Genomic DNA, 526926 nt, shown 5'->3' on the forward strand with positions numbered 1-526926 from the left:
AAATTATGAAAAACCGGGGCTTATGGAAAGAGTTGTAGCAAAAATAACTCTGCGTGTATCTGATGCTATAAGTTTGAATTGTGCAATAGCGATAACAATCGTAAAATTTCAACAATCAATCTCCATAATTTTATTAAACTATTCAAAATTAAAAAAAAAATAATTAAAATAATAGTCAGACATAACACAGTACAAGTGGACAGTACTTCACCTCCTGAGAGAGAGAGAGAGAGAGAGAGAGCGGGTCTAGTTTGTCCTTGGAAAAAAGAAGAACGGAACTCGCCGCTCTCCTTGCTTCTCCTTGAGAAAAGGAAGCTCCTACGTACATGAAGCAAGAGGGTGCCTCGAGAGAGTATGCAGTCAGAATCAAGAGGAAGATGCGAGAGAGGGAGACGGAGAGTGCGCGGAACAAGAGACAGTGCAGCTGCAGCTGCAGTGGCTGCGGCGACAGTGGTAGCAAGGAATCTCGCGAGAAGAAGCAGAGGAAGAGACGAGCGCGCGGCCGAGGATGCTCATAAGAAGCGCCGGGAGAAGGGAGAGTTCGCGATCGCACGTATACATATATAAAGTAAGAGAGGCATAGGATATAGAGAAAACGCGCGCCGAGTCGAGAACAAAGACAGAGAGCACGAGCGAGGGAAGCTGGGTAGTGGGGCGGAAAGGAAAGAGTGAGAGAGAGAGAGAGAGAGAGAGAGAGAGAGAGAGAGAGAGAGAGAGAGAAAGAGCGCGAGAGAGAAAGATTGGCGAACTACTCAAGCACGTGGAGTCCGCGACGACGAGTTGCTCGATCTCGCTGCATTCCGCGGAGCGTGTAGTCAGTCTCTCCATACCTACCTCGCGGTGCAGTGTAAGAGCGCTGCGGCCTGACGCGCGTTCTCCGAGAGCTCGCTGTACCATAGGGATTCACCTTGCGTGCGCAAGTGCGAGACAAGCCGGCTCGTGGAATCTGTGCGCGGTAGCCGCCGCCGAGAGCTGCTCACTGTGATTTGTATTGTTTTCGCGGGTTCGGCGTTAAGAGGATGTTTTTGATTATCAAGCTCATTTCGAGATCGAAAAGATCTGGTAGACAGTAAGCCGAGTCGCGAGTTTTAAAAAACTCACTGAAACCTCGAGAAAACGGAACAGTGCAAAAAGTAAACAAGCCGGGTCAACGACACTCTGCGAGCCGTGCTGTGTAACAAGACCCACGTGCACAAAGAGACGCTGAAGGACAGTAAAGAGTTAAAAAAAAATGTGACACGCGGTGTACAGTGTGCAAGAAAAAATGCGCAAAAACGGAGTCATGGCTTCGCTTAATTGGGTGTGCTTGTTGCTCCTCTTTCTGCCGCTTTATGCGAATGGAACGACGAGCGATGCGCTTCAAGCGAGTCATCACCAGAGTCATCAGAATCACCAGCACCACGGATATTCTCATCACCACCGGGTAATTTATTTGAAGCTTTCATCATGTTCAATAACTACATCGTTGCTGCTTATGAACACCAGTACAATTCAAATAAAGTCATTCGGGCCCTGATAAACTCAGGGTATCGCGTGGGCGTAGAATCACAAGTTCATGCTAGATGGATTTATGTTTTCCGGGAGCATAAAAAATAAAGTCTGTTCTAAAAGATATTTCTTGTGAATTTCAGAATGCGAGTCCAGTGAACTGGTCTGCTCGTCACAACTCCCACACGGCCCAGCATCCTCATAGTCGGCACAACCACGAGTCCTTCCTGCGACGAGAATCGCGTCTTCTGGGCTACCGTACTCTCGGCACTAGCAGTCGCTCATACTTAACAAGTACCTCGGCAACGTCGACGACGACAGCGAGAACGACGACGTTGAGCACGTCGACAACGTCGTCGAGAAACAACGTTAGATCGTACCCGAGACTACGAGAACAGAGGCTGAGCGCTGTCTTGTCGCCCTCTGTGGAGCCCGTTGCTAGCAGGAGTGTCATATTCGGTACCGTCGTTCATCGTGATACCCACAGAGATAATTACGCGCCGATTTACCCCAGTTACAATTTCGGCAGCACGCCGGCCACCACTTTCAGCCTGTTTCAGCCTGGGTAAGTGTGAATTTTCAAATTTACCGCGTCGATGAATTTCGTCAGCAGTGCAGAATAAATCTAAATTTATGGATAAATCAAAGCTCCTGCTATATGATAAGCAAAAATCGAGTGACACGGCTGCGTTTCTCGACGCTAACGATCATTTCGATTTAATTTACGTTGAGAGCTCCCCACATTTCTTAATCAACGTTTCAATTGAAAACATCCATTGCACGCGCTGGGCGCATTTAATGCAAAACCGGTCTTTCCGCACTGCACCGCCGCGCGGCAAACTTACTAATCGATTTTATTTTCATGAGACTGCTGCCAAACGAGGCATGGCAGCTCTCATAATAATGCGCGAGTGCAACCCTCGCAGAAAAATCGAGGGAGGACGCGAGAAGGAAAAACTTTGGTCTATAGAATGTGGCTTATTTCGAGGGATCGTCAGTGGCCATTCATGTTAAATATATGATTTCATATTCCAAAGCAGTATCCCATAGAAATTTAGTCGCTTATAATTATAATTCACATGTCATATGGGGCCCAACTCGAATAAACATCGTTATAGAATCGAGTGATTAATTGTAAACTCGTGACACAGCGGACAACTCCGCAGATGAGATCGCTAACATGAAAAACCGCACGAACTCGCGTGTGCATACAGCGGAGCTCTCGCGTTACGATTTGGCGGGCCGAATGTGCAATTTCGCTGGCTGCCGCTGGCGATCGGGTTACCCGGATCGGCGAGCGTAAACGAGATAAAAAGTCTCCGCAAAACCTGTCTTTTGGCGGACTGCTCCGCTTCGACGGTGAACGTGCGGATTGATGACGCATCGCCCGAGGACCAGACTCTGATCATTGTACGAGCACACCGAGTGCGCGCAAAATTGCACGGTAGTGTTTCAAACTGTTTTGGAATTCGCGTGGTAGGAAACGTTTGCATTTCACCAGCACGATTATAGTTTTAAATTATTCTGCCGTCTGTATAGAATCCGAGACACTTGACCAAAAAGTTTACAAGCCTGTCTCCCTAATACTGTCCAGGCACTTTATCGTTCACAGATTAAGCGCATACGACAGGCCGCAACCGCGTAATTTCTCGCCCGCATCCATATAGCTCCGAGGCTTTCCGGCTGTATTCCCTGCTCCTGCTCCTATATAATACTGCGCGTCGATAAAGAATCGCGCAAGCCTTCACCGATTGCACCTGATATACCCGCATCTCTAACTCGCTGCTGCGCGCTCCAAGCGATTCCGCGAGATTGTCGCGTCCTGATCGTTTCTTTTTTTTTGTACGCCCTGACGCGAGCCTCTCGAGTCGATCGATAGTTGTAAATATATGTACGGATAGCTGTATAAAGAGACTCGGGTTTAACGCGGACGTAAGTGTGTATACATCAGGGACGCCGTGAGATGATATTACGAAAGGGAGACAATTTCTGACGGCGTCCCATCGCGTGCTGTATATTGGATATAATGCAATGGCATTATAGTCAAATCGCAGCCGCGCGTCGTGAGTATTTATGTTATTAACCGTTATCTAGCTTGTCTATAAAGACATATTTCTTCGCGGTGTATAACGTATCAAGATTTCGTGGAAAATGGAAATTATGAGGAGAGTGAATGTAATGGTATAGCTGATTTTATTCGAAGTAGTGGTATATCAATTTTCGGAACGATTTATTGAATCAATTTTTTAATGCTCGTTCAATTCATTACAGTTTACGCAATATTAATATTTTTTTCTACCTTTATACTCGTTCTTATGTAAATGATTTACAGCTTTTTGATGTTTGAATAATAATTTTGAAGCGTCATCAATTACTATAATTCCAGCATTACAAGAAATGATAACTTCTGCTTATTTATTACGTTTGACGTTGATAATTAATAATCTAACGGCCGTGTAAATATCTATAGGCCTGGGTACGCCTAAATAAATAAAAAAAAAATTAATAATCTACAATAAGTTTTTGAAACATAAAAAGTTCATCGTTATCGGGTGAATGTAACTGGTTCAGCTTGAAAAATTGTCAACGAGAGACAATTTTTTGCCTTCGGTGTTTACAATATATTTGGGCAGAAAGCCAAAAGAAATGATGCTGCAACATTTCATTTGGCTCTGCCATTCTTAAAATGCATCCTAGTAACCAGCACTCGAGCTTTCTTTCTCGGGCAATGCTTGAGTTTCTTGTTTAAGCATGCAGTGAATCTGCAAGTTTAAGAACAAGAGACGAAGAAATGTTTCGCACTTTGTCCAGCTTATTTAAAATGCTTCTTTGTAATAAATTCTCAAAATAAATAAAAAAATACTGCAAGCCATAAGTAAACGACGGGAATATAATAATCAACTTTTTCGCGGTTAAATTTGTATGGCCATTTGTCTGGACAGAATGTTTCACGCGATATCGCTAAAATTACTTCTGAGAGTATTCTCGAGTAGTGTACGTTCAGAGACACCATCTCAAATGTATTCCTTCCGGAAGAAAACAAATCGAAACAAAAGGTCTAAAAATAGTTGGAAATTCGCACAATTTCAATGGTCGTACTCGTTGATGCGGACTCGCGCGTTATGTACATAAATACGTGAAAGCTTCCAGTCTCGGGCGTTCAACCCTCGAGAGCGCGCGGAAGGCTCGCGCTGAAAGCACGCGTAAACGCGACAGTTATCCTTTTTGGATCGCCTGCGTACTTGCTGGAAATCTAAATATACATAACTGTGCACGGCCACAGATGTTCTTTCCTGCGAAAGCGCGAACTCCTTCCGCGCAAGTTAAATGCGGAGGTGCTTATACAAGCGTATACACTGAGAAAAATAATCTAATAAAAGTTGTTATATGTTCAGGAAAAATTACTATAATAACATAGTAACGGCGGGATATACTTGCATTATAATAAATTTTACTATGTGACATAATAATTTTTAAGGCTCATGAAATATTTTGAAAATTTTAATTTTCACCCCTATTTCCGCTTATTATTTTTATTATTTATGAATATTTTAGTCAAGTATTTGTATAATAGAATAAATAAATGAAGAAATTAATTTTTTTTTTCGTCGGTGACGGGAATCGAACCTGGATCTCTGGGATGGCAGTTGAGTGCGCTTACTACTTACCTACAGGCCTGTTAAGTACCACATTTCAGATCTGATGTATTAATCACTCTTACTTATGGGTTAACATTAATAATAATAATAAAACTGAGAATTGATAAATAATAGCAGCAAAAAAGTAAATAATGGTTCGTTATTAGCATATAATTGATTATAAACTACGTAAAATAATTGATTTTAAACTTCGATTATCATAAATTAGGTTTAAGAAGACATATGACCTCAAAATCTGACACGCCGAAAAGAATTCCTTTATACCATTAGAGATAACAATTTTTACTATGTTACATATTAAATTTTACTGAAGCCAAATCAGTGAAAACGATCTCCTCGCGATAGAGAGACAAAGGATGTACATATATTCGCGAAGTGCCATGCGTCTCGGGCTTGAGCGGTAATGGACCGAGGACGGAGGGACTCTAAGTGCAGCTCCTAAACAGCCATAAGTAGCACTTTCCACCTCCCGTGCAGACTCTCTCTCTCTCTCTCTCTCTCTCTCGCTCTCACTGCGCACTGTGCGCCTGTTCCTCTCACTCCGCGCGACCAACTTCGCCTCGTTCACAAAGAGCCGGACTCATAGCATTCGCTCTATATCTATATATCGGGTATTGCTTAGGCGCGAGAGTGGAATGAGACGGACTGTACGTATCGCGAAGAAACAACGAGGCTCTATAGGTATACCGCGAGTACATGCGCGCGACTAGACTTGACTCGGCTCTCTACTCGGAAGAGAAAACTGACGTAGAGAAGAGTATATATATATATATATATATATATATATATATATATATATATATATATATATATATATATATATATTTCACCTCGGTGAGGTAATAGAGCGACGGACTCGAAGTAAGGAGAAACAAATTGAGCGAGCTGCGGAGTTTGCACCACCCCCCGCGCGCCCCACCTGCTTGTTTTGGTATTAATACATTATAGCGAGTCGTCGGAGTATTATGCTGCCGAGGAGAAATAATTTTTGCGTACCGGTGCGGTAGAGCGCAGATGAAAGGATTTTACTATGTCTGTTGCACGTTTCTCTGCTACATGGGCGGAGACGATGCGGCGCGCAAGTTTCGTAATTTTCCGCGTGTACGCGTGAGTCTTCGTTTTTTCGAACCTCGTGCGCGCACGTAAATGCGTTATTTACATGCATGCGTCGGTTGTCTACTGGGGTGATATACGTATTATTACATAGGTATACCTTCGACGCAATGCAGATTGCGCGTGTGCCTAAATTGGATTTGCGCATCTGTGCAGAGCTTGAATGCAAATAGGTTTGTTTTGTTAAACTGGATTTTTTTGCGACTTGTACGTGCAGATAGGAGGCCAGTCGTTTCTCGCGTGATTTCAACTTCGAATTGTATTTTATTATATTTCGGTATGAATAACACACGCATAACACTGTGTGAAAATAGTGTTTAGCTTGGCTGAATAATAGTAGACATTCCTCTAGCATCCAGTCGTGCAAAGTAGTATGAGTCGGATCCTGCAAGACACCATGATACAACTTCGTAATCACCATAATCGCAGTAACGATTCTACAGACTCGTAATCATCTTTTCTTTCTGCAAATTAACATGAAATACTATCCAAAGGTCAAAGGGGGTCACCGTAGGTCAAATATCAAGCCATTCACGTCGTTGCATAACCTCGCACGCTTTCTTAAATTTTAAACTTCACTAATCGAATAAACGAGCCACGGACGCGTGTAAAAATCTTCAATTCGTCTTAACACCAACGGACAAGTTCATTATCTCCTTCATCTCCCGCTATACAAAAAGTAATACGAACCATCCCAGCTGATCCCGGGATTTGTCACGCAGATGTATCAAAAAGCTCGAAGGAAGGTATATTTCTTTAGCAGTCGTGGATGGAGTGAGAGTAATGTTGAAAATTCCAATTACCCGACTGCGTCGGCGGCAGTGCCTATACATAGCGGTGCGGCTCGATGAGTTCCGATGAGCTAGAACGAGACGAATAATGGATTAGGGAAGTACAGCTGAGAGATGGATTGGGCAAACGAGTGGTATTTCTGCTGGATGTTTCTCCCGCTACAGCTCTTAGCTATCGTCGTGTTTCTATCTTTTTTGCGCTTTATGGAGGAAACGTGTGGAGGAATCCAGGAAATAAAATTTTTTTATTGCTTCATCTAATATTTTAATCTAAGCCTGATGGATGATATTTAAGAATCATCTCCAGCAATTTCATAAATAATAATGGTAATTTATGAAACGATATGATTTGCGAGCTGTTGAAGTTTTTCTCCAGTAGCAGTCGACAGGCAGCTTTCGAGGTCTCAGAAGCGACAAGTATTGCTTAGACTTCGAGTTTATTTTATTTTTAAAAATTCACTGATTTCATAAAAATAAATATAAACATACATCTCTATCCCAGAGAAATTCAAGAAAATGAATATAGCAGGGGTGTAATGGCAAGAAGTCTGCAGGTAGGAAATTGAAGCAGAATAATATAGAAGAAAAAAAAATAGGAAATGTAGTGTACGAAAATAAAGAAGAAAACAAACCAAAAGGTTGAGCAGAAGTCAGAGAGATTTAAAAATAGCGCGTAAAAGCCCCTAGGGACTTTATGATGAAAACCCCTAGTTGGAATAAATAGAGGGGGGGGGGGCAGAATTTGAAAGGTGAGAGCAGAAAAGTGAAGGGACAAAGAGAGTGGCGAAAAGGAAGAAAAAGGACTAAAAAGATAAACGGGCGGAAAGGGATGAAAGTTTAGAAAAAAAATGTGTACAAAAAGAAAAATTTGTAAAAATATGTAAATTTCTGTATAATATTGGAGACTAAAATTTGAGCAATAAAATTAAATAATTATAATAATATGCCTCCATCTCTACAAGGGCTTTGGTAGTACGTTTGCTGAGCTATCGCTCCTAGTATATCGCATTAATTAATTGCACACGGGCATCTAAAACGTCGCAATCCTCTCTTAACAAAGAGGCGATTTTGAACTTCTAACCTCAAAAAAATTGAGCACGCGAAGCCCGCATTAGATCTAGCTTGTCACTAATAAGGCTCATAATGTAAACGTCAAATCTCCAACTTGCAAGTCTGCAAGTCCACGATGCAGTTTTCATATTGCTCTTTTACCATAATTGAACTAAAAATTTTAATAGTAATAAGAAAACAGTTTATTAAAAAATTACAAATAAATTTTGGCTAGAGTCAAGGGGTGCGGTAGTGCCCCGATGGCAACTATAAGTTTATTCACACTGGCAAATTACATGGTGAGTGCTCTAAATAAAATAACATCTAACGGAAAAGTCGGGGAAAAAAAGCTAATGTCAAGATCGCAAAGCGGATGTAATAGTGGTGCTTACACTTGTCGTACAAGCTCGTAACGCTGCCCTCTTCTCTTTACGACGATATGCATCTCGTAAAACGCTATGAGCTCGTTTCAAAGCAGAAAAAACGCGGACTGAGCTTGTCAACGCTGCTCTAATCTAGAACTTTAGTAAGCACGAGTGAATAATATAATTAAGTTATATATAGTAATAAAGTCCAGGATAATACGAAAAGAAAAACTCTTGGAAAAAGCTACTATAACGTTAACTGCATTTAAAGTTCGATGTTGGTAGTATTTTTGAAACTAGAGTCAACTTGTGTATATTTCAATTTCCTGGAGCCTTCACTTCTATTGCTACTACCTTGGTAGACAATACGCCATAATTTCTGGCTGCGCAGTCAATTCACAGTAACGTCTGCCCAGATAGTTTTACCCAGATTCGATCCAGAAACATTTGTGTCAGATGAGGGTTTCTGTACAGAATCTGCTGAAAATTCTGGCAAAGGTAGAGATACGCTAATGTGATGTTAAAAGGTTAGCATCGTCTCCAGCTAATAAATCAGTTCGATATAATTAATGATACTTTAATTTATTATGTTTGATATATAGTCCTATTCCATATGATACGCATGCAGTTCATTTCACTTGAGCGAACCAAATGATAAACTTTTATTCCATTAAGCCATGCTATCTTAGTAAACAAATCAATCGATATTAACAATAATATTTGTAGAGAAAATGGTTTTTTCTCTATCTGATAATATTCCTCGGTGGTGATCAAAATATTGATTTGGCTGTATCAGTCTTCCCGAGGCAGGTTGTGTGGCGAAAAGGATAAAAAACTTCTATAACATTTCCTCTTCTTTTCTCAACGTTTCGACGGACAATGCCGCCCTCATCAGGAGACTGGTGTGAAAATTGTATTTATTAAAATTGTTAATATATAATGTATGTACAGTATAACAAAAACTTACAATTATGTACCAACCGCGGCTTCGAGAATGTCATATTGCAGAAGCGATTTTTTTTCCAATTTTGTAGTGGCAGCTTCCTGCGGATTTTTAGTTGGCCACTTTCTAATTTTACAATTACTATATATTTGAATATAAAATATTTTTTTATTTAGAGGATATGATCGAACTCGACGATTAAAGGAAGAAATGACTTGGAGACCCTGCAAGTATTTTGATCTTCGAGTTAAAGTAGTAAAAAGAAGTAAGCAATATTGCATTTATTAAATCATTTCACTTATACATGCATCAGTTTGATTATCTAAAATCTAGCTTTAGCATTCTATTCATTCGCAGAATTATCAAGTTTTTACATTAACTTATTGGAGTGCATTCGCAGTCGTAGTCATCGCCCCGTTGATAACAATGCCAAAATTTGGAGAAAACACATTTGCCTGCGCATTTGAACTTTTGCCACTCAGTACATCCGTAGACGGCTATAATTAGATCGATTTTTTATGTAATTTTACTAGACATTATTGATATAGTAATCATTATTTTACATCCTACTAAAGAATCTCAGGGGAGATCTCTGGCCAAAATCTCACCTGAGATTCTGCCCTGCGGATTACTAAAATTTCTTAAATTACTATAATTCAGTTTGTATTATAATTAAAATTCACCATCTAGGTATTAAAACCCCCCAAATAAGTTCAAAAATACACGTTTTAAAGCATTTGAAGCAATATTTAAATTTTTTTTAAATCGCATGAGAATCTCTGGTGAGAAACTCAGGTGAGAATCTCACGGGTTAACATTTTAAAAATCTATAAACTGACTAAAGCAACTCGAAACATTGTTTTTTGAACTTATTTGAGATGAAGACTTGACTGAGATCTCACTTGAGATTTTTCAGTAGGGTAGAACACAATTAATTAAAAATAAAACTTACATTCGGCAAGTAGAACTGCTATTAGTAAAAGAATAAAGAGCGAGTACTTCATTTTGGCTGTTAAACAAATTTACTGTGTTCTTCTGTATTTAAACGACAACTGTAACAAAAGCTTACCGCGAATCCGCCTTATATACGACTCGATAAAGTCTTTATCTGTAGGTAGTGGCAGATATAAAAAACATTCATTCCAGAAGTCGATATTTATACATTGTAAACTAATAGTGATAAGCAAAGGTCACCTTATCAGTACAGAATACGAATTTTTTACGCACACGTATGCCTTATTGAGTCGTATTTTATGCATAAAAAATGACACTCCACCCATAAAATGACACCCTCTCCCTCACCATAGGTATAAATACGGCTGTGTACGACACAACTGTAATTAGTTAACTTTTGGTTTTTGTTGGAGCATCACCAATAAACACCTCCAAAATGAGTTCTAAAACTAACGTTGCATCGACTAGCTCAGTTTCAAGTTTGGTAACAAATTTACAGGATAGAATGACTATGAAAACACCGTTACCTACACAAAATCGCAGAAAAATAAGAATAAGAAGGCGCCTGAACCAAATATGCAGTTAGATGTCATAAATTGAACTGTTACCACCTCCGTAGCAGCAGTAACAACAAAATATTTACCAGGACGAATGTGACCTGTTTTGCCAAGCAAGTACTGTTAAAAAAGGCTCAAAGCGGACAATCGAACAACCCAAAACTCTAGCTCCTCGAAACGTACGCCGAAAACTAAACCTATAGTTTAAGATCAGAGATTCCTGATAAATTATTCACGATAATGTTCAATGGCGACATAGCAATATATGCTGATAAGTTATAGAAAATAACGCTCTCAATAGTAATGTAAGGTGTACACTGACGAATTATTAAAAAAAATATTAGTAGTGATTAATTATACTGTTATAATAATTATAATGTTAATTATTTAAATTATGATACAATTAAATGTTTTTCACAACGAAGTTCATCACTTTTTGTGATGGACTTCGTTTGGGTATATTATTCACATTGGATGTTCTGACGCGCAGTGCTTAGTTAGCATTGTGTCCATCCAGTGGTTGGAGATGAACTATAGCGCTGTGCGGTATACGCGCGCTAGCGATACAGGTGTATTCGTTAAATTTAATTGTGTGCCAAGAACAGCATATATGTATATGCCGCCTTTATGAATATTAATGGGAGTCCTCAAAGGTGTCAAGCATTAATTCATATGAGTTTTGGGATCGCAGTACATATTTAATTCTAAGTAAAGAGTACCGTTGAAAATCTTTACTTTTATTTTGGAAATCGTAATAAACTGATTTATTATCCTTTTGTATGCAAATACTGGAGTGACTACAAAATGTGACTACAAAGTGACAGCAAATACTGGAGCGACTCATCGAAATTTTATTGAAATCCGATCTTCGCATTCCATCACTCCAAAATATACGTGGTCATTTACATTTGGCTAATGATTAAACGACAAAACATCCTTCTTGCGATAATACCGCTTAGTCTTTTCCGTGAAAATATTTTTCGCGAGCAGCGCGGGGCTTTATTCGATGTGTTACAATAGGTGCATCCAACGATTCTGGCATGCCTTCGCATCGCATTCGCATTAAAATAAAAGTGTACAGCTCATGCACTCAACGAAAATCCGTTAAAGTGCTGTTCCATTCTCGGGTGCATTGAAAACAGCTGCACCGTATAGCAGCTGCCTGCTCACCTTCGATAAAGCACGTGCATCTTTGCATAGCCTGCAAATAACGGCGCACTTTTGGTGCAGATTTTACACGAGTTTACGGAATGATGAAGTGTCGAATGCGCGAGCGGTGTCCGCTTTTTAGAGCGTTAAGATAATGTACGGATGTTGGGCCTCGCGGAAAATATTTCTATTGGGAGTTTAAAGTTGCAATGCGATACTAGCGGCAGTTTCGGGAATTAAAAAACATGGCGTCAACAAAGTCTCGGTTTACATTGGTGGCATATGGGAGTTCAGTATTTTTAGTCAATTTTTAAATGACAATTATTGTAAATTGTATGTGAACTCATTAAATCAACTTCTAGAGTTGACTATTATCTAGGGCGAAATGTATTTTTGTACCGAATACAGAAAACTTACTGAAAAAAGAGTCTGCTGCACTAATTAGTTCCTCAAGGACTATAATTCTAAAATGCAAAAACTGTCATTGAGTTTTTACTCAGTACTCAGTAAAGGAATGATATTTAGTACAAATTGACTTAAAAAAATTTATTTTGTGTATCTGAGCAAGAGTACGAACAGTCCTTTTTTCAACTACTACTTCTACGTAATTTTTATCGTTGTCATTTTAGTAACAATATCCCTGTGACCAGATAAGGCTTAGATTTCGAAGAACTTGTTTGTGAAACTAATGAATATAGCTCAATTTTTTCTAGAGCTTTTACGGAGCACCACACATGTTAATCATGCCAGAATTTATAACGTTCTGGCCTTCTGTCATGTTTTTTGATGACGGTGTAGCCTCTCTCTATTCACACGGAGTGTGTAAGGACACTGACAAGATTTTTTATCGTGTAAAAGTTTATATTTCTACATTTCTTAATGAAGCTCCATATAAAAGCCCTGTATATTTCGGAGACTTTCTGGCCGCCATCGTTATTAACCTTCAACCAAGTTTAACCTCCCAATAGCGCTAAATATTTTAACCAGTAGAAGGTGAAGACTGATGAGAATTTGCACCTGATCGTTAATTTTGAGCAGTGCAATCAGCTTTAGATAAACTATTTATCAGGTTGAAGTTTTTAACCCACATTAAGAATTTTAAATGTTAATAATTTTTGCGATTATTGCTCGCAATCGTATGGAAAATACGAAATAGCAACGATTGTCAACAACTTCCTAGATATATTATACAACCTGCACGAGAGCTATTTTTAGATCCTGACAGTAATGGTACGTTACCGCACAGCGTTGGAGCAAAATTTATGTTTTCTTCGAATTAGCAAAGTCGAGTATGAAGTAAACCGTAAAGCAGCAGGTGCAGAAAATTAACTAAAACGGTGGTGTACTGGCCACACAGCACCCACTCGCACACACACACTCGCACTCACACACGCGCGCACACATATACAAACCTCACGCGCACGCGCACGTGAAGACTCCAGCGTTCGTGCCTCGAACGGCGCGGTTCGGATTAGAACTCGGTTTTTCCGGCCCGGCCGAGCGAATTTGGACAATTAAGTCCTCCACATCGAGGAGCTAGTAAAACACTCGGGCGCGCGCTCGAACCCTTTTATTGCGGTCATCCGCACCTCGACGCGGGCGGCTAAAGCTCGCCGGCGCGGGTAATCCCTGGCGTAATAAAACAGTAAACGGCCGGCCGTTTGGGCCAGCTGCCCTCGTCACCGACGCGCTATCCGAACCGCGCGTGCTCTGTCCCTGCCAATCCGATCGGCGATCGGTACAGGAGGCGGAACGATCGAGACCTTCGACGGTCGACGCTGGAGCCGACCAGAAACAGTTCAACTGGAGCCACGACACGAGTCGCATCACCTCCAGATATTGTCACACAAATCAACGACAAATAAAACGACCACTCCGAAACATCAAGTTCCGCGTTATTCGATTTCTTCACCTCACATTCACTCCTTCACTCTCCTGCGCCACCTCACTCCCAAAGTGGTTTGTGTGGTATGCACAAAAGGCAGTGCGCGGCACGGAAGAGAGAAGAAACGAAGCGCTCAGCATAGGCCAGCCAGTCGCCACGCCGAGGGTCAACGCGATTCCACGTATGGACATATACAAGAACCAAGAACCCGCTGATTTTCCTCTCTCGCTCTTACTTTCGTTATTATACCCCCTTTTCTTTGAAACGAGTTCGTGCCTTTTATATTAAATGCGCTCTGGCGCGCGCGGCGAAACAATGCGTTTCAGCGGTTTTAATATTCTCCGAGATTTAAGGCGACGATTCCGCCTTTTATACCGCCAAGGCGGCATGGGCGGCTTCTTTTTATTGTTTCAACTTGTAGATGGTTAGTGCAATTAAGAAGACGAGGATTCAAGAGAGATTATATATGTATGGAAAGAGAGTTAACGAGGGGATTTTCATGTTGCTTTGTTTCTTGATGGACATAGCAATTAAGAAGTCTTGTCGAGATCGAGTTTGCTTTATGATTTTGCCATCGACTCGCGAAGTTCATTTTATGATATTAATTCGCTCAAAATCTACGATCAATTTAATTATTCGCAATAAGTATGGACCAACGTATTTTTATCTCGACCGCACTTTTTCTCAATAATAATTGTGTGGGTATCCCGCATAAACGACATCCAGCATAATACAGATTATCATTATCATAGCCTCAATTTTTATAAAAAACTTGTACGCTTTAATTTCATAAAACTAGAATTCAAGAAAACTCCTACGAGATGCATCGAGAAATGCAGTAGAAGACAAAAATCAGTGAATCCACCTTGATTCCGCAGGCGAAGCATCTTATAACGCATTGACATCAAGAGTGGAGAAGGCGCGTAATTGACTGGTCCCGTGCTGGAAGCTGCAGCCACAATTGGCTCCGCCAACCTGTCATCAAGCAATTTTATAATTTCGACACTTTGCGGAGCCTCCGCGGCGAGCAAGTCGAGATACTCTGAGAAAGTTTCACGCGCGCGCGCAGCAGCCTCGAGGATTGAAACTGTCTCAGGAGATGGCCGAGACGAGGAGCGAAGGGGGAAAGAATTATACGCTCGGGAAGGCACAGTCGCGAGGCTGACGAAAGAAAAATACGATGCTGATTGCTTTGGTAGTTAGGCTTCCCTCGAGAAGTTCTATATTTATGCATGGAGGATGTTTTTGTTCATTGAACTTGAGTTTTATTAGGAGAAAAAGTATTCAAATTTTAGTTTAAAATTATACGCGTTTTTTTTCGAGAACTTCTCAATGACTTTACGTTCGAAACCATCCCAACAGAAAAGAAATTTCGCCCTGCGATTGCAATAATAAATGCGGGTAAAAAGGTCGACGTGCGGTTAGCCTGGAAAGCCATTGATGCAATAACGCGGTTTCCTAGTTTAAAAATTTACAAACGTATACGAAAAAATTAGACGAAATACGATAGTTATCAAACTTACTCTAAAATTCACGTGCAAATCATCAAGATCAAAAAGATCGACTAATTTAACGAGAATCGAATAATTTAACTATATCTATCGCATATGCATAGCCCCTGAAAAATCAATTTCCGCGTTAATGGTCACCGACGTATTTCGCCTTAACCATCCGCTCATATCGTAAATCGCTCATTCATATTTTTCGAAACTCTCCGCGTATGAATAGGCATATGTGCGCGAAATCGATCGTATACGAGCTGCATCAAACTGCCATGATCGCGATACCGCGACGAAATTAAACGACTGCGTAAAATCGTCGCGTTATGTGTATGTATATGTATATCGATGCAGTTCTAAAAAACTTGTCCCAGTAGAAGCCCGCGACTGAACAAGCGCGCGGATATATAGGTGGAGTAGGCAATCGCGCCGGGGACACTTTTACGCGCATGCGAGGGAATATATCGAAGATAAATATACGGCAAGGAACGGGCTTCGTCTGTTCTCTCTGTGTGCAGAGAGCTTGCAGTTACGGAGAAGAAAATATTGTGATGTGAAACGCGTTGCTTTTTCCAATTCGGGGATATAATGGAAACGCTTTCTCGGAATACGTCATGGAAGGTTGCTTTATAACTATTAGTTTGCCCGTATATATATTTGCGGGGCTTGATACGACTGTTTTCGGAAGTTTGGCATGATTTACGACGCGGTCGATGCGTATTTTCCCTTATTGTTCTCGAAATTGTAAGGGTGCTCGTAAAATTATGACTCGAGCTATGAGTACATATAATAGCGAACGTCGGTCTTTGTTGGGAATCATATTCGAAGATCGACGCAGTAGACCTAGACCTGATTCAATCGAGAGTATAGGTCGTGCATTTTATGCCCCAAAATTCCACTTTGCTATTCCCCTCGCTATTCCCCGCAGGAGCGAAAAAGCGCATTATGAAAAGCTTCGTTATCTCTCGGTTGCAAGAAGGACTGAAATCCAATTAAGCGGCTTCGAGATAGATTGAAAGACGCTCTCTCGCATGAGTGTTTTTGGGAAGAAGCCGACGGTGGCGTCGTCGAAGTGGAGAAATGAGGTGTCACCGCGGCTACCACGTACGGCGCAGCCTCGTGCTTAATCGGACGTTGACTTTTTTTCGGGAGAAGGATGCGAAAAGAGGATAGGATCTGGCTTACGTGTGCGGGACGACCTTCCAGCAAGTCTCTGAGAGAGATCTTCTATACTCCGGAATGACTCTCGAATGTATACCATCCCTCGTTTGGGTCGAGAGCGAATGTTTTGGTCCTTCGAAAAAAGCCATTTGCGGTGGAATGAGGGGAGCCAGAGAGGGATGAGAGAGCAGTGGATCACGAGTGTCAAGAGCATTAACGTTGCGGTAATTGTGACTGCGCAGCTCCAATCGAAAGTAGAAGCTCGATAAATATAAGTTGTGGTTCTCGGCTGTTAAGGCATTATAATGCACAAGTTTCAGAACTTCTTATCTGACAAAACTTCACGATTAGCACTTACTAAAGAGACGCTCCTTCGTAATCCGATCCATGCTCATATATTATTAATGATCTTTTACAAAACCGTCGCTGTACAGCCACGATTTCTTACATGTTGCAAAGGAGATTCCGCTCACTTCAGAATCTTTGACCCCAATGAAACGGGCGATACAAAAGCTAGTGCGTTAAAGAAAGAAAAGAGATGAGATCAAATGCTACATGCCTGTGTGGAATGCGTTAACTTTTTTTACTCGGAAACTGGATTGCGTAGCTAAAGTTTGCTTTTAGGACGCGCGGGTGATTACTGAAGCTGAACATTACTTGATGGGCGGACTTTCGGAGTAGGATGATGAGCAACTCGAGGGGAGCCGCATCAAGATTAATTATTCGTGATATTAAAAGCAGTGTTTTTTCTTTATATCTTTTACTCGAGTGAACTAGGACACAAAACAAATTTTATCGTTATATTTTTATCTTTTATTTATACCAAACTGCATTGAACTGTATTTAAAATTTTTAATTGATTATAAGTTTTAAGATAGATGCAATATTTATTTCTAGAATGCTCGAAGCACACTTTAATACAAAGAAATATTATGGTCCAAACGAAACATAAAATGAAAAGTTGCACAATAACTCCTACGTAGAAAAAGCTTTCCCGCCTCTCGTAATGTCTGAGGAAACGAGGTCGAAAAAAAAAATTGCAGAAACCTGCGAGGAACATGAGGAACAAGCGACGGAAAAGCTGAAAGCCAATGTACCTTGAAGAAGAAAGGAAGACCAGCACGAAGAAAAGAGCGAGCTGGTATGAATATCTCTTCATTCTATATACAGCGCAGTGGCGAAAAAAAACTGCCGTATTGATGCGCCGGGAGCGGAGGAGAAGATTTAAAGCCGCGTTCGCTCTCGCACCTTGTCGGCGACTTGGTTGATTTGCAGCGACGCTACATGGCGCGCAAGGATGTGGAAGAATATACGCTTTAGTTGATTGATTTATGGGGGCGCGCTTTGACTACATATTGATGCTTTGAGTGGTAACATATGCATATACGTTCGTAGCGCGAGAAGAGTGTCACTCTGGAAATAGATATGCCACGCAGTATACATGCAGTGATGAAAGCCAGAGAGGAAATCCAATCGCACTTTGTTGTCAAAAATATAATCCATGAATTGTAAATTTTAGTGAATTACATGTACTTGTCATGCTAACACAAAGCAGCATAGATATTTGATATTTTTACATTCAAAAATGTACGGGGTTCTGTGTGTATTACATATTTACATATTATTTATGAAGCTTAATTGTGATTCGAACTTATTTGAAAACGTTTAAAGAATACCTTTTATAATGGTATTTCTCATACAAGCTAATTTATTGAGACTTGTTCCATGGTGATTAATGGTACTGCCGACCATTGTATGAAAATGTATGAACGCATAAACTGTTTATTAATAATTGATGGCAATCTTGTTTATATATGTGATACACGTAATTTAATGATTCTATTGTATAGCTTGATATCGGCCTTGTATTTTGCAAGTTATTTTATAGCTTATGTTATAATGTTACTTGACGTGAAATTTCCACGAAAACCATTGAATTGTTAAATTTTTCAATAAAATCTGTTCGACAAAGAATGCAATTTTTAATAGGCAACATAAAAACTCATATGACTAATATTTGGCGTAAAATAGAAGATTTTCTTAAAAAAGCTAAATTATGAATAAACATAAAAAATATAAAACAATATTTTGTAAACACATAATAAGTATTATAATTTCTTTTTTACTACTTACATGTAATTCTGTTAAAATGTTTCACGAAATTCTGTCAAAAATGACATTTCAATGGAATTTACTCATGCAGGCAATAATTTTGGAGCTTTCGCGAGGTGAGCCATTAATCGACGCCGGAGACGATATCTCGCGAAATCGGCGTATGCCAAAAGCGCATTATCATCCGAACAAAGCTCTGCTGTAGAAAGATTCATTTATTCACTTACAACACCGAGAGCGCGCTGATTTATAGCGCTGATTTATCGAGTCCCTCCGAGTTTTATGACGAAAGCACCAGCGCGAGCCGTATAATAGTGCTTGCGGCTTTATCGACGTGAGCGGACGCGTACGAGAGGCGAAAAACCGTCGAGCTGCATTTCCTGTGACCTGCTGATATACTCCGGAATTCGTTCGAAGTTATGTCTCTGATGTATATTCTGGGGATTCGTACGTGACAAGTGAGTGTTGGGGGGGATTTATAGGGAAAGTATATATGTATATAAAAGTTTGTCATGCATACACTGATATACTTGGAACTATTTTTTTCTACGCCAATGCATATTGAACTTTATTTGTAGTAATAACTGATTAACCGGCGTAGGCGTAGCTCTTGATGTCTTTAACAGCATTATTATCGCTAGCCTTCAGATTATCATGAACTCGGTGGTTCCACGTTCATCAAACTTACAAAACTCACTTTTGATGGATAATTTAGAACAAAAAATTACTTAGTTCAAGAGCTCTTTGAAACATTTGCGAGATTATGTGCCAAACGCTTCACTGCTGCAAACTCGTACGTATGTTAACCGAATACACACATGTGTCTGGGACAATGCGAGCGGTGTGGTTTTGTCATATGCGATTTTGGCCTTAGTTGTTTGTGATGTTTGTTCGCGACGTGAGAGATTAAATTGTTTAATTGCGTGGACTGCGCACCGTGGTCAGTTTAAGTGGAACTGTCTGTCAACTTATATTTCGCATATAGTCATTGTACTTTATTTAAAATTAATTTTCGTAATATAGTCTGAACCGCAAGTGGCAGTTTAAAGACCATAGAGATTTATCACTCGTTTATTGTTAATATAATATAATACTTTATAAGATTGTTGCAAGGCACTGCATTCTGTCCAATCTATAAAACTCCATCTCCTCAGACCAGTTTGCTTCGAATTCAAACTTGGATCGCCCGTGCCTCTTTAACACTACTCCCCCGAGAAGTCCCATCCAGTCGACCCAACGGCCGGCTCTAATCACCGCCGGGACTTTCTCTCCGCTGATCAACCGCTAGCGCCACGTTCATTGACTCCCATAGCTCGTACGAGCAACCCCCTGAGATTTATTGACTTTTCTCCCGCGCGAGATGGCCAGCGCATGACAATGATTCCGATCCCGGCTAATAGTTTTCAATCAGTCAATAATGAACTACAGGATAGCGCGCACGGCTTGGATGTCAGCTGCAGCAATATCTCTCCCGGGTAATCTTCGACAATTAGGCATACGCGCGTATCCGCACTCGGGAATTCATTCGCCAGGGCTCGGATCACAGTGACCCGTGCGCATCGCTTATGGGCACAATGTGTATGCACCAGCACCATGGGGAGAATGGCTCTCTGCGCGCGTGGGTTATTGCACGCCGGGAGACTTCGGGCCGAGATTCTATTTCCGTCTGGATCCGTTTTAACGAACGAGGCTCTCGTGCGCTTGATATTTGTCGCTGCCTCTTTAAAGTTTTCTCATTTTGATTCGCCTTGCTTTGATTATTCGTGCGAGTTCCAGTCGGAAACAGGGGGACCGTTAGAGAAGGCAGTATTGTTCTGACCCAAATTCGAATTCCGTGAATTGTTAAGGGCGCACGCCAAGAGTAGTGCGCTGCGATATAATAAGTGTGAATTATTTGCGCTCTGCTTTCAAAACTCGATTATTTTTAATTAGTATGATAATTCGCCGAGACATTATTTCGAGAGCGACGAATGGTGCACGCGCGGGCACGGGCTCCGAGAAATAATTTACGTCGCGCTCCGCAGCGTGATTTTAGGAGCAGTCGTTCTTCGTGAATAATTTCGTATACGTATAACCCGTGCTGAGACCTGAGATAGGCGAGTTTACCGTCGATTTATTCAGCATTTCATTAGGGTTATACAGCCGTTTTATGCGATTGCTCGCAGATTCTAGTTTAGCTGCTTTACGAGTCATTTACCCGTGAAGTGAAATTAAATTCCTTGATTATGAAAATTTTCCTTTCTTTTCCACTCCGCCACTTTGCGTGTGTGTCTCGCGCGCAAAAACGACAGTAAAGTCGGAGAACGACTTTGACCTTATCGCCGAAGCACGAGGGTAGATGTCGCGATCAAGAATACAGCGAACAAAGTATTGGAATATTCGTACAATAGAATAAGTTAAAAATCATCGTGCAATAAAGATCAGCGCAGCTCCTAATAGAAAAGTAGGTATAACATACAAACACGACCGGATTGCCGGAAACGCGAACGACTTCTTCAACGCGAATAAAAACGAGGCGGGAAGCCGCGGCAGATAAGCACGTCCGAGATAGAAACAAGTTCTCGCGCGGCACAGACGACATAATGAATCGTATAGTCGCCTCCCTTTTTCTTCTCCCTTTTTCTTTGCGCTTATTACGCAGATCTCTGCTCAAAGGGCTTAATCTCGTATACCCACTGACCTTACAGCTAATTTACACCTGCCACGCGCAGGATGGATAGCGCGCGAATGCAGATGCGGGAGAAAGAGAGAAAACAAGTTAGCCCGCGGCGCTGCTTCCGCTGCTACGACGACTGCAGCCCTTATCTAAGCCGGCCGCGCGCTCGCGAGGCTGCTAATTTACTGTTTATACAAAAAATAACCGCGCATTGCTTTTCAGAGAAGCAGCCGGTAATTAGACGATGCGAATTCCGACCTATCGTATTGTACAGTTTTATTTCTGAGATTTCACACAACCAAGCCAATAAAAATGGATAACACTTCGTGGCCCGTAAGTGCAATAAAGCAGCGTAGCTTTATTAGCGCAACGCCGCATATGTCCGTTCATGCCATCTGGAGAGAATTACAAGTCCATAAACGAGCCCTTCATGCAACGTACGAGCAGAGAGCCGAGCCCGATTTTCTAAAACAGACAGTTCTACATGCTCCAGACACCGCGCGACGCATCGTCCACTTACACAGTACACTTGGTCCGCGCACTGACGTGCACCGCACCTCGCGAGCTCCCGACACTTTTGCGCGCAGATGCCTAAGTATACGCGTACACTCGTCGACGAGATGGTCGGTTAACGCGTTGTGGCCCGACACGACAGCGACACGCCGCGCGAACGAGATACAATTTTGCCGTCGGGTGTCACGATGACGAAGTGGTTCTGTCGAAAGTAGGTGTATACAGGCCAGCCTCGCAAGTGCCAGGTCTTATCTAGCGGATCGGATTATACTTTCTGCGATGCCGGCTACCGCTAGACGTGTTTAATATTCTTTGAGGGAAGACTCGATATGTGATAGAAAAGTGACGGCTTTTCAAGGAAAAGCGATGATTGGTTTGCGAATTTTTAGCTGCTGCTGCTGGTTTTAGAATGTTACTAATTTAGGGGGAAGAGGAAGACTATTTATTTATATCCTTTTTTAACGTATTTGTACACTATCGACTGTATAAGAGGCTATTTTCGTTGATTCTGAATATGGTTTGCTGTTGTTGGATGAAAGCGTTTAGATCTTTCAAAATATTGTGGCTTTCTCATATCGCCGTCATCTCGAGAAATCTCTGTATTACAAGAGTCACGTTCCAGTGCGAAATCTTGGACATCGTCCAAAGGTCTAAATCGAATCGACAAAAAGAAATGATCGCATCTGAGAATGACACTTATAATCTCTCCGAAATATATTACTTGTTTTGTACTATTCGCTTCACAATCTGGTTTTCCCATTGAATAATCTATAGACTTGCGTTAAACATAATTTAGGTGAGGATGTAGGCAATCGAAATCCTAAGACTATAGTGATTTATTTTTAGTTATCTGCCTGCACGAATGAAAACAAAACATTAATACTATCCAACAGGGATTTTAATGTTAACAGTAGATGTTTTTGTCTGCTTGAATTATTTTAGAATCCCAGAGAATTTAACCATCAGTTCCATCAACTTTTTTCACATTTCTGTATCAACACATATTTGTAATCGATCAAAATTTTTTTTTACAGAAGGAGGGTATGTTCGAGTGGTTCGGAGGCTAGTTCCGCACTTCACCACCACTCGAATCGGCAACCCAGGTAATAACTACGACCTTGATCTCGCATTCCTTCCGTTCATTTGAATATTACGACCATATAACTATACCGCAGCAGACTTCCTTATAAGGTCATTGAAATCGGCCGCGTAATGAACGACGACAATCAACAAGCAGTGATGAAAGTTTGATTTTTCAAAAAACATCTCCTTGAAAACAAGGCGAACGGCCGCGCAAAGCAATTACCCATTAGTCATCTTGGCAGATCTACACGATGCACGTTGCTGCGGATAAAGAGATTCCGCGGTCGGAGGGACCAGCATATCGCAAGCCGATTGTTCAAAAGCCTTGGCAATACAGCGCAGCTTACGAACACCCACGCGAGTCGCGCACTTACTCACGTGCGCGCCGCGCTGGCGTTCTGAAATAACGCGATCGATGAACGCGATTGCGAGTAGCAGGAACCGGGTGCCCCGCGATCGATCATTGCCATTCCGCCTTACTCCCCTTTATGTCGGCAATATGGACCGATGCTTAACTCCTGCTCTGTCTGATCCACAGGCTGGCTTACGCGGATCTCCAGCCGTCCGGATTCCTCTGCTGCCCGGGCTGGACGCAGGTCACGCGATTGAGCTTCGGCTGCAACAAACGTAAGTGAGCCCCGCAGCGCATGCCTCCGCATAAATCTGCCATCCGCACGCGTATACGTGCGTGCAATATGTTGTTGCTAATACTCGCGCCGTTCGAATGATGCTGCCCTCGGGCTTTCTCGTTGTGTAACGTGCGAATGAACCTCGTAAAAGCTGTTCGAGTCTCATTCGCCGCGGGACCGCTATCGTTTATTGTTCGGCTGATTGATTTAAGCGCGACTATGGGTATTTTTCATCGAACCACGAATCGATGTGATAGAATTCGTTTCAATTTTCAACGCGTATAATCGAACGCAAGCTTTTGTACAGATGTCATACAAATTAATTTTTCGCTTCTTAACTGCAAGCTTGAAAACTGATCTCCGCTCATTCTGTTCTCATTATTCCGCGCTTTCAGCCGTGTGCTCGCCGCCCTGCCAGAACGGAGGAGTTTGCTCGTCACCCGGCAGGTGCACCTGCCCCAAAGGATTCACCGGCAACTACTGTCAAATAGGTGAGAGATGAGAGGGACTGTAAGAGGCTGTGTAGTTGGAGGACGAACTCGAGCAAAATCGCATTAAGCTCGCGGAGAATTTCCCATCAAGCCTCACCGACGAAGCGAGCAAGACCGCACGAAGAGCGAAAGCTCCCGTGATCCGTTATTGTATTAGTTGTGCCTGTGAATCCGCGGTTTATAGTTACTCACCGCTTATAGGTTTGGTGGGCGGGATTAAGCGAGCTTATAACGTTTTTAAGTACAGAGAGAGAGAGAGAGAGAGAGAGAGAGAGAGAGAGAGAGAGAGAGAGAGAGAGAGAGAGAGAGAGCGATTGATGCATATCTTAATGAAGTTCGACGATAAAAAAAGCTTCTTTAGATAGAAACCTTTGTCGTCTAATCAGGTAGAGTACGTTTCCCAATTTCAGACTACCTTTGACGAGGGATAATTTATAATCCAGTTTCCGATACGTGGTATATGCACTAAACCCACGAGTTCCGCAACTCAGTTATACCTCCCTCTATAATGTTCGAACCTTATAAATACGCGTCTACATGGCAAACATTTAAAATTCCCGTATAGTCGGCGCGTCACCGATTCGATATATAGTCTCGTCTAAAAGAACATTATTATATTATATCTCTGTAGGTAGGCGTACACGATGGCGACTATCAATTACTTCCAGGCTCGCCAATTTATGATCGATTCCGCGTGCTCACGAGAGCATCTCGAGATTAATGGCCCGCTGAACTGTGTACACTCGCCGGATGTATACATACGGGAGAGAGGAGGAAACGCGCAGGTATACGACGCCGGAGATCGGGACATGAATCAGCTGCAGCTGCCTAGAGACACGCGCGTTACGGTCGGGAATGATAGATCGAGAGGCGCATCTTTTACTGTGGCTAATTGCCTCCTTCCGAGAGAGACCTATGGCTTTCAAGAAAGAATATTCTGCAATATTTTGCAATTTTAGCAGAGATACAATAGTAGATCCCGTTGATGGACAATCAAAAAGGCTCTTAAAATGCAGGGAACTCCGAGCAGAGAAGAAATTCGGACGTACGTCGAGATTATCATCAGGCAGTTTCGAGTGCGCGCGCTCTAGCGCTAGCCTCTTCAGCACGTGACTAATCGACGGCGAGAGAGTTACGCGTCGCGCGGCGTATCGATCGATGCGTATGCGCGCGCGTGTTTCTATTGTCGTTAGCCGGTTTTAATTGGACCCTCGACCTTCTTTTCATTTCGTAGTTGATTGCGATATTTTCGGGCGATTTTTTTCCCTACTGTCACTAAATATCTTAAATGAAGTAGAAGTTGCTGCAATTTCATATACCACAAATGAAACTTCAATCAGATTATTCGGGTCCGTATAATAAATCTCATAATAATTACTGTAGATCTCTCCAATTCGAAGTATCTGCCGCTTACATCTCGTGGAATTTACGTTACAGCGGTTCTTTACGCGGCTCGAACGCGGCTCGAACGCGCACTGGCAGGGCTGTTCTAATTACCGATTCGAGATCGATTTAGCTGCAGAAGCACAGCTTCCTGAGATCGGTTAATTCGATTGGTGCAACGGGCTCCTGCCTCTGTATCGAACTCGAATAGAAATATCTATCGTTCTGCGGATACACGAGGGCGAATTGCAGCAGTGATAGTCGATGGAGGCAGAGTTGCTTTACACTCGCGTGTAATTGATTGCAATTATCAATCGGCAACGCGCTGCTGCACTTTTCTCGCGTCTGCGATTACGATTAAATTCCACTTTTCTTTTACTTTATTGTGATTCGGTTGATTGAAGAATAATTACTGCAGTTGTATTGTTTTAAAAGTATAATAAATATGCGGGAAATCGAAATTCTAATGAAAGACGTAATGTATTATAATATTATGCTCCGAAAATAAAATTGCTATATTTCCGTTTCGTAGATGTGGACGAATGTGTGACGGAAAAACCGTGCGGCCAAATATGCAGAAACGTACCTGGCAGCTACGAGTGTTACTGCAGAAGTGGATATGAACTGCAGCCCGATCGCCAATCGTGTCGAAAGAACGGTATTCAAATGAGTTTATTTGCGTCGCACGTATTGATCGCTTATAATAATTTCCTTCGTCACTAAATTTTCACGCATATTGAGTCGAATAGTCTTCGACACGACTGCTTCTCAATATAGAACTGAAACTGACGAACCACTAATCCGCACTTTACTATCTCACATCCACAATTAAATTGAAGAGTCACTCCATTTGCTTTGAATTCACAGATAGCGACGGCACTGCACTGGAGGCGCGAGATTTGGAAGAGGGCTTCGAGGAGACAACGACGACGACCACGAGGCGACCGATACTACGCGGTGGGTATTATACTCCCGCGCGAAACCGCGAATGCGAATTCCAGAGGAATTCTATCTTTAAAGTCTCTCCGGAGGCCGAAAAATATACGAAGTTCGATGTCTCCGCTTCGCCTCTCCGCTCGCGCGCGCGTAGCTATATACTCGCTCTCGATGTTTACTGTTTTTATTTTGCCGCTTTTTTAATCCTCCGGGCGCGCTCTCTTCTCCCCGCGCCCTGCTGCAGGGAGAGCGCGTTTTATTATACTGCGCAAAAAAGAACGCGGATCGGATTCAGTGGATGATTTTTTTGTGTTTTGCTTCTGCGTTGCAGATACCGAGAACGAGGTTGGCGATGGCGAGGAGGAGAACACTTACGAGGAACTACTCCGGAGGCTCATCAAACTGGAAAAGGTATGACGACTGCTGGGACGAACATTTGGCCGAGCTATTTTCATTAGTTTTTATTGTATTGGAAGATAGCGTGATTGCGGGACGTTCTGCCTCGGGTCTGCGAATCTTGGGACTGTTTGCTTGCGTTGTAAAAGTCTGAGCTAGGTGAATCAAGTATTACGTGTAAAACGATGTAGAAAAATTCTCTAAGAACAACTTGAAAAGTTGCAGGTACAAACGAATTTTTTGATATTTCATAAAAGCGAATGTTCATTTTACAGCAATTGGCAAAAGGTAAAAAGCGAGAAACTGAAGCAAATGAGATAGCCACAAGGATTGCCGCAGCTATTGACAGCATCAACGAGATTCGCAGAAGCATTCAAAATATGGTAACAAAGCTATATTTGAGCATTCTTGTATGTAAGACAGAATTATGTAATTTCAGAAAATACCTTTTTCAGCAATTGATGCAACAAGAGATCTATGAATTACGAAACAAAGTGAAACTCTACGAATTTGAAACGAGGAAAATTCAGCACTTGAGCAACAGAGTAAATGATTTAGAAAACCGATTGAGGTTACGATGCAGAACTGGTGTATATTTTAATAGTGGAAGTCCTTACATTAGATAATTTAACAATAAAAAAATACATGTAAAATTAAGTTGTCTTTCATAAAAGTTGATTATGAAATAGCTATACAATCTGTTGAATACAATAATAATAGTTTTTCTACTATAAAATAGAAGTATAATTGAGAAACTAAGTGTAATTTTGGAACAATGTTATTGACACTGCCAAGTTGCATTTATTTTTATGTACTTTGCTACAGTAAGTAGTAGTTTTATATACCGCTACTAGATTTAAACGTATTATTAAATTTTGTAATACAATTTTTACGGAAACTATCATTTAAGATAATATTATAACATTGATCACCTTCTTTTCTCTCCTAAAGTATCTTACATTGAATGTACGCTAAAACTACGTTTCAGTTGGCTCTTTCTTTTTGTCCTTTCTTGTTAAATGTTTATCCTTTTTCGTCGTTGCTTTCTGTGATTTTGCACGTCCTTTCTTGTGCTTCAGGATTTTTCTGCGATTCATCCATACTGGGTAATTTCCATACTGGTCACGTAAGGTTTTCTTATTGTAAACTCTTGCGGTTCCATCATCCATCTTTTCCTCTTCAACATTTTCTACTTCATTCTCCTTGTCTTTGCTGCCTTTGATCGCTTTGGCATCCGTAACTAGAAGTTTTGAATTTTGTATTGCAATGTTAGAATATTGTATAATTAATTAATTCGAATCTCAAGATAATTCATGACAATAGTAATACAACAGACTTTTTTTCCATCACTATATTATTGTGATTGTACAGAGATATTTTTTTATTCAACTTTTTAATTTTGAAAAGCCTCTAGAAATATATACTATTTAAAGTGCTTAGTCCAAAAAAAAAGATTATTAAGATCTAATAATGCTAAATATTTGCTGTACCTGTGGCAATCTCTTGAATATCTGACATATCGGCATCATTGGAAGCATTTTCATCAATTCCGAGTGTTTTCTTTAGCCTGGCCAATTCTTTTTCTCCATATCGTACTCTTTTAACTGCTCTGCATTTCCTTCTCCATTTACTTCTCAGTGATTTTGCCATGATTATGACTGAAATCAAGTACAAACAATTTATTAGTGAATTCCTTGTATATAAACAGGCTAAAGACCAAAACACAACCTCAAATATCTTAAGTACAATAATACTTGTTAATTTATCAAATTACGCAGTAACAAAACGAATGAACAAATAAAAATTGTATTTTTACCTTATTCTATGAACAGCTCGCTAACGAATAAAGTTTGTTTTGCACACAAATCACAATAAAATCCAACGCAACTTAGCACGTGTGTTCCTCACAATTCTGGCACACGCGTAAAGAAATTGTAGGTATTTTAGTTCTGACATTGAACGTCAGCTTGGCTAGTGCAATGGCGCTAAACATCAACAAAAGCCGACTAGCCGACAAGCAGCAAGCGCGACTTATATAAAATCCCTACGTTACCGACATGAGTACCAACAGATGATTACATTAGCTGAACTCACTCGAATTCAAAATATTTAATTATTTTGAAAATATAAAATATAACCATAAAAGAATACATTTCATTTAGATAAATGAGCAAAGCGAATTCAAATTTTCGCATTATTTGTATACGAAATAACTTTAACAAACTAAATCACTTGTGTATAGACAGTATATAACTGGTAGTTATTATAAATTTAATTTTTACCATTTTTTTAAAAAGCATGATAACAGTTAATAATAATTGAAGGATTTATCTAATCGTTTTTCAGTTAACACGATTCTGCTTTTAGCTCTGTACAAAGCTTGATAAATTACATTAATAAATGATAGCTAGTATAGTATGGATTATTTATCTACGCAGCTTATCAGACTAGAGTAGAACTAAAAGCTAAACTAAGAATCTTGTGATGCGTAAGCTCTTGAAATGAAATAAATAACAGGGCGATAAAAATCCAAGCACCTATACAGACTATCATTTTTGCAAGGAATAATCAGATATCAGAACATTTTCTCAAAGAGCCATTCACCCGCATATATAACTTGATGGTATACCTTCTTTTATTCGCCTTGATCAGCAAGTCGAAGCTACAAAATGCGCGCGATGCATAAAAAACGCATCGCTAGTATAAATGCACTGTTTGCACAATGATTCCGTTACGTGTCGCGTGAAATCGTTATGTGCCGCATGTATACACTCGTACACACACTTATATGTATTAGACAGGTCCAAGGCTGCACGATGTGTAGGTGTAATAACCCCAAAGCAGAACGTGCGCATTGTACGCAATATAGCACCTCACGCTCTTGTTTGCTTTTTTTCTGCATCATCCTGCTGAAGTTTCTTTCTATATGTAGATCTATTATACCTATACGTAATTAGTTTCTTTTTCTCCTTTTGATCTAGAAATGTTTCCTCGTAGAAAAATGTTGTAATAATAATAGTAATAAAGCAATTGTAAATTAAATCAAAGTATTTTAGAACTACAGATTTTATTTGCAAAAATAATATATACGGAATTGCGTTGGAAAAAAAATACATTTTTGTAAAAGCTGTTAAGAAGATATCGATCGACGCCCCTCTTTTTAAATTTTGTGTTTTCAAGAGCTTGGAACAACTTATATACATAAAGTCGATGATCGACCCTTACTTTTGGTGGAACAATTCATTTAACTTGAATCACGTTTTTTTAAAAAGTTACATACGTGTAATTGGAACAACCCCTTTAATTTCTAATAATTCATCACTCTGATGTATTGATAACGATAAAATCTCCTTTAGCAGCTAATACATATCAATGAATATCTAGACAGTGTCTTTTTAGTTAAAAATAATTACAGTATACGTCGTTGAACACGACACTATTTATGAACGCCTGAAAACTCATTCTCACGATCACAAAAGAAAAAAGCGAATTGGAACAATTGTCGGAAGTGAGAGTAGCTGCATTTGCTCACTTATAGGTAATAAGTAAAAACGTTCCATGTGTCGGGGAAAAATGTGCTGGTGTGCGCAAGGCTGTATATAGTAGCATCAATCAAGCTCGATTTAAGTTGCATGTACGGATGTGTCGAGCCGACGAAGAATTACGTATGTGCGATAATAGCCGAGAGTAAACAAGGAAAAATTTTAGGGTGGCGACCTGTATGCTTTTCTTTATGTGTATACTTTGTACAAGTATGCTTCAAAGCTTCTTAGTGTTCCCGCGCAATCGATCCTTGACTTTGACTCGCAGTATACCTACATTGCGTAATATAAAGTAAACCAAAGTTAAGTTATAGTTTGTAAATTATGAAATTATATTGTTATTTAATTTTTTAGCTAATTTATTTATCATCTAATACTCTTATTATTTTTGATAGTTATTTTCTAGTACCTAAATGTAATTAGTTGCGAATTTACGATTAAAAGAAAAGTTTTTCTTTTGATACACGTATTTCCAAATTATCAATAAGAAATAATATAAGGCCAATATAATTGGAATTAATGCATCCAGATAATAACGACAAGAAGATACTATGTGCATATCAACGTATGGATTCCCAGCGGCGCCGGCAAACGGCACGGGCGTTAAATACAGAGCCGAAATATCGTCAAATCTGATATCATCGCAGTACATAGTTTCAAAAGACTTGTTTCACAGCAATTGAAAAAGGATGACAGGACGTTGCTTGTCTCCTATACTCTGTCACACACGACACATTATATGACCGAGTAAATATAACATTTATGTTACAGTCGTATGGACGTCAGGCGACTGAAGGTCACTCATTTTATGACAGAGCAGTATTACGTTATCTTGACTGTGACTGTGTAAATAAAAATAATCGCCAGTATTTTGATAGATTGATAAAGCGACGATAACCGCTCAATGCGTTTCGGCCTTTTAAAAGATTACTTATATGTATACTTTTTGATGCAAGTGATAATCTCGAGAAATGCACGCTTATTGTTCGAGTCGCACAGACATTGAATAGCTTATCCGCACATCTCTTTCTTTTCTTAGGTATGTGCTACCTATACGATCAACATTTAATTTGTACATTCTTGTCTGCTCATGTGGATTTAACAATTTATATGTGAAAGACAATCGATCCAGAAAAAAAGGCTTGATCGCAATAAAAAACTCCAGCATGATATTCAATAACACCATGTTTTGACACACACCGCAAAAAGTGCCACATGCCAGCAATCCGATATCGAAATTTTCGGAAGAACTCCTCATTGTTCACGGATCACCCAAAGGTCAAGCGAAACAAAAAACTGCCGATCGCCTCGCGCGAATAGAGTCTCACGGTTCGCCGAAAATAAAGCCGCCGCCGAAATCGAAAGGCTGGCCGCCACGACGCAAGACAATCGCGCTGAAATTTCCGGTCTCGGCTGCGCACATACACTTTCACTGATAACGAGATCGGCCAGTCCGACGCCAATTTGGCCGCCCGGAAGCTAGTAAAATTTGCGCGCCTCGAAACGGGAACGAGTCTCCGTAGTAGGTACATACATTTAGCGTAGTATACAGTTCTCAGTCGGGCGGGCCCACGAAAACTCATCGGACGCCGCTGTTCATCGCCGCAGCGATCGCCTATTTCTCGCGCAAGTGAGTGCATCGCGCGCGTGTTCAGTTTCTCGTAGTGGAATTATGAAATAGTTCTGTTGTACAGTGAGTGCACTGAGTGACGTGTGACGTGGGAGCCGAGAGAAATAGTATGCTGTTATCGCAGTAGAGGAGGAATTCGAAAGGACCGAGGGTACAGTTATTATACGTACCGAGCTATAACCTCTTGACGGTGAGTCTATTGGTGATTGTTCGTCGTATTTTCAAATCATTTTATTGCGGGAGATTGATTTATGCGATCGTAGGAAGGATTGAGATATCAACAATGATAAGACTTTGTGGATATTGTTGTTTCTCGTGTGTCGATAGAATGTTTATTCTATAAAATCAAGAATAATGTCGGCGATGGAAATCCGACTTTTCATCCCGACTACATCCGAATAAACTTTACAGTTATTATGCTGCGCAAATACGTACACACGTGCAGCGCTATAATAAGTATATCTTTCTCGAATCTTCCAAGCAATTCGGGACCTTTTATATGCGACTCTGATGGCACACTGAGTCGCGGACTGGTTTCACCCTTCCTTGGAAAAAGTAAAAGAAGGCGCTTGTCAGAGACACGAAAAGTCAAAAGACGCTCGCTTGAGTGCGCACGTGACTCGAAACAATCGCCGGCGCGGACGCTCTTTCAGTGTTCTCGCGAGAATCGAAACTCGGCGCGCGGAAACCAAGTTGTAATTGTAAATTACACGGGCTCTCGCGCGGGCCTCGACGCTTATACACACAGGTTTGGCTAATGCGATAATCGCGTAGCGAGGAGCGAGCCGCAAGCCGCGAGCAGCGCATAATAATAATTGGCCAGACAATGAGCGATAAATCAGAGGCTAGAGGAAAGTGCAGAACGTTCCCATAAAACCCGCAGCCCGCGCGCTGCCGCGGGTATTACTTATATAGATGGTAATCGATTGAACTGTCGAAGCCGAGAGGTTCGGATTGGCTGCTAGCGCTCGATGGAATTTTCTCATGCACAGGTGCAGGCGAGAGACACCTAATAAATAATTTCTACGGTCGCCTGCTCTTCCTGCTCTCGTGGTTTGAAGCGATGAGTTTATCAGCTGATGGGTGATTTTTATCGACTCTGTTAGTATTATTCGTCATGAATAATAAAGTCTGCGCATCAAAGTTTTATTAAAAAATATTTGCATAACTAACCAAAGGATCAAAGTTAAAAGATTATTAACGTACTCACTCGTCCTAATGAATCTCGAATACCGATCTCCGCAAGAGAAAAATGGAAATCGAGCGATTCGCACGTGCACAGTAGCCGCACACGGGTGTAATGACTCGTCTTCGCGGTCGCTACTTTACTTGGCCGTTGCGGCTCGGTGGTTTGCGCGCGGAAACGCCACTTTAATGACCAGAATAGAGACGCGACCAAGGGACGACTATACGGAGCCCCGTGAGAACCGGAGAAACCGGTTTTGGGCGTATACACGCCGAGCATCGCGCATAGGAAAGCAAGAGTTTGCACTTTTCCAAGACGCTTTTTTCTCACAAACCTGTCGAAAGCACAAACTTTACGAGACTTGTTTGTTTATCGAGAGAGTGATTAGCGAAAATTGATAAGCCGAAGTTTCAATAACTCGCTAACTTTCACTTATCTTCGATGAAACGCCGTTAAACGACGAACTGGTTAGCAAAGCTCTCGAGTAATGAAATATTCTCATCTGTATATTCTACTTGTCAATGTAAGCCAGTGCATCGTGTGTTTATCATAATAATGCTACAGATTATGAATGGGGGCATAAGTATAAAAAGAGTGAAATCGCATGTTACTGAAAGAAACTGGTTTCGAATGGGATGGTGATAAAATAACACCGCTATACATTATCTGGAAGTCTAGGAAGAAATTCTCTTTAATTTCACGCATGCGGATGCTTATCATGATCTAGTAAAACGCCTGGTTGTAAAATAGTTTGCTCAGGATGACGTAGATCGGCCGTGTACGACGAATTAAAAGCTCGTTTTACTGATTGTACAACCCAGTTAGAATAATTGTAAGAAGCCACGTATATTCGAGGAAAACTATCGCTGAAATTTTGTTAACAAGAAGTGACAACAGAATTAGGCTCTCTTACACACGGCCCACGCGGCACCGAGCGTTTGACCATCAGTGCGCACGCAAAACTTCCGCTTCACGGTCCAATGTGAAACACGCATCGCGCGCAGTTCAAGCACGTTGAAACTAACTTGAATGTTGACACTAATTTTGCCGACGCTTAATAACCAGGTCGTCGCCACCGTTTTCGCACCGTCGGAATATTAATGTCGCGTTAGTGTTTACGTGCTGTATTATATGCCGTCGACCTATTCCGCGACAACTGACAATTCGCCCGTGTAACCCGAAAATTCGGATGAGCGGATTAAACAGTTAGAGTCGTCGACTACTGCTTGAGAAACAAAAAATAATAATAAAGAGTGTACGTTGGCTGGAAGTTTGTTGTTAACAATTGCAACCTCGACTTATACAATTGGCGACTTATGCTCGTGGTGAGCGAAAATGTAACATCGCGCTAACTTTGCACGTAACGAGGTGCCACTTCGCATTGGGGTCGCGTTTCCAATACTCCGCTAGAAAGCGAATTTAATATGCGAAATGCAAGACTTTATGGTGTAGCTTCTTTGTTTGTAATGATCTTTAATTATGCTTAACAGGATAATTATTAGATACAATAATTATATTAGAAATACATTGGGAACGCATAATTATATTTAAGGCAGGGTATATTATAATGATTCTATTTTCTTTGAAAATCAAACTTTTAAATTATAATTTGTTCTCGTTGAAGTTGATGGTGAACCAGAAGCGTTTTTCAGCGAAATTGCTGGCGGTTCTCATTTTAATGTCATCAGGACCTGCAATGTGTAAGAATTCCAATTCGTTTTTGGATGGGTCGAGTTTTTTCCATTCAAAATCAAGGCCAAAATCAGGAGAGCTGAAATAGAAAAATCGATTTTAATTTTATCTAAATTTGGAAACTGCGATTGTTTTGGATTTACCCCTTTTCTGCGACGGAAACAACAAAATCAATCATTTTCTCTTGCATTGCTCTATCGCTCGCTCTCATTGGTGGGTACATGTAATTTTCTTCAAAAAGTAAGCTGAAATCGTCACTGTGAGCCACACCTACTCGAAAAATATATTATCGTTTGATATTTCCAAACTTATAATGGACTGTATTGTTGTATATTTAATTACCATAATTATTCATAGAATTACTGAGCACGTCGCTGGAACTGGTAAGGGCTCTGTAACTGTAGTACCAAAAGTATACAGGGCTTTTGCTCATTTTAGCTTGCCATCTGGCTGCTTTTTCACCATCAACCGCATATAATCTATCGCTAATCAGATATGTTAATGCCTGAGTCGTTTTCCAGTCGATTTGTTTAGTTCCTAAATAGTGATTTCTTATTTTTCTTGCTACTGTCGCATGCATATCCAGAGGTATGGTAAAATTGTAATCCAATAAGTGCGGTGCTATACTATCCCAGTTGTCATTTAACTCTTGAAGTAGTGTATCGTTGTTTATAAACTCTGAAAAAAAATTTATTTATCATTATTATAAATAGAATTAGGATTATACAGCAAGTACAAGTTAATTGTGAGCTATATTGTTTACCTGCAGCTGGATATAGTCCTTCTTCGCTGACAAGGCCAGTTATCCATAGTAAATCAGCTGCATCTCCACTGCTAATAATTTCGATAGGAGAGCGATCAACAAACGGCTTATCGCCAGTTTTTTCCACAACAGGACCGAAAGGTGTGAATGGATTATAGAGCCATGGCTGTCAAATGGGATTGAATTACATATTAATCACTATCAATTTTTTTTTAAATCCTGCATTTGCTATAGTATTTATACATCTTATTTTTATTTTATCTATAAATTGCTATAAGTTTTCGCTTACCATGAAATGTTTTGTTGCCTGAGATATTGATCTAGCTGGTCTAGAACGCAAGCATGTAACCATTTCAGAGGTGTTCTCCGTTGGACATCCCAATAAAGCACCTAATTCATGTGCTTTCTCGCGTGAATTTTCAGTTTGCTTTCCTGGGCCAAATGTTGCCCCACTAAAGGATATACCATTTCGGAACAGTCCTCTGCTCCACGGTGATAAATAATGATAATGAACGCTTGCCCCGCCAGCACTGATTCCAATAAGTGTAATTTTTTTTGGATCACCTCCGAAATATTGAATATTTTCTGATGTCCAACGCAAAGCCATGCTCTGATCTTTCAATCCCATATTACCAAGCACAATATCATCTTCAGTACTAAGGAAACCAAAAATCCCGAGACGATAACTTATTGTTACTACAATGGCATCACGGTCCATGAGGAATTTGGCCCCAGTATCTGCTTCACCAAATTGAAAACCGCCACCGTGAACTGAAAAGATAACTGGCAATTGTTTTTTGGTCACAGTGTATGGAACGTAAACATTTAAATAAAGGCAATCTTCGTCTCCTATAACTCGGTCATCTATGTTTTTAGGTGTATGTGAATACTGAATACATAGGCTACCTGGTTTGGTAGCAGATAAATTACCAATCCATCCAGTGATTGGCTCAGGAGGCTGAGTTCAAAATTTTATTTAAAATTATTGAAAATATATTAGTATATATATTTAACGAAAAAATTGCAATGATTAGTCTTATTACCTGAAATCTCCTTTCCAACATTGGGGGAAGCCCATAAGGTATACCTTCATAGGCTGCATATGTACGACCATTGTATGATTTTTTTATGGATCCTTCAATTCCACCCAGACTAGTTTGAACTATTGGCGGGGCATCCTCTGTAAATGCCCCCTTTGCTATTCCAAACCCAAGAAGTAATAAGATGAATTTCATTCTCTTTTGTCTTGAATTAACTGCACTGATATACAGATATAAATGAACTATCGCGAATATTGCGTGCGACTTGCTTTTACGTAAAAATTATCTCATTAAATGTAGAATTAACGCTGATAACGCTTGATAAAGCTGAAAATTTATTTAAGTTTGCTATATCTCATTCATAGTATACAATTTGTTTAATGAATAATAGTATGTCATCATAATAGAATAATAAAAATGTTGGATAGTTTCAAATATTTAGAAATTTAAGATACGTACATACTTGTTTTACCAGGGATTCAATCAAAATTAATTTATAGCTTTTAAATCTATTAGATAACAAGCTGTGCTATTTGTATCACATTTATATCTAAAAATTACTATTTATGATTTGCTATTATAAAAGTTCCTTACTGATTCAGTACGACTGTGCTTCATCAAATATGACATGAGTATTTTTATAAATAACATTATATGATAAGAACAAAAGGTGACACGACATTATTAAGTAATTATATAAAGACTAAGTGTATTTTAAGCAAGTACGCATTGACTTTTGTTTATACGTTATCTTTGGTCAAATAAATGTATTCTTCCATTCTATAGTATAATAATAAATTCATGTTGTTAAAATTTGATAACAATAATGCACTCGGTTAAAGCTACTACAGTATTACCACATTGTTTTTTAATTACGAAAGTACGAGCATTACTGAGAAAAAAAACTTTTTTGCACAATCAAGAAATTGCATTTTTTTTTAATTTACTATAGATAAGTAAATTCAGACTTCTATAGTTAAAATTAGTTTTCTGATGCGATGGAAAATGGTAAAACATGTTACCGATTGAAATATTTTTGTTTCTGCAAGATCAATTCAGGCAAGTAACGTAAAAAAAAAACTAATGATAGAGTAAAATTCTGTAACAAATTTTCTTTATTTCTTTAAAAATATTTCGATGTTAAAATTATAGTGCCAATTACAGAAAGTTAATGAGTATAGACGAATATAAAATGTATTTTTTATATGTTCCTAGTTAAAATACAAAACTTTACATGTATTATTTAACTGCTGAACGATACGTAGACGTATATATCAATGATATGATGATAATTTGTATCTATAAATGTTAAAGGATTATATAATCACTCTTTTACATGCATTATAAAATAAGCTTATTAAAAAAGTTCAATAAGTATAATGTATAATATTTGCTCTATAATAATCATAATTTCATTTAGAATACTTATTCGATAACAAATAAGATTTAAGTACAAACAATGAACGAAGGAAGTTAAATTAATATTTATCGTTGTGATTCCATGGCATTCATATATTTGCGAAGTATAGTGCTATTATACCCATTACGGTAAGTGTTATACAATTTACAGAAATATCTGGTGAACTATTCCAGGCAGGATATCCAAGATGATGCTTTATTATTTCCTAAAAAAGTGAGCAGAATTTGTGTATTTTATATCAGTAACTAAATAGATGGTAATAAAAAATATATTGTGCAATATATAAATAAATATTTTTTTTACTTCCGAATAGTACTGCAGCAATTAAATGCAATAAAATATATATTGTTAAGAAGTTCAGTCCCATACTATTATAAACTTTTAAAAGAAACATTATGAACTTATAAGAAACATGCACGTAATTGAATTACCCAATTTTCATCGAAATTTATCGATTGCCAAAAAATTCTTTGTCCAAAATTTGGAGATGCTTTCGTTTTGAAGTTTCCTGGTCCCGCGATATGCAAGTAATCAAAATTTAATTTGACTGGATTAACTTGGAGCCATTTCGGTCCAAACTTAGGTATCCTGCAGATAAACAAACATTATAATCATTAGTCTTATAGATCGTATTAAATTTCGTTATTTAAAAGTAAATAAATATGATATTTTTAATGGATTAAATTTTTAAAAACTGATTCGTAAAATTACTAACCCTGTGCGTGCAACTGTAACCCAAAACTTGATCAAATCTTTCTGCATATCAATATCAGGTTTTCTCGTTGGTATTATATGGCGATTTTCAAGAATAAGCGAGGTATCATCCCCGTGACATACACCTGTATCAATCAAATAGTAAAAGTCTTTTACTTGGATTATAAAATATAGCTTGCCTTATAATATAAATTCGTTGATAAAGTGCGTCAATATCATTTTTCTTTCTATACAAATTACATAATAATAGGACTTACCTAAATTCTTTGAACTGTTAGACAAAGAATCGCTCACACTATGAGATGCTCTGTGAGAATAATAGAAGAACCAAACTGGATTTTTATTAACATAGGCTTGCGCTCTTGCAGCTTTTTCAGCATCCGCACCAAATATTCTGTCACCAACTAATTGTATGAGCGTCGATACATTTTCCTTGTTTATAGTCTTATTACCGAAGTAATGCTCACGAATTACTCGAGCAACATACGCATGCTCATACTTTGGTATTGTATAATAGTAGTCTAGTAGATATGGAGCTATTGATTCCCAATCCTTGTCTAATTCCTTTAATACTTCGTCATTTAAAGCAAATTCTATAGAAATAAAAATGTATTCAGATGTAATCAATAATTTTGTTTTAAAATATTACATAAATACCTGCAACAGGATAGAGTCCTTCTTCGCTTGTTATGCCAGTGACCCATGGCAGATCTTGCACATCACCGCTATTTATTATTTCAATTGGCGAACGATCGATAAATGGGTTTACAGCATCTCTTTCGGCTACCGGACCGAATGGAGTGAATGGATTTAATCTCCAAGGCTAGAAAATTAAAAAAAATCAATGTGAAATACTGATTTACCCTCTGCATATATTAATTTATTAATTGTAATATGCATTTGGACTCCATACCATGAATTCAGCTTCCGCTGTTACTAGTATTCTAGCGGGTCGATTTTGGAAACACTTAATCATCTCGCGTATATCGAATGTAGGACAATTGACTAGTTCAGCAAGTAACGCCTTTTCTCGAGAATTTTCAGTTTGCGTCCAGCAGTTGAAAGAAGTGCCACTGTGCGAAATCCCACTACTAAACAATCCGGCGCTCATAGGAGATAAATAATGATAGTGAACACTAGCACCTCCTGCGCTTAATCCAGTAAGGGTGACCTTTTTAGGATCACCTCCGAAGTATTTGATATTATCACTTATCCAACGTAAGGCAACACTCTGATCCTTTAAGCCCATATTTCCTGAAACCACTTGATCTTCGGTACTTAAAAATCCGAGAACTCCAAGGCGATAATTTATTGTCACTAAAATTACATTGTAGTCCGTCAGGTATTTGGGTCCAAACCTAAGACCTGTACCATATTGAAAAGCACCACCGTGGATCCAAAATATGATTGGCAAACTCTCGTTGGTTTTTCTGATAGGCACATAGATGTTTAAATAAAGACAATCTTCATCTCCACTAACAAAATCACCCTGAGCGTTGGGAACTCGTCTGTGTTGCATGCAACTATAGTTTGAATTATTAGCGATAAGTTCATTCTTCCAAGGTTTTACGGGTACAGGTGGCTATACGTGATGAAATAAATTAATTTCCAGAATAATTTCAGAACTTTATGAAAAAAATTGTGGTGCACTAAACTTACTTGAAATCTTCTTTCGGCTATCGGTGGCAAAGCATATGGAATTCCTTCATAAGCTTCAAACTGCTTTCCTTGGTTAGAGATTTTATAATGACCCTTAATTTTTCCAAGGGGAGTCGATACTTTAGGACTATCATCTTGACAAAAGCACGAGCCTACGATTAGAATTATGAGAAACACGTTTAAAGCCTCCATCTCTGTTAGTACGATCGAGGCTTTTTTGATTCACTCAACCGACAGACTGAAATAATTTTTCCGTGTCTTGCATTTAAATGCTGATCTTGCAAAAAAGGCCTTATCGCGAGAGAAATGCTTATCACCTAGTGCTATAAAGACGTGTAGTCAACTAATAAAAAGTTCTGTGAGGTAAAGTATTTCACCAATCAATAAAAGTTCGAACACATGTTTTACGCTCTTTATTTCATTTTAGATCTACAAAAACTGATAAGATTTTAGAATAGTAACATATATGTATAAGCCCGTTGTATAGTATTAAGGCTTTCTTGATATGTGATGGCTTTGCTCGGAATTCTCGATCCACCGAATCACCAACAGTTGTTTAATTATTTATTTTGAATAGTCTGGTGGGTTAGGCTAAAGATATGAAATTTAAAATATCTGAGTCCGCAGGCATTGTTTCGTTGAGGAAACGCTGATATATAATCGCAACTAGTTATTATTTTTTATTTTAACATTTTTATCAAAGTTGAAAAAAAAATTATCAGTTTTAAAGATACAAAATCAATTTATGTCCAAAAAGTAAGTATTTTTAGAAACATATTGAAATCGTTATCATGAAAGTTGAATCCTAAACTTTCAAGGTATAGGTATACATTACATTAATCAAAAGCTTCAAATTTTTCTCGCAAACAAATCTAATGTAACTGATACTCTTGAAGCAAAAGTTAACATTGGTTGCGCTGAAAGGTCAGTAAAAGCTTTTAAGCAAAGGTCAATACTATACTAACTTTCGTTTTAGATTTTCATTCTATGAGGTTGGATCCGTAATTTCTCTTCGTCAAGGTCAGGGTTCTTTTATTACAACACGTATCACGTGCGTGAAGCAGTGCTGATCACGCCAGGACTTTATGCAGCGGTGGATAGCTCTTTCACCTCAGTTCCGGGCATTAATCTTCTTGCCGCACGAAGGCGGTGAAATAGTTACTTCGGCGTTATAACTTTTTTTTATTTCCGCGGAGATAAGAGCATGAAGCTTGTACTCATCTTTCTCCCGCTTCCACTATCGCTTTGAATTTTTTTCGCAAATTGCGGATGCTTAAAGCTTATCGGGGTTTAAAATAGCGCATAGGTAAAGGGTGGAGGCTTCCGCCGAAGTGATGATGTCTCGGTAAGGTTTTGAACGGCATAATGATTGCTAGCAATGTAGCGGCGCCAGGTAACCTTTAGGTGTATCGGCTTCGTGATTCTGATAAAGCGGGGAAAGTTGATGAAAGTTGCGTTTGTTACATGCATCAGTATAAAGGCGATTTTGTAGAAAATATTCGTTTAATGTTACCACCTATCTAATTTAGAAAAACATTTAATTCTTCATTATTTATACGTCAGTATTTGATCTGAAAATTAAATGTGCTTTGATATTTGAAGATAAAAATAACAAGTTTATAACTCAAAGAGTGAAAAACTTTGTCTAGTATCAATATTTGTTTGTAAAAGAATTTATCTATTAACATAATAATTAAACGTTACATCAAATACAAATGCATCGCTATCCTACTTAATATATTACCTTTGACTTTCGAACCACAATTTGCATTATTGTATCTGCGTACCCGTCCGGTGAGTTTATCCCTCGAAAAACTTAGTCATACTTTTACAAAATCCGATCAATTATAAAGTTATTGTTCGACCGAGTGGAGGAGAGGCGGACACCGCGCCGAATAATCGATACATCGTGGGTGTGCGAGCGAAGGCGGCGATCGTGGGTCAAACCTGACCTACGAGAACGTCAGTTGGGCTGCGCCCAGTCTTGTATAGTCCATGCGCCTGTGTGTAAGTACACTAGGAGGCCGATCGATGATCTCTGCGGAGTTGGGGGACGCCCACGCTTTCACGTCGTGGCTCTTTCTATTGAGATTCTTTCGCGCGATGCTGCTGCTGCCTCTCACCGTGTGTACATGGAGGAAACGGAGTTTGGCTTGACTGCACTTTGAAATCACTTAACGCAATTGCGGTTGGTCTAAGCGTTTTAGACAGTCAGAGGAGATCTTTTGTTTAACATCGAGCTGACTTTTGGGTGGGAGGGTTCTCTTTGTTAGCGCAAAGGTCGTATCTTGAATGACGAATAGGAATCAAAACGGTACTATTCGTTTCATTCAGTCAGTTAGAAATCTATTATTTTAGATGGATAATAATTGTAAAACTTTAACCAAAAAATTATTTTATTACTATACATGTATTGAAATATCAAAGTTACATTTTCCTTTATCGTCGTAGAAGGATGATTCATTGCATAATTTCATCCTTTTAATAGCAGTAACGAAAACTGTGCACAATGGCTCATTTAACAATACTCGCGAAATCCTCGAAGACAGCAGCCTCGAACGAAAGAGGAAGACTGAAAAAGTAAAGATTCCTGAAATATCTCATTTATACAGATATACGATCTCTCACAGGCACGTTTATAATATCATCGTTATATCACTCGTTGCGCAAGGCGAATCTCTTGTGTATAAATGTGCTGCGTAAAACGAATAAGTACAGCGCGCACAAAGAGAGATAGAACGCTGCAGTTAACCTTTTCGGGATAGGCGTTGGAAACCTTTCGACGCCGGCGAGTGAGTAACGACGACCCCGGGCGAAGCCTGATCGTGCATGTGCACATCGCACGCGTGCACATTGTACGCCACTTGCTCGCACTGCCTATATGTTTTGAACGTGAGCTTATAATGCCGGCAGAAAATACACTTACCAGTGGACGAGTCTTCGATCGGCTCTTAGGTCGCTATGAGTCATGTCCTGTATACCATGCGGCCAATTGTTGTTATATGTCCGATGCATAATGGTAATGTTGATTGGAACAAGAATGTGATCGTAATAATTTAATCCCCAATATAATCCTGTTTTATAAAGTTGGAAAGTTTAACTGCGTCAATTCTATAACACATAGATTCACAGCAAAAGCTCTTACTTTTCTTTCAGACTCACTTGTGACGGCCCCTCTATGTTTCTTTTTCCGTGCAATGCATTTCCTGGAGTCGAACCCGCACATTCTCGAGGACTTTATGCCTACTCGCAGATATACGTATAAATGTGTGCATTTATCTCATTCATCATTGCGTTGTACTGCGATGTTGCACTTGCTCTTTGCGGCCGTTGCGCGTAATCGGCGCAACGCATCGTCAATCACTCGCGGGTGCTGATTGGGACTCGTAAATATCTAAACCGATCCTCCGCTAGCTGCGCGCGCGAGAAATAATCGCGGAAGTCGTTCGAGAGTTTGGTCGACTGTGTATACTTTGGGAATCGGTGAGAGAGATCGAGGATGAGTATTATACGGGGAGTCAGCGATCTGCCGTTGCTGGTTTTTCTTTTTAATTTAAAGTGATTGGTTGTGAGAGTTTGCAGATATTTTTTGAGAGTGCATATTACACGAGGTTTATGTAAGATTTACTAACGCATACGAGTTGCAGATTAAGTGCAATGTTGTTTTCGCAAGGATTTCTACAAGGATTGTTCATGTTTTGGAAAAATGACGACGATTTCTGTTCTGCAATACGCGACAATATATATCTTGAATACGACCATGAAACTAACAAAAAGCATGTAAATTTAGCATGACTAATTTTAGGTGCAAATGAGTTCTACGCGTCCTTTCAGTTTTTTTAATGGCCCCGCTCATACAAGCGTAACAAAGAGTACTTTTACGTTCAAGAATATTACCTGAGATTATAAGCAGAATCAGAAATCGATAACAGTGCTACACATTTTTCTAAATATAGCAGAATATTTTACAGTTTTGTTTTATAATTTAATCAGCGTTAACCACAGCGATGAGTTATGCAGTAAAAATGTTTATAATATTTAAAAATACGATTATAGCGAAAAAGTTTGTTTGAGATGAAAGTTTTATAACGCGCATACTTTTAAAAATATCATTTTTCTATTCCTTTTATATCCTTTTGTGTAAAAAACAATGACTCCTCCACTGTAGGTATCGAGACGTCATCTAGCTCTCTATCGCAGATCTTGAATCCCGATCTCCTCTGAGCATCGGTTGTGTAGATTTCTCGCTTTGCAGAGTGGACGATAAAAAAGGTCCATCACTTTCTCTTGATATAATTCTTTGACGATTCGCCGCTGAAATGCCATTTCACTCTGATGTGAACTTCTCGCACTGTCTCCTTTGACTGGCGGCATATCGGACGGAAGTTTTTTCCCCTTTTCCTTCAACATTAATCATCCAAATTAAGCCGCAGGGAAATACATTATACTTACATTGAAACCACTGCCAGTTACTGTAAACTGTTCTATTTCTAAGAAGCGAAAGCTTTATTACTCAACACTAAAAACGAATTTGAATCCGAACTAGACACAAAGCAAAAGCCATAAGCGCGCAGTTATGAGCATAATAATATGCATCTGGCCAACTATCTCCCCAAATTAACGATCCTCAAAGGCCCAGCTCGGTCATCCGCAAGCGGAAGCAGCAGTGCTATCCAGCGTATACGTAGGAGCGCGAGGACATATTTTCGCCGTCTCTATATTTACTCCGGACTCGCACACGCATAGCTTTGCGCCGAGCGATTTACGTGTCTGGAACGTTGCGAGCGCGCGATATGTCAGAGAAGCCGCGTGAGAGAGCTAGACGTCGTATACTTACTCTTTCTCGACGACGAGGACCCGCAATTAGCGGGGAATGCATCGCGCATTGCACTGATGACCCAACCCGTCGCTCTATAGTTCACGTGAATTTCGGGAAGGAGAGGTCAGTCGCTGCGCAGACGGGCCTGGAATGCCGGAATGAGCGATGAGGGCGGCCGACGAGACGAGGTGCTAAGGAGAACCAGCGTTGTGCGCGCATGTGACGTTCTCACATAGATATAGGCTGCTGGGTATTAGCGAAAATGTTGTAATGTTTTATGTTGACGCTGCGCTCAGCTTGATTTAGTCGTCTGCTAAGCTGATTTCATTTGTCACTCTTTGCCTCTTGATTTATGAAAATTTAGAGGCGCGCAGTTAAACGGACAGATATTCGCGGTTTATCTGCACCTGAACTATTTTAAACTGTAATAAGATAATGACGCGATCTTTTAGGATCAATGACTCACTGCAGAGTAATAGTTATAATTACATATCAAGGAGAGATATGAGCGTTAATCGCAGCGGCCGATCCGAAGCAAAAATGTGATCGGATACGTCGTTGATTGAAATCACGATTTCAGCTTATTGATAGCCGTAAGCACGCATCGCATTCGGCAGTGTAACCATCGCAAAGCAATGACCATTGAAAAATTAAGGAAGAAAAAAATTAAAAAAGGCATTCAGCGGTATCGTTTGAAGGCACAAAATAAACGCCGCGTCATTAAAATCAACTGGAGTCGGATAGAATTGGTCTCGTGCATCAGTCCCTGCAGAGTCTTTCATTCACCGCCGCTGCGAGTCAGATCGCACGGTTACGAAGAAAGCTCACAAAGTAGGAAGCGTCTCTGAGGGAATATAAACGTAGATGCATCGATCGAGGAAGGGACGCGGCAATAATGAAGATAAGCACGCACGCGACCCTAATGACACCGGCGAATCTGCTGACCGATGGCCTCTCTGATATATAATAATTAAAGGGCTCTGGCGGACAATCGCCGCGACTGGCTCATGATTGCGCAGTCTCATTCGGAAATTAGCTTGATTGCGGCTACTTACGGCGTCTAAAAAGTTCGTTAAGACGTTAACGTGCTCGTCGGGAAATCTGCGTTTATCACTCGTTGCGTTCGCGGTGATACCCGAGCTCTGAATGAATTCGGATTCATTGTCTTCAGCTATATTAAAAAAGTAGCATAAGCAGAACGCGTCTGTTATCTGTCGCCTTAACAATTTTCCAAAAGAATAAAAAAGGCGATAATGAGTACAATAAACCGCAGTCTGCAAATCAAAGACATAAAACACTCGCTGAGCTTATCTTGCGCTCGTGCGAGAAAAAGCAAAACACGCTCATAACCATAAGCAAACAAAGCCCATCGCGGTGCAGGAACACGTGTGAAAACAAGCTCGTAGCCTGACAATCCCATAAACATATCGTAGAAACGCGCACACCCTTTGAAAAATCAAACAAAACGCGGCCAAGTCCGCATACTCACAGCTCTCGCGCTACGCGGCGATCCCCGAATTCATTCATAAAGTCCGCCCACGCTCTATAAATACTCGCGTGTCTTCGGTAGCGCATGCATACCCGCTCCCTCTATATATTTTCACACAAATAGCGGCAGTCGTGCGCGGCACGCTTATCTTGCCGCGGGAAAAGCTGCGCGGTGAGTGTACGCGCAGCCACGTTTCCCGGGCGAGCGTCTCGCGGCGCTAGCTGGTAGTGATATACGCGCTCGATAACAGACGGTCGTGCGGTGTCGAACAATTTTATTTTTCGCGGACAAAAGGGAGCTTCAGCGCTGCTACAGGGAGTGTCGTTGAGGGCGAGAAGCTCGGAAGAGCTTTCGCGATAGTTGGAGTCTGCGAGGTGCGCCTTTTACGGATTTTTCATTGGAGAGATGGAGAAGAGAGTATTGTATGTTTTCTCTGTTTTGATTTTTTGATTCTGTGGCTTCCCGACGATACAACTTGTGTCACATTCTCGTCTTTTGATGTTAAAACTTGAAAACTGAATCGATGCGTAAGATCTTATATAGCTTATGCGGATTACGATGCAATACTGTAATGACTTGCTTTTTTATGAACTACATTTGAAATCACTCCACTGCGGTAAAACAAATGGGTGATTATCTATTTATGATACGTTTAAAGAATTATAATATGTTACTTGTAAGTGATTTTTATGTTGAGAATTTGGACTTAAGTTATTTTGGAGGTAAGCCACAGAATGATAATTTCATTTCATTTCATTTTGGATACAAGTATTGTATGACAAAGCGGCATAGGATAGAGATAATATACAAGAATATAGAATTTTATCGCTTGTAAACCTTATTCAATAGAGGTATAAGTCACGTCTGGCTGTCTTTCATGCCAAGTAGGTACTGTAGAGTTGTCAGGAAGATTACGCTTAGGCAGTATACAATAATCTAGCACGTGGGGTTTTGCTTATCTAAAATAGACTTGATTAGATTCCGTCGAATTCCTCATAGCTTTCTTTCAACTTTCAAGAAACTTACTCGTTAAAAGAGATTTCAAAAGAATAAATAAACGTTTTTATACCATATTTTTTTTGCATGAATCGTTGTAAGTGCGATTGTAAGTGGGACATCATGAAAAAATTACTTTAAAAATAAAAAGCGCATTCTCGAGCTTAAATCATCGTTTCCTTGAAAGTGGCCTTTGAAAAATAGGGCAACCCATCAATAGAAGTCCATCAGCAACCCTTACGATATTAAAGCAGGTCACACCCATGTAGCCATTATAAAAGCTATTCTCATCCTTGGATGCGATCAAAATTGATGATCTTTAGAAGGGGAGCGGCGATGCGGCTCTTCACTGCGCTACGTCAAATACGTATATACATACCAGCGAACAAATCTAGCTATCGATCCATAAAAATTCCGCGTCGTAACCGCATGCAAAATCGCTTTAAATCGAGATTTTTATTACTCTGCGTTCAGGATACACATTTACTTATCCTGAGAATTGCTTTCATTTCGAGTGCGAAAACATTGGCAACTTGAGGGGGAAAGCCTATGAGTGTACGCATAAGTATTAAAAAATGCACTTTAAAGTTGGAGAAAGTTTTTCATCTAATTAAATGACGTTAATTTTAAAAATTTTGCCTCATTCCCATATCTGCATTGGCGCGTATTTATATTATTTATGTGCCATTTCAGAGTTTCCCAAGTTTTCTACTGATAAATATTGAGTAAATTAAAGAAATGGAAAGCTGGCCTTTCGAACCAATATAAACTTAGAAATCATGCAGAATATTAAAAGAAGAATTCAAATTATAAAAAAGCTCGGAAAACTGTATATAAGAGGAAGTTTCGTAAAGCCAGTCTTTTATTTCGTGCTGTGCGGCATAACTCCACTCCAAGCAAGCGAGTCATCCACGTGTGCGTCCATGCCACACTGGTCAGCTCACATATCTCCGCACAGTAGAGCTGCGTCGGGGCTGGAGCGAGCGAACGACCCCTTGACTCTTTTCCTCCACCACCTCCCACCCACCCTCTTGACTTCTCTCTCGGCGCGGCCGATGCGCGCGCGCGCGCTCTGGCTCCCGGCGGCGGCTCTCCTCTTCGTCGTCATTCCAGCTCGGGATGTCGTCGGCGTCGGCCGTCGCTGTGGCTTGCGAGTGCAGCTGCGCGATTGCGCTCTTCTCCTTATCACAGTGCAGCCGCTTCTCGATGATCAAGGAGGAGGACTACCTGTGCCAGTGCAAAGCCGAATAGCGGGATCGTTAGGAGCTTCGCAAAAGGAGAGCAAGGTGTGTTGTTGTGTGTCGACGCCAGTGAGAATTTCTTTTTTTTTTTGTCAAGTTATTCGGACTCTGTAGTCCGATGTGCCGCAGGATTATTGACGCGCGAGCTCTGGTGCGACGCGAAAAATCGATGAGTCTGCGAGCGTGTACCTACGTATGCATGTTCGCGTAGCCGGCCTTGATGCGCAAAGCGCAATGTGACCCCGAAAAGCCCGCAGCTCGATAACTTTTTGCTCGCTAGCGTTGTGCAGGTTCAGTGTGTTTACGTGCGAAGCCGGAGCCGCTGCAGGCGTTAATCGTTAATTTTTGGCACGCGTACAGCTGTGTTAACGAGTCCGCGATAATCGGACTGTTAATACACGCGCGACGCGCGTCTATAGACGCTGTGGGGGAGAACAGAGCTTTCGGATGACTCGATCGACGCTGCAGTGTAACGGTGATGGTATGGCAGATGTTTGGGGATCGCTGACGCATTTCCATGATCGGGCTGATTGCCATAGTAGATTGGTCCAGGGGAAGAGTTTCGGGAACGCTGTTGGAATATTTTGGGTGGATTTGGAAGGTGATGATATTGCATGCGTGAGTATGAATGAAGAAAGGGCTGCTGCAAGCTCTAGTGAAGAGATTAACCCGTCAGTCGTCGATTTTTGATTGATGAATGCGACCTTTATTTTTAAAATTTTGTCATGCTTGTATGGGTGTTTGTGTGATTGAATTTACGAATGCTTTTACATATCTCCTCTGCTGTATACGAGGAAGTACAGACGTAGATAAAGTTTAGGTAGCAGAAAATAGTTCTGAATTTGAAAGTGTATACTTTGAAAATGATTTACAGTCTATAAGTGCGAGTATGATCGATAGTTCCAACTTTTGACAAGTGCATAATTCATTACTCTTCATAAATTTACGACAAGTCATTCAAATAGTAAAAAACTCCATAGTTATAAATTACCGAGAATGCTGTTGTAGCATTAGATTTTAACTCTACTAGAACAAAATGCCACTTATGGCAGTAACATTTTGCTATATCTTCCCGATACAGATCCTCATAACTGTCCAAACCAAGCACCACTCGACAAAAGCCCGACTACAAAGCAGAACGCAGTGAGTGAAACATTCGAACAATCAGTGCGACTCGCTCGTCAAGTGCGCTCCACGCAGTAAGAAATTCTCTCGGAAGAAAGTGACAGCAACGACGAATCCTGCCTCGTCCGTCTACGCCTTCCACTTTTTTCCGCACTCTCTCGGTGCCCCGCCATCCGTTGCAAAAATCATCACGGCAGACTTCGACCCACTAGCCGCCATTTCTACAGAGCGTGGCGGAAGCGAGTGATGTGCCGGTACTCCCGCAGCTCTGCACCATTGTCGAGCCGGGAAAAAGCTGCCGGCCCGGAAAGCGAAAACCTCGGGAGCCAAGTCCAAGAGTTATCGTCGCTGCTCGAGTGAGGTTACTGGAATTTCGGGAAGTTGTGTAGTGGGAGAGAAGAGAAGAGAAGAGAAGAGAAGACGCGGCTGCTGCGCTACTGCGGTCTATCGATTTTCGGGGCTGCTGCTGCCGCTGCTGCCACGAGCGAGTTTAAAGACGCGTGGAAGAGAGCCGACGAGACACGAGGTAGGTTGGATTCTTGGGATATCCTATTGATTTTCGCCTCGGGTTGCTTGTGCAGTGAAAACTTCGCTAATTAGTTTTCTGTTTGCGTTTTTGTTCGTTGTCGTTTCACTCGGATGTACCCATTTTATTATCTGTCTCGACCGCAGAAAATGAAAAATTTCACAGTCTTTCCTGAGAACTTTATTTTTAAAATCATCGGTTTTACGCGAAATACCGTAGAAGTTTTTACCGCCCCGAGGACTGGAGCAGACTGAAGACGCGCGCGACTCGTGAGTGATGACTTTCTCTGTTTTAATGAGTTCTGGATGCGGCAATGGGCGTTAATTATCGCTTCGTCGGATAATGAGTGATTTTTACGAGCTTTCGTGCAGGCCGGCTATTTTCCACTCCGGAATCAGTTTCTCGTCGACGTTCGATTGTTTTTCATTCCCTAATGAAAACTCTCTCGTTTCCTGCAAATAACAATTAGTTGAACAATGCACCGCGTATTTTTAAATACCAGTCAAGCAGAGACGATTTTTTCTTCATCGCGTTTATGCATTTCTATACGCATGAATTATCTTATCGCAGTTTTCTGATGTTTCACCTGACCAAACACGTGTCTCTTTATGCATGTGGCGATAAAAATTTCGCGCTCGCTTATTAAATTAATGTTCGTTGTAAGTACTTTCACGACATGCTCGCGCATTACAAAACTCGAGAATAAGATATGAAGACTGCCATCAAGTTTGAAACAATGTATGAACCGAAGCAAAAGACAAAGGAAAACATGCGAGAAAATCGATACGATCATTAGCTTTAATTAAACACACAGTACGTTCGTATTTCTCGGCCCTCCAGTCATCAATCATGGCTATGCACGACCCCCAATACAAAACGACATCAAAAGGAAACACGTCTTCATCAATTCCAAGCGCGTAAAACACATCCCCCGAAAAACGCCCCATATATTGGACAATTCTACATTTCTGGCTTCTGTGCACCCCCGCGCGTAGCCCTGCAAGGATGCTGCATCAGTCGTAGCCGGTGTCTCCGACGAGGAATTACACGCGCACCCCCTTCTCCCTGCGCGCGCCGACGAGAGGACGTCAGCGGCGCCATCGCAAGAGCGAAGCGGAGCACGAGGGACATAACAGGGCGCCGGCAGTTCCCGCGGGGGTGGAAGCAGCGAAGCTTCCGGAAAACCGGCGCGGCGGGGGAAGAAAATCGATCGAAGCTGACTCGCTGCTGCCGCTGCTGCTGCATAGCGCGTCGAGCTCGGTGCAATGGCCTCCAAACAGCCGGGAAGGTCCTACGCCACGAGGTGAGTTAAGCTTTTTCGTAGACAATGCGAATATTCGCGTGCATGCCGCGAGAGAGTGCAGCTCTGTCGTGGCTGCGTATGCCACGGGGGGACTTAAGCTGATTCGACTGTGCGCAACTGCGATTGGCAGAATATGCGGGTTTCTTTTTTGCGCATCGCTGGCTATTTACGCACGTATAGACGTGGAGGATGGGATCGTTGGATTCGTCTGAGTTATAATGTATCGATTCGCGTACTCGTGTGTGCCTGATATACGATTACCTAATACGAAGTAGACTTTCGAACTGCGGATTATATTCGGCTTTTGCGAAGACATTCACTTTCCGCGCCATTATGAAACGGTCTAGTCAAGTGAACGTGTGAATTTCCATTAGAATTAATTCTATGCATATAGTATGATTCCTACTGAAGCAGCATCCAAATTCCTCTCAATTCACACGCACGCCGAAATGCATCTGCGAATGCAGTGTGCGCAGGAAAAAGCAAAGTTTTCTTCCGCCCGTCACTCTGTCATACTCCACTCCTTAAGCTCGCGACAGACACTGCCACAGACACACAGTCTCGCGATGTCTCTGCAGCTGCAGTTCCCTCGACTGTACGATTTTGCGCAGCACTTCGCCTGCAAGATGACGCTCCTGTACGTTGTCGTCGCTGCGATCCTTTGTCCTCTTGCCTTATTTTCTTCTCGTCGTTTTCCGCCTCTCCGCTCTTTTGCGCTCGTTTCAATTTCTCGCGCAGTGCGAGCCAAGCGCTGATGCCGTTGTTGCAGCGTTTACGATTCATTAAGCGGCCCGACTCGTAAAGAGTCGAGTCTGGGGATTGTTGTCGATGTTTACGCATGCGTATTTACGTTGCGATTTCCTCGTAAAACGCGCTCAGAAGTTTTTAAATTTCAACTTTAATGCTACGCGTTTCTCCTGGCTTCTCGGTGGACATTACAGTTACGCAATCTAGACTGGAAACAATTGCCTGATATGGCTTTGTTGTTTGCAAGCCTATGGTGAATTGTAGAATTGTTAATAAAGGCTTAATTAAACAGTCGAAGGCATTTGTAGACTGTTCTTATGTCACAGACGCACACGTCTGCAACGCGAGCAGCGAAGACGAGTCAGCGATAAGAGTCCGCCGAGCCGTACTATGATGCATAGCGTCCGAATGCATCGTAGACGTTGGCTCAGTGGTTAGAGCACAGGCCTCTGGCTCTCGGGTCCGCGAGTTGTTCTAGTCCCGTCGTCTACTTTTTCGCTTTCGACTCTGTCTCCTCTCCATTTGTAAAAGAAATTCTTAAAAGAATTTCCTGCTCGATACCGAAAGCATAGGTGAATTTTATTTCCCTCTTATCTTGTTGGCGCCTCTTTAACCTGCTATTCAGATATGAAATGAATTATCAAATTCTCAGAGCCGCATATTTTTACGCTATTTTTAAACATTTACAACTTTGTAATCTGAAATGCCCGTCGACAATTCAAACTTGCAAACAAAGATCGGAGCGTAATTGCATCGAAAACACGAGCTTTTATATCCACGTTTGAAATGCTTGTCAATAGCCGTGGAGCAGTGCCCTGACCGTCGCGAAAGTGCTGAATCCTTCCGCAATCGGCTCTCTTCGCTCTCTTGCGGCGCAGCTTTTGTTGCACGCGCTCAGGTCCCACGCTCCTCTAAAGAGAGAGAAAGGGAGGAGACGCTAATGCGATTGCCGGCCGGCACTTACTTTTGATTCCGAGTTGCCGATTAGTAACGTACGTGCGGTCGCGCTTCGACCCGGAGACATGCGCTTTCATTATTATACGACGATGTGAATCGGTCTTAGCCCCGCGACTTTGCGCAGGTATTTTCGCGGAAAATTGCATCGTCGTGAACGCTCTACTCTGATGGATGGGTGAGCTGCGGTACGATGTCGTTGATATAATTTACAATGGACGAGTTTTCGAGAATCGCGCGGATTTTCGAGGCTGTAGAAAGTATTTGAACAGAGATTTTAGAACAAAGTTGCAGTTAACATTCGTAAGTTCGATTGTTCGTTTAAAATTCTGATAAATTATCAAAGTCATAATTTGATTAAATGCAATTTATTTTCTTACTATTAAGAGCCAAAATTTAAAGCGCAAACTCATCGGTATACACATTGAGCATACGGAAACACAAGCACGTCGTATACAAATAAAAATATCGCGCAGTTTCTTGTAAAGTAGCTTCTTTGACATTGTACACACAACTTGTGAAAAACCCAAGCTCTCGAGTACACAACAACAGAATTCTTATCCTGCAGACAATGAACAAAAGACCGCTGAGTATGGTGCAAAAAAGAAAAGACAACGTTATGCTCATGCTAATTATCGCGCGCGCCAGCGATAAAGACCGCGTCCCTGTGGACACTCAAAAAGGTACACTGTACAAAAGACCATCGCTGATAGGGCTGTCGAAACTTCTCTTGTCCTCTTTCTACAGTGGATTTCGTTGACGCTGCAGGTATACTTTGATACACTTTGCTGAAAAAGCGTTCGGCTAACCTCCGGATGTCTACTCGCCGTGTCTAATAAGCAGTACGAAGCACAAAAGAAGGCGATTAAAAATAGAGATATTGCGCAATAGCTGGCTTCCGCTCGGAATTGCGATTTGGGACCGAAAATGCGTGAGTCTCATTTTCTTGTCTTTATTTACGCGGAGAGGACTGGTAATAGTATTTTTCAATTTCCGAGTCTGCGAATACAACAGTGCGGCAATTGCGTCTTGTTTTTATTTCGGACGTGCGCCACATGAAAAGTCGCAAGAGTATAAGATTAAACTTACTTTTACTGAAATGTGTTTACGTTACAATTTATAAGCTATATAAATAACTTATGATGCATCAGGATTGGCCATGAACCTGGTGCATGCAGACTTGAGCCGTAGATACACACACATGCACACGATTAAAAACGAATTCAACGCTGACGCAGCTCATGATCACGGACGCCTATGTTATTTGCTGTAATCAATACCTGTGCAGCTCTCGTGTCGACTTGCTCATGAAGCCCATTTACGCCTTGATCGATTGTCCGAGCACTGATCGACTAATCGATTTCCCAGCATCCGATCGCGCGCAGGAGTACATGAAGCCTGATATGCTATTTCAGATAGAAAAGACTGTTCATGCGAGGCGTTTGTTATCTTATTCCACTTTATTTTCGTTCGAATGAATCCGTATTCCTAATTATTGAAGTAAAATTGTAGCTATTTGGATGTGTAAAGGATTTTATTCTTAACGAGCATCTCCTGCTTTGATCTTTTGTATGGTAAGCAAATATAACTTATGGAGGTACTCTATAGTTTAAGCCCAATATTCATTCTAAATATATTATTGAACATCATGTGTATAAAGTGTGCTTTTCAATATTATGATATTACTATATATTATATTTTGTAAACTGACGGTTGTGAAATTTGGGAGTTATTATATTTTTAAGCGCGATGCGAAAGTTATTGTTGCTTATTATGACTTATATAAGTGATGGTTCTTTAGAAAAAGATACAAAAACGTTTATATTTTTACCCTCAAAGGTATTTAAAGTGTTGCTTCAGAATTCTAAGCTGGTAATTCTTATAAGTATTCAGAGATGACAATTTTTTCGAGAAGCGTATTGCAACAATCTTTGCATAACCATATAGTATATTTTCATGAAATAATTTAACTTTACGAGCATGCAAAATCGCACACAACTGTGAGATTTCGAACAACAATGCAGCAACGCGGTTTTATAACGCAGAATTTACAGCCTCGTAAAAGCGAGCATCATCATTTAAAAAGCATAAACCATTACGATTCTCAAACTAATTATTCACGAAGCTCTCACAATAGAAAAGTCAATTTTTCCTCGAGAAATAGAATCACGGAAGTTTTCCACGCTTCGTCGCTATTTGCGCGCGGAGGCGTCCGTCGATTCAAATATAAAGTTTTATCCCGTACCCAATTTCGCGGAAGATCGCTGCTGATGTAATTTACGGGTGGCCGTAAAATCGCGTACGTATACGTCGCGTGGCTTCGCTCGCGAAAAACAGAAGCATCGTAAAACGCCGCGCCCAAATGTTGAACGCCTGATATAGAGGTACGAGCGCTCTATCTGTGATTTTGTACCTATAGGGAGTTGAGAATGGAAGGACAGTTGCGATTACGATACTCGCGGCTTTGCGGGGTCCGATATAAGTGATAAGATAGAGAGGTGTGACGACTGCCATGACTTCCGGCTGAGTGATGGATGAGGATGGTCATGGGCGATTTTTGTGTAGATAACAAGAGATGGAGATACAACTTGTGGAATTTTCATGACTTAATTGATTTTTTTCTTGGGGCTACTACTGTGATAAATAATAAACAATGAAATAATGTCAATTAGTTTCGAATCTGAAAGTTATGTTTGATTATTTATTATGAATAATGATTTTTAAGATGGCAAATCGTTTTATTTTTCTTAAATAAATGTTGACTAGATTTTTTAAAGACATCAATGAAGTAATTTGATTGGTTGATAACTGAAGTTCCGATTCGAATGAAGCCAACATTTTAAAGTTTTGGTATATCAAAAGAGAGAACATACGAGAAAATTGAGTGCGCATCTGGATTTCACTAGTAATAAAATACCATCTAGAACAAATTACAAAAAAAAGAAATAATTGCTGTTTTCCAAGTGCTCCCATGAAACTCGTAAACTAAAATTAGTTGCAAAAATAGACAACCTCTATGAGCAGAGATTTAAATAATTTCTTCACGAGTAAACGCTATCCCTTTTTGACTATATATATATATATATATATATATATATATATATGCACAAAAGTCGAGCGAGTACTCATCACTGATAACTTTGCCGACTTGCACACGAAACATGATTTTCCACTCTTTCGCCATCCCGCAATTAACGTCTGTCGAGAGCTCCGGAAAGAAAAGTCTCCACGCGCGTATTTACTTTTATTTGCTATGTAAAGGATCTTCGCATCAGAGAGGCATATAGGTACTCGCTTGTGCGTGGGAGCACTCGTACGTGCTTCGCGGACCAACACGATAAGTGTTATATGGAGGAGCGTTTCCAGAATAAGCTACACGAGTCTATAATAAAGCATTTGATGGAGAATTTTCAATGCTTGCTCGAATTAATTTGAATGTATACTGTTTTCATTTTTGTGCTATATTTGGTTTGAGAATTAACTTAATAAGTGAAGTGAATAATGTGTTTTTTTTTTCATATCTATAGGTGAATCACTTGAGATATGCACCTTATGCACTGTGCATAAAAGATGCGGAATATTTGTCGTCAGCATATTCATACTCACGTTGCTAACACAATAGCTTATGTAATTGTACATCGATAATAACCTAAAGGCTTAAATTCGATTCTTATATATAAAATCAAAATAACATTTGTTTTGTTGCACAGTTCATTGCATAGTTACAAGTCGTTAAGGTTATTTATTGATCCTCGCAATAGCTTATACAAACTGCAAAAAATAACCGAGATAAAAAATGTTTATGCAAAATCGGTTTGCCTATATACAAAACATTCGTCCTTCATCGAGCACCGTGAACTTGGCTTGCACTCTCACACAACAATAACATCGGTGACAGCTGCCATGCCGTTGCCGGTCTCGAACCTTGACGAGCCATTACACATCCGCCGCGTACAGCCGACTCTGACGCGTAATTCTCAAAAGCGTCCACGCGCCCGTGATCGCGTGCGCGCAATAATAAAATCAGTGCAGCTTTTCGCGTCTTTTTGTGTCGTTTTTCAGACCGAGAGTGGAATTTTAACGACACGGATAGGGTCAGCAGAGTAGCATCTCGTTAGGCAGTCTTGCATGGGACTCTCTGACATTATTAGGTTTTATTTGAGGAGCCTGGAGAGACTTCGCGCTTTACTCGGCCAATTAAAATGCAAAAAATGCGTCTCTCTTCAAATTATTATGCTGAATAAATTTATTTTAAGACTCGCACTCTGTATAATTAATTCAATTAAATACTGATACATTAATGGCGTTAAAATAATTTGAGTGTGAAATAAATCTTATGCTTGGATGTAAGATATTTATTAAAGAGTTTTTGTTGAACTTAATTATGCAGAATATAGAATTTTGTCAGTTTTCACTCGACGAGTTGCGTATTTACTTCTTAAGATTTTTGCTGATAAGTGTACTTTTAGCGATTTTTTCTGCTGAAACAAGATTTCAAGAGATAATGAAGTATACGCACGAGGCTGCTGCTATAGTGATTAGTGAATGAGTCACTTGTGAACAGTTAAAAGTTTTATAAATATTTCTGTAAAAGTTCGTTACGAAAGATATGAATTTCTTAATGAGTTTTTGATTATGGATTTATTTATATTTTGAATGAATTGTAAAAATACGTTTAGCAATGTTTTACATCGACATTTCAAACAATTTTTTATATATTTAAAAGCTTTCTCGTAACCCAAATATGCTCGCAAATCTGCTTATCTATTTACTGTACTATGCGTCACTAGATACTCGACACTAAATAAATAGTTCGTCGCACACGTTCCGTAATCGTTGAATTTTGCGCAATAGTACGGGAAAGAATAGAATGTTTTGTTTAAAAAAGGGTTATGTATAGAAGAGGGGGCGACAAGATGACCGAGCCTCTTATCACCTGCGTGTGAATTGACTTAGCAAACTTTAAATGTTATATATATTCTTTGCAAATGGAAAAAGTCTACACTGCACAGTATACACATATTAAATGACAATTGCGCCTTGCATAGCAGTTCAATAATGTTTCGTATCAAAAATTATTATTTTTTTTATCATGGATAACTTTGAAAAGATTTAGAATTAAAGGGATACTGCAGATGATGCCAATTCGAGAAAAATATTGTCTCTACTATGTGATTTAAAAAATATAAAAATCCTTAATTGTTTAATAGTAAAAAGAAACATCTCTACACTTTCTACAAATCACGTACACCGAGATACCACGAAATTTCTCTCAGTACATGGGTCATCGCTCCGCGGCTACGGCTCGAAAAACTACATCAGCCTCTTGGAGAATGCTGGAGAAAGAGCGTAGACGTGGCTTACGCAAGCTGCAGCAGGAGCCCGTCGGCTGATTATCGATCATTACCGATACATTGTGCGCGCTGTAATTCCCCCAGACCAATTCACCGGAGTGGCGTCTTTTGTATACGCACGTTCACGCGGGTCGATTTGAAGTGCGGTTTCATTGGACATACGCGGAAAAGAAATGGATCCTGCTTCTGATGAGTTAGAGGGCTATCGGTCACTTCGGTAATTATTAGACGATCCTTTTTAGAGGCAAAAAATCTGATGTGATTCTAAATATATAGGTATTGTAGATATGTAGCAGTATTAATATCATACATTATTTTTTATATTAAAAACGAATCGACTGTTTGTCATTCAGGATCGCGAAAAATCAATTTATGAGCACATAATTTATTGCGATTAGAAGGAAAAACATTAAATAACGTTTGATTTATCGCGTGAATATTTTGAAATACTGTATGCACACCAGCAGTACGTGAATTTGAATAGTTTAAACTGTACAAATATATTGACAGTCCCGCTCTATTACAATGGTTTTATTTTTGCAGCGATTCACTTAACCTCTATACAAAACAGATTGAAAGGCCTTCATAGAGGCTGCCCCTATTCTACGCAGTTCTTAAGGTTATTGACTTTTGAAGCTCGACTATATACAGCGTGCACTCGACTAGCCATACATAAGCTTTGACAGCGAACATGCTTTAGGCTGTACGACAAGATATTAGATTTGAAATAGAGAGTTACCTATTGCTCACTGAAAAGCTCTTGCAACATTTTCTTCATGCCAGCTCAAAAGGATACATATTTGATCTTAGTATAACGTATAATAAACGTATTGGCACATTGTAACATAGCTTGGTAATATTATTCATATTTTTTTGAAACTTCATTCAATAAATAACAATATTTTCACAAAATATTGTTATTTATTGGTTAATAGTGCTAACTTAATTGCTCAACGATTTCGAAAATCCGATTTTCCTGAAAACAATTGCGCATATAATTTACGTAATAGAACAAAACTTCACCGCTCGATCAAAGAGTGACAATGTATCCCATCAATCAACGTCTCCTCTCAAGTCTATTCGAATGACAACTATCGAACACCAGAGCTTCTGCAACATCGTTAGATAAAAATAATTTTTAATTACGACTTGAATGTTGTAACATCGCTGCTATACGCGCGCGGAGAGTCTCGATCGATTGTACGCGGTCTCATTCGAGACATCTGTATATATATATATCTATTTAATACCCGCCGGTATGAAAGTACATCAGACATGCTGGCGTATAATAACTCGCGCTAAAGCCAGCGCTGAATTGTCAGTTGTATATTCTTAAAGCGATCCCCATAAGACTTGTCACTCGCTCGCGTGTACGATGGAGGATTTATGCCGCGCGGCGGCAGCATCTCGCGTAACGAGGACTGACTTTTTCTATCCGCGAAAGGATTAACTATTACGTGCGCGCACCGGGTTGAAGTTTAATTTATCGCTTAACTCGGCGATGAGCTGTGAACAGTACTCTTTGATAACGGTTTTCGCGTGTAAAGTTTTTTACGCTGTTTGAATTCGCATACATTGCATACGGGAGACGCAAAGAATAATGAATATTGCTTTACTGGGTAAGCGAAGTTTTGGTATACTTTGCTTCGATAAAAGTTTGAGAAATGGGGTGGGATGGACGGTTTATGTTCAAGCTTGTGAGAGCCAAACAATCTGATGTGACCGAGATATAAAAAGCTTTTGTTATGAACTATCTAATAATTAAAAATCAAGTCCCTGTTAAAAATCTATTTTCATAAGTCGTTTTTTATTTTAAAAGATAGATACAGTACAGCGTCACGCTATACTGATGTTACCAATTGAAAGTTACACAACGCGTTGTTTTCCTTAAACTTCGAATCTACGCCTCGGCAAACCGAGCGCAAAAGCGGAGCCAAAGGCCGACATCATAGTTCAGCTCGTCGAGCAGGTATACGTTCTCTCTTCGCGTCGTTGCCTGGATTCGCCGGTCACGTGCGCGACGTGCCCCCTCTGGAAATCCCTTTATCGTCTTTCCACCTCGACCCCCGCGGAGGTCTAAGAGCAGTGTATACATAAAACTACATACGTGACACACGCGTATCTCCCTGCAGATGTTTATAATATATGCGTCTGTATTCGCGCTCGGCTTTTCGCGCGCAGATCGCGATACGTGCGCGCGTAATTTATAATGACCCAGATAGGTTCGTGTACGGAGAATCGTAAAAAAAGGAAGCATGTACGCGAGCGCAGGTAATGTTGATTGCGCGGAGATGTATTATGATGAGAAGCTTCTGGAGGCGAGTTGCGTAACCGGTGAATGCAAATGTGCGCGGGTGTGTTGATAAGGTATGTGTGTGTGTGTGTGTGAGTGCGATTTTTGATACCGACATACATGCGCTCGGCTTGTGTTTATTTTGAAGCGATGTATTACGTAGAATGTGGTTGTTATTTATTTAATATTCTTCCTCGGCGTGTCGCAACAGGATTTTTGCCATTCGCAAAGATAGCCAACACTATACTGCAGTATACAGTACGGAACGCATATTACGAGACACGATTGCACACGCGACTTGTTCACGAATTTTCCACCCAGATCAAAAAGAGATACAACTCTTGAAAAAATTTCCACGGCACATGACGTGACAATGGAACCATAAAATCTAGCCATTTCCGACAAATTTAATCCGAAAAAAAAACAGTCAACGCGACAATTATACGCGCTGAATTTCTTCCGGAACTTCAAAGGCATTATTGTTTCATACAACAAGTGCATGCATACAGTCTCGAAAGCGTCCCAATTAATATCCTCAAAGCCTCCGCGCGTCTAATCGTTCGCTTGCGCTACACTTACCTCCTATTTTTAGAAATTACGAAACGAACATTACAGAGCTCGCTTCGTATAGTGGAACGGGAAAATTATTCTCTTGCCCCGGCTGTTCGCTGGGCGCGAGAGGCGAGTAATTCGCCACGGATAATTCACAGCGACTGGCGTGTCGGTGCGGCTACGTCGGCGGCTTTACTGCGCTGACCACGTGTACGTAGAATCGATGCACGCGAGCACGCACGTGCGTGAACGCTCGCTTCTTATCGCATTGCTGCGCGTGAGTTTGATGATTCGAGGGGGCGGTATGTGTATAGGAGAGCTGAAATTCAAGACGATGCGAATCCGGTTAGACTGTTCTATACGGCTTCGTTCGGCCGGACATGTGTATTTGGGTTGCGGAGAAGGCATCTCTCGGACTGACGTTGATCCAAATGAATTCTCACTATCTTCGATCGGAGTGTGTAGATCATAAAAGTCGAACGAAAGTGATAGCGGAACCAGCCGAAATGAATTTATCGTGCGTCGTGACAGGACACAAATGCGGGGAAATTTATGTGGAATCGATTCAGGTAATTTGTTTTAGAGTGATTGGATGTAGTTTGAAGAAAGTATTCGGGTTATGAAAATGCACGGATGTAAGTATTGTAATAAATGCAGAAGTATTTTAGAAAAGTACACGTTAATTTATTCAAATGCGCAGTCGGCAACACGCGCACATAAAAGCTACTTTCATTTATTTCGATTTATAAAACGTTACACCGTCGCGTATGACCGTAAATTTTACGTTTTACCGATATAATTTTCCACAAAAGCTGCAAGAAATTCAAACGATCATTATACAGTTCATCTAGATAAGTAGAAATTAATTCGGGCTGCAAGTATGCTGGAGAACACAAAATTGCATGGTTCTCGTAAAACTTGTAATCGCTTTACGGCTCGTACTTTTACCATAAATGAGATATCAGTTTACGTGATGTGACGGATCTTGAGAAATCTTTACACGGCGTTCCAAAATCGCCAATGAAAGTTGAATGATTCTACTCGAGTAAGACGTGATGCAAAAGTATATACAAGATCCCTGCACGACCAGCCACAACATTCTCGCGTCAATAAACAAAGTTAAAGACTAAACTGCCCGACCTCAAACCCATAACAAGGCCCTAACCGCATACACTGCGCACATACACAAACAAACCGCTCTCGTGCATACATGCCCGAGCAGCGATAATAACTGCGCGAAGTTGCGGCCGTCTTCCTATGTAAGATCATAAACAAGAAACACGTGTTCTAACGCTTCTTCGGCTCCCCGCGCACTCGCCCACGACATCGCAGCATCTATACCCATATCGCTTGCAACGCTCGGTGGCTTCTCGAACTCTCTCTCTCTTATATATATATATATATATATATATATATATATATATATATATATATATATATATATATATATATATATATATATATATATATATATATATATATATATATATATATATATATATATATATATACTGCACGTGGGTTATACCCAGAAGCAAACGGTCTCTCTTTCGAGGTGCAGACTATAGATAGCAGCTGCAGCGAGCTCTCTGTTCCAGAGCAGTGATTCCGGTCAGCCCGAATAGCGGTACTGCACTCGCCGCCACCGCTGCTGCTGCTTCGCTCAGATAAAGAATTGAAGAGAAAGAGAGAGAGAGAGAGAGAGAGGGGGGAGCAGAGTATTCTGCGTTGTTATTACTATTATTACATCGCCTTTGGGCTCCTTCTTACGATCCGCACGGGCTTTCTGAGCGATGCTGTCTCGCGTGATCATGACCAGCGCGTACACGGGGCAAAAGCGGAAGTTAGGCTCAGCCATGATGCGCGGCTGCGCGTGATTACCATCAATTAAGATAGGAGCTATTGTCTTTTTTCTCATTTCTCGGTGCGACTCCGATGTCGAATTCGAACAGATTTCGTTTATCCGTGAGTAATGAAACGGTACCGAACTCCTGGGTATAATATCCGAGCAATTATCCTTCAGGAAATCAATCCATTCACCGACGAGTCGGTATCCCTTGGAGCTGCCATTCATCCGAGACGTAACTGTAAACTACTGTACATCGAGTACACCGAGCGACGTCGTCGCGGCTCTCACTGGAAACGACGAAAAACGAACTCATTCACTTTCGAGAGAATAAGAGGCGGCGGTTCGGCCTAGCTCTAATGAAGACGTCCAACGAGTGACCGAGAAAGCTCATCGTGTACAGCTCTGTCTTTCCGCGAGCTGCGATCAATCTTGGACCACAGCCTCGAGCAGTCAGCGACCTTTTATATCCGCGCGAGTATATATATTTTGGATTCGTCGGGTGCCTTACGTGATTTATGCGCGCACTATAGTCGAGTTTTCCGATAAGAATTTTTCTTTGAGATCATTGTACAAATCGATAGACGATATAATTATCTAATCTTGAGATAAATAGGAAGCGCACTTCTCGAGTTCCTTAACATAAGTAGCATTTCGTAAATATTTGCTCGGTGACACTCTCGTACAATACATGAGTTGCCCTGCTTTTATAATTACAACCAGTTATCTCCCCGTACCTATTATGCATATACGTTCCAGCTTGGATGTCCGTAACGAAATTGAATAAATTCCAAATTCGTAGTGCTTCCACCTCACGCTCGAGTAGTGAAAGTAATCGCAAACCGGTATGAAAAGAAAGAACGAAGTACGCAAAAGCAAGCTCTTATACAGCGCTGATAAAAAGTGCCGTCTCTCGACATACGGGCCGCGTTCGTTCATGTACACTATGGAGCGAGTGCAGCGGGGAACCGGCTCGCGCATCGAACCTACATCATTGATCCTCGCATCGTCACCCATATAAACCTCCATGACAATACAGACGAGGCCGCGAGCTGGCACGCGTTTTCTGTATAGCGTTGGTACCTCTATATGGAGAGGGATGGTATCGTGCACTCGGGGCGTGTCGCCTCGGCTCTCGCTCGCGCGATAAGGCGAGCTATGTGCTATAGCCAAGAGTGGCAGAGAACAGTGCGCTGCACGAAGCGACTCGGCGCGCATAACGGCTAATTGGCCGGCTCTCCGCACCGGCGACGCGCGGCGCAGCGTCGAGGGAAGAGAATGCCTTCTTCTTCCTTCGTCGGCCAGCTGCCGCCAGTTCACGACGCTCGCTCGGAGCGCGCGTCGGTTCTCGCGGCTATACGTGTGTATATTCTACACCTATTCCCCATATTGTACTATCCGTACACTCGCTCTATACGTAGTATAGTTCGTGGTGCTTTTGTATGTGTCGTAGATTGGTATCGAGGTGTAGTTTTTTTTTTCGGGTGGTGGCGTGGTGAAATGACGAAGTGAGAGTGCGCGGGTGCGGGACTGTTGTTTTTCGACTGGATTTTGGGCGTACTTATACCTTTTGTCGCACGGGGCGGACGGCTTTTGGTGAGTGTTATTTTTCTCGAGACTCGCTGGCGTTTTGTCATTTCGTTGATTTTATTTTACAATGTTGATTATATTTCATAGACAGATCACGAATCGCGTTGTTTTTGAAGGGATTTTTATTCATAAAGCATTGTACATGTTGCTGCTTGCAATGCACTGTATACGATCTTTAGAAAGGATACTGCTCGAACCGTTGTTGTTGTTCTTACTTTGCTATACATTTACTTCTCTGTATAGCCACCTGTTACTTTACTTTACGACACTGTTTCTCATAATTCATTACACAAACAAGGCGTTGCTAATTGATATTAATCTTGGTATCGCGGTATTATTATGCTTACTGGAAACGGTGTATAAAAAACTTGTGCCATAGTTAAAGAACAACTACCAACAACCCGATGATAGTTGTATTTTCATTTATTTTACTTAAAAACTGCGGCAAACTTTGACACGAAGCTTTTTTAAAAGTCAAAACGCTTGATTATAATTCATGTTCCCAACAAAAGCCGCTTTATGAACTGTTCGTGTGGTGTGGCGCTATTTTTAAACATATTCATTTTACTGTATGACAACTGAGAAAAAGTGCACTTGAAAAAATATTGTTTTTTTCCGGATAGTGTTTACAGTTCAACGTGGAATTTTCGTTAAAGCTCGTTATTTGAAATCAATGCATGCTCACATTGAGTATGTTGTAGCATCTAGTTAGCACACTTAGCTAACTACATAAAATATGGAGCAATCTTGATTCACTATGAATATATGTCCGAGATACCACAATAGTCGCATTATACTCAGTCGAGTCAATACGGAGTTTCAAAGGGGGAAAAACTCGGAATAAATTTGCTCGTTCTGGTGCAACAAAGAAATCAGTGAACTGACTTCGAAGTAAAAGATTTTCTTATTATTTAGAAAGTCTACAGCAGCGTGACTCCCCAGAACAAAATTATTCCGATACTTGACTTCTGACATTCGGCATATATTATAATACTAGCATCCATTCAAGCCAATAAACGTCTCTCTTCCGCGCCGCTCTCAACTCAGAGCCAGTTACATATTCCCGTAAACATATTCGGCTTAATTGATTAGCGAGTAGAAAATAATGCAAAGTAAGGATCTAACGTGTCGAGCGAATTACAAGACGATCCGATTCCGTATGCGCTAGATCGGCGGAATAATCGCGCTACCTCGTGTGTTATTTGCATTACGCAACTACGTAACGTCGTCCTCGCGTGTGTAGACGTCTATTCGCGAACAAGTGCAAGTAAACAGGCGTGCGGCCCACACGCGATCTGCTGCATGTACAGGTACGTGTACATGGCGCGTCGGCAAAATTAATGGGATACGCGAAATTCATTAAACGTGCAATTACACTGGGTTATGCGCCTCTCTCGTTCGATAAACAACGCGAAACGGCTTCCTCATCATAAATAATTTGATTCTCTTTTTTCGATATGCGTCCTAGCTGTAGCGAAATAAATTAGTTTGAGATCAAGGGGAAGGCGGCAGAGAGCAAAAAACGCGTAAAATTTAATAAATTGGATTGGCTCAATTAGATGTAATTTTTGACAGGGCCCTAAAGCTAATTTGGTTTATCCGCTGTATTTTTTTGGGCAGTCATTCTTTCAGTCCGAGTGAAATAGTAGAAAGCGAATAAAAGCGCGAACTTTGTTTCCTTTCCAATAAATTGATTCCGACACGAATGGAATGTATTCATTCATTATGACTTGTATTTATGTGATGTTGATGTCGGCGTTAAAAGAAATTTTAAATTATGTTTCTGGATGGATGAAAGTAATTTGTGCACGTGTATCCATCCTCTCTACTGGCAACGATTGTTTTTGGATTCGTTTTTCAAACAATTTCTGATAAACCAATCTATTATAAAACAAGCTGTAATAATCTTATTTTTCATTTGTTTCAGATCACCGAGGGTCGGTGGTCCACTTTCGCAGTCTCTGGCGATGATACCACCAACAATGCACGGCCACGAGTTTAATCAGCCGCTGTCGCGGGTCGTCATGGTTCGTAAGACGGACCAGCGGACTTTCAGCAAGGGACGTCGCGGAGGCGAGCCCTTGCTCGAGACCGTCACCCGCGAGACGGTGGAATTGTTCAGCGGTGGTAGGGCCGAGAGGAAGTATACCTCCGAGACGAGGGATATAGTTACGCCAAAATCAAACAGGTGAGAGTTTTTACTGGAGCGATTGTCTACGAAGATTATTAATATATAGTTCCTTTTGGTGTTGTTTCGGATGATTTGATCTTTGTTCCGACAATCAATATTACCTGATAAAAATTATCTGCATTTATTACATAGACATACAAACAACTATCGTAGTAATTTATGAACTAGAGTTTTTAGAATTAACTGATATTGCATAAAATATTTCTTTGAACATTAGAATAGAAATAAATCGACAACTTTTTCTGTAAAAATTGTATGTTATTACTGTACCAGTTGTTCTTGTTGATTTTATAACGGACTAGAAGTAGCATTGTACATACAGTAAGACTTAGAAATTACCTATCAAACAGAGTGCTTCAAGCGAGGAATCAAGAACCAAACTTTCAAAAATAATGTAATAAAATCGAAATCTCGCATTCGCTTAGGTACGCTGCATAATACGTAACGTGACGACTGCCGAGCCATTGTTCGAGTCTACAGAACAATACGCGATTTTCATTCTGAACTCAAACAATGCTAAGAGAGAGGAAAGCGATTCCTCGCTAGAAGTACGAAGTATATTTATATCTCGCGCTCTTTAACCCAGACTTTAAACATATTTATTGTAATAGCTGAATACACAGACTATCGTTCCCCTTGTAGTATGCCCTCGCTCAACGTAAACGGAACGAAAAAAAAGGTCGTCGGCTTCGTCGACCAAGTGTCACCCGAAAGGTATCAAAACAAAAGCGTAAATACCCAACTCTGTATAAACATGAGTATGGAAGTCGATCACCGGGGCAACATCTGGGCTGATTGTTTCTTTTTTTCTATAAATAGCAAAAATAAAAGAAACCCATGATTTCTCGCAATAAGGGATAGAATCGTAAAATGAGTAGCGCATGTACCGCGTCGTTCTCCGCAGAGTCAACTCGACTTCGCGGCAGCGCGCGTCCGTTTTTGTACGCAAAGAACGTAAGAAAAGAGTCACGCATTATCAAGCGCGCGTTCGCAACACTTTCGTTAACTTCTCTCGCATCAGCGTGCACACCAAGATACAGGCGTGATTTAACGGGAAAATTGAAGTGAAAGAGTGGAGATGAAAAAAAAAATGGAAAACCTAGTCTTGCGAGTAATTTACGGCGTAACTGTTTTTCTGAGCCTGTACCGCACTTTTTCCGGAGAGCCATTGAGAAAAAAGATGTGAACGGCGTGTTGGCTGCTGATCGCACTATATTATGCTGGAAAGTCGAATCTTGATTTACACGTTGCAACAGTTTTCGAATCGCTTCAATTTACAATGTAATTGTCCTTGAATAATTTTCGGATTGTGCCAACATATCCGAGTTATAAATAGTTTTTCATTTGATCGCGTTTCTGTATAATACACGTAGGTGTATACGATTGCTGTTTACACTAGCTCATAAGTATCACCTTTTCTCTTGTATGCTGGTAGGATGTTGCGTCGTAATCGACTTCCTTACGCAAAAAAAGTTGAATAACACAATTCTCACCTTAGCGCTACCCTTTATGACACTGACATTACGAATGCCACCTATATATACATACATAAGCTGTACATAATATAGATACTCTCTATACTAACAAATAATACTGCTGCAGACACAGCAGAATCTCGAAAAGCGCGCTTTCAGGGGGCGGCACGCGAGTCACGCGCGAACGTGCGGATGGATGCTGAAAAACAAGTCTCGCATACCTAGACTGCACAACCCCCGCGTCTACGTACATGCCGGCTTATCCCTCCTGTAGATGCAGGTCAGGATCGACGCGTCGCTGACGGCTTCTCGCCTAGTTTCGCGCAGCAGCACGACAACTTCAAGGAGGGTCGACGAATGATGCATTCCGCGCTTCTTTCTCTATACGCTGTACGCGATCTTGTGCGGGTACTTTTGTTTTTAAGGATTCGCTGCACTTGTGCGCGAGGCATTGCGGTCGAGGGTATCGATTTTTTGCGAGCTGTTGCGTGATGGGTGCAAGGTTAAGGGGTTATTAAGGTTGAGTTTGTTAATTCGAGTGCTGTAATTTTGAGTTTGCGAGTTTTACATTTTATTGTTATGTTTGAGCTGAAGAAAAAAATGATATGTGTCATTGTCGAAATGGTTTTCAAACCTAAAGTGCATAATAAGTATGCTACTGTCGAAGCTATATTTTAAAAAAAGGTGTAGAGTTCGTTCGTTCTATTTTGAACTGGCTTCATTTAAAACATTTTTTTCATTTGCAAAATATGGAATACTCAATTACTTCTCATCTTGCTGAAAATAAAGTAAGAATGGAAGTACGTGATACTATTCAGGAAATGCCGAAGAGACTCGAGGAAATAAAAGCACAATATTATCATTTGCGCTGCAATACTTACGCAGTTTAGACGCAAACGGCGTACAATATATGTTTTGCAACAACCAGCACAAACAAGTCGCGCGTATAAAAGGTTATGAGTTAGGGAACAATAACAACTACGAAATATAGCAGCTATTGTTGGTAAATTTTTACCGTCTCAATTTTATAAAAAGTAAAAGTATAATACATTTGTATATTGTTCTATTTATTGAATATTTTTAAAACAGAATATAGCACGACATAATTATTCATGAATAAATTTGATAAATACATCAATTTCTATACAGATATTGCAAGTATTTATCGGATCTATTGTTAGTCATAAAAATATAACTTTTGATTTCTAATCCACGCAGAAATGCCAACAATGCGATTTCCATAAACGTCTATGTAATTACCTGAAATAGAGACAAAGTGCATGTTATATGAATCTAGATGAGTAAACTGTAGAAAATTCTTGTACGTGTAAAGTAAATTATGTTAACTAGAAATCAATCCCTTACCTCATTTACCTTGACATGGGTAACTGGATGCTTCTGTTTATATGAATCATAGTTCATGAAATATTTTTTGAAAGTATATAATAATACGTAGGAAAAAAGCTTTTCAATTTACTGCAGTAAATCTTTTCCGTTACGTATTTTATCGTGGTTCATCTGGCAAGCCTCAATTTAAACCAATACAAAGAAACGCAATAAAATGTCTACCTCCACAGTCCACAATTGCCTGTATCGATCGTTTTAATCTAATCTAGAAGACTTTCGCCGCTTGAACTCTTTTTCGATCGGCGCGAAATCGGAAACGCCGAGCTAGCTGAACGACGACGACTGCTCAACACACTTTACCCTAATAATCACCTGGTATAACGACGGAATCGCTGTTTTTCCTGTCTCGCCATATCCATGACCGACTCCGATACTTTTTCTCGCCGTGATTCGAGAAAAGGAAAATCTACAAATAAGCGCCGGCGGTTTTCCACATCACGTGGTGCACCTTTCTTTTCCTGACTTATTTTTTTCTCGTATACGTTGCTATGCTTTGGAAATCTTTTATACCACTCTAACCTCAAAATCACAACTTTAATGTGAATTTTCGGCTCGCGTGGTATAAAATATCGTATGTAACTTGTATATGAAGACTGCATTTTCAAAACTCGTTACAGTATGTTTATAATGTAAACTCTCGTTTTGAAAATGCAGTCTTTCTGTACCCGTTGCATAATATACTACTTTTAAACAGAGTAAAATTTGATTGGCTTGCTAAGTATATTTTTTGTAAAATCGTAGAAAATGAGTTTGTAACGTTTCCGAAATATCCTTATGTGTCACGCACTTTGTTATTATATTGTCTTTAGCCTTTTACACTCTTATTCTCCAGGGCCTGGGATCACAACTGGGAAACAGGTAAAAATCGCAGAAACAGAAACTAGTGACAAACGAGTAAATATATAATTGTGACACTTTTAAGAGAATGAAAAAACTAAACTGAATAATCTTTGAGTGAATAACGTAGAGAAACTTGTAGACTTGTTGTGTTGCCGTTGATGTGTTGACTGGCCGGCGCCCCTGACGAAGTGAGGCCGTGTATATCTGTGCATCTCTGCTGGGGAGCGTCGGTGGTAGATCGGATGCTGTAAAACCTAGGTGGAATGAGTTTTATTTAAAATAGTTAACTAGCGCAAAGAACAAGGGATAAATAAATCTAACTACGAGTCAAAGAAAAAGAACCAACAGGTGCGCGCGTCGACTAGCAACTGATGAGTCTTTTTCGTTCTGTCATATATACAGTCTCATCTGCTTCTCATTACTAAGTCAAAGCAGAAAAGCATAAGAGATACCGACATTAAGACGAAGTCACGAAATCACGTTATCTCCTGCGCAAACGCTTAGCACGTCGTCTATAATCCTCGCTTTTTATAGTCGTTTTTTGTTCAATAGCTTCCAGCCCCTCTTTTTGTAACAGCTACATACGTGATTCCGGCCGCGCTCTTAAAGCGGCCAATTGTGTATAACCTTTATTAATTATTAATTTGCTACTATCAGCTGAATTCCATTCTCTTTGTCGTTCTCGTCAAACGGCATTTATAAGAGAGTCTGACAATGTGCTTTTTTGCAGATCGAGAGCAGAGTCGGTGAGGTCGAAATCGCCACTAACGGCATCACCCGCGTCTCCGGGACCTTTGTCCAGCTCGTTCCACGGTAGCTTCCACAGCAGCTTGGGTAGCGACGGCATGTCCTGTAGCAGTGCGAGGTCCTCCTCGGCCTCGCCGGATTCCGCCAGATACTCCTCCTCACAGGTAATTACAAACAATGTCTTGCTATGCATAGCTTGTTCTACGGAATGCTACTGCGATCTTTTTGCAATTGCGAAATTATTCCCTTATTATCTTGAGAAGCATATTGTGCAATGACTGCATAAGATTTAGGTGCGCGTGAGTATGGTGTGTGCTTGACGATCTAATAGCCTTAATAACTGTCAGAACGAATGCAAAATAAAATAATGGATACGCTTGATACGCGAAAAGAAAATTGTTGATATTTTTAATAGCATGTAGGTAGTGTTATACGTATAAATATTCTCGTGCATCGAAGCAAGCACGAATATACAGCTACGATGCGGACAATAAATACCTATCATCGTTACTGCCTCTAAGAGGCCGTTATGCGAGACATAAGTTGAGTTCGCTGGCTCCCAAACGAGCTCCTATCAAAACGAATCATAACGATTCCTGAACCTCATAAAAGTCCAGCGCGCTCGCGCGCGATTAGTCCACACAGTCGCGTGCACTATACTGCTTATAACAGAGGCTCTCCGCTGCTTTCCATCGACCTAAAATCACTGATCGCCACGCTTCCTCTTTCTCTTTCTCTGATGCCCGAATCACATCTCGAGCTACAACAATAACAATCCATCGTGTCATCTCAGGCACGCGTCAGGCTTATCTCGCTCTTTCACTTGAAGGTACTCATCGCATGCTTATAACAAACGAGGCGCGAGAGAAACGAAGGATGCTAACGACCCGTGCGCACAGCGTTCGAGACGGTAAATATATAAGTACTGCAAGGAGGGAAACTCTGCAGCACCGCGCCTAAAAGCGGAGCGATTTGTAAAAGCGTATCGCGCGTTAATGGGACGCTCGAGCACGCCAAGCTCGTTATTAACTATTTTGCGAAGAAATCCGCGATCCGGGATAGACGAGCGTGCAGCATGCAGTTGTCGAAGGAGATTAATGGACACTTTTAAAGTGAATTTTTTCCTGCCAAGTGTCACACTTTTTCCTCTGCTTGCTGGATCGGGGCACCCGTTTTGCTTGTAGATTGCAATTTAGAATGGGCGCAAAAATTCGGCTTGTTTTCAATCCAAGTAAACATTTCTTGCGACTATCAGCCAAATATGAAATTTATCAATAGAAATAATTTTATCTTTTTCGCACTCCTAAATCTGTTCATGTGTACATCCTTGTGGCAAACAAGTATCGAAAGTGGCACGGTGTATCATTCAGGATGTCTTGGCAAAAAATTTCTCAAAAACGTCTTTCCCTATAAAGTTTTCTCGAAAGAACTGGAAATTTCACTGTTCATCTTCCAAAGTCCCCGCTACACTCGATAATTGATCGAGGGGGTATCATTTAGCGCGATAATGACGACGTTCTCTCCGTACCGCGGCTCATAATACTGCCGGAAGTAGGCGCGCAACGATCGTCGATTTTCATTATATGCAGCGGCGCGCATGCATGTGTGTCAGGATGTATACAACTCGGCGCGCGGAAAGATGAAGATTTCACCGAGGCGATGATGGGAAATTTATGCAACCGGTCAGTTTTCTCATTCGGCCTATTCTATACCATCTATCGCTCGCATTTTCATATTCCTCCGCTTCTCTCTGTTTGAACCCGAAGCTTGCTTTTTTGCACCGCCGCCACCGCTGCCGCTACACGCTCGAGTGCGGAATTGAATTCTTTGCGCGTGCGCTTGTAGAAAGTGTGCATCGCGAATTAGCGCTTTGAGCAGTTGGGAGAGTGACAATTCGCGAAGCTCAATACCGCATGACTAGTTTTATCGAGTCAAATTTAAGGTTATTCAGGAGTAATTGAAAAATGCGTAAAATTGATACACTGTTAGGAGAAAAGTGTATGGCTAAACGATATTCAAAGTTTTTACTGGAGAACATGTAGCTCTAAAATTTTAGGTTAACAGCCCATACGTAAGTAGCAAACATGCAGTCGATCCGACGATACATTTTTACCCTATTTGTGTTGTAGATAACAAAGACTGAACCACGTAAACCGTCTGTGCGCAGATCGGGGCCGTCCAAGGAATTCGTCAACGTGTGTCTCGACACGCACAACTTTTACCGATCTCGTCATGGTGTACCACCCTTGCGGCTCAGCAAACAGGTTACAACACGCTATAAATTATGCTTTACTGCTGCTAATTTCATCAGATTTCCTCCGCCGACAATTAATTGCAATTAGCCTCGATTTAACGCTAGCGAGCAAACGCTGAAAAGAGAGGCTTTTCTTTTGCGAATGAAAAGTAGCTAACGACGTACCTTGTTCTATGTTCGCAGCTCTGCAAGGCTAGTCAAGAATGGGCGAACGTGCTGGCGACGAGGGGAAGGCTAGAGCACAGGGCGAACATCGACTACGGAGAGAACCTCTACTGCATGTGGAGCTCGAATCCGAAGACCGTCGTCGGGGGCGAGGAGCCCGTCAACGAGTGGTGAGTCGTTACTTCGATTAAATGATGCTTTTCTTGCTGCTTGCACGAACCGCTATCTAACGCAAGCACACAACCACCAGGTACGCCGAGGAGTCACAACACCAGTACGGCAAGGAGCCAACAACCCTGAAGACGGGCCACTTCACGCAAGTCGTTTGGCGCGACAGTACCGAATTAGGCGTCGGCATGGCGCGTAACCGCAACGGCGAGGTTTATGTCGTAGCCAATTACAATCCACCTGGCAACTTCCTTGGGAGTTTTGCTGAGAACGTCCTGCCGCCGCGCGACGCTTCCTCGACGTCCTCTTCGCCGCAGCCGGGAAAATCCAGCCCCGATCCCGTCCCCAAGATCATGGACGAACGAGCCTGGCAGGACGAAGCGCTCAAGGTGCACAACGAGTACAGGAGGAGACACCGAGTTCCCGAACTGAGGCTCAATGCCGACTTGAGCGCAGCGGCCAAGGTGAATGTCGTTTGCGTGCGATTTTTTGTTTGAGACGACGAAAACTTTTTGGGCTATTGGGTTGATAAAAATTTTTAACCTTGTATTATAATTTAGTGATATAATATGTTGAATATAGGAATAAAAGCTTGTCCGCATTATAGAGATGGGGAAAAATTAAAACAGTTCGAAATAAACATCAATCAACTGTTTGTGAGTGTAACTTTCTACGTATTTTAATTGTTCCAACTCTAAAGTCGAGAGTTTGCACTCCGATTTTCGTTACATTCTTATTTGGCTCAGTTTCACGGTTAGCTTTCACAGGAGCGACTAGAAAATGCGCAGTTGCTGCATTTTTTCTTGACTTCGAAAAGATCTCATGCAAATTCGAGCAGCAGAAAAACTTTCGAAAGCATTCTAATTCTAAGTGAAATTTCGCATTTAACGCAAACATGATGAGATTCGTAAATTTTAATAAATTATTTTGTCGAAAGCACATTTTTTTGATATAGCGGGCTTTTCTTATCAGCAATACAAATAACGATGTAATCTTGTTGTTTAGCACTTGAATTTTTTGACGTATCGATGAATATTCTCTATTCTAAGCTGATGATAAAGCTATTTTATTAAATTCTTATACGAGCGTTACTAATTGAGCAAATTCTTATCTACAGGCATGGGCGTGCACGCTACTAAATACGAACAAGCTCATACCACAGTCTTCGTCGCCGTACGGCGAGAACATATATTCAATGCAGTGCTCCGATCCCAAGCTTATCGTCTCACCTCGAGAAGTCATCTCGAAATGGTATTCGGAAAGGAAGGAGCATAAATTTGGAGTCGAGCCCAAAGTTCTCAATACCTGTACGTATATCGAAAATCGATTTGCATTGATTACCCCTCATTTTAATTTATAAACATTACGTAAAGTAGGGAAACATACCATTATATTTTCAATCCGAGCGATAAAGCGCTTGCAATCAATTGTTTCTAAAACGAACGAGTGCTCGGCGCGTCGTTTTGTTACACAATCCGTTATCTTAATTATTGTAATTGTTCGAAACAACTGTTCGTTCCAGATATCGCAGTTTTTATAATCCAGAATTAAACAAGTCTTTTTCTGCCCTAGGCCATTTTACGCAGATAGTTTGGCGCAATACGAGAGAGATGGGCATCGGCATGGCAAAGCGTGACGGTACCTGCGTCGTTGTCGCCTGTTATTATCCGCGAGGCAACATCGTCGGACAGTTCACGGAGAACGTGCTTAAGCCGGTCAAGAGTGCCGCGACATGATCGACAGCTGCGTGCACTGCTCCTAGTCTCACCTTGACCGACTCACCGTCGGTATAACGGCATGAAACCCCCAGTCGACGAAGGCATTACATTTATATTTATATAAATATTCATTTATATATATATATATATATATATATATATATATATATATATATATATATATATATATATGCGCAGAAATTCCTTGCTGCACAGATGTGTGCACCCAGAAACGAAGCGTGCGTGTTATGAATCTGAGAGGAGTCATTGTTATTATAGAATTTATTGATATTCTTCGTTTTGATTTACTTGAATTTGATTACGTTTTATTTTTATTCAATGCTCAATTCGATGTTGGACTTTTATTATTTTGAAATAGACGATCTTCAATCTTTGTAGTGTCTACATGTATATAGTTACACGGCATAGCTGATTATTTGACCAGTAACGCACAAAGTGAAAATCTTCATCCATTTTCGTTACTTTTGCTCTATCGACAATTTATGATAACGATTAACCGAACATAAGTCTTGAATAATTCAAGTCTATTTCAGAGTGATGATATGTCTAATGATTTATTGCAAAAGCCACATTCAGAAATTTAGAGTTTTATACGAAAATTAGAGAAAAAAGCCATAAAAAATACTGTGGCGTGTTTATTTTTGACATTATCATATTAAAAGCGTTAAGAGCTTTGCTATTTGCGAAACCTTTTCTTACTATTATGTATTACGATTATTGATTTATGATACGAGTATTTTGTAAATAAGACTATTGAACGTGGTTAAGCACGTTGTGTAGGACTCGTACATTCCACGTATTCTTCAGAGTACGGATGCGCCGTTGTAAGATACGAACGAACGATTCAAACGTAGATCATCAATTAACATTTTATTATGATGAGTAAAAGAGCAATAACATCAATAAGAATGACTATCTAATGGATTCTTGATTTACGTTGACGTAATTATGTATTTAATACGTAAATAAAAACTCGTTTACATAAAATATGGATTTTAATTATTTTCAAAAATACCACTTTAATTAATATTAATTTACTTTTCATTATATCGCTTTGAGAAATTTATATAATGCATTGACAGATATTTTATAAAAGAACGAAGTCCAGTTTGTAGCAATGAGTGCGCTAGTAACGAATCGCCTTGATGTATAATTTTGCTTCCTCCTAGAGGAAGCTTTGTAATAGTAAAATTTTCAATTTCGCTAAAACTTACACATTTTGGAGGTGTTTAGAGTTAGAATTATGGGTTTTTAGAAAATGTCTGTGCGGATGGCGCGAACCACGTGACCGATCGAAATAAAATTTGACATGCATATGAGATCTGACACATTTGCCCCGACCTCTCACAATGTAAAAAAAATAAATACTAATCATTACTGTTAACAATTATTGTGCAGTGGGAAACTATAGGAGCAGAGAAAACAAGAATTGAAATCTTAGTTTTCATCGCTTCTCTGTGTAAACAAGCAAAAGTATTTGGCAACCCTGAAAAAAAATCTGTAATTAAAAGTCAAAACAGTCAAATTGTGAACTTTGATGTAAAACCAAGAAAAGTTGATACGGTTTCTGATTACTTGTCCTAATGATTTTTGTTTGTATTTTCTATATTGTTCATAACTCCGTATATGCATGTTTTTTTATTGCAAAATGTTGTCTTATTTGCAAAATTTAATGACGCAGAGGTATCATAAATATTTCTTTTTATTTTACATCGTGATTTTCCTTTTTTTTCAATAATTTTTATGATTATGTAAAATGATAATTATTCGCCCCAATACTGTTACTTTTCACTAGAATCTATATTCAAGCAATAACTTACTTCTGGTGGAAAGGTATTCGATATGCCATAGGTATTCGGATGTCCTAGGTCCTAAGTCACATTAATAAATATTCCTACCCAAGTCGAGGAATCTTAAATACATTATATCTTTTACAAAAATTAACTCAATTATCCACTGACTTTGAAAAATTATGATCGAGCGTATGATTTATGTTATAATTTTTTGCAAGAGACATAATATATTTACGATTCCTCGACTTCGGTAGGAATATTTGTGACAATAAAATCAAGTTCTATGATTTTTTTGGCGATCATCCAATAAACAATTTATTTCTATAAGCAAACATGTATTTAAATAATTTATCACTAAGCTTTGAATTTTCAGTCAGTGATGGACATTAAGCAACAATTTTCTCCTACGATGACTTTCTTTAATTTGATGTTTGTTACCTCTGTGATTTTTTTCGGAATGCTCCAAGCAATTTATAAGCTTTGCCACAGGCTTTTAATATAAATTTTAATCATTTCAGCACAAATTTATGAATATCTTCATTTTCAGCTAAAGATACAGGGTCTCTGACATTCTGGGACCCATACAGAAACTTTTGCACTATAAATAGGTATCTACATGAATTTTTTGGTAGTCGTAGTCCGGATTAAACTCTTACTTTTACCAATATTAAGGTTTAAATGGCTTATAAGATAAGTATAGCATATTGTAACGGGTGGGGATAGCGCCCGTAAGAGCTAGGCAAGAAATAAGTATGGCGTGTACAACGGAGAAAGTCAATTCCAACGAGTGTAATTGTTACCCTTCCACCCCATGCCTGGGCTACAATATTCAAAATTGCGGGTTTTATAATGGGTATAGCTTACTAAATAAAACTTACAATAAAAGTCGAGAGCAGAGTTATACTTAGTTCAATGAATCATTATGTCAAAATTAGAGATTTTATTAGTTTTTTTTTCTGGTATTGGAAATACACTTGGGTGTTGGGCGACTACAGAAAACCTCACCCAACCTACAAATAGCCTTATTTTACTAAATAACGTTATTATAAATAGGTTTTAATTAATATAACGAGTACAGCAGCATAGTGATTAGTTGAAATAATCATTTTAGCAAAACTAGAAGTCAATCAGACATTCAGTTTTAGAAATACGAAATATCCGGTGGCAACGTTGCAAATGCTGTAAAAATGTTACGAGATTGAAAACTAGTATTTTTATGGCAGTTTCTCTACTTTATATAAAGAGGAATCTCCGTACATACACCTTATATCATATTTCCATGAAGAAATATAATTAAAAAATAAGACATATAGCAAGCTATAGTAAAAAGTAATGAACGATTAAAAAAAAACAATTTCTTGCATTTTTATTTATGTTATGTAGACAGGATTTAAAAAGATATTAATCTCGGACCATTGAAAATAAAAAAATACACTAAATAAAATATTCGCTTTATAATAATTTATTTATAATAAATTTTACTCAGTACGTATGCGAACGGATGTGCCGTGACGCTGCACACGTAAAGAGTTTACATTTTTTTTATCTTTGTTATTTTACATTACATACAGCCGTTTACAGTGTCTGCTTTAATTTTTTAAACCTTCGTTTTTTAGTTTCATTACATTCCAACGTGTCTTTATTCATTCGCACAAACTGGTCGACGAAATACCTGTGGTATTTGCTTAAACAGCACGTGAAGGTAATAAAGGAGTATTAGTATAGTCGATGCTTTATGTAGTCATCACATGTTTTTTTCCTTGATAATGCGTGGTAATGTGGTTCTATTTTTGCCTGTGTGCTTACATAAAATACACATAGATAACAATATTTACCAAGATTCAAACACAATCAATAAATAAATAGATACGTGCTATAGATATATCTGTATTTCGTTTCCTCGAAAATACACAATACATTTTTCTGTATATGAGCTTTATATTTTTTGTATATTTTTAAGTTACTAATCGCATAAAACTCTTTAAAGTGGATCCGCGAGAAAACAATGGAATTTCTTCGTCGATAATCCTACATGAAAATTGGTTGTGGATTTCGTATATTCATTTTTATATAATTAGCTAGAAAATAATTGGTCGAACGTTTCTTCCGCGCATTTACGTTTTATTAATCAACTATAGGCTATTTTTCTCGTTTATTTTTAACAAAGAAAAGCATTACACTTTTAGATAGGAGATTTTTTTCTTTCATTTAATTTAATAATGTTAGAATTTAAATTAAAAGTTTTTTTTCTCATTTGCAACTGGAATATATGTAAAAATTTTAGCACAATCAATTCTTTAATATTTTTACCACGTTAGTTTCCTTATGATATATATATATATATATATATATATATATATATATATATATATATATATATATATATATATTCTCCGATCTACAAAAGTAACATATTTCTATGTACAGAGTTTACAGTTAATAGTATTTTTATGGGATTGATTTGACTTTTCGTAGTTTTATAACACTAAACAACATTTTTGTTCTAGTCTTGTTTCACAATAAGAAAAATCCCTACCGCTTATGTCATTTTTCATGTTTAAACCCTAGAATGCAAATATTTTATTTTAGTTATGAAAATTCAGGAATATTTTGGATACATGAAAAAATTCATTCATGTTATATTATAGCTATAATGGCGAAGTGAAAGACAAAAATCGGCGCGCTGCAATAGCATCTGGATTCATAGACGAATTACAATCTTGTATTCAAGTATAGTACAGTACACATATAAGCTATCTATTGAAAAAAAGCAACAACCTCATTATCTGTAAAACAATCAATGATTGGTGCATAATTATAAGCAGAAAAATAAACTACATCAGTATATTACATAAAGCGCATGTATTTAACAAATATTGAAAAATAGAGACAGTATACTTTAACAAATAATCTGTACCAAGAAAACTATATGACTGTAGGTAGGCGAAAATAAATTTATTTTAATCGCAGTAAATTAGATACAATGTATAACTTTTTAATATATTTGATTTATAGCAACATATAATCCATCAGCGCGTTTGGTTTGGTAAAAAATGTTTATCCAGAAAAATTGTAAAGATATTTTCACGAGTAATAAAGTATGTTGTATTTTTATTTTGTATAGAAAGACACTACAAAGGTTTATTTACTTAAGACCGTGATGCGTACCGGGCATTCGGCGTTTCATTATATCATCACACTATAGTATACTTACTCGTTTTTTACCACAATTATGCATATAGAAAATTCTCTCCAAAAAAAAATACATGACTATAGCCTTTTTTCTATTTACAGATTTTATATTTTCGTTTGATATTTATATATAATTGGCCCATACGAAATTTGACAATAAATATTTAGAGTGAGCGCTCAACAAAATAAAGTACTACGAGGCAACTTTCTTCTTGCTCTATATAGGATAAGTAGGTTACATAAAACATGTGTTACCACAGAATCTGCGCCTCTACAAATTGTATGGCTGGCTATATCCAAATTATTTTTATGCAGGATTTGACAAGTAAAAGATTAACAAAATGCGGCAATTTTTACGTTAATTTTCTACAAGTTAAATTTCTGTACGAGAATTTGAACTATCGATCTCTTGTAGACAAAGAAAAATGTATTCTAATAGAAGCGAAAAGCTGAATTTTATTCTAGCGAGTTGAACGCTTAAACTTGATATTTTTTTAGAATTTCTCATATATTCAACCTTGTGACTACGGGATATCGTACTTCAGGCAATAATCAAAAAATCTTTCTTTTACACTTCCTAAAATCTAAATACAGTAGAAGTACTCTGATAATATATTTTTATTATTTCATATCTCATTATTTTTTGCCAAATCATAAGAATAATATCCAAGATAATTAATTTTCAAATTTACTTGAATTACGGATACAAACGAAAAATTAAAAAAAAATAAAAATATTTAAATAATAATTTTCATTCGTCATCAACATTTATATATCCATTTTTTTCGCCACTATTAATATTTGGTTGAAAAAAAGAAGATATCTAAATTTTGTAAAAACAATGACTTCTATAATTTATAACACGCGCTTCTTACACATATCAATAAGTTGTGCTGATGTTTTTAATTGTTTTATATATAATGTTATTAAAACAGAAAAATGCATTCACAGTCCAAATAAGGATTTAACATCGTTCAAACAACTAAATTATTCTAATGAAGATTTGTAAAATTATGTATTATTATATTAAACCGGAGTAAAGTAGATTGTCGAAAGAAATTCGTAGTTTTAAAAATAGACTTTTTGAGTTGTAAATATCTTTTTGCTTTATATCATAATATAAGTATTGTTATTTATATCAAACTTAGGTACCATAAGATATTGAAATAAAAGTATCATAGATGATCTTCGATCGGATGATTTTCAATTGTTGCTACAATTGTGACTTCATTGAATCAAAAAGTATTATGTACGCGGTACTTGATCTATTCTATACATCTACAAATATTTTAATCAAATTCTAATCAATTGAAATAATAACGCATTACCAGTATCGGCGTTTACATCATTATAGCGCAGTTATACAATGAACCGTGCATAATTGTATTCGTTTAATAACTTGACCAATTTATTTCAAAGATACTAATTGATTTAATATTTTCACATTGATTGTTTCAGTAAACTGTATGTTTACTTTTAAGGTCCCATTTTCAGCGATTTTTCTCTAAGTAAAAATAAAAATTTCAATTTTAGAGAATGATTTGATTGCAATAGAAGGAAAACTATTGCGGAACTATAATCTTCCTACTTGAGTAAAGTACAAAGACAAAAAGAATTAAGTAAGGAAAAAAAGAGAAGACTTACATTATTTGCTAAAATTTACACAGGTTTCCACGTGTTCAAGCAATCAAAAAGTGTACATGCATGTGAATGTTAAATAATGATGCTCACCGCTTATTCATGCGTATAGGTATTATAATATGCCAATGTGCATTGATTCAAGCTACGTCGGTTAAACGCAGAATTTGTGACTATATGTAGGCTTTCTGTAAATTATACATAATTCGATGAGGGGAGACTAATTTGAAAGCGCGTAATTATACTCACAAAAAATTACCTATACCAGTTAAATATCCTTATAATTATTTTTGCACGAAAACCACGAATCCTATGACGCTTACATACTATATTATTATACATATATATATATATTTTTTTTATGCAATTTCGATTTCCATTTTCTATATTTGTGTATTTGCACGCAGCTTAAATAAAACTTAAACTCTAGCACGACGCTCGCGTGATATGAATTGAAATTGTCGTCGTCTATTTCTCCTTTTTTTTTGTAAAACTTTTGCTTTTTATTTCATAATTATATATAATAGATATTCTTTTATTTAATTTCTTTCCTCTTAATTTTAATTTAATATATTTATTTATATATTTATAATATAATTCCTTCTAGTACAAAATTATCGACAGGAATGTCGCATAATCATTCGTTTTGAAAGGGCACTCGAAGTTGCTAAAATATTATAGTTTTCTAGGATTTAATTTATAATTTATGATCAAATTTAGTTACTAACGTATGTTTATGCACCACCATAAAGAGCTCTGTCTTAGCATCGTCTTCTCTCGGCGGATGTATACGTAATTATTTTTTATTATCCGATGTATCTTCAAATAGTAATATAAGAACCACTCTTTTAAAGACATATCTATAATCGTTTCAATATACATCCTAGAATTGAATTGAAATCACTAGTTTTTTTCTCTTCAAGTGGTTAAAAACTGCCAGTTTTATCAAGCTTTTCTGTTTTCACTGGAGAGTTCCGTATAATTTTCTCTCATACTTTCTTTTAATCGAAACATGACTTTAACTGCGTAATCGCTGGAAACTAATTGGTATGTTTCGATCGTTTTATCGATCCAACCAACTTTGGTAATTATACGCAAAACAACGAAGAATCGAATCATTTTCTACAATTAGCTAATCTGCCCTGCAGTCATCTGGCTGAACTAAATTTTCAGATACTGATTTCAATCACGTGTATGTCCAAAAAATATTTGCACCGCTGAAAAAGTTTTCAAAACACTTCATAGAAAACGCTTATAGGGTGCGCGACAATATAAAAATTTCATTCACAAGTAATCATTTCCGTAAAATTTGTATATAAAAAAACGTGTAACGTGAAAGTATGGTATGGATCGAAGAAGCAAAGGCGTGCCTCTATTATTTTCGGTTCCGAACAACTCGAGGCATCCATTGCTTTGGTACAAATATCTTTTGACACATTATACGGTGCGAAAAATGCAGTCTTCATTCGGAGTGCTCGCATCATTTTAAAGTCACTCGGAAAATGCCAATCGAGAGAGTCGCGAGAGCACGAGGGCAGATTAGCCATCATGTGCAGACCGTGCGAAGATAAAATTCTTCGAGCAAATCGGCAATCACTTCTCTTTTCGTCAGCTGCGCGAATGAGCGTGTATCGAACCGAAGATGTAGCCGAATACGAAGACAAGTGCCGAATGACGATACAACTAAATGAATTGGCCTAAGTCCATGACAACTGGGATGAGTTCTAAAGCACGTGTGGGGCACGCCTACAGCCACTTGTTTCGCATTACGCTGGAGAGCCTGCGACCCCACATAAGGTTGTATCATACGATCGTCCCTTGTATGTGCTGAGGGTCTTGGCTGGACGAGCTCTGCAGCTGGCCCGAGGAGGCCTGGGGCGAGACCGACTGGGGCCCCGGGTACGAGGAGGGCGGGTCGTAAAGCCCGCCCAGAGAGCTGCCAAGGCCCGAGCCGAGGGCCGAGGAGCCGAGCCCGGGGCCCCCGAGCATCGGCATCGAGGGCAGGCCCACGTCGAGGATGCCGGTGTTGCTGGCGCCGGTGCTGCCGGTCAGCGAGCCCTCCTCGGGCGGCGTCACCTCCAGTCCGATGGAGCCGTTGAGCGCGATCTTTATAGGGTTGTGGTTCGTGGGGTGCGACAGGGCGCCCAGACCGATGTCCTCCAGGCTGCTCTTGCGGCGCGTCGGTATGCTGAGACCCTGCCTGCAAAAATCGTACGATATAGAACCGAGCTTGCTCGACTGGATGATAATTCTATATTAGTATAGAGTTGTAAATGACAGAAGCATCAAGTTTAGTGTGTAAAAGTTAAAAAAAAACCGATTATAGTCTAGGTAGCAAAGCTCAGTTGATGGGAGTGAACGATTTTTCGAAGCATAGATGAGTATTCCTCGGATTAGCATATAGAGAAAAAGAAAAGTTACTTGAAAGTACACATTTTGCAACTCAACCGAATCGTCACTTTTGCGAGATTCTTTCTAGCGGAACTTGGCCAATGCGGACCGCCTCGTGAAACCATAGGAGGTTTTCTCTTTTTGGGGGGATCGATTACCACGACGGGGCTTTCTAATTGAAAATAAAGGTAAAAGTTTCGTTATACGCATCATGAGAGAGTAGAGAGAGAGAGAGAGAGGGTCTGTACGTGAATGGGCAGTAGAGGACGGGAGAGAGACCAACCTGAGGGAGTTGCTGCGCCTGAGGAGAATGTCGTCCACAACGCGCAGGGAGTTCGAGCGTCCGCGCAAACTGCCAGCAACGGTCGGACTGTCCGGCAGCGAGAGCGAGTTGGACTTGGTGGTGCTGAGCGGTGGCGCCCTGGCGATGCCGATGCCGGAACCGCGCCGGCTCCCCGGGCCGCCCCCGCCACAGCCAGCACCAGCACCACCTCCGGCTCCAGCGCTCGCGGCCGAGACAGCGGCGTTCATCTGCGCCACCAGCTGCGCCGAGCAGAAGCTTATGTTGCTCTTGCGGCGCGAGTTGTGACGCTCGAACGTCTTCTGCGCGGAGAACGGCGAGGGCCGCACCAGATAGACGATGTCGCCCTCCTCGAGCTTCAGGTCGCAGGACGGGTTGATGATCACGTACGACAGGCTGTTGCGCTTCTCCGAGACGTCGTCGTAGTCGGCGGTCGGCAGGTTCAGCGACTCCATGCGCGAGCGCACCAGGTTCGCGATCTCCGCGCGCTCGATCTGCTGGGCGTGGTTGTCGCGTGCTTCGTCGCCCAGGCTCACCGAGTACTGCGTGGTGGACAAGCAAGGAGGGGCAAACAGTTCGTTAGATTTTTCGCTGCTCTCGCATTGCTTTCAGTAATGTACACGCCGATAGAAGCGGCGCATCGCAGGATCGTGCTTTCGGGCCGCTTTTCGGTAGAAGCCCCTGACTGTGGTCGGCCCGAAAATATCATCCTGCGACACACCCTTTCCTGTCAAACGTCAACAAAAGCCTTCATTTTTGCAGCAAAATATCGTGCGTGACTCGGTCGATCGTTGTATAGGTACTTTTTTGCTTCGACAGCAAAACGGTGCAGACACTTCTATGTACACCTATCGCTATATCACGACTAATATTTTCAAACGGTAGTATTTGCTATAGTTTCGTGTATTTATAATGGCTACATCATTGATAACTTTAACAAAAATACAGTTAATGTGTGGTATTTAAGTTGTTTATCTATGAGTAAGTATTTAAAGGATAAAGCGGTTTTTACAAAAACAAAAAAAAACAACGAATTTTCAAATGCAAGCGTGCAAATTTTTCAGCGTGATTTTGATAAAAGTGTTCAATTAAGTGGAACTGCAGTAGTACATTTCTGGTTAATTTATTGTGAATAATCTCGCAAAGAAAAAATTTGCAAACTTCTTTAAATCTCTTAATATATAATATCTGATAAAGTAAGGTATATTTACAAAGAAAAATTGAAAAACTACTTATTGATAAAGCAATACCGGACAGAATAAGCATAAACAATTGGTATGCTTTAATCTAACATAAAGTTCAAACTTATAATTATCAATCGACTATAGTTTATATCACTTGTGATATTATCTCACCAGCAATGATGTTTATTTCACGGAACTATAACTAATTATAAAGTCCATAATCTTAAACACACTATTGATTCTATTTTAGATCCGAGTTGAAACGTATGATCTATAAACTAACTATGCTATCTCTTTTCACCTTTTTCGATTCACATTTTCGAATCATAGTACCTACAGATTACTGGAGTCGAGGCACCAGTGTAAAAAATGATTAAATCAGTTCGAATGTAAATGCCAGCATCGCCGCGTCGCGATGTGAAAAAGAACCTCATTTAGTCTCTCCATTCCCTTTCTCCTCTCGTCAAAATCAATTCTGCCTTTCCAGTCGATTCCTCCGAGTCACGCTCGAGGATACGGAGAAGAACACAAGAGAGGAAAAGGGAAAGAGAAAGAGAGATAGTAAACCTGGCAAGCGAACTTCCTGCCTTAGCGCCAAATGATCAGTCGCTCTGCCACACTGACACCGAGAGCGGGAATCACAGAGAGACAGAGATAGAGCAGGGGCCAACACAGGCACGAAGACAAACAGGCACATACATACGCTAAAGGCAACAGCGCGGGCACATGCGACACATTCCGCCCAATTCGCTTTTTCACGCGCTCTTTTTTCGGGCGTAGGTATAGAGCTCCCTTGTTCCCCTATATAGCCGTTGTCGCCGTAAAAGTGCGCTACGTCATTTTGGCCCCGTTTATACACGCATGCGGTCGCATACGCCGTTGCGTCGAATAAAGAGACAAAAGAACGAGCGCAAAGAAAAAAGGGAGGTATAGAGAAAAAAGATAGTGTTGTAGTCGAAATTAAAAAAGGGAAAATGAACTCTTCGAGATGAACCTTGAAAGGAAAACAGCGAGGAGAAAAAGTGTTAGTTTTGTAACGTGGTAAAGTAAATATTCGTAATTCGATGAAAAACTTTTATTTGAGTTACGTAATGTCAATAAAAAATGTTTGATTCGTTATCTTCAAAGAAGTAATACATAAATCGTTTCAAAAAGAACTTAACGTATAGGGGTCGTAAAAAACTGCTGTTCAATATGGAATATGAACATAATTTTTAGATTAATTGTATCATTGCTACTAATGAGTACAACAAATAAGCTAAACTGTCCGGCCGAATAGATAAGTTTAGAAAGAAAACAAGAGCGGTTTCCGTTGGTCGTGCACGCATATGCATTTGCATGAACTATCATAAGGTTTCAACGCTAATTTCAGACAGCCGAAGCATATTTTGCTAAAGTGGTGGAGATCATTAAACGCACATTCTAACTCTCATCTATAATAGTAGAGCAGTCGTAAACGTCACTATCTCTAGCATCGTGTGATTCAATAATTTCGTATGCGCATTTTGGTGGATGACATACGACTTTCATTATACAAATGCTTCTATTACTCCGAGCTTGCTTTGAATTTGCGCTCTGGTACTTTTTTTCTAGAAACTATATGACGCAATCTATTCTCATATACGTATATTTAAAAATATGTACTCTAATTAAAATGCACGTGTACAAAGTATTCGAGTTGAAATTAAAATGAAAGATTTACGAAGTATGAAAAATGCCAGGATCATCGAGTTCCCACGAAGCCTTTGCTAACTATTAAAAATATATATTTTTATTTTAAATTAAAAATCATACTTTCTAGAAAACCATCAAATAACTATAGTTGTGCTCTATATTGACAATTATTTACAATACTACAAAAGTATACGAATTCTTCATCACATTCGTATTTTACAATCCTCTTTATATAGAAAGTATCCTCGAAGGTACTAGTCTTGTAAAAGTAAATACACTTCAGTGTATTTAGAATTAGATACGCTTGTGATTAATTTGTCATTTTTACAAGAAAAATACTCTCTCGAAAGAGCATTAATGCTGTTATTGTTGGGTGTTGGCGCGCAAATAAATAAAAACTTTTAACTGAAGAAAGAGAAAAAGCCACTAAAACACACACGGTGTATAACCAGAACGCAAACACAAAACTAAAAACACAACAACGATACGTTAAAAACCATACAAGTAACAAGTATAATATTCAAGTACAGAGAAAGAAAGTCGATCGCAGCGGGCCACAGAGTAGTAGTTGTGCTGGATGCAGAGACAAAGAGGAAAAAGATATGAAAAATTGTTGAGTAATTTTAATTGATAATAAAAGAGAATAGTTTATAAAATTATCATTTCTTTTTTTAAATAGCTGATGATGCACATACATCAACCGTACTCACAGCTGAGGCACCCTTGTCGCGGGTGGTGCAATTCGCTAAGCAGGACGCGGCCGCCGAGTGGCGCATCTTGTATGTGACGCCGACGCCGGCGTCGCTTTCTGCGTCCGAGTCGCCCTGTCAAAAAGAAGAACCAAAACAAGCACAGCTCTACACTTACTGCCGTTTTTTTCAAAACATTTTTCATCGCCGCATTGTTTTTTCTCTCTGTTTCGATTCATCATCGTCAGTCTTGCGGCTGTCATTGGAATCGCACCTCTCTTCAAAAGATTTCTCATAATGTTTTATTCTCGTTTCATTTTGTGGACAATAATGACATTCAGCATTGTTTTTCAGTCGAGCAAAACAGTATAAGAAACCAAATTTACGAGATCTTGGAGTGCAGCTCTGCTTATCCATTATCAAATATAATATATAGTAGCTTCTAGCACGATGCATGAGCAAGCAATGATTGTTTTATAGAGTCAAAGTGAGAAACATGGCTCGCAACAAGATACGTGCTCATTACCGCAGCTGACCACTCGTTCGAATTACAAATTACATGATGTTAATTGTGATAAAAGCTTTAAACGTACTTTGAATCATCAACATTTTAATAACATTTTTACAATTTCATTCAAACGAGTGATCAACTTCGATGCAATTTTAGCCCTTCTATAGATAAGATAACCAAATAAAAGATTCGCATTCATACGTTGATCATTCACATACACGAAATCGTCGCATTAATATTAACAAGCTTCAAGTCTCCCTATAGATATATGAGTCACGTATGTACTATGCTTAATTCACGTAATGAAGTAAATAATCAGTAAAATGAGTGACAATCGAAGTAGACGTAGTCATAGAATAGTAGAGCTAGAGATAAAGAGAGTGGGAGGGGGTGAGCGAGCGAGCGACCACCACAACCATGCGCTACTCACACAGTCGACGTTCATTCAAAGGATTTTCTGAGAGGTTCCACCATTCAAACACATCGTAGAGTCGCCGAGTTTCCCAGTCCAGAGAGTTTTCCACTGTGTACGTGTATGCACATGGGTGTGGGAGAGAGTGTCGGTACGAGTAGATGCGGTAATGTGTATAGGTGTGAGCGCAGTTGGCCTGAAGCGCTTTAGCGAAGCGAGACTGCAGATACTTACGTGTGAGGTGTCAACTATCGACGTGTCCTGGGTCCTGTAAATACCGATAGGGATTTCACAGGTCGTCGAGCACAACTTCTGGTACAGCCGACCGTAAGTCCTTATCCACATATCCTCCTTCGTTATTTTCATCTGCAAAAAGCCCGCACGTGCGATCACTTTTAATATGTAATCATAATTATATTCAGCAGAGCTAGTCAGATTTCAATTGATTTTAGAAAGTTTGCTCATCCCGTTTTCGCACTAAGAGTAGCTCGACTCGATAAAAAAGTTTGTCTCCATAGAGTTATTTTAACGTCATTTACTGCGCAAACGTCTTTTGAAAAATTTCCGTAAAAAATTGTCGAGTTTTAACTCGGCGGAAAAATACGGCGAGAAATTGAGCTGACGTTACTCACCGATGTCAGGAATCCAGAACCTGGGGCCTGATCGACGCCCAGCAGCAGTCTCACAAATGTTATCACGTAATCCTTAACGAAGGCCTGATAGAGCAACGTGTCCAGCATAGAGGCACTGAATACGCTGCCAGCGGCGAACGGCAGTCTGAACATGTACGATATATGCGAGCCTCTCTCCTTTTCCCTCTGTATAACGGTACAGATCCCGTGTAAAAAGAAAAAAGAAGCACGAAAATTGTTAGTTGTCTCTGGTTAAATATAGTCCCCAGAAAGAGAGCTATATTATAGGAACCACTACATTCTACTTCCATACTCATGAAGGTTTTCAGAAATTATACATGGAGTAGTGTTCGCATATTATATATATATATATATATATATATATATATATTCATAATTATATTTATCACAACCTAAAACGATCAAGCACATGCTGTGGGCCCACCGGTACATTTCGCCAAGTTCATGTTTATTTATATTTTTCCTTTCTATATTACAATAATATGGATTTAGTTTTTATAGTACAGCATAATGCTAATAGATTGGCAACTATAAATAGGCAAAATGTTAGCGATGATTTGCATTCTACTAAGATTATTAATTTATAAAGTAATTAGTTGAGTTTTTTCTTAGTACACTGTACAGATTTAGTACATTGAGCCTTTTCTAACAGGCGGCTAAATGTTTAACATTCTTCTATAGCTCTATAATTGAAGCTTTATACGTAAAAAGATTATTTATCCAAAATGCATTTATTTAAATGTACAATATGCTATGATATTCTTATACTTATAAACTCACAAAAGTTGAGTATCAAGCAAGGTAATGAAAATTTCTAGGCATGAGTCACAACAAAATAAATTAAAGTACCGCAGTATACGAACGACTATTGATTAGTTGAAAAATTATTGAATAACAATTTTACTTTAAAAGGTATTATACAAAAATATGCATATAACAATTTGAACATCAGAGTTCTATAAAGTGGAATATTAGTATCAAAAAAGTCTTTTTTATTTAATCATAGTGCAGACTATATTATGCACGTGGAATATTCATGCCTAGGTTTACAGGGCAAAGACTCAAGTAAATAATATATCAAGCAAATCACACACACACACGCATATATATATATATATATGTATAATATCTAAAAGTGCTTTTCGACCACAGTCGGTGATTAAATAGCTAAACGTTCTCATCTGAGCAGTAGTAACGAGTATGTAGCTTTGATAACCAGAAAACTGATTTGAAACGTTACCTTTACACGCTAAAAAATAAGTAAAATATATTCGAGAATTCGAACCGCGATGAATATCTATCGGTTTCAATCATCGGGCATCTTCCCATTACACCGCATCCCTTCCTCTCACGGTGCTCCTATCTAGGTGACTCTATCGGGTTTCGCGGGACGCAATACGCTAGACGCGGCAGACGGCGTCGTAGGACTCGGACGTTTTACGAGCGCGTAAAAGAAGTTATTCGCCAAAGTCGATAAGCGCTGGCCAAAGTGCACGGCCGAAGGAGCACTTTATATAAAGTGGATTTCCATCCCGTACCCAAGCACGCCTGCACGCACGTGTCTCCGCGACTCGAGGCAGCTCGAGGTCTCCTCTATACCCTTTTTTCGGAAGACTTTCGAGACAATTTCCTTATTAGATGCTCCTACGACGACGGGAGAGGTCGCGCTTGCATCATCAGCTGCTCGAAAGCGAATTCGCTACTTCGAGTACAGCTTTTAGCGAATTTTCGAAATTCCCGTCGACATTGACGTTTCGCGCGGGGTTACCAAAGTTTCCCTGCGTAAAAACTTCGGAATTTCTCGAAGGCCGAACAAAATTTAACGAGATCCGAACAAGTTTTCAACAGATTGCCGCATTTTTGTGATTTCTCCGTTATGCTATCAGCCACATACAGAATAACTACTCAAACGCCTCGAGAAAAATCACAAAAACTCCCAGTCTACTACTTCCGATTGCGAAAACTTGGCTTCTCGATCACTCGCAAAGATGAGAAACGTGCTAGCCTACTGTGATCAATCGATAAATCAATCGGCAATCAATCGACTGATCCATCGACCAATTATAATATTATCAGTCATATCATCATAATAATTATCAGAGATCAGAGTGAGTGATTATTATGTTACCGGGGAGCCCAGCGAAGGCTCAGCGGGGTAGTTGTCACCGGAAGTAGTACTGAGGAGTACCTTTTCCATTTTGCTGAGGTGTAGGGCATACTTGTCGTGCGCGCGGAACTGCATAAAACGCATGTTGCTTGATTGCGACAGTTCCGTGATGCTCTTTATACTGGGAAAGAATCTGCAAGCACATTTGAAATGAAATACCGTGGAAAGGTTGAAAAAAGACGTGAAAATAGAAAGAAGGAGGTGCGCGTAAATCGCCCGCGAGTGACGTCGCGGGAAACGAGGATGTACTCACTTAAACATGGTTTGCACGGCGACTATGGTGTTGCAGTCCGCTAGGGTGTCCTCCTCAGCGGAGTTACTTAGTTCTTTATTGACGACGACGACGTTCTCCGCCAACGTAATGCCGGCACGTAACAGGTCGTCGAGGCAATCTATCGAGCCCAGCATCCAGTAAACGAGAGGGAAATACGAGATCGCGTCCAGAAAGGCAATTTCTGGCCGCCTCTCCAGCAGCAGAATTATAGGGTTCAGGGAGGTTTTCGATCTACAGAGACACGGACAGTGAACAGATTTTTTAGCACCCGCTCTTCACTTACCTACACGGAGTATTTGTCTTCACCCGGTTTACTTCAAAGCGAATCTTTGGTCCAATTAATTTACTCGCGTGTGCAGAATTCGAGTGATCGGTTTCACCCGATAAGGAAGCAAACAAGAATAAAACCAGTACGTCTGTCTTTGAAGCACGGAAGCGATGTATCGATTATGAAATTTGTCTCACTACTCCCGCGCAAGTACCTACCTAAAGTGAGCTCTCAACGGGATGATAAAATTATAAATGCCATTGCTGGCGTAGTCCGCAGCCAGTATGATCGTTTTATTCTGCCAATTGTACTCCTTTGCGTTTCTGTAGCTGCAGTGTTCACAGACCTGGAAACAAAAGAGGGTCGTCGTATGCAGTGGCAGCGGCCACAAAGTAAGCCGAAGAGCAGCTACAACGCGCTCGCGAGAAAAGACGCGCAACTTGAGAGAGATGAAAGACGAAGGAGAGAAGCTGGAGGTAAAGACTGGCAATCTCGTTAAACCAGTGAATGCGTGGAAAAAGAAAGGAGGAAGAGGTGAGACGCGCGACGTGCCTGTTTCTACAGATATATAGGTATGTGCATTATACCTGAGCAAGCTGAAGGCAGCAGAGCGGCTTCTTTTCTTTGAGCAGATAACAGAGAGTCGGTGAAACGCCGATGAACGGTGAAACTGGCGGGAATCCCTTGACGATCCTGAAACATCATTTGAATACCTTAGTGTTTCTTGTACCCGCGCTCCTTTGACAGACTGCTCTGTTGCATCGCGTCATCGTCGATGCGGATGTGTGTCGCATATACTCTTTGAACTTTTTGTAACGAGACATTTTCTCTTTGCGCGAGGAATATCAGTGCACATGACGCGTCGACTTGGTCCATGTAGAAGAAAGGAACAATTTTTGGGGTTTTACAGCGTCTTAACGTGAACAGACTTGCACAACACAATATATTGATTATTGGCTGTTAACGTGTTAAGACATTTAAATGCTCAAATTGTTAATGTCCTAGCGTATCTTTTGACAAAGTCGTTTAAAAATTATTTTGAAAACATTACAGATTAGTGAGTTACGAACAAGTAATGCTTCTCGACAATCTACTGCTGCTTTGTCGAGAAAGGAAGCGTCTTATTTTCTATATCTTAACTGCGTTTAGTCGAAAAGAAAATTAGTTTGCGATAACTCTGTATTTTTATCAGTGTGACGCGTGCACTTGAATACTGCTGTCCATGAGCGTTAAAGTCGAGCACATGAGCATCAGTACTAACATAGAGAACAACATGCAAGCATACAAGTCAAACGAAAGAAGCAAATAGTTGTTTATATTTTCAATTTTTTGTTCCAAAATAATAGTTTTCTCATATTTTCAGAACAATCGAAAATTTTGTTGTACTGTTGGATCTTGTAAGTAGCATGTATTCATTGTCAATCTATGAACGCGTGTTTGCTGTAGTGGTTATTACTATTATTTTTTTGTTTTCCAAGTGAACATAGGTGCTTTGTGTTCAAGCATTGTTTTGGGTTGGCCAACTCCGGCCTTTACGTATCTATATGGTCGGGGCGACTTTTCGGCGTCAGTTGTCTATTTAGACGGAGGATGGATGGAATCAGCGATGAATGTGGGCGCGACTATCGGCAGTCTATCTTCAATTTTCCTCACTGACGTTTGTAGCAGGCGAGGGTCCTTTTACCTCTCGGCCGGCGTCCTCATCACTTTCTGGATTTTCTTGGAGACCTTGGGCTTTGATCAAGTAGTAAGCACGCAAGTCACTTTTGGACGTATTTTTTCATTCTATTTGGGAAGGGTGGGAGACGCGGGATATGTTGGAAATATGCTGTTATCAGTTTATTATTTTTGCAGCTGGCCTGGCGGGGTTTGCTGTGGGAATTTATTCTGCAACATCTATATTGTACATAGCCGAAACCTCATCTCCCAAGAACCGTGGCATCGTCGGAGCGGCTATGATATTATTCGTCTACTTGGGAGTTTTCATGGTCAATTTGTTTGCATATTTGATGGACATTAAAATGCTGTTAAAAGCGATGGCAATACCACCAATCATCTTCGTGATTGCTATATACGCTTGGATGATTGAATCACCTTACTATCTATTTCAGCGGGGTATGGTAATAAAACTTTCCTGTATAAATAACATTTACTTCGAAGAATTTTTTCCATCTCTTGCTTCAACACATTAAATACAATAAATCTTTCAGGTACTCGAATCAAAAATATCCTTGAAGAACCTTCGTGATCGCAACACAGTTTTGGAAATTGACAAAGAGTACAGATCAATGGTAGCCTTTTTTAATTCCCGGTTTTTCAAGAAGCCTAAACAGCTTATGCTTGAATCATTATGTCCAAATGGTCTTCGTCCTTTAACTCTTATAATTTTGCCCATTCTTTGTATGAGCCAAATGATTGGTATTACTGCCATAAGTGACTATGCACAGATCCTCATTAGGAATGCCTATAAGGTTAGTGGGAGGCTTGTAACCTCCTGCATTGATGTTTTCTCCATCATTCTATGCATGTTTGCAATCGAGAGATTTGGAAGAAAATTCTTATTACTTCTTACGATTTTCGGCTCAGCACTATGTTGTTTGACTCTGGCCATTTATAATTTAAAAAATGAAGACCAGTGTCGGCAGAATCTGGTAATGACTTGAACATATAATTTTACTTATACTTTGCTACTTTCATACGTACAATTTTTCTATTGAATGAATTGTGTAAACAACCAACCATGTCGACACCTGTTTATTATTACGAGTATGAAAGTTTGTGCGTCATTCTTATAGATCTTGTCTTTTTTTTAAATACTTCTTTTTTACTACATGCCGTAATATAGTAATAACTATATTTAAATTTTTTTATAGCTCCTGGCAGATAATAAGATATTACCTATGACTATTCTCTGTACATATTACGCAATTTATGCGCTTGGCTTTATCCCAGTATTTCCTATAGTTGCCGGAGAGATTTTTCCTTGCCGAGCTAAAACAGCTGCGGTTGGTATGTGTTGGTACGTCGCTTCTGTACTTCATGTCTTTTTGCATAGAAAGTTCTTACAAGGTGTTGAACGATCATACAAATACGTGCCTAGCATCTATCTGCTTTACAATATTAGGATCCATAGGTTTGCCCTTTGTTATTATTCTGATGCCAGAAACCAAGGATAAGAGCTTAGTACAGATACAAAACGAACTCGACAACATAGCCATGGTTAATTTCTGATGGCAACAGAACAGCGAAACCATACAGATAGAAAGTACTCTAGATCTCTTATTTATTTTGGAATACAGAAGAATAAATCATATCTTTTTAGCAAAAAAGTGTGTTTGCTACTTTTAAAATTGTTATGGAATAGTTATCACACAATTAAATAAAAATGTCTGTTTCGAACGTAGTTCGATAGAAGACAATTTCGACACGATATTTGATAAGTTAATATTTTTTACCGATCATATATTATATAGATTTCAGGAAATAAACATTTCACGTACAAATTGTTAATTGTATCATTGACGCATTTACTATACAAATAATATTTATCAGAATCGTATTATATTTTTGTGATAAAACACCTTTTCAATTATTAGTGTTCGTGCAAAATGATAAATTCAGAAAAATATATATTCATGTATAACAAAGCGATGTACTTATATTAGATCATATATACTAAATGCCAGAATTATGCTTATCATGGATACTAAAAGCTATAGAAAACCAGAGAAGAGATTAAGACGCAAAGGTGCACACAATAATATCGGATTATAAAATAAGCATACACATACCGTGCATCAAAAAAGAGGAAAAGTGAAAAATGCGTGAAACTCACCCTTTGAAGCTGTGGGGGGACGAATACAGTCGACAGCGCGCGCGACGTGCGGCAAGAGGACGAGAGGTGCACAAAGACGATGCAGATATATAAGGAAAACATCAAAAACATCCACAAATATTTGTTTTTAAAGAAAAATAAAAAATTGTTGGGTGAATATGAAGTAGTTATCGTGAATGTCAACAACGCTTCTCTTTGTAATAAAGATTGAAAAAAATATAAAAAACAATGGTATATTAGCATGACATATAGATTAATGCGATGTATTTATCATTATATTTAACTATTTTATATATGTTATAAAAATTATGAATTTGAATTTTAAATAAGTTCAAATTAAAAAGCTATGTCTGGAGCAATCTTCTAAATTTCTATAGAATATAATCATCTATAAAGAGTTTGACAAGGTAATAAATGGCGTGGTAATAAGATTATTATATATTGATAAAATCGGGTATGTGCTCTGCGTATTTAGTGAATTTTTTGGCTAAGCACGGGAGTATACAATTTTTTATTCTATGTTACGATATAAAGACTACAAAAAAATAAAAGTAAATAAAAGTTTGCATGAATACTTGGCACAATGATAATTAAGTAAATGGCTTCCCAAACATCATTGATCAACGATAAAAGAAAGTTCTAAATTCGGCATTTGATATTTGACGTCAATTATGAGATATGATGATATTAATTTTTGCTGACTCATGTATCACATCACTATTTAAACTCATTGATGAAGGCATCGGAAATCATATCATTATATCTCGATATTTATATTTATAGAAAATAAAAAGATCGATCATCTCGAGTTAATTAACTTAATTCTATAAGGATAATGTTACTTATCCTGTTATATTTAACTAATTGAGTATCTTGCTGGTGCAACATCGACAACTGTTACAATTATATAATATAGAGATTGTACAATATAGAGTGTGTGCAGCGATAAATATATATATATATATATATATATATATATATATATATATATATATACATACACACACATACACAGTCGCATACAGTCGAGGTGGCTGCAGTAGTGGAAGATTCCATCGGGGAGCAGGTCGATTTATACGGCGCGTCACGCCTCGCCAAGCTTTTATAATTTTACGAGTCAGCCGTTAAAACGATCGTCTCCTCTGCGACTGCTGCAGACACGCGCCTCCTCCGTACGTGCGCGTGCGCGAAGAGTTGATACACGCGTTTATATGGCCATATCTCCTCTATCGGAATGTCATCCACATGTCCGCCTATTACTTTGTCTCGGGCATTTTATCGCTGCACACACTCTATATTGTACAATCTCTATATTATATAATTGTAACAGTTGTCGATGTTGCACCAGCAATGTACTCAATTAGTTAAATATAATAGGATAAGTAACATTATCTTTATAGAATTAAGTATATATATATATATATATATATATATATATATATATATATATATATATATATATATATATATACATACAGACGGGCTAATGTGCCCTTGCTCCGTGCGAGAATACATGTATAACGTGTGTGTGCGTGCGCAACGTCTGCCATCATGCATGGTGCATATACGATATTACACCAAGTGCTTGAGAGTTTCCTGAGGACAACGACGACGACGATCATGATGATGATGATGCACAGTTGCCTTATGCCGTATCCTCCCGATTGAATGCATGTGGATTATGTAGATGCGGTTTGCAGGATGTGGACGTACGAAGAGATCGTAGCACTGTTCGGTACGTTTCACGAGCTCGGATTTCGTGTCCTTGATGGTTTAATTATCGAAGCTTATATATATATATATATATATATATATATATATATATATATATATATATATATATATATATATATATATATATATATATATATATATATACACAAGTGTATTTATTGATTTCTTTCTTTACACCTGCACGGGAAGTACTCACTCCTATCCGGGTGGTTTGGGAGAAATGTCTACACCTATCTTGTATTTTCAAGTAAGATACAGACTGACGTCCAAGACTTTTTCCTAGGTACTTGAAAAAAAATTTTAAGGGAAGAGTTTTAATGAATTGTAAGCAAAAGGCATCTTATGCTCACAAGAAAAAATTCGGAAAATCCATTTATAGATAAAAGCCTGCCAAGCTTCTTGATGTACTGTAGCAACATAAATATTACAAAAGAGAGAAGATCCCTGCTACTGTATTAAGAAGCTTCTTTGGGGCATTCTATTTTGGTAAGTGATTAAAGTGATTTACTCTAAGAGATCGACCTTCTAAGTAACTTTTCAACGTGCGTAGTGTATGGAGCTTAAAATTATTTAATTTCAATGTAGACGTAAAAATGCATCGACTTATAAATTATAAATTATTGTTATAACAGAAAAATAGTTATCGCAGTGTATATCACAAGTTTCAAGGTCAAACTCACTATAACTGCAGATTCCTTTTTATAAACCTAAAATTTCTAACGAAAATTTTCTTAAAACTGTTTTGTGCAACAAAAGATTTCAAGATAACTGGTAGTGATGATGACTGATGAAACCTCATTTAAACGTATAAGATAACCCTATAAAGATTCGCATATCAGACAGAAAGATGCAAAAATATGTGGAGTACCACTCGGAAAATCTCTGAAATAACGTGTAGGTTCTACTAATCGGTGAAATTGCATGTGTGACACAAGATTCGATAAATGTACTCTACTCACGCTATTTTTTCGCTGGGCGATCGCCAAGGAACATCATCGTCCATTTCATCTTCGGACTCATCGCCCTCGTGATCCAGCGACTCTTGGCCCGGCAAGTGCAACGTAGAACTCGTCATCATGTCTGGCACTGGCAGAATACTCGGACGTCTACTCCCTAAAAGCAAATATAAGCCAAAAGCTATCAAGATTTCATTAAAGTTCTAGATTCAATGATATCGTGATTGAATGTAGCGAAATACTAATTATAGAATTTTTTAAACTATACCATATCGTAGTATTTTATTGCATTCAATATGAACTGACATCAATTAAATTATGGCTAAAATATATTGGCTGTAGGTTGTGCATGAATTGAATAGCTAAAGCAATTAGTACCACCTTTCACATCTTGTATTATAGAAGAGTATAAAATGACGAATATAACAAATTCGACAGGATAACTTTACTTGAGGTTTATTAAAAGTTCAAAAATAAATGAAACAAATTTCAGTGCAATCGGAGTAACGATCTCAAAGTTTTAAATTCGCCAGCACGCGAGATCGTGTTAATGCCGCAATAAATCTGATAAAGCTGGTAGAGCTTCTAGAGCCAATGGATTACCTCTTCTCTGAGTGAGAATTTCGGGGCTGAGCAGATTAGGATTCGGCTCGAGCGAACGTGGCACATCGAGGTGATTTCCGGCCATTGGCGTCTGTGGCGACGAACTTCCGTCCTTTAAACACTGCCTCGAGTCGCCCAATCCCCCAGGATCGAGATAAGTTGCTATACAGTGTAAATATACGATATTACATAAGTCCAGACCTTTTTTGTTATGCTTATATTTAACGCCTCGTCAAAGTTTATGCCTTCTACAAAGATATAGATGACTTTGTACAGAAGATGAATCTTCTACGAAATTAATAAACTTACAAAATTGAAGAAACAAATCGTTCTTAGTTAAGAAAACACTATTAAAGGCTATGTTAGAAAGTCAATGAAAAATTATTCTTCGATAACCAATCGAAGTTATTGCAATTGTTAAGGTATATGCACAAATTTAATATACTGTGTGTAAGACTCGAGATATGATGAAATAATTTTTCATGGATTCTGTTTTTTGCATAAATAAATAATAAATATTGCTACAGATTTACTGAATTAATAAATAATTGATCGCAATGCATATTTTATATAAAATAGTATAAGTATATAATATTAGGAATATCGTACGTTCGATCTAAACTGTTGGGCTAAAGTAAAGTATCTTGCAGTGAAAATATGTGTATTGTACATCGTTTCAGTAATAATGTGTCTTTATGTACATGTTGCGAACTTCAAAGTGTTGTTAGCAGTATAAAATTAGAGAGAATGATTTTCAATATTTGGTTTAAAATATACAGTCACAGCTCCTTACCACGTCAAAAATTATATTTATCGAAAACAGTGCAGATATTAATGAATTACTTCTACACGATAGTCTAAATGACTGATTTCGAGGCTTAGTTTTCCAATGCTCTTTCTCGATTACGGAATGTTTCTATTAGCTTTTCAACATTGACACCGAACAAACTGTACAGATAAATACCCTGCACAAACGTATTATCCTACACGAAAAAATTCTACACGTATATTTTCTAAACCGATTTTTCATTATTTTACTACACTGCGAAACTCTATACAATCATACAACCTAATTGTTAGATTTTTTTTACAGATGAGACTATAAAAAATTGCACACACATTGCGCTGAACACAAACAAACTCTACACATTTCAAGTCATGTCAACACGTTGTGTTGAATTTATGTGTGTGCAATTAATTATGTGTACAAAATTTTTTGTGCATTAAAATTCTGTGTATATGCTTTGTGTACACCTTGGGTGAGTGTGATATCACCGGTCCCTTTTTTACAACAATATAAGTTATACGCTTGTGTAGAGTTTCGCAGTACTAAAATAATGAAAAATAGGTGTAGAGAATATCCGTGTAGAATATATATATATATATATGTGTGTGTTTGTGTGTAGAATTTTTCGTATAGGAAAATACGTTTTGTGTAGGGTATTTATGTGTACAGTTTGTTCGGTGTCGCAAAAACTTGTCATCAGGCATTTAACATTTTCTTTCAAAACGAAATTTTATCATTAGCAGCAGTTGATGACACTGTACAAACTCTACACAAAAATAACCCTACACGCTACACAAAATAATTCTACACAGGAAATAACTGCACGGAAAAATTCTACACAGATATTCACTGCACGGAAATTCCCTACACACATTTTTGGTAATTTTACTACACCGCAAAACTCTACACAATCATATAACCTATTATTATACATTGTTGACAACAATAGGTTATACGGTGTCCAGTTGATCGCAGCTTACATCGAGCGCTATAAAAAAGTTAATCCAAACTCGTAAGTACTCGGATCACATTGCAGTTTTAATACGCGCGAAAAACGAGTTAACGAATAGTAGGTTCGAACGAAGTCTGAGTGTGCATAATAAATGAAATTTGTGCGAGTCCCGTCTGCATGAAAGCTAGTGCTTTGATAGCGTTTGTCTGCGAAGCACATCCGTTAAAATGCATCCTTCGCCTGCCTTGCTCTCGTACTCTTAGCAAGTGACCTAGAAATTATTCGGTGCGCTATTTCGCGTTGCTGCAGCATGCATGCACATATTGCACACTTTGGCGTCTACCGTGTCTACTCGCTCATGCCACTGTCAGTCATAGTCAAAGTCACATTTCGCCCCAGATTATATCGTTTGTCTTTTCTCAGAATCTCGTTGTGTATTCACGGTAAGTACCGAAACCCGGATTCGCACTTGAGGAATCACTTCTTTAAATTTAGACGTACATGTGGAATCGCGTGTGTCAATAAAAAAACTTCCGTAAATAGGAGTTTCATGTATTTGAATTTCGACGCATGAACTTTTCGTTTTGCTATTATAGTCATTCTACTGTACATGGGTATATGAGCGTTCAATAAAAGGAAAATACATGATTTTCAATAAAAAAGAAAACAAAACAAATGATACATCTTTTAATAGAAGTGAGATATTGATTTGGTTAGCGATGCAGTCTACTATAAATCAGCTTTACCTTCATCAGCAAATTTCACAAGATATAGTCGAAGAAAAATTGTGAAAATTTTATTGGAGTTGTTGAGATTTTTAACTGTAAATAAATTTTGTAATGAAATGATAGTTCAATTTCAATATTCGACAGGAAAGAGGGATTCGTTTGGGACCTCCTATGTATTACAGAGCGTTGCGCAGTCTTGTTGTGTGTATGTTTAATGATTTTTAAGGAATTATTATTTCAAGGTGTGGAATATTACATGTAATACAAGTGTATTGGAGTTAATAAGCAATAAGTTAATTAATAAAATAAAAATGAAGATGATTAAAGATCATGCAGATATTAATTAAACGTGTGCTGATATTATAATTTGAGGCATCAAAACTATTAATATCTTTATAATAAGTGATGAGGAGGACAGCACATAATTATTTATGCTGCAATTAAAATAATTCATAAAAATATATTATTCAAATAGTAAATTTAAATATTCGCGTGATGTGATTAAGAGTTTAAATTAATCCGAGACTTCTATATGTGTATGTCAGTGTTGCGGATGACTAAAGAGCATAAATTATAAATAACGTCGTTATTACTGAAATCCTCCACCTCACCCGAACACAGAGTCTATATAAGAGTTAATAATTTAACTGCAAACATAAGGCCGAATTTTGAATTTCTCATTCTGTTCAATGATTAAAATAACGGCCGATGGTTAAGTCAGCGAATTATGAAAAAACCACAATTTTGCAGACAAAAGATAAATGTACTATTCACCTCATTGATGATAAAACAATCACCTTTAGAGCTAAACGATATAAAAGAACAATAGACATCATATCATCAATATTGAATAATGCCCAGCGATTGAGAGATTTTTAAGACAATATCAGTAAAATGAATGTAATTATATTTGATTGCATTATTCCCGTGCAAAGAAGGATGTTCTTTTGCAGATTGGAATGTATTCAATATTCACCAATGATCGATAAATTTGTACTATCAGAAAAAGATGAAAGAGCTGAGTAAGAGTCTGAGTAGTATATCAGTGGGTGAGAAAAGTGAGCAAAGTATATAAAGATGCTGTGTGACGAATCGAAAAAGAAAGTAGTCGAATGAAGCAGCATAACGAAGCGGTCATGCGACACTCACGGTGGACATCGGATGCGAGCAGAAGGTTGTGGTGTTGGAGTGGTGTGGGCGTGCTAGGGAGGACCTGCAAGATAACCTGAGGGGGTCGGGGGGGTTGGTGGTTGTGGTAGTAGCTATGTCGAGCCCTTTTGGTGTCGCGAGTAGTAGGTGGTGTACCGGGTGGTAGGCAATTGTCATCGTCGTCGACGGGAGTAGGAGCCTGTTGGCCGTCGGCCGCGCGGGGCTCACTGTTATGATTATCCGTCTCCGTCTCCTGATCCTCTGTCGTAATAACGCGTAGTGTAGTAGTGGTCGAGGCAGAGCTGCTAGTACCGTTGCCAACTGCGTTACTGCAGGTCGTAGCCGTCGTTGCGAGAGAGGTCGCCGTCGTCAGGGTAGTCGCTGTGCCGGGTGTCGTGCAGCTCGCCGCGCTAGTCATCGTCGGGTTATTCAGGTCGGCCTTCGTCTCAACGACGACCTGCGTAGGCTCCATGCCTGTGGCGCCGGTCTGATGGTTCGCTACTACGAAGGCTGAATTCTCTTCTTTGGTGATGCTCATATAGTAACAAGTATCCGTCTTCTTCATGATATGTCTGGGACCTGTCGACAGGTTTTGCGATATGGGAAAATTTTAGCATTTCTTTTTTTTTTTTTTTTTGTTAACACAACTATAACCATCCATCTACTTTACGAAACTGGCGTTTCACTATATAACAGCGAGGTATTTTTCCTTGATTAGAAGGGCGCCAGGACAAATGGCACGTACTGAGCCAAAGGAATTGAATGGAGTAAAAAGCTTTTAAGCTGACGAAGGAAAAAATTGAAATTGAGTCTGAATCCTCGAGATTTGTTTAATGTTTCAGCTTACTTTCTATGTAAAAAGTGATAAAGATCGACAGAAAGTTAATCTTTTAATTTGTATTGAAAGTCCAATCATATATTTGCAAATGAACCAAAACTAATGAAACAGGAAAAAATTACTAAGTTTGTGTTCGACTGATCTCAGCGAATAAATTCAGACGAGTCATGGAATTATACCAAGAAAATAAAAAGACTGTTAACCTGGATTAAGTAGAATGGTATCTTCGTAAAATTCGGGAAGCTCGGCTGGTCTTACCGCTACCAAGGCAACTCCGTACTTTCTGTGACTATGAAACGATGCATAAGTGAAAGACTTGCCCTCGTACTCGCCGAAAAAGCGCGAGTCACCGAGGATTATGTGATAAATTTCGTTGCCCGAGCATTTTCCGTATAATCTGTGCCACTCTTCTTGCGATTGTTGACCCTCCCTAAAAATAGATCGTCAAATGTTAAACTGATAATGATCGGTCCTGGAATAAATGTAAAATTCGCAGTCAAAATTTGTTCAACTCACTGTCCTCTCGATGTGTGCAACAGAAGGGTGACGAGTGTCGAGGCACCGGGGCACGTGCAATTATTTGCTAGTAGTGCATACTTGAATTCGTCTTCGCACACCACGTGTTCTGCGAACTTTACGTGCAATTTATTTTCTGGTCGAAAGATTTGCACGTATTGTGGCACATTCGGTGCGAAATCTTTCACAGCCCATGACCTACGGATCGTCCAAAAAATAATTTAAAACAGCAGACACCTGATTTTAATAACAATCGAGCAGAGACAAGTCGAGGTGAAAATTTTATGACGTGAATAAATTACAGAATAATTCTCAGCGAACTTGCGTCACTTGCTGGATCGTTACAATGGCCAGGTCACTTCATAGGACATTCCCTCTGCTTATCTACTCGGACCACATTTTCGTACGAACTCAAGCTTACGCTAGATTTACCTTAGGATAGTGTGCTCATCGGCGGCAGTCTTATCCGCGTAATTCCGCGCCGCCAGAACAAAGCAGGCCTCGGCCTCGTTCATGCGCGCTCGCGCCAGGTCACCGTCTTTCAGGCACGAGCCCTGGATGTAGATTACTCGTTGCGCCCAGATCGGCACCTGCAAGATCATGCGCATCGTCGTGTCGAGCTCCATCGGCGAGAGAAGTACCACGTAGTAGTCCTGAGAAAAATTGGTCAGGTGTCAAAACTGAACTTTTAGAGTTGTATCGGTATACCAAGTCGACAAAAGTCAGATATTCATAAGTTTATTATGTCGTATATTATTCAAGACAGTAGAGGAGCGACTTAAAATTCCGAAGGAATAGCGCGTTTGTAATAAAACTGATGTATTTTCGACGCGCCTCTGTGTACTCACCTGTAGCAGTGGATGCGCGTAGAATTCGTTAAGAAAATCCATGATCGTGTCTGCTTGGAGGGTCGTACTGCAGACCACGACGTGTTTTTCGCTCTGAGCTCGATGCGACGAGTAGGATCCGCCAAGCTTTTGCCTTTCCATCCACGTGAACGCGAGCTGCTCGAACTATGGAAACGAGATGTATATCATTTGAATTTTCTATCGGCAAGGGGGAGGGGGGTGGACGGAAGCATGAGAGGCATGTATTGATTGGATTGGTCTGGCTATTCGACTCGAGAAACTGCACTGGTAATCAAAATCCGCCACCACGTTTCGCTTAGCACCTATAATATTTATACCTCGAAAGAGCTTTGGAGTTTGCGCCAAAAAGCCTGATGCGATTTGTATTTGTAACAGCGTGGGAAGCTAGAACGGACGACCGCATGGCTTTTGTGATTGACGAAATTTTGTTCAAGCGAGGGAAAAAACAATTAATACGGATCGATTCTTCTAATGGAGAATATACGTGATCCATGTTCTATTTCAAGAGCCGACTATGGCAGTTAAAAGCTTAAAAGCACACGCAAATTCCAATCACCATCTCTTTTTTCCTTTTTTTATTCAAAAAGTCGATTTATTCCTCATACACAATCCGACGAAGCAGTCAGTTTATCGACTCTGAGTTTGCTGTAACACAAAGCCAATAGTATATGTTTATGTGGCAAATAATCGCTTCTTCAAACATTTGCTGCAAGTTTGCAGAAGGTGAATCGCATTTGAAAAGTTACGTATAAGAGGTGACAAGCACTCAAAAACCGTACGTATACTCGCCTCTTTTTACAAACATTCCATGCAAACATTTCACGGATGTGTCAACGCACTCCTCGTCACAGAGGGATAGCGATCGATTTCGCCGGTGCGCAAGCTCGACCTCGCTTCAATAAAACCCCATCCTCGATTACTCGCGGCTGATTCCCTCGGCGTACACTGCGCCCGTTGCATCGCCTCGGCCGCGTATATACGTCTATACCGAAGGTTTAAAATCACAAAACTTCAATCAGCGTCGCATCCCCATTTTCATTAAAACAGTCGACTCTTCCTGGCACCTTTACGCGCCGCGCGCAGCTCGTCTAGGTATACATATAAGTAAAAATTTCACGAAGCTTGTGCGTTGACGTGCCATTGCCGCTGACAGGCCTGCAGCTGTCCGTCTCTTTGCCTTTAGTGTAGGGCCGCTGTGACAGCGATACGAGAAGCGGGAAAAGCGAGATTGCCGCTGCCTTCCATTCGTCAAGCGGCACGAGCGCGGCTCGGATTACGCGAGCGAGCGCGAGCCAAACGGGCAACAAGTGAGCCCTGAATGTATGTATGCGTGTGCGAGCTGTGCGCACCGATTTTCCGCCTATATGAGAGGAGCGCGAAATCCGATTAATTATGCTGGAGATTAAATTTTCGCGAAGGCGTGGTGTTGCTATTAGACAGGGAGGCAGCGAACGTTTGGAATTAGTTATCTGGCAAACACTAAGAATTTTTCCTACACTTCGTTTAGTATCACTAAAGTAAAGGTACACACTTGGTATTTCTAAGGATGCAACAAGGGGCGAAAGTAGAAGATTTTTCCCGCGGGTGAGTAAACTGCCCGAACGAGAATATTTTTCCAGAGGGTGCGTTTACTAAGCGGAGCGAGGGCAGTAAACACCCGAGGGAAAAATATTCTCGTAAGGGCAGTATAATCACCCAAGGAAAAAATCTACTTTTGCCTTGTGTATTTTATTCCACTCTAACACTACGGTGCTACAGACTCGGTTTTTCATTTGCAAAGTTTATTCAAAAAGTTTTATGTAATAGAAAAACAGTCTTTTTTAGGACGACATCCCCTTAACTGAAAGGCCACATTTTGGTCCTGAAAAGCGGGGTCAAAACAATATCACATTCTGATGGATAGAGAAGTACGCATGAGTTTGATTTAATGAAAATTAAGAAAAAAAAATTACTTTTGCTCTGGTAAATTTTACTTCCGCCCCGTAAAACTTAGTTTTCGGAAAAAATATGCCACTTTCAACCGGCTGATCAGAGGCAAAAGGCGGGTTTTTCGGTCAGGTGTGGGATAAAATAGTGTTTTGTTGATATAGTTAATACGTTGTAAAAAAAACGAAATGATGTAATTAGCAGGTTTAGAAATTAGTAATTATATGCCTCTCTTTTTCACGCAAATAACGACTCAAGTTTTATTGTACTAATAATATCGAATGAAGCGTAAGGGGGATTTCCAGTAGCTCTTGCTTTTTTAGCCATCGAAAAAGGCCGTGCCTATAATATTATGAAGTCATGTGCCGTCGCCGGAGCCAATGAAGAAGCGTCGTTGCCAAGGGTTTCAGCACGATGAAAGTTAAGAAATTGATATTTAATCTTTTCGGACCAAGCAGCTTGGCAAGTTTACTAACTTACGATTTCGATTGCAATAGTGATTGCGATCAATAGTAACTTCTTAATACAAAAAAATCAATTTTTTTGATTATTGGCAATGTAAAGAGTTGTTAAATCAAGAAAATAATCGTTTGCGTGAACAAATATTAATTTTGATGCAATATTCGCAGTGCATGACATAACACGACAAAAGAAGTCTCTAACAAAGTAATATCTTTACAAAAGATGGATTACGTAAATCTTTTCGCGGCGAAGCTTCGAGCTCGTTTCAATGAAAATTGTATTTTACGAAGAAACTCACATAAAATGTATTTTTACAAGATTTTATTAATTTTTTCTCCCAAGAGATGGCCAATATATGAGCAAAAAATTAATGAATTGTCATTCGGTTATTTATAAAAATCATTTGAAGAATAATTTCGTTTCGCTGCTGGCCTTTCCTCAACAAACGCGTTAAGCTACAGCGAGAAACAAAAAGGGTACCACTAGGACTGGCAAAGTAAGAAGCGAACGTTATAAAAGGCACTTAGAGCTCATGGGGGCTAAGAAATTCGTATCGAGCCCGCTCTCGCGAATCATCTTTGCGCCCGAGCCTTGCGAGAGCTCATAAAAAATCCATAAAGTAGGGAGTAACGTCGACGGGCGCCTTCGCGACGGGCGAATTTTACACACGCAGCGGTGGCGGCCGCGAGAAACGACAATTAGTGTCGGTCGTGCGATCGCGAATTAATGACATCGTAAAGGCCCTCCGGCGATAATTGAAATTGACGGGAGTGCAATGGAGGATTAACTGCTTGCTTTTGAAAGAGATGTTACGGCTTCGATTTTTACGAGGCTTTCGGGAAATAAAATCGCAAATGATTCCGCCGGATGAAGGCCTTTTTCTTAAAGATAAAGAAATAATGGACTTGTTAGTTTCGATTGATAAATTATTGACGTTGATTGTACACATAGGAGACCGTATTATTACCAATAACGGCCAATGATCGTTGCATAATTTAAGAGCTTTGTCAATTGATGTCACATTATAAAGATAATATGTAGCTTTTTATTACAATCGAACAGTTTCAGTTATATTCCACAATCCAGCCAGACTTGAATAATTGATGAGTTACTCACTTGGGTGGGTAAAACAATGAGGGCGACGCAAATCATGATGACCATAAACAGCTGTGAGGGCCATATATCTGGTACAAAGTCGCCGTAGCCCACGGTTGAGAAGGTCACAACGACGAAATAAGTGCTTTGAAATAGATTCAAGTGACGATGACCAGCCCGCTGGAAATGCTGAATTCCACAGACGCTGAAACACACAGTAAACTATAATTTAATACAAGGTGAATATGATAGTGAAAGTTGCTGTATGTTTAATAGGACCCTTAGCCACGACCTCTTTGTTCCATTTGCTTCAAATTTTTCGTACACATCGATAATTTTTTCTAGAGAAGCTTGCACGCAAGCTTGCACTTTTTGCGCGATTTACTTCTGACGATTCGTTATCGCGTTTCATCTCCATTTTCCCACCCTAAGGTCGGTACTTTTCGAGTGTGAAATTTTAATTGGCCCACCCATTCGAGGATAGTAGAGATGCGGAGAACACCGAGTAACATATATCTATGTTCAGAAAAAAATATAAAAGTGCTGATTGTAACGGAAATTCTTTGATTAAAAAAATTTTTAATCATGCAATATGATTTACATTTCTAAACATTAATCATCAGTTGATTCCTAAAAATACGAGTAAACAATGGCGAACTTTAATTAAAATTAATTGAAACAATACACGCGAAAAACTATGAAATTTCATCTAAACCAGAAGATTACCTTGGTTTTTCAAGTAATTATTCGGGAGAGAGAGAGAGAGAGAGAGAGAGAGAGAGAGAGAGAGAGAGAGAGAGAGAGAGAGAGAGAGAGAGCGTATACATATACAAGACTAATTTGGCGATGTTCTCGTAATATACTGCGTTGCTCTAGGGTTATATTTCGGTGAATTGTATATGTTTCTAAAAGAAATTAGATATTATAAAAGATGTTTAAATAACTTTGTAAAAAAATTCATATGATGCAAAATTCAAGTTACTAGTTACAAAAGTTAATATCTTTCAACGGTATATTTTTTTCAAGCCATGAAATTATGAAATGTTGAGCATACCAACTTTTTCGTATCGGTATAATAGCAGGTATGCCACACTTTTTTTAAAGGCTGTTTATTAATTACGGATATTGCATGTCGAAATCTGCTAAGCGTGCATTTGTTATAAATAATAACACGAGCGAAATTTGCAGAAAGCTTCTATTTCTTTTTTCGCTGATAATTATCACGATACGTTACATTTTTGTTGAATCATTTATGAAAAAAATTGTTCTTTATTCTTCAAAACTGCATGTTTCGAGGATTTTTTCTTAAGAAATTTAGGATTTTAGACCATTTTAATGATTTTTAACTGAATGAACTTTTAACGTTACCCTTAAATTCTTATGATTTTTTTGAGTTTCATGGAATAAAATTAGCGGTGAAATACTGTAAAATACTCACAAAACGAAGAACGCAATGAATTTTCGTAATGAATTTAAGGAATTCTCTGTACGAGCTCGAGAACTTATCTTATGAAATTTTATTCCACACTCGACCAAAATAAATACTTTTTATGCCTGAAATTAAAGGCACAAATAGTATATTTTTTCCGCAAGTGGGATTTGTGGGTGAAATGATCAATTACGGGAAAAATAAGAAATTTTCAGGAAGACAAAAGTAAAAAAAAGATTTTTTAAATTTTTATAATTTTCCTTCCACGAAACGAAAGTAGATTTTGCCTCGGGTAGTTACTGCCCTCGCTTTGCTCGGATAGTAAACACACCTTCGCGAAAAATCTACTAGCTAAAGCAGTAAACCAACCTGCAGGAAAAATCCGCCCTTATTGCATAATGTACTATTTCACCATCTGCATATTATACGGCTTCATTTGCTGTTCGTCGACAGTATTTGTGCAATGTACTTAATCTTATTTTACGGAAGGCATCGTTAGAACTTTTTGCTAGTGTTAAAATATTGCTATGAATTTACAATGCAACTAAGAATATAGTTTCACTATGTTACGCACTATACAAAAATAACTCGACTTGCTATATGTATACATATGTATGCTTGCTTATGTATAGGTCCAGAGCTGTACTGTGAAATTCGAGTATAAAAAGAGAGAAAACTACGCATATGAGTCATTCTGCGAGAAGTTGAACACTTTGCAGTCGAAAAATCGAGTTGTTGCAATTTTGAGGGCACACTCACCAGACCAAGTTTTTTACATGCGTTCGGATATACAATATGTAAATAACACGGGTGCCACCTCTAAACCCTATGCCAACAAAAAATTACGTGCCAATTACTAATTTGGAGCGTCTCACTAGAGTAGTCGCATTTAACTGACGTGATTTCTCCCTTATATCAGTTCGATAAATAAGAGTTAATTTTGTTTGGTATGAATTGATGATTTGTTCATTTTATAATATTCACCCATATCTAGTAGCTAGTTACATTCAATCTTCTAACGAATTGGCAAAACATTGTAAATACACCACATAGAAGGGAGATGAGCCCTGAAATGTCTGAAATTCGCCAGCTTGATCGGAGGAACTTAAAAGAGTACTCATGGTAAGGCAATAAAACGGACCTCGGAATAAAAGCAGACAAGCCTTTGAAGTGATCCGATAAAAAATCTTCACATACGAAAAGAGCAAACAGAGAGCCAGTAGAAAAAACAAATGCAAGACGGAATATACCTCTGCGACATTGGATAAATATTCATTCGCCGTTTGGCCTACCCTTAGGTCCTCTCTTTTAACGTGTCTAGCTGCTCGCGTATTTACTTATTTCCAGCGGGCGAGCGGCGACGGTGGCGGCTGTAGCGTAACGAAGCTCCACGCGTTCTGCGCGCATTAATTAAAGCCGAGCACTAAACGGCTGGATTTGCATAGCACGCTGCTGCCGCCGCGCGACGTAGTCGGTTACGGAGGAATTCGCGTATATGACGGCCAAGGGACTGCCAGGGTGACGATCAGTGCGTTCGTTCGCCGAAGCGACAGCGCCGGAGCGTGTAAATTGTGAAACGGTCTTTGCAAGCCAGACTGCTATGTATTATGAATCGTTTTGTTAGGCGACAGGGCTTCATTATCCCAAGTTTATGGTGAATGGAAGCGGCTGATCTCTGCGGGTTATTCTACTAATTTTGACGTAACCGTGTATGAATAATGCTGTACAGACAGGCCCATTAAATCGTCGGGAAAAATTTATTTGAAAACCGTTGAGAAAACGATCGAAAATATAATCAAATATTTATTTCGTTTCCTGCAAATCGTTTTGCAAGTTTGAAAATCAACAAAACCGACGACCTACTATATCGCGTATTTCCATACAAAAATATGATAAAACATTTCCATATGCAATTTTTAAAGCTTTTTTAGCCAACCTGCAATTATAAACATTTTAGTGTCTTCTTAATATTTGGACGATTTATGTATCGAAATATAAATGTAATATCAGATATAATTCATTGATTTATTTTTTATGCACTTTTATTTGTTTTCCAGGCCGTTAACTTTCTTGTTACAGAATCAGATCTGATATAAACGGTAAGATTAACCAATAATATAGTATATTGATGCGTATTTTGCCAAGCGCTTTGTTACTATTACCAATCATTTTTTTCCGTGTACAATATTAAAATATCAGATAAGATTAGATTAGATACCATCTATGCTTTAAAGCACTCAAGGTTCAAGAATATGCAACTTTTATTGTGAAATAAGATAAAACGAACTCACAATGTCTTTCTACTGCAATATATGATGAATTGAAAGGTGCGTTTTTCTATCACTGTTATGAATAGAAATTGTATGATGTTTACAAAATAAGGTATTTTAAAACTGCTACGGAAATTAGGCATATATACTTTGAAAATTTGAAGGAGTAGCGTTGGGTCTGTTGCACTCGCGCGAAGGAATTACGAGAAGTTGGCATAATTTAAATATTTACAAAATTCATTAAGAAAGCTTCTCGTAATCCACGGAATTGACCTTGATTCGTCTAAAGAATATATAATATACTCTTGAATCGGTTATTCGATATTTTTTTAAAGCATATACACCTGTAGTATATTCTTACTACATGAAACGAGAGATTCGTACACGTTGCGCTTGACTTTGTACAATACGATGAAGACGTTCACCAGTAACCTGCCCGATATACATTATATAAACATAGTTCATAGTCATCAATATTTATGCAGTTAAATTTATTCAAACGTTATCCCCTCGCTTCCCCGCCCGAAAAGGTGGACTCGATAAGAACCGCAAAATCGATCATAAATTAATATCCGCGCTGATCATTATTAAAGCCGCTCATCCAGGAATAAATATCAGGAAACAGTCGCGTATAAAATAATCCAGGCGTACCAGCAGCGATTCGCCGTCGATAGCGCGCGCCTTTAAGGGTCGCGAGTTACGCGATACGCTTACAGCGAAGAAAGATAAAACGTGTTGCACGCACGTTTATTGGAACACGAGAAATGGAAAAACGAAACGTCTTGGAAGAAGTTGCATCTATGCACGGGAAAGGCTACTTTTTTACTGCCACGAGCATTGAATTTATCGTCCGTTCAACCTAAATGGCGAATCATCGTGTTTATATCTGGATTAGTTACGCTCATAAAACATTTTTCTTTTCACATTCCATGGCAGAAGTTTTTTATCTTCATCAACATCAGAGTGTTACTGTAACAATTAAATGTGGGAACTAAAACATGTTTAATAATGTAAACATGTTGCTTTAAATAATCGAAAGTAGATGAATGTCATCAATAAATACAGTTAATAGAGTCGAAAGAGGGCAAAAAAATCTTAATGAGAAACTCAGTGAGTCACAGAACACGAAAATTTGGTAGATTCAATAAATACCTTTGCTTAAATGTTCCACGTGTCCCCATTGTGGAGCTTATTATACGTCTCGATGTCAAGGACGCATTTGTTACTAGGTGACGCATGCGGCGACAAGCAGTCGCAATCACTAAATAATAAATCCCTCCCGGATCGATAGCTATGCGCACACCATTGGTCTATCGGTATCTTTGAACGGAAAGTGGCTCATTCGCATGGGCGAACTACTGCCCTCGTCAACCCTAATCTATTCCTGCAACCGGTCTAGTGGGTGGGACTGAATTAAAATTTAAAACAATGATGTTTGCACAATGTATCAATCGATACACAAATTTCGTACAGATGGAAAAATAGTACATTACAATATGTATGACATAGGTTCGGATGTATACCACCGAGTGATATACAAAAAATATTTCAATTTAAGGCTCTTCAATAAGTTAAAATACCTTCAAAGAAAACCAAATGTTCAGGTGGTAAATTTTGTCATTGTTATGTGTTTCGCCTATACTATATTTTAAGTCTATTTATATCGAGTCGTAAAAAATAACGCATGGCTTGTTTTTTCTGTTATCCTTGAACTGTTGTCAAGTAGTATAAGTGCATTTACTCGCTGGACTAAGTCGTCACGAGCTAAATTTAATATCTGGATGTTTATTTTTATACTGTCCACGAATTAACTTACAAGCTCTTTTTATGTTCATCAGAGATATTAAATACCATTTATAGCTCACGTTTCCTTCTTTAGGTTTGTAATAGTATTCCTATTAATAGAACCTATTATACGTGAGATTATAAGTCGAGCACCCAGGTTATCAATCTTTCATAAATATATTTGATTAATTATCGGAAGGGTGCAATGCTCATCCCTGTATGAAACTTTTCAAAATATTACTTTAATAATTATGCATCAACGTTTTGCAAGACCATTCTAAATGGTCTCAGAACCAAATAATCCAGTGATAGTTCGTCTTTCATGAACGGCCGACAAGTTGATCTTCTAAGTAAGTTGTCCACGTGAACTTGGTACTGCTACTAATACTAATATGCACGGGTATACTAACTAAAGTCGCTGCAGCGCCAAAAGCAGCAATAGCAACAGTGGTGTATAGTAGCGCCGCACTGGCGGTAAGTGGTTCGCTTCGAGAGAAGGTGAGATCGGATGTCCATCCGACGAACTTCGTTGACTTCGTCGTGCGGCAAAGTTGCCTGCGAGTTTTGGGACGAAGTACAAACATCGCCTTGGAAGTCTCATCTCGAGTGGCAGGCATCACAGCCAAGTTAGCCGGCGCGGCCTCGAAGGGCCCCCCTCTGACGACCGGCCAGCGTTGCGGCAAGTTGTGTCATAGGGTGAAAGAATAGAGAAAAAAGTTACTTGACCACGATGGGATGAATTTCAGGGAAAATTAATTTAGGAAATAATTATTGAGAGGATTCGAGTGCACACACAAAGTTCTGTATAATGAAGCCAGCAGTTGAACAAAGAGAAATGCATGAATCCAATAAAATGCGCGCAGAATTCGTTCATTTTAGATTCACACTGTTCTATGTTAGTTGGAGAAGTGGGTTAGAGCGGCGAATTTCTCATAATCTTCTGCAGACTGTGGAATCGAGCTTAGTTATTTCAGAGAACTTAGAAATTCTATTGTTATGATCAGCATAGGACATCAACAAGAAAAGAGCGAATAAAGTTGTATTGAAAATTAATATAATATAGATCTTTAATCTTCGATTTGTAATTAATGCGCGTTGAGTGTTGACGTATATTTATTAAATATTGCCGCTTGATGATGATTATCTTGGGAACTAGCCTTTGAGATAAACTTTGATTAGCATAACTTGTTTCTTATATGACATGATGCACCACTGAGCAATATCGTAATATGAGCTTGACTCAAATGAGCTTTTGGATCTGGAATTTTGCCAAAGAGATATACGAGATGGCTCTATATCTTAAGTGTGAATTCCGTTACTCATTAGAATGTCTAAATTATTTTTGGTAGTGACGTTCCTTCTCGTATTAACTTAACGTTTAAAAGCAAATCAAATTCAAATTCAAGCGGCATTTATTCCATTTCCAGTACAGGCGAATGGCGATGTAAAACTCTCGAATCTGCATTTCGTATAGTAACCCTGCACAGCTTTCGCTTGCATTCCTTGTGCTTGAACGCTGTTTTTTTCACAACTATTGACGCGCAGATGCAACAGCTGCGTTAACGTATGAACAAATTTGCCCACTATCCTTCGACTTTTAGATGATGTACCTAAAGTGCACGAAATGCCTTTGAGCATTTCCAATAGAAAGCTGTAGACAGCTTTCCGGGTCTCCTCTTACTTCGAGTCGAGAGCGCGACGGCAATCCCTTTGAGCCTTGCATATGATTTACGAAATGAAAACCCTTTTCCTCGGCAAAACGGTTGCGGGAACGTTGACCGACGCGAATTCCGTCAAAATTCCCTTTGAACAAAACTTGTGTTGAGGATTTACTTCTGAATGCTGATGCGGAAAACTACGAAGACCTGTCTCGCGCGCATCCGGTAATTTCCTTTGGCAAGATATTTGATAAATCATGCCAAAGGAATCAGGGAAAGCACTTCTGAATTCCCTATAGCCTGAACAAAATCGACGATTTATGTCAGAGGGGAATCCAAAGCTCGTACTATTCTATTGATTTTTTTTAAACATAGTTCTTATCACGGATAATCTCACTTAGTTATAAGAAGAAAAAAATACTTTAACAGCTTTAATGCAGAGAAATTTATTGGAAGTATACGATCGAGACAGTCAGTCTATAATGTATAGTATATAATACAACGTCCAAATGGATGAAAAAAAGCTTGAGAGACTTGAAATATGAAATAAAAAATGTTCTCCCTAGTCCAGCAAACTTCGAAGATCCGTCGCAAAAAATGCCCTACATCAGGGAGATATCGAAAACACATCAAATATCCGGGAGAAATTTTCGTCCAACGAATTACCTCGAGGAGGTGATTCGATTAGTTGCCTCGGACGCTCTTGAGACCCCGCACATGCACACACACACACATACACGCGCACACACAGAGACTTTGAATGAGTCTCGAGCTGGAATTCCTCGACGGAAGAGAAAGACGTCATTTGTCAACATCGCGCTCCTGCAGGATCATAGATACGTTGGTGCGGCTGTACCCGCCGCTGAGGATCGATGCTCGCGAAATGTGATGGCTTGCGGTGAGCAACGAACGAATGCTTGAAAAAACCTGGCTTTTTGCTGCCATGAAAATTTTTGCTAGCGTTGTAGACCTCAGTCTTCCTTTGATAGTCGTGCACAGATCAAAACTAGTGGAGCGTCCATGAACTTTCTGCACTGGAGATTTGCTCGAACGTTTACTCTTTTTTTCTCTATCTATATCGCTCAACTTTTAAAATGTTGCCAAGTACGTAAATCTTTGGAGCAAAAGATTTATTTACAATGGCGAAATTTATTTATGTGCCGATTATTATTAGTACTATTTTAACAAAATTATGATACAACGCATTATGTGTAACGCATTATCCTAACAGTATTTCAAAATCATAACAGAGTATTAAGGTGTTAAAAGCAGTAGGACACAACAATAGAGAAGAAACATTTCTATATTGTATGTAATACATGGGTACACTCGTAGGTACGTCTTTCGTTGTTACCAGTTTAACAGAATAGTACGAAGAATCAGTGCAGTTGTTAGCTCTTTTTTGCAGTCGACTTTTTCCGTGATCTAAATCTAGGACAGAAATAGCTTAACGTACGCTAAAAATAGAGAGATATAAACTCATTGAATAATGTATTGTAAACCTTGCACTCAACTGCACTTAAACTAACATTATGATACTTTAGTGACATATTCACTAAATTTTTCTGAGCTAAACATTCATACAATCATTTTTGCAAGCGACGAGAAATTATTTATGCGAAGTTGACTGAATTTAGAGAAAATACCTATTACGTTGGTTAAAATGTCCAAATATTTCATTATCAGACACTGAAAAAAATATCGCGGAAAAATATTACGAGATACAATGCAATCTACAGTAATAAACAATGGTATTAATACACTCAATTTATCAGGTTGACTACGAGAGGTCGCTCTTCACTGCAGGATGAATATCATTCAATCTAGTCTTGTCAACTTGCACGAACCCATTAATTTTTAAAACGAAAACTAATTTCCCCGAGGATATCTAACTAAATCCCCCACCTTGTATGAACTTACTTTGGGTAATCCCCACAGTAAACTCGCGGTTAGACAGTGTACCCGTATGAGGATTTTAACGACTCGTGTCAAAACCAAGTGCCGAGAAGCGGCACCACTCGCGCTGCAAGTAATGCATCGATTAAACTACCGACGCGCGAAGCTCACACGTGTGCGCGCGATACTTACTACATACGCGATATTGAGAAAAGTCTTTATTCCGAGGTAAATCCTGGATGCATGAAGGCTAAATGTTAGAGCTGCATCGGATTTTCACATACAAATAGCCCCGTAAAATCTACAGCGCTTTCTGACATATTTTACGATCTATTGGATATAAATTTTTACGCTCGTTGCTGGAGAAAAAATATGTACATCATTTCAACTCGCGCATTTGATCGTCGGCTGCTGTTTCTAATTTGATGAAGCCATTTTTAAGGCATGTACCAGAAGTTTTGCATTCTTTACTTCAATTCGATTTCAAATTTTTATTCAAAGTGTTGCTTTTTATCCCAGCGTGTTTTGAACAGCTTTAACACGGCGACAAGCGGCCTCATTTACTAAGCGGTCAGCTTTGGTGTGTTTTGACAAGTTAGAGCAAATCGACGGTAATTGATGGTCGATTCAGCCTGCAAAGCTCTCGGACTACAGCGCATCGCATGTTTGTACCGACTTATCAGAGTTCTCGCACTTGATCTCAAATAACAAACGCCCATAAATGTTACGCATAGAAGAGGCTAACTTTGGTGCATTCGCTCGTTCGCAAATTCGAGTAGCAACAGACGCCGCATGAATCGTCAGTTATATATCCTGCTCGGCTCACTGAGGCATAGCGCTGCGAACGACATAAATGCATTAGCAACTTAATATAGTACTGCCGAGTGGTAGCCACGCAAAATTTCGACAATTGCCGCTTTGTTACGGGGAATCTAATTCCTGTTTAAGTCAATTGCATTCCGCCGACGATATAATGCGAAGACCCTTGAGAGCGAACACGGTGTTTCCGATAGATTTCTTAAAAATGAATGGTTCGGTTTCATTTTCTTTTGCAAAATAAAACCACTGCAAATATGAACTGAAGTGGCGTTATAGCGAAAAGACATCTTAACTTAATTTTCTAATTTAAATGCAGAGCAATGCTTGATGGTTGACTGATTAAAAAAGCGCAAAAGTAAACTCACCTTGTGAAGACGAGACACAGAAGAGTGGCACTCAAAATCATCAGCTGTTGACTTAAGGCGGATTGTGATTTTTGCATCGCTCGATGAAGGTCGTTCTATCAAAAGAAAAAGAGACACATTGAGAAAGACAAAGACGAATCCGCGGCGAGCGAGCTGACGCGATGATCGATCGTCACGCGGCTCGCATTATTGTACGTGACGCTACTTACGAACAAATTCTCCAGGGAGTGCTTCGCCAGCCAGCAGTTGAGGAAAACCGGTATGAAAAGGTTCCTCATGGGCGGATACAGGAGCTGAAAAATGGCACGTTTACAGTTCTCTCCTCTTTTCCTGGCTTCCTTTCTACTGTACATCTTGCGGCCGCGTCGAAAGTAAAAGCAACGCCCGCAATTGTGGAGAATTCACATGTTCTAGCTAGATGATCACTTTCAAAAATATTTCATATCGTCCGCATCCTCAAGACGAATTTGCGGTGTATTTTATCGAAGCGACACAAGTGCTGTAACGATGATTTTTTTTAAATCGATGTGAACTCCCGGCAACCGAATATTATTTTCGTCCGCAGCGAGCAAAAATATCGATTGTTTAGTTTAATAATAAATGCTTCAAAGTGAGCAACGTCGCCGAAATTCGATTCCGAAACGAGAGCGATTCTATTGTTTCGAGTTACGCGGGGCACTGGCTCATAACTGCATGGTCAATCTTTCGAGGAATAGCAGGAATCGTAAATTAATAATTGATAATTCAGGCACGCGCCCGCGATGCGTAAACGTTTCATCGTCAACCTGAAGTACTGCCCTTTGAAATAATGGTCGTAAAGCTTTAAACATTCACAAATTACCAATTCCATTTCGCGAAATCACCGCATTGAAATAGTGCCGTTACTAGCCAGCAATAAAGTTTCATAAATTATTACACACTTCATGCATATGCTGTACCCGAAGAAAAAAATAAGAACAGCATCATCATGCATCGCCTCGATGCCAACTGTTTGCACACGTTAAGTGCAGGTAATCAAATGTATCAGTTCGCGCGCCGACTTCAAAGGACTAATAATAAAGTACACACATTCACAGCACGCATGCAAGTATACGTTATAGCTCGCGCGGGTGTGAGTCATAACGAGTAGTTAGGGATTGTTAATGCCGGCTGTAGAAGCGGCTCGCGTGGCAAACGGCGCGTGCCTAATGCCTGCAACCGTGCAGATATTGACGGTGTAAACATCCGTGTGGATGCGCACCAATTGGCGAGCTAGCCCGTTCTCGTTGTCTGATTTTCCAGCAGCAGTAGCAGCGATCGCCGTCAAAGGGCGCTCGGGCAAATAACATACGCAAGCTCGTATGCGTGTGCCCGCTGTGTTCACGCGGTGCGCTGGGGCGTGATCCCGCGGTCCGCACGTTATGCCGCTGTAGGTGCCGAAAACTGCCATCGACTCGGCACGATATGCTTGGTTACCATGCAGCCGTACAAGTTCGTAGAAGCGAATTTTTTTTTCTTTTGAGAGACCCAAGCGACATGAGTAAATTCAGTTATTTTATTTTTATTCGAGGAATTGTCTATGTTTCTTGGACAAATTGGAATACCTGCCGGCGATTCGTACAGGGAATACCTATAGAATAATGTACAAAACTGCATTCACTGTCTAGGATTTTCAAAATACAATATGAAAAATCTAACCACACAATTAAAATTCTAAAATTTCACTACGGAAATTTGAATTTTTCACTCCATTGCAAAGACAACCCTTATTCGAATGCTCAAGATTCTATAAGCTAATAATACCGGTTGTTGTAAATCAAAAGTTTTTTACATTATATAACGCCATAATAATGAAATGCATGCTTTGTATGTTCTGAAACCGATTAAGTGCGGTAAAATGTTGCGTTCACGGATATTCTTCTATTCACACCGATGATCTCACAATTACCACGATCCATTAGGCAATTGAAATTTGGTCATCCAGATAAATGATTTTTCTTTTTACTTTGACTGAAATTTACACTCATATTTAGTTAAAACGATGATTGATCGTCTGAAGCTATATACCATCCGTTAACTCTACTTTTTTTCTCTTCCGTTGTTACCGCTGAATTGAAGCGATATAATAAATGCAACGCTTGACCTCGTTTTAATTTGCTGACGCAAAAACGATGTTTGTATCTGATAATTCATTACAAATGTATTCCTTTGATGTTAGGTTCTACTCGAACATGAAAGAGCAGTGAGTGTCAAAATCTCGCTTTAATTTTTATCTCGATCAGAGTCTGTGGGTGAATTAATAATCGTGCTTTAAATAAACGATTTTTCACAAATGTAATAAAGCTCTGACATAGCTTTGTGCAACACGAAATGTCAGCGGCAGAGCAACAAAAATAGAATGGAAATGGTCGTTACGTATTTTGTGATTAAATTCAACCCAAGCAATGTTCGCGACATCCTAAAAAATGTATGTATATAATATTGAGTTTAAAGTCAATCTCGCAGAGTCAGACACAGCTAGTTGCACTGTCTATCGAACGTCGTAAACGTATTATAATTCTAGCATTCGCGTAAAAATTTAACTTAAAAGTATACATGTATCGCTCGAGCCAAAGTAATATCCCGTAATGTCTGAAAATTTCACCCCTTATATCCGAGCAGGAAAACAAAACAGCGTGCACTGCACGAATTCATTTAAGCCATTGCCGGGGAAACTCTCGACCTTTTTGAAATACGACCCTCCAGTTGCGCGTGGATAGTCGTAAAACGCTCTGCAAGCTCGGAAATCGTAAAATCCCCCGGCCCTCGCAACGCGTTATATATCCATCGACTTATCATCATGCGCTCCGTGTGGCGTGCTGCTACTGCCGCTGAGTTCCCGGAGATTTAACGAAGCGATTTCGAGACGATTGCGCGTGGCCGTTGATCTTTTCTACATCCTCGCCTACTTGGGCCACCATGAAAAAGCTTTTAAAATAGCAAATAAAGTATTTACAACAAATCCATGACTATTCCGGCTTCTGACTTCTAACCTCATAAAGTGAGCTCCAAATTAAATACAGTTATAGTAAGTACTACGGGGCATTGTACGCTGATTTACATCACTTATAATAAGTATATTGATCTGTTAATAATTCGAAAAATTAGCAAAAGGTTGACAAGAGTCCGAGCATATAATTCGATCCTTCGTGTAACACACTGAGCTGACACAATTTGTCAATTCATGAACGTATATGTGTACGATATCATAGATCACCGTGTTATCGCAAATATAAGCTGGAGTAAACAGCGCGTTTCGAATTTATAATTGGCCGAGAATTAACGTGTCCGCAAGGACGGATAAACATAGTCGCTACAGGTACGTTTATTCTCGACGCATATTTTCAAACTAATCTTATAATTTTTTTTGTCCTCCAATGAAACTTGTGTCAACGAGCAAACTTTTGCATTGATACTTGCCCCGTCAACAGCGCGGCAACAAAGCCACAGAAATGAAAGGCGCAGACAAGTCAAGCCTAAAGTCAAGAAGGCCATAGGCTAATTGAATTCCGAGTAGTCGCGACAGTAGTACCGAGCGCTCGCGGGCTGCTGCAGTACATAAACGCAGCCTTCTATACGGAATCTCGTTTGGCGCTTCGACGGCCCGTGGACGATTTCGGTCGACCGCAACAGCGCGAACAGCAGCAGCGGCAGCGAGGAGCGTCGGTAGGCTCGAGCAAACCTGACCGCAGGGCGTCATATGGCAAAGCCGCAGCAGTGTGTCTCGCTCTCGGCTCTCTCCATGCGACTGCGAGCGCGTGTGTGTATGGTGGACACAAAGTCGGCAATCAGGCGATATAAGCGGCCGCGGACAAAGCAATACGCTCTACGCAGGGTCCCGATAGAGGCCAGCGTTCAATCGATATTCATCGCGTGATTATCCTCGTCCGAATTGACTCCCGTATGTTTGCCCTTTGATAAAGCTGGAGCTGTGGCAAATTTTGCGTTCTGCAGGCTACGGCGATTGTTTAACGCTCTGCTTGCACGAGGTTTTGCGTATGCCGCACGTGTGGCTATAATTCGGGTATTACATATACATACAACGAGCGCGCTCTCGAACACCTAGAGAAACATGCATAATTGGCGGACGGGTGTATGCGTGCAGAACGTCAAATAAATTCAACTCACCGTGATGGTAAACGGTATCGTGTTTACTAATTCCAGGATGAAGTGGAAGGACAGAAGCTGCTGCCAGATGTTGCCCTGTGGACATTAGATGGACAGGTCAACATACCCAGTGGTGCAGTTCATGTATATTATTGGGCACACGCGTGTTATTATTGTGCATGCATACAGGCTCGCATTTTTTTCTCCTTGTATCTTTTTCAAACGGTTCGTCCACGATTCATCCATAAGGCAAAGCTCGTATTATATCGACTATAATGCAAATTAAGCGTACGCAAACAGTAGACGATTACACCCTCGAGCTAAATCCCAAGGCAAATCTTTGCGAGCGACACTCCACCGCAGCCACGGCATGCGCTCTTAGGTTTATTTTCCCTAAATAAGCGCAGCAGCCGATGTTGAAATTAAGACACTTAATTACGCATCATTCGTTAGTAGCTGTTTCCAGGCTCTTCCCTTGTTTCCCGCCGCAGCAACTACGCCGCAGCACGCGCTTGCATAAGAAGCTATTGTATGTATATTCCGCAGCTTCGTCTGCAAGAAAGTACAAACCTACTCTCGGGAGAAGCCAGTGAAGGTACGCGCGCGGGCTGAAGTTTCGGGCAGCATATTTTACTAGAGCTTGCGAATTCCGTGCCAAAGTTGTGCACGCAAGCCCGCTTCATATTTTCGAAGCGCGAGCTTCTTCTTCCTTTGCGTCTACAGCGTTCGCGCCTACTTTAATAAATAGCGACGGTCGGGCTAATTATGAGATGCGCGCGCGCACACCCAGGCCCCACATAATCCGCTAATTAGAAAAGATGGAGGGACGGCGACTCGACATTTTTATCGCGAGAGCGCTTTATATATCCAGCAGCTGAAGTGCAATAAGAAGAGGAATTGCGGCATCGAGGATGTTTATCTTGGGTGCTTAGGAGGTATTTCGCGAACGCCAATTATGGGGATGAAGAATTTGATTAATTGTCTTGGTATGTGCCTTCCCTGAAGCGAAACGTTTAGCATATCCGTAATGTTTCGCGTTATACATACGTAAATTGCAGAAATATGTATGCATATTTTGTGAAACGTCAAGTTACGAAACATATTGCGCATGAAAAACTCTTGCATTCTTTCGTATAACACACGATCATTAGAACAGAAAAGTGTTCTTTTTGATGCCTACAAAGGCAACAAATCAATAGTGAAGGAGCTCATAAAATGTCTATTTTTTCATATAGTGCCGTCTAGGTACACTTATACTTGAAATTTAAGATAACCAAAACCAAAATCAAGAATATCAAGGGGCGCCGCAGCGCTCCGATAGCAAGTATAAGTTTTATATACTGTGCCGTCGGGAAACACCACGACCTAATATATTTTATTTGATCTGTTGTTGAGGCGTATGTATGAGCATCTGATTCTAAATTTTCAAATCGATCTATTTGGGTTAGTCAAAGTTGCTAATACGGACTGCAGTGAATAATCCTACGTCCAACAAAGCCTTACGCAGATTAATTGAAAGTTTGCGCTCTTACACCTAAGCTTGTTTTACAGCACCCTAGTTGACGGGAAAACTATAGAGATGGATTTCAGAACTTCACTTGTTCCAAAAGTGAATGACACCCCTGCAGGCATGCACGCGCAAAACAATACGCGCGGAATCTTAGATGGACAAATCAGTGCTGAAGGAGCTACGGAAGTACTCAGACTCGGTCTAAAGATGACATCAGTTTGGCTGCCTCTCCGCGAATCTCGATCCTCTTCGAATCGCCCCTAGCACAGGAAATCTATATATGCGTAGCAGCGAACCGAGTACAAGGCCATTTATGAGCGTGTCGGGCTAGCAGCCGTGTCACGATCCTCGTGTACGAGGCCGTAAATGTCGCATCGCTCGACCTCCCGACAAGTGTATCCATTAAAATGGTATACGCGCGTATACATCACAATTTTTAAAAAATATTCCTGTAACGTAGTTTTTGCGCGTAAAATGTCCCTTGAGGCGGAACAGTTTAATTTAATTTCCTTGTGTTGTTGTTGTTTTGGAAAAGAATTTATCAACGTACTCCAAAGAAAATAAGTTTGTTCTGTGTCCAATATTTCTTAATAATCTGCACCCCATTTTATTGAAAGTCTTATGTTGTTAGGCAGAAGGATGCATGTTTATTTAGTGTATGCTTAAACATAAAATAAATACATATGAAGTTAATGAAGGCATCGCCTGAGATATTTCATCATACATAAGAAGAAGCCTTATTGACGAAAATTCCAGCCTTTGAAGACATGTCTAGGTGTAAAGTGCATCGTAGGAAATTCAGTTAATTCTGAAACGAAGTTTACTATACGTCATATCCATCAACAAAGTATTAAACCACGATGGTTTTACTAAAAATAACTTCGTAGCAGCTATTATATAAACGCTAAAAATAATTCCAAAGCTTGTTAAATAGTATATTTCGATGTGTGTGAAGTGCGCAAAAATTAATTCTACACGAGTGGGAGGTTTGTCGCCCGAGCGAAGCGAGAATCAACTTTTCGCACGTGTATCGAACGTTATTTTTTGATACAGGGGCGGAAAATGTGTTTGAACGCACGCGGAGCGTGCGTAAAAGTGCATTTTACGCATACTGTATCGAAAATGAAGTTTTTTACATAATTACGTCGATATTTAACTAGTTCATTTGGTTTAGTGTAGTCCCTTGATTACCTGCAAACATTTCATAAAACCTACTATAGTAGTCTTTTAGCATCCAAATGTGAATTTCAAAATCTAAAATTGCTACCACGATTTCGCTGAAATACGTAAAATCAATATCGTGCTAGGAAATCACGATTCTCCTTTCCATCTCTGTTACTCTTGCCCTTTATTAACACATTCGCTAAAGTACGACTGCAAGCAGGAGTCTGGCGCTCGGGAACTTCGCGCGCAAAATGCTTGCATGAGAATTCCAAGCTCGAGTGCCGCTCACGAGCCGACCAAAACTAATTTCCAAGGTGGGCTCTCTTTCCATAATATGCAGATATTGTTGGCATACAGCGACAGATGCTGCTGCACTATGTGCGCGTGCAGCCTTTTAATTACTGTCGTTTAATTTCGTCTTTGTGTGTCGAGTATGTATTTCGTAGTGTTTGCATGCTTGCGATTACTATGAAAGTCTACAAAATAGGAGCGACTTTTTCAGGAGCTCGCGTAAAGGGAATGCGCGAAGAGAAAGAAATTAAACGTAGCGCGCTTATCACTAACGGTTGCACGGGGAAGAAGGAGACGAGAGAACAAGAGAGGAACCATTGGTTGATGTGGACATCTTTTATTCGTTCTTTCTTTATAAAATTACAATCGAAACGTATAAGTTTGTGAGAATCTAAAAATTTTCAAAAATGATGTATCTAACAAAACATGCATACAGAATGAAAGTTTATTTTAAAACTTTATTCAATAGCAGCGACGAAAAAACATTCAACTAGCGGTTAAACCGCGCGTCGACGAATAATCGCTGCATAAGTGCATGAGCATGAAACTGCGCGCGCAGATGCTAAATCGTAAAATAGCATTATTAAAATTTTCGTAAAAGCACTTGGGCTCTCTATTGTTATTCAAATGGGGGGATATTAAAATTCACTGCTGTCGAACGTTGCCTCTTGTATGCCTTAAACCGTGAAAGCAAAACACGAACTTCTCGTCGAGAGGCGCGCTGAAAAGAAACACCTTTTTTAAGGGGGAGAGATTAAAGGAAACGCAGGAAAGTGAATTTGATCGTTTGATGTTTTTCCGAAAGTTAGAGCTACCAAAAGTTCAAAGTATAAGTAAGGCGTAAGATGAAAACGTGTTTACGCTCGAATAATTAATTTTATGTTGCAGTTGCAATTTTCATTGATGTAGAATTGAAGAATTAAAAAATGTATACTATACAAGTAAATAATATATCACAACCTCAAAAATTCATTACAGCTGACCCAGTTCGAAACTACTTATAAATGTGTTAATCATCTTTACTAGTTCAAGCGCGATTTAATTTCCATCAAGGAAATATTATCATATAAATTAATATTTTGCTCAACAATCCACGAAAATAGATTTCCATAATTGATTCAGTATGGAAATAGTCATAGTTTCATTTATACATATTCAACATACTTGAGCCTACTGCAATATTACCATTAGAATATGATTTTTAACGCTGCTTCATTTTTTTCCAGACAAATGATGGTTGTCACTAGGTTTGAGTATCGCCAAACATATGTTTCATTCAAAATAACACGTATAAGTATTAAAATGAATGGGGCATCATCTTTTCGCGTAATAAATGATTTCGACGTAAGAAGATTCGATTATAAGGAAGCGTAACGAGCAAAAGAATAACTACACGGTGTAAAGTGACGCACATGATGAGCAGAAACGTATGGATATACATGTATATTCACGAGTAAACGAAACGCCATCGCTACATGTGAAACTACGTTAACGCAGCCATAAACGATATTACTCCCGATATATAATACAGCTTCATCTCCAGAGCAGAGTCGTGACGAGCAATGTTCGCCCTATAGCAGTTTGACTAGCGCAGGCTGCTGCGCTATTACATTACGAAACGCGCACAAGCCGAGACGTGGGAAGCTGGCGCAGGCGGAAGGAAGTGCGCCGTTTAACGGAGCGTGTGAGATTTTGTTTTGCGCGATGATTCGACATGGCGGGGAGCACAAAGAGAGTGGAACCTCGGTTTTCTTATCGAATTAGGATTCACGGTGTCGAGAGGCGCGGCATCACTATTAAGGGGAGACGCAGACCTCGAATTTGTCTAATTCGAGGCTGATGAGTTCACAAAGCAAGTGGCGCGTGGGATGGAGAACGACAACGATTTCACGGCTGGATTGTGGAAGTTGCCGGGAGGATATGAAAGACATTTTTTCCAGAATCCAGTTGGAAACGAGATTTTGCAAAACTCGTAATAATGGCGTTCAATTAAAACAGAAATTGCGGATCTTTGTTTTGCAATTTGAATGTCTTCCGAAGCGACTTTCAAAAGCATTCGTATCTACCGCACCGATAAATTTGCAATACATAACGCGAACGAGCAAAATCGCTTGGATTCGATCATGAAACTCAATTTCAAACATAATTGTGAAGGAAAACGTCCTCGGCTATTCGAGCTCTCATTTATACAAATCCGGTCTGCCAATTGTCTCTTTCATATCACACTCCCCTCTTCAGGTGGACAGCACTGACAAAACAAAAACTTCCGCGCTGCTTTATATATTCTTTTTTTAATTAACCTGGTAGTCGGTGTCCATATAAATTCCCCCTTTATACGAACGCGTATATTAAGACTCTTAAGCGAGATTTTACGGCCGAAGGTTAAGGGCCGAAGTTACTTATGAAACTTTTGCGCGCGGCATAAAGGCGCGAGCGCGTTGAAATCCCATACTCTCAGAGAGCTACGGCGTGGCACGTCAAAGTTTGCTCAGATATAAGTACTCAAACGACGCGAGGCCTCTCGCGCTTGAGATGCCGTACAAAGTACGCGACTTTCGGATTTTTAGCTCAGTTTTCTGACCGCAATATACATAATCTTCCGCAAGGAGAACGCGTGGGGGAGAGGAGAGGGGTCGCGAACTCGAAAAGAAACGTAGAAAATCTCCTTTTTCAGTGCGGCAGCTTTGAAGTGGTCACTGCATTTTGGAATATATGTATATACGGGTAACCCTGTAGACTGATATACGGTAACGCGTTGAAGCGAAAGTCCTGTAACTCATTCGCCGACTCCCTTATTTCTGACTTGACTAATACCACGTTGAACGCTTCAAAAGATGTATATCCTGTAATCGTACATTATGAAAGAAGTGCAAGAAAAGGCTATCTGCAATATGTAAATGCAACTGTCATACCTATATGCAAACATTTTAAATAAAAAACTGATATCTTGAAAATCAAATTTCCAGTCGAGTGCCTCTATTCTTCCGAATAATTGATCTGGTATCTTTGAAAAACTCGACGAATTTAAATAGAATAGCAAAAAAAAGGTGAATGCGAAAAAAGGTCCCCTATACAGCAAGCTGCACAATCAACGGAGCAATCGTCGTGGCTGAAGGATTTCGCAAAAAGAATGTGAGCCTGTGCCCTCGTCGTAATCCCAGGCGCGCCGGCTAGATTCATTCGAATTTCGTCAGGCGTCCGCGCATCAGTCCGTCCATCCGTCCGTCCGAAGAAAATCTCCCGGAAGAGGAAAAGCGCACGCGGTCACGAGTGCCAGGCCAAGATAACGAATTTTTAGAGTATCCAGTCAGTCCAGCACTGAGATTTAGAGTTATTATTATTAATACGCGCGCGCCACGCTCGGAGGATTAAGCGCAAGGGCGCAGCTTTCATGTGCATTCTATTTTTGAAGATGAAATTTCTAAAGAAATGATCCAACAAAGAAGCGATTCAAATATTTTTTTTTAATTCCTATGCAAGAAATATACCGATTTATTCATCACGATATTTATATTCATTTTAAAGTTAATAGTATATTACGATACAAGTGGTATAAATAGTCCATTACGGCACGGCGTGTATTAGCGCCTGAGCGTAGCGCGGGAGCTAAACGCTGTGCCGTATCGGACTATTTATGCCACGAGTATCGTACGCTATATAGTACTGACTAGCATAAATCCACTGGCACGCCTATCCGTGGCCTAAACAGTCCATTTTTGCACCGTGCAGATAGCGCCCGAGCGTAGCGAGGGCGATCAGCACGATGCAATAATGGACTATTTATGCCACGGATAGGCGTTACATAGATGCGGATTTATGCCACCCAGTGCTATAAAGGTATATATTGAATGTGTGTATGCAAACATTGTTGTTGCAGTCTTTTGGTAAATATCTCAAACGAACTGTGAAAAAATTCAAACTCTCGTCGGTTTTGAAACCTTCTGAAATAATAGTGAAATAGAATTTAGCACCCAGTCAAATGGAAAGTATAAACAAAGATCGAGACTTAAGCACCAGCGCATCGGAATGAACGTGTACTAGGGATCCTCATAGATAGATATAGCAAAATCTAGAGTGCAGGAAAGTCATATTTAATACAGGACACTGTATACATACGTACGTCTGTGTCCTGTATACTACAGGACACAGATACACGTAGACGAACCCTGTTAAACTTTGATGTACACTCGACACGACTGCGATGACCGGAATTGAAGTTTGCCGTTCAAATTAACTCTCTCGCTGTTGCTAGGTGCTTATTTTTAGATGGATGAAAAATGAAATCGTTTGACTCGTTACCAAGTGGATTGAATTGATAAACACCCAGGCGAGTAAAACTGACATGATTCTTGCGTTCTAACATGTTGCTTATTCATTAGAGTGATTTTGATACCGAGAATACATTAACTTTGAAACACGCATGTGCTACATTATACGTGCTTGTTTAATATAAAAAGCAGCCTTGTCGCGATGACATTTTTATTTCTTCCAGACGTGGTAAATCTGGAATGAGACTTCAATAATTCTGGCTTCGGGCGATTTCACCTCAATTGGTTTAATGATTTCAATATAAGAAGCGAGTCTAATACTTCATTACCAAAGTTTAAAGTAAATTCTGAAAGTCCCTAATCGTGATCCTCCATGTCATTAAGCGGCATTACACGTTGCTGAAGAACCGCTTCGGCCGTATAAATAATTAAAGCGTATTATGCGCAACATTCTTAACGACAAGTGCTTTTATTCCCATACTCGTGTGCGGGAGAGCGGTTAAACGGCCTCATAAATAACCAGTGCTCACCGAGCTTAAGCAACTTACTGCCCTTTTTCCAGCGCAAGCGCGCACTTATTCACTTACGAATTTAAACGCGGTGCATAAAAAGCAACAAGAATTAATATTTCCTCGGCAGTTGCGGCGAAATGCAGGAGCTTTAACGTTGGCTGCAGCAACGTGCACCGACTCCAACTTTCGAAAATCTCTCCAGCTTCTATAGAAACCGAACAACGCCTCGATCCGATTGCCCCAAGAGGAGCGAAAACTTTCTCATAGTCGGTCCATTCAAAATGATTTTAGTAATGGAGCCCAGCATCGTACATAGATAGGCGACTACGCGGATGCCGCGATGTGCAATAATGATCGGGCAATTGGCATGAGGCATCGCTATTGCGCGTGCTGTTGCTCTTGGAAAAGGGGGACGCTAGAGCTATCGCGGCAGGACGAGCCGGGGGGTTAGTCAAGCGCGCGAACTACACGACCCGCGCGCGAGTTTGCGAGAGGGCATATCATTAGAGCCGAGAGAGCCTCGGAGATTAAAGCTTCCTGCTCCGGCGCCTCGATTTCTCTTGCCCCGGCGTCTGAAGGGACCCGGAGTGCTGAGAGCAGTCGAGGCGCTTGTTGTACGCGCTGATCGGCTGGCTCGGCCGCTGTCGCGTGTGTATATCTATATTGCAAAGTTGTCTACGTGTTGTGTGTGTGTGTGTATGTGTGTGCTTCGAAAATCCAGGATTCCGGCGGAGAGGGAGGAAGAGAGAGCCTCGAGTTGGCTTTGACGCTCTATGTACATATAAATGAAGCGTTTATAGCGGAATAGTCACTGTGCTTGTATTGTCTGTGATGAAAAACGGCATATATGAATTCCGCACTCCTTCTTCGATTCACATTACTGTACCAATCGATTGTTCTGCGTAACGAACCTTTCGTTACCCTAAAGCTTCACTTTGTATCGTAGCGCGGAAAACGGAGGCCGTTGCATTTACAGTCAAAGCGCACAATGCCCTTGCATTCGCGCGCTGGCACAGCTGGCGCGTCATCGTTTCGCTATTTCCAGAGCAACTACAGTCGCCTTTTCTTTCCACACACTCACACACGCGGAGATTGGAAACTAGTGAAATATCAAAGAGCCGTGTGCCGCCACCGTCATCTGCCAATTTCACGTTCCCGAGCAAACGTGACAGAGGGGCGAGGCCTCTTTGAGCTACTCTTATCGCTTGGCTCGATATGTTTTCCCGCGTGCTCAGGTTCTCTACCGCGTGTGTAGGGTTTCAGAATTAAGAAAAAGCTCGCCATGTGGTGACGATTGACCTTTCAAACGCATTGATTCTTTATTTTGTACAGCTATGATCTTGTATACACGCCATTTCTTGTGACGTCATTGGACCCTGGCGAAAGTGATGTGGCGTTTAATCTTTAATTTTAATTTTTTTTAAGCAACGTCGATCTAGAACAAAAAGACCTGCCTCGTCTGCCCTTTTCATTAACAAGATCTTTTCATCCATCCACACAGTTCGCTGTACACGCCTATAGACTCTCTGTTCTCGACTGCGCGACGCTTATCGAGTTGACTTCTCGAAAAAATTGATTTCTCCTGGAGCGGAATTCCGCCACAGACACGGCTAAAGAAACAAATAAAAACGTGCCGAGAAACAGAGAAACTCTTCGGCGTCGACATCGTCGTCGTCGTCTGTACTATTTTTCCGGCAAGAAAAAAGAGCAAATAAAGCCGGGGCAATAGAGAAAAGGGAAAAGGTATAGATGCATCGCTTCTGTGCGCAGTGACGGCTGCGAAGGTAATTCGATTCGGCGCGAGCGAGCGAACGTCAACGACGAAACAAATCGAAGTAGAAGTCGAGAGATGTGGAAGCGCCTCTGCGCAGAAAGACTAAATTTATTATTCGAAGGAGAGCTTGATTTTCGTAGACCGCGAGATGCAACTCGAGTGCGACGCCCGTTGATCTGGTTAGAAAATATAGCTGCTCGGCTCCGCTCGGCGTTTTTAAGAATAGCTATTTTCATGTAAACAGACATTCTTACGGTATTATCAGGGAAAATCTTTCCACTGATGTAAGTAGTATACAGAAAATCCATTATCGGAAATCGAAAAAGAAAGAACCTTCCAACCCTACGAGCACGCAATGCCTTACTTTTTTCGCCCACGTGGATTGAATCACAGCCGGGGCGCCTAACCGCAGGTGGCAAGGCGTCACGCCAACCGCTAATCGAATCTTCCAGTCCCTGTACACGAACCTACGAAAGGACTCACGAATCCGATGAAGTTTAGCCATTGCTATGCTTCGGGCGGAACTCCAGCTGCGTGATTTAGGGCCAATACACGCACATGCGCTGCGGGCGACGAATATAGCTTTCGAGCCGTTATATGATACTATCGTTAGCGGGACGCAGTCGATGGGGTGACACCGAAGATAATAGGAAAGTTTGACTAGATCGCCGTCGAGATTCGAGTGATGTATGGATGTGACGGCCCGTATCAAACGCTGTTGAGCAGTTGAAATTCTAAAGACTTCGATCGAGTAATTGAATACGTCCGTGATTTAGTACTGCATATATTATGACATGAATTTTTCCACAAGCTGGCTGCTGCAAGAGCTAGATGATAACGAAGGGAAATTAGAATAATGGAATGAATAAAATTGCAATTTAATTCTTATCTAACCGCTCAGTTCCCGGGAGAGAAATACATTTAGCAGGCCAATCATCGCTCCCTTTTCCCTTTGCACCTCCGCCATATTATATAGATATGAAAAGGGGCTCTATAAAATTAAAAATCGAGTTCTAGGCGGTCAGCTTTCATCAGTGTCGACGTAGACTTGAATCAAGGGGCGCGACAGCGCCGCGCTGGCAAGAAAAGGTACGAAGTACGATTTGTCGGCGGCGCAACCCTATATACTTTGAAATTGGGTTTTCTTAACTTTAAAAAAAATCTCGAGAGCATTTAAATCATTACTATTGCGCGTACGAAAATTTGCTAGGTATATTTCTTTTCGTTCAGAGTTTCCATCCTCTCCCGATTTTTTTCGTCTCCTCCGGTCACGTGACTTCCGGTGAGTATTATATTAGGCATTATACACCAGTGGTTAAAGTGGTTCATCTACTTTACCGACATTCGTCTGCTACTCGGCGACACACGCGATTATCCCTATATAAAAAAGTCATGACCGGATGAAGTGAAGCCAAGAATGCGTCAATATGATCGGCTCATGTAGTGCGCATGCGTCAAAAGTATCGTTAGAATTTTTTGATTTGTTTTTGATTTCTAAAATTGATTCTAATATTAAAAATGTAATATAATACTATAATACATATCAAATTATAATTTGTGTATTTATAATATTCTAGACTCTAGAGACATTCTACTCTCGAGACTATTCTATTCTCGAGACATAACCTTAAAATTTTAAAAGGAAGTTGGCGACAAAACTGCGGTAATTTTGAAATTTATATGAGCGCGAAATGAATCATATATTGTAAAGTTTGATATATTTCCGTGATAGAAAACAAATATTAAAAATATCAATCAAGTATGTATATTCCATTTAATAAGTTAATGAAATTATAGTCTATTACCAAGTTACTATGCCAAGTCTAGTATGCATATAATAATGCTACACGATTATATGCGCGATGCGCATGTGCAATGTCTAAAGCAATAGTAGCTTATTGTCTATCGAATAGATCAAGATTTCATGAAGTGCAATAGCAAGGAGGATATGCTTTGTAAAAGATGTGGAATTTCCCAAAAAAACTTTTTTCATAAGTGAAAACCTTGGCAAGAAAAAGAAAAAAAATTAAAATTAAAATTAGTTTTCCCAAAAAAAGATATCTTAATGCGTATAGCAAAAAACATTTACTTGACATTTTAATATTTAGAGATTTCACTACGTTTATTAGTCTTTTTCTTGCCAAGGTTTTCACTTTTGAAAAAAGTTTTTTTGGGAGTCAATTTATACTTTTTGAATGCGCCGATGTAGCTCGACTCTTGGGCGCCTCTGGCGCGAAGATACGCGATAAAAAAAAGAAATTAAAAGGACGAGAAGATAGAGCACGGCGCCGGCGAAAAGTCGTCGCTTTAATTATTCTCCGGAGGATGCAAAAGTTCGAGCGCGAGCGAACGGGTGCAATAAAAATTCTCCCGACTAACACCGAAGATTAGCAGAGAAGGAAGGTGCGAGGAAGATGCGTCTCGTACTTTCGTCTTCTCCTTCTCTGCTCTCGAGTAACTCTATGAAATGACGAAGAGCCGTTACATGAGGCACGCGCCAAGTGCCTTGGCGAAGCAAGTTCTTGCGCGCAATGAGAGGCTCGCGAATACAAATGATAGGAGTGTATGTATATATAGCTGAGAGCTGCCACCGCTGTAAAGCTTTATTTACGATACTCGAGGTGCGAGCGGAAATATTCGCATTGTGAGTATAAAGTATGGTTTTATCTACGAAGTCCTACCTCCTGCGTCTTTCAGGATAGTTTTGCAGAGAAAAAGACGGTCGCGCGAACTATTGAATTTTCTACTAGGTTGACGACTTTGCTCAAGTCTAAGAAAACGATCTGTTTCACGCTTAACGACTTGATTGAGGAAAAATGAAAGTAGTTAAATTGATTCCTCCTCAATTTATAATTGTTGAATTATAAAAATAAAAATAACCATGTTACTATGGGCGAATTATGTTTTTGAACAGATCCGTAGAAAGACTTTAAAAAAATTGCATAAGAGTTGTATTCATCAAGAGACCCTATTATAGCTGTCCGTTCTATATAAAGAAAGCCGTTGCGTCGTCTTGGAGATCAGCATCGACAGCAGCCTTCCTTTCTTTCGCGGCGCGTTTGCAACACAAACCCGGCCTTCTTAACCCTCCCGTAAAATCTCAGTGCTCGTCTTCCAGGAATTTCGCGTCTTCGCGTGAGCAGCGATAAACCGCTCGTCCCGCGCCTTTTAAAACATTCGTGCGGGCTTTCAGGTAGAGAAAACACGGCCCGTAAAAGCGCCGTTGTCGTCTTGGTTGCGTCGCGTTATCACAGCAACGACGACAGGATCGGCAACAGCGGCGAGGATAAGGACTACGACGCCGACGGAGGGCATTTACCTACGGTGTAATTCGCCCCATCGCGGCCAATAACAGCGCGAAGCGACACGGCTATTGCATGCGCGTCATTTCAGATCTGCAAAGTGGGCGATTTCGCGAGGGTTTCCAGCACCGCGGCGAATCGTTGCGAATGAAAATTTTCATCGACGATTACCGAGAAGGCGAGAAGGTGTTATTGCGCTGCCTGCGATGCGCCGTTTAGAGAAATATAGAGGCTAATGTTATTCTGCCAGCGAGAAATTTCATCCGCAAAGTTCGGTGACTGCTGTACGAAACTTTAAAAATATAATATTTTCGCATGAAATTTATCGAATAATTTTAACACTGTCGATTAAAAAAAATATTCAATTTTCTTTTCACTCGATTGATTTCGCATACCAATGCACGCAGCGCTCTATCGCGAAATTTATTATAAAGCGCATCTGTTGTCTGGTTAATGAAGTGTCACTTCAATACACCAATTTCGTACGCAGTTTATTATCGGTACGGAATTAATTGTTTGCTGAACCAAAATGTTTGGGGAAAACTTATTAAGATAATGCGGAGGATAACGTCCATGTCCTTATAATTGAAAGAATAATGATGTTTATTGTGTCGTACAAACTGCGATCGGGCAGCAATGCGTATTATACATACTGCAGATAGCGCGATTCCTGGCAATAAATTTCGTTAAACTTGCACGAGCCGTTTTGAAAAAGACATTGGAGAAAAAGATCCACATTGGTTTTCAAAAAATTTCTCATCAAAAGTTCAAGTGATAGGTTGATCTGCCCAGTTGAAAATTCGTCAAAAAAACACGTACCTTGTATCCGAGGTAGGCAAGCAGCAGCGCCTCGGTTAACGAGACCATGGCCAGAATCACCTGGATGATCCAGAGCTCGAGAGGCCGGCCCACCCATAGTATTGCGTCCCAGTTGATCGTCGGATGCTCCTGGAACTCCTCCTCGGTTAGGTTTTGAGACATCAGGAACTCGGTCTTGTTCCCGGGCGTGCAGCCGTAACTGTAACGAACAAGTGGAAAACGTTGTTCATTTTATCGCGCGCGTGGCTCAAGCGAGCTGAAGAAGACGCCGAGAAGAAAGCATTTGCTGCTGGCGCTACGCCATACGAAAAGATTGCGTTTTATTTTTTTTTTTTCGGTCTATTTGAACGAGAACAAGGGGGACAAGCAGTTTCTCGAATACGCCGTACGTCCGTTTTCATAAAATGGGGATTATTATTTTTCAGATCTTTTGTGTTAATAATTTGAAAATTGAAAAATCATTTCTAAAAATAATGCATGCTATGATGATTTACGAAAATACAAAAATACATCGGAGATGGCAAAAAGTTCGATCGAAAAATGCCCGCATCGAAACGAAGTGTTAAACTTATTGTGCATACACGTCTGAGCGTTCTCCGACTCTTACTACTGAAAAATCATTTCGAGCTGTGTCCCTCTCGTGTCCATCTAGTTTTTCGGACACCCGATCACATAACGCGAATTTATATGCGCGTCTCGCTGAAAGCGCGCCAACATCCATGCTTTCAGTGCGCTTCTATATCGCAAGGAACTAGAAGTCGTGTATGCTGGAAAAGTCTCGGGAAAAGCAGTCAGCTCAGCTCAGAAATCAATAATCGTTTCACCCGTCAGTTGAGAAAGTCTATACGCGTGAATTTGCCTATTACGCTTATACAAATGCAAGAATATATTATTACGCCCAGCTATACGTTTGTTGTGCAATGGCACAGAATTGATGAAGGTTAATTTATTTATCAGCGACAAAGTATAACCGTGAAATTACACTAGGCGATATAGAAGGCGTTGAAAAATAATCGTGGTTATACGCAAAAAATCTTACCAAGCTGCAAACGTGGGATCGCTGTCGTTGATCACACGAAACATGTACAGAAAACATGTTAGCAGTTTAAAAAAGAGGTTGGCCAGACGTATCCTAAGACCTGAAAAGTAGAAACACAAAGCGAATCTTCAATAAGCTATATTATTGATTGCATTAATCATCAATATAAGGGGTTAATGTCAAATGTCACTGAACACTGGAATTCTTTATCAGACTTCAGACTATTGCGTAACGTTATATAATATGATGTATCTCACGCTAGCGTAATTTATAAATTCAAGAACACGATTCAGCAGCGTTCAAGATTTCTATAAAACAATTGAAAAGATGCTTAAAACGAATCTAAGCACGCCAATGCGATCGTAAGCTCTGATCCCTCGACACCTACGCGGTGACACAGTCTCCCTTTACGCAGCCGCAGCGATAGTGGGCGAAAGTGCCGAGCGAGCAAATGTTTATGGGCCCGCGGTCAGACGCGACGCCACATGCCGTGGTTTCCTCGCCAGCCCAGCGAGTCACAAACAAAGGGCCTCGCCGCATTACGTACAGCGTGATACAGCCGGCTTTCCGGAATCGACGTGCCCCTCTCGCGCGAATTTCACTTTGTCCGCGCCAAGCCAAGGCCGCCAGCACACTGCGTTTACAGTAGTTCAAGCGAGCAGCGAGTTTAGGGCTTGTTGTAGCTGCATTGTCCGAGCCATTTGATCCGTGACCGCCTCGACGAATCGCGCCGAGGCTGCAAGGCTCTGCAAGAACGTATAAGTGGTTACTGCACGAGACTGTTGGCGCTGGCTTGCTGCGGGGTGCATTTCAGGCGCTTGTAGGAACGTAACGTGCCTCGTTAGTCGGTTGCCAGGATAGCCAGATCGCTACTGACGCGCGGCGTCTCGACCGATCAGTACGAGATTTATCGGACTTTCACCATATTATTATATTACCATTTTAATACGCCTATAAGTTCCAAGACCGAAGTTAAGCTCCGTTAATTATTTTACGACTCCAAAAATATTCTCCTCGAATCAGTATAATAACGATCTTACTTTAATCCGAGGTTAACAAGACAATCAACTGTTTGCACTTCGATTCACAATTCCGCACAACTGCACGCAGGAGCTCAGTGTAGTATCAGGCAGCAGGCCAACTTCCCTAATTATGATTTATCGTGCGCATTTTTGCTCGCGCCATTTCCCGTACGTAAAAAGGTCAGTTGGGTGGCTTTTGTTAAATCCGTTCCAGCTCGAAACACAAGGTGGAAAAAGACAATTTCACACACACACACACACACAAGGCGCACACACCCAGGTAATGCAATGGCGAGGATAAGAGAGAAAACAAGGTCAGCTGCGCGATCGCGAAACCATAGCGCTACATTTACTTGAATAACATGGTACACGTAAATACATATACGTATTATGAAAGAATGAAAACCACCGACAATCTCAAGAGTATGATTTTTACTCATGCATCGAACAAAAGCAATAACTTTCAACGACGGCACTGTTTCGTCTCCCGAGCAAAATCCCGACATCCGTGCGTCCGCAAAGATAAAATTTTTATCAACGAAAATCACTTTCCCGACGCCGCGCAGCGTCGCACCGTCGTAGCAGCCGCGATAACGTCGTCCAAGATCAGCGAACCTCCTCTCCCATCTGAGAAGCTGCGCGGCGGCTCTCCAGGCCGGCGGCGGTGGCAGCTTGTGATCGATCGCAATTTTAGTGTCTTATCGTCGGCCGTGTCGTCATCTTTTCCCCGCGGTTTTTCGCGCGCAGTAAAAGCTGGGCACAATGGGTTTAGGCGGCCGAAAAACTTGATAACCGTGCACCGCGCACAGCTTTTGTATCGGGCTCACCTCGGTAGATATAGGAGGAATTCTACGGGAAAATAAATTTTTTTTGGCTTCAAAAACGGCGAAAAGAAAATTGTTCGTGCACGTGGCCAAACCATTTATTTTCTAATTGTACATGTTTAGAACAATGCAAAATTACGTTTCAACATTCCAAAAGTGCCTCGTGACACTGTTTTATAGGCCCCTCGAATTCGTCGAAAACTAGCCATTGTTCGATGACATGCTGATGATGTATACTTAATATAATAAAAAATAATGAAGAAAGTTACAGATTTCTGGACTCCAAAAAATCCTGAAATTTTCATGATTTTCCCACATTTTTAATTGCGAGTAACGTTTGACCAAATCAAGCATTTTTAACGCATGTTTTTTTTTAATCGAAAATCCTTTCCCGTACATTCATGTTTGCGTCTTCAGAGATAAAGTAGGTACATGCGAACAATGGCTAGTTCTCGACGAATTTGAGGTGCCGAGAAAACAGTTAAAACGTGGTTTCGCATTATTTTGAACTTGTAAAAAGTGTGTTTCTCCCGTAGTGTTTTCCCCATATAAGTCATTGTACAAAAAGTTAGACACTTTCTGGTCGAAAAATCGAGCTCTTGTAATTTTGAGGGCACACACACCAGACCAAGTTTCTTACATGCGTATGGACATACAAGACAGCTGCGCCCGAGATCTTGGATTTGAAAAGAAATCGTTGAATACGACCGTACCTATCAAAAGTGGCAATCAATTGAAAATGAGGTAAAAATCGTCGAAAATGCGATAATCCGACAAAAAAGTAAAAATACTGGCTTTTCAGGCATTTTTTCTCATTTTTGACGATTTTCACTCTATTTTAAATTGCTCGCCATTTTTAATAGGGACATTCGTTGTCGACCATTTTTTTTCAAATTCAAGATCTCGGGTAATAAATTACCCAGGACGCAATAAAGGCTATTTTTTAGTAATTGGCCCGTAACTTTTTGTTTACATAAAATTTAGAGGTGCTGCATATTTTTTTAAAATATTGTATGTCAAAAACGTGGCCTGGTGCATGTGTCCTCAAAATAACAATAGCTCGATTTTTTTACCAATAATTGTCCGACTTTTCGTAGAATGACTCATATATATATATATATATATATATATATATATATATATATATATATATATATATATATTATATAGGTACACGTGTGCACGAGCCAACGGTATACTGTGGTTTCGCTATATACAGCAAGACCGTCTCTCTCCGGGGCATTTATCGGCTACGTGGAGTGTTGTTTTATGAGGAAGATTATGCCCCAGTACCAGCTTTGATAATATATACGTAAAGAAGCGGCTGCGGTAAGCCTAGAAGGAGAGCTTGCATGCGTGTGTGCTTGTGTGGATAGACGACGTCATTGGAGATTATACCGGGGATTTCGGCAACCGATTGCTCGTTAGGCTGCGCGGTTTTTCTCCAGAGAAGAGTGCGGTGTGTATGTGTGTGTGTGTGTGTGTGTGTGTGTGTGTAGCTGCGGTTTATGCTGCAGCTGCAGGCACCTGGATGGAAGACTCTTGGAGCGAGTTATGCGACTATAAGGGAGAATCGGGAAATTTAGTGGTTTCCGATAAAAGATGTTCATTTTTTTTTTCGTGGAAAGTTTGAGAAGACGCTGATTCTATCGACCTAGTTATAATTATTACGAAGAGAAAAAAATACAAAATGTCCGTCGAGTTATTTTAATCATTTTGGTGTTCATTTTAAACGAAATACATATGGCGAAGTGATTTCTGTTGAGTTTATTTTACAAAAATCGAAATTACTTTCAAGCTAATAGCAACGTTTAACGTACTTGCAATCTCTAATGAAATTTCTCCGACGGAAGGCCAGGTGCAAACAGTTTTTCGACAAAATAAATATATCGTGTTTGTATTTTGATAATTTGAACAGTACCCGGAGTAGCTGCAACTACTTCGAGTTCAACGGTATAAAGTATGGCCTGCGTGCGCGTAAGTTCTATTGACAAACACCAACTTCTCGCAGTTTACTCAGCAGGCGTATCTTGTTAACGCGCTAAACCGTTAAATTTGGCAAAAAGTCCGTTTGTATCTGAGTCTAAACATAAAAATATTATACGTAAAACTACTCGTATAATCGCGGTTTGGCCCGTCAAATTCGAACGCAAATAAAAGATTATCCTTATATAATTTATCAATAAACGAGTTTCAAGCGTTTAAAACGTTTAACTTTTTCCTCAATTGCGCAGCGGCCTCTTAACAAGCCCAAACCCTCATTGCACTCGACTTTCAAAGGGCCAGTCCCTATTTCTACCGAGAAAATGGCCACTGATTTGCAAGTTTTAATTATTTTGCAAAGTTAGCGTTTGCGCTCGCTCGAAATGAGATTTGTCATGAATTTACAAAACTTGCTTCTTCCAGCAGCTCTTCTCCCGGCAAGGAATTTTTCGCGTTACTTATATACCCGTGGCCCGAGCTTGTGCGCGCACGAATCGGACGCTACGAGTCTACAAGATGCTTGAAGGTAATTAACTTACTCGAGCGTTGGTTCTTGATGAAGTAGAGCTGAAGTCGTTCCTTGAATGTGTTCTCGTTCACGTAGTACTCGACGCGAACTCTGCAACACAAAAGAAAGCTCCGTATGAGTTTTTGTTTCCACTATTGTGCGTTTTGATTGTGCGTACATCCAGGGCACGTCATTGTTACACATACGTCGAGAATTTTATTAAATTTAAAAATACTGCAGCTGTTATCATTACATAGTCGTTTACTCTTTTCGCGGGATTTTGGAAACAAAATATCAAACGTATGTTTTGCACAATTTTTCAATTCGAAAGATTATCATTTCATAGCTGCAGAAGTTAGTTAAGCTTTGTTTCACGGAAAATTCATTTTGCGTATTTTCACGATATGTCCATTCTTTTATACCCATGGGAAATCTAGCGAAGTTCGAACAAATTCACACATGGTTTCAATAGAATTTTGACCTGTCACCCTAAAAATAAATTGCCAACGGTATTGCAATATTCCGCGAACGTTGCAAAAACATATAGCGATATTATTATTATGATAACAGCTTAATTAATTCTATTTATTCACTTTTATAGAGAACTTTGTTGAACGTCTCGAAAGCGAAACATATGGCTCTGGTAGCCAAAAGTTCTTAAGAGAATCTTGTATATGATGCACGATTTTCTTGGAAATTCAAATCGCGCGGATTTACTCTCGTTTGCACACGGGCAAGTATACAAAGCAGCAGCGTCGACTTCGATAAGCCCGAAGGCGAAAGCGAGGGGTGCTTTTGATATCCCCCGAAGCAGGATAAGAAAAAAGGTAGAGAGGGAGATTCCAAATTGAAAATATTGGAATTGCCTCTGTTTCCATTTTCCGATACCCGAAAGAGCTCGCGCGAATAAAGAAGATTTCAACCTCAAAGGGGCAGCATCTCACATGCGCGTATGGCACGCCAATGTTTTGCCGCTGTTCAGCGGTGCACTCGTAAAAGAGGAAAGTTTGAGAGGAATTCTATCGGTTCGATTCTCGCGCTTTTTTCCATACAATCTATATTTCATCGGAATACGTTTTTTAAGTTTGGTGATTTGGATTAGCTGGTCCGTTCGAAGGTAAAGGCTCAAAAAGTGGCTGAAAAAGACACTAATTTCCTATACCAGGGATGTGATTCTGAATCAAAATCAATTGATTTCAAATTCAAACGTAGTGAAAAATAGAGGAAGCTAAGTTCCAAAGGCTTGGCTGCCATTATTTTCTTAATAATAATTTTAGCATACACAATTGGGGACTTTTATTATTGGTTTGCTATAATATCTCGTGTATCGCATAAGTCTTATTTAAAGTTCTCGTGGCAACAGTAACAGAGTCCATATAGGTCACGAAACTAGTTCGTACAAATTCGATTGTTGAGTTCATGCAAGCGTGTGACGTCATTCAACGACAAGCGTCCAACTGCTAAAAATAGATAGGCAGTGTGCGTAGGTGGATAGTAAGAGATACGCTGTGATGGAGTCGATGTGCTCGTCGATGTGCGCAGATAGATGGTACTCATCTATATCGTCGGCGCACTGTCGATCTCGAGAACTGGTACATCATCATTTTTGCTGTTTCATTTAACTTTTTTCGATCTCCACGGCGTTTTCCAAACTTTATAACAATTACTTTGTATCGGTACATGTAATAAAAATACGCACGGAGCAGTACGAACTGAATCAAGCGAGCGAATGACTCTGTAGTAGGAGTCACTGTCGACTCTTGCAGGATAGTGCCTTCCATATATAAAGAGCTTCTACGAGCGATCGTCGCGAGACTCGCACAATCCCATTAACGTATATTAAAACGGAATGAAGTTCAACGTCAGAGGCAGAGATTCTAGCAAGCCTGAAGCAATGAACTATTAATCATTTTTGGCTAGGAAAGCGATGGCCTCTTCGAGCTATATACGCCACTTACGTACGTGCGCGATGGCAGAAAATAAGGGGCGAAATACGCTCGCGCGTGACACGCTGAACTACGTGGGTAATGAAACAAAGTAATTACGGTGAGAGGCGGTGATAAGGGAAAGCGAGGATCTGGAGTGGGTCGCGCAAAAAGGCGCGTCAAATGTGATTGGTCACGGAAACCGATAGATTGCGAGCACACGCATCGCGGAGTACCTATTGCTTAACGCTCCTATTGCGCCCGTGTGTACGTACATCGAAAGCAAACAGCTTGACACTGTAAAAGATTCTTCACAACCGCTTGCTTTTACAGTTGGCGATACGTTAGTGCAATGATTTTAAAATGTGAAAAACTTGAATTCAATGAAACATGTTCAAAATAATTCATGAAATAGTACTAAAACGTTCGGTGCGTGTTTGAACAAGCGTTGCCATTGCTTTTTTACGCTATATTTATGTTAATGTTCTTTGCGTTCTAAAGAGATACATTTTTCAAATAAAAAATTATTTAACCTTGCTCTAAAACTTGTTAAAGAATTTTGTTACAGAATTTTCTGTTACAGAAATCTAAATTTTTCATTATTGAAGCACTAGTTTTGCACTTTTCTCATAGGTTCTCTTGGGAGAATCATAGATACGCAGGTATATCGATCGTCGTCTCCTGTGGAAAAAAGTCTATTGCTCGTCAAATAAATCGTAGAAAATTGTAATATCGCTTGAGTCAAACGTACATCAGGAGTTACGACTTTGTTCCCAAGAGGTGCGCACAGCTGTAAAATGTTCAATGCTAGCAGGCGAGAGGGCAACTTTTCGACTCCCAAATGCTATTGTATGGGACAAGACTACATTAAGGTTTAAAAATAAACTGTGAAATCATTGTTGATCAGATATTATGACTTTATTGAAATCTCCTAGCGAGCAGGTCCTTGTGTGACCTTCTCTCACAAGTTGTCGCCGAGAACTGACGCTCTACTCATTAAACGCCGCTGAAAACTCGGGTCCGCTAAAACAAAGACGCTTTCCCGAGGACTACCGAAGAGACTCGAAGCAGTGTGCGTGCTCCTCTATATCTATATATAGCTATACACACCCAGTCGCCTCTCGCCACTCGACTCTCTGGCCTGGCAGTCACAGATCGGCCCTTTAGCCTCTCCGCACTGAAAGTAACCTTCAAAATCCGTGGAGTAAACTCCCTACTGAGGTCGTGGCATAAGAATGATTATAAAACCACTCCTAACCGTATTGGCCTGAAGCCACGAATCACCTTGTCGATTCGCGCATATGAGAACCAAATGACAGAGAAACGTTCCCTAAAACTACTAATAGGTAGAATATATTATCGATAAAGAATAAATACGCCGCACTTGCTATTATCCCTAGTAGCCCTCAGTTACGTCCGGAACTGCTATTACCCATAAACACTAGCTCTGAGTGTATATGCATTTTTTACTTTTGCGAATCACATCTTGCTTTGAGTACCTTGACTGCGAGAATTCAATCCGTTTGCAGGATACGTTGGGAGAGTTATGTTACAACCGTTCTCGAAATTTTTCCATAAAAGATATATTTTGTTACCAATAATGTCATTGGGGTGGTCTGAATATATCCACGGTTGAACTACTTAACCTTAACTTCAAAGGATGTGCCTTTAATTACAAAGAAAACAATCTCTTTATTTTCTCATTCGTCTCTACTTAACTTAATTATTCAAAGAGTATTCAACGATTATATACTCTTTTATGCAATAGCATTTTTTCTAACCCGACTTGCGATTCATAAATCAAAATCGAGCAGTCTTCGTTCGCCTAATTACAGAGTGGTCGCAAACTACAAAACTAATTAGTCCGTGAGTCAATTTCAGTACCTCAAAAAACTCAACGACGCCACAAGTGAAAATGTTCACGGCCTCAGGCACTTTCTTGCAAGTTCCTGGACTGTTGCCGACATCTCGCTCGCCTGCTAACCTATACTCTATCTCGAACTCCTTCCACTCTCTGACAATTTAACAATCCCTACAGGCCGCGTGGCTGCAGCAGCCGCCGAGAGTCGCTGGCGCGCGATACGTTCGCCAGGTACAACAATTAATCTCCCGACGGGGGAGATCAATCGACCGAAAGAAGCTTCTCGGGGGGCCCGTCCGTCCGTCCGTTCGTCCGTACGTCAAGGAGGAGCAGAGTTTGCGAGAGATTAATCGATCCCTTTATCTGGATAGGCGAGCCCGCGAGGAGGATACAGCCTGATGCTGCGGAGACTGAGAGGAAGTCGGCCGACGGAGGAGGATTGGAAGATGTTGTGCACTCGAAAGATTGGCAATTGTCACCTCGTACGGGCTAACGATCTTTTGCTGTTGCTGCGGCTGCTCTTTCTTACTTATATAGTGCTCTTTTCCGACGGCTTTTTTCGGCGACACAGTCGGCCGCGTGATTGAGGACGTGAGAAGTAGTTTACCGCCCTTTTGGCGTTGCTCGGATTGCTTTAATGTGTCTATTTCCTGAGCTAATGTTGTACTGAAGGGGACGTTTTTCACACGGAAAACGTTGGATTGTGCTTGACTGGCACAATTCTTCTGTTGCTTTTTTCTTCGAAACAAACTCAATTATAAGCTGGCTCAAGCAGGAAGTAATCTGGCCAGTTATTAACCCATTTAAAGTTGCTTTCTTTCGCGAAACTCCTCAAAGGGAAAATTAAACAGCATTATTTCCTAATCAAATAATGGATTCGAATGGCGATCATACTTTCGAAGTTTTCCTATATCGTAAGCACATTAAAAGCAAACAAAACTCATCGTTGCGAAATCTCCGAATTCCTCTCAGCTCCTCGAGCCGTTTAAACCCGACCCTAAGGTCGGAAAGTTTTTTATCGCTCATAAAATTCCACGTATATTGTTTAAAGCATCGTTAAAGCTTATCCCAAAAAAAATTTCAAGCCACGACACACACACACGTGCTGGAGAGTTTAAAAAGCTGTGCTCGAGTTGGCTCTTCGTACTCCGTTGTACGTTATTCCAGGCTCGAATAACAGTGACGGCCGCTGTGGGCGCGACGTAAATTGAGCAAGACGTCGATCGACACAGAAACTCGAAACGATTCAAGACGCGCGTGCAGCAGCTACTGGCGAGTTATAATTCGGCAAGAAGTTCCTCGGCCCTCATGTCGAGGGATGGAACGGAGGAGAATGGTTAGGGGAGAGGGCGAGGGACTTGTGCATCGCACTAAATAGATATTCTTAAGTCGATTGGCCAAGCTTCTTCTATTTCCCTTTCTTCTTTCGCAAGAAACGTATAGTAAGTGTATACGTATAATAAAAGAGGCCAAAGTGCCGCCGGAGCTACGTGACCGGCTTTGTCAAGAGCTTAGTTCGTCCTATATATCTATGTTAAAAGACGCGCATACGAGCGGTAGCTCTATTTCTTTTCTCAACCTTTATTCTTCTTGCATTTTCTGATTGCTCGTACGCAATACTTTCAAACAATTAGCTGGTGAATCTATGATATCTACTGAAAACTAATTTATTCTTGTGCGTTGTATCGGCTATAATTTATTAAATTATTCTTCCGTGGATGGAAGCAGCAGAGAAAATTACACTCTTCTCGTCTGCATCAACGATCGAGGAATTTTTCTTAACAAGCCCGGTAGAAAACGTTGGCCGATACGTTGTCCGATAAACAAAGTGCGAGTCGAAACGCAATTGTTCCCCGGAACTTTTCAATTACTCCCACTCCATTAGTCAGTTATTTTAGTCCGCTCCTGCTTCTCTCCCAATCAATAATACCTTCAAGGAGTTAATGTATATTTTACGAGTATACCCTACACAAACTGGAAAACTATACCCGAAGCAGCGCATCGAATCTTCGCGGCTATAGGTCGGCGCTCAAAAAGCCAGCCTCGAATCACTTTTAATTAATTTACCGCGCGCTCTGATTTGATATCCGAATGATTATACCGGGCTTCCGTTGTTATTCGATCCGCGCGCGGGATGTGTACTAGCGCTGCTTTACGAGTCGACTGTAAAATGCCGCCGGAGGCGAGGAAAAAAACAGCGCGTGTGTTTATTACCCGTCGTTTACGCAAGCCACCTGTATCTGTATACAGAAGTATGCAAACGCGCGAGCGCCGTGAAAGGTCGATGGAATTTTATTATTTTGCGCAAGCGCAAGCGCGTGGACATTGCTTTTCCTGTCTCTCGTAAATTTGCGCGCGGTGAAAACGAGCTTCGCGAGCCGGACGTCGCCAGCAGTCCTCAGCACTGCCACGCGGCACTAGTAAGCGAAAGCTTAATGCGTGCGCCGAGTGTACAGTTTGTGTGTGTGGTTGGCCTAAGGGTTTGCGGCTCTGTTGTTGCGCAGAGGACTTGCGGTATCGAAGGATGTAGCTTTCAAGATGGCGTCGTGCAAGCGATTTTAGCTGAAAGTAAGGCGTTAAAAGAATTCAAACTGCGCTGCGCAGCACATGATACATTTTCTTTTTCCATGAAGAATTTTTTAGTAATTATGCAAGGAATTCGCCTATCCCATATCGCTGGTCATTATCTTCACGTCATCACGCATTGTTATGTTGTTTCCATCCGGGCGCCACTTTCACGTTATCTTTTGTACGTTTGCAACTTATATAATAGCTTACGTAAATTCCTTCAGTGCGAATCGTTTCTGCGACTTTTGTCTGCGGTCACGCGTTGAACTCGGGTAAGTAATGGCGATACAATTTTTCCCGATTTAAAGTTTAATGCAATTTCAAACTTTTACCTTATGCGCAAAGAAACCCAACTATTTTCTTCACTTCTCCTAACGCTCGCCTGACACGCGATTTAGTAACTGTTTTTCTACGGGAGTATGCAATGAATGAGAGCCGTTTCTTCCGCACTTCGAGGCATGCTCAATTATTGTCGCCTTTTTTCCGAGTGAAATGAATAAAATCTGTCCTGCCTTTGAATTTTAACTGTCGATATAGCAACATTCAAATTTTACTCGCGAGCGTTAAAAATTCTGCTCGACAAACGCGAACGAAAAAAAGTTAGCGATCTCAAAAAAAGGTTACAAAAAATTTGTCCTGCGGACTACATTTCATTTGTGCGCTATCGCTGCCAGCTCAATAAAGCGCGTTCTAATTCAATTCTCACTTGCGCAAATTCACGAAAAAAGAGACAGATAGCCAGCCAGACAACCCCTATGCCCGAGTACAATCAAAAGCTTGGATTTTTGTCTTGCAATCAGAGTTTGTAGCTCCTGCCTTCTACACACACGCAGTGGTACTTGCACACGTGGGCAGTCGTGTAACCTAAGTGTACACGCCTGCCACACGTGAAGTGGAGGCGATGAAATATCTCTTGCGGTTGAGAGGAAGGACCGCTGGATTGATAGCTGCCAACACCCATGATTCAAAAGTTCGCCAGTGGTATAAGCATTATATTGATAAAGTCATCGATCCAAGTCAATAATAGAGTGCAAGGGAAAGAGAGAGAGAGAGAGAGAGAGAGAGAGAGAGAGAGAGAGAGAGAGAGAGAGAGAGAGAGAGAAAGAGAGAGAGAGAGAGAGAGAGAGAGAAAGAGAGAGAGAGAGAGAGAGAGATAATTGGTTAACCAAAAATTGGTTATGAGAACTAGGTGCTTGGTTAATTTTACCAAGCCAACTTTTTTATAATGAAAAAGTCAACTTTATAGATTACTAACCAATTTACTTGGCAAGGACAATTTTTCTGGTACATCACTGTTTTCATAGTGGGTCAACCAACATTTTTGTTGTAATTACCAAGATATTAGTTGAAATCCGAGTTACAGCTTATATTTTAAAAAATTTTCTTATTTACCAACTGCATCGCTAGCGCGATGACAGAGTCTCCGCCTTTAGACTTGAAGGACCCGAGTTCGACCCCCAGTGAGGGAGAAATATTTTTCAGATATATTAATTGTATTATAAAATTGTAAACGTGTAAATTAAATGTAAAAAATAATAGCAAACTTGTAAACGGGTCTATAAAATAAATATGCATGTATAAATAAATAATAATAATTAATAATAAATAAATAAACAATAAATCATAAATAAAAAAAAGTAAAAAAATCAGAAAAAATTTTTTTATTTCATCGTTCTGGAGACAAACTTGACTACTTTTTTAGTAATCGAAACTAAATTATTTCTTGAACCAACAATTATCTTGGTTGTACTGACAAATTGATTATCATTGTCGATATATTTTGTTTGTATTACAAACCAATATATTGATTAAGATAACCAAGATTAAATAGTGTTTGTCGCCTCGCGACTACACAAAATACAACCATATAGTTGGTTATGGTTACAAGTTTTTCTTAACTAAGTCCACTTGTTAATGATACCAACAAACTAGTTGGTGCGTATTTTCCCAAGCAACTTGGTTATCCCAACCAAGTACTTGGTTATCACAACTAACCATTTTTTTCCGTGTACAAATTGAGAAAATAATGTGGTAACAAGAGGTGTATTTCGTTATATTGTCGTGAAAATCTCCTTTTCAAATTAATATTTAAATTAACTTACTAATATATCAAATATTTATATTTTAAGAACATTCTTGCGAGTATGAATAAAATTTAATTTTAATGTACATACACGGAAAAAAATAGTTGGTAACAATAACAAACCGCTTGGCAAAATACGCACCAACTATTTTTTTGGTTAACGTTACCAATAACTTGATAAATGTTACCAAAAAAGCAGGTAACTTACCAAGTACTTGGTAAGGTTAACCAAAAAAATAGTTGGTGCGTATTTTGCCAAGCGGTTTGTTACTGTTACTAACCATTTTTTTCCGTGTTGAAATCTTAAATCAAATTTGCTTCAAAGGCCAAGAAAATTTCGCTTAACTCGTCTCGAGAGAATCTAGTGCGAACAGTTAGACGAATTCAAATGTTGTAATGGTTATTGTACTTATTTATTTAAAAATAATTACGAATAAATGCTGGAATAATTGTAGATGGGTGTCAGGAATCGAACCTCGTTTGTTTGGGTGAGAGGCAAGCACTCTGACTACTCGGCCAACGTGCGAACTGTTAGTGTCTTGTCGACCGAGAAGTTCTGTCCAGCAAATTTTACTTAACTTAGAATGAGAAATTCTTAATACTCAACAAAGTTCAATAATTCTTGCTCAAGATTTCTACCCGTGTATGTGTGCCAAATCTAGATATACTAGAACTGCCTTGTTTAGTTTGCTAGAAATGAAAACAATTCAACTCACTTGAAAAAGCTTAAATTGTGACACAGTACCTAGAGTGTGTTTTTCAAGAATATTCATTGCCCAAATTGGTTTCTATAAAAAGTTGTGTGCACACCTGATTGAATTCGAATGTGTGCACAAAAACATCAAACAAGGGGAAAAAATGTGTATTTATTTGTCGAATGAATATTGTGTACACAACCACATGAGAATTAAATCAAAAGAAATTCGTGATGTACGTTCATTTCGCAAACTATTGAAATAATAACATGAATCAATACCATGGTAATTAAATAATCCCAAGCCTTTAGCCTCAAGACTAAATTAGCAGGCAAAAGCCTATATAATAAGAGCGCCGAGTCCCTCGTTTATCAAACAAAGCGCGAACTGTATCTTAAGTGTATTCTCGACCTCGTACGTATTGTAGCAGCGCCGTGTACGGCAAAACTTGTATGTTCGAATCGCCCACCCAACAGGCAAGCAAGGAGACACTATACCTCATTTCGCTCATCTTGTGTCTCCCCCACTTCGACTTGGCGCAGCATCCACTTCTGTCGGTAAAGCTATAGCAATTGTATGTAAGAACGGTGGTATATGTCTCAAGTTCCCTCAAAGCTCTTCATTTCAGCAGTACAAACATTATTGTCGGTTAGTATGGAATTTCACGGGGCACCTGAAGTTGCGCAAATATTGTCTGAAATATAGTGATAAGCGTTTTAATATTCACAGCTCTTCCTGGCTTTATATGCATTTTGTAGATGTTATAACTTTTAAATATTCCATTTTGCATAACTGGGCTATACAGAATTTTAAGAAGATACTTTAATTTAGTAGTAGAATAAGAAACCGTCGATTTAATCTTATTTCTGAAATTAAATCGAGCTCTTGCTTGAATTACTTAAAATTATCAGACTTTAAATTTCAGTTTTAATATCGTATTTAAAATAAGCGCATGCAAAAAGTTCATCTGATAAAAATATTATATGCATTTGCGAATGTATCTTTTTTCGTAATTAAATATTTTCACATATTTTTATACAAAAGTTATTAAAAAAATATATAGTTTTAAAATAAGCTCTCATACTCAAAGGGAAAATATATTGTCACGGTAAATATTTTTCAAACATTCTAGCCTTGTTCACGAAAATATTTTTTAATGAGAAAATAAAATTCATTTAAAAAAATTACACGTACATTTAACAATCGTAGAGAGCCTAAAAAGGTTATATTTTTGATGTTGATTTTGTTATTACGTTTTATTTAAACTGGCTCAATCGAGTTAAACTGAAAAAATCAATTCACCAAAGGTTTCTATTTTTCCAAGCATTTAACGAGGTCACCAGGGGCTCACCTACGAAATTATCAGACGCAGTAGTATCGGAGCAGTAATGCACGACTGCGCTCGTACGCCCCCGAGAACTTGTTGCGCTCTGCTCGGGAACCTCCGCTGCAGCTAAAGTAATACCGAGAAAATCAGCCAGATGGAAGTAAAGCAGTAAATCTGTCGATCGAACGTCTTTCGCTTTTGCCAAGATTTTATCAAAAGCTACTTGTAATCGCTATACACAAATCCATGACCAAGTAGAAACAACTCAAGTCCTAGAACTCGAATTATTGTTTTTGAGGGTACAGTTATGGTTATTTCTTTTTTTTTCATTTCTCGAATTATCTAATGCGTGAAAATGCCTATGTACACGTTTATCGCTTACCAAAATTTTTTACTGGACAATTTAAATTTTCTTATAGACATTAAACATGGAAAGAATGAACAAAAATTAACCACTGTACGACGTCATATACTTAATGTCTGGAGGTGCAATCGAAAAATGCATATTACTATAGTGTCACGTCGTGCGAATTTTTCAATATTTTTTAAAAATTTTTAAACTTTAATTTTTAAAACATAAATGCGTACGTGACGCTCGTCCAGAGCAAATTCGGAGATGCGGGCCTGAAGAGAGAAAGCGAGGGACAGATAGCCCTATCGTAAACCTCTTGAGCTGCGCGCATCGGCGAGAGGCATTAGCGGATGCACTACAATAGCAATATTAAAGTTTTTCTGTGCATTGTTCGGTACGAGAAAGTTTTCGGCGTGACGGACCAAGCGCAATTTTATGACGAGCAGCTGCGTTTGCCTAAGATATCGGCAGCGTCTTGAGCGACCGTAATTAAGGACGTTGCCCTGGTTTATGAAATGATTACAGACTTTAATGAAACTTGAAAGTATGATAGTTTAGAGTATTCTGAACTTACAGAATTTTTTTGGGCATAGATTATAATACTAAATAAAGAGAAATATAAGAAATACGATACGCGATTTAACACGTGGTCATATGGGATGGCGATTAGAGTCTTGAATAATACCACTTAGAAATGACACAAGTATATAATTTTTGGATGACCAACAAAAATGATTTTTAATTTTTCAACCCTCAAAGTTTGAAACCATGTTATAACGCTTTTTATTAAGAAATTAATGAGAATAATGATGAAATAATTCGTTTGAGATACACTTGGCAACGCCGCATTGCAGAGAGAGAGAGAGAGAGAGAGAGAGAGAGAGAGAGACGACAGAGAGCGCCACACTCGGCGGCACTTTTGAATGCACGTGAATACTCGATCGAAACTATATCGAACTACGATATTAGGAAGCGTGGTGCGATATAAATAATTATTTCTCAATAAAAAATCTTGTAAGCCTTCGTAGTATAATGCAATGAAAATGAAAGTAAACAGTATCTCAGTCGTCTCCTTTTTACGCTCTTTCGGTACACTCACACATCTTCCTTTATTCTTACTACCAATCTGCGATCGGCGTAACATATGTTCATAAACTTTTTTGGAAACATATTTTCCTTTCCAATGATACCTTTTGGGAGGCATTGCACTTGATAATAAACACTACCTATACCTAAAGACTTGAAAACGCTCGTTTTTTCACTTTGCCATGAATTTGCACATATCTAAGCGACTTGTTGATTGCGAAGAACTATATTCTGAACCGTCTGAGCAACAATCGGGATTGGATTTTCTACAACAGTATACTGCTACATTACCAATTTAACGATTTAGTTTCTGAATAAACCTTGTTGGTTCGGACTCAATTGATTCAATAATACATCGAGCAATATCGGCTCGATTTAGAGTACTTGTTATTACAAGAGAATACGCGAGCCTGTGAGTTGCAAAAGTCGATAAGCCGAAATAAACCGACGGTCCGACCACTGCTGCTGATTGCTTTACAACTGTTAAGGGACGAGTCCCAAAAGACGAATAGCCGCAGAGGAACATATAGAGAGGAAAACAGAGTGTGAGCTCGTCATATATATAGGCCCTTGCGCGAAAACTCGTTAATCGCATTGTATACCGCGAGGTTGGGAGTGCACAGGGACTAGAGGGGTAACACTCGTATAATGCGCTCTCACTATACTCGTCTTCGCCCAAAAGTTTTAAAGTGAATGGCACTCGTGACCTGCGTGTGTAATAAAAACGCACATTATATTGCGAGGAAGAGTAGAAGCGCGTCCAGGGAGAACCGTGATGGAGTAAGTTTCAAGAATAGTTTGCGGTTATAGCTCCAAAGATTTGTTCTGCTTGTGCGTTCTCTGCATTTTCTCAGAACTGTTTGATTACGCGAAAGATAATTGAAGTTGCGTACTTGTGAGGAAATCGAAGAAGCATCTGTCTCTTAACGATACGTTCTAGAAGACTTTGAATGTTGGCATAGTTGCTTATTAGACTATGACCATACAATAACGCTTATAAGCTTTTTATTCTAAATTTAAGGTATAATGAATTTAATATGAATGCTAATTTTTTATTTTGACCAGCTTAGAATTTATGACACTAGCCTGCAAATAAGTAGCAAGTAAAATTTATTATTTGATTCGTGGGTTAATCGTACTCATGCCAAGTAAAATACACTTGTTTATTTCATTTAAGGTGGGGTTCTGGTGTTTTCACTTTTTTTTCGCTCTTTAGATCTAGTCAGCTAAGATTTTGACCTCATTATGCATATAAAAAAATATGATTTTATGTAAATTTTCAGCCCAATTTATCTAATATTTAGTTGGATAATACAGATGAAGCAGAATTTTTTATTATAATTTAGCTATATTGCTAAGGTATCCTGCGCAACCCATTTGCATCTCATGATTCCAGAAAATTTGAGTGTAATCTTTATTTATACAAAATATTTTTATAAATAAATATGTCATTTGAATGCATAAAATTAATAATAAAGTGAGTTAAATTACAATAAATTTTGATGTACATGGATTTGCCATTAATATCATATGGGCTATAATAAAAATGTAATCACTACGATTTGCTGTTAAAACAACAAATAATTCACCGTAGTTTGCTGGAATCATGAAATGGAAATGCATTGCGCAGGATGCATTTTGAATATTTCAAAACTTAAAGCTGAGAAAATGAGGTTTTTGTAAAAAGTACTGTTATTCATAATATTTTATAAATAATCTATTTCACTGTACATAAATCTTTACAAAATGATTTCATAATCATCCGTACTTTGGTTTTTAATGTTAACATTAATATCTTCTTATTTTATATTTATTTACATAACCTCACTAAGCATCAGTCTGATCTCAGTCATCAGATAATAATAATCTTTTATATCATAAAATTTATATAAAATTTTAGAACTCACTTAGAAACATCCGGCACTATAAGTAACACCTTCTGATTGTACTTTTAATGACTCTTGTCGTTTACTGCCATATTTTTTTTAAATTCTTGCAGCTTTAGACATGTTTCATGTCACTTGAGAGTTTCCTTCTTTTATCCTTCTGAGTCGTAATTTTTTCTGCGTGACTTGTCATCTTACTGTTTGTAATTGATGCAAGTATCTCAGCACTTCTTTGACGACCCAGGTTGTACTCAGAAACTGCATGAGCTGCAGCAATTTCTACTCTAGTTTTTGATGAAGAATTATTTTTGGAGCACTTTCTCCACAGCACTGAATGTATAGCCTCGTTGGCATTCCTTGGGTGCACCGAGCTAATAATTCTTCATTTGACAATCTTTCATATATTGGTAGAATATTTTCTACAACAACCTGTTTCAAAAACACTTGCATACTCGTATGACTATGCGGCTTTTTTTTTCTGCTACAGCACGCTTGTAAAAACACCAAGACTGCTTTCCTTGAGGACACAGTGAATGATTGTGCTTTTTATCTGTGGAACTACAATGATATAAAGTAGCCATAATTTGTTTTTGCATGTCCCGTACATTGTTTTTATTGCGAACAATAGTATTCCTATAATATCCACCAAGCGTCCCAATCACTTTGTTGGTCAGCGCTCCAGCTGACTTTCCACCAAGTGTTATCCCCTTTGCTTTAGCACTTTTTACTATTTCTCTTAAAGCTGTAGACAAGCGTTTAGCCACATGATTGATGCACTCCTCTTTCGCTAATGGATCCGAATAAATATTAAGTGAGGATAAATGATTGAATGTCTTAGCGTCACCATCAGATAGCATTGTCATATATCTCATTTCACAATCACTCACAGATCTTCGCCATAGAATTTCAGCTATGGCTAACTCCATCGTGCCGGAAGAGCCATCATAATTTTTATTACAATTGCCTGAAGTTTTGTGTGATTTGTACCAAATATCAAACTCTGGAGAGTCAAAATCCTTTTCAGTAATCATGCACATGTGGCAATATTTACTAAGCACTTCATAGTCGACAACAAGACCAGTCATCACATCAATAACGCAACCAAATCCATAAAGAGAGGTGAACCCACGCTTATGCCAAGATCCATCGTACGAAGAAAGAATGTCAATCACTTTTTCAGATAATAAATCTGGATTCAAACTTTTATGAACTTGATGCACAATTTTTCTGCTCTTTGAAAGAACTTCTCTTTTTAGCTGTATAGCTTGACTTTTCACTGTTTCCATGTGACGGTAAAAGGACGAAGTGGATATGCAGTGCATATTTACAGAAGCACAAACATCCTGAAGAGCAACGATTCCTAATCCTACTTTTGTAAAAGACTGCACTACGATCTCATTGATCACAAAAGAAGAGTTGTTCCTATTAGGATCTGTACGTGAGCTTGAAAATGTATCCACACATACTTCACCATAAATTTTGCAAATAAACAATAAATTCACAGCAAAACCATTTCGTTGTCCTAATTCAAAATTCACTGAATTTGTTTTACAAAATTCACATGTCATCTTGTCAGCTATAACTTTAAAAACATTTATGTTAATAAACATGTTTTCTTCCTCATCAACAACATCACTTGAACTTTTTAACATATCAGTAAACTCCAATTTTCTTGTTGTTGCTGACTCTTGCAGTTTAGCTTGCATAGCATTTACTGTATTGTTAGAAATACTTCTAGTGCATTTTCACTGAGAGAATTACGATTTGGAACACTGGTTTTTGTTGCATTTTTATTTTGATCAGTCTTGTTTACATTTGCTCGAGCTTTTATTAGGTTAGCTGCACTCGTAGCACTTTTACGATTTTTTTTTTGGCTTCGGTTTATGCCACTTTGAATATATAGCATCCATTGTTGTAATTTATAAATAAATTATAAATTATGCAACTACAACTTTAGCATATACATATATTTTGTTTACTTGTATGGTATATAAGTATGTAACAAACATAGACTCGCACAACAGAAAAATGTGTAACCTATAAACGTTTATGCCGCCATCTATCGCAGGGTTCACAGACTGGACCGATTGCATAAAATGATACTTACGTTTTCGTTTTGCATTCAAACTACCTATTCGTCGTTTAAAAATCAATATTAAAATTAAATGTGTAGCAATTTATGCACTAGAATGCGCACATTTAGAATTTTATTAAAAAATCGAAAAACGTATTATTTTTTTTAAACTTCTATAGCTTGCTTTTCATGTATATAAAATTTATCCCCATAAAAGAAACTCGATACTAGATTCTACGCATTCTTTACAACACTTTAAAGAAATCAAAATTTTTTCGATTTTTTGGTCGAAAAACACCAGATCCCACCTTAAAAATTGCCTGGTAGAAATGGCTCTAAGAACTGGCCATTTATTAGCCTTTTCTTAGACTCATTTCTACCAGGTCATCACTTATATTTTTCGAACGTATATAAGATACTAAATAAGATTTTTTCTCGTGCGATATGATCCACAACTAGTTTACTTTATTTTTACGACGAGAAGTAGAAATGCGTGAGTCTTTTATCATTTTTATTTACTAGTAATTTGTCGCCATCTTCCTTTTCTTCCTAGAAATTTTGATGCATTATTTATTTAATCTTTCAAAAATTGTAACGCTGTGAGTAAGCCGCAGGAGACCCTATAATATTTACGGTTTCCTACCGTAGCTGGCCGTCGTCGGTGATAACCCCTTGAAGGTCAGCAGTGACAGTACGGTACTGACGGCCAACTCGGGTAGTTCCCTAGAAGCTAAGGGTCACACTCCTTAACTCTACGATTGGAGGTTGCACTCTGAGAGCTGGAGACAGAGAATCACTGAAGACTTACACGGCGTGTAATGCAAGACGCAAAAGCCGTGATCTACCTCTGCCGCTCTCAGTAGTTCGCGTCTATAATTATCTACCTACCACCTGTAGGTGACTAAATGAGTTGCGAGTTGACGGTGCGCAACGCTTCGATGGCTCCGTGTCCAGCTGACGGTCAGATAAGAAACTATTGGATTTGTGCGATGTACGCGCTTGCGTATAAATTAATCGTTACAAAATGCTTAATACTATTTTTACATTTTTAAAAAACACATGCAGTGTTCTTGCAGCAAGAGTTAAACAAAAGGAGCGCATTTTAAGGAACAAGGAATGTCGAACTCATATGCACAAATACATTCGGACGTCACATAAAACGTGTTGCGTGTTCACCAGCCATAATTCGTCGGTTCTCTTCAAGATAATTATTGTTTTTACGTTCAAAGGAGGTTATGCTGTCGAGTGAACTTTCGAAGGGGAACAGTTTGGCTATCTTGTTCGACATATGAAGAATTCTACGAGAAAAATGCCATTTACTAGTTGCAGAAACCGAAAAAGACAAATGTTGGGGCACGCGCCCGCAACTTTTTGTATTCTTATTGTACATGTTTAACAATGCAAAACCACGCTCCAACACCAAAAAAGTACCTTGTGGCACTGTTTTATAGGCCCCTTAAATTTGTCGAAAAATAGCTATTGTTGTAAACAGCGATCAATTCTCACGCCGACGCGTCACATAGAGAGAGAAATAAATGAGTGTCATCGCTTCTATACGAATACAAATTCCTAGAACTTAAGTCCGCTCCCATGCCATCGAAACTGAGAGAAGAAAATACAGCGACATAGAAGCGAAGAAAGCGAGCGTAACCCGAAAGAATCCCCCGAAATTCTCGCTTCATTTACTCGACGCCGGCAAGCTTCCCCCCTCCCGCCTTCTCTTTTCTTTCGTCGTCAACTTATTTCATTCTCTCTCTCTCTCTTTCTCTCTCTCTCTCTCTCTCTCTCTCTCTCTCTCTCTCTCTCTTTCTCTCTCTCTCTCTCTCTCTCTCTCTCTCTCTCTCTCTCTTTCTTTCAGGCTGTTGATTTTTACACAGTCTTATATAACTAAAATGATCGTTCATCGCGCACTATTTTTCATACACCGTCACTCGATTTACTTATTTTTATCCGCTTCATTTTACCGCGTAATTGACTCTTCCGCACTTAGTAAACTTTATCTTATACAGCTGCGTGTTCGATACGCTGTCGCGCTATTTAAATTGCTTGAATGATTTTACGTTGAGAAACGCGAAGAACGTATACAGTTATAATCAATTTTCCCTTTGAAGCTGAAGTCCTTTAACCTCATAGCCTGCTCATGTCTATTCATAAGCCATTAATTCATGTACATTCGATAAACATTATTACATTCGTTAATTTAATTACTCGATTTAAATACGTGTGAATGTTGGATGCATTGTTGCAGTAGAGTCCCTTTCAGCGGTCGATCAATACCTTGAACATGTGAACGCAGAACGAGGAATGACCTGCCTGCTTCGTTATTGTGTTTATCGAAACAAAACTCGGCTCACATATAGCACGAAATTCGAAATACTTTTGCGCTTCATATAGGTAATACGTAATCCCACACCATGTCCATCCGCTTTAGTTATTCTTCCAGTCTCTGCATCCACTACGCTATGCAAAAGCTCAGCAGCTCGATGTACCTTACAGAACTGCAGTGCAGATACGGCCCGCACGTTGCTGCCTCCAGCGTGTATATAGGAACTGCGCGTTCCAAAGCTCGCAAGTGCGTGCCATGCTATTCGCATAAACAGTACCTCTCCGTATTATACACCTCGAGGAGAGTAAAGAGAGAGGGAGAGAGAGAGAGAGCCGCTAGCTTCGCAGCTCGTTCGCGCCTCGACGGCAGGCCGCAAATCGCGCCGGCACTGCAGCCTTCGCCATTTCACGCGCTACGAGCTCTAGCTGCTGTGGAATTTATGTCGGGCTAGATGGGCGAAGTCGCGCCGCAAACGCACTACCGGCGAATTAAGAGAGTGAGAGAGAGAGAGAGAGAGAGAGAGAAGTAGCGAGAAGAGAGCCGGAAAGCTGCGAGGTGGGAGATTTGAATTTAGGTAGTTTATCTTGTGTACCTGCACGAGTAATGGAGGGAGGATATTAGAAGGGTAATTTGCGAGCTTTCGCCTTCGCTTGGCTCCTGTAGCTCTCTATTGCATTAGGCATTGTGTGCTGCAATTGTTCTTCCAGATGTGCTGAAAATCGCCCGTAGATTGTTTTAATTGGATGCAGTGCTAATAATATTGATTAGGTGCTACTTTATTGAAATTGGGATGTATCAAACGACATATACATCGTAGAAAAGAAGCAGATAAGACGAAAAAAGGAGAGGGTTTTCCAGAGTTTCGGGCGCAAGTGAAAGTCTGCGCGTCAAAGATGAAAGTTGACGGGCCTAAGTGTGAATTTGAATCGGCGTTTAGGACGTAATATTACAAATAAAATCGCCGAATCGCAAATGAAAGATGATTTTGGGATAATGCAAATGTGGATTACCCATTGTCACAGACGCATACGTCTATGACGCTAGCAGCGAGACGAGTCAACGATCATAAGAGTCCGCCGAGCCGTACTGCGATGCATAGCATGCGATTGTATTGTATATACGTTAGCTCCGTGGTTAGAACACACGCCTCTGGCTCTTGGGTCCTCGAGTTTGAGTCCCGTCGTGTACTTTTTCGCTTTTCGACTGTGTTTCCTTTCGGTTCGTTACACCATTAATTATAGTAAAGGAAATTTGTCTCTATCAAAAAAGAGATGACCGGATGTTGTGAAGCCGTTAATAAAGCGATTTTATTGGTTGAGAAACAAATATCCAGTCTGAATGTAGTTGCTATTTTGAACTTTTAACCTTAAGAAAATTCAGCGTGCGAAGCGCGCATTAGATTCAGCTAGTACATTTGGATACGCGAGAATGATTAAATGCTAGAAAGACGAAATGAAAATTAGATTCAATCGACTGTAAGATAATATACAAGCTCGTGTTTCGTCGAAATGTAATTTATTGCGCGAAAATTAGTTTGCTGCTCTGCTCTATTTCAAAAGCTTCTGAAAAAAATGAATGTCCGAATGCCTTTAAAAAATGCTTTTACATGAATTCTTAACAACTATTTTATGTGATTATTTTATTTAGTCTACAAACTATCTTGAAGTTATTTAATAATTATATAAATAATCAACATAAAGTAATACTATGTAAATCGTATAATTATAATGAAATTTAAATCACAATTCATCCTTGAATTTCTGTGATGTTAACGTCAGCACGTATATTGAATAACACTGCGTTTTCAAGGCATTCTGTACGTATCATTGCGCAAGAAACAGCGACCTCTATAACTGTAAGCACGTAATTAACCCAAAATCATCCAACCTATTTACCAACTCGATCAATTATAGCTTCGAACCGTCAGGAAAAGCAGCGACTATCCGTACTCATACAGTATATAATAGACGGTCGAGTATATAGCTACATCGATTAAAAAACGTGCGGGGTGTAAAACAACTCGTGCGTGAGTGTATATCAGCAACAGCGGCGGCAACAGCGCAGAGCTTTTATATATGCAGTCCGCTGGCGCTGCAGGTTTTTGTGCGCAGCACCGTTGCCTCTACGGGGGCCACTCGAGCCGACGTTGTTATGCAACCACGAATTTTGGGCGTAACGAGGAGGCCGCAAACCCTCGTCAGCCCCTTCGCCCGCCGCCAACGCCAACTTCACGCTCTTCCTGTTCTCGTTCGCTGTTCTGTAATTATCAGCTTGCGTACACAGTATGTATTTGCGGATATAGCTGTGGTACATACGCAATAGCATCCCGCCTCACAATGGTTGTTTTGCGTCAATATTTTATAGTGGATTCCTTCAAAACGAAACACTTTTTTATTTGGATGCGAGCCTGCGTTCAGTAAATCTTTGCGCGATTCCCGGTATTCATTTTGGCGGTTTTTTGTTTGTACACCGTAAAAAGCTACTTTGTCATAAAAACAGCTTGATAGATTCTTTAAAGGGGAAAATGTTTTGCATTAAATTTAGCTAATACAGCTTCAGTTTGATTGAAGTTCTTAATTTTAATGGCATTGAAACGTGCTCTGTAAACTATTCCCTACAATGAAGCACAGTGGATTGTTTCGCTTTTATATTTTTCAGAAACAAGAAATTGAACGTTTTGGTCTTGAATCAAGTACAAGAATAAATTTATTAATTCGTTCTTACCGAACGTATAAATAATAGCTAAATAATGGGCGAACCAATAGTGTTCTCAAAGTTATAAAAAACATGTTTTCTCGAGCGTTCTAAAATGCTATAAACATTGCAAAGTAGAACAATTTTACCATAAAATGTCAGCATTTATGATTTTTTTAGCTTGATACAATCATTTGTAAAATTAATTAAGTGGCTCGCATTTATCACGAGAGGTGCCATGCCATCACGTTGAAGAGCTTTGAGCGTGGATTCCATGCATCTTCCGAGTTTATCCATCAAATTCCCAAAAGTTCGCATTCATCCTCAGCACATTTTTAGATATACACACAAAGCTATACGAAAATGCTCGCTGCTCACCTTTCTTTCAATTTCTCTCTGGTCTCTAAATAATTGAAGAGCAGAGCATAGAATGAAAAAGAACAATAGCCTTGCAAGTTAAACCTAGCGCATCCCTTTCTGTCTAGCTTCCTACATATAATCTGCCGGCGATGCACCACTCGGCATATCATCTCGAAGCCAAAGCTAAAATGCAAAGCGACTCACTCTGAGATTATACCAAATCGCGCGAGCGACCGTGAGCTGGGAGTCTCGCTGCAAATGAGATACAAATGACGTCATCAGACTCGTCCCCATCCTTGCGCAGAGACGAGAAGGAGTAACGCGAATAATTCTGCCTCGCGACGAAAATCTCGTAGCAGAAATTCATATACACACACTGCATTGGAGAGACGCAGTAACGACGGAGTACAACAAGGATAAGAAAAAGGCATCAGCGTGACGCCAGTCTTAAAAAGGTCTCGGCAACGCTTCCAGTCCGAATATACTCGCGAATGCTACCAGAGCTAGAGACAGTTCGATGGGGAGAGAAGAGCAAGTGAGGGATGAAAATGTAAAATGTACAATGGAATTATTCGAAGTCTCGCGGCAACGGCGGCTGCATTGGCTCGCGAGAAAATGAAGCAGCGAAAGAAAGAAGAAGTGAGAAGGATGCAGAAGAGAATGCACCCGAGGCATTTGGGTAAGGTAAGAAGGGGGAGGAGGGAGGGGTAAAAGATTTAGTTGTCAGGCGTCAGTATGACACGCGAGAAACGTTTCTCACTTGAGCCGCTCTACCATGGAAGCGTTTTCAGTGTACACTAATTGGGAATCGGGAATGAGCTATGGGTGTATGTGAAAATCTGGCATTATACTTTCTGCAGCTAGCTGGATGATGGATATCAATATCTTTATTTTGGCACACTATAATAATCAAATCATATAATATTTATATGAAAAATCTAATTATTCATTCGTTGTCATGGAGTATTAATTTCAATTTCACGAAGCATTTGTCATGTTCGTTGGCAAATCGAATACATACCTCCATATCGGATCGATATAAATTAAACAAAAGAGCAGTTTCTGAAAGAATGTACTTCCAAAAATGAATCACTAAAAGTGCCAGGAATTGCAGCAATTCAGAACAGATTGAATTCACGTCGCGAAATATCTGTAATGGATTTTCCCGAATTTGCGTTCTTTCTACTGCTGACACAGTATTATGGAAATTAGTGATTCGTAAATTATAGCGATACTCGCGGACTCCGGAAAATCGATTAAAAATTCATGCTGCAGAATCAACGAGAGCGAAAAACGTGCTTATCGGGGTCGTTATCGCTTTTCCGCCAGTTTTGTGTCTACTTCATTCCTCTTTCTCTCTACTCTTTTCACTTTTTCAAAATTTAATCTCTTGAGAAAAATTCATCATAATTATATGATGCATCGCTGAGCGAAGGCGAGCTTTTTCGTTGATATAACTTTTTTGATTGAAGTGCTAATAAGATGGTCGTTATCGTGTTAAAATTAACAACTTGCAAATAATTGAAATCTTATCACGAGTGAAAGAGGTACTACTCTACCATAATCAACCAAGTACATAGTGACGCTTTTCTAAAACAGCCTCAAGTCAAGAGAAAAAATATCATCGGAATCCCTGCGACTAATGGTCGTAGAGCTGCTCCGATTTTCGCCACACCATCGTTCGCCGTCCGGAACTTATTTCCCGTGGGTGCTATGATTCGATTGGACAGGAGAGGAAGCCAGCTGAAAAGGACGATGACGCGACGACCGGGCTTTTTCTTTATGCGGCTCGTGCTTCTTTACAGCGACACTGCCCCGGGCCACTCTGTATATGACCCTCTTGAGATCGCGCGGCGACTATACGACGTCGACAACGACGGGGGCCATATACGTATATATTTTTCGCACAGCCTGAGCCGTCACGAAGATCGACTGCGAGACAGCAGCCATGGGAGTGTACATATATGGCAAATTCTACGGGAAAAATGCCATTTTCTGGTTGGAGAAACCGAAAAAAACAAATGTTAGGGCACGCGCCCGCAACATTTTTTTCTTATTGTACATGTTTAGAACAATGCGTTTCAACACCGAAAATTTCCCTTGTGATACTGTTTTGTAGGCCCCTCAAATTCGTCAAAAAATAGCTATTATACAACGGCATGTACTTAATACATAAGGGCACAAATTTATATTACGGTGGAATGAAAAAACGGGAAAAAAGCTTCATTAAAAAAAGGAAATGCTTAACATCATCAAAAGTTACTCACAATTGAAAATGCGGAAAAATCATGAAAATTGCAGGATTTTTCAGTCAAGAAATTTGTTTTTTTTCCATGATTTTTTCGCATTTTTAATTGTGGGTAACTTTTGTCCAAATCAAGCATTTTCAACGCATTTTTTTTAGATTGAAACTCTTTCCCAGTTCTTTCATTCTACCGTAATATATTTTCTGTTTGTGCCCTTATACATTAAGTACATGCCGTTGAACAATGGCTATTTTTCGACGAATTTGAAGGGCCTAGAAAACAGTGTAACAAAGCACTTTTTCGATGTTAAAACGTGGTTTTGCATGGTTCTAATCATGTACAATAAGAAAAAAAAAGTTGCGTGAGTGTGCCCCAACATTTGTTTTTTTTTGGTTTCTCCAACCAGAAAATGTCATTTTTCCCGTAGAATTCCCCATACATCCACAGCTTCCGGGCCGCAAACGAATAAGACGGAGTCTTCTTTCTTTCATTCTCGGAATCTGTGGATCGGGTAAGGCTGAATTTTCCTCTGGACTTGACTGCACTCGAGTATCCCTGCAGCGCAGCTATAGAGAGATTATCTAAGAAAATTGTATAGCAAAAAATGGAAAATTTTCGAATTACCGATGGTATTTTGCAGATTGAATTCATTTTTCGTATTTTATTTTCTCTCTTCACGAATTAAATGCATGTCAATTCACGTCAAGGAACGTTATGAAAATTAATGACTTAATGAATCAAAATGAATTTTAATATTGGGGCGAGTGCTTTTTAAAATCTGAATTAAATGTAGTGAATATTATTATAATTATCTTCAATACTCTGATCACCAAATTTTGAAATAACTTATTTTAAAAGCAACAGAATAAAGATGCTTCGAATATTATCAAGCTCTTATTTTTATTCTTACATAAGTATTTATTTAATATTAACAATGTACTGCAATCTGTAATGGGATTATGAAAATAAAAGTGAAAATATTCTCTGTATCAATGTGTAAGTGGCAATTGCTTATTCAATTGTTTCCCTGTCCAAAATTGACACTATAAATTTTGAGTGTTTTTATAAAATTCCCTGTCAAAAACACTACAGTGTGACATCTCAAAAACGACTTTTATTCTTTGGAGTTTACATATCACACAAGTGAACCAGATCTAAAAATAAAAATACCTTTATTTTCCGCGCGCCCGGTACCTATATGCATTCTTTGCAAGTCATAAAAATCACATCTATACCTGCGGTCTGAGTAAAGTGTTGCTTCCTTCCTAAGGAAGCCTTGTAATAGTAAATTTTTGAGTTTGTGTAAAAACATGTAGGAAGTGTGTTTTGATACATTTATAGTCGAAAAATAGTGTTTTTAGAAAATGTCCGTACGGATGTATGTGTGTGTTCGTTCGTAAACATCTGTATCTCAGCTTCTACTCAGTGGATTTTAATCCACCAACTCTCATTTTCTTCGTTTTTACTATAACATGATGGGAAAACAGTCCGTTTTACATTTTGTAGGCGCGTTTTTTTTATAGCGACTTTTTAGTTTTGAGAATCCAGTTTTTTCCAATAAAGTAAATTGCTTAATATGCACATGAAAGAGAATAAAATTACCTATCTTTTTACCGCGGAGAATTCATATTTTCGTTCGTCGTTCATTTATTATACACCATAAAGTGCAATTTTTTGAAACCGTTATAACTCGAAAAGTAAATGTCGAATCTTTCTAAAAACTGAAAAAAGTCTTTTTTCTATGGGACGCGATAACTGGAGTAAAAAGGCAATAATCAAGTTTAAATTTTGGATTTAGTTAGCATTGTATAGCACTTCGATCCCTATGTTTGGGTTGTTTATGAAACCAGTTATTTTCAAAGATATTAAGCTTCAAAATTTTATTTTCTCACCCTTTATACTATGAGTCGTTTTTTCTACGTGACGCGATAACTGGAGTAAAAAGGCAATAATCCATTTAAAATTTTGGATTAAGTTAGCATTATATAGCACCTTGATCCCTTTCCTTGGGTTGTTTATAAAACCAGTTAGTTTCAAAGATATTAAGCTTCAAAATTTTGTTTCTCACCCTGTATACTCTATATAACTGAAAACTGCATCGCTTCGATCTCAGCTTCTATTGAATGGATTTTAATCTATACCTAGGCTCGTTTTTTTCTGTTTTTCTGTTTTACCTATTCGTTAAAAACAAGATTTTCAGTTACGCATATGAGTTTTTTCATGGCGATTTTTCGATCACTATTTTATTATTCATTCGAACCCTTTTTAGATTTTATTGTATGCACTTTGATGTTCATAGATTTTATCAGAATCTGAAATTTGTTAGTCTTCGTGGCAAAAACGTGAAATCCGTTAGTTTTCGTGGCGAAAATGTGAAATCTCATATTCTTTGCTGCAACTATTGAAATTTAATGTTCTTCGTGGCAAAGACGTGAAATCTCATGGTTTTCGTGGCTGGAAATGGAAATCTCGCAGTTAAAATTACAAATGCAATATTCCACCATGGTAATAATATTAATTCAGGACATTATTTATTTATTTATTTATTTATCCAGAGTAAGTACAATAGATTGAAGTACATCGATTATACAAAAACATTACATAAAAGTAATCCAGCAGAGGAAAATTTCCTGTTCGCCGGTCCGGAATACAAAATGACTTAATAAAACTAAATCTTAAAACTAAAATGTGTAGTTGCCCCGCCGTGTTTGAAATCCAGTAGTACAATCTACCAGAACAACCCAGCGTTGCAAGTCTTCTTTCAAATCTTCTCTCATTCACCAATATCTCACTAGCATAGATCTTGCTGTCGTGAAACTCTGAGTTGACGCATTTCTGCTCCTTGCAAAAATGATCCTCTAGTAGACTTGAAAACCTTATCTTCGGTTGTTGTAGTCCTAATAATCTGTTTCTTTTCTGTTTTGAGCTTCCACGTGTTTATAATCTTATTTGCTATCTGCTCGATAGCTCTTTTATTTTCTGAAGTTAGGTTATTCATTTTCTTCCAATTGTAGTTAGATATTCGACGATGAGAGCGATTATGGTGCAGTATACACATGTTATTTGCGCATATGTATGTTCGTATGTTAAGCCTCAATTTATCAAATGGACTTCCAATGTAGGATATGCATATTCAATAATTTTCTTTGTTAGAGGTAGTGAAAATTCATTATTTTGTATATTTTTGCAGTTAGGTTGTAATGTTGTTCTAGACAACACTTCGAGTTAAAAAAGTAATTTATTCTTCGACAATCAATTTTTGTTGTTATGGACGTATTAGTTTTATTTTGCATTATAGGCTGTTTTCTTTGATCCACTTTTTAATTTTAACCTTTCTGATGTTGTTGTTTGTTAAATCCTTAAGTTCTTTTGGTAATTTGTTGAAGGTTGTTAAAGCTCTTATATAGCTATTTTTATGCTTATCTTTCTGCGACGTTTGGGAATTTGTATACTTTTGTGCCTAGTGGTTTTATCTGAATTTAAATAGTTATCCTGTAGTTTTATATAATGGTACATCAGTGATTCATATGTGAAAGTTTGTTCCAAATTAAGTGGTTGATTATCAACTAAGAATTTATTCTTGTTTACTATTTTGAGTAGTTTGCTCTGTAGACTTTGAAGACATCCAATTGTGCTTGTATATGCACCACCCAATGCATAATATAGCATTTTCAAATTCTCGGTAGACATAATTCTTGAAAGCTTGTAAAACAAAAAAGTTAAATATTTAGTTTTGTTATATATGTAGTTAATATGAATATCCCATTTCATGTTGCCGTCGAAAATAACGCCGAGATATTTAGCGTCATCAACTCGTTTTATTTGTTTACCATGAATATTTATGTTTAGATTTTTTGAGATACTAGTAGCGGTATTACCAAATTCTACGTGTACAGTATATTGTCAAGGCGGTTATTCATTTTTGCTTCAACCTCTTGCCAATCATTACCTGTATTTATAACTGCGGTGTCATCAGCAAAAGATAAAATTGTGTTGTTTGGCATTGTAACTAGTAAATCATTGATGTAGATGATAAAGAGTAATGGCCCAAGAATAGTACCTTGAGGTACACCCATGCTTAGAGTATTGAAATGGCTTCCTTTGTTATTTACTTTTACCTTTTGTTTTCTGTTGCTTAGGTAATTTTTTATAAGTTCATGACTGATTCCTCTGATTCCATAGTTATATAGCTTGTCAAGTAGAATTTGATGGTCCACCGTATCAAACGCCTTGGCAAGATCAAAGAAAGTGATTGCGATAGGACTGCTTTTGTCAAGTTGATTATAAATCTGATTTGTTATTTGGTAGAGGGCATCTTTAGTACTTCTGTTTTTCCTAAAACCAAATTGCTTATCTGAGAACAAGCTACATTCATCAAAGAAATTTAGTATACGTTTATGTAACAATTTTTCGAAAATTTTTGCAATATTAAATATTAGCGAAATTGGCCTGTAATTGTTTAGTAGATATTTTTCTTTAGCTTTGTGTAAAGGAATAATTTCTGCAATTTTTAGAGCTTCTGGCCATATTGCCTTTTCCAAACTCAGATTTATTAAGTGAACCAGAGGATCACAAATATACTCGTGTATTGTTTTTAAAGTCAGAGTATTGATGCCATCAATTCCACTATTTTTATTTTTTATATTATTAATTATTTCATGTATTTCTTTATAGTTTGTTGGGTGTATACAAATACTTTTGTTGTTTGTGCTTGGCATCTTTATTTTCTCATTCTTTGGCATATTTATTTTGCCTTGTAACTGCTTACCTATGTCGCAAAAGAAGTTGTTCATATGTTCGGCCATCTCATTTGCATCAGTGATTTTTTTGTTGTTATTTATAATATAATTAATGTTATTGCACTTTTTAGGATTCTTACCCATTTTATTATTAATAATTTTCCACAAATTCCTTTGATTGCACATATTCATTTCTATCTGTTTTTTATCAAATTCTTCTTTTGCTTTGTATATAATTCCATTAAGTATTTTGACATAATTATTATATGCTTCTTTTTTTGTTAGATTACTAGGATCACTTTTCCATATTTTATACAGTTCCTCTTTTTTATTGCACGATATCGTTATTGCTTTCGTTATCCAGTCTTTTCTTGGTTTCATTTTATTGTGATTATTCTTTCGCACTTTATATTCAGCCTTTTTTTGCACGTTTCGATTTTTAGAATTAGGTCATTTAATGCCAGATTTGGATCTGACATTAATAAGATGTCTGACCAACTTACCCTTTCTACAGCTTTCCTTAGCTTGTTGTAATTTATCTTTTTATGTTCTTTATGACTAGAATTGTTTTTAATGCCCTTTAGCGATATCATTATTGGGTAATGATCATTGAAAGGGACACTAAGTGTGAAAGTTTTGTATTTTATCTTGCTTAGCTTAATAAAGAAATTGTCTATGCAAGAGCCCTTATTTATATTAGTAGTCGATGGTCTAGTTATGCTGGTTATTCCCGGGTAATACCCATTCTCTAGAAATACTTGTAAGAATTCCTGGTCTACCACATCTTGATTTAAAATATCGCAATTAAAATCTCCTATTATTAAGTTATTTTTATATTTCTTGTTAAGCTTTATAAGGTTTTTGATGTTTAATAAAAATTCTGTTATGTGCATATCATGCGATCTATAAATTGCTGATAATATTATTTCTTTATTATTTGTTAAAGTAATTGTAGAGTTGATATTTTTGAGATTGTTTATTTGAATAATTTCTGTTGTTTCAATTATGCGAACATGTTACGGAAAAATAATAAATGGATAAGGGTCGACGACTTAAATGTAATAAAACAAAATTGGCCTAAGTACAGCAAAGATGCTTATCTTATTTTATTAGAAGAAATATAATTCATTAAATAATATGTATCTATCAACAATTGAGAAATCATTCTAAATAAACAAAACAAAAAATGGATTAGGCCTTTTTGCATAATATTGTCCATTATATTACGTTTTTTTGTTCTATTAAACTAAAAATATGCTATTAAATTGATGTACATCGGGTGGAAAGTATCACTTTTCCATACTATTGGTTAATTAATTTAGAAAATATTATACAATTGGGGATACCACTTTAAACAAAGTTTTATATCATTCATTTTAACACTTTTATATGTAAATCTCATTAAATGATGAGATATAAAACATTGTTTTAAGGAAATGTAAAAGAAAATTGAAAATAATTTCAGTTTAGTTAATAGAAAAATGTTGAGAAAAGAAAACTGTTACATTTCCTTCAAAAAAAAAAACGCGCTGAGATATCTACCGCTTGGTAGTGAGGAAACGATATCATCAAAATGTATATTGATATATTATCTCTGCCATTATGTTTCATTTTCTTACACACTTTAATAAAATATATTTTACGTAATCTTTGTAATAATATCAACTAATAAAACTAACACCCTGTTTACAAATATATAAGATAGTAAATAGAGTGTCAGGTAAAAAAGAGAGGGTGATGACTCTTGGAGATCAGTTTAACAATTATAGGTATGCGAAAGAAAGAGAGAGAGAATTATAATTGATTATGTTTATGCAATTTATTAGAAATAATTTTATCTATCAAACGAAAAAGTACAAAAACTTTATAGAAATATATATGAAGTAAAATAATTTTGATATTAAAGCAATGCATAATGTTGAAGGAAGCTACGTGCCGAAGAATTGGCTGCGGTTTTTTCAATCGCGTTTGATGGTGGCGAGTAAACGGCGAAGATAAGTTAAGAAAAAATCGGTACACCGCAGTTGCTTTGTGTGGGCACGAAAGGCAGTTCGGAATTCAGCAAATAATTAGAAAAGTTCGTCATACACAGGGCGAATACAAAATCAATGGCAGTACTGCTACTGCTGCTAATTATTACCCGTAACGTTGACTGAGTAGTGAGCAGCAACTGCGATATTTGCTCACCGAAAGATAACGATGTTGTCCACATAATTAATAGACGAACCGCACTAGTGTTTCACTGCTTTTACTTTTTTTTTTATTCTGCCAGAAAGTTCGGTTATAATGATGTTGGTTTAAAAATAAAGTGTCGTATGTTAAATTAAAAATTTGTTTAATCGAATGTAGAGACGCGCGTGAAAGTAAAGGTTTTGAATTATTTCATAGAACAATATACATTTTGCGGAATATTTCTTCATTTTTTTCAATTTCTATTCAAATAATATTATAACGATCACAATTTCTCACGACAGAATGTTCTGATGCCATTATTAGCATTTATTTAACCTCTCTAATTCTGAAAATAGCAAAGTGAGCTTAACTTTGTCGGTAGCATCTGTGTGAGGGGGGGGGGGGGGCTATACCGTATATACATCGATGCTTCTGTAGCGATGTCCCTTTATTGGAGCCGCAGGGCTTGATCTGCTCTGATGTTCAAACTATATGGTTATCGTAGCTCAATGATTTTCGAGAGTTCGTTATCGCCAGTGCCACGGTACTAACGAGACTCTTTTAAACCTCGCTTGGGAGGCCATGTGTAGCGTATAGCTTCTCACGCTTAGATTTTGGCCAGGTATGTATATAGGCAACAATCGACAGGGTAGTGAATAACCAGCGAATTTTATGCTTGGGTTGTGAAGAGTCCATTGCTTTTATTAACGCTTGCTTTTCAAATTTTAACGTATACTTATTGTTGAAAAGTCTTTGTTTTTGTTTTCCACATATCACAATCTCGGAATTTCATCGATAATCCTGACGCTGGGACCTTGGATTCCAAAAATTAATGAAAGTTTTACTGTTTTAATCTTCTAAATCTGAATCTGCCACAGGCGCCCGGGACGGAGACGGGTGCTCAAATCTCACCCGAGGTAGAAATTGCCCCTCTTGTTGCACACAGTACTTTTTTTACAAGTGCATGTAAAGACCCATTTTTATACATATGGAGTGAATGGGAAGTTGTTCATTTTGAGTCGTACGCAACTTTCAAAATTCATTTATATAATACGGTGAGATATTAAAAAAAATGAAATAAACGAAGGGAAATTACAGGATAATTCCATATTTACAATAAAAATATGGAAAAATTTTGAAAATATTGAACTTTTTTGAGAATTTTGTTTGAAAGTTTTAAAAAATTTTAAAGTATTTTTGAGCAGCGGGAAGGAATCATTCCCTCCTGTACGCTCGAAATGAGAAGCTTGTCTTTCACTTTAGATGCATGGGGTCTTTTCCATGCACGTGTTAAGAAATAATAATTACTTCAAAAATTTTGTTTTATATTTATTTTATAACATTTGGCTCTTTCTTGAAACATAATTAAAGTTTCGAAATTTATGTTGAAAAAGCTTTAATTTCATAGTTTGAATGATTTTTCTACGAAATCATCTATTTTAAAAAAAATAATGTAGTAGTCTAGTGATCATTTTTTTTCTAAAGTTTATACGAAGAATTTATTTCTTTTTAGATCGGAAAATACCAACTCAGGAGTTTAAATTATGTTGCGATAAAAAACCTTGGTTGATATTTAAACCGTAATGGTCCACGGTCATATCAGTGGCTATGCCGTCAGGACTACGATGACAAGTATATTAAATAGCTTTATATAGTATGAAGATAGTTGGAATAATCGAAGACCGTTAGTATTTGCCAGTCTTTCAAAATTATGGTGCGATACACGAGGAGATATATTTTAACAAATAATATAACATTTACTTCGCTAAAGATGGAAACAAATGGATAAAAAATAACAAATGGAAAGCTTATCCAAAAAAGAAATAGATAATAGACTTTGTATATTTGAGCGTATAATTTGCGGCAAAGTTCCTCTCATAAATATACTGGGTTAAATGCCAATCACATGCGCAGGCTACGAACTAGGTATCATTGAGGGCTTGTCGATTGCGAAACGTCCGTCATCTGTCTATCTAGCGCAGGACTTCGCGAAGCTGTGTCATCGGCGCACTGCAATATACTCTTATCGAAACAAAAAGTACAGATGACGATTTGATGCTTAAAATGTTTTTATGCAAATGATTTCACTAAGTAATATATCTATACAATCTAAAATATACGATTAGTGGTTCTTGAATATGAATTCAACCGCCATAAGTTTAACTATTAACTTATGGCGGTTGAATTCATATTCAAGAACCACTAATAGTTAACAGAAACTAACAAGGATAACACGTGATTATAACTTATCTTTAAGAAATTGCCATGAAAAGCTATAATCCAACAGATGTATTAAAAATATTGAAAATCACCGTTTTAACATCATTGCCATTTTCACGCTGTGATTTGATAAAGGACGACAAATATTTCTGCAGTGTGCTTGCGAGACGAGCGTTTTACTAACAGAGAAGTGAGGCAACGAGGTCCGCTTAGCTACGGGGAATACGATTTCAGTACAAATGTGCGGCAGCTACGCTGTCCAGAACAAGGTATTTCGATTAGGATGTGGACAAAAAGAGTGTGGAATGATAGCGCTGAAAGGGACCGGAAAACGTAGAAGTAAATGAGAGTCGAAAAGAGAAATAAAGTGCTGCCCAGTACAACCGCCAGATTTTTTGAGTACGACGATTTCAAAATATTATTATTCATTGCAAATTCCTGGAATGCATTCTACTTCAAAACGAAGAGGATATTTAAATTTGCGTTATAAAAATAAGAATATATAATGATTCGAATAATGTATATGATGGCGGATGTTATCACTCTAAACGTATTATTTGAACGTAACAAATTATCTAAGAGTGTCGGTGCAATTTTTTGTGAACCCCGTTAGTTTATTAAGATCATTTCGAATTGGCGATCCTGCCTTTGTAAATACGCTTGCTGTACTGTGGGCATTCTAAATGAGCAAAGCATTACAATCGGTGAAGGATAAATGAGTGATTAGAGAAAATACAGTGTTCGTGTATACGAAATGAAGGTTTGCGGAACAAACGGGCTAACAATCGCCTCGCTTTGCACACACTTTAAATTGAATACAAAACGGTTATCCGCTCGACAAATTATCTGTGTCCACGTCCGCTTCTTGCAGGCTGTAGGTACATTACGCGATTCAGCAGCTACAGCTGACCGAACGACGGAAAAACAAGGGAGAGGACGCGCAAATAAATAAACACCCGGATGCAAGCATCAGGGTAAAAGTGGGGTAAATAAAACATCGCGCGAGAAAGGAGAAGAAAAGGGAGAGAGGGTGAGAGAGTTGAAAGAAAGTCATCGCTCTATAACAAGAGAACAGGCGAGAAAGAAAGCGAGAAAGAAAGGGGTATGGCTGGGGAAACGCCGACTGCTGCTCGTATACGTACGAATGGACCATTTTCTGTTGCTGGCAAGAGACGGACGAAACGCGGCGAGAGTTTGCTCGGCTGGCCAGGCAAAATTGACTAGCGGACGTTTTCTATAAAGTCCAAACCCTACCCTCCCCCCATCACCGCCGCCACCCGATTTCACCACTCACTTTTTTCCTTCTTTGTCCGATTTTACTCTCCTCGTTTCTGTCTGGCTACTGCCACTATGCACCGCGGCTCCAAACTATACCTCTGGTTGCTTTTTTTTCGTCTTTCGCTTTACGCGCTAAATCGGCTGGCTATACGCTAGCTACCACTACGTACTGCAAATTTTATTTTGTTTTTTCTTCTGCGCGGCGTTGCTAGTCACTTGAACGAGCTGGAAAAATACTGCTAGATAGGGTCGCTAGAAGCGGGTGCATGTATATTACGTGATTTTCTTTCTGATTAAAATTCGTGCTTCTACAGAAACGAGTTCACTCGTTTTAAACAAAAGTAAATTGTTCGCTTTCTATCTAAGCCATTCATTCTGCGGTTCGTATATTTTAACGACCTTTGACTATGAGGATAATTTATTATTAATAACGTATTATAATAGTTACTAAGAGAGTAATCCCCCATGCCACAAAAAATGATGACGTCTTTACTCTAATTTAATCTCTTACAATGACGATATTAAAGTCCATGTCTAATAAAAGAAGTTATAATTGTCTAAAGACAAAAAATTTGCATTAAAACTCTATTATGGAAATTCACTGGGATACAAATCAAGAAATAATAAAAACTTTAAAAGTTGCATACAATTGTTTATGAAGTTTGCATATCTAAGTACGTTAGTTATTATAAAACATTGTTTATGTTTTTGTTATTTGATTAATCCTTATATCATATCGTCGGTCCCTACGTACGGGAAGACTAGTACATGTCAGATCTTTCCCACATGAAAAAATCTAATTGTTTTGGAGGAAAACAAATAGTTATTGTGGTTAAATAGAACTGCAATATTTTTAAAGATGCCAGAAAATTTAAAAAAAATTCGAAACTTAAAAAGTTGTTATGAGATTTAATATTAATTTTTTCTTTTACTTCCTCCTAGAGGACGCTTTGTAATAGTAAAATTTTGAGTTTCTTCAAAACTTCTAGATAATACTTTTTGGTGTGTTAGAAGTTCAAATCAAGTGTTTTTAGAAAATGTACGTATGGATGTGTGTGTGTGTGTATACCGTAATTTTTCTGGAACTACTCCGTCAATATTAATAAAATTTGACATGCATATATATTTTTGGATTCTAAATTCGGGAAAAACAGTTATTTTTTATTTTCTCAACTATATCTTTTTTATGGCCATTTTTTGATTTTTGAAAAACACTATTTCGCGTTTTTTTCAATCATCCCATTGTTACAAACAATTCAGCTATAATGCATTTGAAAGAGAATAAAATTACCTACTTTTCCTCGTTTGGTGCTCGGGATCGACCGCTTTGTTCGGCAGATAAAATGAAATAGGTGATTATTTTTAAATTCATATCTCTGAAACTAAACGTCATAACCTCGCGAAAAAAAATTATGTCCATGGGTAACGTGTCAAACTATATCCCATTAAAATTTCAAGTAATTTGACCACTTATTTTTTTAGTAATAAATCGAAAACTGAAAAAATGAGTTTTGTTTTGTGCCTTGATTACGGACGAAAAAAGGGCCTTATTGCACTTGAGATTTCGGAAAAAAGTAGTTATTTTATGTGTTTTGTCTAAGTTCATTGCACAGCTTTCAATCCCCTATGGTTTGTAAGATATCAAGGTTTCAATTTTTTTTTTAACATTTTTTAATTCCTTATATCTCTAAAACAATGTAGTCAAATGATTCAAAATTTTGTTTGGTAATTTACCATAAAAAAAGCTATCTGCTGCTGAAATTTTAAACGATTTCGTCGAGCGGTTTTCCACTAAAGAGCTAAAATGTAAAAATCGTTTTCTCGAAAATTGCGCGAGCGACCTATCTAATGACTAGCCTGTTGTTTTGATGGTTAGGTCGGTTAGGAACACATGTAAACATGCGTGAATTCCTGTGAAAAAAAATTGACGACAGTGTTCATATTCTATAATACAAAAACAGAGTCTGCAAACTTTTGGACAATGAACTATCCAAAACTTATATTAAATTATGTATCAAAAACCCCCTCATACATTAGCAAGCAGATATATAGATATATTAAAACAATATTTTATTTATTGGACCTATAAATTTAGTTGGAGGAAGCTACCTGCCAATGAATTGGCAGCGGTTTTTTCTTTTCAATAAAAAATTTTTTAATTTCGAAACTTTCCTCCAAAACAATTCGATTTTTTCATGTGGGAAAGATCTGAAATGTACTAGTCTTCGCGGCAAATCTGAACTGTACTAGTCTTCGTAGCAAATCTGAACCGTACTACTCTTCGTAGGGACCGACGATATAATGACTTTAATATCATTGAACTGCAGTAAAATGGTTCTATTCTATATTATTTTCCTGTAAAGTACCTCCTTAAAAAATATTAGTTTAATTTTTTTTTAATTTTTCAAAAATTAAAAAATATTTCTAAAGTTGTCTATAGTTGATTCTATCTACAATCAGAAAATATAACTTCATTGGTCTGATCGTGCCTTTTGCAATCGCGTGCGCGGCTTCCTCTCCCTCCGTAATTCCCTTCCTTCATAGACAAAGACGTTGAAGAAAGCTTAATAGCCAAGTGCCTCTCCTTAACGTCGGTAGCAGTTCCTTTAGGAAATTTTAGCGACATTTCGGCGTACAAGCCATGCACCTAGCCGTCGGCTTTGACGCTCCTCGGCGAAACTTTCCACGGCTTACGCTGCCACGCGTCTTTCGCTCCGTCGCCTATAGCCTGTCGCGCTATGAGATGAAACAAAGCTCGTTGTGTCTCTGCCGCGACCGCCGCTGACGGCTCATATGCAAGAGCTCTCTGCTTAGTTGTGACTTATCAACCAAGAGAAGCATACGTATAGAAAATTTTAAATATTTAAAAAAATTTTGAATTCAAAGTTTATTTTAGAAACAGAAGAAATAAAAGTTGATCAGTGATATCAAAATTGAGATAGACAATTTGTGCGCTGACGATTCACAACCAACTTCTTAAATATGACAGGTGATCATAATAAATTACACCCTCGATAAATATTGCACGTTTTATAACGACAGATCAATTCGCATTCCACCGCGTCATGATCCGATATAGATCGCATTGTCCCCATCCTGATGCTGTGTGCTAAAATCGTGTGGGATTGTGTGAGAACTTATTGCACCCGGAGGACGCGAATGAATGCACAAAATGCGCTATTGTACATGTTTAGCCTTTAGAATGTTCTTAAAATACGAAGCATCGTGTGCCTAAATATTTTTTATTAAGGCAAACTAGTTTATTATTTACTCAAAAAATTTTTTTACTATTTTTTTCAAATATCCATTTCTAACCAAAGTCAATGATCTAACGTGTTAAAAATAATTCGTCCCATCGTCTGAATTATAAATAATTTGCTTGCACCTAAAATTCAGTTAAAGTTTTATTAAACAACCAAGCAACAACTATATTTATCAATGACAAAAGTTTGAACTTTTTTTCCTCGACTTAAAAATAAACCATTACCCAATATTTTGAAGCTCTGAAGTCCACCAAGTATTAGTCATATTAAAAGAAAAAACATAATTCAGCCTAAAAAATAATAGCACGCTGAAGTTGAGCATATAGAATGTACGTACACAATTCGAGCGATTATTTTTACGACTTTTTTGCCTCGTCACTCGGGAGGAGAGGCTCTATTTAATATCGATTAATGAGTCGCTCCGTCGTTCGGTCGGTGCGATCGATCCACAATGACCAACGCCCATTTTGGAATTATACGTGGTGGACTTTTGTTGAAAGATAAGCGCAGCTGTGCTACGCGCGAACAACCTATATGCTACTGTGTGGTTCGACCATTTATTAGCTAAAGAACTTTAGATATCGAATTTATCTATAGAGTTGATAAAGTTTGTATGCAGAAACCTTTGTTCCAATTCTTAATAAAGCAACGTTACATATAAGGTTTGCGATAAAAAAAAACAAATTAGTCAAATCACTTGAAACTTTTGTGATACATAGTTTGAGTCTTCACCTATCTTCATTTTTATTTTTACGAGGTTATCATCTTTTTTTTAGGAGGTATAGCTTAATTAAAAACAAATCATCTTTTTTGAGTTTGCAGTCGAATGCTGCGTTCAATCGCGAGACAAGTAGGTAATATTATTCTTTTTTAAATTCGTTATAGCTAAATTATTTGTAACAATGCGATCAAGATGATATAAAGATCAGAGAAAATATGTTTAAAAAATTCAAAAAAACATAGATACCAAATTTAATTGACATTGTGGTATACATACACTCACGCATACACACATACACACAAAAATGAATATCCGGTCTAAATGGTTGCGATTTTGAACTTCCTCAAGAAAATTAAGCGCGCATTAGATTTAGCTAGTTTTTAAAAACATGTGATTAGAACTCCAAAGAACTCAGAATGAATTTGTAACCTGTTTTTGATGAAGTCAAAAATTTTCCTATTATAAAGCTTCCTCTAGGAGGAAGCAATATATAGCATTGCGTTGAATAATTTTTTTATACGTTTGTTAACTTACATAGTAGATTACTTTATACGAATAACAAGACTTGCAACTCACCTGTAACAAATAAAAATAAAATGATGTATCAGTTGCGATATTCACTAACATTTATCTAATCCTTAAAATCTAATATCATGTATAACTTAGATGTATATATTTTTTTATTTTGCTTTCCTCCTATAAGGACGCATCGTAATAGTAATTTTTATAGCTTATGTAAAAACATGTAAGAAGTGTTTTTTAATGTATGTAGTCGAAAAATAGTGTTTTTGGAAAATGTCTGTACGCGCGCGTGTGTGTCTGTGTGTGTTCGTATACGCTCGATACGTATACTTAGTAGATTTTAACCCACCAAGTCTCATTCTTTTTTGTTTTGATAGTGGGAAAACAGTCCGTTTCTAACATTTTGTGGGCGCGTTTTATTAAGTCATTGGAAAAGATGATAAAACTAAATTGCTTAACATGTACCTGAAAGAGAATAAAATTACTTATCTTCTTACCGTGGAAAAGTTATATTATCGTTTGTCATTATTTTATTGTGCACCATAAAGCGCAATTTTTTGTAATTTTAAGCTTAACTAAAAACTGCATTGCTAAGATTTCAGCTTCTATAAATTGGATTTTGATCTACCAAGGCTTATTTTTTCTGTTTTTTTTTTACCAATTCGTAAAAAACAAGATTTTTAGTTACGCATGCGCGTTTTTTATGGCGATTTTTCGATGACTGTTTCCCACATACATAATTTCGTAGATAGGCGCATCGCACTATGGATCTACAGAAGCCACAGTGTAGGCTCGCGGCTCATTTGATTCTATAGTTATCGAGTGAGTGTCGTTTTTCTCTCCCTTAATCATTGAAATGGCTTGTTAGCAGGAGAGGCTACAGTGGCCATGTAGCACTAAGGCAAGAGAGGCGAAGTGTCGCTCTTCTGCTTAGAAGGCTGCAGATGCGTCGTATCTGCGAAATAGGTATGCTCGATAGTGGCCTACGTATGTATGAATTAGCGCGGGGACAGCTTCGACGCAGGCGTCGAGTTTTTTCTCGAGTTTTTCTGATACAGTCAAGCCATTGTATGCGTGTGAGCACGAAATGAGAATGTATGCTTTTTTAAAACGATCAACTACGATCGGGTCGAGCGGCGGCTCGGCGAGGGTGGCTGCAGCAGCAGTTTAGTTCTGTTCAGGACACGAAGCCGTTCACCTCGTACATTTTGTATGACGATTGCTAGTTTTATATCTGAATAGAAAAATCTATTAAAGTGCATCTTTATTTACTCTCCTTCAACTATCACAACTCCTTTTCATCTTTCTTTCATGCGACGATATTTATACTCACGGGAGTGACAACAATTACTATTGATTTTAGACGCGTTCCGCTAATTATCCTTACCATATAAAAACTCGAAAATTTAATGTTGAATTTTTCTTTAAAAAAATCATTATCGAAGGTTATAGAATTATTATATGATGTAAGAGAATTATAATTGATTATGTATATAAAATTGATTCAAAATAATTTTATTTGTCAAACGAAAAAGTATAAAAACTTTATAGAATCATATATGAAGTCAAAACAATTCTGACTCTAAAACAATACATATAATAACATATATCGATGAAACATATTCATGTCCTCTTTCCAGAATTTCTATAACCTAGCACAATTTCAAAAATTAGTCTGAAAGAAGTTCGCGAAGAAAACCAATGTTTCACAAAAACAAGACATGGCGCGTAAAAATATTGATAACAATAGTGGAAAGTTTTTATAAGATTATACTTGTGCCCGTCGTACAATTCTGTCACATCACGTATCCACGAGCACGCACGGCAATCAATATTGTCGCATAACAACGCATATTGTACTAGAGGTGATATATCAAAAACAATAAGTGCCAACAACAAATTTGTTTAGCTGTGCGTGTACACGAGTAGGAATAGCGTCAAACAACACATCGGTGTTTCCACGGAATATGGAACCGACGACGACACAAGCGACAACTAAAACTATATACTACATTGTGCAAACTTGGAGATTGATAATTTTGTTTTTCGAACTCTTTACTCTTATATCTAATATGTATCTAAAATCGATGTAGAACATCAATAAATCGTCAGCTTCTTAATTATTTTTGTAATGATATAAGGTCGAATGAATTTCGTAACGTTTGTTTATATTAACTTGCAAGATTCTAATACACAGATTTATTTACAACGGTTTATTAATGCATTTTAATACAGTATGAAAAGATACTAAGAATTTGAGTACATTTATATTCAAGTCAAAATGTTCATGCGTGCCGCCGACATGGCATATGCGTTAGTGCTTGGCACCGTTTGAAATAAGGGCGATTGAATATAAAGTTAGGCTACAGGAGCATAATGTAGTTTTTTGTTAATCTTGCTTAGTTTTAATTGATTTAACTTTATTAGTGCTAGTAACTGATTTTTCTTAACACGTGCATGAAAAAGACCCGCTTCCATGCCTCTAAAGTGAATGGCAAGCTGCTCATTTCGAGCGTGCGGGAGAGAATGGCTAATCTCTCTTGCTACTCATAAACACTCAAAAACACTCAAAAATAATCAAATTTTTGCAAATTTTTGCAAATTTTTGAAAAATATTGATATTTTTTGAAAGAGCGTGGTTTACGACTCAAAATGCGCAACTTACCATTCACTCTATATGCATGAAAACGGGTCTTTACAGACACTTGTTAAAAAAAGTACAGTGTACAACAAGGGGAGGGCAATTTCTACCTCGGGTGAAATTTGAGCACTCGTCTTCGTCTCGGGCGCTTTCGGCGCCCTCGACTCCAACTCGTGCTCAAATCTCACCCTCGTTAGATATAGCCCCCCCCCCCCTAGTTTCACAATATACTATTTTTGCTCTCAAAATCAGTATTCTAGTTGAATTAGCAAATTTTATAAGCCTAGGTTTAGACAAAATAAAGAAAGTTTATGATGACAAAATGGAACGAGTATAAAAGGATTTGCAAAACGAGGTACACTCGTTCATCTCTTTTTAGAGGTTTCACGTAATTTAATTTTCTATTTTGGTTTTTCTATTACATAAAACTTTTTAAATAAAGCTTGTAATGAAAAATCAAGCTTGTAGCGCTCTATTGTTAGGTTTAATAAATCATTCTATAAAGGGAAATTTCGATCGGACGTTTAGTTTTTCTAAAAGTTTCGAAATACAAAATACCCCGTGGAGAATTTGCGAAGCTTTAGCGCCGATATCTCCTTAAGGGTCGTCCCAAAAAACACTGTTTTTCTATTACATAAAACTTTTTGAATAAAGTTTGCAAATGAAAAACCGTGTCTGTAGCGCCGCAGTGTTAAGTTTAATGAATTGTTCTACCAAAAGAAAAATTTGATCGGACTTTCTATTTTTCTAAAAGTTTGGAAATACAAAATACCTCGTGGCAGATTTGCGAAGCTTTATCGACGACATCCCCTTAATTTCTTAAGATATATAATTTTATCATTTTCCAAAGCACTCTATGATATGTGTAATTTATACAAAACAATTTATTAGTACAACTTTATCTTTATAATTTATTCAATCTGATCAACGCATGCGTTTAAACTTATTCAGTACTAATACAGCCCGGCGTAATACTGGGTTCTATATACCGCGCCAATGCAGTGAAGCAAGGCAATAATTCCACTCAGTAATTAATAGCGCGATATCATTGTATAATCCCTACATCCATCCCATACGCATCAGGCGTAATCCCTCAACAAATCCTTCGCGATTACTTCATGCCGCGTCTCGCGGTCCACTCTTCTCTCGTACTATTTTCCAATTTTCCAAACGCCTATCGCCTTGATCTTTTTCACCTCTGCGTCGATATGTCGTATGCCGGCGTTGAGAATTCACTCGGCACTGCGGTTACCTTCGAGGCAGCGTATGTATACCTGTATATAACGGGCAGCGCGGTCGACGAGGAAAAAGGAGCAGGATTCCGCAGGCTGCGGCCGTAATAAGAAATCTCTCGCGCTCTTTCGGTTGGCTTTATACGATAGATATACGGCAAATCGGACACGCCAGAAGAGTACGTGCAGTATCGCGAGAAGAGAAGAGTATCGTTGCCGTTGCCGTTGCCATCGTGAAGCCGCGCGTAATCAGTGTGAAATCCCCTTGGAATCGAGGTGAGCTTCAGCTTTCTAGACCCCGTATTTCTTTTTTTTCTCGCAGTTCTCTGAAATGTCTTGGGCGATTCCCTTATTTTTTCTGCCAGACGCCTTGCCATCGAGCTCTATTAGATCGTATTTACGATACATTTTTCTGTCGGAGCTTCGAATTATCGACAATTGCATTAGAACAGCGTTTGAATAAGTGAAAAAGTTGAAGTTGTGCCACAGGCGGCTGCTGTATGAAACTCGATTTGCCCCCATGAAGTCGTGCGACAAGATGAACCGCAGTCTCTTCTCTCGGAGAGAAGCGCGAGCCAACTGATTGAAATTCAAGGACTTTGGGAGGGATTGCGACCACCGAGCCAGCGTTATCGTATGAATCTAACTGACGTAGTAGCTCGAGACAGTGCTTTACCTCGTCTCCGGCTAATAAGACGGCGAACAGCCGGCTTTGCATAATCTATACTGATACTTAGCGATGATGGCTCTTGATAAGAATGCGTTCGACGATTCCGTCCATTAAAACGTTAAAGCTAACACAGGAATCTTCATCCAGTGGCGAACATTCCACTTTCAGCAGTGAAAACTAAATAGAACTGTTTCTGATAAACCAGTGAAATATTCGCACGACACGCTGAGAGCTGCGAGTACGATGAAAAATAATCGCTATCAGCACCCGCGCGCATTCATCCAGAAAACAATCGGCACGAAAAGTTCGTCCTTGTGTATATAGTAGAAGCCGTAAACTTTGAACTCGCAGCCGGGCAAATCATCGGGAACGCTTCCCTCACCATTCTCCAGTTTTATCTGCGCGCATCTCCCACTGAGACTTGAACTGTTAAAATGCATTATAACACTGTCTCTCGCGCTCGAGGGCATTGTGCCATACCATCAGCTACAAGCGCACGTCGCAAGTTACACTCAGAGTCGCAATAATCACAACTAGACCGCGCGTACATATAGCGGGGCGCGGCGCTCTATAGGATATCAAATATTTACCATCCACTTGTCCCGGGCGATATAGGCGCCTACGACTATACACTTGTTTCTCGAGGACTTGCTCCGGGTTTTTTCGCACGCGCAGGCGGGCGCTTTTCCTTTGTTGTTGGTTGGAACGTGAGACGTTGAGCCCACCCGAATAAGACGAGCTTGTCGAGGATTGAAGCTTGGCGTTCGGATATTCCCGCTCTCTGGCCGTACAGAAAGTTGGCGTATGCGGGAGTTATGTATAGCTTATATCTGCGAGAGGCTATGTGTTTGCGCTGATGATTCGGTCTTCGGATAGAGGGATTTCCGAGTGGCTTTGTCTTTAGCTTGCTTATGCTGCTGTTCCAGCGGTTTGGATGTGGTTAGTTGACTTTGTTAATAGCTGTTAATTGACTCACTCAGCTGTAAAGGTATAGCTAATTTGTTTCCATTTCAATAATTGTCAAACATCCGTTTCCGTATCGTATATAGAATAAGCGGTTCAATTATCTCGAAGAGTTATGGAGATTCGGGTGGCATAGTTGCGCATATTGATAAGTTTTCCAAACCGCTCCAACATTTGCCCGTGCGCTAAGGGTGACCGGAAAATTGGTCGAGCAGTTAACGCACGTGCGCCAGTTAGCAACCAGTCGCGCGTAGAATCAAGCTCTCGACGAACTACTGTCCCACCGACGTCCGGCCACCATAACGTCCGCTCTCCCAACCCTCTTCTAATTCGCGTTATTTCCCTTTGAATCTAACCGCAATAGCAGCAGACAAGCGATAACGAAGGCCGGAAATTTTGAGGCCGGAATATCGACGAATTATCGCGGGACTATTATGATTGGAATGACCGAGCGAGTAATAATAATTGTTATCTGACGAATTTATGAGTATGTGCGATGTCGACTTGACGTTGACGAATGAAATCAGTCTAATTTTTTGTTTTTAAATTATTTTTGAAAATACCAGTACAGGCACGAATTAGCGTTTTATTCGAATGATTGAGATGTTTGAATGATATAAAGTGAGCATAATATGCTCGCAGGAGGAGTTTCGGCAACGATTCATCGCGATCCTTCGCACTGCAGAGAGGACAATCAAATATGCTTGAAGAAAAATATCCAATTTACTTAGTCTCCTTGTGAAAACATGTAAACTACAGTATATGAAAGTCGTTTACAGCTGAATGATTTCCCCATCTCGCGCCAACAAAGTCAGAAGTGGGTCACAATAAAAGGAACCTTCGGTCCCCCGTATCGTCGCTCATTGACTCTTCTTACAATCCATCAGCGCGAGGTTAGGAATAGTCCGCTTCATAAATTTAGCGTCACTTCGCTCTCGTGTCTCCGATGAACCGGCAGCTCTGCGTCCGACCCTATTAGCTCCACCCCCTTCCCCCATATGCCCAAGCTAAAATTGCATCACGTACGGGCCACTTAAGTACACGCGATTTGTTTAACGCGGCATAATGCACTCCGCCACTGGGGAAAGAAACCCACATTCTTTCTCCCTGTGAAAAAGTATAGCGGCTCGCGTATAATACACAGACACACACACACATAGTGGCGAAAGTAGGAAGTGTGGCAGAACAAGAACTGCGGCGCACATATGTGCAAATCCACGGAAAACCGGACACTTTTGGGGGTCTGAGCGAACAAAATTGAAATTTGAGAGCAGACCTACCAGACCAACTTTTTTGGATTCGTTAGGTTACTTAGAATACAAGAAACCTTAGGTTCCCGGGATTTCAAAATACTTATTTTTTTGCCAGGCACTTTGAATTCTCTTATGGGAAATTAACATTGGAAAGATTAACGAAAACTAGCCATTGTCTAACTGTAGGTACTCAATGACCGGAGGCGCAATTCAAAAACGTGTATGAATACAATCAAAGTATCCGAAGAAAGCTTTAATTTAAGGGTTAGTGAGTTGAAAATGGTTACCTGGTAAAAAGTACAACTTTTGATCCGAGCAGTCAATTTTAACCGTCCAGCCTTCAAATTACAGCTCTTTTTTCTACTTTTATTTTTAAAATTTGGAATAATATTTATAGAACAGTGTGGCTAAAATCCGCTGTTAAGTCTCGCCTATCTGTGACTAAAGTAGTCCTTTCTTGCACCGTGTTTATCACACTCGCTACGCTCGTGCGCTAACCTCACGGTGCAAATAAGGACTACTTTAGTCACGAATAGGCGAGACTTGCGGATTTTAGCAGTCTGTGCTATAAAATTTTATACGATACTCTTGACTTAAATAGTTCATCGCTACGCTCGGGTGCTAACTGCACCGTGTAAAAAAGAACCATTTAAGTCACACGTATCGTAATGTATTATTTACTGGTTTTATCAGCTACATATATGGCAATGTAAAAGATAAAAAAAGCCACAATTGATGGGATTATATATAGCTGATGAAACCAGTAAAATGTTTAATCTAAATTTTTTAATAAAAATTTTGAAAGCGAAAGTAAAAGAAAAGAGCTTTAATTTGAGGGTCGGATGGTTTAAATTGACCGTTCGGATCAAAAGTTGTAAGGATTTAAAAAATGGGAAAACTCGCTATTTTCAAGCCTAGACAACTTTTTACCCAGAAAACAATTTTTAACTCACCAGCCATGAAATTAAAGCTTTCTTCGGATACTTTGATCGTATTAATACACAATTGTGGATTGCGCCTCCGGACATTGAGTACCTACAGTAGAGCAAAGGCTAGTTTTCGTTAATCTTTCCAATATTAATTTCCCATGCGAGAATATAAACTGTCCGGCAAAAAAAATAGGTATTTCGAAATCGCGTGAACCCAAGGTTTTTCAGATTCTGGGTGGCCTAAGGAACCCAAAAAAGTTGGTCTGGTAGGTGTACCCTCGAATTTCAATTTTGTTCACTCAGACCCCCTGAAGTGTCCGGTTTTCTGTGGATTTGCACATGTATGAACCTCACCAAAAATGCGAGCACGCGCGTGTTAATTTATTTAGAAGAGCGCAGGAAAAAACACTACACCGGAGCCTTAATGATACACCAGCCGCATACCTTTATGCACAACGTGATTTCGCGTATCGCGCGACCAGGTGCTGCGAGGCCGGAGTGTATGCTAAGGATCTTTTCAGCGAGGTCCAGGGGTGATTCGTGGCTCGCTCGTCGTCGTTCCTCTTGCTCTTTATTTTTTTCATTTTCAGCCAGGTGACGCGATGGTCGAGCTCGCTGGAGAATTAGGCCGAACTGTGCATGTGTATACAATGTTGAGGAGTGCTTCGCGGCGACGAGAAAGTGTAAACCAGCAGGAACCCAGCGTATTACCGAAATAGCTATATACGGGGCTGAATAAACCGCGAAGAAATCTTCTTGTTATATATGGCAATATCAAGTTTGCGATTCAAATATTCTTACGAAATTACAAATTTCTTCCACATAAACGGCTGCGACGTGTATGAAAAATGTACTCCCTCATATCTACAATTTGATGGTAAAAAGGTATCGCTAAATGAAATTCAAGAGGAAATAATTATGTACAGAGACGTCATTCCGCGGCCTCTCTTGACGTCCCCTCTGTTGATGTCTCTCACGAAAGGTCTGGAGCTCTGATTTGCATCGTCTATTCGTCAACAGTAATTAATCGCGACGCGCGGCCTTTGACACAAGCACTCCCCGCGCCTCTTGTACACATGCGCCGTCAGCGGCTACGTTAGGTATCGGTCGCGCGAAATCTAGTAGCAGCTACTCAGAGAGCTAAAGGGAGAGGGACAGAGAAGCGTCATATCGTACCTTGGAATTCGATCGTAGCTGTCCCAGCTAGTGAGACAGTTGTAGCTGCTGTAGCGGCTGGACGACGCCATATCACTGGCGACTCGTGGAGGTGCTAGCCACGGCAGCAGCAGCGTCAGGTCGCATCGCCGGTTTCCTTGCCCATTGCGCGCACTCTTTCAACACTAACACTGTGCTGCGTTCTTTCCGGCTTCTCGCTTAATTACTCTTGTAACTAGGAATATAACTCTTGTAAAAAATAGCACACGCGTCGCGGATAAATGTCTCGATCTATACGAATATATATATATATATATATATATATATTTTTTTTTAATTTAAACTCTTGGTACACGTCGCTTTCTGTATAATACGCAGGGTCTTCGTTTTGAGGTTAGTCGCACAGAGGTTGCTCTGTTCTTATATTTTGTTTTTTTTTCTTTGGAAAAAGAGGATCTAAGACACTATATCTTGGACCACGCGAGACGGTGAGAAAAAAACTCTTCAGACGTACGGGTAAGGAGGAAAATATTGGACCGCTCGGTGTGTGTACGTGATTGGTCGAGAAGAAACGTTTGGACCGCCGTGTTTACTCTTAGATTACTAGGCTTATACTTGTTGTGTGAGCACTCGTGCGCTCGCACGAGCTGCGCACCTTAAAAATATTCTACGTTTTTGGACCCGCCAACCAGCATGTAGACGTCAGTTCTCCTCCTCCTCCTTGGCTTTCTTCTACTCCGCTTCTTATCTCGCTTTGTTTCCTTATAATCTAGCGCCTTAATAACTTTATACGCTTAACATTACTCGCCCGATTCGCAGTCTCGCGTTCGACCTGTATCAAAAGCGGGACTCGAGCTGCGAGTGTACCCGTGCTGAAACTCCCGAGTCGCCGATAGGACATGTAGGCAGCCTCTTTTCGTTCGTTCTATTCCGCACTCTTCATTCGTCATCGAATAAATTCTACGTGTGTGTGTGCGCGCGGGTACGCTTTGTCCTCGAATCTCGACGTCGCCGAGTACCAGACGAGCAGGCACCCCCTCTCCGCCCCTTGTTCTTCCTGCAGCGTTCAGCTCTCCTCATTCCTCTGCCGCTAGTCGGTTACCTCTTCTTCGCCCACTTATTGCTTGCTTCCAGCGTCGTTGGTTTCTTCGAAGCTCGTGAGGTATCGCGGCATTGGTGTCAAAGAAGCTCGCATCGCTCCTGGCGCGCGGCTGACCGGTCCCGGGCGTATCTACTCAAATCAGCCGCTAACTGATTGCCTCTGCCGCACACGCATCACCGCGGTGGAGAGAAAGAGAGGGAGAGAGAGAGAGAGAGAGAGAGAGAGAGAGAGAGAGAGAGAGGAGGGATGGAAAAAGAAAACGGAACTGCGAGAGCCTCTTGAGATCGAAAAAGAAAATCGATCCTCAAATCACCTCGAAAAGGTAAAAAGTGCCGGAGGAGCTAGAGAAAGAGAGACACGAAGCACTCTAATCGATTGGCCGCGAGTGAGACTGGCCAACTAAGGAACCTCGGCAGAAATCACCAGTTATCTTGACTGCTGGTCGTGTGTCGTCGCTGCGGCTGCGGTATCGCGGGGAAAACCCAGCGAACTGCCCCTTGCCGGAAGTGAAAGAAGACGTGCGAGGCTCCCCGGGCGACGTTCGCTCGTTTCTCCCGCGCACGCACGCACTCCTTTCGCTGCTCTGAGAACTACAAGTCGACGCATTTGAATTAACGGAATCGAGACCTTATTGCGCGGCGCTTGCCGTCGCGTGCGCTGCTGATTCAAATCCGACTATTGCTCTCGCTCTTCGTGGCCTGGCGCTTCGTTCGTCGAATAAATAGAACGAAATGTGTGCAGCCCAGTTCGCTCCCATCGATTTTATTTCTTTTTTCTCCTTCTCTGTCCTGCTCTCGGCGTTGTAAATAAATAATCGTCGGCCTTCGATCGGCCTGCGGTTTGTTTAAAATCCCGGGCCGCTTGTTTACGCTCGGAGAAACTCACAGTCTTTCGCGCACTCTATTTACATCGGCGTGATGTACTTTCGCGGTGCTCGGAACTGCCTCCGACGCCCATTCCGACGTGCGTCAGGTGAGGCGGTAACTTCGGCTCTCGATATTTCGAGGAAATCGAGGCAGCGGCTGACTTTCGTCGTGGGCGACTACGTCGGCAGGTAGTGCGCATACAGAGCACCGCGGCTGGCGGCGGAGCGCGCGAGCGGTGGCGCGGCGCGATCGCCGCTCGGACGACCGAGCGCGGCGCGCGGTTTTTCGAAATTTCCTCGCCAGCCGCCGCGCCGGAATCTCATATCTCTCCTCGAGTTGAACAGCTGGCGTCGTGGCACTCTACTCCTTCTTCTTTCTTCCTCCTCGTCAAACTCTCGTGGATCGGCCTTGGCTTTTTTAAAAACTGCCGTTCGGCCCGCTGAAAACTCGAGCGGACGATGGAACGTAAAAAATATTGTGCTCAGAAACGATACGACGACATCGGGGGGTACAGTCCTCTAACGGTCTCGACTCTCGAGGCACCTGCACTTGCGCTTGAGAAATGTCATGTCGCGGCGCGCGCTCGCGCTTCCGAAGCTGTGGATGGAGCGAGAGAGAAGGCTAAAGGGAGAACTAGGAGGCGAGACGCGATACTACACTACCAGCAGCGGGGGAGCAGCTCGCGCAGCCCTGCTCGTGTCGGGGCACCGGACGACTGACAGCGGAGGCGGTGGCACGCGCGCGCGGAGCTTTCATTTGCGCGCGCCACGCGGAGCTGCTGACTCTCTCTCTCTCTCTCTCTCTCTCTCTCTCTCTCTCTCTCTCTCTCTCTCTCTCTCTCTCTCTCGCTTGCGAGCGCGCGCGCATACGCGTATATGGTCACCTGCGACGGTAGGCTTCCAGTTGGCGCCGACTGGCGGCCGCAGCCCCAAGTCTTGGAGGACTGCGCGCGCACTCGGGGGTTGCTTATATCGTCGGACGGCCAGAGAGAAGGGGCGCGAGGACAAACCACGGGAAGTCGTCGCCGCGCGTCCGCTTCTGTAGAAGCGGGGAATGAAAATGATATTGCCCCGGATGTGCAGCTGCGGAGGGCTGTCTGTAATTTTTCAAGTAGTTCGCGCTGTGATCACTTTCTTCGAAACGAGAGCGCAAGACGCGGAGCGAGGGAGGATATATTGCGACGCTTTGTCGAGCTGAAGAAGCCCGGGTGCACTGAAATGATGGGGCTTTTCTATTTTTGAATCTTGAAAAACACATTTGATTTCTCGCTTCGTCATTCTCAGCGCATTTCACAAAACTAACGGATCGAATTGTCATCTGCTTGTGCAAACTTATGATCGTTAATACAATTTATCTGATCCCGGCTCGTTTGCGCGCTCGCTAAAACGGTTTTGTTTTTAATTCTCCCATTCTCCAATTGTGAGCGCAAGTAAACACTTACACAACAACGAGAGGCAGATTTTAATGCGTTTGCAATGCTCTCCACTCACAATAGGATATATTAAATGAAAGCGAGTAATTTTGATCGGTGAAACAAGAGTAATTGATGAAACTGATTTATCTAGCATGATGTGAATTACACGAGTGCGTGTACTAAGTGGATAAATTATCCAGGGGTCGGTTGCTTTCCGCGCATGAATCTGTATTCAAATTTTATTTCCCCATTCATTTGCTTCTGACGTCAATTGAAATTCGAAAATATCGTAGAGAGTGCAAATAAAAGCAAGACTCTCGAATCAATGATTAATGTTTTACTTTTTTTTAAATTTAATAATCCAAATATAGGACGCGTACTCACCATGTATGCATTATTATACATGCAAAACAAAATGTGCGCAAAATTTCTTTTAACGAACATCATAATTATATAGGAAAGCGTGCACGAGCATAGAGTCTCCTCACTAAAATTGAAGTAATTTTACTCTCGTTATCGTGCGAGCATTATAATTTACACCAATTTCACTTCCACCCTTTCACGTCAACCCATTTTTCAAATCTACCAGCTTTTTAACATAACGAATACTGTATTATAAAAGTTGACGCAGCCTAATAAATAATTTCGAATTTAATTTCGAATTTAATTTCAAGGCAAAGGTGGGTAACACTTCGATACTATTATGATAAAATGAGAACAATTTCAACGCTAACAAGATAACCGCGAAAACTTAAATCAAAACTAAATTTTCCATCGGAAATGATTATCGTGGTTAGTTAATAGATATTTTTCTTCATTTTTCCCTGGCAATTTTCATCGATAATAAGATCTTAATGCTCATAAGCTTGGCATAAAGAAGATTAATCTAGCGTTTTGCAAAAGAAGCTTTGTGCGAGCTTGAGGACGAACGTACGAGGCCGCAGAAAGCGTATTTCAGCCCTTATCGTTTCAATTAAGTAATTAGCGTGCCTTGCCGGCTGGCAGCAAAATGCGAGAGTCACGCCGATGATGATTATCTTTACTCCGGCTCGGCGGCCCTTCGAGCGGAATTTGTCGATGCGATGCTTATCGGCGCACGGAACCGCGTATACCTTATATTATGTGCACACGGCAGGATGGCCCTTTCAGTTATATCCTCGATCCTATCGCAAAGTCATTAAATCTCATGATGTGTGTGTTTATAAGTAAGTACAAGCTTTTTCGCGTTTGCTTGTCTAGTTTGCTGGAGTTATGGCCGAGGAGTGCGATGTGCGGGCATGGGTTATTAATGCATTCTGCAAGACTCATGACTATTACGGAGTCTGTAATTTATGCAGATCGTTTCAGTTAGACATTTATGCGTGAATGCCTGTATACTTTTTCAAGTAAGTTGTATGTGTATATATTGCTCTAGATAATTGAGGCTAATGCATTTTTATTCATCTTTATAATTATGAGACAGAGTTGTATGAGGTGCTTTTGAAAATATGATATTATTTCCCGAGTTGCAATAACGAACGTGGATTTACGGGTTTTCCTCAACTTTAGACAGCTTCCCGATTCAATTTCGTCGCAGGCTCTACGAAACTTACAGCTTTCCGGCAACAATCATCAAACATCTCCTTTCTCTATTTCTTTCTAGCATGTCTCGAAACACACTCTACAGCAATCATCTCCACTATAGTCCCTTACACACTCGCGCCGTGCGCGGTAAAATAAACCCTTCGACCTCCGGTATGGTCTCTTTCACGCACAAGCTACCTTCTCGCCGGGCGCGCATCTCTCTCTCTCTCTCTCTCTCTCTCTCTCTCTCTCTCTCTCTCTCTCTCTCTCTCTCTGTCTATCTATCTATCTTCTATATAAACAATGGGATACCTTGATGAAAAATAATAAATCGTGCGGCGCGTTGTCGTGTAGCCTGGCGCCGCACGCTAACCGGCATCAATCTACTGACCAAGGAGAACGAGGAGAGAAAGTTGTGTATATATGTATACATATATAGATGTACAGAATGCACAGACGTGGGTCGGGAAGGTATTATATCGCCGTAGCTCTCTCGTGCGCGAGTCTCTAGTTCTGTTGCACTCTAAACCAGATGATATATAAGGTGGTTCGTACGTGTTCGAGGTAAATAAAGACCGTTGTGGCTGAGTATATAAATATTTGTCCCGAACGATGAGAGAGCTTTTCCAGCATCGAGGAGGAGAGGCTACCGCTTCGCTGAGGTAATTTTCGATGGACTATAGCTATATATATCGATTATCTTTGTTTTCTCGATAAATTTGTTTGATTCGTCGGAATAACAATGTTGTGGGGTTTACTGTTCATGCGAAAATGCTTTGAATCCATGCGGGCATTTATTTTTTCTCATCAATCGTCAAAGTACAATTTAAATTGTTATAATTTTATCTAGCTCTCATAACAAGCAAGATTATCTACTTTAGGTGTACAACACTTATACTGGAACGCTACGCTTTGAATTAGGTTCGAGTAATACAAAAAATTTAAATTATATCTTTTTCCCTTATTAAACGAGAATTACATGCGTGTATCCAGCTGTGTATAATTGGAGTTTCAAAGAACCTCGACTAAGCTCTGACGCAGTGGTGATATTGAGAGCGGCAAAACTTTAGCTTGGAAAATAAGGCGAAACAAGAGTGCGCGCGGCACGGTGAACGAACCGAATCCTATAGAAATCTTATGGCTCCTATTATAATTAGGCGAGCGCGCGCAGCGGCACTTAACTTAATGCGCATAACCGCGCGCGGGCGCTGCAGCAATGGAGTCGCGTGACCGAAAATTACATTAGTACATATAGCTAGCTCCGACGACAATAACGATTCGCGTGCCCAATTGATCGTTTTACGAAGATACGTAAAAGTGCAGCTTATTTCGCGTAACTATTTTTACGCGTCGAGAGTTTTGCAAAAAATGATTACGTCTGCATTGAAATGGGAAAAAGTATGTCGTAACGTAATTTCGCGTAAATATGTCAAACAACGGGAAATGAGGAAAAGAATTTGATCTTGAATTTTTGATACAAAAAATTCGGCATATGGCTAGCTTCATAAGTGTAACAAACCTTCTCGCACAAGAATTGTCTTTTCATTTATTACATTTTCACAGCCAAAATAAGTAGAGGAAAAAGTTATCGCTATAGGACAGTGTGCGTTTGTACAAGTCTATAAAAAGGTTCACCCTCTACTCTGCGTTCGATATTTCGAGGGGATGGAGCGCATCGTTCGTTTCAAGAAAGAAAAGAGCGATCGGCGCATGCAACAAAGAAAAAGAAATGCCACCCCTCTCGCTCTCTCTCTCTCTCTCTCTCTCTCTCTCTCTCTCTCTCTCTCTCTCTTTCGCTTACTTGGAATATCCCGAAATTTCGATCTGCGCTTCACGAGGGTTGTCGTCGCCGTCGCCAAGTTACGAGGTTTGCCAGTCGTATACCCTCGCGTCTTTCGTTACAAAGGATTCTGAAGAAGACTGCAGCTGATCGACTTATCTCGTAAACGTATAAATGTGCAACAGTCATATCAGCCGATAAAATTTACATTAGAGAGAGATGATACAAGCAGGCAATTCGTCGGAAAAATTTGTGTTGTACAGGCATTTCTAGTCTTATTTGGAGTACAGACTTTGGAAAGTGCTCAGTTGTATTTATTTTAAACTGACATATACGTTTTCTGGAAGTAAAAATCCAACAGTTTACAAAAATACCGTCAAAAACGGCTAGGTACTTGCAAGTATCAAAATTTCCAATACTTCATTTTTAACTGTAAGACACTTGAAAAGTTTTTAATTTGGAAAATCTACAAGAGACGCCGAAAGTCAAAAGTGCTTGTTGTACAAGAAAGAAGCTATACAACGTGAACTCTCGACTTTATTTCGCTCAGCAAAGTTTCGTATAAATTTATTATTCTTTCACTCCTTGTTCGAAAATGCAGCAAGAGATACTGATATCGAGGTACAACTGCGTAAAAATTATATAAATGCGTAACGATACGTAATCTTTCGACAATCAAGAATAACTTCGAGCGATGAATATAACAACTGCCTCAAGTCCTCTTCAGGCCAGTCTAACAACTAGCTTCAGAAAAGACCTCGTTATAATTTTTTTTTTCTTTAGCTAACGAATCTGTTCGAGCGCTTGTTTATTCTTAGTCAGAACAGTTTTTTCTCCTGTAACTTTAAAGCTGGATAGCCACAGCTCACAAGACGCACTACAGCGCGAATACGGAAGAAATTATAAAAAGATCAATATTTGTTAAACCGTTGAGCCGCTAAAACTGCTGTCATAAACTGTCACTCGCAGATTAAGCTTTCTTTTTAATTTGCAGTACCCGCCCAAGTTTTGGCTGCCTTTTTAAGGGGGTGTCATCACTAAAAACACTGTTTTTCTATTACATATAACTTTTTAAATAAAGCGTGTAATGAAAAACCAAGCTTGTAGCGCTCTAGCATTAGGTTCAATAAATTATTCTACCAAAGGAAATTTCGATCAGACGTTAGTTTTTCTAAAATCTTGGAAATACGAACAGATGTTTACGCGTACTCACGCGTTACAGCGCTAACCTCAAAATGTTATTTAAATAAAGCTTGCAATGGAAAATCGAGTCTGTAGCGCCGTACTGTTAAGTTTTATAAATCGTTCTACCGAAGAAAATTTCGATTGGACTTTTTGTTTATCTAAAAAATACGAAATACCCCGTGACGGATTTGTGAAGCTTTGACGATGACATCGCCTTAATTAGCAATATTATTTTGCAAAATCTTAAAACATTAAGTGAAAGCACTCAAAGAAGTATAGCCCAATTTAATTTGCAAGCATTTGCATATGTGTCAAACTTAATTACGGAGATAAAACTTTTCGTTTTAACGCCTGAAAAAGTTCGTAATTTCCACTGCAAGCACATTAGGCGAATTAGCAAGAAAAGCCGTGAAAACCCATAACATAGCACCGCTAGACGAACTCAGTCATGAAACCTCTGGACATTACCACGTGTTTATTTTTCTGATCGCAAAAAAATACCGCTGAAAGATTAGGATGAAACGAGACGCCCTCACGCGACTGGCCCACTTTGTGTAATTTCTCTATGCTGTACACCGCGTATGTATAGAGGCAGCTATTCTATGCGTACCTGCAGCAAAGCTCGCACGGACATCGATTTTCAATTACGCGCGCGAGTCCAGTGCGACGGTTCTTAACCCTTCGATGACCGACACAATCTGTCAGGCTATAGAGGCACATTCGATCGAAAGTGGGTACATATCAAGATTTTGTGTTTAGCAAATGGAACAATTGATATATGAAGCAGAGCTATGCCTCCACTGTATTTTCCGCATCGAACCACCAAAAGAAATTGAGCTTACGTGCAGATTATTTTACTGTGAGTCAGCTGCGCAAATTATTTTATCGAAATTGATAATTAGTTATTTGAAACATTATTACAGCCAAGTATTGTTTACACATCTTTGAATTGATCAAAACTCATAATATAGTTCAAACGTTTCAATTTAATGCAAAGGGACATTTGGTTTCCTACATTGTTTTGCAAATATTCTAGTACAACAGTTGATCCGATGCGACAGTGCCCTGGAACAGCACTAAACCCGACAACACGGCTGCTATAACGTCAATATTCTATATCTACGAAACATCACCTCGCATTTTTATGATTTCACGTTCTCTCACGTACACATAAGCTCAGCGTAAAACAAACACTTACGAGAATTAGGTACGAGAAGCATGTATGTAAGTGAAAACGCATACAAACGAATTTCTAATGTAATTCCCGAAATACGAGATTATTTTGTTTTCAGACTCCGCGCTTTGTGTACGTTTGTTAGGGGGCTCAAATGCACGAGCTGGCGGAGACGAGAGTGCGCGAATAAGGTAAATAATTTATTTTCCTTAGAAAGCGGGAAAATAATTCTTCCACGATTGTGCATCACAGCCGTGTTGTTTGCTACTTATTTATGGAGACGTATATTCGTCGAGATGCAGATTAACATCTTTGCTTCAAATTGCATTATTATGGGTGATTCAGTTGATTTATTTGCTTCGCTCGCCCAAGTAGCTAAACTGCTATGTATAGGTATGCGCACAACATATTTTGGTCGATTCCTTCTTTCAATATTTATTGCCTTGGATTAAGGATAAAAGCCTCAAAGTTTCAGTTTAACCCGCGCGTATGCAAATCTATAGTCGTCAAACCCGTCAAAATTGCTACGACTGTTGAAGTTTAACTTCCCGAAGACTTTCCAAACATCATTAATAAAATAAAAATATACAAACTAAGTCGAGCACGTTCCATTCGTCTAACTCAAACTAAAAAGCTGCAAACTACCACATCGTGAAAATGAAATTACAACAGCTGCAACTTCTCCGACTGTTATATACACGTGTCGTTTCGACCTCCCTCCCATTCACGCGGCAGTCCATACACATATATATGTAGGTATAAGTATACATCAAGAGCGTATGCGCTATCCCCACGACAAACTTTTCGCCCTCCACTCCACAGCGACACCGATAAGAATCGATAAAGCTCACTGGAACAAAACACGCACACGGGCACAAACATTCGAATAAACTCCCGCGTCCACGCGATATTGACACACTTTCGTTGCCGCGGTGAATCAATCGACCGCGACAAAATTCCTTATCGCTGTACTCCCGACGATTCGCGTAAACTATCTCTCGCTTCGGTCCCCCTCTCCTCGAACGACAAACAAACACGAAGTCATGCATCGTCGCTCACCTACGAACGCATAAATATCTCTCCCATGCTCTCGGGCGCATTATGTAGTCTCGCTATCGCCGACGGGCGGACGCTACAGAGGAGAGTGAATATTAATCTTGTATGAGGAGGGAGAGGGAGAGAGAGAGAGAGAGAGGGAGAGAGAGAGAGAGAGAGAGAGGGAGAGAGAGAGAGAGAGGGAGAGAGAGAGAGAGAGGGAGAGAGACAACGAGCGACAGGTCGAAACGAGAGTGCGTGCGGAACTTGATAACGCGAGTATATAGCGCGCTTCACGCGTCTGTGAACAGCAAGTGGCGTCGATCGACCAGTAAAATTTAATCACCAATCGCCTGCGAGCCAGCGAATCAGCGACCTTTTTTTATACCTTCGCGTTTTTTTCTTTATAGGTGATTTTAGATTCGCGAATTAATTGATTCGGGTTTCCAGTCTATGTAGAAGCAGGGAGTGAAATTTGCAATCGTCGAACTTTCGATTGCGCAAGCTCTCTGAAGAGAAATATCAGATTTTATTAAAATAGAGTGATTTGAAATTGATTTTCGTCGAAATTCTAGCACACTCTGGTTTGATAATAATAATAACGTTACTACAAGCTCATAGGCCGAGCAACTCGCTATATCTATATCGTCAACTCTATCCCCTTTCGCAAAGTCTTTATAGTATCTCGCAATACTAATATAGTCACGGCCTCTATAAAACGCAGTATATGTATAATAGTTCTCAGCTCGTGGAAAAATGTAGAACACAAGTGCAAGTTCGAGTGTTTACTTTCTGTAAGAATATATATTATTTATAATTTCAAATGATGATTATATCTGAAATGTTATAGAGATCGAGAAATTTACTCTACTTATATAATACCCTATACAGAAGCGTTCGCGTTAAGTGAAGTAGACGGCTACGCTTTTTTCACAATTCAAGTTGTAAGTTCAGTTTGAAAATCCGTTCAAAGTTTCTCGAACTTTTTTTTTACAGAAAACTCTCACAGATTCCTCAAACAATTACGTGAGCGATGAAATTGAAATTAAGTTCTCGGTGTAAAACGTGAAAACCATAAATGGCATAATAAAATTTAAATTACATGTATAATTATACTTCATATTATATTTTAATAGGAGGGTTTAATTTAAAAATATACACTACGAGCAAATAAATAACACAGAAATCCCTTGAATTTTTGCCGACTCTGCAAATACACAGCAATGTTTCAAATTTAAGTCTCAATAATTAACTATGGATCGGGACTCGGGCACATTTATCACTAGTAACTATAGCCTTCCGTTGCTGGCATAATAAAACTCAATTTATCAAAAGACTAAGTATCAGCGTGTGTGTGCATGTGTGGATGTGTGTATGTGTGTGCGCGCTCGCTCGCTCTAGTGAGATAAAGAGAGAATGAGAGAGAATATTCCGTCGCTTTATTAAAAGTCGCACCTCTGCGGACTGCGATGTACATAAAAAGCTCATCGATTCGACATGATAATTTTACGGAAGTATGAGCGACGTTGATTTCCTGTTTTTTACAGTAGCGCTCATCATAGCGGAAACTCGTGGGAAATGAAAATTGACACTCTTAATGTTGCGCATATTAGCGTCTCAGAGAGCCTTACTCAAAAGGAATTAGATTATATGTTCGCTAGAACAGATAAATAATATAATTAAATCAACGTGTTTTTTAAGTAAAGAAGTCAATAAATAAGTACTCAATACTTTTTATTATTTATAACAATATTGACTATCGTGTATATAAATCTCCTTGTATATTATAATTGACAATATAACATTTTTATTTGCTAAAGTTTTAAAGAACATGAACATACTTGTAAAAGTTAAGAAGTACCACGTGTATTCTAACAGCTTCGTATGCAAGGTCTAATTTAATTCTAATATTAAGTTCGTGCGATAATTCACGATGTCCTGGCACGAAGGAATGATGTTGTCTCTTTTGTGGTCAGTCGCCTCGTGCACAGAGAAAAATAGTATCTCTGGGGCCGATGAGATTGAAAGAATACAGGATTCTTGTCGATGTACTCAAATTGGCGGAACTGGCTCAAGGATTGTCGCGACAATAAAAATAGAACCGTAGCGCATAACCTCCTGTTGGGCCGCGGTGCCCCGGCGCGGAATAAACGAGTTATTTCGTGGTCGGCCGTCTCGAGCGCGAAGAACAACTTTCAGCTTAATTCCAAAGAATGTTCGAATCGAGCTCTGTAGTGACGATTTGGCACGTGGGTTGCCGGGGAGGGAAATGCGTTGCCATGAAGAAAAAACAGTTGCTTTGTTTTCTCTCGGGACCTGAAAAACGGAACCCTTTGACGCAAGTCAGTTAGATGAGAGCTTGCACACGGAGCAGACGATCAAAACGGAAAATAAATTCCTTAAAACCTTTCCACGACTTGTTCTTCCTTTACAATACTTAAAGAACCATGATATTTTTTTTGGCATATTGACCTGAATCGAAAGATGTATAAGTATAATAAGACCTCCAAAAGGGAGATCAATTTTTTAACAAACTCTGAAGTCCTATTAGCAAAGGTTAATACCTGACCCCGATAAATTATTCGATAGTCGGATTGAGAGATGCAATAACTTCGCTAACCCTTAACACAGTAGGATTCCCCTTCAGGAAGACGGCCGTGTTCGCCACTACCGAGAGTAATCAGAAATTAGCACGTTTGATAGGCTGAAGAAGAAAGGAGCGGGGGAGATCGCAACCGCTACTCTGCATCCTCGAATTATCGATTTCAGCGTCGCGCGTTTGTGTCTATGGATGCTACGAGTTAATCGGCTGGATCGCGAGAGCATAAGAGGATGGAACTTCCATTCTTGAGTGGGCTTGACGAGGTTAAGACAAAAAAGGAAGTGCTGTGTCAGTTTCTTGAGCCAAAGAGGTGTACGCGAGAGCATTGTCCGGGTATGACTAAGCGCGGACTTTACTACTTCAAATGTACACGTAAAATTGAGCCCAGCAATGGTTCAGTTATCGCAAAAAGGCATAATATTTGTTGAAAATATATATAGTTAGTCGATGAGAAAATAGATGATTATATACTTCGAAATAGAATTTTATTTTTAGTATTACTTATAATAGGATTTGATTCTGCAGTTTTGCTTTCCTCTAGAGAAAACTTTGTATTTGTAAAATTTTCGACTTCATCAAAGCTTAAAAAAGGTAATTATTTTTAACTAAGCCATAGTTCCTGAATGAAATATGAGAACTTCACAAAAAAATATGACGATAGGTTATGTCTCAATTTGACGATTTCGCTTTTCAGTAACAAATCAAAAACTGAAAAAATTGAGTTTCTTACGTCTAACGCTCACAAGAGTAAAAAGGCATGAATTCATCTACAATTTTAGAAAAAGGTAGATTTTGTATGTGTCTCGGCTAAATTCTTTACGCATCTTTCAAAACCTTTTGGTTTCCGAGTTATTTTTGAAATTTGTTTGATTCCTTTTATCTACCATTTATACCCATCCTTTTGGTCACCTTACCCTGATGATAACTGACCCCCAAAAAATGAAAATTTCGGAATACATCAAGCACAAAGTACTCCACATATTAAGTGCCAAGGACTTGGCAGCGATTTTTTAACTACTAAAGTTTAAAATTACCTTTGATGCTCAAGGAAAAAAGATAAGAACGAGAGAGTGCCAACCCAAATATTACGCGGCGACGCCGAAAGGAAATCAGTTGCACGTGCGCCAGGAAGCCATTGGCTGTCGTCAAATGTCAGGGTGCAAACAGCAAAAGTGGAAGAGTAGAAAAAAGAAAAAGGCTATGCACTGCCATTTGAGAAGGCGGGCGGGCGACAATAGCTTCCCGGCACATTGACAGATATACTTTGAGTAACAAGCAATGGGTGGAGCCACTAATCGGATTTTTCTCTAGGGTACGCGAGCTGACGTGTCTGTCTTTGCACGATACCGTGCCATCTCAGACTGTTATTTTTTATTCGATCTTCGGCTGTTTATAAAGAATACTTCTTGATGGTCCAGTGCTAACGGCTGGGATTTTAGTGTGAACGTGGTTCATAAATTACCCTGATGAATTACACTGTAAGCGTTGCTTTGTCTCAGAGGTGTGCCGGAAATTTCAATCAATCTTGAATTTGCATAGCAATTTATGTTTCGAAAATAACGTGAATAAGATATACCTAAATAATATCAATATTCACTTGTCGATAGATGCATTACTCGAAAAAAGTAAAATAACTCGATCTACGAAGTTAACAACAATAGAACTTGTGAGTTCTTTTGACTATCATAAGAAAAAGTATCCGATTTTTATTGATACCTCAAAGACTATCCTGAAACTTTACCTTCGCATCTTCTTGTCAAGGACAATGGTACAATTTATACCTCTATTCTGCAGAATAGAAATCTACATTTGTTGTCTGTATAATTTATAGGGTTATCAATGCTTCGGCCACGACTTACTAAGTGAAATTTGAAAATCAAATCCCAGAACTTCCGCTAAAACCCGTTGAAAATTACATGTGCAGCCTACTAAACCGACGCCTTCCCTTGGGCTTGTGTGCATGCTGCATTGGCGCACCGGCAGCTATGCCGCCGCGTCATTCATTAGGGACATCCATCCGCGTAATATAGACGCCCGGCCGGTATAGCCGCCCGGCCGGTATAGCCGCCCGGCAGCGCACTCGCTCACTCTACACAGCCATCGACAATAAAAGCAATAATTCAGCGGCCAAGCGAGCCGAGTCGCGCAGCGCATTTGAGCGACGACAAACCACCGGCGCGACTGCTGCCGGTGCGATAAACTGAACTCCGCTCGGAATTGGATGAGGAAGTATAGAGAGAAAATTTGGCCGTAATGGGGTCAGGCTTTGAGGATGCTTAATTTTTGGTAGTTCCTCGATCATGAGGCCCTCATTCAAATCTTTAATCGTTTAAAGCGCAGTTGGAAACTGTAACACCTTCGATTGAACGAATATATCGCCTTATTGTAGTTCAGTATTTTAAAGACTTCAATTTTTTAATAACACTCACCGGTCAATTGTCATTTCTTTCATGCATTTCGTTTCTTTTTTTAATATAGAAGTTTTGCTAAACTATCAGAATTACTGAATAGAAATTATAATTTTGAGCGGTTCTATAATTTTCAAAGTGCTTTTTATTATGAATTTGTAAAAAAAGTACACGTGCAAGTAGAGAGCAGCGGTTTCAACAGCATAGTAGACACGTGTCAAGGCTACCGTGACTCACCGAACGCAAATGCACTAACAATGCGATGTTAAAGTACGACACTTTTCCACGAACGTGCAACATATTTTTGTCCATTTAAAGTCTTTTGGCTTAAACTCTTTTAAGGGTTTGAAGTACGTTAATAGGTTTTCGTTTTCTTGTTCGCATAACACTTGATATCATCGAAAAATCCGGTTCTTAAGCCTTAGTCACGATAATCAATTACATATCTTGCAAACGCAGTAGAAGCTGGATTATATTTGAAAAAAAAAGTATATAATTAATTCTTGACTTGATGGAAACCCTTAGTTTACGAAATAATCAGGGCACTCACTTTATCCGCGACTTTCATTTACGCTGCGCGTTCCTCTAGACTCGGCGTTAACAGCGCGAGAAAGATGGAAAATGCGACGGGACAGGGGGAGGGGGAGGCTCAATGCGATTAAAGGTAATATCGTTGAGAGTCCACTTCCGGCGCATTAGCTGTCGAGAGAAGCGAGAGCGCCACGATGATGGCAGTCCAGGCGCGGTCTGCTGCCATCTAGTAACTCTCTTTTTCTCTCGTCGGCTCATGGAAATTCATTCGTTTGTATTTTTTCCCGGGTCTTGTTTTTCTATTTGTTCTTATTTGAGGCGTCGAAATTATAACTGGATAAACGAAACTCAGTATACCTTGTCACGCCAACAGAGTTCGGCCGTCTAGCTCTGGCGACGCCGGCGCTCTGTAAACGTAAGTGCGCACTGGCTGAGGCGCAAATAACGATGGAATACAAGGAAACGTGAAGGGAGAAAAAAGTGAGATGTTTACTCGTTGGGTTAATCTAAACAGAAAATAAAGCCTACAATACATGAGCACGATTTAATTGAATCAAATGAAATTTGTTCGATAAAATGTTTTAAATTAAATGATGATCCACTATGACAATATCGTTAGAGTTTGAGTTGAAAGAATTTCTCGCTTTTCATTGAATTTTATGAAGTCAATTTCTTGAACACACACACTTACAAAAGTGGTTAATAAATGGTAAACGAACAAAACTAATGAGGCTGCATAATCATCTGATTGATAAATTTTGGAAAGCTTTCTGTAAAAAATTTATCAATATTCTTAGGTATTAATAAAAAATGCATATCTTTATCCATTTGAAAACAAATCACCTCGAAATGTATAGTTTTGAAAAGCATAGTTTTAATGAATAACTGAAACATCGAGTAAAGTTGAAAAACGCAGGTCTGGCCAATCTCAGGCGCTACTACTTTGCGTATGATTTCAAACGAGCCTGCAAGGGTCAATCTAATTCATAACGCGCCAGTGTAGAGATAATGGCGTGTGAGTATATATATATATATATATAGATCAGTCTGAAGGACATAGCCACCTCGTTCAAGTTGGTTGCTTGATTCTCCGCTGCAGGTGAATAGCGCTGATGGCGACTTCCTTTTTCCGACGACAGGCGCCCCCTGCCTCGGTTCTTCCATTACTGTAGCGGTCTAACGTTTTCGCTCTCTGCTTACCTACCGCGCTACAACTGCTGCTATCCTATAGATGTGTATCTACAGTTCCCTACGTAAACAGCCGGCCGATTGTTGTGTGTACGCGCACGCGCGAAAGACGCAATATACTGATTGAACCAGCGCTCTTGTTTGTGGATTCGGGTACTGAATATCTAAGGTAACAGCGATTGTTGTTTACAATGAATATTTCATGGCTTTAACAATTTAAAAATATCGAAATCATATATTTTGCCTCGATTATTTTGATAATTTTAAGTACTTTAAAAAAACTTGGATCAATTATTAGAATAAATTGAAATATAAAAAATAAAAACTGAGAAATGTTCATACATATGCAATTTTCACGAGGCAGTAATGTATTAAAACTATTATTGGAAAACGCTATTTCCGTTCGACTCTGCAGTGAAAAAGCCTGCATCCAAAATAGTCCTTTTGTGACTACGGATAAAAGCATTGAACGCAACGTAATTTCCGACATCCAATTCTCGAGTGAATTGGGTTGTGAAAGATAAACGCCGAGAGACGCTACTTACTTACTTCTTTTTATTTTTTATGATTATAATGAAAAATATATGCCTATTCAAGAACTGAACTTACACTTGAACTGAAATTTAAAAATTTACATTATATATGATGATTAATTTCAAATGCAACCAAGGAGTATTCTAAAATAAGAAGTACTACTCTTCTTGATACGGCAGATTTTGTAAGGTTTAAAGAGCTCTTCAGGTTCTCAAAAATTAACGAAATAGCAAACACACACGTGTACATGATCATATACAAACACACACACACACACACATACATATAAGTACGTATATTTGATGTGAGCTGTTGACCATTTTCTTAAAAAAATTTCAGCGGGCGTTTTTCAGTTTTTTTTGCCCTCATATGCCACGTATGCGGGCAAAAAAGATGAAAAACGACTCCTAATAGTATATTGTGTACCAAGGGTGTAAAGTGGGCTTTTTTAGGCCGAGTGTGGATTTTGCAGTACGAGTCAAGGCGAGTTAACCCGAGCCGAAGGCGAGGGCGTTTACGAGCCGCAGACGAGTACTGCAAAATCCACGAGGCCAAAAAGCCCACTTAGCCCTTGGTGCACACCATATTTTATGTAACGCGCGGACGTATTTTCGTACGTGTTAAGAGGGACTGATGTGACTATTTTTTGACACGACAACCGTGCTCTTGTCTTGTTCAAACATTATATAAAATAAATAAATAATGCAAATTTATCAAAATCAACTTTTTTTTTAAAATTACAAAAAAAAATTTTGCGGTCAATAAGGACCTTCTAGCGGGCAATAAAGGCCATTATTGCCCGCTGTTTGAATATGCGGGCAATAAAGGTTTTTATTGCCCGCTAAAATAACTTTTTTGCCCGCCAGTCAAAAAAGAGTCACTTTAGTCCCTATTAATAGGTACGAAAAACGCGAAAATCGTTCGCGTGTTACATAAAATTGTTTTTTGCCCGCAGGTCTAAAAAAATTTACTTTACGCCCGCTTAATAGGTACGAAAAGGGCGAAAATCGTGCTTGTGTTACAAAAATACTTCAATTTTATCTTACGTAGTTAAACGTCATGGAAGAAGAAATTTTATGATGATAAGGAAGTGGCGAATTCTAGTAAATAGAGCTGGATTACAATATCAGTAAATGCAGTTTGATTTGGAAATGCAAATTGATTAATCGTTCAACATCATCAGATTTGTCATTAGTTGTTATAGTAATAAAGTGAATTTGAATTTCAATGTGTCACTTATGCACTGATTAATATTAAACAGCCATAACGATCCAGGATACGAGCCATAACGATCGAAAATATCTTAAAACTTCAATTGATCATTATGCGTCAGTGAATTGCGGCATAATAATTTTAAACCAATCAGATCTATAAGAATGTATACCAATATATATTTTTATCGATGTACATAAATTTTATAGCACGTATAAATAATAAATCTGTTACAATACCGCTACCCTAAGCGGGTCTTGGGCGTTGTCGTCCAGATCGGACGGGTGGGTGCCTATCACCACTACACAGCGCGTCCTTAGGTTGCGGATAGAGGAACAGCCCCTGAGAAAGAGGTTAGCTGCGAATAAATTGAATAAGCAGCCGCGGACAGCCGATAGGAAAAGGCGTGGGTGTGATGAGCCCACACTGTCGAACGCATTCATCTAGAAACACTACCCAAGCACCACAACAACAAAAAACACTTCACATTATCTCTTATGTCTCAATCTATCTCTTTCATCACACATTACAAAAATGCGCAAAAAATGCGGGAGCGATGACAACTGCTCCGAAAGGGAATGTGTAGAATGATTCGTCACCTGGTCTTACGCGGTAACGATGCCAGCGAAGGCGCGCTGCCTTGCAGGGGGGCGTTAGGATGCGAGAATGAAACCGTAGTGTGTCTGACGACGAGTTGACACTGTCCTCGTCAAAGTCGGGAAGCTCTCATACTTAGTTCTAGAGAGGTATGGGGGTTATCACCTCTAGAACGGTGGACTCACCTGCGATCGGAACAGGATCCGAAGCACGCGGGTTTAACATAATATCATGGCTCAAAAAAATCAAATCCGAACCAAAAGGGACTTAAGGGTCGGAACTTGGAATGTTTGCAGTCTATACAGAGCAGGTGCGTTTAAAGTACTCGTAAAGGAAGCTGATAGGTACAATCTAGATTTGGTAGCAATACAGGAATCGCGGTGGCCAGATGGCGGTGTACTAGCATCGGGTAACTTCACGTACCTGTATGGGGCCGGGAGTCGGGGATCTCTAGGCACCGGATTTCTCGTAAGCAAAAGCATCATACATTCGGTTAAAAGTTTCAAATCCGTCAATGATTGGCTCTCGTACATCATTATCGAAGATGAATAGTATAGATATGTATTTATTAATGTACACTGTCCTACGGGGGACAAAGAAGAAGAAGCTAAGGATCTCTATTACGAAACTTTAGAGCAGGTAATCGACCAGTTCGCGTCTTACGACACAAGAATAGTATTAGGGGATTTCAATGCTAAAATAGGTAGGGAGGAAATATTTAGTCCTACTATAGGGAAGGAAAGCCTGCACGAAGCCAGCAATGATAACGGTATTAGGGTCATAAATTTCGCGGCGGCAAAATATCTTATAATCAAAACTACGTGTTTTAAGCACAAGGACATACACAACGCAACGTGGACATCGCTGGACGGGGCCACACAGAACCAAATTGATCATTTCCTCATTGAGAAAAGACGTCATACTAACGTTCTCGACGTAAGGGCTTACAGAGGGGCAGATAGCGACTCGGACCATTTCCTAGTAGTAGCCAAATTAAGAGCTAGACTAGTAGCGAATCAAAATAGTAAGCGAGCAAACAAGGTAGAAAGCTTCGATATTGAGAAGCTACGAGATAGAACAGAGCGAATTAGGTACCAGATAGAAATTAATAACAGGTTTCAGGCACTTGAAGAAGCAAACACATCGCCGGAGGGGAATGACGAACCGAATAGCTTATGGGGGGACATCGAAAAAACGGTAAAAGAGGCCGCGAACAAAGAACTGGGTAAAAAGAAAAAGCCAAAGAGCAAACCATGGTTTGACGAAGAGTGCGAACTCTGGTTTGAAAGGCGCAAAAAGGCTAAATTAGATAGCTTACAAAATAGAAGCGATAGGACCGTAGAAGAGTATTCTAACGTAAGGAAACAGACGAGCGCGATCTACAGAAATAAGAAGCGGGAGTATCAAAAGAATCTTATTAGAAGAATAGAAACTAACAGTAAGGAAAATAACCCCCGCGAAATGTACAGAGGAATTAACGCCATCAGAAAGGGTTTTAGGTGTAGAGCGCAATTGATGAAGGACGAAAACGGGGACCTCGTAACAAATGACAACGAATTACTGTCGCTGTGGAAAAATTATTTCGATAAATTATTAAACGTGCACGAAAATAGCGAAGAATTAGGGGACGAAATTCACACTGCTGAACCCCACGTGGAGGAACCGAGCTACCAAGAAGTAGAGGCCGCGATTAAAAAACTAAAAAACAATAAAGCCGCGGGAAATGACTCTATACAAGCTGAGTTACTCAAATATGGGGGCGTCGAGCTCACTTTCAAAATCTATAAACTAGTATGTGCCATCTGGAAAAATGAAACAATACCCGAAAATTGGAAGGAATCTATCATTATACCGATTTTTAAAAAGGGGGATAAGACAGACTGCAATAACTATAGGGGTATTTCAATTTTAGCAACGTGCTACAAAGTTCTGTCAAACGTAATACAAGCTAGACTCACTCCATTCGCGGAAAATATAGTAGGAGATTATCAGTGCGGATTTCGGCGCAACAGATCGACGAGCGATCAAATGTTTACCATAAGACAGTTGTTAGAGAAAAAGTGGGAATTTTGCGAAACCATACACCAACTATTTATAGATTTTATAAAAACGTACGACTCTATTAAGCGAAGCAAAATGTATCAAATTCTAGTACTTCTCGGTGTACCGAAAAAACTCGTGAGATTAATTCAAATATGTCTGAACGAAAGCACGGGAAAGGTCCGAGTAGGCGGTAATGTATCAGAACCCTTCATGATACGCGATGGTTTAAAACAAGGGGATGGGCTCTCTACGGTGCTGTTCAACTTAACGTTAGAGTATTCCGTTAGAAAAATGCAGGTTAGCCAGCTGGGCGCAACGCTTAATGGAACAACGAAGATACTAGGCTACGCAGATGATTTGGATATACTGGGGGATTGTAGGGAAACGGTAGCAAGAAACGCGGAAATCCTCATAAAAGCGGTGGAGTATACAGGGTTAGAAGTGAGTGAATCAAAAACAAAGTACATGATTGTGGATAAGCTAGGCATCTGCAAAGGGGAGGAAGATCTCAGAGTTGGGAATTTTACTTTTGAAGAGGTTAGCGAATTCAGTTATCTGGGTACGACCATAAATGATAGAAAGGAGATTAATGTCGAAATAAATAAGAGACTCCATTCGGGTAATGCTTGCTTCTACGCCGTGAGTAATTTACTTAAGTCGAGGCTGTTGTCTAAAAACGTTAAAATAAGAATATACAGGACAATAATATTGCCGGTGGTTCTGTACTGGTGCGAAACGTGGGCTCTGACTAAGCAGGCGGACAACCGTTTTAGGGTATTTGAAAATAAAGTCTTGCGAAAAATATACGGGCCGAAGAAAGATGAGGAAACCGGGGAATGGAGGAGACTACACAATGATGAGTTACACAATCTGTACGCGTCACCAAATATTAACAGAATAATAAAATCGCGCAGATTGGAATGGGCAGGGCACGTAGCGAGAATAGGAGACGCCCGTACGACAGCGCGTGTCATGAAGGGCAGGCCGATGGTAACGCGACCTCTAGGTAGACCTAGACGTAGATGGGAGGACAACGTAAAAGCGGATCTAGTAGAAATAGGACGGGTGGGTGTCGACCGGAGAGGTGCATCTTGGGTGGGGTTGACACAAGATAGGGCAGCGTGGAAGGCTTGCGTAGATGAGGCGATGAACTTTCGAGTTCCAAATGCCATGTAAAAAAAAAATAAATAATAAATTTTGTATGATCAATAAGAATTAACTTACTTTATTCACGTACCGGAAAAGCTCTATTAGTATCTGAATATTTCTCTGCCTGAACTACGCTCACATCTTTCTTCGCAAAAGCAGAATAGGTACTGTGTCTTCTTTCGTCTTTATTTTTTTTTTGTTTAGTAAAGGGAGGGGTCGCAACGCCCGCGAAAACGAAAACGAATGACTTTTGTTCCCCTTCGCAAAGTCACTGATCGCCCTAAGAGAAGGGCAGAGAATTGCGCCACCAACGACCGTCAGTTTCGATTAGAAACTAAATGACGAGAGAAGCGCCTGCACAAACACAACGCAATTCAGCACCGCAATGCGCCCGTTATATATTTCTCGAGTGCCTCTAGCTTTGTCTTTGCCTGATGCCTCTTCGTATAAATCTATGTAAATATATCTGCTTTCACGTTGGTTATTGTTCTGGAAAAACTTGTATACGCAGTGACATTCTTGCCCTTTGCGTATATCGTTTAGTTTCTTGAAACCCAAACGTCAGGGAGCATTTTCGAGGGTGTGTAAATCCAATATACTTGATTTATTCTCTCGTTTTATCAACACTGTACTGTCATATTTGTACTGTTACAGAGTATGAGTGAATCTATATCGACAAGCTCTGGTTTAAAGGTATAGGTGCGACCGTATAAAACTATACGATAAATTGCAAAATTTCGCCCAAATATAGTCTTTATTTAATGAATCATACTGTGTAAGTATAGAGTGCATTGTACAGCAGTACAGTATCACATGTACGACATTCACGTTACAAACGTATAGCTAGCATATTATATTGATTTTATACCGCCGAGAACGGGTGGAAAGTGGAATAAATTTACATTTTTTCAGAAGCTCGGTGTAATAAGTAGATACATCATGGAAATTGTGTAGGGTAGCTGCAGTAATTATATAGTCTGTGGTAAAAAATACATTATTTATGACAAACAACATATTTTTTAAACGGTTTATATCAATTCTTACAGTAGCGAATAAGTTCTAATGGCATGAAAAAGATTTATAGTTTAAAATCACCTTTACTGGTCTAATTTTCATCAAATAGACAGTCCTAGATTTCATTTGTCCTCTTGTCTTTCTCCATTTGCGTGCGCATGTCAATAAGCCAATTAATATTCCGGGTAGTCGGGGGGTCTCTCATAATTTTAAGTGCAGATCAATTCAGATCTACCTCTATTTATTGCACGTCTATCGCACTCATGGATAGCTTCGGTATTTGACTTTTAGAATGGGTTATTAATGATTGATTTATAGCAGGAAACTAAATTATTGACAGGCTGTACAAGGAAAAATCAATAATGGCACATATTATAATAGAAATGTGTAAATAGCGATATTTAAATGAACTATAGTTGTACTTCATGCGACATAACACATTATAATAATATGATTCGACAGTACATAATAATTTAGCATATAGGTACGCATATTTTAGCTTTTATATACTGAATTTTCATTTGTGTAGATATCTAATTGTGTGCACACGTATGAAGGGAATGTATTGTAAGAGGTCTTCATTACCGGACGTATTGGTTGAAGGTTATCCGGCAGGTTATTCAGAGGGTGCAAAAGTTGAGCAAATTTTGATTTGTAAATCGTGTAAAAACGATAGTTTAAAAGTTGCTATCTTTTTGCAATTAGTTTCGCTTGATAAGTTTAAAACTTTTTGTTCATTATAGTCCTCGTATCTATGTAATAATTTGTTTCCTATAAAAAGACATTATAATAGGTACTTCATATCGTTGGTCCCTACGAAGAGTAGCACATTTCACGGCTCAAACTAATGCTCTTTGTAGCATAAGAAAAACGTATGATAATTTAATTATTTTTGTACTAGCCATCTCTTTGAATGTAAATGTTACTATGTACCACTTTGGCGTTCATAGATATCATCAATTGTTCAAGCATAAAGTCCCAAAACCGCAAGTGTTTTCGTGAAAAGTTCTAGTCTTTGCGGCAAAGACGTGAAACGTGCTATTCTTCGCGGCTAAGTTGTGAACAGTGCTAGTCTTCGTAGGGACCGACGATATTATAATAGCTTACAATAATTCATGTTCTAAATTTTAAGAAATAGAAAGAATAAAGTTTATTATCCCAAGATGTATGTGGTTAATTGCTTAATTCAACGGCATGTACCAAGACATTTGTGTTGAATTTGCTCTGGTACATAACGTCGCTATATGAATCAAGCTCGTATTATTCTACCTCCCTCGCTCACGCATGTAAACGCATATACTCACATTCTCTAGACCTACTTCTATGTACTTTGATGTATAACGATTGAAGTAATTAATTTATTGTTTATAACAATTTCATAGACTGGAAATTGGACTAGGAATTGTGATTATTTTTATTTCATACACTATAATATCACAGTATAGACATGCAAAGTTTTATAAAATCTTTATAATTACGGAATTCAAATGCTATGTAATAATATCATTTCAAGTAAAATTAACGATGAAAGAAGGATGATCACTTTCATTTTTAGTATAAGATAATCATGACTTCATCATTTCGAGATATTCATGCATGACGACTATTCAGATTTTTTTTGGAATTCAAAAATAAACCATATGCCGAAGGCAACCACCTTGACGGTAAATTTCTATAAAATGTACATCGCGTCATAAAATCTCCGACGCCTTCGCCATGTCTATCATAAAATCCGATAAACTTGCCTCCTCGGATCTTCGAGATCGCATCAAGCTGCGGAAATCATCCTCAGTTTTGCTAATGTTTCCCCGCAACCTTCATGGTCTTACGCTTTGCGACATGTTGCAGTTGTGCGGTAGCTGCGGATGAATCCAGTAACATGTATAATGCGAGGTCGCATCGCTTATGTACATACGCGTGCGAGATCATAAAGGGTGAAAAGATGTATTAAAGAGAAAGCGAAAAAATCGCCGCCGCACGTGCCTGTGTGCGAATAAATTAACGCGAAAAGAGACATGGATGGTGCAAGGGATGCGGATTACAAAACAGAGATGAACTGCACTGATTTTTAGGCCGCTTGTAATGAAAGAGATAAATTGAGTAAGTCATAAATGTATCATATAATGCAGGTGATATCTTTGAGCATTTTTATTTCATCAAGTGCATCATTCGTTAACGCTGTTCTTCGAAAATGCAGCTAGGATTAGCATAAATCTTGTGTATACTAAAAAAAGTATACAACCCGTCAACAATATGATAAAAAGAGTTAAACCGCGGATTCAGTCTTTATCATTACATCATCCTCTGATAAGAGCATTTACAAATATTTCATACGTGCAGAGCATTTTGTAATAAGGTCTACGCTGAAGCCACCAAACGACTCATTTTTTACTTCTTCGCTCAAATGTTTGCTTTACAAGCAGTAGGATTTCCAACTCAAGTCCAAGTAAACAGAACAGAAGCAAAAAATCAGTTGCCATTTCCAGAAGTATGCAAATGAAAAGTCTTCAAACTTTATTCCCAACTTCTTCCAGAACTTTTTTCCACACAAAAAAAAAACTTCCCTCGCAGAGTATATAAATTCAAAGAGACCTTTTTGGGTCTCGTTTATTATCGAGTAAGCATTTTTCTTGGCGGGTCTTCCGTCGAACAACAAACAAACATCGAAGAAGAGAAATAATGAGAGAACGGAAGGTAGAAAAGATCTCGGGAAATACAAGATTACTCTAGCCGGCACGGACGCTAATTAGGAAGGGTTCGATGCGATTTCAGGAAAAATTGGTGGTTAAATACGCCGAGACGCCTACTCTGACAGTGCTAATCATAGGGACACTTGTTTGCCCCATGAGTGCGCGGAGTCTTTAACAGGTTTAGGATCGCGTATCTTCATTAGGAGCTCGACCCTACTGTAGACGGTCAAGAATATCGTAAAAATAGAAAAAGTTTTGCAGTAGTAATAAAGTCTTGAAAAGTTTCGGCCGTTGGAGACTTGACTTAAGGTGAGATTTAGGATACGCAAGCGTTAACTTTTAATTTTTGTGTAAATAGGTTGTAAGAAAGTTTACACATCAAGATATAATAGTTGAAAAGAATGCACGAAAAACGTTCTAAAAAATTAAAAAATATTCCTTGTCATTCGCTTATCATGGCAAGTTATCTAAGCGCATATTTAAAAAATGATGGTTTTGATCATCAAATCTCGAGAGCATTTAAATCATTACTATTGCGCGTATGCGCAATCTGTTGGTATCTACTTGACTATATTAACCTAATCTTTCATGATTAAAAAGATTCATCAAAAATATTAGGTTATTAACTTAATATTGCAAGTTGAAAATTTGCTCGATATATTTCTTTTCGTTCAGAGTTTCCACCCTCTCCCGATTTTTTTCGTCTCCTCCGGTCACGTGACTTCCGGTGAGTATTATATTAGGTATTATACACAAGAGGTTAAAGTGGTTCATCTACTTTACCGACATTCGTCTGCTACTCGGCGACACACGCGATTATATGCATATAATAATGCTATACGATTATATGCGCGATGCGATCAATGTCTAAAGCAATAGTAGCTTATTGTTTATCGAATAGATCAAGATTTTATGAATTGCAATAGCAAGGAGGATATGCTTTGTAAAAGATGTGGAATCTACCAAAAAAACTTTTTTCAAAAGTGAAAACCTTCGCAAGAAAAAGACTAATAAACGTAGTGAAATCTCTAAATATTAAAATGTCAAGTAAATGTTTTTTGCTATACGCATTAAGATATAAAATTAAAGTTAAAATTAGTTTTCCCAAAAAATGATATCTTATTGGGTATAGCAAAAAACATTTACTTGACATTTTAATATTTAGAGATTTCACTACGTTTATTAGTCTTTTTCTTGCCAAGGTTTTCACTTTTGAAAAAAGTTTTTTTGGGAGATCTAAATGAAGCGTACATATTTTCTACGGGCTTTGAATATAATTTTGGAAAATTACCCGCATTAAGTCGCTCAATATACCACATTCAAATCAAATAAAAATGATAAACAATATTCCACTTTTACCGAGACTTATGTATTTACTATCATTGTAACAACACGCTCAAAACAACTAAATTCTAATTTATTATTTAAAGAGCGTAATGATTCTGTACTGTTGCTCACCTGGGTATCTGGAAGGCGATCTCGTCGAGCGAGTCACTGGGCTGGAGGGGTGCGCGCTCGAACAGCTTGCTGGGTCCCCGGTGCACCCGATTGCAGCTCTGCATGGATCCCGCGGTTGGCTGAGGCTGGTCGCCGCAGTTCTGGCCACGTTGGCCGCCTTGACCACTGGCGCCTCCACGACGCTGACGCTTCTTGCGCGCCTCTTCGGCCTGCCGGCGCAAGTTGTGCAGACGAAAAAAGAACACCGACATGTCTGGAGGTCAGGTGAGTGCATATGCACGTTTTTATATGCCATTTCGTTTTTTTTTCGATCAAGTATGCGCTCTTTGGAGCAAAGAATGTGATTGGTAAAAATTTTTGAGTGGAATAGAATTTTGAAATTTCTTTTATTACTCAGGCTTAAATGTAAGCTCTTGTTTAGCGTTGTAAATTTTTACCAGTGTATTTTTTTTACATGCTGTGAACAACATAGATAACAATACAGAATTGGGTTAGAAGCGACTGCTATTATGACAAGCTAATTATTTTATCTACATGCATTTTGTATTATATCAAGGTATTGGAGAGAGACCAGAAAAGACAACACTATAGTCCATAGACTATAGTTAGAAGTCATTCGTGGATAACGAGTGTACATTGATGATTTTTAAGAGTTCTATAGCACATTTAAGAAGTAGTAGCAACTTTCTCATATTGATATTATCGCAACTATTTTTCCTTATCCATAGCTGTGTTTTCGGTGATGCAAACAAAGAATACCAGAAATAATCACAGATTAAAAATTACCTAACGATGAGCTTTTTCCTTGCGCGTCATTTTCACCTCTCAAGCCTTAGTCGCGATAAAATATTTTTCTATCAGCGTCGCCCGCAATCTTATAGAAGCAGCCTCTAAACGTTTACAGCGCGACATAAAGCGGAGGGTGACCTCCCTGACACGCGAACGACCACAGTTGCAGTGCATAAACAAAAGGGCAGAACACAGCGTGTAAACTCAAGTCTCCGTGCTTCGGCAGCCTGTAATATTCACGGTGTGAGCGAGCTCCACAAATTAGCCACCGCGGGAATCGATTCCTGCAGTGTACCCTGCGGCTACGAATCGCCACCTTCAGTCCGTGTGTTTGCGTGGCCAGCGGTTCCCTATTACGCATTCCAATGGCATAGTTTGCATAAAAATTTTTCGTACTTGCAATCTTAAATTGTTTATAGCTTAAATGATAAGGATTTTGCAGTACTAGGTGCATTTAATCGTGTTTTGCGCGCACTACATTTTAAGGTTAGAATTTTCAATTTTTCATTTCTCGATTCATCAGTATCAACACATCCATTTTCGGCTTCAATTTACGGGTATCACTTTTGTAAAGAGGAAATATGAAATGATTTTCAGCTATATCCAGTACTCTGCCAGCCTCTCGATGGATTAAAAAAATATAATTGATATTTCTGCGCCTATTCAAACTGAATTGTGTTGTTAGCCCACATATAGAGCAAGCAAATTCGAAAGCGAGGACAAATTCGTTTGTACGTGTTAATAATCGAGTTGCTGAATAATAAAATTAAATTTCGGACATTCAAATGAGAAGCTTATTGCCAATGTTTACATAGATATGCGCATCCATTCACCGAATGTGGGAGATTCAGCGCTTATTTCCTATTGTGCGAAAAGAATTCAATTCAATATAATTCGAAATAAATTGTAACTAATATCATCCTCATTTCAAAAGTACAGAATAACTAATTTGATTGCGTGATTACGCTTTTCCGGGTATTTGAAACGACCAGATGAGTAACGTCCGTATCGGGATGCATTTTATTTGCCTCAATATGTCTGAAAATTGCAAATCCTAATATGCTATTTCCATCTTATTGAATAATGGACACCGAAAAATTAACTGTAGACATAAATACCTTACACGACACCGAACAAATTGTACACATAAATACCCTATACAAACCTATTTTCCTACACGAAAAAATTCTACGCCGATATTTTCTACACGGATAGTCTCTACACCTAATTATTATTATTTTTTTACTACGCGAAACCCTACACAAGCGTATAACCTATTGTTGTAACAATAATCTAACAATAGGCCATGTGATTGTGTAGAGTTTTGCAATGTAGTAAAATAATAAAAAATCGGTGTAGAAAATATCCGTGTAGAAAAATACGTTTGTTTAGGGTATTTATGTGTACAGTTTGTTCGGTGTCGAATAATGCAGCCGTAACTCCTAATAATTGCCTGCGTAGCTGATGCGCTAGCCAGGATCATTGTCGCTTCATACGTGCGGGAAATATGCATGGACGAGACAAACGAGGTCGAGCTTATGAACAGCGACGCATGTACGGTAGATATAGTAACGTCAAACACACTTTTGCATGGTGGCCGAAATGGAGAAACAGCATGCAGGGCAAAACGTTAAATAATGTAGAGAAACGAAGCAAAACTTTGCAACCACGCATTTATATGTGTAGATATTAGCCTCGAGGGCGCATGAGGATCATGTAAATAAAGGAATAGCGTGGAAATTGATTATGTGTACCTAGCATCAAGAGTTTGCGTAAAAGCGCATAACTAATGTTGATTAATTGGACGTATACGTGCAAAGAAGAAGGAAGGAGCATGAATGGCAGTAGGATTGGCATTGTTTAATCAAGTCTTATATAGAAGAGGAATTTGATTAGTCAAGGCTCCACGTTTGTTTTTTAACTTATCACGCTATATAAAAGTTGTTGATTACAATTTATTTGAAGTGAATCTACGCAAAACTCATTTTAATTTATCGTCATACATTGTTTTTATCCAAGTGATATAATTAACGCACTCAGACGCAGAGGATTTATAGTGAACAGCAATCTTTTTCATCTTCCGGCTCTAATTGAATCCGCCCGTCTTGATTGGAGCAATCACTTCCACGGCTAATGCTTCTCACCCTCTAGACTTTATCCGTGCTGCGTCGGTACGCGTATCATAAGTCGAGGCGTTTTTTTTTATTCGTCGCGGCGAGGAGGGTTAGGCTTCTTGCACCCTCGCTGCGCAGATTACAATAAGTTAGGAGAATAAAAAGCCGCGTTGTTGCTCTTTCATCTCTGTAGACCAACGCGGCGTTTTTACGCACGCACGTGACTGAACTCGACAATGGTTGAAGAAGAGCTGCTTATATTCGTAGTTTGCAGGTCAGGCGTTGGATCATGAGATTGAAAATTGGAAATAATATTTAAAAAACATAAAGTATTATCATAGCTGTTTAATGTATATTTTTCACCGACATTTTTCAACTTATGCTCCTATATGTATAGGTTCGTTATTTTTTGCTTTCACTAAATTGTCGTTAATGAGAAAATTATTGAATTGTTCGCTGCTGAAGCTTTCAGAATTCTATTCTCGTACACCAATATGCTCACATTACAATCCTGTTTTGCTAGTCTTATTTTTGAAGTACACGACACCGTTTTATACACGGCATATCTCACACTTCTATATATCGCGTAACAAAATAAATGACACCTTCTCTTTCGTATCATATTCTATCGCGCGATCATTTCTCAGAGTAGAAGAGCTTCCTCAGCCCTGATTCTAATAAAACTCTATAAATAAACGTTGCTTGATGTATGATACGCAGTAGATCACCACTACACATTAATATTTCACAATTGTCACGTACGAATAAATGGTGTCGAATTACATGCGAGCCGCTTGGGCAATACATGGACGATTAACAACACCAAAGGTAATCCGATGTTGACCGATGATGCTTCGAGTGCGAGTTCGTGGACTGGTCATAAGTACCGAGATGAGAGTTGGTCTATTTTGTTATTTTCGCAACGATTGCTTTCTAAATATACCAGAAATCTGCAGTTATTGTTGATGAATGTGAATTAGGTATGTTTGTTATAATCTCGGTTTTTATTTTTACACTTGATCATATCATATTTCTTTTTGGCTGACAACTTTTTGTTAATGATGAGAAAGATAAGATGAAGAGTATTTGAGGATTTCAAATAAATATCCTCGTTTTACGAACAAAGCTTGACAGAAGCCAATGATAAGCGCGTACAAACATGTTCCATGAATAAAACAAAAGATATCAGAAACATTTTATTCAGAAAAAGATATGAAACATATCGATGTTTCTAATCTAAAAGCTTAATAGAGACTAGTTTATAATGCAAGCTACATATTTTTCTTCCCAGGCTGTGTTTGTATTAGAGGTAAATATTGTTTTACACAAGTATACATGTATGCATGGGGTTCTTTTGTTTCCATCCAAATACGTTAGTGCAATCGATACGTTTTTAGTACCAGTAAGAGTTTCTGTGTCTATATGTCTTGCAAAAATAATAATAGCTTCTAAGGTTAGATTAAAAACAAAAATATTCAAAAACCCTGTACTGGTTAAGCTTCAAAAATTCTAAAGTTTCTTTCGTTATAAAAGAACCTATAACCATTAACATAACCTCCTTTTGTATTCTACTCGAGTACTATCATCCCTCGAAGGACCTAATGACGAGTTCTGATGCATCGCATCGAGTATACAGCTCGTGCCACACTTGACTTGTCTATCGACGCTCGTTGGTCTGTAGAACACGCACTTATCGCAGCTCCCACTACTCTTCATAACCCACCTCGCGTTGCATCGCAGTATTATCGAAGACTTTGGCTATCTGATCGTCGAACTAACAATCACTATACGTCTGTGAGAAACTACAGTACAGCATCTCCATGCAGAAGGAGGCGGGAGAGGGAAGAGGTCGAGGAGGGTTAGCCAAGTTGAGAGCATAACTCTACCTCGATTAAATGGAATCCTGAATTCATTCGAAGGACAAGAATGTTGTCTGTTCGACCGATTTGGGCCAATACAACAGAATATTTTGCGGACCAATCAAAATGTTAACGTTGTATTGAAAGAATTATTATGAGCTTTTAGAAAATTCGTATTCGAAACTGAAAAATTACTAGTAGGAAGCGATTGATATTGCATGGGTTACAGTTTGTTAAGAAAATACTCGAAAACCAACAAAAATACAAATAAATAAATTACTTTCGCATACAGATATGCAAAGTTTCGCATGCATAGGTACTACAATAAACCTATAAACTCACCATACCTAAAGTTACATAACGCTAATATAAAGGCCTCTCCCTGCGTATGCATACAGCCATACATAACGGTTCTCTCTCTCTCTCTCTCTCTCTCTCTCTCTCTCTCTCACTCTCGCGTATGCAAGCATACATTGCTCGACGACTCTATTGCGTTCCTATGGCCAAGGCACCTGGCGATCTATGTCGGCTCTCGTTATCTCTCTATGTTCCCCTCAGAGAACTTACCGGCTGTCCAGTGTATGCGCGCGGATGTTTGTCCGACCGCCGAGAGGCTTCCACTTGGAGGGAAGGACAGAATGCCTTGCCTTCGCATTTGAGGTCAAGTGCATTAATTTCACAGCGGTATACCGTCGGACTGAGATTTGTGAGTTTGCGGACTTGGGGAATCACCCCACTTCAACCGATATTGCAAAGAAATCGATTGCTCTTCATCGCTATAGAGCTTTCAAATTTAGCGATTAGAAGATGGAGAAAGGAATGGCGAGCAGGTGAATTAAAAAAGAAACTGGAATAAGGAAAAACGTGAAGTGTATATATATATATATATATATATATATATATATATATATATATATATATATATTCAGAATGAAAAATACAACAACGACAGAAATAATAATCGGTCAAACGATAAGCTTATGATTGATTAAACCTCAAATACCAAATCCTCTAAATGTATAACAAAGCTGAAATATTGCGTAATTCTATTTTAGTTATTTGTAGTCTTCATTAAATACTTTTCAAAAACTGCGGAGAAAATATAAAGAACAGAAAAAAATGTATTTATGCATGCATTCTATTAACAAATTTAGGAAACAAACAGCAGCATGAATGCGTAATATTAATTCATGACAATTATGGCAAATCAAAGAAATATTGATACCTCTCTGCGTCAGTAGTATAAACACCTGGTATTCCAATTCCTGAGAAACTCATCACAGACTTTCCCTTTTCAGAAATCCTGATTGCTGGTGATTAGGCGTTCATCGTGCAAAGCCACATACACATCTTCAGCACAATTCCAAGAGTCTCATAGGCGCGCGTGACGCGCTTGCGTCGTACTTTGAATCTGGCGCTAGCTTTCGAGGATGCTCCCAGAAGGACCCTTACACGACACTGTGATACTACTTGCGTGCGTGATCTAGGGAGACAAAGAGTTTTGAGGGTTGCGAGTGGGTTGGCAATCGACACGCTCACGTCATTATGCAGAGGCACTGACTCCGGGAACCGAGGTGGTGATTAAATCCGCCGAGTAAGTGGGGGAAAGTGTGGGAATAAAGATGCTGGCCTCCTTTCACACGCTGTCTATATGTAGATGGTTAATAGACATAGCCGTCAAAAACTATTCGAAACTATTTCAGCCAAAAACTGTATCGTTATATCTTTAACTTTTTTCTTATTATTTTGGTTAAAAATTCAACCGTCGCATAGAATATTTGCAGAAAGTAGAGAGTTATATATTTTTTACCTATGAACTTTTATTGCTTAAATCATCTGCTGTCAATTTCTCTTTCTTCTTCCGTCACAGTAATAGTAATGGAGTAGTTCACGTCTATACAGATAATGCAATTGTTTGACCTTTTTTTAATGCATTCCTTTAGATCTCAGCGACAAATGGAATCATGCTCGACGAGTATTAGAATAAAGTAAGTGAATAATTGGGCTCCTCGCTTTCAAGTTCCGTATATTTGACTGCGGACTAGTTTCCGCCTTTACCTTATAGCTGAATTTTCATTTTTCGCAAATAATATTTGTATAAACTACACCAGTTATTGATAATTCTGCTGAAACCATGTATAGCCACATTCTTTTATTTTTCTCCTTCGACATTGATGGATCGTTCTTTGTTATGCATGCGCTCATAACGCTGCTTTCATGCACAAATACTAGAAATAGTATACCCGTTTTCCGCTTGATATAATACACTTGCACACAGGAAAAGAAAAGATCTTTTGCACGTGCTTTAATGTAATCTTAAGAATTCTATATTTAGATATTTGTTGGATACAGCTTCTGCCACTTCTTTGATCACATAACATAGATTTCAAACGTATTCTGCCAGCACGTCCATTCGCCAACCTTTCGTGCGATTCTGTGAACCATGCACAAAGATATTCCTCTTTCGCCTCTACGTGGGAATTTTCCTTATTTTATGATAGGACCAGCTCTTACCAACATACGAAGGTCCATCCAAGTGAACTCTATGGTTGTGCGAACGGCGGGGAATCGTCCGCTCGACAAGGCCTCTCGAAATTTGCCTCTCGAAAGCCTGCAGCAGAGAGTAAAGCTGTGAAAATAAAACCGAGGTAAAGCGAGGTGCAAGCCAGCGAAGAAAGAAATGTAGAGAAGCAGAAGATTTTTGCAGGAAACTGGGTCGCTGGATATCGCGATGCAGAGGCACTCAATTTCAGAGGTACGCCGCGCACTCAGAATTTGTTCTCCCGAGGAGACCTCGACGATTTGTGGCGTTGCGATTGAACTTTGCAAAAGCTGCGCTAACCCTTTATTATGGATGAATAATCAGAAGAGAGTTACGAACCATTTTGTGCACATGTGCTTCTTTATTCAATCGGAAAAACGATTTCCATTGGAATTGGTCATTTAAAAATTCAAGGGCTGTGTTGAAGTTAGAATTAATTAAAAAGTTTTACGGAAATTGAATTTTGCTGATATTTGCATGTGTTTTTCTACTGCGAATTGATACTTAAAGAAAATAGCAGAATATAATACTACCAACGCATGAAACGAATGCGAATGTTGATTTGTTTGCTTGGATATTTGTATCAACATGCGATATAGAATCTTATAAAACATTTATTTCACTGCAGTTATACTGCGCATTTTGTAGCTGCGCGCTTAACGAGTAGAACGATCGACTCGAAATGAGTAAACAAACTTGTTTAAAGTCGAGTTTAAAGTTTTGTACCGTTGAATACCTAAAGCTGCAACGGTGCAAAACTTTTTAGGCACTTAGCAGCTATCAATATTATGAAAAGCACAGGGTCGAGGGTTCGACATAAATGTCAATGTTCAAAGAAGTTGACCGTACAAGAATATTGATAGATTGAAAGAAACACGCCAAGGAATTTAAGCGCAATTCTGGTATTTGCTCAACTAACTCGACTTCTTTCGAATTTTCCGATATGACCAAAGAATTTGCGGGCAACCCTCGAAAATACTTCTGAAAACCAGATCATGCATACACCATTGCCACCGCGACCCTCCGTTCTCGTATATCGCAACTCTGCGAGAGTTTCTATCCTATATAGCAATGCGCGGCATCTAGGGAAAAGGTCCCTCACGCTCGTGGGAGAAAATCATCGGTGTGTCCCTCCCTAGGGGCCACTGACCAAGATACGAATCGCACCGCAACAGTATGATACAGCAGCAGCAACCAATACTCGTTCTAAATCGCGGCCGTTCCTTCCTTCTACTTCATAACGTGCGCAAGAAGTCATCCGTGCCTCATCTCGTTCTCTCTGTCTCTCCTCTCTTGAGGTTTTTGACCTCGCACACATTAGCACTTTTTTATATTGTCGTGAAGAGAGACTTTTTCAAAGTGTGACGCTGAGCAGTCTGTTATACCATCCATCATATAATTCTGTCGAAGCAGGCAAGATCATTCGACTGACTAATCGAGCGCGGAAGAAGTGATTTCTTAGCTGATTCAGGCAGATTCAAAGTAAAACGAATCCTCAGCATTCGATTTCGTTTTATTTTTCAACGGTTTGAAAAGTGACTTTTAAAATAATATTAGTTACTTTATCGTAATAAAAAAGCACAAAAAAATTTGTCGCTGTTGTTTTTTTAGTAATAAAATGTCTCTATTTCTCTCCTAATATTTATTCGAACCCGCACACTTTCTTTCTCGTAAACGTAACCAACACCTAAATAAATGTATTTAATACTTTAATTCTTTTCATTTCCTTCCTATCGGTTTGAATGATAAGTGAATGTGCACTCTTTAAGATAAATCTGTATAGTGTGTAATACTTTCAAGTCTTGTAAGGTCGCAGCCATTGATGCATACAATTCTAATTTTATCGGACTGTTAAGATCGCATCGTTGAATTAAGTGAGTGAAGAAATAATTAATTGTTATAAAAGTTATATTACAAGTTTTCAATGAAGTGTTCCCTTACTATAAAATAATTTAATTGAAAGTAGAGAAAAAGAGTAGGGTAAAAGATCCTTAAGTTATTACTCTAATTAAAATTTAGATTTATTAATAAAATCGTTAAATTGTTTAGCAGTTCCGTTTTAGAATGTTTTATCTTAAAAATGCACATAAATAATGCAAAATCGCGAAACTATTTATGGCAAAATGATTGAGCAGCCTCTCTTTTCAAAAGTTTTTTATAATTATGAATCTTACCTAGTACAACTTTCCTAGCCTGCAGTATTTTGAAGATTTGACCATTCACTTTATAGAATTTTTTTTTCGTGTAATGTTCATTAAATATTCTAACCAATAAGTCGTCATGTAATTATATAATTACAATTTTAAAGTTATACGTAATAAAAAAACCCATTTTAATAACTTTCAGCAGTTATGGTTTTCATAATTCGGAAACGGTTCACCATTATAAGTCACATTATTATTTCTCAGTTAGTCAAATGATATTTCCTCCTTTTATTAAAAACTCAAATTTACTTAATTCTTAATATTCATTTTGATTGCTGTTAATTTCCATTTGAGAAAAAATTTAATAATGAGATTTTGTAGCGTTAATAATTTCAAAATAAAAACACGTAAGAAACACGTGTTTCTCAAAAAATCACAGATACGTGGATCTTCATTTTTCATCTCGCTATATAAAAGCTTTCCAACGTTTCGTCATCGCTTCTCTGTTATATTCATGACAGACGGCTAGGACGACAAAAAGACGACAAGCATTTATTCTCCTGTCTGTTCGTGACTTCGGAGCACTTCGTATGTATCATAGGCAACAAAAAGTATAGAACAAGTAAATCGATTGAAAGTTGCATTGCATCACGCCAAGCTCAAAAAGGAAAAACTTGAAGTCCTAGTATACGATTCTAGCGCCTGCTTCTTTAGAGAGTTGCAGTGAAAAGCTATTTTTCAAGAAGCATCGTAGAACCACGTTGACTTTTTTCACTCCGTTGAATAGACATTCGTAATGAAATACCTCTTGTCTTAAAACACTAAAGAATTAGAACTGTTTCAATTAAAATAAACTAGGTATTTTGAATTTTTTATTAAATACCTATATCTACGTGCGCTGTCTATATTGTAATGGATAAATAATTGGATCAACTCTACTGGACAATAACATTAAATGCTTCGATTTTATCACAGATAATCATCTCATAATATTAAATTTTGTTATCATATTATTTAAATCAGTTATTGCTCTAAATTTTTCTATAAAATATTGCGATTTTTATTCCTAATTTATTTTAAATCATTATTTCTAGCTAATAATGCTGATTACATTTAATAATTTTATAAGATTTTTTGAAAAATGTAAATCACATAAAATGCATAATTCTATTACACACCGATCTCAGTAGTGTTCACCTCTTTATAATTTTCACATCCGAATTCAAAGCGTGAAACGTTCTCTATCACTCTTACTTTTACAAACGGTCCAATTAAACACTTGTTTTTATGCTTCTCTTCGAGTTTCCAATGCATTTGTATTCAGGATCGAGGGCGCGAACCGTAAAAGGGATCTGCAACCGCGTGCAAACGCCCGGGCGAGTTTAATTGAACAAAAAGCGCGCCCAGCATCCCACTCGGGAAAACGCTCAATTTCAGCAAGTTTAAAGTCTTTCTAGTCAGTTTCTTAAAGGCACAATCAAAAACTGTGCAATGTTTAGAAAATAATCTCTAATATCAGTAATGAAGATGATCATGTGAAAAGTTAGTTTGCGATTGTCAATGTCTTATTGAAATATGTGGCAAGCTATAAACTTGAAGAAAAGTTATAACTTTATGAGAAGTTATAGGATGAATAAATTTTATAATAATATACCCTTGGAAAAGCGAAATTGCTGAAAGACCGATAAACTTGGTATAAATTCTTCTTTTCGAACCAACAAGAAACTCATTAGGAAGTTTCAAGTGATAACCCAGCAAAGAAACAAGATTCGCTATGTACACTACGTTGAACTGTTAATATTCCATCAATTAATAGTCAGGTTTCCGTCACTCAGCAGCGTAACCAAGTATCCTCGCGGGCTCATAATTAATACACGTGCAATCGTTACCAATCGCGAAAACATGGGAGAACTCGCTGCAACGCCCGCAAGTCGATATTTTTACGTGTCACGGTATATTCCAAGCCTGAGCAAAACATTTGTAAGATAGACCGAGAGCAGTAGATGCAAAAGCATCTAGGGACTTGGTGTAATTGCAGTGGAGGACGTTGTTACGAAGAGTTTAAAACCCTTAGTCCTCATGATTGCTGCGTGAGACAACAAATCGGATTAATCACTGATAACAAGTCTCCCTGTCTGGCAGCAGTGTTTTTAACTCATCCAAACATTTTAGAAGTTTGTGCGTTACGTTGAAAGCAAAAAAGTTCAGTAATGGTCGTGTTTACAAGATGCAAGTTCGTCGTATATCAAAGCGATAATTCTATAATGCAGTTTATTTAAACGAAAAATGCTAGAATAACATTGAAAAACAAACATTTATCTGAATTTTTGTAGAATGCAAGGAACAGTACATTGCAACGTTCGTATAAAAACAAACACAGTGAGTTATACAATATGTCTGTAAATTTAAAAAGAAAGCATACGAATTTCATGCGCGAAAAAAGGAGAACATAGAGAGAACAAAAGAGAGGATATAAAAGTGACCACACAAAACGCTCACTTACACTTGTATAACAAACACGTCGTGCAACACGTAGGTACATAACACGCTTGGCTTGCAGGATGAAAACATGAGAAATGCGGTACCTTCTCGATATCTCTCTTCTTTCCCTTTTTAATATCCTCCCACACTTTTCTCCGCTTCTCTTTCCTTTCCAGGAAGTTGGAGCGAAGCGCCGCTTAGCAGCGAGACGGCAACTCCGTTTTGGCACACGAGTCATGTACGAAAGACATTGGCTGTTGTTGCCGTCGACACTGCGACGCGACTGCTCTGGACTTTGACGTTTTCTCCTTCTTCTTCTTCTTCTTTTTCTTATGCTGCGAAGACTCTTCGTGATAAGGCAAAAAATATGTAGGTACGGCAAAGGTTCTTTTGATAAATCTCTATAAAATATCCCCGGGCTGTTGACTATCTAGCCCGTATAATAATTGACTATAGTGTGTACGCGCGTGTATACATGTATACGTGTTTATTTCACGCGTCTTTGTCTACATATAACTTTGGTGGCCCCTTCATTGCGAGAACGCAGCGCCGGACGAAAAGGTTCTACAGAGTATATAAACGGTAAATATATAACAAATAAGACTTCGTCAGCTTGATCTCTCTTCCTTATCTAATTTATCTCGTCTAGAACCATTAGATGCGTTGTCCTGGCGCAGCGTTCGATCCGTCAACTATTCCTTTTTGAAGGCTACTACTTGCTAGTGCTGAATACTCCTCGTATAGGCTATTTGGTCCTGGGTGGCGGCAACGAAAATGCATTGACGGCAATAAGTTTACTTGTAAGGGATCGCCCTTGCTTCGCTTTTCCCAGCGGTGAACCAGTTTACTTTGCGACTCGTCTCCTGTGCTCTAGTACTATTTGCCACGCCGTTGCTTCTGCTGCTTTTAGTTCTTTACTTTTACTTCTTCTTCGTATTTACTGTCATGCTGAGCGAGTTTCAAAGTAGCTGGAAATTGAACGGAATTATCACGTGAGGCTAACTGGGAGACACTGTGGGCGGCCCGGGGAAAGTATAATTATGACAGAGTTCTCACTTGCTCTTGCTGAAGTTTGTACTCTCTTGGGGTGCAAAGTAGATCATTGAACGCAGTTTTATATACTAGGCGGAATTTAAATTTCGCAATAGCGATGGAAAAGTACTCATTTTGTGGCGCTGTATAAATATTGTTCGCTCAATTCATTGTAATTGTTGAAAATTCCCTGCCTAAAAGTTTAAACTTTATAAAAATAATAAATAAGGCAATAATAATTATATAATAAAATGAGATATTAAAATGAATGTTATATCCACACTGTTACTAATGTTTAGAATTTTACAAATTCAGGCAGTGCATGACATAACTTGTAAAAGTTGTATGTATACATTTCTAACCTCATAGAAAATACTTTCTGAATGAAAGAAAATTTCACTTTTATATAGTCTGCACCTGACTCTTATGAATGTCAGAAACTCTATATCTAAAAACTTTACTCAAACCTTTACTTAAATCTTAAAAAGTAACAAATTAAAACGCGCGGATCCTGTCTAAATTCGCTAGTAAATTAAAACAATCTCACTTAAGTGAATGCATCGTAAATTTATTCTTTCAAAAACACGTGCTTAAAAAAAGGAATAAAAAATCATATTTTTCTCCACACAGTGGAAAAAGTACTTTTCTTTAGTTGCTCAAAGATTTTGTAAATTGTTATAAAATAGTAAAAAAATGCTTTAATGAAAGTTAAAATGTAATTTTTTCACAGTGATAGACTCTGTACAGTCTTCAATTTCCTCGTGTCTGTCTCAAGCGGTCCACGACACCTACTCGTGTACAAACATTCTCTTCGCTAGAAAAATCTTATTCTCCCCCCCCCCCTTCCCACTCTTGTTGCAAAATGTACTATTATTGTCATAAAAATATTTTGGAATGCAATTCTGATACCAAATCAATTTTTTGTGCTACAACACTGCATTGTTTTATCACACGCTAAAAATATCCAATCAAAGCTAAACTAGAGCCTATCATACAGAAAATATTATTTCTCTTTCATGAAGCTCCCACTCAATTCGTGGAACAAATGACACCTCCATCGTCTTGACGTAAACACGCGAACAGTAGAATCAATGTAGTGACATAGGCAGTCATGAATTTTCTGAGCGTTGTTATGCCCTTCCCAGAAAAAAAAAACTTCATAACACCCGTTATTTCCATCTTTCGTTCGATATAGCGCCGACAACTTGTGAATTTATCGGCACGTGTCATCTCGTCTTATTTCCCTTCATATATATATATATATATATATATATATATATATATATATATATATATATATATATATATATATATATATATATATATATATATATATATATATATATATATAGTTGTTAGAAATCATTCGGCCGAAGCAGAAGGAGAGAACGAAATAACGAAATACTCCGAGATACTTGCTTTTTATTTCTTTGTTAAATCTGACAGACGCCGTTGTTAGTAGCTTTCCGATTTCTCACGGTTGCCTTTCGATTACCGAGAAAAAAAAATGAACTCGCGAGAATACGAGAAAGGAGAGAGTAAAGAAGAACACAAAGAAGACGGGACGAACTTTCCTGAAATGTAATCGAAGGTATCCTTGCCTCAGTGGATTCACATGTACGCAATAGATACGTGATCTGAGAAATCTGATCAAGTTGGTGATCTGTTGGGGTGGTTATTTGAGAGATGTTTGAAAACTAGAGATTCTTGTAGCTCATTGAGACTCTAATTACGTAAATTAAAGAGCTATTTGGAAAGTAATGTATAAATGTTTCTAAAATTTAGAACGTTCTAACGAAACTTATTTACTTAATTTTCTTAATCATAATAACTTTCGAAGCTCCTTAATACTTCATACAGGAATTCCTTTTAAAAATTTAATTGCATGATATCAAAACTCATAAAGATGCCTTTCCTGATAAAGAGAGTGTTAAAAATTCAAAGCACTTAAAAAGTATTTACTATACTTTTATTTAAATAAACATTGCATACTAAAGGGTACTTAAATCTGTTGTTTTATTTATGCGATTCCTTATACAAGATATTTTGAGAATGCGTATTTGCACTATCCTTTAGCCTTCTACCGGTTATTTATTAACAAACACATTTCATGCCTATTTTAACTTCCCAAACTTTATAATAAATTTGCTTAGAATCACACATCGAATCTCCAAATACTCCTAATTACATTCATGATGCATAGCGATGATTAACATAGTTCCAGACGGTTCCCTGTGGTAATAGCTATATAGCTGAACCGCAGACCGTCGACATTTGATACATCTGCGTAAGCAAATCAGTAGTCCGAGAACTTTGTAGTTTGCTACCTCTGCTTTCAAAGGATGTGTGTTCACGTTAAACTCGAATTGCTTGCTCGTGGGGTTGTTTTTTTCTTCGTTTGCAGAATATGAGATAGAAGGTGAGAAGTCGGGTGGGAGGAAAACGTACGCGTTCGAACGTACGAACACTGCATTGATCAGATTGCGAGGTTTAATAGTACTCCTGTAAACTCTATTGGTCGTTACTATATTGTCATCCAATAGCTTGCAACAGTAGTATACTACTGATATTTTTGAATCATAATATCATAAATATTTTTTATTTATTGAAATTATATTAAATAAGAATCGTTACATAAGCTATAATTTAAATATTTGTGTAATAATAAAGTGATGTTTAAAAAAAGTGCACAGCTGTAATTCGACATGATCAACTGAAATTCAATAAAAGCTACTTATGTTTCCAGCCACCGTCATAAATCAGACAACGTAATTGAAATATCGGAAATTCAATACTATCTTGCAACCACTCGACTACTTTCATTGAAACAAGAAGGTAATCAATACAAGTTCAAATTCTACTTTATTTGATGAATCGCCCATATAATTCAGTGAATCCTTTCATTTAAATTATTTTATGACGAAGCTACATTTATTGAGGCACATTTAAATCTCTGGGTAACATGATTGGAACGCTCTGTAGGGTACGGAACGGCAATTTAATTTCAACATATCCTACAGTTAAAATACGAGATTTATATGATGCATATGAAAATTATTATCTTGACATTTTCTACACTCATTGCAAGAAAATCTGATCCGACAAGAACTACGATAAAGAAGTATTTGAAAAGGAGTTATGAAATCGATTTCTGGGATGTGTCTTATGTATTTTATATTTTACGTATTTCTAGAAAGTTCAATAACATTTCTACCAGGCACTTTTCTATATTTTTTTGGTTCAAAATAATTATTTAAGCTTATAATTAAAAAAATACTTTGTATAAAAAGCTTATCAGATACCTAGACTTTACAATTTAACATGCAACCACTCTCGTTACTTGTTATATACTAGTCGCGCACTATGTCATTTCAAAGACCAAAAATTCTACTATTTTCTTATGTTCAATCGCGCAGAGGCTCGATATAGAGGTAGCAACACGCCTTCCGGTGTAATGCGATTTCCAATGATGGAGTGCAATTTAATAACGACACAGAAGAAAGGGCAGACTTGTAAAGCCTGCCCATGTTGAGCCTAAAAAGAGGACGGCCGGTTATTTTTCAGGATAGCACCCAGGCCCGATCCGTAAGAAAGATCTATAGGATACCAGTTTTCTACTAAAAGTCACTATCTTTCATTTTCCCGATTTCCTGGAATGAAATTAAATTTGAGAAAGGCTGGGTTGATAGATCAAATAGCAAGTTGATAAAGTGGATGAATTTTGTATTTGAAGGGACACCAATAGTATTTGTCGTTTTTGTAGGTGATATAATAAAATAACAATTTTTCCATTCGATTAAGTTAATTCTAGTAGTAGGCATTTCGTGGCTCAAAAAAAATAAATAAAAGTTCGACTAACATTTAAGTTCTTTAGAATATTTCATTAAACGCAATACAAGGCTGGTACAAAACCGATTTTTCATTAAATTTTTTTTTTATTTTCAAGAAGAATAATACTTGAAAAACAGCGTTTTTACCTACGACTAACTCTTAAATCATATTTTATATTATATTTTGCAAACATAATATACGAGTAAGACACACAGAGTTGTAAATATAACGTGAATGTGAAAGTGCGTCGTATTTCGCGTTCCTCAGACGACTATTTTACGTGTACTGCAGTGCAAGCTCGCTTTCTACGTCTTGAACGGAGTTAATTTCTTGAGAACAATGAGAATGAAGTCAACGAAAATTCTCTACGACTCCAGTGGTAACTTAACGAACGTCCAGAGGCGTAAGACGTTTCGCGTAACTTGAAAAACGAATGTGCATGATTATCGAAATTTAAGTTCGTTTTTTCCTACGTTACACTGTTTCTGTAAAGAATCTACAGTGTTAATCAGTTTGAGGAAAGATTATTTTACTCTTAATATTTGTGGTAACAGCAAGAACTTGAACGCTGTTAGGCCAATACACTGTTGGAAATAATGTACAAATTACTTTTAGTCACTGTATATAGGTGCTGACGGAAATTGAACGAGACGACCGGAGTTTATACATATATACAGAGGGTTCAAAGCCAATTTAAATCACGAACTCTCATCTTCATCGAAAATTGTCTATTCATCAAGAGAACGTTTTTGTAACATTCTTAAAATAGACAAAATGGATTACAGGAATAAACCCCGCAATCCGAACCGATTTCCAAAAATCTGCCTACTGCTCGACTGGCCGCTGTGATCACTAAAGCAGCTGTCGGGATTACGTGTGCATTATTTAAGCCCGCGAGGTGTGCACGCGCTTATCGCAAACGGCTGCAGCCAGCCACGTTGTTTGATTGACAGCGCGCTATACCGTTGGATACATCTATACTGTAACCTGGATACAACGACGAGAGCTGCTCGTGATAGAGCGAAGGCAATTTGACCGTGCAACGATCGAATAGCGAGGGCAAAGTGTGTGTATAAACGGGACTATGTGTGTACTTTTATTGAAGGTGATGGAATTTCGCCTCTCTGTTTTACAGTATTTTTTCGCTTTTATTGGCTGGCAAAGTTGAAAGGAGGCCAGAATACGGGGTCGCACCGTCATTCACATGTGTTCGATAGTTCTTCTATTTGTTTGTTCGAAAACTAAGGTAAATGCGAGGTTACGATACAAATGAGTCTTGCAATACGTGACATCTGTGTGTTTTAGAGAATGTTTATGTATCTTTGGCTCGTTATTTTACGTGACACTGAATAATGTTTTTTTTTTCTTTTTTTTCTAGGGAAATTGAGTGAGCTGCGTTCATCAAAATGACGTCGCATTTTGAAAAATGTATATAAATATGGAAATGCTCATTCTACAGACTGCATAATAGCTTTTTCAATTCATCAATTTCGAAACTGAAATATATCGGAATCTTCGCTGCAATGAACATATACTATATAACCCACGAATTGTGCAGATTGAATGACTTTAATTCTCTAGAATAAGCAAGAAAACGCTCCTTCGAAAATCATGTCAGAATTCAATTTCCAAAGGACGTATGTTTCGTTGAGTATCCAAGCTGCTGTGCCGCGCTCGTCTAATCACTTTGTCTGTCTACGAAGTCCCAAGTAATTTTCGCGAATTCGAGCCTATTTTCAAACGACTCATATCGCTTGCACATACATATTACAGATATCAATCAAAATTTCGCAATCAAATCTTTATACCGACGAAAGTTTTACGAGAAAATAACCAGGTAAACTTCTTGAAAGTCATAACTTCTTAATTGCACAACTCGACATGTGGAAATCCCAAAACGCTAATACAGCCCATTGCAGCAAAACTGTGTTCATTCAACAAAGAAAATATACGAGTGTGAGTTGGCTTCAAACAAGCTTATGCAGCGGATGTCAGTGCACTTCAAAAGGTGCGCAAGAAGCTTTGTTTGTCTGACGCAGTAGAGACATATTCAATTAAAGTTCAGCTCTAAACATAAAAGAATATAAAGTTGCTCGGCGTTGACGACGAGAAAATTGCCAAGTCCTACATCGGATCTCGAACGTTCATAACCACTTTTGAATTGTGATTCTGCTTCATATATTCATTCAGCAATGCAATAGTTTTTCTTTTTTTTCAAGAACATGAACTGTAAACAAAGTTGAATTTTAATTCAATTTTATTGAGAATCCGCGATAGAAAACACATTAAAAAAATTAATAAAACAAGATACTCTTTCCGGTCAACTCCATCATCAATACATAGATGTCCGTTTGGGAGCGGCCTGTGAAATGGCCGAGAGGGCTGTAGCCCTCCGGGCAGCGGATCCGTGTCAAAAGAAAACTCGGAAACGCAGAGCCGGTGCAGCAACGCTAAGCGCAGAAATGCGAGCAGGGGGAGTAATATTCAATTTTCGTGAAAGTTATCTGATGGCTTGACGTTGAGCAAGAGATGAGCCTATGAGAAGAAAGAAATGCATAGCACGGATGGAACGAACGTTTCGATTCGGTCTGTTCCACGTAAAATTCCCCGGTGTGTACTTGAATATATTTTTTTTTTGCCGAGGGAAAGTTTTGTACAACTTTTGTGTATGAATACTTAATAATCGCAATTCAGATGCATAACAATGGATTTCTGTTATCATACATTTATAACCCACTAGAAAAACGATTCAAAGCCGCATAATAATCCGCTACATCATTTCAATATTGAAATTCATGCGCAGCACCCTCATTATCCGACCGCGTCTACAATTTCGACGCTCCAGCCCATACCCAATATCCCCCTCGAAATTTCACTTCCCTTCTGCCCCGACAACAAAATAAAAGGCAAAACGATTGAAATCTAAACAAACCTTCAGCCGGCACACTTTGCTCTTCAATTCTGAATTTTCCGCAAAAAAAATGGACAACTTCCAGAGTTTCCATAATTCATGATCCCGCACACACTCTCGCTGACTCTTTTCCTCGGGCTGTGAGAATATCCCGCACGGGAACATCAGCCTTGAGAAAAGGAAGAAGACCGAACGACTGCCACAGCCTAATGAAATGAAGTCTGTCAGGAGAAGCCGTAGGCGTCGCGCTTCTCCTCTACTTTTAGCCGGAGCAGCAATGCCGGCAAATTCAATCGCTGTAAACTCGTCGACTCGCCCTCCTCCCTTCCAGCGTGTATCCTTCTCGCCCGCGTGAATATCGATGAAGCGACAACGCTACGCCCCGCCAAGTGTGCCCGTCGGCGAATCTGCATAAGCTCGAAGAAAGAGTGAACGGAGAGATGGAGAGAGAGAGAGAGAGAGAGAGAGAGAGAGAGAGAGAGAGAGAGAGAGAGAGAGAGATCAAAAGGGTCCGAGGTCTGTGAATCGATGGCTTTCGGCTTGCGAGGGGACAGATCAGTAAACAGTTCGAGAGCTGCAAACCACGTTTCAATGTCGGATGTGACTGACTGCGTCACGGATTTGACGAGAAGTGGCTAAGTATTGTTTTAAAGTTTGCAATGCATCATATCGCGGTAGTGAATCAGTGTTGCAAATTTCTACGCAAAAACATGCAAGCACCTACTTAGTGACGTAAATTACATATATTGAGCTGATGAAGATAGAAGTATCGTATGCGCACAGAGCTTTTTGTTCTGTATTGATTTTTCGAAGCACCCCACTCTTCAAGTTTCATCAAATTACTTCTGAAAATAGAGCGTGCATACATTACGCAAGGCATAAGAACAACTCTAAATATATACCGATGAGTTTCACGTCTAATTTGCAATTTTAATTGAGAACCCTCAGTACTCGAGGATAATTAGCCTGACTTATTTATGTAATCCATCCTCAAATTATTTCTGACCAGTGATAATCTAATTTCCAAATGTACGTTCTCACAAGGAATTTCATAGTTTACGTTCTGTGAAGTCGCCTTTGAGCTTACGTATATGAAGTATATAATGGGCTTTTCAATCCACCACTTCTCGTTCGCGAAGTGCGATTATTTTGAAGTGATCCTAATTAACGAAAAGAGACTGAATGCACCAGCACTGTTAAGAGTGTATGTGCGCTCACGCATGACCTCGATTCTCGGCCGCGGGTGGTACTGCCCATCCAATTAGTTGGTACAATGGCACGAGCCGTTGCTGGAAACGTGACGATATTACGTTACACTGTTGGTATAGCGGTGCACGTGTGCCTACGTCGTCACATGGATTCCCTGTGAAGAGCTTGAAATCAAAATCGATGCGAGTACGAGTAGGGCCAACCAGCTCTGCACTACATAGGCATGTTTTTCTCATAGAATATCGATTGTTTCTCACCCGACTTGAGTTGGCGCGCTAACATGTCCATTAGAAATGCCGGAACTAAATCTGTGTCATCAGAAACGCAAACTACTAAGTTTGACTAAGAAAGCATGAAAATCATAACGATTAAATGTAAGTTATAAAATAGATTTCATCTTCTACATATTGTTCCAATATTACTCAACTATAACGAAGTTTTTATTTGGTAAAAACTAACTAATCAAGCCATTTTCCTTATTTCTCAGTAACATTTTTTTTAGCATTGTTTGATCTTTGACTATCGCCCTAATACCCGTAAAAGTTCTTTTTTCATTTACTTAATGTTCGCAAGCGTAGTCATGATAATATGAAATCATTTTTCTCGTCTTTGACGTTAGTTCGGTAAGAGATAAACGTAGTCGAGCTTCTGATGGAATAGCCATAAAAGCTCCATTGAAATGCGAAACCCTCTCTATTCGGCTAGTAATCAGTGAACATAATAGCATATTTGTACAAATAATCTTTACAAGGTTTGTCAATAAGATTCACTAAATAAGTGTAACAATTTTAATTACGTATTCAAATTACAAATGTATTAAAAAATGCAAATTCTTTCAACTGAATCCCGCAAATGATAACGGATAATTTTATACGTTTCAGAGAAACTGTTAACAATAATAATACACTAGATAAGTACACTTTTTTCCAACTTGTTGATCAAAAATTCATAATTATAAAAATAAATTTAATTCCGCTTCTAGCCCAATGAATACATCGAGTTATGCTGTATAGATTGTCTGAAAGCAAATCCTTACTTTTAAAAGCTCAACCAATACAATAACCTTTCTCCTTTACCGCCTAACTAAGCGTCACGATAAAATATGTGGCGTGCATGTTTCCCGCATCTGCGGGGCCTGGCAGAGAGCGTTCACAACGTTCTCGAGTTTTCGCCAAGCGGTCCCTCGCTTTATTGCCTCACCGCAATAAAGCGATCCGCCGCGCGCGCGTTCGCTAATCCCCCAGACGAGGCAGTCCCCGGATTTTCGGCAGCCGAGCGGTCTGTCGCATATTGCACTTAGCAATAAAACGATCGGCCGCGCGCGCTCGATAATCTTCGGAATTCTCAAAAAAGCACGCGCGCCACCCATCCGCTAAAGTGCCCAAGCTATCCCTTCCCTTCGGGCCTCATGAGCGAGACCAAGGTCTTCCCTCCGAGGCCTGAAGGGTGGCTTCGCTGGGGGCACTCGGCACTCTTGCTCGAACCAGAGACTTGCACAGACCTAGGCCCTCCTGCCTGTCCTGCGGTCTGCGTTCTGCCGAGTCAAGTTTGACATCAGTATTTCCAAGCTCTCTAAATAAATACAAAGTTCAATCGAACACACGTGTCCAATTTCTCCCTACCTCACCTCTACAAGCGTTAACAGACTAAAAATAAAATCCGAAAATACTCGTATAGAACTCGGAATTGGAAGTCGAGTCATCGCACAAATCCCCGAGAATAACCCAAAAAGAAACGGTGCCAATTAAAGAGAGCAAACAACCGATTCAATTCCCAGCCTAAGATTACCCGAACGATGTCTTAGTCTGCCAGTTAGCTCCAATACCGATACCGAGCCGAGCCACCTACGCGTTCGTGCTTAGCCGTGGATACACGTGTATGGTTAAGGTAATTGGAAAAAAGAGGTACTTTTCGTAACGGTAGACTCGCGATCAAAGAGCCAAAAGCAAAGAGGCTTTGGGCGGGAAGTAAAGACGAACGAAGGGAAGCTACCAACGGAAGAGATAGTCGATGGAGCTCGTTAGGGGCTTATATGCCAGGGAAGGTAGAAGGAAAGAGAGTCTACTTTGCGGTGATATTGAAGCGCATGCTGTGCCACACGTCGTAATTTTGTCCACGGAAAAAGGGCTAAGATCACATATATTGTTTTATATTAAAAAATACTAATTCCAAAATTTTTCTCAACCTGTAGGATAACGATTATCTTGAAAAATCTGTCGTGATATAAATATTTTCTTGAAACCCTACAACTTTCTCCCTAAACCTTCTTTCACAAAGAATTGTCCTCTGAACAAGCGAGTATAGTATTATCCTCTTATGGTATAGATGACGTTGAACGTTGAACCATAGAATCGTTAGTAAGTATTCGTGAAATTGAGAAGCAGTAAATAATGATGACACTTATACATATTACAGAATATATGTTCTTGGCTAGTTGTAATATTTATTTTACTAGCACTTAATCGAAAACTATCATATTTTTATCTCGCTACGCCACCCAATGAACTATACAGTATAAAATAATGACAGTCCTTAAGAAAACTTAATAATAGTTTTCTTAAACTATATTTCGTTAAAAGAAGTTTACAAGTTCCTGTCATTATTATCTAAATAAGATCATCCGATGCTTCAAAACATTATTTATCAAATAAGATACTTGATGATTTCCATTATCTTTGACATCCAGTGAAAATCGCAAATAAAAGAGTAACCAGCGTATATCTATAATCCTTGTCGACTAGAGGAAATCACGGCTCGTTTCTTCTATTGAGGTATAAAGACTCTGAGCGAACCGTCGAAAGAGGAAATTGATGGGATCGTGAGATAATGAGTGGTCTCGTTCCTTCTAGCAGGATATTTTTATTTGCTTTGAAAGACAAATCAACAGGGAGTCCGTCTGTTCAGATAATAGACAATTTGCTTCGGGGGCTCTATTTTTACGAACTACTCAAAGAAAGAGGATTCACGATTCTGCGCATTGATCTTATGATTATTCATTTTTTATCTTGAGACTTTCTATAACTGCGACGAGCAGTAGATAGAAGCAAAAGTTTTAAATGAAGCTTCAGAAAAGCACATCTTCAAGAACCAATTACAGTGAATATCGAAAAATAACCTATAGAAAAGTTTGGTGCTTGCAATAATCGTCCTTTACTTTTTTCGATTTTTAATGTTTTTATTTTTATATTGTTATCAATAAAATATTATTCAGTTTGTATACTGAGCATGTTACATAATCAATAAACATCTATTAATTACCTTTAAACTGTGAAAGATATTCTATGAACAAATTCGCACAGAAACAAGCAGTCTGCGTAAGCTGTATATAGATTAGTGGTGTTATGGTAAAACTATAACGTCTCGTCAAGCTAAATCTTTTTAATTTCTTTTATAAAAAAAGTCGTTGTCAACCAGTTAGAAGGAAGCTCACGACATTACATTCTGATTCGTACGTCCGAGACGAAAACTACTGCGATCGTATTTCATGAATGGCGCGGAGGATTACTCGATCGACCGGAATGGCTTTGAGTCATGGATTATGGATAGCAGATGCCGCTGTATCGCGAGCTAATCGCTTTTCGTTTATTTATGTGGTCGTATTCAGGCTGTAACGTCTGTTGACAATCAGCCACGTGTTAAAGACTATCGTATTTAAATATATTCTGGAAGAGAAAAAAAATTGTTTTATTACTACTAGAGGAATAATACTGATCTGCAAGTATGTGCATTGCTTTAGAATAAACATAGGTATGGAGCAAAAGGATACGCCCAGGAAAGATATTCTTAATTCTAAATACGAAAATTAATTTGATAATAAATGAACTGTTTCGAATTATTTCGAATTGTAGAAATAATATTTTTGTGATTATACTAAGTGTGTTTAAGCACACTCCACGCGCGCTACATTTTATGGGTCAAATTTTCAAATTAAGCGCCATCAAGAGAACCACTCATGGTGAATTTTTAGATATCAACTGCAAAGCCGCCATCAACCAATCACATTTGTTGATTCACCAGAATCAACCAATGTATTTTCGGCTTTAATTTTCCGATATCACTTTTTTAAAGAGGATCTGCATGGGAAAGAACTGTCGAGTATCGATGCAACTTTATTGCATTCAAACATTCATACACAAATCATAATCTCTTATACAATGTCAATCCAAATTACAACTTATATACATTGCAGAATCGCAGTAGCCCAACAAGTGCGTAATCAAACATCGAGGCCCCAGTCGGTTGCCATCAGATTCACACACGCGTTTGCGCGTCTGCAAACACACGACTGCAAACCTGCGCCTGGCGCTTTGCATAATCTCGCGGTTCTCGCACGAGCTCCGATGATTTATCATAACCCCCCTCTTTCCACCATTGTACGTCATGCAGCTTTGACTTTTCCCCATCCACCTGTTGAATTCTGAACGCGCGCTCTCGCCTCGATTTTGCTTTTGCAATCGACGCGCTCTTTCTTCGGCTGAGAAGATTAATGCCGGCGTTACAGTGTTCGACGTGCCATGCGTGCCGCCACGCTTGCGCTAAATTATCGCACGCCTTCATAAATCGGAATGTAGCATATGCGAGGGACTCTGGAGACGGGGATGAACCCACGCTTTATGAGCTGGAGGGATGTGTGAAGAAGGAACTTTGATCGGATCGAATAAATGGAGAGAAGTGAAGTGTGCGCGCAGCTGTTTGTTGGTTTCTCTTTTTGGGGGGAGCAAGTCATAAATTGGCCAGTGATTGTTTGGCTTGCTGAAGATAGGCCAGAGAGACTTTCGCGATTGTTACGTAGCGGATTTATTTTTAGGTCGAAAGCTGAGTTTTCCCTGGTTTATGTCTGAGTCATTTCTAGAGCTTTAATTGGAATTTACGTCAGAATAAAAGATATCCTGATAAGCAGAGTTGCCCCCACTATATTATGCAACTGCTCACATGTATGTGCGCGTATAAATAAGCAAACATATGTCTAAAGCAGCTGAATGTTTAACAATTTTTAACAATCAAAAGTCAAACCCTTTTATCGAGCTTTCCTATACGTCAATCAACAATGAATGTCGTCATATTCGGAAATCAATAAAAACTTCCTTTGAACCTACAGCAGCTGGTTTAATCTCTATAATTCGTCGGGATTGCGCGCATTCATTCATTATCGACATATACGTATATAATACTAGCCTTTCGTTCAGATCCAAATGACAATCGGAAACGAAAGTCCAATGTTTCTCCCTACTGCCATCCACGTCTCACCAACTTCGTTAGTGTGTGCCTGCGCGCGCGTGCGTGTATGTGCTTGCATATCGGAGGCACATACGATTTCACGCTGACCCAATTCGCCGAAGTTTATCGGCCCGCGGACGAGTGCAGCGCAGTAGCAGTATAGCAGAGCTGCTCTTCCGTACAGGTAACCCCTCCCGACCTCCCTTCCGAGTTGTATATCCGAACATACTGGTTCTTTCGAGTGAAGTATTTAGTGTCTCTGATGTAAAGAGATTTTCGAGCGTGAATCTCGGTACTTTTCGATTGCGAGAGATTATAACGAATACACGGAGTCGTAAAAAAAAAAATCCAAATCTAGTCTTTACTAATATATGCATACTCTTTATCCACGGACTTCCTATGCATGCGAACGTTTTTATGAGACTTGAATGGGTGATTCGGAAATAATGATAATCAATCTCGATTTTATGATAGAGCTTAATTTTATCAAACAATTGTTTTGATCTCCACGTTGATATTGTAAAAAATCGTATAATTGGAAAATTTAACAAGATTGAAAAAAAATAATTGTCACTTAGCAAATAAATCAAATATTCAGCATGTCCAGTATTATTTTAAAAGTGAAAAATTGAAAATAAATAAAAAACTTTGACAATATATTTGCGCAACGATATTTTGCGAGCAGATGACATTAAGTATCTTTCAAGAATAAAGCTAAAATGCTCGAAAATACCGCAGCTATTCGTCACTTTGCAAATTGCACGCACTTGATTCCTAAGCACCAACAAAAAATGAAAATAAGTATAACGAGGGAAGTATGCAGCACTGCCATTATTACTCTCTCCCTGTGGATAGCAGCCGACAACAACCAATCAATAAATATTAGATCTCCGTTTATCCATCGTTTATATATACTCACACGTATATGGATGCTAGGGAGAGCTCCGCAGTATTAAGGACTAGCATAGCGTCGCTGCGCTACGGTCGTTACATAGCTCTCATATTTTACGTCCGAGAATCCCTGAGCGGCCCTATGGTACCTCAAACTCCCTCTTCTGTTGTTTTTTCTTTGCCAGAACCCTCCTTTGCCTCTATATCTTTCTCCATTTTAACTTTATTTTACGAACTATACGTCAAACTGAGTGTGAAGGTTGGATAGAAGTCTCTGGATTTCTTCTTATTGTTGGTGTGTGATTTTTTTTATTTCTCTGACGTGGGTAGCCAGTTAACTCACAAGAAAGATAGGTTTAATTTGTTGCAAGAAGATCTTTTATAAGTATGTGGTTACGCGGGTCGCAGTAGAAACAGGGGCAATTGGCCAGACAAGCAGTGAATATCTAGGCTTTTCAGAAATAAAGATGAGCTTTGTTTTGTTACAATTTTTTCAAAAAATAAATAGATAGACACAATGCTATGTCTGAAGAAAAAGATGAATATTTCAGATCAACGATCTGTATGTGCTACATACACTTTTGTTTTTAGAATACTTAAAATATTAAACTCCTTCTGATTCACAATTTTCAGGACGTTGATTTACTATGTACTTATTGTAAATTCACTGTTGTTTAACTATGCATGAATCATTTCGGAATGATAAATAAAGATCAAATTCTCATCTTATGTTGATTGCGAATAATCATCAAAAAAATTTGGATAACATGCATGTTCCTTCACTTACACGAACAAAGGAATATGCGAGGGGATATGCGTTTTATTGATTTCTCTCTCTCTCTCTCTCTCTCTCTCTCTCTCTCTCTCTCTCTCTCTCTCTCTCTCTCTCAGAGGCACACATTCACAAATGAAGCTTGCGTGTTTAATCGGGCCAATTGACAGTCGTTAAGGAAGGGCTGCTGCTACTACCACCCGCTGTGAGGGATGAGGAAATAGGAAAGCTCGATAATGGCTTTTGTCCTAATTTGGTCGCTTTGAGTCGCATGTGACCTTCGGCAGCCTCTATCATCGGTTTATTGGGTATCGAAGGTTACAACCCTAGAGGATTTTTACTTGGGAATTCAAAGTTACGAGAGAAAAAGGTAATCAATGGCCCGTGTATCGAACGAGAGGAAATAAGAGATATTCAAGTTGTACTTCGGCGCATGACTCATGAAAAGTTTTTCTTTCAGTGATTTGATCAAAAGAATTGCAAAAAAGTCAGAGTTTAGTCTTTCAGTTTTTTTAGTTATCAGTTAAATCACGTAAAATAAGTAAAAACTTGTTAGTGTTATAAACCGTACTCTGGAGAGTAATGTCATTGAAAATTACATTCGATTTGCATCAAGTGTATATTTTAAACGAATCAACGATAATGTAGTATAATAAGTTATTTAATTATTTTTCATTCAATAATTTTAGATTCTTATATACATATAAAAATAACAGTGTTCCAAACCCAATTGATGAAGGTAAAAAAAATATAGCTTCAAAACTATATAAAATCTTGAGATAAAACAACATTCTACGTTGAGTACTTTTCCAACGCGTATACAGAACATGAAAAGAATAAGTGTTGGAGGGAGTTAACGACACATATAGAGAGAGAGTCACAACAGCAAGACGCAAGTCTTAAAAATTCTTGAAAATTATTACCGTTGTACGTAGTGTCGATGTTATCACGGCGATTGGTCCTCTTTTCAGTTATCCGCAGAGCATAGCAGAGATCTTGAATGTGAGATGCACTCGTTAAAGTGCCGCCTTACACGCGCTAATTGATTTCATTAGAGCTTCGTTCTGATCTTCTTCTGCTTAACATGCGGTCACACTGGCTATGCTTATGTTTATGATTAATTTGTTTCGTCCTAGCTTATTTACACGTCTGTAGAAAACTATATACGGCCGTTTCTCTATTTGCTTATAGCTAACAGGTTGTATATAAACTCTTACTACGGTATAGGTAAAACCTCTCTAATTTTTATACTTATAACTATTTGTGCATGAAAAATTCGTTCGATTCCTTCTCCGGTGTAGTTTTCTCGATGATTAACAGCATTGCGTACGTAAATATGCCGCGGAAATAAACCTATTGATGCATCGCTACGGTTTCTCCTAATAGTCCTGACATTTATGAATGGCTTCACTTCTCGCGCGTGCACAAGTATAAACACCGCCATAGAGAACATCTGTCACGTGTATACACATATCATTTTTGTCTGGCAAAACTTTCGTAAAATTGTTGTCCCATTATTACTCAGATGTACACTTAACTTCTATTGACAAGATTATGAACCATTATCTTCAGTTGTAGCACGAGTTTAATTAACGTAGAACACTACATCGAATACATATAAAAACATCCATCTTTTTATAGACACATTTTTCCTTGTTACCAGAAAACGAGAAACGTCAAACACTGTGCAGTATATACCATATAAATAAACTTCGGCTGGTACACTCGTGGAAATATTTTGAAAAATACAAACAGTCGTCCGAAAATCAAAATAACAGTCCGATGCCCGCGAGAGCTCTCTGGTAGTAGACACTCGCAACCGGGAACTGATCACACTTCAGCTTTTTTCCTTCTCCCTCTTTGAAAATCAGCGGCAGTTTATATCTCGCTGCAAGTTCGGCCGGCATTCCAGGTTCAAATAACAAACAGAATATTTTGGCGGCAGCGCCGTCATGCGTCGACACTGGAATCCAAGATGGCGTGTACCGTGCGTGCGCGCGCGCTCTGGTTCACTGCAATTAATTGCGATAATTTCCTGGTACTGTCAGTGTTGTTAGGACCCGCGCTGTTCTCTGATGGCCGGCGCTGGTCACTCATTTGTGTTTACAATTTCCGGTCGATCGGAAGAAGCCCTTTGAACTTGATGCCTCGTGCTCTTCTCACGAGTGTTTACTAAGGAGGCTGCCTGTACAAAACCCTAAATAAATATACGTGTTCGCACTGTAGCACCTTTTTAAGATCTTATTACTTTCTTTCTTTTCTAAGATTCTTCTTCAACGATAAAACTTTGATGAAAATAATATTTAATGGCTGAGTGAAAATTCAAGGTACGATAATATTGTGGGTAGTGATTATGAATGCAAATTAATAAAATTGTTCTTCTCTTACTCAGACATGCTTACGCCTGCTTCTTCAGGAAGCATAAGTATGAAGTTATGCATGAAGTTATGCGTGACTATTTATGCATTGACGCTCCGAATTGTGATTGACTATCTATAAAAATAAAAAATAAAAACTGTCAAAAAATTAGTGAAATCATTAAAAAAAATCTAGCGCCACCCAAAGTTACTTCACACTTCACGTTAATCCCTGCACCAGACCGCACCGTCGTGTCAGCTATAATAGACCATGAGCGTGACTATACACACGGACTTAAAGCGCGGTGGGCGCGCCATCTGCAATTCGAAAATTTCCCGCCTCGAGCTAGCACAATTAGCCTGCGTTAATGCTTGTACAAAAACTTAGCATTTCACACGATAGTTAATCAGCTGAGTACGTTAACGTTTGCCTCGGAAAATTAAAGAGCACACCGAAGCCGGCTTTAGTCCGCGTAGCCGATCAGGTCAGTGATATTGTAAAGTACGAGCGAGTGTTGGCAAATTTGCGCGATGTATGCGTAACCCCCACTGTCTTGATACCGTTTGTCTTTGTCGCCCATTAGCCGGATCACGTGCGCGCACGTCGCAGACACATCCTTCTCTATCCTCGCATCTGGGGTATGGCGTCGTTTGTTAACTCAAAAAAGTCATTTTACAATCGTCGCGGCAAGAGGAGCATCATGATGGAACCGTAATACGATAAGAGAACACAGATAAGAGAACAAATTATTTACTTTCTTCGTGGCTTTGAATTTAGCAATTCTTTTCATTTTAAATGTAAATGGATTCGTTGCGCTATTTTCAGATTATTATTATTATTTTTGTTATCGACATCGATGTTGTTAACACTCTGAACCATATGAGTCAATATAACGCTTCTCGTAATCGTCTAGTTATATTCGAGTAGATGGATTCTAGGAAGCTTGATTTATTGTTATAAGCCTGCCACTATTTTTAATGCTGTTCGATTTATTGATTCCTTATAGCCGAATAAAGCTCGTTAGTTTATTTTTGGTGCCATTTGCATAATTTAGGCTGGTCCGAGTGCTTGTCATGCTATAGTTTGCCGAGGCGTTTCTAGTTATGTATACGTGACGGTTTAATGCAAAAACTAACAACAACGCAGTACTAACCACTATAATTGAGCAAGTAAATAAACGAACTCGACACCCGTATTTATTTTTAGCTGTGCATTTTTACGAGAGCGAAAAAAATTACGATGCACAAATCTTTTAATTTATTAAATGTAAGGATACTTTTTACGATAACTTTTTGAATTCAGTGCGGGCGAGAAAACTACGGCAGTGAAATTATGAACACAAAAACTGTCGGTAAAACAGTGCACTACCGATTCTTTTTTTTCAGTTCTTGAACCACAGTACACAAGTCGATCCCTTGGAAAAAGCAAGCGCAAGCTTTCGTCCACTCTCCGTTCTAGTCAGATCAGAAAGAAAGAAAGCAAATAGTGAAATCGTGATTCGTACAACTGTGGCCGATGATACGGCAGCGGCGGCGACGGCGATGCAGCTAGAAGCAGCATCAGCGTCCGCGCGCGGCCGTTGCGTGCGGCACACGTCGACGGGCCGACGGCTCGGAGGCGACTGCCTCGCGCGTCCCGGTACCCTGCGCGCCGCGCCAGCTTGATCCTCACGCTCCACCAGCCAGCTTCTCTTCTCCCTCTCTCTTTCGACAGCGTGTGCGCCCCTTCTCTCTCTCTCTCTCTCTCTCTCTCTCTCTCTCTCTCCCTCTCTCTCTCTCTCTCTCTCCTCCGCACTTTGGCGCGCTTTCCCTTTTCTTTCTCTACGCCGGAAGCTTACAGTAAAGCTTACAGTACGTCTGTGTATTAAAGGGCATCACTGCAGTTCAGTAAAACGTTTAAAGTTTTTGATTATTGCAAGTCAAGTTTTCTTGGTCATTTCATATTTAAGAGAGAATGACAAGCGTAAAGCGCTTCTGTGATTCCATGTCAAACGAACTTGTATTTCGCATTAGGTATATTTTTCTTTTATGAACACGAATATTTTCTCTCTGCGCATAAAATATCGACAATCAGATACAACATTGTTTACCAAATGTACGCAGTTGATTTTGCACACCAATTGCCGTTTTACAGAAAGATTTAAAATTTTTCTGTCCGCTAAGCACTAAATTCGCGTTTGTGAATTCTTATACCAGGCGCCCAATCCAAAAAAGTTTACGATTCTTGTGAAGCTTTAAGCTAGATATAATGAATAATTTTAAACTCGTCTTCGGCTCGGGGACGCACCTGCCTTCGATTCATACTGCAAACTCCACACTCGGTCTAAAAAAGTCCACTTTACGCCCTTGGTACACAATATACTATTTTGTACATCATAACTAATTTGCTGCTTGTACTTTGACAATAAAAAAAGGTCATGCTATTTACACAATACAGTTAATAACTAATTATTACTATTTTTCAGATAGACGGTTAAAAATACACATATTTAAATATTTCATCGTATATTGCATGCAGAGGAAAAATACGCAGTAATCGTACCATGTACATATTTGAGTTATCAGGAGAAAACTATGGATGCTTTTGTGATGTATCCTAAACCATCCAATAAAGATGATCTACTTTTCATTGATGAAATGGTAAAATCATAAGCCCAGTCTCCGGAAGAGTGGAAACGTTTCTCCTGTAGCATTGTTTCTTATATAAGTATGTACCTTTTAATTTAAATATGAACTTCTCTAACTTATAATGCATGTACTATATTTATAAGTATTTATGATGCAATATGTATATATTTATATTGAAATGGAAATATAGTATATTATAACACTGTTGTGGGAGATGGTTTTCTACCTTGCTCGAGGTTTTTCGCACGAGCAAAGCAAGTGAGAAAATCGAGCAAGGTATAAAAACACCTTTTACAACAGTCTCATACGATATTTTATAGCACAACAACCTCAAAGTTGTGATTTTGAGGTTAGTATGCTATAAAAAATTGTAACGGTCACTTATGGGTCGGGGGAAGTTTTAAATTTCGCGCTGCGACACGGGCGACATTTTATAGGGTAGATTTGGTAAGCGTCGATTTGTATGTGTGTGTGTGTGCGGGAGAGAATACGAAGCGCCGGATCGCCGGGCAAAGCAGAACGCTGCGAGAGGTCCAAGCGATCGGTTGGACTCTGCAAATTTATAATACAGTCGACTCGAGAGAAATTGCAGAAACCCGAGAAGGGGTAAGCCGAGTGAATACCGTGATAAGAATTTAAAAGTAGATTTAATTCTAATTGGTTCCGATTAGTTTTTGTATCAAATCAAAAGTTCGCTGCTCTGAGGAGGCGATCAGGGAGTCGTAGCCCTGGAAAGGACATCGTCAACGTGGCCGTCGAGACGTGGCTCCGATTTCGACGTACCCGCAATACAGATCCTAAAGCCATCCAACGCGCCAACGCCACTACTCCGAGCGCAGAGCATCAGTGATCGACGCATTGTAAGCGAACGAATTTGAATCGAAGTTATAGATATCGAGCCGGCCATTCAAATAGTAGCGGAGACAAGCTTGTCTTTTAGAGCAAAGCCACATTTAATTTGTTGACGACGATAGCGCGCTGCGCAAGTCAAAGCATGTATGTGAGTGTATGTGATTTGATAAATGTGCATGCGCGCATATAATTTCTTTTTAAGATTAGTTCGACGAACGACGGTATCCCAGTTGTGCCTCGCAGAATTTTGTACTCAAAATAACAACGTACCTTATTTTATTTGAAATATACATATATCTATTCTCCCCATACATCCATTTTTTACATGGCGCTCAACGAACGGGCAAAGTTTGCGAGAGTACAATTGGCATAAATCGTCGTAATAAAATAATCATTGTGATAGCGCATGGTTCTGACGAGAACTGGTAAGGGAAAGGACATTTCCAAAATGACAGATCCTCAAGTGATCGAAGAGTTACGAGAGCAAATCGCGAGACTGTCTGCCGCCCAAACAGCAGCAAATAACGAAAACGAATGTTTAAGAAGGCAAATCGCATCGCTCAAAGCTAAAAACAAAGACCTCCGCGACGGTAATAGTAGCGGTAAATCGTACAATGACCATGATACGCAGACCGATCAGGGAATAACCCCGCCTGGAGATCATGACAACTCAGACGCACCGAGACCTAACAATAACGATCAAAATTCAAATATAAACCTCGATTTGGTCAATGGCATTCTAAGTCATTTTGAGACGCTTCACGTCTCATTAGTTCTGCCCACTTACGACGGAGAAAACGGCAACCCTATACAATTCATTGAAAAACTAGAGAAATATTTTATCCGCAAAAAAATAAAACATGAACAAAAATTGCTCGTGGTTGAGGACGCTCTAAAGGGACGCGCGCGCGTCTGGTATGAGGCACGCTTTAGCCCTTTCATATCGTTCGAACATTTTAAACGTATTTTCAACGACGAATTTTATTCGTTAGAAGCTCGAATGAAGTTTAAAACAGAGTGGGCGGCGAAGAAGTTCAAGCCGGGTTCGAATCATTGTCTGCGTGAATACTTCCTTGAACAAACGCGAGCCGCAAAATACATCACACCGCGTATGGATGACTACGAGATTAATTACACCATTATTAAGCAATTACCTCAACGTGTGCGAGATGCTTTGTCAACCGTGGATTATTTAAAGAGTGATTTAATTTCTCAAGCGCTAGCGCGTCTAGATGCCTCGTATAGTGAAAACTACAACGGTAATACCCAGTACGCAAAATCGGCTCAGCAGCAAGAACGGCAAAAACATACAGTAAATCAGGTAAATCACATTCAAAGAAACGATTCGTTGATTAAACGAAATAACTATTCAGGCCCCGGAAGGCGTAATTACTCACAAGATAGATCTCGCGAAAATTGGCGTGAACCAGCGCGTTCCGATGGAAATTCGCATTTTGCACTACCTGACACTTCTAGACCACCGCCGAAGATTAGCAATCAGAGTAGAAGCCCGAATAGTAACGACGGAGAAAACTCGCAATTTCAGAACAAACAAAGTCCATCAACGGCACACAATATTCGCGCGATACAGCAGTCGGAGTTCATACAAGATCTAGCTTGGGATGTAGAAGGAGAGGTCGGTGAAGGTGATTTGTCACCCGAATCTCACATCATGAGTCCGAGAATGCGTGCAAAAATATTTGGAAGTTACGTAACCGTATTGATAGACTCCGGGAGCGATATCACATGCGTCTCGCAACGTTTCTACGAGAGTATATCGAAAGTAAACACTAGAATCCCAGAGTTACCTGTAAGCAATTTGGCTGTCGGTGTAGCAGTCGCGCGAAAGACTATTAGAATTGCGAAGAAAATCTATTTGAACATTCAATACGGGAATTATGATATTGAACACACGTATTTGGTGGTACCGGGTTTGGCTGCGGATATCATCGTGGGCGCGGACTTTCTTGAAAAGAACGGCGGAATCATAAACTTTAAAGACAAAACTTTTGAATTAAAGGGAAAAGAAATACCGTCAAATCTGATTTCGTATCAAGGTGATCCAACTTTGAACGAAAATTTGGAAGCTAACGCGTGTCGAAGTTTACAGTTGCATATCCTAGAAACCCATAAGTTAGATAAAAATTTGAACCACGCTACCAAAAATTGGAGAGGTCGAGCATGGGGGGTGGTTGCGATACGGAAGTATCCCAAAAAATGGTAGCCGTGAGCGCAAATAATATAACGATTATGAAGTGCGAAAATAATACTCCGTATAATGTCGAGTCAGATATCAAAGGCTACGTGGCGGGCTTGACACAGCTAAGCGACGAGCATAAGCGCGTCATCGGACAGTTGTTTTTAAGGAACAGAAGGGTTTTTTCGGACGAGCCGGGTCGTTTAAAGGGATACGAGCACGTGATAAAGGTCTCGAGCGATAAACCTTTCGTCCGTCGGTCGCAGCCGGTCGCATTAGAGGTCAGACCACAACTCGACTCTGAAGTTCGAAAAATGGAAAGGCTAGGTATCATTCGGCGATCGAACAGCGACTACTGCAATCCGACGCGTATCGTTATTAAGAAAACGGGAGAGATACGTTTGTGTCTTGACGGCCGCTGGGCTAATAAATTAATACGCGCAAATAACGAGTCTCCGCAGAGAATCGAAGAACTTTTGCTAAAGAGGGACGGACTAAAATTTCTATCGACAACCGACTTCGTAAAGGGATATTGGCAGATACCAATTAGCGAAGAGTCAAAGAAATTCACGGCATTTGTACATAACGGACACGTATATGAGTTTAATGTTCTCGCGTTCGGAATGAAGGATTCGGGAGCCGCATTTATCAAAGCGCTGGACATCGCACTCGGGCCCGAGTTTGATGATTTTGTCAGTGCGTATATTGACGACTTGCTCATAGTGTCATGTACTTTTGATGAACATGTTCAGCACCTTGATAGACTTTTCAATCGGTTGATCGAAAAGGGCTTGACGTTAAGCTTGGCAAAGTCGAATTTTTTTAGGGATTCTGTCCCATTTCTGGGATTTGTACTCACGCGCGAGGGAATTATGCCGGATCCCGAGAGATTGAAAGCGATTCACGATCTGCCGCCGCCGCGCGATAAACAACAATTGCAGTCTGTGCTAGGAATGTGCGGGTATTATAGGAGGTTTGTCGTCAGACACGCAAATTATATCGATCCTTTCCGGGATCTCTTGAGCGGAAATAAGCCGTGGGTATGGACATCGAGGCACGCGGAAGCTTTCGAAGAGCTGAAATTAAATTTTTCAAGGTGTGTAACTTTGCGTCATTATTTGCCAAATACTGAGTTTCGAGTTCAGACGGATGCGAGCGACATAGGCGTATCGGGAATATTATACCAGTTAGACGAAGAAAATAATCCGCGAATAGTTTCACTGGTATCGCGCGTGTTAACAAAATACGAGAGGAATTATACCGTCACCGAGAAGGAGCTCCTAGCGGTTATATATTCAGTTTTGAAATTTAGGTATTATCTACTTTGCTCTAGATTTCAAATCATCACCGACCACAAAAATTTGACGTTTTTATTAACTTCACCGTTCAATAGCGCGAGATTAACGCGTTGGGTATTATGCTTGCAAGAGTATGATTTCGAGATAGCCCATTGCAAAGGTAGTGATAATGTAGTAGCCGATTTCTTTAGCCGTCACTTCCCGGGCGAGCCGTTCCAAAGTCATTGTAACCGTTTGATTTGGAATTGCGTGAGGGAACTCCCGGAAATAACAGATTGCTCGGAAAACAATATAAAGTCAATAAATTTAGTAAAAGCCCTTTGCCTAAAGCCGGAATTATTAAGCGAGCTAAAGAAAATCAAAGAACACCAAAAAAACGACGCGCAGGTTCAATGTTTCGTAAAAAAGCAGTCCAAAAATCATTCGGTATGCGTAGATCATGAGGTCTACTATGTTAAAAGCAAGCAAGATGAGGGGTGGAAATTACTCTTACCGCTGTCTTTGGTATTAACAACTATACGATATACACACGAACAGTTTGGTCACGCGGGCGCCTTTAAATTACAGAAATATTTATCACGTTTTTTCTATTGGAGAGGAATGCGACGTGCGATAAAAGCTTTTACAAAGAGTTGTGATCTTTGCCAACGGGTTAAATATTTGAATTATAAGATGGAAGGTGGATATCAGTTTCTAAAGGCTTCGAAACCCAACGAACTTGTGTCCGTGGATTTTTTCGGGCCATTGCCGCGCTCCGTAGGAGGTGTGCAATACATCTTTGTGATTCAAGATGTTTTCAGCAAGTTGATAACGCTTTATCCGATAAAACGCGCAACAACAAAGGTTTGTCTAACAAAGTTAACGCAGAAATATTTCGTAGATGTAGGGAAACCCGAACGAATTTTGTCTGACCACGGAACCCAATTCACTTCTCCGTCGTGGAAGGCGAGTCTCGAGGCAGTAGGGATCCATGTGTTGTTTTCGTCTATACGTCATCCCCAGTCAAACCCGGTGGAACGTAGCATGCGCGAAATCGGTCGAATTTTTCGCACCTACTGTGCAGATCAACACACAAAGTGGGCACGGTACGTGAACTTCGTGCAGCAGTGTATAAATCTAACGGTCCATCAGAGCACGGATTACACGCCCTATTATTTACATTATAATAAACAGCCAAAAGAAAAAATACTCGAGATATTCCCTCTTTTGAGCGAGATACCACACGCGCGCGAGTTTCATTTGGAGCGAGCGAACATAAATTTGAAAAAGGCATTCGAAACACGTTGTAAGGCGCAGAAAACAGTGTCAAGGATCAACATCGAGGTCGGGGACGAGGTGATGCTTCGCGTACCCCATTTGTCCGATGCCGCGCAGCGTCAAATCTCCAAATTTTTTTATATCTATGAGGGGCCGTACCGGGTATCACGGCTAATGGGAGAAAATGCGTATGAGTTGGTAATGTTTGACGATCAGGCGGTCGTAAAAGGTACGTACAATCGGTATAATTTAAGAAAATATTATAAGCCGTAAACGAAAGCTATTTGAGCGATGAGATGCGCTGTCTTAATGATCCACGATAATCAATAGATGTTTGTAAATAGATCCGACGAAGCGCGAGGCATGTGCCGAGAAGCTTGTACATGTAAATAGAGTATTAGCGAGATCATAGCTTGTAAGTTTGATGAACAGATGATGTAAATAAACAAGAGAAATTGAGCAGGCTTCGCAAATGTTAGTCTCGACTATCCGGCTTTGTGAGTTGAGATGAATATCGGCGAAATTTGTTCGAAAAAGAAAGCAAAGAGTGGAAGTCGATGTACGTCAAGGACACACATCGGGGGGGTGTTTGTAACGGTCACTTATGGGTCGGGGGAAGTTTTAAATTTCGCGCTGCGACACGGGCGACATTTTATAGGGTAGATTTGGTAAGCGTCGATTTGTATGTGTGTGTGTGTGCGGGAGAGAATACGAAGCGCCGGATCGCCGGGCAAAGCAGAACGCTGCGAGAGGTCCAAGCGATCGGTTGGACTCTGCAAATTTATAATACAGTCGACTCGAGAGAAATTGCAGAAACCCGAGAAGGGGTAAGCCGAGTGAATACCGTGATAAGAATTTAAAAGTAGATTTAATTCTAATTGGTTCCGATTAGTTTTTGTATCAAATCAAAAGTTCGCTGCTCTGAGGAGGCGATCAGGGAGTCGTAGCCCTGGAAAGGACATCGTCAACGTGGCCGTCGAGACGTGGCTCCGATTTCGACGTACCCGCAATACAGATCCTAAAGCCATCCAACGCGCCAACGCCACTACTCCGAGCGCAGAGCATCAGTGATCGACGCATTGTAAGCGAACGAATTTGAATCGAAGTTATAGATATCGAGCCGGCCATTCAAATAGTAGCGGAGACAAGCTTGTCTTTTAGAGCAAAGCCACATTTAATTTGTTGACGACGATAGCGCGCTGCGCAAGTCAAAGCATGTATGTGAGTGTATGTGATTTGATAAATGTGCATGCGCGCATATAATTTCTTTTTAAGATTAGTTCGACGAACGACGGTATCCCAGTTGTGCCTCGCAGAATTTTGTACTCAAAATAACAACGTACCTTATTTTATTTGAAATATACATATATCTATTCTCCCCATACATCCATTTTTTACAAAATATATACGCTAATTATTTTCAATAATATGTTGCAATGTATTGATTCTATACTTATTTTTATTTCAACCTTTTACGAAAATTTCAATTTCTCAAATTCAGGGGGTCCTCATGCACACCCGAAGTTAAGGCATTACTTAGTTGACTTCACAAGCCTTATACCACTATAATGCCTGATCATTACCTTATAAAACGTTGAATATCTCATTCATTACAAGGGACTGATCAAAGCCTGTGCACATGCCTCCTAAAGCTCTTATCAGGTATCCGGATCCGGTCCTTATAAGTAACTTCAGAGACCTTATAAGGCCCCGATTCATACCATATTTCATTTTTTATCTGGGATGTCTACGCGCGCACTGTTGTACTATTCGAAGAGTTCCCCTCCTCTTAAGTTTCAGAGAAAAAAAAAGATACGGCTTATGCCGTACCTATCATAAGGTCCGGATCTGGTTCACCTGATGTAAACTTCAGGTGCTTAATCAGGCATTAACACCCCTCGTAAATCCGGTCCTGCTCCGAAATGAATATTAAGAAAATTCAATCATTATCGCTACCTTGTAATTACCGGAATACACCGTGAAATATAAATTTTGTAAATGATTTCATTGTCACTTACTGTGACCGTAGGATCGCCAGAGTGAGAACTGAAAACGCCCAACATAACCTTCAAATAAAATAACGTGACCGGCAAAAAATCAGTTAATTGTTCATGATTTTGTCAATAGTCAAACGTATAAATATAGTTTGTCTGATCAAAAAATTACAATTGATAAGCAAAATAAGAGACTAATAAACAGAAATCATTATTATAAGCAAAAGTTTACTGAACGCTGTAATAATGATAAAAAGCACTGCCAATTCTGTGGCACGTAGCTTCCTCCAGCAAAATTTATAATTCTAATAGATACAATATTGTTCAAATATACAGTATATTAATGATTTCTAAAATACTTTCAATCTTAATTATTTAACTAAAGGAGCACCCGCCATAATATCAAATCATATAATTTTCATGAAAAAATGTAAACCTCAATATTTTAAATACCATAGAGTCCTTGAAACCTCATAAAATCATGAATTGCCTTAAAACATTCTGAACTTTAGTTAGCGAGTAATAAGCTTAAACAAAAATAGTAATTTTCATTTATACGGGGTATACAGGTTGAGAGACAAAGAATTTGAATCCTGATATCTTTTAAACTAAACGGTTTTATGATCTGCAAAAAGAATCTAACCAAGGTGATCAAATAATCGATATTTTCCCAAAATTTCAACTTGATTAAAGCCTTTTCACTCCCGTAATCGTACGACATAGAAGACCTATTTTTTTTTAGTTTTCGATTTTTAGCTCAAAAACTAGTAATCAAAATAATTTAAAATTTTTACAGTAAATAGATATCTCTAAAAAAAATTAACTTTTAAAAAAGTAAACGGTTAGGCGAGTTTGATATATTCTGCAACAAAATAACAGATAAAAAAGAACTGAGATCAATTAACCAAAGTCAAGTTTATTATATTTAATCATAATGAAGCAACAACATTTTTTTTTTATCAATAAATGGCTTACTAAACTTAAAATTAAGTTATATAATGATCAATTAGGAACAACTCTCAAGATACTTACAAAGTAACTTGCCATGACTGTTTCAATGTACTTATGGCGTTTTTATGACGTTCTAATACATGAAAAGAAAATTTTAGTTGTTCACCAATAAAAAAAATAAAACGGTCATAGCATGTTACGTAGTAAGTATCTTGAGAGTTGTTTCCTAATCGATTATCATATAACTCAACTTTGAGATAAGTAAGCCCTTTATTGACAACAAAAAAATATTGTTGCTTCATTATGATTAAATATAATAAACTTGACTTTGGTTAAAGGGACCTCACCACCTTAAATTAAAAAAAAAATTAGATATTGATTTTTGTGTAAAAGTACCTTAAATTGTTTAAATAATCAATTATATTAACTCAGGCATACTGTAAAAATTATCAAAAAATGTTTATAAATACCATATGTTAGGTACAATAGGTCTTCGAAGGCCAAAAATTATAATTTTCATTATTTCAGCTACCGCAGACTTACTTCAGTTTTGGGCTTCGAAGGGCACTTTTTTCTTAATGGATCTACTTCAAACACATATGTTTATGGAATTAGTATGGGAATTTAAAAAAAATTTTAATTCCAAAAAGTTGTCTACAATTTGATAAAAAAATTTGTTTAAATATTTAGAAAATGACAAAAATTATGCTTAACTTGTAGACAACTTTTTTAATTAAATTTTTTTTAATTGTTTAGTTGATTATTTTAAAACAATTAAATTTACACAAAAAATTCAATATCTCATTGTTTTAAAATTTAAAGTGGTGAGGTTCCCTTAGTTGATCTTAGTTCTTTTTTATCTGTTATTTCGTTGCGGAATATATCAAACTCGCCTAACCTTTTACTTGTTTACAACTTAATTGTTTTTAGAGATTTCAGTCCTTTTTAGTAATTTTATTGAGTATTTCATATTTCTCCTAAAAATAAAATATAAGCATCTTTAGCACCTTTCGACCATGGCTATTTTGTAACATTTTTATCACTATGAAATGAAATCACTGATCGTTCTGATACACTATCCCCGAATGATTTCTACACCTAGACACCAAAAACCACGGAGCGCACCACCTAGACCTCCTCATCAGCCACCCTGTACACCTAGACACCGCCCTCGAATTATTTCTACACCTAGACGCTTAAAACTACATGAGAGCGAGCATGCAGAAAACCGATGAGAAAGCAATATCCATTTGTATATAGCTGGGCAGCCAACTTCACGGTCCTAACACTTGTTCCGGCTAACTTAACAGTCCTAACATTTTTTTTTTATTTGATTTGAGTATTTTGTGAATGACACACTCGTGTATTATATCAAAGGTATCAATTTTTATCAATATTTTTGTTGAAAATCATAGTTTGATATAATAAAACATGATATAAGTCGTAATATATTACAGACAACAAAGAAGCACATTTATTTCTTTGTAATGAAAAATGCGAACCCCAATATAGAAGTAAATAGTAGCGCGGGCGCCGCGGCTTCGTCTGCTTCTCAAACTCGCCTTCGTGGCGCTGCCTGTGGCCTGCCACTTGATTATCGTTTTTTATTGTCAGAATTATTTTTCAGAACGTTTGACGATTTAGTTTTGGAGATATTAAATATTTTTTAAAAATCACTTTTTTTATCATGAAAATTGAATGTAACAGTCAATCTGGAAAATCTTGCGGGAAAAAGTAGGCAAATTTTATACTCTTTTAGATACACTATTGTTGAATATATTGTATAGATCATATTATCAAAAATAAGCAAAAATATTATTTCAAAAATGAAAAATGGCTATAATATGGCCATAAAATAGTCAGAATCATAAAAAAAACCACTGAGAATTAATTCGCACGTAGCTTCCTCCAACTAAATTTATAGGTCCAATAAATAAAATATTGTTTTAATATACAGTATATCAGATCCATAATTGATACATAATTTAATATATAAGTTTTGGATGGCTCATTGTCCAAAAGTTTGCAGACCCCTCTGTTTTTTTTTTTTTAATATAGAATACGAACACTGCCGTCAATTTTTTTCATAAGAATTCACGCATGTTTACATGTGTTCCTAACCAACCTAACCATAAAAACAACAGGCTATTCATTAGATAGGTCGCTCGCGCCATTTTTGAGAAAACGATTTTTACATTTTAGATCTTTAGTTGAAAACCGCTCAAAGAAATCGTTTAAAATTTGAGCAGCAGATAGCTTTTTTTTATGGTGAATCACCAATTACAATTTTGAAGCATTTGACTACGACGGTTGCGGACCATCATCTCGCTCCCCAGGCCCGGCTTCCAGATCTCAAGGACCAGGACAGAAGCAGCGGCGGATTACGACGACGCCAGCTCAACGCCCTCTTTAGTGGCGGCTTTTGCATTGCGTTATTGCGGAGATTAAAAGAGCTCTCTGCGTGCGAAAAGGTACCTCGCGTCGTTGCGCCTTGCGTGCGTCTTTTTATATACGATTTTTCTCTCTTCTAGAGTCACTTTTCTCTTTCTTTTTCTTGTACATTTTCCTTTCCTTTATTTTGCATAAAGCTCACACTTGCTGCGGCTTTTCCCTCTAATTCGTAAGGATTTTTACGCCATAGTAAGTACATTTTTGTTTACCGCAAAATGGTGTCTTTTAATTACTTAACCTTTTACTCACTCAACCCTTTCCTTGCCTGAACTCACTCTGAGTTCTTTCACTCATTTTTTAGATTATTGTTCATATGCAAAATGTTATAGTGATTAGAAAAATCTAATTGAAATCTGTAAAATAGAATACTCACAATTCAAAGTACAATAAGTTGCGGTGTTCCCGACGGCATAGTGTATTAAACTTACACTTGCCATCGGGGTGCTACCGCGCTCGATCGAAGCATTATTGTGGCCTTAAAAAAGATCTTGATGGACAACGATGTCAAAGTAAGTTGATAACCTATATTCTTTTGTTCAATGTATAACTTATCTTTAAAATAAAACCTTCCTTAAAAGGTAAAAGGTAGGCAAGTATAAACTGCTTTTTATATACTATTAATTTTGTATTTGATGATAATATAATTCATTCAAATAATTATTTATATAAGTGACAAACTATGGTAAAAAAATATATGATATCAAATAGTTAAATGGCAATTACTTATTTGGAATAAATTTATCAAATTATTCTTTAATACGATTTATAATTTCATTGTTTTTTTAACGTCATTATTAATTTACTGGCGGTATTCTACACTACTATAAACATACTTGATAAACCCGTCGCTTAATAATTTTACGGTGAGATAAAAAGAATAATTTTTCAATGATAATTTTTTATTTTTCAATATCTGGTTTATTATTAATGATGTTGTATTTCACTAAATTTGAAAGATGAGTTTATTTGACAATGTTATTAATTTTTATCATACCAAACAATTCACAATAGGAACTATCAACCGACGGGTTTATTAAGTATGTTCATAGTACTGTAGAATACCACCAGTAGATTAACAATGACGTTAGGAAAACAATGACATTATGAATCGTATCAAAGAATAATTTGATAAATTTATTCCAAATACGTAATTGCCATTTAACTATTTGATATCATATATTTTTGTATAATAGTGAATAAAAACCAGTTTATACTTGCCTACCTTTGACCTTTTGAGAAAAGTTTTATTTTAAAGATTTCACGAATTTTTAAGGGTAATAATTATAATAAAAACTATAGATATATTAGATTATACCTCACTAACTTAAAAGAGAATCATCAAATTGTTGTTAAAATAGTGAGTATTAGTTTTAGTTCAAAAGCAACCGTCAAATGAGATTTGTAAAATAAATAGATGTACACGCTAGAATCTATCGCCACAGCAATACCTACAACCAGTATCCACACATACCTCATAAACTACGGAGTGATAACTGACCCCCGAAACCTGTAGTGTGCGCTTATATTAGTTGGCCCGATTGACCGTTAATCTCAGTGCCACGTCGCAAAGCTCGAGAGTTCGCGAGCACTGAGCACTGAGTTGTAGGTCGAGGTGGGGTTAACCAGGCAAGTTTAAGAGGCTCTGGTCAACACGCAGGATCTCAGAAGAGATCCGGCGTTCCAAGGGTCAGGTGCTCAGTCGCAACCCAATAGAGACACCACCCAGAGTCGCCAAACCAGGGCCGTCTTCTCACCCTATTCTTTAAAATTGGAAAAAGCCATCAACAAGCCCTACCACGTCCACGAGAATGGGGAGGACTTCATCGAACACTCAAGCCTCACCACGTCAACGAGAACGGGGAGAACTCCAAAATTGTCCACCTCATCACATACACGAGAACGGGGAGGAAATAAGCACACGAGCAGCGCTGCCACCAACAAAAAGCCACTACAGACGCATCAACCCGGGCAACGAGTCACCAAGGAAAAGCGACGGTGTGAGTGTACGTATGTGTGTATCTGCGCGCGATTTTAGAGTCTTAAGTTTTATTTGTTTAAAGAGAAACGCATCCATCACTAGGGAACCTTCGACCATAATAAATTTAATCAATCATCGAGTTTCATGCGTCATATATTAAAGAGAGTTTTCTTTCTTTCTTAATTTCCCTCTTAAACCCAGCCGCGCAAAACATATCACTCATAACAAACCCTTGAGTAACGAGTTTCGACTAATTATGCTACAAATTCTCATAAAACACTTGAAAACGACGTTAATACTGTCCACCCTGGGCACCAGGTACTTCAGAGGCTGTTGCCTTCGCGATATTCGTGTTCCGCGACCCCAAAAACCCCCGAGTAACGAGTTTCGACTAATTATGCTACAAATTCTCATAAAACTCTTGAAAACGACGTTAATACTGTCCACCCTGGGCACCAGGTACCTTGGAGGCTGTTGCTGTCACGATATTCGTGTTCAGCAACCCCCAAAACCCCTGAGTAGCGAAGCTCGACTCATTTTAATAAATACTATGCACCGAATGCGTCTTTTTTATGATACAGGGTGGACCATTTTAATCTATTATGGGAAATATCTCAGATGTATGGTTGGATACAGAAAAATGATTTAGACAAAAGTTGTAGAGGTCAAAGGGGGTCAACTTTTGGTACCAACTACTTTGACCTTGAACTTGTTTTTGAAGGTCATTTTGAGGTCAAGATCATTTTTTTAAATAGGAAGACCTACTTTTGACTCCGGATTTGAAAAGTGCAGAAAATTTTACGTTCAAAATGATATTTTGAACAAGGTCACGGAAGGTCATATGAAGGTCAAATTTACGAAAATTGTTAAATAATGTGCGTTAGCTCGGAATAACGGTTGCAAACATCAAAATGTTTTTAAAAAACGTTGTCAAGGGTGGAGAGTTTCACTTTCTGGTTGCAATAACCTTGACCTTGAATTTTGTTCTCAAGGTTATGTCAAGGTCAAAGTGATTTTTCAATCGAGAACCTCTGCTTTTGATCTCCGATTTTGTAAAAATAAGAGAATGCCCGTTGGAAATGCTAATCAAGGTATAAAATGGCTGATTACCTCCCAAATGAAATTGTGGACATGATTATGATTTTAGGAGAGTGCCGAGGTGTTTTAACAGTTCTCGCAGTCGTTCACCTTAATCCTTACATTAGTTCTCGAGAAATTGAAAGACAACATGGAATACCAAAATCAACAGTTCTTAGGATCCTCAAAGCCCAAAGGTATCATGCTTACCACATCACATTAATTCAAGAACTAACGCTTCGACATTTTGTACAGCGTCTTCATTTTTGTCAATGGGCATTACAGCATCCAGAGTTGTTCACATTTGTTATGTTTTCAGATGAAGCAACTTTTAAAAACACTGGGGAACTAAACAGATATAACTGTCATTACTGGTCAGATGTGAATCCACTTTGGCACAGAACAGTTGATAATCAACATCGTTGGAGTTTAAACGTTTGGTGTGGAATTGTAAATGGATATGTAATTGGTCCTTATTTTTTTTAACGGTAATGTCAACCAAAACAATTTTTTGGAATTTTTGAGAGACCAATTTATCTGATTGCTTGAAGATGTCGATTTAGAGACCAGGCAAAGAATGTGGGTGCAATTGGATGGTGCACCACCACATTTTGCACGGATTGTAAGAACCTTTCTTAACGAACGATACCGAAACCAATGGATTGGACGTGGAGGCCCAGTTGCATGGCCTCCTAACTCGCCTGACCTAGAGTCACCTGACTTTTACCTTTGGGGATATTTGAAAAACACTTGTTACGAACAGCAACCAACGACACGAGAAGACATGATGGAACGCATACGAACAGCTTATGCAGAAATTCCAAGAAATGTCTTGCTTTCCACGGTAAGATATTTTTTGAGAAGAATTCAACTTTGTATCAACGCAAACGGTCGTCAGTTTGAGCACATACTCAATGGTTAGAAGTGAGAGGCAAGGGGACTCACGTTAAACAATCACCCCAGTGAGAGGCAAGGGGACTCACGTTAAACAAGCACCCCAGTGAGAGGCAAGGGGAACTCACTGTAATAAAGCACCCCAAAGGAAACATAATCCTATTACGTCCACGTCGTTGTTTCTGGGTAACGCTAAAAATAGGAAGCAAAAAGCTTTGAGAAAGTCATAGGTACTTGGCTGATTTTCTATCTTTTAAAAAATGTAAAATACCAAGTAAGAAAGATTTGTCTTAAAAAAATAAATGGATTTCATGTAATTTTTTGATATTTTAGGCTAATTTTACCTCAAAATTAGACAGATGTTCAAGGTCTTTGATGTTTTTTGACCTTCAAATATTTATTTTTAACTTTTGAAGTGCACAGTAAATTGGCCTTGACACGACCTTACCATGACCTTGATTAGCATTTCCAACGGGCATTCTCTTATTTTTACAAAATCGGAGATCAAAAGCAGAGGTTCTCGATTGAAAAATCACTTTGACCTTGACATAACCTTGAGAACAAAATTCAAGGTCAAGGTTATTGCAACCAGAAAGTGAAACTCTCCACCCTTGACAACGTTTTTTAAAAACATTTTGATGTTTCCAACCGTTATTCCGAGCTAACGCACATTATTTAACAATTTTCGTAAATTTGACCTTCATATGACCTTCCGTAACCTTGTTCAAAATATCATTTTGAACGTAAAATTTTTTGCACTTTTCAAATCCGGAGTCAAAAGTAGGTCTTCCTATATAAAAAAATGATCTTGACCTTGAAATGACCTTCAAAAACAAGTTCAAGGTCAAAGTTGTTGGTACCAAAAGTTGACCCCCTTTGACCTCTACAACTTTTGTCTAAAACATTTTTCTGTATCCAACCATAAAACTGATATATTTCCCATTTTTTTTTTTTTTTTTTTTTACATGGCATTTGGAAATCGAAAGTTCATCGCCTCATCTACGCAAGCCTTCCACGCTGCCCTATCTTGTGTCAACCCCACCCAAGATGCACCTCTCCGGTCGACACCCACCCGTCCTATTTCTACTAGATCCGCTTTTACGTTGTCCTCCCATCTACGTCTAGGTCTACCTAGAGGTCGCGTTATCATCGGCCTGCCCTTCATGACACGCGCTGTCGTACGGTCGTCTCCTATTCTCGCTACGTGCCCTGCCCATCCCAATATGCGCGATTTTATTATTCTGTTAATATTTGGTGACGCGTACAGATTGTGTAACTCATCATTGTGTAGTCTCCTCCATTCCCCGGTTTCCTCATCTTTCTGCGGCCCGTATATTTTTCGCAAGACTTTATTTTCAAATAGCCTAAAACGGTTGTCCGCCTGCTTAGTGAGAGCCCACGTTTCGCACCCGTACAGAACCACCGGCAGTATTATTGTCCTGTATATTCTTATTTTAACGTTTTTAGACAACAGCCTCGACTTAAGTAAATTACTCACGGCGTAGAAGCAAGCATTACCCGAATGGAGTCTCTTATTTATTTCGACATTAATCTCGTTTCTATCATTTATGGTCGTACCCAGATACCTGAATTCGCTAACCTTTTCAAAAGTAAAATTCCCAACTCTGAGATCTTCCTCCCCTCTGCAGATGCCTAGCTTATCCACAATCATGTACTTTGTTTTTGATTCACTCACTTCTAACCCTGTATACTCCACCGCTTTTATGAGGATTTCCGCGTTTCTTGCTACCGTTTCCCTACAATCCCCCAGTATATCCAAATCATCTGCGTAGCCTAGTATCTTCGTTGTTCCATTAAGCGTTGCGTCCAGCTGGCTAACCTGCATTTTTCTAACGGAATACTCTAACGTTAAGTTGAACAGCATCGTAGAGAGCCCATCCCCTTGTTTTAAACCATCGCGTATCATGAAGGGTTCTGATACATTACCGCCTACTCGGACCTTTCCCGTGCTTTCGTTCAGACATATTTGAATTAATCTCACGAGTTTTTTCGGTACACCGAGAAGTACTAGAATTTGATACATTTTGCTTCGCTTAATAGAGTCGTACGTTTTTTTAAAATCTATAAATAGTTGGTGTATGGTTTCGCAAAATTCCCACTTTTTCTCTAACAACTGTCTTATGGTAAACATTTGATCGCTCGTCGATCTGTTGCGCCGAAATCCGCACTGATAATCTCCTACTATATTTTCCGCGAATGGAGTGAGTCTAGCTTGTATTACGTTTGACAGAACTTTGTAGCACGTTGCTAAAATTGAAAGACCCCTATAGTTATTGCAGTCTGTCTTATCCCCCTTTTTAAAAATCGGTATAATGATAGATTCCTTCCAATTTTTGGGTATTGTTTCATTTTTCCAGATGGCACATACTAGTTTATAGATTTTGAAAGTGAGCTCGACGCCCCCATATTTGAGTAACTCAGCTGGTATAGAGTCATTTCCCGCGGCTTTATTGTTTTTTAGTTTTTTAATCGCGGCCTCTACTTCTTGGTAGCTCGGTTCCTCCACATGGAGTTTATTTGTAATGAGACAACGGCTTATGGAATTGTAACGTCGCCGTCTTTTTTTTTTATTAGAAACAAAATTTCTTTCTCAGAAAATAATATGAAATGCTCGACAGACGAAACGATAAGATGTGTATACATTAGATTGTATATGCACGCGCATCCCGTTTGCCTATGAAAAAAAAGTAATCTCTCCGCGATATACCTACAAGTTTCTGGGTTTTCGGCTTTTCCGTTCCCAGAGACCTTTTTCTTAGTAAACATGATAATAAATCAAGTAGAATCTCGAGTGTCGCTGGTTTCCTTCGGAGACGCGCATCTCGAATTGTCATTGAGTATATTTTTTTCTTAAAACTATAGTCTAACAGGGCCAGCTGCAAACTATAAAATTCTAGATATCACCCTACTTGTCCCCAGTTTTACGACTCAAAGCGTTGGGAAAATTCGGGCGGGGCGGAAATCTGGCGATGTTATCTGTTTACAGTCGCGCACGTGCACTGAAAATCTGTACTTTTCCCTCTTGTCCTCTCATGTAAATCTTGAAACCACTCTACCTCCTGCTGTTATTTAACCGAAAATAGATTTCTTCCACTGCATATCCTTCTTATTTTATAAACAAATAGTTGCCTAATTATTAAGAAATATTATAAATATTTTATTATTAAGCTAACCAATATTTTTTCTTAGATTTTAATTGCATTTATAAATACTTTAAGACTGCGCACTTGTATGGCAAATCGAGTAAAAACAAAATTTACAATAACTATTAATTAACAATAAAAAAATAGATTTCCCATAAAAAATAAATATATATATATATCTATTTCATATAGAATCGTCAACAAATATCAAAACGTCAAGTGCGATAAATAAATTATAATTACTTAGTTAAATAAAAAATAATGTTAAGTATTAGTTTACTCATATATACAAATAGTTAGACCGGAAAAATTAATTAAATCTAAACTGCAAAAAGCCACAAAACAATAATAAAAGATTACTAATTGTCAAATATACAATTAGTTATAGATAAATAATACAAAGGTTTAATGTAGGAAAACCAACACACCGAAATTCATCCGAACGCTACAACAATTTAGTAGTTATTATGATTATTATTATTATTATATATTAACTTAAACGCAACTATTTGTTATACTTTTTATTGTAAGCTATTTCTAAGTTAGAAGATAAGTTGCGTATAACGGACTGAGCATTGCAATAGATTTTCATCCTTATTCATTTACGATTATTTAACGATTCTTTTTGTACAAAGAAGGGGAAGTGCGGGTAAAACGGCGCATAGTTGAACGTGATTTTCCTGTAAAAATTATCTACAACACATAAATATTTATAATAGGGAGTATTATGACTAATATTCATAAAAGATTGTTTAAACAGTATTTTCTAAAGAGTAATTATTAAACAAATAATCAAATTACAAAATCTATTTATTTAAAAATCTATACTTGAAAATAAAAATTTTAACGAATCAAGAAAATAGTCAAATATCTTTACTAACAATAATAAAAATAATCCATGAATACTATATTTTAAACAATCTTTTATAAATATTCATTTTTGCATCTGTAAATGGTACAAGCGTCGCTATCTGTCTCGGGGACAGAGAAACCATCTTGGTCTCTCCCCCGGAAAATTTAGTTAGAGTAGGGGGTCTCCAGACCCAAGCGTAGGAGGAGTCCTCGAGGAAACTCTCTTTCCATTGGAAAATCCTCCAAAAATCTCTCGAGGAGGGAAATCGAGGGATGGGCCTAAGGTTACGAGTATCCTCGAGTTGCAACTCAAAATCACTCCGGTCCCGGCTCCCGCCCGGTAAACAAACTATTCGCGCTCAGTCCGCATTTTGATTCAATTACGACTTCGGTCCCGGCTCTCAGTTAGTTCGGAAGCAACAAACGCGCTCAGTCCGCATCTATACATTGTTATTTATGCGCTTAGTCCGCATCTACACATTCTTACATTACGCGCTTAGTCCGCATCTTCACAATTTTTATTTTACGCGCTTAGTCCGCAATTTTATACTTACAAATATTACTGCGCTCAGTCCGCATCTATACATTGTTATTTACGCGCTTAGTCCGCATCTACACATTCTTACATTACGCGCTTAGTCCGCATCTTCACAATTTTTATTTTATGCGCTCAGTCCGCATCTTGAATTTATATAAGTTGTACGCGCACCGTTCGCTCAGTTATTTTTATAATATATACTTCTAACATTTAAACTACGTGTCTCTTTTATTATTAAAAATCCGACACCTTATTCGTATCAAAGAAAACTTTCATTCCTACTTTTCCTCGAGAAAGTTCGACGAGTGCAAGATTCACAGCCCAAGCAGCGGGTCAACAACAACATAAAAAAGTAAGTAAAGATTATTGCATTTATTTCACTCTGTACTATCTTTTCCTTGTAACCATCACTGTGTGGTTTGGAGTCATTTCTTTTCCGCTACGAAGTAGAGTCAAGTGCCGGTTGACTATAAAGTTCTTATATACTAGGAATGAAGGCGCGCTTTGCGCGCTCCTTATTCTATCTATGTCTAATAACCCTGGTAGAAAAAATAACATAAGTTTTGGGTACACTAATTTCTGCTAATATTTTTACCATATTACCTACCATATGTTACCATATTCTGTAATACTTTTAATATAAATATATTAACAACGCCCAAAGTCGTTGTCGTTAAGGTCTGAGAAGTGAATTTGAAGAAAAGTTCAGTAGAAGAGTCAGTGAGTATAAGCCTATTATTACAACCCTATTCATTTGCATTGTAAAAAAGCTAGGCAATTGAAATTTTACACAGATACTTGATATGCTACCTATAAAAACATGTAATCCAGATGATTTTAATTTAACTGTTTTCATTCATATTTTCACATTGAGGCACATGTGAATTTTTTAATTTGGCGGGTCACATTTTGCTTATAGGCAATTACGCAGTAAATACTATCTCTAGCACATTGTATTTTTGGTTTTCAGTGTATTTTTACATGAAGAAAGTGATAAATATTTTGCCTTTCTTGTCAAGACATTAATAAGAATTTTAACTCTTAACAGTCGTGAGAGATTTTGAGATCGATGCCTATTTTTGCATTTGCTCTCATTCGAAAACTAACGGGTCTAGAGAGCGCCTATTTTACATATAGATTTATTTTGTGTCAATGAAACAATATACAAAGTTCAATTAACCTTAACTGAAATACTTTTTATTTCGATTCCGACACTGATGTGAATAACTTATACGACTAAATAATTATCATGGGTGTTGAAGTCGAAATCAAAAGTATTTCAGTTAAGGTCAATTCAACTTTAAATATTTTCACAACCAAAACAGAAATATATATGCAAAAAATGAGCTCTCTAGAAATTAGTTTTTAAATGAGAGCAAATGCAATGCAATGGAAAAATCTCAAAATCTCTCACAACTATTAAAAGTAAATATTCTCATTAATGCCTTAACAAAAAAGCCAAAATATTTATCATTTTCTCCAGGTAAAAATACACTGGAAACCGGAAATACAATGTGCTAGAGATAGTAGTTACTGCGTGACTGTCTATAAGCAAAATGTGAGCCGCTAAATTAAAAAATTCACATTGCCGTTGGTGTGAAAATATGAATGAAAACAGTTCAATTATCTAGATTACATATTTTAAAATTTAAAGGGCATTGTAGTGATAAACTCAAATTCACTGACTCGGATACTGAACTTTTCTTTAAATTCACTTCTTAAACCTCACCGTGGGCGACTTTGGGCACGGAGACACAATATATCTTTATACTTTTTATTCTTTTAATTGCACTTCTCACTTATATTTAAAAAAAAACTAAATAACATACACACACACACATTATTACCTACTTCAAATAGGGTTAGGGTGACACTTTTCAATGCACATGTTTCAATACTACACTTTTGGTAATGATTAATTTATCAAGATTTCTTGTTGGTAATATTGCATATATTTTTTTCTGAATCCGCTATTCAGATTTCATACTATTTAACCTCATTTCATTTTATTTTAAACACCTGAAAAATTTCTACCAGGGTTATGACTGTTATGAGGGTTATGAATTTAAAGCGTGCGGGTTCTCATCTGTTACCTAGGTAACCGACCATAGCAACCAATCAGAATCACGTATTAAAGGCTTCACAACCAAGTCCATCATTTTTTTAAGAGAGGATAGTGTCGCTAAATCTCAAAGGTTTTGAATAAGGTATTTGTATTTCACTGCCGATCAGGATATCCATCCTGTTAATCACAGTATTTTGAATATACAATACTAAAATCGCGAATTTATCTCCTTTTTTATAAAATTATACTAACTTTGCAAGTGACTGTTCAGGATTTGTGCCTGTTTAGCAGTCGCTCCAAAGTTAGTCAAATTTCTAAAACAAAATCATCCATTAAGATCCCTTGTTTAGTTTTGTTTGCATAATTTTTATAAAATTAAATTTAGCACTCTATCCGCTCCAATAACTACTCCCGAATCACACCACACGCGACAGCTCATCCCTACCTATTTGCGGAAACGCAAGGGTAAAAAGGAGCAACATCCTTCTTGGAAGTTTTCTACCGAGAATATTTCCAAGATTAAAACGAACGGATTTGGTTCGAAAGGACTGAATCCGACGTGACAAATTTGGAGGCCCCGGAGGGATGTTCATGAAGCAGTATTGAAAAATATTGTTTCAGTGGCATCCACGTCGCGTAGGAAAATCGGGATAGCTGTAACTAGTGTTTTACGCATTACCGCAGTGACATTCGCGCCGCGTTCGAAAAAGGAATATTCAAAAATATAGATTGCACAGGGTTACGTTTCTAATAAACTCATTCGATATTATACATTTTTATTATACGCGACAACTACACTAATACTTAAAAATACGAACAACATTAGCTGCATCTGAATAATTAATCAAAGGAAATTCTTTCAACAAATTAAAACCACACACTTATACTTCCCTAAAATTTTCCTTACTTCAAGTAGGCTAGATAAATCGTTTGACGTCGTTTTGTACGGAACTGCGATTTTATTTTAGCTCTGCGAGAAATTTTCCTTTCCTCGATTCTGAGTAGGCTGAATTGTTGCTTGATGCCGTTCGCGGAACGAGCAATTTAATTCTGGCTCTGCGAGGAATCAAAAATCCTTGTAACTGGCGTTTTGCCTTGTGCCGAATGTAGTTGGAATCCTAATAATTACAAAACCAATATCTAAACTTTATACCTTAACCACAATACCCTCGATTCTGATTAGGCTGAATTGTTGCTTGATGCCGTTCGCGGAACGAACAATTTAATTCTGGCTCTGCGAGGAACCGAAAATCCTTCTAATTAGCGTTTTGCTTCGTGCCGAATGTAGTTGAAATCCTAATAATTATATTACTTCCGCCAGTGGACATCGAGGAGATATCTCTGCCGTCGTCTCTACAGGGGAATACTCCTACTGTACCAAAAACTAAATATCCGCCAAAAATAGAATCAAAAAAATTGTGCAGAAGATGTCAAAAAAAAAAAAATTAAAACAGAAGTGCAGCGAATGTTTTAGATTAAATAATAAATTCAAGATAAAAACCTTATCATTAGTCGATGAGATAATTGACCAAGTGAATAAGGATAAGAATATAAAAAAAAACTCCGTTAAAAGAATAACGAGTGACAACAACGGCAAGAGGAAGATTGTTGGAAAAAATAGTAATAAAAATAAAAAAAGGAAAGAAGCCAAGAAAGTTCGCGAGGAGGAGAGAATCGCCAATATCGAAAACCAGGACAGCAATATTCCGGAGGTCAAGCCAACAGAAAACCGTCCCGAGAGTGTGGAACCGTATCCTCCAAGACGTTTGGAGCCGGGTAACCCACGCCAAATAAACGTGGTAGAGCGCGTTGTGCCTGGACCGTACCCGAATCCTCATACGGGCCCTGAACCCTACTTCCTTAGTAGAGGGGGATTTGACAATTCCAAAGTGTTCCATACCAGGGTACGATTTAGTTGGAATCAAGTTTCAGTGACGGGACCCAATCAACAACCAGCATTAGCCGCCCAACCACCACCGCAAGTCCCGGTTGTCCAACCTGAGGTAATTGACGTTGAAGCCGATGACCGACAACCTGTGGATGAACCTCCTGCGCCGCACATAGGAAACAACGACGAGACAACCAACAATCACCAGAACCGTGAGCGACGAGCAGTCAATTTTCAAGTGGCCGAAAATCCCGACTTAATCGATTCAATCACGTTTGATTGAAAATAACAAAATTATGCCGTAAACATAATATTAATAAAAAAAAAAATAAAAGAACAAAAAAGAAACATAAACTTAGTGTTACTTATTAAAATCTAATATTAAGTAAATACGTAATAGTCTCCGCATGCTAAGTAGAAATAAAAAAATCCCTTTTTAATTATACCAATAAGTCATTTTTATAATCATCAATGATTCCGTATATCATTGATGATTTTTCATCTATACAAGCGGCTAATAAAATAATATTATTAGAATCCCAAATTAATCAACTAAACGAAATTATCCTTAATCAAAATAAAAAATTTTCCTTAATTAATACTTATATTATTGAGCAAGAAAAAAAAATAGAAGTTCTACATAACGTAATTCAGTCATTAAATGAATCATTTATTTCAATCACCGAAAAAACAGATAGACGCGTGATAAAAGTTCAAGGATTAACGCGCAGTATTGCAAAATCAGTAGCCAACGGGTTTAAGCAACTAAACGAAAGCCAGTCAATCGATTCATCCGAGATTTATAAATTAGAATTAGCTTTCGAAAAATTGTCTTTAAAGTAAAATTGTCGATATTTTGCGATTCAATTTATTAAATAAAATCAACAATTGCAATAAATGACTCTTATTGATCTCGCAGAAAATAAACTTTGCGAAATTTATGTAATATCGGCCTGCAAATTAGCTTTAGCTAAAGCAAATAAGAATGTCTCTCTAACTAGTATAATATCTCTTTATTCACTAGATATTAAGCGAGTTAATTATAATAAAGAAGTCTTAGAATATTTTCACAGTTCTGATCAAAATATAACTCCCAGTACATTTTCAGTACTTCCGGATATTTTAAAATCTAAACTGATAAATAAACTCCAAGCCTTTAGGCAAGAAATTAATACTTGCATATTCTTAGAAAGAAAAATTAATAGCGAAATTTTTATAGACTGTAGGAAAATTAGATTTATTAAACATTGGTTACATTCTAGAACAGAAAATACATTAATTCCGATAAGGATTAAAAGTACATCCAGAGTAGTAATAGATTATCGTTGTCTGAATTCGTTAAGTTAAAACATTTTAATAAAATAATTTAATTTGTCAAAAATTCATGTCTAATAGACCCACTACTAGGAAACTAGCCCGTGAGTTAAAAATTGACCAGTTGACAGCCGAAGAATTAGCTGAATACGACCCTTTCGCGTCCCGAGATCGCATCGCGCGCGATAACGAAAATACTGTCCCTCCTATTAATAGAGAGACTGTAGAAAATTCTAGCATCGAGGAGGAAATAATTTCGGCAATAGAACCTGAAATAATAACGCCGAATAATAATAACGCTGCCAATATGACGGGAGGCACAATTAACGCCACTCCTGGCACTGCGGCCCTGCAGTTTAACCAGGTAGTTTCAATCAAAGATGCGTTGCGAGTCATCCCTGATTTTGATGGCGATAATATACCTTTTTCGCAATTTGCCACCGGATGCAAAGAGGCAAAGGAAATGATTGAGGCCACCGCTGAGCCCAATCTGACTAAATTAATTCGGTGCCGTTTACAAGGAGAAGCGCGTCAATCTATAACTGATATTTCGTTCAATACGGTAGAGGAATTATTAAGTTTTCTTAAAAATATTTACGCTCCCGTGAAAACAGTTGTTCAGTTATTGGGTGACATGGGTAATGAATATCAACGTGACGGAGAGAGTGTGATAACTTTCGCAAATAGAATCAAAGACATAGGCAATCGCGTAATCGAATCACATCGGTTAGAGAACGCCGGAACGGTTGTAGAGGCTTTTCGCACTTCGACAGAAAACACTCTCGCCGATTGTTTTAAACGCGGATTAAAAGCCGAAATCGAGCAACGTTTAAACGTTATATCCAACGAAAACGTAAATGACATCGTAAAAAGAGCAATATCAATAGAAAGAAAGTTAGCTAACCAGCAAGCTTTACGTGGACGTGGTGACGCGAATTTGGGGACTAAAAAGAAAGTATTTACCTGCAAAATCTGCAAAAGTCTGGATGATACGAGTTGTAATTGCGAGACAGAGCAAGAAAAAGAATGCCAATTCTGTAATACAAAAGGGCACACTCTGGATAATTGCGTAGCCCATGCAAAGAGCATACTGACAATGAAACTTACTTGTCAGTTATGTAAGACGGAAGGTCACACGGCCAGTAATTGTAAAACCATTGAGACATGCCAATTGTGCAGTAAAATCGGTCATTCGGCCAAGGAATGTACTGCTTCTAACAATATTTATGCAAATAGACCTAAAACTATTTGTCAAATTTGTCAGAGAGTAGGTCATCCAGCCAGCTCTTGTTATTCTTTAAAAAACCGAATAGCTCAACTCACTCGTACACCAACGACAGGAGCAACTAATACTTTCTGTCAAATTTGCAGATTACCTGGACACAACGCTAATACGTGCAACCAGAATCGGCAAAGCCAAATAGAAGCTCGATTTAATTTAGTCTGCCAAACATGTAATGCTCGTGGCCACACTGCTGCTACGTGCAAGCAACGAAATTTACATTTAGAATGTACATACTGTAAAATCAAAGGTCATACAATTGAGACTTGCCGTAAGCGAAATTTTAACAATCAGTCGGGAAACTTGCCTGGGTCTCATCCACAGAACGCAGGGACAGAGACCCAAACCAGACAGTCGCGTTCCAACGAAATGAGCGAGATAAACAAGCTGTTAGACGAGTTAGTTCAATTGAACTAAGTCAACCTAATAGTTTAATTCCGTTTGTATCGTTTTTAATACCTGCAACAGATACTATAATTAAAATTATGTTAGATACAGGCTCTGAAGTCAACCTGGTAAAAATCGGGTTTATTAGGGATAGATCGTTAATTCAAAAAAACGAAATAATAAATCTACGAGGTATAGGACCTAGCTCCACAAAGTCGTTAGGTACGTATAAATGGTTACTGCTAGGAGTAGAAGTGACTTTTATCGTCGTACCGAATGAATTTCAAATACCTACTGATGGTCTTTTAGGAGTTGCGCTTCTCAGAGACTATCACGCGAAAATAGATTTCAATTCACGAATTTTTACCTTAAACAATAAAGTCATGACCTTCTATAAACGAAACGATCCGCAAATAAAATCTGAAGTCGGTCGAATTATTAATATAAAATCTGATAGACAAGAATCACTTTTGCCATTTATTGATATAATTAATCCACCTACGTATCGACGGGGTAGATTAATGTTAGATTCTGGTTCCGAAGCTAATATTATGAAGTCATTCTTAATACCGGAAAATTGCGAAATTAACCGTTCTGAATTCGCGTATTTAAAAGGAATCGGTGACGAACTTACAGAAACGTTAGGAACTGCGGAAATAACTATTTTCGGGGAGAAAACTATTTTTCATATTGTACCCGACGACTTTGGTATTCCATGTGAAGGAGTTTTAGGAGCCGCTTATTTCTTTTTAGCCCATTGTACAATCGATTTTAAAAAGAATGAATTTCGAGTCGGATCTAAACTTGCCACTATTTGTTATGATCATACCGTATCTGATTTTGATTCCTCCAATGCTACGGAAATGGAAAAATTACTACAATCACCTACACCACGCGCCAGAAAATACGGTGTGTCCGATATAGATTTTTCCCACAAAACTGAAAATCAAACTTCCTTGACAGATACTTTCCAAAGGAAATACATTAATTGCGAAGAGAATATTTCGGAGTTAGGGTTAAGCGAGGATTCTAGCACAATAGCTAATCCCTCAACTGAATCTTTATATCGTATGTTATCGGATTTAGAAAGTTATAGCGATTTCGAAGAGATGACCGATTTAGAGGATTATTATTCAAGTAACAGCATAGCTATATTAAGAGAAGATCCTAATTTGCCTATGTATAAAAAACGATGCCCAAAGCGACAAATCTTTTTCATTAATCAACAAGAAATATTCACTGACCTTCACTTGGATGCTCCGTCTAAGGAAGAATCAGATGAATGCTATGATTTATTTAATAACAAAGAAGTTGAGTTATACGATCCATTTGACTTGCCTACGGCTCGCGTTTTCGACATTCATGTAAATACCGGGTCAATTTTAGATAAACTTAGGTTAGATCATTTACAGGGTGTTGAAAAGACACATGTTCTTAAAATTATTAATAAATATAAAAACAGATTTCTCTTAGAAGGCCAACATTTAGGTTCGGCAACTAATATCAAGCATAAGATAATTACTACTACTGATGTACCTATAAATGTTAGACAGTATAAGTTCCCATTTTCACTGAAAGATGAGATTACTCTTCAAGTGCAAAAACTTCTTGATGACGGTATAATACGACCGTCCACATCGGATTTTAATTCGCCGATTTGGATCGTCCCTAAAAAGGCAGACGCCAACGGTTTAGTTACCTATAGATTAGTATCTGATTTTAGGAAGCTGAATGAAATTACAATTAGTGATGCTTACCCATTACCGGCGATTTCTCAAATAATTGACGCTATTGGCGGTTATAAGTACTATACTGTCGTAGATTTAGCTTCCGGTTTTCACCAAATTCTAATGGACCCAGCCGATGCGCATAAAACTGCCTTCTCAACTCCTTTTGGACACTACGAATTTGTTCGAATGACGTTCGGTTTACGTAACGCACCCGCGACGTTCCAACGTTTTATGGACGATACGTTAAGAGGCCTACAAGGTAAGGTTCTGTATTCGTTTATTGATGATATAATTATTTTTGCCAATACGCTTGAAGAACATGAGGAAAAAATGAACTTACTCATGGAAAGGTTAGAACAACGTAACCTCAAACTAAACCTAAAGATATGCGAATTTCTTAAAGAGGAAGTTTGCTACCTCGGGCATATTATTAGCAAGGATGGTTTAAAACCTGATCCTAGGAAATTAGAAGCAGTAGCTAATATCCCACGTCCTAAAAATGTGAAAAATATCAGACAGATGCTAGGTTTATTTGGTTATTATCGTAGATTTATTCAAAATTTTGCAAAAATAGCCAAGCCATTAACGCGGTTGTTACAAAAAGATATAGAATTTATCTGGACTGACGATTGCGAAAAAGCATTTATTACCCTAAGAGATGCTCTATGCAATCCACCCGTTTTAAGTTATCCGGACTTTTCAAAACCTTTCATAGTCACCTGCGATGCTTCAGGAATAGCTGTCGGAGGAGTACTCTCTCAAGGAGAGGTCGGTAAAGACAGACCTATCGCTTATACTTCTCGCGTACTACGAGAACCCGAATTGTCTTACGAAGTATACGAGAAGGAAGCTTTAGCCATGATACATTGTGTTAAACAATTTAAGGATTATATTTATGGAAAGAAAATAACAATAATCACTGATCATCAACCATTAGTATGGTTTAGGACCGCTGATTTAAACACTCGTGTTTTGAAATGGCGTTTCAAACTATCGGAATACGATTATGAGATATTATATAAGCCAGGCAGATTAAATTCTAACGCCGATGCTCTCTCCCGTAATCCAATAGAACCCGTCGATGTTCATGTAATTACGAGAAGACAAAAACGTTTAGAAAATGAACTTGCTCAGCTAACTGACAGATTAATCGTTAAAACACCGATAAAGACACAAACCCAAATTTATTATAAAACTAAACCTAAGTTAAAACCTCAGCCTAAAAGGAAAAGAGGTCGTTCTAGGAAAATTACTAATACTAAGGAAACTAACAATACTAATATAAAAACATTAGCAGATAAGATTACCCAGATTATTGCAGAATCGGAGAAAAACGCGAAGACCATTAAACCTAAAAGTACGAATGAAACTCCGGCTTTGAACCTTGAATGGGCACAGTAATAGGAGCCATTCGAATGTTCAGGAGAACGGAAGCGTACCCACGGTCGATATGCCTATTGCTAATTCTGTAACTACTTTAGATAAAAGCGAATTAACTATTAAAACTAATAAAACTAACAATAAGAGTAAAATCGTAGAAGTTAAGGATTTAGTAAATTTTCGGAAGGAAACGATTATTTGTTTTGTAACTTCGGAAGGTAAACCTTGTGATGAAGGAGCTAAACTTTTAATCGACTCCAATAAAATTGAAAGATCAACCAAATTAGAGATTAATTCTATACATTGTAAAAAACGAAATACTAAAAACCATTACTTTATATCCTTATGTATTAGATGACCTGAATCAGAATCCTTATCTAAAATTAGAGAAAATATTACTAAAACCTTATTTCAAGTTAAAAATTTTGTTATAGATAATAATTTACCTATCATTAATATAGCTCGTAGTGAATTTATAGAAAACCTTGATTGGAATGAAGTATTATCTAAGATCAAATCTGTTTTCTTTGATACCGATACTAAAATCATCATTTGCAAAGGAACCATACAATATGTACCTATTGACAAACGTGACGAAATCTTTGGAGAATTACACAATTCGCCCATAGGTGGACATCGCGGAGTATCAAAAACATTTAATCGAATCCGTCAGAATTATTATTGGGAGAATCTAAAAGATGATATTCAAAGACGGATACAACAGTGTTTGGAATGTCAACTAAAGAAGTTAGTAAGATTGAAAACTAAGCAACCAATGGTCATCACTGATACTCCAGGCACTGTATTCGATAAAATTGCTATGGACATAGTAGGTCCTTTGCCAAAAACCAAAAACGGATTTGAGTATATATTGACAATGCAAGATCAGCTGTCCAAATATTGTTTAGCTGTTCCGTTAGTCAATACCTTGTCCTCTACAATAGCCGATGCTTTTGTAAAGCGTTTTATATGCATTTTCGGAGCACCACGAGTTGTACTAACTGATCAAGGACAAAATTTCCTTAGTAAATTAATGGGACGTATAGCTAAAAGATTTAAGATTAAACGCATTCGTACGACTGCCTTTCATCCACAATCCAACGGCTCTTTAGAACGTTCACATCATGCGCTAAGCGAATTTTTAAAAATGTACATTGACAAGGACAATGAATGGGACGATTGGTTAGAAATAGCTATGCTAAATTACAATACCTGTGTACAGGAAAGTACTAAGCATACTCCCTTTGAAGTTGTCTTTGGAAAGCTTGCACGTCTACCATCGAACGATCCTTTACGAGAAGGCGATTTATTGCCTACGTACAATGGATATATTGTAGATTTAGTCACGCGTTTAACAGGAATCCGCAGATTAGTTTACGATAACCTTGTGCAATCTAAAAATCGTTCGAAAAAATACTACGATCGTCACCTTAACCCTCGCAATTTCAAATTAGGCGATTATGTCTATTTATTACGAGGGCATAAACCAAAAAAGTTCGAAAAACCGTATTTTGGACCTTATAAAATTATTGAAGTAATAGACGCCAATAAGGTTCGAATCGCAGTAACGAAAAAGAAAAACAAAATAGTAAATACGAATCGGTTGAGAACTTCTTATATTTGTAATACCCCGAATGAAAAAAATAAAAAAAAAACCCTTGATATAGAAACGGTATTTAGTTAATCTAATCTATCATATGCACTATGACTAAAGTACTTTTTGATTACAGAAAATAAAAAAAAAAAACGAACGAACCAAAATAAGAACTATGACTATCCAAGGAATATTACTCCTCCTAATAATAGGATCCGCCCAAGGGCTAATAGGGTATGACTGCGGCTCACGACAGATGAGCGTAACTACCTTATCTCTTCGAGATGTGGCCGAATGTGACATCCCCAAAATCTACATCAACACCACGAAGCATTATATTCAGCTTCTACAATTAAACGACTTCCACGAGACAACGGTAATGCAGTGCAAGATCGAAATTCGTCGTACTGTATTGTATTGCGGCATGCATTCCCACACTTCTGCGGTATCACACGGGGTGAATGAGTATGTTTTTGAAATATCCGGTGAAGGATGTAACGATTTACATAGACATCGTTCATTCTCTTTGGGTGCTGGACATGTTATTCACGGAATAAAAGTGAACAGTACCAGTGTACATCCTATCACCCTGGCCGGAACGCTCACACCTGATGGTTCATGCCAGGGAACTCAATACTCTGACCCGTTTGGTACCTGGGATAATGTGGTTGTGCAAGGCACAATTAGAATTACCCTGCGAACACATAGAGCACGCATATCTTTGAGTGACAATAAAATTCACTTAGATTCCGGAATTAGCTGTGTGTTCACAGATCGTAAATGTTTAGACCTTACTAGCGGCCATAGTTTCTGGGAAACGTTACCCAGCGATAATTGTAACTTTAAGAGATATACAGTTTTGTACGAAGGATATGCAGAATACGCGTCTGACTACCCACACCACGAGAAAAAGCTATACTCAGTAACTTCAAATCAAATCACTTTTGCACTATCCGTCACTGGAAAAAAGCAAATTTGTGGATACGTTATCTCCTCAACCGAGCACCCTAAAATATTCATTTTTAATACAGTCGCTGGCAGATCTTTTGCCGAAAAATCGGAAAAGGACGTTGCTAATCTCGACATTTTCACGTATGTAAATTCTAAATTCGTATATGTTGAAAAACACATACGAAAACAAATCGGTCAATTGTATTATGATGTTCTAACACAGAAGTGTGAATTGGAGCGTCAGACTTTAAAGAATTCCCTTTCCATTGCTACCCAAGCTCCCGATGAATTTGCCTATGACTTAATGAAAGGATCTGGCTACATGGCTGTTGCCGCGGGAGAAGTAGTACACATAATTAAATGCATTCCTGTCGGGGTACGACTCCATCAAGACGAAAGCTGTTATGCCGAACTTCCAGTAGAGCATAATAATCAAACCTACTACATGACACCCAGAACACACATCCTAAAATCTACTGGTACTAAAATTCAGTGCAACGAAATATTACCCGTCTACTACTACATTGATGAGGCTTGGTATAAACTAACACCTAAGCCAACTAGGGTCCATACGCCAGAGATTTTAAAACCCTTAACATGACCCACCTGGGAATATACCAGTCCAGCCGATCTTGCCACCAGTGGCATATATACCGAACAAGATCTGGAACAGTTACGCGAGCGTATCATGTTCCCTGTGGAAACTGTGTCACTAATCAACGACATAGCCAGGGAAATCCGTGGACATCCTGTCGCGGATAATGAAGGCGCAATCGTAAAACTTTTGAATGAAGGAGCGGTCGAGAGAATCATCACCTCTACATGGGATCGTCTTTGGGGGAAATTTATGGCTTTTGGTACCTTTAGTGCTGGAGTCATCGCCATCCTCATGATCATCCACACCGTCAAACTACTGATCGATGTAGCCATACAAGGTTATGCACTTCATTCAGTATACGGATGGTCCATCCACCTTCTTGGAGCCATTTGGAGTTCAGTCACCCACTTATTATTATATTTGGGAAGAAAAGAATCAACCACACCTCTCAGTGACACTATTGAGGTACCGGAAGTAACTATACCTCCACAACCATCTGCACGTCAAGAGACCACATATACCGCTCTTGCTACTACTTCTGAGCCAAAAGCAGCCACCAATCAAACCTTTTTCACTCTAACCTCATAATTCCTATTTTGCATTCCTTGTAAGTCTGATCTCAATAATCGCAGTCTGGACTGAACATTCGTGATATAGGACTGCGGTTGACAATAGTTTTCTTACGTTCGCTTCTTATCATTTCATTCTATAAGCTACCGTTTTTCGGTGGGGGTGTAACGTCGCCGTCTTTTTTTTTATTAGAAACAAAATTTCTTTCTCAGAAAATAATATGAAATGCTCGACAGACGAAACGATAAGATGTGTATACATTAGATTGTATATGCACGCGCATCCCGTTTGCCTATGAAAAAAAAGTAATCTCTCCGCGATATACCTACAAGTTTCTGGGTTTTCGGCTTTTCCGTTCCCAGAGACCTTTTTCTTAGTAAAAATTATAATAAATCAAGTAGAATCTCGAGTGTCGCTGGTTTCCTTCGGAGACGCGCATCTCGAATTGTCATTGAGTATATTTTTTTCTTAAAACTATAGTCTAACAGGGCCAGCTGCAAACTATACAATTCTAGATATCACCCTACTTGTCCCCAGTTTTACGACTCAAAGCGTTGGGAAAATTCGGGCGGGGCGGAAATCTGGCGATGTTATCTGTTTACAGTCGCGCACGTGCACTGAAAATCTGTACTTTTCCCTCTTGTCCTCTCATGTAAATCTTAAAACCACTCTACCTCCTGCTGTTATTTAACCGAAAATAGATTTTTTCCACTGCATATCCTTCTTATTTTATAAACAAATAGTTGCCTAATTATTAAGAAATATTATAAATATTTTATTATTAAGCTAACCAATATTTTTTCTTAGATTTTAATTGCATTTATAAATTCTTTAAGACTGCGCACTTGTATGGCAAATCGAGTAAAAACAAAATTTACAATAAATATTAATTAACAATAAAAAAATAGATTTCCCATAAAAAATAAATATATATATATATCTATTTCATATAGAATCGTCAACAAATATCAAAACGTCAAGTGCGATAAATAAATTATAATTACTTAGTTAAATAAAAAATAATGTTAAGTATTAGTTTACTCATATATACAAATAGTTAGACCGGAAAAATTAATTAAATCTAAACTGCAAAAAGCCACAAAACAATAATAAAAGATTACTAATTGTCAAATATACAATTAGTTATAGATAAATAATACAAAGGTTTAATGTAGGAAAACCAACACACCGAAATTCATCCGAACGCTACAACAATTTAGTAGTTATTATGATTATTATTATTATTATATATTAACTTAAACGCAACTATTTGTTATACTTTTTATTGTAAGCTATTTCTAAGTTAGAAGATAAGTTGCGTATAACGGACTGAGCATTGCAATAGATTTTCATCCTTATTCATTTACGATTATTTAACGATTCTTTTTGTACAAAGAAGGGGAAGTGCGGGTAAAACGGCGCATAGTTGAACGTGATTTTCCTGTAAAAATTATCTACAACACATAAATATTTATAATAGGGAGTATTATGACTAATATTCATAAAAGATTGTTTAAACAGTATTTTCTAAAGAGTAATTATTAAACAAATAATCAAATTACAAAATCTATTTATTTAAAAATCTATACTTGAAAATAAAAATTTTAACGAATCAAAAAAATAGTCAAATATCTTTACTAATAATAATAAAAATAATCCATGAATACTATATTTTAAACAATCTTTTATAAATATTCATTTTTGCATCTGTAAATGGTACAAGCGTCGCTATCTGTCTCGGGGACAGAGAAACCATCTTGGTCTCTCCCCCGGAAAATTTAGTTAGAGTAGGGGGTCTCCAGACCCAAGCGTAGGAGGAGTCCTCGAGGAAACTCTCTTTCCATTGGAAAATCCTCCAAAAATCTCTCGAGGAGGGAAATCGAGGGATGGGCCTAAGGTTACGAGTATCCTCGAGTTGCAACTCAAAATCACTCCGGTCCCGGCTCCCGCCCGGTAAACAAACTATTCGCGCTCAGTCCGCATTTTGATTCAATTACGACTTCGGTCCCGGCTCTCAGTTAGTTCGGAAGCAACAAACGCGCTCAGTCCGCATCTATACATTGTTATTTACGCGCTTAGTCCGCATCTACACATTCTTACATTATGCGCTTAGTCCGCATCTTCACAATTTTTATTTTACGCGCTTAGTCCGCAATTTTATACTTACAAATATTACTGCGCTCAGTCCGCATCTATACATTGTTATTTACGCGCTTAGTCCGCATCTACACATTCTTACATTACGCGCTTAGTCCGCATCTTCACAATTTTTATTTTATGCGCTCAGTCCGCATCTTGAATTTATATAAGTTGTACGCGCACCGTTCGCTCAGTTATTTTTATAATATATACTTCTAACATTTAAACTACGTGTCTCTTTTATTATTAAAAATCCGACACCTTATTCGTATCAAAGAAAACTTTCATTCCTACTTTTCCTCTATAATAAATTTCCTCTATAATAAATATAAATAAATTTTAATAGAAAAAATAAAGGTCAATGAATGAAATAGAGAAAATGTTAAACAAATGATATTTGATTAGTTTGGCTAATCAATAACTATTCAATAACTAGTAAACTATTGAATACTAAGTGTAAGTAACAATGAGTAGAGGATAAATTCATATGAAAAGAGATCTCTTATTAGAAAAATTGTCTATTTCAACAATGAGTCGCGGGAAAATTCAACATGAAACATCATCTTTACAAAATAAATTATTTATTTCAACAATAAATTCAGGCAAAATTCGATGAGGAAAATTAGTAGCCAATTGTGTTCACGTCGTTCCTGAGTAACGCTAAAGATAGGATAAAAATTCGCTTACGAAAACATCCCAAGAACTGAATAGAATCCAAAAAAATGGTGGTGTCTTTGGGCACCAACATTCAAATCTGTACATAATAAAAGTGAGAGGCAAGGAGACTCACTCTAATCAAGCACCCCAAAGGGAACACAATCCTATTACGTCCACGTCGTTATTCCTGGGCAACACTAAAGTTAGGATATAAATATGGACTCCACATAACATTTGATATTGCATTTTTGCACTTTTGACCTTACAAAATGGCTTTGAAGTCAGCAAAGCATAATCACATTTTAAGTCAATTATTCTCTTAATGTTTATTACAATAACAAAATGATAATTCTACGAAAAAATTTAAAGGAAAACAATCTTAGGCTTATACTTCTTATTTGACCTTGTATTGATCTTCTCAAGGTCACTAAGGCAAACTTGAAATGTCATTTCCGACGTAATTTTTTCCGCTGCTCCGTATTCCGAGGTCAAAAATAGGGGTTCCCGTTAAAAAAATACAATGACCTTCAAATGACCTTGAAAATCGAGTTCAAGGTCAAAGGTGTTGGTGTCATTAGATGGCCCCTTTTGCTCCCTTCAACTTTTGTCAAGGTCATCTTTCGATATCAGTAAAATAAAACCAGACAAACAGCTGTTTAGCAGATTTTTTGTTATTTGACCTTGAATTGACCTTCTCAAGGTCAGCAAAGCAAACTTAAAATATCCTTTGCGACGTAATTTTTTCCGCTCTATCCGATTCCAAGGTCTAAAATAGAGGTTCCTATTTAAAAAAATCACAATTACCCTCAAATGACCTTGAAAATCGAGTTCAAGGTCATAGGTGTTTGTGTCATTCGGTGGCCCCCTTTACACTGTATAATAAAAAATCGAATGGTACACATAAAGCTAGATTAGTAGTTAGAGGTTTCCAACAAAGAGATGAAGTAGATGATATATATGCTCCTGATGCAAAAATGCAAACGCTAAAAATCTTATTAGTTTATTGTTGTAAAATGGGTTTGCATATAGAACAAATGGACGTTGAGACAGCATTTTTAAATGGAAAAGTAACGTCTGAAGTATATGTTAATCAACCTAAAGGATATGAAGACTTTGCTTACGAGATGATGCTTTTGCTTACGAGAAATCCGGTGCCTAGAGATCCCCCACTCCTGGCCCCATACAGGTACGTGAAGTTACCCGATGCTAGTACTCCGCCATCTGGCCACCGCGATTCCTGTATTGCTACCAAATCTAGATTGTACCTATCAGCTTCCTTTACGAGTTCTTTAAACGCACCTGCTCTGTATAGACTGCGGACATTCCAAGTTCCGACCCTTAAGTCCCTTTTATCCATTTTATTTCGTATGTGATTTGATTTTTCGCGCCACGGAAGTTTCGAGGATAAGTACGGAAGTTGGCAGAAAAAAAAATTTGAAAATTGAAAAAATTGAATAACACAACACAAAATTTTGGTCAGTCATAGAATGATAGCGGATCGTTCATTTTTTGTGAAACTTTTTTTAAATAAACGTTCTTTTATTATCTTTAAAAGTAACATTGATTTGCCTGATAAAACAACGTATTTCAATAAGCTATAAATGTTTGAATAGTTTGTAGAGGTTAGAAAACTCAATTTCAAAGAATATAAGGTTGCGGTGCGCTCGACAGCGGGTATAGTACTCTAGTACTTATACTTGCCATCAGGGGCGCTACTGCGCCCCTTGATATTCTTTTAAAACTTAAAGTTAACCACTGTATTTTTTTGCAGATGCCAATGACGGCGTTCCGTGAGGTAACGATTTTAAGAAACCTAAAGCATGAAAATATTGTGCGCCTCATCGAGATGGTTAGGTCACCTCCCATGTCAGGCAATAACAATAAGAGTATTCAACGATGCTTTTATTTAGCTCTCGAGTTTCGCAAGCATGATTTGTCTTGCTTGCTAAGCGCCAAGCATGTGCGATTCCAAGTTAAAGAGATAAAAAAAGTGCTCTACCAACTACTTGACGAGGTTTACTATATGCATGTAAACAAGGTATGTACGTTAGCTTCGTAAAATACAAAACTTATATGCACTCTATTATAGAATAGTAGCAAATAGGAGCTAACATTTAATGTACTTTTTACAGCTTATGCATCTGGACCTAAAACCGGCGAACGTACTTATTAATAAAAAAGGCGTTCTGAAGATCACCGACTTCGGTCTAACCCGGCCTTACACGGTAAAAGATAACAATGAGTTAAATACGTACACTAATCGAGTGGTGACACCATGGTACCGGCCGCCATAGCTTCTACTCGATAAGTGGAATTACGGATCAGAAATAGACATGTGGAGCGTTGGTTGCATATTGGCAGAAATGTGGACAAGGTAAATCATTGTTTGTTAAATTGCTAATTATTGTTTCATTGGTAACAGTGACATATTTATGACACAAAAATATATTTAATTTCACAGAACATCGTTTCTCCCAGGAAAATCAGAGCAGGCGCAGCTAAATTTCATCAGCCACCTCTGCAGACCAATCACTCCTGCAGTCTCCATTTTATGGCAGTATAGAATTGCCGAAAAATCACAGAAGAAGGATAAGAATATGCTTTTTATATGAACAGCCTTTGATTAGACACGAATAATAACAATATCATTCCAGGATCTTGTAAAATAATGTTGCTGCATTGGTAGTAATAATTAGATTATAGCAAATTAAACATTGTTTATATCTATTGATCTTAAAAAAACATAATATGTAATTTGTGTAATTTTTACAGGTTTTATAACATTTAAAATCTGTTATAAAGGATCGCTACGCCTGCGACTTGCTAGACAAGTTGTTGGTTCTAGATCCAAAGAAACGCATCGACGCCAAAGAAGCTCTAGACCACGACTTCATCTGGAAAGGTGAAGAGCTCTCTGACTCTAAATTGCTGATGTCTAAGTTAAACCAGAGCTTGTTTCAGTGGACTGCACTGCAGCGCCGTCAGATGCTTCAAAAGGCCCAGCAGACTGCAGTGCCTAAAGAAGATTGCTATGAAGAGAGAATATATTAAAGTGCTTTTTAGAAGCCGTTTCGTAGCACGGGAAAAGTACTTTGCTTCGATGCTTGGAAACATTTATAAAATTCCATTTTTGCTCCAATTTTTTGGTAGCAAAAAGAGTTTTTTCTTACAGTGCTCAAAAAGTACCACACTTTTTCCTGAGCACGTGGAGAAGAAAAATACAATTAATTAATGATTTAACTAAGTATATATATATATATATATATATATATATATATATGTGTGTGTGTGTGTGTGTGTGGGTGTGTGTGTGTGTTTGAGAGAAACCTTAGATATAAAATATGTACAAGTTGGCAACACAAGGCTTTTGCGCGGTTGGTCCAGTAGGGCACGCTTCTTGAATATTTAGTTAATAGACTATAATATTCGCGGTGTTCTACCAGAGTTTGCCGTCATCGGTTATTCGATAGTACCCTTAAGGATCGGTAGTGACGGTGTTGACGGCTAACTCGGGTAATTCCCTAGGAGCTAGGAGTCGCACCTCCTAATCTACGACTGAAGGTTGCATCCTGCCAGCCGGAGACGAGACCACTGCTGCGACTTCTGCGAGCATATTATCATTATTATTATTATTATTATTGTTGTGGTTGTTGTTGTGGTGGTGGTGGTGGTTGTTGTTGTTGTTCTTATTATATTTCTAATATTATTAATATTTATTAATTCAATATTTTGATTTCGAATGTATCCTGTCGGAGAAGCTGTACGCGGTCTCAACCTTAAATGCTCTCGCAAAACAGGCGAAGGGGGGCAAGAGGAGGTGGAGCGAGGACGTGGAAGAGGACGACGAAGGGCCCGGGCCGTTGAAGCGCTCCTCGGAGCTAAAGACGCAAATAAACTCTATCATCGACAGACACGAGGCGGCAGCGAGGAAGCTCCTTCTCCCTATCAGAGTCAAAATCAATCGGAGGTCCGATCTCGCCAAGCCTCTTGCAGCCTTTTTAAAGGCTTGCAAGAGGCTTTGGAAGACGAGCAATTACTTTCCAATAAAGGTCAGCGACATGAGGGGAGCCCTCTCGACGATGAATGATGAGGAAACCGGTACCGACGTAAGCCCCCCCCCCCCTTATCATTATCATTATTATTATTATTATTATTATAATTATTAATGTTATTAATATTATCAACTGTGTTAAACAAATGCGAATCTTGTTGCAGGACGAATCAGCGTTGCACGACAAAGAAGAGGAGGGTCGCGAGGAGAAAACGAAGAAAAAACGCGGCGGTGCTGGTGGCGAAAACAAAATCCCCCACAAAAAGATGCGGAAAATGCCCGTCAATGAAATTGATACAGACGAGGACGATGATGAAGGGGCAGCCTATCAGAAGGAACGGGCGAGGCAGGCCAAACAAGGTGCAATAAGCAAACGTTTGTCAGCGCCGAAGGCGAAGAAAAGAAAGGAAACGGGAAGCAAAAAATCATCTAAGAGGTACGTTTTTTTTCAATTGTTTATTCCCCTTTTCAAATTCCCCGATTCAAATACCAGTACCCTCGAAGTGCTGATTGGTATTTTAGTCGGATACGCGTATCGATATAAGGGGGTAGGGGATATTATTTTCAAGTATCCCCCGAATCCCCGTACGCATACTCATTGACATTTCACCCTTCTTTATTTTTATTTTTCCTTTTCCCTTTATTGCAGCAAGGAGTTCATCGCAACCAGCAGCGGCGGCAGCAACGAAGACGATTTTATCGACAAAACAGTTTCGCCCCCCTCACCCCGTAGGAGGTTGTATCGCGACTCCGAATCCGTGATCAACATCCAATCAACACCTCAAACAATTAGAAGGGAAAGAGGACGCCCGTGGATAAAGAAAATCGTTAACCCGGAAGATGAGCTCGATGAGGAAGAAGAGCAACGATTAAATATCTTGCGGATGCGGGCGGAAAAAGCAGCCGAGGGGTATATAGTCCATCCAATGACTACGCGAGGAGATACGGCCCGACCCCTCCCATGCCCGAATTCTCGCCCATCGGTAAAGCCGGTCAAGATGACCGCGCGGACTCACAGCCCCCGCCCCTGCTGAAACAAGTGGAGGATCTGACGGTCACCCCTGCCTCCGCAAACTCTGCAGCGATCGTGACAGACGGAGGAGAAGAGTCCCCCTCGCCCGATGCATACATATACCCCGGTATACATAAAGCCGTGATCCACATCTGTCGGTCCTGGTAACTCGCTTCTATAAGTATCCTCGGGTAGCCATGTCGGTTGCAAGTTGCCGGTACGCCATGCTTCGGCGGCGCCGTGTCCACCTGGCGAACGGTATGGAACTACGGGTTTAGTGCGATATACGCGATTGCGTATTTGTCAAAAACTTCAAGAGTTGTTAAATCCAGTCCAAAATTATTTTAATGAAAAAGTTACCGTTATGTACTCTTATACCAAACGTTTAAAAAAAAATGATTCTGTTTATTTACACTAAAACAACATTCATTGAATTTTTACAGGTTTAACAGATCATTTTGATACAAAATTTACAAGTAAAATTTTGAATTACATTCAGATTTAACATTTCGATTATATATTAATGATTTTTAAAATACTTTCAATCTTAATTATTTTACATAAAGAGCCAAAACAAAAACTAGCTGACAAAATTAAAAATAACTTCTTTTCCCCAATTCAGAATTTAAAAACGTGCCAAATTTTGTAGACATTCATAGCCTTGACTTGAATATTTTATTTATGCTCCGGAACGCAAAGTATGCACCGGCAACCTCTTAATTTTAAATATCGTAATATATTATTATATTTTCTTGAGAAAGCAATTCCCATCTGTATATAGCTTTGCGGCCAACTTCACGGTCCTAACACTTCTTGCGGCTAACTTAACGGTCCTTTTACATTTCGGGCTGTAGAAGAAAAACGTGATTTTAGCATTTGTGGATTATACACTCACATATTATAAAAATAAGCAGCCTTTTCACTAATATTTTTGTTGGAACTCATAGTTTAGCTCAGAAAACATTCTAATGAGCCAAAAAACCTTACCAACAGTAATGATAAGTATTTGTTTTTGTATAATGAAAAATCTGAACACCAATATTGAAGTAAATAGTGTTACGTACGCCGTGGCTTCGTCTGCTTCTCAAACTCGCCTTCGTGGCGCTACCGCGCCACTTGATGTAAAATTTGAATGTGCTAGGTTATTGGTAAGTAGGTTAAATTCGATTAAAATATTCTACCCATCCCACCGCTAACAGACAGATACGGAGCAAGCTAAATAAAAGCGTACAATATAAGCGTATAAAAAAAATCACAGAGTTAACGATTTACAAAATATCCGCTAACACAGCTATAATTAGATATTTATTAGGCACGACCGCGACACGGAAGTGACTTATTTTTTGTAATAGCGTCACTAAAGATTTTATCGTCTTTTCGTTGCATGCATTGATAAACCAGTTCTTTAAATACAAAAGTAGATCTATAGACAGTCCCATAAATACGCATGGATAAATACTTAGTCATATTGCATGTTGGAGAAAATCAATAGAATTCGAACCGTCAACAGTGTTCAGCCGGCGCTGATAGTAATCAAGCGCCTTGAACTGTGAACAGAACCGCTGCTACTGCTGCTATTACGATGGCAGTCGAACAAAGGGAAGTCCACCGACTACTATGTATGCTCGTAGTAGGTATATAGTCATACAGAAGTGAGTGGGAGGCGATTCATATCTAGCACAATTTCCGGCAAAAGCATTGTTTTATTACATATACGACAGAGAAGAAAAAGATGTGGGATTTATAATAACTGATACGTTAATGTTGATAAGATTTTTGATGATTGGAAGAAAATGATAATAATAAATCAATAAATTAAGAATAAATTATTGACGTTGAGAGACTGATTGTGATTGTAATATTTAGTTTAGAGTAAAAGCGCGGATAAAAGAATTCTTTGGCATAAAGTCGCCGACTTGTCATTAAATGAATATGTATTTGAGACGAGCCACTGAGTCATAGAGTATCAAAATCATGATCATATCATTACAACAATTACTAACTTTAAGTAGGTTCAGATAGTAAATGATATTTACAAACCTTGCAAAAAAATTGTACACTATCTGATCTTTCTTATAAGACGGAATAAAATGACAAAAAATGCTATAACAACAATGTTTCTGTAAAATACCTCTAAACGCTTCGTTGTTTACGTGCTAAAATATGCAGCGAAGCAATATACATTCAAATGTTTTTGATGAGAAAAAGACTACGTTTCGAAAATGGGCAAAAAAAGTAGTCAAGAGACTCGCCTGGTACTCATAGTCTCATTTCTTTAAGAAACGTAAGGAAAGCTCTACGCCACGAGCAAATACAAATCGGGCTTTTAAAATGATGAGGGTGCCATAGAGGATGAGCAGCGGCAGTTTTTCATTCGCTTTACAGAATTTAATCTTTCTGTCTCTATTTGTGTTTCTTAAGGGTCTGTCGTCCCAAAAGCTTCGCAAATCCACCACGGGGTATTTTGTATTTCCAAACTTCTAGAAAAACAGAAAGTCCGATCGAATTTTTCTTTCGGTAGAACGATTCATTAAACTTAACACTACGGTGCTACAGACTCGGTTTTTCATTTGCAAGCTTTATTTAAAAACTTTTATGTAAAATTAGATTTTAAGGTTGGCGCTGCAATCGCATGAGTACGGCGAAGTACGCGTAAACATCTGTTCGTATTTCCAAGATTTTAGAAAAACAACAAACCCGATCAAAATTTTCTTTCGGTAGAACGATTCATTAAACTTAACACTACGGCGCTACAGACTCGGTTTTTCATTTGCAAACTTTATTCGAAAAGTTTTATGTAATAGTAAAACAGTATTTTTTGGGACGACATCCCCTTAAGCTCGTATATTATATCTAAAAAAAAAAACTTTTAAAAAAGTAAAAAGTTAGGCAAGTTTAATATATTTCGCAACAAAATTACAGATTGAAAAGTACTAAGATCAATCAAACAAAGTCAAGTTTATTATATTTAATCGTGATGAAGCAAGGAACAACTCTCAAGATAAGTATTACGTAACTTGCCATGCCCGTTTAATTTTGTTTATTGGTGAACAACTAAAATTTCCTTTTATGTATTAGAACGTCATACAAACACCATAAGTACAATGAAACGGGCATGGCAAGTTACGTAGTAATTATCTTGAGAGTTGTTCCTTGCTTCATCACGATTAAATATAATAAACTTGACTTTGTTTGATTGATCTTAGTACTTTTCAATCTGTAATTTTGTTGCGAAATATATTAAACTTGCCTAACTTTTTACTTTTTTAAAAGTTATTTTTTTTAGAGATTTCAATCCTTTTTAATAAAATTTTTTGAGTATTTCATATTCGACGTCGTAGAAATAAAATATAAGCATATTTAGCACCTTTAGATCAAAGCTTTTTTGTAACATTTTTATCACTAACATGAGATCACTGATTGTTGATATACACCACCCTTGAATTATTTCTACGCCAAGACACCAAAACCCACGGCGCGAACTATCCAGACCTCGTTATCGGACACCCTGTACACCTAGACGCCGTCATCGTATGATTTATTTACCTAGACACCAAAAACCACGAAGCGCACGACCTAGACCTCGTCATCGGCCACCCTGTACACCTGGACACCGCGTTTAAGTGATTTTTACACCTAGACACCAAAAACCACGGAGCAAACTACCTAGACCTCGTCATCGGCCACCCTGTACACCTAGACACCGCCCTCGAATTATTTCAACACCAAAAGCCACGGAGCGCACGACCTAGACCTCGTCATCGGCCACCCTGTACACCTGGACACCGCGTTCAAATGATTTTTACACCTAGACACCAAAAACCACGGAGCGAACTACCTAGAACTCGTCATCGGCCACCCTGTACACCTAGACACCGCCCTCGAATTATTTCAACACCAAAAGCCACGGAGCGCACGACCTAGACCTCGTCATCGGCCACCCTGTACACCTGGACACCGCGTTCAAATGATTTTTACACCTAGACACCAAAAACCACGGAGCGAACTACCTAGAACTCGTCATCGGCCACCCTGTACACCTAGACACCGCCCTCGAATTATTTCAACACCAAAAGCCACGGAGCGAACTACCTAGACCTCGTCATCGGCCACCCTGTACACCTAGGTACCGCCCTCGAATTATTTCAACACCTAGACACCAAAAACCACGGTGCGAACTACCTAGACCTCGCCATCGGCCGCCCTGTACACCTAGATGCCGTCCTCGTATGATTTATTTATCTAAACACCAAAAATCACGGAGCGCACCACCTAGACGTCGTCATCAGCTACCCTATTTATCTAGACACCTTCCTTGAAAGATTTTTACACCAAAACACCGAATACTACGGAGCACACATTTATAATTCAAGCAGAGGAGCAGACAATGTAGGCTCAATAGCTTGTGCGGCCAACTTCACAGTCTAACCACTCGGTCAAACTGCACGCAGCTAACTTAACGGTCTTACCACTTTTTGGGCTGAAGAAAAATTAAGCAAGTGATTTCAGCATTTTTGTTCACCTGCATACTTGTTTATTATGTTAAAGCTGGTTTATTGCTGATATTTTGGTTTAAAATCATAGTTTGGCATACCAGTATAAACATTTATCAAAATTAGCTGGTTACATGAATGATAAATAATTTATTTCCTTAATTGAAAATTCGAGAGACCAATATAGAAGTAAATAGTGTCACGGGCGCCGCGGCGTCGTCTGCTTCTCAAACTCGCCTTCGTGGCGCTCCCGCGCCACTTGATACTAAACTCCGCTTTAGAATATTGCAACTTTGCTGAATATTAGCTACTGCTACGGGTATCCATAACTCGTTTATCTAGACATTTTTTTGATGCGATCAATAGTATATTTTGATTGTAAAATACCGACTAACAGAAGGATTCTTACAATATCACTGGATTTGCGCTTTGAAAGCTCTGTGGCAATGACTGACAGAACAAAATGAATGAAACTCTGTAAATTTTGTGACAGTTCATGTTTCGAACAGGTAAATAGATGAAAACCGCATATAAAGGATCACAATTATAAAGTGGGTGAATAGGAAAATATAGTTTTTACATTTCACAGTAACCATACTTTCAGTGTATTTCTGAAATATTTTAAGATAGGTCACTTTGAAATGATAAAACGAAATAAAAATAGGTAAATATTTGAAATAGCTAATGAATACTACATAATATTAAAAATAAAATGTAATAGAAGATATAACTACGATTAATAAATTAGTAAGAGGGCGGTTCAGGAACATTTTTCTCGTTTCTATATTATAGTACATATTTAACAACATTTTCATAACATTTCACACATATCTTTCTCTCTAGATAAGACTCAATTAAAGTTTTATAAATACCCGGATAGTCGACTAAAAGTCCATTTATTAGTACTTTAAGCTTTTCCGTAAGTGTCTGTTATCTATACATGTATATATGTTTCTTCAATTAAAAGTTGATTTTCAATCGAGTTTTCAATCCTTTACTGTTAAACAAAATTATAATAATATGCTTTAAAACTTTGTCATTATTTTAGTTTAAGAGTTAATGTACCAACAATACTTGAAATCATTTTTATAATAATTTTTATATTCCTGTATCAACACATCATGCCTATTTAGTTATGACTTAAGTAATTGAAACATTTTATCAATAACATCTTTTTCTTTATTAAACCAACATCTATGAAGCATTTGCTGAATTCCTGTGAGTGAAAGCAGCGGATCTCTTCATCAGTCGGTCAGGCAGATACCAAATGCTCCCGTCTCGACAGTGCAGAATTCAAGCTCTCCAGTAACGCTCACGGAGTAACCTTTATTACCGACTCTTGAAGGATGAAGATAAAAATACTGCAAGGGAAAAGTCCTCTCTGGTTTGTACTCGCAGGATAAATCTGAGTTAATTTAATATATGTACTATTTCTGATAAAAGATTTTTCTATATAAGTTACGGGTTGAAAACAGAGAAAATGAATTCTGGAGAAAACTTATTTTGATAGAGCGATAGAGGAAAAACATTATTTTGTAAACTTAAGTTCCAGGATTTACAAAAAAATCCTTAAGCATTTAATTTATTATATCAGCATATGAGTGCATAATTTATTGCGATTTGACAATTTGATGAACGATACTACGATTATTATGTACGATATTCAAAACTAGCTATTAGGCTTGACTATACATATAAATAAATGATAGCATTAAATAACAATTCTTATTTCAAGCTATACTTTTTTTTAACTTGACGTCGCGAGTTTTCGCATTCTGTATTAATTCTTATAACTCGCTCCTTAACTTGAGTATCACTAATTGCTTCATTGTCACGTCTCCGACGACAAGATTCTCTGCAATATACCGTGTAGTCACGAAGTGAGATGTTAGAGAATCGCTCCCTGCAGGTGCATCAAGTTTACTGACCAGAGCAACACTTCCATGTCCTACAAAAGCAAGCAATAACGCAATGTTAGGAAGGTGTTCCATGAAGTACATACACACAGAGACACGTAGACGAGCAAATTAAGATAAGCGACATCGTGGCTTGTCGGCGCGACGCCTCATGCTTTTCCGCTCCAAAACTTCCGGGGACAAGCACTGAAGGATGTAATTAACCGATGATTTATTTTTTTTTTCCTTTTATAATAATAAACTCTTAAACAGATCGATACACGACGCTTGTGTTTTTGTTTCTGCACGTCTAATCTAGGATATTGTGCGTAAACATAACCGAAGAATATTCAGATCGCGGGAACAACACCCTGGTTCATATATATTATTTTGCTAGGTGACATCTTTAATGAATTCTGTACAGCGGCTCGGCCTCGACACATTTTGGAGACGACACGGTTATTATGATGCCTGGATGCAGTCTGAGCAATATATGCTAATTGATGATAAGTAAGGAATGTACATATTTTGTAAATGGCTTGGAAAAGGTCTTTGGAAACTCGTTAGAGCTGCTGAGATGTTCATTTGGTGGTTTCATTGCAAGCTACTCATTTTTCGATTAATGTATCGATATGCGAGCTAATGAAAAATAATTATTAAAAGATAAATGATTTTTTTCAGACAAAATATTTGAATTAAATTATGATTAAAGTAAGTGTAGTTATACCCATAATGTAATAAATTGTGATTTCATTATTTTTATTATTTTAAATGAAAAATTCATCAATGAATTTATTTAATGGTTTTCTAGACATTTTTTACGAGTCCCGATAAATAAACGAATTATTTCTGTTAGTAAATTTCTAGATCTAATCAATATTAGTCAATTACAGAACTAAATAGTATAGAATTAATCATATATTGTCTGTGAGCTTATTTTTGAATGAAATTCGTGTAACGTAATAAGGAATTATTATCTAACAAATAAGTATATGCTTACAAGGAGCATTTTCATCTATGCTTTGATGTAAAGGTTTATTCAATAGATTTTCTTCACCCTACATATCACGAAACATCGCTTTCTTAGGTGAATATGTAGGCGACCGATTACATCACTCCAAAATCTTATCTTGGACATTATCAGTTTCAATAAAAAGAGGGCTAATTGAATTTCACAGACTAGGTCCCCGAGTTCTCTCCTCTCAATACACACAGTTAGAAATGGCACGTTCGCAACTAATTTCGGAGGTGCCCTTAGAACAGCGGAAAAATAAATGAGCTACACGTGCATACCTATAGAGGCAGACTCCCCCTCGAAAATCGATAATTTAATCGGACCTCGATCGGTGTCTCCGTCGTCTTCGTTTGCAATGTGCGCAAGTTGAATCGCGACTTTGGCCTTTCGTCGTGGCAATTTCCGCGCTGAGGAGTTTCCACGATTGGCCCCCTGCGCGCAAGTACGTAATATGGGTCGTAGAAAGAGAATGAAAAACGAGCCGCTACCACGGAATCTTCGTATTAACTAGAGAAACTTTGTACGCTACTTCTATCTCCCTTGCCCGTGGTATAGCCGACAAGGCTTTCTTTTTGTGTAAGTTTATTTTGGACAACCGCCCGTGGATCTAATTACATTTATTAATAGTTGACGCCGCCAATCTTCCTTTTTTTATATCATATTATCTATACTGTAGCGATAAACGATTAAAGTAGCAGCTCTTAATTTGATGAAAAGTGGTTCATCAGATTATTCTAGAGTATAAGCTAGCTATAGTTTTCGTAATATGAATCTGACGTTTATCTTAAAAAAATGCGCCTATCTAATAGCCAAAACGCAGGTTATCTTTGCCTACGGATAGTAAAACCAATAAGTATGTATACCCTATACTTATTAGTTTTTTCTTAGAAATAAATTTGCAGGCAAGTTTCAAAGACTTTTAATTGAAAACCTATTAAAGTGGATCGGCCACGTGCCAAATCCTCGATAGAACTCTTTCAAGTAAGATATAGAAGTTGAAACATTGATTAAGGTTATTTTAGCTTTTACAATGATTACCTACTATCGTCCCTGTGGCAACAATAAAATTGACTATGTTATTCTTTGAAATTTAAGAAAATCAACTTAAATTCGACTTCCATGAAAGTAATTAGGTGATTATATCTATAATTACTCTAATACTTGTATCACATTTTTGAAGCCATTTTTTTATTCGATGTTATCACTACCGCAAATTCTCTCCCACCGGATGGAAAAAGAACATCAAAACCTTTACAACGGCACGTTAGCAGATCAAGTATTAGCATTTCGTTAGTTAAAGCAGAGGTTCGTACCTCGCGTCAATACAGAACACATACACACGCAGCATCTACGCCCACGTACATCTTGGGTCTGACCCATTTAAAAGCAGATTAATCGATTCTAGTTTTACGGGCTCTCGCGCCCACACACACACACCGCCATATCATAACGATACAATAGCCGTACCAATACCGAGCATTCAAACTGATTATGGTCGAAATATACTTTTGATTTTTACGCTAGACTGGCCACTCTGTTTTCTGATCTGGGTCAGATCATTTGAGTATCGGCGTCATTCGCAGATAATGCAACAATTGGATTCTTAACTAAAGATATGAAGATTCATTAGGTACTCACGCACTCGAATACGGGAGAAGATATTGAAGCGTCAGTTGCTGGAACTTACCTGAAACATAAAATGCAAGGTAAGAAGTTAGAGCAAGTTAGGTCTTAATGCTTTTTTATATGCTACTGAAAAAACGTTTCTTCGTTTCTTTTCCCCGGGAAGAGCTATCAATTTTTATAGCTCCATGCACTCGCTATCTTAGAGCCGCAATATATCTCGGAAACCAGTGCGTTTTACATATGCCGAAGCAAATGCTGTCTCCGCGTCTGACTTGAAATTCAAAAAAACAAATCTCCGGTATTATGCCTGCAGCAATCTGAGAAGAGAGCGCATCGAAATTCGATTTCTGTGGCACGTGCCGATGAGTACCGACCAGGCCTTTCGAGTGTATGCACAAAAAACTGGGGAAGCGTATTTTATCGGAGTAAATACTTTTTAAGGATACATGTGGGTGAGTTAAATTATGTATACACTTGTGGAACGTGGCCTAGATCAGGTGTGATAGAGTTAGGACATTTTTTTTTAATTGAATTTCTGGAATGAAATAATCAAGGTTAAGTTAGTATTTTTTTTATTTATTTAAGCAATTTTAACATCTTATACAGAGTTATTTTGCAGTACAATAAATGAACAAAGTTATGATATTATATATACTTATAAACTTATGTTAAATTAAGATTTCGCAAGCTTTAACAAACGAGTACAATATTTTACAAATTTTCGCAGATGGGTTTGACAATAATGAAATGTACGTATTTGGTAGGAATATGTTCTGTTTGCGCAGTTCGTCTATAAATACTTGACGTTCCTTATTAAATAAGTGAAATTGCCACAGTATATGGTTGACGTCTTGATTTTCGAAACCGCATTGACATTGAGGGTTTTCTTTTATACCTATACGAGAAAGTGAGGATGCTAGACTGTGGTGGCCTGATCTGCATCTATTTATGATTACAATTAATTCTCGTGTCAGATTTTTGTTTGCAAACCAAGGTTTGCTACGGTAATTGAAAAAGTTGTTGAAATAAATTATGCCCTTTTTTTGTCCTTCGTTTTTTATTATATCAAATGTGTTTTTCACTGACTCTGTTTTGATTGATTCTTTCAAGTCTGTGTAGGGGATTTTTATACAATTATTATCTACGCATTTAGTAGCTGCGTCCTTTGCAAGAGTATCCGCACGCTCGTTTCCACCTATCCCAATATGCGCAGGAATCCAGTAGAGCTTAATTTCCTTTTTATAAGACGACTTAGATGTGAATTCGTAAATTTTATTCTTTATTTCGAGTATATAAGGATTTGTTTTTATTGATAAATTGGGATTTTTTAGGGATAGTAGTGCACTTAATGAGTCTGTGAAAACGAGCGCGTTGCGTTCAGTATGTTTTAAAGCGATGTCTATTGCACTTCTTATCGCTATGCATTGGGCAGTGAATATTGAAGCAAGTTTATTAATGCTATATGTAACAGATTGATTTAAGTTGTCGCAAATGCAAGCGCTTCCTACCGATATTGAGTTGTCGGATTTACTAGCCATCTGTATAGAAAATGTTAGCATTCTCGTTGCCTATGATATCATTAATGATTAGGTTGGGATTTTTACTTGTTTGTAACTGTTTGCCTAGTTCCACATTTATATTAATATTGTTGATTAAAACATTGTATTGGTATTTATATATATTGTAATTGTCTTGAGAGTATATCTTGTCTGTAGAGCTGTAAACATTTTCTATACAATTTCGTAGTAGGCTAGTTCTAATTTTACGCTTTTTGTTTTTATTTTTGATAAGTTTATTGAAATAGTTTATCGTGTTGTGTATATTTTGTAAAGATAGTTCTTACATAAGAATTTCATACGTTCTTGTATGAATTGCATTTTGGATTCTACTATTAAGATGTTTGTAGGAGTACTTATCATATAACCAAGAGCTAATCTAATTGCGGCATACTGAATCTTTTCGAGTTTTTCTATTTCTTGTTTTTGAGTCGAGAAATAAACAAAACAACCGTAGGCTATAATTGATCTTACAAAACTTTTGTATAATATGATTAGGGTGTTGGGGTTTGAACCACCACGTTCCCCTTAGAAATTTTACGATGTTTAAAGCTTTAAAACATTTTTTGTGGATTAGATCAATTTGGTCTTTGAAAGAAAGCTTATGATCAAAAATAATTCCTGGGAATCTAGCGGATTTGCTAGACTTGACTGTTATGTTGTTTACTTTTATCTCTGTTTGTCCCGGTTGAATATTGCGTTTGTTGAAGTGGATAAATACGGTTTTATGTCGTGAGAGTTCTAGTCCAAGTTTATATAAATTACTATGTATCGAGGCAATTGCTTTTTCTAATAGACTTTTGGACGATTTTGTAGAAGGTCTTTTGCAGTATACCGCAATGTCGTCCGCAAATTGAGAAACAGTAACGCTTTTAGGTATGTTTTCGCTACATAGATGTTGTACAAAAGAGGGTTTAATACGCCGCCCTGAGGCACGCCTTTATATACAAACCTAATTTGTTCGCCAAGTGTTTCAGTATAAGTTATTCTTTCATAGGTAAGGAACTTGATAAACTTGATCATTCTAGTAGGACACCCAATTGTTGCCAATTGTTGTAATAGATTTTAAGTATTCACATTATCAAACGCGCCATTGACATCCAAGAACGCTGTTAGGAGATCCCTTTTTTGACTAAAAGCTTCCTCTACGTTCAAGGTTAGATTGATCAAGTTATCGATAGTCGATTGTCCTTTTCGGAATCCAGACTGACTTCTTGGAAGAATATTATTAAATTCAGCCCACCATTGTAACTTATATTTCAACATTGTTTCAAATAATTTGCATGAGCAAGAAGATAAACTAATCGGTCTTACACTTGTACCATCAGATTTTTTGATGAAGTGGACGTAGGTTTTTTTCCACTCTGTCGGATAAGCATTAGTACTATATATTTCATTAAATATATCTAATAAAATTAATTTGTAATTTATTGGCAGTCTTTGGAGAGTATCATAATCAAGTCCATCAATGCCACAAGCTGAGCGAGTGTTTTTATAATCAATGGCTACATTGAATTCGGTGAAGTCGAACGGAGAATCTAAAAATTTGCTTTCGTTATAAGTAGGTAGCCAGTCTGGATCCGTTGGGCACCAGGGAAGACTGATTTTGTCTAATGCTGTGTAGATTTTCTCTTGGTCTTGGTGGTTCTGGGGGTTATGACGTGGTTTTACTTTTATCCAGGCATTTTTTAATAATCTGGATGTGTCCCAGACATATTTCTGATCGGTGTGAAAATCAATGTTTCCTGCAAATCTAATATAGTTTTCTTTCTTTTTCTTTTTAAAAGTTTTTTTAGCTAATGTGCATAATTTTTTATATTCAACAAAGTCGCTATCGTTTTTAGAAAATTCCCACTTTTTGTATGCGGCTTTTCTAAGTCTTTTAATTTTATCGCACTCCGAGTCCCACCTAGGCGCTGGATTTCTGTGAATTTAATTGTTTACGAATTTCTTTTTGGGTGTGTTGGATTTGATTGCATTTGACAATATATCGGTAAATACAGTGTATTTTTCGCTAGCAGTTATATTATCGTAATCAGCGGTTAGAAATTGTGAATAATTTTCATTCAAATTTTCGATGACTTTTTCCCAATTAGTTCTTACCGATTTGAAATTAAAGGATTTTTTATGATATATGCTTTTCTCTATGGATATATCAATGAATATCGGAAAGTGGCCAGAGCCCCAGGTTTCATCATTGACTCTGACATCAATTTTGTTTGAAATATTTGCGGAGGAAAATATTAGATCTAAATTAGAAAAGGTGCATTTATTAGGCTGGACGTGTGTGTAGGTATTTTGATTATGTAAAAACATATTTGATTTGGTAATGCTTTCACATAACCTATTGCCGTTAGTATCGTTTTCTAGAGAGTTCCAATTTTTATGATGAGCATTAAAGTCACCTGTAAGAATTGTGTTATTTTTTCTGTCGATTTTATTAAAAATTTCATCCCATGTTTCCTGGGCAAGCGCGAAACCTGGGACTCTGTAACAAGCTAACAGATCAATGTTTGGTTTTATGTTAGTTAACTTTATACCTGCCATTTCTATAAATTTTTCGGAACATTCAAGATCGTTGATTTCGGTGTATGCTAAGTTGTTGCGAATTAGCATCAAAATTCCGCCTCCTTTCGGAGTAGGTGCGGTCTTTTCTGAAAGTCTTGAATCTAGGTAGATGAAAATTGATTTCATTCGTGAGCCATGATTCCACACACACGAGAATATCGACTTTGGCTTCACTTAGTACTTTTGAGATTTCGTCCTTTCGTTTTACAATACTTCTGGAATTCCAAAATATGATTTTGAGGTCTTTTTTGTACACTTCGTTCATTATATTATGTTCGCTTTTTATAAATAGTTTAATTATTTAGGTGTTTGAGCAATAGAGTTGATTTCTTCTGTGTATGAATCAATTTTTTTAATTATTCTGGTAAATCTTCTTTTCATGTTACTCGATGATAAGTTGGGATGTACTGTTTTGAGCATTTTAGCTATATCCTGGATGTTATTGGATAATTCTTGGGCGGTTTCAACAACAAGTGGATTAGCGACAGTTTTTTCTAGAAATTCCTTCAGTGTTGTATAATTTAGAGGAAATTTATTTTCAGGATTTTCAATGTCAGTCTTGATTAAGTTTAATTCTTTTTCAATGTCACTTAATTGTTCGGAATCTTTTTTAGGCTTTTTGGTGTTATTACGTTGACTCTTAACGTCGAGTTTCATTTTTAAGTGTTTCTGTGTGCTTTTTTCGTCACTAAAAGAGTCTAAACTAGACTGGGAACTAGAAAGAAAATCCGTCTTTCCCAAAAGTGAGCTAGACGTAGTCGATAGAGAAAGAGAGGTCGCTTGTTAGGTTTGCTCGTTTGATTTTCAAAGTTATTTAGTGCTGGTGTTAGGAAGAATGTGTCTAACTGATTTGAGTTATCTGGAACTGTAGCTATATTAGCTGACCTCTCGACATCCTTTGTTGAATCGATGGTCTGTGATGAATTTATAGTATTGGCGTTATTTTCTAAGGCGATTGACTCTGGTCTATTTACTTGTTGCGGTGGTACAGTGATTTCATTGTAGTTAATAGAAGGACACTGTTTTGCGACATGTCCTTCGCGTTTACAAACAAAGCATCTTATTGGGTCGGTAGTCGGGTATACGTAGTAAATTGTTTCATCAAAATTGATTTTAATGATTTCTGGTAGTTTTTTTACGTCTTCTGGGTTTATGAACATTTGTCTTCTATCACTGAGAATATGAGAGTATCCGTCTTTACTAATTGCTGCTCTTAAGCTGGTAATTGGCGAGTTGCGTTTTATTTTCATATTATCCATAGCCTCTTCAAGAGCGAAATGGGGGATTGAAGGACAGACGTTAGAAATTATGATTCTTTGTTCTTTAGTGATGACAGGTCGGATTGTGACTTTTACTCCATTAATTTCGACATATTTATAATTATCTGTAAGCTTTTTAAGAAGTTCTTGGCTCGATAGGTATAGACGAACTCTATTATTTGAAATTTTTGATGCGTTTAAAATGTTGATAGGCTTGACTATTTCTCCAATTGCACATTGCATTGCACAGAGTGAAGCCGTCCACGCAATCCATAATTAAACCTTGTTCTTTCTTGGGGAACTGATTCATTTGAGCAATCTTTGAGTAACTAACTGGACTTGATTTGTTTCCACTTGCATTAGGTATGAGAGATGAACTTTGTATCTGATGGTCTTTTTTTTCAGAAGCCATTTTGTAATCACAATCGTGATTTGCATTCGCGAAGGAGCGAAAATTTTACGGGCAGAGGCCCTTTACATACCGAGTAGCGTCTATTACGATACACTGTATTTAGTAAACACGAGCTTGGATAGACACGTCTGCTCTCTTCGAAGGTTCGAAGAGGACCGTTAGGTTAGTATCATTAGAAGTAATAAAATAAAATTAATGTTATTTTGCTTCCTCCTAGAGAAAGCTTTGTAATAGTAAAATTTTGAGTTTCGTAAAAATTTCTAGAAAATACTTTTTGGTGTGTTAGAAGTTCAAATCACGTGTTTTTAGAAAATGACCTTATGGATGTGTGTGTATGTCTGTGTGTGTGTGTGTGTGGATGTATACCGTAATATTTCTGGAACTACTCGGTCAATATCAATAAAATTTGACATGCATGTATATTTTTGGATTCTGAATTCGGGAAAACAGTTACTTTTTATTTTCTTAACTATATTTTTTTATGGCCATTTTTTAATTGATTTTTGAAAAACACTATTTTGCGTGTTTTTTTTTTAATCATCCCATTGTTACAAACAATTCAGCTATAATGCATTAGGACTTTTGCGCCCGCTAATTTCAACTAGCAGGCGTAAAAGTACTTTTCATTGGCAAATCTTCTAAACTCGCAAGAAATTCAACAAGTGCAGTTTGAAATGCGAAAATCAATACATACGTTACAAATATGGTGTGCACCAAGGGCTAAGCGGGCGTTTTGGCCTCGTGTGATTGTAGTTCTCGTCTGCGGCTCGTAAACGTCCTCGCCTTCGGCTCGTGCTAACTCGCCTTGACTCGTACTGCAAACTCCACACTAGGCCTAAAAAAGCCCACTTTACATCCTTGGTACACAATATATTATTTGCGCCCGCCGGTCGAAAAACGACTACTTTTGTCCCTAATGTTAGGTCAAAAAACGCGTAAATCGTGCATGTGTTACACAAATTAATTAATGTTGGTTGTCGTTAAATTGAAAGCACCATTAAGAAGTCTTAATCAAAATAATATATATTGCGTATGAGTATCCTTTCGCTATCTTTATTTTTATACTTTAAGAAAATTACTACATCAGTTAATTTAATGGCTGAATGCGTATCATTTATATATACATATATATATATATATAGAAACCCAGAACCTTGATCCTCTCTTAAATATTTCATATTTGGTTCACGCGCAGTTCAGCGTATCTCAACTATTGGTATAAATTCTACGCTTAGCACGAATCGTGCATTTATCACTGCCATCAGGCTGTATTTGCATTAAACTGCGTTACAGTGACACCGTTCGACATGATAAGGAATACGTAAACGAACAAGAAAGCTGACCGCGACGACAAAGTTAAAATTCAAGAGGTGCACGCGATACTAGTGCATGTTTGCCGCGCGGTTTGTCTTCTTCCAACTAAACCAACGCAGAACGTGATCAGGTTGACCGAACGACAGGCTTTAGCCTTATAATTACACGCCTGAGAAGGAATGAAGTGACCGGCGTTAAGTCGCCGTACCAGCGAGCGATAAGAAAACGCAGTATCGTGAAGAAACGTCTGTACGTTTTTGTTTTGTTACACAATCCTCTTCATCGGGAGACATTAATGCTATTATCTTCATTTACAGTTTTCCCCTCTTTTACGAGAGTAATAAAGAAGGAGCTGATGACTGTTGTAAGGTTTTTGTTCATTTTTGAAAGTGATATCGATTTTACTAAAGGAAGAACGTTGATACGAGGTTAAAGGGTTGTGAAACTCTCGTACAAGCCGGATGTTGAATGAAGGCGATATATTTCTCGAAGAAACAAGTGAGGGAGCTAAGTAATTTATATTACTGTGAGAGCCCCAACAATCACATGAATATTAGAGAGAAGTATGTTCGACCCTTCTTTTATGCATAATGAAAAATTGTTCTATAGAACCGTATGGTAATGCAATATTAAAGCGTCGGAAAAAATAGTTCCGGTAAACTTTTAACTGTTATTCATGTTACACCGCGTGTATGGTTTTCATCCACTTTATGTTCGCGTTCGCAGTTTCTAACGAAACTTGAATAGATACATAATTTGTGTCACGTCGAAGTTTTAATTTTCCCACACAAGAGTTTGATAACCCGGCTAACTATGTTTTCAAACTCGTATACAAATTAATTTCAAAGTATATGAATGTAAAATTGTTTCTACGTGTGTTTAGAAAATTTCAATTACATTTTGAAAGAAATTTTTTATAATGTGATAACAAAATATTAAAAACGTTAACTTTTGATTGCGACATTTATAGTACATTCTGTTTGGTTTATTTATATCAGTATATATCGTCGGTCCCTACGACGAGTAGTAGATTTCAGAACTCGCGTCGAAGACTAGCACTTTTCACTTTTCGCGGCGAAAAGTAGCACGTTTCATGGCTCAAACTAATGCTTTTTGTAGTATGAGAAAAACTTATGATAATTTTATAACTTTTGTACGAGCTGACTCTTTGCATGCGAATTTTACTATGTACCACTTTGGCGTTCATAAATATCATCAATTGTTTAAGCATAAAGTCCCGAAATCGCAAGCATTGTCGTGAAAAGTCCTAGTCTTCGCGGCAAAGATGTGAAAAGTGCTAGTCTTTGCGGCGAAAAATAAAAAGTATTACTCTTTACACTGTACACAAAACACCGATGAGAGGGACAGCAACATTAAGCAGCGCTACAATGCATACGCGCAGACTGACGTCCTTCTTATTTTGTTCTGCTGCAGCGAATGGACGCCGCTAAGCCCCCTGCGAAATCGTTATATAACGCGCGCAAGGGATTATCGCTCGCTAAGCAATGAAAGAAAGCAGAAGCGACCGAACAGTCAAACGCACGGTATAAGGTCAGTGGGTCGTTTCCTGAATAGCGTGGAGGGAGAGATGAAGCTCAGAGCGACTTTCTTGCGTGAACGAAGCGATCCATAGAATACTGCTGCGCAACCCACGTGTACCTTGAATTTTCTGCGTCTATGTGTCTTGGTTCATCGTTGTGCACATGCGAAGGTGACTAAAGGGGAAGGACGGATGAGATTGGAGAATAGAGGGGATTGGAAATAGAAGAAGTGTTACGTTGCAGTGCGAATTTTATACCTCACAAGACAGCAGTGTAAATTTTTACTGCTTATTGCGATTTTGCCACCTTTCAGACTCCTCGTGCTTTCAAGCGTTGATCTAAGAAAACCACGCTAGCATGCGCATAGCGCATGGTAATGCTAGGATTTAATAGGACTTCTAATCGTAGTGCTCGTTTGCTTTTCCAAAAAGCTGTTAAACGCAACTAGGCAGAAAGCATATACCTAATACGCCCGATAAGATAACAACAGAGGTTTTTATTATTATTATTTAAAATTATTAGGTTTGTATCACGTAACATAATCTAGATTGGAAAAAGAACAAATAAGAACATCGTTTATATTTGTTTAAACTTTTTGCCTTTAACAGATACTAAACCAGCAAGTATTTATTTAAGTATTTAAAAACTTTTCCTACTTAACTGTTTTTCTTTCTCAATATAAGCTACATTTGAAAAGAATTTACATTGAAGAACGCAAAAAATAATATTAATCAAAAAATTGTTCTCCTGGTTGTATATAAAAATCATCGTAGATTTTAGAATCTGTTTAATTTTCATAGTGTCTTCTTGTAATGTTTTAAATTCTATACGAAGGCTTTTAAATCATAATACATCTTTTAGGCCAAAACTATTCAGAAATAAAGTATCCCAAAAAACATCTTAACTGTTGTGCATTTCCTGGCTAAAAGTTTCATGATGCTACAAACAAGGAGAGCCTGTACCTGCCTCCAGCAAAATGTGCAAGTAATTTTGCAAAAACGCTCATTCCCTGCAGCAATATGATAGAGCGAAACTACGTAACTAGTCTTCAAGCCGAGGAAAATGAAGAAGCAACTTTAGTAGTTGTAGTAAAGTTTAAGACCGTAGACGGCAAATTTTCATTAAGTTCAGCATTTTGCTACTCTTAGTTGCTTGCAGAGAGACAAAGTAGCTAAGGTCATTGACACAGATTGGTTCAAATTCAGGCGAATGCCGGCGTTTATGAGAGGCTCTATATTAGAAATTTTAGTCAAATCGTACTAGAGTTTATCGTTTGCTGTTGAAATTGCAAAGATATTGTAATTCAGGATCTATAGAAATACGTTTTTTACAAAATACAGTATATAACAAAAAAAAAAAATAAATGCTAGTGGAGTAGCATTTTTTATTTGGACTACGGAAATTAAAAGACACCGAACAAACTGTACACATAAAAACCCTACACAAACGTATTTTTCTACACGGATACTTTCTACACCGATCTTTAAAATATCAATAATACCAGGATAATTGTTTTGCGTATTGTTCCTGGTGAACTGCAATTCATTTTAAACTATAGGAATTTAATAGAGTAATCTCTACGAGCAGTTATATTATGCAATACGTTTTCTTCATTTACTTTCCTCAAATGTGAAGAAACAAGTGGTAAGCTTTTTATGAACTGAGATCGCTCTTATAGAAAAATATGCCAGAAGCGCGCAGAAGCTTTGATTGACAGAAATTTAGAGCTATCTCTCCTAGTGTGCGACTTGAGAAAAATGTAGGTGGTGAAATGTGAATGGAACGCACGAAAGCACACGAAAAGTCAATAAATTTCAGCGAAAAGCTAAGCCAAATAATGGCGAAACGGAGAGAAACTTACAAGGAAAGGTACCCAACCCGAACTCACCGATTTTGATGATTTTCATATATGTTGTAGAACATAAAAAAATAAGAGACACGTATTTTTTTTTATCGGCTAATTTTCACTTTTAAGGGGTAAAAACCTCCCCTAAAGTTAACCCCCAAAAAGCGTTTTTTTTAAATATCTCGGCTTAAAATTAATATTTTTCAATGAAACAAATTGGAGGTTATTTCTTACAAAAAGAGCAAGTATTTCATGGTGATTTGAAGAGTAAGGGTAGCATCCCCTATTTTTTAGGGGTTGAAAACATATATTTTTTGGCATAATTTTATAATAAAAATGTTTAAACCGACTAAAAAAAATTGGAAAAAATGTTTAAACATCCTTAATAACAAAATTTAGTTGACGTCTTTCGGTGTTTTCATAAATATTACCCCTAAGGGGGTAAACCACCCCTAACACAAAATAACTGTAAATATGTAATTCAATACATAATATTTCGTAGAAAGTTTGTATATAGAGGTTTTCGAGGTCGCTGATTACAAATCTGTTATCAGATTTTGAAAATTCAAAATGACGGATCCAATATGGCGGACGGAAATATCGAAAAAAAATTTTATATAATAAAAAAGTTTTAAACGACTAAAAAATTTGGAAAAAATTTGTAAACATCTATAATAAACAAATTAAGTTTCTCGGTTTTTTCATAGATACTTCCCCTTAGGGGGGTAAACCACCCTTAACACAAAATAACTATAAGTATACTTCAATCCATAATATTTTGTAGAAGGTTTGTATATAGAGGTTTTCGAGGTCGCTGATTACAAATCTGTTATCAGATTTTGAAAATTCAAAATGGCGGATCCAATATGGTGGACGGAAATATCGAAAAAAAATTTTAACTTTCAAAAAAACTTGTTTACAAATGTGTGATCTTTGTAGCCTGTACATGTGAACTAAAGAGCCTTAAACCCTAACCCCTAAAGAACAAATAGGCTAAATGGTTGTGCATTTTAACCAAACGACTCCAAACCCCTAACCTCCAGACAAGCCGAAGGCCTATGCTTTACCGTAGACACGAGTATAGACATATTACCGATATTTTATTCTATCATTTTGTATGTAACAAATAACGTCTCGTTTTATGTTTCAATCAAAGATTATTTATTTTTCTGCTTTTATAAATTAGCATAATTTCAAAAGTAATTTCATAAATTATAAAGTATTTCATAAATTGCATAATTATATAATTTTATAAATTCAAAAAGTCCACACTTTTTTGCAAATGAAAAAACATAGGTTAATAAAATTAGTTTATCAAACTCTTTTGCGTTTTGTAATAAAATTTAATGTTGTCAAACTTGGGAGTTTTTCATTGTTACAATTATTTCGTAAGCCAAACGTTTTTTAGATGAATTCTCGAAGTAATGATTATTGTATCTATAGTAAAATATTTACAGTCTGGAATTCCATAATAATACTATTTGATACGATTTAATGAATTTATCAAAAAATCTAAATTTAATAATAAATATTATTCTAATTATTATTATTATTTTTCATTATCATTGCTATCATCAGTATTACTGTTATTATTGCTATTGCAATTATGCTTATTCTTATTATTATTATTATTATTATTATATTACTATGATAATTTTTGTTATTGGTAAAAATACATAAAAGAATATTAATACTCGAACTTCATTTGCAATTAAAAAACACGTTGTTATTGAAAGGGAATTTTATATGCATTCATTAGTTTAATGAATGTTATCGTACATTCAATGATAATTCCACAGATAAATGTCTTTCACTCATAAAAGTTGTTGACAATATGTGCGAATCAGTATGTTCTTTTTTTAGATTGTTTTCATCGAGTGTTTACCTCAGCTGCCTGTGTTATTTTTTAGGCAGTGAGTGAGTTTTGTGGGTATTCTAGTTCGATGCCGGAAAGTACGAATAGTACGTCTTTTTGTTTGTCAGTGGTATCATACAGTTGTAGAAAATTTTCTTTAGTGATTTTATATAGATTTACATTATTCAATTTCAAAGTGAATAAAAGTTGAATAAAACCAAAAATAGAGTTTTCCGAACATCACAAAGTGGAACGAGAATTCTTCTCCAATGCATAAATTAATGATTTGATTCAATTTACATTCACTCGTTTTATTCTGGTAGAAATGTAGCAGTCGTGCCTTACATGCAAAAACACAGCTTGTATAAATTTTACCGCTTGTTTTCATTTTAGATTGAAAAATGAAAATTAATCCGTTAAACGTTCTAAACTTATTATTAGCATACTTTCAAGCGTTAAACATACCAGATAGTGTCACGAATTATCACGAAACAGAGTTGGCCGAAAAAATAAAAGAAATTTTAATAGATGCAATACATGATTTCAACGATGTAGAAATGATTACTGATGACTCTTTGGATTTTCAAGAAGAGTATAAAGACCATAATGTGGAAATAATTGAAGATGAAGTGCAACATCATTTTCCTGATTCGGATATAGCACCAACAAATCAATGTACAGCAGATAATGAAGAACTAGATTTTGAATACAAAAAAAGAGCTGTAGAATTTTGGAGAAGTAGCAAAACGAAGCAAAATTTAAGTCTCAAAACAGTGCAAAACAGATTCAAAAAAGTATCATCTATTAGTCAGCTACGTCGTTGGGCTCATTCAATTAATAAAGGTGGCACGTATAGAGAAAAAGTAGCACAAATTTGTCAGTATACCCTGGATAATTTTCAAGCAGCTCTCGACAGTGGTTCAATTATCCATGATGAAGATATAATTCGATGGGCCTTACAAGCTAAAAAAGAAATTGGTTTTGATGATATTAGATTCAAAGCTTCTAAACATTGGTTACTCAAATTTAAGCAAGCACACCGAATAGTTTCTAGGAAAATAAATAAGTTCATAACAAGAAAAACACTAGAAAGTAGTGCAGAACTTACGGCTAAAGCTGAAGCATTTATCGATGACGTTAAATCGTGTATACCAAGGATTGGACTCGAAAATTTGTATAATACAGATCAGAGCGGATTTCAGCTAGAAATGCATTCTGGAAGAACATTAGCAGTAGAAGGAGAAAAGCAAGTGCAATGTCTGGTACAGTCAATTTCAGCAACAACGCATAGTTATACTATACAGCCACTAATATCAGCTACTGGACAACTGTTGTCACCGCTATTTCTTGTTTTAAAGGAACCAAGTGGCAAGTTTGGCCCTATTGTAGAACAAAACATATTTAGACCAGAAAACGTGTACGTGGAAGCATCCAAATCTGGAAAATTAACAACAAGTAAGGGAACTAATAACAATTTTTACATTGTAATATCGTTGATCAGTTAATTAGTAAGTCGTTTAATTGCAGATCACTTCAAAATCTGGTTGGAAAAAATATTTTATCCCTATGTAGGCCATCACTCAATACTATTACTTGATTCTTGGAGTGGTCATTGTGACAAAGTTATAGAAGAAACAATGCCACAAAATAAAATTATTAACATAAAAAAATTCCAACTGGAACCACAGGAAAAATACAACCACTTGATGTCTATGGATTCCGTATTTGGAAAAACTTTGTCCGAACATTTTCTGATAATGTAATGTTAATGGATCATGATATGAATTTACATGTGAGAAATAATATAATTAATCTTCAATCATTGGTTCACAACCAACTGTCTTCACCGAGATATATAGATTTGTTTAAATATTCCTGGTATAAAAGCGGTTACGGCAATGAAAAACCAGATAAATTTGATAATCCTATAGATTTCAGTTTTGGAAAGTCTTGTGCAACACATTGTGAAATAGAAGGGTGCACAAACATTGCAATTGTACGATGTGGTTGGTGCAAAAAAGCATTGTGCTTTAAACACTTTTATGAGGACTACCATTATTGTAAAAACATCGTAAAATAATATATTTTATGCTCAATACAAAAAATGCACTATGGCAAAAGATAAAAGATTGTAGATTATTATTATACTCTAATATTATAAACAAAAATACATTATAAGTTGAATTTACAATAAAGGAATTTCAATAACATTCTGATAACAATTTCTACGGAAATTATAAAACTGCTTCACACACAGAATTTTCTTGTTTACAAATTTAGGAATTTGAGGTGGTTTGGTTAAAAAGCACAACCATTTAGCCTATTTGTTCTTTAGGGGTTTAGGGTTTAAGGCTCTTTAGTTCACATGTACAGGCTACAAAGATAACACATTTATAACAAGTTTTTATGAAAGTTAAAATTTTTTTTCGACATTTTCGTCCACCACATTGGTTCCGCCATTTTGAATTTTCAAAATCTGATATCAGATTTGCAAAGAGCGATCTCGAAAACCCTTATATACAAACCTTCTACAAAATATTATGGATTGAAGTATACTTATAGTTATTTTGTGTTAGGGGTGGTTTACCCCCTAAAGGGTAGTATCTATGAAAAAATCGAAAAACTTAATTTGTTTATTATAGATGTTTACAAATTTTTTCCAATTTTTTTAGTCGTTTAAAACTTTTTTATTATATAAAATTTTTTTTCGATATTTCCGTCCTATTGGTTCCGCCATTTTGAATTTTCAAAATCTGATAACAGATTTGTAATCAGCGACCTCGAAAACCTCTATATACAAACTTTCTACGAAATATTATGTATTGAATTACATATTTACAGTTATTTTGTGTTAGGGGTGGTTTACCCCCATAAGGGTAATATTTATGAAAACACCGAAAGACGTCAACTAAATTTTGTTATTAAGGATGTTTAAACATTTTTTCCAATTTTTTTTAGTCGGTTTAAACATTTTTATTATAAAATTATGCCAAAAAATATATGTTTTCAACCCCTAAAAAATAGGGGATGCTACTCTTACTCTTCAAATCACCATGAAATACTTGCTCTTTTTGTAAGAAATAACCTCCAATTTGTTTCATTGAAAAATATTAATTTTAAGCCGAGATATTTAAAAAAAACGCTTTTTGGGGGTTAACTTTAGGGGAGGTTTTTACCCCTTAAAAGTGAAAATTAGCCGATAAAAAAAAATACGTGTCTCTTATTTTTTTATGTTCTACAACATATATGAAAATCATCAAAATCGGTGAGTTCGGGTTGGGTACCTTTCCTTGTTAGTGTGTGTGTGTGCGTGTGTGTATATATATTGTTGAGAAAATACTCGCGCATACAACGATACGCACACACACACAGCTTATTGCTGTACAAGAGCGGGGCAGAGGTCTGAGGGTTGCTACCTGGGTTTTATTGCACCCGACCCACCACCGACGCGGCGCCCCCCAGCAGAGACGCAGAGGCACAGGGCCTCACTTCTTCAAGAACCGCAGACCAGCCAACATATCAGCGGCACAACAAGCTTTCTCTATTTTGTTCACATAAAGTTTATTCAGTGTATTATTATAAATTCTCTAAAAAGTGTCACAATTATATTTTGCTCTTTTGTTACTAGTTTCAGTAATAACTCTGTAGTACGAACTCGGCTGTGTTGTTTAAATAAAGTCAGTTTATGCAGAATTAAATAGATTACATGATATTGCTTTACTGAACCTTATTTGTATACTTAGACCAGTGAATTATTTTTGATACGTCTGATTAAATTAATTTCTTCTTGAACTACATTTTTCTTAGAGATTGAAGTCTGATCAAAAGAATTACTCATCTATAGATGAACTCTCATCTCTAGAACATCACTGCTCGGCAAACTCTGCTTGAAGTTTGCATGCCAGCTCAATTTCGCGGCTTAGGTAAGACTATGCCGTATACGGTCTATAACGACGTGTGCACGAAAAGCCTAAGCTCATCCGAGCTCTACATAGAGTATTATTATTAAAGGGTACTAGGACTTTAAAGCTGCGAGGAAAATCTCGAGCAAGCACTTTTTTCAAAAATTATGTAAGAATCACCAGATTGTTAGCTGTTACTCAGCTGGGCCACATAAATCCGGTTACGCCACGTGCATACACCATCCGACAAGCGAATCAATTTCCCCGGGGTAAAGCCTGCGAAAGCTCGTCCATTTTCATCGATCTATTCATGCGCGCATACATATATACATCCACGCGTTCTGTTTTGCGAACCTGTGCAACTTACGATATTGAAAATTGAATTGATGGTACATTTCGTTACACGTACGGCTACACGGACAAGGCAACGCATCATGCTGCGATGAAATTCCGTTGCCTTTGTCGCGCTTGGGCTAATGTAACGGTCGCATAAAGAGATTTAAACATGGACGTAAACGAAGACAACGACCAGAAAAATCTTGAATATTTTCACTTCTACACTTGTTTGATGATTAATTCAGCCATTAAAGCATAGGGCTTTTAAGATATATGTAGTGAAATCTTGAAAAATCTTTCCATTATACGAGAGAAATTGACACTCAGTATGCAACAATTAAACGAATTTATACATTATTGCATATTTTTTCTATTTTCAAGGTGCTATACTTTCTACATTATTGATTATCTAATTTTTATTTCTTTTATTTTCATGCCTACAAGAGCTGTCATTTATTTATAATACTAGACTTGGCGCAGTGCGCTGCGCGCACTGTAGTAGACTATAATTTCATTAACTTATTAAATGGAATATAAATACTTGATTGATATTTTTAATATTTGTTTTCTATCACGGAAATATATCAAACTTTACAATATATGATTCATTTCGCGCTCATATAAATTTCAAAATTGCCGCGGTTTTGTCGCCAACTTCCTTTTAAAATTTTAAGGTTATGTCTCGAGAAAAGAATAGTCTCGAGAGTAGAATGTCTCTAGAATATTACAAATACACAAATTATAATTTGATATGTATTATAGTATTATATTACATTTTTAATATTAAAATCAATTTTAGAAATCAAAAACAAATCAAAAAATTCTAACGATACTTTTGACGCATGCGCACTACATGAGCCAATCATATTGACGCATTCTTGGCTTCACTTCATCCGGTCATGACTTTTTTATATAGGGATAAATGTCGGTAAAATTAACTGGTATGGTTGTTTCAGCAGTTATATTCTATTCATATTCTATCACATTGAATGAACAAATGACTGTTCCCGCACCATCCGTGCATTCTATTCTACGTATATTTCATATCATAACGCGATTTAACAAGAATGGCACGAGATGAAATTTATGAATCCTATCATTCGACCTTATTTTAACGGACGTCATCAAAGCGCAGTATAACGATGAATAAAGCTACATCGATTTCTCCCGAAACAATGAACGTCGTTCATTTCTGTCGAAAAGTATCAATTGTCACGTGTGGGCTATCGGGATTTATGGACATGTTGAAAACGAATAATGCTTCTGCGATGATTCAATCACCGCGTACGAAAGAAGAAGAATCGCTCGTGCAGGAGAAAAAGCCGAGAGGGGCAAAACCGCGTGCGCGTTCGCTCGCCCGATTCACCACCAAACAAAAACCTAATATTCGCATCTGTGATTTATCGCACAATCTCCGCGGCGCATCGCTTTACAAACTACCGCTTATACGCTTCGGCACAGCGGCATACTCAGCTACCCCTGCGAACGCGATTACATCTTCTAACGCGGAAAGTCGGCCAAGAAGAATACATCACAGAGCCCTCGACAAAGCAACAACTACTCGGAAAAATATCTCGGCTCACCTCTCGTCGAATCTGATGGAGGAGCGTGACAGGTCGCTCCAGGCACTCATGCTCCGGCTCCTCCTACGGTAGGAGGTCGGGGGTCCCAGGAATCGGCAGCTGCTGCGCCGCCTTGTCGACGCCAGGTTTTCCGCCTGGAAGTAGACCCGCGGAGCCGAGTGAGTCTTCGTCGTGATACCGCCATTGTTCCCGCCTGTGTCCTGCGGCTGCTGCTGGTCCCGAACGTTGTCGATGATGTTGTTGATGTTGCTGGGCGGCGTTGACGTGGGGGTAACTCCCGCGGAGCCTGCGTTCAGCGCCTCGTAGTCCCAGTCGCAGTTAGTGCCCATGTCCAAGAGCGGCTCCGAGGAGCCGCCCGGAGAGCCTCGGCGCTCCAGGCCCGCGCCAGGCCTCCTCCGAGCGGGCGTGCCGATCAGTCGGCCCTGCTGCTGCCGGCTGCACTGCGACGACAGGTCCAAGCTTGACGGACCTATGGTGACGGCGTAATTCTGCTCGCTGCGCACCGAAGATAATCATTCATTCGCTCGCTTGCCGAGGCGCAGTGTTCATTCATCTCACCGCCGCAGCGCGCCTTATCTCCTCCTTATCCACCCTACTGCCTCGGCTGAGTGATGCGGAGCAGTCGCTGACACGGATTCACCCGATCAAGGCGGTCTTTACCTGCTCGATTATGCGGCTGGTGATATCGTTTTTTGACTTTTTGTGTAACAACGCGTTACGCAATTATTCCTACGTATTCTAGTTTCAAACTACAGACCCTGGCTCGCTGGCTTCACTGAGCACGGGAAATTCTGAACTTTTATCTATCTACGCGGTACAGGAACGAGCGTAAGGCTCCTCTGTGTCATCTATACAAGAGTGAAAAATCCTCGAATCTCACTATTTATAATCGAACTTGTTGCTGTACAAGGATGCACTTTATGAACCCACCGACTCTTCGTCAACGTCATCACCGTCACCAACAGCTGTCCTCAGCTGCACTTGGTAATCAACAGCGACGTTTGCGTCATCTTGCACACATTACTCTCCGCTCAGCAGCACTTCGACACAGAAGGGAACAGAAAATAGAACGAAAACAACGAAACGCAGGGGAAGAGGCTCCGCAGCCGCGAGGCAGTGAGATGAAGCGGCCGCCTGCTATTTATGCCCGACGAGCGTTTGCACGCAGACTGCGGCGTCTCGTTGTGTGTGCGCGGGGAAAAGGCGCGAACGTGCTGCCGCTCTCTGTCTCTCCCTACGAGCTAGTACACTAGCGGCAGTGGCAGCGGTGCGGCGAGCATCGATTCACGTCAAGGCCAGCAGCAATAGCAGCAACGCTCCTGGACTAGATACTCGTATTTCCGCATAAGGCGGACTGTCCTGGGCATCTCCATATCTGCGACGTCTGGCGGTGCTGGTATAGGGTGCAGCTGCCGAATCGCCATTGTCGCACGCACCCGGTGCAGCAGCGGTTCGCATCGTCCTCAAAAGTGGCTGAAGCCTCCTCCAGCACCGAGTGATTATTCGAGTAGCGCAATCGAATGCAGACATCGTTCATCGCTGACGCTATTAATTATCGTTGTGAGAGCACGTTTAGCAGCGACACCTGAGCTGAGCAGTGATTGCGGCAGCGGCTGTCGTTTCGGAAGCTGGCCGTGGGACACTCAACACGCATTCTCGATCACGAACGATTCAATTATCGCTACCTCGAACCGAGATGCGAGCGCGATTATCAGCGTATCTCAAAAATCACGACGAACGCCGTGGTTCGCATTCATCGAAATTCCAATACCCCAGTGTTATATCGTATACCAGCTGCTCCTCTCGCGACACGCGACACACTTGCAGCGGTAGGTCTGAGGATGTGGGTCAGGGTCGAGGCGATTTCTTCGCGAGAATGATGGTGCGCCACGCGTCGTTAGCCGTTTTCGGCGTCACCGTCAGCGACTTTGCTCGGCATCATCGTAGATTAATCAAAGGCACCTCTGCACAGTTCACTTCCAATATCCCCTTCCATACATTTTTCAATCGCGATACTAGGTGTTCGCCGATCGATTAGGCGGGGAAGCTGCTGCGAGCCAGGCGAGCTCCGCGTGCCACTGCGCGCCGTGGGAATCAATTCCCCTAAGTGGGAGAGAAATCCGGGACGATCGCCTTAGCTCCCGGAGAGACGCTCAACTACACAAAGATAATGTTTCCAATGGCTCCCGGCTAATAAGCTTGCTTCGAGCATAGTCGTTGCTCGATACCGATGCGATAAACAGCGTCAGCGATAGGTCCTGTTTTTCACACCTCGTTTTACCTGACTGCGTGTATAACTTGGACCTTCTTTTCCCTAGAAAAGTAAGTCGTGAGAAGCACTCGGAAGGCCGAAAGTTGTCCGACCGTTGAGAGTAGCATTCACTAGTGGCGTGCTCCAGCTCGCTCCATTAAAATGCACATTAGAGCAGCAACGAGTTCCGCCAGCGTTTCCCAGCTATCTAGACTGCAGCTGCTGCGCCGTCTGTGTGTGTGTGTGTGTGTGTGTGTGTGTGTGTCTGTGTATATAAAACTCTCAGCCTTCTTCAAGCGGATGCGAGGTTTAAAGTGCGATAGTGCACAGCATCCGCGTATAGTCTATGCAGGATTCTCGAGGTGGATCAACGACGAAGCTCGGTAATCCCGCTGCGGAAGGAGGAGCCGACTGCGGCGAGGAAACTCGAGCTGCCAGTCGATCTCCGCGAACTCGAAACTCATTCCGACGGTTGATAGGCCGCGAGACCGCCTGTCGAGTACGCTATCGCGAAGCCCGGGCTTTTTGTCACTGGCACATCGAGTGGAGAATACTTACTGCTCCCGTGCTCAAGCTAGTATGCGGTACCTCTACGCGGCGACGCGCGCGCGCTCGCCGCTATACTCCTCCGTCTCGCTTTTTCCTTTCTCACGCAAAAGCTCTCTGTCTTTATCCCGACCGTAGAAGCGAGAAGCTGCGCGTAGCCTCCTCTTTGTCCTCTCCCGACAGCACCATGCAGACGGCAACGTGCGCGCGCTTTACTGCCGTTGCTGCTGCTCTGCTACTGCCTCCGCACACACATGCACGTGGTGGCGCCGCTGTTGTCAAGGCGTATGCAGCACTCGGTGGAGCGAGTTTCGTTTGCATTTTGCATCGACGCATCTCCCACGGTGCGCGTAAAATTTTTACCCCCGCATTTGTGATTTCTCGCGGCAGCCATCGAACTTGCGACGTTCTTGCTGATATCACGGAATTATTCATGCGAGCATCGCTCGAGCTCGCGGATAAAAGAGAGTTTGAAAAAGGCGGGAACGCGGTGTGCTTGCGCGCAACGGTGTTGGTGCGGTCTCAGCTGACCTTAACGCGTCGAGAGAGTGGAGCGAGCTTGCGCAGCTCTCATCTCATCGTCTGCAGCAGAAATTCCAAATATCCATCTGATCCTGCGGAGAGACTGGCCGAGTCCTGAGGCCCGACTGGCCTTGAACGAAAGAGCGGCTCGTCTACTTTGGCCTGATCCAGCTTGCGGCCGACGATTAATACAGAACAGAGGTTCAGCTGGCCCAGAAAAGTACGAGCTTTCGTAGGGGTGAATGGATGAATCGGGAGCGGCGCGCCATCGATTCCCTGACGGAGGAGAGAGCGCGTACGCGCCGCACACGGCCGAGTCTGCGCGTTGGCTCCAAGCGCGGAAAACTCTAAATTCGACTGCAACGGCGGCTCTGTCACGTGCTCGCGTGCAAGGCTACCACGCTCCGCACATTTGGGCTTTTATAACACACTGCTACGTGCAACGATCGACGGAAAATATGAGCCCGCGCGATTCTGCTCTGCATGCGACTCTTTTGATAAAACTACATATGATCGTGACATGAAGTTTTGCCTTTTTCTTTTCAGATAAGCTCGTTTTTCCCGGCGATTTCCTGTTATTTTTGCGACTAGTCGGATTCATATAAGAGCCGTGAATTATTTAAGTGAATACTACATTCGGAGTTTCCGGAAACTATCATTTATGGTTTATGTTACCATATCTAAAAATAAGTTTCAAAATCGATATTTTTCTCTAATCTGTTGATAACGTCCCCTCGGATTTATTGAGATGTTATTATATACTTAAGCATCGAATTTTCCACACTGAGAAAAATTTGATAGTAGAAATTACTATTTGGGATTGGTAACAGACTTTTAAGATATTAGATTTTACTATCCAAAGATAGTAATTTTTGATGAAATCAAATTTTTTTAAATTTAATTTCAATTTCGCTTAGTTCTATATTTTTCACCTCTTAAGTACTTCGTGCTGTTACTACTTTATTATTTATTATTTTTATTGATTATTATTATTATGCTGTTTGGAAGAAAGAAATAGATGAAATTTTTTTTTGCGGCGACGGGAATCGAACCTGGAGAGCTCCGGCATGAGAGTCGAGTGCGCTGACCATTTACCTAAACAGATCTATTACGTACAAAATTTCAGATCTAGCTGATATATTAATTTACGCACGAACTAAAGTTAATAAAAATTAACGACGATTAATAAATAATAAAGTTAAATCAATAGACACAGACACCCATTATAATAAAATAAACGTAAAATGTCAACTAAAATACTGATTACCGCAGAAAAAACTAGCGCGCCACGCGCGGCCTCACGGCCGCGATGGCTTGCCGCCTTGCATCGCGGAGCGATACAAGGCACGCTAAACGCTCGCGCTTCGCGTTTTGCGCATAAGGCACGACCGCTGACGGTCGCGGTTCGCGTTCGTAATGCCTGTTGATGCTTATACAGTATTGCTGTCGGTTCTGTTACAGGTTGTTTAAATGATAAACTCGCAAGCTGTAAAAAGTAACCCAACTAACCCTATGGCTGCCCTTGGGGTGAGTTGGACTCGGTTTTAGTGTCGAGTTGCTTAACCCAATAACCCACGTAAAGACGATGGGTGAGACAACTGAAAAACCTGAATGAAAATAGTAGCTCTGTTGGAAACAGTTAATAGAGGTTGATTAAATTTTTAATCGAATTTGAATTTATATCTTAATTCTATTTTTTGCATTCGAACTTGATTAAAATTGATAGAATCGATATAAGTATATAGAATTATATACGGAAAATGACTATTAAAGTTACTAAAGATCAATTACTGGTAGTGAATATGGATTTCAATTATTGTTTTCCGTAATGAAATTTATCGACTCCTATCGATTCTATTGATTTCAATCGAGTTTTAATACAAAAAGTGGGATTGATATAGCTTCAAAATCGATTGAAAATGTAGTCTATCTTTATTAAGTATTTTTAGTTGGGTGAGTTTAGGTAAACTGGTATAATTTAAATTTTTTTAAATGTGAAAGCTCCAAAGTATATTTTTGTAATATATCGTCTACTGGATTGGATCGATGACGATTAAATTGGATTCTATTTTTTGTAGAATTTGTATTTTTACTTGTGTGATTTAATAACGCAATCTAAATTGGAAAGAGAAACATTTTTAGTTTTTTTTTAATTTTTTTCATGCTTGTTTAATTTATTTATAAGCCATGTTTTAATTATTTCTTGTGATACAAAATATTTATTTAAAACATAGTATTTTACCATTACGTGGTTTTTGAAATAAGTATTCGTAGAAATAAAAAATTTAATGAATCTATGAATTATGAAATGAAATATATTGTTTTACGTTTGAAATCAATATTTTGATACGTCTTCCGTTTATAATTAATTTTTTTGCATCATTTGAAATAAACGGACTCGTCTGTATATTTTGACAGTACGTCTTAGTTGTAAGCACAAAATCAGTTTATTTATTACTTTACTAAAAAATAATTTTCAATGAAATAGAAGAATTATCACCTACTACTGTTTTGATACCCGGTTCTTCTTCTCCGGTTGGAAACCCGCGCGATGACAAACCAGTCACGTTATCTACACTGAGAGAAATAGTACGTAAATTTTACTATATGTTCATGATAATTTACTGGAAAGTTTGGTAATCTCGTCACAGACTGACAAAACTGACCTTTTTACTAGATTTATATCAATTTTTACTAAACTTCCATATAAAATTTACCATACTCAATAGGAAAAATTAACAGAAACTATAGTGAAAATCGCCAATGTATGAACTTTTACCTGACAGTATAGTAATTTTTAATAGAACGTATAGTACTTTTCATCTGAAAATCGGAACTGATGCGTATTGACGCGTTATGCGCATGCGCGTTTAGCAAACATGGCGGCCGCGAGAAGAAGCACCTGAAAATAAGCATCATGGCAAGACTCGACTTCAGAGCAGCAGTTTGAAGCCGGTGCTGTTTCAAATAAAGTCAAACTGTTTTGTGTGCTGCCGCTAGGGGGTGCACGGGAAATAAAACCCGCAAGCGGTAAGAAGTTAGCTCAGTTAGTATATAAGTCCGTTTAGCAACCCTGTTGTAACAATTGCGAGCGTATAAGCATATGTACTGCGAATTGCGAATATGTATAATAATTAAGCGTTTAGTTGTAGGAAATGTATCTAGGTTAGTTTAATGTCTCTAAAAATCAACTGCGGCGAGTGAATCGATAATGTTCTCTGAATGAAGTGCGTTAGAAGAGTAACCCTCCATAACCATAAAAATTTAGAGCCATATAATAATTGAAAATAATTTTTCCACTATGTGCATTTTTATATTTAATTTAGTCAGGGTAAAAATTACTACTCAGTATAGTAAAATTTATAATTTTATAAAATTTACTATACAGTTTAGTAAAAATTACTAGACTGTCAGTCTGTGAGTGGATTACCAAACTTTTTATTAAAATTTCCTATCCAGTATAGTAAAATTTACTATAAATTTCTCTCAGTGTATCAACGACTTATTTTTGTCATCTATTAACAAGCCGTGATGAGATAAAAAGTCAATGCCAATAATTGCGGAACTCACATCCGCGACGATAAATGGCCACATGAACTCACGGCGGAGGCCGAGGTTCAACGTCAACGGCACACTTCCGTAAGTCGCGATGGTCGAACCGTTGGCGGCGAACAACTCGTACGCGCACTTTTCCCGCTTGTCCGTAAGCCACGATCGTGGATACACACGCAGATCGGCGCCGGTATCAACCAGGAATGTCTTGTGCGAATTAGAGTTCTCAACGTAGATGCGGCGATGCGCTAATCCGTCAATGCTTGCCGCATTCACTGACGACGCGCGTCGTTTCCCGACCAGGTACATGGACTGCGGCACTTCGTTGCACGTTCCTTGAAGCGACGGTGATAAAAGCACAACTCCGTCGGCTCGCCGCGCGCCGATGCAGGTGTGGACGATCGGCTGCAAGCCGCACGAGATGCTCCTCTTGCGCGGGAGCGACTTCGGTCTTGCGTTAACGCGTTCACTTGAATGGTCAACTTCTGAATTTGTTCGAATAATCCCGACATATTATTGACCGCGTTGACCTGTTTGCTGGGAGTTATCTCATGGACCGTGTCGGCCAGTTTCAGAATTTTATCTACCGCTGTCTCGCTGGAAGCCGCCATAACTGTCTGCAATTGCGAGGGCAGGCGCGTTTTCTACAGTTCGAGTATGAACTCCTCCGAAGTGTTCGCGGTGGCGTGCGCTTTCAAGGCACGGAAAGATTCTGATGGCTTACGGTCGCCTATCTGCTCTCCTTCTAATAACTTCCGCACTCTCGCGCCGACCGATTCCGTGAACCACTCGACCATTTTCGTCTTCAAATCCTTATACTTATCCGTGGCAGGTGGCTCTGTCAGGACATCTTCCATCTGGTTGATAGCCTTCTCCGTCAAACTCGGGATGGTATTACAATAAATCTCGCTATCGCTTTGTTTTGTATTTGGAGGAATGTATAGTCCTTTAATGAATAAACCGTTAAGAGAAGTCACTCTGCTAAAAGCGACATAAAGTAATCTACTGCACATGCGACGGTTTCCGGATGTATGAACAACTATATTTTTGAATGTGCTGCCTTGAGATTTGTGTATAGTGATTCCTTCGGCAGGAGTTATTGGTATTTGTTTTCTTAAAATTTTGTATATACTATTTTGTCTCATTGCTATTAATCTAGTTTGGCGTTCAATGGTATTGATAAAATAAGTGCAAAGGCACTGAAAACTATAGCTACTATTATTGTAGATTTGCCCACGTAATCAATCAATGTATCGAAATGGCAATCTGGCCTGATATATTTAAGGCAGCTGAAGTGATACCAATATACAAAGCTGGGGAAAAAAATGAAATGGGAAAATATAGGCCTATATCACTAATATCAAACATTGCTAAAATCTTCGAAAAAATTATACATAATAGAATAATAGAATTTATATGTCAAAGTAAAATATTAAGTAAAAATCAATATGGATTTAGAAAAAACATTGGAACCAAGGATGCATTAAACACGATCTCAAAAATAATATATGAAAACCTGGATCAAAGTACACCGATAGCTATTACATTTCTAGATCTAGCAAAGGCATTTGACACTGTCAATCATATACTACTTCTAGACAAGCTTTATGCATATGGTACAAGAGGCAAGGGGCACCAACTTATTACAAGTTACCTAAACAATAGGAAGCAAAAAGTAAGAATAGGTTCGCATACAAGCGAATTCAAAAATGTAAATACCGGCGTCCCCCAAGGTACGATACTTGGCCCTTTGCTATTTATACTTTACGTAAATGACTTGCTAATAAATATGTCAGAAAACTCCATAATTTCTTGTGCAGATGACACTGCAGTAATAACTACTGGGAAAACTTGGTCCGAGGTTGAAGTAAAAATGAACAAACATCTCGACGATATCTCTACATGGCTCGGGATAAATAAATTGACACTCAATGTTCAAAAAACAGTATACATGACTTTTGGAAATTACTGCGTTAGTGTGCCGAAAAAAATTGATTTTAAAATTAATAATGAAATAATAAAGAGAGTAGAAGAAACGAAATACCTAGGCTTAATTTTTGACACGAACATCAGATGGGATAAACATATTGAATACCTTATAAACAAGACAAGATACCTTATTTTTATCTTCAGTAAAATCTCCAAATTCATGGACACAACTACTCTAAGAATAATTTACTACGCATTCTTTCATAGCCTGATTAACTATGGAATAGTTGCGTGGGGTGGTGCGTATCAAAATAACCTACAACTGTTACAAGCGGTCCAAAAAAGAATCATAAGAATTATAAACAAAAATACCTTTCAAAGTGTTAACCCACTTAACCTTCAACAATTATTCGCCTACGAAAACCTACAGTACCACTACAATAGCCTCAAAGATCAGTATACAAAATCATCAAGCATAACAAGGAAAAAGCTAATAATCCTACCGAAGTATGCTAAAACTATTAGTACAAAAACCACTACATTAAAGCTATTAACATCTACAATAATCTACCAAATAATATCAAAATCATAGATTTACGGAAAAAATCAAACATCAAGAAAATACAAGATTGGTTGAGAAATAATGAGTGAGATAAGTACCCCCACTACAATTGACTGCAAGCAACTTAAATCATGGTTCTTAGAGATGTCCAATCAGGAGCATGGTGAGCAACAGAGAGTAATATCTTCATTAATACAGGATTTAATGCAGCGCAGAAATGATATGAAAAGTAATAGACAAAAAATTGAAATAAATTCTGTTTACTTAGATATTAGAACTTACATTTGCGCTAAGGGCAAATGTAACTCTCACAAAATACGTAAACATCGACGCATCTCCAACTACAACTATAAAAAAATGATTTTAAGATATCAGAATATTACAGATAGTTTAGACAACATAACGAATGAAATAATAAATACCTGCATGGTCAAAACTACAAAAAAATTCATTAATGTCGTAAAAGCAACTGCAAATGAATGGGATGATAACAAAAACGTAAACACTTAAAAATACAAACCAATAGAAACGGCCTTCTCCATGATAGATGAAATGGCTAAAGAAAATAGCAACAAAACAAGGAGTAGAGAAGCGACGGCCGCACCGGGCCTAAAAAACCACAGAATCAGCCAGTCTCAGAATGACGTATGGTGATATCAACTATCTAGGCTTCAACAAAGCTTTTTTCTATTTTGATAGAGGAATACGAGGAAAACAGCTTTTTAAGAACTCAGTGTCCTCACTTAAATTACAATCACCCTACAAAGACATAGTAATCATAGATGATATTGTTTTTACGTCAGACTGTAAATGTGACTCATCTAATCAGCACAAAGAAATGTTTCCACACTATAGAGTTACCTGTGCTGTCGGACTCACATGCCCGGCTAGGCTCACCTCTACAGAGAAACTGTCATACATAAGAGAAAAAAATGCAACAACGGACAGATTTATGACAGCAAGACAAATGTTAGTTCGGAACTGGTGAAATTGTGAAAGCTGTGAAAAGTGCCATGATACAAAGTAGAAATTTTAATCTTCAAATGTTTTTACCGTTAAACAACATCAAATTATAACACAAAAATATAGAATCTTAGAATCGTGCAATATAATCTTATTTAATGTGATATTTAATGTCGTCGTAGCATTACTGGTTTAAAAGACAAAAATATAGAATCATTTACGAACACTTTAGAAAATACCAACTAATAACTTATTTTTTTATATACAACTGTTAAATGGATTATATGTCATTGTTAATTTTTTATGTAAATACTAATATTATATACTGTTATCAGAGTTGGGGCGAATAGAGTCCAGGGACTCCTGTAACCCAACCTAGGTTAAGTGTGAATGAAAAGGATGGTATGATCTACGTCTGGAAGTCCGACAAGGATTTATGCTATTCCTACGTATGAATGGAGGCTGGACTGTATGTAGTATGACTGGAGGTTATTGCTGTAAAGCAATAACTAACCAGTATTTATATGTATTCTCGTTATCACTGTTATCCGGACCTGCGAACAGGAAATACTGTTTTCCTCTGCAGGATTTGCGGCGTTATAGTGTGTTATTGTGTGAATAATATCAACTCTGTATCGGATGCAAATGTTTGTAACTCTGGAGTTAAATAAATAAATAAATAAATATATTTTACTCTATTCCTTTTAATTTCTTCAATTTTCTGTGTGTATAATTGCCCATTATATGTGTTGTATCATCGTTCGTAATATCATTATCATTTCTCCAATGAGTAAATAGCATTAATTGTTCTCTGTAAAAATTAGCTTCGTCTTGTAAAACACTATAATTTCGGTATCTTATTATTTTAAAAGATCTTCGTTCGTAAACGTAGCCATCGTTGTTTTTTAATTTCAAAGTTTTATTTTTCTCAATCCCTAACAATTCATATAATTCCGCATTGTCATCGTCGGCATCATCGTCTTCCTGATTAGAATTTTTTTCCTCAATGTTTTGGAGTATACATTTCGAAGCGAAATCAGCGAGACACCAAGTTTCCATTTTGTCAGGTCTGTTTGTGTAATGTTCCGTGATGCCTGCTTCGGTTATGTCGGTAGAATTTGGATTTTCTTCCAACATTTATTGAAGTTCTAATTTTGATTTTAATAAATGGCATCTTTCGCTAGAGGAGGCAGTGTTAATATAAATACATTGTCTGGAAGTGACGGATAGGGGCATACCCAGTAAATGATAAGTGATCTCTTGAGCTGAGATTTCCGTTTTGTTTACAAATACGTTAACGATACTGCGTAATTGTTGTTGTAAAGGATAGTTTCCCTTTTTTACTTCGTCGGCAGCATCTTTGAGTAATTTTGATAGTCCGCGTTGACTTTTTCCTATGTAATTAATAATGTAGCTAATGCAAGCGTATGGATCTAGTATAAATTGTATATCCATATTGCATTTCATCAAAGTCAAAATCAGTTTATTATATGAGTTGATTCTCAATTTGTTGACGTTTCGTTGTAAATATATCGTGGGTCGTTTGAGGTTGTACGGTATGTATTCGTTTTGATTCATGTCGATGTGCATTAAAAAATCGTTGATCAATTTTATATGGCTTGTATTCTTATCATTGCTGGCGATCAAATCAACTGTGTGTTTGATAGTAGTCCATTTTGATTTTATATTTTTTTTTCTGATTGTTATTTAATCCTTGTGTAGTTTTTGGTATTAGTATTTTTGTAGTCGTCATTGGCATCTTGGGAAATCCGAATCTACAAAAATTTGTGTCTAAGCCAAATAATTTTTTCTTACATGTGTTATTATGCTTGTGCACTTGATAATTTATCAAATCTGATATTTCAGGGTCATTTTTGCAGGTAACGAATCTGTCTATGAATCGTTCACATTCTTCAATGGAATTTGAATTATGACGGTTAAAATTGGGAGCATCTTTTAGCCATAGCATGCAATGAACGTGAGGGCTCCCTCTATGTTGAAATTCTATTCTATAGTAGTATTCTAATAGATTGTGCTCTTCAAATACTCCATTTTCGCATTTCAATAGTTTGAATAGTTCTTGAATGCGATAATTGTAGTACCGTGCACATGTGATTCGATCACTTTGGATGAGTTTTATTTTTTCTTGCCATGATAAATTCTGGCATTCTTCTACGCTAATGTCTTGTTTATTTAAAATTTTGTTTAGCATTATGATCAGTTCCGGCCATTTCATTTCTGTTGCTGAAACTGTCAAAAATATTTGTGGTAGTCCACGTTGACGCATCATGCTGAAAACGTTTTTCTTATGTTGCTCCCAGTAAGCAGGAACGGTCTACTTGTAAAATTTGGAAGCCATCATTTTGCTGTATCAATTTTTCTACAGCATTGTTTAGAGCATCGCTCACTTTTACGTTTGTTATCGAGCGCTTTTTTCTTAAACTTATTTGAATGTGGAAAATTAATTTGTATAAAGGTGTGCGACAATGACTCAACATGAGTTTTGGAATTTTGAGGGCGCAACGTCGATCATACATGCGTGCTTCCGATTTAGCTATTTGTACTGGACTGATTTTAGTTTTCAACGTTCGTCGTTGACCGCAATAGATCATCGGAAATTCTAGTTCTTCCAAATCTTCGTCCATTAATAATGATATTGGACGTTTATTTTCACCTGCAGCAAATTTTATTGCTGTGAATTCGTCTAATAATAATGTTTCCTCGTCTATCGTCGTTTGTCGTTTCATCCCAATTGTCTATATTATTAGCAATAGTGATTGCATTCTCGTTCATAAGAATATCATTATTATTGTCACTGTGATCAACATTATTTGCATTATCATTGATAAAAATATTGATATTATTGTCATTGGAATTTTCGTCGTTTGTATTATTATTGACAATAATATTAATATCATTGTTATTATTAGGATTCCGTGCGTTGTTTCATTGTTGCTTTGCGATTGTAACCAATTGTGAGAAAGTGTTATATTGTGTAGTTGATAGAGCGGTTGATTAGTTAGGTATCCTGCTGCAATATATACTTTGTTTGGTCTAATTGTTTCAAACGAGTATCTCATTCTTCTCATAAGTTTTATTTGAATTGTTTGAATGTCATCGACTGCACGTGGGAGAATCGAAACGTTACTGTCGACATTGGTGGGCACGTTCACGCAATTACCTCGAAGACCAAATTGTTTATCTATTCCTAGGTGTCGTATTTACATGAATGGTAGTCGAGGTGATATTAATCTTTCTTCCAATTGAATCAGATCTTTTAACGGTGGTGGAATTTCATGGAACTCTAAACCATTGATCAAAGCTAATTTGGGTACACGATTACTGAAAATATCGTTATTGCAAGTGTGACATAATATGGTTTTATTGTGATTTTTAATTTTGCAAATTTCTTCCCAATTCTATATAAGATTTTTATGGGTAGTTATAGAATCGTCTGTGTAACTACTGACCGATTTCTTAAAGAAAAGACCGCCACAACACGAGCAAATCCAAGTCGGTCCTTCTTCTATTGCCTACAAGTAATTTTCAATTTTTTTCATGAAATTGGGTCGATTTTGTAGATTAAAAGAATCCCAATGATCTTGACAGTTAGAAGTTGGATTTAAAAATAATAAAGTATTCATTGGTTTTGTTTGTCGTATTTGTTTTGTCCTGCGTGACAATGAACAATCCAAAACTTTTATTAAATTGTGTACCAAAAATCGCCTCATACATTAGCAAGCAGATATATAGATATATTAAAACAATATTTTATGTATTGGACTTATAAATTTAGTTGGAGGAAGCTACGTGCCAATGAATTGGCAGCGGTTTTTTTTTTGTTCGGTTAGTTTGATAATTGGTTTGGATTCATGAATGCTAGATTGAAAAAAGTTTAATGTATTTGTTTCAAAATCCATTTCTTGGTTATTAATAGGATCAGACGTTACGTAGGATTCACGTGTTTTGAATGTATTAGATAGAAAATAAAGATTGTTTTCAGTAAGAGATCGTGTTCTGATTTTGTTTATTAATAAGTCAAAATGTTTATTGTTGTTGCTAGGATCAATAGAAAAAAGAAAGTATATTGATTCATTATTGTTGCTGTTAAAATTACATTTAAAAATAATTTTGTAGTCAGTTTTGCGGTTCGGATTTACTCGTAGAATTTCTACAGATTTAAAATAAATTTCTGAAAATATCATTGTTTCGTATTTCGTACCGTCGTTTGCATTTGTTCCTAAACGTAACATTTTGTTATAATAAGAGTCTTTATTGTTTATGTCATGTACATTGTTTACAGAAGTTTTTTCGTTATCCCAATTATGATAAATATATTTTATAATCATGAACCTTAAAGATTCGTGATGTATATCACTTTTATAAAGAGAGTAACTCTTTGCTCGAAATAGACTGTTCCCGCCATTAATCATATTTATACGATTGAATTTTTCAATTTTATAATTGACATCCGATTGGTTTGTATCATCTTCTAGGCTTAAATTAGACAGATCTAATATTATGTCATTATTTGATTCAGGATTATTAATCGTTTCTTTATGTGGTATAGTTTTTATTATTTTATTATCAGGTACTTTTTTAATCGTTGATAGCTGTACTATTGGTATCAGTAAATCGTAATGTCCACTCCTATTTTCGGAACTGCCCAAGAAAAGAAAGTGTATTGCCGTTTGTCCATTATCATTAAAGGGATCATGTTGCATAATAATTTCGTAACTTTCGCTATTTCTTTAGATGGTCGTAAAATTTTAAATGATTTAGAGTATAATTTAGAAAATATAATAATTTCGTATTTCGTCCCGTATGTTATCCTATTTCCCTGGGAGATGGACATGAATTGATGATAATTGCTAAAGTTTGTTATTTCATGTAAGTTTTGTACGGCGATCTGTTCGTTGTTCCAATTGCGTTCTACATAGTTAATTATTTCTAATCTCATCATTTCGTGATATAATCGGTTTGATATATAGCATAACTCATAGCGCGAAATAAGCAGTTTCCATCGCCACGCATATTTATACGATGAAAGGATTGATGCGATACATTATTTTTCGATTATTTGATTAATTAGATTTTAAAGAAAAGAAGGCGCGTCAACAAATTTTTTTTATAAGTTAAATCCTAGTAGATCGCTAATAGACACTAAAGTTGACGCGAATAATATATATTATTATTAATATATAATTTAATATTGGTAGAAAAAACTTTACCTTTTTTCACTTGTATGTATTCACCAAGTCTGTTATAATGCCGCTACACTAAGCGGGTCTTGGGCGTTGTCGTTCAGATCGGACGGGAGGGTGCCTATCACCACTACACAGCGCGTCCTTAGGTTGCGGATAGAGGAACAGCCCCTGAGAAAGAGGTTAACTGCGAATAAATTGAATAAGCAGCCGCAGACAGCCGATAGGAACAGGCATGGGTGTGATGAGTGAATGCGTTCGACAGTGATGAGCCCACACTGTCGAACACATTCATCTAGAAACACTACGCAAGCACCACAACAAAAAAAAACACTTCACATTATATCTTATCTCTCAATCTATCTCTTTCATCACACATTACAAAAATGGGCAAAAAATGCGGGAACGATGACAACTGCCCCGAAAGGGGATGTGTAGAATGATTCGTCCCCTGGTCTTACGCGGTAACGATGCCAGCGAAGGCGCGCTGCCTTGCAGGGGGGCGTTAGGATGCGAGAATGAAACCGTAGTGTGTCTGACGACGAGTTGACACTGTCCTCGTCAAAGTCGGAAAGCTCTCATACTTAGTTCTAGAGAGGTATGGGGGTTATCACCTCTAGAACGGTGGACTCACCTGCGATCGGAACAGGATCCGAAGCGCGCGGGTTTAACATACTATCATGGCTCAAAAAAATCAAATCCGAACCAAAAGGGAATTAAGGGTCGGAACTTGGAATGTTCGCAGTCTATACAGAGCAGGCGCTTTTAAAGAACTCGTAAAGGATGCTGATAGGTACAATCTAGATTTGGTAGCAATACAGGAATCGCGGTGGCCAGATGGCGGAGTACTAGCATCGGGTAACTTCACGTACCTGTATGGGGCCGGGCGTGGGGGATCTCTAGGCACCGGATTTCTCGTAAGCAAAAGCATCATACATTCGGTTAAAAGTTTGAAATCCGTCAATGATAGGCTCTCGTACATCATTATCGAAGGTGAATGGTATAGATATGTATTTATTAATGTACACTGTCCTACGGAGGACAAAGAAGAAGAAGCTAAGGATCTCTATTACGAAACTTTAGAGCAGGTAATCGACCAGTTCGCGTCTTACGACACAAGAATAGTATTAGGCGATTTCAATGCTAAAATAGGTAGGGAGGAAATTTTTAGGTCTACTATAGGGAAGGAAAGCCTGCACGAAGACAACAATGATAACGGTATTATGGTCATAAATTTCGCGGCGGCAAAAGATCTTATAATCAAAACTACGTGTTTTAAGCACAAGGACATACACAAGGCAACGTAGACATCGCTGGACGGGGCCACACAGAACCAAATTGATCATTTTCTCATCGAAAAAAGACGTCATACTAACGTTCTCGACGTAAGGGCTTACAGAGGAGCAGATAGCGACTCGGACCACTTTCTAGTAGTAGCCAAATTAAGAGCTAGACTAGTAGCGAATCAAAATAGTAAGCGAGCAAACAAGGTAGAAAGCTTCGATATTGAGAAGCTACGAGATAGAACAGAGCGAATTAGGTACCAGATAGAAATTAATAACAGGTTTCAGGCACTTGAAGAAACAAACACATCGCCGGAGGGGAAGGACGAACCGAATAGCTTATGGGGGAACATCGATAAAACGGTAAAAGAGGCCGCGAACAAAGTACTGGGTAAAAAGAAAAAGCCAAAGAGCAAACCATGGTTTGACGAAGAGTGCGAACTCTGGTTTGAAAGGCGCAAAAAGGCTAAATTAGATAGCTTACAAAATAGAAGCGATAGAACCGTAGAAGAGTATTCTAACGTAAGGAAACAGACGAGCGCGATCTACAGAAATAAGAAGCGGGAGTATCAAAAGAATCTTATTAGGAGAATAGAAACTAACAGTAAGGAAAATAACCCCCGCGAAATGTACAGAGGGATTAACGCCATCAGAAAGGGTTTTAGGAGTAGAGCGCAATTGATGAAGGACGAAAACGGGGACCTCGTAACAAATGACAACGAATTACTGTCGCTGTGGAAAAATTATTTCGATAAATTATTAAACGTGCACGAAAATAGCGAAGAATTAGGGGGCGAAATTCACACTGCTGAACTCCACGTGGAGGAACCGAGCTACCAAGAAGTAGAGGCCGCGATTAAAAAACTAAAAAACAACAAAGCCGCGGGAAATGACTCTATACCAGCTGAGTTACTCAAATATGGGGGCGTCGAGCTCACTTTCAAAATCTATAAACTAGTATGTGCCATCTGGAAAAATGAAACAATACCCGAAAATTGGAAGGAATCTATCATTATATCGATTTTTAAAAAGGGGGATAAGATAGACTGCAATAACTATAGGGGTATCTCACTTTTAGCAACGTGCTACAAAGTTCTGTCAAATGTAATACAAGCTAGACTCACTCCATTCGCGGAAGATATAGTAGGAGATTATCAGTGCGGATTTCGGCGCAACAGATCGACGAGCGATCAAATGTTTACCATAAGACAGTTGTTAGAGAAAAAGTGGGAATTTTGCGAAACCATACACCAACTATTTATAGATTTTAAAAAAGCGTACGACTCTATTAAGCGAAGCAAAATGTATCAAATTCTAGTACTTCTCGGTGTACCGAAAAAACTCGTGAAATTAATTCAAATATGTCTAAACGAAAGCACGGGAAACGTCCGAGTAGGCGGTAATGTATCAGAACCCTTCATGATACGCGATGGTTTAAAACAAGGGGATGGGCTCTCTACGGTGCTGTTCAACTTAACGTTAGAGTATGTCGTTAGAAAAATGCAGGTTAGCCAGCTGGGCGCAACGCTTAATGGAACAACGCAGATACTAGGCTACGCAGATGATTTGAATATACTGGGGGATTGTAGGGAAACGGTAGCAAGAAACGCGGAAATCCTCATAAAAGCGGTGGAGTATACAGGGTTAGAAGTGAGTGAATCAAAAACAAAGTACATGATTGTGGATAAGCTAGGCATCTGCAGAGGGGAGGAAGATCTCAGAGTTGGGAATTTTACTTTTGAAAAGGTTAGCGAATTCAGGTATCTGGGTACGACCATAAATGATAGAAACGAGATTAATGTCGAAATAAATAAGAAACTCCATTCGGGTAATGCTTGCTTCTACGCCGTGAGTAATTTACTTAAGTCGAGGCTGTTGTCTAAAAACGTTAAAATAAGAATATACAGGACAATAATACTGCCGGTGGTTCTGTACGGGTGGGCTCTCACTAAGCAGGCGGACAACCGTTTTAGGGTATTTGAAAATAAAGTCTTGCGAAAAATATACGGGCCGAAGAAAGATGAGGAAACCGGGGAATGGAGGAGACTACACAACGATGAGTTACACAATCTGTACGCGTCACCAAATATTAACAGAATAATAAAATCGCGCAGATTGGGATGGGCAGGACACGTAGCGAGAATGGGAGACGACCGTATGGCAGCGCGCGTGTCATGAAGGGCAGGCCGATATAGACGTAGATGGGAGGACAACGTAAAAGTGGATCTAGTAGAAATAGGACGGGTGGGTGTCGATCGGAGAGGTGCATCTTGGGTGGGGTTGACACAAGATAGGGCAGCGTGGAAGGCTTGCGTAGATAAGGCGATGAACTTTCGAGTTCCAAATGCCACGTAAAAAAAAAATTATCTATCATAAAATAGTTGTACATATCTGCAATAATTTTCTCAAATTTATCCATGTTGTTATTTTTATCTTCCACTATCCTTAAAGTGTTCTGAGAAAATTGTTTAGAGAATTTTAGGTATTTTCATCTATGTACTTGAATCTATTATGTAAAGTTAAAAATAAATAAAACTAGAATGAAAAATTGAAATGCATATAAGATACGAAAAAATTACTAAACCTTTTGAATTTGTGTATGTATTTTGTCACAAGGAGGTACTAGTGCTCCAGCTTTTAGTAGAGATTTCATAGTTTTATCATAATAATCCAATTGAGCCAAGGCTTTTCCATATCTGAAATTTTGAATTGTTAATTAATTTTATCAAATATTAAAATATGTAATTATATTGTATTTTATACTTATCAGAAATATGTTATGTCAGTTGGTTTATATGGCAATCTTTGAAATACAGAACAGGCAAGTTTTGCTTTGTTTACTTCGTTGTAATACATTGTAAGATTGATAAGTGTCCCGGATAACAAAGCGTTCATTTTTTTATTCTTCATCATTTTCTAAATGTGTTTTACCAAACAGTTTATTGTTTTGTTGTATGTTAAATAATTTATAGTTAGTAGTATAATAGCCGACATTTATTATAAAGATTTCTGATCAATTTTTGTAAGCTTTTTAATGTCCAATTATTTTTGCAAGTTTGGCATTCAAAATTAAAGAAATAATGAGCTTGTAAATATGATTGTCTCTCATCTTTCTCTTCATGTAAATTTGGTCTATAAGGACAATACAGCTGCAATAAAATTTCATAGTAATTATTTTAGACTAAATAAACGTATTTTAAAAGTTATAACTAAATAATGACGATGATAAAACTTAGAATCAAGTAATACCTGTTCACCCTTTTTAACAGGAAGTATAGTCATCATTACAATTTTCCTTTCGGCATAAATATTTTATTAAGGTTAGGTTATTATTTTTTCCATCAACAGAACGATTGTCATCTTTAATTATCTGATACTAAAAATAAAATTAAGGAATATTTTTAATTTTAAGAATTATAATACAGATAAATCAATTATTTTTATAAAAGGATTGTTACTGTACCTTTTTTATCTATAGATTCAGCAATACTTAAAATATTTTTTAGACCCTCTCTTTTAATTGTTTTTATAAATATTTTCGTTGTAATCATGACATGGGTTTAAATTGATTTATCTGTCTGCTTTAAAAAAACATGTGACATTATGCAACATTCAGTATTGTGATATGCATTCCAAGCTTCTTTTTTGAATGTTTTATTGCAAAAAATAGCAAAAGCACAGAAATCACAAGGAATTCCATTTCAAGCTAAACTCAGATAGTGAGAACAGTTGCGATACATCTGGTTTCCACTAGGAAATACAACAGAGCCAGTCTTATTAATAACCACTTCATCTGGTTAAATATTACGAGTTGCAATCATGTGCCTGCCAAACTGTTTATTGTAATTAATATTTACGCAGTCAGCAGCATATGGAAGTTGTTGGACAGGGTGAATGTTGGAATTTTCAAAATATCAGAACTATTATCTTCTTGATCAGTAGTCTTTTTTAAGAGTTCCAAACAGTTTGCTTTTCTTGATAAGAGTTTTGTTCTCGAGTCTGTTGATTTGGTAATTCCCAATGCTTTGGCAATATCGATCCCCTCCCTCATCAGTTAGTCTGTATCTGAATTAAAAGTTTAAAAATATTAAGCAATTAACTTACTCAACTGAAGATCTCGTCAGCTTATTATGGTTGTTGTCATTTTGGCATTTACAATACTGTTCTTGGTTACATTATTGATATTTGTAAACAAAACGTTCACACTATACTCTGAAGCTCTGACGCAGCAACGTATATCATATATATATATACTTATCGCCGTATTTATACTTCTGCTAATAATAGCGAGAATATAGAAGAGTACACAGTATAGGTATATACAATCGTTGGGCGTGTGTTTTTCACTTTGTTTTTTGAATATTTCAGAATACCGTACCATGATATATATGTAGTATTCAAATGCAAGAGTTTTGATATTAAAAAAAAAGATGTAAATTGTTAGAAGGTTAGTCAAATCAGAAATGTTAAAAACGTTGAAATCTGCGTCTGCATTGATGCTGACTATTTCACCATAATTTATTTTCAGATTAAGGACGTTGTATTTCCTGAATCATTTTTGAAATTTGATTTTATATGGCTAAGTGCTACTTTGGACACAATGATTGATATCATTTATTGCCCACTTAAAAGCTGTAGCACCCAATTAGTAGAGACCCTAATGAGATAATGGTTAATTGCCTTGTTTTCCAGAATGCTTTTTGCATTTTTTGTTATGGCATTGAATCATGCAAAGTTAATACAGTGGAGAAAACGAATCTTGTGAAGATACTGATGAAAGGAAAGCTGAATTAGAAACAACGCTATGGTAAAAAACAATTACAAGTGCTTGTTTTAATTTTAAGAGGAATTTTGGAAATCTTATAAAAATACCTTTTTACAGCCTAACAGTCCCTATCAAGGAGGAGTTTTCTTCTTAACAATACATTTTAGGTGGCTTTTACGATTATTAGAATTTATCATCTCAATATTAACAGTAATGGAAGTATCTGTTTGGATATTTTAAGATTGCAATGGTTTCCTGCGCTCACTATTTCAAATGGTAAATATGATGCATAATTCTAATAATAAATAAAAAATAAAGATGTGAAGTTTATCAATCGAGTCATTAGAAATTAAGTTATTTTACATTGTTATAGCTGTTGATTCTGGATAGAAAGAATCAGTTCAATAAATTTCAAATATAAGCCGGAGATAAACATAAGATTTAAACACATTGAAAAGCAAGAAAACGATTTAATATAAAGGCAATATTAGTAAAAAAGAAACACTGCAGTATTAATAATGAATTTCTTCTTATTTATTATTAATTTATTAATACAAAGTTATGAATATGAAATATTTATCATTAATAATATTATTTATACTAAATAAGGAAACATTTGTGAATATTTAATGATTATTCTTGCATTGTCATAGGGTTTTCAGGTACTTGAGATTTGTCGTTAGTTGGTGGTTGTAGTGTAGTGTTAGTTTCATTGTTTTGAGTGTTAATTTGTTTGGCTGTTGATAATTTTGATTCATCTAAGGCAAAGGGATTGTTGGAATTTTTGCGAGGGTTAGTTGTGGTGTTGTGATTTAATGTAGTGTATGTAGTGAATGGAGGATTTGTGAAGTTTATTGGAGGCTGATTTGTAAAATAAGAGTTTAAATTGTAGGGAAGATATGGAATTGTAAAATTGGGATTGGGATTTATGAATTGAGGATTAGGATTTACAGTTGGAGTGAAATTAGTTTGGTATTTGTAGGGGTTGTAACGGTTGTTATTAAATTTTGTTTGCTTATGGAATGGTTGTTGTTGATTGCTTGCCTTTATAAAAGTAAAGTGTTGTTGCATGATGTTTTACTCCTGTCTTCTTTGTTTATGGATTGGTGTCTACTTTTGTTTCGCCTTTGTCCACCTTTTTTGTCCTTGTTGTTGTGTTGTATCGTCGATGGTGAGATCTAAAATTATTATTAAAAAAAAATTATATTTAGTGGAGGAAATTATCTTCTAAGTTTATTTTCATGTATTATTTTAATTATTACCTCTAGTTTTGTCTGTGATGTGATAGGTGGATGGTGATGCTGTCAGATTAGTGTTTTGATTTTCCAGCAAATGGATGTATTTTTTATTCGTGTCGTGTAATTCTTCTTTTAATTGTATGATTAGTACTTTTTGACGTTTAGCAATGTTCTGTAGTTGTGTGACATCAGTAATCTTGTCGATTTCATCCTATACAAAATTTTAAAAATTTGTATAAATAATAAATAAATAATATGTGTGTTTAAAGGTTTTTTTTTTGCTTATGAAAAATATGCGAGAAATTCGTGTAGTACATGAAAACTTACGCGAAAATTATCAATAATTGATTTTATAGTTTTATAAATATTTTAATAATAATAACTCGATTAATCCTATTACCGGCAATTTGAATATTTTTTTATCGTTATTTTATCGCGTATGTTTTTGCGGACATATGCGAAAAATTAAGGACCTTTAGACACTTATAATACATTAATAATTTATATTAATCAAGTAATTACCTGTTGTTCAGTAGACATTATTGAATTTTTTATTTTTCAGTAAGTATTTATTTAGTCGCAGGTTCTTTTGGTCCCTCGTAACGAATTTTTTCTAAATCGCAATTTTATTTTATCGAATATATTTGAAAAGGAAACGTTAATACGTATCATACATCGTAATATCGTTTGGTGTTATGTTAGCGGAATCGGTATATTGTTTGAGTAAAAAAGTTACATAAATTGGAGGTTGAAAATTCGATAGAGTATTAGAGGATAAAGTGTAGTTCATAAGTAATTTGTAACAATAATTTTTTCATCAAGTGCCTGAAAGTTTTGAAAATTTATTTTAAAAAATTGATATGAAATTAATTATGGGGCAATAACATTTTTGTAAACATTTATTAATAAAATATGAATCAACACACCCTAGTTTTATAAAAAAATTAATTATCTTTCCATGATTTTTTTCAGGGGATTTCTTTGGTTTAAAAAAATCATCCATTATGAGCATTTTGTTGCACTGCATAAAGAAAACTTCGAGGGAAATTTTGCTTAAATGTTCAGGATATTTTTGTGTACAGGAATTCAATTTACTCTATTTGAAATCTATAAAAAGGTGATAATCATTATTTTCTTATTATAAGCACACTTTGAGCTTAGTTGTATGTTGTTCATTTCTATTTGATATTTTACAGTACTTGAATATGTTATTGGGCAATCAAACGCAATCTGTCAAATTCGTAGTTAGTTCGTGCATAGCAGTCACAGTTGATGCCTTACCTATCCATTAGATACAATTTGAGTTCGACTTGCTTTTCAAGAGATTGGGGAATATATTTACACAGGTATTATTTATTCAATTTGCTTATTCAATTTATGCGCAACTGTAGATACACTTGCTGTTTTCCTACAACCATGTGGTCCAATCAGTATTGCAATGTGATTGTTTTCAATATTGTTTGACAAACTATAGTTCAAATTATAAAATTATTTTCCTTTGTTATTATCTTCGTTATTTCTTACAGACTTTCAGCTATCTAACCAAGTTTTTAATTTTATGTCTGTTTTTCATTATTAATTACTTCTGTGGTAATATTTGGTTTTCATTTATCGGTTCGTGGATTATAATATAGTAATTCGTCTAAGGCATCATCATTTAATTTCTTTGAGTTTTTTCTTTAGATGTTCATCTTCTTGTTACGTTGTCTTTTGTGTTTTTACTATTTGATGAATATTTTTTTTTTCTTTTTTGTTAAGAGATTTTTCTTTTTTATTATATGTTAAAATCAATATTTGTGATACAATTCTTAACGAAAGAAAATAATTTTATATAAATTTTTGACATTGAAAGAGATTATATAAAATTTTGTGTGTTGTATTGACAATCTAAATTTTATTTATTGTAAATAGTATTTGTAAATAGTTTATTAAAAATAGTTTTAATATATGAAATATCTTTTTGAATTTCTAATTAGAAACTAATGTTTGTTGCAGGTTAAAAAGTGTAAGCAGAAGGAACAATAAAATTGTTGAAATGGTGATCGTGTCTCAGATAAGAAAGTATCTTGAAGGCAGGTACAAAGAATTTATGAATTTCATTGTAAGTCAGAATTTAGGACAAGCAAGAAGAGGAGGTATACCAGGCACACTTTCTCTGGTTCTTTTATATTGCAGATATTCATTTGTATTCTATACTATATCGTACTTAGAAATTAACTTTTAGTTGTTTCACACTAGGTTATATTATATACAACCTCATACTATAACGTTGTTTATAAAGGAGCGAAAGATTATAATCTCCCTAAAAAACTTTTTTCAAAAGTGAAAAGCTTGGCAAGAAAAATACTAATAAACGTAGTGAAATCTCTAAATATTAAAATGTCAAGTAAATGTTTTTTGCTATACGCATTAAGATATCATTTTTTAGGAAAACTAATTTTAACTTTAATTTTATATCTTAATGCGTATAGCAAAAAACATTTACTTGACATTTTAATATTTAGAGATTTCACTACGTTTATTAGTCTTTTTCTTGCCAAGCTTTTCACTTTTGAAAAAAGTTTTTTAGGGAGATTCCACATCTTTTACAAAGCATATCCTCCTTGCTATTGCACTTTATGAAATCTTGATCTATTCGATAGACAATAAGCTACTATTGCTTTAGACATTGATCGCATGGCGTATATAATCGTATAGCATTATTATATGCATATAATCGTGTGTGTCGCCGAGTAGCAGACGAATGTCTTTAACCACTGGTGTATAATACCTAATATAATACTCACCGGAAGTCACGTGACCGGAGGAGACGAAAAATATCGGGAGAGGATGGAAACTCTGAACGAAATGAAATATACCGAGCAAATTTTCAACTTGCAATATTAAGTTAATAACTTAATATTTTTGGATGAATCTTTTTAATCGAGAAAGATTAGGTTAATATATTCAAGTAGATACCAACAGATTGCGCATACACGCAATAGTAATGATTTAAATGCTCTCGAGATTTTTTTTAAGGTTAAGAAAACCCAATTTCAAAGTATATAGGGTTGCGCCGTCGAAAAATCGTACTTCGTACTTTTTCTTGCCAGCGCGGCGCTGTCGCGCCCCTTGATGTTTTCAAAACATTGGTATTTTTTGTTAAATAATTAGTATAGAACTATTACTTCTAAATTACCCTTTTGCGTTTGTGAACTAAAATACCTATATGATTTCATTATATAAATTAAGCACCAAGAAGTGGGTTCGAGAAAGAATTTCCAAGATTGTATGTTATACTTATTTTTGTATAAAGCATCATTTTTTGTGAAACATTTGTAGTCTTGAAAAAAGTAATAGAACGATTGATAACCAATATTATTTGCGTTAATTCTTGTTTCAGAGCAGAATCAATATTGAAATTTCACTATAGAGAGCATGTGAGATCTGCTACTGATCTTTACAAGAAAGTAGCGTACCATGTGAGCCTGGTGATCTCCATACAGAAGTCATGTCTGCTGTTGATGATTACTTATGGCTTAAATTATGTCAATTTAGAGAACAGCCAGATCCAGGAAACAAACTGACACTGGATCATTTACAGATAACTATTTTAGAAGTTTATGGATAGTCCTATTATATAGCTCATGAGCTATCATATTTGTACTTTTTACTGATATTTTTTATTAAACAGTTTGAAGTTGCGATTGAATTTTTTGCTGGAAATGCATGAGGTAGACATTTGGTGCACGCAGTGTACTTGGCTGTTGCACTGCATGAATATATTTTATTAGCTGTGGGTGAAAGTGTTTTCGTTCCACTCATAAGTCTGGATTCTGCGAATGAAGATTTACTCTAGAAGTTATTATTACTGAAATATTTGAGATATCCATAAAACAGGGATGTTTGCTACATCTGTGGCAGAGTTGATTGTGCTACTTCAGCTAATCGTACATTGTTTGTTGAAAAACTTGATAAGGACAGGTGGTTGCTTAGAAAACATTAGACCAGTTCAAAATAAATATAGAAGATGATATTAATGTAAGTGTAGAAATCTTTTATAGAAAAGGAGTTTTGGAAGATACAGTTATGATTTATGATTTAATTTGAAACTAAGAGAAGGTATTAGATTTGATGTGTGTATTTCTGTTACAAATTGGAAGCCAGAAAAGCAATCCGGGATCTTTTTGGTTACGATTACTGGTTACAGCAAGTGAATAAGTGCCAGATATCAAGATTTTCCAATTCAAGAATTGGTTGTTGATTTACACTTTGAAAGATACTGTTTTTACATGTGAAAGTAGTTGTCGAGAGAAAAGTATTCTTTTGAAGATTTTTTCTGGCTATGATTAGATGACACGCATTATGGTTTATCTATGGGTATAAAAAGCTAAGGATAAGGAGTACGGTATAGAAAGAATGGAAATCAAGATTTTATTTGTAAGGCATGTATTAAAATTAATAATTTTATAATTCTTTTATAAAGTAAATTTCATCTATTTAGAAAATTTATTAGATATAGAATTATTTTTCTTAAGCCATCGTTGAATATTTGGTGGTTCTTGTTGGTAGATGTTGAGATCTATATTTATTTGAAGGTTTATTAATTAATTTATTTGTAAATGATACTTAATATTTTTTTTCTGATTAATATTTTACCTTTTTTTTATTGATTTTATTAATCACTGTAGGTGTTGGCTTTGATGTTAGAGGTGGATTTTTATTATCTGTATTTATTTAGGAGAGTGCGATTAGAATTTTGTTACTTTTTATAATATAATAAGTAGTAATAATAATAATTAGAATAATTATGAGACGCTGTTACCTGTTGTTTGTTTTGCATTGTCAATGATTTTTGTTCTAGACGATCTACTTTTTCTTCTAGCAATTTAATATATTTTTTATTTGTTGCTTCGAGTTGTTTTTTGTAATCTTTTATTTGTTTTTGTTGGGTTATTATTATATTCTGTAGTGTTGTAATGTCTTTGATTTTGCGTATTTTTTCCTTTGAAAATGTATGAATAATTTTTTTTAATTCTTCCTTTTCGAGTATTATTTGTCATAATAATAATAATAAATGAAAGTTTTTAAAAGGAAATTACCTCTGATTTATTTATTAGTGACATTATTTTTAATATTCTTGTGGCAGCTAACAATGAATCACTATTTTTGCTTTTGAAATTTCTGATATTTTTTTCGAATGTATTTTGAATAAACCGTTATAGAGTTGTTTGTCGCGTTAACCGTAAGATGCCGCTTTTTCGTGTTCAAAAGTTTCTATAGGGAATGTTTTGTGACCGTTTTCGTGGTTGTCGTATTGAAGAGATTTGAATATTTTAGAATTGTAATAATTGGTTTTTAATTTTATATAATTAGAATGAGGAAGTTTTTATTTTTTATTATAATTATTGTAATGTTATATTTGTAAGGATAAAATGTTTTTTTAGAGGTTATGGTGTCATCCTTTTACAAGAACAGAGGTAAAGTGTCAGTTTTGAAAAGATCCTGGATAATTTTGGAAATTACTTGAAAATAAACAATTTGAAAATTCTTTCTGGTCATTTTAAAGAAAAAGCATGGTAAGAGTCCAAAAGAATTTGAATATTGCTTATTTCTATTTATTTATTTATACATATTCTTTGTTTGCAGCAAGTTAAACAGTGTTGTAGATGATACTATAACAGAAACGACCAATAATTTAGATAAGCATAATTAGAAGTTATGCCTATAGACAGAAATGACAGATCGACTCACTTTGAAAATTGGGGGTGCTTATGTTCTTCCAATCAGATTATGATTGATGCAAGCAGAGATAAGCGACAAGAGTGGTCCAGTATATCAATGGATTGCCTGGGAGGCTTTGAAAAAATGTATGAAGATTCTTTTTTGTATTTTAAGGAATGTGTGCATAAGCTGATGAAGATAGTTAGAAGGAAGAAGTTGTTTTATTTTTTGTTATACTGTTTATTTAGTTAAATATTTAAATAAGTTTCAAATCATCAAAATCTTTGCCTTTGCAGGTCATGATGTCAGAATGAGCCATTCCAATGATGGTCCCAAGTTTACGAACAATAAGCTTTGTGTGTCGTTCAATAGAAGCTCTAAGCAACCAAGTTACAGTGATAGAATCAGAAATGCTATATTAAAGCATTTAGATGATAATGTGTCAATGTCACACAGCTCTAATAACATTAGTTGACAGATAGTTAATAGGGGTAAAAGAGGCAGCAAAGGATTTGGTCAAGGAAGAAGCAACTCATTAATTACATGGTGATTATTATTTTCTGAGTTTGCAATGTAGAGGATAATAGAATTGCTACTAAATCATCAAATTGTAAGAACAGAATTACAATAAGCGATGGTTTTAAAATGCTGTTCAAGTTTGATCAGGTTTCCACTGCTCAAAGTCAACGAAGCCCTGAAGGAAAGATTAAGACATGCAATGGCTAAATGATGTGTTCAAGAGAGCAATGCCCTAGACTTGTTTAAGTTTTATCAAAATCCAGGTATTGAACATAATTTATTTTCTTTCTACATTAACATTAACCTTTGAATATATTATACAAATATGTAATTTTTTTATTTCTTTTTTTCTAGAACTAACTTCTGACTACTGGTACCTATTGGTAAGACCATTTATGCTCATGATTGTGTTAGATATTGTTCAAGTGTACATATCCAACTTAGAAGTATTAAATTTGGATTCGAATAGAATCTATAACATTAAATTTAAAAATTGTAAAAAATTATGTGTCATCATAAAATTTGAGAAATTAAAATTCTTTATATAGGAAATAATAAGGTATGCAAGAATTGCTATGTTAAAATATTGCTTTCTGTTTCTTCAGAAGCCTTGGCTTCTGTAATTAAATTATTGAAATTTATTTTTTTTTTTTGTTGCTTTTGAGAATGGCTGAGTCTTGTCTCTGTTAATTTTGGTTCTTTGATTTATATATTTTTTGGCATTATTCTATTGTGAGATTTAGAGATTGGAAGTGAGAAAATTTTGCAGTTAAATTTATTGTTGTAGATGCTATTTACAGGGGTTGCTTCGAATCATATTTGTAGCTTGTTCCTTAGTTGGTGTTTATTGGTGTAATATAAATATTATTGGCATTAATTTAATGTTGCTTGGCTTAGCAGCTTATTCTTACATATTATTGATACCTAATGCAAGATGATATGTATGATTCGAAGTCAAATATGGGATTCTGATCTGCTCTGCGATAAGTTCAGGCGCAGAGAATTTGACTTTAATGGCTTATAGTCAGCATTGCGTACTGCTGACAATTATTCTTTACAATGCAGCTTTTTAATGCACATTTTTTTCAGAATTTTTCCAAGGAAGAAAACTACTTTTCTAAATTGACATATGGCAGTGGTAAGTTAAAATTATTTTATCAACCGTAAATTAATGTGTAACATTGATTTATAACTGAGAACTGTTCTTTGTTTATCTAGATATTGCTTTTGTCCGTTTTCTTAGGCTGTATTGTACTGGATGCGATGAGCACATTGGCTCTACATCAGCAGAGAAGCATAGCATAACTGAACATTCAGTTCTGCAAATCTTGTTGTGTGAAATGTGTCAAGAATTCTATGGAGATGGTACTTTTGAATAAGGTGAGGAACTATATTATCTAGTTTAATTGATAATGTCTAATCAGCAATATAAAACAATTGCAAATTGCTTTATATTTCATGATTTAAATAACTTTGTCCTGAAAACAAAAATGACTCAACTACGTAGCATAAGCAGCATAGTAGTTTGAATTACTTAGAGACAAAGGTGCATAAAAAATGCATTAATCATACTGAATAAAATTTTGATACACTACATCTTGTGTTGTATTTTTTATCTTGATACGCTATTGTCTTTGAGAATAGTGAGCATCATAGATGACAAGAGAAATGTCTAGAAATGTTATCTTTCAAATCAGTGATGATTTATTATTCATAAATTTTAAAATCTGATAAGGTTTGCAATTTTACTATAGAATTTTAATCATAATATTTTTTTAGCTATCTTCATTCACTCATTGGTCACAGCGAAGTTCTTCATTCATTCAACTTGAGCAATTTTGGCACAATGTAATATTGAAGAAAAATTTCCTGAGGTAACGAATTTTTCCTTATAAATGTATACTTGCTGACTAAGTTGCGTTCATCGACAAATACGTGTGGCGTCTCGCATAATGTCGGGAAAATAAGTAAGAAGTGCTCGCTAATCAGATATTCTACACGTTGAGGCGTTTGTAATCTTACTATAACTATTACTTTGTAAATTTAATTGTAGGCACTAACATTACCGTCACGTTGATTGCAACTTAATTCAGATACAGAGTGTCCTTTCTCGTCTGGCGTTCTTGTAAATATTTGCAGATGGAGCTCACACTATGGCCTGTGCACCGCTTAAAAAGTAACACGAAAAAAAGTGACGAAAAATTCGTTGTCTCGCGTGCTTAAATCCGAATCGCTTCTAACGCGCGCGTACTCCAGCATGTAAAAAGGGAGGGTATTATTCTCGGGCCGAGCAATTTGCTATGGTGTTGGTTAAAGCGTAGCCGTGGCTTGCACTCGGCTACAAATAGTTAGACAAGTACTTATACCTATAAAATGCTCAGAAATAAAAGTACCAACAAATGGGATCGAATAATTCAATGACAATAAATCTTGTACCTTTGGCAAATTTGAAAGTTGGCTTGTTTACAGGTGCAAAGAAAATTAAGGTGACTCATACAGCAAACCAGAAATTGTTTGCAGTATCAGTGTTGGTGATGCCTAAGTCTATCTAATAGGTAGATAATTGTTTTACTAATATTATTTATTTATGATTATTTGTCTTTACAGGGTCGTGTGGTTAAATCCGGTGCCAGTACGCAAGGTTATCCTGTTTATTTTTTCAATATTGTTGTCAAAGTTTTGATTGGTATTCTTCTGGCGGTCATCAACACTATCATCAAAACTACTGGAAAATTAATAACTTATTTGTATTTGTATCAATTATTTATTTTTGTTTGTAGATATTCTTAAAATATATCTTATTTTAATTTTATTCTATTGTAATTTCAGATAAATAATACAACACTTTTGTATCGCAGTTTTCAAGAGGAAGTAAACAAAAGGATGATATTTCGTTTGTAGGATTTCAATTAGAATATTAGAAAATTGATTGTTTAGTTATTTAGCATAGTTTAGAGGGATGTAGTAAGCTACTTTTAGAGCTTTTCTTCAATCTAAGCAATTTTCTTTATTGAGTTTAGGTTTTTCTAGTTCAGTATATACACTTGAATTTTGAAAGTGAATTGTACTGATTCAGCTTAAAAGATTTAATTAATATAGCGTACGTCGTTATATGATGCCAAGTTACACGGATTGTATTCGGCGATTACGTATTTCCTAAATTATGCATTTTTTATAATTTAATTAAAAAAGTGGTTTAATTGTGTATATATGTATGAGATAAAGGACAAAATATAACTTTCAGCTTTTGATAATATAGGAAAATTGCTGAAAATAATTGGGTTGGATGGGGCATGTTGCACCGAAGTTATTATTGAATTTATGTATGAAAATTGAAGGTGGCCGCATTTTGTATATATGTTAGGAATCAGGCCTAAAATAGGACCGTCAGCATACTATTATGAGACGAGTTCCCAAAAAAATTTTGAGCCCGATTGACTAAAGTTTCTCAGAGATAATCACATCACAGGAAAATTTTTATTAAAAAAAACGCTTTAAAAATTGAACAAATTGTGCCCGCATTTCAAAACGACGTAGAGGATCGGAATAAAAGAAAATAGTTTTTTAGCTTTTGCAAAAGGAGACTTCTAAAATTTCAGCCCGATCGGTCGAAAATTGCGTAAGAATATTAAAATTTTTCCCATATTTTATAGTACATTTTACCATCTTTTTTTTTTTTTTTTTTTACATGGCATTTGGAACTCGAAAGTTCATCGCCTCATCTACGCAAGCCTTCCACGCTGCCCTATCTTGTGTCAACCCCACCCAAGATGCACCTCTCCGATCGACACCCACCCGTCCTATTTCTACTAGATCCGCTTTTACGTTGTCCTCCCATCTACGTCTAGGTCTACCTAGAGGTCGCGTTACCATCGGCCTGCCCTTCATGACACGCGCTGCCGTACGGTCGTCTCCCATTCTCGCTACGTGCCCTGCCCATCCCAATCTGCGCGATTTTATTATTCTGTTAATATTTGGTGACGCGTACAGATTGTGTAACTCATCATTGTGTAGTCTCCTCCATTCCCCGGTTTCCTCATCTTTCTGCGGCCCGTATATTTTTCGCAAGACTTTATTTTCAAATACCCTAAAACGGTTGTCCGCCTGCTTAGTGAGGGCCCACGTTTCGCACCCGTACAGAACCACCGGCAGTATTATTGTCCTGTATATTCTTATTTTAACGTTTTTAGACAACAGCCTCGACTTAAGTAAATTACTCACGGCGTAGAAGCAAGCATTACCCGAATGGAGTCTCTTATTTATTTCGACATTAATCTCGTTTCTATCATTTATGGTCGTACCCAGATACCTGAATTCGCTAACCTTTTCAAAAGTAAAATTCCCAACTCTGAGATCTTCCTCCCCTCTGCAGATCCCTAGCTTATCCACAATCATGTACTTTGTTTTTGATTCACTCACTTCTAACCCTGTATACTCCACCGCTTTTATGAGGATTTCCGCGTTTCTTGCTACCGTTTCCCTACAATCCCCCAGTATATCCAAATCATCTGCATAGCCTAGTATCTGCGTTGTTCCATTAAGCGTTGCGCCCATCTGGCTAACCTGCATTTTTCTAACGGCATATTCTAACGTTAAGTTGAACAGCACCGTAGAGAGTCCATCCCCTTGTTTTAAACCATCGCGTATCATGAAGGGTTCTGATACATTACCGCCTACTCGGACCTTTCCCGTGCTTCCGTTCAGACATATTTGAATTAATCTCACGAGTTTTTTCGGTACACCGAGAAGTACTAGAATTTGATACATTTTGCTTCGCTTAATAGAGTCGTACGCTTTTTTAAAATCTATAAATAGTTGGTGTATGGTTTCGCAAAATTCCCACTTTTTCTCTAACAACTGTCTTATGGTAAACATTTGATCGCTCGTCGATCTGTTGCGCCGAAATCCGCACTGATAATCTCCTACTATATCTTCCGCGAATGGAGTGAGTCTAGCTTGTATTACGTTTCACAGAACTTTGTAGCACGTTGCTAAAAGTGAAATACCCCTATAGTTATTGCAGTCTGTCTTATCCCCCTTTTTAAAAATCGGTATAATGATAGATTCCTTCCAATTTTCGGGTATTGTTTCATTTTTCCAGATGGCACATACTAGTTTATAGATTTTGAAAGTGAGCTCGACGCCCCCATATTTGAGTAACTGAGCTGGTATAGAGTCATTTCCCGCGGCTTTGTTGTTTTTTAGTTTTTTAATCGCGGCCTCTACTTCTTGGTAGCTCGGTTCCTCCACGTGGGGTTCAGCAGTGTGAATTTCGTCCCCTAATTCTTCTCTATTTTCGTGCACGTTTAATAATTTATCGAAATAATTTTTCCACAGCGACAGTAATTCGTTGTCATTTGTTACGAGGTCCCCGTTTTCGTCCTTCATCAATTGCGCTCTACTCCTAAAACCCTTTCTGATGGCGTTAATCCCTCTGTACATTTCGCGGGGGTTATTTTCCTTACTGTTAGTTTCTATTCTCCTAATAAGATTCTTTTGATACTCCCGCTTCTTATTTCTGTAGATCGCGCTCGTCCGTTTCCTTACGTTAGAATACTCTTCTACGGTCCTATCGCTTCTATTTTGTAAGCTATCTAATTTAGCCTTTTTGCGCCTTTCAAACCAGAGTTCGCACTCTTCGTCAAACCATGGTTTGCTCTTTGGCTTTTTCTTTTTACCCAGTACTTTGTTCGCGGCCTCTTTTATCGTTTTTTCGATGTCCCCCCATAAGCTATTCGGTTCGTCATTCCCCTCCGGCGATGTGTTTGCTTCAAGTGCCTGAAACCTGATATTAATTTCTATCTGGTACCTAATTCGCTCTGTTCTATCTCGTAGTTTCTCAATATCGAAGCTTTCTACCTTGTTTGCTCGCTTACTATTTTGATTCGCTACTAGTCTAGCTCTTAATTTGGCTACTACTAGGAAGTGGTCCGAGTCGCTATCTGCCCCTCTGTAAGCCCTTACGTCAAGAACATTAGTATGACGTCTTTTTTCAATGAGGAAATGATCAATTTGGTTCTGTGTGGCCCCGTCCGGCGATATCCACGTTGTCTTGTGTATGTTCTTGTGCTTAAAACACGTAGTTTTGATTATAAGATCTTTTGCCGCCGCGAAATTTATGACCCTAATACCGTTATCATTGCTGGCTTCGTGCAGGCTTTCCTTACCTATAGTAGGCCTAAACATTTCCTCCCTACCTATTTTAGCATTGAAGTCGCCTAATACTATTCTTGTGTCGTAAGACGCGAACTGGTCGATTACCTGCTCTAAAGTTTCGTAATAGAGATCCTTAGCTTCTTCTTCTTTGTCCTCCGTAGGACAGTGTACATTAATAACTACATATCTATACCATTCACCTTCGATAATGATGTACGAGAGCCTATCATTGACGGATTTGAAACTTTTAACCGAATGTATGATGCTTTTGCTTACGAGAAATCCGGTGCCTAGAGATCCCCCACTCCCGGCCCCATACAGGTACGTGAAGTTACCCGATGCTAGTACTCCGCCATCTGGCCACCGCGATTCCTGTATTGCTACCAAATCTAGATTGTACCTATCAGCTTCCTTTACGAGTTCTTTAAACGCACCTGCTCTGTATAGACTGCGAACATTCCAAGTTCCGACCCTTAAGTCCCTTTTGGTTCGGATTTGATTTTTTTGAGCCATGATGTTATGTTAAACCCGCGCGCTTCGGATCCTGTTCCGATCGCAGGTGAGTCCACCGTTCTAGAGGTGATAACCCCCATACCTCTCTAGAACTAAGTATGAGAGCTTTCCGACTTTGACGAGGACAGTGTCAATTCGTCGTCAGACACACTACGGTTTCATTCTCGCATCCTAACGCCCCCCTGCAAGGCAGCGCGCCTTCGCTGGCATCGTTACCGCGTAAGACCAGGTGACGAATCATTCTACACATCCCCTTTCGGGGCAGTTGTCATCGCTCCAGCATCCTCCTCGGCAGCAGGATTTTGGCCCATTTTTGTAATGTGTGATGAAAGAGATAGATTGAGAGATAAGAGATAATGTGAAGTGTTTTTGTTGTTGTGGTGCTTGCGTAGTGTTTCTAGATGAATGCGTTCGACAGTGTGGGCTCATCACACCCACGCCTGTTCCTATCGGCTGTCCGCGGCTGCTTATTCAATTTATTCGCAGCTAACCTCTTTCTCAGGGGCTGTTCCTCTATCCGCAACCTAAGGACGCGCTGTGTAGTGGTGATAGGCACCCACCCGTCCGATCTGGACGACAACGCCCAAGACCCGCTTAGGGTAGCGGCATTGTAACAGACATTTTACCATCTTAGGTAGTAAAAATTAATATCTTTTTTAGTGAATTTTACTATAAAAGATAGTAAAAATTACTAGCTTCCGAGTCTGTTACCAAATAATTATCCGAGATAGTAATTTTTACTTTCAAATTTTTCTCAGTGCACGTAGACTTACACTGAGAGAAAAAAAAAGTTGGGGTTACTTAGTCTGACAAAGTAACATGGAGTAGTCTCCGGTGCGCCCAACCAAAAAGTCCGGTACTGCCAACCGGATTCTCCGGTGAGCCACACCGTGCTCCCGCCAAGTAGCTGTTACTTTGTTAACACAGTGGCAGCACTGCGTCATAGAGTCGACCCGAGACAATAGGCATCACGACGCGTTTAGCCCATGCGCCTTTGTTATATTTTTATAATTATATAATTATATAACAAGTAACAAAATTTTCATGTGAATCGATCGATTTGATTCATCGACAAATGTATTTCTCTAATAGTATGCATAATGAAACGATCATAAGTACTTCGCATGTCGAATTTAGAGGTATCAAATTCGAACTTGATATGGTTTTCTTAATTGCCATGAACGATGAAAATCATCTTTTTGGGAAAATTAAAAAAATTTTTATTAAAAATAAAAGTGTATTTTTACTTTTTCAGCCTCTTAGATCATTGTACTTTGATTACCATTATTATGCATATTGTGTAGAAAATCTGAGTGCGTGTATTTTAAGGGATGCCAGCACATTGCCAGATGTGCATGCGTGTTTACACGTTATTCGAAATAATCAAAAGTATGTCGCGACAAAATATATTTTGTGAATTTCATTAAAAACGTAATCTTTTATATTTACATCTTTTTCTTTTTTTCACCTAAAAATCCTGTATTTTTAACTGTAAATAAAAAACTTTTTAAATTATACGTATCTCTCTAAAATCCTTCGAGTGAAATTCAAGCGGATAGTGTAAAAATATCTATTAAGAGTTACTATTTCACTCAAACTAAAGAATAAAATCGAAAACATAACCTCAATGTTGAAAAATAACTCTTTGTCGAATAAAAAATCACTCTATTTAAGTTAAATTCTCACTCAAGCAATAAATAGGCTCTATTTCGTATAGACTAAGAGTGATTTTTTCATTCGAAGGATTTTAGAAAGTAATATTATATTCTTAAGAATTTTTATTAACATTACGAAATAAAAATTTAATAAACATATCGCGAGAAGCGCATCTGAAGTTGCATTGCTATAGTTTATAAAAAAAGGGATTCGTTTTTCGTACGGTGTAAATCCGGTTAGTACAACTTGATATCAGTCCGGTTGGCAGCACCGGACTCGGTCCGGTTGGGGCTACTTGGCTTACCAAGTAGCTCCAACTTGGTACTCCACCCGTGAGCACTCCGGTGATGGCTACCGGATTCTCAAGTAACCCCAATTTTTTGTTCTCTCAGTGCACTCAGAAAGTTAGGCGTAGGACCGTCTTGATCTTGTTAAAGTTCGAGAGTACTTATGTGCAGATCAAAAAAAAACGGACACTTTTAGGGGTCTGAGTGAACAAAATTGAAATTTGAGGGCACACCTACCAGACCAACTTTTTTGGGTTCCTTAGGCCACCCAAAACACGAAAAACCTTGGGATCCCGCATTTTCGAAATACATATTTTTTTGCCGGGCAGTTTAAATTCTCTTATGGAAATTTAACGTATAGGGAAAATAAACGAAAATTAGCCACGAATTAACTTTCCCCACTTAGTATCTGAAAGCGCAATCCAATAATGTGTATTAATACGGTCAAAGTATCAGAAGAAAGCTTTAATTTGAGGGTTGGTGAGTTGAAAATGGTTTTCCAGGTAAAAAGTTGTCTAGGCTTAAAAATAGCAAAAAATCATGAAAAATTGGATTTTTTACAAAAGTTAGCGATTTTTCCTATTTTCAAAATCCTTATAACTTTTGATCCGAGCAGTCAATTATAACCATCCAGCCCTTAAATTAAAGCTCTTTACTTCTACTTTTACTTTTAAAATTTGGATTAATATTTTACTGGTTTTGATATATATATATATATATATATAGATATATATATATATATATATATATATATATATATATATATATATATATATATATATATATATATATATATATATATATATATATATATATATATGTGTGTGTGTGTATGACAATGAAAAAGATAAAAAATAGAAAAGAGCTTTAATTTGAGGGCTGGATAGTTAAAATTGACCGCTTGGATCAAGAGTTATATGGATTTTAAAAATGGGAAAAATCGCTGCTTTTCGTAAAAAATCGAAATTTTCACGAATTTTGGCCATTTTCAAGCCTAGACAACTTTTTACCCAGGCAACCATTTTCAACTCACCAGCCCTTAAATTAAAGCTCTCTTCTAATACTTTGATCCTAGCAATACAAGTTTTTGGATTGTACCTTCATACACTGAGTGGGTAAAGTTGAAACGTGGCTTGCTTTTGATTATTTTCCCCGTGTTAAATTCCCATAAGAGAATTTAAACTAGCCGGCAACAAATAGGTATTAATCTTTGGAACTCAAGGTTTTTCGGGTTCTATATGGCCTAAAGAACGAAAAAAAAGTTGTTGGGTAGGTGTGCTCTCAAATTTCAAATTAGTTCACTCAGATCCCCTAAAGTGTCCGGTTTTTTCTGGATTTGCAAATACGCGCCTTTGACGATTATAATTTCAATTATACGCGCAAGAGACTTTTGATTGCACGCGTATTACTTTATAACATGGCCTTGAACCATCATAAAGTATAAAAACACGAAAACAGCAAAATTGTGTGCCCTTAGATCATAATATTATTAAATCTAAAATATCGCCTTCGAGTGAACTGTCAAAGCGTTTTATAGACACAATGAAAGCTACTAATAAGAATCATACTACACTGTTTACATGTTCTAACGTATCTTAATTATATAATAAATAACAACTCAATTATACAATAAATCACAACTTCTTAGCAAACGTTCTTAGCAAGTTCTGAATTCAATACTTCAACAAAATGTATTGTTCTATTCTTCGTCCCCTAAAACCTTTACAACTCGTAAACTAACTTCGCCCCTTACGCTCGCGAATTCAACCCTCGAAATACGACGCGTACATCCAAACTACAAGTATTGCCACCTTCACGCCAGTAGACAGCCAATGAGATCATAAAAAGCCGTTCATATAGCTGCAGATAACATATTTCTCACTGCCAATTTAATTAGCACCATCATTGGCGGCGACAAATAAGGCTGCGAAAGTAAGTAGCGAAATGTCGTTTAGCTCGGGCAACTTTCACCTCGTAAAAGTACAATCGAGCAAATTGACTGGCCAGCGTATGGAATGATGCCGCGATGCGCCGCTTGGGACTGGAGCCAAGCTGCGGCAACGCGACAGTATAATCTATGCGTAACGATCCTGGCGCACCGCGTATAAATTGGCAAGGTCGCATGGGTGCAAATCGACGAGGTTGTGAAGTCAGCGATGCGTCTAGTTTCGCATGTCCTCCCGCTTCCAGATGCCACCCAGTTCGATTTTCGATATCTTAACCAACCTAAGCGACAGTGCTATACACGGTGAAATCCGATGGTAATTGTAGAAGAAATACGTGACTTAGGTAAGTATATCTTGTACGGGAAAAAATAGAATTTGGCTCGTCGAATTCGATAGTAATGTTGCGTTTCTCATCCTAAAAGTGTCAGGCAAATGAAGAAGAACTATTAGTATTGCAAATAAAAGATACTATCGGTTTTTAAAATATCGATTCGAATAGCGCTAACCATGAACTTTCATGACGTATTCATAGCTTTTTTTTTAGAGCGCGTAGATCCTTGAAAAAGCAGAACTTTGAAATTTTTAGGATCCATGCATTTTTACGTTTAAAAAAAAAGATCTTTCTGAATATTTAACGCGGGCACACACGTTCGTTTAATCAAACCATAAATCACTGAATCATCTCTCACACTCGGGGCTTCATCGAGACGGTCTTAATTGTACGATTCATCTCCTATTTTTGTTTCCATGAAACATCGTTAACTCGGTCATCAATTACGATCAACTTGTCGAGGACGCCCAAGTGCACAATACCCACCCTCCCTCGTGCGACACTGCGAATCCCCCACAACATTCTGCTCGCCATGCGCAGCACGAAAGCTCAACTCCTTTTCTCGGTTGGAGCGCACTCTGTGTGAAACTAGTCGAAGAACTCGTCCCCGGTGCACAAGCCTCGAGTGCGCAAAAGCATCCATAGCTCGGAGGATTACCGCTTGCTCCTGTTGACGCTCGCCTTTTCGCAGCCGATAAAGCAGAGCCAAGCTCGCGCATCGCGAAACTCTGCAGAGTGAGCAAAAGTGCAGTAGCAGTCGTATACGCGGGTATACAGCCGCTATAGTACCACAGTAGTAATACTCAGCGCTAGACGAGACGGGCCGGTCGATTCACTAATGCAGCGGCCTCCGACGGCGACTGGAGATGCAAGTTCTTGACCCAAAAAGCTCATCTGCCACTCACCGGATCCCTCCCTTCATCGTCTTGCCTACAGCTTGTTCCTCTCGGCAGCTGTTTCCTCCGGTACAGAGAGGAAAGACGAGTGCAGGGATGAGTTTTCGGATCAGCGAAAAACGGCTTTTCATGTACGGACGTTTTCTCCTTTCTCTCTTGTCATTGCTCCCTACGACGCGAGGCATTAATTAATTGAATTGTACATGTGTGTGTGTGTGTGTGTGTGTGTGTGTCGGTACTATCGGCGCATTCTTGTCACTTCAAGTGGATAGTTTACTATAGGGCGTAATTGAGACTTATGTGCATTAGTGACGAGCGTGAGACATAATTTCTTTGCAGGAGGATTTTTTCGTATATTTGAGCTTCTACTTTTTCGTATTAGCGGCTGAGAGTCGAGATATTATCTTTTTTCATGGTTTATTCTACTCCGACTCTATTTCGGAACCCGTTCTTTTTAAAGATACGATAACAAAAACATACGATTTTTTTTAAATTTTATTTATTCAATTTTCAATTTCAATTTAGTGATACCTGTGGTATAATCGCAAAATATTATCGTTGTTGTTGTTATAAACTTTGTTAAAGTAATCGATTTATAGTAAATCTATGAATATCCTTTGATGAATTTTTCAAATAACATTACATTCTTGGAACAAATATCTATTATAAATTATGCTTCAAACTCCTTGAGGGAAAAAGATCAACCAGGATGGCCTGTAAATGTATGATTCGTAAACTGCATCGACTAACAAAAAACCGCTGCCAATTCCTTGGCACGTAGCTTCCTCCAACTAAATTTAAAGTCCAATAAATTAAATATTGTTTTAATATATCTATATATCTGCTTGCTAATGTATGAGGCGATTTTTGATACATAATTTAATATATAAGTTTTGGATGGTTCATTGTCTAAAAGTTTGCAGACCCTCTGTTTTTATATTATAGAATATGAACACTGCCGTCAATTTTGTTTTCACAGAAATTCACGCATGTTTACATGTGTTTCTAACCAACCTAACCATCAAAACAACAGGCTAGTCAATAGATAGGTCGCTCGCGCAATTTTTGAAAAAACGATTTTTACATTTTAGCTTTTTACTTGAAAACCGCTCGACGAAATCGTTTAAAATTTTAGCAGCAGGAAGCTTTTTTATGGTGAATCACTAAATACAATTTTGAAGCATTTGACTGTATTGTTTTAGAGATAGAAGGAATAAAAACATTTTCAAAAAATTGAAACCTTGATATCTTCTCTTATTTTGAACCATAGGGGTTTGAAAGCTGTGCAAAGAACTTAGCCAAAACACATTAAATATCTACTTTTTCTCAAAATCGCAAGTGCAATAAGGCCTTTTTACGTCCGTGATTGAGGCACAAAAAAATCAATTTTTTCAGTTTTCGATTTATTACTGAAAAAATAAGTGGTCAAATCACTTGAAATTTCAATGGGATATAGTTTGACACGTGACCCATCGACGTAATTTTTTTTCGCGAAGTTATGATATTTAGTTTCAGAGATATGAATTTTTAAAAAAGTCACCTTTTTTATTTTATCTGCCGAACAAAACAGTCGATCCCGAGGACCAAACGAGGAAAGGTAATTTTATTCTCTTTCAAATGCATTATAGCTAAATTGTTTGTAACAATGGGATGATTGAAAAAAACGCAAAATAGTGTTTTTCAAAAATCAAAAACTTGCCATTAAAAAAATAGTTGAGATAGTAAAAAATAACTGTTTTCCCGAATTCAGAATCCAAAAATATATATGCATGTCAAATTTTATTGATGCTGTTGTAGTAGTTCCAGAAATATTACGGTATACATACACACACGCACACATACACACATATCCATAAGGACATTTTCTAAAAACACTTGATTTGAACTTCTAACACACCAAAAAGTATTTTCTAGAAGTTTTGACGAAACTCAAAATTTTATTATTACAACGCTTCCTCTATAGGAGAAAGCAATAACGCTTTTAGAGTAAATAGACGTGGCGCAGTGCGCTGCGCGCACTGTAGTAGACTATAATTTCATAAACTTATTAAATGGAATATAAATACTTGATTGATATTTTTAATATTTGTTTTCTATCACGGAAATATATCAAACTTTACAATATATGATTCATTTCGCGCTCATATAAATTTCAAAATTGCCGCGGTTTCATCGCCAACTTCCTTTTAAAATTTTAAGGTTATGTCTCGAGAATAAAATAGTCTCGAGAGTAGAATGTCTCTAGAATATTATAAATACACAAATTATAATTTGATATGTATTATAGTATTATATTACATTTTCAATATTAGAATCAATTTTAGAAATCAATAACAAATCAAAAAATTCTAACGATACTTTTGACGCATGCGCACTACATGAGCCAATCATTGACGCATTCTTGGCTTCACTTCATCCGGTCATGACTTTTTTATATAGGGATTTTCGCTAAACAAAATGGTAGCTTGTAAGCTTATGAAAAATCAGCCTTTGTTAACAATGAAATAGAGCTTTAAATAATTCACTTGTAGTAGTTAGATTACTCCCATCTCATATCGGATGAGTTTTAATAGTTAAGCAAAGCTATATACGGTTCGCGGTTCAAAGCTCTTACAACCAGATTCAATATTGGGCACTTAGGAAGAAGTTCCATGTAATCACGTTGCGAAGAGCTTTTCTTGGATTAAAGTAATAATCTACAGTTGCCAATCAACGCTGAAAAAGATTATTTTTGTACAAAAAGGTTAAATTTCCAACAGTTTTTCGAAACATAAATAATTATACGATACTCGTGAACTAAACAGCCCATTAGTGCACGACGTTTTATCGCTAATACGCGCCGTGTAATAATCGGCTATTTAGGTCACACGTATCGTAATATACTATTAATTGAACGTTAAATAGATATAAATAATGTCTTCTTGATTATCAACAGCTAGATTTATGGTATATTTATGTTGCATTATTTTGATCTATTCAATATTACTCCGTTTAAGCTATTTTATCTCAAAATCAAATAAACCGTCAATTCTGAAGCATTGTTTCTGCAACTTATCACTAACATCAAGTATAATTTTACCAACCACAACTTATTTTATCGATAAAGTCTGTGTGAGATAACGGTCAACGGTCTCTTGAATTTTCACTTCTAATTCCTCACAGTACAGTTGCGAAATTGATAGAGAAATAGATAGCCTCATGAGAATTTTGAAACACGTAAAATTATTAACGCGATGCTTGTATAAGCGATAAATGCGATTAAGAGGGTGGCAGCATACAAAGAAGGTTTATCAAGCCTATCAAATGAATGTTTGAATTCTTTATAAAGTCGAGAGTTCAGAGCGAGAAGTGAATGATGGTATTGTGCTCGCACGGCTATGATTCTCCTCTCCTCTTATTGCCCCTCCAAGCCAGAGAAAAAATCGTGTTGACTAGCTTAGCTTTCCGACTATCGACCTTCTTCAATCTTCATATTCTTTTCGTGTATCTCTTTCTTACATAACTAACATATTACAAATTAAAAGATGCAATGGGAAATATTGAGAGCGGAACAGAAGTCTATTTTGAAGTGCAAAACTACCAAAAAAAAAAAAACAATTAAAAACTCTCTTCTAATATTGTCCTGGATGTGTATATTTCTATCTAGAATATATTTGAATTCGTCTACCCTCACTTCTGAATATTTTCAACAAGATGGTTCATATTTCGGACCATCATCGTAGTATACGAGAATGCAAGTGTCGTTGCTTTCTCAAATGAAAATGTTTATTTTTCGATAATTTGGAAGTAAAACTTTAGTGTTGAGATTAACAAAGTGCAAAAAACTGTTCTTATGAATGAGATTCCGTTGGACAATGCAAACGAAACTTTAATCACTTACCACTGAAAAACCGCAAAAAGTTTGTTCAGCAACTTCGTTCATTTAAGTTTCGTTTATCTGAGCATGATGTTTTTAAGATTTATACCGAAAATCTTATAAAGTTTAACGACAAAAAAGTCATCGCGTCTATTTTTTATATAAAATTTTTCATATGGTTTTAGAAACTTTAATTTTCATTTATTTAAGAAAGTTTCTCAAATCAGTCATTATTATGTTATGTGGCTGTTGCATTGTTCAAATTTGATTGATATTGGTGAAATAGTTTCTCTCCTAAAAGCTCGTCATTCGAACTCCAACTATGTTTAAACACATTTCTACAGTACTTTTAGAACTTAAACTTGTACTATTACAAAGCTTCCTCTGTGAAGAAACCAAATAAAAAAGATTAAAGGCCGAGATCTGATTTCAGGCAGAGTAGTCTTAATGGCTGCCAGTTGCTAATTGGTATTTACGAGGAAATGATATAAGATCGCAGTCTCTCAACAGAATTGATCTTCGGCACTATACCTATTTGTTTTATTCGACTATCAACAGATATTTCTATGTATTGCGTATAGCCGTCCATGTGTGCGTGAATAAGTGATCTTGGGTATCCTCGGGTATCTCCGTACTGCGTGGTCTCTTATACATATTTGTTCTATATTTGACTTCTACTGACTGAGAAAAAGTATACGACTATCGAGACGTTTTCGTCTCGGTTTGTGTTTTTATATAGTTTATTATTATGGTATGACCATGAATTATTTAATTATTGTATAACAACAAAGTTTATGATGTCTCTATACTTATTGTAAAAAATATTTTTTATACATTTATATCTTAATTTTTTCTGGTTTTCTCAAATAAAGGCTTGAAGAGGTCCTCACCCTGGACGAAACGTTGCCAATGTTTATACATTAATAGTTTGTGTGTTTATTTTCTGAAAAACCAAGGGTTATCCTCCTACGTTTATTCCTATTCAAACTAATTTTAGATATTTGATATCTTCCAGCGTAGGTATGCTAGTACCTACATAGTACAAATCAAAAAGACTTACGCATAAATTGTAAGCATGTTCACAATAACGTGAAAAATCTTCAAATTAAGAATAATATTATAGTTGCTTCAAAAATCCATAAAATATGTTTTACTGTTATCCTTTTAAAATTTTGTTTGCATATACGTAAAAAAACAAAAACACCAGTATGCAAAAGGTAGCTCGTCAAATTTTCAATTTGAAGTAATAAACTAACGACTTTGAAATGTTTACAATTTGAATTTAGCAAAAGATTACATATTTGCACAGCTTGTGTTTTCATGTATTCAACTAAATTTTATCCTTTCTTCAGACTGATAAATTCTCATTCCATTCTCTTTGAATGAATATCTTCCTTATGAAGCTTATCTGGTTCTGACACTGGGTGCAGTATTTCGTCCGAGCGCTAGTCACCTGTCCAAGCAAAAATAGAAACGCCTCTCGCTCGATAGTATTCGTGTCAAGAGCAAGCCCACGGGGTGCTTCTTAGGTCGCGCGCAGAAAAACAGAAGAAAAAGAACAAGGATAAAAAGATAACTCGGTCTGACTTTGGTGAGCCAGTGTCTGCCCGCTTTCATACTGGAAATCGAAACAGTAAATTGCACGTTTCAAATGTGTGTTGTATAAGGTGTACATGCTGAGTTATATCCTTTTCTCGCAAGAAAAGTGCGTTACTTTTCTCTAGCAGAGAAGTATTGATTTTCATTTATTTTTTCGAAAATAAATCATCTTTATGTATACCATATCAACGAATATAGACCTTGAATAGAAGAACACTCATGGGTTAAGAATCGGGGACGAGAGTTTGAGGGACAAGCTATTAGTTCTGTTCCCTGTATGCACGGCACCACCACGTATAGCTTCTAACTCAATTCGCTTGTAAAAATAGTGTTTCTATAAAATATCCGTACGGATGTATGTGTGTGTGTTAGTTCGTATACGACTGTATCTTAGCTTTTACCCAGTGGATTTTAACCCACCAAATTTTATTTTCTTAGTTTTTACTAATACATAGTAAGAAAACAGTCTGTTTTTATATTTTGTGAACGCGTTTTTTTCTATTGTGATATTTTAGTTTTGAGATTTTAGTTTTTTCTAATAAAGTTATTGTAAAAGTTAATAAAAGTGAATTGCTTGGTATGTACCCGAAAGAAAATAAAATTACCTGTCTTTTTACCGCCAAAAATATATACTATTATTCGTCATTCTTTTGTTATACACCATGAAGCGCAATTTTTCGAAATCGTTTTAACTCGAAAACTAAATATCAAACGCTAAAAAAACACATGATTATTGAAGGTTTTTAGGACTATACACTACTTTAATTCAAAGTCATTTCATGGGTCAGATCCTGAGAAAACCATCAAAAATTGAAAAAAGTCGTTTTTCGACGTGACGCGATAACTGGAGTAAAAAGACAATAATCAAGTTCAAATTTTCTTCTTCAAGAGAAATTCTCATTACCAATTTTATGAACAAGCAAAGTGCTGACTTTAACAAAGTAGCTTTTTGCGTCATCAAGACTGCTTACAAGTCTGTAAAGAAGCAAGTGACAGGACAAAACGATGGTGAATAATGAGTGACTAGATTACGGGAATAGTGCGAATGCTAGTAGTGGTAAGAGGGGGAATGCGAAGAACCTGAAAGCTGGTTCCCTCAATGCCTGTTCTTTAAAAGGACACATTCATGACTTCAGGCAGTATCTACTGGATGATCCTTTTTATGATATATTCGGCGTGGCTGAGACTCGTCTGGGTCCGATTATCGATAGATCTTTAGGTACTGTTAAGGGCTATTCACTATCTACGCAAGATAGGAATGAGCGAGGAGGGGTGTAGCCTTGTATATCAAAGAAAGTCTTACGTTTTCCGAATTAGAGCATTCCAATACAACTTCGCCTATCAAACCATTGGAAACAGATTATCTCATAGGTTATATTCAAGGTGGAAAACGATGATGAGTTGCGCCTTTTAAGTATAATACATAACCCTGTAACTACTCCGAAACGAGCAAGTGTTCATATTATCATTATTATTATTTTGTTATATCTTTTAATAATATTTTAAAACATGAGTAGTACTAAACAGTCGAACTTGAAATTCGCTTACTTTTTCCAGCATCGGATTTTTTATACTTTATTCTTATAAAATCAAGCGATTAAGTTCACCGCTAGCGGCGTTGATGCTTTTTCACTTTCTATTAACTTGATGAAGGAAAACATCTAGCGGAACGAAAAAGCCGAGATTAAAGGTATAAGAAAACTTTGTTAGCGGATGTATCGCAAATGGATCTTCTACGATAAAAATATAGCCTTTGATGATGTAAAGAATGCAATATAAAACTCTATAAGAGACGAATGTGATAAGACCTATGACTGATTCATATAAAAATAATAAATTCCGAATAAGCAATTCCTTACATGTCTTATTATCGAAATAAGATATTCATTTATCTACCCTACCTAAAGCAGACTCTATAAAAAAACCAGCATAAGTCATATGATATGCAAAGGGAAGAATACCAATATAAGACAGCAGTATAGTTATCGATTCAGCAGAATAATACGCATGGGGAGTAATATATGACCCTATATTACAATACGCATATAAAATCTTTTTTTTTATTTTTATTAACAGAAGCTAGTTTCTATCTCAAAGCTGCTGATTTATGGCCGTATTCTGAAAGCGTGCCGATTCGTAAAATGTATACGTGTGAGGCCACGTGATTTTACGCCTGCAGAAACGATCAGTAAATTAGAGGAAACAGCATGAATGCAGTGCATTGAGGTCAAATGCCGTCGAATTAACAGCTCTTAATTATCGTGACATTTTCAAATATCACAATTATTCATGGTATTGCGTGATATATGCGTGATTATAAATATATAAGAAAAATTAATGTTCAGTTCGTTTTATTCGTTCAAGTAGTTTAGGTGTAAATTCAGGCTTTTTGAATTTCGCGCCACTGCGCGCTCTCCGTTGCGACGTTGAGAGCGCGCGCGCATGCGTCAAGTTGTGCGCCGCTGGCCCCGCTAGACTTGTGAAGTTAGCGCCCGGAATAAATAAATATTATTATTTATTAACTTACCTTACGGAAAACGATTCCTCCTCACTTGCGGAAATAACCTCCACTCAAATTTTCACTTGCGGATTTTCCGTTTTTCAATAAATGTAAAAAGAAAATCGCCGATTCAGGCGCGGCGCTAAAACTATACTTGATGCTATTACCTCGAAAAACAACATTTTGACATAAATTATTTATTGAATTCGATTCCTCCTCATTTGCGGATTACGTAGGAATCATTATTATATGGATTATTAATTAAAATAATTTAAAAAATCATATCATAAATTTTACTCGGGAACCTGGTTTATTTTTAGTGACTTTTGTTCCGTCCGTTCCGATATTCCAATAATATCCCTAAACGTGCCTACAGGCGCTGTGACGATAAAAGTAATGTAGAATATTACGGAAAATCGGTGTAATCTGGCCTGAATATAAGTGCATAAATCGTTTCCTCCTCACATGCGGATTATCGTCCAATAGTTCAAAGATGCCATTGAGCTGCATTATTATTGAAAAATATCGCCTAAACATCGCCAGCCACATAGGCCGATGGGTTATGTAGCATCAGCTGATTATTGTTTTCGTCGTGTAGCTTTGGCTCTGCAGTAATGACTGGACGTTCTGGATCATCTCAGTTTCTCATCACGGTTTGCTGAATATTTAACATCAGATATGTATTACTCTATCAACATTTTTACAATCTGTGTAAAATTGTTCCGGGTACTTTGTGTTTTTCTATTTTTTTTTCAGGATTTTAACGCTGCAAACACAGAGTCGGATGGACGCTTTAAGGTTAGAAATTAAACACTTTACTCAAAATCATGTCTTATTTACTATTTCTTTTATGAATTTCAACAATAGTATTATAACAAATTTGCTTAATCTTATCAGATTCAAGTTTTATAATGTTGTCGAACATACAGTAATGAAGCTATTTTACACATCACAGGAAATTTATCCACTATTATCTTTTTGCAAACTGTTTCAGCTAATCCATCACGTATTTCCCATGTATTTTCACTATGATTGAAAATAGTAAAATAATCGGCTAAACCTCCACTAACATTTGAACCGGTGAACGCAATAAGTCCTGATAACGAGTAATTAGCATCCCTTATTTTTATAACCTTGGGAATCTCTTGAATATTGCTCGCTGTATTTGATCTAATACATTTATTTTTTTATTTTTCAGATTTTCTACTACATCATCTCTGTAACAGTCTTCTGTGTCTATTATTAAATAGGAATTAATGTTATACGTCAAACTTGCATAGTTAGAACAATTTTGGCAATACACGTTTGTATTATGTAAAGAATTTGTTATTTCTTTTTCCAAACAAGAGATACCATTTGTTATGATTAATAACAAATTAGGTACTATTACAGGTACAGTTTTTGATGATCTATATTGACAAAGATGACAATATATCTCTTGGTTGTTATTACAAGAAGATTCCGTAAGGATTGAAAACAAATTATTTACATTGTAGTTACAATTTAATTTCTTGGGCAATTCTTTTAATGTTTTAACTTGCAACATAACACGTATTCTCTCTCTCTCTGTAAATATAGTCAATGGAACATTTGTTAATAAGATAACATAACAGTATTTTAAAAACATTCAAGTTATTACCTATATTTACTGAATTATATAATAAGTTCTACATTTCATTTTCTTTTTGTACCGTAAGAATAATAAGTTCAAATATGCTATCAAAATGACAGGTATGGATAACTGAAATTAATACATCATTGTAATTTATGCGATCCATCTTATTTCCATTTATCAGAAATGTGTGTTGAGATAAGTCTATAGCATTTATTTGAATTATACAAGATTCTACTGGTTAATTTTGAGTTTTAATAATAGTTTTACTTGAACTTTTAGTGATATTCGGTGTAGTAACTTTTTTTGTTGAATGTTTCTTATCTGTACTACTGTAGTTTTCTCAAGTTTTGAATTAATTAAAGTCTCTTGTTTATGCAATACAGGTAATAACTTTGATTGGAATTTACTATTTTCAACAATTTTACTTTCAGTCGTTTCATGAAATGGTAGACTTTCGGAAGATTCTAAATTGGAGTTTATAATTTCTAAAATTTCACTGTTATGTAATTCTTCATTATAACTCATTTCCTGATCAATTACTTTAAGTGCCTCATTTTCACTTTTATGCAATTCTTCATTATGAGATACCGAGAGGTCTGACATTTGCATAAAACTTGATTCGTCATCTAAGGTTTCAAGTGTTTCATTTTCATCAATACAGAAATCATATTTTTCATTACCTAAACCCATCCAATTTTCATTTTGATGAAAATAACTTTCATTTAAATTTTTTTTCTCAGATTTTTTTAATGATTTTTGGCTAGATAATTCTATTCTTGCATTTCGAATTTCACTTTCTAGTTTTTTTAATTTTTTCTTGAATGTATTGATCAACATTTAATTTTTTTTGTAGTAGTAACGGCCACATACGACGATGCCAATGACAATCGACTGAATTTATTTTTTAATAAAGAGGTCCATAATGAAAAATGAGTGCATAATTTAATTAAATAGTTAGTAAACTCTTTACACAAATAGGCATTTGGTATGTCATAAAAACTTTCTCCACCACTGCATAAAGATTCAATGTCTTTGCTTTTTTGTTCAAAAATTTCTGTCAATTTTTCAGGTACTTTTGTATTTATTATGTCTAATATGTTACCAATTTGTGTCTTATCAAAGTTTAATGCACCCCGTGATTCAAATTTTTTAATTAAGTTTTGTCTATATCTAATGACATGCTCATTTTCGCACTCACTTAGTAAAAGAACAAATATTTCTTTTAAAGCATTCAAAAGCCCATCCCATTCGTGTATTGAACTTAAGTATAAAATACTATGCATATAGAATCTTTTTATACTATCCTTTTTAAAGCACTCTAATTCTTCCATCCATGTGAGTACACTTGTGATCGGTATATGAAATGTGCACTTTGGTAAACGATTAGAAACCAATAAATTTGAAAGAACAAGAAAACATTGCTGAAGATACTGCTCATAAGTAATTGATCCATTGAATGCATCACAAACAGCGGATAAAACTTTGTATATAGGAGGACAAAGAATTTCTTCAGGTATCGATGCACCAGATCTTATCCATTCTGAGAAGAACAGATATAATTTATCAAAACTTTCTGAAAGCATTTGACAAAATGAAAACACTTGACTTGAATCAGAAGCTCCAACAATTGTACATAAATTTATCTTTCCACTCGTATTCTTTGAAATACTTATTTCATTAATACAATCTTCCAATACCAATAGTTCTAAATAGTTAATTTTTCTTAAAACTGATCTGTAAAACTGTATTTGTTCTGGACTCCACCACATACAGTAAAAATATACATAATTGATTTGACGTATAAATTTTTTAAATTGCATATCTAGTCTTAATTGATGCAATATATCTAATACATTGAAGTATTTTTGATCAGTTTTTTCTACACTTTTTTTCAGAGCTTTTTTCTTCACAGCTGATTTGGTCTTCAGAGCTTTCATCTTCACAGCTGTTTTGATCTTCAGAGCTTTCTTCTTCACAGCTTTGATCTTCAGAGCTTTCGTTATTATAGCTGTCTTTGTTACATTGCTTCAATCTATATTTCTGATCATTATTTTTTAGATTATAATTTATATCATTCTGCTCATTTTCTTCTCTTTCATTGCAATTTGTTGCATTTTTTGCATTCTCGTTATCACGAAAATACTTTAGTAGGTTCGTTGTAACATTTTGTCTGTCTTGATGAACATATTCATATATGTTCCTTCTTTTAACGTCAAGTTTTTCACTAACTTGAGTCCAAATTGCATTTGACTCTGGTAATAAGTATTCATTTTCATCAAATATTTCTTTAAACTTTTTCAGCTCTTCTAACCTCACAGAATGCTGTACAGCTCGTTTACCAGCAGGCATCCTAATTTATTTAAAAAATTTAAGTTATTGTTATAAAAAAAGTTAAAATAAATAGAAATAGAAATCATTTCATTGTTTACCTAATTTATATAACCTCCTTACGTATCCTAAAACATATAAACTGTTGAAACGTTCATTCAAGTGTCACTTATGTTTATTTCAGATTTTTAATGACTTTTTATGACACTCATTATTAAATATGTATAATGCAAATAATGTTTTTCGATATGACTCGAGCGGCCGAAAGCTCAGAGAACAGGAGCATTTTAAAAACAAGGCCGGTAACAGCTGTATCTTCCAGGATAACCAACAGAGAACAGATTTCGTGGAATAGCGCGACCAACCCAACCGTCGCTTTTTTCGTGAGAATTCGCCCATAAACTTGTAATCACAGTATAGACACAAGCTACGTCTTTTTTATAGTCAATATAAACAACTAGAATCAACTGCAGTTAAAAAGTATTTTATTGTTTGCATAAATATTAAGAATATTCAAACTTTGTTGACAATTATATATCCACCTTTGCGTTTGTATTATTCTTTTAAGATTTGTCAAATTGAGGTTATGTTCACATCTAATTCGAATAGTTTGTAACTATTATCCATTTTTTAATTCAGGATATTTGATAAAACTTGTATTAATGGAATATGATAGTGTTATTGCTAACTTGTTGAAAAATTACCATAATATGATGAATAATATATTCTAAACAATAATATAAATTATGTGATTTTTTTGCAGATCAATCGCATCTTGAGATATTAACTATCTTATAAGTATTTGCTACTTAGATGAACAACTACACTTTTATAATGTTTGAAACGTCTTTTTTTATTAAATTTTTTTTTTTACATGGCATTTGGAACTCGAAAGTTCATCGCCTCATCTACGCAAGCCTTCCACGCTGCCCTATCTTGTGTCAACCCCACCCAAGATGCACCTCTCCGATCGACACCCACCCGTCCTATTTCTACTAGATCCGCTTTTACGTTGTCCTCCCATCTACGTCTAGGTCTACCTAGAGGTCGCGTTACCATCGGCCTGCTCGCTTCATGACACGCGCTGCCGTACGGTCGTCTCCCATTCTCGCTACGTGCCCTGCCCATCCCAATCTGCGCGATTTTATTATTCTGTTAATATTTGGTGACGCGTACAGATTGTGTAACTCATCATTGTGTAGTCTCCTCCATTCCCCGGTTTCCTCATCTTTCTGCGGCCCGTATATTTTTCGCAAGACTTTATTTTCAAATACCCTACAACGGTTGTCCGCCTGCTTAGTGAGAGCCCACGTTTCGCACCCGTACAGAACCACCGGCAGTATTATTGTCCTGTATATTCTTATTTTAACGTTTTTAGACAACAGCCTCGACTTAAGTAAATTACTCACGGCGTAGAAGCAAGCATTACCCGAATGGAGTCTCTTATTTATTTCGACATTAATCTCGTTTCTATCATTTATGGTCGTACCCAGATACCTGAATTCGCTAACCTTTTCAAAAGTAAAATTCCCAACTCTGAGATCTTCCTCCCCTCTGCAGATGCCTAGCTTATCCACAATCATGTACTTTGTTTTTGATTCACTCACTTCTAACCCTGTATACTCCACCAATTTTTTTATTAAATACAATTGATAATTCACGGTATAGTACAAACAATGTTTCCATAGTATACATATGATTTATACACACTGATATAAATAAAATTTTTAAAATATATCTAATATTTTATGTCTTACAGCAATGTCTCGTTGCTCAGCAGTGTCGGTTGATCAAATTTTCGAGATCTTGCAAAAAAAAATTGTTTTTGATAAAAAGAAAAAAAAGCTATAGACAATTGCTCAAAAATTGAATTTACAATTTCCTTTGATAAAATAGAATGGCAAAGGATTGAACCAATATTGCGAAAATGAAAAAAAGTACTGCCTGAAGGATGGTCACACGTTATAGTTCAGAAGATCTGCTCATGTGAGCAGATACCTTGTCCTTATAGTTTTGAGAAAGGATATGTAACTCGTAAAGATGATTCTATCAAGCTTATTGGATATTGCAAGGAATGTGGAAATTCTATGAGAGGAATTTGTCGTTACATGACATCTGCAGAAAACTATACATTCCAGATTAGCACACAAGACTCTAGATCTATTAGACATTTTACTAAAAGACACCTATCCGGACCTTTAAGAGAGGAGTGTCAAAAGATTCTTATGCATGAAAAAGCGTTAAAATTCAAGAGGCATGAAGCTGAGAAAAATGTCGCTTATGGAAATGTTGAAGGACCACTTGTTCACACAACTCCTGTGTTGCGAAAAGCAAGACAGGATGGTATTTTTAAAGCCTACGGTGTAAAATCTACTAAAAATATTGTTGATGCAATAATTTCAATGAAATTTGATTAAAAATGGTCTCCAATAATTAAACAAATTGGAGATTTCCCATTTAACGTTGTATTTTGGTCTCCTGAGCAGATGGATCTTTGGAACACTATTAACTCTAAAGAAGATGTCACTATATCTCTTGACGCAGCTGGACGTTTTGTGAAAAAAAATAAGGATTGGAAGTGAAGTTTCGTCACATATATTTTTATATATTATAAGTGCATCAATTGGTGGAAAAATTTATCCAGTTTTTCAATTTTTATCTGAATATCATGCAGCAAATTTTTTAAAAGATTGCTTGAGCTTATGGCTTGAATCCGGTGCCTCAAAACCTCAGCAACTAGTAACAGATCGATCGAGTGCTCTTCAAAATGCTGTATGCCTAGCCTTCAATAATTGTTCATACAAAGAATATTTGTTAGCCTGCCATAACAAAGTTTTAGGATTAAGAGATGATTTGCCAAAATGTTTTGATAAATACTCACCGAACATTAAAGATTTTTACTTGAGAATTATTTCATATCTAAGTACGTCAACATCTTATCAAGATTTTATGAAAGTAGTAAAACTAGTTTTCATTGTCTGCTTAAGTCCTGGAATTGGAGGTGATTCATGTGAAGTGGCTCGAAGTTCTTCATATTTGTTTAGTGTTATAAAAACTCATGAATGTAAGTATTGCGAAGAGTCATGTACCTGTGATTTCTGTAATGAAAAGAAATTAAATGACGATGAATTGTCGGAGGAAGATGATCTTAACAGCATTGAAACTGAAATAGAGAACTTAAGATTAAGTGCGATGAAGTATATTGCTGAAACCAATAAAAATGATTTTTATTGTCCTGATCTGGTTAAGAATTTCAAAGATTTATGTTCTGAGTATCCCACGTGGACAAACATATTGACAGAGTCTTACAGCTCTAAGATTACCGTAGCTTCATCAGGTCGTTCAGAATCATTATTCAGCGATATGAGACATATAACAAATATACGTAGACCTATTTCAGGTCATTTATTTATAGCAATGTATTGCGTTTTTCTTGATGGTTCAATGAAACTTGGAAAAGCGTACCTTGTAAATGAAAAATTAATGTCTCCAACCATTAGAAAATCTTTGTCTTTGAATAGTTCCAAGCTTGCAGGATGTACTGATCTTGACAACTCCATAACTCAAAGTAACGTTACGAAGAAAAGAGGAAAATATTTAGAACCATGCTCCGACATTCAAATTCAATATAGTCAATCTAAAATAAAATCATCTAAAGATATTATTGTGAATGGTATTTTGCGAAGACCTATTGAACATAACAAAATTGTATACGCGTATACAAGTTCCTGCTTATTTGACAGTATAATGGAACTATGCATTTCAGCATATGGAAGTTACGCTTCTTATGAAACTATTGTTAATGATACTTGCCAAAATAAATCATGTTTTGGAGCAGTGATGATAGAATACTTATTAACTGGAAAACAAAAAGTATTTTATAAAAAACGATTTGATTTATGTTTCAAATATTTTGATGTAAAACATGGTATTTTGTATTACAAAAAATCTATTGGTCATCTAATTCAGCAATTTTTTAATGAATGCACAACAGATGTTTTTTATGTGCTATTGCAACCAAAAACAATATCAGAAATACTAAATCTGAACAAACTTGATTGTTACATACAGGAATATACTTTAGATACACATTTATCAAAGTATATTTTTATTGATATGCAAAATTTTTCTGAAAGTCAAACCTTTAATATATTAAACATGCCTGAAAAACTAATGATACACAAACAAATTTTTATGTTAGTTGGCGTAATAGCTTATAGTGCATCAAAATTTAGCACTTTAGTACATTATACGACTTATTGTAGATCTGTTAAGAATAATTGGCATTTGAAAGATGATCTGGCAAAAACAACTCAATACCTAAAAAAAAAGTATACACACATTAAAAATAGCTATTGTAATGTACGTAGAAATTTGATAACATGTTATATGAAAAAAAGTTGCGTACTACGTTAAAAGTTAGTTAATTATTGTTCTTGCAAAACACAGTTGATAAGAGTACAATTGGTAATCTGAAAATGTATAAATAAATTAAATAGTAAAAGAAGACATGATTTTGAGTAAAATGTTTATTTTCTAACCTTAAAGCGTCCTTTCGAAACTGTGTTTGCAGCGTTAAAATCCTGGAAAAAAAATAGAAAAACACAAAGTACCCGGAACGATTTTACACAGATTGTAAAAATGTTGATAGAGTAATACTTATCTGAGGTTAAATATTCAGCAAACCGTGATGAGAAACAGAGATGATCCAGAACGTCCAGTCATTACTGCAGAGCCAAAGCTACACGACGAAAACAATAATCAGCTGATGCTACATAACCCATCGGCCTATGTGGCTGGCGATGTTTAGGCGATATTTTTCAATAATAATGCAGCTCAATGGCATCTTTCAACTATTGGACGATAATCCGCATGTGAGGAGGAAACGATTTATGCACTTATATTCAGGCCAGATTACACCGATTTTCCGTAATATTCTACATTACTTTTATCGCCACAGCGCCTGTAGGCACGTTTAGGGATATTATTGGAATATCGGAACGGACGGAACAAAAGTCACTAAAAATAAACCAGGTTCCCGAGTAAAATTTATGATATGATTTTTTAAATTATTTTAATTAATAATCCATATAATAATGATTCCTACGTAATCCGCAAATGAGGAGGAATCGAATTCAATAAAAAATTTATGTCAAAATGTTGTTTTTTGAGGTAATAGCATCAAGTATAGTTTTAGCGCCGCGCCTGAATCGGCGGTTTTCTTTTTACATTTATTGAAAAACGGAAAATCCGCAAGTGAAAATTTGAGTGGAGATTATTTCCGCAAGTGAGGAGGAATCGTTTTCCGTAAGGTAAGTTGATAAATAATAATATTTATTTATTCCGGGCGCTAACTTCACAAGTCTGGCCCCGCTCGCGAGCGCGCGAAGGGCCCTCACGCGCTGATTCCTGTTAGGACTGCCTAGCGCTTCGCTCGTTTGGCTTCCTTACGCTTTTCGATTGTTTTTCTTTGTACGGTGAGCCAGTGACTTGTTCTTCTCAGAGCTATCACTGTTCACCTCGTTCTGCGCCGTGTTTGTTGTGTTTAGCGGAAAATTCGCGTGTGTGTATTTGTGCGCGTGTGTAGGTGTGCCTCGAGGCGATAGTCTTAAGGTTTGTTGGCGAAGGTGTCCACGTGTTGTACGTGACTCCTTCGGGGCGAGCGAACAGCGGCAACACCCCTTGTTGCCCTCGTGCCAAGCGTCTGGCTCCCCGAGACGTCGGGGCGCGCTTGGTGCACGGTTGCGGACCATCCTTTCGTCTTTGCGGTAAGAGAGCTCTCTCAGCGTGCGGAAAAGGTACCTCGCGTCTTGGCGTTTTGCGTGCGTTCTTTCACGTGAGTTTTTTTCTCTTTTAGAGTCACTGTTCTCTTTCTTTTATTTGTATAGTTTCCTTTTCCTTATTTTCAATAAAGCTTACACTTGCTGAGGCTTTTCCCTCTAAACCGTGAGGGTTTTTACGCCAAAGCAAGTGCTTTTTGTGTACCGCGAAATCGTGTGTGTTAATTAAAACAAACCCTTCACTCACTCAACCCTTTCCTTTTGTCGGAACTCACTCTGAGTTCTTTCACTCGTTCTAAGATTATTATTCAATTAATGTAAAAGCTCTAAGAAAGGTGTACTACAAAAATTATTTGCCCATATAGTAGACGATTTCAAGTATTTAATTTATAGTTTCAAACGGTAACTTTAATAACAATGTTATTTATTATTTTAATATTTTTGAATTTTTTTGTGCATTCAACATTAATGTATATTTGTATTCAGATATTTTTATGTCTAGTTCAACGAAAGCACATTACTTCACAAGACAAAACTTTATTCACCGAATGCAAATTTACAGCGATATACGAAGGACAGTCAGCTGCCGCGAAAGACTCAGGTCCTTGAATAAACCCCCCTTGAAGAAATACAGTCGTATATTCTCGTATTAAGTCATTATATATATATATATATATATATATATATATATCTTTATTTACATAAGTCCATCGCGGAGAAGTCGGCAAATCTGTCAGCTGTATAATGCCCCTCATCATCGCCGGCAGCAACAGTCTATATTTACGTGTGCTATAAGGGCCGCGAGCCGTTATCATTATGCCCGCATACCCCCGTCTTTCTTCTGGCCATATATAAAGTCCGTAACAAGGAAACAAAGTATATTAACGCGATATCATCCCTGCAGCGTCGAGATGGCCTCGAAAAAATATCAAGAACTGTGTGTGTTGCAGGGCGTACGTAAATCCTCATCACGTAATAGAAAAGTCGCAAAGTATCTATGGACCCTAGATTCCAAGCATCGATCGGAGCTGCAGGCGAACAAGCAGCCAGGCAGACGGGAGACTTCAAGGAAGATCGTATCTAAGGCGAGTAGAGTAACGAGAGCTGAGCTGAGCTTGACACTCTCTCCCACCTGAAAATAATTCGGTGTGCGGAGTTGCAACTCTTCGGAGAGAAACTGCGCTCGCCGGGGATGCCTGTTGTTCCGTCGAGTCGGCGAAGCTTCTTCAATGAGACTACATTATTCATCGCAACCTCAATAAATGAAGTGGAAAATTAGCATTCTTCGCGTGCGATCTTTCGCTGATGTTAAACAATTGTATATACCCATACATCGGTTTAAAACATGTAAGTATGTTTGTGGGTAATCTGGTTTTTCGTTATCACATTCTATTTCGGAGTTATTCGGGAGAGTTGACCAAAATTAAAACGAATCACTCATGGTAGAATAAAATATAATAAAATAATGACTGAAGCGATTACAGAAACAATATATTGATTTTAATAGTTTTGGGTTTATATTGTGTTATATGTGAGAGTTTTCTACGGCTAGGTTTAAAAGAGAAATTAGGAAATAAGGAAAACTCTCTTTAATTTAAGCATCATGAAACTTGATAATTTATTTCTGTAGATTGATTAGAGTCGAGGATTCCCTAACGATGGATGCGTTTCTCTTTCAAAAAAGATAAAACTTAATAATCTAAAATCGCACGCAGACACACACATACATACACTCACACCCTTATCTTATCCGCCGTTGATCTTCCGTGGTGATGATGATGATTCGTTGCCCGGGTTGATTCGTCGGTAGTGGCTTTTTAGTCGCAGCACTGTTCGTGTGCTTTTTTCCTCCTCGTTCTCGTGGACGTAGTGAGGCAGATAATTTTGGAGTCCTCCCCGTTCTCGTTGACGTGGTGAGGCTTGATGACTTGGTCGGACTTTACCGAAAATTGGGCGAGAAGACGGTCCTGTTATGACGACTCTAGGTGGTTTCTCTCGTAGGTTGAATGAGCACCTTGCCCTTGGAGCGCCGAATCTCTTCTGATTTTCGTTGGGCGCTCGGGGCCTTTTAAACGCTCTATGTGTGGTCCGACCCCACTCCATCATAGAGCTGGTCGCTCAGTACTCGTGTACCTTGAACAGGTAAGATGGCACCGGGGCATAATATTGGGCATCCATCCCAGAATAACGCACACTACAATTGCGCGCTCTAAGTAGTTGAACTATATCCTTTGTATTTTCCTTAGCATTAGAGTAAATTTTGCTGATCCAAAGTCAGCAGACACTTTTTCTAAAAACTGGCCAAGAATGTTTAAATAGAACAAATTTATTTATTACTGTACAGTGCATCGACCTACTTACATATTGTTAAACATTACTAGTTTCATAATTGTACCACAAGCCTCCATTTAGTTCAAACTTTTTTAGATTTCGACCGTAGGTATCCGACGCGACCAACGTCAACAAAGTGGCTGCCATAAATTTTATTGCTGGGATTGACTGTATGTACAATATCGTGTAGTACATAGTTCAAAAGTCTCTTGATATTCCCACAAGTTTATATATATTTACCTGCTGCTCAGACAGATCGACACGTGCGCTCCTGTGCACCATAATACAGGCGCAAACAAGTTAGGTATTATATTTTCATGATCCATCATTAAGTTCCCTCGACTTTAAAACACACACATCGGACGTGCTTAACGCACTTTATTATTTTTCTCTGTTTACACTTTTTCGAGATTGCTTTGCATTATACATTCAGAAGAACAGAAATTATCTGAAAGAAGCAGCTTTTCAAACCGAAATTGCATTATTTAGTAGGCATTAATGAGTCGCAAATCTATCAATCAAACTACAATTTATTCTCTTTGAAGTAAATTCCAATAATTGACCATTCCATCATCGTGTCATTGCTCTGCTGTATAACTGCGTCCGACATAAAGTACGCTAAATCCCACTCACTTCGAATCCTGAGTCGAGAGGCAATAAATAACCACCTGCTGACGTATCGTGAAAATTTTAGTGGATTTACCGATCATATTTCGTGGGGTCGTATCGACACGTACAATTATCAGAATCCGGAGCAACGGGTATCGCACGTTTCGGCATCTGTTCGGAGAAGTCGAATTTGAGAAACGAGTCCAACTGTAGTACTTCCAGGCCTGTCACGGGTTTCCTCGAATTCCAATTATCCGTTTCATTCCTATCAACCGGTGTGTATAATGAGCGGTTGCAGGCTTCGACAATCGTACCTGTTTGCGAGCGTATTTTAGGCGCGGTTGCTTGCAGCTGCAAAAATTTAGGCTGCAATTTCAATGGCTTCTACATACCGAGTATATAGGATAATGAGTGTGCTTCGTAGAAGTGAAGTTTTAGTCTGATTCGCTTTAATTTAAACACTTGTTACTTATTACAAATGTCAAATAGTCAGGTGGCGCATACAAACTAGATCACCACAAAATGCAAGAGACTAAATAAGCTGTAACTTTTAAAAGAAATTTGCTACAACGGAAATAGGATTAATCAGGGTAATTTAATCTGGCTTATAAGAAGCTATAAAGAAACTATATTCAAAGCTCAATGCAGGTGACTTTATAACCGGCCACTGTAGGCGGTATAAAAAGGAATCTCGGTTACGTCCTGTGGTGTTAAGGGTTTCATGTTACAGTATAAAGAGGTTCCAAAGGATTATAAACATTTGAGGAAAATTGTACGTAGACACCTAGGCAAGTACTTACAGTAAAATTACTGGCTAGATTGTTTTACTCTATTGCTTGAAAATAAAATAAAAACGTATGTTTGTTCAAGCTAATAAAAGAGCAACTTTTCGAAAGAGCAAGTTTTCCTTTCATCTGTAACCTCTCTTATATCTGGCAGATATATTTCCATTTAGGCTTAGAATCATACACAAGTTTCTGGAATATTTATTGTACGAACAAAAGAAAAACTACGGATAAGTTCATAAGTCTTTCTGTGATACTCAGATTTTCGTCGTCCAAGCATAAAATCGTCGTCTAAATATATTTATGTCGAAATGTATCGAAAAGATATCTATGGCAAACGCTTCTCACATTTTGTGTGGTAGAAAATATAGGTATATGACTTTTGCTTGCTGATTTGAGCGAATAATATTAGTTGTCATTACAAATTGTACGCGAAATGAGGTGATTATTGTATGAGTCGAATTAATTATCCCCAATCGTCAAAGCTATACGTGGGGAGGCGAGAAGCTAATTCGCACAATCTAAACAAGTGAAATGAAAGGATCAATATTTTTCAGAAGCTTTTCATAAAAAAAGCAATGAACTAAATAATTTGCGAAAATAAATGCTATATAATCTATTGAATCTAGAATTTCGATTTACCTTGATTAATAAATTAACGTACTGATCAAAGTTTAAAATATCATACTTGTCGACTCATTTACGAGTATTTAAAACTTTTTGGCCCTGTAGATAAATTCTCTGAGTTTGTATTTACTCGACATCGAGAACCCAAATTATATGGGTATAGCAAGGATAAAAATATCTTACCTCTCGCCGTCGTCGTTGAAGGCGTAGTCACCGAGGATGAGGTCCCGCAGCCGATACCGCGGTGGCAGCATCATAGGCAGACATGGATCCGGCTCGTTCATTTTGTCGCTGGTAGTGCACTTCCGCGCAGCCTCGATCAATCTGGCGAGCGCGAGCTACCACCTGCGACTTTACGTGCTTTCTTCTTCTGCGCCTTCCTAGCATTGGCAACCAGTCACTGGCTGTTTTCACGTTTGTTTCTCACTAAATTTGTATGCACTTTGCTTGTCACACTATTTACTGTTTGTGCTAGCTCCATGAAAATTTTCAAGTTCTAAATTTTTGTTGGTCGCAAAATGTTCTTTTGTTCAATATGATAAGAAAATTCTTCATTACTTTAAGAATTCAGTCATGTTGATGTAAATCTATAAGAACTAATAGTACATTGTACAACAAGGGGCGAAAATGAGCTTTTCCAAGCGATGATGATGTTCAAATATCATCCGAGTCTGGAAAAGCACATTCGCCCCTCGTTGTTCACCGTGCTTTTTATAACAAGTGTATAAGGAAGACCATTTGGGTCGCCTATGAAGTGGATCGAGAATGGAGTTTTTCGAGTCGTCCACTACGGTGGGTGTGTATAGATTCATATATATATTTTATTTAATTATTTGATTTATTTAAATATATTTTTAGTAAAGCTTTTAAAATTTAGTAAATCAAAATTTTAATAAACTGCAAATTTTGAAAAATTTTGAGAATTTTGAAAATTTGAAAATTTTGGCAAATTTGAACATTTTGAGAAATTTTGAGAAATTTTGATATTTTGGAAATTTTTTCAACAGTTTTTAACGATTTAAAGCTTTAGTAAGGAGATGAACAAAAAATATGAATCGAGCGGACCGAAAATGGTCGTTTTCGACTCTAGAGGCGAAAACGACCATTTTCGGTCCGCTCGATTTCCGATTCTCCGATTATTGTAGGCTCGTTCTACCTATATAGGGGTCGAAAATGGATTAATTGATACATGTATTATGATCAGGGACTCTCGCTCTACTTTTTGTGTGACGCCCGGAAAACCCCATTTTCGGCCCAGTTTATAGGCGCCGAAAATGGTCTTTTTTATGCACGTGTTATAAAAAATCATTTATTTTGACCACGTGATAAAAAATAAAAAAAATCAAGCTTTATTTCGCCCACTCGTTTTAGCGTTGGTGAATATACTTCTTTAAAATTCCGTATACAGGAGCAAAAAATTTAATTTCACACGCTTTTACGCAAACTCGGCGTTTCTCCACCCTCTCCTTCCATATGGAACAATATTGTTCGATAAGCGAGTGAAAATAGATTATATTCTTTACAGTCGTGTGATTGTCACCCTTGCTTCGCGTGGGCATCAAACCTCCCACTCTTGTAGAATCAGCTTTTTTCTACTTGTGTAATTTAAGTGCATTACTATTAAACTGTTTAAAACGATTTGTAAAAAATAATTTGAATACCGTGTTTCATAAATTTTATGATCATCAATGATGAAATATTTACTTTGAATATAGTACTTTCTATTTTCACAAAGAAAACTGTGGTGGAAGAACAAGTCGCAGGAAACTTTTAAAGACTTTATTCACTGTTTTTTAATATTGTGATTCGTTTGCAAGCTCTCAACTAACTGACTCGCGTCAAAGGGCTCCGTTTTTCACGTTCCGAGAAAAACAAAGAAAATGTTGATCTTTCATGGCAACGCATTTCCCTCCCCGGCACAAATCGTCACTACAGAGCTCGATCTGAACATTCTTTGAAATTAAGATCAAAGTCGTTCTTCGTGCTCGAGACGGCCGACCACGAAATAACACCTTTATTCCGCGCCGGGGCACCGCGGCCCAACAGGAGGTTATGCGCTACGGTTCTATTTTTATTATCGCGACAATTCTCGAGCCAGTTCCTAGAGACACTAATTTTCTCCGTGCACGAAGGCGACTGACCACAAAAGAGACACATCATTCTTTCGTGCCAGGGCATCGTGAATTGTCGCACGAACTTAATATTAGAATAAAATTAGACCTTGCATACGAAATTTACAATGATTGTTATTTATTAAATAAAAACGCTTTAACTCTAACAAAAACTAATAACTAATGAATACCCAAACATACTTTTTTCTTTCTCAACCAGACTATTTAATTCCTTATATTTTATTTCAATATTAAATTAGGCTATGCCCTTATCCTTATTATAGGAAATTAACTTTTTCGTTTACTCCAGCAGATATTTTCAATATCGATATCATATGACTAGCGACTTCGGGCGGACACCGTGCATTCTTGTTATCATGTTTTATCAGTTTTCCTTTTAACTTTTTAATACATCCGTAGAGCTGTTACAATGCCGCTACCCTAAGCGGGTCTTGGGCGTTGTCGTCCAGATCGGACGGGTGGGTGCCTATCACCACTACACAGCGCATCCTTAGGTTGCAGATAGAGGAACAGCCCCTGAGAAAGAGGTTAGCTGCGAATAAATTGAATAAGCAGCCGCGGACAGCCGATAGGAACAGGCGTGGGTGTGATGAGCCCACACTGTCGAACGCATTCATCTAGAAACACTACGCAAGCACCACAACAACAAAAACACTTCACATTATCTCTTATCTCTCAATCTATCTCTTTCATCACACATTACAAAAATGGGCCAAAATCCTGCTGCCGAGGAGGATGCGGGAGCGATGACAACTGCCCCGAAAGGGGATGTGTAGAATGATTCGTCACCTGGTCTTACACGGTAACGATGCCAGCGAAGACGCGCTGCCTTGCAGGGGGGCGTTAGGATGCGAGAATGAAACCGTAGTGTGTCTGACGGCGAATTGACACTGTCCTCGTCAAAGTCGGAAAGCTCTCATACTTAGTTCTAGAGAGGTATGGGGGTTATCACCTCTAGAACGGTGGACTCACCTGAGATCGGAACAGGATCCGAAGCGCGCGGGTTTAACATAACATAATTTTTTTTTTTTACATGGCATTTGGAACTCGAAAGTTCATCGCCTCATCTACGCAAGCCTTCCACGCTGCCCTATCTTGTGTCAACCCCACCCAAGATGCACCTCTCCGATCGACACCCACCCGTCCTATTTCTACTAGATCCGCTTTTACGTTGTCCTCCCATCTACGTCTAGGTCTACCTAGAGGTCGCGTTACCATCGGCCTGCCCTTCATGACACGCGCTGCCGTACGGTCGTCTCCCATTCTCGCTACGTGCCCTACCCATCCCAATCTGCGCGATTTTATTATTCTGTTAATATTTGGTGACGCGTACAGATTGTGTAACTCATCATTGTGTAGTCTCCTCCATTCCCCGGTTTCCTCATCTTTCTTCGGCCCGTATATTTTTCGCAAGACTTTATTTCAAATACCCTAAAACGGTTGTCCGCCTGCTTAGTGAAAGCCCACGTTTCGCACCCGTACAGAACCACCGGCAGTATTATTGTCCTGTATATTCTTATTTTAACGTTTTTAGACAACAGCCTCGACTTAAGTAAATTACTCACGGCGTAGAAGCAAGCATTACCCGAATGGAGTCTCTTATTTATTTCGACATTAATCTCGTTTCTATCATTTATGGTCGTACCCAGATACCCCTCTGCAGATGCCTAGCTTATCCACAATCATGTACTTTGTTTTTGATTCACTCACTTCTAACCCTGTATACTCCACCGCTTTTATGAGGATTTCCGTGTTTCTTGCTACCGTTTCCCTACAATCCCCCAGTATATCCAAATCATCTGCGTAGCCTAGTGTCTGCGTTGTTCCATTAAGCGTTGCGCCCAGCTGGCTAACCTGCATTTTTCTAACGGCATACTCTAACGTTAAGTTGAACAGCACCGTAGAGAGTCCATCCACTTGTTTTAAACCATCGCGTATCATGAAGGGTTCTGGTACATTACCGCCTACTCGGACCTTTCCCGTGCTTCCGTTCAGACATATTTGAATTAATCTCACGAGTTTTTTCGGTACACCGAGAAGTACTAGAATTTGATACATTTTGCTTCGCTTAATAGAGTCGTACGCTTTTTTAAAATCTATAAATAGTTGGTGTATGGTTTCGCAAAATTCCCACTTTTTCTCTAACAACTGTCTTATGGTAAACATTTGATCGCTCGTCGATCTGTTGCGCCGAAATCCGCACTGATAATCTCCTACTATATCTTCCGCGAATGGAGTGAGTCTAGCTTGTATTACGTTTGACAGAACTTTGTAGCACGTTGCTAAAAGTGAAATACTCCTATAGTTATTGCAGTCTGTCATTCATCAATTGCGCTCTACTCCTAAAACCCTTTCTGATGGCGTTAATCCCTCTATACATTTCGCGGGGGTTATTTTCCTTACTGTTAGTTTCTATTCTCCTAATAAGATTCTTTTGACACTCCCGCTTCTTATTTCTGTAGATCGCGCTCGTCTGTTTCCTTACGTTAAAATACTCTTCTACGGTCCTATCGCTTCTATTTTGTAAGCTATCTAATTTAGCCTTTTTGCGCCTTTCAAACCAGAGTTCGCACTCTTCGTCAAACCATGGTTTGCTCTTTGGCTTTTTCTTTTTACCCAGTACTTTGTTCGAGGCCTCTTTTACCGTTCTTTCGGTGTCGCCCCATAAGCTATTCGGTTCGTCATTCCCCTCCGGCGATGCGTTTGCTTCTTCAAGTGCCTGAAACCTGTTATTAATTTCTATCTGGTACCTAATTCGCTCTGTTCTATCTCATAGTTTCTCAATATCGAAGCTTTCTACCTTGTTTGCTCGCTTACTATTTTGATTCGCTACTAGTCTAGCTCTTAATTTGGCTACTATTAGGAAGTGGTCCGAGTCGCTATCTGCCCCTCTGAAAGCCCTTACGTCAAGAACATTAGTGTAACGTCTTTTTTCAATGAGGAAATGATCAATTTGGTTCTGTGTGGTCCCGTCCGGCGATGTCCACGTTGCCTTGTGTATGTTCTTGTGCTTAAAACACGTAGTTTTGATTACAAGATCTTTTGCCGCCGCGAAATTTATGACCCTAATACCGTTATCATTGCTGGCTTCGTGCAGGCTTTCCTTACCTATAGTAGGCCTAAACATTTCCTCCCTACCTATTTTAGCATTGAAATCGCCTAATACTGTTCTTGTGTCGTAAGACGCGAACTGGTCGATTACCTGCTCTAAAGTTTTGTAATAGAGATCCTTAGCTTCTTCTTCTTTGTCCTCCGTAGGACAGTGTACATTAATAAATACATATCTATACCATTCACCTTCGATAATGATGTACGAGAGCCTATCATTGACGGATTTGAAACTTTTAACCGAATGTATGATGCTTTTGCTTACGAGAAATTCGGTGCCTAGAGATCCCCCACTCCCGGCCCCATACAGGTACGTGAAGTTACCCGATGCTAGTACTCCGCCATCTGGCCACCGCGATTCCTGTATAGCTACCAAATCTAGATTGTATCTATCAGCTTCCTTTACGAGTTCTTTAAACGCACCTGCTCTGTATAGACTGCGAACATTCCAAGTTCCGACCCTTAAGTCCCTTTTGGTTCGGATTTGATTTTTTTGAGCCATGATATTATGTTAAACCCGCGCGCTTCGGATCCTGTTCCGATCTCAGGTGAGTCCACCGTTCTAGAGGTGATAACCCCCATACCTCTCTAGAACTAAGTATGAGAGCTTTCCGACTTTGACGAGGACAGTGTCAATTCGCCGTCAGACACACTACGGTTTCATTCTCGCATCCTGACGCCCCCCTCTCGTAAGCAAAAGCATCATACATTCGGTTAAAAGTTTCAAATCCGTCAATGATAGGCTCTCGTACATCATTATCGAAGGTGAATGGTATAGATATGTATTTAAGAAGCTAAGGATCTCTATTACGAAACTTTAGAGCAGGTAATCGACCAGTTCGCGTCTTACGACACAAGAATAGTATTAGGCGATTTCAATGCTAAAATAGGTAGGGAGGAAATGTTTAGGCCTACTATAGGTAAGGAAAGCCTGCACGAAGCCAGCAATGATAACGGTATTAGGGTCATAAATTTCGCGGCGGCAAAAGATCTTATAATCAAAACTACGTGTTTTAAGCAGAAGAACATACACAAGGCAACGTGGACATCGCCGGACGGGGCCACAGAACCAAATTGATCATTTCCTCATTGAAAAAAGACGTCATACTAATGTTCTTGAAGCGAATCAAAATAGTAAGCGAGCAAACAAGGTAGAAAGCTTCGATATTGAGAAACTACGAGATAGAACAGAGCGAATTAGGTACCAAATAGAAATTAATAACAGGTTTCAGGCACTTGAAGAAGCAAACACATCGCCGGAGGGGAATGACGAACCGAATAGCTTATGGGGGGACACCGAAAGAACGGTAAAAGAGGCCTCGAACAAAGTACTGGGTAAAAAGAAAAAGCCAAAGAGCAAACCATGTTTTGACGAAGAGTGCGAACTCTGGTTTGAAAGGCGCAAAAAGGATAAATTAGATAGCTTACAAAATAGAAGCGATAGGACCGTAGAAGAGTATTTTAACGTAAGGAAACAGACGAGCGCGATCTACAGAAATAAGAAGCGGGAGTGTCAAAAGAATCTTATTAGGAGAATAGAAACTAACAGTAAGGAAAATAACCCCCGCGAAATGTATAGAGGGATTAACGCCATCAGAAAGGGTTTTAGGAGTAGAGCGCAATTGATGAATGACAGACTGTAATAACTATAGGAGTATTTCACTTTTAGCAACGTGCTACAAAGTTCTGTCAAACGTAATACAAGCTAGACTCACTCCATTCGCGGAAGATATAGTAGGAGATTCTCAGTGCGGATTTCGGCGCAACAGATCGACGAGCGATCAAATGTTTACCATAAGACAGTTGTTAGAGAAAAAGTGGGAATTTTGCGAAACCATACACCAACTTTTTATAGATTTTAAAAAAGCGTACGACTCTATTAAGCGAAGCAAAATGTATCAAATTCTAGTACTTCTCGGTGTACCGAAAAAACTCGTGAGATTAATTCAAATATGTCTGAACGTGATAGTGGAGATGTAATCGTGCTAGTGGAGATTATTGAGAATACTCAAGGCTGTTCTTCGTGGTATACCGATTTCTCTTTCAATTTGTCGACTACTAATTTGTGGATTGAGATGAACAGCTGCTAAGGCGGCTATAACATTAGGATCATTTTCGTTGTATTCGTGGTGTCTGCGTTGACGACGAAGATGTCCATCACGAGCTCTTCGAAGTAATCTGAGTAATGTGTCGTGAGTAGGACGCCTTCTTAGAGAAAAGCGTTCAGCGTAGAGTCGCACCGCGGCTCTGGCATTGTTTTGGGTTTCGCCTAAGATCATTATCATATCAACAATTTCATTGGATTGATAATCGCCCATGTTGAAAATTTTGTTTATAATAAGAAAAACTATTTTATTTACATTCACTCTTTATTGAAATTGAAACTAAACCAAAATAAGAAAGTGACAACAAAAAAAGGAGGAATTTTCAAACTGTATAATTTTTAAATCAAATTGGTAACTTCTTATTTTCTTACGTTAAGACATTGTGATTTAAATTGAAGACAGCGTGAGAACAATCGTTACAATTCATATTAGATTAAAGAAATTCAACTTAAAAAAAACATTTAAACTGGAAGTGATTAATTCAAATATGTCTGAACGGAAGCACGGGAAAGGTCCGAGTAGGCGGTAATGTATCAGAACCCTTCATGATACGCGATGGTTTAAAACAAGGGGATGGGCTCTCTACGGTGCTGTTCAACTTAACGTTAGAGTATGCCGTTAGAAAAATGCAGGTTAGCCAGCTGGGCGCAACGCTTAATGGAACAACACAGACACTAGGCTACGCAGATGATTTGGATATACTGGGGGATTGTAGGGAAACGGTAGCAAGAAACGCGGAAATCCTCATAAAAGCGGTGGAGTATACAGGGTTAGAAGTGAGTGAATCAAAAACAAAGTACATGATTGTGGATAAGCTAGGCATCTGCAGAGGGGAGGAAGATCTCAGAGTTGGGAATTTTACTTTTGAAAAGGTTAGCGAATTCAGGTATCTGGGTACGACCATAAATGATAGAAACGAGATTAATGTCGAAATAAATAAGAGACTCCATTCGGGTAATGCTTGCTTCTACGCCGTGAGTAATTTACTTAAGTCGAGGCTGTTGTCTAAAAACGTTAAAATAAGAATATACAGGACAATAATACTGCCGGTGGTTCTGTACGGGTGCGAAACGTGGGCTTTCACTAAGCAGGCGGACAACCGTTTTAGGGTATTTGAAATAAAGTCTTGCGAAAAATATACGGGCCGAAGAAAGATGAGGAAACCGGGGAATGGAGGAGACTACACAATGATGAGTTACACAATCTGTACGCGTCACCAAATATTAACAGAATAATAAAATCGCGCAGATTGGGATGGGTAGGGCACGTAGCGAGAATGGGAGACGACCGTACGGCAGCGCGTGTCATGAAGGGCAGGCCGATGGTAACGCGACCTCTAGGTAGACCTAGACGTAGATGGGAGGACAACGTAAAAGCGGATCTAGTAGAAATAGGACGGGTGGGTGTCGATCGGAGAGGTGCATCTTGGGTGGGGTTGACACAAGATAGGGCAGCGTGGAAGGCTTGCGTAGAGGAGGCGATGAACTTTCGAGTTCCAAATGCCATGTAAAAAAAAAAAAAATACATCCGTAGAGATCGTGCATGAAAAAGAACAGCAAATATGAGAACGAATATAATCATTATCATGCATGATTTTATGGAGTAGGATTCTATGTTTTCAGGATTTTAAGAAAAATGAACATTAAGAGAACAAGGCTCATCACTATGTATTTTTATAAAGAGTTAGGTGCATTTGATCGCGCTCCGCGCGCGCTATATAATTTTAAGGTTAGAATTTTCAAAGTTACCGCTATTAAAATTCAAAACAACCACTCATGGTAAGTTTTTAGATATCAGCTACAGTGCCGTCATTAAGAAATCACATTTCTTGATTCATCAGAATCAACCAATTCATTTTTGACTTCAATTTCCGGTATTACTTTTTTAAAGAAGACAGTAAGATTCAAAGTTTTTAGATTTATACAATTTATTAAAAAATTTGCGGTAAAACTAAGAAATTAATAATTATTTTGAACACGTACGATGTAATATTACAAGGTTAATTTGAATAACGTTTTGCCAATAACATCGTATATTAATGGATTATACCTGTCAAATTTATGCAGATCAGCTTTATGAAAAACAAAAAAAAATCATATTTTTCCACATAAATACAATGCTTCAAAAAAATCGCGATTCACATCATAAATTTCAATACTTGATCACGTCCAAGCAATTAGCACACATTCATGAAAACTTTGTCGTATTCTATTTCTCACTGCCCTTGATCACACGTGACCTCAATAGTCCCTATTTTCCTCCCATTCTCCCTTTATATAGAAAGTTCGTCTCGAACCGCAGTATTTGCGTCGCAGCAAGCATTGGCACGTTAAGCATTTTTTATTTATGAGCATTACAAAAATGTTGCTGGCTCACGTATGCCTTTCAATCTGTCGTAGCACGCACATGATTCTATCAGGAAATGCGACAAATCACACTTACGTATTCAACGCGATCATACAGCAACAGACAGGGATACCTGTAGTACTTTGAAAAATTCAAAAGGTACGGTGGCAAAGTTTACAGCTTACGGGATATTGAAAAAGTTCAGTTACATTTTTATACAAGAAGTTCGTACAAAGTCGGATTTTTAAAGGTCCGAATTTAACTGTTAAAAACTGGAAGTGAATGAAGCAATTCAACAAAATATGCATCAAAAGAAATGTTACTGAATATATGAAATAATCGATTCCGTTCAGTTTGTTAGAAACATGAGTATCAAATAAAAATTTTATGGTTGATAAAACACTCAATTTAATTTAAGAAATTCAGAGCATGATTGGCATGTAAATTCCAATTTTAATGTCCTCGCATAAAACTGAAAGAAAATATTTTTATGAATAATATAACGTGCCATTTAACAATATTGGTTCTTTTTTGTTAACTTTCATAATATCTTGATCCTTATAAACCCTTTCCAATAAATGCGAATAATTTCAAGGTCCCTTTCTTGAGTCGAGTCGGAACCGCTAGTCTTCTACCTCTGAATCATACAGTCATAGAAACTTTTTGATTTGGGAAATATCAATCTTTACTAATAATACCAATAAAGCAATACCATTGTAAGTATTATAAAATCATAATTTTAAATGTTACAAAAGTCAATGTAATATAGAATAATCTAAACTAAAGTCGCAGAGAACAATGTGTGTATCAACGTGTATGTAAGTATGCGATTGTATGACTTGGGTGCTATGCTTTCACATTAGGCCCGGAAGGCTAAGGCAAACAATAACCGTCGCAATTACTCTGAGTGTATAGTATAGCAATATAGTACTTATACTTCAGTACACTATATGCATTGTGCGAGAGGGCATATTCACGACAGGACAAGTTGGTCCATAGAACGTTTTCTTCAACTTTTGTATTTCCACGCCTGTGACTATCAACATTTATGTCGAATTCTTATAGTTACTAGGAATGAAGGCGCGCTTCGCGCGCTCCTTATTCTATCTATGTCTAATAACCCTGGTAGAAAAAACAACATAAGTTTTGGGTACACTAATTTCTGCTAATATTTTTACCATATTACCTACCATATACCAATAACGCCCAAAGTCGTTGTCGTTAAGGTCTGAGAAGTGAATTTGAAGAAAAGTTCAGTAGAAGAGTCAGTGAGTATAAGCCTATTATTACAACCCTATTCATTTGCATTGTAAAAAAGCTAGGCAATTGAAATTTTACACAGATACTTGATATGCTACCTATAAAAACATGTAATCCAGATGATTTTAATTTAACTGTTTTCATTCATATTTTCACATTGAGGCACATGTGAATTTTTTAATTTGGCGGGTCACATTTTGCTTATAGGCAATTACGCAGTAAATACTATCTCTAGCACATTGTATTTTTGGTTTTCAGTGTATTTTTACATGAAGAAAGTGATAAATATTTTGCCTTTCTTGTCAAGACATTAATAAGAATTTTAACTCTTAACAGTCGTGAGAGATTTTGAGATCGATGCCTATTTCTCTATTTTTGCATTTGCTCTCATTCGAAAACTAACGGGTCTAGAGAGCGCATATTTTACATATAGATTTATTTTGTGTCAATGAAACAATATACAAAGTTCAATTAACCTTAACTGAAATACTTTTTATTTCCATTCCGACACTGATGTGAATAACTTATACGACTAAATAATTATCATGGGTGTTGAAGTCGAAATCAAAAGTATTTCAGTTAAGGTCAATTCAACTTTAAATATTTTCACAACCAAAACAGAAATATATATGCAAAAAATGAGCTCTCTAGAAATTAGTTTTTAAATGAGAGCAAATGCAATGCAATGGAAAAATCTCAAAATCTCTCACAACTATTAAAAGTGAATATTCTCATTAATGCCTTAACAAAAAAGCCAAAATATTTATCATTTTCTCCAGGTAAAAATACACTGGAAACCGGAAATACAATGTGCTAGAGATAGTAGTTACTGCGTGACTGTCTATAAGCAAAATGTGAGCCGCTAAATTAAAAAATTCACATTGCCGTTGGTGTGAAAATATGAATGAAAACAGTTCAATTATCTAGATTACATATTTTAAAATTTAAAGGGCATTGTAGTGATAAACTCAAATTCACTGACTCGGATACTGAACTTTTCTTTAAATTCACTTCTTAAACCTCACCGTGGGCGACTTTGGGCACGGAGACACAATATATCTTTATACTTTTTATTCTTTTAATTGCACTTCTCACTTATATTTAAAAAAAAAAACTAAATAACATACACACACACGCACATTATTACCTACTTCAAATAGGGTTAGGGTGACACTTTTCAATGCACATGTTTCAATACTACACTTTTGGTAATGATTAATTTATCAAGATTTCTTGTTGGTAATATTGCATATATTTTTTTCTGAATCCGCTATTCAGATTTCATACTATTTAACCTCATTTCATTTTATTTTAAACACCTGAAAAATTTCTACCAGGGTTATGACTGTTATGAGGGTTATGAATTTAAAGCGTGCGGGTTCTCATCTGTTACCTAGGCAACCGACCATAGCAACCAATCAGAATCACGTATTAAAGGCTTCACAACCAAGTCCATCATTTTTTTAAGAGAGGATACTTGTCTTTGAAAGTATATGCGATTGAAGACACGAAAAGAGGAGAAAAATACAAGCACGGAGAATGAAGCTATTACTGATGCAAGATATAATCCATACTTTTATAATGTCTACGACTATGTTTCTATTATAAAAATTTATCCTCAAACTTGAATTTCACAACCGTGCCTAATAAACGAATTTATCTGTTTGGGCTGCTTTCGGCATTTGTCATTTCCAGTCTGATGCAGTCTGCACATCACAAAATATTCGCTAAATCGGAGGGTAAAGGCTTGAGTGATGAGAAAACAAACACACCCAAGGGCAGGAGGATTTCTAAATGGCGTAGATAAACAGCGATGTGCTTGCAGGAGAAAAGTAAAAGTGTAAGTGAAGAAAGAACAGAATATCTGACAATATCCTCTAAAATAATTTCTAGTTATTTGTACATGTGAATGTGTGCCAATTTGTTAAAAAAATGTATTTATGAAAAGAAGGTTGTTCTTAAAGAAGAATAAATTGATGGTATTTTTTGAATACTTTTGTTCTCGTAATTCGAGTTCCAAAGAATCCATATTGAAGATAAAAAAATGAAAATCGTTGACATATAAAAGTATTTTACGTGTGTATATTATTAAGTAAAGCTTTCAATTTTTTTTAATTTTTTTTTTCTTAACGTAGTCTCAGCCTCTATTTCCTCGTCATGGCAAAGTGCAGCCACTACACAAACTGAAGAAAGTCGTGTTGAGTTTGGTGCATAAAATAAATTATGAACATTGGAATAAGGCAATCAAGGCGAGAGGTCCCTTGCATCAATCGATAGAACCACTACGTATGACCCATTTACAGATAAGCTTTGTACTCTAGATGTGCATGTATCAAAGAAAATTATACTTTATTTGTAACTCGAGTAAGGTCGAACGAAGTCTCGTAACATTACAGACCCTCCAATAAGTAATGATCAATTTTATTTTAACTGCATTACATTTCTATAGTAAAGAAACAGTAGCGTAAGTTAAAAAACCGCTGCCAATTCATTGACACGTAGCTTCCTCCAACTAAATGTATAAGTCCAATAAATAAAATATTGTTTTAATATATCTATATATCTGCTTGCTAATGTATGAGGCAATTTTTGATACACAATTTAATAAAAGTTTTGGATAGTTCATTGTCCAAAAGTTTGCAGACCCCTCTGTTTTCTTATTATAGAATACGAACACTGTCATCACTTTTTTTCACAGAAATTCCTAACCAACCTAACCATCAAAACAGCAGGTTATTCATTAGATAGGTCGCTCGCGCAATTTTCAAGAAAACGATTTTTACATTTTAGCTCTAGTTGAAAACCGCTTGATGGAATCGTTTAAAATTTTAACAGCAGATAGCTTTTTTTTATAGTGAATCAACAAATAAAATTTTGAAGCATTTGACTACATTGTTTTAGAGATATAAGAAATCAAAAAATTTTCAAAAAAGAAATTGAAACCTTGATATCTTACGAACCATAGGGGTTTGAAAGCTGTGTAATAAACTTAGCCAAAACACATAACATATCTACTTTTTCCCGAAATCTCAAGTGCAATAAGGCCTTTTTGCATCCGTAATCGAGGCACAAAAAAAAACTCATTTTTTTCAGTTTTCGATTTATTACTGAAAAAATAAGTAGTCAACTTGAAATTTTAATTTAGTTTCAGAGATATGAATTTAAAAAAAATCGCCTTTTTCATTTTATCTGCCGAACAAAGCGGTCGATCCCGAGCACCAAACGAGGAAAAGTAGGTAATTTTATTCTCTTTCAAATGCACTATAGCTGAATTGTTTGTAACAATGGGATGATTGAAAAAAACGCAAAATAGTGTTTTTTAAAAATCAAAAAATGGCCATAAAAAAATATAGCTAAGAAATTAAAAAATAACTGCTTTTCCCGAATTCAGAATCCAAAAATATATATGCATGTCAAATTTTATTGATATTGACAAAGTAGTTCCAGAAATATTACGGTATACATACACACATACACATCGATACGGACATTTTCCAAAAACACTGGATTTAAACTTCTAACACCTAAAAAGTATTTTCTAGAAGTTTTGAAGAAACTCAAAATTTTACTATTACAAAGCTTCCTCTAGGAGGAAGCAAAAAAGGTGACCATGATTTTACAAGGTAAATATGCACTAGTTTTAATGTCATACTATCGTTATGGCCAGATTGCATAATGAAAAAAAAAAACATCACAAGTTTTTCAGACTTTGCAAAATCCCACCGCTTTGCTTTGCTCTGAATAAAAAAACTTTCAAAAATCAACTTAACCGTTCCATCCTTCCTAATTAGTCCAACCCACTTCTGAAAATATTGGAGTGCACGCACGACGGCGCAGATTGCGCCGAAGTGCTTGCAAAATTGAAGAACTCTATGGGAAGAAACGAGGACGTGAGGAGGCTCGATGTGGGGAATGTATTCCACGACGAAATTTTCGACTCAATGCCCATCACGAAGCTGCCTTGTGAGCGCCCTCTTCGTCCCTCTTGCCATGTTTCACTATATAATATACTTCGTCTTGGCTAAACGTAGATTTGCGTTCGTTGTCGAGCGCGCGCGACCGCAACTTTCTCGATTCGCTAAAGTTAGCGGCGAGAAAACTTCCCCTCCGCAAGCGAAAACCGAGATAAAAAAGTAGACGTAGAAGTCGCCGAGAGGCAGCTTCGGCGACTCAGCCAGTAGAAATTTTTTTTTTCCACGTTTCGTAGCTCCGCTATTCGTCCAAGTTCAGCGAACCACTTCCGACCGTCGGAGCGACGTGGTATTATACGTATCGATTGTGCGCGAGGTACGGCATTAGTGATTCGAGGATTGCATCCAGTAGTGTACGGGCGCTGAGCTTTGTTTATCGAACTGGAAGCAGGCTGGAGAAGCGAGAGCTGACGAATTTTAATGACACGAGCTCGAACGTCAAATGCTTCTAATGATGGTAATTTCGGGTGGGCGGTTGATCCAGAAGAGGTGACGGGTTACAAGTGACAGGGCTCTGCGCGGGAATGAGGCAAATGGCGCGAACCAAATATCCGTAAAATCTCGATAAAATGTGTAACCCACATCGTTTATTTTTATGCATTTTCAAGAACTCTATTGAATAATCAATACTCTCAATTCTGTTGAATGCATTTTTATTAATTTTAATCTTTTATGAGATTGTTAATATGTCCAGTTTAATGAATTATTCGTGATATTTCTTGTAAAATAAACCTTAAAACATTTACTCTGTTATGACGTGCACGTTTTATTTAAAAAAAAGCGAATTAGTGTTATAGGTCATATATTATACAAAGAAAGTGAAATTTGAAACTTATATGATGAAAGGATCCATTCAAATCAATTTTTTGCAAATAGATGTAGGGTATAATGGAAAAATTTGAAATACTGTCCGAGCTTACGCCTGCGGCTTGTATAAAATTTTCGCTCCTAAAAAAATAGTACAGAGGTCGCTTTAATAAGAAGGATAAAAACATCATGAATATATGATAATGCATTGATATACTAGTGTCTAGGAAAATGAATAGAAAACCAATAGTTGGCGTAATGGTCGAAATAAGCTTGAATCGATCGTATAAAAAGTATACGCATGTATTTGAAAGACCGAAAAACGTTTTTGCATAAACGAGTTTTAAATATTATCCTTAGAATCTTTAAGCCTATGAATATAATGTATCGTAATGATTAGATGGATGTTGATAAAACTTATATTGTTCTTATCTGCGACATCATTGACACTATCAATGACCATTTGATAATTAGTGCGTGCTATAATCCACAAAGTGAAATCAATCCTATATGTATAAGATAGAAAGGAATATGAAGAATATTTATTCATACTCATACGGTTAAAACAATATATCTTAATGACATGTGAGGCGCTTCAATAACGAAATCATCTTGTTTAGTCTTTAAATATGCAGGATATTTTAGTGTAAGGTTTTTGTGCAATCCCAGTAATGTGTTAATATTGTTCGAAATTCAAGAAATAATTTTAATAATTTAAGCATAACACCATTGTTGTATCGATTGAACTCAAAATTAAATGCCAAAATCGATCAGCTATGCATGAGCACAGAGACATCTTTCTCTTTATTAAGAAATCAAACCCCAATGTCAGCGCGTTTAGCGCGGATCTTTCCACATCAAGTTGTTATTCTTCGCTGCACCGATATTTGATATAATACGTACTACAATTGCAGCCCACTAGTCGAGTATACAAGACACGTGCATGGCACACTTTTTCATATAGTCTGAGGGTGAGGATGCACGTCACTGATAACACGACGCGGGCTTGTCACGAGATATGCATAGCATTTGTATCCCTTTCTTCATATTTTTTCCTTTTTTCCTTTTCGTTTTAATTAAAAACTCTGTATAGCATGTATATCGCGGTATTGCGATTAATTAAATATAACAGTAGTGCGAATTTGTGGATCTAATTCCAAATTACATAGAAATGGATTTCGAATATGAACGTAAAAATCACTGATGCATAATCGATCAATATTTTATAGAATTAAAATTTTATAGAATAGACGTTTTGATTAGGAATGTAGTGAGCAATACACGCGCAGAGAACAATTAGATAGTAATGCTGTTTACGATTTACTGATGTCGTTTTAAATGAAGACAGCAATAAAGTAAAAGTTTTAGTATGAACTATTGATGTTTTAATTATATCTATAACTAAGTATCTCAAAAAAACCTCTCCAGTAACCGCTGAAATCAATAAGCGTAAACGTCACATCAGCTGGTTCTAAAAATATCCGTATTGTTATTTTCAGAGTAAAAAATCGAATATTTTTTAAGAATATCTTTTGATTGTAAAGTAAAATTAGAAGCAAATATTTGTTTACTATTATTGAATATAAAGCATACGGAATTTTTTAAGCTCGTCAATGAAAAACGTGTGCGTGCGTGTGGGCGTGTTCGCAAAAAATACAAAATTTCATTTAATTCACTGCAATTTCTGGTATACCGATTAATTATTAAGTGCTATTTAAATTCCAGTTTTATATAAATATTATTGCAATTTAAAAACAGAAAAAAATAGTTTTCTCATACTGACAATCAAAAGGGGCACGTTATACAAATAGTTGAATGTAAAAGAATTAAAGATTTACAGCATTAAGCATCAAAGAGGCGTAAAAAGATTCTTTTTCGTTATAACAACAAATATAAGCTAGTTTTAGCACAATAAACTTCTGTCACTACTATTCACAAAGCTCGTACCACTTAATCGGAGGCAGTTTGATGTCACATTTTCCAAACTACCGAACAGATTCACTCTTAGAACTATCGTGAAATTCTGGCGAGTCGCAGTAGAGTGAACAGCGAATTTTCCAGTACAGAGATATTGCCTCCGGAAAATCCTCTACTCTCCTGCTCGTCTGTGAACAAATCACGTCACGCCTAGTGTACGGCAGCAAATCACTCGCGTACAGCTGAGCAGACACTAGTCTAAAAAAAGACCGACTCCGCAAATAAAATGATTCGTCGATAAAGCCCGATATTCTCGACGCTTTCGTATATCACTGGCACTGTAAACATCGGGGAAATCTCACGGAAATCTTCTTCATCTGATTCGAAAACTTTTTCGTGCGCACAGTCGGACGACCAGAACAAAATACGACGAGAGGGGTACAAACAAACACACGCGCACACACGTGGAAGCGGAAACTGTAAATGGCGTGGCTAGCCGCAGCAGCGCGGGGTTGATGCGGCGGTAACACGTGCAACGGGAGAGCAGGAAGCGGCTCGAGTGCGCGCTCTCTCACAATCTCCCTCTGTCGCCCTCCCTCTCTTTGAATTCGCGAGGCGAACGCGCCGGTGTCTCGCGTTTCAATGATGTGCCCGCGGCGCGAGTGCTGGCCCCTGATGCTGGGCGTCGTTGTGCCGACGTCACGCGCCGAGCCTCCCGATGACTGCCGGCAAGCCGCCACCGCCGACGCCGACGCGCCAGCCGACCGGCGTGGGAGGATATGCGGACCACCTCACTCTGCTGTACTTGCGCACGCCGAAACTTTCGGAACTGGATCAGGCAGGTATTTTTGTTTTTGAGGCCGGACAATGCCGTTCACGACTGGCAGCTGAATTATCATTTTGATCACGTATAAATGATTTATTTGAACATTAATTTATATTTTTTTTTGTACGCTGGTTGGTGGAAAAAGTCATTTCTATAGATATAGTAATTTCGAACTTTAGCTGCTTCATCGTTTATATACAGTTTGTATCTTTAGTTCAGTCGAGCCAGTTTAAGATTTCTCCCAGCCCTCCGAGATTGAGAAACTTGCGCGCAGAACATTTTTTCAATGCCGGACTTAATCAACTACATCTATCTCGAACAAAGAATGTTACTTACGAGAACAAAGTCTATAAACTTTCATTTTTATTGCTGTACGCGAGAAACTTTTGCGAAGACAAATGTATATCTGTGGGTTTCAAAACAACCACCTAAGTACATTTTTCATGTTTTCAAAAAAACGCGACTTTAGTGTTCGCACTAATTTGCAATATCGGATTCTTATAAAAAGTCACTGAACCCTAAAATTGGTTTTGGTTATTCGAGGAATCACAGTAAACCCTTTGAACGGGACAGTTTTTCCGGGAACAGTGTATTTCGGCGACTAGTCAAAAACCTGAAAATTCATCGAGGTCTTTGATCTCGCTTATCTTGTCCATTTTGTTGTTTATTCAATCAGTGAATCATCTATAATGATTATACTTTCTGATGGTTCTTTGAGTTCTTTGAACTCAATTATTCCCTAACTTATTTACACGTTATTAATAATTAACTTTAATCTTATAACTTAAATAAAATTAGAGATCTTCAATATCTGGTTCTCTTGGAACTGATACTTCTTACCTTAACCTAAACCTTAATTCTATTTAATATTATCCAATTTAAATCTATCATAATATGTTATAAATTTGTATTTAATTGGACTGTTAATGCGGCCTTATTTTACTACGCAATAGCGTTGTGAAAGTATGACGGTCTCAAGCCCGATAACGCAGAGAGCAGTCATGTTATTTGGTGGGGGGGTGGTGGGGGGTGGTGGGGGGCCAGGCGGGGGGTGGTGGAGGGGCGATGGGGGGGTGGTGGGGGGGCGGTGGGGGGGTGGTGGGGGGGTTTTTTGAGATTTTCGAAAATAACAGAAAAATGAAAGAATTTTACGTGTTTTGGTGGGGGGGCCAAGGTGGGGGGGTGGTGGAGGGGTGGTGGTGGGGGTGGGGGTGGGGGGGGTGGGGGGGAGTCTTGCTAAAATGACTATATAATATAGGAAGATATATATATATATAATTATTAAAACAAAAATAGGTATCTCGTTTTATTTTGTTCTAATCAAATGCTAAACTTGACAGCTTTTCAGTAGGTTTTCAAGGCATCAAAGAACTTTTACTTTTTTTTATATGATTGAAAGTTTACCAGAAGTAGATAATAACAAGATTTAACAGTTGCGCCGGCTGCTATGAAAAATAGCCTAAAATAATATTAACATAGTTCTATCAAATCTGTAACTATCTAAGTAAACCTCTAACCTTTAATCAAGATCTGGTACGCAAAATATTATTGAAATGTCCCTTTCCAGCAGTCTTATAATTTTTTCCTTTTCACAGCGAAGAATTTTGAACGCAGCAATTTCCAACTCTGCGTTCCTAGAAATGATGTATAACATACACTACGGATTGATGAGACTCGGAAAATTTATTGGTTCCGACTTGCTATAAACTCGTAGAAAGAAGCTTTTTGGAAGCATTTTATTATAATAAATACTAGGGTGATTATTCGAGTCTTAACGAGTTAGACGAACAATTATGATATAAAGAAAGTTTATGAATGTAAAATTATTTCACACGAATAGCTGCACTTAAGTGCTTTTAGACTCTATTAAATAGAACGTGTCACTTCGCAGTAGATAATTTCCTGTACTAGACAGACACGCTTCAAAGATCCCTTCGAAAGTCAAATATACCTAAAAATAAGGCCGCTGAAAATTCGGGCTTGATGAGCGAACCAGATGAAGGGAGGTGAGAGTTTAATAATCGATACGTCTGGATTACGAAGCTAACTGATGAGATGCGTGGCATGAATTCTCTCGCTTGATTGCGAGAAAATTCGTGAATGATTGACTGCCCGAGTGGAAGGCAAGGAAAGCGGCCAGAAACGAGTGCCTTGGGGATTCTAAGGACCGGTAGAATAGGGAGGAAGGGAGAAATTCCGCTCGCAGCGTAATAAATCAAGTAGAGCGCAAGGCTTGGTTGATGGACGATAGTCTAATAAAGAAGAAATCGAATTGCTCTGGAAGATGCTAAAGCAGATGATTATACTGCCATCTATTGAGCTGATCACTATTGTAATGTGTAATATACTTATATCTTAATGTGACTTTTCGACGGTTTTTTTCAATTACTATCTCGCCACATAATTACGAAGAAAATATATGGAAATCAGAAATTAATAGTCCATTACGTAACTAGGGGCGAAAGTTGGGTTTTTTAAGCGAGGATGATGATTGAGTACGAGTGGAAGTCGAGCCATCATCCGAGTCTGAAAAGCCAATTCGCCCCTTGTTGTGTATCGTGCTTTTTATAATCAATGCATTGATAACGCTCTTTTAAGCTTGCCTGAAAAAGTAGAGTCGTCCAGTATCTCATAGTATAATTTGCTTGTGAATCTGAATTTTGTTTGTATACATACACGTATGAGAGGCGTCACGCATATACACACACAAATGCAAATATCTGAGGCGAAAGTGTTGTTTCCCTAGGGGCGAAAGTGAGTACTCAGATATATGTATACATGTATGTGAGGGTGTGTTTATACGTATATGTGCAACAGGGGGCTGAGTGAACAAACTTGAAATTCGAGGGCACACCGACAAGACCAACTTTTTTGGGTTCCTTACACTACCTACAGCACGAAAAATACGACTGCTCTAGCGAGACGCCCATGCGACACTAAAACACTCGACAAAGAGTCTACAGGCCTTCGACGCATATGCATAGTTTTCTTTCTTTCTAGACTCAGATTTCATGCTACAGTTCTGAACCTATACATCAGCAAGTGAGTCATTTTTGTATAGTGCGTAACATCGTGAAACTATATTCTTAGTTATAGTATAAATTCATAGCAATATTCCAACAAGGTACTTATATTATTTAATCTAATATGTCCGCAAAAATATTTAGATCATTGATATTCATAAACTTATTACAAAAATATTAAAGATTAAAAAAAAATAATCTCTGCTTTATAGAAATCGCTGCTAATTCTTTGGCACGTAGCTTCCTCCAACAAAATTTATTGTTCCAATGGATACAGTATGTTAATAATTTTTAAAATACTTTCAATCTTAATTATTTTACTGAAGGAGCAGCCGTCACAATATCAAATCATATAATTTTCATGAAAAAATTTAAACTTTATTATTTTAAATACCATAGGTTTCTCATAATCTCATAAAATCATGAATTTTCTCAAAACATTCTGAACTTCAGTTAGCGAGCTAGAAGGTTTAACAAAAATAGTAATTTTCAGTTATACAGGGTATACAGGGTGAGACGAAGAATGTGAATCATAATATCTTTTAAACTACATGGTTTCGTAAGCTGCAAAACGAACCTAGCCAAGGTGATCAAAAGATCGATATTTTTCCAAAATTTCAACTTAAATAAAGCCTATTTACTTCTACGATATAGAAAATCCATATTTTTTAGTTTTTGATTTTTAGCTCGAAAACTAGTCATCAAAATACTTTAAAATTTTTACAGCAAATAGATATTATCGTTTTGTATCGTCATACATTTTTTTCAAAAAGTTTGACAATTTAGTTTTGGAGATATTAAATATTTTTTTCAATCATAAAAATTGAAACGGAACGGTCAATCTGGAAAATCTTGCAAGAAAAAATAGGCAATCCTATGCTCTTTTAGATACACTATTGTTGAATACATTGTATGAATCATATGATCAAAAAGAAGCAAAAATATTTGTTCAAAAATCGAAATATGGCCATTAAATGGTCAGAATCCTAAAAAAACATTTTTCCCGAAATCAGAATAAGAAAAGATACATGCATGTCAAATTTTATGACGATCGGTCGCGTGGTTCCAAAATCATAATGGTATACGTAAATATACACACACAGCCATCCGCACGAACATTTTCTAAAAACGCATGATTCGTACTCCAAACACCTCCAAATGCGTTTCTACGAAGAATTAACGAAACTGAAACTTTTACTATTACAAAGCTTCCTCTAGGAGGAAGCAATAAAAATGATTGAACAATATTACTAGAACTGATTAACTGAATAAAGTAGAGATCCACCTTACCATAAGAGATCCTAGAAGCACTGAATTCAAGCGTCCTCCTCCAGGTGTCAGCAGTTCCTTCTCTCGTAACGACTCCCCCCCTCTCTCTCTATCTCAAAAATGTTTCTAGCTTATCCGCTCTAATTTTCCTTTTCTACGCTGCATTCATATATATATATATATATATATATATATATATATATATATATATATATATATATATATATATATATATATATATATATATATATATATATATATATATATATATATATATATGAATGCAGCGTAGAAAAGGAAAATTAGAGCGGATAAGCTAGAAACATTTTTGATATATATATATATATATATAGTTCCGTACTACCCTCAAACGATCCCATCTGCGCGGTCACAAAAATCATCAATCGTCTGTCATCTTTCCGGTAACAAATACTGTCGGCTTTGGTATGCTCGAAGGGTGTTCGAGTTTGCCGGCGAGGTATAGGTAATCCGCCACAACATTCATTACATAAACGAGATACACAGAGCCATACGCGCATATTATGTAATTAGCGCTCGCGCTTCTGGCCATAACAGAGGATACTATGCTCCACGAGACGTCATACGCGCCGCCGAGCAGTTTTTCATCCTCGTGTTTTGTTCGCTATATTATTGTTATTGGTAGACTGCTGTTTACACTGTGCGACTCTCTATGCGACTTTTTGCTTGTATGTATACAACGACGAGTCGCTAGTCCAGTTCATTAAGTCTTTAATAGGTGTTTTAACTGGCGCTTATGTTTATGATACTGTGGATATTGTTTAAGTTAAATTATCTCACGTTGGTCGCAGATTGTCCTGACAAGAGATAGAGATAGATAGAGAGAGAGAGGGGGGGGGGGCATTTTATTTAAAGAATTGTTGCGTATTCTGTATTTGGAGTTAATTTAGTTTTACCCACACTTACTTTGATTTTGTCAGCATTAATTTTTTGCCACAATATTTTAGATGAGCGTTGGACTTTTGTCGTAAGATTTAAGATACAAAGGAAACAAGATTGCATGTAACATTTTTGAATGTCTGATTCGTACTAGGTTACGTATTATAACCGTAAATATGAAATTTGCATAATTTTATGATTTTTTTTTATTTGACAGCTTAATTTTTTTGCTATTATCTTGTACTAGAAATCAGTCTTTCTATTAAAATGCAGTAATAATAACTTGTTATGATATCGCAGTACACCTATCACACGGAAGCATCGTAGTTACGCATTCGCCAATCAACGCTACCTACACCTTTTGCCAACGGACTGAAACGAAGTGAAGTACTAGAAAACAGAGAAAAGAAGGAGGAAAGCTTGTGAGGGACGTTTCGTAACAACGTCAAGTCGAACGTTCCAGTGGTGCGTCGATAACTCACTCAAACACGCCAGGCGACGATAATGAGCCACGATGCACCACGGATCGATTGGGTTTTGTGCGCTAAACGTTACCGATCGTTCTCGTCTACAAGGCAGTGACCGCGTCTAAGTCTTATTTCATCTTCATAGGCTTATCGTTAGAGACGAAAACACATTAAAAATTGTTAATTTTATTTTTGAAAGGCACGTGGATAATGAAATAATATACTGTATATCAGGAGCATGATTTAGACTTTTTTATATCAAATGTGGAGATTGCAGTACGAGTCGCAGATGAGTACTGCAATATCCATACGAGGGCAAAAGGCTTGCTTAGTCATTGGTATACACCATAGTTATTTGACACGGTGTACCTCGAAGTATTTAGTTCTATAATGATACTAATACCTATATTTATAAATGTGTATTAGTACATGTTTTAATCATTTTTACGAATTTTTCAAAGAGCGGGCAAAAATAGTATATTGGGTACCAAGGGCTTAAAATGGGCTTTTTATACCAAGTGTGGAGTTCGCATTACGAGTTGAAGGTGAGTGCGTTTGCGAGCCGAAGACAAGTGCGTTAGCAAAAAGCCCACTTAGCCCTTGTTGCACACCATATTTTTTGTAACGCATGTATTGATTTCTGCGTTTTTTTACCTATATGTGGCACTAATAAGGTCACCTCTTTCAAACTGCTTATGCGGGCAAAAAAATAAATAAAAAAACGCCCGCTAAAATATTTTAAAGAAATTGAAGTCGTGCATGTGTTACAAAAAAATATACACATTATTCATTGTGGTCATTATTGTCACATAGGTAGTTGCTACTTATTTGTGCTCTTGGAATATTATTTAAATTTAACCACACAGTTGAATGTGTATTTTTGAGTAGTATTTTCATTGCTGTATATTATTATTCAGCACTGCAACTAAAATTTGTAAACAAACCTACTGTTATAACCATGATCTACTGTTATAATCATGTGAAGAACGTGCAAATAAAACATACCTTAATTTTTTTTTTACTATAATTTGTAACTTAATCCATCATGGCTTACAAGTATAATTTAAAATGATTCGCAATAATATTACCTGTTTCTATCGGCTCAATCTCAAGAAAACTATAGAACTTCTTATTAAAAATTTCAAAAGAATCCCGCGCGTGCTACGACATGGATTTACGTTGGAGGAAATTATGACTATAACAAATTATGAAAATTACGCAGTGTAAAACACGTCGTAAGCATGTCTTGTGATTTCAAAAGCGCGACGGCGAATGGCTACGGCTTAGACAATAAAACGTTCAATTTACCAGCACTTTAGCAGTTGGCCAAGCACCCGCGTCGTCCATGCACCAGCAGTTTTGCTAGTCTTGCGTTGATCGAGCAACAGATCGCTGGAATACACGTATCCTCTTGCAGCGAGGCAAATTAGATGTCGTATTGCAACTGCAGTATGTCCTAATTTAAAAATGTGTGTGGAATTATAGAGAGTGAGTTTCGTAGATTTTTATAATAATAATTGTAAGGTTCAGTTTCACTACTTAAAATTTGTTTGGGATTCCGTTGTTGCAGAAAGCTTTCGAAATATTTTGAAACATAATTAACTGCTTGTCTATTTCTCCTTATACTGAGAAATATTACATTATAAGGTAGTGGACTTTTTTTACCAACTTTGACTAACGATTGATTTTTGTTTTACGTCCAATTATGCCACAATTACTCATGCTGCATGATTTTGAAAATTCGCTTAGATTTCAACTATATCAAAGTGATCTGTGATATCATGTAGTTATTTTATAATTTTTTATTTCAGAAAATAAGTAAGTCTAAAATCATTATTTGTTAAATTATGAAATACAAATAACAAATAATGTTTACTTATGTGCATCGCTTTGTTCATTTCAAGAATGTCGCATCGTTACCAGAATCCAACAGCCCCGAAAAACGCACAACAGAGTTATCTCTAAAATAATATAACATTTTTACCTCTTACTCTTTTGGCTCCTCATAATCTTCCTTACGTAATAAAAGGCGGTAATGTAACCAAATGTATGTAACGCTTGCATACGCGTGAAGCAGTCGGAGCCGCGAGCAGCAAGAGTCAACTCGGTATACTCCCCCCTGCTCTCCCACTACGTTGCACCCTCTCCCCTCCCTCCCTCCCTAGTCCCATTCTCGTCCACCTCCAAAACCTCGCGGACGACTATGTGAGCCATGATCTATTGTTTAGCAATGTTTATGGCCCGTTGTGCAATAAGTCGCAACAATCGATAGGCCTCTGCAAAGAGCAAGAGAGACAGAGGATCGTGAAAGATCAAACGATCCTCGCGCGCAGCTCGTCGTTGCTGTTGTTACGCGGCGACGCGCTTATGCAGTGGATATGTATTAGAGGTGCAGCTAGTTCGATAATAAGGAGAAACGTAAGACGCGCTCATTAGGAGTGAGGGCTGCTGCTATCTATTTATGTAAAGCGGTATATATGCAGTGGTTTTGGTTGGGGCTCTTTTCTATAGGCGATTTGTGCACGTGCATAATTTGACTTATTTATTAATAATGGGGGCATCGTATCTGATTGCGAAATGATATTTAGTAATTAGACTTCAAAATAATAGGGTAAGAATAAGTAAGTCCATTTTAAAATTGGCAAACATTGTGCGTATTTTCAAATCGGTTACATACTCCCATTTATATTTCATTGATTTCAACCGGTAAAACTGCGGATAACAGATTATGTCATCGATCAATTACATCATTCAAATTGCCAAATGAGATTTTTACGATCTAATGCCGAAATATCTTAATGACTTTGCGAATCGCTGCATTACTTTAGACAGTTACTCAGAATAATACGTTACGTATTCCAAGTTTATACACGTTTTCTCTTCGATTATTGAGAATTCAACGATCATAAATAAATTATCAAACTAACAGTATATTCTTTTATAAAATATCTGTCTCCATCATTAAAAATGCAGAGTATGTTAAGAAAAGGATCAGAATGAAACATTGTGCAATTAAAGGAGAAAAAATTGGCATCTTCTATAGCAAAGATAATGTTTTAGCACGAGTTATAATAAGGGCATGGATAAGTCAATTTTCATGCGAACACACAAACGTAGATGGGTAATTAAGGATAACAGGAAACAATATGAAAACATTTAGTATATTGTGTACGACAGATGTAAAATTGGTTGTTGTTTTTTTTTAACGAGATTTCAATTTGCCGATTGAGTTAAAGTTAACCACGAGAGGTCAAAGAACCCCTTTGCTTGATGCACACTATATTATTTGTAAAACATTGTTTGCTATTATAGTATGCATTGATAAAAAGGACAATTTAGTTTGTAGGTAGCTATACATGCCAATGAATTCGTAGAAACCTTAATATAAAATGTTAATCATGTTTAATAAATTATATTTTAAATGAACAAATTAGGTTATCGAAAGTTTAATTCAACCTTTCTCTCGCATTATGAGATTTGATTTCATCGTACATTACAATGACACCATCATATAAATTTTGTAAACATCTAAAAGACACACAAAAAACGACTCGTCGTTATACTTTGAATATATTGAAATTTTGTCTCAATATCTGAAGATTCCTGGCAGTTTGCACACGCACTCATTGTGTATCTCATCCATTGTATGTTAAAAACGGCCATTACAGTTGTTGCGATTTGTTTCAACAGTGCATGTAGAAAAAAAAGAATCTCATATAAAGCATATTATCATGTGCCGCGGTAGCGCCACGAAGGCGAGTTTGAGAAGCCTGCGGCGACTGCGACACTATTTACTTCTATATTGGGTTTTCAAATTTTCAATTCAATAAATACAAATATTTACATTATTGTAGCTAAATTTTTTTTGGCGTATAATCATATTCGTATGCTTAACTATGATTTCTAATCGATATATTGGCAAGAAAGTAGCTTTATTTACAATAAACAAGCATGTCTTTACAAAAATGCTCAGATCCGTTTGGGATTCTCCAGTTCAACATGTTCTGACCATTAAGTTAGCCGCACACGGCTAGTGTTAAGACCGTGAATTTAGCCGCACATATTGCTTTCCCACATACTTATACAGGCGAGCGGGATTACTGATGCAATCCAACATATACAGACCAGCTGGACTACAGGTGTGATTTCATATTTTTTTTATTTAATATCAAGTGGCGCGGTAGCTGTAGCTAGGGTAGCCGACAATGACATCTAGGTGGAGTGCACCGTGGTTTTTTTTTTGTCTAGGTGTAGAAATCATTCAAGAGCAGTGTCTAGGTATACAGGGTGGCCGATGACGAGGTCTAGGTGGTGCGCTACGTTATTTTTGGTGTCTAAGTAAATAAATCATTTAAAAATGGTGTCTAGGCGTATAGGGCGGCTTATGACGAAGCGTAATAATAATATTCGTGGACAGCGAAAATTTACACCTATCCGAATTTTTTCAACATACATTATTAATCATAGCCACTATAATAATATTTTGCGACAGAACAATCAGTATTTTCACGTTAATGATAAAAATGTCACAAAAAAACCATGATCGAAAGGTGCTAAAGATGCTTGTATTTTATTGTTAGGACAAATATGAAATACGCAAAAAAATTTACTTAAAAGGACTAAAATCTCTAACAAAAATTGACTTTTAAATAAGTAAAAAGTTAGATGAGTTTGATATATTCCGCAAGGAAATTACAGATAAAAAAGCACTGAAATCAATCAAACAAAGTCAAGTTTATTATATTTAATTATAATAAAGCAAACAATTATTTTGTTTAATCAAGGGCTTTCTTAACTTAAAGTTAAGTTATATGTTGATCCATCAGAAACAACTCTCAAGATACTTACTACGTAACTTGCCATGTCCGTTTCATTTTGTTTTCTAGTGATTATCCAAAATTTTCTTTTTGTGTAATACAACATAAATTTAAGTTCAGTAAGCCCTTAATTGAACAAAACACTCTTTTTGCTTCATTATGATTAAATATAATAAACTTGACTTTGTTTGATTGATCTCAGTTCTTTTTTATCTGTAATTTCGTTGCGGAATATATCAAACTCGCCTAACTTTTTACTTTTTTAAAAGTCCATTTTTTTAGAGTTTCAGTCCTTTAAAGTAAATTTGTTTGCGTATTTCATATTTGTCCTATAAATAAAATATAAAGAATGACCAAAATAGTATTCAGTGTAAAATTGAATATAAAACATGCATATGGGTCATTCTACGAGAAGTCCGATACTTCACGGTCGAAAAATCGAGCTCTTGCAATTTTGAGGGCACACGCACCAAACCAAGCTTCTTACATGCGTTTGGACATAAAGTATGTAAACAAACATAGATGCCACCTCCAAACCATATGCCAACAAAAAGTTACTGGCGAATTACTAATTACCAAAAAAATAGCCTTTATTGCGCCCCGGGTAATTTATTACCTGGCCAAGCAAGCATTATTTTTTCCGGTATCAATAGACAGCCGAGCACGAGATATAGATTCCAAAAAAATTGTTAAAAATGACCGTCTCCATCGAAAATTGCAAGCTATTTGGAATAAAGTAAAAATGGCCAAAAATGCGAAAATCCGACAAAAATTGAAAATTGATTTGTATCCTATTTCAAATAGCTCGCAACTTTTGATGAGGACGGTCATTATTGACAACTTCTTTTTTAATTCCAAATCTTGGGCTCGGCTGTCCATTGATGCCGGAAAAATTTCTCGCTCGGTCAGGTAATAAATTACCCAGGGCGCAGTAAAAGCTATTTTATAGTAATTAGTAATTGGCCCGTAACTTTTTGTTAGCATATGGTTTGGAGGTGGCACCCATGTTTTACCCATAGTAATGTGTGTGTGTGTGTACGCGCGCGTGTATGTACGTGTGCGTGCGTATGTGTGCATGTTCTTTTTTATGTGGCGTAAGCAGAGCAAGCTCTGCACAAGTGGCCCTCCGACGCCGGATCCTCACAGGGGCCCGTTAACCCATTAAAACTAGGCAAAACCTCGCAGAGATATCGAGAAACGAACTGTGCCATCCTATGCATAACCAAAAAAAAAAAAATACCCGTGTTTTTCCTTTTGTCGATCACAATTGTTTATAACAAATTATTTAAACAAATAACCCAAAATGTTGTAATTTTGCAAAACTGAATGCGGATATCGATTCTATGGGCAAAAACATGTCAAAAACCTATGTAACGTTTTTTTGTCAGAGTTCAATTTGTTAGTGTAAAATACCTATAAACAGCTGTTACGTAGCGACGTGATATCAGTAGGAGTAGGGGTGAGCGTGTGCGGCGTGCGCCGCCCATGGCCCGGTGCGCCCTGTAAATACCGCGAAGTCGGCTGCAGATGGCGCTCGAGCTAACCTATACTCTGGCTGCATCCGTCGGTAACGCGCGGAATTTATATTATACTCTTACCTGCACAAATAAATAGAATTTCCCCAGCATTTTAAAAAATATCAAACGTATAGTTGAATAACTAGCTATTTATGTGAATACAATAAATAAATTTGCGTAATTCAGTTGTAGAGAGACTCAGCTGCTTTGCCAACGTTTTTAGCCCCGCTTACACTGTACAACGTACATCGTGCAACATGGTAGCACTGAAGCACTCTCATCTCATACCAGCATTGATCATAAGTAGATAGTATTAAGCTTAGAGGTTATGTAAATAAGTATTTTCACGTGAATAACGCGTCGCGCGCAAGGGGGAGATTTGTGATATTTCGCGCGCGAGGGTGACTCAAGTCTGGAATATTTCGCGCGCGAGAGTGACTCGGAAAAGTGCTATTCGCTCGCGAAGTCTGCGGAAAATTTTCTTCGCGTACGCGAAACAGTTTTCCGACTATTCGAGTACGAAAAGAGGGGTACAGATTGGGGTATTCGCGTACGCGAAAGAGGCTTCGCGTACGCAAAATGACGCCGCCTAGACAGACTCATATTTTTTTTGTGAGATGCTGTCTAAGTGACGATTTACTATTACACAAATCTACAAAAAGTATTGCTGTGTTCTTGTATTCATCCTTATTAAAACGGATATTTATTGTGTCATGTGCAGTGAAATCAGTGACTATGTGATTGTGTGATCTGTTTTTAGAGTTGGATCAGTGTTGTAATTGTGATGTCTCCTACTTGTGGCTATGTGGCATTGGTGTCAGAGGACAATGATAATTTACTAATTATCGCTGCCAATTGGACCATGCATGCTCCATCCTGGAGCTGATTCACACTGTCTGGGAAGTGTAGCACCTGGCGTTACTGGCTATTTCAAGGACATCGAGATATCAAGATGACCATGGAGCTAGATTTACTCTCCTTATAGTGATGCGGATAGGCGTCTATGGGTATTTCAATATTATCTGGTCATGCTGTTTGGTGTTCTTGGCTGATCTAACCACCTGGAGACAATCCTCGATCTATATTCGAACTTCCTGGCTGTCCTGGTTGGCGTTGCTGGCTGCTTGAACCACGTCTAGATGATCTTGGAGCTGGATTCATGCTTGCTAGGATTATTGATTGATGTTATTAGATACTTTAACCACTTTAATATGGCTCTCGAGATGGGTTTGTATTATCGGACATGGTGATATTCAAAATATTACAATGACTTGTACTGTATGTTTAATTGATAACATATCTTTAATAAGTTTTAATTTGAAATGCAGTGTGCATGTTATCAGTTTCTTAAATAGATATTTTTTCTTGCTTACGGGTACTTTAACAGTGATTATTAATATATTGCTAGTTTTCTGTTTGTGAATATATACTATGTGACTGAAAAACACTTTTTGACGTTGTTATTCTAAAAGATCAGTGGACTCAATCTATCAATAATTATTTGTGAGAACACTTTGTAATATATTTTCCTGTGTGTCTAGGTGAACGAGCAATGCTGCATTTATTGGCATCGCAGTCTACTGCATGCACCAGAGTATAACTGAAGATATTATTGACGTTGGTATCTAAAGCATCGCAATCTTGGAGTTGGAAGAAAGATTCATCAAGACTCTGGCTCGAGGAGAGCAGTATAATGGGCACCGGTCTCATGCCTGATCATCGATAACATTGGATTTTCGTTAGTGTGTAACTTTTAGGTACAATATGTTCTATATAATTTAAATACATTTCATGCAATTGATGTAATTTTTATTTTTGCAGATACAGTGTTGCTAAGATGCAGGTTATACGTATGTACAACCACTCATTTAGTGCATAAATGGTTTCACTTAGAATATTATTTACATTACAGAGATTATTTTTTTATTTAAATTTTATCCTTTTTTTTAGGTAAAAAAATTGAACATAATGGCAAGCAGTTGCAGCAAAGGATAATATTTTCCAGGGGATTCCATGGAACAAAATAGAAGATTTTTATTAATTAGTCCAGCCAAGATTTGATTTAGTTGTAGGGCATTATTTATAAAATTGATTGTTTAGAATATAGCCTTAGTTTAGAGGGACGTGTCAGGTTTCTAAGAGCCTTTCTTCAATGTGAGTTATTTTCATTATTATTAAGTTTAGGTTTTCTAGTTCAGTACAATATACACAAATTTTGAAAGTAAATTGTGCTGATTCAATTAAAAATATCAATTATCTGTTGTCAAATTTCATGCGCTTATTGCGTGTTTATACAATTACGTTTATGTTGTCTTATTTATATACATGTAAGGGATAATGTTCAGAATTTAACTATAAGTTTATAATGATAAGGAGATATCCCTACAAAACTTGGGGCCTGTGGGCGCGTCGCATCTAGATCGTTATTAAACTATTTGTATCAAAAATCGTTTTTGAGGCTTTGTTTCGAATCGAAGCATTTACAAAATGTATTTGCCTTGGTAATAAGTTGTGTTTTAAAAATATCTACAACTTTTACATTTAACATTTTCATGTAGAACGTAAAGCTGCAAAGGTTTATAGCCGCAATAATTAGATGCTAAGCTGTAAAAAAACGATTTTGGGCTGTTTACTCAAGTTATAAGCATTTTCATGATTTGATGTCAACAGGAAAAAGTTGTATTTTTCAAAAATCTACAACTTTTCCGTTTAACTTTTTTTCGTAGAATGCTAAGAATTCGAGTTAAAGCCAAAAACCCGTTTTTAGCGATTTTTGGAGGTGACCGCATTCTGCGTATTTGTGCAGGATCAAGCCCAAAATAAATTTGGAACCTTACTATTATGAGAGGAGTTCGCACACAAAGTTTTAGCCCGATTGATTAAAGTCTTTCAGAGATAATCGTGTAACACCAAAATTTTTATTTAAAAAACACACCAAAATTGAACAAATTGTGCCTGCATTTTAAAAAAACGTAGAGAATGGGATACAAAAAATCGGTTTTTAGGGTTATGCGAGAGGAGACTCCTCCCAAAATTTTAGCCCGATCAGTCGAAAATTGCGTGAGATATCACATCTCACACATTTTTCGATGACAAAACTATAAGGCACTTCCGTGTCGCGGTCGTGCCTAATAAACGAGCAATGAAAATAATATATTCGGATAGAATATTTTTTCAACATCTGATTCGAACTACGGCTTTTCGGTGGGCATAAAAGAAAACATATATTGTATGCTTTTAAAACGCTTTTGTGTGAATATCTTCTACTTATACGCACGTATGTTACATAAGCATAGTCGTGACAGCTTGCGGGACTTTTTAGTCCTGTACTGAGACACTTTCACGGTATTTATTTTTAATCAATAAATACACTGCAAATTTTAAAACTAGATGTTGCGTCCTACACCTTATAATACAATGGAAATAAAAAATGTATCCAAATAATTAATTTTTATTTAACCTCATACTTATATTTTCAATATGTTTCATCAAAAATAATAAATGAGATCGTTACAAATGTACAAAGCAGTGATAAATCCCTCGATAATTAGCGTTAAATTATCATACAAATTACTCAAAGAGCCTAAAATTAATTTAACTGCTCACGTGCTATTAACTAAACTCTCACCTTGAGAAATGAGCCTACTAGCTTTAACGCGCCAAAAATTCCAGCGCCAAGACCAAATCACTTGATGCATTGTGCTGCTGCTGGCGCGTGCAATTATGTCGCTCGCTCTCTAGTGCACGACTCGGAATTCACGACGTCACAAGTGATGTCTACTGCGTGGTGGTTTTCTGCATTGATCGTAATACGCATTATACATACATACGCACGTAAGAATGCGAATTCTATAATAAGAAGCTGAGGTCCTGAGAGAAGAGGAGACGCTTGCAGTCTCGAATGGAGAGAAAACAATGTATATTTGCAACCTATTTAATGTAAATTGAACAAAATACTTGAACTATTGAGGATTTTGTTGTCAACTTATCATTTTTCATAGATAATCTAATACTAGATGTTTTTATATATTCCTATGTTAACATTTTTTTGTGTGCTCCAATAAATCTGAACGATTCTTGTTATAAACGCACAAGGAATCATCATTAATCTGAGAAAAAACTCTTCATTTTATCCGAAAACTCACATCAGTACATATACATAGCCATCGCTAGTATTCCGGTGTGCAACGAGCGTATTTCGCAAAGCCGTTCGATTGGCGCGCGAACATTCGCCCGCGTGCGAAGGGATCGCTTTTACAAGTGAGCGCACACAAAACCACTGAAAGAACAAGGACTGTCTACGTACATACGTACAGAAATCCATATCCTACACACACACACATTCACCCCGAGAGTGTTAACCGCGAGTAAGCTGCTGGCGTAGTACACACAGTTTCGTCACTAGTCGCTCGCGCTCGCCCGCTCCCGACAATGGAAATGCGCATGAAAGGTTACGTATTTTCAGGCGAGACGTCGACTATACGGGTTATGAAATACGGGCAGGGCTCGCCGCCAGCCTCTCGCTTCTATACCCGCAGAGTGAGCCGCTGTCGCCGCTGCTGTAGCAAGCGTGCCTCATACCTGTAGTATGTAGTTTTTCTCTTGTTTGCTTTTTCTGTGCGATGAAGGAGAGAAGCGCAACCTACTTGACGTCGACACGCCTCGCCTTTGTCGATTGTCAGAGACTGCGGGGATGCTCTGAGAAATTCTTCGGGCAGCTGCTGCACATGCTGCAGTGCTCCTGTTTAGTGCTCTTTTCTCCGGTGTGGCGCTGCTGTCGCGTCGAAACCGCAAAATTTCAGCGGAATAACAGCTCTCGGGGCTGCACTGAAAAAAAAACTGAGCCATTTTGACTGAAATTGCATCAGTAATCCGTCATTGTACGAAGACTCGCCAAAATTACCAGTAGTACACCGTTGTTCTTACTGAACAGTCGTTACGGTGGCAGAACGGTTAAAACTACCGGACTTTACAGCAGAAATGACTGTGTTTTTTTTCAGTGTGTAGTGCTCCTAAAATTGGGAGAGCTGCCGCGCGAAGCTCATAGTATAGTTGCTGTTAATACTATGTGCAGCCACTGCCCAAAGAATTTCTCAGTGTGAGGTTTTCTAAGAAAGATGCAGGTGTACCAAACAGTTTGAGAGAAGGGCATTAAAAACAATTGACTTCTAGTCGCTTGCACATGCAATATACTTTTTAACGAATGCGATACGCTTTTATACGTCCAAAATGAATAGTAAGTTACTCATTTAAAGCGAGCGGAAGGGAATATAACCATTAAAATTAATCAAATATCTGAAAAAGGAAAAAAAAATTCATAAAAATGTATGAACGTGTTTTTATTTTGTATTTTGTACGCCTTAAAATCCGCAACTTACCATGCCTTTTACATAAAGAAAAAAAGTCTTTTTTGTGCCATTGTCAAAAAAAGCACAATGTGCAAGAGAGGGAGGGGAGGGTGACAATTTATAGCTCGGGTTAGATTCGAGCACTCGTTAGAAATGGCTATTTTCCACCCCTAGCTGCACAACATACTATTGTTTCTTTCTAGAGAAAGTTTTATTATCTCTCTTTAAAAAAGTGATGACAGGATATTTTGAAGCCGTTAATAAAGTGGTTTGATTAATTCAAAAACAAATATCCGATATTGTTTTAAGATGATCTAATGTATTATAATATATAGCAAATATTTGATTAGATATTTCACGTATTGAATTTAAAAATATAATATGGCATTGCATAGTATAATCGAAAAAAATATAAAACATATGATGATAAAACTAAAAATAATTTAATTACGATAAGACAGTTTGTGTTATAAACATAAATCTTCATGAAACAAACACAGTAAAATACAAATTAAAAACTCTTGGTTTCTTTCTAAGAAAGCCTCGTAATAGTAAGTTTTGAAATTAATGTCACGACATATTAAAAGTGGTTTTTGTCAATACATTTTGCATCCAACATAAAGTGTTTTCTATAAAATGTGTATATGGGAAGGAACATGTGCATGTGTTGTGTATATATTGTGTCAACGAATATAGAGTTGGTATAGAAGAACGGTCACGGGTTAAATTGAAGGGACGAAAACTTGCGGGACATGTATAGTGTGTTATAGGTCTCTCCTATGCAGTCTTGGGGGACAGCTGTAGTGTAGTATAGGCTCTACGTGTATTTCAAAATGGGACCCCGGCGCCAATACTGACCGTCCTTCTATACCAAGTCTATATTCGTTGATTGTGTGTAGTATTTAGCATGTATTTTTGCATGTGTGCGTGTGTGTGTGCGTACGCGCATGCGTGCGTGTGTCTATGTGTGTTTGTATATGCATATGAATGTGCGTGCATTCGTATACATTCTATTTACTGTACTAATTAAGCTACGTGCTTAAGGTTGGCAGTGGTTTTTAATTTATTTAATAGTTTAAAATATATATTTTTAGCGTAAAATTATTTATTAAACATGCAAAAATAATATTTGCTGACTAATGAATTGAAAAATGCAAAAAAAAAATGTGCGATGGCCGGGAATCGAACCCGGATCAACTGCTTGGAAGGCAACTATGCTGACCATTACACCACCATCGCACTGAACTTGAGCGTTTCTAATTCAGCAAGCGGTTGCATAAATATTGTTTTTACACTTGTTTCATACCAAACTTGTATTCAAAATTACATTTCTTTCAATTTTTATTATATTGTCTGAATTTTTTTTATTCAGTATAATGTACCCAAAAAGAGAAAAAAGAATAATTTAATCCATATATATTTTCCCCTTTCCTGAATATTTTTATTGAAAAAATACTGCTGATGAAATCATATATATATACATATAACTTTGTATATATATATACACACAAAGTTCTTTAAAACGTATTTTCTCAGGATAGTACCTAATCTTCCACCAGTATTATCTAAAGATTACCTAGGTAAAATAACTTTCCGAAATACTGTCCAGCACTATTGTCCGTTTCGGGAAGTACCATCCGAATTATACCTTCCGAAACGGGCATGGGAGCCCAGATAGTTTATTTAATAAAATGTTTCTTCGCCTATATTTTAAAATTTTGATACAATGTTGCAGATAATCTTCTAGCATTATTGCTACAAAATACATATTGACCTTCGAAATGCAATAAAAATCGGACATTATGCTTTATACCAATATTACTGGACAGATTATCCGAAGAATTATTTTACCGTCGTGCAATATTTTCGAATCTGATGAACCTGCCGAAGCAACTCTCTGGCAATATTGCGGAAGGACTCGGTGCTTCTTGGGTTATTAATGATTGTTTACAGATGATGCACTTGAGAAGCGAATCAATAAGCATTTTATATCAGCAGAAAAAAGAATGTTCTCATATTGCCAATGGAATCAATTTGACTAACATTGCTGACAACAACGATTTAACTAATGTTGATGCTGACAATAATTCAGCTATTATTATTGCTGACAACGGCAATTCAACTAGTGTTTCTTTTGGTAACTTAGCTTCAACTAGTATTCTTGATGATTACATTCAACCATTGCTGACAATCCAAAAGAAGTAATAACCATAGAGTCCAACTCTGCGATGCTAATGCCCAGTGATCTAAAGGATATTATCAAAAATAGTAAAGAATGAGATGGATAGGTAAGTTTTAATTCATAAACACTTGAATAATCTTTAATTTACTTTGGAAATTAAAATCTTCACTTGTCAATTACTGAAGTATGCCAATCATTAATAAGTCACATCGATGCAAAATTTAAGGAACTAGAAGCTAAAGTCTCATCCATAGGGACAAATTTGGATCAAGTTAAAGTTTTGCTAACTAAAAAAAGACTATTAATGGAGCAAAAAATATTATATCGTCCATCGCCCCTTTCCATTGGAGTCCCATCGTATTTGCCACTTAGCTAGGGATTATTCCTTCGCGGATGTCCAAACTTCTTTCTGAATATTGTTACTATGCCAACTTTCTTTGTATATATTCTTTCGTTCTGTTGCTAGAAGGTTAATAGACGGCATACTTGAAATAACGCACACTGCATTTTCTGATACTGTTCGGTAGGCAGAAGCAACCCGCAATGCTCTTCTCTTATAAACTGTTGACAGCTTTTGTGCATAGGACTTCTCCAACATAGCGTCCGCCCATATTGGGGCACCGTATAACATAATTGATGTAGTTACACTGGCTAGGAGTAACCTTCGACCCTGCGTTGGCCCACCTACATTTGGCATTAGTCATGATAGTGCAGCACCGACTTTTGCTGCCTTATTTCTCGCCCTCTTAAGATGCTGCTTACACGTTAGTCTGGCGTCTAATAAAGTTATTGAAAAAGTTAATAAAAGTAGATTGCTTAATACATATCTGAAAATAATAAAATTAACAATTTTTTTACCGCGAAAAATTTATATTATCGTTCATCGTTCTTTTATTAAACAACATAAAGTGCAATTTTTTGAAATCGTTTTAACTTGAAAACAGAGAAAAACATAAAAAACTGAAAAAAGTATTTTTTGTGGCGCATGATAACTAGAGTAAAAAAGACAACTGTATAACTGAAAACCGCATTGCTTGGATCTCAGTTTAATAATGATAGCAATACGAGAGATAGAAAGAGATAGAGAATTATCATTGATTATGCGTATGTAAATGGTTGGAAATCAAATAAAAAGGTAAAAAACTTTATAGAATTATATATCAAGTAAAAACAATTTTAATATTAAAGCAAAACATAATGTTCAAGGAAGCTACGAGTCAAAAAATTGGTAGCTGTTTTTAATGGTAATATGACCGAAATTTATTTAACCATCATCCTAAATAAACAAAATTATTAATGACATCTTCTCAAATGACAGTTCATAGAATGAAACAGCCATTTCACAACAAAAAATATTGAAGTCGTCATTTATGACGGTTATGTTGGTCACATAGCGGTCATGTTTTACGTCATATGACTGAATTGAATATTACGTATCATATTCTGCAACACTACAATTGTCGAACTAGGTGAACTAAAGGAAACCGTATTACTTATATGAATTATACACATACAATATTTATCATAAATGATCATTATTGAATATTACCTATACCAGATTTAGTAAATCATCGAAGCTTAACATTTTTCCACTGTTTAGCAAATTCATATCATTTGAATTTCGGCTTACAAATGCACAAATAATAACGTGATTTGCCTTGCTATTATTTTTTAATAAAAACCAGTACAAAAATTATATTCAAATTTTTTTTGCAGAAAAGCAATATTTGTAGTAATATTTGGAATATAATAAGTGTATAGAAATATTAAGTATAGTTTCAGGAATATATACAAATTATGTAGAATCCAAATTTGCTTTATGAAAAATCATAGAGATTATAATAGCTTTTTTATAATTACTTTTTATTTATATTTTTTAATTAAAGTTTTTTTGAGAATGCACACTACTAACTCAGTTAGCAACGGTTTGCTTCAGTGACATATAATAGAATTTTGATACCATCTACATTTGTATAGCCAGGAGACAGTCGATTTCGCAATATTCGCTTTTGGGCCTATAACCTTGACTCATATTACGGCGAAAGACTGACTATTTTCGTCGACGATTGAGTCAGAGGACATATACACTCAATGGTTTTCGTGTTTATCGAATCCTCCTTCTCCCTCCTTTGTTACATAACGCGATCGTATCCGTTGGGCATTCTACCATTTCGTATAATACCTCCAACATAAGAGGCGCATCATTTCTTTATAAAAACTATCACACTTAAGTAGCGTATCATTTGTATAAGTTTTCTATTTTTCCGCTAGAAACAAGTAGCCTATATTTATGCAGAGCTTACTAATTGCACAATCGATGTGCGTTACGTGTTAGGAAAGGATGATTACACGTTTATGTATTATATATTATATTCTGTACTTATAATTCAAGCAGTATTTGTAAGGATTCCAAAGGCCATATACGCGTGCCTCTCGGTGTTTTACTGCCTCGCATAGCGTCATCCATGTTACGTTTTTATGGAATGATATGAATTGTGATGTCGTTTTGTCTATATGGTCTGAGAAGCTGTTTATGAGTGCTGCCGAGAGGTGATTAGAATTCGGCATTTTATAGTTTGAAACAAGGCCTCGAGGAGTTTCATTTTCTGAATGTTAATTTCTAGAATTATGTGAATTCTGCGTCTCCTCTCGTTATATCATTCTTTATCCTTTGATTAACAATGTTGCAAGATTATTGGAATATTAATTATTCAATCTACACGCGATCTTAAAGTGCTGCAATACGCACAATGACAATTTTTAAACCACACCACGGAATAAGCTTTACTCAACAACTACGCAAACACACGTCTCGAAAGCGCCGAAAACTAGTTAAACCGAGCGTGCATCCGGTCGGAGGCTCGCGAAAGAGCGAACGATGTCCTAAAAACTCCTTCCGCTCTTACACCAAGGCGATCCTCTAATTTTAACGTTCGTGCGAGAGCACGCAGTAAATCTTCGTAAATCTCAGTGAGTTGTGCGTGTCTAATACGTACGTATAGAAATATATATTCCCGCTCTGCTTGTATTGAGCGAGAGAGAAGGGCTGAGAGGGGGAGAAGCAACGCGCGTGAGCGATAGGTAAGAGCGTTTTTCTGAGCACTGCAATCGAATGACGGATTCAATTTATCATGGCTACTATTTTTTTCAAGCTCTTTGCGAGTTATCCGCTAATTTGAACTTTGAAATCGACGTCATTATGCACATAATTTAAATCCATCTGAACGTTGCGATGAAATAATTATTGATTGACTTGCAGTTCTGAGACACGTGAAAGCCAAAGAACCTGCGATAAAATAACGACTCAATCGAGCAGGCTGGAAAAGCGCGGAGAGGCCTAGAACATCGCCCGAAGAGCCAAATAGACGATTAAATTGCAGTGCAAATGATAGCATATGCCGGTAGGCAAATTATCACATCGTCTTCCACACTTTCCTGTCAATATTTTCATTAATACTCAGCTACGAAATAGCGCGCGTAATGTTAATGTATCAACCCATAACTCAAGATTAAAAATTTTGAAACGCGCTGAAAGGCGCTGCCGAGTGAATTACTCTAACAATGTCTGCACCTTTCTTCACCCGCCCATATCCCGAGAATTCTCACAACAGCGTGTATCTCGCCCAGCAAACGCTCTATAATTACTCGCAACAATAGACCTGCTCGAGCTGAAAAACGCCGCCGCCGCGCGAACCGGCCGATTCACCGAAAAAGACCGGCTAAAAAATCTAGCCGATAAGCTGCGTACGTATTCTATTATACAGCGAGATTCTCGCGGCTCGTTCGCACGGCCCATACGAAACGGACGTATGCGGTAACCGAGAGCACACAATGAGCTTATGCGCGCGCTTATTGAGCGCATGCGCGTAACTCGATTTTGAATGGGCGGCCACGGCTGCAATTAAGATTTTATAAAACTATTCGCGGCAATGGTACAGTATTAGATAATACATGCGCGGAACGGGTCGCTCGTGTATTACGCCGCGATTACACGCAAGCAGCACGCGGCGGCAAGGTTCGGTACACGGAGTCACGGAGGCCAGGTGTCTGTGTAAGAGTGAGGGAAAGGTGTACCCAAGCGGGCCGCGCTTGGTTTTCGGTTGGCCGTGACCTGCTTTGGATTACATAAGCCGACGGACGCCTTATTCTCACTCGCTCTCTCCCCCCCTCTCTTTCTCTCTTTCTATCTTCCGTGTACCGGCTGCGCTCTTCCCTCTCGTCGACGTAACCTTTTTTCACTTTTTTCTCTCTCTCGATCCCTCTCCGCCGCGATGCTTTCCTTTTGTTCGGATCGAGTATTTGCTCTACTAACATCTATAACGCGCGGGCCGTGCACTTACGCGTATTCGCAAAGAGTCAAATATTTGAGCCGGCGCGCGATTGCGCCGCGCGCTCATGGTTACGTGGTTGCCGTCTTTTAGCAGCCTTTTTAAGAGGCTCGCGATAGGTTTTTAAAATACTTGAAAATTTTAATGAACATTACGTCCTTCTAAATTAGCATGATTAGATAACAATTATCTCACTTTGGTCCACAGATTACGATTTAGATACATGGGTAGACCGATGACATCATAATTCGGTAATCGTGAGATAAGTGATTACGATATCCCACATAACCATCCGACTTTTTTACCGATCTTTTTATTTTTAGAAGTAACTGAATTATCGTATCGATGGGCGGTTTCGTAATAACGCGTTGCCGTGGTCGATATGTTGCCCCTTAACAGAATAAAAGTATAACAAAAATTCTTTGAAATACATAATATATCCCATTAATCTATTTGAACGACGTGAATTAATAAAGCAAAACTACGAAACATCTCCGTACATCCCAATCAATCACTGCATAGTGATCTGAGCAGAAAATCATCACCACTGCGTCCACATAATTAGACCTAAACGTCTAGCTTCTGCACTCACTCTACACTAAGCCTCGGCTACTGCGATATATGTATATACAAGAACGAGCTATAGCAACTGAACTGCGAAAGAGCTAATGTGACGAAAGCTCCCTTAACAATCTCCTTAGGATCTGCAGCAGAATCGGCAACGAGATTCTTTTAATTTCGTACACATAAGCCTTACATAACTCTTGACCCCCATACGATCCAATTTAGCAGCGCGGCGTTTTCCCGCTGTGCCGTGTGGCAGAGGATTTTGCAATGATACCAGCTGGCGTAGCACAGAAATCCGTCTAATCTGAGAGCCAGGAAAATGCTGCTGTCTAGCGCAATACCAAGAGATATTGACGACGCGAATCACGCGTTGCGACAATTTGCGCAGCCGAAGTGGCCGCGTGCGAGTACGCCGCAGCGAATTTATTCAGATTTTGCGCGTGCTGCACACATACACCAGCGAGCTACTGGACATTGGAGGAGGATTTAATCTGGATTTTGCCCTATATAGATGTATAGTACTTGTTTCTATGTGCATAAGCTTGTGTGCGAGGCTTTCACTCGTCGGTGTTGTTGTGGCGAATTGAGCGTTGCTGATTTAGTAATGGGGTATTGGGACATGTTTTAGGATAGTCGCGACGGAAAATGCTTTTTACGCGCGCGCGCGCGTTCTCTTGGGCAAACTTGCTGCAACACATAAGAGCGGGTTTCAATTAGATTTTGTCCGAGAAAACGGTTATGAAACCGCGAGTAATTATTACCAATTATGAAAAATTGGATAGAGAACAATCTTTTTCCAGTGTTGTGCATGTACGTAGGTAACAATTTTTCGGACAATTTCATCACTGTTCAACGATAGCGAACCAGTTTTGCGTTAGAACATTGTAAACGTAAACTACCATCGCTTCCTTGTGTACCGCGAAGAGTTTATGCCACCATTATGCTCCATTTCCTCGCGCTTCATCTTCAACAAAGTACACATTATCGTGCGGCTATGAGAAACCTCCCGTGTACATATACCGCACAAAGGGTTTACCAACCATGAGCTAAAGAGACTCGTATACGCGCCGCATCTCGTGACAGAGTTTGCGGTTGCATTCAGTTTCCTGCGAGCGGATATCTGCGTGCATACGCGCGGTTCTTGCGCTGCACGGAGCCGGCAGTCGTCTTGTATACCGAAAAGTCGTCGGTTTACGCGATTGCCACGGGCTAAGGCGCTGCTGCGGCTATTACGCGACGAGATCCCATTTCCTTTTTGCGCTAAAGCCGCTTTTAGCTCGTATACATAGCCCCGAGCGATACACAGTTTGAGGCTGCGCTGCGCACTAGGGCACGGTATGCTCTGACTTCACTGACCTGATTTGCCGCCGATATGGAGTTGGGTTGTTGGAAAATTTGAAAACTGCTCTAAACTTCCTCTTGCAGAATTCGCATTTTTTTGGTTGATCTGGTTTTTCGAAATATTGGTTGTGGAACCAGTCGTTGCATATTTTTGCTATCGATGTAGTCCATTCGTTCAATATTGTTTCCCGTTGTACTATATAAAGCAAAAGATGTAGTGAAAATAATTGAATACGTTTAAGAGTGAAGTAATACATTACATCACGATCGAAGTAATTCATCTGTTAAGTAACTAGTTTTGTAATGAAATCAAGTCAAATAAATATGATGTCACGATTACACCTCGAAGAAAACTCAGGCTAACGTATTAAAAGAAGGAGTTGCAAAAAGGTGTGTTGCGCGATCATGCAGTCATCGATTCCGATAAGAACATTGGAGTCAACAATGATACGATTATTCTCTTATGCGACGTACAGCTCGAATCGGAGAAGATCTCGACGAGCTGCATCAAATATATACTTTACACGCGACGCATAAAAGGCATCAGCGTCGAAATTCGGTCGAGCACGTGTTAGGTCAAACGACGACGGTTGCGACGGCGCGCGCGTATGTATGGCACACGTAACAGCGTGCGCTGCCGGCGCTCCTTACGTAACGGCGGCTACACGCGAGTGTCTAGAAGTTCGCGTAACCGAATATATTGCGCGCGCTTGTTGCCGCCTTGTCACCTGAATGCTCTCTCGCGACGTCTCCGAAGATTTTGCGCGGTTGCTGTATCTCCGCGCACCTATGTACCTCACGCTCCGACGAGGGTGAGAGAACTTTCTTGGATTGCCGCCGATGCGGAGGAAATTTCGCGAGTGTTACGCGCGTGGAGAGGCTTGTCTCGAGCGCGACTAGGCTAGACTGCACGCTGCCTATGCCGATTGCGCGTTTCTTAATTTCGAGAAATTCACGGGAAGAAGTTCTATTTACTGGAGGCAGAGAGATATTTATGCAGGGTCGACTGTGGCAGTTTCCGGTAAACCTACACGACGCGGCCGCCTCACGTTATATACGTTCTAAATCAAGTGATCCCACGAATACTTACACCTACGAGCATCATGAATTAGGTACACGCTGAAAAAACGAAGAACGCTGTGTTACGTCCCTACAGCCAGGCGGTAACTTTTCAACACACATCAATTTATGGTGCCGCATGGTGACTTCTGCAGTTTGCTTTGTTTGTGATATTGCGTTATCTCAAATGATTTATGGCGATAATAATGATTATGGAATATTTAGAGAATATATAAAAAGTTATAATAGCAGTTCAAGCTGAACAAAAATTTTGAATGAAAACAATTGAGAAATCAAAAGACATGAATGAAGAAACACTCGAAACAATTTCGCTCAATCAGACTTCACTGAGATCTGTATTAATCCAAAATGAATGCAAAACTTATGTTTCTGCGTTGGACTTCGAAACGTTCTCTGGCGATCAATTTATAGAAGGGTGATAGATCTCTAGACACTGTTGCAAAGCGAGTTTGACTACATTTGTCACAATTACGCTATCTGAATGAGATGCTTGCTGAACAGCGAGAGACTTGCAAAGCAAATACAATTGCCATGTTTGAAGTAAATATACGACTCCCCTGCAGTTCGCGAATGTACGCGTGTGCGCCTTTGCATAATCACATTACCGAGCCGCGTGATGTACTAATTGCCGGAGCAAGACACAACGCTGACGCAGAAATGGCCCGGAGGCACATAAGTCTAACCTTGTTAATACCGCGAAGAAAAGAAAATAGCCTCTCTATTATATGTGAACGTTTTCGTATTTCCATGCCGTGGCACAGGTAGAAGATAACGCAAATTCTTTAAATGTTTTCTTTAAGAATGATAATTTTAATTAAAAGAAACTGCAACGTCGCTAAAGCTTATATGATATTTTTGTTTGCTATCGACTAAATTTATTTTATCCAGGCCCCCATATTATGAAAAACATAAAACAATACCATACATCTCACGATAATTATTGATGCATCCATCGACGCCTAAAATCACATGTTAAAATTATAAAATTGTAGCAGTCGTAAAACGAAGCATACAGGGAGTGGCGTCATTTGTCGCCATGCGCATAGCATCATCAAGGCGAAAAAGAGACTATCCGAGATGAACCGGACGCGAGTTATATGCACTTCCCCCATGTAAGAGGCCAGTGACATAACTTGTTGTTCAGCATCCAAAGCTCCGAGAGCGCGTCAACGAGACGACAGCGGCGGCGGCGACGACGACGATGACATGCGCGGGTAATAGTGAAACGGCAGCTGCGACACTATACGAGCGTATATAAGCCGCCGCAGCGTGAAACGATGAACCAAGAGGTCGATTGTGCGTTAACTTCGCATTCGTCGCGATATTTAGCTAAAGTTGCTTTAAATGCGGTTCACTTTGAGCTAGACAAAGTAGAAATAGACTTTATGTATCTCGGCGTATTATAATACGCGCGTTATGCAACGAAATCTTTGATGCGACGATGAATCATCGCGTTCAACTATTTCGGCTCTGCGCTGCGATACTGTTAAACAAATGAAACGCAGCAGTACGTTGGCGAACAAACATCATCATAGATAAAATACTGCCCCTGGCTGCGTGCGTAGCCGAAAATAATTGACGCCTAAAGTAAAGACCCTGGCAAAGAAGTCCACGTGATTATGAATATAAGTATCAATACAATGAGCTACACAACGTCGTCTAAAACCGAAACATCCGAAAAGCACCTAGAATATTCCAATCTACAATAAAAGCAAGCATAGTAGGCCGTTTCTCTGTACAGCTATACCTCAACAATGCGCTTCGCGAAAAAGCTCATTGCGCGTCATTCGCCAGAAAAGACATCGGACTCTTGACCGCACGCTGCAGCACTAAATGGAAGATCGACGTCGCGCAGGACAAAGAGCTCGGAGGCTCATTTAACACAATCTGTGATTATATAAAGAACATGTGTGAGCGGTGCTCTGATTCCTCGAGTCCAGTGAGAAGTACGTCGTAACTTTTAGACTTGCATGCATATGTGGAACTGGTACAGAGTGTAGGTGAAGGTGTACAATGGGGGGGGGGGGGGGGCGGAGGCCTATAACGCGCAAATATTACCTCGCGATCGCACCGTCGATGTGTCTACGAATAGTTTTATTGTATTTGCAATACCTATAGTATTATGTAAAGTTCATCGAGTGCGCGGTGGCGATCGTACGCACGATTATAACGCGGCTATATAGCTTTATAGTCGATTTGTGTGTTACATAGATATACATAGATATAGCACATTTGCACCGAGCTTGCGGCTCCAGGTTCACGCTGGTTTTGAGGTTTTATGTAAAACTGTTTCCAAACCAAACATTAAACCTATTTTTAATGTTAAGTTTGGACAAGCAGCAAGCAACTGAATATTATTAATTCGAGCTAGCCCATAGTAATATACTTCAGCGCTTCCTGCGGAGACTAGCACAACTCAAATTTGTTGCTCTCATAATTTTTACTAAAATCCTTTTTTGTAAGAAAAACGACAAAAGAATTGAGTCGTGCTAGCCTTTGTTGGGAATCTGAGCCGTGCTAGTCTTCGTAGGAAGCGACGATGTACTCTCATTGTTACACAACATGATGTAAAGTTTTTCGAGAAGATATAATTCTATAAATATATTTTATTGCGAATGAAACAGTGCGTGCGCCTTCACTTCAGATTTAACTTTAAATTTTTTAGACAATATTCCGCACTTCGCTTCTATAATATACAAAGTGTGCGATAAAGCCTTTGGTGTTGTAGAGGGCCACGAAGATATAAGGACACTGTTCAAAGTTTTATGAAACTACTTCACCATCGTATGCTGAAGCATGCGCTCCAAGCGTTTTTCTCAATCGTAGCAGAGTCCTCACCTAACTCGACCTTTATCTAATTCCCTGCGGGATTCAATTCATACAAGGCAGTACAAACATTTCACTTTCGATTGTTTTAGTATTTTAAATTGTGTTACGCAATAAATTAAAAATTCCCTTAGAATAAAATTTGAAAAGCTATCGTAATTGATGTAGCCGTATAATCTTATATCTATTTTTACAATATTCAGAGAAATGATAAAACTGTTGTTGCATGGTTTAAGAACGCAACTTTTCTGTGTATCTCATAGCTTATGACAAAATCCATCTGTTAAAAATGCTTGGAATAAGATTTTCTGCAATTCACATCGTAATTCTTGTCAAAATATAATTTTATAACAATTTCACACGAGTAAGATTGAAATATATCCATGATAAGTTAAGTCTAAAGTTAGATATAACTTTATAATCAATAATCGTCATAAGAGACTTTTAAGCTCTAAATATAGAAGAACGGTATCGAACGTAATCAAGTTTAAATACACGTATTTATTCGTAGGATGATTACATTAACTTATTTTATTATTGCACAATACTGTGACTAATTATATTTTTATTTTACATAATTAAAATTATTTAATATTGATTTGCATAATGGTCTACCCAAATCGTTTTTAATTGAATAATTACTTCAAAATTATTTATAATGTATAATAATGGAAAATCATCTTCCTAGCTCGGGTGAAAACATCCTTTGACATTTAATAAGCTTTGGGTTCATATAGAGATCCGAAACAGTAATACCTAGTGACAATCTTAACTTGTTTGTCACTTGATATAAAACGTATGATCAGCACGTAGGGCTATAGTGTACAGGTACTTATTTTTTAACCAACGAACAAGCGATACACGATTTTGTAGACGTAGCCATAACACATCCTCGTCCTCTCTTCGACCACCCAATCATTGAGCTTATTTTGGCGCTTCGCCGCAGCCACGCGCGTTTGCAATCACCGAACTATAGCGACGCTTGGCACATACGTCCATTTCAGTACTGTGCACTTTTGTTTGTGGTCACCGTCGACGACGAGGGAACTGACGAATTAGCCAGAATTCTCGGTTAGACGATGCTACCACGCGATTGTCGCTGCCCTAGTGCAGACGAATGGCTACAAAGTAGTAGCCGACAACTCACTGAATACATTTTATAGCGATGCTGTTTCAGATGAGATGTCAGACATCAGAGGGTAATGGTAATTAATGGTCGCAGCGGGTTGATGATCATTAAAAGAATATACTCATCTATCTCAAGTCGTTCAACTTTGCTAAGCACCTTACAAATTAGTATTTGTCGATCGTATTAATAAACGGTAAACAGTTAAATAATGCGTAGTTTATGCAAGTTATACAGAAATATATATAATATTTAGTAAGTTTTGCGAATTAGCTTTTGATGTAATGACCGCTATTAGTGTGAGAATTATTTAGCTGTTCCATATATTTAAATTATGATCGAAGATCGCTCATAATTCTATCGATTTAGACAAAATCGCTCAATCATATCTTTTATATTAGACACTCTCCTTTTTTATCGATAAAATTTTATTAATAAAGTTTTAACGTGAAACTGCAAACTGTGCTATTGATGTTCTTACCGATGTACGGATTATCATGCGTTTTAAAATACCGTTCGACTTCGCCTAGACAAATTTCAGTAACAAACGAAAAAACTGAATTTCAGTCAGTCACCGTGATCTATTTAAAATAGTTTGCCCTTCATCGCATTCTAAAGTCGTATTGTAATCGTATAAGCTGAAAAAGCTTTTATGTGGAACTCGGAGATTTAAAAATCATCAATATATGATATTCATCAGCTCTCGTCATTAAGTATATTATCCCTTAACAACCCTCCCGTCAAAATAAATAATTTATTTATACGAAAATTCTAATAAAAATCATACGTCAATGATTTGTAATCTAGACAGCCCTATAACTAGATAACTATTTTATTGAAAACCTACTGCATAACATATTTTGCCAATTTATCTAGAAAAATATTCAGATGATGATTTATCTTGATGATTTTACTCTCGGATGATTTCGTTTATTTTAGCATTATTTTTTAAATCACATTACACATAGGTCGGATTATTTCGTCTAGATAACGATTTAGCTAGATAAAATAGAGTATTACCCGCCATCGCTGCTCTAATTAAGTGCTCATCACAATGATAATTTAAAGTAAAAACCAAAACTATATAAAAAGAGAATATCTGGCCTCCATCTCGCGTAGGAGCAACTGAACGATTCAACTCTATTATAACGCTTATTTCCATCAGACGAATTAGCTTCTCAAATGCTTCTTACGTAAAGGCGGCCAGCTATACCCAAGCATACGCTCGATCCAGCTTTATCGCAAACTCCTCGGTAAACTCTGCACCTAACTCGAGGCGAGAGTGTGTGGCTACAGTGCGCGCGCGAATGACACACACGCCTCGCGGCAAGTTGCGCACGCGACTCGTTCGTTCCCCTCTTGCTCCTTCCTCTCGCGCTCGCGGAATGCACCGGTATCAACACGTGGCCGCCGTACAGGCCGTCGCACAAAGAGAACGTCTTGTCGTCGACACAGTAGGCTTCTCCTCGTGCTAACTCGAGCTGAGATGCTGCTCTTTTGTCTCATGCTGTCCTGCTCCAAAAGACGAGTATTTTGAAAAAATCTCAGAACTTTTGAGTGGCTTTGCAGAAACTCGTGAGAAGTGTGAAGATGTTTACGATCGTGGATAACTTTTGCACTGGCTTTCTGAAAATTGCACGAGATTCATACATAATTAGACCAGTGGATATGTGTGGGCTCGAAAATCGAATTTCCGTCAACTGCAAATTTTGAATTCGTGTGGTGCGTTACGCAATGCACACGGTTTTTTTGACTTACGTAAAACGAGTGTTTTGCATGAAAAGTGTGATACGAATTCGTTGAAAGAAAACTTTTTTTCAAAAGCAACTCAATTTTATCCAAAGAAATCTATGTTGATAAAAATAATTATTATGTAAATTGCTATGAGGAAAATAAACGCGTCCGCGCTAAGCACATAATCTGACTTGGCTAACAGCATCGTTTTTCGAAAAACCGTACATAATGTAATCGCGTTATTACTTAAAAGTTTCAAGTTGCGCATTACGTAACACTAGTGTGCAAAATGCATATGCCTATATCCATATATTTATGCGACTATGTACATAGGTAAAATGTATATTCCTTACACACATTGTATAACGCAAATAATAAGTATATAGGCGGTATCGTATTTTACCCACGAGTCGTGTCGTGACATCAAGCTATATATATATATATATATATATATATATATATATATATATAGGTACAACGCCGAGCTTTTCTCGCAAGCACAGCATACAGAAAATCTTCCTTCGTTCGTTAAATTCGTTATTACTGTAGAGTGTTCAAATTTGCACAAAAATGTGCAATAATTTTAGCGCGTGAACAATAAACGTCTTCGATAACTTTTCACGCCTTATCGTGTTTGGATTATTCAAAAAGAAATGCGAACGACAAAGCTTCACGTCACAGCTCGCTCGTGTATCGTTGCGTTTACCATCTTGCGTGAATTTTCACAAAAGAAACTTCGAGAAAAAGGAAAGGAAGCGCGATATCGCTAAGCCGCTGCAAGGCAGTGTGAATTCGCGCTCATTCATTATATAAAAGCGCGCGACTGTTTACCGCGCGCGGGTAGTCTGCTTTATTTATAGTCGACCGCTTGAGCGGATGATGATACAAGCGCATATACATATACGCCGGGAGAGTATGGGGGGGGGAGAAGGAGAGGGGGAGTTTTGATGTATATTCACGAAAATCTGCAAGACCAGCTATATAGTGTAGAGCTTACGTAAGGTGTACGCGCGCCCGCGATTTTCGGAGGCCGATTCGCCGAAAAGCAGCGACAGCAGCGCGCCGGAGGAATCGACTTGGATTACGTAAGGCTCTCGCATCAGAGCGAGGGACATCTATAGGCTTTGGAAAAAATAAGTGATGTTTCAAAAGTAGTTATGAAAATTCCAATCTTTTCTGAGCATTAAACTTTTTATCGTACTCGCCAATGCGTTATATACCACTTGAAATATATTCTGTTTTTTTTTTTAAATCAATATCGCTTGATTGATTACGGTTGCTGAACTATGTATAGCTGCATCTGCATTAAAAAGATATATTTTATCAATCATGTTTTTCGCTCCAAATTAAGCTTATTTGGTAGCAAATTATAATGATATGCGCATAAATCATTCATCAATTATATATATATATATATATATATATATATTTTGCAAAAGCTCATCCAGCCTTTAAATCTAGAACTATGACGATACCGAATTGCAGCATAACAATTTTGGGCAAAAGAACCCAAGAGTACGCGATGCAGTCTCAAAACAATGTAAACGAATGCGTACACGCAGAACTTAAGTAACAAAGCGAGTCATCTTCCCAAACAAACTTTTGTGAAACTCCTCGCGTCTCATAATCGCACACGCGGAATCTCGAAACGAAAATCATCATCTTTATGTAACGCTCGACACTATTTGAGCAAGTAGTTCTGCTCTCCTCATCTCCTCGATGTAATAACTCGACTGCTTTGGGTGTGCAATATTTACGAAACGTCGACTGCCACGACTCTCTCGCGCAAAATCTACTCAATGCCCTCCCGTCAGCTCCTCCTAATTACCGAAAAACTGGCGCCTATGCTATTGCCGGCAACTTACGTCGCGGTTCGCTGGGTGCTGTGTCTTTCTTGCAACACGTGTACCGCCACGGTGTCCGAATTAAAACTAATAATATGATAGAGTCAAGAATATTCTTGCAGAGGTGTTCACCCAAACGATCGTTCCGCATTAAGTGCGAGCAGTAAAAAGCTCCCCCGAGAAAAGCTCGACTTTCAGAGAAGCGCGCATAGCCGTCCGAGAGAATACGTTGTTCGTCGTCGCTAGTTGCGTGAAATTACATAATAAAGTTCGCGTAAACAATATAAGCCGCTAACAACATCCACTACGCGACGCATACGCTCTGTGGATAGGAAAATCTACGCGCGACGCAATATCGAAATGACTCACCAGCCCTCCCAGTAATCCGCGTATTATACAAACAATTGGTCGCTGCGCCGCATGATCCTCTGTATGTGCAAGTCCACAGAAAACCGAACACTTCAGGGGGTCTGAGTGAACAAAATTCGAATTTGAGGGCACACCTGCCAGGCCAACTTTTTTGGGTTCCTTAGGCCACCCAGAACTCGAAAAACCTTGAGTTCCCGCGATTTTAAATGCCTATTTTTCTACCGGGTAGTTTAAATTCCCTTATGGAAATTTAACACGGGTAAAATTAACGAAAACTAGCCACGATTCAACTTTACCCACTCAGTGTATGAAGTATCAGAAGAGAGCTTCAATTTGAGGGCTGGTGAGTTAAAAATGGTTGTCTAGGGAACAAGTTGTCTAGGCTTGAAAATAGCGAAAAATCATGAATACTTGGATTTTTTACAAAAATCATCAATTTTTTCCATTTTTAAAATCCTTATAACTTTTGATCCTAGCGGTCAATTTTAACCACTTAGCCCTCAAATTAAAGCTCTTTCTTCTATTTTCACTTTCAAAATTTAGATATAACATTTTACTGGTTTCATTAGCTATATATATGGCAATGAAAAAGATTTTTAAAAAATCCATAATTGAAGGGCATACGTATAGCTGATCGAACAATGAAAATGTTGATCTAAATTTTGAAAACAAAAGCAGAAGTAATAAGCTTTAATTTGAGCCCCGGATGGTTGAAATTGACGTCTGGGATCAAAAGTTATAAGGATTTTAAAACTGGGAAAAATTACTGATTTTCATAAAAAATTTTTCATGATTTTATGCTATTTTCAAGCCTAGACAACTTTTTACCTATGCAACCATTTCTAAAACACCAGCCTTTGAATTAAAGCTTTCTTATGGATACTTTGATCGTATTAAAACACATTTTTGGATTGCGCCTCCGAACATTGAGTACCTACAATTGAGCAATGGCTAATTTTCATTAATTTTCCCCATGTTAAATTTCTACAAGAGAATTTAAAGTGCCCGGCAAAAAAATAGGTATATCGGAATCGCGGGAACCCAAGGTTTTTTGAGTTCTGGGTGGCCTAAAGAACCCAAAAAATTTGGTCTGGTTGGTGTATCTCAAATTTCAATAAGCGCACCGACAGCCAAAATAGTATATATAGGCGAACCGTGAGATGGAAGTTTACGTCGCAGCGAAAGCTTCGTCGCGCGGCGGTATATGTTATGCGACAGCAGCAACAACGAGCTTCGCGCATATCGTTTTACGTAAGCGCGAGCGCAGGCAGCGGCATTTCGATGATTAACAATTTGTTTTGCGATCGGCTCACTCTGCAAAGGTGACTCTCCTCCTTTCCGCGCGCAGTACTCCGTGCGCGTGAGTGAGCATGTACCTATATGTGAGCACACAACGCGACACAAATAGCTTATGTAAGCTCGCGCCAGATAAATGCGCGCATGCGGCCGAAGATTAAGACTGCTCAATCGCTGCGCGTTGTTCTCTCTTCCATTCTCTTCGTGCAATTTTTGTCCAATCACTGATACGTTATGTGTTTTTGTGTGATCAATGACGTCGTTCATTTGTTTTGTCTTGGTATGTGCAAAGTAGTCCGATGTGCACTGAATCGAAATCCGTTTCAGCAGAAGTATGATCTCTGTTGTTTTACCTATGCGTGTATTCGAGATGAAAAGATCTTCAATTTGAAATATATATAAGTTTCGGTGTTGAATAAATTAAATAATGCTATAGCACATTTACAGGAATAAATTTACCGCTTTACAAAGAATAAAAGTTGATAGTATACTATCAACTTTTATTCTTTGTAAAACGGTAAATTTATTCATGTAAACGTTATATAACAGTCCCCTAATTAATTGCAAATTTTTATTCTTCACACATATCATAGCAACCTTCTTAATCAATATACTTAACTTTAAATATATGCATTGGCAGTCAATGAACGATTTGCGAGAACGCAAAACAAGTATCGGTGGAAAGGTCATGATATTTAATGCTGTGGATTTTTATTCGATAAAAATTTATCTTTTGTAAAAATATTAATTTGTATGCTGCTTCAAAATGTAATGCACATGATAAACGGCATATTAGAATTATCGCCGAGCCATACGAATTGATTCGTTTTTATAGTCCACTGAGCAGTTTTTACTTGATAATATATAATATGTATATGCATTATCAAATTACATTTCAAAAAAGTGTTCCCATTAAATAAAATATAATGATTAATAATTAGGGAATTACATTTTTTCGCATCATCAATCATTCATCAAACTGATGGTTTGGAAAAAGGTACCAAGTTGTGTCTTATCTACTTTATGAGACCTAAAAGCAACACAAGTGAACCTTGGCATATTCAGGTCTAGCCTTAAGAATATAGATGCAATTCTATTAAAATGCGGCTATTAATTTCGTTTTAAAATTAAAATTTTCACTGTGACTACGTACATGGCCATTAACTCACGTGGTCCTTACATAAGTTGCAATGGCACTTTGTCGACACCGATTTAATATCGTCCTTTCCTTTTTTTTATCCAATTTTTTCAACCTTTTACTTTCGTTGAGGAAACAATAATATAAATATAGTAACTATACTGATTCGATATATCGCTGCAATTTTTAAAAGTCGTTTATTGCATTAAGAAGTTCGCATGCACTGCGAAAATAAAAGCACTCGATAAGATTACAAATTTCACACTCCTTTCGTATATTGGTACCGTTATAATAATAAAGAGTATAAGTCTAAATTAAATTGAGTTGCTACTTGCACCACTGGCTAAATTTTTAAGCAGATAAATAAACAATGCATCAATAACATAATATTCAATATACAATACGAAAGCAAACGATGATCGATTGCGCATTATAGCGCACCGATATGTCAAGCAGCCGTGAACGATTTCGTTTAAGGAGCTGAAGCATACTTCGGATTCGTCATAATCGACGTCACAGCAACGATTGCGTGATCATCCCTCTGACGCGTACCGCGTAGTCGTCGATAACTTCTTGACGCAGAATTTCGTGAATGAGAAACGAGCATACCCTCTTCGCTTACCTCAATCGTTATACTCCCTCCCAATATTAAATAACTCGAGTAAATTATACACGCCTGATGAACACCACATTTTATTACCTATTTAAGCAGTTCGGACTATACTTGACTTTCATCGTTGAATACAAACTTTATCTACAAGCGTATAATGACTTGCTGTATAGACTTATAAAAGGATAACAATAGAAAACTACTTGAAGAACTATACTTAAGAATTTTTCTTTGATGACAGTAAGCCGATTTTGGAACCCGTAGGAATCTTTTAGAAGAGACAAGAGCGAAAAAAGTTATGGTTTCTTTTACTTTTTTATGAGGTTTTATTGTCTTAGACCTTTATAAGGCTGCTACAATGTATTGATAACACATGCGTAACTGAAAATCTTGTTTTTAATAAATTAGTTAAACAAAATCAGAAAAAAACGAGCCTAAATACACATTAAAATCCATTTAAGCTGAGATATCAGCGATGCAGTTTTCAATTATGCAAAGTATACAGGGAGAGAAAAAAAATTTTGAAGCTTAATATCTTTAAAACTAACTGGTATCATAAACAACTGAAAGGAAAAGATTAAGATGCTATATAACGCTAACTAAATCTAAAATTTTAAATTGATTATTGCCTTTTTACTCTAGTTATCGCGTCACGTAGAAAAACGACTTTCTTCAGTTTTTGATGTTTTTCTTAGGATCTGCCCCATGAAATGACTCAAAACTAAAGTGAAGTATAGTCCTAATAACTTTCAATGATCATGTTCTTTTTTTATAGAAAGATTCAACATTGAGTTTTCAAGTTAGAACAATTTCAAAAAATTGCGGTTTATGGTGTTGTTACAAACGGAGAGGAGACAGAGTCGAAAGCGAAAAAGTAGACGACGGGACTGGAATTCGCGGAACCGAGAGCCAGAGGCCTGTGCTCTAACCACTGAGCTAACGTCTACGATGCATTCGGACGCTATGCATCGTAGTACGGCTCGGCGGACTCTTATCGCTGACTCGTCTTCGCTGGTCGCGTTGCAGACATGTGCGTCTGTGACAGTGTATAATAAAAGAACGACGAACGATAATATAAATTTTCCGCAATAAAAAGATAGTCATTCTATTCTCTTTCAGGTACATATTAAGCAATTTACTTTTAATAACTATTCCAATAACTTTATTAGAAAAAACTGAAATCTCAAAACTAAAAAATCAGTATAAAAAAAAATGCGTCCACAAAATGTAAAAACGGACTTTATTCCTAGATGAAGGCCACTAGGTAATAGATACGAAACGCTCCTCGGACAAATGCAGAGGAACATAGGTCACAGAGTTGAGCTCTCACTCCCCTGCCCGATGCAGAGGAACGTAGGAGCTAGGGTTAAGTACCTCTAAGTGCTCCTCAGACTGCAGTAACTGAGTTGAGCCCAGACTCCCTCACCCAATGCAGAAAAACATAGGTGTCGGGGTTGAGTCTGTCCAGAAGATGGCCGGTCGATGCTGCTCGAAGTAGGCGACTGGACTATGCTGCAGGAAGCAGACGGCTGACTTCTTTTACAGAATGAAAAAGACGAGTTTGATCCTGAACCCCTAATCACCTTGGTGGATGGGGGATGTATGGAAATGTCAAACTTCAAAAGAGAAGCCAAAAAAGGCTAGTTAACGGGCCCCACGGAAGTATTGTTCAACGATAGTACCTGTGGCGATCCGGTGTCGAAGGGCCACTTGTGCAGAGCTTACTCTGCCTACGCCACATAAAAAAAAAACACACACACATATATCCATACAGATATTTTCCAAAATCGCCTTTTTTCGACTAAAAATGCATCAAAACACACTTCTCACATGTTTTTACATAAACTCCAAAAATTACTATTGCAAGGCTTCCTTTAAGGAAAGAAGCAAAACGTTTTACTCCAAACCATTTTTACGTTTGTAAATCTAGTTAAAAACGTTGGAAATGTTCGCTTTTCGATTTATAATAAGCAATTAGCCCTTTCATAAAAAGTTTATGTGGCATTTTAAAAACAGTTAAATAACGTTTCCAAAACCTTTTGCAAAACGTTTGTATATTATTTAAAATTTTTATTAAAATTTTAAAAAACGATTTACAAACATTTCGTCTTATGACAGGTTAATAACGGCTTATTATAAATCGAAAATCGGACAGTTCCAACGTCATTAAATGTTGATACAACAATTTTTAAACTAGATTTCCAAACACGTAAAAATGGTTTAAAGTAAAACGTTTTTTTTAACGTTTTAAAACAGTTCTGTGCTATCAGGGAGCGCTTTGTCTTTCTGTAAGATATTGCAAAAATTTATAAAGCAAATCGCTTATAAATTTACGAATCGATATCCCCTAGCATATAACAATCAAAATGGCTCTAGAACTATTGTTCAGTTGTTCGAGTTATAACCCGTCAGGTTCATCAACGCCATTGATCCCTCTACCCCCGATAAAACTTGCTGCCTGATGGCTTAATACAGCGCCCGCTCCAGAGCTTCATAATAACTTCTCATCACTTTACGTGAACCCCCAAAGAAAATTTCGGTCATCGGTCCCGTGTAAACGAGCCGTAAATTTCGCAGGTCACATAGAAAGCGCGAGTCGCTGCTGCCGCCTCTCATGCAGGTCGATTACACGAGGAGTCGAGCACGCGCGGATAGTCCACCCACGCCGTCCGGGCCGCGCAGGCGCAGCCCCTCGAGTCCGCTGTGCTCATGCGTGGCCTGGGCCGCGCGTGTGATGATGCAGCCAGCAGAGCACGCGTGCATACGCACTTGCGGCCGCAGGCCGCAGCCCAGTCGCCGAGCCATTGATCCGGTCTCCCGTAGGAGTCTGACCCGGTGTCGTCGCTGCCGCCGGACCCCTACGCTCTCGCAGTATACCAGGATGTCCGAGATGTGCCAAGCCCTCGTCTCGGCGCTGTCGACGTAGTGCCAGCCGCGCCGCGTCGATGCGGGCTGCTGCCACGAAGCGTCGTCATTCGCCACGGCCGACAACAACAAGTGTCCGAAAGCGCAGCTGCTGCCGTCGGCGTGGGAGTGCGGGTCGTTATAAAGCATCAGTACGCGATACTTACCATCGTTCCACGACTTGACGGACGCGCAGGTGGGATCGAGACGTGCCAAAGACGCGACTGGTTCGTCGACGATACGTGAGGGGCCAGGTGTGTTGGCTCTGCGCGAGTTGCTGCTGGTTCAAAAATAGATTTTTCCCCGGCTGGTGAGTCGATCGTGATGCAGGTGTTCTTGCACGCGTCGGAGCATTAAATTCGATCGCGGGACGGAATCGATCAACGCCGTTCAACGCGGATTGGGTAGGAGAGAGCCAATTTGCGCAGGGGTCCTGCAGTGCAAAGACGCCATCGAGGGAGGCAAGAGCAAAAGGGGTTTTGCACAATGCCGCGCAACGTCATGACTAACGTAATCCTTGAAAATCCTGATTACGCTATCAGCGTCATCGCGTAACGGGGGGCTGCGTTACCGCCGCGGCGCCGCGCAAAGGTTAGCAGCGAGCGGCGCGCGTCAATCGAAGTCGCGCGCAACCACCACCACAGAGGCAGTAGCAGCAGCAGCAGCGCTCCTCCTCCTACTCGCGCGCTCGGAGCACAGCTGCCAGCAGCGGCGCGCGCCAAGCCGAGCCAGTCGACTGGGAACCTCAGCCGCGGCGAGACAGAGAAAGAGGAGGAGAGAGAGAGAGAGAGAGAGAGAGAGCGCGAGAGAGAACGAGAAAGAGATAGCCGGAGCGAGTGTGTTGGTGTGTGAATGAACCGCGCGCTCGGCCGGCTCGCCGCGTGGCTCTCTGTCAAAGTTTCAGCTCACAACAAAGTGCCGCGCGCCGACGAGATAAGCGGGTGTGCAGCGTGCGCGGGTTCTACTCTGCGGTTATTGTGTCCAAGCGTCCGCGTAGAGATCTGCAACAAGTGCGCGCCGACTGTCCCCGTGTGTGATATGGGTCTGCCCGTCCGCAGCAGCGATGTCTAAGAGCTTCAGCCAGCCGATCTCAGCTGGGAGCGGATTCTACAGGGCGGACTTCTCCGCGCTCGATTGATCGGCCGTCGGCGGTTGCGAAGATCGAAAATGACGGAAATGGCCAAGGAGGCGTTCGCCTCGCGAAACTACCGGCTCGCCCTCGAGATGTACGAGCGCTGCCTCAAGCAGCAGGGCCCGAACTTCGAGGTGCTCTTCGGCTACGGCGACTCGCTCGCCCGCTGCGGCCGGATCCGCGAGTCCGTCGACGTCTACTCGCACTGCCTGGCCCTCGGCAACGTGCCCTCCGACAAGCTGCGGCACTTCGTCAACGCTCTGCTCGAGGAGCTTGGCATCCCGTCCAGCCCCGGCGCAGCGGCCGGCGGCAAACAGCAGCAGTCGTTCGCCTGCCCGCGCTGCGAGGGTGCCATGTGCCAGCCGGTGACGCTCGACTGCGGCCACACCTTCTGCCGGGCCTGCCTCGTCGACGAGCTCAGCTGTCGGGTCTGCGGGCAGAAGAGGCTCTCCGACGACGAACTGCTCGCCCGGCCCGAGACCAACGTGCTCGTGCAGAGGCTAGTGGAGAAGTGGTGGCCCCGTGAGGCCGAGGCCAGCGCGGCCAGGCACGAGGCCGACGCGCTCATGAAGAAGGGACTGCTCAGCCAGGCGCTCGAGAGATACGACCTCGCCGTGCAACTAGGTGAGTCTTCCTGCACAGCGGCTCCGAATTTTCGCTTCCGCGAACGGCTTTCCAGCGCGCGCCGCCGTAAAAAGGATGATTTACATAAATGCGAGCGTTATACAATGGTTAAGCTTGAAACTCAGACGAGCACCGGAGCTCGGCTTACCCAAGGAGTACCCGGTACTCACCCTTATGTAAGCTCCAATGAAAAAAGAGCGTTTTCGAGAACTGAAAAAGCCGCGCGCCGTCGACGCACTCGCCGAGTCTTCTGCTCGCTTCGAGTAAATAAAAGTGTCACGTGACGCGGTCATTCACTAGAGCGCTCGCACTCAGCTCTCTCTTTTTCTCTCTCTCTCTCTCTCTATTTGCGCGCGCGTATGAGTAGACAAGTATCGGTGAGCGCGCGCGCGCGGATACCCGGCGGCTTATATAAACTCTGTACGACAATGTGTGTATAGGCTCTCTTCTGTTATATCATAAGCGATTTTTAAAAGATCTGACCTTTGCGAGGAAGGGCTAAAAAATATATACGCGTCTTCGCTCGTTACGAAATCCACGTGCGCGTTTGCCCCATACCCTCTCGGATGCGTGTGGCCGCAATTTTTGGAGGTTATTTAAAAACATTGTGTAGTCGCGGCGGCGGCGGCGGCCGCTGCAATTATGTAAGGAATCGATTTTATGAAATTTTTACCGAGAAGAGCGCCTTCAGGTAGGAAGCGCAAATTTGCTTTGTTACGGCTTATTTTTCGCTCGGCGAGCAAAATATTGCCATGTCGTTAGGCCGCGCGTTTGAATCTCAAGTGTATACCGTTCGTCGCAAGAAAAAGATCAACTATGAAAATCGCACGATTAGACTTCTCGGAACGAGCGGTTTTTAAATCGTTTCCATTTGAGTAACCATTCGTACGGCATTACGTCACGCTCTTCTGCAAACGTGCGGCATTTTTCCATTCACACATCATACTATGTAATAAGTATCGGCCAAAGCGTCATCGGAAAAGCAATCGAGCGTCACGCAAAAAAATTTCGGAGCAGTTACGCAACGATTTGAAAACTGTACCTATCGTCGAAGTATAGAGAACTTGGCCGGTATTCTTCCTACGCAGCGATGATATGAAGAGCGCAAAATTCGAGACGACTGATTCACCCGCAGGCATCGATCGCGAAAATAGCCTCATAACATAATAAAAGTATAGGCGCACCGAGTGAATCACGTCGCCGCGCGCAGCCGAGTGTCAACCGCACGCGAAACGCACTCTGCGCTTACTGCCAAATTAGCTGCTCTATCTCGCTCGCTCGCTCCCTCGACTCCCTTTGTATGTAACAAAGTCTATTTTTTTATTAAACTATGCGCGCTCGCGCACGCGTTACACAATGTTTCGGTGTAAAAAAATTACGTAAAGCGCGCCAACTGCTAATCAAATAATAAAAGGCCGCGCACGACTCCTATATCCTCGCTGATGTAGCAGCAGCGGCTCTCGCAGATGAAGGTATTACACTCGATTATCTGCGAATTTTTCTGTGGTCGACCGTTCGATGTGTTATTTTTTATCAGAGCCTGTCCGCATTTCTACACGTATACATTCGAATTTTCTGAAGCAGAAAAAAGCTATTAGCTTTGTGTACTCCGTTACATAATATGAGGAATCAAGAATACATTTATCAATTCAAGTCGTAGCGTGCTCCAAAAGAAATAGCTTGATTGTCCGACTAATACTCGTGCGCTCAAGAGTGATTCAGCACTAAAATTAAAAGTGACTGCCGCTATTCTCTATTGGCGACTCTCATAGTTCAGAAATCTTTGGACTTTCGCGATCGGAAAGCTAAAAACTCGGCTGTGGATTCCAAGATAAACAGAATCGCTAACAATATCGAGCTAATGAGAGAGAGAGAGAGAGAGAGAGAGAGAGAGAGAGAGAGAGAGAGAGAGAGAGAGAGAGAGAGAGAGCCGGGTATATCAGGCGCGCAAGCTCCCCACCGAGCGTCGGAGGAATCAACAACAGATCATCACACCGGTTCGGCGCGCCTGCGCGGCTCGACGAACTACGGCTCGCTGTCAGTTGCTATTGACGTAGAGGCACGTCGGGCGCGTGTTGCACGGATCCCGCGCGCAGCCGGCGCAAGTGCGATGACTCAGGGAGCCGCGAGTACAGGAATCGCGCCGGAAATCAGCTTTGCTTATCGGAAGTAGCGACCAGCTGCTCGGAACACTTACATAGCTTTCGTCCGTGTACTTCTCCGAGTTGCGATGATTTGACTTTGTGCCGCTGCAATCATCCTTGGACAAGATTAACAAGATAACTTCGCTTGGGCTTTGGGCGATTGATATTGAAATTTAGTTATATTTCATCGTTGGCTTGTCATTGAAGGATTATAAGTTTAGTGGATGCGTGGAATGTATGCTGAAAAACGAAAGGAAGCAATCGATTAATATTTATCGTCCCCCTTTTCCAAGTTTTATTCCGCGTATTTTTAACGGCGAGATGACGACGTTGCGCATATAATGAACCTTGGCAATGTTTGTTCGCTGTATCTCTCCTTCCCCGGCGCCGGAGAGAAGTCGTTTTTAAAGATAATCTTCTTTGATCTCGGCGAGCACGTAGAGGTCTGCTTTCTCGGTCGACCTCGAGAAAACCGGGGTAAATAAACTGTTTCACGGCGACTGCGCGTATCTTCCACCCTTGCCATCATACTAGTTCCCGAGGCCGAGCCATTCCCGCGTCTCTCTTATCGCGTGCAGTACTATACTTCCATTCTCGTCAGCGCGTGTATAAATATACAGAGAGCTCGTGAGCATAAAGTGGAACAAAAACGGAGAGGAGTAATGGTATAGAAAAATAATTAATCGGCGAAACTCAAAGACGCGATAATAAAGATCTGCGACTCTGCAGTTTCGTCTCATGCGAATTTCACTACGTGACGTAAGATTTTGAAATGTCTCGAGCGCCGTCTGCAATCGCATTGTGCAAGCACCAACCCTGCCGCCGAAAAAGAGAAGCGAGCGTCTCTAAATCACCTATAATGAATTTCTCAAAGCGCCACCCCACTTAACTAGCCCAGATTCACGAGGAAAATCGACGCCTCGAGTGCAGTCCCTTCAGCCTCGCAAGTCTGCAGCCCAGCAGACACACGGCTCTAGGGCGATTATAAATCTTCGCGTTTTAATTCAGAGGTCGAAATTTCTCCGTGCGACAGAAGAATCGTCTTCGGTTGGGTGTTTTGATCGCGGCTGTGGCGGCGGGCTGACGTCCTCGAAACGGTGCAGCACGCAACGCTCCGTTCGCACTGCCCTCGAACTCCTCTTTGTCCGGATTCCCAGACGTCGAAATAGCGACTGCCGCTGAGTGTATCTTGGCTAGCGAGCCGGGGGCATCGAGATTTACTTCGTTTGCCTCGGACGTTATTACACCCCAAGTTTAACATTTCAGAGATTGCTGCTGCAATAGCGCTTCGAAATTATTTTTCACCTCGCCTGGTACTTACTCCATGAGCCTGCATACGAAACAATCCTTTGTGTTTGGAGGCTTTCAATCGCTTCGCGGCGATGCAGCGAGAGCGACCTTGCATCGCGAGCACGACTACGATTTATTCCAGGTCGTCGAACTCCTCTCCCGCTAAAAGTCTCAAGGTCAGAGGCGCGCGCGCGTTGCTTCAGTCGGCTGCCTCTCGACTCGTCGCCGCTCTCTCTCTCTCTCTCTCTCTCTCTCTCTCTCTCTCTCTCTCTCTCTCTCTCTCTCTCTCTCTCTCCTTCTTTCCGTTTCTCCCTCTCTCTTTCAAAGAGAGACGCAGTGGTCGGAGTCCGCGCGAGAGTCATTAACGCGTCTTATCGCCCCGCTCTCTTTTCATAAAACGACGAACAGCTCCTTGCCACGGGTCATCCATATGATAAATAAATTATGCGTCGCAGGAATCCACGGATACATCAGGTTGACGTTCGGGGTCGTGTACAGTGTGCTTTATAATTTACTCGAGAAGATCGCGCAGATAACTACCCGATGGCACTACTATTAATACTTACTCATGAGATATGTATAAACGCTTGGGTTTAGCATTCGAAGAAGGCAGAAAGTCATCGTGCGTGTACAGACAATCTCAATTTCAAAGTTGATCTGACATTGATTTCGCCAAACCGTACTTCGAGAGTTCGAGATGTCTTAATTTGCATTGATATTTGTTCAAATGATCAACCGGACGCGTATAGTTGTTCGCATTAAGATGGCCCCTTTTACTCGGAACGAAATGATAGGCAATGAACGTGAATGCATGTTTAAGCAATGCGTTCTCGGAATGTTAGTTACGAGGCGCAACAAATTAAACGCAAAGAAGAGTCGCACTGCTACAAATGTATGCAAAATTTAACGCAATAATACGGAGATCGGTGTAATGATAACTTGATAAATAAAAAAAAACATGTTTGATAACGTTTACATAAGTCGATCCTAAAGCTTCATTACGGGAGAATAAGAGTCCGCTGCTTCTGTAACAACTAGGAAGTTATCGGCTTTTGTCTTGAAATTGGCAAAGATACGTTTCCGCGTACCCAGTATATACATTTTCTAAAATTGATGTGCGAAGCAAACAAAATATGCAAATATTTCTGACTCTGCCATAGGAGCAATATTCGTGTTGATTAGAGGAATCATCGACTTCTTGGAAATCTCTGGAAGTATTATAGTTTTAATCTTTCTTTCTGAAAAGGAATGAAACCGAAACAAAACAGAGTGAAAAAAGCCACCAGAGCAGAAGACCCGAATCCTTTGTTCGCGCAGCTCTCATCCCGCGATCCATACATTTTTCCCATCTTTCTTTCTCTCTCCGTCTCTCTCATCCTCCAGTGCAGCAGCACCAACTCGCCATCTTTCTTACTCGAGAAAAGGACACACAAAGAGAGCTGCATTCTCCTTCTTTCTCTCGCGAGCGTTTGGACGCTGCAGTCGCCGCCTAAGTTCACGGCCAGTCTGAGCAGTTCTTATATAACGCGCCAAGTCCCTCTCCCTCTCTCTCTCTCTCTCTCTCTCTCTCTCTCTCTCTCTCTCTCTCTCTCTCTCTCTCTCTCTATCTCTCTCTCTTGCTCTCCGGCTATTCCGAACGCATACGCGCTCTATTCACTGTGATACTCCGGGAGAAGGAGATTCTTGAGATACGTGCCGGCGAGTTCAAGAGCCGCAAGGCAGCTCGAGGGGAAAAGGAGACAAAGACCGGATGGCGAAGGCAAGGTCCGCCCGATCGGACGATGCCTGTGCGCCTGCACGATTCCGATGCTACGCCGGTCTTTCTATCTAGTCGCCATTTTCGCGCAGGTAGAAACTCACGAGGAAATTATTAGTCGCCGAGATAATGATCATCAGCGCGATAGTTTTCCGAGATTAAAACGTCAAGTAGGAAGACATGCGGATAGAGGCAATCAGTAAATGGTGACAATTTGCTTCGCTGCGGATCATCGGAAACTCTTGAAACGTGGTTATCTACTTCCTGACATTGTATGCAAATCGGTATGTAGGCACGACGTATTGCCGGCAGAAATATGACACAGTGCGTGAAAGAATTTTATGTTCTCGAAAGTTTTTATAACCTGTTAGTGATTTATTTGTAATCCCATTTTATCTGCTTGTTTATACCGTCGATTACTTTTAAAATATTCAAATCTACGTATCTATTTTCTAATGAAAAATAGGGAACAGATTTGTTTGGGGGCAAGAAACTGTCGATTCTCATTATCGATAATGAGGAAAATTGAGAGTTTTCAAACTATAGCGAAAGTATATACATATAGTATGATTAACGGAAAAATCCTTGACCGAGTAATATATTATGCATTTATAAACTGTATAATCGTTTAACGATTCACTGCAACCCGAAGGACGCGCACACGCGCGCATCATTGTTTTGTATTTCTGACCCATTTGTAAACGTCGTTGCTATTATTCGAAGAATATGCTCTAGGAACGAGCTCGAGCACAATGAAAAATGCTTTTAAAACGTGAAGCTTGCGCTCCTCGAACTTTCCGATTCATCCATGTCCAATGAAAAACGGTCGCGTCAACAAGCTTTAAGATGACGAAATGAAGAATATTAATCGAACTAAATATAAAAAGTATTGAAATTACTTGCTAAGCCCCCTCAACATCGTTGATCTCGTACTTTCGGTGCCGCTCGCACTTACATAACGTGTTTGTGTATGGAAATCTAAAAAATATTTGATATAATCGATCTTCTCATTGTTTTATAAGCTGATATTGCAGCGTGCAATGTAAGTCCATTACATAATGATCCATGTATCACTAAAACCGTTTCTTATCGTCAATAACACGCACAAGTGCAGTAAAACCGAAAGAGATGACAAAAGCATGTATCAATTCTACAGCGAGGAATTTAAATTTCCAATAACAAAGCCCTGCGATTGCAAATTTTTCCGCAGCTCTCTCTCTCTCTCTCTCTCTCTCTCTCGCTCTCTCTCTCTCTCTCTCTCTCTCTCTCTCTTTCTCTCGCTCTCTCTCTCTCTCTCTCTCTCTCTCTCTCTCTCTCTCTCTCTCTCTCTCTCTCTCTCTCTCTCTCTGTTGTTCGCGTTGTACATCAATGACATAGGTTTCTGCCTTGATTCAGATGTATCCCATCTAATCTATGCGGATGATCTGCAAATCTACTGTCAATGCCCCCTTGAGGAGCTCGACTCCTGTTCTGTCAGGATGAGTGCTAACGCCGAGAGGATAATGGGCTGGGCAGCACTAAATAGACTTAAGCTGAATGTCGGTAAAACAAAGGCGATCGTTCTGGGCTCCCCTTACTATATCAACGCTCTTCCATCTACTGCTAACACCTACATAACTATAGGGGGAGCCCGGGTCGACTACGAATCATCTGTGCGCAATCTGGGGTTGGTGCTCGATTCCAAACTCTCGTGGAAAGAGCACGTTACACAAATGTGTAAACGTGCTCACTCTCTAATGTATCGGCTCTACTTTTTTCGGAAGAGCACTAATCTCAGATTGCGCCAACATTTGGTGCAGGCACTCCTGTTTCCAATCATAGATTACTGCGCACTGGCTTACTGTGACCTGACGCAAGACCTCGACCTGAAGATACAGAGACTTGTCAACACCGGGATCAGATACATCTACGGTGTAAGAAGGGACGAGCACATCTCCCCTTATAGGCGTGAGTTGCAATGGCTTACCACCGCCGGACGTAGGAGATACTTTATGGCATGCTTCCTCAAAAAACTTTTTACTACTTCAATACCATCTTACTTGTTAGCCTATTTCGATTTTCACGTCGCGCTCAGGCCTGTGAGGGGGGAGGTGACCCCCCTGGACATCCCGCCCTTCAAGACGGAGGCGCTGAAGAACTCATTTTTCATCAGCGCGTCCTATCTCTGGAATAGCCTTCCATCTCATCTACGCAACATATCATCTATTTCACATTTCAAACAGGCGGCGAAAACACACTTCTTTAAATTAGAAAACACTTAAACATGATGTAAACTTATCATCTCATACACACACTTTCACCTCATCTCACCACATTTCATCATTCACTTTCTCACACACACACACACTTACACAACTATTACCTTTTGTGTTAACCTAGTCACACATCACTATAAGTATTTATATGTACAACATAATGTACAAAAATAAAAAATTATTAAATCTAAAATCTAAATCTCTATTTCTTGTTTGCAAGGGTCGTCGTGTGGAATTCCTCCGAACTCGGGCTTTCGCCCACACGATCCGCGAGTACGGCAGCGGCAGCAGCCAGTAGTAGCGCGGCGCACGATTACGTGTCATCGTTCCCGTTAGCGTCGTTACGAGATCGGCCGGCACCAAATTTCCCGCGGCAGCGGCGAGCGCACGCACTGACGACATCGCGCTGATAGTTCGTAACGTTTTTTTAACGAGTCACCGCCGCAAGAGTACCAGCTTACAATGCACCGAGCCGTCGCGCCGCCGCTGCAGCCGACCGATCCTTATGTAACTTTTGCGCGCTCTCGCAGTATTTTCGGCAAAACATTGTCGCGCGCGGATTCTTGCAAACTTTTTGGATCATTCGCGAGAGCTTCAACCGGCATAATCTATGATCCGTTACGTAATCCTTATCGTCGATCGATTTACGACAGTTTCTCGAAATTATTAAAAAAAAAAAAAAAATGATGCATCATGCGCATTGTTTACATAACAATGACGTAACGACCGCGATGCTGCTTAATTAAATAAACACTCATCGCCGGTCGAATGATCTTCAAACTCGTATCGATATCGGCAGATTTACAATCGGCATCAGCTAAAGCCGGCTCGCGAGTTCGACGATCATTGAAAAATTACCGTTCTAAATTGCGCGAGAAGAATTCGACTCGTAAAATTAAACGACGTCACACATCGTCACACACAGGAATGCCGAATTTAGCCAAAGGTGGCAAACCGATATAGAACTCAACCCGCGTAATTCGACTTGATAAATAGGACAGTGTTTATATAAACACAGAGCGTACGCGCCGTCGCGTTATATAAACAGCCTGAAAAGTCAAAAATAAAAATCGCGCAGCAGTGTGTAGTGCAAGCCTGGCAGCTCGCGCTCGTAAAAGCGCATTATTTAGAGAGCTGACGGATAGAGAGACAAAAGGAGCTGCCTATAGTGGCGGTGGAAAAAAGAGCGCGAAAGAGAAAAGCAAAGATCATAGCAGCGCGAGAAAACAAAGGAACGGCGCGTCGTCGTCGTCGTCGTTAATCTCATTAGGCCAACAGGCGCAGTTTTCGTGATGCAACGCGTACGGTGCGCACACATGCGCACACACGGATAGACAGTATAGCGGCAGAGGCTCGGGCGCGTTAGCTCTTAAACGTGCACGCTCCAAGATTAGATAAATACACTCTAGCAATGTCTGTTACGTTTACGTACGACTTGGCTCAAATTGCACTTACATAAACGGACGATCGGTGTCGCGGGTCAGTCTTTCTCTCTCGCAGCCTCGCTCTTCTCAATTGACGTTGGCTACTCCGTGTCCCAGCAGAGAAGATCGTACCGAGGTACATTGTGCACGAATATCAGCTTTTAAAAATACATTTTTCCCTACTCGGCGGGAGCGCACGCGGAGAAAATGTTTATCGCAGCTCTGCGGGTAATGGATATTGCAAGAGATTACGCTTTGCGGCGAGGGGGCGGGGGGCGGCGACCGGGAGAGTGAATCGATGTAACGCTGCTGCCGACATAACCTAGAAAATTGATTGGGAATCGTTAGCCCAATGAAATACGGGCATGTTTCGCTTATAAGCGCGGAGCTCGGAATAGAAATTGCCGATCGTAATAATAATGCATAGGTGCGCGGCTGCGGCGAAAATCGGATTCCGCAAATCGTTCCATAATCTATTCGCGTACGAATTAACAATGCGCCCCCTTTCGGAGTGTTATTAGCGAACGCGCGGCTCCGTTATTTTACTTCGATTGATTACGCGCGTCGAGACAATGTTAGGTTTGGTCGGGTATATCCGACTGCTGTTATAAACCTGTTGAGCGCGTTATAATATGGTCTTGTAAGATCAGCGGGATGTCTCTTAACTCAGCTCAAAGCTACTTGCAGCGTAATCAATTGTGATGAACATCAATTGTTCAAAAATTCTTTTCTAGAATCCTTGCTGATTGTTAGGGTGAAGAAGACAATATAGAGGGTGCAGAAGGCCAATTCAGAGAAAAAGCTCCGCTCCAATCGGTTTCTTACGCATGCCTCAACTTTAATTTAATTTGCGCAAGAGATTTACCTGTGTATTATTATTTGTTGTTTTCACATACAAAAGGAGCTTTGATCCGCGTGTAAGCGATTTCAAAAAAGAAACACACATTCACAATACCTTATTCGGCGAACCACCGCGGTGTAGATGGAGGTGCAAGGCCGCAATCGCAGTGACGCAGCTGCGCAGCGCTCGGCGTCGCACCTGCGCTATATACTGCACACCAAGAGTTCACCTGCCCTCGCGCATAGCTGTGCATACTCAGCAACTTCAATCCCTCGACTCTTTTTACTCTGCTTTTGTTTGACTGTTTTCCACACTGCTGTTGTGCCGCGAAACGAGGTCTAGATTTCTCGGCGCGTATAAAATGCCGCAGTGATTCTCGCTGTGTAGAAAGAAAAAACTGTATGCATGTGCATGTCGAAAATTATGTATTTTTCATAGCGGCAAACGTGATTTTGAAATGTATTGCGAAATTATCGCGCTCACGCTCTGATTGGCAGAGTATAATCATCGGTTGAGGGTGTGGATGAACTTTTCTTTGCTTGTGCATTTTGAATGCGTGTAATTACGCTATGCTAATATTCTATAATCACTGTGATGAATTTATTATAGCTAATTAAGTGGCGGGAGAATCGAAACGACAACTCTGTAATGTGAAATTGTAGCCGCATACCAGCTAGCTCCGATTACGCGCGCACGTATTATCACGCACAAGTTTTAAAACTAATACATCACGTACCATCAGTTACGTAAGCAATTTGGAAGCGTAGCAACCTCATTTTATGCGATTTTCGCCCGTCCGTGGAGCTTTTTCTTCGCCTCGATCAGACGCTCGCGAGGATATACATCCCGCACCGAATCAGACGTTCCAGGAGCTTCTACCGAAGGAAGATATAATTAACTCCCGCCCTCGCAGCTGTAGTTGCCTCATCTCGCGTGAAAGCGCATCCTGAAAGAGCGCCGCGCGCATCTCCGCCTCCGTCTGCTCGCGCACGTGCGCGCACGTCGGAAGAAAAAGACGACGAACTAATCCGGCCGCCCTTCTTTCCGAACGACGTGCGTTGCGCTTCTCGGAATAGACCGTGAAAAATCGCAGCCACCGAGATACGCGCATCGGCTGGGAACGTGTCGCGCGTTAAATATAAAATCTGTTTTACTTCTCCTCTGCTCACGAAAGAAGAGGAATAAAGAATAGCTAAAATCAATCAATGCTTCTCCGCGCACGCGCTCACATACGCGGTACGAAAAGCCGGCTAATTAATTATGCAACATTATCGGCCGACGCGAAGAAAAACAGAGAGAGCGAGCGAGCGTCGACTAGGAAACAAAGAAAATAAAGAGGCCGACGATAAAGGTCTACGCACACAGATGCACGTTTGAGGAAAGCGATAAGAGACATATCGCGCAGACAAAGGAGGAGTGCAAGTGTGTAAGGCCGTATATATACGGGAATCATCGGAAGGTTTTGATTCACCGTGCCGAGTGACACATTGCACGCAGTGGCTATACCTACACAATACGCGAGCTGGAATTACGTAAGGGATGAGCTTTTTTCGCCCACACTGCTTCCCCCGCACTTGTATGTGCGGACACATTTTCTTCCTCTCTTATCGCGACTTCTCCGATAAGGCGTGCTCGCCATCAGGCTGTGCGTTATTTGAAAATACTCTTAATCGCGACTTTCATCAATCGATACGGCTATGCCGGTTCCCCGATTAAAAAACCAAAGCAATCCGATTTTCGGCAATTTGTCGCTCGTTAGAGAACCCACAGCTACGCCAACTCTGCTCTCACACCAAATCGCCGTACGTCCGACCGCAGTATAAAGAGAAGCCGGTGACAAAAGGAGGAGGGAAATTAAAACCGCCAACCCGACGATCGATAGCGAAAACATTATCGCGTGCAAGTGTAACGTACAGAGAGAGAGAGAGAGAGAGAGAGAGAGAGAGAGAGAGAGAGAGCGAGAGAGAACTTCCTACGAATCATGAATAATTCAGCCGAACTAGCGCGTGTTTCTCTTCAATATGTCAAACTGTCCCCTCCAAATGCGCGTTCCCGCCTCGATACACGCGAAACTTCCTCCCTCTTCAACGTCTCTCGGGTTCGACGTACCGAATGGATCACTGCCAGATTCGGAATCGCATCCTACACTCGCGGTTCTGTGTACCACCGTCCCTCTCTTCCTCGCTCTCGAGAGCGGGAGAGAAAAACCGTCCGCCGACACCTCTGACTTCAAGTGCGCCGTCAGAGGATCAAGGACGCGCCCGCGCGCGCGGAGAGCCCGCTCGTGTTCGGATTTGCAAAAAGAGCAACGGAGAAGTGTCAAGGCCGAACCGCAGTGCAAAGTGTAGACGGGCCAAGGAGAAAGAGAGGAAAAAGTATCGGGAGTTTAAAAGTAGAGGCTGAGCTGATCTCGAAGATAGAGACTGCAGTCAGCGCCATGTGCGATGGAAGCAGCTGCACGAACTTAGACGTGGTCATAATACTTCGTCTTTATCGCCTGAAGAAATTTCTCGAATTAAGTGCGCCTTCCAACGCAGCCTGTCTCTTTCTGCTGCATAGTCTTAATGCAGTTTCATTTTCTTGTAAAAAAAAAAAACAAAGTGTCTATTATAAACCGCGAATAGCACATCCTCACGGGCGACTCTTTCTTCGCGCGTGGCTCTCGATTGACCCAATGGCTGCTCTTGGACTTTGTCGGACCCGCACCAGTCTTTCTCTCGAAATAACGAGGCGAATCAATGAAAGACTTAAAATTATTTTTGGACCCATTCTCGGGACAAGCATGCAGGCAAGCATGTGCGATACGAACCGACAAAAAATACTGCGCCTGCTCGTATAGCGTGAAAAAGTCATACGTCCTTGTGCTTAATCTAAAAACTCCTTCCGTTCAATGCATTGGATATCGCGCTGCTGCAACGACAAGGAATAATTCATCTCTTCACACCAAGCTACAGGCTATCCGTTAGACTCCGCCCTGATGAATGTGCAGCAAGCTCTCCCAAGACACGATCTGACAAATATCGCTCTCAGACTCTTCGAGCTGATGTCGCTCGCTGCGTGTTAATGGCCTATCGAGCTTTCGAGACTTCTTAAAACATCGAAAGCTCGAACTCGCTTTCTATGCTCGATATTCCAGCCCACCGAGAGTGATAATGTACAAAAGCTATTTCCTTACTCGAGCAGTTAGGAGTTCAACTGGGAGAGTTTACACGAAAATACTTTTATAGCATCGCGTGTCACGTACCACTTGCGGCTCTGCTTCTCTCTCCCTCTGTCGCTCTCGCTCTATATATACCTATAGGTCGAATCGCACTCGTAAAACTCCCTCCGACACATCACGACCAATGAAAAATCGAGCACGAATCGTAAAACTGCGCGCTCGGCCTCTCCTCTCGTTATTTCTGTCGTACGAATTGGGTAAGAACTACGCCTTGATTCTTTGGACATGGAACGTAACAAATCGTAAACTCGAGTTCCTCGACAAATTATGCTTTCTGCGGTGATTTAGTATGCGTTCTTAGGAGCATTCGCAGCTTCCTCGTCAATATTGGCGGATTCGATAGCTCTCGTGCCAGTTATATAGCAGCTGCCAAAATTTACTCATTTCTCTTCGTCTTAGATTCCTGGTTATCTAATAGAGAGTAAACACTGCTTATTGTTCTTGAATTATATCAAAACACTTACAGTGTTGTGCCGGATTTCGCTTGAAACAGATAACAACTTTCGTGTGTATTATATAACGCAATAGTTCTCTTCTGATACTGTGTTAAGGCCACGTGTCTAATTTCAATGTTGATGTTGTGCTCACGCAAGTATCCCGCAGATAAGCAGATAAGAGAGGAATCATCTGGGAAATATTAGTTTTCGTACCTACAAGATACCGTTAAACTAATCAATGACGAATCTGAGCTTTTCCCGAAGCACAGTGACCCACTCTCTATGACGCATTCCGCACCAGAGTTACAGAATCCAAGTTTTTCGGCATCGTCTTCGCCTCATCTGCAGCGTCAAAGCATCGCGTACTTGCGAATCCGCATCAGGCGCACGTTTCGGTTATGTAATTACCGCACGAAATTAATCCGCCTTGCGCGACGACGATTCGTGTCAAGGCGAGAAGCGCCTCGCGGGCAGAGCGCGATTTTCACGCGCAGTATGTTTATGTGTCTCGTGCCCGCGAAACACAATGTCCGCGATGAGCCTAGAGCTCGTTCTATCTTCTCGCGATTCACCGTGCTGCTCGGCGCGAAGACTCATTCGTGCAAAATTCAATTTTCATCTCGAGACGAAGATCCTTGGTACATATGTAGATCGTGTTTCGAGTCGGGCACACTTCGCAAGTCTCAACGTTGATCGTAACGAGTTACTACGGGGTTCGAGCTAGGATTTTGTCGTAAGGTCCTTTCACAATTCACTTCTTGCCGATATTTAGCGTGAGCCAATTTCGACGTTCTAAAACTGTACACACATTTTTCAGGTTTCATCGACTCGTGCGCCCACAGTAGTTTTATTATATGTCGAATTAGAAGTTTATTAATATTTAATTGCGCAACATTTCATAAGCTCCAGAAATGTTTCGAAAATTTTCGACGTACGAGAATTTCTTACATTAAATCGCACGTATACGTATATCTGAAGTTTCGGCGAATGATTATGACACCAACCGCGTCGCTTAGAATTAGATTACATAATGCGCGCATGTATATCCATGGGTACAAATTCTCGGTCGGAATTCCATCGCGAAACGGGGATAATTCTTTTGTTTTCAAGCAAGTCGCGTTTAAATTTAGAAGTCGCATAGGCGCGCATTAATATGCAAGCTATGCGCGGCGGGCCGTTCTATTCGGTGATGGCGTTTAACGAGGTGTTTAAGCTATTTATAAACCGGATGAGATTCTACGAAAGCTCCCGAGTGCCCATCGAGATCAACAACTCGATTATCCTCCGAGCGCGTGTCTGTCTTTGGCTCTATACATTACGTACACCGTCCTTCTCGACTCTTCGCTCCCGGCGGACCGCGTCAAGCTTATAGGAAAAAGTCACACGTCCGCGTGCCCATCGCCGATAAATAATTGATGAGCGCGTGCGACTCTATAAATATTTATTGCCGAATATGTATCTCCTCTCACCCTGCACCGAGCGATTAGCCTTTTGCCACAGAGATCTGCACAATAGCTCGAGTAGTCTGCACACACGTATACGTATAATAGAGAGACGCTCTCGTTACGCAAGGCATCGGCCACGGCGCGGCTATAAGTCGACAACGAGCGCCAATTGCGAATTCCATGTAAGGTCTAAGGCAGAGAGCGCGCGAGTGCTTTACATATGCGCATGTTAGCATCGGGCTCTCCATCCTATTTTCGTAGGATTACGCTATCGGGACGGAGAATCCACTCGAACCGGCGAGGCTTCGGTATACTGCTGGCTTTGTTCTGGTTCGATGAATTAATTATGTGGGTCTGATATATAGCAATACACATATTACGAGAGATGCGGCTCGGAAATACTTTGAGGATGAAGACGGTAATTATGATGGGAAGCTATAACATCACATAAAGCCTGTTGGCTAAATTTGTTATGCCGCGAGAGAATAATTAGAACGAAGCTGCTCTGTTGTAAGTAAGAGGCTTCTATAGCTTGTTATACATTTAGGCGCGATTTCAAGCTGTCAGAAGCTGCAATCAAGTGTTATGTGTTATTAGTTTATTATGATTCAATATAATGATATGTTTAACAAGTGTCTAATTGTGTCTCGTTTGTTTTCTGTTGCAGGTGAGTGTGGCGGTTAACCCTGCACTAGACCAGTAAGTTCCGTACTAGCGAAATGCCTATAAAATAATTTGCTCGATCGAGCATCCGAAAAATCACCACGAATTCTCCGCCGCGCAGCGAAGTGGTCTCTTCCTGTCAAAAAAAAGGCAGTACGTCTCAGCCGGAGAGAAAGAGCAGCAGCGACTCCAGCGTTCCAAAATTAGCTCTCGTCTGCCTATCGCTCGACCCTTGCCTCCGCCCAGCCCCCATGCGTATACACAAGCCTATCCGCCCGGCGCTGGAATTAATTCTGCCGAGCGAGCGTGTACCCATGAAATTGGCCGGCCGTTCGGTCACTCTTGGCGTTTCGCTCGGTTCTATGAGCTGCGAACGACCTTACGTAACAGTGCGCGGACGTCTCTCGGGTCCGCTTTTTATTAGTCACATACGCAAGCCCGATGCCCGATGCCTATTCGTCAATATAATATGATTCACTGTTTATTCCCCGATGAGCCGCTGTAGGTTAATCCGGACTTATTCATCTTGGCCTAGAATAGCTTTTTTTGTTGCCAGGTCGTGAATCTAACGTTCAATGCTCCATTTCAACGAATCACACGCTCTCGGCGGTGAAAAAATTGACTGACTGTGATTTTCCGCGCACTGAGTCGAGCCCCGTACATGTATATAATACAACGCGAAATCTCGCTTCGTGTGTTTCTTCACGCGAGAACGAGCAGGCGAGCGAACGGCCGTACAGTTGCCGCTGAGATGAAAGGACTTTACAAGCCTCGCGAGTTGCCTAATTCGTAATTGCACTGGCTAAAGAGAATTGCTTAATTCGCGTTTCCACACTCGAGCTCTACTCTCGGCTCCTTTTCGCTGCTACGAAAAATTGTTTGTCGAAATGCTTGACTATATACCTCTTGCGTCTGTCTCGCAGTCATTGTCGTTCAAACCTACCAACTGTCTAGCCCTTCTCGAAAATAATAGATTCCGAAATAACCGATACGCCCGCGATCCTCTCTTAAAAAAATGATGGCCTTTGTTGTGAAGCATTTAATACGTGATTCTGATTGGTTGCTGGTTGGTTGCCTCGGCAACGAGATCAGAACCTCGCTTGAAATTCATAACCCTCAAAATAGTCATAACTCATAACCCTGGTAGAAATGTTTAAGGTGTTTAAAATGAAATGTAATATAACTAGCAAGAAATGTTAGTAAAAATTAATCATTACCAAGAGTGTGTAGTATTATCCCTAACCCTATTTGAAGTAGTAATAAACTGTGTGAATATTATTTAGTTTTTTTTTAAATATCAGTGAGAAGTTCAATTAAAAGAATAAAGAGTTTGAAGATATACTCTGTCTCTGTGCCCAAAGTCGCCCCGGTGAGGTTTGAGAGGTGAATTTAAAGAAAAGTTCAGTATCCGAGTCAGTAAGTTTAAGTCTATCATTATACAATGCTCTTTGAATTTTAAAAAGGCTACTAGACAACTAAAATATGACACTGCCACTTCCTATGTTACCTAGAAATATGTAGCGTAGATGATTCTGATTTTTAAACTGTTTTTGTTCATCTTTTCACATCCAGGCTCATGCGAATTTTTTAATTGAGCAGGTCAAATTTTACTTATAGCCAGTTACGCAGAAACTACTATCTCTAGCACATTGTATTTCTGGTTTCTACCATATTTTTACATGGAGAAAGTGATAAATGTTTTAGCTTTTTAGTCAAGGTTTTAGGTAATTAGAATTTTGACTTTTAATAGTTGTGAGAGATTTTGAGACCGATATCTGTTTTTTCATTTTTGCATTTATTTTCGTTCAAAAACTAACAGGTCTAGAGAGCTCATATTTTGCATATAGATTACTTTTGTGATTGTGGAAAGATATTTAAAGTTGAATCAACGTTAACTGAAATACTTTTGTGTTCGACTACAACACTGATGTAAATGCAAACTCATGCTATACGACTAAATAATTATCATGGGTGCTGTAGTCGAACACAAAAGTATTTCAGTTAACGTTGATTCAACTTTAAATATCTTTCCACAATCACAAAAGTAATCTATATGCAAAATATGAGCTCTCTAGACCTGTTAGTTTTCGAATGAGAAAAAATGCAAAAATGGAGTAACAGGTATCGGTCTCAAAATCTCTCACAACTGTTAAAAGTCAAAATTCTAATTAATGCCTTGACAAAAAAGCTAAAATACTTATCACTTTTTTCATGTAAAAATACACTGGAAATCAGAAATACAATGTGCTAGAGATGGTAGTTTATGTGTAACTGTCTACAAGAAAAATTTGATAGAATCAAGAGCGCGCGAAGCGCGCCTTCATTTCTAGTTTTAGTAAAGGCGCTAGTGTCGTTCACTGTTTTGTTGTCTCTTACATAAATTGTTTGTCGCTGATTGTCACAAGGTTTCATTAAAAATTCATCGAGTCCGTTTTCATTTTCCTATTCACCAGTCGTGCAGTGCATAATATAATCTCTGCAGTTTTCTTGTCTCGTAAGATCCGCCGTCAAAGATACTCTCGTTGCATAATGAATTCTCAGATCGTCAACGTTCGCAGGCTAACGATCGATTCTCGCCTCGCTGCTTTTTGCCTTACCCGGCAAATCACCTACGCACGCCGAAGCTAGGGAAAAAACTCACTGCGCTGATCTCGCACAACAGCTAGTCGCAGAGGTCCTCCTCGTATTACGGCGATTTCGGAAGGCGAGGAAATAAAGAAAGCCAGCTACTCGTGCTTACGTAACCGATAAAGAGCCGCTTGTGTTCGCGCGATGGCAGTAGTAGCGTATTATACCTATATAGATATATGTGTATAAAACGTTTTTATGATATGTCCGAAGCTATGTAAGCAGATGCGAGCGCCGATAAGCGATCATCGGGTGCTGGCTGAAAGATCCGATCCCGAGATTCAGCTTACTCACTTCTGTTTATGTAAGCAAAGATTATTTTGGCGCGCGGACTCGCATATTTTTTCATTCGCGCAAGGACCAGGCCTTCTGGTTGTATAGATGTGAACAAAATTAAAATGCTATACGTACTATAAAACGCCTTACCTGGATTAGCTCGCGTTTTTTTACACTAGAAGTCCATCGCGACACCTTCGCGTGTGCATGATATGCCATATGTTTTTTAGAGTAGGATACGCCGTCTCAACGTTGCGCGATATTAATACAAGCAAGACGCAATGTTGTACCCGATGGTTAAATCGTGTTCAAGCTATTAGCATCAGATGCTGTCCAAGTAGCAATTAAATTCAAATAAACAAGGATCAACATTGTATCGGTCGCAACAGAGTTGGAACGAGAATAATCACGCGTATATATGCGTTATGCAAAAGCAATTCCCCACGAGTTCTCTGGATATTCCTGGCAAGCATACTGATGCATAGTGCACATACAAGCAGAGGCAGCTGCGATGCCGGCTAGTCGTCGTCGCGTAAAAAGAAGTCGATTCCGGCGCGGCGCCGGCGTATTTCATTCATGCAGTCTCGCCTCGGTCACTCGTCGGCCTGGCCTACTTTTCTCTGCTCGCGCGAGGCCCGTCGTGTGCTCTCTGCGCGAAATCGGAGCAGCTGGAAGGTTGCTCGCTGCTGCTGCTGCGCTCCGGAGCTGCATCAGCCTCGAGTATTTTCGTAAACCGATTTTCGTACCTTCGCGTCTTTGCTTGTGTTCGAAGGCAAAACTCCCCCAATGGACTTGACCTATATTCGAAAAATGGCAACGGGAGTAAGAACGCGCAGGAGCGTACATCAACAGTCTCAAAGGCTGCTGTATAACGCGGTCCAGCATTACGTAAAGCAGCGAGCATTCGCGACGTCGCAGAGATAATAAGTGTGCCGCGCGCGCAGATAAGATAAAGGGGGCCGGTTCGCTCACGTGCTCGCAACGCTGTCAAACTCGCACTCTATGTTATGTAAACTTTGCACGTTTCCCGGCCGGACGCCATCGCACGCCTAGTCACCGCGCTGTACCGCGGCCAAGACGCGCGACTTGACGATTCTCTGGCCCCTGCTAGGGTTGCGGCAGGTGTACGCACGTGGAGTGACAATGCAGGGCTTCCAGATGCAAGCGCCGCGACGTTTCCGTCCTTGCATCGTTGATCAATTTGTTGATCGTAGAGTTAATTAACGGAGAATGCAATCAAGCCAGAATAGATATCTATAGGCATTCATCTTACACCTTTTGTTTGCCGACTCTCATACACTCGGTCTTTCTCTCGCACCCTGCAATTGCTCCTCGATGTTTCGCCTTTTGTTTGTGTCTCTCGCTTCATTCTCTCGAGCTTCGCTCTTCGGATCTCTGATGCTTGAGAGAAAGAAAGAGAACGAAGCGCCTCGTCTATTTTTAGAGCCGCAGTGTTCTGCGCGCATTATACAATGTCGCTACTTTTTTCTGCTTCGTTTTGTCTTCTTCACTTCTTGCGCGCACGCTCGCGTATGCGCGTGATTTCCTGGACCCTTTATCTTATCAGTCAAATGTATACGGAATAACAGACTGTCGTCCACAAGCGCGCGGCTTTCGTCAAAAAGTGAAAACACACAAACCCACACACACAATTATGTATTACATAAAACCGGCATCTTTTTCATCCGCGCCTGCAGTCGCGCACGTATGCTCTCTGCGGGAGTTTCTGTGCGACGCGTGTGCTATAGAATGATTTTTTTGGTCAATATAACTAACAGTCTTTGCAATAACGAGGCGGAGAATGCACACAGGCAACGAAATTTCAAGATCCTCGCGCAAGCATCACGCTGTCACGTTGTACGTAAAATAATTTCGATTATGTAACGTAGTCGAGCGCGTTGCGAATAACTATAGCGCAATGACGCGTCGCGATAAATGAGTGCGATTCATTCATGATATATATTATACGACGGCGCAAAGGATTGCATTCGAACTAGGTAGATATATTACTTGTATTATGTCTTGCGATTCTCCGTATGCGCGCTGACAACATTTCTAATATTAATCTCGAATAAGCCAGCTTCGTTACAAAAGCTACTTACATACATGCGTATATAAATTTCCCTGTCGCAATAATTATGTCAAATTAAAAAATGCAAATCCGAAGAACGTTTCACTCACAGCGCTACCGTTTCGTATTTTAAACTCGCGCAACGAAAGAATCCCAAAATACCGCGATAAAAAGCTGCACGAACTTTCCTGGAAATCCAAGAATATCGCTATAATTAGACGCGCTGTATGCAGCTGAGAAGCGAAGAAGCATTTGTTGATAAAGAATACACGACTCGTCTCGTTATCTCCTCTGACTATAAATACTGAAGAGAGTTTTTTGTCAAACTCTTACAGAGTTCGATGGCTACTTCGTTGGGCGAAAAAAAATTTCAAGCCCAAAGAATAGATCACGCATATTATATTTGCCGCACGAGACACCGGCTCACGAACGGAGATATATGTAGAGGCACGTAACACGTCGCGCAGCCGGCGCATCGATCTCGCAGCACGTGGTCGGCCGACTCGTGCTCCGGTGCGCGGCGTCGGGGCAGCTCACTCTCGCGCTTCTATGCTAGCGTAAATATATACATGTTACTATACAGACACGCGAGACGGAGCAGCAGCAGCAGGCTACACACATAGGGGGACCGAATCTATCTGGTCGCCGCCGACGCGATCGAGGCAGCAACAGCCGTCGCGCGCGCAAGCGCGTTATGTAACTGCGGATTTATATAAATGGTTACGTTGACACTGTGTAGCTACGCCGCGACGCGCCGGGGCGGAGGCTAGAGGAGGCGGCTTCGGCTACTTGACTTTTTTTTATTATCTAACGAGGAGAGGCCTCATCTGCTCCGCATCGCTGCTGTATAATCTCGCTGTCATGCGAGCTGGATGGGATCGGAATTTTGGCAGCTGCTGCCGTCGATGCTTTTTCCAGGAAGCTGCTCCCGTCTTCGGTTGAGGGGGTGATGATCTTACGGGTACATTCGCGGTTGTTTCTACATTTTTGTCAATATGCGTAACTCCGTGTGAGTTACATATCGCCGGTGCAGTATGGGACGTTACACAACGCCATTATAGTCTCGTCTTACACTCTAACTCGCGGGGGTTTGGTAATCACAAAGACACTATTTACATAATGCAATAGAGCTGTGTACTAATTGCATTGTTTTCGCGAAAAGTACACTACTGGCAAAAATCGAACAGCGACGAACACAGCGCGCAAACATATTCTTCATTTCTGATACGCTGTCCTCTCCGGCATCTCACTCTCTCGAAAGTTTATTACTGCGGCATAAATATAGAACTCTCGCTGACAAGGAAAAATTATTTCTGTTCCCCACAGCACCTCGATTTGATGTTCTGCTTAAAGTCAGAAATAACGCGCGGTATTAATCATAGCATTCGGCGTCGCGCGTTTGCTGATTGTTACCGAATATCGATGTATATAATATTTCAATTCGAATACGAGGATAAAGTATACACGTATAGCACGGACGTGCGCGGATTATTATACAAAAGAGGTCCTAAGGGCTTGCGCGCACACGTTTGATCGCCCGTATAAGTAGAGTTACGTAAAGCCGTGCAGCATCGAATGACACGTTCGCTGCTGAGCCTATATAACTGTCTAAACTTCGGCACGTATAGGCATCCTCTCGCGATAAAAGAACTTTTTGTTGAAAATAAAATCAAGCAGGGTATAACTTCTCACGGTGAATATATTTATTAATACAAAAAAGGAGCAAGAAATTAATACAAGTATGGCAGCGTAGTCAGATGTCAGTGAAGCGTTCGACTGGACAACTGCTCGCTTGCTCGATTCGGTTAGAACTAACTGCTATCCTCCGCTGAGGGTATTACAATACCTTGATGACGCGGTCCTACGGCTGATCGCAAGAGGGACGCTGCCGATACCCAGGTACGCGACGACGCGGTCGAAGCGTGAGCGGACGGACCCTTCTTAATAGCCCCCGCCGCCAACCTGGCTATCATAAAAAGGGCGCACTCAGCGAAGTGCGCGCTCCTTCTTAATCCCTAATTGCCGTGTTTGTCGCACGTTTTTTTCGTAGGCAACAAACAAGCTTATAATTATAAAACGAGCAGATGCGCTGCCGAGTTCGGCGACGGACTCGGTACGGCTCTGTTCTTGGGTTTTCCCAGCTACAATAAAAAAAGAACTGAATAATATTTCAAAATACTAAAACTAAGTTTTAACAAACTTTTGTATTTCACGTCGCGAAAGGCGGGCGTTGCGCGAACATCATGCAGCTCTCGGGGTTGTCGCGGCAGCAGCAGTCGCATCGCAGCCGAGTGTACGTATGCGCGCGCAGGGCCTACGTTTCTGTCAATTACATAATATAAAAAGGCGGTGGTTATGTAAGGACGAGGCAAACGTCGCCTCCGTCAGACGACGACGTCGTCGATCCGGCATAAAGCACCGACCTCTGCTCCCCTCCTCGCGCTCTCTTTCTCGCTTTTATACGCTCAACCGTCGCTACAAAACTGTTTTGTACATAAAAGAGCGATTTGATCTTCGCGCTGATACGCATAGAGCAAGAGCCAACTAAGCACACAAATCGGCGATGCCAGCCGCGGAATTATAGTGAACGAGGATTAATTCGACCCTTTTCGGGCATGCGCTTCGCGCGATAAACGCGAAGATTGCATAAGACCTGCTGCTTTTGATCGATGTGCTCTCGTTTGCATTGTTTGGCCTTCGCCTCTGCAATACGTGTTCTTGTCGTAGTGTCGCCGCGTATGCGCTCATTGTGATGCGGTTTCTTAAGCTATGCGACTTTTTGTCGCGACTTATGCACTCGAACGTTTTTCTCATTGATAATTGTATCTGATTGTACGCGAGAGAGCTATAGGAGGAAAAGTTACGTAAGTTAATGCACCTATGAAGAGCCCACACACAACTCATCTAATCTTCCAAATTAAAATTCGTATCAAGATTTTTGCGCCAGACCCGCGACTTTATAAAAAACAACAAAGATAGAAAAAGTGTGATTGCGAAACCGAGAATGCAACTCAGTTGCCAACCCTACCATATAAGACTGACCGCGCTATCTCGGCAATAAATAACATTTCAATAACGCTTGATCCTCCTCGTCAGCTGTCTCGCCGGTAGAACGCGAGAAACAATATGATTGCGCACGATCCATCGTGCAGTCGGCTCAGTTTGTTCCATTGAAAGCAGCAGCGGCAGCGAGCGGTGGAGAGAGCGACTGATACCCCGTATCAGCAGTTACATCCGGCGGAAAAACTGAGATGACACGCAATTGGCAATCTCTTTTTACTCTGAAACTCGCTCTCGATCGCTTGGCATTATTTAATGCCGGTTTTGTTTGCGGACGATCTGTGGACTCGTTGATACCGAAGATACATGAATTCTCTTTTAGCTAAAGCTAAAACTGTATTATTTTCTAGTAACTGATACACCGCATACCCGGTGTGTTATCTAAGAGATTTTGTAATAAGCCGTACGGCCATTACATCCACACGTACATGTACTGTCCGATATGTAACACTAGTGCAATTGTGTGCGAGCTCGATATGTGCGACGTTGCGTAATGCAACACTCATCCTGTACCGTGTAAAAACATCAAAGATTCCACTTGGTATGCTGTGCGATCGCATACGTTACCACCAAAACTTTTACAGGAATCGCGAGCAGCAGTCAAAATAACTGATGACGGAAACCATTCATTTCCGACTGAAACTAAAATAAACGTTATCCGAATCAAAACCGGACCGGAATATCTACAAATACACTGGCCTACAACCATTCCCACTTTCATTCGTATATATAAAGACGGTTCATACATTTCATCATATTATACAATGTTCGGTCACTCTTTAACAAAATATTTTCCTGTGAATTTTTACGAACTGAAAAATTCTCAAAACCGCTAATAGATAGCAGCACTTCGTAAAAAGTGCGATCCCGATATACGTCCGATTCTTATCTGCAGTTGCACTGCGGTAGTTCCGCATCGCCTCGCAATCAACTTAGTTGAACAGAAAACTCCGCACTCCGCAGACGCACTTTTTGCCGTACATATAAGTTCATAAGTAGGTATATCCAGTCGCGCAATGCAAAGGAAGGCGCGACTCGCGCTCGCGAACGAGACAGTAGGTCGCGCGCGGCGCAGCCAGGAAACTATCGAACGGAAACGGCGTCGCGGCGAAGCCGGGGTACTTGACCGTGAAAAGCACCGTAACCGGTGCCGCTGCCAGCAGCGCTCTCTCTCTCTCTCTCTCTCTCTCTCTCTCTCTCTCTCTCTCATGCTTGAGTCTATCTGCTCTAGAGGCGCTTGTCGTCTAAACGTTGAAATAGGTCTACCCAATTTTCTCAATAACGCATCACTTTTTCAAATATAATTGGTGGAAGATTTATATTTTAAAAATTTCGCTTGAGTTGTATTTGGCGGTATGCAATTTTAAACCGGTTACTGGATTGAATAGAAAAACTAACGAAGTGAAGCGCCGATAAAAAAAGCTGATTCTTCAAATGTTACGAGAGTGCGAGTGATATTTCTCACGTTTGTATAATCATTGCGCATTTATCTTGTACCAGCATGTAATGTAATGTTATAATAATTATGTCATGTGTTGGTGTCATACGATTCATGTCATACGGCGCACGTGTTTAACGATTACATTTTATGCGGTATAATGCCATGCACTCATATAATATGCTTACGTTTTCACACATTTTTATATGGTGTAGCACCACTGACAATTTCAAATTGCCATGTGCAACAGAACGCGATAAAATTTTTCTGTTATGTAAGCGATCTAATTGAATGTATCTATTAGTGCAATAACAGTTTACTTAATTCGACGTGTCGCGCGCACTTGCTGGAATTACGACACCAACATGCGAACTAAATAAAGTATAACAAAATTTCAAGATCTATTAGATTACATATCATAAGTAATGGCGAAAAAGGTTTAGGCCAGTTCAGTCGCACGTTCTAGAAAATTATGCAATTTGCCTCCTGGCTAACGTAATACTACACATAACGCGATTCGATCATTTTAAAAAATAACCAGCCTATTTATTTTATGCGCGACTAAGACTTGCATGCATTCGGTAAATAAAAACGTATCCGATTTTTGTGCAAGTCAGCGGCTTTTGTTCTCATCAATAAAATCACCTTGTTCGCAGAGATAAGTTATTTCGTTTCCTTATCATTACTGCGTATCGAGATCAAAAGAATCGCGGCGATTGCATTTTTTTCGAACTAACCTATCCACATGATGCAAAGTCTTCAACGTTTGTTTTGAATATTTTGAAAGAAAAAAAACGGTGACACATTCTCTGAAATGCATATTAACGACAAGAAGTATGATGAACGCAAGCCTATATGCTTTAGACTTTTTCATCTTCGAGTGATTTGCGTATCAATAAAACTCTTATACAGAAACATAGACGAAACAATAGACGCGTGCATACAGAAGCCACATAGAGCCTTTGGATTGAATTTGGTGCGATCAGAGAAGGAACGAATCTTTTGGCAAGAGTCTCGTCGGGGGGTTTATATAAGTAAACACGCGAACGCGACGACGCCTTCGTCAGTGTCCCCAACGACTAGCCTGATGCGCAAGGCGTTATATAAAAATTTATGAATATTTAGAGTTTGCGTATTACCGAGGCAGCGATAAAAAAGTCGAGGTAAATCGTCAAATAATATTCCTCGCAAAATAATGCGAAGCCAAAGATCGACGGTATAAGACCCGAGAGGAAATGCGCCGAGGGATTTTGGAGAAGCAACCAAATGTCATCGATTAATAAACGGAGGAGAGGAAGAGGTTATAACTCGCGCGACTTGCGTAATCGAGTGCGAGCTGCGCGCGATAAACTTACGTCAATTGTTATGTAAACAAAAGGACAAAAAACAAGCCTGCGCCGTTCTCAAAAGTACTTGCACTCACCACCTTGAGGAAAGATCGAATTTCTCAATGATAAAACCAATGGCGCGTCGTACAAATACTTCAGATAATTCGAGCACGAATTTTCAAGCATAAACAAAGTAAAATATATCTAGAGATTTGCCGCTCCCTCCATCGGAATTAATTAGGAGTCGCGGGAGTACAAAAAAATCGTACTTGCGCACGAGAGGAGTCAATAACTTTTTTGCCAGTCCTGCAATCTCGGAATTTTTTTCCTCACTCCTGCAGCTTCTCATTGATTTCGTCGTGAGTGGCGGCGTATATGCCGCACGGCTCGGCAAAAAATCCATATCTAATCCTGGCCAATGGCCCCTCGCGCTTACCCAATAAGTCCTAACGAGATGTGCGTGATACACTGTGCGTTGCATCTTCCTCCATTCATTGTGTTGTTTTTTCTTTCAGCGTGTGTACGTATTTGTTTTTGCGAATTGACGTCAGAATTTCAACGCCTTTGTGTCGATTCCGAACACGAAGATAAAGGAACGTTGTTGCGAAACGAGTTCTAAAATATGTGAATCACTTTTTTCACCGATTGATAATCCATAATTTATTGGCTGTCATCGAAAAAAAAAAACATAAAAAAGGAGAGATGCTCACTGGATTCTCGTCTAATAAAAAGCAAACACCGCCCTCGCGCGCGCGGAAAATAAAAGAAGCCAAGGCGGCGAACCACAAACCAACGATTTAACCAGGAACGATTATCTTTCTCTTTGCGCGAGCATGTATGAACCAAACAGACGATCCCAAAGCAAACATTCGTCGCATGCATGCAACGAGACGGCGGCGGCTCTGTGTGTATATCGCGCGATTGCATAATCCGCGTAGGCAGGCCCCTTATCGAGAAAGAGGCTCGAACGCTCGTACGCGCGCGTGACACGCGTCCGCAACGGTATATGGTCGCTATTATGCTCGCATGGAAAAATTATGTTCACGCGACTGTGTGTTACGCGCTTTCCGATTAAGACGCGCGTCGCGATTATTCTATGTGCGTTCCCCGTAGTTCGATGTAAAAGCTCTCGGTTTGGATTTCGAGCGCGACAAGGCTGAAAAGAACAACAACAGGACAGAGCTTGTCGACGGGCGTTATCTGAGCATACACTTTTCTCTTTCGATAAGACAGTTTTAAACGACCGTGAGTTCTTAAAAACAGCATGCTCAAATTTTCAATGTTAAAAATACACGAGACGCCAACTTGCTTTATCGGAAACGTATAAAAACCTTCGCCCGCGGAGAATTGATTGTCGTGGCAAATATACAATAACGTGCCAAGGAAAACTCGCTCGCAGCTGCACGCGTATACGCTGCTCTCTATTTACGTGCATCTGCAGAATTGCGAAAACCTGTGCAACTCGGATCGAGCGAGGATACGTTCATTCGTGCATGCGAGCATCGCATTTTCGCGAGCGCGATAAGCTCGACGCGCGAGCTAAACTGCTTTAAAACGATGTATATATAGTGACAGGGAAAAACCAGAGTCTCGATCACTGGCAAACGCTTTAAGGCATGCCTCCAAGCTTCGGTAATCGAGGTTTCGTACGAAATATTACACGGCGAAAATCCGTAGTACCGATGGATAAATTCACCATAAATTTCGCATCCAAAGCCTCCCACGCTCGCGCGATGCAAAAGCGGCGTCAATTGAGCGCTCGCTGCGACAAATGTCGCACTCCGGCGCTCATATTTTTAGCCAGCCAGTTTGCGGTATACATATACATGTATACGCGCGTGGCGCAGCCTCCTCCTCCTTCCCCAACTCTCAAAGTTGCATAAAGTTGCGAAGAGTGGCAGAGCGCGTAGTATTTCGGTCGCCTTCGGGGGCCGCGCACTGTGTTTTCCGCCGCAGAAGAGCGCGCGATAAACCTGCGCATATACATGCGCACCCAGCCACACGTGGTGCGCGAGAGACGAGTCGTAGTCGAGGTGGGGCAAAGAGCGATAGAGCTTGCAATGTTTACTATGCTTTTGACGCGCGCCGCTCGATGTATCAGAGATGTATTATCCTCTTGGCACTTGGGAATCTGACACCGCGGTTATACCTTGCTGGCGCGTTAATTAATCTTTCAGCTGTTTAGCTTGGGACGCTGCCGATCGATACTTTTTCGCGCAGACACCTTGAAGTCTGGACACCTTGAACAATGCGAATCGCTATGTACATCGATGCGTAAAAAGCCTCTTATAGTTTTTTTATGAAAAAAAAATCTCCGAGCTGTAGCGCAGGAACACGGCAATTTGCATTCGTTGACACGGGGCGACGTGCTGTGATTCGCATACATAATCGGCCTAGAAAAACTACTCGCCGGTATTCTCTCTCGAATCGATACCTCAGTATGGCTTATCGCGCACTCATCAACCGTACGCCCCATGAGAGAAAAAATACAGTCGTTCGACCATCTCGATAGCCACCGGGGAAACCTTTGAAAAAAAGCCCTGGCAAAATAAAGACAAAAAAGAAGGTCGGTCGATGCTGCTCGCCAAGGAAAATGAAATGGCTGTAGAGATGTGCAGCGGCAGCATCAGGAGCGAAAAGTTTCTGACGTCCGATCCGCGGTGGTGGCGGCGGCGCGCGGTGTTACGTAAAGGTCGGTCACCCGGACACTGCTCGCTCACACTTGAACGCTTAGCTGCGCGGAATCGCCGATTCCCCTTCAGACTGCGCGAGCGAGCTACACGCATGCGTTGAACGGAGCGCGATAGATACGGGGAGGCAGAGATACGCGGATTAGCTTGAGCTTTCGAAGCAATGATATGACGTAAATATGTATAATAATTCCTTAATTTTCCTGCGAGAGAGCATCGTCGTATTGTTCTCTTTCGAATCGCCGACTGCCCCTTAGTCCGAACGAGTGAACTCTTGCGGGTATCAAGGGGTTGCCTCCACCCGCGCTGACTCTGCTGCGCGACTTGAGGGAGAGAGAGATATGGCGAGTCGAAGGTTGCATCTGATCTGCGAGGGAATAGATTCGGTTTTTTCTATTTTACCCGCTTGAATTGAGATATTCTACAGAGAGAGACTGCAATGAAAGTATCAAAGCAGATTACCTATACGATTCAAAGGATGAGTCGTTGGATATTATCTCATAGTCCAGGGACTTTCCCGAGTCTCGTACTCTCGTCTCGTAATAGAAAAAGTTCAGCCCATCCGCAGCAAAGTCGTTCCGTAAACACGGCCCGATCGGTCAGCTATTCTACACGTTATACCGCAATGCATATAATACGCATAAGAAATGAGCGACGCATAGGCCAGGGCCTGCGCGACTGCAGCAGTACGAGACTCTCGCGTGCCACCTTCTTGGCTATGTAGGCTGTGGCGTCTCGCATGCGTCTCATTCTGCGGAGCAAAAGTGTCGCACACGTAAGGGGGATATATTTTCGTCGTGCACTATCTCAAAGCGTCTATAATGCAGGATGCAGTCAGTCTCGCCGAGCGCGACCTCCTCTACTTAAGAGCTATACGTATAACGATGTGAAAATTTCACGTCGCTATGCGATTCTCTTGCTTCGAGGTTCTCTTCCTTTTCCCGCGTGTATATATATATATATATATATATATATATATATATATATATATACACATGCGACTGACGCTGAGCTACGAGCAGGCGCTGAATTATTAGCAACTTGTCGAAAGGCATATGCTATGTAGCGCCGCGGGGCCATCTTCGCATTACTCATTCAGGCCGGCGCTTGCTCTCTCGCGCATACGCGACACACTTCCGCGCGCAGCTCTCGCGTGTGTATTAGTGCCTTGCTTGTGTGATTACGTGTATACGTTGCGCTACGTGTCGTCACGCCGCTGGCCTAATTCCTCTCCTTGAATCTCCGTAAACTTGACACGAAAACTCTGATTTTTCAATTGTCGACAGAGCTATTTGTATTGAAAACGTTTGTAATACATTACGCATATTATGGCTTATGGGCATTCGATGCAGAGCGATCGGACGATAAAGATAGCCAGGTATAAACTCTGCCGTCTCTTCATCGAGTAATTACAGTAATTGGGTTTCCGACGAAATAACGGCTGCAGTATTCCCTGTCGCGAATACATGACTGAGTGTAGGTCGAACGAGACTGCGACCCGCTCTGCCGCGCGCTATATCGATCCATCAGCCGCTAAGCGCCATCTGCGATATCTATATATACAAGTACACACTGAAGAGTGTGCGTACGACTCGCACTGATTCGAGAATACGACGTGCATACTGAGTGCGGATGCATGCAGCCGATGCCACTGGCTTTCGGCAATCAGTACGCTCCAAGTGAGCAATTTTTTATTTCATAATTTCCAAAGAAACGCCCTCCTTTATTTTATTTCTGGAATAAATTCATTTTCTAGAATAAATTCAAAACCCGCAAACATCGCAGGCTGTAATGCATATGGCGATTTTTTACGTCAGCGAAGCTTGATTGCATGCACCTAAATTATGCAGCCGCGTTTGAAGTTCGCCAAGTGAAATGTAATTACTGTTTCATAGCTTGGTGACCTCCTGAAAAATTACACTACGCTCCTATTAGAGAAGTTTGCCGTGCAACGGCACACGATATCTAGACCGCAATTTACATCGTACACTTATCTTCTCGCTTCATGAGCCATCGGATCGCCGTATGCGGTTCGTCGCATCATTTTACGCGCAGATCCTCAGCGAGCGTTTCACTTTGATGAATCTCGCTCCCAAATGGCTCTCTTCGTCCCGTCCCATATAACTAGGCGTGAAAATGACGGAAAAGTTGGGCACTGTCAGTGCGAGAAAATCACCAAACGATGTAACTGCATAGCGGTACTTCTGCTGCTCTTGGAAACGATCCATAATGTCAAGGAAACGCTGCTCTATACTCGTGTGTGCACTCGCTCCGCGACGGAGTATATACGCTTTTGCGTCACTCACTCGTCGTGCGGGGAAAAATCGCGAGCTTTCAAAAGAACGCTAACAAACGATGACGGAGCGGGACGTGTTTATTATAATCACAAAAGAAATTTCGAAGCTTCGACTGCAGCGGCCAAAATAAGCTTTTTCTGCTCGTTTTTTTGTTGGCGCGATGAAGACAATCCCCAAAGTGTTTTTACGTATTGAACGTCCGTATATAATGCGCAGCCGCGGTGATGAATAATGCGAGCTTTGCGTTCGATGATACAACGAGAAAACCGCATCTTAATGTTGCGTAGAAGTTTTTTTACTACCTCATAATATATCCAACATCGTGCGCGTTATGCAAACCAAAACATCAATATTATTCATGCGAGTTCGATCGATGAAAAAACTATGGGCGACGTCAGTTATCAAAGTGGACACAACATACAATAGATCACTTATGCGGCCTACGAAATTAAACATCTTAACGCTGTAAATCAGAGAAAAAACTCCAACCTGGACCCCCAGGGCGCGCGAAAGTCGCTGCAGAGAGCGCTCGGTGCATCCCGAGTCGGCGCGAAAGAAGTAAGCCTCGGCGTTATGTAAACACGAGCGAAGGCAATGACATTGCGCTCGCAATACCAGGATGCGTTGGTTCGCGCGGCCATGTCATTTGGCTGCTGCTGCATCTCCTCGTCCGCCTCTCTCTCTCTCTCTCTCTCTCTCTCTCTCTCTCTCTCTCTCTCTCTCTCTCTCTCTCTCTCTCTCTCTCTCTCTCTCCTCTTTTCTCTTTGTACAGGCGAGCGCGCACACGACCATGTGTACGATGCAGTAATTCAAGGCTCGTCGCTCGCGCACAAAGGAAAGCGTCAATCGCGTGGCCGCTCGCTCGTACTTCTTTTTATTTTCTTTTTTCCGTTATCTGTCCATCTTGCTCACTCGCTTTTGCACGAGGGGCAAAATGGGAAAGAGAATAACACACGGATTTTATATCGGCTGTTCTTTATTTCGTTTGCTCTCGTAATTTGGCGCTATTATTCTCGGTGAATTTGCATCGATTCGACGGATTCAAGGGTCCTGCGCACGAGACAACTGTCGATATCGAAAGAAGCGTTATTTTAGTTTAAATAATTCGCGTGAATATAATACCGCAATTTCATCAAATATTTTTCTCCACAACTCTCCAGCAGTTTAAAAAAGACATCGACTCGCTTGCCCTTTGAAATCAATACTTTAACGCGGTTATTTCCCAACGTTACGCAACCAAATGCAAAGCTGACCGGAAAAATGTCGGATCGTCGCCAATAAATAGGCAGCCCGCTCTCCTAGCGGTTTTAAAATCCAACAAGTGCACGTGCCGCCGCTCGATTATATGCGCTAAAGAGCGAGCTAAAAAGCGGACACTCCGATTTCAGTGGATACAGCCGCGCATAGTCAGGCGTCGCTGTACAGCCGAGGAAAAGAAGAGAAAGAAAAGATGCGCAAATACTTAATAACGTGTCACGTTTCGATGCGCGAAGCGCTGGAAATCCGAGAGTCCAGGAAAGTCGACACCCTTGGAAGCGACAACAGCCGGTGGCGGTGTTTCCCAGAGTGAAAACTTTTTTTATTCTCGCGCAACGAGCCGGACGTCCGCCAACGCGTTAATTCTACGTCTCTGCCCTTCCACTGCGTCGGAGCAAAAGAGCGGAATAACGCACAACGAATATGATGACCATTTTTCTTCCTTCACTTCCCACTTCGAAGCTTCATCCTACACGCTTTATATAAATAAACGAAATTATTTAGCGCAGCGTCAGGCGAAATTGACGCTAATTGCGCGATAAATCCCGTCATAATCAAGCGCTAGCTCTCGCCATAAATTCATCCCCGCTGCTTAGCCAAATCTTCGCGCAGAGCATTATACTTGCATACAGCAGACGAAGAAAGGAGCGCGCGCGCGTGTTTCCGCCAGCCTGCTCCATCTCTGCTACCGCTCTGTGCTCCCCCACCTCTACACTTATAAGCGCTACTCTTACGTAACGCATCAAAAGATCAATGCCCAAGCCTCCTCGCGCGGAGAATCGCGAATTATGCGCTACGACACGTGTACTCCCTCGGTCTACGAGACTCCACTCATATACTCTCTGCCATTGACTTTTCGCGGAATGCGAGACGAAGGTGGGGAGCTGGATTTTCGTACGTATATACATCAGACAGTCGAGTTACGTAACGCGCAGCGTCTCGTCGCGACAATTGCGAGGCTGCGCCGCCGCGTATTCTATATAGAGACAGAGAGCGAAAGAGCAGGCTTCGGGACGATTGTTCGAGAGAGTACTAAGGCGTTTCTCGAATTATTCATAACTCTCGAAGGTGTACCTAAGAGATTTTCATCAATCCTGGCCTTTGTTACGCGCGTGCGGTTGGAAAAGGAATTGCAAATCGAAGATTCAAGAACCGTTCATACAAAAGAAGAGATTTTTTCCTTACACTATAACGCTGTATCAGATGAAGGACAATTTTCATCATCAATCGAGAACAGGATCGACAATCGACAATGAAGCTAAAGTATATTATAATATAGTCGCACTCGAGCGACAAATAAAACGCTTCGGGGCGATAACATGCGATGCACAGGAGCATCATACTGCAGGGCCGCGGCAGCGGCTGGTTCGACCGATGCACGCGGGCGCGCGAAAACGGCGCAATTACGTAATCCCCCACTGCTGCCCCTGTGGTCGAGCGAAGAATTCAAACGGCTAGATGTGTATCGCGCCCGCGCGTAGATTAAAATCTAAAAGCGGATTCCATGTAACGAATAAATCCTACATACAAGAGGAAGAGAGGGAGAGGGCAGGAGCTCTAGATTCGAGTGAGCACCCACCCCGTCAGACGTTTACGTAATAGTCGTCAGACAGCACAAGGTAGAGGGCTGAAAACGTTGATATTGAGACAGTAATGCAAAATTGTTTGAAGAAACCAGTCGGCGCGAAAGGCTGTTCAAAACTGAGGTGAAAAATTAAGTGATCCCACGAAAAGTTGTCATATTTTACCGAACTTACCACGGTACCTCGCTCATAATGCACGTCTTGAGTTACAACGTCGAATTAAACGAAAAGCTGTCGCAACCCCTTCATTTTCAATTACGCAAAGTCGCGACGAGGCTTCTGCGTCTTTGCAATTCGATTTTCGATTATACCTCTATAACCCTCCGCGAAGAGAGGAAAATAGCTGGCGGCGGCGGTGGCAAACCGCATTACGATGCCGCCTCGGTCTCGGTATGCAATAATCGCGCGCTATAAGAGCCGATGACGATCAGATCGTCGCCAATTCTGCGAAAATCTCTTTTTTCAGCATTACCTAAGATTTATATCGGTCGAAGAAAAAGTGCGTTAAAACACTATAGACTCTCGAAGCTGACGTATAGTCAAGAGAGCCAATTAGACGTGTTGTTCGATCGCGCCCTAGATTCGTGCGCCAAATGCGCAGTTTGGAAGTTTGATCGAGCGCCGAACTCGTTTTACACGCGCGACTTTGTCTTGAAAGTGCGAAGCACTGATTTCGAAATCATGAGACTTTCACAGATCGATTTTGAAACTTTCGTTTCGTTTGGCTTATAAGGATGATGCGCGATGATATTATAATTCGTCGAACTTAACGTGTATTTTAACGAGGATGCAAAAATTCAGAGCCTAAATTTTTAATGCTTTTTTTTCTCTTTACTTTCAGCCCCCAACAGTCCACTGCACCTCAGCAACAGGGCCCACGCGTTGCTCCTGCTGAATCGGCCGCAGGCCTCCCTCGCCGATGCTGATCATGCAGTTCGAGTGCGCCCGGACTGGGGCAAGGTGAGGACTCGACCGTCTTTCTCTGCTCTGCTTTTCCCTCCCGCGCACGTGCAGGCATTTACTCCCTACTCTCGCGCTCATACCTTTTGACGCTTTCTCGATTATACTTTTACACGCCTGTACACACTTTTGTTCCTCGCTTGCTCTGTTTACTCTCGTTATGTAAGTTTGGCTGGCGTTCAGAAAGCGATTGATTTTCATCGGCTATTTTTAAACTTTATTCGAAGAGCTCTTCTCTGTTGTACGCGCGGATGTGTATGTTTTTGTTTTATATAAATACCCGCACGTGTAGCCTTCCTGTACGTTACACTGCTGGCGATCGTCGAGCAGACGGAGAAAATATAAACATCGATCTCTTGCAGGGTCACTATCAGAGAGGCCTAGCCTTATCCGCACTGATGAGGAACGAGGAGGCACTTCTCGCTCTCTGCACGAGCGCGGTCATCGACAAGAACCCCCAAGCCGTCCGGCACGAACTCACAAGGGTAAGAGAAAAAGCAAATTAATTGAGAGCAACGATCGTCGCTGCTTTGTCTTCTTTCTCGCGTCGTTCGTTAAACCCGCAATGCACACACACACACGCGCGCGCGCAGCAGATGACGCAACGCGCGCGCGGACATTTTTTCCGCGCTCCTTTTTTCTGACCGACAACAAAGGTGTGCGCACTCGACGTCGTCACGCTCAGTTTGTCCCGACGACGCCGCCACCACCGCGCGTCGTTTCCGGTAGGCTTTAATGCTGCGCGAGCCACTGACACGCGGTTGAATAACCCCGCAACACACACACACACGCGCGCGCGCGGAGTTGAGTGAACTCCACGACTGTGCAGCTGCCGATGATCACGCAGCGGCAGACCTATGATATACTTTTGAGATCTTTGCGCGAATACTAGATTGCGCTCGGCTATTTCTGTAGCCCGCGGGAGCCTTATCTAAATTTATTCGTTCGGCAAATATTTGCGCGCCGATTCCCGAGCGCGAGTGTCTCTCGTTGTGTTCACGAAAAAACTATTTGTCCCAGGTACTGCACCGAGTGCTAGCGGTGAACGTTCGCCGGCAGAACGGTGCGAGCTTCCGCACACCGTACGACCTCGTGGAGGTGCGCATGAGGCGGAACCGCCACCACCTACTGCTGCCTCTGATAAGCTCGGGACACCGGAACCATCGGAGGAGCCCCAATGGAGGAGGCGGTGGCAATGCCCTCAACACTTCCGACTGCGAGGACAACAGCAGCGGCGGAGAGGAGGAGTTCTCACAGGTGAGGATTTTTGCTTGTTTCAACAGATGAGAGTGTGACAGCATATTTTTCGTCGCCCGATGTCTATGAAAAATGCTCGGGCCTCTTGGCACCGTAAAAACACACTGACGACGGCTGAAATAGATATACCGTTTGGAAATACTTGTCAACAGTGTGGAGTGTGGTGTGGAAGCCAATTAAATACATTGTAGCAGAGGCAGAGAATAGCCGCCGCCACCGCCGCAGTCGAGGCACAGATAATTCAGTATCATTTTAGCTCTCTCGTAAGCGTAATTCTTATGTAATTGAGCAGTCCCTCTACCCACGCCTGTAATATACTTCCATACGGGCTTTTGCAATTGAGATGTTACAGTTGATTTTCATCTCTTTTTTTCCTCCACATCGACGGTTTACATAATAATGCTTACGGCGCGGTATCGATCAATTGATAGCCTCGTCAAATTACGCAATTTGTCGCGTACAATGAATTTTAATCATCGCGCACGGGATAAAAGTAAGCGTACGGAGAGAACACCGTGCTATATTGCCTTTGCAAAAATGATGCATAGCGTAATATTCGCGCATCGTCGTAACATTGGGTCGGCTTTGTTATGCTGTTACATAAAAACCATCATTCAATTATCCTCCCGCGCTAATTGCTCAATCAAAATAAACTGATTATCTTGTCAATTTCAGTCGTTCTGTCGGAGATTGCTTTCCAGTACGACGCCGCAGGATAATTCGAAACTGTACGCCACGTTGGACCGGCTATATCAAGAAGTTGAAAAGTTGAAAAGTAAGTTTGGATTTCCCGCGTCGCGCGCGCGTAATTCCGTGTAATATAAATTGACGCTAACTCAATCTTTCTCGTCTCGCCACAGGGGTGGAAGCGAAACCAGCGGAGATCCTGTTGCCGCCGCCAAACGGTAGTGCAGCGGGTGGCGACCTGGACTGCATCCTTTGCTGTAGACTGCTGTACAAGCCGGTGACGACACCCTGTGGACACACCTACTGCTGGATGTGCCTGGATCGCTGTCTCGACTACTCGTCCGCCTGTCCGCTCTGCGTCACCTCGCTCGCCGATGTAAGTGCTTACCTACAACTCGTATTACGTGACCGCTTCGTTTTTCGGAAAGCAGTAACAAACGAGCAGGCAAGTGCTGATTCTGCTCAGCTTTTTCGGAGCAGTGCAGAATGAAGCTGATATCGGTATAACGTTCGCATGCGCAAATAGTGACTTATCGGGTATCACCTATTCAATGCTCAGTTTCCAGCCACACGCACATGTTTATCGACAACGACAAATCATCAGATCGAAATCCCAGTATAAAGTCTCGCATGACCTAAGCAAATAGCAACCGCAAAAGAGATTACGGTAGTGCAGCGTAACTCGCGGCTCTCGACACAACTATATCCCTTTATGTAACATCTTGCTCGGCGACAATGTGCGTTTCCATTAATCTGTCGCAATGAAATCACGCGAGGAATCAAGAGAACGATTTTTCTTCCGCGCGCAACACTTGCGTCTCGTTCGCCATCTGCGAATGCCGATAATAGGCCGCCGCCGACATCGCTGCTGGTCAAACACCTGTTCGCGATCTCTTTGAGTATAGACGCGCCGGCGGTTAACGGCGCAGCCGATCGAAAATGATTGTCTGCGGTCGGCACTGCGCCCCGACTCGAGCTTCCGCGTGAGCAGAGACGAGACGAGTAATGCCTACTGTCTGGCGCAACGCGGTCGAACCACTGATGATCCCCGCGCTTTATACTCGCTCCCGTCGGTTTTTACGGGCCGAGAGATTATCGGTTGACATTGCTGGATGGAGGATAGATGGTTTTTCGATATTTACGAATGTGATTGCCGCAATTTCGTGGTAGTGAACAATCCGATGATAATCACAAAACGGCAGCGGCTCGCGTAGCCAAGGTCGACCGATTCGAAATCCGTGCAAGCGATACATCGAGTATGAATCTTCTTCTCCGTATATTTCAGTACCTGGCGAGCAGCCAGAAAACGGTGACAGAGTTCGTGGAGCGGGCGCTCAAGATCGCAGCGCCGAAGGAGTACGCGGCCCGCTCTGCCAGCCACCGGCACGAGCTAGTCCAGAATGACGCAGCCGAGGAGGCGGCCGCAAACGAGAGCGAGAGGATCGCCGTCTTCGTCTGCACGACAGCCTTCCCCTGCGTCGCCTGTCCGCTCTTCGTCTACGAGCCGCGCTACAGGCTCATGGTGCGCAGGTGCCTCGACAGCGGGGTCAGGCAGTTCGGCATCGCGGCTTGTCTGAACCGCGAGGCCACTGGCGCCAAGAGGTGAGTGTCCTTTACGCGCCTTTTCCGGATGAATGACTATACAGCTTGGTTTCGAATTTTGAAAGTTAAAAACGATTCCCTCGTCCCGCTCAGGTACGCCGAGTACGGAACCATGCTGGAGATCAGGGACAGAGTCTTGCTAAAGGACGGCTGCAGCATACTGAGTACCGTCGGGGCCAGGAGGTTTCGCGTCCTGTCGGGCGGAGAAAGGGACGGCTACGACACTGCTCAGGTGGAGTTCCTGCGGGACACTCCGATTCCAGCTGACCAGCTGCTCAACGTAGCCGAGTTACATAATAAGGTGAGTTTTGCGCGAGCTGAGTGGAAGCCCATAGTTAAGAACGAATCGCTAACGAGCCTTCCCCTCTCGCAGGTACGAGCGAAAAGCCGGAGATGGTGGGTGACGGTGCCGGCCTCGCAGCGTTCGGAGATCCGCCGAGTGTTCGGCGAAATGCCGGAGCCCGAGGACGACTGGCTGCGGTTGCCCGACGGGCCCTCCTGGACGTGGTGGCTGCTGGCCATCCTGCCGCTGGGTCCCCAGCTCCAGGTCGGCATTCTGGGCACGACGAGCCTGGAGAAGCGACTGCGCGCCATCGAGAAGACCCTCGACCACATGGAGCAGCGCCAGCTGAGCGTCGGACCCGCGGCCTCCGAGGAGACAACGCAGTCGAGCAGCATCTGCCGGGATGCGTCGGGCCGTGGGACCATGATGGACGACGAGGAGGCCGACAGCAGAACGGCCGGCAGTGCCAGGACGGCGGCCGTCTCGGTCGTTCAGCACACGTAGGCCGACTGCAGCGGAGCCTCGAACTGAATAAACTCCGAGGGACACTTGCACGACCGGCCAGGACTGATTATGCACGTGAAACGGAGACTTGCGTCGCCCGCTGAGATGTCCCGCGTGCGCTTTCCTACTTCGCTGTGACATGCGTGCGTACGCGCATCTGATTTATATAAACACGAAAGTCTGAATGGATTATTTAAGAGACACACGAGGTTCGCGTGGCGAGAGCTCTTTGACGCGGCGGAGGTGTAGAATTAGAGTTGAGCATTACCGTATACTCAGAACTGAGCCGAGAGAGGAACGACGATCCCTGTTTTGTCGCAGTTTTTTACTATCAGAATTTCAATATTTGCCTTTGTTGTGCTGATAACGATTTTATTGCACCTGCACGTGAATCGAGGCGAACGACGCTGTTAAAACGTTCTTGCATTTGCCCAGTTATTCACAGCACTGATCTGAAAGTTGTTTTGCAAACGCCTTAAATTGTTGTAGCACAGACGTCGCTGATCAGGCTATTACTATATATATATATATATATATATATATATATATATATATATATATATATATATATATATATATATATATATATATATATAATCATTACTCGTGCAATGGTTGAATAAACTTGTAAATATGAACTTCTTGGCATCGCTTGGATTCTATTGTATTCGTTGATCCGACCAATATACGTAAACATAATGTGAATTTGGTAGCCTAAAATTTTGTACAGTGTCAAGAACATTATTATAAAAACTGGACTGTTTGATTCGTAATAGGTAAATAAAAAAATGGAGCGTCTGATCGGAATAAGCGAACTACCGGATCGTATACTCCAATGACATTGAACGTTAATCGGTGCACCCATTGAATCTTAAGGAAAAAATCAATAACAATATTAAGTGGTGCTTCTTTATTAAAAACATATCCGCAATAATTCCGTTGATTCGCTATACCTAACGAGACGTCTCCGTGTCTTTCTTCGCTGAACATATATATTCACTCACACTCATATACCGATGCAATATACGGAAATCTGTTCTTCCAAAATCCGATGCGCAAGCTGCGTTGTGATTCTTCACAGGATCAACTGTACATGAAACGATAAATTTATCTGTAAAAGAATTAATACTGTGGATACCCATAGAATCCAGTTTAAAGAAAATGACTTACAATTTCGATGTGTATCTAAGATTATTCTTTCAATGATTCTTGCCATGCATGAATTTCAAGAATACCTTTCCTATTGGCAAAATCACTTCTTTAACTTATCGCTATTAATTATTCTTTAACTGAGAAGTCTTTAACTCCGAAACTGAAGCTACAAAAAGAAAAGACATAATGCTTACAAGAATCATAGATTTTGTAACTGAACTCAATATGAATACATTCATAAACATATAACTTTCACGATGCCGGCAGATTCTCTGCGCCGCACCGTCAAACGTGATAAGACTGCATGACCGCGAATCGATAAATCAGATTAACTTGATTCTCTTCTCTCTTTTGTGATGATAATTCTGGGAATTAATTGTTAAAGAAGACCGGCAAAGCTTGCGATACTAATCGAATCAAATCGATTGTGTATCGCCAGCGTGTCGGCCTCCGCGAAAAGTAGCTCAGCGTACGAAAGAATACAATCGTGAACTGCAAAATTCCTTCTGTATTCATGTACATTCATTCATGTATACGTCGATGTTTAGCGTGATATTTGTGAATGAGGCGGGAGCCATATAGAGTGCAAGTATGTGAACGCGATTTTTTCAATGAACCTTTCTAAAAGTCGCGCTCGAAGAAACGAAATAAAAAGTCGCCGTCGCTTTTGCTCGAATATTTTCCAAAGGCGCTTGCTGTCGAAGAAAAAACTGAATTCTTATACCTAATATACTGTATTATATATTGTAACTTTGTTGTGCACCGAATTCTTTCTTCAATTTTTTCGAAGGAACGTGCGTAACTTAATCGAAAAAACAATAACGTACGACACTTTTAGAATCTAGAAATTTTTCTACTCAATATTTGCAAAAAAAGAGATGATGTCAGGATACAGTGACATTAAATTTTGCGGAGATAAGCAAGCCGCAATGCTTTGGAATTGTGATTATTCCCGCCTCCCCTTTCTATATAACATATACATATTTATATCGAACCTCAACGACATTTGAATCATTCTGCGTTGTGGACAAGAGAATGTAGAGAAATGAAAATGAAAGCGCTTCGATCGCCTCAACTCCCGCAATTTTTATATATTTTATGATAATAATAATGATAACAATGATGAAAATAAGTATAAACTCTTGAAACGAACGATGAAACCTTTTTACGTTGTTCCATCGCCTGTAAGACTCTCAAAGTACGCTAGCGCATAGTAATTTATTTTCACTGTTCGAACTTAAGCTCATCGAATATTTAGAGCCTACTGAGACTAGGGACATCATATCAAACATGCAATCAAGTATTCAATAAGAGATATAGAATTTACACAGATGACATATGTGTCAAACTAGAAAAACCAATCTTTCTCTCTTGCTTTTTCTTCATAAATTATACTGTATGCATCTTTGAAAACCAATATCTAATCGGTATCTGTATTTCGTTCATAATATCATTCTTATATCTAAACTCTTAACAAATTCATGTTATTTTAAAAATATTATAAATCGTTAATAAGTATTGTAATAGTAACTCAAATAAGCAAGAGATACGAAGGAGAGGTGGATAGAAAGAGTGTACGGTATCTTACTCGATCCTGAAAAATGATGAATAAAATTTTTTTTAGCACTGCGTGTCATAAGTCCGCACTTATGTCACGCCTATCAGTGGCATAAGTAGTCCATTAATTCACCGTGCTTATCACCCACGCTACGCTCGGGCGCTACTGCACGATGAAAAAATGGACTGCTAATGCCATGGATAGGCGTGACAGCGGACTTATGTCAGGCAGATGCTATAAAATATTGTACGATACACGTGTCATAAGTCGTTCTTCATGGCACGGCGTTAAGCGCACTCGCTGCGCTCGGGAGCTTATACGAAAAATGCCGACGTGCCGTAAAGTACGATTTATGCCACTAGTATCGTAATGTACTTTATATATTATAATTTTTTTAAATAAAAATGTGTTGCATTAGATAGATGTTGGAGCGTAATTTGTAATACTTATGATATTCACATAAAAGAACTACTTTCATTTGTAAAAAGTTGCGTTATAAAATTTATTTTATATTTATTATAGGAATAACTACTACGATTTTTGTAATAAATTGAATAAGAATACCTTTGTGAACGTTCCATTTTTTTCGTTTCCATTAAATTTATTATACTTTCTATTCGTCTGTGAAGTAAAAGAGCGTTTACATTTACATATACATACAATTTTCAATCACATTTTTCTCTTAATACACTCGTATGAAAGTTTGTAAATCATGCATTGTGATATTACTGTACGTGTAGTGTATGTAACCTATCTTGTAACATTGTTACAATTACAGTTCTGTAACGAATTTAACATTCGACTTTCCATTTTTACTTTGACATTTCTATATTTATCTTCACGTCTTCATATCGAATCTATTGTAATAAAAATTGTGAAATCGACTGATAATTCTGCGATTTTATTAATCATTTTCCTGATATTTTCCCACAATAACTAATAAATCAAAGCGAGTTTAGAAATTTGAATAATAATTAACAAAAAAGATAGAATCACTATTCGAAAACAAAAATAGATCAACGAATTTTGATAGTTTTTTTATCCACTCATATCGTAATGCACGATTATTAATATTTTGAAAATGTCTCAACTTTGTAGGGAAGAAGAAATAGTATATTGTGCAACTAGGGGGGGGGGGGAGGGCGATTTCTAACGAGGGTGAGATTTGAGCACGAGTTGGAGTTGAGGGTGCCGAAAGCGTCCGAGACGGAGACGAGTGCTCAAATTCACCCGAGGTAGAAATTGCCCCCCCCCCCCCCCTTGTTGCACACTGTACTTTTTTTAACAAGTGCCTGTAAAGACCCGTTTTCATGCATATAGAGTGAATGGTAAGTTGCGCATTTTGAGTCGTAAACCACTCTCTTTCAAAAAATACCAATATTTTTCAAAAATTTTCAAAAATTTGATTATTTTTTAGTGTTTTTGAGTGTTTATGAGTAGCGGGAGGGAATAGCCATTCTCTCCCGCTGCAGCGGGAGAATGATTCCCTCCCGCACGCTCGAAATGAGCAGCTTAGCATTCACTTTGGAGGCATGGAAACGGGTATTTTTCATGCACGTGTTAAGAAAAATCTGTTTTTCAATTACCAAAAATTGTCGTAAAACAAAAAACAAAAAGCTTATAAGTGAAAAGAAAAGGGGTTCCTTTCCTTGATTCAGGAACATTACATTGACATTTATTAGTTTTCATAAGTAAATTCACGTGGTACTATAACAACAATTTACCTAGAAGATAGAAAAATTATCAAAAATTCGTTTCTTTATACTTATGGTTAATCAACATGTTTACAAAGTGACATTGTAATAGATAAATGACAACTCTGGCAATTGTAAGTACCTACTTCACGCTATCGCTTAACTTCAAGCTTATAACCTTTGTATTTTGATTTCTTTTTAGTTATGAACGGTAATGTTACATATTTTGAAAAGTATGTAGTTGCACCTTGTCCTAGTCGAGATTATTATGGCGTAAAAGTATTTCAAAACATAGTGAGTAATGAACACATTAATTTTTAACTGACGCGATGTTTATTATATGTAATATAGATCTACTTTTCGAATTAGGTTACTCTATGCTTGTGGAAAGTGTCTCATGGACCTCATCTGTCTCCTGTCATTAAAGAAATTAAATTTAGCGATTTCAACGAAGATAAATTGCTCAAGGACGAGATTGGCCATATTTTTGGTATACTCAATCATAATAAGTATAATTAAAATAGGTATTACTCTTGCTTGTACTTTGATGTACTCTAGGTCCAGCTGTCTTGGGATACCTTGAACAAGTAACTTCGAAAGGCGCTAATACTTTGTTAAATTTACCAAGAGTGATTATTGAAAAACTAGTGAGATACTTGGATTTAACAGATATTTCGAAATTGTTGTGTACATCGCGTATTAGCAGTGAGGTATTTTTGTTATTCGTTGACAATTTTATTTGAAGTGTTTATTAATCATAAATACAGTAAAGTTGAATAACCTCTACAGATCTTCAATACAAACTCTATTTGGGAAATCTTGTATAAAAGCTCAAAAGAAATCCCAGAGTTATCAGAGATGGAAAAAGATTTGGGTGCGAGTCGAGGTTTTCGGAAACTTACGAAGGATCATCACCTTCGCAACGTGTCGAAGAAAAATTTGAAAGAAATAGATGAAAAGTTACTATACGCGAAAAAAATGGAAAGAAATGATGCAATACTGAGATCAGCAAGTGTAAGCATTCCGAAAACCACGATGCGACGTAACGGCGATAAATCTTCTTCCAATAAGAAATACAGTATTGAAAGCAACTCAAAACAAGTGCGAAAACCACTCAAGTCGTCGATTAAAGACTTCAGCAAGAGTAAAAGCTTTGACTTACCAGCGCAACCGTCCATATTCATAGACAGTCGAAATTTTAGTGAAAAGCAAGGAGCAGACGAAGGTTACAAAAACACGAAATTCACAGAGCAAGCAGTTGCGAAAGCTAAGATCGAAAGAAAGGATAACGAGTTGGCTAAGTTTCAGTTTATTAACGAGAACGACGATAAAACCGAATTAGTGTTGCAGAAAAATTACTTAAAATCAGCGATTGTGCATTCGAATTTGAGCGACATCGATTTGCAAGATGCGACGAATAAAAAGTATGAAGTACCAAAAAGTCTCAGGAGCATTTTAACAAAGCAATCGTGTTACAACGAGGCAAGAAATAAAACGCCAGAGCCGCGAACGTCGAAAAGTTCGAAGAAAAAGCTCTCGAAATTAGGCGGTGCTTCCAACTTGAAGACTTTGACGAGCTCAGCAAAGAAGACTGATGATCTGGAAGAAAGCGGAATGTCTTACTTGATGAAGAAGTATTTGGCAGCGAGCGACGAAGTGGCCAGAAAGTTCTCTGAATGCGAGCGTTTGGCGCACTCGACGAAGAATTCAGGCATTCAAGTAGATATGAAAGAAAAATCGGAACGAAAACTGCTGAAGTGTGCAGCGCCAGCAGCGAAACAAGCGCAAAGTCGGAGTGGCGGTGACGGCGCTAATATTTCAACCAAGCTGCAGAGATCTTTTTAAAAAAGCTAATGTTTTGGAAAAGTATGCTGTTCGAATTTTCGTCCTAAATATAAAATTTTTAATCTGCTCACTTCTAAATTCAGATGTACAATGTCAATTTTTTCAAATAATGAGTTACTTCAACTCGTCATCGGCAAATATGAAGCTTTCTTTAGAGTTTCGATAAGAATTACACAATCAAGAGGAAAAGCGAGATCGGGCTCATCCGATGCGAAGCGGTCTCTTCGGAAAAGCTCACTGCGTTACAGCGCCTAGAGACATTTGCTCCGCGTTGGTTCTCGTCATTTTCTCTCCATCGCTCGCAGAAAGCCTGCATTCGCGAGCCTGCGCAGTGTGCAATTCCGCGAAGGCTCTCTACCTACCGTGCAATCCGCGAGAGTGGCGGCGCGGGCGCATGCGACGGAGAGACACACAGGAGTACCAGTCGGAGAGTCAGCAGTAGCGGCGGCGGCATCACATCTCCGCGAATTGCACATACTCTGTCTCGCTTTCAGTTCGTATAGCGCGCGATGTCGGCGGCTTGAATCACGTGGCACTCGAGTTTCCAGCGGCCAAGACCGATGCAGTGAGAAGAAAATGTGCCGCCCGTGGCCGTCGAGCTCTCGGTGAAGTGAAGTGCTGTGTGCGCACTACCGCGCGTTTCCACGTACTTGTACATATATATATATATATATATATATATATATATGCGTACACGCAAAGGCGAGCGAGTGCCAGTATAGTACGCGTTTCCACGTACTTGTACATATATATATATATATATATATATATATATGCGTACACGCAAAGGCGAGCGAGTGCCAGTATAGTGCCTCCCTGTCTCCGTCTCGTGCAGTGGCCTCGCGCGCGCAGCTATCTCTCTCGCGCCCCCTTGATGTGAGCGCAGCAGCAGCAGCCGCGAGCGCAATGGCGAGTTGTATTAGAAACAGAAACTCCACTCGACATTGCGAGTAAGTTCACTGGTCGCTCTGGTTTTTGGGTGGCTTCGCTCGATTTTTCTGGCGAGGCTTTTCTTCGGGAGTCGCCGTTCGTGCTAGCTACTGTATCGCACTATTTTGTCCGAGAACGACGGAGGCGGTAGCACGAGACCCGCTACGCGAGAGCCATATCGATCGGATATTGCCTGTGCATTAAGCACGTCGTCAGGCGCACTTGTATATTATTGTATACGTTTCATTCCTCGGTATCGCTTTCGCTCACGGGGATTGCGTTAACTTTGCGCTCCTATTGTGCTTTATAATGAGCGTTTATCTACGTCGACGTTGCTAAAGCTCGAAATATCGGTTATTTAACAAGGACAAATTCTTATTCGTTCTGTTGCGTGGAGACATTTTTAATAATTACGCGTTACAAAAATACGGAAGATTTTATTTTTCAGATTTAAGTACTCGATGCCGCGCTCGCGTCTCGCAACAATATTGCAGAGCACGTTTGTCTGCTCCGAAACGGAAGAGCGCGTCGTGAAACGGTATGCTACGATTGGCGAACGTTTTCTTTTTTCTCATTGCGATTTAAATTAGCGGACCACAGCCTTCAGCTCTGTAAATGAATAGATTTGCTGGTTTAGAAATTACAATCGCGATCAATTGTAACAGACCACAGTCCACAGAATAGTTTTTCTCCAATGATACGATCTAAGCTCAATTCGAAACCGTATCACCTACAATAAACTCTAATTATACAACTCGTGGTAACAGTTGTTTCTTATTTTTAGCGAAGCCATCGACGATGATAACGATGAAAAGGACGACACAAAAAGGTATGGTTTAATATTCGTAATTTAAAATAATGTACCGATTTCGTGCAAAGAATTTATTTTTACCATCAACTTTTAACACAACGTTTATTTATTTTCTAGGAAATCCCGAAATCTAAGTGAGAAGAAACGGCGAGACCAGTTCAACATGCTAGTTAATGAACTAGGTAGTATGGTTAACACTAACACAAGGAAAATGGATAAATCGTCGGTCCTTAAGTCAACAATACTTTTCTTAAAAAATCACAATGGTAAATTGATGATGGAGCCAGGTCAACCATTTCTTATTTTCATCATGATTAGAATATTACATTTATTTACTGTAATATTTCATCGATTTGATTTTAGAACTTGCAGTAAGATCAAGAACTCACGAAATACAAGAAGACTGGAAGCCTTCCTTTCTATCAAACGAAGAATTTACACATTTGACGTTAGAGGCTCTCGATGGTTTTATTATGTTGTTCTCTTTATCCGGCCGAATATTTTACGTTTCTGAAAGTATAACTTCCCTTTTGGGTTACCTTCCAAGTGAATTAACGAATACAACTATCTATGAAATTGCTTTGCAAGAGGATCAGTCTCATCTATACAACACATTAGCTAATGCCAGCAATACGAGGGATCAAAATAGTATTAAAACAGGTATTTTGATATTCTATTATGTATTATGAAAAATATACTTATCTTTAAAAAATTTTCCTTGTTCAACCACAACATTATGAAAATTTTACAGAGCATCAAGTATCATTTACATGCCACATTAAGAGAGGAGGTTTGGACTTCAGAGAAGAGCCAATTTATGAACTTGTGCAATTTATAGGATATTTTCGTTAGTATTTATTATTAGAAAAGCATAATAAAATTTTTTTTTCTGCCTTTCACTGATAGAATGTGGTTGCCACCCTCGCTTTACACAGGCGGCAACTTTCATGTTTATCTGTAGTACTCTTCTTTTTACCTATGACACACGATGCAACATTTATTTCTTATGATTTAGGTACAGGCAACGACGCTGATGTTGATAATATGATACCAAATAATAGATTTGGTAGTTGTGCCACTGGAGAAACAAAGTAAGGCTTATTTATTTATGTATTTTTTTTTTCAATTGTAAAAAGGCTGAGACCGGCGATGACGGGACCAACACCGGAGTTGTTTACTTGCATATCTAATACGATCACAAACAAGCATAAGTAGACGAGTAGACATTTGAAGATTTTATTGTTAATTTTTTTTTATTTATCCGACCGATGACAAAGTGAAGTTTTTAATAAAAATTTGCATTTTTTCACAGAACTGTTTTTGTATGCACTGGACGACTTCAAGTACCACAATTAATACGTGAAATGTCTGTTGTGGATAATACCAAAACCGAATTTACCTCTAAACATAGCTTAGAATGGAAATTTCTTTTTCTGGATCATCGGGCACCGCCAATTATTGGATATTTGCCGTTTGAAGTTCTCGGAACATCTGGTTACGACTACTACCATATAGACGACCTTGACAAAGTTGTCACGTGTCATGAATCTTGTAAGCATTTTTTTAGTATTAAAAGTTTGAAAAAAAATTAAGAATGATGCATTCAGATAAAACATGATGATTTCATCACTACAGTGATGAAAAAGGGCGAAGGTACGTCGTGTTACTATAGATTCCTTACAAAAGGCCAGCAATGGATTTGGCTGCAAACCAGGTTCTACATAACGTATAATCAGTGGCACTCCAACCCTGAATTCATCGTATGCACGCACCACGTTGTCAGCTATACAGACGTGGTCAAACATTTGAGGATACAGGAAGACGAAATGTCATCAACAAAACGACCCAGTGTATGAAAAATCATTTTTTTTTTTAAGAAATTTGTATCATTGTTAAGTACAAACAAGTGACTTCGGACACAGTCTACGCGCTTTTATTCTCATCATTTTTTTTTTCTATAAATTGTCACATTTTGTGTGTATTGGGAGTTTAAAGTTGTAATACGCCCTCTGGTGGATGCGACTTTATCGCCGCCATATTTGATATATATATAGATATACTTGCAATGTATAACTAGCAACTTTGTCGCCGCCATTTTTCTGACCTGAATTACCTTTATACTCACAATGTGTGTTTGTAGTAGATGAGACGTTGCGCATTTTGAGTCATGCACATATCTTTCCCAAATTTTGATTGCAATAAAAATTGCAAAAAATACAGAATTTTCAACATATTTTAAAGTTTAACTAACTTAGAATAGTGGTAAAAAATCATTATTACCTTTCGCAAGTTTGAAATGAAGAACTTTTCATTCTCTTCGGATGTTAAATATCAATCCTAATTTTTTTAGTAATGATATTAGTCATTTAAATTGTTAATATAATATTTCAGAATATTTCAAGTCATATACGCATATCATCTTGGTCGGCGAAATCTTCGAAAACTTCGCGACCAGCAGCGGTGCGTTCACTACTACGGCATCAAAGTGATGAATCCGATTCAACAGCAGCAACAGTATGTTCCAAGAGCTCTCAGTCTTTTCAATCAATGCCGCAGTCAGTCCCAAAGACAAAGATAGCTCCAACCAATAGCTTGACAAGTTATAAGCCCATCATGCCAAGCAATGATAATACGTCAACGGACACTCAACCCCAGCAGCAAACACATCCTGCTTATCAACAATCGCAGCCACAACAGCCGCAACAGCCACAAGAGCAGCAACAGCAGGATCAGCAAGCGGCACAAAAAATGAAAGTAGAGCAACAGCATTGTTCTGATTTTGTGGAACCTACACAATTTTCAGCCGAACCAATGGAAACGGTTGTCGGTGGTTCTTACTCAGGAACGACGGATCCGTCATTGATCACACTGCTACAAACGACCGAGGTAATCTATACTTCATATATGTATTTTGTGAAAAGTACACTCTCTAATTAAAAATAAATCGCTTTGTATGTCTACACTCTCTTTTCAAAGTTTCCACGAACTTGCGTTGAATTAGTAAAGAAAAATACCATTGCGATCTACATTCCTTCCGATTGACCTGAAGTCATGATAATTGTTTACAGATGCGTCATCAGCCAGGCTTAGTGATAACACCAGTGCAAAATCAAATTCAGGATGAACTGCAGCGAAAGCATGAGGAACTCCAGCAGTTAATTGTTCACCAACAGGAAGAGTTAAGAAGAGTATCAGAGCAATTATTGATAGCTAGATATGGAATGTTTTCACCGTTACTTAATGCAAGTATTCAAATTTAATATTTGCAATATCTCTCAATTTACAAACTTTATCGAATCATTATGTTAATAAGAAATGTATGTTCATTTTATATTTAAAGATGGGAGTACCGTACAATGCAAATCTATGCCAACAACCTACTCATTGTTCAAGTACTCCAAATCATAGTGTGCCAGGTGTAACTGCATTAGCGGTGCCAATCGCACTTCCACTAAATATTGTACCTCCAGAACTGTTTCCTCATTCCCCATCAGTAAATACAGTCTTGAACACGTCCATATCAGACCACAGTAATGTCATCCAGATGATGACTCCACAACAACAACAACAACAGCAGCAACAACGACAACAGCTACAGATACGACCTCATCAACAGTTAACCCAACAGCATCAACCAAAGGAGCAGACAACGGATATCATTGCCTTCCAAATGTGCCAACAGAACGACCTACTTTAAGAAAACCTTAACACGACATCTAATCAGCAACATAGATCAACCCGAAATTAGAGATTGAAAAATATTTAAAAGTTAAATTGTGGGTGCTTGTGATATAAAATGCAGTGGTTACAAAATTTTATAATTTTTTTCACGAACTACTTATTTACGTATATATTAACTTATTGAAAGATAACTACATCACATTGTGCAACTTTTATTACAAGAATTTTTGTTCAAAGTGGAACTTTGTAGTGTTTAGACAATGAAAAACAATTGAGGTGCATCGTTACGTGGTTGTGAAAAACTTAATTGTGTCGAATTCTGCAACGATTTTAGTGTTTTTTTTATTATACTGGTGCTTTAATTGTCGTGATTCAAAAAATATTTTGCTGTTGCCTTCGTCATAAGGTAGTTGAATCAACTCATATTATAGTTTATTTAAAAAAAAGATATTTTTGTAGATAAGAAGAGCCGTTCGTATGGATTGCATACTATTTGAGTAAATGAGAGATAGTGAATTAAGAAATATTATATTGTTATAAGTAAAATTTATAAACATGAGAGTTCGTATAGTGTTATTAATGTGGGTTTATTCTCATGAAATAATGAGATCAATTCATACAAACTATTCAATTGTTTAATGTGTTATAATTTAATGAGCTTACTTGCAGAAACAATTTTGCTATTAAAATTTTTTATTTCTAGAGTAAGATGTAAAATATAGTACATTTCGATATGAGTAAGAGAATATGATTTAGTCCTGTGTGAGCGAAGTGAATGCGAAAAAGTACTATTTTATCGTATCTGCCTATCCTAAGTCCGATATGTCACAACTACCTGTGTGACAGAGAGAGAGAGAGAGAGAGAGAGAGAGAGAGAGAGAGAGAGAGAAAGAGAGAGAGAGAGAGTACAAAATTACTAAAACGAGTAAAGAAATAAAACATATTATACGTATATACTGTACGATAGAAATAATATGAATATATAAATTATACTTACTTTTTAGCTTTTTCATTTCTCAAATAAAACCATACTGTATTTCTTGATAGTACGTACATACTCTACCGTTAGTGAATAAGTATACATTAATTTACATTAAATCCAATTGTTATTTAAATGTTCAATACTTAACGATTTTCCATGAAGAAACATTTACATTTGAAATCTAGCGTCGGTTAACAACGAAAATTTAATCGTATCTTAAAATTCGAAATTAAAAGATGTTTCAAATGTTAATGCATAGAAAGTAAGCTAATTTTAATATTCTAATCTTAATCTAAAGTAAAAAAACGTGTGCAAAAATATACGGTTGGATGCTAATAGCCGTTAACTGTTTCGTTGTAAAAATGAATAGACGCTATTTTTGTCTATATTATAAGTACAAGCATTTGTTCATACTATACGATTTCTAAACCTTAATTTTATTTATCTATCTATGTATATTTATAATACATTTTTTGATTGATTTGACTTTTTAATAATGTTAAAATTCTCAAAAGATTGATACGCGCATATAGAAAAAACAAATAATTTATATTTTATGAACAAACAATTGATGGTACTATTATATTGTATGGACTTTTTAATTATACTGCAAAATTTCGTTACTGAATAAGTTTTGGAATTTTATATGAAAATGTATAGTAATTGTTAATGATGCCTTTCGTTGAAAATTATAAATAACTTCTAAAAAAACGCAAAAGTAACTAAATAGTACATTGTGGAACAAGGGAAGAAAATAAGCTATTTCTAGCGAGAATGAAGTGTGCAGCGCAAGGAGTAGACAAGTGCTGAACACGTTACCCGACTCCGAAACAGCTTATTTTTATGTGTTACACACTGTATTTTTCAACAAAAACATTAAAGGGCCTTTTTTATGCTTAAAGATTGGATGTTTATCGAGTATTCCGAGTTTTGCACAATGTAGCTGAAATATTTCTTTATTATTTGCTTAAAATTGAATACATACTTCTTTATTTATAACTAATTAAATACTTTGATATTTTTATCTTAACAAATAACCGTAAACATCTTTCTTCTAATATATTCATGAAATTTGTGCAAATTTACAAAAAGACATCAATTGCGAGAAAAAAATAGTTTATAGCACAGTATGGCTAAAATCCGCTGTTAAGTCACGCTTATCTGTGACTAAAGTAGTCCTTTTTTGCACCGTGTTTATCACACTCGCTACGTCCGTGCGCTAACCTCACGGTGCAAATAAGGATTACTTTAGTCACGAATAGGCGAGACTTGCGGACTTTAGCAGTCTGTGCTATAAAATTTTATACGATACTCTTGACTTAAATGTTTCAGTTTTACACGGCGCTTAGCCCCCTCGCTACGCTCGAGTGCTAACTATGCCGTGTAAAAAAGAACCATTTAAGCCACACGTATCGTAATGTACTATTATTCTCGGCCGAAATGTTCACTTTTCGTCCCTGAGCTGCAGGGCGTAAGTAGTATACTTCCCCAAATTCAATTTGCAGAAAAAAATGAGAAAATTTGCAAAAGAAGAGTAAACAAATTTTTGTATAGCACATCAACCTCAAAATTACAACTTTATTGTCGATTTTGAGGTTGTTGTGCTATAAAATATCGTATGAGACTGTTGCAGGAGACGATTTTCTACCTCTGCTCGAGGTTTTTCACACGAGCGAAGCAAATCATAGTATGTCATAACATACTATTTCAATTTGGAAACATTTTTAAAGATTCGACCCCGTTTTTTTTAGATTCAAATAGTGGCCTTTCGGCCAAAAGTGGAATAAAATACTGCATGCAACACGGGATAAAAGTAGATTTTATCTCGGGTGATTACTGCCCTCTGCGAAAAATCTACTTGCTTGGGCAGTAAACCTACCCGCGGGAAAAATATGCTACCTTCGCCCTTTGTTGCATAAAGTACTATTATTATGTTTCTGTGGAGAGGGGGGGGGGGTCCTAGAAAGGAGAGATCGAAGTAAGAGTCGAAAGTGCCAAAATTTCCCAAAACGGATACGAGTACTTAATACTAGTACTAATAGTACTTAACATAACACAAAAACAGTTTACTTTTAGGCATAAAAAAGTTCATTTCATGCCAACGTTGGAAAATAATTTTTTATAAAATAATCAACAGTGAGACAATAATGAAAAATGATGTCCATAATCATTGCATAGGGTGATAATTTGTTCAACAATATTTCAGCAGCTTTACTGTATTTTCATTAAGTTAAATAAAATATTATACATACATATGTGACTAAGCGAACTAAGGTGGCAATCTCAAATGAATATTTTAAAATGACTAGACTTGGCGCAGTGCGCTGCGCGCACTGTAGTAGACTATACTTTCATTAACTTATTAAATGAAATATAAATACGTGATTGATATTTTTAATATTTGTTTTCTATCACGGAAATATATCAAACTTTAGAATATATGATTCATTTCGCGCTCATATAAATTTCAAAATTGCCGCGGTTTTGTCGCCAACTTCCTTTTAAAATTTTAAGGTTATGTCTCGAGAATAGAATAGTCTCGAGAGTAGAATGTCTCTAGAATATTATAAATACACATTATAATTTGATATGTATTATAGTATTATATTACATTTTTAATATTAGAATCAATTTTGGAAATCAAAAACAAATCAAAAAATTCTAACGATACTTTTGACGCATGCGCACTATATGAGCCAATCATATTGACGCATTCTTGGCTTCACTTCATCCGGTCATGACTTTTTTATATAGGGATTCTGCTAATATTTTTAGACAGACTTATTAAATAAATAAAAGAAAAATTAAAAAAATTAAAGTCAACAAACTGTTAAGTTACCAAATCCTAGCAATTCAATTTTAAAATAAAATATAGATTTATTTTTGTTTCAACGATTCTATAAATATATGTTAATATATGAAATAACTGAACTGATTATGTGCATGTTCCCGGGACTGGACATAAATATCAAAAATATTACTTGTAGTGAATGTAACGAACAGTGTGTTGCATTCTGAAGGTAATATCTTGCCGTGCGAAAATGTATTATTATTTAAAAATAAATCTTGGTTAAAGTTCATGTAAAACTGTCAGGTCGATAACTTACGAACTAAATATGTTGAAATTAATTTCTTTACCTCTAAAAGTTGTTCCTCTGTAACTATTAATAATACAAATTCTAACCAAATAATAATAATATATGCATTTGATACTATTTTCTTATTTTCGAATTGACAATAATATGAATAAAAATTGTTAGTCATAACGAACATTTAAAAGTATTATTCAATCTCTAAAAAAAAAACTTTTAACAAAAGTAAAAATGTTAGGCGAGTTTGATGTTTTGCATATTATTATGAATGTAAATTACATAATGTAACAAAATAACATATTTTTTGTTTACAATGAAATTACAGATAAAAAAGAACTGAGATCTATAAAAAAGTCAAGTTTATTATCATTATATTTCAATCATAACATAGCATACAAAAAATTATTAGGTTACATTAAGGAATCAGTTGACTAATTGCTAATTCAAACTTAACATATATTGATCAATTACAAACAACACTCAAGATACTGCGTAACTTGCCATGCCCGTTTTATTTTATTTATGGTGTTGTCTATTGGGATCTTTCTGCATATTTTATTTGTATACACAAAATTATAAAATTATTATTTCAATATTAATGATATATTTCTAATGTAAATTACACGACACATATTTATAAATATAATTTAAAAAAAGTATTTAACATGATTTCACATTTTTTTGTATCTCAACGAAAAAAAATTAAAATTTTAAATGTAAAATACATAGAAACGATTACTTCTGAAATTATTTAAAAAATGTTGTGCTTATTTTATAACTTTTTTTAAATATCAGTAGTGTAACAAGTTAAAACAAAATATTAATAAATTTGATACCACGTTCTAACATATAAGATGAAAATTTTAGCTGTTCATATTGGGATCAGGTATGGTGAGTCTCGTAAATAACCAAAATGCAAAAGGTCTTGTGGAAAAAGTAATTTATTAAAACTCCTATGCAAAAGTACGAGCGCTCTCTCGGGGGGCTAGCGGCGAACGCGCGCGCCGAGTCGAGCGGCGCAGCTCGACGAGCTTGAGCATGCGTAGAACGTGGGAGAGTTCCAAGTGGTTATCTCTAGCTTCAACAGTTCACCTATGTTAAGTTTGAATTAGCAATTAGTCAACTGATTCCTTAATGTAACCTAATAATTTTTTATTTGCTATGTTATGAATAAAATATAATGGTAATAAACGACTTTTTTTATAGATCTCAGTTCTTTTTTATCTGTAATTTCATTGTAAACAAAAAATATGTTATTGTGTTACATTATGTAATTTACATGCATAATGATATGCAAAACATCAAACTCGCCTAACATTTTTACTTTTGTTAAAAGTTTTTTTTAAAGATTTCATTTCTTTTCGAACAAACCTTTTGAAATACCTTAAATTTGTTCTAAACATAAAATATGAACATTTTTAGCACGTTTTGGCCATTGTTTTTTAGTTACATTGTTATCACTAATGTGAAACCACTGATTATTTTGTCGTAACATATTGGTGTAATGACCCTCGTCAAAATTACCATGGTGAAATATCCCGCTTACAACTTGATACCTTTTACCATTGATATCAATTTTACATGCTGGTATTGTATTTATTTTTAAATTAGTTATTTTCACAATATCGTTATCAGTACGATCAAATAACATTAATTGCAAAATTACCAAAGTATTACTGATTATTAGATCAACTTTCTTAATCCTTTTTAAATGGCAACCATTATTGCAATAACTTTCAATGTCTTGCCAATTTCCAATATTATAATCTATTAATGTTTATAAACTACAAAAAATTCTGTTATCTGGCAAGAAAAGATTGACAATATAATTAGCCGTATCACTGTGGTTTCGTTCATCGCAACCAGGACACCTAATTGTTTCAATTAATTGGTTTTTAAGAATATTTTGTAATATAACTGATTCATTGCATAGATGTAATAAAAATTCTGATGCATCTTGCTGAACATGTCTTGTAAATTCTTTTCCAGCAAATTCTCTTAATGTTTGGATATCAACATTAGTTTTATTAATATATTGTTGAAATACTGTTTTAACAGTGTCTGTATGACGATGTTGTAATAAAATTCTTCTAATAGTTTGAGAATGAAATAAACTTTGCACACAGGCATTAGCATAGCAAGAAACTCTATCATTGTTTGGTAAACCACAAATATCCCAAGTACTATTAGAAATATGTTTTAAATTACTGTCAGTGTCTATCAATGACAAATTATTATTGATACACCATCGTGTATCATACACTTTTATATTTTGATTTTTTTTTGCGATCAAGTGGAATATCGGATCTATTTAGATCTGGTCGATATTCTGTTCGTAGTCTATTATACTCAAGAATAGCCGATATGTCTGCAGTGCAGCATGAGGGATCGAAGTTAATAAGGTGCAAACCTTCTAAGGTAGTCACTCTTGAAGCTGCAACGTACGTTTGAAAATGACTAAATACATTATTTCCAGCTTCAACAACAGCATTTTGTAGGATTAACTATTGCAAATCGGGAATTGCTCTCGGGTAATAGAAATTTTATCCATAATAATGAATTTATACTCCAATCGAGGTATGTCATATTTCTTTTCCAGATTGTAATACAATGCGTATAGTTGTGATCTCTTTAGATCTATCTTTAGAAACAGAAACAACCGAGCCGATCGTTCCATTAGCTAATCCAATAGAAACATCAATGTTCCTTCTTATCATAACTTTGGAACCAATTTTTATTGTAATTATACGATCAATACCACAAAAATTGTCTTCATCATTGTTTAGCAATTTTAAGACTTTTTTTGTAGAGTTTTTGCACATTTGTATGAATCTTTGACAACAAGATTTATTTCTTCGGTATCAATAGTAAGCAGCATTGCTTCATTAATAGCGTTACACATTTTTCTTGTAGGTAACAAGCATACAGTATCAACTGGTAATTTGCCTAAATATTTACATAGTTCTTCAATGTTCTTTGAATAATCGTTACTTGTCAAATTTATTCTTCTAGTTTTCAGTATATTTATATCAGGTTCAGTCATGAAACCTAATCTAATACGTGAAAGAATTTTTGAGTACTCTTTATCATTTTTTTGTCTCATATTAATTGTTAATTTATCATATTCAAATAACTCCCATAAATTAAAAGTAATCATCGATTTTATATATTTATCAATTTGTTTTTTGTTCATTCCGACAAATACAAAATCTTCACGAACTGGAGGAAGCTGCAGCAGGTCACCAAAAACAAGTACGTTTATGCTACCAAACCATCCGTCCTCATTATCAGATGTATCAAATATCTCAGTTAAACGCAAATGAATATACATGAAAGTAATATTCGATACCATTGATATTGCATCTATAATAAGTAAGTCAATGTTCTGTAATGTTTGCCCTATTTGTTTTAAAGCTGCTCCAGATAATTCTTTATACTCAGCTGTGCCACCGTGTTCTACTGGAAGTTGTAGCAATCTGTGAATTGTAAGTCCTTGGATGTTATATGCAGCAATTCCAGTAGGTGCTGTAACAGCTGTATCTTTATCATGATAAATTTTATTCCACGAAACTAAATTATCAATGACAAAACGTCGTAATCGTAATCTCAAACCACTTTGCAAAATCATACAAGCAGAGTGAATCTAATTCCTTAGGTTTGTTAGGATAATGATTATCTATGAAAGAATTATAAAATATATCTGTCGAATCTTCTGGAAGATCTTTTATTTCATTAAACGGTTTTAGTTTTCTACTCCTTATAATATTAACATTCAACCATTTAATAATCGTGTTAACATCAGTACTGTGCAATGGATGCCCTAACAAAACATCAGCAGCTTCAATCGCTCCACATTCTCTATGTTGTAAGGCACATACAGCAAAGGCCCATAGACGATTATACCAAAGTTTGTTTGATTGTATATCTGCAAAATCTAAATTGCTCTTTTCACCTTTCGTTCCATATTTGCTAACGTATTTGGTCAATATATAAGATGATTCTCCAATATATTGAGCATCATTATTTCCATCCCAAATAAGTAAGAGACTAGGCATATAATCATTAACATTTTGTTCATGTTTTGTCCGAGGTAGATCGTAAAAGCGAGATCAAGTGGCGCGGTAGCGCCACGAAAGCGAGTTTGAGAAGCAGACGAAGCCGCGGCGCCCGTGACACTATTTAATTCTATATTGGTGTTCGAATTTTTCATGATACAGAAAAAAATGCTTATTGTTACTGTTCGTAATATTTTTTGGCTTATTAGTATGTTTTCTGAGCTAAACTATGATTTCCAACAAAAATATTAGTGAAAAGGCTGCTTATTTTTATAATATGTGAGTGTATAATCCACAAATGCTAAAATTACGTTTTTCTTCTTCAGCCTGAAATGTACAAGGACCGTTAAGTTAGCCGCAAGAAGCGTTAGGACCGTGAAGTTCGCCGCAAAGCTATATACAGATAATTGCTTTCTCAAGAAAATATAATATATTACGATATTTTGAATTAAGAGGTTGCCAGTGCATACTCCGCGATCCGGAGCTGTAACAGTAACTAGCTTGCCAGGGTAGCCGATGACAAGGTCTAGGTGGCGCGCTCCGTGGTTTTTTGTGTCTAGGTATAAAAATCATTCGAGAAAGGTGTCTAGAGGTACAGGGTGGCCGATAACGACGTCTAGGTAGTTAGCCCCGTGGTTTTTGGTGTCTAGGTGTACAAATTATTCAAGGGCGGTGTCTAGATGTACAAGGTAGCTGATGACGAGGTCTAGGTGGTGCGCTCCGTGGTTTTTGGTGTCTAGGTGTAAAAATCATTTAATGGTGGCGTCTAGGTGTACAGGGTGGCCGATGACGAGGTCTGGGTAGTTCGCACTGTGGTTTTTGGTGTCTAGGTGTAGAAATAATTCGAGGGTGATATATATTAGAACAATCAGTGATTTCATCTTAGTAATTAAAATGTTACAAAAAAGCTGTGGTTGAATGGTGCTGAAGATGCTTATATTTTATTTTTATGACTTTGAATATGAAATACTCTAAACAATTTTAAAAAAAGGATTGAAATCTCTAAAAAAAATTAACTCTTAAAAAGGTAAAAGGTTAGGCGAGTTTGATTTGAACTGAGATCAATCAAACAAAGTCAAGTTTATTATATTTAATCGTAATGAAGCAAAGAACAACTCTCAAGATAATTACTACGTCACTTGCCATGCCCGTTTCATTTTGTTTATTGGTGAACAACTAAATTTTCTTTTTATATATATTAGAACGTCATACAAACACTATAAGTACAATGAAACGGGCATGGCAAGTTATGTAGTAATTATCTTGAGAGTTGTTCTTTGCTTCATTACGATTAAATATAATAAACTTGACTTTGTTTGATTGATCTAAGTTCTTTTCTATATGTAATTTTGTTGCGGAATATATCAAACTCGCCTAACCTTTTACTTTTTTAAGAGTTAATTTTTTTTAGATTTATTTTTCAATCTGTTTCAATTTGCAATAGCAATAGATACGTCTCTCAAAATTATTCTATCAGTTATTTGGCGAGGAAATCCGAAGCGACAAGCACTTACAAACCCAGTTTTCGACTGTTTTTTTCGCATACAGTAATTATTGTGTTTATGTTGTTGATAGGATAAGACGCGGCGATTAAGTTCTGGCGAAATTCGTTTATCTGGAATATGACATGTTATGTATTTTAAAATGAACTCTTGTACTTCTTCATTCGAATTTGTACCGTAAATTGGAGCATCTTGAATCCAAAATAAACAATGATAATGGGGCAGTCCTCTACCTTGGTATTCACGGACCCAGTAATAGTAGGTAACTTTTCCAATAGGATTTGCCTTCGATAGTATATAAGCTAACGTAGCTTTAAATTTATTTTGAAAATATCTAGCTGTCGATACTGGATCTGCAGCTATTAGTTGCGAAATAGAACGATTATCATTCCACCCATTAACTTGTTTTATGTATTCCGCTAGTGCAGACCACATCCACTCTCCAGGGCTTAAGGTAATAAAAAAAGTAGCAGGATCATACTCACGTGCCATACAAGTCAATTCATTACGAATTTTTTTCCAATATGATTCAGTTCCAGGTAAACGAGAGAAAATTGTGTCAAGATTAGCATCTAGCTTATTCTCATATAACATTTGCAGAAATTCTTTAACCGTGAAATTATGCTTTGGATTGATAATATTAAGCATTTGAAATATTCCAGCGTTTATTTGGCTCATAGTGTTATTGTATAATGAAAAATAAAAAGATATTGATTGTTTAGTCTAAATTGTGAATGCTTTGATGCTAATCTACACTTAATATAATCAAAATCTCTTAATTTAGGATTTCTTTCAGCATGTTGACCCCACTTTCCGTAAGGATACAAATCAGGAAAGCACTTGAGATCTAAATCTTTGCCTCTGTTATCTAAAGCATTAGCGGAAACTTGCAACATTTGGTACAACGCAGTATCTGATTCATTCTTTTTTTTTTTTGTCATGTAAAGGATAAATAGTGTAATGTTCATAAAACGGATCAATTTGAGATTTTTCAGTTAATAATGCACGCTTTAGTGGTTCATTTTGTTCTAAATTTCTTTCAGATGTACCTTCTGCTTCTTTTTCATCATTTATTTCATATTCCAGTTGCTCCTGTAGTTTATCTAATAATATTTGTGGACTAGATGGAAGTTCAATTTTTGCATAAATTGAGTTATTTTGCTTAATCCAATGTAAAGCTTTCCATACTTTCTTTATATCAATATAATCTTCCCAAATTTTTGTAGCTTTTGTTGGGTGAGTTCGAACTAAAATATATAATTCATGATCAACATTTATGGGATCAGTATGAGGACATATCTTCAAAGTCTCTTCCAGTGGTAAGGGTAAATGAAATGTTCTACCAACAACTGTATCCATTTTAGTAATTGTTTGAAAAGCTTTAGCTCTTTGTATTAAAATTTTTTCCATCATATTGAGACTTTTAATTTTTTCTGGAACTTCTTTTACAAAAAGGTTATTCAAAACACAATTTGATGGCATAATATTTTTTTTTTAATTTGTCAAACAGGGTCTGCAAATATTAGATTCTGTAGGAGTATTAGCGTCGTCATGTACTTCCTTAATTTGTTGTACAAGACTTTTACGTTTAATACCGAATATTTCGGAAACAATATTATTCTCATTAATAATATTCTGGTAAAAAATTAGAATGTCTCTTGCACAAAATAATCTTTCACATGAAATACATGGAATTGCAGGTGGATCTGTGACTATTTTTGTATATTCCTTAATGTCAATGCTAAATTTCTCTTTTAACTCTGATTCATCCAAACTAACTTGATTTGTATTTTTGTAGCTTTTGATGGGTACACCAAACTTTTTGGATTCTCGTATAATATCTCTTAATAACACAACATCTGCATCATACAAAGCATTTTCTATATTTAAAATAATGGTAAATAAATGTTTTAATTCATAAAGGAATCTTTGTATTGTTCTCAAATAAGGATAATGAGATGATAAAACTTGTAATTTTAAAAATTTAAAACTACATAATAGTGGTTGATCATAACAAATAATTGGATGCCCCAGTTTATCAACATCATGGTATTGAGCCGGACATATATCTATAGACAAAAGAAACTTGTAAGCACTTCTGAAAGTTATTTTAAGGACTTCTACAAAAAAAAACTTGTAGTTCAATTAATATATCGACATCGATAGTTTTACAATAACCATTGCATTCCCAGACTTCTTCAAAAAATAGCAAAATATTAGTGCTTTGTCCTTTTTCATTTATAATAACTTTATTATCAATATTAAAATCGTTAAATAAACCAAGCCGAAAATCATACGCAGCACCGGCAAACTATGGTTCTGAAGAGGAGGTATGTTTAGGTCTACCGCATAAAGCAGTTAATGCACACTCTACATTATCCACAATAGATACATCACCTGATCGAGTTAATGATAATTCAACTTTATTTCTAAGATTTGTTAAGCATTTTTTTGCTGCATTAATGTAATTATCTCTTACATAAATAGACGTAGATACTAAATTTTCAGCTTCTAATCTGCATTGAGACGAAGAAACTGAAGAATCTAATTTAACCATAATTTTAGTTGTAAAATTTTCAGTGTTTTTTATCAATTTAATCGTACTATCCTTAACAACAATAATCGCATTGTATTTTTTTTTAATTTTATTTGCCATTGCCATTTTTTCTTTAATTTTATCGCAATATTTCTTTTGTATTGCTAATCTTTTTTCACACTTTCTTTTGTAATTGTTTTTACGCTTATTTAATATTTCAGTTTTGTTATTTAAATAATATATTCTATTATTACTTAGTATCTTTGTCTTGCAAGTTTCGTAATATTGTTTATTTTTTAAACTTTTGTTACTATTATAATTTAAATAAATGTCTGACTTTTTACTACATAAATTTTGTTTACTTTCAGAGTTTGTATAACAATTAGATAAGTTATTATAATTAATGTTGTTTTTATTGTAATCGTGCGCGTTTATTTAATTTAATAATTTAGCTTAATTTAGCTCTGAACTTGATTCGTAATTAGTTAGAGAAGAAGTACGTTTTTTAATATCTACTGTGACTTTGCATGTTTTTTCTTTATTGACATTATTAATTATTTTTGAAGGTGTCAATTGGTCAACTAAACTTTACACAGTTTCATCGATTTCCCTTGGATTAGTATGTACAGTTATACATTTTTTCATTTTACGTTTTTCTCTCCGTGCTTGTAAAATTTTGTCTTTGTGTTTTTCATAATATGTTCTTTGTTTCTTGATTACGAGACTATGTATATTTGTTTCTTTAATATTATCTATTAATGTTTCATCAGTATTTTGATCGATCGTTTTCTGTTGCATAACATTGTTACTTAAACCCGGAATTGAAGTTCCTGTTTCGGTTATTGAATTAGAATAAAATTGTGAACAATAGTTACCAAAAGTATTTAAACACGGAAAATGTTCAATTGATCTAGTTTCAAAGATTTTTAACAAATATTTCCGTATTTCAATTTGATTATAGACCATTGTCTCGGGTCTGAAACCAAATAAAAGTGTTACAGCAAAGGCTATAGCTTTGGGACTGAACTGTTTGAAATGTTATTGGTTTCTTTTGTCCATTGAAACAATAAGGATGTAATTTATTTAAAACTGTAGTAAAATCACTATGTAATTTTTTATTATTCATTGAATCATACACAAATAAAATATCAGTATCGTAATACGTACATATAAAATGACCTACTCTGGAGCCACGATGAAATAAAATTTGTATATGTTTGTCATTTTCATTTATTTCAGAAATTTTAGAAATATTCTGTAAATACAATGTCGAGCATGGTTTATATGTAGAAAGTTGTTGCAACATTTTATGAAAATAATCTATGTGTTCATCATTTAGACAACAATTATTAATGATAATATTTGTATCATACAATTTTCTAGGTTGAACATTCATAGGGATAGGTAATTACATTTGGTGTATTACAAGGGAAATATGCAATGTAGTTATTGACCAGTAATTTCAATAAATATGGACGCATGCTATGAGTATTATATCTAACTAGATGTGGTTTTATTTCGCATAATAAAGTTATGGCGAAAGCTATTGCAAAAATCCCACAATCTTTGTTATTCATTTGTTGTTGAACCTTTGGAAAAGTAACTACTTTACCTTCCTTAAAATAATAAGGATGCAGCATTTTTAATGATCTTTCTAAATCCTTGTGCATTACCGTACTATTTATAGAATCAAAAACATAAATATAATCAGTGTCATAGTAAGAAGTTACCCAATGTCCATTATCATTATTTTCATCATTACATGGTGATGATAAATATATTACTTGTATATGCTTCTGATTTTTCGGAATTTCTGAAACAAAACCTGCGTATAAAAGCAAAGTTGAAAAAGGCCTATACTTTGAAAAAGCTATTAGTAATAATAGAAAATAATCAATGTCAGATTCTTCCAGCAAATCACCTGACGTAACACGTTTTCGTCCACATTCTGTGAAACTTTGTGAAACATTATCATACATTTTAATTGTAGTCTTATAAAACAGTATAAAAATGACTTAAAGTTGGTTAATCGATGCTGAATCGCTTAGAGCAGACCAAGAATAGGCTAAATAAGAAAGAATAATAGTAATAATAATAATAAATATATAATATGAATGACACTAAATGTTTTTGGTTTAATTTATCTTTGGTAGAGTTAAATAATGTGACATTTATTTTTGTTGAAACGTGGCAGTTGCTGTTTATGGCTGCATATGGTAGTTAGGCTAATATGGCTTTGGCTGTTTGCGGCTTATAAAGGCTATGGCTATATGGCTATTTGGCTATTTATGGCTGATAGCTATGGCTATTTGGCTATTTAAGGCTGATGACTATGGCTAGTTATGTACGGATATGACCGATAAGGAATGTGGATCTATATGGATGGGTATTATTTTTCTAGGATTATACGTAAGATTAATTGTGGTCACTGTTCTATTAAAAACAGTGCATAAAATAAAAAAATACAAATAATTATTAGATTTCTTTAATGTTATATTTTAACAGTTACAATAATTTTCCAAAAGTATAGGATAACAATAATCAGTAAACTATGCACCAAAAATTGCACCAGACTTAATTAATCACATAACTTTCGTTAATTACAAATTTAGTTGATGTAAGTTTATTTGTCTTTAGTACAATTTGAAGATAGAAAACCTGAAAAAGAAAAAAAATGTTATTAACCAAGAATATAATAAAGAATTTACATAAATATGTATTAGCATGCTTACAATTTTATTAGTATTATACACGGAGCTACCACTATTCTTTAATCCCTTATATGGTTAAAATCTGAAAAATAAAAAACTTGTGATTAAAAATTGTTTCAAATATATAAAGTAAATAATTTTTTATTTTACGTAATAGTGATAGTGTAGTGTATATTAAAAAAGTTTTGTATTAAAATATCAATAGTTAATAACTAGTATGTTTATGTCTGCTAGAAAAATAAGCTAACGCGTTAGCTAGTGCAGTGTTATGTGACACATTTGTATCACGACATGTTTTATAATATTAATTGTCAATAACTTTTTTACATAATTGGTTTAAGTTAATCTTATAAATTTAACTTTTTACCAGCTGGGAAATCTAAATTAAAAATTTTAACTTAAGGTTCTACGTCCCTAGTCAAAATAAGTGTAGTTTTTATTTCTTGTGTATGCACGGTAATTTAATTTGCTAAAGAAGTTCCATAGTTGAGCATACAACAAATAATAATATCTAAATGCAGCGGATTATTTGAGTAAAGTTTGTTAATCGTTATTTCTGTGGATAGTCAACTGATATAATTTTAAAGCATAATTCTACGATGTAAAGATAACACAAACTGCTATAGTTTATAAGCCTTGCGCATGCATGCATAACCTAGTTGCTCTGTTAAATTCAATTTGAAAGTAAATAACCCTGGTAGAAATGTTAACGGTTAATAAGCTAAGTTTTAAGACACTTAGCTAAGTTGTGGTTAACGATTTAACTAAATAAGCGTTTAACCTTTATAAATGGATAGATATGACGCATTAACTCATGATAAAACAAAACTTTTGCTTGAAATTTGTCAAATGACTGTTACAATCCAAAAATTGTAGAAAGATACGTTACAATCGTAAAAAATCCAAATATACGTAATAAGATATATATACGTTTTAATGCCAAAAAAAGGGAAAAACAATTTTTAACTTAATAATAATACTGATGTGGTATTATAGATACGCATCACTAAAATATTAGCAATATTTTAATTAATTTTTTTACATTAAAATTTGATAAAACTGGCCAATTAAACTTAACTTTTTAACGAATTTCAACCGTTAATTTTCTACCAGGGAAGCAATAAATTGAAATAGAAATACAAGCAGGATTATTCTTTACATGTAATTCAAAAGTCAAAAACTTTCATTTAAGTTATGGGACTTCTAAAATTATTTTCATTAATTGGATATGTTGAGATTTTCTTAGAGAATAACATTGTTCACCGAATTGACGGTTAAGTTAAGAATTAATTGTAGTTAATAATGAAGTATGACTCAAAATAATTAGCATCAGTTACAGCAATGAACTTGCAAGATCTAGATAAATAAGTATGACTTGCAATTGATATAAGAATGATTTATAGCGCTGTCACCATGCCTGAAGATTTCCTACACTAAACAAGTTTAATGAGCTGTCCTCATTGTTAATTAAGTAAGTGCACTCATAATAGTCAATCTAATTTTAAATATAATTGAAAAAGTTATAAATTAAAGCAAAACTCTAGTTTTCGCAATTTTGTGCACACATAACCTAGTTGCAGTGTTATTTGTAAATTTAATGTAAGCAACAAATATAAATAAGGGAGGAACTTTTTTTTATAACTGAGTGCACATAAGAAAATCTGTTGAAGCACACTACGTGTGCATACCCTGTCAAAAATATTTACATCAAATTTTATATAAAATTTTATGTAAAGATTTTAAAGTATTACATATAAAATTTCACATGTACGAATAAAATTGTAAAACTTTACGTAATATTTCACATAAAATTTTACATACTGATCTTTACGTACAATTTCATATGTTTTGTTACATCCTCAAGCCTTTGATATCCAAAATAATTGGCGAGAACAAACACCTAGGAAATTCAACTTGAATTAATTTTGAGCTTGAGGACAAGGATTCTTGATTGATTTTTTACTATCAAGAATCGATAATTGTCTAGGAAAAGCAATAAACTTTAAGAACAAAAGAATATAAAGGAGAAAAAAATATTTTTATGAGTTACATTTTGAAATACCCTTATTTTTTACTACAAAAGTTCAAAATCATTTTTTGTAAAGCGCAAATATCCCTACATCGAAGAAAATACAGAAAAGAGTAGTCGTAATTAGGTTCTTACCAAGTTAGATCGCATATACATAACCTTGAACAATTTAATAATATTAATTAATCAATGATCGTGGTTTCAACCCACGTCAGGAACTCACGGTCGAGGATATGTGGAATCCCGCCTTAAATAGTTTTTCTATAAGTAATTATATTTTATTTTTAAGTACTTATCTTGTACAAAAGAAACTTTTTACATTAGTATTATGTAATTACAAAGACTAGTCAATATAAAAATAAAAAAATCTTTATATATTCAAACTATACATATGGCTTTAAGTAGCCGATCACGTTTCATTCTGCTTCAGAATGTTAAAGCTGGACGAGAGGATTCTGTTCATCATCTTCAGAGAATTCTTCTATTGCCAATTCTTCCATCATTTTCACGTGCTTTTTTGCACCTCTAATTGCTCTATTGGCATAACTGTTGATTTTTCCTAAGTGAATATTCATCATAATTTTTCCATATTGGTAGTGGTCCATGAAATTCTGAAAATGTTGTCGAATGACTTTCTTTTTCTTTGGCGTCATTACAGTTTTGTTTTTCGTTTTTAGGCACGACCGCGACACGGAAGTGCCTTATAGTTCCGTGTGCGGAAAATGTGTGAGATGCGATATCTCACGCAATTTTTGACCGATCGGGCTGAAATTTTAGGAGAAGCTTCTTTTGCAAAAGCTAAAAAACTATTTTTTTTTATCCCGATCCTCTACGTCGTTTTGAAATGCAAGCTCTCCGGAAATCTCGCAAAGACTTTAATCAATCGGGCTAAAAATTTGTGTGCGAACTCCCCTCATAATACTAAGCTGACAGATTTATTTTGGGCTTGATCCTGCACGTATACGCAGAATGCGGTCACCTCGTGCTCAAACATCATCCTCGCTTGGAAAAGCCCATTTTCGCCCCTTGTTGTACAATGTACTATTTGAAGAAAGTTAGTAAACAAAGTCCAACGTTCAGATATCAAATTTCAAGTGTATACGTAGAACCACTTTTGAAATGTGGAATTTTTAATCTAAGAAATATCGAAAAACTCCATTTATGTAAAAGTGTTATGTACTGTAGACTTGAAATTTGATATCCAAGCCCTTGTCATGTATTTCAACATATTTGTGAAGTTTAGTGACTCATCCTTAACCAGAAGATCTAGTTACTTTTCAATAAACGCCTTTGGCGCAAGAAATTTACAGCAAAGTACATCTTCTGGCTGTAGTAAATTCTCCAACTTTCAGAAATATGTTAAAAAACATTACAAGGGAACGTACATCAAGTTTTAAGTATACTTGATGCACTAAATTTAAAATATCTAATTTTCAGTCACACAAATCTTACAAAACTGAATTTATTCTCCTGTATGAACCTGTCACGATAGACAAGTACAACACAGGATCGACTACTTACAATACATGAACATTCACTCGTATTACTGTTTACATAACATTAAAATAAAAACTAACCTCTTTTTCTGTATCATCTTCTGAATTGTGGCTTGAAAAACTTTTTGTTCCTATACCTCCAATTGACTCAACACCTGATGAAAATAACTTATGGTCGTCTGTTTGTTCCGGACGTAACTGAGGACTACTAGGGATAAGAGTGGCTTATTTGCAAATAAAAATATTGACGAAATATTCATTTAATAAATACTTAAATAGTGCGAGCAGTCTTTTTATAATAAGTGTATTTGTCTGTAAATTAAAAAAATGGCAAATAGGTTAGGAAATAAAGTTTGCAAAAGTTGGATGAATCCGAAATCAGCACGGATTATTGCACGTTCTAGTAAATATAAACAGAAGCAAGGTCAATTTAAAACACTTCGTCATGCAAGTCCATGTATAAAATATAAACAAATGTCCATTTGTATAAATTCCAAAAAATATATTTTCATTTTCATTTACAAAATATTTATGTATTTGATATTATTTAAGGTGGGGTTCTGGTGTTTTCACTTTTTTCCCCCCTTTAGATCTAGTCAGCTAAGATATTGACCTCATTATGTATATAAAAAAATATGATTTTATGTAAATTTTCAGCCCAATTTATCTAATATTTAGTTGGATAATGCAAATGAAGCAGAATTTTTTATTATAATTTAGCTATATTGCTAAGGTATCCTGCGCAACCCATTTGCATCTCATGATTCCAGAAAATTTGAGTGTAATCTTTAAGCCAATATGAAACAATTATAGTGATTAGATTTTCAAATAATTTTTTTTTATTTTTATAAATAAATATGTCATTTGAATGCATAAAATTAATAATAAAGTGAGTTAAATTACAATAAATTTTGATCTATCGGATTTGCCATTAATATCATATGAGCTATAATAAAAATGTAATCACTATAATTGGCTGTAAAAATAACAAAGAATTCACCGTAGTTTGCTGGAATCATGAAATGGAAATGCATTGTGCAGGATGCATTTTGAATATTTCAAAACTTAAAGCTGAGAAAATGAGGTTTTTGTAAAAAAGTACTGTTATTCATAATATTTTATAAATAATCTATTTCACTGTACATAAATCTTTACAAAATGATTTCATAATCATCCGTACTTTGGTTTTTAATGTTAACATTAATATCTTCTTATTTTATATTTACATAACCTCACTAAGCATCAGTCTGATCTCAGTCATCAAATAATAATAATCTCAAATCCTGTAATCCTGTAAAACTGTATAAAATTATTAATTCTCTTGATTAATATTTATACTCTTATCATAAAATTTATATAAAATTTTAGAACTCACTTAGAAACATCCGGCACCATATGTAACACCTTCTGATTGTACTTTTAATGACTCTTGTCGATTACTGCCTGCTACTATACTTGCAGCTTTAGACTCATGGTTCATGTTTCTTGTCACTTGAGAGTTTCCTTTTTTTATCCTGCTGAGTCGTAATTTGTTCTGCGTGACTTGTCATCTTACTGTTTGTAATTGATGCAAGTATCTCAGCACTTCTTTGACGACCCAGGTTTTACTCAGAAACTGCATGAGCTGCAGCAATTTCTACTCTAGTTTTTGATGAAGAATTATTTTTGGAGCACTTTCTCCACAGCACTGAATGTATAGCCTCGTTGGCATTTTGAGTAAGTCCTTGGGTGCACCGAGCTAATAATTCTTCATTTGACAATCTTTCATATATTGGTAGAATATTTTCTACAACAACCTGATTCAAAAACACTTGCATACTTGTATGACTATGCGGCTTTTTTTTCTGCTACAACACGCTTGTAAAAGCACCAAGACTGCTTTCCTTGAGGACACAGTGAATGATTGTGCTTTTTATCTGTGGAACTACAATGATATAAAGTAGCCATAATTTGTTTTTGCATGTCCCGTACATTGTTTTCATTGCGAACAATAGCATTCCTATAATATCCAGCAAGCGTGCCAATCACTTTGTTGGTCAGCGATCCAGCTGACTTTCCATCAAGTGTTATCCCCTTTGCTTTAGAACTTTTTACTATTTCTCTTAAAGCTGTAGACAAGCGTATAGCCACATGATTGATGCACTCTTCTTTCGCTAATGGATCCGAATAAATATTAAATGAGGATAAATGATTGAATGTCTTAGCGTCACCATCAGATAGCATTGTCATATATCTCATTTCACAATCACTCACAGATCTTCGCCATGTTTATTCACATTTATGTTAATAAACATGTTTTCTTCCTCATCAACATCACTTGAACTTTTTAACATATCAGTAAACTCCAATTTTCTTGTTGTTGCTGACTCTTGCAGTTTAGCTTGCATAGCATTTACTGTATTGTTAGAAATACTTCTAGTGCAAGGTTTTTCACTGAGAGAATTACGATTTGGAACACTGGTTTTTGTTGCATTTTTATTTTGATCAGTCTTGTTTACATTTGCTCGAGCTTTTATTAGGTTAGCTGCACTCGTAGCACTTTTACGATTTTTTTTTGGCTTCGGTTTATGCCACTTTGAATATATAGCATCCATTGTTGTAATTTATAAATTAATAAATTATAAATTATACAACTACAACTTTAGCATATACATATATTTTGTTTACATGTATGGTATATAAGTATGTAAGAAACATAGACTCGCACAGCAGAAAAATTTGTACCGTATAAACGTTTGTGCCGCCATCTATAGCAGGGTTCACAGACTGGGCCGATTGGATAAAATGATACTTACGTTTTCATTTTGCATTCAAACTACCTATTCGTCGTTTAAAAATCAATATTAAAATTAAATGTGTAGCAATTTATGCACTAGAATCCACGCATTTAGAATTTTATTAAAAAATCGAAAAACGTATTATTTTTTTTTAAACTACTATAGCTTACTTTTCATGTATATAAAATTTATCCCCATAAAAGGAACTTGATACTAGATTCTACGCATTCTTTAGAACACTTTAAAGAAATAAACATTTTTTCGATGTTTTGGTCGAAAAACACCAGAATCCCACCTTAAGATGTCTGGAATGATTACGGTTTCTGGAGAGAGTTCTGATTCTGACGTTGAAAATAAAAAATTTACTCAGAATCAACAGTCAAAAATCGAAGCATATAACAAAGAAACGGTAACAATAGAAATTTATGATCCTTGCCGTATCCATGAATATAATGTTGATTGAGGAAACGAACCTACTATGGCGCAGACTGGATAAATGTAAGTATTTGCATATTTAACAATTTATAAGATAATTAACACTAATTACATTTTTACAAACCTCTTTTCAATGCGCATGTATGAACGAGCAGGTTACGTGTGTGTTTGCATGAGAGTAGTGAGAGAAGGCAGCACCTTCCGGGGGCCTCTTTCTTGCGAGCGCGGACTCGCGCGCGTGAACGGGCAGTTAGTTAAACGACTTCGGCAGCGTTCATATCTGAATCGCGACTACAACCGAATTCTTAACGTTAACTTAACATTCAACGAGGATTTCCGATCCTCTGTCACAACGTGACATCAACGCCATTTTTGGCATCACCATCAACGCCTTTGTTGGCATTTAACATCAACTTAACGAACAATTTATATTAGTGCGTTTTTTCTGTATCTGTGCGTGCGAGTGCAATCAGTCCTTTGTGTGCGTGTTCGGCGTTTTTTCTCGTTTTATCTTTTATATATCATTTCAAGCTTTGTCGTAACTGTCTCTGGACTCATCAAATTCCTTGCAAGAGCGATAAGTTGTAAGAAGTGTAATAAAAATCATCACACTTTACTCCATAATGAAAAGGGAGCAGGTACTCAATCGTCGAAGAATCAGGAGACCAAGCCCAAAGACGAAAGTTCTTCGTCCAGAGAGTCAACAGCGTGACTATCGCATTATTCATTCACTTCTGTAGCATTTCCTTCAGAGTCTCAATTGATGACTACTGCAATGGTTAAAATTCAGAACAAGCAAGGAAATTTAATCGTAGCACGTGCGTTATTAGATTCTTGTTCGACTGTTAATCTCATTACTGAAAAATTTGCAAAACTCTTAAATTTACCTAAACGCACACGTTCAGTAAATATCGGAGCAGTTGACAGTATGTGCACTGTTTCAAAATATCAAATTCAAGCTACTTTTCATTCAATGTATAATAATTCAAAACATCAATTAAATTTTTTAATTGTACCAAACATTGCTAACGCCGTGCCTAACGATACATTTCCTCGTGAACATTTTGACATTCCCGAGCGTCTACAATTAGCTGTTCCGCAGTTTCATTTACCTAAAACTGTCGATTTGTTATTAGCCTCTAACATCACTTTATCTCTTTTAGCTGTTGGTCAGATTAGACTTTGTCATAAGGAATCGGAAATCATTTTGCAAAAGACTAGTTTAGGATGGATCATAGCCGAGGGAGCTCAAACACTTACTCCTTCGAAAAAAGCTTCTTGTAATGTCGTTAAATTGGATAGACTTCTTGAACGGTTTTTTGCAATCGAGGACCTCGATCACGAGCCTGTGCGATCTAAAGACGACGTAGCTTGCGAAAAACATTACGTTGATCATACTCAGCGTGATGCAACTGGTAGGTACGTATCGTACGTCTTTCATTTAGGGATAGCAAATTCCTGCTAGGCGAATCTAGGGGAATAGCTTTGAAACGTTTTTATTCATTTCAAATAAAAATTCAATCACAGCCAAAGTCCATGTTTGAATATAAAATGGTAATGGAAGAGTATATTTCGTTAGGTCATATGACGTTATGTGAGGACGACATCAATGATGGTTATTATCTTCCTCATCACCCTGTCATAAAGACGTCTAGCGAAACCACTAAGTGTAGAGTAGTTTATGATGCGTCAGCCAAAACGTCCACAGGCATTTCTCTCAATGACGTTCTTTTAGTTGGTTCCACTATTCAGAATACAATCTTCGAACAAATTCTTCGGTTTCGTACTCATCGTTATGTCATCATAGCGGACATTGAAAAAATGTATAGGCAAATCCTAGTTTATCCAGATGATAGGAAATTCCAAAAAACGCTGTGGTATCATGAAGGCAAAATTAGGACATTCAAATTAAATACGGTTACTTTCGGTACAGCTTGTGCGCCATTTTTAGCGATTCGAACTCTTCATCAGCTTGCTCGCGACGAGACAAAGGATTTCCCACGTGCCAGCAAACTTCTTTTACGTAATTTTGATTGAGGAGATCCTTAGCATTCGTGATGAGATGATCGTATTGTTAAAACGTGGTGGATTCGTTATTAGACAGTGGGCATCTAATCATACATCTGCTTTAAATAACATAGATAAAAAACTTTTCAATCTTGATCAGGTAACTTTGTGGTCAGATTCTACCATTGTTCTTTGTTGGTTGAAAAAGACTCCTCATCTTTTGAGAACTTTCGAATCTAATAGAGTCGCAGACATACAGTCTTTAGGAAACGAAGTCACATGGAAACACATTCGATCTGAGGATAATCCAGCGGATGCTCTTTCCAGAGGACAGTTACCATCTAATTTCGTTAACAACTCTCTTTGGAATTTCGGTCCTAAGTGGTTAACTCTAGCTGAAAACGAATGGCCTCAACCAATTGAAACTTCACCTTTTGAATTGCCTGGATTAAAGAAAGGTATTTGTCTTTTGACAACTCCGTCTTGTGACGAGATCTATTCACGCTTTTCTAGCTTTGAACATTTCACTAGCGTAATCGCTTATATATTGCGTTGGAAAAATTCTAAAGGAAAACGTTCAGAGATCATTCCAGAATTCTCAAACGTAGAAGATAAGATAAGTTACTTAATAACTTTGATACCTCCATTAAAATGTTCAGAAGTTATGAATGCAGAACGTCAGATCTTGAGTATGATTCAACACGAAAAATTTCCTGTAGAACTTCGACGTTTGACTAAAACTTCCAGTGACGGTTAGGTTCATTTTCAAAATAGTACTCGTTTTGATACTCTGCATCCCTTTTTAGATGAAAAAGGACTTATCCGTGTAGGTGGACGTTTAAATAAATCAGATCTTTCTTACGAGCAAAAACATCCTATATTGTTGCCTAGCAAACACCATGTCACCGATATGATCATTCGCCAAATCCATCAGGCGAATTTACATTCTGGAATTCAATCTACTCTTTACGCTATTAGGACTAGGTTTTGGATTTTAAATGGAAAGGATCAAATTAGGAATATCGTTCGTCATTGTGTAGAATGTATCCGTCAAAAACCTAGGATAGTTCATGCTGTCAGATTTGCCCAAATCGCGAGTTAATGAGTCGTCAGCTTTCTGTCACACGGGTGTAGATTTCTTTGGTCCGATTTCTATCAAGGAAAAATTACATCGAAATAAAAGCTTTCTCAAAACCTATGGTTGCGTTTTCGTGTATATGGTTTCAAAAGCTGTCCATATTGAACTTGCTACTGATCTCTCCGCTGAAGGTTTTTTGGCTGCATTTCGTAGATTCATCAGTCGTAGAGGAGTACCTGAACATGACTTCTCAGACAACGGTACAAATTTCGTAGGAGCGAATAAAGAACTTCGCGAAAACTATGATCTCTTCGACACTCCAGAGTTCAAAAATTCGATAGGGAGTTATGCTTTAGCTAAAAGAATTGAATGGCATTTCAATCCTCCCTTATCGCCACACTTCGGTGGCATTTGGGAAGCCGCAGTTAAAAGCTTTAAGCATCATTTGAAACGTGTATTAAAAGGTAGTACTTTTACTTATGAACAACTCAATACTTTTTTGATTGAAATTGAGGCAATTTTAAATTCACGACCTTTATATACTGTTTCATCTGATCCTAACGACACCAGCTCATTTATTGATAAGACGCCCGTTTCATATTTTACCCGAAAAATAATTGCTTTCAGTTCCAGATAATCGACTATCCATTTACAACTTCATCACCAAAGCCAGACAGGACTTTTGGAGTAAGTGGCATAAAGAATAACTTCACGAACTTCAAACGCGCCAAAAGTGGCATGAATCAACTGCAGAGCTGATACCTGATTCAGGTGTTATTCTTATGGATGATATTACGACTCCATCAAGATGGCCACTGGGTGTGATCCTCGAGGTGTTTTCTGGGAGCGACGGCATCGCTCGAGTTGCATTAGTGAAGACTGCGAGCGGCGTTTATAAACGCAACATTACACGTCTTTGTATTCTTCCTTGTACTTAGATTTAAAACAAAACCTTTCTGTACATTTTTAGCTTTTTGCCAAAGGTTCAATTAATTTAAGTTTAGTTCAATTCATTCTTTGTGATATAAGATTTTAATCAACGGACTTGTTCTTCCAAAGAAAACTGATTTCATTTGTTTATCTGGTCTTTGTTGGAACAGGTGAATCAAAGATTTCTTGTTACCATAATTTAAGGAATGTAAAATATGTTATTGTTCTAAGAAGCGTTTAGCCAATGATAGTTTTATTTTCATTACTTTTTCTAGTTCTATTGTAGCTTAGTTGTAGAGTATATATTTTTGCATTTATACTTGTATTGTTAATCTAATCTGCGTCATATCGTTACTATTAGCTACTCTAATTCGCAGCTTGCGCCCGGAGTATGTTCCGTCATAACTATTCCGCAACACGCATGCGCATGTATGAACGAGCAGGTTATGTGTGTGTTTGCATGAGAGTAGTGAGAGAGGGCAGCACCTTCCGGGGGCCTCTTTCTTGCGAGCGCGGACTCGCGCGCGTGAACGGGCAGTTAGTTAAACGACTTCGGCAGCGTTCATATCTGAATCGCGACTACAACCGAATTCTTAACGTTAACTTAACATTCAACGAGGATTTCCGATCCACTGTCACAACGTGACATCAACGCCATTTTTGGCATCACCATCAACGCCTTTGTTGGCATTTAACATCAACTTAACGAACGATTTATATTAGTGCGTTTTTTTCTGTATCTGTGCGTGCGAGTGCAATCAGTGCTTTGTGTGCGTGTTCGGCGTTTTTTCTCGTTTTATCTTTTATATATCATTTCGCTTTTTATTGTGTCAGTTTGCTTAAATATTAATAAATCAGGGTTTTTTATGCCGAAAGGCTTTTGCCCGTAAACAAGTGTTTTCATTTTAAAACTTTTATCCAACAGTGTAAAATGATAAGAATCTAAAGTTAAAGTATCCTAATTATTCAATTCAACAAAATTATCTCTTTTTTAATAATAACTAACCTGCCACCTAAGGCAAGTTAGATAGTCAACGTTTATTCAAGAATATTAATCAGATGTAGAAGATACATAACACAGTGGCTTTCAACGGAAATCAAAGGTAATTTCACATGTACATCATATAAACTGTCTACTGAAGTTAAATATTAAATTTGCTTTTCTTTAATAGATGCAGAGAAAGTCTAATAGAGATAAATTGTATTTAAATCAACGAATAAATGCAAAAACAAATATCAGTAATGGCGAAGCTTTATTGATGTGCATGCTTTTGGGAGTTCAACACTCGTTTACCTGGGAAGCTATAACAGATATTATCAATTTAATCAACAAATTATTTGATAAAATGTGTTGAATATAAGCAAATATAAGTTGCTGAGTTTTTTTCCTATGCAAAATAATTGGTTTGTCTACCACGTATATTGCCCAGAATGTAAATATTTCATTGGAAACCGAACAGAACTACCAGATGTTTTAACTTGTTCATCGTACTCATTGCTAATTCAAGATAGAAAGTACCGTATTTTTTGACGTTGAATGTTCGATGTCAAGTAAAAGCTCTGCTAGAAAATCCACTTGTTCAGCCTTACTTGAACTATAAGAATAATCGTCAAAAATTTGATGAAGAAAATTTAGAAGATATGTATGACGGTGATGTGTACAAGTCACTTTCATCGCAAATAAAATTTTATCACAAGAAGCTAACTTTTCATACACATTTAATACAGATGGCTGTAGTGCAAGTGATTCTAGTCCAACAAGTACCTGGCCAGTATATTTAAGATTAAACGAATTACCTCCTCAAATTAGAAATGAACATTTAATATTGGCAGGCCTATGGGTCCATGAGGAAAAACCAATTATGAATACGTTTCTGCAACCTCTAGTTGATGAGTTTAACAAATTATCATCTGAAGGAGTAGAATGGACATTTAACAAACAAACAATAACATCCAAAATAATTCCCTTATGATGTTGTGTTGACTCGGTGTGCCGATGCAGTTTATTAAACATGAAACAATATAATGGAATACATGGATGTACGTTTTGCTATCACCCTACAGAAAGTGTTAACGGTCTTAGAGAGTATCCAATTTCTACAAATATTCATCTGTTACGAACACATACGAATATAAGCAACGATATGCTGGTTACAAGACAAGTAAATCAACGAACCGGAAAAGTAGAAATTGTTGAAGTTCAAGGAGTAAAAGGAGCCTCAGCATTACTTAATTTAAATTACTTTAATCTTGCAGATGGCATGTCGCCAGATAGCATGCACTGCGTATTTCTGGGAGTCACTGAACAGTATACAAATCTGATTTTACTGAGTAACGTTAATACTCCATACTACGTTGGATCACCAAGCCATTTAAAAATTATTGATACTCGACTACTTGCCATCAAAGCTCCCAAAGTAATTACAAGAACTCCAAGATCTTTGAAAGTACGTAGTTCTTGGAAAGCGTCTGAGTGGCGATTGTGGCTTCTTTATTACTCTATTATATGCTTATCAGATATGTTACCTTTAGAATATTTAAAAAATTTATCAAAATTGGTATGTGGAATACAAATATTGTTACGAGACTCAATAAGTAATTACATATTAATTACAGCCAATCAATTACTCACAGAATTTGTCATTGAATTTCAAGAAATATTTGGGAAAGAAAATATGACCTATAACATACATTTATTGTTACACTTATCAAAAAGCGTCAAGAATTTAGGACCATTAAATGTGCATGATGCATTTTGTTTTGAAAATGAGAACCGTTTACTGTTAAATATGAAAAAAAGTCCAACATGCATTGCAGTGCAAATAGCAAAAAGACATCTATTTTACAAAAGTATACCGCTTTTTTCAACCTACTTCAGTATTGGGCCACGAGTTTTGGAATTTACAGAAAACTTTGAAAATCGTATAAAGGCTTTTATAAAAGTAGACAAAACAGTTGTGCTTGGTACAGGAAAGCATCTTGTATTCAATGAAAATGAGCAAAAATTAAATTATTCTGGTGATTATCTAAGCTATCAAAAGTTCATACACAAACACATTAGATATTCAACAAGGATGTACGCACAGAATATTAAAGTAGATGATTGTGTGATAGAATTATTTTCTGGAGAAAAAGGAATCATAACAAATATTTCTGCAATTGAAGAAACCGAAAATAAAAATATAGTAGTATTTTATAATCCTATTAAAATATCAAATGTTCGTACTGTCGGTATACCAATAATAAGTCATATAAAAGAATCTTTGATAGAACACAATGAGTTGAGAGCATGTAAACCAAATGATATAAAAGGCCAATGTATTTTAACGGAAGTGAATGAAAAAAAATATATTTGTACTCTTTTGAAACGTTGTTTTGGAGACTGTATGGGACAAGACTACATTAAGGTTCAAAAATAAACTTTGAAATCATTGTTGATCAGATATTATGACTTTATTGATATCTCCTTTTTATAGCTATGATTATATGTGTGTATATGAGTGCTCAAATCATCATCTGAGTTTGAAAAAGTTACTTCTTCTCTCGTGCATTATTAAGGACACACATATCAAATTTTGTTAGAAATTTCAAAATATCTTCACAGAATACATTGAAAAATAATTTATACATTGTATCAGGAAAAATAAATTAATGTTGAGAAAAACTAAGAAATATTAAGAAAAAGTGATAAAGTTTAAGATTTATTCAGAAAAACTAAGAAAACATTGATACAACGTTGTATGCATTGACTAAGAACAGTAAATAAATGTCAAGAAAAACTAAGAAACATTAAGAAAAAATAATAAAACTTGAAAAATACTAAGAAAAACTAAGAAAAACTAAGAAAACATTGATACAACGTTGTATGCATAGACTAAGAACAGTACATAAATGTTAAGAAAAAGTAATAAAACATGAAAAATACGAAGAAAAACTAAGAATACCTAATAAATCTGTCCATTAACATAGAGTAATTCTTAGAATTTCTTTAAATTTCTTTACATTTCTCAATAATATTTTATATTTCTTAAAATTTCATAGTTTTTCTTAGTTTTAATTTCTGCCAGAGCACATATGATGCAAATCAATGTTGTTGCAGTTTTCTGGCTATGACTAGCGAAATTCGAGATACAATTATAGGGAGGCATCCGCACTCCCGCCATGTTGATGACGAAAATTTTAAGATTAATTATCAATTTTTATTACCATGCTTAGCACGCTCTTTCATCCTGGAACCTTTCAAACGAAGACACTCGAATAACGCTGACTAGAATCCATAGGATGGTTCAAGTCTTTCAATATATGAATTCAAAGTGTTTTTCGCGGGAAGAGGTAAAAATTGCAGCTTTCGAATTTGGTTCAACCTCAGAACAACTAATGCAGGCTCGAACAACTTCTTTTTGAGGTTCTGGCAATTTTAAAATAATTTCTTCAATGGCAGTATTTTTTGCCTCAATGACTTTTTTTTTCAATTCTGATATTTCATTTTTTAATTGTTCTATTTACAAATTAATATCATAGTACTTTTAGTGGATATTTTATAATAAAAAATCATTAATCAGTAAATATCAATAATTTGTTACCTTTTTGATTTACCCTAAGAGGAAGCTTTGTGATAGTAAAATTTTCAGTTTCGCTGAAACTTCGTAAAAACGCATTTGAAGGTGTTTGGAGTACGAATCATGCGTTTTTAGAAAATGTCCCTGCGAATGGCTGTGTGTATGTTTTTCTTTTTGTTTCTCTCTCGGAGAAAGAGGTATTAAGGAAAATCTTAGAAAGACCATAGCATGACCTTGTTTATGGGGTCGTCGAGGCAGCCACATCTCCAATGTCAGCCGTGTGTCGGATTCACGCCGACTAAATTCATCCCTCTTACGGCCAGGTGAAAAAACACCCATCCCTAAAAAAGAGCACCCTCTTTGCCTTTATCGACCCTCGGTAAAGGTGCCTAGCTACATCTTCCATGCCCCTGAACCCCACGGTACCACCGTCAAGCAATGTTTCGCGGGGGGGGGGGGCGAAAGGCTTTCGCCCGCTTCTGGTTGATGTGGTCGTCATCACTATAGTCATCCTTCATTTTCTGCGTCGCACACACACACACACACACACACGTACATACTCAGCCTCTTCGTCTTCTTCTGTCTTCTTCGTCCCTTCTGACTTTCTTGAGAATGTCTGCTGCATAATTGCTAACTGCGCGCCATCCATCCTCTGAAGTCAGCATGGCCGTCATAATCGACTCAGGAGTTAGATAACTCTCAAGTTCTTCTCGCTCCTGATGATATCGTGAGCACTCGCAAAAGACCTGCTCGACATCCGAACATATTGGGCGGTCGTCTAGTTTGAACCAATGTAGGTACGCAAGGAAACATCCGTGTCCGGTCAAAAACTGCGGGAGGTAGTAGTTAACTTCCCCATGTCTTCTTCCAATCCAGTCTTCTATCCTTGGTATAAGGCGATGAGTCCATCGCCCCTTGCTACTAGCGTCCCATATTGTTTGCCATTCAGCCATCGTCTTCTTTCTTACAGCATCCCAGATCTCTTTCTGGCTTTTGTCATTCAATCGTCTCCTATCTTCGAATACGACTTTTCTTTCCAGCGCTAAAAGGTCAATGGGTGGCATGCCTGCTATAATGCAGGCAGCATCGTCCGATACCGTACGGTAAGCGGACGCCACTCTTAGTGCACTTCGCCTATACACGGTAGTCAACTTTCGTGCATACGATTTCACCCGCATCGCATCTGCCCATATTGAGGTTCCGTATAGCATAATGGATGTGGTTACACTGGCTAAGAGTAACCTTCGTTCTGAGTTGGCCCTCCTACATTTGGCATCAATCGTGATAGAGCAGCGCTAACTTTTGCTGCTTTATCACTTACTACTTCTAGTTGCTGTTTAAAAGTATTTGATGGTTGGTTGAGAAACGATCTCATGTCTCACTACTCTCCTACTGGAAATGAAGATAACTTCCGTTTTGTGACTGGCTAGTTCCAGACCCGTCTCTGTCAGCCATTCGTATATTATACGGGTTGACTCTTCAGCTATGTCCGTCACCTCTTCTTTATTTTTCGCTACTAACCTGCTATGTGGTCAGCGAATTCTACGACTTTTGCCCTTTCCGGTAATTGTAGCTTCAGTACCCCGTCGTACATAATGTTCCAGGTCGGTTGGCCAAGTACTGACCCTTGGAGGACGCTTCCTGTAACTTTATCTCCACAGCCCATGCATTGAAGTCGCCTGCAATCAATACCGGTTTCATCCCTACTGCGTCTTGCATGAGCCGATTTAGCAGTTAGCATTTGTTCGAACTGCTCGATTGGAGCGTCAGGTGAAGCGTAGCAGCTGTAAACAGTGACACCTGCTACCTTAGCCCGTATAAATCCTTCTTCACGGGTCTTCATTTTTCCACAGAAAGCAACGTTTCCACATGCCCGGATCGCTGCTTTACCCGTAGTGTCCATTTCCCACGATGGTTCGTCTAGATCCTTATATTGTTCACACACACTAGCTACGTCTACCTATTTCTCGCAGACATACCGGTTGTGTAGGTCCTATGCTGTCTCAGTGGTGTGTGTGTGCGTGTGTGTATGTATGTATACCGTCATAATTCTAGAACCACGCGATCGATCGTAATAAAATTTGGCATACATATAAGTTTTCTGATCCTGAATTCGGCAAATTTTTATTTATGATTCTGACTATTGTATAGCCATATTATAGCCATTTTTTGATTTTTGAAAAAATATTCTTGCTTTTTTTTGATGATATGATCTATACAATATATTCAACAATAATGTATTTAAAAGAGCACAAACTTGACTACTTTTTCCCGCCAGATTTTTCTGATTGACCGTTCTATTCAATTTTTATGATAAAAACAAAATTTAATATCACCAAAACTAAATTGTGAAACGTTTCGAAAAAATTTATGACAATAAAAAACGATAATATCTATTTGCTGTAAAACTTTTAAACCATTTTGATGACTAGTTTTCGAGCTAAAAATCGAAAACGAAAAAGATACGTTTTCTATGTCGTACGATTACGTAAAATAATTAAAATTGAAAGTATTTTAAAAATCATTAATATACTGTATATTTGAACAATATTTTATCTATTTGAACTACAAATTTTGTTGGAGGAAGCTAAGTGCCAATGAATTGGCAGCGGTTATTTTATAACCACTGCATTTTTGCGACAGTAAATCAAATTGAGTCGCGCTGAGCAAACATCGCAAATGTAAATAAACAAGCTGATGGCTGAATTCAAATGCGGTTACGGGGTTAGAATGAACGCATATGCTCATTACAGACCGATTG

General features: G+C 38.4%; 15 protein-coding genes, 3 long non-coding RNA genes and 1 other non-coding gene across 42 annotated transcripts; 10 read left to right on the forward strand and 9 right to left on the reverse strand.

Moving 5' to 3' along the window:
* Nucleotides 1-368: 368 nt before the first annotated feature.
* LOC100119261 lies at nt 369-27738 on the forward strand. 3 transcript variants are annotated; one of them, XM_008215836.4, is made up of 10 exons: nt 369-1423; nt 1632-2053; nt 22930-22998; nt 23517-23605; nt 24003-24098; nt 26014-26139; nt 26349-26438; nt 26749-26828; nt 27089-27196; nt 27269-27738. In XM_008215836.4, exons 1-10 carry the CDS (start codon nt 1265-1267, stop codon nt 27437-27439), a joined length of 1410 nt encoding a protein of 469 aa, XP_008214058.1. In that variant the 5' UTR covers nt 369-1264; the 3' UTR covers nt 27440-27738. The 3 variants fall into 3 exon arrangements, 2 of the variants coding, with proteins under 2 accessions (XP_008214058.1, XP_016844682.1); XM_016989193.3 differs by lacking the exon at nt 24003-24098 and having other exon boundaries at nt 27269-27494; XR_004344573.1 differs by lacking the exons at nt 369-1423; nt 1632-2053 and adding an exon at nt 19042-19184 and having other exon boundaries at nt 27269-27631.
* On the reverse strand, nt 27386-28785 carry LOC100118413 (protein LLP homolog). Its single transcript, XM_001599890.5, has 3 exons — nt 28630-28785; nt 28304-28471; nt 27386-28053 (listed from the first exon to the last, which is right to left on the reverse strand). Exons 2-3 carry the CDS (start codon nt 28461-28463, stop codon nt 27791-27793), a joined length of 423 nt encoding a protein of 140 aa, XP_001599940.1. The 5' UTR covers nt 28464-28471; nt 28630-28785; the 3' UTR covers nt 27386-27790.
* A 5847-nt stretch (nt 28786-34632) lies between these two features.
* On the reverse strand, nt 34633-36959 carry LOC100119296 (carboxylesterase clade E, member 9). The gene is made up of 6 exons (XM_031923172.2): nt 36670-36959; nt 35916-36584; nt 35627-35792; nt 35206-35541; nt 35007-35133; nt 34633-34942 (listed from the first exon to the last, which is right to left on the reverse strand). The coding sequence occupies exons 1-6, from the start codon at nt 36859-36861 to the stop codon at nt 34774-34776; spliced, it is 1659 nt and encodes a 552-aa protein (XP_031779032.1). The 5' UTR covers nt 36862-36959; the 3' UTR covers nt 34633-34773.
* Nucleotides 36960-37806: 847 nt separating this feature from the next.
* LOC100119324 (carboxylesterase clade E, member 8) lies at nt 37807-40678 on the reverse strand. The gene is made up of 7 exons (XM_001603064.3): nt 40460-40678; nt 39714-40382; nt 39458-39623; nt 39058-39393; nt 38802-38925; nt 38518-38674; nt 37807-38291 (listed from the first exon to the last, which is right to left on the reverse strand). The coding sequence occupies exons 1-7, from the start codon at nt 40649-40651 to the stop codon at nt 38175-38177; spliced, it is 1761 nt and encodes a 586-aa protein (XP_001603114.1). The 5' UTR covers nt 40652-40678; the 3' UTR covers nt 37807-38174.
* A 6267-nt stretch (nt 40679-46945) lies between these two features.
* LOC100119359 (repressed by EFG1 protein 1) lies at nt 46946-77267 on the forward strand. Of its 6 annotated transcripts, none has more exons than XM_031923629.2 (11): nt 46946-47189; nt 50086-50655; nt 51651-51958; nt 67222-67482; nt 68128-68199; nt 71938-72118; nt 74084-74218; nt 74392-74543; nt 74624-75005; nt 75659-75848; nt 76114-77267. In XM_031923629.2, exons 3-11 carry the CDS (start codon nt 51921-51923, stop codon nt 76275-76277), a joined length of 1575 nt encoding a protein of 524 aa, XP_031779489.1. In that variant the 5' UTR covers nt 46946-47189; nt 50086-50655; nt 51651-51920; the 3' UTR covers nt 76278-77267. The 6 variants fall into 6 exon arrangements, with proteins under 6 accessions (XP_031779489.1, XP_031779490.1, XP_016844669.1 ...); XM_016989180.2 differs by lacking the exon at nt 46946-47189 and adding an exon at nt 48862-49049; XM_031923630.1 differs by lacking the exons at nt 46946-47189; nt 75659-75848; nt 76114-77267 and adding exons at nt 48861-49049; nt 75124-75196.
* A 3887-nt stretch (nt 77268-81154) lies between these two features.
* Nucleotides 81155-322048, reverse strand: LOC100119391 (potassium channel subfamily T member 2). 10 transcript variants are annotated; one of them, XM_031923627.2, is made up of 30 exons: nt 249545-249799; nt 248207-248311; nt 246742-248015; nt 230060-230923; nt 218027-218279; nt 143272-143351; nt 138904-139003; nt 137865-138063; nt 124246-124320; nt 120309-120392; nt 120100-120194; nt 109899-110082; nt 106374-106538; nt 105958-106178; nt 105526-105723; nt 105213-105439; nt 104172-104750; nt 100556-100717; nt 99956-100109; nt 97263-97271; nt 94015-94120; nt 93646-93773; nt 93139-93390; nt 92907-93018; nt 90698-90883; nt 90300-90431; nt 89149-89277; nt 88982-89026; nt 85578-86137; nt 81155-85103 (listed from the first exon to the last, which is right to left on the reverse strand). In XM_031923627.2, exons 5-30 carry the CDS (start codon nt 218275-218277, stop codon nt 84707-84709), a joined length of 4830 nt encoding a protein of 1609 aa, XP_031779487.1. In that variant the 5' UTR covers nt 218278-218279; nt 230060-230923; nt 246742-248015; nt 248207-248311; nt 249545-249799; the 3' UTR covers nt 81155-84706. The 10 variants fall into 10 exon arrangements, with proteins under 10 accessions (XP_031779487.1, XP_031779485.1, XP_031779486.1 ...); XM_031923625.2 differs by having other exon boundaries at nt 92847-93018; XM_031923626.2 differs by lacking the exon at nt 88982-89026 and having other exon boundaries at nt 89164-89277; nt 92847-93018.
* Nucleotides 94559-97509, forward strand: LOC103317536 (sugar transport protein 5). Of its 7 annotated transcripts, none has more exons than XR_004344574.1 (5): nt 94559-94824; nt 94906-95174; nt 95266-95542; nt 95638-96078; nt 96301-97509. XR_004344574.1 is itself a non-coding variant. In XM_016989191.2 (5 exons), the coding sequence occupies exons 2-5, from the start codon at nt 95022-95024 to the stop codon at nt 96601-96603; spliced, it is 1179 nt and encodes a 392-aa protein (XP_016844680.1). In that variant the 5' UTR covers nt 94567-94824; nt 94906-95021; the 3' UTR covers nt 96604-97509. The 7 variants fall into 7 exon arrangements, 5 of the variants coding, with proteins under 5 accessions (XP_016844680.1, XP_031779492.1, XP_008214063.1 ...); XR_004344575.1 differs by having other exon boundaries at nt 94560-94824; nt 95282-95542; XM_016989191.2 differs by having other exon boundaries at nt 94567-94824; nt 95266-95547.
* Nucleotides 249916-257833, forward strand: LOC116416172. The gene is made up of 2 exons (XM_031923628.2): nt 249916-257234; nt 257300-257833. Exon 1 carries the CDS (start codon nt 252062-252064, stop codon nt 253877-253879), a length of 1818 nt encoding a protein of 605 aa, XP_031779488.2. The 5' UTR covers nt 249916-252061; the 3' UTR covers nt 253880-257234; nt 257300-257833.
* LOC116416173 (CAX-interacting protein 4-like) lies at nt 290212-292300 on the forward strand. The gene is made up of 3 exons (XM_031923633.1): nt 290212-290967; nt 291077-291348; nt 291562-292300. The coding sequence occupies exons 1-3, from the start codon at nt 290920-290922 to the stop codon at nt 291944-291946; spliced, it is 705 nt and encodes a 234-aa protein (XP_031779493.1). The 5' UTR covers nt 290212-290919; the 3' UTR covers nt 291947-292300.
* On the reverse strand, nt 297177-307548 carry LOC116416175. The gene is made up of 3 exons (XR_004226709.1): nt 307443-307548; nt 300966-301014; nt 297177-298365 (listed from the first exon to the last, which is right to left on the reverse strand). It is a non-coding gene; the product is annotated as an uncharacterized LOC116416175 (long non-coding RNA).
* Nucleotides 322049-338709: 16661 nt separating the features above from the next.
* On the reverse strand, nt 338710-340085 carry LOC116416176. The gene is made up of 3 exons (XR_004226710.1): nt 339401-340085; nt 339187-339313; nt 338710-339086 (listed from the first exon to the last, which is right to left on the reverse strand). It is a non-coding gene; the product is annotated as an uncharacterized LOC116416176 (long non-coding RNA).
* A 1216-nt stretch (nt 340086-341301) lies between these two features.
* Nucleotides 341302-342147, reverse strand: LOC116416174 (transcriptional repressor NF-X1 homolog). The gene is made up of 2 exons (XM_031923634.1): nt 341965-342147; nt 341302-341880 (listed from the first exon to the last, which is right to left on the reverse strand). The coding sequence occupies exon 2, from the start codon at nt 341771-341773 to the stop codon at nt 341336-341338; it is 438 nt and encodes a 145-aa protein (XP_031779494.1). The 5' UTR covers nt 341774-341880; nt 341965-342147; the 3' UTR covers nt 341302-341335.
* Nucleotides 342148-371362: 29215 nt separating this feature from the next.
* LOC103316586 (GATA zinc finger domain-containing protein 24-like) lies at nt 371363-372042 on the reverse strand. The gene is made up of 2 exons (XM_016988231.2): nt 371947-372042; nt 371363-371867 (listed from the first exon to the last, which is right to left on the reverse strand). The coding sequence occupies exon 2, from the start codon at nt 371864-371866 to the stop codon at nt 371387-371389; it is 480 nt and encodes a 159-aa protein (XP_016843720.1). The 5' UTR covers nt 371867; nt 371947-372042; the 3' UTR covers nt 371363-371386.
* Nucleotides 372043-414006: 41964 nt separating this feature from the next.
* Nucleotides 414007-415904, forward strand: LOC107981753. The gene is made up of 3 exons (XR_004226711.2): nt 414007-414202; nt 414282-414310; nt 414411-415904. It is a non-coding gene; the product is annotated as an uncharacterized LOC107981753 (long non-coding RNA).
* Nucleotides 415905-418975: 3071 nt separating this feature from the next.
* On the reverse strand, nt 418976-419047 carry TRNAG-UCC. The gene has a single exon. It is a non-coding gene; the product is annotated as a tRNA-Gly (tRNA).
* A 21977-nt stretch (nt 419048-441024) lies between these two features.
* LOC100114138 (LON peptidase N-terminal domain and RING finger protein 3) lies at nt 441025-482683 on the forward strand. Its single transcript, XM_031922660.1, has 9 exons — nt 441025-442909; nt 477854-477972; nt 478335-478457; nt 478993-479229; nt 479905-480004; nt 480090-480292; nt 481202-481518; nt 481612-481819; nt 481892-482683. The coding sequence occupies exons 1-9, from the start codon at nt 442321-442323 to the stop codon at nt 482303-482305; spliced, it is 2310 nt and encodes a 769-aa protein (XP_031778520.1). The 5' UTR covers nt 441025-442320; the 3' UTR covers nt 482306-482683.
* Nucleotides 482684-486844: 4161 nt separating this feature from the next.
* Nucleotides 486845-488632, forward strand: LOC100678270. Its single transcript, XM_003428010.4, has 4 exons — nt 486845-487003; nt 487079-487199; nt 487268-487419; nt 487499-488632. The coding sequence occupies exons 1-4, from the start codon at nt 486914-486916 to the stop codon at nt 488552-488554; spliced, it is 1419 nt and encodes a 472-aa protein (XP_003428058.1). The 5' UTR covers nt 486845-486913; the 3' UTR covers nt 488555-488632.
* Nucleotides 488633-488938: 306 nt separating this feature from the next.
* Nucleotides 488939-494972, forward strand: LOC100114103 (circadian locomoter output cycles protein kaput). Of its 2 annotated transcripts, none has more exons than XM_031922764.2 (11): nt 488939-489504; nt 490269-490313; nt 490413-490582; nt 490659-490955; nt 491047-491142; nt 491311-491386; nt 491608-491846; nt 491931-492145; nt 492687-493181; nt 493364-493537; nt 493636-494972. In XM_031922764.2, the coding sequence occupies exons 1-11, from the start codon at nt 489461-489463 to the stop codon at nt 493990-493992; spliced, it is 2208 nt and encodes a 735-aa protein (XP_031778624.1). In that variant the 5' UTR covers nt 488939-489460; the 3' UTR covers nt 493993-494972. The 2 variants fall into 2 exon arrangements, with proteins under 2 accessions (XP_031778624.1, XP_032452987.1); XM_032597096.1 differs by having other exon boundaries at nt 488940-489159; nt 490413-490561.
* A 20815-nt stretch (nt 494973-515787) lies between these two features.
* On the forward strand, nt 515788-523048 carry LOC107981425. Its single transcript, XM_031922967.2, has 3 exons — nt 515788-516025; nt 519304-520709; nt 520779-523048. Exon 3 carries the CDS (start codon nt 521619-521621, stop codon nt 523023-523025), a length of 1407 nt encoding a protein of 468 aa, XP_031778827.1. The 5' UTR covers nt 515788-516025; nt 519304-520709; nt 520779-521618; the 3' UTR covers nt 523026-523048.
* The last annotated feature ends 3878 nt before the right edge of the window (nt 523049-526926 follow it).

Source organism: Nasonia vitripennis, chromosome 2, assembly GCF_009193385.2.
Source record: "Nasonia vitripennis strain AsymCx chromosome 2, Nvit_psr_1.1, whole genome shotgun sequence".
NCBI classification, from domain to species: Eukaryota; Metazoa; Arthropoda; class Insecta; order Hymenoptera; family Pteromalidae; genus Nasonia; species Nasonia vitripennis.

What these genes read in the sequence shown, in the direction of transcription:
- LOC100119261 (XM_008215836.4), top strand. Translation starts at nt 1,265, where the DNA reads ATGCGCAAAAACGGAGTCATGGCTTCGCTTAATTGGGTGTGCTTGTTG. An exon ending in TTCAGCCTGTTTCAGCCTGG is followed by an intron (nt 2,054 to 22,929) that starts GTAAGTGTGAAT and finishes TTTTTTTTACAG; the next exon opens with AAGGAGGGTATGTTCGAGTG. An exon ending in GCAGAAGCATTCAAAATATG is followed by an intron (nt 27,197 to 27,268) that starts GTAACAAAGCTA and finishes TACCTTTTTCAG; the next exon opens with CAATTGATGCAACAAGAGAT.
- LOC100118413 (XM_001599890.5), bottom strand. Translation starts at nt 28,463, where the DNA reads ATGGCAAAATCACTGAGAAGTAAATGGAGAAGGAAATGCAGAGCAGTT. An exon ending in TATTCAAGAGATTGCCACAG is followed by an intron (nt 28,054 to 28,303) that starts GTACAGCAAATA and finishes CAAAACTTCTAG; the next exon opens with TTACGGATGCCAAAGCGATC.
- LOC100119296 (XM_031923172.2), bottom strand. Translation starts at nt 36,861, where the DNA reads ATGAAATTCATCTTATTACTTCTTGGGTTTGGAATAGCAAAGGGGGCA. An exon ending in TGTTGGAAAGGAGATTTCAG is followed by an intron (nt 36,585 to 36,669) that starts GTAATAAGACTA and finishes TTTTGAACTCAG; the next exon opens with CCTCCTGAGCCAATCACTGG. An exon ending in AGGCAACAAAACATTTCATG is followed by an intron (nt 35,793 to 35,915) that starts GTAAGCGAAAAC and finishes CCCATTTGACAG; the next exon opens with CCATGGCTCTATAATCCATT.
- LOC100119324 (XM_001603064.3), bottom strand. Translation starts at nt 40,651, where the DNA reads ATGGAGGCTTTAAACGTGTTTCTCATAATTCTAATCGTAGGCTCGTGC. An exon ending in CAGCGGAAGCTGAATTCATG is followed by an intron (nt 39,624 to 39,713) that starts GTATGGAGTCCA and finishes TTAATTTTCTAG; the next exon opens with CCTTGGAGATTAAATCCATT. An exon ending in TAACAGTTCAAAGAATTTAG is followed by an intron (nt 38,926 to 39,057) that starts GTAAGTCCTATT and finishes TGATTGATACAG; the next exon opens with GTGTATGTCACGGGGATGAT.
- LOC100119359 (XM_031923629.2), top strand. Translation starts at nt 51,921, where the DNA reads ATGGCCTCCAAACAGCCGGGAAGGTCCTACGCCACGAG. An exon ending in GAGGAGCCCGTCAACGAGTG is followed by an intron (nt 74,544 to 74,623) that starts GTGAGTCGTTAC and finishes CACAACCACCAG; the next exon opens with GTACGCCGAGGAGTCACAAC. An exon ending in GCCCAAAGTTCTCAATACCT is followed by an intron (nt 75,849 to 76,113) that starts GTACGTATATCG and finishes TTTCTGCCCTAG; the next exon opens with GCCATTTTACGCAGATAGTT.
- LOC103317536 (XM_016989191.2), top strand. Translation starts at nt 95,022, where the DNA reads ATGGAATCAGCGATGAATGTGGGCGCGACTATCGGCAGTCTATCTTCA. An exon ending in CCTTGGGCTTTGATCAAGTA is followed by an intron (nt 95,175 to 95,265) that starts GTAAGCACGCAA and finishes TGCTGTTATCAG; the next exon opens with TTTATTATTTTTGCAGCTGG. An exon ending in ACCAGTGTCGGCAGAATCTG is followed by an intron (nt 96,079 to 96,300) that starts GTAATGACTTGA and finishes ATTTTTTTATAG; the next exon opens with CTCCTGGCAGATAATAAGAT.
- LOC116416172 (XM_031923628.2), top strand. Translation starts at nt 252,062, where the DNA reads ATGGTTCTGACGAGAACTGGTAAGGGAAAGGACATTTCCAAAATGACA.
- LOC116416173 (XM_031923633.1), top strand. Translation starts at nt 290,920, where the DNA reads ATGAGGGGAGCCCTCTCGACGATGAATGATGAGGAAACCGGTACCGAC. An exon ending in ATGAGGAAACCGGTACCGAC is followed by an intron (nt 290,968 to 291,076) that starts GTAAGCCCCCCC and finishes ATCTTGTTGCAG; the next exon opens with GACGAATCAGCGTTGCACGA. An exon ending in AGCAAAAAATCATCTAAGAG is followed by an intron (nt 291,349 to 291,561) that starts GTACGTTTTTTT and finishes CCTTTATTGCAG; the next exon opens with CAAGGAGTTCATCGCAACCA.
- LOC100119391 (XM_016989184.3), bottom strand. Translation starts at nt 319,454, where the DNA reads ATGGGCACTAACTGCGACTGGGACTACGAGGCGCTGAACGCAGGCTCC. An exon ending in GATCCCACGTTTGCAGCTTG is followed by an intron (nt 138,064 to 138,903) that starts GTAAGATTTTTT and finishes TGTTCGTTACAG; the next exon opens with TTACGGCTGCACGCCCGGGA. An exon ending in AGGCGCAGCAACTCCCTCAG is followed by an intron (nt 85,104 to 85,577) that starts GTTGGTCTCTCT and finishes CGATTTTTGCAG; the next exon opens with GCAGGGTCTCAGCATACCGA.
- LOC116416174 (XM_031923634.1), bottom strand. Translation starts at nt 341,773, where the DNA reads ATGCAACAACACTTTACTTTTATAAAGGCAAGCAATCAACAACAACCA.
- LOC103316586 (XM_016988231.2), bottom strand. Translation starts at nt 371,866, where the DNA reads ATGCCTGCTGGTAAACGAGCTGTACAGCATTCTGTGAGGTTAGAAGAG.
- LOC100114138 (XM_031922660.1), top strand. Translation starts at nt 442,321, where the DNA reads ATGACGGAAATGGCCAAGGAGGCGTTCGCCTCGCGAAACTACCGGCTC. An exon ending in AGAAGTTGAAAAGTTGAAAA is followed by an intron (nt 480,005 to 480,089) that starts GTAAGTTTGGAT and finishes GTCTCGCCACAG; the next exon opens with GGGTGGAAGCGAAACCAGCG. An exon ending in GCGTCACCTCGCTCGCCGAT is followed by an intron (nt 480,293 to 481,201) that starts GTAAGTGCTTAC and finishes CGTATATTTCAG; the next exon opens with TACCTGGCGAGCAGCCAGAA.
- LOC100678270 (XM_003428010.4), top strand. Translation starts at nt 486,914, where the DNA reads ATGAACGGTAATGTTACATATTTTGAAAAGTATGTAGTTGCACCTTGT. An exon ending in CGAGATTGGCCATATTTTTG is followed by an intron (nt 487,200 to 487,267) that starts GTATACTCAATC and finishes GATGTACTCTAG; the next exon opens with GTCCAGCTGTCTTGGGATAC. An exon ending in CATCGCGTATTAGCAGTGAG is followed by an intron (nt 487,420 to 487,498) that starts GTATTTTTGTTA and finishes TAACCTCTACAG; the next exon opens with ATCTTCAATACAAACTCTAT.
- LOC100114103 (XM_031922764.2), top strand. Translation starts at nt 489,461, where the DNA reads ATGGCGAGTTGTATTAGAAACAGAAACTCCACTCGACATTGCGA. An exon ending in TAAATTGATGATGGAGCCAG is followed by an intron (nt 490,583 to 490,658) that starts GTCAACCATTTC and finishes ATTTGATTTTAG; the next exon opens with AACTTGCAGTAAGATCAAGA. An exon ending in CACTGCTACAAACGACCGAG is followed by an intron (nt 493,182 to 493,363) that starts GTAATCTATACT and finishes AATTGTTTACAG; the next exon opens with ATGCGTCATCAGCCAGGCTT.
- LOC107981425 (XM_031922967.2), top strand. Translation starts at nt 521,619, where the DNA reads ATGAAACAATATAATGGAATACATGGATGTACGTTTTGCTATCACCCT.